The sequence below is a fragment of the Biomphalaria glabrata genome, chromosome 1 (assembly GCF_947242115.1).
Source record: "Biomphalaria glabrata chromosome 1, xgBioGlab47.1, whole genome shotgun sequence".
Taxonomy (NCBI): Eukaryota; Metazoa; Mollusca; class Gastropoda; family Planorbidae; genus Biomphalaria; species Biomphalaria glabrata.
Window position 1 is genome coordinate 20,011,208 of NC_074711.1, and position 576,716 is coordinate 20,587,923.

Consider the following 576,716-nt stretch of genomic DNA (forward strand, 5'->3'; position numbering starts at 1 on the left):
TAGGAAAACCAGCCTCATAATGGATCACAGACCTATCTATATATTATACCTAGACTGGAAAAAGGAAACAGGTTCGTTTCCGATAATGATCATAACACAGATCTATATCTATACATAAAGATTGTTATTTATGTAACTTTTTTTCAAGCTGTAAGGGAAATCGCCCCGAATCTAGGGGAATCGATTTTTTTCTGTCTTAGAAAAAGTAATAATCTTTAGTTTTCAAAGTTTAGAAAAAATGCAATACCATTTTGCAGATTTTTAATAGAGTGACCTATTATTAAAATTAATCACAGAATTGTATATTTAGGAAAATCTTTGATATAAAGCCATTTCCTGTTAGTTTCCATAGAGATAATGTTTTGAAAATCATTGATTGAAATAATTTAAGCCTGTTGATTTTAATCATCTTATGATTCTAGATTGTACATTTAAAAATATTGATTACCCAGATCTTTTTAGATCCGTATTATGTATCAAAAGATTTCAAAATAATAATTACGAGTCAAGATTGCTCTTATTTTCGTTGTTTAACTACTCGGACATCTAGATCTAGATCTAATCATTAATTATAGGTTACATAGGTTAGGGTTGGAAAAAAACGTTTACTTCTTATAACTACTTCACGAAACAACGTTTCAACTTTTTTGAAGTTTTTTCCCTTTTTAGGTAGTGTTAGAGATCTCCCATGTCAAGTCTAGGTATAACATATATAGGTCTGTGGCATGGATACTTTGTGCCTGTACTTACAAATATAGGTCTGTGGCATGGATACTTTGTGCCTGTATTTACAAATATAGGTCTGTGGCATGGATACTTTGTGCCTGTATTTACAAATATAGGTCTGTGGCATGGATACTTTGTGCCTGTATTTACAAATATAGGTCTGTGGCATGGATACTTTGTGCCTGTATTAACAAATATAGGTCTGTGGCATGGATACTTTGTGCCTGTATTTACAAATATAGGTCTGTGGCATGGATACTTTGTGCCTGTATTTACAAATATAGGTCTGTGGCATGGATACTTTGTGCCTGTATTTACAAATATAGGTCTGTGGCATGGATACTTTGTGCCTGTATTTACAAATATAGGTCTGTGGCATGGATACTTTGTGCCTGTATTTACAAATATAGGTCTGTGGCATGGATACTTTGTGCCTGTATTTACAAATATAGGTCTGTGGCATGGATACTTTGTGCCTGTATTTACAAATATAGGTCTGTGGCATGGATACTTTGTGCCTGTATTTACAAATATAGGTCTGTGGCATGGATACTTTGTGCCTGTATTTCATGCAGGATGAACACTGAAGCAGTTCCGTTTCTACGTCCGATGTTTGCGTTCATTTCGTTCAAGTGCAGCCCATCAAGAGAGCGAGTCGTGCTGGATCAATTCTTCACGTACTTGATACCTACACGTCGTGCTAGAGGTCGTTGTGAGAAACTTGTTTGCTAATTTATTGTTTCAAAGAACAGAGAAACAGTATGTTGCACAATAAAGGAGTGAAATAAACATTGGAATATTTTACATACGTTAGAGCACACCCAGTCTTGTAACATAGGACATGTTCATTTAAACAAATAAGTCCGTTAGTAGGAACCAAACGATCGTGTGGTCCGATTTACCAGATTTGACCTTCTTTTCAAATTAAGCGATGAATTCCTATAAAAGTGACACACTCAAGGTCACACATATGCCAATCTCTTGACCAATAAACACGTCTAATGACCAGCACACCCGTCACATGACCAGCACACCCATCACATGACCAGCGTTTGCAGCTGGCGTCCCTGGCAACGTCAGACCATAAGAGCTGTGAAAACAAGGGGCGCATAATTAGAGGAAGCCTGTCAATCACATGCAACAGTGATGGACGTTTAGCCTAGGTTGAACAGGTCAACATTTCTTGTACAAGCTTCAGTCCCACTCAGCCTTCTAGTCGTATAGGTCAACATTTCTTGTACAAGCTTCAGTCCCACTCAGCCTTCTAGTCGTATAGGTCAACATTTCTTGTACAAGCTAGTCCCACTCAGCCTTCTCGTATTACTCAATGTAATAATAATAATAATAAACTTTTAAAGTACGAAAACATTTTTAGACAAGTTAAACTTAGTTAAATCCGTTACATGGCCATTTAAAAAAAATAGTAAAGAATAAGAAAGAAATGAAGATATTGATAATGTGGTCAAAACTCTACTTCAACTAACTTCAAAACTACAACTTCCAACTTCAATGAATCTCATGTTGTTCTGTCATCTGCCGCGTCTCACTTCCACCGCTCACCCTTATCATCATCTGTGTCAGTCATGCTGAGAGTTACACCGGACACTTTACACATACATATTCCTTGCGACACTAAGTCAGTCATGCTGAGAGTTACACTGGACACTTTACACATACATATTCCTTGCGACACTTAGTCAGTCATGCTGAGAGTTACACTGGACACTTTACACATACATATTCCTTGCGACACTTAGTCAGTCATGCTGAGAGTTACACTGGACACTTTACACATGCATATTCCTTGCGACACTTAGTCAGTCATGCTGAGAGTTACACCGGACACTTTACACATGCATATTCCTTGCGACACTTAGTCAGTCATGCTGAGAGTTACACCGGACACTTTACACATGCATATTCCTTGCGACACTTAGTCAGTCATGCTGAGAGTTACACCGGACACTTTACACATACATATTCCTTGCGACACTTAGTCAGTCACGCTGAGAGTTACACCGGAATTTACACATACATATTCCTTGCGACACTTAGTCAGTCATGCTGAGAGTTACACCGGACACTTTACACATACATATTCCTTGCGACACTTAGTCAGTCATGCTGAGAGTTACACCGGACACTTTACACCTGCATATTCCTTGCGACACTTATTCAGTGTTACGATGGACACTCAAATATAAATACACTTGACATAAGAACAATCTCAGGTTAACGCAAATAAGTTTAATCTGCCATCTTGATTACTAGAGTAGTTTCCCCTGTGCATGGGCACAACTCTTCATACAATATAACATTCCATCAACATCCCCTCTCCTCCCAAAGAAAAAAAAATTAAAAAAAAGAAAAGTTGAAAAAAATATAACGAAAAAAATAATTGTACAATCAAATTGACAAAACTATTTACAACCGTAAATATGTTTCAAATTAAATAACTACAATCAGATCAACAAAACTATTTCCAATACCTCACATATACAATTCTTAAACATAGTCTCCATATCTTGACGGTCTCTGGAGAGTGGCCCTAGGTCGCAGAGAGTACTGGTGAGTGTTTTGGGCGTTGGGTGGACTGTTAATACACTCATTCTCTGCATCTGGGAAAATGTCAGTACAATTACTTTCTCTGTCTTGAGAAAAGTCTATGTTGTTAGTGGTGTCAGGTCTTAGGTGTCTTCTGTTTCTTTGGTACTTGAAACCATTTTCACCTTCTACAATGTAGGCACGTTCGTTCACTTTCCGACATACTCTGCCTTGTCTCCAGGTAGTATCGTTTGGCGATTGATAGAAGACTTTCTGTCCGACGTTTATAAGCTTCATGTCACGAGCTGTTTTGTTGTAGTGTTTTCTGACACTTTGCTGTCGCTTCTCCCGTTTGTCCGTGGCTTCTTGTTGTGACATTCTTGCAGGATGCTCTCTTCTTGGCAATAGCGTTCTTGTTGCCCTTCCAAAGAGCATCTGAGCCGGACTTAAGTTGGTATCTTGCCTGGGTGTATTTCTAAACTCTAATAGGGCTTCATAGGCATCTGATTTACTTTCTTTGGATTTTTTCATCAGATTCTTTAATATTTTCACTGCTGCCTCTGCCTTGCCGTTTGACTGGTGGTGTCCTGGTGAAGATTTTAAATAGTGGACACCCCATGCTTTCATAAATGCGGTGAATTCAGCAGATGAAAACTGAGGTCCAAAATCACTGATGCACACTTTGGGTACTCCATATCTGGCAAACACATTTTTTAGTTTTCTTACAACAACTTGACTTGTTGTCGTGTGCAAATGTTCTACTTCAATAAAATTTGAATAGTAGTCAACTATGGCAAGGTATTGTTGGTCAAATATTTGGAACAAATCTAATCCAACTTTGTCCCAGGGATTTGAACCCTCATTATGCTGTATTAAGCTTTCTTTCTGGTTTGCAGGTTTACTTTGCTGACAAGGTTGGCATGCATTGGCTATTTCTTTTATTCTTGCCGCTATTCCCGGCCAGAAAACTGCGTCCCTTGCTCTTCTCATCATGGCATCATACCCTAAAAGTTCTGCATGTAGTTTAGTTTCAACTTCTTTTCTTAATGCTCTTGGGATAATTTTTCTCTCCCCTTTCATTAGAAGGCCATCCTCATAGGTCAGTACATCTGCAAGTGACCAATACTGTTTGAGTTCTGGTACAATATGATGCATGTCTGGCCTACCGTTCAGTATGTACTGTTTCAACATCTGCATCTCATTGTCTATTTTGACTGCATCTTTAACTTTATCTAACATTATATCTGGGAGGGCCAGTCCTACAGTGTTGATAGAGGTGTCAGGAAAATCTTCCTGTTCTGACAAAGGGTCTCTGCTTAGCGTGTCAGCGATCTGTAATCTGTTTCCTTTGGTATACTGGTACTGAACATCGTATCGGTACAAGCGCATCATTAAGCTTTGAAGCCTTTTAGGTGGACAACTGAGGGGTTTATTGAGTATATTTTCCAAAGGTTTATGATCTGTATTATTATTGTTCTGACGTACGTGTACTGGTGAAATTTTTCTAGAGCTACTACTACATCCAAGAGTTCCTTTTCGATTTGAGCCCACTTTTTCTGAGGCTCTGTGAGTGACCTTGATGTGTATGCTATGGGTTTGTCATCTTGTAGTAGTACAGCTCCTAGGCCATTTCGACTGCTGTCCGCCTGAATAGTTACTATCTTCTCCGGGTCGAAATAACTTAGGGTTCCATGATTGAATATCTTCTGTTTGACACTATTAAATGCTTTCTCGCAGTCATTCGACCACACGAATAGCTTGTGTTTCTTAGTCAGTTCTGTTATTGGTTGTATGTCTGCTGAAAGACCTGGGATGAATCTTGATAGATATTGTATCATTCCACAAAATCTACGAACCGATGTAATGTCTTCAGGGTTTTTTAGATTGGTTATGGCTCTCACCTTGTTTGGGTCTGGTTTTATTCCTGACTGGGAAATAATGTGTCCCAAAAACACAATTTCTGACTTTCGGAATGCTGATTTCTTTTCATTTAGTCTGATGTTCTTTTCCTTTAGCCTATTGAGTAATTTTGATAGGTTTTCCTCATGATTTTTGCGGGCCTCTTCTACTGTGTCCCCCTTTCCAATTACTATTATATCATCCACCACGTTAAAACATCCTGTTAGTCCCTCCAACGCATCATTCAAATGTGTTTGAAAGACTTCCGAGCTTACTTTGAGACCAAAAGGAAGTCTATTCCATTTGTATCTACCGAATGGGGTCGCCATTGCAGTGAGACCTGATAAGTCCGGGTCTAGTTTGATATGCCAAAAAGCTTCCTGAATGTCGACTTTGCTAAATATCTTGGCGTTACCCAGTTCAGCCAAAATGTCTTCTAGTGTTGTTAGGTTGTAGTGCCTTGTTCAAGGGTTGAGGATCAATGCAGATTCTTATACTGCCATCTGATTTCTCTACCAATGCCATTTGACTGACCCACTCTGTGGGCTCAGTTATTCTTTCCATAATTCCTCGTTGAACTAATGAGTTTAGTTCAGCTCTGACTTTCTCTTTTAATGCTATCGGAATTCTTCTACATGGTAGGACTTTGGGCTTCACTGTTTTGTCTATTTTCAATGTAGCCACGCCCAAGTCACCGAGTGCGTCAATGTTTCTATGTTTGTTTCCTGTGGCTTCGACTTTGGCAATAAATCGGTCTTCATTAATGTGAATGAGTTCCATCTTCCTCAGTGTTGATAATCCTAGCAGGCATGTTAGATCATTTGGTACTACCACATACTCAACATTGAATTTCTCATTGGTCTTTAGATTGGTGGTTACCAACGTAGCTTTTCCTTTTGGCTCCATTACCGTCTTATTCCACATTGTTAATCTCTGGGACGTCGGTACTATCTGGTCTGGGCACACATATTTTTCGTTTATGGTATTGACGTCGGCGGCACTGTCCACTTGAAATCTGACTCTTTGGTTGTTGATCATCATGACGGCCGTCATCCTATGCTTTTTGGGGCCATTCATTGCCATTACCCATTCAGTTTGGAGTGTAACTTCATCTTCTTCTGTGTCTGAGTCTATGTTGCTCCTTGTCTTTGCTTGAGTAATGCTGTATATTTTCTTTTTGCAGACTGAGGCGAAATGATTCCTGCCTCCACAAATGTGACATGATTTTCCCCAGGCCGGACATTTTTCCTTTATGTATTCATGGTCGTGAGATTCTTTCAATTGTTGGTTTGTCCAAAGGTTCGTTTCTTCCTTCTCTGATACTAAGTCAGTCATGCTGAGAGTTACACTGGACACTTTAGACATACATATTCCTTGCGACACTTAGTTAGTCATGCTGAGAGTTACACTGGACACTTTACACATACATATTCCTTGCGACACTTAGTCAGTAATGCTGAGAGTTACACTGGACACTTTACACATACATATTCCTTGCGACACTTAGTCAGTCATGCTGAGAGTTACACTGGACACTTTACACATGCATATTCCTTGCGACACTTAGTCAGTCATGCTGAGAGTTACACCGGACACTTTACACATGCATATTCCTTGCGACACTTAGTCAGTCATGCTGAGAGTTACACCGGACACTTTACACATGCATATTCCTTGCGACACTTAGTCAGTCATGCTGAGAGTTACACCGGACACTTTACACATACATATTCCTTGCGACACTTAGTCAGTCACGCTGAGAGTTACACCGGAATTTACACATACATATTCCTTGCGACACTTAGTCAGTCATGCTGAGAGTTACACCGGACACTTTACACATACATATTCCTTGCGACACTTAGTCAGTCATGCTGAGAGTTACACCGGACACTTTAGACATACATATTCCTTGCGACACTTAGTTAGTCATGCTGAGAGTTACACCGGACACTTTACACATACATATTCCTTGCGACACTTAGTCAGTCATGCTGAGAGTTACACCGGACACTTTAGACATACATATTCCTTGCGACACTTAGTCAGTCGGAAGTGCAGTCGATCGTGCAGATAAAACTTTAGTTCAAGAACCTAGATCTCAAGTCATGGAAAGGAAATTAACATTTTTTTATTATAAAAAAGGGGAAACTATTAGTTTGGTCAAGTAAAGGAGAGAATAGAAATGTACAAAAGCGCAATATGCAAAATAATGTGTGCATTATATGCCAAAATGCTTGCTATTTAGTGAATTCATTAAACGTTTATAGATCGGTGGTAGAAGTTTTACTTTGTCTAAAACATTTTCAGGTATGTAAGGACAGAAAAACTCACTTTTCACCTGTCTTTTACTTTAGTTAAGATTTAATTTTATTCTCCTTTTATACTACAAACAGAAACAAATGGTATTAATCTTATTTACATAAATTTATACAATTACTATCATAAGTTTGTTTTTATAAAAAGGATATGAGTTTGGAATAACGAAAAAAAGAGGCATAAGCCAAAGAATAAATAAATATGAATGAGTACCTTGACTTTTAAATTGATTTAATTTAAACTAAGATCAATTTATACTGCATACTTTGATTGTTAAAAGGGTTTTATTTACACTCTATACAACATCCAAATATTACACAGACAACAGCTTGATGTTTATAACTGCAAGAGGCTTAACTTCATAAGCCTAAGTCATGTCTGTTTGTTGATGTCCTATGTTTTATGATGTCAGAAATACAATAAAAACATTAATTGATAATGTAAATCAAGCGATTTTGTTGAATAAATTACCCAAATAAATAAAGAAAAGCTTACTTCACTTTATGTCATCATTTTGACTGAGCAAAAGACCTGTGTATGGTCTGGGATTGTTAAAAAGGTTTACTTTACACTGTATAAGGTATGCATCCTTATGATACATAGATAACAGCATGATGTTGAGAACAGCCACAGAGGGTTCACTTCAAATACTCGCCTACTCATAGAAAGCTGGCTTCCGTGGATTCCTTAAGAGATAGAGTCGCCATTAGTTTGGTAAAGTCTGTCACGTTTAGATTTTTAAAAAATTAGAAAACAAAATTGAAAATCCGGTTGACCATAGTTGCAACGGCTTCTTTTTGTTTAACTACAAGGCTTCTATCAACTGACTCTGACTTTCTGTCTGTCACTACAAGGCTTCTATCAACTGACTCTGACTTTCTGTCTGTCACTACAGGGCTTCTATCAACTGACTCTGACTTTCTGTCTGTCACTACAGGGCTTCTATCAACTGACTCTGACTTTCTGTCTGTCACTACAGGGCTTCTATCAACTGACTCTGACTTTCTGTCTGTCACTACAGGACTTCTATCAACTGACTTTCTGTCTGTCATTACAAGGCTTCTATCAACTGACTCTGACTTTCTGTCTGTCACTACAAGGCTTCTATCAACTGACTCTGACTTTCTGTCTGTCACTACAGGGCTTCTATCAACTGACTCTGACTTTCTGTCTGTAACTACAGGGCTTAAATCAACTGACTCTGACCTTCTGTCTGTCATTACAAGGCTTCTATCAACTGACTCTGACTTTCTGTCTGCCACTACAGGGCTTAAATCAACTGACTCTGACTTTCTGTCTGTCATTACAAGGCTTCTATCAACTGACTCTGACTTTCTGTCTGTCACTACAGGGCTTCTATCAACTGACTCTGACTTTCTGTCTGTCACTACAGGGCTTAAATCAACTGACTCTGACTTTCTGTCTGTCATTACAAGGCTTCTATCAACTGACTCTGACTTTCTGTCTGTCACTACAGGGCTTAAATCAACTGACTCTGACTTTCTGTCTGTCATTACAAGGCTTCTATCAACTGACTCTGACTTTCTGTCTGTCGCTACAGGGCTTAAATCAACTGACTCTGACTTTCTGTCTGTCATTACAAGGCTTCTATCAACTGACTCTGACTTTCTGTCTGTCATTACAAGGCTTCTATCAACTGACTCTGACTTTCTGTCTGTCACTACAGGGCTTAAATCAACTGACTCTGACTTTCTGTCTGTCATTACAAGGCTTCTATCAACTGACTCTGACTTTATGTCTGTCACTACAGAGCTTAAATCAACTGACTCTGACTTTCTGTCTGTCATTACAAGGCTTCTATCAACTGACTCTGACTTTCTGTCTGTCATTACAAGGCTTCTATCAACTCACTATCTGTCTGTCACTACAAGGCTTATATCAACTCACTTTCTGTCTGTCACTACATGGCTTATATCAACTCACTTTCTGTCTGTCACTACAAGGCTTATATCAACTCATTTTCTGTCTGTCACTACAAAGCTTATATCAACTCACTTTCTGTCTAATACTACAAGGCTTATATCAACTGACTTTCTGTCTGTCACTACAAGGCTTATATCAACTGACTTTCTGTCTGTCACTACAAGGCTTATATCAACTGACTTTCTGTCTGTCACTTCAAGGCTTATATCAACTCACTTTCTGTCTGTCACTACATGGCTTATATCAACTTACTTTCTATCTGTCACTACAAGGCTTATATCAACTCACTTTCTGTCTGTCACTACAAGACTTATATCAACTCACTTTCTGTCTGTCACTACATGGCTTATATCAACTCACTTTCTGTCTGTCACTTCAAGGCTTATATCAACTCACTTTCTGTCTGTCACTACAAAGCTTATATCAACTCACTTTCTGTCTAATACTACAAGGCTTATATCAACTGACTTTCTGTCTGTCACTACAAGGCTTATATCAACTGACTTTCTGTCTGTCACTACAAGGCTTATATCAACTAACTTTCTGTCTGTCACTACAAGGCTTATATCAACTCACTTTCTGTCTGTCACTACATGGCTTATATCAACTTACTTTCTATCTGTCACTACAAGGCTTATATCAACTCACTTTCTGTCTGTCACTACAAGACTTATATCAACTCACTTTCTGTCTGTCAATACATGGCTTATATCAACTCACTTTCTGTCTGTCATTACAAGGCTTCTATCAACTGACTCTGACTTTCTGTCTGTCGCTACAGGGCTTAAATCAACTGACTCTGACTTTCTGTCTGTCATTACAAGGCTTCTATCAACTGACTCTGACTTTCTGTCTGTCATTACAAGGCTTCTATCAACTGACTCTGACTTTCTATCTGTCACTACAGGGCTTAAATCAACTGACTCTGACTTTCTGTCTGTCATTACAAGGCTTCTATCAACTGACTCTGACTTTCTGTCTGTCACTACAGGGCTTAAATCAACTGACTCTGACTTTCTGTCTGTCATTACAAGGCTTCTATCAACTGACTCTGACTTTCTGTCTGTCATTACAAGGCTTCTATCAACTCACTATCTGTCTGTCACTACAAGGCTTATATCAACTCACTTTCTGTCTGTCACTACATGGCTTATATCAACTCACTTTCTGTCTGTCACTACAAGGCTTATATCAACTCACTTTCTGTCTGTCACTACAAAGCTTATATCAACTCACTTTCTGTCTAATACTACAAGGCTTATATCAACTGACTTTCTGTCTGTCACTACAAGGCTTATATCAACTGACTTTCTGTCTGTCACTACAAGGCTTATATCAACTGACTTTCTGTCTGTCACTACAAGGCTTATATCAACTCACTTTCTGTCTGTCACTACATGGCTTATATCAACTTACTTTCTATCTGTCACTACAAGGCTTATATCAACTCACTTTCTGTCTGTCACTACAAGACTTATATCAACTCACTTTCTGTCTGTCACTACATGGCTTATATCAACTCACTTTCTGTCTGTCACTACAAGGCTTATATCAACTCACTTTCTGTCTGTCACTACAAGGCTTATATCAACTGACTTTCTGTCTGTCACTACAAGGCTTATATCAACTGACTTTCTGTCTGTCACTACAAGGCTTATATCAACTCACTTTCTGTCTGTCACTACAAGGCTTATATCAACTGATTTTCTGTCTGTCACTACAAGGCTTATATCAACTGACTTTCTGTCTGTCACTACAAGGCTTATATCAACTGACTTTCTGTCTGTCACTACAAGGCTTATATCAACTCACTTTCTGTCTGTCACTACAAGGCTTATATCAACTGACTTTCTGTCTGTCACTACAAGGCTTATATCAACTGACTTTCTGTCTGTCACTACAAGGCTTATATCAACTGACTTTCTGTCTGTCACTACAAGGCTTATATCAACTCACTTTCTGTCTGTCACTACAAGGCTTATATCAACTCACTTTCTGTCTGTCACTACAAGGCTTATATCAACTGACTTTCTGTCTGTCACTACAAGGCTTATATCAACTGACTTTCTGTCTGTCACTACAAGGCTTATATAAACTCACTTTCTGTCTGTCACTACAAGGCTTATATCAACTCACTTTCTGTCTGTCACTACAAGGCTTATATCAACTGACTTTCTGTCTGTCACTACAAGGCTTATATCAACTGACTTTCTGTCTGTCACTACAAGGCTTATATCAACTGACTTTCTGTCTGTCACTACAAGGCTTATATCAACTCACTTTCTGTCTGTCACTACATGGCTTATATCAACTCACTTTCTGTCTGTCACTACAAGGCTTATATCAACTCACTTTCTGTCTGTCACTACAAGGCTTATATCAACTGACTTTCTGTCTGTCACTACATGGCTTATATCAACTCACTTTCTGTCTGTCACTACATGGCTTATATCAACTCACTTTCTGTCTGTCACTACAAGGCTTATATCAACTCACTTTCTGTCTGTCACTACAAGGCTTATATCAACTCACTTTCTGTCTGTCACTACAAGGCTTATATCAACTCACTTTCTGTCTGTCACTACAATGCTTATATCAACTCACTTTCTGTCTGTCACTACAAGGCTTATATCAACTCACTTTCTGTCTGTCACTACAAGGCTTATATCAACTCACTTTCTGTTTGTCACTACATGGCTTATATCAAATCACTTTCTGTCTGTCACTACAAGGCTTATATAAACTCACTTTCTGTCTGTCACTACAAGGCTTATATCAACTCACTTTCTGTCTGTCACTACAAGGCTTATATCAACTCACTTTCTGTCTGTCACTACAAGGCTTATATCAACTCACTTTCTGTCTGTCACTACAAGGCTTATATCAACTCACTTTCTGTCTGTCACTACAAGGCTTATATCAACTCACTTTCTGTCTGTCACTACAATGCTTATATCAACTCACTTTCTGTCTGTCACTACAAGGCTTATATCAACTCACTTTCTGAACTGCGCTGTAGGATCCAAGTCTAGGTAGCCTATCCACACATTTGTTTTTAAAATGCGCATTCACACAATTTTTATATTGTACATAAACATTTTGTATATATACTGTTAACACCATAATTGTAATATGGTCTATTCGCACAAACATTTTTCTTCGATCAATACTTGTCTGGCCGTCTTAATTTTTCTGGCCTAATTAATCGCATGAGGTAAAGTGGAACGCGGGCACGTGCCCTGAGATGTTGAATTATTAATTGGTATTATACGACAAACCCCAGGAGCGGAAGAGTGCCCTAAATCAGTGCAGACAGGATTTACCTAGAATGGCGTGACATAAACGTAAACATGAAACTATAGGAACAGTCTGAGGCTAAAAAGTAAAGTTAAAATAAAAGCATACTAGTCTGGTCTCTATATATATTGCTGCTGTTCGGAAATATACAAGACATTGAAGCTTTAAATGAATTGTAATAATTTTAACTGATAAAGAAACAGAAAATCAAAGTTTAAAATGAAATGCAACCACAATCGCAACTTGCTCATCAGTTGCATGAACTTAACTTCTTCTAGTGACCTAATTAAGTTGCTTATATTCTAGAACGACTGAGGACTGTGGTGGAAGTTAATTGGAGATAAGTGTCAGATTTTTGTTTGTAATGAAATTCTTAAAACTCTGTGTGTGTGTGTTTGTCAGTGTGCGTATTTAGATCCTGTGTATGTTTGCCGTTGCATAAGTGTGTGTTTGTGAACTCGGGACTTACCGAGTAAACATGTGCTCTGAAAGAACCCAGTAAACCTGTGCTCTGAAAGAACCCAGTAAACCTGTGCTCTGGAAGAACCCAGTAAACCTGTGCTTTGAAAGAACCCAGTAAACCTGTCCTCTGGAAGAACCCAGTAAACCTGTGCTTTGAAAGAACCCAGTAAACCTGTGCTCTGAAAGAACCCAGTAAACCTGTGCTCTGGAAGAACCCAGTAAACCTTTGCTCTGAAAGAACCCAGTAAATCTTTGCTCTGGAAAAACCCAGTAAACCTTTGCTCTGAAAGAACCCAGTAAACCTTTGCTCTGAAAGAACCCAGTAAACCTGTGCTCTGGAAGAACCCAGTAAACCTGTGCTCTGAAAGAACCCAGTAAACCTGTGCTCTGGAAGAACCCAGTAAACCTGTGCTCTGAAAGAACCCAGTAAACCTGTGCTCTGAAAGAACCCAGTAAGCATGTCCTCTGGAAGAACCCAGTAAACCTGAACTCTGAAACTATCCAGCAGACCTGTGCTAGGGGCTGAGGATATTTCTACACCTATATATCAGCTCAGAAATTCTACATTTTTTTAAAGGTAGATTTGTAAAGGACTAGGTCACCCCGCCATTCTGACCTACTTGTCTGTGCTCGCGCGTACATAGGGAGGATACTGTTCCCCGTCCATTTTTCTATGGTCATTTAGACTATATTAACAAATCAAGAAGCCTATTTTCATTATATGTGTAACAGCCTTCAATTTCAAAACGAATACACGCTGGCGCATTATTACAAAAGTGGTTTATCTAAGGTAAGTAGAAAGACAATATGACAAATAAAAAAGTCACGTGTCACACGTCAGCTCCTCTTTAGGTGACACACGAACCAGGGCCGGCCCTAACAATTGCGGGCCAATGCGAAATGGATTGCGCGGGGACCATTCTGGGTAGGGATAAGATAATTGAAAATTAATATTTAATGTATTAGAAAATAAATTCGTCTTTGCATTATATTTTTATTAAATGAAAGATGACAATATCTTTATTTTTTCGCGTGTGGCATTAGCGTTTATCATATTGAATGGCAGCCCAAAATGACAATTTTGTCTAGTTTTAAGACATTTGAATAATGTCCAGAAATTTCTAGGACTTTTTCGTATACTTTTCATTTCATGAGATTTCCATGAGTTCCTGGAAAATCAGGAGGCCACGGGAACCCTTTTATAATTTATTTAGTTTAATGTAATCATTTACACCTAGAATTAGCGCGGGGTCTATGAAAGTGCGGGCCTACTGCGGCAGCATAGATTGCAGTGGCCTAAGGCCGGACCTGACACGAACACACACACACACAGTATTTTGAGTTCGCACTTCCCCCTGTATCCTGCAGTGAGAGATCATTCAATGTCTTTGTAGTTTCAACGTTTCAAGTCTGAACCTTTTTTTTTTTACCCGCTTTTAAACATCTCAGGCTAACAGGTTCTCTGTCCGGTTCCGCCCGAACTACGACTCCCGATGACGTCACTGTGGAGAGAGCGTCGAAACAGTGTCGCATATCTTGTACGAGCGTCCCCAGCTCCGAGAGCTAAGGGGGGACGTGTCTGAGCAGTCACTCGACTTGTATGGAAGCTACGAGGCATTACGCCGAACGGCCCAGTTTCTTGCCAGAGCACTACGGGAGGATTGAGTCCTTCCTGCTCTGATTTTTCAATAGGAGTTCATCTCAAGCTAGCAGGTTCTGAGGTCTTCTGCACGACGACAGTCGACACCATAGGCTTGAATTCGTACAGTCAGGGCCGGCCTTAGGCCGCTGCAACCTATGCGACAGCAGTGGGCCACACACATTCATAGGCCCGAGCTAATTCTAGGTGCAAATTTTTAAATTAAACTATTTCAACTTATACATGGTTCCCGCGGTCTCTTGATTTTCAAGAGGTCTTGGAAATCTCTTCAAATTGCAAAATATACGAACAATTCCTGAAAGTATTAAAAGTTCATGAAAAATCATAAAATCTGATAATAGAGAAAATTGCCATTTAATGGTATCATTCAATATGGAAAATGTCAAATCAAGTTAAAAAATCGGCATTATATAATACCCATAACATTGGCATGTGGTGAAAGAAGCTTCTCACGCCTCAAACTAATCAACAATTACTTGAGGCGAACGATTCACGAAGTTACTTTGAACAATTTGGCTATTCTTGCTATTGAGCGTGATCTATGTAGAAAACAGCATTTTGAGTTCCATCTTCCCTACACGCAAGGCTCGTAAAGTAAAGTGATTTTGTACTTAGTTAAGAATGAATGAAATGTATATACGAATTTATTTTCACTTACTATCCTTATCTCTACCCAGACTGGTACCCGCGCAATCCGTTTCACATAGGGCCCGCAATTGTTAAGGCCAGCCCTGCGTACGGTGTCATCAATTTTAGCAGGAGGAAATCGTTTTTGTGAGAATCGTAACATTTTAGTAGTAGAAGATTCTCTTTCGCGGTCGCTCTTTGTATAAAAATAAACTCAAAGTGTTGTATAGTCAGGACTTGATGTGAAGTCGTTGTAGATTGTAGGTCATGTTGTTTAGTCAGGACTTGATGTGAAGTCGTTGTAGATTGTAGGTCATGTTGTATAGTCAGGACTTGATGTGAAGTCGTTGTAGATTGTAGGTCATGTTGTATAGTCAGGACTTGATGTGAAGTCGTTGTAGATTGTAGGTCATGTTGTTTAGTCAGGACTTTTGTAGGTCATGTTGTTTAGTCAGGACTTGATGTGAAGTCGTTGTAGATTGTAGGTCATGTTGTTTAGTCAGGACTTTTGTAGGTCATGTTGTTTAGTCAGGACTTGATGTGAAGTCGTTGTAGATTGTAGGTCATGTTGTTTAGTCAGGACTTTTGTAGGTCATGTTGTTTAGTCAGGACTTGATGTGAAGTCGTTGTAGATTGTAGGTCATGTTGTATAGTCAGGACTTGATGTGAAGTCGTTGTAGATTGTAGGTCATGTTGCTCGTTGCCACGTCACAGGTCTGTACTACGTGGCAACGAGCTATTGGTCTAAACTGCCCACAGGTTGTGACGTTGCAGGTCAGTGTACAGGCCTTTTAAAACGAATGGTCTCGCACTCATCACACCCCTGAACTCCCCTTTTCACAACCATTGTTTGGGTGCATTGACTTTGAAGCTATTTCTATGAATAAATCACAACAGGACCTTACATTGTACAACGGCGTGTACGTACAGAGGAAACATTCTTTACTCTGTCAATATTATAATTCTTTTTTTTTTTTAAACTTCGTCTCACGTGCAGTCAGTTCAAATCAACCAATCACTCAATGACTCACTCACAAATCAAACTCCATAACCTGCCCTCCCTTCCAATCCGGTCTAGGACCTAGTTCTACGCACAGCAGTATCTGTCCTCACAGCAGTATCTGTCCTCACAGCAGATCTGCAATTTGTTGTCTGCGATTAGACTTCTACTCATTTATGTCTTTCACCGCTCTCTCCATCTCCCCCTCTCCCGTTTTGCTCTCGTCTCTCTCTCTCTCTGTTATAAACTTTTTTCTTTTCTATTTCTCTCCCTCCCCCCCCTCTCTCTCTCTGTTATAAACTTTCTTCTTTTCTATTTCTCTCCCTCCCCCCCTCTCTCTCTCTCTGTTATAAACTTTCTTCTTTTCTATTTCTCTCCCTCCCCCCTCTCTCTCTCTCTCTTTGTTTTTCTCTTTTCGTCGGTCTCTCCATTACGTACGAGATACAAACTATTCACCAAGGTCATGCCGAGAGAAGAACAATCGATGCAATGACCCCCGCCCATCCTCACCAGCAACACCCAATTCTGCGGGATGGGGGGGGGGGGGGGGTTGGGAACATCCCCGCTCCTCGTCATCTGTGTCACCCAGCTGGTAGGCAGAGAGTGAGAGAGAATGAAGCGGATAACAATAAAAATGAGAGGTCTGTCTTCCTGACGTTAGCCCGCGTAGTGCACTGCCCAAAGCCTTGTTATTTGGAAAAGTGTTCAAAGGGGAGTAATTAACACTTTTTTCTTTGCTTAGTCAGAGTTCTTGTCCTTTTTTTTTTTCATTTATTTTATTTACGATGGAACGCCACTTAATGTATTTAATAGGTGAAATGTGAGATTGATGTGATTGTAAAGCTTACTAATGATACATAGCCAGCAGTACTGTAAAATCATTGAGGTCTGTTGCATCAAAGTATCACAGATAAAACATTGGGTGAACTCATTCGACCATCTACAACGACACTTTCACTTTTTTAAAATGTTATATCCACTTCTTGTTCCAGCAATAAGTGGGTTATCTCACCTTGAGAAGTGATCATCCAACCACATTTGAAAGCAAGGGGGAGGTAATCATCGAACTCACGACCGAAAGGTGTGTGTGCGCGAGCGTGTTTGAATGAAGCCCGACTAGTCAGAACGTGAGCGGAAATATTTCTTCTGCCAATAGAGATAACCTCTGCCACTACCTGTAGGATAACTGACTGGATATCATTCGCTGATAACTGTATTCCTAAAGGAACCTGTTTGTTCCTATTATTGAAATTAGTGTGAATTTTGGCCGAGTTATCGAGTTCCTTTTTTATGTAATCTAGAGATCGGTTTTAATAATCAAACTGTCTTAACTTCTAAACGGTCAAAGTGTTGTGTAGGTAATCTTATTGGTGGATCATTCGATCTGATCGAACTCCCCGTGAGTAACACACACACACACTATAAGACAAAGAGAAAAGAGGAGGGTGCAGGAGAGAGAGAGGGGGGATAAACAAAACGTTAATTTCCTGTTGCATGCAGTTTGATTTGTGATGTTCACGTGAGTACTAAAGGATTGATACAGCACATTCACATACCGGTAAGTCAGTAGTTGAATTTTATAACTCTAGATTAAATCTTAAACATAATATTTGTTTTGTATTGACTCTGAATGTACTCGAAAAATAATAGCCAAATAATAGTTATAAATATAATGTACAACATTGATCATAAAATGTCAACTAAAAATACAAGCGAATTGTCCAGTCAGTTATATGTTGATGTAGAATTGTACATTCAAGGTGATTAGCATGTATATATATATGTGTGTATGTATATTTTAGGTTTAATGAAGTGAAGTTATTGGATTTGAGACCCTCTCTTTAGAAACTCGGAGTCTAAAACAACTACATATAAGAGTTCAATCACAAAAGTTCACAGCTTTGAATAAACTTATAGGCGATATAAAATAAAACCTGAGACTAATACAAAAACATGTTAAAATAAACCGGAAGACAAACTTTGAAGCAAGTGTCACAGTCAGGACATTAGTGAGGCCTTAGCTGTTCCATAGCCAATACCTTTGTATAGTGACAATTATCAAATCGCTATTGGGGACACTAAAAGGTGCATTAAATGAGCTCAATTAAAAGATTCTTTTTTTTTTATTATTATTTAATGTTTCGGATTTAATTCGTAAGAACTTTGTTTGCATTGCACAAACTAATAACAAAAACATTGTTCCATTCTATTGGAGGCGTTCACGATGAACTCATCAATGTCAAGGATGCCACATTGAACTTCACTACTAACTAAATGGAAAAGAATTGAGCCCTAATTGTCACTCCATGCGTGGCAGTGGATTTGTTTTTAAATACGTTTTAAACTCATTGAATGACTTCCTTCATAATACATTTGTGTTAGCTACTGGAACAACTTTTAAAAGAATCAAGTCTGAAGTGCTCAAATGTGAACACAAATTAGCAGACATCTTTACAACAAAAAAAAAACTTTTACTTATCGACATCTCCTATATGTTGTACGCCGGATACACCAAACAGCTTACTATTTATAGTTTTTCCGCCATGTATGAAAATCTCATATTCAGAGTTGAATCTTATATATATCAGTGCTATTTTTAAACATACTGGAACCAATGAAATGAAAAGTCGAAGTTTCTTTTCCATTTTTTCCCCATTTTAAACTTAAATCACTATACATCACTCTTCAGAGTGCCTCAGACCCCTCCCCAGCTGGTTAAAGGGGGCACAAACATCATTTTATTCGTCTGGGGGAAGTATCAGAAGTAATAGGCTTTATTACAGTGACGTCCCTTTTTTTATAAATCAAATAACCCTGCACTAATACATGTGTATATAAATACACGACTACATTCGTATATGAAGACATGCAGCAGATATAAATAAACAAATGTGTATGAGAACTTTGAATCTGTCCATCCGTCAATTTCTTTACTCTTCCATCAATTTATCAAAGTCAACGTCATAGAGTCTTAAGCACAAGCGTAGTATGTTATTAAACTATGCAGACCTGCACATTTTGCCTCAACTGATGCAGATCAAACCACTGTCCTGCATCGGATATAAACATTCACAAAATCTGCATTTCCATCCATTCATCCATCCATTCACCTACCAATCCATTTATCTACTTATCCATCTATCGATCCATCTTCCATCCGTCCATTCATTGGTTCATTCATCTATCTATTTACCAATACACATCCCCATTAATATCTATCGATTCACTCCACATATCTATAGCCATAATAATAATTAGACATCTATTTAAAAAAAAACCAAACAAAAACAGCCCGAATGTCTCTAGTACATATCATTAGACATCTATTTAATCAAACAACAACAGCCCGACTGTCTCTAGTACATATCATTAGACATCTATTTAATCAAACAACAACAGCCCGACTGTCTCTAGTACATATCATTAGACATCTATTTAATCAAACAACAACAGCCCGACTGTCTCTAGTACATATCATTAGACATCTATTTAATCAAACAACAATAGCCCGACTGTCTCTAGTACGTATCATTAGACATCTATTTAATCAAACAACAACAGCCCGACTGTCTCTAGTACATATCATTAGACATCTATTTAATCAAACAACAACAGCCCGACTGTCTCTAGTACATATCATTAGACATCTATTTAATCAAACAACAACAGCCCGACTGTCTCTAGTACATATCATTAGACATCTATTTAATCAAACAACAACAGCCCGACTGTCTCTAGTACATATCTAGCCTGCACGCAAACGTCCAATTCTCTTCGCTATCCCGTTCATTCTGACCTGCTGTGGTGGTAACCCTAATTCTATTAGCAGCAGACCTATCAGATGCACAGATGCACAAAGCCAAAATAAATGCAAGAGCAAGAGTGTAGCCTCGGGCTTATGCTGCCAACTTTAAAAATAAAAAGACAAAAAATTGGGTTAAAAATATGCTGAGAAATGGAGCCAATGCAAGATTATTAGGCAGTAATTGAAATATGGGTTATGTAACCGAGTGCTGTAGGCAGAGGCGAAGCTAGCTATGTGCGGGTGATGCGGACCGCACGGGACATCAGGCTATGAGGGGCATCACACTTTACCCAAGTATGTATTAAGTTCCTTTTTCCCTTGAGTTTTTTTTTTTTATAAGGATATAATACTGTAGACCTTACAACATTGGAGATTGTCCTGAAGACTTTTCAGATGATGTCCGAATATGCACGTAAGATTTATTTGTAATACCTTTTTTTCTAGTTGCTTTTTTTGGCGTACTAGCAATACTCTAGCAATACTCTAGCAATACTCTAGCAATACTCTAGCAATACTCTAGCAATACTCTAGCAATGAATACATTTTATTTTGAAAAAAAAAAGTCTTTTTGCAGCTTTGTTTTGATTTTTTTTTTGGAGAGCATCTTGAGTAGCTACCGCATTCGGCATAATTTACCTTTCTTAATGGAGCTATGGTGCTTTAAAAATGAAAGCTTTAACACTTAGCATATAATCTGGTATTATAAATGGTGCCAAAATGACCCATATATCAAATGGTTTATGGCCTTTTGAAGTCTAAATACGGCACTGCTTTTGACTATTCCAATTTTTATTTAAAAAATAAAATTCGCGTCATTGGAAGCCTTCGTGTTTTTCCTGTCCATTGTCTTATGTCAAGCATTTTATTGTCATCAATATTACTGAGGTTCTACGGACATACCCTTGTACCTATAAGTCCGAAATTCTCATCATGTTCCTCAGACTATTTTCCTTGGACTTTGTGATACTTTGTTTTGTTCCTATATTACTTTGTTACTTTGTATTTGTTCCTATGTTCTTATGTTACTTTTGTCTTTGTTAATATGTTCCTTTGTTATGCAGGCTTTGTTCTGTTTTTGTGTTAATCTTCTGGGTGGTTGTGGTGTCTTTTGTGTCTTTGTTTTTATATTTTGATTGTTCCTGTTACTATATTACTGTTTTACGGGGGGGGGGGGTATAATTCTCTTCTCATGCCTATGATCAGAAGACTGGGTTTATTTTTAATTTATGTATCCAAACAGAGTCCTTGAGCCGTACGAAATGTTCACTTTAAACCACTTGTCTTTAGTTTGAGTGACACCCAGCATCCTCGGAATAGTTTGTCACCATGAAGATAATTAAACTTTCCCCTGAGTCGAAACAGGACTGTTGAACAAAACAATTTGAATGGCAGCTTTGAAAAGAGTACCTACCCTTTAAATTCATTATGCTTCACCTTTTATTGCGTGGACTAAAGGAGTAGCTAGGTCCAGTTTTAAAAGGACCTGGAACTATGGCCCGGGACTATGAGCATCTTCAAAGGCGGTAAAGGGGCTAGTCTGTCTAAAGCAGTAAAGGGGCTAGTCTGTCTAAAGCAGTAAAGGGGCTAGTCTGTCTAAAACAGTAAAGGGGCTAGTCTGTCTAAAACAGTAAAGGGGCTAGTCTGTCTAAAACAGTAAAGGGGCTAGTCTGTCTAAAGCTACATTCGTCTTTTAAATACCGCTTAGTTGGGATACTGTAGCGCAGAATGTATAATGCTTCACATTTGTCCGTAATGATGATGGCTGGGTTTCTACCTTCCATTTGGGTTGTTTCTACTTTAGGATTAATATCACAATGTAAAATAACTCTAGTCAGTCGTAAACTGATGTTGATACTGTCGCCTATGTATGGGGGTAGCCCTGGCAGTCGTTGTGAAGGTCGTTGGATCACTGTGAAGCGACTCCAAGCCTTTGTTCAGTCTCTTGACGACAGGACTTCTTAACATGTAATGAAGAATTAGCATGCTCTCATAGCTCAGAATTATATAAACATTTAATTTCACTATATATCATTTATACACTAGTCATCAGATTTTCTTTAATCATGTTATATATAAAATACATTTTTTTATTAGCGCTGAAACTGAATGTCTATCTCTATACAAAAAAGTAAAAAAGTGATTCTATTGGAAACAAAAGCATTAATCTTGATCATGGTTCATGTTCTTTTCAACTGTTTAAATAACTTTGAAGGTTTCCAAGGTTCTATGCAAAAGTAACAAACATCAGAATACAAACTTTCTTGTATCTTTTAGTCTTTTGATCAAAGTAGATAACTTTCGTATATGTGAGTGTTTTCATCTATGTGTGTGAATCTACTTGCATGTACGTGAGTATCTGTGAATACAATGGTGGCTTGTATTGATTGGTGGAACTATTGAGTGTTCAGTTGAGAGAATGTACGTCATCACCATGCAAGTTGAAGGGCTCATTTGTCTTTATCAATCTGATGGATCGCTGAGGATTAAGTTTTAATTGAACGTATTAGTCTTGACTCGTTCCAGAGCTCTGGGTCATTGCGTTGAGCCTTCTATAAACTGACCCAAGCCACGAACAAAGCACAAATGTGAGCTGGCGTGTTTGGTGAGGTGGGTGGGTGAAAGGTGGGACAGACAACTGAAAGAGTTACCCAAATTGAAGAGCTTCTGAAACGTCATCGCCCACTTGCTTGACTTAATGACCTTGTTCTTCGTCTTACCGAAAATGGTGAAACCAGAAATAAATATCTCAATTTGATTTTTAACTGCATAGCAGACGAACTATTTTCCAGTGTAGACTCTCCACTATGACCTGAAAGTTACATGACACATCAGTAAATACACGTCCGCCGTCTGTGTGAAATCAATGGTTGACTAGTCTTTATGATATAGTGTCAGGCTAGGCTTTTTTTCTTCTTCAAAAGAGTGAGTATATTGTCCTATGTTGTCTAAGAATATATGTAGTTTTAGCGTAATATTTTAGAGTGCATTGTATTAATTATATGTTTACGTAGATTAATGATTTAAGAACAAAGCAGGGCTTAATGATGTCATGTAATCGCATTTGTAGATTGGCGTCATGAATCAGTGTGAGGTCATACGCTGACTTGAGTTAGTGACCCACCTCTCTGTTTACATCCATATGTTGGGTAGTTCCTGCTTCCCGTACCTGTTGCCTCATGGCATTAACATGTACACAGACCTACGTTTTTCCTCGGGAGGGCCTGGCAGCGTTTTATATATCAAATGATCGGTCAGTTCGTACTGTCAAGTTTCAGACATCATTAACAATCAGAGGTGGCAGTGTCATTGAGATATCCCAGAGGTGGCAATGTAAGGGAGAGGATGCAGAGGTGGCACTGTAAGGGGCACTGTAAGGGGCACTGTAAGGGACACATTTCAGATGGTTGCGATTAGATAAACAAAAACAGTGAAGATAAATTGGGTTGTATTACATTTTTTAAACAAATATTTAAAATAAGAGTTCTTTATGAAACATCACAAAAACTTCATCGGCGACATCCATGTGTTGTCTCTTTGTTACTTCAGGGAATAAACTCTACTTTACATAGGGTTATGTCCCCCAGTATAAACTCAATTCCCTTACTAAATCATTCAAAACTTTATGAGGCTAGATATTTATTATTCCGATATTTACAGATTATCTTAGACAATAGATACATACTACGAGAGACAATTATAATAGTATTGTCGTACTGTTGGGCATTATTGCTTGCTTAATGTGTAATAGAATGTCATTTTAAATTAGATTACTTTAGGACATCGTTCAAAAAATATTTGTCAACACCAGAAAAAGAACTTGAAAAGTCATTCCATTTTAAAGGGACAGAATTTGAGAACATCATTGCCACCCTATGAATAAAAACTGGTGTCGTTGAATTGACTTAGCATGAGAGATGTGCCTAAGTTTGAGGTGAGGGGATTTTGTTCCTTTGGCTCTGGAGTTACGGCCCCTGTGGTAGACTATGAATGTAAATAGAATGTTTGTGTTTGTGCCTTGGAGCAAACAAAGGAACGTCAAACATTGTTGCTATTTATAGTTTGCAGTTTTAGTTGTGGGCGGGGAGGGGAGCAAGCTGATGTTTACAGGCAGAAGGAAGTGACAATAGGGCGAAGGAAGAAAGAGAGTATGAGAGAGAGAGAGAGAGAGAGAGAGACGAGGGATGGAGGAGAAAGTTTAATGAGATATTTAGAGAGGTGAAGAACGAGTAGAAAGTGAAAGAGACAGAGGGAGTTAGAGAGAAAAAGAGAAAGAGCTTGATGAAGAGTTGAGACAGTGGGGGGGCGAGGTGAGAGAGGTTAGAGAGTATTTGAAGATGTGAGTGTGGGGCGAGATGAGAGTGTAGAGAGGTTAGAGAGTATTTGGAGATGTGAGTGTGGGGCGAGATGAGAGGTTAAACAGGTTAGAGAGTATTTGGTGATGTGAGTGTGGGTCGAGCTGAGAGTGTAGAGAGGTTAGAGAGTATTTGGTGATGTGAGTGTGGGTCGAGCTGAGAGTGTAGAGAGGTTAGAGAGTATTTGGAGATGTGAGAGTTTGTGGGACATGTGGGGGAGTGTGTACAAAAGTTTGAATGACATACTTCGGATGTTCCTTGAGATATTTAAAGAGAATTAAATCTTGGTCCAAATTTCTCACAGGACGACGTACGGTGGGCAGAGTTCGAACCCAGGAGACCAACACACTGCAGTTCAGAGCGCATACCGCACGAGCACTGTGAGGAGAAGAGATTACAAAACAAGAACAGAGACAGACAAAATTCAAAGAGTGAAGGGAGGGAAATGAAAAAAAAAAAGATTAAGAAAAAATGAGATGATAGAACAAACAGAAATACATCAATACCTTTTTTTTTGACCAATTAAAATCAGTTGAACCAAAAACAAGGAGGCGCGGTGGCTGGGCGGTAAAGCAGAGGTGGCAGTGTCAGAGAACGATGGCAGAGGTGGCAGTGTCAGAGAACGATGGCAGAGGTGGCAGTGTCAGGGAACGATGGCAGAGGTGGCAGTGTCAGGGAACGATGGCAGAGGTGGCAGTGTCAGGGAACGATGGTAGAGTTGGCAGTGTTATGGAACGATGACAGAGGCGGCAGTGTCAGGGAACGATGGCAGAGGTGGCAGTGTCAGGGAACGACGGCAGAGGTGGCAGTGTCAGGGAACGACGGCAGAGGTGGCAGTGTCATGGAACGATGGCAGAGGCGGCAGTGTCAGGGAACGATGGCAGAGGTGGCAGTGTCAGGGAACGATGGTAGAGGTGGCATTGTCAGGGAACGACGGCAGAGGTGGCAGTGCCAGGAAAGATGGCAGAGGTGGCAGTGTCAGGGGGAGATCGCTTGGCTTCTGTAATGGAAACTCCGGGTTCGAATTCTGATGAAGACTGGGATTTTAATTTCTCGATCTTTGGGGGCCTCTGAGTTTACCCAGCTCTAATTTAGTTGGGAAAAGTAAAGCCGGTTGGTCGTTGTGGTGCCCACATGACACCCTCTTTATTCCTGGCTTACAAAAACAGATGAGCTCTAAATCATCTGCCCTATAGATAGCAAGGCCTGAAAGGGAAACTTTACTAAACTTTACTGAACCAAAACAAGAAGAATATTAAAAATACATTTTCTTCGTATCCTAAGCCGAAAGATTGAATGAACATGGAGTGAGTAAACACACGCGGAGAATCATTCATCGTTTAACATTCCACTATTGTTTGGACTGAGCTTTGTCTTAGCTTTAGGAAAGGAAACAATAAAACAAACACATTCCAAGATTGTTACTTCAACGAGTTCCTTACAAGTTTGTAACTGAAGTCTTGCACACACACAGACACAGAAACTGAAGTCTTGCACACACACAGACACAGAAACTGAAGTCTTGCACACACAGACACAGAAACTGAAGTCTTGCACACACAGACACAGAAACTTGTATCCAAAATTTGTAGAAAAAACACTGTCAGAAGTCTATCTCACGATGACACACCAATGAAAAACAAAACAAAACAAAAAAAAACATATGTCTTGAACCGGAAATATTTTTCCAATTCAAATTTTAGCCTCAATTTCACACTCATCAACCATCTCTCTCGCTCTACAACTGCATCTTCCTCCCACCACCCCTCCAAGTCCCCACCGCACGTACACTGCCCTCTTCCAGAAACATTTCTCTATTAGCATCTCAGAGGGAGACCAGCGCCCTGATCCACCCCCCAGCCCCTCCAACGACAAAAAAAAAAAAAAAAAGAGTTCAGAATGAGGCGATCAGCTGATCATTGTCTAGAGGGAGGAAACGGTGTGGTTGGCCTGGTGACGTCACGAGTATGTTTGTATGTCAGAGGTTTTAGAGTGTTTGCAAGCCAATGTTTATATCCAAACACGCCATCTTTACTCTTACCCCAAACATTCCACACACTCCCCCCCCCCCCTCAATACAGGAGCCGCGATTATACAAGTTTCAAAGATCGATTCCAGTTAGATTAAATGGATTTTCAGATGGAATAATGAATCGATATCCGACATGTGCTTCAGCGATACCGACATCTGAATGAAAGAAAAGAAAATGAAGCACGGAGTATATTGAGATGTGAGTTGAAGAAAATAAAATGCAATCTTCTTTGGGACAACAAATATTTACTAGAGCGATTAGAATGAATGGGGCGGCCACAGTGCCACAATCTCATAAGACAAAAACCCCATAATCAATGCAGCTGTTAGGAGAGCCGGCAAAAAGAAATCAGTTCAAAATGTTCTGAAAAAGAAGCTGATGAATACAAGTTCCTGTCCCCATGTACACAGGCTTGAAATGTTTTGTTCTAGACTGAAATGTGATTCTCGTGTCTTAAGACAATAAAAACATATATAAGTAATAACACATAGGATAGGCCAAGGATTAAAAGCATAAAGAATGGAGTTTCAGAAGGTTGACCCGGTAGTTATCATTGGCTCCTATCAAATGAAAATTGTGTCTATTACTGTTTGTATGAAACTAATACAGGAGAATAAAGATGAATAATTTAAAGATGTAATTCTTACTTCTTTAATTTGAATCCTTGCCCATACATGGCATATGGGTTACAAAAAATTATATAGATATGTTTTTTAAAAAAAGTTAAGGGGAAGAACTTCGCATTTACAACTATATATCTAATAATTAAGAGGTTATTTCCCTACTTTGAAATCTAACAGAAAATTAATTAATTTAAAATAAACTAGTCGACCCATGGCGTAGCATACGCCTCTATTTTGCTGAGCCGGCCTTAGGCCACTACTACCTATGCAACCGAAGTGGGCCCCGCAATTTCATTGGACACGCGCTAATTCTAGGTGTAAATTATTAAATTAAACCATTTTATAACTTATATCAGATTTCCCGCGGCCGCCTGATTTACCAGGAGTTCCTGGAAATATGAAATTGCAAAATATACGCAAAAAAATGCAAACTATACGAAAAACTTTTTGGAAATCTGAGGAAATTATTCAAATCTTTTGAAAACTCATACAAATCTCCTAAAATATATAGACAAAAATTGTCATTTTGAGGTGCCATTCAATGTGGAAAACACCAATCCTACGCGAGATAAAAAAAAACAACACGACATTATGCAATATCCGTAATGTGGAATCCGGTGAAAGAAGCTTTTCGCTCCTCAAACTAATGAATAATTACTTGAGGTCAACAATTCACGTAGATAGATTGATTCATTTGGTAATTCTTGCTATTGAGTGTGATCTATGTAGAAAATAGAATTTTTTATGATATACTGTATGACTTCGCTACACGCAAGGCTCGTAAAGTAGTTCTGTACGTAGTAAAGAATGAATAAAATGCAAAGACAAATTTTTTTTTGTAATACAAACTCTTAATTTTCACTTATTATCCGTATCCCTACCCAAACTGGGCCCGTGAAATCCGTTTCGCATAGGGCCCCACAATGGTTAAGTCCGGCCCAGCTATTTAGTGACGGGTAAATACAGAGTTGTATATTTCTCCCCCCCCCCCCTCTTTTTTTTTCGCCGCTAAAGTTACGTGGGGAAGCTCTAGTCGACTTACAGAAATAAAAGAGTGCTCTTTGCTTTACTTCTGCTTGTCCAAACTGTTAAGCCATGAAGAGAATTATATATATACATAGATATAATTAACCAATTTGTTAATTTCTTTATGTGTTTATATTTTCTTTGGTATCATATATATAACTGTTTAAAGTTCAACATTTGATTCGAGAATGGGTGTGGGAGTAATAACATGTACAATAAGCTAAGGAGATAAAACCCTAAATATTTAGCCTTATCTCCGATTACTGAAAAATTTATTTTCCTTAACAGTAGCCAAAACAAAATACCAAAAATTAATTGACTAATTGGTTAAAATTTATTCATAGATACATTCATTGTCTAAGGCAATGTATAAGTGTGCAAAGTTTCAACTTGATCCGAGAATGGGTCTGGGAGATACACATATTCATACTTTCCACAAGACAGACAGAGTCAGTTGGATTAAAAAAGGGTCTCCATATTTCTTCATAGCATTCCGCTGTAACCAAAGTCTAGTGGATCGTTGGGGTGTCACGAGTGACCTGCTTATGACAAACATCCTTGTTTCCTGCTCTCATAAGCGTCTCAGAGTGTGGCCGTCCATTTCTTGATGGTGTCAACCCCACGCCTTTCAGCTGCTGACATTTTTTTCCCCATGGGCTTTACTTTGGAAAGTGATATTTGGTTGGAAGCTGGTCGAAATAAAAAATTGAATCATTTATTTTCAACTAAAATTTTGAACCAAATAGTGTGACTAAGTAACGTCACGCGATTATTGTGGGTTCTATAGCCACTTTTGATAAAGAAATGATAAATGTGTATTTTACTTCATTATTTGAACATAAAGTAGACGTTGCTTGTTTGACTAAGAAGAAAGTGTCAGCTGAAGGAAGGAAACTATGATTCCGTATTGACAGCTACAAAATTTGAGTTCATAAAAATCTTTCACCTGCTTTTTCTCTCAATTTACTGTTTCCATCTATAACTTTTTCTTTCAAACAAATCAAACGAGTTCATTTTAAAGAGAAATAGAAACACAAAATATCCCCATCTTTGTACTGAACGTAAAGTCTCTGACAGTGTCCCAGTGATGTCAGACCTAATGAAAGGACTTGTGTCAGTCTGTGATCCATTGAGCTCCCAGGGCCCGGGCGTTGTCTTTAGTTTCTAGACAAGTTCTGACACTTCGTGGCACATCCAGAGATTTTCGCCTGGTCTCCAGGAACTTTCATCTTGCGAGGCGTCAATGGCTCAATGGTCTCACACGGAATTTGTGTCACGCTGAACAGAATCAATACATGTCCCTATCTACGTCTGTGTCTATTAGATGACTCACTTTAACTTTCATACCAAGTTATAAAAAAATATTTAAAATATTTTACTAAGTCTGGATAGCACTATCCTCTCTACTTTGGTGGACATATATATCTATATAATAGTGTATGTAGTCTATAGTTTACATGGCGTAGGATGACCATCACAGCGATTAGAAGCTTTTACTTATAATACTGAAGCCATGAAATATAATTTAGATGTTTAACACTTAATGTATTTGTGTGGATGTGCAATTTATAGTTGACATTTTTAGTGTTTTAATCACGACTCAGATGTCAGACTTAGTCTTGGTAGAGAAACATTTAAATACTTATTAAACGTTCATTTGTCAATCATGTTGTGATTTTAAAAAAATAAAATAAAAATATTCAACATGTGAACTGATCATTTGTTTTTCAAAAATGTCAAGAAGAAACAGAATTGAGTTTTTCCGCGGGCTAACTTGATATTTTATTGACACCTGTGAAAAATGAATATCATGTAATGGCCACAGCTTTATCGTAGAAACAATTGAAAAGTGCTACATACAAATAAATAAATACAAGGAAAGCTGAAGAAGGGGGGGGGGGGTTCAATGCAATCTGTAACATTTTTTGTTTAAACCATACAAATATACCACACATACATTTTGTTTTAAACGTCTATTCTGTAAGGTGAAACACATTCAAACGAAAGCGATAGATATATATAAACTCATAGTTCTCCTTGGCGTAAATAAGAGATGAATGTACTACTAAGTACATTTAGATTTAAGATAAGTAAAATAATAAATAGAATATATTGGAAACCGTCTAGAGCAGTCCTCATTGATCTCCCCTTTTTCTTTTTCTCATTGTAAGTATAGATATGATAAAGTTGTTGTGTTTATCCCCATGAAAGTCCTCAGTTACGTATAGACTAAAGTAGTGTTGACATGTATTTAGTCAGAGCTCAATCAAAAAGGAGAACTAAAACATTGTGTTACTCGAGATAACAAAGTAAACTAAACATTGATAAACAAAATCAAATAAACAAATTTAAAACATTTCAAAATTTCTTTTGTCTTTCTAGGTCTACATTTGTTTTGTATAGATTGTACACGGAGGTGACTTTCTGGGATGTAAGTTTGAGCTAAAACTTATCCAAAAAAAAAAACAACGAAAAAACAAACTGGAATTAAAATGAGACATTCGTTACATTAGGCGAATTAGTTATATGTAGATACATCAACCAAAAAAAATTATAAAAGCACTCTTCTCTATATAGGCAATACCTTTAAAATTGACTCTACGTATCTAGAAAAAAACAACCTGGCGCTCTAAGTTATTCCAGCCTTGGATACAGACAGTATGTCTCTGTTTTTTTAAATCACTAATTATGCTTAAAGCAAAGAAAGTTATGCCCCATCATGGCCCCATGTTCTGGTGGGGGGGGGGGTGTGTGTGAAAGTTATGCATCGTGTTCTGGTTGGTGGGGGGTGTGTGAAAATTATGCCCCGTGTTTTGGGGGGGGGGTGAAAGTTATGCCGCGTGTTCTGGTGGTGGTGGGGGGTGAAAGTTATGCCCCGAGTTCTGGTGGGGGAGGTGGTGAAAGTTATGCCCCGTGTTCTGGTGGGGGAGGTGGTGAAAGTTATGCCCCGTGTTCTGGTGGTGGTGGGGGGTGAAAGTTATGCCCCGAGTTCTGGTGGGGGAGGTGGTGAAAGTTATGCCCCGTGTTCTGGTGGGGGAGGTGGTGAAAGTTATGCCCCGTGTTCTGGTGGTGGTGGGGGGTGAAAGTTATGCCCCGAGTTCTGGTGGGGGAGGTGGTGAAAGTTATGCCCCGTGTTCTGGTATGGGGGGGGGATGTGAAAGTTATGCCCCGAGTTCTGGTGGGGGGTGAAAGTTATGCCCCGTGTTCTGGTGGGGGAGGTGGTGAAAGTTATGCCCCGTGTTCTGGTATGGGGGGGGGGATGTGAAAATTATGCCCCGTGTTCTGGTGGGGGGGGGTGAAAATTATGCCCCGTGTTCTGGTGGGGGGGGGGTGAAAATTATGCCCCGTGTTCTGGTGGTGTGAGGGGGGGAGGTGAAAGTTATGACCCGTGTTCTGGTGGGGGAGGAGGGGAGGGAGAAGATGTAACGATAGTTTGGCTTGTCTGATTCACTCACAGCACATAAAAGTTGTGATGAAAAGAAGGGCTAGAGTGAGCTCCCCCTCAACAGGAAGTTACTTTGGAAAAGCCTTGTGTGAGTTCAGTGGGGGACACTAAATGTGGGGAGTCTACGGCTAATGTAACAGTAGTTGGTTCTCACTCAATTCCAGTCTCTCACACACATACACACAGATACACACACACACACTATTCAACAAACATGCAAACTATTCAGCTAGTGATTTTTCTGCTAATAAGCTGGCAGGAGGGATGAGGTGTACTCGTGAATTTGGCTTTTAATTTAAAAAAAAAACAAAAAAAAAAAAACTTTATTAATTAATAACCGAATTTTGTTTCTTTGATAAATTTACCGGTACACTTTTGATTAAAATAGCCACAATCACACAAACAAACACACATACGCTTTTGGTAAGTGAAATCTAGTAACTCTTGAACTTAGTCCAATCGGAACACGTCTTTTCATTTCTTCTTTCATTGAACGGCCCGGAATATAATTACCCGTCTTTCACTTTTGGCATGTTATGGTCTGATAAGGAGACAACCCGTTTTCCACCAGCTAGTTCTCTCCCTTTACATACACACTCTCTTCTTTTTATTCAATGCTTATATCAACTAACGCTGTCTGTCTCTCTGTCTGTCTGCTTGTCTGATATGTCTGTCTGATACAAATTTTGAACACGGTATTTCTCCTACTTCCCATTCTCGGATCAAGTTGAAACTTTGCACAATTATTTATTGTCGAAGAGAACACATAATCTATTAAAAAAATATTAACCAAGTAAATAAATAAATAGTGGTTACTAATTAATTTTGTTTCATATCGAAAAAGGGAAATATTTCTTACACAATTGAGAAATTCCTGTAAATGTGGGGTTATTCCCCTAAATAAGCTCTTTTTTAAAGTATTTCTTTTTACCTTTCAGTTGTAGCTGAAACATTTGTTTCGCTACGTTAAAATTAAAAAATAGCTAGCTAAAATATATCGTAGACCAAGACACACAGTCTAGTCCAATTGTAGATCAAGACACAGTCTAGTCCAATAGCAGATCAAGACACACAGTCTAGTCCAATTGCAGATCAAGACACACAGTCTAGTTTAATGGTTGATCAAGACACACAGTCTAGTTTAATGGTTGATCAAGACAAAAAGGTTCCTAGATATACAGCACGACCATCTAAACAGCCAATCAATAGAACAGAAGCCTCACTCTGGATATGTGGGCGACTTAAGCTTCACGCACTTTCAAAGCATAGCCTTCACGTGACAAGTGGACAGTCCATGGGAAACACAGAGGAGGGGTAGTTAAGGGAGAAGCTCTTTTTACTTTGAAATGGTGATGGTCACCAAACACACAATCTCTTTCTCTCTCTCTCTCTCTCTCTCTCTCTCTCTCACACACACATACTTACCTATGGAACCGTTTTTAGTAAGGGGTAGGTAGGAACTTTCATTTTGGGACAACGCAAAGGTCTGTCAGTAAGGTCAGTCGTACTATTATAAGGTCAATTTACATAAGTTTTGTAGGAGGAAAGCAAAGTGTCGTATTATTATAGCTTTTATATAGCGCTACGTTCATGCTTATAGCGTGCTCAGAGCGCTTTTGGTCCAATCTCATTTGTGGACCAGTGGGGGGGGGGGGGGGGGGGCGCTCAGTAAGCACAACTCTGCTCGAGTCGGGTGTCGAACCTCGAGCCCCCTTCCAAGCCTCTCGACCACGCTTCCCACTTGACCGCTCGCTATTTGTGCTTCTTACTATTACGTTATTCTGTAACAACTACATTAGTCTTCAGAGATCACACCTGATTCAGTCAACACGGAGCCGAGTCGCAGCACTGAGACGTTTTAAATTCATGTATTGCTGTCCCGCTCTCCTGACCACGTTCTCAAGCAATTCCTCAAATCAACACACTGTCTGCTCAGAGTTATCAGCATCCCAAAGTGTGCACTTCTGAATGAATCGGTTCTTCGGTTAATTCTCACATTTTTATGTGACATGGACACAAATGGAACGTGATGGTTTAGAAAGCAAGGTGTGGCGCTATCTTTAAACCAATAGGCCAGGAATAGAACAGCCAGGCCAATCTCATCCCTCTGGAGACATTGTGACCAAAAGTCTGCGTACCAGCACCGCTCTGTACTCCTCCTGTTTGAGAAGCACTTCTGCGCGTTATCTTCATGACGTATTGATTCTGTAACAGACGACATTCTGGAGCTATATTTAGACACCATGATTCAAGACCTATAAATAGCTTGTTAATCTTTCTTATCGATTTCAAAAGAAGAGAATATATCATTAGATTAATGTCATGTTTGAAATTATTGTAAGCCTTTTGAAACAGATTGCCTGGGTTTTATTTATCAGATCGTCACAGGGGAGAATGGATCTTGTGATTTAGAAGTCCAAACAATAACACACCTTAGTTTTAATCGACATCAAACAAAGCGAGACACAAGCTGTGGTAATAAAGACACTACTATATAGATCTGGATCTTCTGGTTTAGTGGCAGGAATCTATATCTCAGGTGTAATGTTCCAGATGAAGGTAAAGTAAGTAGTGAGAAAACAACTTCAAAGAATCCTTTTTTTTCTGTGGTAAAACCGTTGAAATAAGGTACACACGAAAGCATCACTTGCTGTTATCACATGTAACAATGGACAAGCTAAAACTGTATATACTCTGAGAAGATTTATTTTTGCTCGTAACCAGGTTTGTTTTCAGTGTGGGTTGTTGGACTTGAAGCGGAGTAAAAACTATTTTTTGTTCTTTTTTAAAAATCTATCATTCATTGGTAATTATGAGCAAAGTAATCAATCTTCTAGTTGGCCGTTGACTCCATGCAGAAAAACTCTTTTTTTTTCTATTTTAAATTTAAAACTTTTATTGAAAGAAATAATTATATATCTAAATATAAAATAAACTCTTATGTCTGTTTTATTACAGAGAAATCTTCCAATCTTTTCTCAAATACAAAATGTGTAAGGTATTTAAATTGTACTGATTCTCAAGTACAAATTAACTAGTGCATCTTATGTACATGTATTGTCCATTAACCCGACAGTTGGGCGTAGAAATCTAGTCTATGTTAAAAGATGGACAGATTAGAATTTGAAAGTTGAAGTGAAGCTTGGTTCAGGACGAGTTGAAATCTACTGCGTAAACATTTTTAATTAGAGAGTGAATGTTTCCACTAGTTTTTATTTGTATTTAAGTTATTTAGGAAACAAATAAATATAAAAAACAAACAAGAATGATGAACAATAAACAAAAATGAACACATTCCTTGGTTATTTCTCAGTCACACAAATGAACTGAAAGTAAAATGGTCACGTGTCTGGAGATCGGACTGAGACCACTCTTTATAGAAGGCCTGATCTCTGACCTGCAACGTCGCAACCTATGGGCAGTTTAGACCAATAGCGTGTTGGTCTTCTATAAAGATTGGTTTCGATCGAATCCACAATATATATATATATTGTTTATTAACGAGACGCTCTATCTACTTAGCCATACAGCCAGACTTCGATGAGCCAAATGTTCGCTTCAAAAGAAACGACATTTTTACTTGTTTTTTTTTATTTGTGTCTTCTAATCAGCTTCCATCCACATTCCACACTATATCTTCCATCCACATTCCACTCTATATCTTCCATCCACATTCCACTCTATATCTTCCATGCACATTCCACTCTATATCTTCCATCCACATTCCACTCTATATCTTCCATCCACATTCCACACTATATCTTCCATGCACATTCCACTCTATATCTTCCATCCACATTCCACTCTATGTCTTCCATCCACATTCCACTCTATATCTTCCATCCACATTCCACACTATATCTTCCATCCACATTCCACTCTATATCTTCCATCCACATTCCACACTATATCTTCCATCCACATTCCACACTATATCTTCCATCCACATTCCACACTATATCTTCCATCCACATTCCACTCTATATCTTCCATCCACATTCCACTCTATATCTTCCATCCACATTCCACTCTATATCTTCCATCCACATTCCACACTATATCTTCCATCCACATTCCACACTATATCTTCCATCCACATTCCACACTATATCTTCCATCCACATTCCACTCTATATCTTCCATCCACATTCCACTCTATATCTTCCATCCACATTCCATCCTAAATCTTCCATCCACATTCCACTCTATATCTTCCATCCACATTCCACTCTATATCTTCCATCCACATTCCACTCTATATCTTCCATCCACATTCCACTCTATATCTTCCATCCACATTCCACTCTATATCTTCCATCCACATTCCACTCTATATCTTCCATCCACATTCCACTCTATATCTTCCATCCACATTCCACTCTTTATCTTCCATCCACATTCCACTCTTTATCTTCCATCCACATTCCACCCTATATCTTCCATCCACATTCCACTCTATTTCTTCCATCCACATTCCACTCTATATCTTCCATCCACATTCCACTCTATATCTTCCATCCACATTCCACCCTATATCTTCCAACCACATTCCACCCTATATCTTCCATCCACATTCCACCCTATATCTTCCATCCATATTCCACCCTAAATCTTCCATCCACATTCCACTCTATATCTTCCATCCACATTCCACTCTATATCTTCCAACCACATTCCACTCTATATCTTCCATCCACATTCCACTCTATATCTTCCATCCACATTCCACTCTATGTCTTCCATCCACATTCTACCCTATATCTTACATCCACATTCCACACTATATCTTCCATCCACATTCCACTTTAAATCTTCCACCCATCAAGATAGTGTAAACCTAGAGTAGGAATTGAAACTATAGATAAGTAAGACAACATTAGCTCATGCCAACACGAGGTGGCCTTGCTGCGCGAGACTGTACTATCATTAACTGTAAGTCTTTGAACCGGCCAAGTCTGTAATTACCTCATCTCTACATTTGATCAATACATTAGAGATGACCGCTGTACCTAGTTAATGTCAATATTGAAACAACTATAATCGTTGCTGACCAGTGGCTACAATCATGACGTTCCATGATTAGTTGGAAGATTTGCGTACCATGAATCAATAGAATGTACTTTCGATGGAGCAACCATTTATGACGTCTATCAATTCTTATTTGACTTTCAGTTTTCTATTCTTTCATGCTCTTTCATATCTGTTTCTGAAACCTGGCTGAGTTTCTCAGTGATTCGACTCATTCATTGATTCATATGAATTGTACATCTATAGAGCAAACAGAACTATAAGTATTGGTAAGTCAGAAGGGAGATCACTTTTGGTATAGATGTACTTTAGGTGTAGCTCAAAACCGTTGTGGCCCAAACATTAAAGTTATCTGAGTCACAATTTGACTTTACTATTGTCCAGGAAAATTCACACACACACCACACACAAACACACGCACAACACACACACGCAGTCGTGAGTCGTCTTACTGTTTACGCACCGCTACGGCTGTAAACAGTGATTTCGAAAGATTTTATTTTGGATGTCATTCATAATGTAGAATAAAACCAACAGCTCCACCATAACTACAATTCGTCTCCAAGTAGCAGCGACGTCTGCCATCAAAGACAAGAGCTTCTACAAAAACTCATGTATCCTTTAGTCCGTGACACTGTGTCAGCGCTGCTCGTTCAAATCATATCAAGATGCTCTTCTAAATGAATATTTTTTTTTGCGTGTCGTGTCTGTGCTGTCTGTCGTGTTTTTTAAGTTTAAAATTGTTTATCTAATCATGACACATTTGAAATTAGGATCAATACAGCAGCTCTAGTCTAATCTGAGACGAAGAAAGTGTTGTCGTTTGTTAGCTTAGTAGCTTGGACGTCATAACTGGATGCTCTCAAGTTTAGTTTTGAAACTACATTAACTATTCTATTTATAGTGTCACCTCCAGAGTGACTCTTTGTATTAGGGAAAAAAGAAAGTAGAAATAGGTAATTCATCAATGAAGTCAAGCAATGATATCCTCTCGTGGCTAAATGTCATTAAAACTGAGGCACTGTCCAGTCTTAATTGATCGCACAACTTAGCAGGACGAGGCGATGTCTAAGTCGTTAGACTGTCATCAGCGACATGGGAAGAAACCTGGCCACTTTCATTTTGTAGAGAGAACTTGTTTGAAATCTATCTATGTATCTACGTGCCTACCTAACTTGTTTGAAATCTATCTATGTATCTACGTGCCTACCTAACTTGTTTGAAATCTATCTATGTATCTACGTGCCTACCTAACTTGTTTGAAATCTATCTATGTATCTACGTGCCTACCTAACTTGTTTGAAATCTATCTAAGTATAACGTGCCTACTGTGACATATTTATTCCTCAATGTTGCCTTTATTGTTTGATGCATGTATTCATCGATGCCTTGCCTTATTTATCGGAGGTGCCATAAATGTGATGAACAGGGCGAGGATTGTATTAATAAGTTGATGAATTCATATGAAGTGAAGAAAGAAACATCTGTATTTACTTACAAAATTCTTTAATGATACTTCTTCAACTTTCACATAAAATTAACTTCTCAATTCAATAACAACTTGACTTCATAAATATTTCATTAATAAAACTTAAAGATACATGAAACTTCACTTAGTAAAACTTCAACTTCAGCTAATAATACTTTAATTAAATGGACCCACTAATATCACAAAACTTGAATAAACTTTTACTAAGACAAGACTTAAGCGAGGACCATCGCTCTAAAAGAACTACTATTATGCGAGGACCCCGTCTAACTGACTTTCCCCTAATTTATACCTTTCTTAATCGTACATTCCAGAATCATGCAAACTTCTCCGATAATTAATTTAGTAACTTTGACCTTCTAGAGGCTGACATGTGCTATTTTTTCCCCTTAACCCCTCTCTTTGATTGGATACCTAAAATTAACTTGTTTACGCTGCACACTTGCACTGGTTTGAACTCGCTTCTAGAAACTGGTCGAAATAGGTCACAGACTCGACTCGTGACATCTACGTAACTTGATGTTTGAAATTTGTCTATGTATCTACGTGCCTACCTAACTTGTTGGACATCTATTTATGTATCTACGTGCCTACGTGCCTACCTGTCTATCTATCTATCTATCTATCTATCTATCTATCTATCTATCTATCTATCTATCTATCTATCTATCTACCTATCTATCTATCTATCTATCTATCTATCTATCTATCTATCTATCTACCTATCTATATATCTATCAATGTCAAAATAAAATTACGTATTAAAAAAGACAAAAAGACAACCCATTCGTCTCTCTCTCTCTCTCTCTCTCTCTCTCTCTCTGTGTATGACCATGTCCACCTTGTCCATCTATTCAAACTTCCATCTACCCCAAAGATCTCCTGTCTCTATTTCCTGTTCATGCTACTATCTAAACATTAAATAAACATTTTGACCAACCTTCCCCCACCCTCTCTAATCATAAGTCTTTTTAAAAAACAAAGCTGCATTTATATACGTGCTCCTATGTTCACGTTCTCTCCATTGCCCTCCTCTTCCATGACTCCCCCCTCCCCCCCAGGGTTGTCAAAGTAACCCCTCCCCTTACATTATCCTCTAACAGCTTCTTTCTTCACAAAGCGGAATGTTGAAATGATCTTACCATGTTAACGAGAGTTAGACGAAAAAAGAATCAATAGTGAAGCAGAGGGGGGAGTATTTAGCTGCAGTGTCACCTACCATCAGTACAAAAGTATTACACAATCTTGTACCATTCCTCAAGTCAGCAAACTAATAGCCTTAGAGGAAATCGAATCTCTTCTAGTTTCGATACCGCAAGGCAAGATGACGTAAGTCTGACTAATACGTCATTCAGTCTTACACCATGTCACGCTTTAGTAATGGCCGTGAGATCACTGGACCGTGAAATAACACATTTAATAAAGACCGTTAAGTTTTGAACACCGTGAAACTCTCGGAGGTTAGTTAGAACAATTCCAAATGATGAATCAAGCAGTCACTTTGTCCACGCATCTGTTCACTGATGTAACAATCATGGCGCGTAGAGGTTCAGTGCGACCCGGGCTCCGGACTAATATCTCTTAACTACTTTTGAAGAAGACGTTTAAGCAATGAGTGCACTGTCAGTATTTTAAGGAGATATTCAAGCAATGAGTGCCCTGTCAGTATTTTAAGGAGATATTCAAGCAATGAGTGCCCTGTCAGTATTTCAATAAAACATTCAAGAAATGCGTGCCCTGTCAGTATTTCAAAAAAACATTCAAGCAATGAGTGCCCTTTCAGTATTTCAAGAAAACATTCAAGCAATGAGTGCCCTGTCAGTATTTCAAGAAAACATTCAAGCAATGAGTGCCCTGTCAGTATTTCAAGAAAACATTCAAGCAATGAGTGCCCTGTCAGTATTTCAAGAAAACATTAAGCAATGAGTGCCCTGTCAGTATTGCGAGAAGACATTTAAGTAATGCTCTGTCAGTATTTCAAGGAGACATTCATTCAACAATATGTGCCTGGTCAGTAGTACTTGTAAGAAGTCACTACTTAATTGAGTGTAAGGTCACTATTACTTGGAATGTCTTTTTGCAAATCTGTTAGAAACAAGATGTCTTCTATTTTTGTCAAAATTAACTTTTAATTTCATGGGTAAGATTGGGGGGGGGGGGAGCACCATCACGTTCTTGATTCTAAGCCCTCGAGTATTTTTCTACGCAACTACTTGTGTCTTTGAATTAGGTTCTTCTATGGTTTAGACATGGGACTACTGTCTACTGATACTTTCTACGATACATCACTTTGTTCTATCATCAAATCATTTTATTTTGAATGCTACCTTTTCACCCAGCAAGATTTTCATTATAACACTAAAAACAAGCTATAAAATATAGTCCGTATTTTATGACACGCACCCACACACACACACACACACACACACAATTACCAAACAACCTTATGTGATTTATTTGTAACCATGCCATGTACAGTCCTATCGATTTACCCGTGACGTACTAGACAGCTACTTAAATCAGAACAGGTTTTTTTTTACAACGTCTGTAAATTCTTTGATTCTTTGAACTCTGGAGAATGGTGCTGTTAGTAGAACTTATATAGCTTAAGAGAAAACTAATGACCTACTGAGGAAAAGGAGAAGTCTCAGTTGGAACGCTCCAGTCTCCTCTGTTTAAATTTTACTGTGATAATCGAGGTTTTTTTATTTACTTGCCACAAAAGACGCCATAGTCCACGAGGAACACACTGGTAACTAATTCGTGGACATGATGGCTAGAAATGTGCAAAACTAGAAATGGCTATGAACAAAATTGGAAGGTATTTTAAAAACGAATGTAAACGTTAACAGTGCTACGATATGATCTCAAGGTGAAAGAAAGATATCTGTCAGTCAGTCCTTTGTTTCACCTAGTAAGTTTTATGCAAGTCTGAATAGCACATTAACAAAAAAAATTTAATGCGCACTATAAGTCCTAGTTTAAATAAAGGGGATGGCTGAGTGGTAAGAGCTGATTGGCTGCTTACCAGAGGAACTCGAGTTCGAACTCCGACTCGATCTGACACTTGTGTTTGCTGAACATCATTCCATTCCAAGTCATTCCATTCATTGACAAAAACGTGATTGATTCAATGAGCATGCTATTGCTTGATAGATGCGCAATTCCTAAAAAAGAAAATATATAATAAAAATAATCTTTATTATCCGAACTGTATATATCTTTATTTCAACAAGACTAATTTTGTTAAGATCATCCTGACCTTTCTAACGAAAGCTGGTGCGTGTCTGTGTGACAAAGGCTTAGAAACTTAAGGAAATGAAGTCCGACTCCAACAAACGATCAGGCCCACATTCACGTGGAGCTCAATCTAGACCTCATGTTAGAGCCAGGACAGAGTCACAACGTATATTTCTTTAAAAAAACATAAACTAAAATAGCTGAAACAAAAATAATTTAAAGAAATTCTTAACTTAAAAAAAAACTTAAATACTTATAAATCTCGTTAAATTCGCCTATTTAAAAATGTCTCCTCATTTTGAAGCTAAACTTGTGTTGCAGTTTCCACCAACTACTGGAATAATTAACTAGTAGGCCACCACCTGAAATAAACTCTCCGAAAAAAAAAAGGTTTCGCTAAATACTCAGAATTTGAGAAGTGTTCTGTCAGTGTGACTATATTCAAATTGTTTTAATAGCACCTACATACTGTAATATTTTATTGAACAGCATTGCATTCCAATTACAGTCGTCTAGGTGATGTCTAGTATGTTGAGTATGTTAATTCCAAAAGTAAACCAGGTTCCTGCTTCGAGTATATGACAATAGCCCCCAACAGCAAGAAGTAACATATAGCCTCCACTACTGTATTTAGCGCGTGCAAAATGCTATAACTTTTAATGGACCTCATTCACCAATCGTAAACAAACAACATTTAGTCACGTGATCTTATTGATAAAACAAATGGAAAAACTGTCACGTGACAACCATCATGAATTAAACATTAGATCGTAAATTATATAGAAGACATAGAGCACCACGTGGCTAAATGTTGTTTGTTTACGATTGGTGAATGAGGTATATTGAACACTAAGAAAGGATATCACGAGCTAGTCTTCCAAATCAGAAAAGAGAAGAAGGACCACTGAAATGGAACAAAAGGCTAAGGTTCGAATTAGGAGTGGGGGCATTATAAAATATTCACATGAGTTCAAATTTTTATGATTGTTTTGTTGTCGTTATTGTTATAAATATTTGTAGTTGTTGTTTAATGTATTAGACCTAGAAATAAATGTATTGTTGAATAGGTGTCGTCGTTTAAAGTATTTGATATTAAGGCAATCAAACGATTTTAAATAACTGATAATAATAATTATTTTTATTATCAATATTATTGATTGTGTGTGTGTGTGTGTGTGTGTGTGCTAGAGATCGAATTTTTATTAAAGTTGCACATCTCTAAGAGTCTGGTAAATACAGGCCCGCTGTCCGACTTGCCCTCGGGCCACGGTCCCTCTATTTGTCCAGTTTTGTTTACACGTCTATCAGCTCAAAGTGAATCGATGAGATCGAAGATGAGAATGAATGGAGTGATTGTGTTGTCTTGATTGATCTCACGCCCTGAGTTGATCTAACTCTCGCGCGCTCCTCGTTTGACGGAGTTCAGCCCGACCCAGGAGCTTCTCCTTTCATTATCGACTTACTCCGAAGGTAATCCCCGAAAATGACCGGAGAGCAGGGCTCGTCTCGCTAATGACATCAGATGCACAGTGGTAATGACACAATCTGCTTGATGTGATTACACGTACATTAGCGTACATGTGGCTGAGTGTGTGAATATGTATATGTGTGTGTGTTGCGCACGTGTAAGTGAGTGCGTGCATAAGCTTGTTTTTTAGACAAGCACAAACCTGAGCCGCAGTATGACGACCGAATGCTTCAGTTCACTGTTACATAGTCTCAACAGAACAGATAGACGTTCACTCTATTAGAGTGTGGAACCTTGCATTGAAATCATTAACTGAATTGTCATCTGAATGTTTACTTTCAGGCTTTAAAAAAAAACAAATTTAAAGTTTTGTATAAGTTTCATTATTATCGATTTCCTTATTTGTGTCTAAACTGTGCTTCTAGCTATCAGGCTTAACATTAGTTGGTGCTGAAATAAGTTTGTGCGTGTTTGTGTGTGTCGGGGTGCACGCCTTTTGGTTAGAAACGTTCATTAGTAATATAAGTAAAATGATAGCTGCCTGGTGGTACGCGCTTTGGACTGCCTTCTTGATAGTCCCAGGTTCGATCCTTGCCTCCGTCACCCCCCCCCCCGGCCGAACTGTTGTAAGTTTGGACTAGTATGTAATAATGATCAACTCTGAAGAAATGTCCAACACATGTAACTCAAACAAAATTACTAACTAATAATAAATATAAATCTCAGCTGGTTTTCATACCTAGTTCTTCACAGAAATATTTTGTTGACAATTTGATGTGAAGAATTCAGTTTTTACTTTCTCTAAGCCAGTGTTTCCCAAACTGTGTGCCGCGAGGCCTGAACAGGTGTGTCCACGAACTACAGGAATAATGAACTAATAGACCACCACGTGAATGAACCTCTCTAAAAATAAACAAAGAGTTCCGCTACATAGACCCATGTGTGAGGTGTTACGTTAAGGAACAAGTTTGAGAAACACTGCTTGAAGCACTAAAATACAGTGAGAAACAGAAGAGAAAGGAATTGGGGGGAAAAGTATTGGGCGGAAACATTTTGAACCTCAAGAAAACATTTTAAAAATGATAAGAAGATTTTGAAATACATAACAACGTGATGGACGTCATATAGATATTTGAATGATGCCAACTATAAAATAATTTTTATCTAATAGCGGAAGAGTTAAGAAATTCAATTCTTCTTTGCTAAACAAAAAGGGACCAGGTTATTGTGAGCAATGAAAACGTATCTCTACTTCTGTATTCTGTACACCGGAAATGCGACGAGGACTCCTATTATAAAACTCAGTTATAAGACTTTTAAGAAAGTAAGACATCCTGTAAGCTTCATGTTCATAAAACAACAACCACAGAAAATTCTCTTGAGGTGATGATGTCACAAGTGACTTCCCGTGTTTTCTTATCTCCCTTCACTCAAGAGACACGTGCAAGTGACGGGCTTTGTAAAGGGTCGTGACCTGGCAAGGTCGCTGAGGATTTCGCAATACTGTCTCTATGATTGGTTAAGTTTTGGACAGAAGTGTATGAAATTAGTTAATCATCTTAAGTGTCTCACAGTGTCTCACAGTGTCTGGACAAAGGAAACTTGCAACACAAGTGTCGAAAAGTAATGGCTACGTGTAGTCCTGTGGAAATAAAACATTTTAAAATTACACTTTAAATTGATTCTCGTGTCTCAGAAGACTCATTCACTTAGAATTTAGTTTTTAATGAGCTACGGGTGGCTTGACTCGATCGACTTGATTCTTTTGACTGCCAGTGAAGTCCCATCAGTACTTCGGCGTAAGATTGTACTGGGTGAGTCCCCCCTAATTTGGGACCATGTCCATCCTGCCTTCTTTTCTTCTTTTTTCTACTTCTCTGCTTCGTGTTGGCTTAGCTCTTTCAGCTTTTCTCTATCTGTGGGTTCAAGTCCAGAGCTTTTCGTTCTCTGCTCTTCTTCCCTGTGTATTTAGCCCCACATGTATCTTTTGATTTCATGTTATATTGTTGTTTGTTGGAAGATCATGACGATACGATCTTATCATTGCGTCGTAAAATTAAATATAAAATTATTTACTTGTTCATAAAACAAACATTTCATTATTTGTTACAGTGATACTCGAGTCATTCATTATGTCCCCAATCAAATAATAATAATAGATAACACCAAACATTGTTAGGTGTGTATTAAGTATATTTAGTGAGTTCAATAGTTGATACAAATAACACGCCAAATATTGAGATGTAATAATGTGAAAGAAATGATAATATTCAAACGAAAAAAAAGATACAATAATGAAGATTGATGTGTTGATTAATAAAAACTGAAGTTCAATTTTAATTTGTTGTTCATTTTGAATCAACATCTAAATAGAGTCTATTTTAACGCAAATATAACCATCTATTTAGAGTTTAGTCTTAAAAATATGCATGTAGTTCATAATAAAACATTTTCAACAGTGGATCCTTTACAAAATACCAGTGAAACACTTAAGACCTGGTAGAACAAGAGAGACATGATTTAGAAACGTTTGGTCCGCGGTGAACAGTTTGTACTCAAAGTGCATCGCTTCTCAAAGTGTCATCTTGAGTTACCCACGGCCAAACACTTAAGAAGAGTATAAAAAGATTGAGGCTCACTAGTATATAGTCCTACATGCTTATAAGAGAGACTCTTCTATTTCGCTGTGAAATCTAGTTCTATATAGACCCTCACGTTTACACTTAAGTTCTATTTGTACGCTAGATCTACATTGAAAAAAAAAAGCATAACCAACAACTCGCTGAGGACAACAGCCTGCCACCTGGCGTAGAAATCTGCTTCCGAAAGCAAGTCAGTCTCGTTGATGACGTCACGGAATAAACGCGAACCCAGAAGACGCAGAGATCGAGACGGCAAGTAGAGTGAGATAATAGGCAGACGACACTGTTCTAACGTGACGCTGGGGCCAGTCTTTGATCATAAAACAACAAAATCCAGGAAACGAAGTGGGAAATAAATGAAACGAGTACGAGAAAGAATGAGAGAGATGATTTGTCCTCCAATCTCCACATGAAAAGGTCATGTCATTGTAACGCGTAGCTCTGCCTCGTGGCGCCCCCCCCCTTCTCCCCTTACGCCTCTTTTCTAATAAAAAAAAACGCCAGCAGTTCCGCAGGAGGGAAATCAATTGTGATAACATTACTAGGGATCAGGTTCCAAAGAATAACGGCTTTGATAACTAGCAATGTTCCGGTAGCAATATAGATTAATCTGGTAGCTATTTCTTTGTGCAAGTAGCAATTACTTTGTTTTAAGAGCTTTATACTTTGTTCAAGCAGCTATATACTTTGTGAAAGCAGCTATACACTTCGTTCAAGCAGAAATTACTTTGTTTTAATAGCTATATACTTTGTTCAAGCAGCTATATACTTTGTTTAAGTAGCCACTTCCTTTAATCAAGCAGCTATATACTTTGTTCAAGCAGCTATATACTTTGTTAAAGCAGCTATATACTTTGTTTAAGTAGCCACTTGCTTTAATCAAGCAGCTATAGTTGGAGCTTAGATCAACAGCTCGTTGCCACGTCGTACAAGCAACTGCCCAAAGGTTGTGACGTTGTAGGTCAGTGTTCAGGCCTTCTATAAGGGTTGGCCTCGGTTCAACCAAGAAACATCTTTCGATGACGTCATACTTTGTGTGCTGATATTTAAGAAGAAATGTGACGAGAGTATTTTTCTTTTCATGTTGGTCTGCGATTTACCGTTTATAGTAGCCACTACAATAAATGTATTCTATTAGTTAATAATAGTTTTCTTTGTTCACTATTATATATTGATTTATTATTATCATAAATTTAAAGGAAAAAAAAAGTTTCATTGTTGTATTGATTTACTTCAATTATAAAGCAACGAATGCTACAAGTCACACACAGGCACACGTACACACACATTCCCGAAAGTGATTTTTCGGATTTTCCCAATGACGAACACACGAAGCAAAGAAAATGACGTCATTGTTTTTGTGGGTGTTTTGTTTCTTTTTTTCACAGGGGAAATTGAGATGGGACAGGAAAGGGGGGGGGATAGGGCAAGGGCGGGGAGATGGAGCCAATTGGTTAATGGGAGGAAACTAGAACGACAAGGGTTCTCTAAATACCGGGGCTAAGTATTTACATATTTTAAATCCGTTCATATTATGAATATAAAATGAAGCAGAATTTACCTAGTAAGATTCTCAAAACAGACTCCCCTATCAGACAGAAAGAAATAGCGATGTCAGACTCACGTTTTTCTATGGTCGATGGTTAACTTTATAGACAATGTCAAGTACTCAGTAGTGTTGGTATATTTCAGAGATGTCCTAACAATACACAAGTTAGTCAACGAGATTCCAACTCTATCATCGTTACATTTTGTTTTGTTTTTTTTTTTGGTTTTTAATTTTAATGTAGATCTAACACCTGAAACAAAGAATTTTGAAATTAAAGTGTGCCTCTTAATAAACACACACACACACGCCATAATGTTTATTAAAGAAAATAATGTGAAACACAAACACACATGTACATGTAGTAAATGATAAGTCACATTGATTAATGGACTTGTTATAGCTCAAATAAAAAAAGGTTTTAGGAGCAGATATACAAATAATTACTCAAATAACATAGATCTATATAATGTACGAAAGCTACTAATGTTTTTTCGCTTAAAAATGTGTTTAAAAATTTATAACAGAATTTTTCACTATTTTATACCGAGACAAACAGAATATACATATTCTACCCATCCCTCCCCGCTCCCACGAAAAAAAGTCTTAATAACTTAATAATTTTGACTATTTCATGTGTGCATACTGTAAAGTATGGATGGCAGCCTGGTGTTGTGTAATTTTAGAGATTTAACAATAACTAAATAACAAACTTAAATACCAAAAATAGCGGACACAAATATTTCTTCTTCTGTACGTGAAAAATAAGCCTTAACACAAACACTCATGCAAAACATAGATATGCATAATTCTTTTTAAAGAAACAATACAATAAACGTACTTAGTGTATTTCTCGCCAAAACGTCCCTTGTGCCAAAACGGCGGCGCCAAAACGACCTTCGCGCCAAAACGGCGTCGCCAAAAACGGCGGCGCCAAAACGTCCTGCTTCGCACATACACAGAGCATAACAATCTGTCTTTAGAAAGTGAACTCACCGATTGTCAGGTCGCCGATATCCTTCTGGTTGCAGAAGCACAATCCACTACGAACAGTCAATAATCCAAGTAATCGAAATAATTTCACAGTCCTCCTAATCAAATCCGCGATCATAACTCCAGTTACTTTACACATCAACACACTCGCACAGGTCAGTTTCGCCTCCAAAAATAAATTTAAAAAAGTTCTCACGTGGGAACAAATGGTCAGTCGGGGGTGGGGAACAAGTTTACAACACTGCCCCCCAACGTGAATCAGGTAAAAAAAGAGCGTGAATCAGGTAAAGAGACAACGTGAATCAGGTAAAAAAAGAACGTGAATCAGGTAAAAAAAGAGCGTGAATCAGGTAAAGAGACAACGTGAATGATGAACTTAGGTGTCGGTTCATATATGCTTAGGTGGATCCAAAATTTCCTCACGGAAAGAACGGTACAGACTCGTGTTTGTAAGCACTTGTCGAGGAAACTTCCACTTGAGCAGGGGGTGCCGCAGGGATCGGCACTCAGCTGTACGCTGTTTTTGGTCTTTATCAACGACTTGCCGGCTCTTTTGAAATGTCAGAAGCTGTTGTTTGCAGATGATATCGTGTTGTGGGAGTCAGGGAGAGATCGTCAACAACTCATTGACACTCTCCAGCAGGCATTAACAACTATATCCTGCTACGCCAGAATGTGGAACCTTGAGGTAAACCACTCGAAGTCGGTTTACTCTTGGTTTACGCTGGGCCGTGATATATTGAAGGAACCTGTCGAGCTTAGAATGGATGGAATTATTCTGGAATGGGATAAAAAGCCCAAGTACCTTGGAGTAATTCTCGATCAGAAACTGACTATGTGCGATCATATCCAGCAGGTAAAGGAAACAGCTTCCGAGAAGTTGAATATCGTAAAGAAACTAGCTGGAACGAAGTGGGGAGCGAGAGCCGATGTGCTGAGAGGACTGTACATGGGTGCTGTACGCTCTCACATGGACTACAGTCTTCCTGTCCAGGTCTGGGCTTCGCAAACGACCTTAGCAAGCCTAGATGCTGTTCAGAACCAAGCCTTAAGACTAATCTGTGGAACCTTTAGGACAACGCCAATTGCCGCTGGTGAGGTTATGGCAAACATCCCACCGTTGAAATTGCGCAGAGAACGAGCCGTCATACTAGCTCACGAGAGATATATGCGGCTGGAAGATGGATGCCCACTCAGAAGTCTGGTCGACAACTGGGAGGGTAGGAGACGCCTCAAAAACCGGCCTTGTTTCATGCATGTGGCACGCGGGTTGGTCAGAGAGGCGAATCTGCCGGTGGAGCGGGCTGCTCTATCCCCGTCCGGTTCTATCTTCCCGATGGAGGCTCTCGGCATGCCTACTTGACCCAGTGGTGACGAAGCAGAGTCCAACCACACGGCTACTACAAGCAGCCAGAGAGACTATCGCATCATATCCAGCCAGAGTAACCACCATCTACACAGACGGTTCTGTGCGGACGCTCGAGGGAACTGTGAAAGCTGGGTACGGAGCGGTAGTTCGACTCTCTGGCAATCCCGAAAGTGACGAGCTCAGTGGATCCTGTCAGCAGAAAAGCAGCCTCGAGGCTGAACTCGAAGCAATGTTCCAAGCACTGGACTGGGTGGCTACGATGGTACGTAACGGGACTGCGTCAGCGCACGACATAGTTCTTTTCACGGACTCGGTGGCCGCACTGGAGGCCATAGAACGGCTGGATGAAGGTGCTAGAAGGGTATGGGACGTCCTAACGGTCGGAGGGCGTCTCCTACGATTCGGCGTGAACGTTACTTTGCAATGGGTGCCCGCCCATTGTGGGGTGGTCAGCCACGATTTGGCTGACCAGCTCGCGAAAACCGCGGTCGCAACGGCGCTCGAACATGATGAACCGTACTCATATGAAAGTGTACGATCCCTAGTCAACCAGCGCATGTTGACACTTTGGCACGACGGCTGGGATTCTTCGGACAAGGGGCGTGAGCTTTATCGGGCAATGAGTAGACCAGACAGAAGGGATGCATGGTGGCAACTTAATCGTGCGGAACAGGCAGTCCTAGCCCAGTTCCGAGTCGGCCATTGTCCAATTGGTGCTTACCTCGGACGATGGAAGGAGAACTACGACACACGGTGTCGCCATTGCATGGAGGACGATGAAACAGTAGACCACATTCTTTATGAATGCAGAGTTCTGCACGAAGGACGATTGGGACAAGGTATAGATAGAGAGAATACTGGTTCATGTACGACACAGAGGCTGTCCTTGTACGGGGACAAGGCAACCTTAAGACTCACTGCTCGCTTCCTCTCACGTGCTCTAAGGGAGTAATTCTCAGCATGTTTTTCGTTGTCAATGGGGTTTCTGACTCGGTAAAGAGACAACGTGAATCAGGTAAAAAAAGAGCGTGAATCAGGTAAAGAGACAACGTGAATCAGGTAAAGAGACCAACTTGAAATGATTACAATGGCAAAGTATTGTCAATACAATTCAACAGACCTATCTTTATACTTGACTTATCGCACCTTATGGTTCTGATAATAGAACTGGAATGAAATCTGTTTTGTTGTCCGGTCTAACAAATTAAAGTTTAAGGCAGATATAGATCTTTCCACTTTTTTTTTTAACAGGAAGGTAACTCTGATATCAACTCTTTTGGAATATTTTCTGAAAACAACAAAAGTGATTATTGAATTTGGATCAATTCTCATTAATATTAAAACTCTTTTATGTGCTAGGGGCTATACCAATCTGATTGATTGAATCAGTAACTTCAATTTGAAAACAAAAAAATGCAGAGATCATACCTATACGATACGTATGTAACTTCGAAAAGGGAGTACTATGATATCACGTAACAAGGTAATACTGTGGTACTCTGTTCAATGCAACATAATTACAATTTGATTAACGACTTCTAGAGGGCAAAGTCTTAATATCGAGTTCATAAAGATATTTACATGTTTTGATTATATTTGATTAGTTTATGGTGAATAAAAATGTTTTGTAACAATTTATTCATTTTATTATTACTTTTGTTTAATTAATTAAACTAAAAAAAAAGCAAGTATTCCATATAATTTTTCTAATATTTGTGAAGGTTTACATCTCAGTAAACATTTGGGAAACACTGTCCAAAGTGCAAACCAAATCAACAGTATTGGTGGGGAAATAAAGTATCATGGGGAGATAAATCAAATCTGCTAAAACAAAAACGGCTCATTACAGAGTTATAGGACTTCATATTATTTTTTTGTTTAACGGCCATTTTTATTTAAATATATTAAACATTTTTTTATCTTTTGGGTTCACAGTACATGTTGAATGAAGTGTGAGCATTTAAATATATAGTTTTTAAAATTGATTTCATGTGTAACAGATGTGCAGTGTCTAGGCACCATAGTAAATGTTTTATTCTTTGGTAATCAAAAAAATATATAAAGGTACAATGGAATCCTAAGAAATTAATAAATATCTCTAACAACAAAATGAATACACATCAAAATTGTCATTATAGAGTATTTTACTTTATAGGGGTTGCGCGTGGAAATTGACTCTCAAAACCAAAACCTCTCGATTCAAGTTAAAATCTGGTGAAGGCTTTTTTTTTTTTTTGTTGGCACTTTGTCCCCGAGGTATCGTAGTTGTAATATTTTCATGAACTGTTGGTTATTGTGCTGGCCAGACGACATCCTCGTCAATTATGTAATTTAGTTCTCCAAGAGAGGACTTACAAATTAAGAATCTTTTAAAGATTAAATCAGATTTGAGCCTAAGGCAATAAATTCCAGAACAATGATTAGTGAAGATTAAATAATCAGTTTGATACTTGGGTCAAAGGGTGTTTACTAATAGCCGAGGTACTTTGATCAGGGCCGGATTTACATAATTGGAGGCCCCTAGGCGAAGTGAGTTTGGTGGCCCCAAATAAAATAGAAAAATTAAAAATAAAGATCTAAATTAAAAAAAAAGTAAAATTTATTAAAACCTAGTGTACCAAAAAAAACAAAACAAAAACAAAAAAAACAACAATGGCCACTAGTTTTGATTTTTCTTCTCTAAAAAGAACTACAGTGAGTTACGAGGCTCCCACCATTTGGAAACCCTAGGCAGCTGCGTAGTTTACCTATGCATAAGGCGGCCCTGCTTTGATATATATATATATATATGCTTAGATTGCAAGATAGATAGATAGATAGATAGATAGATAGACACCTAATCACTGAGTACCGACACCTAATTTTTTTTACAAAATATATATATATATATATATATATATAGATAGATAGATAGATAGATATAGACAGGGCCGGTCTTAAGCCACTGCAACCTATGCGGCTGCAGTGGGCCCCGCACTTTCATAGGCCCCGCGTGATGCGAATTCTAGGTGTAAATTATTAAATTAAACCATTTTAACTTATTATTAAAGGGTTACTAGAATTGTCCTGAAATTATAAAATATAAGAAAAAGTCATGAAAATCTCCTGAAATAATTAAAATCTTCCGAAAACTGATGCAAATCTCTTTAAAACAGATAAAATTGTCATTTCGGGTTGTCCTTCAATATGGACAACGCCAATCCAACCTGCGATTAAAACAAGACGGTATTGTCAGCTTAATTTGACAGTGATTTTGTACTTAGTAAAGTATAAATAAAATGCAAAGACGGATTTATTTTAAAATACAAAATCTTAATTTTCACTTATTATCCTTATCACAACCCAAATTAGGCCCCGCGCAATCAGTTTCGCATAGGGCCCCGCAATCTGTAGGACCGGCCCTGGATATAGATAGATATAGATATCATGGGCGTAGCCAGGGGGGGGTTTTTGGGGTTCAAACCCCCCCCGAAATGAAATCCCCCCCCTGGGGGGGGGGGAGACGGACTTTAGTGACTGATTTTTTGCTTTGATTTTCTTTATTTTAGGTAAGATTTTAATACTAAACCATCACTTGCACCAGCGCAGCCAAAGGGGTTTTGAGTTTAAAACCCCTACCATGGGGTTTTGAGTTTGAAACCCCCTACCACGGTGGGGGGGGGGGGAAGACGGACTTTAGTGACCTGTTTTTTTGCTTTGATTTGTTAATTTTAGGTGAGATTTTAATACTAAACCATCACTTGCCCCAGCACAGCTAAAGGGGTTTTGAGTTTAAAACCACTACCAGGGGGTTTAGAGTTTAAAACCCCTAACAGGGGGTTTTCAGTTTAAAACCCCTAACAGGGGGTTTGAGTTTGAAACCCCCCTACCAGGGGTTTTTGCAGTTAAATCCCCCTCTTCTATAAAACAAAACACACACAAAATACAAACGATAATCCCCAAATTCCAAGTGCACAGTTAAGGAAGATTTTGATTTTAAAACCCCTCCAAAATTTACGATAGACCCCCTCTTCAATATGGAAAAAAAGCAAATTATGCACTCAAAATGTTATGAACGTAGCTAAATGGGTTTTGACTCAGTTTTAAGTTTAAACTCTCCTCCAGTGGAGTTTGAAGCTAAAAAATACATCTTCAATAAAAAAAAAAAAGCAAATTACACACTCTAAAATCTAAGAACGTAGCCATATGGGTTTTGAGTTTAAACCCCCCGCCAGCGGGGTTTGAAGTTAAAAAAAACATCATCAATGTAAAAAAAAAAAGCAAATTACGCACTCAAAATGCTATGAGGGTTGCCAAAAGGGGTTTTGAGTTCATATCCCCCTTCACAACGGTTTGATGCTAAAAAATACCTCTTCAATATAAAAAAAAGCAAATTACACACTGGAGTGATCGTTAAATGAACTTGTGTGTTACCCGTGCTTGTAATCGTGCTAGTATTTGTAATCGTGTTCGCATTATCGTAGTCTGTGAATCGTGACCAGTCTGTACTGTGTTATTGTGTGTATCAGTCGTGTTTTATTGAAATAAAGCCTTGTTTCTAAGGTTATGAATTGACTTAGTATATTACAATTTATTTCAATATTACCATTCTTAAATGGACAAGTTTTTGCGTCCCAATAGACTGGATGCTGATCCTAGTTCAACTAATGCTTCAGTTACATGGAAACATTGGATTTCTTGTTTTGACAGATTCGCAATGAAGGTAGGGGCTAGTGAAAGCGAACAGTTTGACCTGCTATGCAACTTTGTGTCTCCATCCTTATATCAGTATATTTCTACCTGTTCTAAATACTCAGAAGCAAAATCTATTCTTGAGAATTTATTTGTGAAGGCCCCTAATGAAACATTGGCCAGACATTTGCTTGCAACTTGCAAACAAGAAGTCGATCAAAGTCTTGATCAATTTGTACACAAGCTGAGAGTGATGGCCAGAGATTGTCAGTTCCGAGCTGTCAGTGCTGACAAAAATGAAGAGGACGCCATTCGTGATGCCTTTGTTAGCGGCATGCGTTCGAGTGTAATTAGACAGAGGCTACTTGAGAAAAGATCCCTTGACTTGAAAATGGCTTTAGATATTGCCAAGACACTCGACATGGCCCAAAAAGAATCCAGTTCGTTTAGTACTCCGTCTCAATTGGTAGAGTCATCTCTTTCGTCATCGGCAATCTCAACCGAAGAAATGGTGGACTCAGAAACAATCGCAACAGTGAATACTAAATGTTTCTTTTGCGGAGGTAGTCGGCATCTCAGAGCGAAATGCCCTGCCAAAGACTGCATGTGTCATTCGTGCGGGAAAAATGGACATTTTTCGAAGGTTTGCAGGTCTCGCAACACTCCTATAACCAAAACAAAAGTCAAGACATCTCCTAGCCACGAGATTAAAAGACAATCTTGTAAAGATTGTAGCTGCATTAAGGACTCTACACATCTAACATCACTAATTGCTACTTCGTCGGTACCTGGTTTAACTAAATCAACAGTACACATCTCTGTAAATGGCGTGAACCTAAAAGCCCTAATTGATACAGGTAGCGGGGAAAGCTACATTTCTTCAAACATACCAAGAGAGTACGATTGGTCAGTGACACGTTCAAAGCACAAAATTTCTATGGCGTCATCTCAACTGTCAAGCGTCACAAGAGGCCACATGCTTGCATCGCTAAAATACAAAGGGGAAGTTTACAATCAATTCAAACTTTCGTTACTAGATGAACTTTGCACTGATGTAGTGCTTGGGTTAGATTTCCTCGCATTACACAAAGAACTGATAGTTCCATTCAACATTGGTCGACCTGCATTTCATGTTTGCTCGCTCAATGCTGTGAAGGTAGAGGCACCACAATTGTTTGCAAATTTATCCCCTGATTGCAGACCTATTGCTACTAAATCTCGTCGTTACTCCTTCCAAGACACACAATTTATTAAAGCTGAAGTTGAAAAATTGATACGAAACGGTATCATTGAACCTTCCAAATCACCTTGGAGAGCTCAAGTCCTTGTCACGACCAATGAGAGGCACAAAAAGCGAATGGTCGTTGATTATAGCCAAACTATAAATAGATTTACTTACCTGGACGCTTACCCCATGCCTAGAGTGGATGAAATGGTGGAGAAAATTTCCAGGTATGAAATCTTTAGCACATTGGATCTGGAGAGTGCTTATCACCAAATACCTATCCAACAGAGCGAAAAGAAATACACAGCCTTCGAAGCTTGTGGTAAACTCTACCAGTTTTGCAGAATACCCTTTGGGGTCACTAACGGTGTAGCTTGCTTCCAGAAAACCATAGACACTATTATAGAAAAAGAAAAGTTGTCTGACACGTTTGCCTATGTCGACAATGTAACAATATGTGGTACAGATGTAGACTCCCATAACAAAAATCTGTTGCATTTTCAGAAGGTAGCTCTGGAATACGGAATAACTTTCAACGAAAGTAAAAGTGTATTTGCTACTAAGAAGGTAAAGCTGCTTGGATATGAAATATCCAAAGGGCATTTGAAGCCGGACCCTGATAGATTTCAAGCTCTGCGAGATTTGCCACCTCCAAAAGATCTGAAGTCTCAGAAAAGGATTGTAGGACTTTTGGCATATTATGCTCACTGGATACCAAATTTCTCCGACAAAATGTATCCTATAATGAAAAATCTAATTTTTCCTGTACCTACAGAAGTAAAAACAGCGTTGGAAGACTTGAAAGAAGAATTGCAGAAAGCAGCAATTTTCACCATAAAGTATGACCATCCTCTAATTGTGGAAACTGACGCTTCTGACATCGCAGTAGCTGCCACTTTAAATCAGGATGGAAGACCTATTGCATTCTTCTCTAGAACTCTTTCACCTAGTGAAAGGCATCAATCTGCCATAGAGAAAGAAGCAACTGCAATAATTGAAGCTATACGCAAATGGAAGCATTATTTGTGTGGCAATTATTTTACCCTTATTACGGACCAGCGGTCTATTTCATACATATTTAAAGACACTCATGACAAGAAAATTAAAAACGATAAGATACAAAGGTGGAAATTGGAACTGGCAAGCTTCAAGTTTGATATACAGTATAGACCTGGGAACGCCAACACAGCAGCAGACACCTTGTCTAGAGGGCACTGTGCAACCATGACGAAACAAAGTAGCCTGAAGACGTACCATGACTACCTGTGTCATCCAGGTGTCACTAGACTTCTACATTATGTCAGGTCAAAGAACTTACCCTTCTCTGTTGAAGAGGTCAGGCAGACCATTCAACAATGCAGAACCTGCAATAGAATTAAACCGCAATTCTATAAGGAATTTGCAGGTACGCTCATCAAGGCCACACAGCCGTTTGAAAGAATAAGTGTTGACTTTAAAGGTCCTTTGCCATCAGCTACTCGCAACAAGTACTTGTTAACAATGATTGACGAATATTCGCGGTTTCCATTCGCTTTTCCCTGTCCTGATATGACATCTAAGACAGTAATAAAGTGCTTCGACCAGTTATTTTTCCTCTTTGGAACACCCAGATACATCCACTCTGATCGTGGCTCATCATTTATGTCCACAGAAACTACAGAATATCTACATTCTAAGGGCATAGCCACTAGCAGGACAACGCCCTATAACGCAAAAGGAAATGGTCAAATAGAAAAGCTGAATAAAACATTGTGGCAGGCTATTTTATTAGCATTGGACTCAGGGAAGTTGGAACTATCACAGTGGGAATCTGTGTTGCCCCAGGCACTTCACTCCATTCGATCATTACTGTGTACTTCTACTAATGAAACTCCACACGAACGGATCTTCAAATTCAACAGAAGATCGCCAACGGGAACATCCTTGCCTACTTGGCTACAGAACCCAGGCAAAGTATTACTAAAATCACCTGTAAGATCTTCAAAATTTGACCCATTGGTACAAGAGGTTGAACTTATTAGCTGCAACCCACAGTACGCCCATATACGATTTCCAAATGGCCGGGAGGAGACAGTGTCGCTTAGGCAGCTGGCGCCGAAGGAAAGGTCCACGAACGACTATTTCGAACCAGAGAACGGTATTCTGCCTCAAGAGGTCGGTGACTCTTTGGATCTCTCACCAGGGAGTCGCTACGTGCCTGAAACTATCAGTAATTCACAGAGTCCCACCCCAATGATGTACAACCAGCCAGAAGTCATCAGTGACTCACAGGGGAGCCACCCAATGCCAGAGGCCAATATTGACTCGAGTCCCGTACAGGACAGTTACGACTTGCAAGGAGAAAAGTCTACGCCAGAGATACCTCCGGATCCTTCCCTTCATACGCATGGCTATAACCTAAGACCCAGAAAGAAATGAAGGAGGGGTGAATGGAGTGATCGTTAAATGAACTTGTGTGTTACCCGTGCTTGTAATCGTGCTAGTATTTGTAATCGTGTTCGCATTATCGTAGTCTGTGAATCGTGACCAGTCTGTACTGTGTTATTGTGTGTATCAGTCGTGTTTTATTGAAATAAAGCCTTGTTTCTAAGGTTATGAATTGACTTAGTATATTACACACACTAAAATTATTTGAGCGTAGCCAAGCGAATTGGTGGTTTTGAGTTTAAACTCCTTTCCTCCAGATGGTTTTGAGTTTAAAAACCCCCTACAGAGCGTTTTGAGGTGGAAAACCTCTATCTTCAATATTACTCTAAAGCAAACTACAGTTACCAAATTCTATGATCGTAGCTAAATTGGGGTTTTGAATTTAAAAAACTACAACAAAGTCCTGAGATTTTTAGTTTAAAACCTCTAACAGATGATTTTGACGATAAAACTTCTGTTCTCGATATAAAATCTAATGCAAACTACAGTCACCCAATTCCAAGAGCGTATCCAAGAGAGGTTACATTTCTACCAGTTGCGGGGCTCCGTTAATAAAGTGCAGTGAATAGTCATCTGCCGAAATTGAAAAACACTAAATGTGGCTCAACAAAGATGGCTAAGACAGATTTTAGGAGTTAGTTATTGAGATCGGGTCTAAATCAAGGAAATCCTATGCCGAACTGGGAGTCGACCCCTTAGTAAAATTGTGACAGAGCGTCGCATGAGGTTTGCGGGACATGTTCTCCGACAAAATAAATTACGTATAATAAGAGTTGCGATGACATCCTAGTACAACTTGGCGCCACACATTCATGGAGGTCCTCGGAGCAGGTGGAAAGAGGCTTCCGAAATTACCAGTGACAGATTTTTGTGGAAACAGCTTGACGGCAAATGCGCCGAACGGCGCGGGAGGGTCTTAGTCAGTAAAAATAGCACATACATTTTTGAAATAAGACTTTTTAATAGCAGGAAAATGCACTCCAGATACCTCAGAATATGCATTTTGTTGACATTCTATGCCAGAAATAGTGTTTGGCGGCGGGGCTCCGCCCCGCTCTAGGGTGAGCTCCTAGAGCTCCCCCAGAGCCCCTTGCTGGCAATGGAGGGGAGTCAACAATTTTTCCACTAACTCCAGGAAGAACCTATTCTAGGGCACAATAAACGTGTTCCAAAAGAATGAAGGGTCAGAATGTAATAAAGATTATGAACACACACACACACATACATATATACAAATATTTTTTTTCGCGAGGGGGGGGGGGAGAAAAAATCCCCCCCTAAACCCCCCAAGAAAAAAAATCCTGGCTACGCCCATGATAGATATAGATAGATATAGATATAGATAGATAACGATAGATAGATATAGATAGATAGATCGCAATCTGTCAACGAAATACCGCACAAAACTTTGTAATCTTTTCAGAATTCACGAACACCCAGCTGTAGGCGCGGTGGCTGAGCGGTAAAGCGCTTGGGTTCTGAACTGGGGGTCCCAAGTTTAAAGCCTGGTGAAGACTGGAATTTTTAATTTCGTGATCTTTGGCTGCCTCTGGCTCCACCCAGCTCTAATGGGTAGCTGACATTTGGCGGTTGGTCGTTGTGCTGGTCACTCTCAACAACACAAGACTTCCTGGAGCTCAATGTGCCTAGAAGTGCGCAGACATAAACAACTACACAAACTACACCGACACATACACATCACATAGACACATATGCTCAAGCATAAACACACATGCCCATACAAATGAACATGTAACAAAATGTCCGAGTTCGGCCAAAACGTTTACAAAGCGTCCTCTACCAGGATAACGTCACCCTAGTAATTGCAATGCAAGAGTGGGAGGGACCACAGTGTGAGAACCGCCATACAAGTTACGTAGTAAGAAACCAAAAATAATGTCTGTATTGACCAAGTGGAAGACAACAGCATACAATCCACGTCACTTGGTTAGAACAGTTTTCAAGACGTGGCAGAAGTCAGATGATGACATTCTCTGCAAGAGATCATTAGAGATAAATATACACTTAAAAAAAAAAAGATATGCTTTTTTTTTTCTTTGCATATCCGACTGCGTCAATGTGCGTGTGGCTTTGAGTGCATGACTTCGTTGGAGTGGCAGCTGTGTTATGATGTCATAGTATGAATTGTCAAACCCGTTTTTTCACTCTTCACTCTTCAACACTTAGGTTTTGTGAAGCCCCTTGTAGCCCCACTGTCGCCGGTGTAACTTTGTGACACCATTATCACCGTTTGCAACTCATTGGTGTGCAACTCTTTTGATAATGACACTGTCTTTGATGTGCAACTCTTTTGATAATGACATTGTCTTTGATGTGCAACTCTTTTGATAATGACATTGTCTTTGATGTGCAACTCTTTTGATAATGACATTGTCTTTGATGTGCAACTCTTTTGATAATGACGCTGTCTTTGATGTGCAACTCTTTTGATAATGACACTGTCTTTGATGTGCAACTCTTTTGATAATGACATTGTCTTTGATGTGCAACTCTTTTGATAATGACACTGTCTTTGATGTGCAACTCTTTTGATAATGACACTGTCTTTGATGTGCAACTCTTTTGATAATGACATTGTCTTTGATGTGCAACTCTTTTGATAATGACATTGTCATTGGTGTGGAAACCTTTTGATAATGACACTGTTTTTGGTTTTGAAAAGTTTTAAAGATAACACTGTCTTTGAATGCAATACCAGTAATGTCTAGTTTGAATGTTTTAACGGGGATGTGAACGCCACTTGAATTCAACACTGTCTTCAGTGTGTGCAAAGTCTTAGTTCCAATGACTATTAGAGTCTGTTGGTGTGTGTAAAGTGTTGGTTCCAATGACTATTAGAGTCTGTTTGTGTGTGTAAAGTGTTGGTTCCAATGACTATTAGAGTCTGTTGGTGTGTGTAAAGTGTTGGTTCCAATGACTATTAGAGTCTGTTTGTGTGTGTAAAGTGTTGGTTCCAATGACTATTAGAGTCTGTTTGTGTGTGTAAAGTGTTGGTTCCAATGACTATTAGAGTCTGTTGGTGTGTGTAAAGAGTTGGTTCCGATGACTATTAGAGTCTGTTTGTGTGTGTAAAGTGTTGGTTCCAATGACTATTAGAGTCTGTTTGTATGTGTAAAGTGTTGGTTCCAATGACTATTAGAGTCTGTTTGTGTGTGTAAAGTGTTGGTTCCAATGACTATTAGAGTCTGTTGGTGTGTGTAAAGTGTTGGTTCCGATGACTATTAGAGTCTGTTTGTGTGTGTAAAGTGTTGGTTCCAATGACTATTAGAGTCTGTTTGTGTGCGTAAAGTGTTGGTTCCAATGACTATTAGAGTCTGTTTGTGTGTGTAAAATGTTGGTTCCAATGACTATTAGAGTCTGTTGGTGTGTGTAAAGTGTTGGTTCCAATGAATAATGGTGCGAAGTTTTAACTTGATCCGAGAATGGTTGTGGGAGAAATAACATGTACACATTATTTGCCAGATAGACAGACAGACTGACTGAGTTGATATAAGCTTTGTAAAAAAAAAAAACGATCCAGCTGATCAAGTTTTGAAATAACAACCGATTTAGTTTAATTTAAGTAATCTCTCTAATGTTCCTCTCAGCCAACGTATTCAACTCATTGGCCTAGATAGTCACCTTAAGTACAGCTCGAGATGGGTTCTTACTTCCACAAGGTCGGCATGCGTTTTGATTCTATCCCGATGTCAGTTAAACAAGAGTTATACACTAAGACTGTCCCACCCCCTGCTACACTTCTGACTTATCGAGCTGCTATAGTGTCAGTGACTTACATCACGTGACTTATATTGATCGGGTTCCAGCCTCGCCACAACATTCTGGAACAAATTGGTTTCTCTCAAAGAGTGATGTTGACATGAAAAGGAAATGACATTTTCAGAAGACTTTTGTACTGCCTGACTCTCATGCTATTATCATAACTATAGTACTATTAGAGGCATACGAATCTATACAAAACAAAATGTCAATTTCTTGTTGAATAACATGCTAGACAACATTATCATTATCATCATCTGTCCCTTGACTTTCGCCGTAGGGGTGATGTGACAGTTTGCCTAACCAAATCCCTGCATTTTTTTTCGGTCTGCCGCAGTTCTTAGCAGGTTATCAATTAAATGACTATTAATTAAAATGTTTAATGTTGGCTTTACATCCAGATGAAATAGTTTACACTAACCATACCTAAATGACCTATCAATTAAGTAATGGGGCTATGGTCATTTGAAATGTGTAACTTCATAGTCTGAGTTTCAGTGGGAAGATGTCTTTCTGAACTTACTGTTGTTGCCGAAGCTATGACGTAATGTAAACGGCATTTATGGCCTGGATACCAACGCTGTGGCGCCAAACACGCTGTATCGAATTTGTGATTATTTAGTGACACTACACGAGGAATGACCTAAATCTAAATTTAGGTACTGTACAACGTCACGTGACCAAGCACGAAGCAAAGACCGGATGTAAAGGCAACTTTGCCCTGACTGAAGCCATTCATTAACTTAATTGGCGTTTCTTTTTAGACCAAATAGAGGTGTCTTGGCAGTGCACGGGTCCTGGGGGAGTGTCATATCAGGGAAAAGAGTTTTGTACGATGGGTTGACGGTGCCAAAAGATTTTCTTTATCTCGGGCTCCCCCTAAGGCTTGGGTCCTGGGGAGGTTGCCCCACTCGCCATCCTTTAGGCTGCCTCTGACACCAAATTAAAAAAAAAGGTAATTGAATTCATTTTCCATCGGTATATCCAAGAACAAACACCTAGTGTAAGAGATGCTCAATAGTTTCCGGACTGGAAGGCAGTGGGAAGGAACCATGTATATGTTCACGGGCCGTACCACCACTAAAATATCGTCGCGTTCAGTAGAACCAGACCTCTGCTGCTTCAGTGTTTCGAAGAGCAAGAGATCATCGGGGCAATATCATATGCTATCAGGCGACCGGGTATCTGATCAATAGTAGGAATGTACTTTAATAACAAGCTAGTTCAGTTCAACATTTCCCCTTGTTTTACTCTGTATGCCATCTCATTTTAAATACTTCACATACAAGAGAGCTACTTTGACATTTGATGTCATGCCACCGAATCATTAGGTCATATTAAAAAATGATTTAACCTGTCAAAAAAATATATATCGAAACAAATCAGATACATTGATGAGTTTAGTTTTTCTGTAGTATTTCTTTTTCTAATGTTTCTTGAATATATCATTTAGTAAACAGAGATTTAAACTTAGCTCTGTGGCCTTGCAAGACACACGGTCAGTGATAGACTCTAGAGATACCGGAACTTGCGTGGGACCGATGTGGGTGGAAAGTGGATTCTGATGAGTACGTGAAGGAGGTGGAAAACTGTGTGTGTGGTTGTCTGTGATCGAAAGAGAGAGAGAGAGAGAGAGAGAGAGAGAGTAAATTCAAGATTGGTACAGGAAAACCTCATATCTGATAGTTTACTATTGGAATGACTGCTTCAGTCTTTGAGTCATGTGAGGTCATCAAGATGTGATAAAGAAATCGGAGGAAACATGCTGGGCCAGTTCTGTAACTGTGTTAGTCTACTGTGGAGATAGAACAGATAGACAGACACAAAGTTTGATAGATAGATAGATAGATAGATAGATAGATTGATACATTGATACATTTCTTCCCACACTCAGCTACTTGCATCTAAACAAGTTCATATCAACAAGCCAATTTATCATTGACTTAGAGTGAATAGATATATCATTCTCAATTACACGATAATGTCGCTAATAAAATATCTGCATTGTTTCATTAACCCTTAAAGTGCTGAGCTTTTTTACAATGAGTGCATTCAAAATGGAATTACAATTCATTTGTTTTAGACTAAATTACCACACGCGTCTAAAGGGTTAACATTAATACTTTTACAATACTATTCAGCTGGTAACTTCGTGGAACCGGTTACTATCTGGATGTGTTGGCTCAAAAACATGGTGACGAATCTCAAAAACGACTTTCTTACAAATTTGACAGTTGCTGTATAGTTGCTATATAGTTGCTGTATATTGTTGGGAAACGAAAAAAATAACTCGCTTGTAGGCCACACTGGGAAAACTCTGGTTTGACACTTATAATTTCTCAAAGTAAAACAAAGAAAGAAATAGAATTGGTCTTGAGAACTAGAAAATATTTATCTTTTAACGGTCTATATGTCTTCATTTTATAAATAACTCTTAATTATAAGACAAGTAGAATTAGAGGCTGAACATTTACTTCTAATCATAAATTAATGAATTTATAATATAGATTCTCAAAGTTTCATGAGTTGTAGAAACTAATTAGTGCGTTATGTGAGGTACTTATTAAGGTTTTATGATTAGTAGGGAAGAACTAATATTTGTTTTGTGACATACATATCAAACTGAAGTTTCCAAGATTATAAGAACATATCAAACTGAACTGTTTTCCAGATAATAAGAGCATATCAAACTGATTATAAGAACCTAATTTATTATGAATCGGATCTTTCTTTATGTAAAACTCTCCATCTCCCTCTCCTCTAGACCACGATTTTATTTCTCTTCTCTTCCCCAAATGTGTTGTTATGAGTAGATGTGAACTTTAACCCCAGTTGATATTAGCTCTGTAAGGACATAAAACGATCGGGCCATCCATACACCATTCTGTCTTGCCTTCTCCCCCCCCCCTTTTTTTTTTTGTTCTTTAACCAAGGGCCGTAATTGATAGACACAAACACTTTTTGGGCGGAAGTAAAAAACAAAATGAAAACAAAGACGTCTGCGACCGGCGGCGGGAAAACTTGGCGACTGGCCAGGTCAGGAAGTCAAGACACTGTTTCTTTTTTGAGTTGTCGTGATTCGTGCTAGCCAGGAACTTTTTTTTTTTGTTTTTGTGTATCAATAACCCAACAAAATCATAAAACTAGATCTACTTCTTTTACAATATTGCAAACAAAACAGGCTAAATTCATAATCCAACAACATATACATTTTAGAAATAGGGGAATATTGCCTACATGGGCGGACTTGGTGTCAAAATCGGCCCGGTCATATCTTAACAATCCAGCCCACAAATTCTGTATTATATGATTGGCATCCATTTCTAGGTCTACCTGTCCTCAAAATCATTCTGTTTGATAATGTATCGATATGCATGCATACAGTTTTATCTTTATAAGAAAAATAGGCTTTATGTTAATTTTTAATGTAGGACCTAAAACAATGAATCCAACTAGTAGCACTGTCTTCGGATGAAGGCTATTTAATTATTTTGGAAAACTGTTAAATTAAAATAGTATTACACTGCAGAGTCTGTGAAAGATTTGTTTTTAATTAAACACGACGCACAGAAGGCCTCTTTATAAGAGAATATTATAAGACCTTTGACAATTTTATATGTGCCATAGTGGCATCGATGCGGCCTTTTCGGTGGCCCTTCCGGCCCATTTGGGTACCGGCCCACCGGGCATTTGCCCAAATGCCCATACAGCCAGTCCTCCCCTGATTGCCTCTTTTGTTTTTTTTAACACTATTTTCAATTTAACAAACTAAATGAATATTGTTTTAAAATATCTGCTTCGTTTTAAAAATATGTCCAATATAACACTGTTAATAAATATTTATTATAATTATATATCTACTTCCTTTAAAAGAAAGGCGAATTGTAACAGACTAAACGAATAGTATTGAATGAAATAGAGATCTTTATTATTTCAATAAATTTGGAAACATTTTGGCCCAACATTTCAGAGTTGTTTTTTTTGGCCAAAATTTATTGTGAGCAATTATTATTATTATTATTATTATTTTTGAGTTAGAAAGTTTATACAATAATACCAACACAGACTTTAAAAAAAATAATTTTTAATAACATTAGAACACAATAAAACTGAACAAACCTCTAAGCGTTTTCGACGCAGTGACTGCGGCCAGCTATTCCTTTACTTATCCATCCAGTCTCTATATCATGTTTTCTTTCAGGACATTTGTTCTGTGCGCATCTGAAATGATAAAATTGTCAAGTCAATGTCACAGAAAAAATGAAGTAAAACAAAGCGTACTGCCATTCTGAGTCTAGGTTCTGAGATCTGGCTTTTAATGCAGTTGAAAAAAGAAAGATCACATAGCTGCCCTCAGAATGCCTCTTGTGTTAACCTGATTGAGAAATGATGATGTCGTTCTTGTTACTGACAAGCCTAGAGTCCATCTACATTGATGTGGTTCTTGTTACTGACAAGCCTTGAGTCCATCTACATTGATGTGGTTCTTGTTACTGACAAGCCTTGAGTCCATCTACATTGATGTCGTTCTTGTTACTGACAAGCCTAGAGTCCATCTACATTGATGTCGTTCTTGTTACTGACAAGCCTTGAGTCCATCTACATTGATGTGGTTCTTGTTACTGACAAGTCTAGAGTCCATCTACATTGATGTCGTTCTTGTTACTGACAAGCCTAGAGTCCATCTACATTGATGTCGTTCTTGTTACTGAGAAGCCTAGAGTCCATCTACATTGATGTCGTTCTTGTTACTGACAAGCCTTGAGTCCATCTACATTGATGTCGTTCTTGTTACTGACAAGCCATGAGTCCATCTACATTGATGTCGTTCTTGTTACTGACAAGTCTAGAGTCCATCTACATTGATGTCGTTCTTGTTACTGACAAGTCTAGAGTCCATCTACATTGATGTCGTTCTTGTTACTGACAAGTCTAGAGTCCATCTACATTGATGTCGTTCTTGTTACTGACAAGTCTAGAGTCCATCTACATTGATGTCGTTCTTGTTACTGACAAGTCTAGAGTCCATCTACATTGATGTCGTTCTTGTTACTGACAAGTCTAGAGTCCATCTACATTGATGTCGTTCTTGTTACTGACAAGTCTAGAGTCCATCTACATTGATGTCGTTCTTGTTACTGACAAGTCTAGAGTCCATCTACATTGATGTCGTTCTTGTTACTGACAAGTCTAGAGTCCATCTACATTGATGTGGTTCTTGTTACTGACAAGCCATGAGTCCATCTACATTGATGTCGTTCTTGTTACTGACAAGCCTTGAGTCCATCTACATTGATGTGGTTCTTGTTACTGACAAGCCTTGAGTCCATCTACATTGATGTCGTTCTTGTTACTGACAAGCCTAGAGTCCATCTACATTGATGTCGTTCTTGTTACTGACAAGCCATGAGTCCATCTACATTGATGTCGTTCTTGTTACTGACAAGTCTAGAGTCCATCTACATTGATGTCGTTCTTGTTACTGACAAGTCTAGAGTCCATCTACATTGATGTCGTTCTTGTTACTGACAAGCCTAGAGTCCATCTACATTGATGTCGTTCTTGTTACTGACAAGTCTAGAGTCCATCTACATTGATGTGGTTCTTGTTACTGACAAGCCATGAGTCCATCTACATTGATGTCGTTCTTGTTACTGACAAGCCTAGAGTCCATCTACATTGATGTGGTTCTTGTTACTGAGAAGCCTAGAGTCCATCTACATTGATGTCGTTCTTGTTACTGAGAAGCCTAGAGTCCATCTACATTGATGTCGTTCTTGTTACTGACAAGCCTTGAGTCCATCTACATTGATGTCGTTCTTGTTACTGACAAGCCATGAGTCCATCTACATTGATGTCGTTCTTGTTACTGACAAGCCTAGAGTCCATCTACATTGATGTGGTTCTTGTTACTGACAAGCCATGAGTCCATCTACATTGATGTCGTTCTTGTTACTGACAAGCCTTGAGTCCATCTACATTGATGTCGTTCTTGTTACTGACAAGCCATGAGTCCATCTACATTGATGTCGTTCTTGTTACTGACAAGCCATGAGTCCATCTACATTGATGTCGTTCTTGTTACTGACAAGCCTAGAGTCCATCTACATTGATGTCGTTCTTGTTACTGACAAGCCATGAGTCCATCTACATTGATGTCGTTCTTGTTACTGACAAGCCTTGAGTCCATCTACATTGATGTCGTTCTTGTTACTGACAAGCCTTGAGTCCATCTACATTGATGTCGTTCTTGTTACTGACAAGTCTAGAGTCCATCTACATTGATGTCGTTCTTGTTACTGACAAGCCTTGAGTCCATCTACATTGATGTCGTTCTTGTTACTGACAAGCCATGAGTCCATCTACATTGATGTCGTTCTTGTTACTGACAAGCCTTGAGTCCATCTACATTGATGTCGTTCTTGTTACTGACAAGCCTTGAGTCCATCTACATTGATGTCGTTCTTGTTACTGACAAGTCTAGAGTCCATCTACATTGATGTCGTTCTTGTTACTGACAAGCCTTGAGTCCATCTACATTGATGTCGTTCTTGTTACTGACAAGTCTAGAGTCCATCTACATTGATGTCGTTCTTGTTACTGACAAGCCTTGAGTCCATCTACATTGATGTCGTTCTTGTTACTGACAAGCCTAGAGTCCATCTACATTGATGTCGTTCTTGTTACTGACAAGCCTTGAGTCCATCTACATTGATGTCGTTCTTGTTACTGACAAGCCTAGAGTCCATCTACATTGATGTGGTTCTTGTTACTGACAAGCCATGAGTCCATCTACATTGATGTCGTTCTTGTTACTGACAAGTCTAGAGTCCATCTACATTGATGTCGTTCTTGTTACTGACAAGCCTTGAGTCCATCTACATTGATGTCGTTCTTGTTACTGACAAGCCTTGAGTCCATCTACATTGATGTGGTTCTTGTTACTGACAAGCCATGAGTCCATCTACATTGATGTGGTTCTTGTTACTGACAAGTCTAGAGTCCATCTACATTGATGTCGTTCTTGTTACTGACAAGCCTTGAGTCCATCTACATTGATGTCGTTCTTGTTACTGACAAGCCTAGAGTCCATCTACATTGATGTCGTTCTTGTTACTGAGAAGCCAAAAGAGTCTCTCGAGATTTATGTCCAAAATTTTTCCTGTCTTTTGACCTTCATGTACATGTTAAAAGTAATTTATTCACTTTAAAGCATATTCGACATTCGTACTGTGGAAAATAAGTCAAAATAGCTTTAAAAATAGCTTTAGCTTCTTTATGTAGGGAACGAGGGTAGTAATGGAGCTTTTCAAATATGGCGAACAAACTGTAAATAGCATTCTTTTAGGAGACACCACTTTACAAACTAAAGGAAGTGTTGGTAAATTATGTTTTAAAAAGGTCTATGACAACCCTATGACGACTATTTGGCGACCCTATGACGACCCTATGACGACTATATGGCGACTCTATGACGACTCTATGACGACCCTATGACGACTATATGGCGACCCTATGACGACCCAATGACGACCCTATGTCGACCCTATGACGACCCTATGACGACCCTATGACGACTATATGGCGACTCTATGACGACTCTATGACGACCCTATGACGACTATATGGCGACCCTATGACGACCCAATGACGACCCTATGACGACCCTATGACGACCCTATGACGACTATATGGCGACCCTATGACGACCCTATGACCACCCTATGACTACCCTATAACGACTCTATGACGACCCTATGACGACCCAATGACGACCCTATTTTTACAGCTACAGAATGCTCTTCTGTTTGTACCATAAAATAATTTCACTACAAGTTTAAATTTGTTTATTATGAAAAAAATAAAGTTCCATTTCTATTTTTGGCTGGTCACTTTGAAGTTCAATTTAGCGTCTTTAATATTATTTAGTTTATCATAAAAATTTCCAATAAGAATATAATTGATAAGATAATAATTTGGAACCAAAGTAGTTAATGAGAAAGCAATGGTGGACATATTAGACAAAGTTTTATTAAAGGATGGGTGCCAACAAAGCAGTGAAACAGATTAGTCGCCACCGGTTTGACAACATTAACAGTTTGTTTTTTAAACAATGATATAAAGAGAGTCTTCGGTATATAAAGAGAGTCTTCGGTATATAAAGAGAGTCTTCGGTATATAAAGAGAGTCTTTGGGTATACTTTACATCAGTGGCGTACCGAGGGTGCCAGGCGCCCGGGGCGGCATAGTCTGTTGGCGCCCCCCCCCCATTAGTATGCGTAATCTATATTTGCATTAAAACTATCACCAATCAATAAATTAAATTTTTTTTATTGTAAACAAAGTTAATGAACAATCTGAAGCAACATTAGCCATTTCTTATAGAACTACTTTTCGTGATCTTGCACTAGCAAAGTTGTCAATGACATCATCAAAATTAATTGTTTCGACCAGCTCCTTTTCTATGCTTAGCAATACCAAGTCTGACAGACGCTCCCGACCCATTGAAGCTCTCAAATAAGTTAAAATGATTTTTAGTTTACTAAAAGAACGCTCACAGCTAGCAACTGACACAGAGATTGTCAGCATAATTTGCAAAGCAATTCGCAAGTTTGGAAATATGTCATTGCCATATGAAATAATAAATGAAAGTAATTCTAATGGGCTGCTTGGGGTAGCATCTGGCCGGGTTTTCAGCAACATACTGCAGTCACTGATTTCTACGAACAGTTCAGTTCCATCGATATCAGTTTTATAAAAGTCAGCCAGCGTAGCACAGTGCTGTTGAATATCATTAGAGGTATCATTAGCAAACAATTTGCTGATGTTGAATAGAAATCCAAACTTTTCATCTAACGTCTTCAGACGACCAAATCGTGTTGTCATCTCCTGGATTAGTCTATCAATAACTGATTTCATAATGCGAGTTATTTCTTCAACCGCAGCGAGTCCTGCATCACCAGCATTTTCACCAGGCATCTGTTTTCGACGTTTAATTCTTCCTTCTATCCTAATTCCCAATTTTTCACACAGAACTTTAGCTGCATTGACTGCAGTGATGCAAACATCTTCTCGAATGCTACTTAGCCGTTGCTGCAGTCCTTCTAAATCCAGTGCTGCGTCATGGAAATTCATTGATGGATCTTGCAGTCGTTTTTGAATCCGGTCAATTTTTGAAAAAACTGCATGCCAGAAATCAAGTAGACTGATGAAATTGAAATTCATCACATTTTGAAGCAAACTGTATGCATCATTCTGAGTCTCACTAGTTTGAGTACCATCTTCATACAGGTTTTCTAACAGCTGTAAAAATCCATCAAACTGTTCGTGGATTGCATTCACCGCATCTTGTCTTGCACTCCAGCGTGTTGGACATTCTCTCTTCAATGTAATTCCAAGCAATTCTTTCATTTTCTCCCATCTAGTGACCTGCCTAGTGACGCCACTGGTAATACCCATTATGGCGCCCCCTACTCTCCGGCGCCAGGGGCTGATGCCCCCCCCGCCCCCCCCCCTCGGTACGCCACTGCTTTACATGTACTAAGAAGTTCCAGGAAACTCACATTAATACCCAAGGACTACACGAAACACCTTGGGCTGTGCAATGTTGTGCTCGCGCTATATGTGTCCCTCTCAAGGGTAGAAATGTTCGTAGTCACTGTGACTACAAAAGTTAAAAATAAAAGTTTCCCACGATTTGTTGGGAAAAACTCAAATGAACTTTTGCATGCAAGTTTCGTATTGTCACAGTCACTAGCAATGTCTACAATAATACGTTCATCAATAAACATATAGTTTTGATTATAGTTTGTATATGAATCACTATGCAAAATGTCGATAAATTTTAATTTGATGTCAAACAAACTAGTGACTAGCCCCAAAGCTTATATGAGTGTGTACCAAGTGTCTACAAAGGAGTAGATCGAAGAATCAACACAGAGAAAAGCCTATTTTATTATCGGCACAATGATCCCTGACTTCATCCTGTCTCAAGCGGTACAAACATGGGTACGAGTGGGGGGGGGGGAAGAGAAACAGAGGGAGAGAAAATATGTACTCTTGCTAAAACCGCTTGTTGTGGCTTTGAACTTTAAGTAAAATAGCCACAAGACTTTTCATCTTTCATAATCAATCGTATCTCAAAGGTTCTCCGTACAAAAACATTTCAAAGAAGATTTTCACTGCTCCAGTTTTCTAACAAAACGTCTTGTAACTGGTAACATTCTACTTTTACATTTTCTTGAAAGAGTAACAAACTTTTTTTTTGTCATAGTCAATCAAAACATGGCGGAATTTATTTGTTTGTAGAACCAAATCAAAATAACCACGTGTAGTTCCATTCTAATTTTACCTTTGGCTTTTTTTTTTAATGTTCAGATCTAGTTCCTGTTGGTTTCTCCTTGATTTAGTCTCTAGATACAATGTATTGGATCTAGTTCTCGTTGGTTTCTCCTTGATTTAGTCTCTAGATACAATGTATTGGATCTAGTTCCTGTTGGTTTCTCCTTGATTTAGTCTCTAGATACATTGTATTGGATCTAGTTCCTGTTGGTTTCTCCTTGATTTAGTCTCTAGATACAATGTATTGGATCTAGTTCCTGTTGGTTTCTCCTTGATTTAGTCTCTAGATACAATGTATTGGATCTAGTTCCTGTTGGTTTCTCCTTGATTTAGTCTAGATACAATGTATTGGATCTAGTTCCCGTTGGTTTCTCCTTGATCTAGTCTCTAGATACAATGTATTGGATCTAGTTCCTGTTGGTTTCTCCTTGATTTAGTCTAGATACAATGTATTGGATCTAGTTCCTGTTGGTTTCTCCTTGATTTAGTCTAGATACAATGTATTGGATCTAGTTCCCGTTGGTTTCTCCTTGATTTAGTCTCTAGATACAATGTATTGGATCTAGTTCCTGTTGGTTTCTCCTTGATTTAGTCTCTAGATACAATGTATTGGATCTAGTTCCCGTTGGTTTCTCCTTGATTTAGTCTCTAGATACAATGTATTGGATCTAGTTCCCGTTGGTTTCTCCTACATTTAGTCTCTAGATACATTGTATTGGATCTAGTTCCTGTTGGTTTCTCCTTGATTTAGTCTCTAGATACAATGTATTGGATCTAGTTCCCGTTGGTTTCTCCTTGATTTAGTCTCTAGATACAATGTATTGGATCTAGTTCCTGTTGGTTTCTCCTTGATTTAGTCTCTAGATACAATGTATTGGATCTAGTTCCCGTTGGTTTCTCCTTGATTTAGTCTCTAGATACAATGTATTGGATCTAGTTCCCGTTGGTTTCTCCTTGATTTAGTCTCTAGATACAATGTATTGGATCTAGTTCCTGTTGGTTTCTCCTTGATTTAGTCTCTAGATACAATGTATTGGATCTAGTTCCTGTTGGTTTCTCCTACATTTAGTCTCTAGATACATTGTATTGGATCTAGTTCCTGTTGGTTTCTCCTTGATTTAGTCTCTAGATACAATGTATTGGATCTAGTTCCCGTTGGTTTCTCCTTGATTTAGTCTCTAGATACAATGTATTGGATCTAGTTCCTGTTGGTTTCTCCTTGATTTAGTCTCTAGATACAATGTATTGGATCTAGTTCCTGTTGGTTTCTCCTTGATTTAGTCTCTAGATACAATGTATTGGATCTAGTTCCTGTTGGTTTCTCCTTGATTTAGTCTCTAGATACAATGTATTGGATCTAGTTCCTGTTGGTTTCTCCTACATTTAGTCTCTAGATACATTGTATTGGATCTAGTTCCTGTTGGTTTCTCCTTGATTTAGTCTCTAGATACAATGTATTGGATCTAGTTCTCGTTGGTTTCTCCTTGATTTAGTCTCTAGATACAATGTATTGGATCTAGTTCCTGTTGGTTTCTCCTTGATTTAGTCTCTAGATACATTGTATTGGATCTAGTTCCTGTTGGTTTCTCCTTGATTTAGTCTCTAGATACAATGTATTGGATCTAGTTCCTGTTGGTTTCTCCTTGATTTAGTCTCTAGATACAATGTATTGGATCTAGTTCCTGTTGGTTTCTCCTTGATTTAGTCTAGATACAATGTATTGGATCTAGTTCCCGTTGGTTTCTCCTTGATCTAGTCTCTAGATACAATGTATTGGATCTAGTTCCTGTTGGTTTCTCCTTGATTTAGTCTAGATACAATGTATTGGATCTAGTTCCTGTTGGTTTCTCCTTGATTTAGTCTAGATACAATGTATTGGATCTAGTTCCCGTTGGTTTCTCCTTGATTTAGTCTCTAGATACAATGTATTGGATCTAGTTCCTGTTGGTTTCTCCTTGATTTAGTCTCTAGATACAATGTATTGGATCTAGTTCCCGTTGGTTTCTCCTTGATTTAGTCTCTAGATACAATGTATTGGATCTAGTTCCCGTTGGTTTCTCCTACATTTAGTCTCTAGATACATTGTATTGGATCTAGTTCCTGTTGGTTTCTCCTTGATTTAGTCTCTAGATACAATGTATTGGATCTAGTTCCCGTTGGTTTCTCCTTGATTTAGTCTCTAGATACAATGTATTGGATCTAGTTCCTGTTGGTTTCTCCTTGATTTAGTCTCTAGATACAATGTATTGGATCTAGTTCCCGTTGGTTTCTCCTTGATTTAGTCTCTAGATACAATGTATTGGATCTAGTTCCCGTTGGTTTCTCCTTGATTTAGTCTCTAGATACAATGTATTGGATCTAGTTCCTGTTGGTTTCTCCTTGATTTAGTCTCTAGATACAATGTATTGGATCTAGTTCCTGTTGGTTTCTCCTTGATTTAGTCTAGATACAATGTATTGGATCTAGTTCCCGTTGGTTTCTCCTTGATCTAGTCTCTAGATACAATGTATTGGATCTAGTTCCTGTTGGTTTCTCCTTGATTTAGTCTAGATACAATGTATTGGATCTAGTTCCTGTTGGTTTCTCCTTGATTTAGTCTAGATACAATGTATTGGATCTAGTTCCCGTTGGTTTCTCCTTGATTTAGTCTCTAGATACAATGTATTGGATCTAGTTCCTGTTGGTTTCTCCTTGATTTAGTCTCTAGATACAATGTATTGGATCTAGTTCCCGTTGGTTTCTCCTTGATTTAGTCTCTAGATACAATGTATTGGATCTAGTTCCCGTTGGTTTCTCCTACATTTAGTCTCTAGATACATTGTATTGGATCTAGTTCCTGTTGGTTTCTCCTTGATTTAGTCTCTAGATACAATGTATTGGATCTAGTTCCCGTTGGTTTCTCCTTGATTTAGTCTCTAGATACAATGTATTGGATCTAGTTCCTGTTGGTTTCTCCTTGATTTAGTCTCTAGATACAATGTATTGGATCTAGTTCCCGTTGGTTTCTCCTTGATTTAGTCTCTAGATACAATGTATTGGATCTAGTTCCCGTTGGTTTCTCCTTGATTTAGTCTCTAGATACAATGTATTGGATCTAGTTCCTGTTGGTTTCTCCTTGATTTAGTCTCTAGATACAATGTATTGGATCTAGTTCCTGTTGGTTTCTCCTTGATTTAGTCTCTAGATACAATGTATTGGATCTAGTTCCTGTTGGTTTCTCCTTGATTTAGTCTCTAGATACAATGTATTGGATCTAGTTCCTGTTGGTTTCTCCTTGATTTAGTCTCTAGATACAATGTATTGGATCTAGTTCCCGTTGGTTTCTCCTTGATTTAGTCTCTAGATACAATGGGAACAATAAGAAGACCTAAGCACGTTTGTAATTTAAAGACAATCTTCCTATGTAGCATTCACAACGGACCAATGGCTAGATAGGAAAAAAAATCTTAAACTGTTGGAAGAAGAATAAAAGGAGATTTTTGAATAACAATTACTTTTTAGGTGTCAGAAGAATGTGAAGTTTTGTTCACCGAACAAATTAAAGCATCTACCTACGTTGTCAATAGTGTTGGAAACATATTCAAACATTAACAAAACATTTAGAAATGTTGCATACAGCTTTCAAAGAATATTCTTGTGAAATGCAATTGAGTCTATTTAGCATCTTCTTTCATTTTATGGACACAAAATCATCCGGTAGTTGCTTTAACCTGCAGATTCTATTTAAATATGTTTAAAAACTCAGAATGTGGAGAAACATTCTCCATCCAGTGACCTTCACAAGTTAGAATTATGACGTTTTTCAAGACTGTTTTATTATTCAATTATACAACATCTGTAGTATCGATATGCACTTCCTCTTTCCTTCAGGTAAAACTATTAAGCAGGTAAAATCATATTAAAAAAAAGGTTAGGGGGAGATAATAAGTTATAGGACCAGATCCCCACCCCCACCCCCCAAACCTTGTCACCCCATCTCCAAACTGTCAAAAGTTGGACCAGGAATTGAGAGAAGGCCTTAACATTTGGAAAAAAAAGAGAAATATCCCACAAAAGACATACCTGGTTCGTAGCATGCCAGTTAGTCCATAGTTTATAAGATTATATTTTAATCTGCAATAGTTTTAATCATACGGTACCGAACAGCTAAATTGTGATTATCTCAAGGCGTATTTGCTTGGTCTGGACAGTGTGGACAGTGTGGAGTTCATTCAGTGGTATGGAAAAATGTTATTACAAAGCTTCTATTAACTCACTCAGTCTGTCTGTCTGTCTGTCTGGTAAAAGTTTGTACACGTTAGTTCCCCTACACCCAATTTCGGATCAAGCTGAAATTGTAGCACTGTTATTTCTTTAACCTGACAAAACAAGAATCGATAAAATAAAATTTAACCAATTAGTTAATTAAGTATTGATAATTAATTATTTTGTTCGGCATCTCGAGCAATGGAAAGAAATTGTACTTGACTGGTGTGGGGGTATAAGTTGATTTAGCCCACTTATACTTTGTAGATCGCGGCTCTAAATTTTTAAGTTAACAATAGATAACCATAAAACATTTTTTTAAGCGATTCGCTGGCAGAGTGGTTAGTGTATATGCTTGAGGAGGCTGACCAGGCTTTAGCCCTCGAGTTCGAATTCAGGTCGCTAGTCTTTTTTTTTTTTAATGTATATAAAGAGCGACCACACAGGTACCCCTTTCTTTATCCCCTACCCCTTTCCAACTGGTCTACACAAGCATGAAATAGCGATTTAAAAAATAATTGGTGAAAATATCTATAATCACGCAGATTTATTATTGTTAGTCTAGAGTCTAGATCTATTACAAATTAAATCCATGACTGATCCAAACTAATTGATACAACTACGCTTAATATAAGATTTTATTCATTTTTTTTGTTTTGTTTTTCTTGTTAAATAACCGGCTCCCCTTCCCTTCTGAAGGCACCAGACGTTCTGCACAGGTAGTGTAGGGTCAATTAGTTCCTTATTTGTACTCCCCCCTCCATTCAGTGTAATAACGCTAATGGTATATTTTCCTGTGAAAGATTTATGTGTCAAATATATTCTTATGTTAATGAAGTTAAAATATTAGAAACCCCCCCCCCTCCCCGGTCTCCGCTGCCTTACATCTTTATGTATTCCTCCATTTTCAATTCAAAACATTCCTATCGACTTTGTCGGCTTTAAACTCACATATTTGTCTTCTGTCCATTAATATATTTATTCCAGGCACACATACGAAATGGACAGTTTATATTCATACACAAAATCAACAGGCCCCTTACCTCCTATTTGTAGCGCCCCCCTCCCCAGCCTACCCTCCATCTCCTAACTCAGCCTCATCTTGTACAGTTTCTATCATCGCTCAAGTGAGAGACATCCAGGCAGGACATTTTGTCTATAATCATGGCCAACATTCACTGGAACTTGGCCGAGTGTTGACTCGGCGACACAACGAATGCCAGATTTTAATATATTTTTTTTTGCCCGCAATTTTGACTTTTTAACAGGAGGTAATTTTTTTTCCAACACTTGGACAGGAATATCTAATGACTTGCGAAATAATAGTTTAACACTTAGCACTGATGGAGACGTATCGAGTGATACAAAATACTCAGGTTACTTAAGCGGGGAGAGTTCAGAGATCAAATAATAATGATGGATTAGATATAAATGTCCTGCTGACATCTAAAGTTTATACTGCAAAAAGTTTGTTTCTGTCATCAAGTGTACCGTGTACGCTATAGCATGTAAAAATCTTATAGTAAGTTGCGCCTTGCACACAAGTCAAATATAATCATATAATTAATACTCTTACCTTTACCTTTACCTATCCCTTAGTCTGTTGGACCGTTGGGGCACCAGGCAAGATTAATACTCTAGAACTGATGAAATGCTTAATTTTGTGTTCGGCAGTGTGTGTTTTAATACCATTCTAAAGTAAGCGTTATGTAGCCATCAACTTTAGTAACTACAGGAAGACACAGACTAAAGCTCAAAACATCTAGGTATTATAATAAATGAAATGTCATAATAAAATGCCCATATTAACTAAATTATCAAAGAAGAAAAACATAAAATATACTCTTTAAAACAAAAAAAAGCTTATACGAAGTGTAAATGTATCAATTAGTTTGGATCAGTCATGTAATTAAATTTGTAATAAATCTAGACCAAAAACAATAAATATGTGCGATTAGAAATATTTTGACCAATTGTTTTTGTTTAGCGCTATTTCATGCTTTTAGCTTTCTCAATGCGCTGTAATCCTATCACTTATCTGGACCACTTGGGGTGGGGGGGGGAGGAAGAAAGAACGGGGTATCTGGGTTGATTTTCTACTGTACTTGGATTTTAAAATTAAAATTAAATGTAAAAAAAAAATGGAACGACTGCATTTGAACTCATGGCTCTCGCCTCCTCGGGCAGACCTGTGAACCACTCTGCTAGCGAGGCACTTATGACTGCTGGAAAAAGTATACCCTACTTAAATATTGTTTCTTTCAATCTAGAGCGGCGAGCGGGACTAATCAAGCTTATACCACCAATTCAGTCAAGTACAATTTTTTTCCTTTGTTTGAAATACCAAACAAAATAATTAATTAACAATAGTTAATTATCTAATTTTTGTTATTGCTTCTTGTCTTGTCAGGTAAAAGAAATAATTGTGCGAAATTTTTGCTTGATCCGAGTTTGGGTGTCGGAGAAATAATTTGTACACATTTTTTACCAGACAGACAGAAAGAGTTGATAGAAGCTTATGTAAAAATCAAACAGAGCATCAAGTTTAATGAAAACACATTTTTACTAATCAAATAAAAACATAAAACTAAAAGCTATTTATATCCTAATTAGGCCAGTATTAGAATGTGCGTCATCTGTTTGGAAAACTAAAGCAGACGCCGAATAAAGCCGTGAAATTTTTAACAAACGAATATTCACATTTGATTAGAGTGACACCAATAGTAAGATCGCTAAATTAAGTGCTACTTTAGGGCAGAAGACAAAAAAAAGTAAAGTAGCAACAAAACTCTGAAGCCAAATTTACAAATAGAAAAACACAAACTATTAAAAACACCATAAAGGATAAATTCACTTGTCTTATTCCATATGCAAGGATCAATTCGTATAAGTCTTCTTCTTCCCTAGTGCCACTAGATTATGGAATGGGTTGCCTGAATCAGCCAAGAAAACAAACGACTAAGCAGAGTCTAGTATTAACACGAATGATCTAATTGAAATACATACATAAGTATGACGTAATTATCTTATCTTTTTTTTTAAAGTTACGTCTGTAATGTATAAGATAAGTTTACAATAATTTTAATTGTAAAAAGGATTTTAAAAAGTACAGGTGCATCAGATCTCTTAGAATGCTACAACTTTCCTCCCTGTGTCAAAGTAAAAAAAACAACAACATAAAAACGAAACGTTTAAAAACCTTCTCCACTAAATGTTCAATCAAGCTGTACGTGGAACCCACTAAAGATTGACAATCGCTAGTTTACATGTGGGGGAGGAGAGGGGCACGCCAGTAAGTTTTACCTAATTGGTTTGGGAAGAAGTTTTAAAAAAAAAATCGAGGCGGTTAACACTGGAGGCTGTTGATGGAGTGGTCGGTGCAGTCTGGACGCGAGATGAAGTTGATGCACGAGCATTTGAGAGGGGGGTTGGAGTGGGCTGTATAATAAACTTACCTGTCCGTGGTTAAATATTGTTTGTTGAGGGGCTTAAACATTAGGTCGCAAACTAAGTGAGCCGCTAGTCACGTGACTTCGCTGCCTATATAAAAATAATCAGAATCGTATTCAAGAGCTAAGAAGGTGGGCCTTTAGGTATGATTTATTTTTAAACGCAAATTCCTGCGACTCAACGTCATATAGTTCTAGAATCTAGTTGGTGTAGAAATAATGATGAAATATGTCTCTCTGTAATATATATATATTGTAACTTTCTCCTACTATCCAGGCTCTCTGCAAACTGCACCACACGACACAACGAACTTACAGAACCTCATAACTCAGGGCTCCAAAGTATCAGTAACAGTTTAATTTCAAATACATCACAATTGGCAACAACATTACACTAACTGTCCAAAAACCTAGTCTCTGCACCGGACTGACTTCACACACACCGTGCTGGTTCGGACTTCGCCTCGTACTGGTCACATTGCGAGGTAACGTGAAGTGTCTTGACTCAAGTTGACTCAAACACACTCGCTCTTATATAGGGTCCCTACTGGTCTTCTAGAACCGGATGGAACGTCGCTTGACCACTGGCTTGATTACATCCGCCGTGACCTGCATAAGTAATATTTACAACACAGGTCCTTGCTGAACTGGTGTGTACTGTTATTCGTTACGGCTGACCGCTAGTCTATCACTGGCCTGGAGCGATTGGCGTAGTCTAAAACTACACAGCCCTACCCCCATCTGTCTCACCACCAGGTGTAGAACAAAATTTTTAGGCCCTATATATATTTATTAGATTTGTTTTTTTAAAAAGCAGTGTTTCTCAACCTTTGGCGAAAAAAACGATACAAAAACAAAAACAAAAAGGCATATTGAGGCCTTTATCTTGACGGCTAGGTGGTCTGGGGTAGCGCTGCAAGCTCTCCCAGTGAGGTATGGGGCACCAAAAGCGTTTTCTTACAATCCTCACTGCAGAAACGCATTCTCCTGACATTTACAGCTCGTTATTCATCCTATTCAAAATGGACCTTTTGAAATGTTTTACTTGAAAAATATTCTATGAATTTACAGGCCCTTACTACATTGCAAATAAAACCGATTTGTTCCTTGAAAAGATAAGATACCCCATATATTTGGATTAAGGCTTTGAGAATCGCCGCCGAAAAAACAATATTCGAAAAATAATATTTTTTTTTAAAATCTCATTTGTATGTGATACATTTTGTTCAATAGGCATTTTTGTAACTTTGTTTTGTTACGGACATGTAATTCAAAACTCTAAATAAATCCTCTAAATAGGATTCAAACGTATATTGTGAGTTATAGTCTCAAAATTCTTTACACAAAAGAAAATTTTCAGTATGAGTAAAAGTTGGAAAAAGGTGACTAGGAAAATAATATTTGGGTTCAGAGCTCATCTCAATTGTTATTCTTATAATGAAAATTTCGTATGAATTCTAAATTTTCCAAAACAAAGTTTTTTTTTTGTGCCATTACATAAACTCCGTCGCCATATTTGAATATTCTGTTTAAAACATCATGTTTTCGTCTGGAAAGGGGAGAGGGCGGTAGAGTGAAAACGATTAATTCTCGCTCATTTTTATAATTTCTGCCAATGATTGCATTTGGCATTAAAGAATAGGGGGTGGGCGACTCGATATAAGAATTTAAGGAAGGGGGGCGAAATAATATAAAAATAGGTTGAAATATAAATAATTACTAAAGATTATTAACATAACTAATAAATTCGTATACAAATTGTGTGATTTCTTTACCAAAATTTGTCCTCCCCCCTTGTGGGGGGCCGAGTGGGGGAGGGGCGATCGCCCCTACCGCTCCCCTGGATCCGCCAGTGATTCTAAGGTTCACAACACTAGATCTGAAGAACTAAGGAACTAAATCTAAAGATCAAATTCATCAAATGTAATTCGAAATATCTTAGTGTTAAAATCAAAATCGTATAATCTCAATTGAAAGGTCTAAACTTCAAGATCTAAATCTTAAAATCTTAATTATTTTACAAACCTAGCAGGTCAGTGTCAAAAACAGTTGAAGGAATTACTGGTTTCACATTTTCTAACCAATTAGTTCTTAAGCTTTAAGCATTACGCAATAAGCCCGGATTTACAAACCTGCAGCTTTTTTTTTTTTTTTAATCAAAGATCATTACAACGAGTAATGAAAAATCTACCTGTGTTTTTTTTCCCCACTAGATAAGTTGTTTCTTTTCTAAATGTAATTGTGTCCGTGATGCAGTTCCATAAATATGGGTTCATTTCAGTAAATGAATGTTCTTCGATGAGTGAACACTTGTAAACACATGATGGGTTTTAAAACGAAGATGAGTATATTTTAAAAAAAATGTATTTTATAGCACATCAGTTAGTTTGCTCGTTTTTTTCTTCTCTCTATTTAGATCTGTCATACAGTAGTTATAACAGAGAACAATGACAACTAGCAGATTCACGTCAAAATTTGCATTTTAGAAAAAAAAATGTCTGTGATAAAGTTTGTTTAACTAATCCGTGGATTCCTCCCTGACATTTGCTGAGAGACTTCAACCAATGACCTGTCTCCCACCCCCACACCTCGTTCACGTCTGCTCCTCCTACAGACTGAAACCTACTCAGTGTCATCCTCCAGTTCCAGGGCTGCGCTTGTCTGGCTTCTAAATCTTACATAATTCTCCGGGACCGAGAATGTTGTTTTAACATCCAGTGCCTAGCTACTCAGAAGTCAATGTTCAAAACATGGCTCACTACAAGCAGTCTAACTGTTATGCTTTCAAATTACAGTCATTCAATGATCCGCGTTAGCCTTCCTCCTAGTTTTCAACATCCAAATCGATATATAGTATGGCTTTATGGCTTTCAATCTGGGCCTCTAGTAAAGTGCCTTCGCTAGTTGGCTACAGTGGATATATAGTATACTATGACTTTCAATCTGGGCCTCCAGTAAAGTGCCTTCGCTAGTTGGCTACAGTGGATATATAGTATACTATGACTTTCAATCTGGGCCTCCAGTAAAGTGCCTTCGCTAGTTGGCTACAGTGGATATATAGTATACTATGACTTTCAATCTGGGCCTCCAGTAAAGTGCCTTCGCTAGTTGGCTACAGTGGATATATAGTATACTATGACTTTCAATCTGGGCATCCAGTAAAGTGCCTTCGCTAGTTGGCTACAGTGGATATATAGTATACTATGACTTTCAATCTGGGCATCCAGTAAAGTGCCTTCGCTAGTTGGCTACAGTGGATATATAGTATACTATGGCTTTCAATCTGGGCCTCCAGTAAAGTGCCTTCTCTAGTTCGCTACAGTGGATACATTGAAATCTCAAACCTCGGGACAGTTTCTACCCCTAGTTCTCTTAAGTATATAACTTTAAATTGGAACCATCTGGAGCGGCGGCGTAGCTAAGGTGGGGGATAGGGGGGGTCCAAATTTGAAAATCACACCAGGCCCCCACTTGAGGGGGAAGAGGCCCTTAATGAGTGTCCGAAATGTGTTTTTACACTAAATATTACACCATTATCTCTGTAAGGATGTCGAATGTCAAAATGCAGAGGTCAAGCCCCCCCCCCCCGGACAATAGATTTGGCGTAAGGGACCCTTTTATTTATACATCCTTTTGTTGGATATTGATGAAGCAAAAAGGCAACAGACCTTGTACGGATGTTTCAACTTCCAAACAATGAAATGAAACTGTTTCATCTTCTAGATAGAAATGTTTAAATACCGTTTGTGCAAAGAGCTTCTGCTGAAAGATCGACCCAAGGCGTGATTTTCAAGAAGATATTTTTAATGCATCTCCGTCAACGCTATTCTAGCCCTCTTTTATGCGACAGGAGTTCATTGTGAGAATAAAATGTTTTGTTTCATTGTAGTCCATGGTATGCCATGAAGGCAGAGTGATTATCTTTCTTATTTCTAACAGTTACAAAGCAAGCTATGTTAAAATGTTTTATTTATTTCGAATTAAAAAAAAATTAGCGTAAACGTCATTTATCTTATCTTATCTTATATAATACAGACGTTACTTCAAAAAAGAAGATGATTACGTCCTACGCGTCATGCATTTAGTCATGCATATTAACCAATGACTTAAATTCAGCCAAGTCACTGGTTTTCCTGGCTAGCTCAGGCAACCCATTCCATGCTCTAATAGCACTAGGGAAGAAGGAGTATTTGTACGAATTCGTCCTAGCATATGGGATGAGGAATGTGTCTTTATCTTTGTGTCTTTCAGAGTATTTTATTAAATTTTGTTTTTGTATTTGAAGATTATGGTTCAGTGTTTTATGTATGATTGCTACTTTACTTTTCAGCCTTCTGTCCTGAAGGCTTTCTAAATTTAGGGATTTTACTAAAGGTGTTACTCTAGTCAAATGTGAATATTCGTTTGTTATGAATCTCACTGCTCTATTTTGTGTCTGTTCCAGTTTTTTAATGTTTTCTTGAGTTGAGGGGTCCCAAACGGAGGATGCATATTCTATTATTGGCCTAACCAAGGTTAAATAACATTTTAGTTTTATGTTCTTATTTGATTTATAGAAATTTCTTTTAATAAATCCTAATGCTTTGTTTGATTTTTTTGTAGTTTCATCAATATGTGGATTCCATGACAGTTTTTCATTTATTATAACACCTAGGTATTTTGCGTTTTTAGTCTGTGTTACTGGTTTGCCATGAATAAGATAAGTGGAATTAATTTGTTTTAGTTTTTTTGTTACTCTTAACAACTGACATTTTTCTGGGTGGAAAGACATGCTCCAATTTGATTCCCATTTCTGTAATTCATCTAATTCTCTTTGTAAAATATCTGTGTCCTGTGTTGTTTTTATTGTTCTATATATTATGGAATCGTCTGCAAATAATCTGACTTTTGTTCCTGAAGTAATGCAATTTGGTAAATCATTTATGTAAATTAAAAATAGTAGTGGACCCAAGACTGTTCCTTGAGGTATACCTGAGTTTACTGTTATCGGTGTTGATTTAGAGACATTTATTATTACAGTTTGTTCTCTCCCTATCAGAAAATCTTTAATCCACTGATGCAGTGAACCATTAATGCCGAAATATTTTAATTTTTTAAGCAAACTATGGTGGTGGACTTTGTCAAAAGCCTTAGAAAAATCTAGTAAGATAGCATCTATTTATTCACTATTATCTAAACCTTTTGAAAAATCATCAATTAGTCCTATCAGTTGTGTTTCACATGATCTATATTTCCTAAAGCCATGTTGGTATGGTGTGAGGACATTATGTTTGTCTAAGTGGCTTATGATGTTGCTACATATTATGTGTTCTATGATTTTACATGTGATGCTGGTAAGTGATACTGGTCTGTACTTTCCTGGGTCAGATTTTTCTCCCTTGGTTTGCTGCAAACCATTGTATTCTGTCAGTTATGGAACCACTGTATTCTGTCAGTTTTTGAACCATTGTATTCCGTCAGTTTTTGAACCATTGTATTCCGTCAGTTTTTGAACCATTGTATTCCGTCAGTTTTTGAACCACTGTAACTTGCAAGTTTTGAGAGTGAGTTCGCGTATCTCTAATCGTAGCAACTAAATGTATTGCAGGCCGAGCCTACGTTATGTTGTAAAGGTCTCGGTTCCCTATAAAAACCAGATTTACATGTTCGTATTTAATTAGGACAACGAAGAAAATAATGTGTATATTTATTTGAGGATTTTTAATTCCTTGGAAAGTTGGAGTTTTTTTTTTCGTCTTGAGTAGCTAAAAGATGGAATTATTTGGAGTAGCTGTAAGATGGAATTATTTGGAGTAGCTGTAAGATGGAATTATTTGGAGTAGCTGTAAGATGGAATTATTTGGAGTAGCTGTAAGATGGAATTATTTGGAGTAGCTGTAAGATGGAATTATTTGGAGTAGCTGTAAGATGGAATTATTTGGAGTAGCTGTAAGATGGAATTATTTGGAGTAGCTGTAAGATGGAATTATTTGGAGTAGCTGTAAGATGGAATTATTTGGAGTAGCTGTAAGATGGAATTATTTGGAGAAGCTGTAAGATGGAATTATTTGGAATAGCTGTAAGATGGAATTATTTGGAGTAGCTGTAAGATTGAATTATTTGGAGTAGCTGTAAGATGGAATTATTTGGATATTTTGACGTTAATTTGTGACGTAACCAGTAAAATTTTAGTTTTAGTTAGCTTAGCTGGTGTAGACCTGACTGACAGTTTTATGGCTGTATATGTGACTCTTGTATGAATGTAGATCTGACTATAGATCTAGCTGGAACTGGACTGTGGAGTAGACTGTAGATATAACTGTAGAGTGGACTGTAGATATAACTGTAGAGTGGACTGTAAATCTGACTGTAGATTTGACTGTAGTTTGACTATAGATTTGACTTCAGAACTGAGAGGCGTGAGCTATGAAATGTTGTGTTTACTACTCACCAAGTTCTAAAATCGATCCTGAGTTTGGCTGATTGATGTAATTATAGGCATTCATTGGATTGTCCTACTTGGTAGCATCAACCTTTTTTTTTTTTCTAAACACAAAACAAACGATGAAGTGCTCTTCTATTCACGCTCTGGGAACATTTAGTTTGTAACGATCATTAAAACAGTTCTGGAGTATCAAACTACTCACTTCAATCAATTTCTAGCTAGGGCGGCACTAGGTATGGGCAGTGGCGGCACAAGGTATGGGCAGTGGCGGCAGTAGGTATGGGCAGTGGCTGCACAAGGTTTGGGAAGTGGCGGCAGTACGTATGGGCAGTGGCGGCAGTAGGTATGGGCAGTGGCGGCAGTACGTATGGGCAGTAGCGGCAGTGGGTATGGGCAGTGGCGGCACAAGGTATTGGCAGTGGCGGCACAAGGTTTGGGCAGTGGCGGCACTAGAAATGGGCAGTGGCGGCACAAGGTATTGGCAGTGGCGGCACAAGGTTTGGGCAGTGGCGGCACTAGAAATGGGCAGTGGCGGCACAGGATATGGGTTAACTGCATTACTCCCCTCCCGTCAACTCGTCGGGTCACTATCATGCATTAAAAACAAAATTTGGATAACACAATAGAGAAGTGAATTGCTACAATGAGATTAGTTTTAAAGGGAGCCGAATCTTTCTCTGCCCTACACTGGCTTCTAGTCGACTCTTCATTGTAATGACCGAGATATTGTTTCATTATTCTTTCAAATCACATTTATTACTGTCTTTTTGTAAGAAACACTATTGAAATATGAAAAAAGGGAGGTAATCTGTAGATAAATTCTTTTTATGAGCTTGAATTGAACAATGTGCTGGCAGGTTGGAAGAATCTTAGAAATGGGAAATAAAAAAGGAAAGACGTCAGAATGAATTAAAAATACAATTTGAAACCTTCAAGAGCTGTCAGTTGGAAACGAAAATATACACATTATTTTTCTTGAATTTGATGAGGTGGCCACGATAGACGAACATTAAGTTTGTGCATTAAACTATGGTAGACGTGCCGGTACATTGCGTACACACATACCAGTTTCAAATCTTCCACATCGTTATACCGCTGGTCTATCCCAACTATTCCCAACTGCCATATTATTGTTCTATCCCTGAACTGACTTTATTGAATTATCCCCATGGTGACTGTATTGTAGTGTATATCCATATATTGAGATTACTTGTCTACTACAGACAAAGAACTGAGAATTACAGGCGTGCTTACACCGAAGTATTCCATGTAAATCTTCTCTAGTTGAGAGCAACATTCCTTTTTTTTTTCCTTTTGGTGGGTGGGGGTGGTGGGGAGCGAGAATTTAAAAAGTAGATCTTTAGCTCTGATTGGCTGCAGTAACCAATGTTCAAAGAAATGAATATACATGTATAGAGATAGTATACAGTTCAATTATGTGGAACTTCTTGGTAATATTTAGAAGCCAATTAGATCTAGTAATAAAAAAATTACCATCAAAACTTTGCTCTCATTATTTCCTTAGCACTTCTTCAAGGGTGAATATCTAAAGTGAGTGAGGGGCCTCTATTTCCACCCCTGAGGGGCGGGCCATACCGCATAACCTAAAGAGGAATTTAAGTCTGCTATTAACTCAAAGCTGGGTATAAAAAGGAAAAAAGCTTTTTTTTTTTTAATTAAACCCCTCCACCACTAACTTTTAGAAGTATTTAAATGTTATGAACAGAATGAGAAAAGAAAATATTGCAAAATTTTGGCAACTCATTTGAAGAAAATGTGTTTCTCTCTGAGTCTGGGAACAAGATTGATATTTCCATTTAACACTGTTACGTCACAATACGAGTTTATCATTCTGGGTTATAGGAAGTGGCTCCAATTGAACTCCCCAATTAATCATCTGCTGTTGTAAGCAGAACTCGTGCCTCGTTTTCCGATCGAGGCTAGGAGGAAATCGCTGTTTTGTTTCTCCTTTTCCCCCCTCTCTCTCTTCTCTTTCTCTCTCCCTCTATCTATCTATTCTTTCTCTCTCTCTTTCTCTCTTATTTCTCTTCCTCCCCCCCTCTCTCTCTCTCTTTCTCTCTTATCACTCTCTTCTCTTTATCTCCTTTCTTTATATATCCATTTCTCTTTTCCTTTCTATTGTATTTCTTCGTTTATTTTTTTTTTCTCCTTATTTTCCTCTCTTTCTCTCCCATTTATTTTCTCTCACTTCTCTATTTCTCTCTTGCTGTTTAGACACGGACCAAAAAAAAATATTTTTTTTTACATTCTCAAGCTCCTAATGTGTGTGTCTTCTGGTGCATCCACATTATGTATATATATATATATGGCTGTATGACTATGTACGAAACTGCATGTGAAATTTAACATCGTGTGTAACGTGCCTCCTTGCAAGTCTGTATGAATGTTGGTGTGAGGAGTAATGTTCTCCCAACTCTATCCTTCCATTAGGACCTTCAAGCCATTTGTTACACTCTAGCACTGACAACAAGTTAGAAAACCTTTCCAACAGTTGAAAGAAATTCGTAAACAAAAAGTTTCAATTGATGAACATCTCATTCTGGAGTAGCCACAGCAAGTTTGACCTCAGGTAAACAAAACCATCCATTCTTCCTCACTTACACGTGAACTACAGAGAAATAGATTTGAAATGAAAAGTTACGCAGAAAAACAACTTAGGACGAACATATAATCATTCATTGGCCTCCGTGCTACCTGAATCAGATGTCCTTTGTGGTTCCAGATTTCCGCCTCCCTTTTATGAACCACGTGATCAGAGAAAGGATTTCACCAACCCCTCTGTCTGGAATCCCCCAGCGACTAGATGATCATGTAATCACATCCGTCTGGATATAGGATACGGTACCTTGAGCTAACGACATGAGTTCTTCCTCCCATGCGAGGCCGGAGGCCAAGACCACGGGGGGGGGGGGCTTCATATGCCTATAATGTGCCACCGCACCCGTGAGGGGACCATCACCACCCGTATGGCCCCCGTTGGGTAACGAAGCGGTTAGGGTTTCGGACTGGTTAACAAGTCTTTCTCACATCCCCACCACGTACAGGTACACTCACTAGAGCATAACAGTGGTAGCTCACTGGGAGCCGTGTTCGCTTCCGTTCTTGGCCTATCCACTTCCCAGGGCGGACGTTACCATGGAGGTGCCACGCTGATGCGACGGAGTCTGGGGAATTCCTCCGCCTGCATGGTACCAGATGTTTCCCATAATTCCCCTCTCATGCGTGAATTGTTTCTTGATGCTCAGTAAACATTTCAAAAGTGCAAAAGTATTTTTTTTTCTGTGAGACTGACAGTAACTATGAAACAGAAAAAAGAAGGCATTAAACAGCCCTCGAAGCATCGTCGTTACATCACTGCACTCGCTCTCTTTCTATGCAATGGGGATCTGTCATCACTGTAATCTAGTCGGGAATGGAGAAAAGAAAGTACTGTCGCCTCGTAAGATTTTTCAAAGTCACCGATAACACCTCGAGTTTTGTAGAGGGTGTAAACAAATCTCTGCAGTAGGACCTCATCCGTCTTTCAAACATTTTTAGGATCAGATGGGCATTGACTTACAAAGCGAAAGCCGACAATTTAATTGGGCGGCTTTGAGTTTCACATGCGCTAAAGGTCGGACTTACAAGAAAAAAAAATGACAAAGGCAAATAACAGAAACCAATATTTGTACAAAGATAGGTAATTGTTAATTGTAGTACGAGATAGAGCATCCTACGGTGGACTCTATTAAGAAGTTCTAATCCTAGATAAAACAGAAACCAAAGCCTTGCACATTTATGGGATATCATCGTTCTTCTTACATTTAACTGATCTTGTAAAATTCCCAATGCGCAAAAGATATTGTACACCGTTTATTTGGGTAGTTTGTTATAAATTATATAGTTTAAAAAAAATTAAATCGTTAACATTTTGTAACGAACAAATCTAAAACTAGGGGAAGGAAATTTTCCTTCCTATTTCTAAATGACGTAATTATCTCCCTTGTTCACGAGCTACTTCTAAGGGCATAACGTTCGCCGTACCTTGATACTAACTAGTCGACCCACGGCGTAGCATACGCCGCTACTTTGCATGGCTGGCTTAAGGCGACTGTAACTTATGCGACCGCAGTGGGCCCTGCACTTTCATAGGACCCGCGCTTAATCTAGGTGTAAATTATTTAATTAAACCATTTTATATATTATAACAGATTTACCGCGGTCGCCTGATTTACTAGGAGCTCCTGGAAATCTGAAATTGCAAAATATACGAAAACGTCCTTGAAATCTCCGGAAATTATTAAAATCGTTTGAAAACTCATTAAAATCTCCTGAAATACATAGACAAAAATTGTCATTTTGGGATGTCATTTAATATGGAAATGCTATGCGCAATAAAAAAAAACGGCAATATGCAATACCGTAATTGTGGAATCTTGTGAAAGAAGCTTCTCGCACCTCAAACTAATGAAGAATTACTTGAGGTCAACAATTCTCGTAGATAGAATGAAACATTTGTTAATTCTTGCTATTGAACGTGATCTATGTAGGAAACAGAATTTTTATGATATACTGTATGACTTCGTTACACGCAAGGCTCGTAAAGTAATTCTGTACCTAGTAAAGAATTTTAAAAATGCAAAGACGAATTTATTTTCTAATACAAACTATTAATTTTCACTAATTATCCGTATCCCTAACCCGATTTGGCCCCGCGAAATCCGTTTCGCAAAGGGCCCCACAACGGTTGAGTCCGGCCCTGCTATTTAGTGATGGGAGTAGATTACTTGTTCTCTTCCCCGCCCCCCACTCTTTTTTTCGCCGCTAAAACTACGTGGGGTAGAAATAAAAAAAAAGAGTGATCTTTCAATGACTTCTTGGACACAACGGTAAAGTCCGGCACTGCTATTTTGTGACGGGTGAATACTACTTGTTCTCTCCCCCCTCTTCTTTTTTTCGTAGGGTACCTCTAGTCCGACTTGCAGAAATAAAAGAGTGATCTTTCCTTTACTTCTTGTCCAAACTCTTGAGCCATGTAGAGAATTATATATATAGATACTGACAACGTGTTAGGTCTTCAAGGGACACATATTGATAACCTTATATCTTTAGCCAGTGAGGCTCCAAAAGGTCAAAATCTATTTCTTGTTTCCTTTCGTCATTTTAATCACGTTTTTTTTTTAAATTTTCGGTTTGTTTCCTTGACGTTGTTGCTTGACCCCCACTTGCTTGGACCAGCTGTAAGAATACAGACATCGAAGGGGCAAGAAATAAGAAGAGGCGGGGAGAGGAGTGGGATGAGTTAAAGAGCTACAATTTAGCGTGTGTGTGTGTGTGCGTGCGAAAGAGAGTGGAGCAAGAGCGGTGGGAGTGTGTACGAGTTTCAGAGGAGCGTGATTCCACCCACCCCCGCTTCTGATTATCGACAAGGATATCTCGCTGCCGTCCGAGGTGGGTAGGCAACAAACTTTTTGAACGTACCGAGCGAGCAGGGCATAAGGAAGGGAGTTGAGATCATTTCGTGAGAACTAGCGCTATTGTCTCAAGCGCATTGAACCCAAGCACTACATTTCCGACCACTTCGCTGTTTGTTCTTCTTACATCGTATTTCTTTCATCCTTACTTCTCAGTTTTGCTAAAACTTATGATTGAAAATTTGCGTGTGCTTGTGCAAATAGATGTGATCGATAATGATTTCTGCTTTTGATTCTATCGATCTCACAACTAAGTTCTTCGCGTAGTTCGATCTAATGATTGAATTTTTCTACAGAAAATAAAATAAGGCGTTTCACTTTGTGCAATATCGATAGATCATCATGTAAGTGTGATCCGGTGAAAATAGTGTTTCGATCCAGCGCTGGAGGAAATGTAACCTTTAGTTTCACGCTCTTCTAGTGATTTCTAAGTAGAATTTTGATAAAAAATAAAAGATTTCTTTCAAGACTATAATATCGGATCTATTTATATCAAGATGGAGTCGATAAAAGCAGGTAGGTCATTCACGAGATGTAAATATCAACAGAAGAATTTGTATCGATCTGTACTACTACGAAGTCTAGATCAGTCTAAGTTCCCACTCTAATTATACATCTAGATCTGTTCTCGAAAACAAGGTTATTTTTAATTTCTACGAAACCAGTTGTAAATAGGATTTGTGCTAATATTAGAAGATATTACGTCATTGTTTGTTGTTTATGTTTTATGCGAAAGCAAAGAATCGGACGGAAACAAAAGTTAGTTATATATGTCTACCTTGATAAAGACAGTCTCGTTATTATCATTATTAATTAGTAACGTCTACAGTAATTTATTATTAATCTGTGACAACAGAACAGGATTGTAGCACTATGTCTCCGTTCTAGGAAACTCTAGAGACGATTGAGATAAGAATTTTACGAACCATGTGACTTCATGTCTAGACACGAACCTCTCTTTCTGTTACAAAATATCACGCTTCTTAGAATTTGCATTTTTGAAATATAGATTAGTTGATTAACATTTTAAAAACCATATCAGTCTTACCGTAGGATTAACTTTAAATTAATTTTAAATCAGCTATATTTTCCTGACGTAAATTGTCAAATTTTAGAGCAACATTTGTCTCTGAATTTGTGTGCGTACAAACATCAGAATTTACTTTTTGTTTGTATCATTGTAAGATAAACGATTTGTTCCCTACGAGAATCTCATAGGTCTGCGTTAAAACGTGAAGTTAATGCAGTGGAATTGCTTCATCAGATAAAATACTAATAGATAATTGATCAAACCTTGATAGAATTTAAACTAATCAGTCGCTCACTTGATACTGGAACTTTTGGGAATATTAAATCTTTTTATTTTTTATTTTACAAGTTTTGTGCATAGAACTTTTAGAGATTTTGTTTTCAAATATTTTTATCAATGGTGGAAAATAAATAATGAAATATCTTTTGTGTGTGTGTGTGTGCATCCGGTGTAAAAATAAAGCAGGTGGTGATATTATGTTTTTTACCCCGTAATTTATACGTTACCTTTTGTGCCCCTTTAACCCTACAGAATCAAATTTTCCAACCTCTTTTATTTGTAGCTAATAAAAAAAATATTTTGCAACAATGAAGTTCAGTTAGCGGCCTTGAGATTGTTTAGTTTATCGTGAAAATGTTCAATTAAAAACATATCGTCACCATATTATATCACCTGTATTGACCAAAACATTCATCTTGTCTCTGTATGCTTCAGGTAAGCGAAATATTGTTATTAAATTATATGTAATGTGTACGTAGACTTACATTAATAATAAATTATGTTCTCGAGGATCCGACCTCGTCACTATCGTCATGGATAAGACACAACTGTTTGAATACACACAGAAAATGTACCGTAACGAAACTTAGATCCAAATTGAAATCAATCAATAGTCTCATTCAGCCTCTAGTAACAACAATGTATTCTGTCCTTACTATAGCTTCGTATCTCGCCTTTTGCTTTCATCTAGCATAGCAGACGATAGACAAAATAAGAATAATCTCCTTTGGCGCGCATATTTCTATAAGATCCACCAGTGTGAACAGTTCAATTTGTCATACAGCCGCAAGCGTGAGCAAACTTCATTAACTGTTTAATGAAAGTATCGGATGAAATTGGCTGGGTGTGGGATGAAATTTGTTGGGTGTGAAAGTTAAACGGCAACACCGTCTTGTGAAGTGGCCGACGATTGTCACTTGTCAAGCTTGGGGTCCAGTTAGCTGTATAAATAATAAAACAGTCACTTGCTCGCTGGTATTCGTTTTATTGGGATCAATGTTGATAGGGTGAAAGCTTTACTCTTTTGTATTCTGATACTCTTGTCTGGATGGTTCCTGGGTTTTATTGGCACGGACAGAGGGGTGTGAAATTTGGGCGACTTCACTGGGGCTGGAGGCTAAAGTAGCTTCGCGATTTTGTTTTGGTCCGAAAGATACAGCCTTGAGTCAGTAAATGGATATTAAAAAACAAGAGGGCTCAGTGCTTTGATTTCGGAGGGCTATGTGTGTGTGTGTGTGTGCGCGCGTGTGCGTGTGTGTGTCTGTGTGTCTGTGTCTGTGCGTGTGCGTGCGTGTGTGTGTGTGTGTGTGTATACACACTTTTGCTAATTTGACTGCTGTTGCTGGTTAGGTTTCTGGTCAGGCTACTGTTGCTAATTAGACTGCTGTTGCAGGTTAGGTTTCTAATTAGGTTACTGTTGCTGGTTAGGCTGCAGTTGTTGGTTAGTTTGCTGTTATCTTAACTTTGTTGTCCATCTAAAGACAACCAACAACACGTTTAAACTTTAGGACATCAAACACAGTCACACGTGAACCGTTCTCACCATGACTATCTGAAAATGTCAGAGTAAGATAACATCACATAGAGAAAGAAATACAAACATAGACCACTCGCACTACATTACTATCTGAACAGCTAAATTCAAAATACTTTTCAAATTTCATTTGCGAATAGCAGGAAAAAAAACCCACAAATTTAATTGATAAGAACTAACTAAATTACCTCATCAGAGTCTATGATACCTTTTCAATTGAAGTATTTCAGCACTATCTTAAAGTCAGATTTCTCGTGTTCGCGATAATGTAATACCTCCACTGATGGTAGAAACATTTGGACACAACATTCTTGTCGTCTGCTCCTGGGGGCCCGCTCTTCTCTAGCCAATGTTGTCGTTATGTTTCACGATAAAAGTCTAGCTGGAAGGTCAAAGAGAAAGATAGCGCTGGATAGAGCCAGGTGATTCTGATCACTCCGCCAGGCACGATGCCGAAGTCAACCTTAAGCGTGCTCGTCACAGGTGCACGAGACGTTATCAATCAGACATGATTAGGAATGCCAAACTCTCGCGGACTGTTGTTTAACTTCGGGAAGAACACTTCGTGGAACTCGGCAAGTTTTCCTCGAAAGTACTTGCAACATTTATTGTTGTTGTTTTCAACCTAGGTGCAGGTGAACGCAGAGTTGCCAAATCTCTGCCTTACAGTTCTTTTTTTTTATCAGTTTAATAGATACATGCGTTTTTTTAAAATTTAAATAGTTAAATTTTATAGTTTAAATTTATATATATTAGAAATACCAATAACGCTATTGCTAACATATTTTTACAATACCTCCATTCAAACCAGAACTTCATGGAACATTCAGGAACCTGCATGGATTCTGCATGGACGCTGATCTCAAAAACGCCTCTAACTATTATAGTAGAAACTGAACAGTTGATAGATATTCCACTGAGAAAAGAGTTAATAGCTCGTCGGCCACATGGGGGATAACTCTTGTTTGACAGTTATGATTTTTCAAAGTAAAAAAATAAATAAATGTAAATTTGACTTTAGAACCAGACTTAGATTTAGAGCCAACATCGTTTTTGAATAAACTATCGCGTTCTTGAATTCCGAATGTAGGATATTACTGATTCAAGAGTTGAATCAATTCATGTTGAGGAAAGTTTCGCGTATCGTCTTCGAAGTGTAGATTTCTCTTCTCTTCTCTTATATAATACAGACGTTACTTCAAAAAAGAAGATGATTACGTCCTACGCGTCATGCATTTAGTCATGCATATTAACCAATGACTTAAATTCTGCCAAGTCACTGGTTTTCCTGGCTAGCTCAGGCAACCCATTCCATGCTCTAATAGCACTAGGGAAGAAGGAGTATTTGTACAAAGGCTATTACTGGAATTATTGAATAAAAAAAATACATGGTGCAGTCAGCCGTAGCGTAGTGTACCGATAACTGAGTTGTTTATTAAATTTAAAGTTGCTTGAAGTTTATTGATAGATTATCTAAGCTTTGCTTATATTTTTAATATTCTATTTATCACCTCAGTTCTACACCAGATCTTAGATTCTACATGTAATGAGGGTACCAATAAATAAATGGTTCTTACACATTGCCACTGGCCGTCTCGGTAACATCATTCGCTCTAGCGGCTGACGGTGTAAAAATCACGGGTTCGATACCCGGTTTCCGTTTGAACTAAACATTCTTTATTATTATTTTTAATTCTATTATATTTCAAGTTTTACAACAGAGGTATTGTCTTTTAGAAATGTGTAGTTTTTAAATGTTTTTCTTGTTAAAAACTATTATTTCCTAAATGCTTAGATATTCTCCTTTTACCTCCGTACAACTATATCGGACTAAGTCGTTTTGGTAATGGGCGAACTTTGTTGATAGTATTTGTAACGAACGAATGCCTTCAGGTCTATATGTTGAAAGTTTTCATATGTTCGCAGTTCGTAGTTCGCTGCTAAATTGGTCCAGACATCCATGGGTGTAGTGGTCTTTTCCGACTGGCCTAGAAACCTACTGTCTTATTGAACGCCAAAACCCAATGCACTTTTACTGTAAGACTCTATATCTATAACGCAGTTTCGCTTTTTTTTTTTCTTACTTACATTTTTCGGATGTTCTTTCAGAATTGAAGATTTCTTAGCCCAAACCTCCCGCAGGACCCGCAGGACCGAGGTTGATATCGGCGGGCATGGTTCAAACCTGTGACCATTGAGACAGCAGTCCAGAGCCCATACCACACGACCGGGTAGCCAAATGAATTATGCATATTTTAATATGTTCTGTCGGCAAACCTCAACTGTAAGAGGTGACTTGAAATTTTTGGTTTGAGTCCAAAAGTATTTTCTTTTGAACTAAAAACGTTTCTCGTGTTCTACTAGATTGTTCATTAGGAAATACCAGAGGTCTGTCAAAGTTAAGGGCATACCAGACAAGTTTTATTTCATCAAATGAAAGCCTCCACAATGAACACCTCCCATTGTTCTCAGGTAGCCCGTTAGCTCATAACACAAGCTGATCTGATTGCAGGAGTGTTGTGACTTTGAATGCTGTAAGTTAAAACTAAAGCAAGTGTATTGTCTCAACAGTCTCTGGCTAAAGTTTACTGTTAAACTTCCCTCCCAGACTGTCTGTTTATTGACATCTCTCAAGGGTGTCTTGTGTGTAGTGAGACTTTTTGTTGAGAGAAGATTCATTTTTTTAACTGCATGGCGACTTCCAAGAAATCTTTTTCTTCTGAACGTGCCTTTTTTTTTTCTTTTTTTCTTTGAGGACTTCGCAATGGAAACATTTAATGGTCGTTAGTATACAAACTATCTTCTCAAATTTGCCCATGATTTTTAAGCAACTAAAAGTATTCTAAATTAAGTATCATAAAAAGAATCTAAGAAGAAAACAATTATTGCTCAATTTTGTAGAATGCTACAACCTGTGGGCAGTTTACATCAATAACTCCTTGCCACGTCGTACATACCTTTTGGTCTGAATTGCCCACAGGTTGTGACGTTTCAGGTCAGTGTTCAGGCCTTCTCTATCGACTGGTCTTGCTAGTGCTCGCTCGCTCCTCTCGTTCAGTCCTCAACACACTTTTAGAAATGTTTCTGAAGCGACACTTTAGCGTGGCGAATGGGGTAGACAATTCAGGCCACGATTTCTAAGCTACCATCGCCTCCCCAACCCTCCCCGCAGCTTAATCTCTAGCGTTCAGAAAGTATTTCTTTTGGGGCGAACTCTTTGCTCTGTATCAGTGTCGTAACGTTCAACTCGTTGATAAAAAAGCAGTTTATACGGTAACAAGAAAAACATTTTAAAAAATACATTTTTTAAAGACAAAATGGACCTAGACATCTGATTTGAACTCTGAAGATCTATTCTATCTCTAGACCTACATCTACTTCTATATTTAGAATCTGGATGTAAAGTATATAAGAGTTACGTAAAATTATAAGGAAAGCTTATAAAAACACTTTCAATGAAGTCACGACAATAATGAATATAACTCAGTTAATGTTACACTACGGTTGACTGCGCCATGGTTTTTATTATAATAATTCCAGTAATATGCATTGAGAGCTAGACTTAGAAGACGATGCGCAACATTTTCCTGAACATTAATTTATTAAACTCTTGAATCAGTAATACCTTACATTCGGAAATTCCCGAAATCGATAGTCTTTTCAAAACCAATGTAGGCTCTGGATCTCATTGTAGCTCTCAAGCCTAATTTACATTTTTTTTTGTTTTTTGTTTTTTACTTTGAAAGATTATAGCGGTCAAACTAGAGTTTTCCTCAAGTGGCCAACGAGGAAGTAATTTTTTGACTCAGCGATATACATCAACTATTACATTTCTAGGAGAATCTTTAAGAGCCGTTTTTGAGATCCGCGACGCGTCCAGGTTCCTTGCAGGTTCCTGAAAGTTCCATGAAGTTCTGACTTGAATTGAGGTATGGTAGAAAGACATTGTCATCAGCTTATATTAAGTTATAACCAAAAAACAACACGCTAACGTTAAAAAATATTGAAAACTATTCTGTGTGTCACAGGATCTTGAGGTGTCAACTATGTCACAAGATGTTCCTTTGAGCTAAATATCTTTAGAGATTCAAGTAATGAAGATCCTTCAATTCAAAATACAAAACTTTAATTAAAGAACTAAGAATCACTCACAATATACAAAATGTACAAATGAAACTGTATCAATTGAATATCTTCTTCAGAGTTCGTTAACAAATAAATTTAAACAAATATATTAATTCTACAATTGAACTTGTATGCGACTAGTCTCTTTAAGTTCCATCTAACAACGGAAGCGTTTTTACCCTTTAAAACCAATCCCTTAATTCTCAGGCAAAAACCACGCTCAAATCACGTGATCAGATGATGTTAGATCTCTTCGGTCTTCGAATTTTCTAGAAAAAAGATGGAGGTGATTACTAAGGTTACTTCCGGGAAAAGTTAACTTTAGATGCAGCTACACTGCTACGTGACATAGTGCAATAGAAACACTTCACATTTCCCAACATTGCTGCCTAACTGTTAATAAATCATTTTTATTTATAAAATAATACCGATACTCCATCCCTGCATGGATGGTTGACCCCAGACTCCGCGTATTCCTAACAGAATCTGGTGCGTTCATCAACTCTTAAAAGTATCCATCACTTTGTTTCATGTGTCTGTGTCTGCCTCTGGGTTTTATCGTGCGAGATTTGTTTTAAATGACATATTTCCTCCACCGAATCATTCCCATCTAAATCATTTCAATTGAGGCCTTTCAATCATACACACAGAGCCAGTTCATGCTTAATCTGTTCGTCAATCTAAAAAACATAGTCTGGCTTTAAAAAAAAACCCACAAGAAAACACAGCCCGCTAATTTTACCGAGGCAATAAACCAGACTCGATGACTAACTGTATTGATTACCATTGCTGGAGTGTCGGGGAGTACAATAGGACAGATATTCGAATGACTGGCCAGGACACCAGAAAACAGTAGAAACTTTGATTACTTGACGCTACGGTAAATAGCAAGGTTTGTAGAAGAACGAGCTTCCTTTTGTTCGATCAATGGGCCCCTCCTACTTTATTTCAACTGTAGTGATCAATGTCGTACTCACTGTCCAAACAGTTAACAATCAACAGTCCCAGGTAGAAGTTTTTGAAAATTTGTTAAATGAAGATTACCAGCTAATTAGAATTTCCAAAAATTAATAACTCATCATCCACAATAATAATTCAAAGATAATTTTCTAAAAAATTGTCAACTAGAGACTACGAGACGGTTGACAGATCTTGTGTGGTGCCCCAAAGGTCCTACACACTAAGGAAAAGGTGAAGATGAAGGTAGTGACTATTTAAATTGTACTTAGTGGAAACTGCAACCTAAATCCTTAACGTTGAAAACTCCCTTTCTTTAAATGTAAAGTTGTTTTTTTTTTTAATTATTAAGAGGAAAGTAATTGCTTTATACGTTGTATACTTTTTTTGTAAAATATTTTTTTTTGTTTTTATTTGTCGAATTCCAGAATTCAAGAACACTCAAATAAAAGTTATCTCAATTAACAATGTATCGTTTTACACTGATCGATATTCTAATTTTTTTCAATGATTCATGTATCGCCGTTCTGCCGCCAGTAGTTATTACGCTGACGCGGCAAACACAAACCTTCTTATACTAAACATTTGTTTCAACTAGTAAGTTCTACACGGCTGACACCAAATTAAATTATTAGCAAGTACGACACAAGAACTGGTCTTTGATGTATATAGCAACAATAGTACGCTGGGACGTGTCTTTCTCCACACATCTGCATTATCATACTTAGAAGTAAACACATTCATACACAAACGTCTATTCCACTCACTCAGGGAGGCAGCCATGTTCATCTACCTACACTGTTACAAGGTAATGACAGGTGTTCCTATTTCTTCACTTCATGCCCTAACCCTACTCCTCCCCCTCCCCCATTTTCTACCCCTGGTCTGATCCATTGTTCATTTGTCTGTGATAAAGACTGATGACTTCGTTAGTCTGGCTTTCATTTCTACCATCTTTTGAAAAAAAAAAGCAATTGTTCTAGATAAATAATTTATATAAAAATACATAATTAAAACATATTGAAAATAATATTGCTTTAATTGTACAACAAACGTACAAAAGTTAAACATGCATCATGAATAAATGTCTAGCAGGTTTAGAGTCAAAAACGTCCGGCATCAAAGTTGCGGTGCTAAAACTCAATACCATTGTCATTGAAAAATATAGGTCAGTGCTGTCTAAAGTGGTGGCTGAAATAAGCGAATGGATTATGAACAAGCAAAACAAAAATGTCATTATGCAATATTGTTAACTTATTGTTAACCTTATTGTGCTTTGGTGAATTTGGTGAATACTAAGTAGGAATGTGTAAATAGTGAACATAATTTATGTCTGACCGGAAGTAAGGTCGTAGGTGAGATCCAGGGTGGTAGAGAAGTAGTGGTACCAAGTTTAGGTAGTTGAAACTAGGTAGTGCTAGTGAAATGACTTGATGAAGTTCATGGTTTCTCTGCTGTAGCAAGTTATTGGATGACCAAGTCACGTAACAAATAAGTTATACTTTAATAAGTTGAAGAAATGAGTCTTTTGAAGTCAACTAGTTGACTTAGTGATATTACTATATTACCACTGAAGTGAGAAAGATAATAAAGTATATATATATAAAATATAGATATATATGATTTGAAAAAACTAGACAATAGGTTGCCAGTAGCATTGTTTAGAACATGTTCAATTAAAAATAAATATCGTTTGCTTACCATTGTTTCATTCAATTTCAGATAATTGTAACCATTTAACTTGTATATAATGTAGATTGAAAACTAATCAGTGTAAATCTCAGATATATCCAGCTATTATCATTATGAAAATTGTCTTTAATGAATATTTCTACTTGGTGTCAGAGGACGGTTTATAGCAAGCAGAAGTTCATATCTTCTAGATCTAGGCTACATTCTATATTCGTTGTTTGTGACATCGAAAGACAAATCTCAGTCAGAAGCATGGGCGTAGCCAGGATTTTTTTTCGGGGGGGGGGGGTTTGGGGGGGCGAATTTTTTTCTACCCCCCCCCCAGCGAAAAAAAAAATATGTATTTATGTGTGTGTGTGTGTACATAATCTTTATTACATTCTGACCCTTCATTCTTTCGGAAGACGTTTATTGTGCCCTAGAATAGGTTCTTCCATGAGTTAGTGAAAAAATTGTAGATTCCCCGACATTACTAACAAAGGGGTCTGAGGGAGCGCTAGGAGCTCCCCCAGCGCGGGGCAAAGCCCCGCTCCCAAGCACTATTTCTGATATTGAAAACCAACAAAATGCATATTCTGAGGTATCTACAGTGCATTTTCCTGCTATTAAAAAGTTCTATTTCAAAAACCTAATGTGCTATTCTTACTGATTTAGACCCTCCCACGCCGTTCGGAGCATTTGATGTCAAGCAGTTTCCATAAAAATCTGTCACTGGTAATGTCTGAAACCTCTTCCCACCTACCATGAGGACCTCCATGAATGAGTGGCGTCAAGTTGTACTAGGATATCATTGCAACTCTTCTTTTGCGTAATTCATTTTGTCATAGAACATGTCCCGCAAACCTCATGCGTCGTTCTCTCACAATCTTACTAAGGGGTCGACTCCCAGTTCGGCATAGGATTCCTTGATTTAGATCCGATCTCTATAACTGACTCCTGAAATCTGTCTTAGCCATCTTTGTTGAGCTATATTTAGTGTTTTTCGATTTCGGTAGATGACTATTCACTGCAGTTTATTAATGGAGCCCTGCCACTGGTAAAAATGTGTAACCTCTCTTGAAAACGTTCTTTGAATTAAGTGACTGTAGTTTGCTTTAGATTTTATATCGAAAAGAGAAGTTTTATCGTCAAAATCTTCTGTTTGGGGTTTTCCACCTCAAAATGCGCTGTAGGGGGATCTTAGACTCAAAACCATCTGGAGGGGTTTTAAACTTTAAAAAAAAAGCCATCTATAGAAAAAACTCAAAACCCCCGATTAGCTTGGCTACGCTCAAATAATATTAGTGTGTAATTTGCTTTTTTTTATAATGAAGATGTATTTTTAGCACCAAACCCCTCTGAATGGGGGTTTAAACTCAAAACCCCTTTCGGCAACGCTCATAGCATTTTAGAGTGAGTAATTTTCTTTTATTTATATTGAAGCGGTACTTTTTAGCTTCAAACTCCACTGGAGGGGAGTTTAAACTCAAAACCCTATAGACTACACTCATAACATTTTTAGTGTATAATTTGCTTTTTTTTTATTATTAAAAAGAGGTATTTTTTACCTTCAAACCCCACTGAAAGTGGGGTTTAAACTCAAAACTGAGTCGAAACCCATTTAGCTACGCTCATAACATTTTGAGTGCGTAATTAGCTTTTTTTATATTAAAGAGGGGGTTTATCGTAAATTTTAGACGGGGTTTTAAAATCAAAATCTTCCTTAACTGTGCTCTTGGAATGAGGGGATTTTCGTTTGCAATTTTTTTGTTTTGTTTTATAGAAGAGGGGGAGTTAACTGCAAAAACCCCAGGTAGGGAGTTTAAAACTCAAAACCCCTGGTAGGGGGTTTTAAACTCAAAACCCCTAGTAGGGGTTTTTAAACTCGAACCGCTCTGGTAGGGGTTTTAAACTCGAACCTCCCTGGTAGGGGTTTTTAAACTCGAACCCCCCTGGTAGGGGTTTTTAAACTCGAACCCCCCTGGTAGGGGTTTTTAAACTCGAACCCCCCGTGGTAGGGGGTTTTAAACTCAAATTTTTGGTTGTGCTAGGGCAAGTGATGGCTTAGTATTAAAATCTCACCTAAAATAAACAAAATCAAAGCAAAAAATCAGTCACTAAATTCCGATTTCATTTCGGGGGGGGGGGGGGTTGAACCCCAAGAACCCCCCCCCCCTGGCTACGCCCATGGTCAGAAGTATATATATAAGTGATCTCGAAATAATTGAAAGTTTTTACAGCAACCATAGCCAGCAAAGTGACATTACTTTTATTAATTACTAGCCGGATATGACCCGCAGACTGCGGGCCTTGGTTTGGGTATTACTGATCAACTGGATTGAATTTAGATCTAGGGAGAATTTTTCCCGTTACATTTATTTATTTGCCACCAAAATAAAAGTAGAATGTGAAAATGAGTTGACCTGTTCAGCCGACATATTCATGTGTAACATACGTTTATGTAAAAGATTTATGTAAAAACTGCTTGACCCGAGTTGTCTAAAAGCTTCGTTTTTAAATTGAGTTACAATTAGGTATCTTTTTGTCTCTCGAAAGAATATTGTTTATATTGTACAACAATGATTATTTCTACTAATGAATTATAATGTCCCTAGTATTTGGAGATACATTGCATCAGACGTGACTAAGTTATGAGATCCCAGCATAACACATTCAAGTGACATTATTGTTTTTAAGCATGGATCATGTGGATACAGGGAGATTAGGTGAACATATATGAGATTTACACTGATCCGTTTTAATTCACGATATAGATCTAGTTTGTTAACTTTCATAGAAAGAAAACAGCTCTTTAAAAATAAACAAAGCTTATCTAAGGGGAATAATTCCGCACGTACAACTGTATCTCTAAATAATGTAGAAGTTATTTTCCTTATTTTATATCAAACAAAATAATTAATTTCCAATAGCCTATTGGCTAGTTTATAAATTTTTCAAATTGATATATGTTTTTGTTAGTTACAATAAATATTTGTTTTAAATTTCAACTTCATAGAGAATGAATGTGCGAGAAAAAATGTCTACAATTGTCCATGGGAACCAAACCCTACATATTTACTTTAACCATAATTACCAGTAACTAATTGACGTGTTGGTAATTTTTTTTACTGATTCAAGTCTTGTTTATGCAAATGAAAACTTTTGCAATGTTTCAACTTGATCCGAGAATGAGTTTTTGGAAAATAATGAGTAGAAACTTTTTACAAGACAGACAGACAAGCAGGCAGACAGAGTGGTTTGACATAAGCTTTTTTTAAAAAAAAAAATAGGAGACGCGCTTTGTCCTCTCCGCAGTCTGTCGTCATACAAACTTGGTCTTCCAGTTGGACAAATAGGAAATGCTGTCGCATTTAATTAGGTCACGTGGCCTAAACGTGTATCTTTTGCGAACTCCTTTTCAAATCTTCATGCTAAAAATACATTTTGACCCTTGAACTTTGCACCCTACACTACAATGAAGTTTCCCCTCTCATCACAGAACCGCCGCCGCTGCTGTTGTTACATACAAGGTTAACATCGTTAGCAAATAAATTATAGTTGGACAGGAAATCAAACATCAGGGTTCAGAGGTCACGCTGCATACATTGATTTGCAACCAGTGCACCGTTAAAAGCAAGGTCCTTTCATAACTGGCCAGGCCTGGCTTCAAACTAGAGTGATATACACACACATTAAACCGGGCAGACGCGCTGAGCATCAAAATACACGACCGTGGTCAGACGTGGGGGAGGAGGGAGGGGGTGGGCGTTGGACAAGTACACGGAGTTGGTATCGACCGCCCCGCGACGTTACCTCTAACAATGACCTCTGGCTATCTTACCGAATCAACTCTCCACGCGACTTTACTCAGCCAACGGACTGCTTATTTGCCCACTCCACTCACTTGTAGCTTCTGCTCACAGAGCCTCTGTCGAATTGCTCACTTCAGGACCGATAACGCGGCTCATATATTGGGGGCGGAGGGGGGGTCTTTTTTCTTCCTACTCACCTCTCTATCCTCATCTAAAGCTTTGTCTTTTTACTTACAGCAACACAAGTAACAAAATGATGTCTGTTGTCTATGTCACTCTTGACTAAGACCGTCATTGAAGAAAGAGAGTAAGAGAGAGCGAGAAAGAGAGAGAGAGAGAGAGAGAGAGAGGGAGAGGGTATGAGAGAGAGGGAGAGGGAAAGAGAGAGAGGGAGAGAGAGGGAAAGAGAGAGAGAGGGAGAGAGAGGGAAAGAGAGAGAAAGAAGAAGAAGAATGACGAAGAGAGTAGGTGATGATTAAGATAAAGAAATCATCAAAGAGTGTGGGGAGGGAGGGGGGGGGAGCTCAGAATAGATTGCACGAGTGGATTCCTCTATCAGTCTGACTGGGATAAGTGTGTGTGTGTTTTGGGGATGTTTGTCATGATTTGAACAAAGATTTGACTAACTTTGGTTACATCCAGTCCAGCTATACCCAACTCATTCAGCCATTATGACAATATAGTCTTGTGTTCTATGGAAGACAGCAATGCTTCCCATTAAAAATTAGCAACTAAAATTTAAATTGATCTCCTCACATTTGTAGCTGGCATCCATCTCGGAACATATTTTAAAATCTGCCTTTGTACAAAGCTTATATCAACTCACTCTTTGTGTTTGGCTAAAATCTTATACACGATATTTCTTGGCAGAGTTTAAGTCATTGGTAAATATGCATGACTAAATGCATGACGCGTAGGACGTAATCATCTTCTTTTTTGAAGTAACGTCTGTATTATATAAGATAAGAAGAAGATAAGATAAGTTCACCATTTTTATATTTTACTTTTTTTATTCCATAAGACAATAAACTATTTTACCGTAAATAAAATGTAAAATCTATTTGAATAAAATTCATTGTGTAAACTCTGAACACATCCGACACCAAACTAAAGGACGCAAAACATTGTTCCTTTATGAATTTATGTTCATTGCCTTGTAAGGACACAGCGTAGATAGTTTAGCGAGTCTAATTCATCTATAATAAATCGTTCAATGTCTTACCCCATGAGTACGACGCAAAGAGCACTAAACAATAGCTTAGCGCCACTTAGCCAAGGAGCACATTTCAATTTGAAACGCCTGGAGGATTGTCCCATAGTCTTGTTAAATTACAACATAAACATATGATTCAGTTAATTAGCTTGTTATATAAAATATATATGATTTATATGTACGAAAAGTGGTCTGTAATCTGGCTACCTATTAGAGAGAGAGATAGAGAGGTAGGTACAGTTGCTAAAAGGACTTATACAAGTCGTTGAAGATTAAATGCATTCTGTTACTGTCTCCAAACTATTCTGAATTAATCCTCCACAGATCAGTGTTTCCCAAATTGTGTTCCCCGAGACCCGAATAGTAGGTCACTTCATGAATTCATCTCTTTAAACAGATAAGCAAAGTGTTCCGCTAAATACCCAGAATGTGCAAAGTATTCCGTTAAGGAAAAGGTTTGGTGGGAAACACTGTCCTAGAGCATTGCTGATGGATCTTCACTGGGGTAGGGATGAAATTATTTACCTTCACCTATCCATTAGTCTGTTTGACCTTTGGGGCACCACACATGATATGTCGACCGTCTTTCTCTATTCCTCAGTATCTTTAGCCTTGACTAGAATCTCTTTCCCATCGCGTTATCAGTCTGTCTCTTCTTCTTTCTCCTGGTAATGTTCCATGCAGGAAGCTCTTTGAGGACCTCGTGATATGGTCTATAGATTATAACTATGAATTTAAGCTTATGTAGCCTAATATGGGATTATAGATTTGTTAACCCTAATTTATCTAATTATGTTTTAAAAACGTTTATACTTTTGTTTTTTTTAAATCCTATTTCAAAATATCATTTCTATTAAAATCATATTCTAAACCAAGTATTGGACTTGTCAATTAAGGTGATCAGGTGCAATCATTATATTGTGTTGACTTTGGAATCTCTAAATTTAATTTATTTTATCAGCCAACTCGGGCCCTTTGATATCGTGGGAGCTTAGAAAAATAGAATTAGGCTTATAAAACAAATATTTCTGTTTTCAAAGATTGATTTATCTTTGTGTCTGAAAGAGAGAGTGTTGGGTTAAGGGTGCAGGAGCGGCTTCCAGATACCAGATGGTCTGAGATCGCTTAGATTTCATGTCTTTGATCTTTGAGGAAAAGGAAATAGATATCTCTCAGACCTAGGCGCACACACACACACATGTATTTACGCACACTAACAGACAGGTTCACACGCACATTGACAGATAGGTTCACACGCACATTAACAGATAGGTTCACACGCACATTGACAGATAGGTTCACACGCACATTGACAGATAGGTTCACACGCACATTGACAGATAGGTTCACACGCACATTGACAGATAGGTTCACACGCACATTGACAGATAGGTATACAATATTTTACTAACTGATGTTCCTGGTTTCTCTCGAAGTGTTTTTGACCCAGTATCCAACTTAATCGGTTAACGAATGTGCACCAGTAAAGCCATTGACTTATTTGTTTGTTTGACATGTTTCGGATGTTCCTTCAGAATTAAAGATTATTACATCCTAGCACAAACCACCAGGTAGTGGATAGCGAAAGGGGGGGGGGGGTCGAATCAGGGGGCCACCGAAACGACAGTCTAGAGCGCATATCACCAGAACAGGCAGACATCCTTACTTCACGCGATTTTATAGTTATACATCCAAAATAGTTGCCTGCCATTTGACTTAAGAGTAAGGTCTAGATCTTGGAAGTCACTTGGGGACGTAAATCATTGATAGAGCCTATCCTCTTCAGTTATATCTGTCCGTGCCCCATTGTTGGTATATTTCATTTGATATTTACAACCGTCATTGGCTCTTTCCAGCATCGCTAACGGGCTCTTCGTTTTCCAGTTAGGTCCTTTTACATTCATCCATTTGGGTGTTAAAAATAAACATTACGAATCTAAGTTTATACAGGGGGGCGCCTTGTATTCTTAGCCAGCTTCAGCCGAGCTTAATCGATTGTAGACAAATTGGTGGGGTGGAGTACATACCCCTTGCCAGACAACTTCACAGCCTAGCGCCATTGTCTCTCTCTCTCTCTCTCTCGTTCTCTATCCTCTCTCTCTCTCTCGGTTTTCTTTTCTTATAGAGTCAGTGCCATTACTCCCATAACTACTCTCATGTCTCTCCACTAACTACTTTAATGTCTCTCCACTAACTACTCTCATCTCTCTCCACTAACTACTCTCATCTCTCCACTAACTACTCTCATCTCTCTCCACTAACTACTCTCATGTCTCTCCACTAACTGCTCTCATCTCTCTCCACTAACTACTCTCATCTCTCTCCACTAACTACTCTCATCTCTCTCCACTAACTACTCTCAAGTCTCTCCACTAACTACTCTTTTGTCTCTCCACTAACTACTCTTATGTCTCTCCACTAACTACTCTCATGTCTCTCCACTAACTACTCTCATGTCTCTCCACTAACTACTCTCATGTCTCTCCACTAACTACTCTCATGTCTCTCCACTAACTACTCTCATCTCTCTCCACTAACTACTCTCATCTCTCTCCACTAACTACTCTCAAGTCTCTCCACTAACTACTCTTTTGTCTCTCCACTAACTACTCTTATGTCTCTCCACTAACTACTCTCATGTCTCTCCACTAACTACTCTCATGTCTCTCCACTAACTACTCTCATGTCTCTCCACTAACTACTCTCATGTCTCTCCACTAACTACTCTCATCTCTCTCCGCTTACTATGTCTAAAAATCTGAAAAAAATAATTCTTATGCCCCCAACTTTGCCCCCCCCCCCGCTAAGTCTCCACCAAAAAGCATCCGTTCACAACTCTAGTCCCCCCCCCCTCCCTTCTCATCTCACTTCTCCCAAACGGGATCTAATAAATAGTTTTAGATTTCGAGCACAGCTTTTAATAAATTCGAAGAAGCGAGCTTGAAGGGGCAGACAATCTAGCTTCGTAGATTTCTTTGGTGGCACCTTCGGCTAGGCAGGACAAGAAAGCAATGAAAATGTAGATGGAGAAAGTTTGCTTAGTGAAAGATCTTTTGAACATTTGAGAAAGTTTGCTTAGTGAAAGATCTTGAACATTTAGGAAAGTTTGTTTAGTGAAAGATCTTGAACATTCAGGAAAGTTTGTTTAGTGTAAGATCTTGAACACTCGGGATATTTTGCTTAGTGTAAGATCTTGAACATTCAGGAAAGTTTGCTTAGTTTAAGATCTTGAACATTCAGGAAAGTTTGCTTAGTTTAAGATTTTGAACATTTGGGAAAGTTTGCTTAGTGTAAGATCTTGAACATTCAGGAAAGTTTGCTTAGTTTAAGATCTTGAACATTCAGGAAAGTTTGCTTAGTTTAAGATCTTGAACATTTGAGAAAGTTTGCTTAGTGTAAGATCTTGAACATTCAGGAAAGTTTGTTTAGTTTAAGATCTTGAACATTCGGGAAAGTTTGCTTAGTTTAAGATCTTGAACATTTGGGAAAGTTTGCTTAGTGTAAGATCTTGAACATTCAGGAAAGTTTGCTTAGTTTAAGATCTTGAACATTCAGGAAAGTTTGCTTAGTTTAAGATCTTGAACATTTGAGAAAGTTTGCTTAGTGTAAGATCTTGAACATTTAGGAAAGTTTGTTTAGTGTAAGATCTTGAACATTCAGGAAAGTTTGCTTAGTTTAAGATCTTGAACATTCAGGAAAGTTTGCTTAGTTTAAGATCTTGAACATTTGGGAAAGTTTGCTTAGTGTAAGATCTTAAACATTTGGGAAAGTTTGCTTAGTTTAAGATCTTGAACATTCAGGAAAGTTTGCTTAGTTTAAGATCTTGAACATTCAGGAAAGTTTGCTTAGTTTAAGATCTTGAACATTTGGGAAAGTTTGCTTAGTTTAAGATCTTGAACATTCAGGAAAGTTTCCTTAGTGAATGATCTTAAACATTTGGGAAAGTTTGCTTAGTTTAAGATCTTGAACATTCAGGAAAGTTTGCTTAGTTTAAGATCTTGAACATTTGGGAAAGTTTGCTTAGTTTAAGATCTTGAACATTTGGGAAAGTTTGCTTAGTTTAAGATCTTGAACATTGGGGAAAGTTTGCTTAGTTTAAGATCTTGAACATTCAGGAAAGTTTGCTTAGTGAGAGATCTTGAACATTCAGGAAAGTTTGCTTAGTTTAAGATCTTGAACATTTGGGAAAGTTTGTTTAGTTTAAGATCTTGAACATTCAGGAAAGTTTGCTTAGTTTAAGATCTTGAACATTCAGGAAAGTTTGCTTAGTTTAAGATCTTGAACATTTGAGAAAGTTTGTTTAGTTTAAGATCTTGAACATTCAGGAAAGTTTGCTTAGTTTAAGATCTTGAACATTTGAGAAAGTTTGCTTAGTGTAAGATCTTGAACATTCAGGAAAGTTTGCTTAGTTTAAGATCTTGAACATTTGGGAAAGTTTGTTTAGTTTAAGATCTTGAACATTCAGGAAAGTTTGCTTAGTTTAAGATCTTGAACATTCAGGAAAGTTTGCTTAGTTTAAGATCTTGAACATTTGAGAAAGTTTGCTTAGTGTAAGATCTTGAACATTCAGGAAAGTTTGCTTAGTTTAAGATCTTGAACATTTGAGAAAGTTTGCTTAGTTTAAGATCTTGAACATTTGAGAAAGTTTGCTTAGTTTAAGATCTTGAACATTTGAGAAAGTTTGCTTAGTGTAAGATCTTGAACATTTGGGAAAGTTTGCTTAGTGTAAGATCTTGAACATTGGGGAAAGCTTGCTTAGTGTAAGATCTTGAACATTGGGGAAAGTTTGCTTAGTGTAAGATCCTGAACATTTGAGGGATAAAACTTGCTAAGTGCTTTTTCATGTCACTAAACACTTCCAACAATAAGTAGATCAATTGAAATCCAAACAAAATCATTTTTCACGCTTAAACATTTAAGATTGTTGTATTTTTAGAGAGTTAATTTCTTTTCATTTTTCGTGGAATATATTCCCTTGGAGTCCTATTTTTCTCTATCCTGAGATGAACGAGAAAGACAATTATTCCATTGATCTCATGAGAAGATGACTTCTCTTTCAATAAATAATTTGATATTTTACTTTGACTCAGAATGATAAAAGGAAAGAAAAAATATATTTATAATAAATGATTGACTGGCCGAGGGTGGGAATAAAGAAACTGGCTAAAGTAAACAAATATAGATTTAATCTCGCGCTCACGAGTTGGCTTCAAGATGAAAACAACACCGGCACAATGTTTTCTTATAGGCAAATCTGGAAAGATGCCAGTTTGGATGAAAACACTAATTTCATTACTTTTTATTGATTTCTTGTTTATAATCATTACAAGCACCTTGCAGTTTAAAATAAGTAAGGTTTACATCTACAATGTAATTCTTTTTGAAAAGGAAGGTTTACAGATATAAGGTAGTTTTTTAAAAAGAAGGTTTACATCTACAAAGTAGTTTTTTTTTTAAAGTAAGGTTTACAGCTATGATGTAGTTATTGTTTTTTTTTTAAAGTAAGGTTTACAGCTATGATGTAGTTATTGTTTTTTTTAAAGTAAGGTTTACAGCTATGATATAGTGTTTTTTTTAAAACAAAGAAAGTTTACAGCTATTATCACTTCAACTTCAACAGACTTCCTTGCGATGAAATCAGAATCTATTGAGCTGAGAGAACCAAAGTATTCCACATAGTTTTACCTTTTATTAGGGCACAAACACACACACACACGTCATACTAAGTGTATACTGCAATGTCCATTTTAGCTGTATCACAAGTGTATACCCACTGTCCAACCCATGCATATACTCAAATGACACTTTTAAGTAACCTTATTCAAAGTATGCCAGAGTTTATTAAAACTTTTAAAATGACCAGATTGACGGTGTTCTCTTTATTAATTTTAATGGTAACTGCCGAAGTCTAATTGATTTTAGCGTACGTCTGACAAAACTTAAAGAGGTGGCATTGATTTTAGCGTCCGTCTGACATAACTTAAAGAAGTGGCATTGATTTAAGCGTCTGTCTGACAAAACTTAAAGAAGTGGCATTGATTTAAGCGTACGTCTGACAAAACTTAAAGAGGTGGCATTGATTTAAGCGTACGTCTGACAAAACATAAAGAGACGACATTGATTCTCCAAGACACAAGTTAAAAGTTACATCTTCAGGTTTTTATTTTGATGTCTGCAACATGTGTGAGTACATAAACCTACACTCGCACTGATCGACACACAAACATTCTGACAATGTCAATCAAAGTATTGTTTCACCTGTGAATGTTAACTTGACAAACCTAATTAAAAAGTGCAGGTCAAAATTCGATTCGGCGCCAGAATTAATTCAGAAAGTACTCTGTCAAAGATTCTTATTACCTAGCACTAACCTATATAACTATTAAGTTGGCCAGGTCACCTTGAAAGAAAGTCAGAGAAAAAGAGTGTACCGGCAACCCGAAGGCAGTCGTGGAATGACTACCTCATAGAAATGAGATGAAAGCCTGGGCATTGTCTCCAATGCAGCAGTTCCAACCCTCCACGCAACTGATGTATCCAAAGGAACCACAACAGTCGATTAAGTTGGGGTCCATGGCGTCTCAGGTTCTGCCTAGGTGTAGTACTGTGTAATTTAAGCTGCCAGGGTGTAGTACTGTGTGATTTAAGCTGCCAGGGTGTAGCACTGTGTGATGCAAGCTGCGAAGATGTAGCACTGTGTGATGCAAGCGGCCAGGGTGTAGCACTGTGTGATGCAAGCTGCGAAGATGTAGCACTGTGTGATGCAAGCGGCCAGGGTGTAGCACTGTGTGATGCAAGCGGTCAGGGTGTAGCCCTGTGTGATGCAAGCTGCGAAGATGTAGCACTGTGTGATGCAAGCGGCCAGGGTGTAGCACTGTGTGATGCAAGCGGTGAGGGTGTAGCCCTGTGTGATGCAAGCTGCGAAGATGTAGCACTGTGTGATGCAAGCTGCGAAGATGTAGCACTGTGTGATGCAAGCTGCGAAGATGTAGCACTGTGTTATGCAAGCGGCCAGGGTGTAGCACTGTGTGATGCAAGCGGTCAGGGTGTAGCGCTGTGTGATGCAGCTGCCACGATGTAGCACTGTGTTATTTAAGCTGCCAGGGTGTAGCACTGTGTGATGCAAGCTGCCAGGGTGTAGCACTGTGTGATGCAAGCTGCCAGGGTGTAGCACTGTGTGATGTATATGCTGCCAGGGTGTAGCACTGTGTGATGTATATGCTGCCAGGGTGTAGCACTGTGTGATGTATATGCTGCCAGGGTGTAACACTGTGTGATGTATATGCTGCCAGGGTGTAGCACTGTGTGATGCAAGTTGCCAATCATTAGCCGGCTAATATATTTTTGTTTCAGAGTTGACTCCTGAAACCATTTTAGTTTTTAGATATAGCTGGAGGTCAACAAATGTTAACGGGCTCTTCCTGCTCGAGCTATGAAACTATTTCAAGCAAAAAGATATCGACAGGCGCTAGGAGCTAGGTCTGTCTAATTACAGTTAATAGTAAACTCATCATGTCATTACAACTCATGTCAGGATAAAAATTTAATAGCTATTTGGCCGGCTAGTTGTATAAGTATAATCTTTCAATTAGAAAAATACATTTTTAGAATACTTTAAAAAAAAAAAAAAGCTTTTATTGTGTATTGTGTAATTAATTCCCCCCCCCCTTTTTTTTTTCTTTGTTCTTTTTTTTTTTAGGATACCTCAGCTTTTTTAGCTTTTGACTTCAGTTGTCGAGTTGTTTACATCCTAGGAATCCTTGGACTTTTGCCTCTTTTCTTTGCCTCTTTTTTGGGTATTTCATTCACCTCTTTTCTGGGCTTTAGCCTCTTTTTTGGGCCTCCTTTTTTTTTTAAAATTAGATTTTATTCAAAAGAAAAGACATACTATATTATTTTATATCACTAATAATACAAAGAATATTTAATAAAAACAAAATTTTGTGAAGGCATAGTTTCAAAAGCACAATTCATGATTTTCATCATGGACATCGAGTAGACTTTTTAAAGAAAACACATAACATATTAATTTATATTAGTAATAATACAAAGAATATTTCATAACAACAACATTTTTATGAAGGAAATAGTTTCAACAACACATTCCAGGATTTCCGGCATGATCGTAGAGTATGCTGCAGCAAAGCTCCATAAAATGATGACAGCAAAGGTCCATAAGGTGATGACATCAGCGGTAATTAATTAGGATAAGTCATGTCATATTATAATATACAGGCCTACACATCTAATTTGTGCGATTAGAAATATTTAGGCCAATTGTTATTGTTTATCTTTTATCTTTCTGAATGCGCAATGATCCTGTAACGTGTCTGGACCAGTTCTTAAAGGGGAGGTAAGAAGGGGGGTATCTTGGTGAATGTTTACAAGATTGTTTTTTTTTAATGCATAAAAAATGTTACTCAGGGCTCGAGTCCTCAAGGGGACTAATTCAACTTATGCCAGCGCATCTGTCAAGTATGATTTCTTTCCCTTTGTCGATATACCAAACAAAATAAGTAATTACCAATAGTTAATAAATTAATTGGTGTTTTTTTTTTTTTTTGTTGATTCTTGCGTTGTCAGGTAAAAGAAATAATTGTGCTAAATTTCAGCTAAATCCTAGAAATAACGTGTACAAACCTTTTAACACATTGACAGACTGGATGAGTTAATATAAGCCTTGTAAAAAAAAAAAAACATAACTAGAACATACATGAATCAGTTCTGGTTGTTGGTTTGACACTTAGTGAATCAAAAGACAAATGCGTTTTTCTAAAACTCAAATATTTTTGCTCGACATGAAAATGATGTATCACTTGTTGTTTTCATACTTCGTTAAATATTGCCTCACTTTGAGTGGGAGAAAACATTGAGAATAAATATAATTTGAAACACAAGTGATCTAAAGTTATTTTAGTTATGTTTTCACATTATTTTTAATATTTAGATTGAAATTCAGTTGAATCTTCTGTTAAGCCTACCATCATCCGGTCTTCTGGTACGCCTACTATCACCTGGTCTTTTGGTACGCCTACTATCACCTGGTCTTTTGGTACGCCTACTATCACCTGGTCTTTTGGTACGCCTACTATCACCAGGTCTTTTGGTACGCCTACTATCACCTGGTCTTTTGGTACGCCTACTATCACCTGGTCTTTTGGTACGCCTACTATCACCTGGTCTTTTGGTACGCCTACCATCACCTGGTCTTTTGGTACGCCTACTATCACCTGGTCTTTTGGTACGCCTACTATCACCTGGTCTTTTGGTACGCCTACTATCACCTGGTCTTTTGGTACGCCTACTATCACCTGGTCTTTTGGTACGCCTACTATCACCTGGTCTTTTGGTACGCCTACTATCACCTGGTCTTTTGGTACGCCTACTATCACCTGGTCTTTTGGTACGCCTACTATCACCTGGTCTTTTGGTACGCCTACTATCACCTGGTCTTTTGGTACGCCTACTATCACCTGGTCTTCTGGTACGCTTACTATCACCTGGTCTTTTGGTACGCCTACTATCACCTGGTCTTTTGGTACGCCTACTATCACCTGGTCTTTTGGTACGCCTACTATCACCTGGTCTTTTGGTACGCCTACTATCACCTGGTCTTTTGGTACGCCTACTATCACCTGGTCTTTTGGTACGCCTACTATCACCTGGTCTTTTGGTACGCCTACTATCACCTGGTCTTTTGGTACGCCTACTATCACCTGGTCTTTTGGTACGCCTACTATCACCTGGTCTTTTGGTACGCCTACTATCACCTGGTCTTTTGGTACGCCTACTATCATCCGGTCTTTTGGTACGCCTACTATCACCTGGTCTTTTGGTACGCCTACTTTCACCTGGTCTTTTGGTACGCCTACTATCACCTGGTCTTTTGGTACACCTACTATCACCTGGTCTTTTGGTACGCCTACTATCACCTGGTCTTTTGGTACGCCTACTATCACCTGGTCTTTTGGTACGCCTACTATCACCTGGTCTTTTGGTACGCCTACTATCACCTGGTCTTTTGGTACGCCTACTATCACCTGGTCTTTTGGTACGCCTACTATCACCTGGTCTTTTGGTACGCCTACCATCATCCGGTCTTTTGGTACGCCTACTATCACCTGGTCTTTTGGTACGCCTACCATCATCCGGTCTTTTGGTACGCCTACTATCACCTGGTCTTTTGGTACGCCTACCATCATCCGGTCTTTTGGTACGCCTACTATCATCCGGTCTTTTGGTACGCCTACTATCACCTGGTCTTTTGGTACGCCTACTATCACCTGGTCTTTTGGTACGCCTACTATCACCTGGTCTTTTGGTACGCCTACTATCATCCGGTCTTTTGGTACGCCTACTATCACCTGGTCTTTTGGTACGCCTACTATCACCTGGTCTTTTGGTACGCCTACTATCACCTGGTCTTTTGGTACGCCTACTATCACCTGGTCTTTTGGTACGCCTACTATCACCTGGTCTTTTGGTACGCCTACTATCACCTGGTCTTCTGGTACGCCTACTATCACCTGGTCTTTTGGTACGCCTACTATCACCTGGTCTTTTGGTACGCCTACTATCACCTGGTCTTTTGGTACGCCTACTATCACCTGGTCTTTTGGTACGCCTACTATCACCTGGTCTTCTGGTACGCCTACTATCACCTGGTCTTTTGGTACGCCTACTATCACCTGGTCTTTTGGTACGCCTACTATCACCTGGTCTTTTGGTACGCCTACTATCACCTGGTCTTTTGGTACGCCTACTATCACCTGGTCTTTTGGTACGCCTACTATCACCAGGTCTTTTGGTACGCCTACTATCACCTGGTCTTTTGGTACGCCTACTATCACCTGGTCTTTTGGTACGCCTACTATCACCTGGTCTTTTGGTACGCCTACTATCACCTGGTCTTTTGGTACGCCTACTATCACCTGGTCTTTTGGTACGCCTACTATCACCTGGTCTTTTGGTACGCCTACTATCACCTGGTCTTTTGGTACGCCTACTATCATCCGGTCTTTTGGTACGCCTACTATCACCTGGTCTTTTGGTACGCCTACTATCACCTGGTCTTTTGGTACGCCTACTATCACCTGGTCTTTTGGTACGCCTACCATCATCCGGTCTTTTGGTACGCCTACTATCACCTGGTCTTTTGGTACGCCTACTATCACCTGGTCTTTTGGTACGCCTACTATCACCTGGTCTTTTGGTACGCCTACTATCACCTGGTCTTTTGGTACGCCTACTATCACCTGGTCTTTTGGTACGCCTACTATCACCTGGTCTTTTGGTACGCCTACTATCACCTGGTCTTTTGGTACGCCTACTATCACCTGGTCTTTTGGTACGCCTACTATCACCTGGTCTTTTGGTACGCTACTATCATCCGGTCTTTTGGTACGCCTACTATCACCTGGTCTTTTGGTACGCCTACTATCACCTGGTCTTTTGGTACGCCTACTATCACCTGGTCTTTTGGTACGCCTACTATCATCCGGTCTTTTGGTACGCCTACTATCACCTGGTCTTTTGGTACGCCTACTATCACCTGGTCTTTTGGTACGCCTACTATCACCTGGTCTTTTGGTACGCCTACTATCACCTGGTCTTTTGGTACGCCTACTATCACCTGGTCTTTTGGTACGCCTACCATCATCCGGTCTTTTGGTACGCCTACTATCACCTGGTCTTTTGGTACGCCTACTATCACCTGGTCTTTTGGTACGCCTACTATCACCTGGTCTTTTGGTACGCCTACTATCACCTGGTCTTCTGGTACGCCTACTATCACCTGGTCTTTTGGTACGCCTACTATCACCTGGTCTTTTGGTACGCCTACTATCACCTGGTCTTTTGGTACGCCTACTATCACCTGGTCTTTTGGTACGCCTACTATCACCTGGTCTTCTGGTACGCCTACTATCACCTGGTCTTTTGGTACGCCTACTATCACCTGGTCTTTTGGTACGCCTACTATCACCTGGTCTCTTGGTACGCCTACTATCACCTGGTCTTTTGGTACGCCTACTATCACCTGGTCTTTTGGTACGCCTACTATCACCTGGTCTTTTGGTACGCCTACTATCACCTGGTCTTTTGGTACGCCTACTATCACCTGGTCTTTTGGTACGCCTACTATCACCTGGTCTTTTGGTACGCCTACTATCACCTGGTCTTTTGGTACGCCTACTATCACCTGGTCTTTTGGTACGCCTACTATCACCTGGTCTTTTGGTACGCCTACTATCACCTGGTCTTTTGGTACGCCTACTATCACCTGGTCTTTTGGTACGCCTACTATCACCTGGTCTTTTGGTACGCTTACTATCACCTGGTCTTTTGGTACGCCTACTATCACCTGGTCTTTTGGTACGCCTACTATCACCTGGTCTTTTGGTACGCCTACCATCACCTGGTCTTTTGGTACGCCTACTATCACCTGGTCTTTTGGTACGCCTACTATCACCTGGTCTTTTGGTACGCCTACTATCACCTGGTCTTTTGGTACGCCTACTATCACCTGGTCTTTTGGTACGCCTACTATCACCTGGTCTTTTGGTACGCCTACTATCACCTGGTCTTTTGGTACGCCTACTATCACCTGGTCTTTTGGTACGCCTACTATCACCTGGTCTTTTGGTACGCCTACTATCACCTGGTCTTTTGGTACGCCTACTATCACCTGGTCTTTTGGTACGCCTACTATCACCTGGTCTTTTGGTACGCCTACTATCACCTGGTCTTTTGGTACGCCTACCATCATCCGGTCTTTTGGTACGCCTACTATCACCTGGTCTTTTGGTACGCCTACTATCATCCGGTCTTTTGGTACGCCTACTATCACCTGGTCTTTTGGTACGCCTACTATCACCTGGTCTTCTGGTACGCTTACTATCACCTGGTCTTTTGGTACGCCTACTATCACCTGGTCTTTTGGTACGCCTACTATCACCTGGTCTTTTGGTACGCCTACTATCACCTGGTCTTTTGGTACGCCTACTATCACCTGGTCTTTTGGTACGCCTACCATCACCTGGTCTTTTGGTACGCCTACTATCACCTGGTCTTTTGGTACGCCTACTATCACCTGGTCTTTTGGTACGCCTACCATCACCTGGTCTTTTGGTACGCCTACTATCACCTGGTCTTTTGGTACGCCTACTATCACCTGGTCTTTTGGTACGCCTACTATCACCTGGTCTTTTGGTACGCCTACTATCACCTGGTCTTTTGGTACGCCTACTATCACCTGGTCTTTTGGTACGCCTACCATCACCTGGTCTTTTGGTACGCCTACTATCACCTGGTCTTTTGGTACGCCTACCATCACCTGGTCTTTTGGTACGCCTACTATCACCTGGTCTTTTGGTACGCCTACTATCATCCGGTCTTTTGGTACGCCTACTATCACCTGGTCTTTTGGTACGCCTACTATCACCTGGTCTTTTGGTACGCCTACTATCACCTGGTCTTTTGGTACGCCTACTATCACCTGGTCTTTTGGTACGCCTACTATCACCTGGTCTTTTGGTACGCCTACTATCACCTGGTCTTTTGGTACGCCTACTATCACCTGGTCTTTTGGTACGCCTACTATCACCTGGTCTTTTGGTACGCCTACTATCACCTGGTCTTTTGGTACGCCTACTATCACCTGGTCTTCTGGTACGCTTACTATCACCTGGTCTTCTGGTACGCCTACTATCACCTGGTCTTTTGGTACGCCTACTATCACCTGGTCTTTTGGTACGCCTACTATCACCTGGTCTTTTGGTACGCCTACTATCACCTGGTCTTCTGGTACGCCTACTATCACATGGTCTTCTGTGAATGCCAGCTATCACAAAGTCTTGTAAGCTACAGTGCTAAATAGTGGCGCGGAAACGGTCGTATGAGGAAATGATTAGGCCGAAAAGGTAGCAAAACAAGACTCCCGCAGGGGTGTCTAAGAGGTGTGAGCTCATTCTTATTGCACAGGTTGGGGTTGCAAAGAGAGGCCCCTACAACCATGTCAACAATCCACACGTCGATTCGCAAGAAAAGCACGAATGGTATGGTAAAGAGAACTAAGATAGCGGGTTCCCCGGTGTGCTCGGCCACTTGAATTTCTTCCCAACAGAACTATCTGTTCAATCAGTCCGGTGAAAGGGAGCTCTTGTTCTTTTTGTGTGCTGGCCTAGAGTTTCAAGAGACTTTGGCTCAACTCTACCGATAGTTTTAATTGGTGTAGTGTCATGTAATCTCGTGGAAAGCCTACTATCACGTGAACTTTTGGAACACCCACTATTACATAGTCTTGTGGAACACTTACTAACAAGTGGATTTGTGGTACGCCTGCTAGTCTAACATGGCCAGAATGCCCGGAATTCTCATTAAAATAATGTACATTATATACATTCTTTGTTGGGTAAATATTCCTAAGATGTGACTTAACACTGAATTAAGACATTTAAACTTTGACCTGCTGCAAGGAAACTTACACAGAATTATTTATTTCCCTCCCAGAGGAGCATAGGGGCCACAACCATACCTCTCCACCGAAGTCGTTTTTTTAGCAGATTTCTTCATCTGCTCCCATGTCATTCCAGTATCCTCAGCTTCACTGATGACTGACCTCTTCCAGGATTTTTTGTTGGGCCTTCCCACTTTCCTCTTTCCTTGCAGATTTCAATGAAGTGCGTGCCTGGCAAAAGTGGTAGTGGGGTTTCGCAGGGTGTGTCTCTTTCCAACTCTTAGACTTTGGTTTCCTGCTCGATTCTCTCCCACAAGTTAACAGTAGCAACTGTCGGTCAATATCTGGAGCTTTATCATATTTGTTTTATTAGTACTATCAATGTCTCGAAACCTTTTGGAGGACCGTCTCAATGTTTGTGTTCAACGTTTGGACCTTGTTCTGTAAAGACTGTGAATGGGAGCGCCAGAGTGCTTGAAGATTGCTTGAAGATTACTTGAACATTGCTTGAACATTGCTTGAAGATTGCTTGAACATTGATTGAACATTGCTTGAACATTGCTTGAAGATTGCTTGAACATTGCTTGAACATTGCTTGAACATTGCTTGAAGATTGCTTGAAGATTGCTTGAACATTACTTGAAGAGCTGTAAGAAAAACAGACTCTTGTTACTTTTATTGTTATTTGTTTTGAAATCTCGTGCATGCGTTTCAGTGTTGTTTGTAATTAGTAAATACTAGCAAATATTGTGTTTACCCTTCGCTAAGATTATGTTTATACAAATTATCACATTGATGTCTCCTAACTTGTCATTGTAATCACGTATATATAAGGATACTAAAAAACAAACAAACAACTGAAACATAAATAATTCACTTGACAAAAATAATTCATTTCTCGTGGTTAGAATTCAACAACGACACTAATGACAGTTCTGCAAGTCAGCTGTTTTCACTTGAGCTGACCGTCGACCACAATGGTCATCTCAAGGCTAGACAGACTCTATTTATTTCAATTACTGTCTGTTACAATTTATCACAGACTTCAAAACATTTTACGCGGCCCCCGAAAGCCGCTATTGGATATTTTCACTATAACCAAACACTGTCAAAGAAGCCATATTGGAATTCACTCTTGCCAACTACTAAAAAAAAATTGAACTACAATTTTAACACTAGTACACTACTTGAATGTTGATCTTCATGGACGCTAGTTGGTTGTTATTCGTTTTGAAATGTTCTAAATCATAGAGATCTAATGCTTCTATCATATAGAAATTATTTTGTGCGATTAAAGTTATAAAACGTGGACTCCACAGTGCTAAAAGTGCATACACACACATACACACACAACAAATGTCATATACACAGTTCTGAAAATAATAATTTAATAGACAAAGGTTCATTGTATCCCGTTTAAAGTCCTTTAGGTTACTTCGGTGTGACATCAGAAGCCAGAGTTGGTTAGAGCTAATTGAAACCTGTTTTCTTTGTTTCGTTTAATAGTTCTAGATATATATTTAAAAAAGGAAAACGACAATGACCAATCAATGTATCCTTCAACTTGTTGAAATAATATCTGAGAGAAATAAGCTGCGACTTTTGAAGCGCCGCCGTAAAGCTGTTGGAACAGCCGGTCACGTGACGAGAGGAAAAAAATGAGGTGGGGAAGACTCTTGTTGGGAAACCTCCCACGTAATGTGATGTTTCAAGAGTCACAGGGAGGATATAATTGTTTGAAACTAATACTCCTTCAACTTCTGCCATTTAACCCCGCACCGCCTCCTCCCTCTCCCCCCTTCTCTGGCCTTTGATTTTTCCCCTCCCTCTCTTGAAAGAGTATTTCTTTAGTTTGCAAGCAGTATGAACAACTGAACCATTAGAACGACCTGACTTTGCTGTTAGAGGCTCGCTGGAAAGTTTTGTTAAGTCTCTTCGATCTTGTCATTGGAGAACGTACAGGATAGACAGAAGATGGCGTGAAGGTGTGCATAGTAGGCAGTCAAGATGTCGTGAAGGTGTGCATAGTGGGCAGTCAAGATGGCGTGAAGGTGTGCATAGTGGGCAGTCAAAATGGCGTGAAGGTGTGCATAGTAGGCAGTCAAGATGTCGTGAAGGTGTGCATAGTAGGCAGTCAAGATATCGTGAAGGTGTACATAGTAGGCATTCCAGATGGCGTGAAGGTGTGCATAGTAGGCAGTCAAAATGGCGTGAAGGTGTACATAGTAGGCAGTCAAAATGGCGTGAAGGTGTACATAGTAGGCAGTCAAGATGTCGTGAAGGTGTGCATAGTAGGCAGTCAAAATGGCGTGAAGGTGTACATAGTAGGAAGTCAAAATGGCGTGAAGGTGTACATAGTAGGCAGTCAAAATGGCGTGAAGGTGTACATAGCAGACAGTCAAGATGTCGAGAAGGTGTGCATAGTAGGCAGTCAAGATGTCGTGAAGGTGTGCATAGTAGGCAGTCAAGATATCGTGAAGGTGTACATAGTAGGCATTCCAGATGGCGTGAAGGTGTACATAGTAGGCAGTCAAGATGTCGTGAAGGTGTGCATAGTAGGCAGTCAAGATATCGTGAAGGTGTACATAGTAGGCCGTCAAGATATCGTGAAGGTGTACATAGTAGGCAGTCAAAATGGCGTGAAGGTGTACATAGTAGGCAGTCAAAATGGCGTGAAGGTGTACATAGCAGACAGTCAAGATGTCGTGAAGGTGTGCATAGTAGGCAGTCAAGATGTCGTGAAGGTGTGCATAGTGGGCAGTCAAGATGGCGTGAAGGTGTGCATAGTGGGCAGTTGTCACAGATCACATTATAGAATTGTGTGTACATTTCTTATTTAAAAGAAATATAAGCCCTCGACATGAGTCTCGGGATTTAATCCTCAAATTTAGACACTTGTCATTCAAGTCAGGATTTACCCAAGGGACTTAATTAGTATGTTTGAAATCTATTGGTTGATTTGAATTTAAACAAAGACATTTTTGAAAAGAGTTAGCGCCAGAGAATTGGCGGTGGTAAGAAAGTAAAGTCAGTCGATAATATTAAGTCCTTGTAGCTAGTCACGTTTCTAAGAGCTCTGTTTGAAAAGCCTTTGTAATATGTTCCATGCTCATTGATTTGTAATTTGTACATAAACTGTACTTACGTTGTAATTAATAAAGTTCCAGAGTTTTGTTTTATCAAAGAATTGTCAATTGTGATTCTAGATCTTCATTTTTTGTTAACTATTGAATTCAAATAAAATCCCCGGCATCACAACACATCGTGACGTCATACCATCCGAATGTTGTTGTGACATATTTGGCACTCTCCGACTAACAAAAGTTCATGGACAACTTTTAACGAAATTTATTCAAGATCTAGATCTGGGACCAATTTCTAAACTCTTCAAAGGAACTTCATTCTTATTTAACGGAGGACAGAATTTCTGTGTTTAACAGGTCAGTTGGTTATCGATAATTCTTTTATAAAGATTTTCGTTAGAGTTACGTCTAACTCACGAAAACTATTATTATATGTAATTGGCAAAAGGAATAAGACCAATATACATAATAACTGGCATTATTAAAAGACCAGTAAGTCAAATAACTGGCATTATAAAAAAAGACCAGTAAAGTAAATAACTGGCATTATAAAAAAAAGACCAGTAAAGCAAATAACTGGCAATATAAAAGACCAGTAAAGCAAATAACTGGCAGTATAAAAAAGACCAGTAAAGCAAATAACTGGCGTTATAAAGAAGACCAGATTTAACCAACTGTTAAACCAGTAAAAAGTACATCGGCTCAATAGATCTATATTATTATTATATCTGAGATAAAGCCAAAATCCAGATATTGAACATTTTGCTCCAATACAAGAAACTAACAAAGAAATTAAATATGGCTTCCAGTTCTAGAACACAACGATTCTTCGAATTAATAGAATTTGCCAAAGAAAAGCAAATTTCAAAGCCAGACCAGTGGGCAGAGAAACAAGAAGAGAAAGAATATCAAGAGCAAGAAGCTGAAAAACAAAGGCAAGAATCTGAAAAACAAAGGCAAGATTCTGAAAAACGCATACAATTAGAAGAAAAAAAATTGCAAGACGCCGAGAAACAAAGGCAAGAAGCCGAGAAACAAAGGCAACACGAAAAAGAAAAAATGGAATTCGAAAGGCAAAATAAAGAAAATAAAGAAAGCATTCCAATTCAAGGTCACTCAAGTATGTTTGACAAATACAGATTAATGAACAAAATATCGGCTTTCAACGAAAACATTGACAATATGGACTCGTATCTCATAAGATTTGAAGAAATAGCTACAACATCCGGTCTACCTGAAGCACATTGGTCGAGCTCACTCCTCACCCTTTTGACTGGCAAAGCTGTCAACATTTGCTCACAACTGTCTATCAATGAACGCAGCACTTACTCTGATATCAAGGAAGCTCTACTGCGCCAATACGGAGCAACTTCAGCCAACTATAGAAAGAAATTCTATAATGAAAGGCCACAGCAAAATGATGATCCTCAAATTTTTGTAGCTAATATGTCAATGTGGTTTGATAGATGGGTATCCATGGCAAAAATAGAAGAAAGTTACCAAGCTCTTCGTCAACATATTATTATCGACAACATTACCCATGCTCACTCAGAAGATATTCAATCCTACATTATAGAGAGAAATCCTACTGATATCCAGACATTAACCAAGATCATCAGACAATATAGAGCAGCCTATCCAAACAAGTCAGTCAAACCATCTGTTGAAGAAAATTTTGTCTGTTTTGCTCAAGACAAAAATGCAAGATATAAGTCAGATGACAAAGTCAAATGCAACAAATGTCATAAACTAGGGCATTTCACGTCTCAATGCCGCAGCAGAACCACAGAATGTTCATTTTGCCATAAAAAGGGTCACCAAACTCATGAATGTTGGAAAAAACAGGCAGTCTCCAAAAATCAAAATTTTGATAGACCCACATCACCAACTCAAAGATACAGCAATAGAGAGCAATACAATTTCAACAAAGCACCTGGAAACAATAAACCAGATAACAAACCTCGCTACAGAAGTCATTCACAGGACTCCAGACCACAATATATGCCAAACAGAAGCCCATATAACAGAAGCTATTACAATGAGCACTCAACTATGACAGTCATTGCAAAGTCCAATGGTCTCAAATTTTATCCAGGCTTTGTAGGAGACAAAAAGGTGGAAGTTCTTCGTGACACCGGAAGCACGTCCACATTAGTACATGAACGCTTCGTACACGCAAACCGTTTCACAGGCAACCACGTCCAAGTCACTGCATTCAACGGAACTGTCAGCAAGTTACCTGAAGCCATCATTTATGTTACTACACCATTCTTCAGTGGTCAAACAAAAGCATTAGTAACACCCAATCTACCAGTGGACCTAATCATTGGAAACATAGAAGGAGTTAAAGAATGCACTCCTCAAGAACTTACTGAATGTACAAATGCCATAGAGCAAGGTCAAAAATGTTTGGCAGTAATGACAAGATCCATGTCCAGACAACAAGAACATTTGGCACCTGAACAAGTTAGCCAAAATAATCACATGGCTACCTCAGTTACTCAAGTTATGAAGAATGCAACAGAACCAATTACTAGTCCAGTAGCCAGCAACAATCAAGAACATTCAACATGGACACCCCCAGTTACATCAAGCCCATCCCTACCGGTCATAAGTCCACCTCCAATTCCCGAATGTCCATTGTTGAACTTTGAAGAACAAGACGACATGCCCAGAGTCTCTAGCAATGATACAAGAACTCTAACTGGTCAAACTGAAGTCAATCAAAACAAGTCTCATGAATCAGAAGCAGATAACAAAGAAATTTTTATTCAATCAACTTTGGCTATACCAGACAAAAGAAAAACTATGCAATCTGACTCTATCACTCATACAAGTATTCCTCATTTGAAAGAATATGAGTCAACTAAAGAAGCCATTACAACCAAGAACATTGGAAGTCAAAGAATATTACATGAACACATGAAATCAAGATATTTTGCTCAAGGAGATCAAGTCAATTTACTGTTACCAGATTTCAGTAACAAACTGTTTTACAAATGGCAAGGTCCATTTACCATCACCAGAAAGATTTCCAACCTGCTTTATGAAATCAATGTCAACAAGTCAACCAGAGTATTTCATGTTCATATGTTTGAACATTACCATGAAACAGATAATGAAGACATCAAAGCAGAAGTTAATAATTTTACAAGCTTAGCAACTATTCCTGAGGAAGAAGAAGAAACATCATCAACACCCATTCCTGAGATAGATGTTTCATTACCGGCATCAAATCAATTTGACATTCCCAAGGTCATCACTCTGGATGACATAGCACTACAGCAAGTGAAGGACACTAAAGTGTTTCCAGACCATGCAGATTTCTTTACCAGTGTTTCTGAAACATTTCCAGTACTGCAATTTGAAAGAAACTCAGAAAGCAATAACATTGACAACACCAAGTTTCATCCTCCTTCTACTCAAGGGGCAACTTTTCTTCAGAAAGGAACAAATGAACTTTTTCAACATTGCTGTATTGACCGATTGAACTCAGACATGTTCAGTCATTGCTCTATTGAACATTCTAATGCAAAGCATTCTGCTACCATTGTTCTACAGCGTCAAAGTTCATCAACCAGAAAATTGAGTTTTGGTTTCGGACAGTTCTTATTTTCACCAAACTCAAACGCGGTTCAATCAGACATTATCTGTGAGATCATTATGACATGGAGACAACAGCTTCATAAACTGAAAGACATTTTCTTCAAGTTAGAAAACGCGTACACACATCCATGACGGCAACTCAGAAGGGTTATGAACTTCACACTTACATTTTATATATGTACTATACCATATTTAGTGTCACTTGATCCATTATCATTCATACTCGTCAAGGAAGAACATTATCCAGTTATATTTAATTAATAAATTAATTTGTTTACTCACTTTTTCCACAGGAGTTCTATATCAGATGTTATATTTATTTCAGCACCAAGCAACCCACTGAGGAAAGTCACTCATTCAAGATACTTTGTTTATTATGTTTCAGCATCTTTGCATATGACATGCATCAGACATTTTAATTTTTAAATCATGTGCATTTTATTTCAGGTATTTTATTTCAGGTCAAATATTATTGCATATATCCTATTTTAATAGTACAGATACATGACAAACAATTGGAATTTTTCATTGCTTCACACATGTTGAGATTTATATCACATTGAGTATTATTATTCAGAAGATTGATCACACTGAGTATTATTTTCTCAGAAGATTGTCATGTACTATCACAATTATTTCTTCTATGTCAATTTTTCATATGCAATATATTTCTCCATGTACACATTTTCACATTAGTACTAACCAAATGAGTTATAATGTCATATTTTAATTTCATCATGAAGCTTCATAACTTATTCAATTCAATATTTAATTTATCCAAGTATTATTCTTTGTACAACTTTTGATATTGTTCATGACAAGCATTGTCTCATTTTCATAACCACTTGTATAGTGAAACAGGTGTTCAAAGTCATCAATAATTTTATTCACTGCATTTACATATTTTTTATCTCCAAGTTGACTTTATTTTGTCATATGTTACCTCAACCATTTTTCTATAATTTCATGTATGGTATTTTGTGTATATTTTTAATACATATGAGCATTTCTATTACCATACAAATGCTAAATGGAGGGTGGGGTAATATGTCACAGATCACATTATAGAATTGTGTGTACATTTCTTATTTAAAAGAAATATAAGCCCTCGACATGAGTCTCGGGATTTAATCCTCAAATTTAGACACTTGTCATTCAAGTCAGGATTTACCCAAGGGACTTAATTAGTATGTTTGAAATCTATTGGTTGATTTGAATTTAAACAAAGACATTTTTGAAAAGAGTTAGCGCCAGAGAATTGGCGGTGGTAAGAAAGTAAAGTCAGTCGATAATATTAAGTCCTTGTAGCTAGTCACGTTTCTAAGAGCTCTGTTTGAAAAGCCTTTGTAATATGTTCCATGCTCATTGATTTGTAATTTGTACATAAACTGTACTTACGTTGTAATTAATAAAGTTCCAGAGTTTTGTTTTATCAAAGAATTGTCAATTGTGATTCTAGATCTTCATTTTTTGTTAACTATTGAATTCAAATAAAATCCCCGGCATCACAACACATCGTGACGTCATACCATCCGAATGTTGTTGTGACAGCAGTCAAAATGGCGTGAAGGTGTGCATAGTAGGCAGTCAAGATATCGTGAAGGTGTACATAGTAGGCATTCCAGATGGCGTGAAGGTGTGCATAGTAGGCAGTCAAAATGGCGTGAAGGTGTACATAGTAGGCAGTCAAGATGTCGTGAATGTGTGCATAGTAGGCAGTCAAAATGGCGTGAAGGTGTACATAGTAGGCAGTCAAAATGGCGTGAAGGTGTACATAGTAGGCAGTCAAAATGGCGTGAAGGTGTACATAGCAGACAGTCAAGATGTCGTGAAGGTGTACATAGTAGGCAGTCAAAATGGCGTGAAGGTGTACATAGCAGACAGTCAAGATGTCGTGAAGGTGTACATAGCAGACAGTCAAGATGTCGTGAAGGTGTACATAGTAGGCAGTCAAGATGTCGTGAAGGTGTACATAGCAGACAGTCAAGATGTCGTGAAGGTGTGCATAGCAGACAGTCAAGATGTCGTGAAGGTGTACATAGCAGACAGTCAAGATGTCGTGAAGGTGTACATAGCAGACAGTCAAGATGTCGTGAAGGTGTACATAGCAGACAGTCAAGATTGATAAGTATAAAAACATGGATGGGGTAATGACAAACTGTAAAGCAACTTTTTGACATCTAATTTATTGGGGCCTTTTTTTATATACCCAAGTGACTTTGTGGAACCATTGAGAAATGTTTTATGCAAAAATAGATCAATAAACAAAAGGCATTGAAAATTCCTAAAACTAATGAAAGTCAAAACATGAGCAATGAGTTTGTTCCCTTAACTTCAAAGATCTCCACAAACCTTAACGAAAAAAACAAACATTTGAAAACGTGGTGGATTGTGTTCGGCTAGTCCATTACGTACGACTCAGCACTAGCCTCAGTCCAAGTAATATAGAATGCCTAGATTCTTATTTTTTCTCTTTCTCTTTACATGCTATGACTTGCTAACATTGCAGATATCTTTATCTATGACGGATAACTATAAATAGCTACCAATTCTAAATATTTAGTGTTGATTAGCTTTTTTTTTTAAATTTGGATAATATACGATAAAAAAAAATTTTGCACTTAAAGCGGAAAATCAAATTTCTAAGTTCTTTCGCTTGTAGCACAAACTAATTTTTTTTTGTATTATTTAGTTTGCAACGGCAATCTTTTAATAGATCTCGATTGACACTGTTTAGAATGGAAAATGTTACCACTAAAGTCCCCAAAGAATCTAGGACCATATTGATTTTATTTGATTTTACAGTAGGCCTAAACTCCACATACACAATTAATTGGAAGATGTTAATTTTGTTTAAATATTCTTTTTTTAAAGCTATATTTTAAACTTGACTAAAAATGTTTCAAAAAGACGAACTTTATTTTTAGATTATCCACTCAAATTGAGTGTAACATCTTATACAGTTGTGTCATTGTTTACCATTGGTTCTAAGTTGCACTGTTATGTTTCACCACGTGCTTTCGATTCCTACCAGGCACAATGCAGGCAGTGTGTTTGAACAGGGGAATGGGGGTGGAGGGGATGAAATAAAAAAAAAACTTAATAGACGAGAACGAAAAAAAAATGAAGTATATTATTGAATGGTAAGATGTCGGTAATAGGTGGTGTTTATTTTTAGCATGACCTTGACCGTCTTCAGGCATAAGATAATGATGTTTTTGCGTCTTCTGTGCTGACGACTGACCTGGTCGATGCACGCGCAGCGCACATTTTCTGTAATTTGCAGTCAACTAGAGGCACGTGTTGTAGACGTTACCTTATAAGAAGATAACTATTGCCCATCTATTTCTGACCTAATCATCAGAAATGTTTTTTTTTTAAATTGACGCAGTTTTTATAAATTTGATTGCAGACATCTCACAGAAAAAAAATTGCTGCAAATGAAAAGACTGAAAGACTGCAATGCTGTGGAATGCATGGCTCCATATAAACAAAATTGATAAAAAAAAACTTATTTTTTGGTTTATTCAAAGTGACTAGCTACTAACTGCTTGATCCAAATGTGCACATGGCGTTTTCACACGAATACAAAAAAAAAAGCAATACATTAATAATTTAGAAAGTTTTGAGTTAGGACTAGAGGCCATTTTTGTTGAAAGCAAGCTAGAATAGAGGAATAAAGTTAGAGTTAAATTTGGTGTCAATGTCTTTTTGTAGAGCATGATAAATGTATTCTGCTCCAAACTCATTTCTTAACATGTGGGAAAGGGTAACTTTGGGAGAAGGGTTTCCGTGCTGCCTGCAAAACAAATCTCAGCTCGAATCTAATTTATAGAAAAGAAATTCCTGGTCAACATCAAGATTCGAACTAGTTAGGTAGCCATGTTGTTTTTTACCACTCAGCCACTTATCCCATTGTACTGTGGAAACTGACAATCGTAGTTGGCTGGCAGTTGCTGACATTTCCAAACAAATTTCACAGTGACAGACGTGCTTTAAATACAAAACAAAAGTTTTTAAAAAATTGTGATGTAGATAACTCTATCGAAAATTCAGGACATTAAGTGTTTCAGCATTAGACTCAAAAGTTCAGCCGCTGTAAGCGATGCCCGACGTCAAAGATTATTGTACTATATTTTCGTCTTGTTAATGGTTTTGATCTATGCCATCAAAGCGTCAATGTGAAGCCCACGTGACCTTTTTAAAATTGTGTGTGTGTGTATGAGTGGTTTATAGAGAATGCATGATTTATGTCTTCAGCATATCGGCCAAACGATTCTTAGTTCCTCAAACATTATTGTAAGATATCTTTTAAAATCTGCAGCGCGGGAGTCACGCATGCCCTCAAACCGCAGTTTTAAACATTGAGTCAACAAGAGGCTGAACAGCACGCACTTTTTAAGTTTTCGTTCTATAAAAATGCAACCATTTGAATGTGTCTCCTATGGTAGTGTCATTCTGTTGGAAAGTTAGGCCTTCGTTTACATAAGTGTCTTACAATGTAGACATATAATCGAATATAAATAATTAAATATAAGGTACTAGACATATGTTTACCCGCGACCCGCGGGTCTTTATTTGCGCATTACTGTCGATATAGTCACTGAGAGTGTTTTGTAAACAATTAAACGAAATAATAATGTAATAAGTAAAGTCAATGTAAAAATAGTGTGAATGAAGCTATCAAATCAGAATAGCTAATAGGCTTCAATCCATTTGTTCAAATTAAAACATTTGCTTGTAGGCCTACATATATTTGATTAAAATTTGAGATGAATAGACTTAATTTTGTATGTTCGTGTGTTACAGTATAAAGTAGATCTTGAGGTAGACATAGATCTAAATCTACACTAATCTAGTTGCCTTTTATAGAGTTCATTCTGTGTTGCGCATGCGTGACCTTTTTTCATGAATGAATATAGGCCTATCTCAACACGGCTACGCAGCTTTATTTAGCGAACAGCGAACGAATGTATTAAAAATGCTTTAGAAAAACAAATTTGAATGTTAATTTGATTAAAATATGAAATGAGTGGACAATAATTAGTATGTTTATGTGTTAAAGCATACAACTATCTTTGCGAAAAGAAGTTTTATTATCTTAGAGTTCAATAAGAGTTTTAGACCTAGGCCTAGGAATAGACTCAGTAGAGAGATGTGTTAATCACTGTTAATGTGTAACCATTTGGTAATGTCTAATGAAAGGATGTTCGCCAGACTTTACCCGCGGCCTTCGGGTCTAAGTTTGTGTTTACTAATCTAGTGGATTGGATTTAGATGTATGTTAAACGTAGCTAATGATCCTTTCACGTTATTTCTCTTTCGCTACGAAAATAAAATTAGGTTTGCGAAAATGGGTTTACCCGAAGTCGATACATTCTTATCTATTAAAAACGAAAAGAGAGATAGCTTTGTTAAATGAATGGGATTATAAAGTGAACAATTAAACGAAATTATATTTAGTACGCGATTCATGAATGAATATAGATCTAGGCCTATCTCAACTCGGCTTCGCAGCTTTCGTAAACGAATGTAGCTTTAGAAAACCAAATTTGAATGTTTATTTGATCAAAATATGAAATGAATGGACTTTAATTAATATGTTTATGTGTTAAAGTATAAAACTATCTGTGCGAAGAGAAGTTTTATCATCTTAGAGTTGAATTAGAGTTTTAGATCTAGGGATGGGATTATAAAGTAAACAATTAAACGAATTAATATTTAGTACGCGATTCATTACTGAATTGTCTAATGAAAGAATGTTCGTCAGGAAATCTGTAGTCACAGATATAAGGAACTAATTAATGTAAAAAATGCTTTTGAAACACAAAATTGAAGGTTAATTTTATTATATAATGAAATCAATGGATCTTCTTTTGTCTTTTCAAGTGTCAAAGTAAAAAACTATCTGCGCAAAGTGTATTTCTTAAAATTAGATCTAGGTCTAAATCCTTTCTATCTTTTCTCATGTCAACATTGTAGACATGGCCTAGATCCATAAAATACTATAGCTGTAATAGAGTCGGACAACTTTATTTTTTTTTTGAGGGTCTTACATTTGTTTTAGGGCTACAATACATTCACTAAGGTCTAAGTTGGTACCCAAGGAACATTCCTGCCTAGTTTTATCAAGATTGGTCAAGCGCTTTTGATGTCTATAAGTAACATACATACATACATACCCCTCACATTCTACTTTATAATATAGATATGTATGTATATATGTATAAATGTATATATGTATGTATGTATGTATGTATGTATGTATGTATGTATGTATGTATGTATATAATGTATGTATAATGTATGTATATTGTATGTATGTATGTCCCGAATAGAAATCAAAACAGTTTGACCAATCTTGATAAAACTTGGCATAAACGTTCCCTAGATCATGCCTAAGAGCATAGTGTATGTTTAATGTTCCCTCACACAACCGGGGACCTAAATATATACCTATAAAAACTAAACTTATCTCTATTAAAGAACAAATTTTTTTACAGATCGGGCAAACCCGTTTTCACAGTATTTTATATTTGATATGAATAACTCATAAACTCATTTTCACACGCTACTATTATTTGCTTGGCAAAATTTTTAAAAAATTGTGAAGGGAACATTCTCGATGTTTGACATAGATCTAAATCCCCAATCCACTAGATCAGTAATACCTAAACTAAAGCCAGCGAGTCGCGGGTCACAACCGGATAGTATAACATAAAGTTGAATGCAATGATTGGTATAACTGAAATATTCGGGTTACCCACGGTGTCAATGTGATCTGAAAAGTTATCTTCTAATGATAAACCAGCTCTGCCTTGTCTCGAAGTACTGAAGCATGACTCCTTAAACTGAAACCAGAAACGTCTTATAAAAACCTGGGGTATCATTCTGCCTGCCTGATACACCTGGCGAAACAGTCCTTCAACAGGAAAGGGGGGGGGATTTTAAAATGTGTTATTTCAAGGAAGATAATCACAGGCCCCGTTACGAATGCGGCCCGCGAATCACTAATGATTGTTTATAAATGTAGCCAGATTTTTATAAGCAGCGCTTCTGAACTTGAAAGAGTTTTATTTTTGGCAGCGTTTTGGTTTAATTTTCTGAAGTGCATGTCACTCAATAGAAATGTTTGTTAGACAATGAAAGGGAACTCAACGCACATATGAGTTAGACAATGATAGGGAACTCAACGCACATATGAGTTAGACAATGATAGGGAACTCAACGCACATATGAGTTAGACAATGAAAGGGAACTCAACGCACATATGAGTTAGACAATGATAGGGAACTCACTTAACAAATATAATACATCAATTGTTGTGATCCTGTTATAACTTTTTAATGTATTCGAACAATGATTAAAGTATGCGTTATATCTTAGAAATGACAGATGTTTATTCCAAAAAGATGATGATTAATGACCAACGGGTATCCAAGTGTTCATCTAGTCGCGCGTGTTTGAGACTATCTCGGACTATTGATGGATTACGTCAGACTTTAAGTTGGTTTGCTTATTTTGTTCGTACTTGTATATACTTTGTTTGCCCCTATTGTTTATTTGAAAATGTCAAAAAGTTAAAAACAAAACGTCAAATATAAGAGAAGCATAAGAGACTACTGCCAAGGTAAAATGTTTTTCAAACAAAGACAATCTCCATTGTACACATGCACAAATCATTCAGATAAACCCTATATGCATTTACAAGCAACATGTATGTTAAGGCGTATGGAATAGGTTTGCGAGGGGTTTATAAAAGATGGTCACTTGATGGTAAGTCCAGCACCAATAGACCCCCCCCCCACCTTTTTTTCCAGAAATAATAAATAAATATGAACTTTCTATTGCAGTTCTTACTAATCCACAGAATAGGAAAGCAAACTCTAAAATCACTTTTGGTAACTATAGCCATAACTGTGAACTTAAAGTTCAAGAAACTGATATTACGTTTCTGATCAGTGTAAAACTATTGTGAACATCCATCTTTAAGGATTGCATACATACAGGAAGTGCAATGTAGAGACAAAAACAAACATTTTAGCCGCAAAGCAACTGATTTGTATTAAAACGTGAAAGTTTGAAAGTTTTGTAAGACTTTCGTATAGAACTAAAGAGAAGTACAAACAAAATACCTACAGTGTGACCTTTCATCTGTTGGCCAGTTTGTAAGCCGCTACAAGAGAAAGGAACACATGATTATTTATCAAGTCTGCCTGTCACACAAGAAGCCATTTTGTCGTTCGCTACACTGTGTCAGCCATTTTGTCGTTTGCTACACTGAAGCCGTGTTTTTAACTTCAGAGGGCGTGACCGTCCATTCAGGAGGACGTAAATACGATGGAAATGTAATTGGTGTCGAAAGGGGCTTGAATGGACCAACAGGCTGTCACACAATTTGACCCTTGCTCGTATCTAGGTACATTCTCAGCTCCGCTATCATTAGAGAAAGTCATTTGACTGTCTTTACATCAGCGCACGTAGCTGGCCCAAGAAGAGCTGTCTGGTTCATTTGTTTAATGTTGACTTTCAGTGTCTTGGCCATGTTTGAAGCGTTTAAGTCCAGTACAGCTATAGCAAATTGGACAAGGGCAATGCAAAAAAAAAAAAAAAAACATACACAATTTTAAAAATACTTAATAATTTACATATATATATATCTTAATATTGTAATATTTATTTCCCTTTTATATATAAAACAAAATTAATGAATTACCAACAATTAACTAATTAATTGGTTGATATTTCTACATTCATGTTATCTTAGGGAATGTGTGCAAAGCTTCGGATCAGAGAAGGGAAAGAGAGGGAAATAACGTGTTCGAAATTTGTACCCAGACAGACAGACAGACGGAATGAGTTAATATGTGATTAATTCCCATGCCATTATTAGGTCTTCTTTTGTATATACCGGCTTTGTACTTTGTACTTATATATTCGCTTTTAATGTTTTTCTATTCAACTTTTTTTGAGAATTCTTTACATATTTTACTTCCAGACTTTTTACGAACTTTTTTTTTCCACTGGAGAGTTCCTCACAAAACATATATATATATATATATATATATATATGTGCGTGAGTGTGTGCAATATTTGTAAAGACGAATGCATTGGCTCATATTGTTGTTTGTACATTTATTGAATAGTTGTAGTAGAGTTAGGCGAGACTTGCCTACATTGGCGACTCTGCTGGTATACAATGCAACACAGTCATGACATCAAAAGCACAGGAGAGACACACCTTAGACAATATATTGATATATATATATATTTAATATAAGCCAGGCACAGCTGACACAGAAGAAAAGTCTATACAATGTTGTCAAGAGTCCTTACATCGCCTTCTCAATGTTCAACAAACATTCCATTGCTAACATTGATCTGATGAGTGTAAACAAGAGGAGATTACTCTCGCAAAGTTCTCTCCCTTCTACTTTTACATCTTATTTGAAGTTGAAGCTATGTTTTGATAACTGTCTTGCACTCCGGTAGTCTCCTGGGGGCAACTGTAGAGGTCAAGATGTCCACGTTTGACAGGACACGGAGATGTCAAGAATTAGCGTGAGACGTCGCCCTTTTTTTTCTTTGCAAATTTGGAGACAGACCTACGTCTGGTACATGTCGAGCTTGCCTTTAAAGAAGTCAAGCTATTAGAACTGTGTGCGTATGTGCGCGCGCGCGTGTGTGTGTGTAGATGTGATATGTGATTGCCACAGCGTTCGGTGATGCTTCTATTGCAGCAAAGTATCGCACAATTATAAAAAGGCAACTACTGATATTTCGCTACAGTTTTAAAATACTTGTAACTTGTAACCAAACAAGGAAATAAAACTTATTAACTAACATGTAGCACGTTGTAACGTGTGCAATATGACCGTTGTAACGCGTGCAATATGACCGCTGTAACGTGTGCAATATGACCGTTGTAACGTGTGCAATATAACCGTTGTAACGTGTGCAATATGACGTTTACATCTATAACAGTATGACGCCCAAACTTCGGCCTGTGACGCGATGCTGTCCTCTCTTACAAAAGTCTCAGTGCCATTAGCCTCGATGACATTTTTCCCACCATTTTTTCTTTTGGGGGGGGGGCGATGAATATAATTAGCCCATAGGTTCTGAACCCCCTTTTCTTAAACATTACAACTGGTGCTCTTACAAAAAATGAAATGTAACTGCTGGAAGACATTCAAACTGAATGGCGCTTGTCAAGAAATAAGACAAAAGGAATGTCTCACAGATATATAAAATTTTAAGTTTCTCTACCAGGAAGCTGTATTGAATTCTCAAGATCAAAAACACTTAATATCAACTCACTCTGTCTGTCTGTCTGTGTGTGGACCAAAAGTTTGTACACGTTGTTTCTCAGACACCCAATCAATATGAAATTTTGCATAATTATTTATTTTACCTGACAACACAAGAATCAATAAAAAAAATTTAACCAATAAGTTAATAAACTATTAGTAATAAATTACATTGTATGGTATATCAGACAATGGAAAATAGTACTTGATTGAAGTTGTGATATAAGCTGAATTGGTACCCTTTTCAAAGGAAAGAAATAGTACTTGACTGAAGTGGTGGAATAAGCTAAATTAGTCCCCTTTATTGATTGTAATCTGAGGTTTATTATAAATTTAATTACAAGTCTGATTTTTGTTTCATGTTACACTATGAATTTTGATTGTTTTTTTTTCAAGTTTTTTTTTGTTACTAGGTGTAGGGTGCTATAATCCTTTATGAAGGGATTTATAAGACAAGACAAGGTTCAGTGCACATGTAGGCCAGTGTAAAATGTCTAATCACAAACACAGCTCCTAGTCCGTTTACAAACAACAATCCAAAGTTTACCTACACAAACACAGCCTCGACATCGGATGTTTTCATATCTAAATACACTGTTAACTCCAAGAAATTCTCTCTCCAAACCAAACTCCTGCAGTTTTTAAAAAACAACAAACTATTCCGTCATTGTCTTAATAAAAAGCAAACCCTTAAACTCATCAATTCTTCTGGAAAATATTGTTCTCACTCTCACATTTTCACCACAAAACTGCCAAACATTTCACTACTCAAGTGACAAGAGATGATGGTCAGTATCACAAATCCCTCATCACATAGTGACATCAGTCATTGTGTGCATCTATCGCGCGTGTTTACGTCAACTGCTTTGGTCCCATAAGGGTGAGCTATTTATCTCTTTAAGTGTGCCCGAGGGGGGGGGGAGCATGTTTGTTTGCTTCTTTCAGTGACTCTCAGCGCCATGTGTCAGTGGAAAAGAAAAGTACTTACTTTGGAGTAGATAGGATATATGATCTTTGTACACATAATAGAATTCCGATGTATCGCCCTCCTAGGTGCAACATATAACAGATGATTTATCACCAACCTAATATATAATATATATATATACATATATATATAGACACACACACACATAAATGTTCTTTGGGTACTAACTGGAACCGTAACGTATGTATAGTAGCCCTAAAACAAACTTAAGACCCTCAAAAAAAAGTTTCCCAACTCTATGAATGTATTATTTTATTATTATTATTATTATTATTATTATTTTATTAATCTAGGCCATGTTTACCATATTAAGATCGAAAGGATCTAGATCTAATTTTTAAAACTACACTTTGCAAAGATATTTTTTTTTTTTACTTTGACACATCAAAATTCAAAATATAGTCTATTGAATTAATAAAATTACCCTTCAAATTTGTGTTTCAAAAGCATTTTTACATAAATTTGTTCCTTATATCTGCGAATTTAGTAGTCCTGACGTTCATTCTTTCATAAGACAAGACCGAAATGTTACACATCTCTCTATTCCTAGGTCTAAAACTCTAATTCAACGCTAAGATGAAAGAACTTCTCTTCGCAAAGATAGTTTTATACTTTAAAATATGAACATACTAATTATAGTCCATTCATTTCATATTTTAATCAAATTAACATTCAAATTTGTTTTTCTAAAGCATTTTTCATACATTCGTTCGCTATAGCTGCTAAGACGTGTTGACATACATTTTAATAGTCCCATTCATGAGTCGAGTACATCTAACAAAAAAGGTCACGCATGCGCGAAGCGAAGCCCCCACGCACGCGCAGAACGAACTTTATCCAAGCTAATATTTATCTAGATTAGTCTAGATCTATTTCTAACTAAGATCTTATTCAAAGATGATAGATCTACTTCATATTTTAACACATGAACATACAAAATAAAGTCTATTCATTTCATATTCATAATCAAATATATGTAGGCCTACAAGCAAATGTTTTGAGAAAATAGATTTAGGTCGATTAGCTATTTTGATAGCTCCATTCAAACTATTTTTACATTCACGCATTCGCTATACTTATAACATTATTACTTCGTTTAATTGTTTACAAAGCACTCTCAGTGACTATATCCACAGTGATATGCAAATTAAGACCCGCTGGACGCTAGTTGTATACTGTAGATGACCCATATAGCTGTGTTTACAATCATTGAAGTCCTCATACCGTAGATGTCCCGTATATCTGTGTTTACATTCATTGAAGTACTCATCTTTACCTCTTTATCCAGATTTCAATTTTATTTCTTTTATAAAATTGAATCTTTTTTGCCTATTTTTTTTTTCTCTTTTTATGACACTGAAAATTAATTCTGTTTATTCGTTTTTTCCATTGGTGTTCAACTGATTGTTCTGAATAACAATGTACACGATTTTAACCTTTTGAGCACTACACTGTTCAGTAACACGAGTTTCCCGTTATATGACCAACGTCTGGATTAATTCAACAATCAAAGTACAGCATTATCGCTTTAAAGGATTCTCAAAATAAACCTTAGATCCCGATTATGTGGTGACTAGTATTTGGACTTAATTTGTAAACTCCATGAGGTCCTAGCCTAATACCCGAGCTTCAACGGATTTTTTGCCGATTGGAAAAAAAAGGATGGGCTTCCAAACAATTGGGCTTGAGTTATATCCTACATAGGCTAGGGCTTTTTAATGGTGATTCAATCGAGCTACGTTTGTTGAGCTCTAAAAGGCAGCATGCTATGGTATGAAAATGTGTATAGTAAGCGGTCATCTTTACAAAGTGCTGACATGACAATAGGCTGACATGACAATAGGCAGACTGACACCATGAACGTTAGAGCTCTGACACACACAAGCCAGAAAAGCGTGGCATTTTGACCACACGTGATCTTCGTATCACACGTAAATGTGAGAATTTAACCACAATGCTGCTGTATACAATCATATATATATATATATAAATTACATAGATTTAATAGATTTATATTCTTCTGTTCCGCATTGGGCGGCAAACTGTCTCCTTAGAAATTGGTCACCAACTATGTCTGAAGGTTCTTCCTAAATGCTGACCAATGCTCTTGCTACACACCTAATGTATATGTGTGTGTGTGTGTGTGTGTGCGTGCGTGCGTGCGTGCGTGTGTGTATGTGTGTGTGTGCATATATATAATATATTTATATAGTCTAAATCTGTATTGTAATTTTTTCTAGCATTTAAGTTCATAGAAAATTGTGTGCCCTACCGAACTGTTTGTTAATTTCATTAGCTTCATAACAATGGTACTCGTTTTTATAAGCCTAAAAGTTATACATGTAGAGACATTTTTAACATTAGGTTTTATAGACATAAACTTATGCGCACAGTTGTAACAGTTTATAAAAGGCAAAAAGATATACAGAGATGACAGACATATGGATTCTCTTGCAACACATGGATTATACACTGATACACTTATATACATTTAAATATTATACACTGATAAACTTATATACATTTAAATATTATACACTGATAAACTTATATACATTTAAATATTATACACTGATACACTTATATACATTTAAAGATTATACACTGATACACTTATATACATTTAAAGATTATACACTGATACACTTATATACATTTAAAGATTATACACTGATACACTTATATACATTTAAAGATTATACACTGATACACTTATGTACATTTAAAGATTATACACTGATACACTTATGTACATTTAAAGATTATACACTGATACACTTATGTACATTTAAAGATTATACACTGATAAACTTATGTACATTTAAAGATTATACACTGATACACTTATGTACATTTAAAGATTATACACTGATACATTTATATACATTTAAATATTATACACTGATACACTTATATACATTTAAATATTATACACTGATACACTTATATACATTTAAATATTACACACTGATACACTTGTATACATTTAAATATTATACACTGATACACTTATATACATTTAAATATTATACACTGATACACGTGTATACATTTAAATATTATACACTGATACACTTATATACATTTAAATATTATACACTGATACACTTATATACATTTAAATATTATACACTGATACACTTATATACATTTAAAGATTATACACTGATACACTTATATACATTTAAATATTATACACTGATACACTTATATACATTTAAAGATTATACACTGATACACTTATATACATTTAAATATTATACACTGATACACTTATATACATTTAAAGATTTTACAATGATACACTTATATACATTTAAATTGATTGTTTTTATGAAAACATTTCTCGAAGTAGTTTTATATAATTTCAAATAGTTCTGACAACTCTAAAAACAAATTCTGTTAGAAACATGCCGTGGAATAAACCTTTCAAAAAGAACATCCAACGTGACATCAAATACTTCACCTTCAGCTCTACCTGTCTTATCGTCTGATGCTGGAGCCTGATGGAATCGTACGAGATTCAATCCCCTCCCCCCCCCCTTTCTCTCAAACAAAGAAAGGCAACCATGATTAAACTCTTTATCTTCTTTATAGCCCAGTGTGGTGGGAAAATGAAATTTGAACTTAGAAATATTGCCAGGAAGATTTGTTTAGAATCGTATAGCGGTATTATAGAGTTCTATTGACAAAGGTAAATGTGGTCTACATTGACGCAGACTGGTATTACGTCAAATATTTTAGATATAGAGATCTAGGATACGAACAGAGATATAGGACTACAAAGATATTTGTGCTCTGGCTGATGTAAACATTGAATTGTGAAATGGTTATTTAATAAAAAATTATAAGTAAGGTACAGATTTTGGAATGTATACAATTTTTAAAAAATTATCAATGATGACCACGCTACGAGCCCGGCCCATGATGCAGTGGTGTCCGGCCAATGATGTTGTGATGTAAGGACCAGCCACTTGAAACTTGTTTCCACAGTGCCAAGTTGTCCACGCTCAGTTCTAATGGACTCTACAATATTCACGTCACGTGACTCGCGATACGAATATTGGAATAATGTCTGAATAAATCCTAATATCTATCGCTGAATAATTTTTTCCATTTTAAAACTTTCAATTCAATTCCATTCAATAAAATTGGTTATTCAAAACATGAAAAAAATATACAATTACAACTTGAACAGAATAGTATAGTCGAAATAAAACACAATAAAAATACAAGTGAACAAATAAAGTTAAAAAAAAACACACTTAAATTAGTGACTAACGACCGTGAACAATGATCAATGACCAGATGTGATCTAACTTCGATGGCTAGCATCAAATTTAAATAGTATCGTGTATAGACAGTATCTTGTATCGAACTTTCTCGATAGTTTCCGATCCCAATATAACTTACTATCCCCTTCCCATGATTTCATTTTTCAACCGTATATCAAGTTTATTGTTCTACAGAAAAATCTGAATAGTTTTCCTATGCACACTCAATTTGACCTAATAAGGCTGCCTGCTATTGATCAGTCGTTATCAAGCGTGATACCATACACACTTCTGTGACTAGCTCGCCCTTTCTATTCTGGTTTACACACTGAAGTGTGACAGTAGGCTATAATAAAACTAATTCATTTTACAAAAGAAAGGAAAGCTTAATCTGATTTGTCAAATCCAAAAGTTTTCACTAGTTTAGATAAAGAGCACGTGATGTTTTGATTATATTTACTAGATTTTAATTACAGATGTATATGAATTGAGGTCCCCATATTTAAGACATATTTATAAAGATTGCCGAAAGATAGCCTAAATTAATTCAGCCGCGAAGAGCACCTGAAGCATGTTCACCAGACGTAACCGCAGAGAAAGCCAAACTGACCTGATCTTCTTGTTTCGGTGCCAACAAATTAAAGGAAAATACTCAACAATACTTTGCTCTCCTACACAAGTTATTTTCTCGCCTGCTCAAACTAAATCAACTGTATCAGCTATGAAGTGGTCGCCATTTTGAAACTTTTCGTAGACACGTGTCTTTCTCCTCTCGACCTTTCTCCCCCCCCCCCCCCCGCCTGTCAGAAGCGTGCGGAAGGAGGGCGGTGGGGCTTGGGGCAGTTTTTAAAAGCAAACCATAACCGAGGTTTTTTGCTTTGCTATTGACGTGGGAGGGATGTGGACGATCGATTGAACTCTTCATAATGACGTATTGGGTCTAGCTCATTGGCGTTTTCTTTCATCTGTCTCGGCGTTGTATGGTTCCAGATCTCCTCGGAACTTCAGCTAAGCCAAACGGGCAATTCAAAGAGAGCCGCCTGCGATCTGAATATCACCGTCTCCGTCCACCATCGCCTGGAAATGTAGAGAACTCTGGCAAGCAGCCAGGACGCTGTAACCCTAAGAGTAGGGGACACGGAAGGGGAGATGGCGCAATGGTAGCAGAGAGCGGGCTGGGAAAAGTACCCTAATGGTGTTGGTGTGGGTGTTGGGGTGGGGGCAGTGAGGAGTAATGTCATGGCGTCGAATGGGTGGCTTGGAATCAGGGGAAAAAAAGAATTGTTTGCAAAGAAATTGGTTTCTACTACATCAATACAATCTCCCGCCATCTTTCCTGGGGTCTATACTTTAAATTACTTCGAACAGTTCAAAGGTCAAACACATTTTGAAGTAATGGTCAAGAAAAACTGACCAGTCGTTTCGTTACATCGATTTGCAGTAAATACCACTCGAAGTTTACTCACTACACTGACCACAGATTAGCCCTAGTAGACATTACCCATTACACCGACCAAAGCCTAGACCTAGTAGACATTAAACTCGTTATTTTCATAAAACGTTCATAAAAGTCAGGCAATATTGGGTCAATACTTAGTCTTGTTGGTTTGTATACAGATACAAACATTCTGGTTTCAAAAGGCGATAAAATGATTGAAGCGAGTAACAGGTGGAGTTTTGGATGGAGATACGTATGAAGGGGTTTAGCGATGACTATAATCAACAGCCATTTTTCTTTTGACATATTAATACTAAAAAACAACAACAATAGACTAGATGAGCTTTTGCTTCAAGAGGGTTATCATTTATGTCCGATTTTAATCCATTTGAAAAGAAATTGCCGTAGAAAAAAGGTATTTTGGGACTTGTGAAAAATTGTCAAGCCAGTTGAGCTCGTTCTCTTAGGCTTCTCCTTACTCTCTCCGCCTTACTCTCCCAGTGAATTCTCTCCCTTTCTCTTCTTTTCTCTCTGTCTTCCTCTCTTTTTCTCTCCTCCTCATGTTTTCTTCAGCTACTTCTGTTTTCTTTATTTTTTTTATTTTACATTAAATTTTCTCTTTGATCTTTCTATTATACAAATAAAATAGAACAGCTGTTAAATATACTTTCAAATAACTCTTCAATGACTTGAAACAATGTACACAAAAATAAAATTAATAAAAATGTTAAATTACAAAACAAATAATAACAACTTTGACAACATATCAATTGTATCCATTCTTTTGGATTAGTCATATACCGAAGTTGGCAATAGCATGGGCGTAGCCAGGGGGGGGGGGGGTTCTTGGGGTTCAAACCCCCCCCCCCCCAGAAATGAAATTCCCCCCCCTTGGGGGAGGGGGGGGGAGTCGGAATTTACTGACTAATTTTTTGTTTTGATTTTGTTTATTTTAGGTGAGATTTTAATACTAAACCATCACTTGCCCCAGCACAACCAAAGGGGTTTTGAGTTTAAAACCCCCTACCAGGGGGGTTCGAGTTTAAAAACCCCTACCAGGGGGGTTCGAGTTTAAAACCCCTACCAGAGCGGTTCGAGTTTAAAAACCCCTACTAGGGGTTTTGAGTTTAAAACCCCCCTACCAGGGGTTTTGAGTTTTAAACCCCCTACCTGGGGTTTTTGCAGTTAATTCCCCCTCTTCTATAAAACAAAACAAAAAAAAATCAAACGAAAATCCCCTAATTCCAAGAGCACAGTTAAGGAAGATTTTGATTTTAAAACCCCGTCTAAAATTTACGATAAACCCCCTCTTTAATATAAAAAAAAGCTAATTACGCACTCAAAATGTTATGAGCGTAGCTAAATGGGTTTTGACTCAGTTTTGAGTTTAAACTCCACTTCAGCGGGGTTTGAAGGTAAAAAATACCTTTTAATAATAAAAAAACAAAAAGCAAATTATACACTAAAAATGTTATGAGTGTAGTCTATGGGGTTTTGAGTTTAAACTCCCCTCCAGTGGAGTTTGAAGCTAAAAAGTACCTCTTCAATATAAATAAAAGAAAATTACTCACTCTAAAATCTATGAGCGTAGTCAAAGGGGTTTTGAGTTTAAACCCCAATTTAGAGGGGTTTGGTGCTAAAAATACATCTTCAATATAAAAAAAAAAGCAAATTCCACATTATTTGAACGTAGCCAAGCCAATCGGGGGTTTTGAGTTTCTTCTACAGATGGCTTTTTTTTTTAAGTTTAAAACCCCTCCAGATGGTTTTGAGTCTAAGATCCCTCTACAGAGCATTTTGAGGTGGAAAACCCCCAACAGAAGATTTTGACGATAAAACTTCTCTTTTCGATATAAAATCTAAAGCAAACTACAGTCACTTAATTCCAAGAGCGTATTCAAGAGAGGTTACACATTTTTACCAGTGGCAGGGCTCCATTAATAAACTGCAGTGAATAGTCATCTACCGAAATCGAAAAACACTAAATGTAGCTCAACAAAGAAGGCTAAGACAGATTTTATGAGTCAGTTATAGAGATCGGATCTAAATCAAGGAAATCCTATGCCGAATTGGGAGTCGACCCCTTTAGTAAGATTGTGAGAGAGCGACGCATGAGGTTTGCGGGACACGTTCTCCGACAAAATGAATTACGCATAATAAGAGTTGCGATGATATCCTAGTACAACTTGGCGCCACACATTCATGGAGGTCCTCATGGTAGGTGGGAAGAGGCTTCAGAAATTACCAGTAACAGATTTTTATGGAAACTGCTTGACGTCAAATGCTCCGAACGGCGTGGGAGGGTCTAAGTCAGTAAAATAGCACATTAGGTTTTTGAAAAAGGCCTAAAACTTTTTAATAGCAGGAAAATGGACTGTAGATACCTCAGAATATGCATTTTGTTGGCTTTTAATACCAGAAATAGTGCTTGGCGGCGGGGCTTCGCTGGGGAGCTCCTGGCGCTTCCCCAGACCCCCTTGGTAGTAATGGCGGGGAGTCCACAATTTTATGAAAACAGCTTGATGGCACATGCGCCGAACGACGAGGGAGGGTCTAAGTCAGTAAGAATAGCTAATTAGATTTTTGAAATAGAACTTTTTAATAGCAGGAAAATGCACTGTAGATACCTCAGAATATGCATTTTGTTGGTTTTCAATATCAGAAATAGTGGTTGGCGGCGGTGCTTCGCCCCGCGCTGGGGGAGCTCCTAGCGCTTCCCCAGCCCCCTTTGCTACTATTGTAGGAGAATCTACAATTTTTTCACTAACTCATGGAAAAACCTATTCTAGGGGACAATAAACGTCTACCGAAAGAATGAAGGGTCAGAATGTAATAAAGATTATGTACACACACACACACACACAGAAATACATATAATTTTTTTTCGCGGGGGGGGGGGGGGAGAAAAAAAAATTCACCCCCCAAAACACCCCCCCCCCCCCCGAAAAAAAATCCTGGCTACGCCCATGGGCAATAGATAGTTCTAGACCAACAACAATACATCTGTGAGATTTGAAATATTTAGACCAATTGTATTTGTTTAGCGCTGTTTCATGCTTTTAGCTTTCTCGATACGAGACCAATTGGTAAAAAACAAAAAGGGGGCGGAGTAAAAGACAAGGTTATCTAGGTGAAAATTTTACGAATCGGTTTTTAACAGCATTTACAAAAAAAAAAAACAAAAAAAAAACCTACCTGAATTAAAACTCATGGCTCATGCTTCCTCAAGCCGACGTACTAACCACTCTGCTAGTGAGGTGCTTAAGACTAGAAGATTGTATAGATATGAATAGTCTGTTTCAAACTTACTTTGAAGCGGCGACCTATTAAATTAAGGGGACTTTTTTAGCTTATACCACCACTTCAGTCAAGTACTAGTTATTTCCTTTGTTCGAGATACCATACAAAATAATTCATTACCAATTACTAATTAACTATAGTTTTTTTTTATATTGATTCTTGTATTGTCAGGTAAAAGATAATAACTGCCAAATTTCAGCTTGATCCGAGATTGGGTATCGAGGAAATAACGTGTGCAAACTTTTGACCAGACAGAGTTGATATAAGCTTTGTAAAAACACCTTCAAATGACTTGAAACAATCTAGACAGAAACGAGTTATACGTTATTTCACTGTAGAACACAAACTGTTGGTAAAAAAAAAGCACCAACAACCTCAGTACACTTTATGGTAGCATCGTGTGACTTCTACTTCTGTATAATTAAACAGACACTATAACACTCGAATAGTGGATAGTAGGTTTAAGTCCTTAGGTTGTAGAGACAGGCTGAGGACAGACTCTAAACAAAACCTGAAATAGACTTTCAGCTAACAGAGAAGCCTAATTAAAACACAAGTTTAAACGTGACATATTTTCTGTAATTGGCATGGTTCCTCACTGTTCATTGCGACTAGTATCCCGGCACCTAAAAACATTTCTTCCATACGAATGAAGTCATGGTATGCAACTCTTCTATAACTCATGTTTAGATTCTGCATTTTAATTGGCGGAATAAATGCTGACTTAAGGAACGTATTGGTTCAAAAGCTAATTGAAAGAAGAAAAAATATGACTGATTCAATAATCATGTCTACCTGCCCTCCATCTGTTTCACACCTGTTGCAGGTTCCACCTGTTGGCTAAGATTCTCCACTTCCAGATATCTCTTTCTCTCTTTCTCTCTGTCTCTCTCTTTCTCTCTGCCCCTTCTTGTACCATCAGTCTTATCATCGATTCAGTTCAGCACCTTGCTATCACATTTAATAACTTATCGAGTCATTCATTCGTTTTTTTGTCTAATTTACAACCAACTTGATGGTGATGCTACGATGATAAGCTTGTGCACTTACATCACACTCACATCGTAAGTACTTCATTTTGTGTATGTTACTAAAAATTGATGCCTGCCTGACAGTTGGTTTGCGCTCTGGATTATTGCCTCATTCGAGCCCTACCCGATGAACCCCCCCCCCCCCCCCCGTGTTATTTCGTCCTGCAGGAATTTCCGGCTAGGACGTAATATTATAATAATCTTCAACCCTGTAAGAACGTCCGTAACCAACAATTCAATAGCCAATTATGATTATTAGCTGCCCCCGAAAAGGGAAAAGACGCTAATAGTTTTGTGTGGAATGTCTGTCTGTCCGTCCGTCCCGTTTAGATCTCTTAAACTAGAAAATATAGTGAAAATCCGATATCATAATATTTTAGACCATTCAAAGTTCTGATGCAATGACTACTTTTTCTTTTCTGAAAGCGAAAAATCTAATTTTTTAAAATCACTTATGCACGCAGTTTTTTTAAAATAAAAATACACCACATTTACAACTATTCACTATTAATAGTAACAAACACGGGAGGCACTTTAGTAGGGAGTGTAATAATTTACCATATTTATAACACATTTATTCAAATGGTTTTAGATTTTTAGCGCCCCCGAAAGGGGAAACGACGTTAATAGTTTTGTGTGGCCTGTCTGTCCGTCCGTCTGTCACGTTTAGATCTCAGAAACTAGAAGAGAAAATGAAAATCGGACATCATGATATTTTAGATCATTCAAAGTTCTAATGCAACGGCTACTTTTTTCTTTTCCGAAGTTCTGTCATACTAACTACTACATTTACACACAAAAATATTTACTTTTTTTTCAAATAGAAAAAAATCTATTTAGTATGCATATAAATTGGACATAATTTAAAAAAAAAACAATTAATAGTTATTTCTTCATATTATCGCGTGAACTGCATAGACTACATAGACAGGAATGGAACACGTAAATAAAGGATTACTTAAATAATTCTTTTACAGAAATTTATTTTTTTATTGAGGATTTCAATAAAAGATTGACCCTTTAGAAAACAACTAGATCAATTAGATATTCATTATAAGGCAACAGTTAGGCCAGGTTCACATCTAACTTCACATTCACTTTCACCTACCCTTTGGTCTGCTGGACCGCTGGGGCACCACACAAAATCTGTCAACCTCCTTTCTCCATTCTACTCTGTCATTTGTCTTTGATCGAATGATGTTCTTTTTTTACCTGCCTGGTTTTTTTTTTTTTAATGTTTGGATCTAATGATAATCTGATATCGAGGATGTTCCAATGTTAAATTTTAGTCAATCAGGTGTTCTGTGTCGGTATTGTTGATGTTAAAGTGTTCTGTGTCAGTTTTATAGATGTTAAGGTTTTCTGTGTCGGTATTATAGATGTTAAAATGTTAGTTGTCAGTATTGGTAATGTTAAAGTGTTCTGTGTCGGTATTAATGATGTTAAAGTTTTCTGTGTCGGTATTTGTGATTTTAAAGTTTCGGTGTCGATATTGTTGATGATAAAGTGTTCTGTGTCGATACTGTTGATGTTGCTCTGTAAGATCTATAATTATGCTGATTTTAGTCTGTTATAATATGTAGACTTAACTTTAGACCAGTGTTTAAAGAACTGTGTTCCACGGAGCACTAGTGTTCCGCAAGGCCAGAGTAGGTGTTCCAAAATATTATGCAATAGTTAACTTGTATTTAATTTTGTTATTTGCTAGTGAGCCTCATTAGCTAACGGTGGCCACCTCAGAGATAAGATGATCAGAGTGAATATTGGTGGCAACCTCATAGATATGGTAATGATATTTGATACTGGTGACCACCTTATGATAATGAAATCGCTACCTACGATTATCACCGCGCCATCAATTATACAGGTGTGGAAAGCTGTAAGCGAGACATGCAAATCAATGAACACACGATCTGTGGATTTAGACATGCCTGACAGACTCAGCAGAGGTGTCAATAATCAAGACATGCGACTGTCACTTGACACTGTCATTAAATAAACTGTCTCCCCTCATAACATTCATTCTATCTTTTATGTGTGTGTGTGTCTGCATGTGTGTGTGTGCGCGAAAACATTTAGAAGCGAAGGATTGACAAATTCGATCTAAGTTACAAGTTCAATTCTAAACCTTTGAGATAACCTGAATTTATCATTTTCTGAAGTTAAAAATCTATAGAACGTTTGAAATTTTAGCGTGGCCCATACTTTCTCCTTTCTACGTCATGTATAAAGGATACTCATTATAGCCAACTATTAGGAAGTTTAATATGCTTGTTCTTTGTCCCTCTAGTCTCCGATACCTAGATCCGAATTAGTTACAGTTGTTTACTTAAGGTACTTAATAACACGTCTTGATTATCTTTGGGTAAAATGTGATTGGTTGTCTCCAGGACTGAATTATTGAGGATATTCTTTTAAAAAAAAAAACACGTATAGTTGCGATTTGATATTGGACTGAATGATCTTCCCCATTGCTTATCGTATGGCCCTAGAAATGCTGCCCGTTTATGCGGTCACCTATGACAACTGTCTGCCAGTCCTACCTGGTTACTGTTGGTAACCATTATCTTCCACTTCTGGAAAGATAACAACTGGTATCTGGGAACTGTCTACGTAACTGATCAACTCACGCACAATTCGGCAGACACACACAAACAAATGCCCAAGACCTTAGACTGTCAGTCCTGGACACAAAAATGACGTTACCATCGAAAAAAAAAAGTAAGACAAGGGAGATAAGGGATGGAATTTTTTTTATTAATATCTTTGGACTGTGTATGAAAGTACTATTGCACTAAGCATCAGTTCAGTTATTTGTTTATTTTTTTTTAAAACAATCCTCAGAGTAATATTTACATTAGTAAAAAGATAGATAGATAGATAGATAGAGATTTATAGATATATATAAAAAATACATAAATAACTTTTTGTTGTTCTAAGAGCAACACATATACTCATTGATGTTTATATCATGATATGACATCTCCAAAACACAGACCTAAACATCCTTAAAAACATAATTAGATTCATACAAAGAAATAGAGCAACCATCACTAAATACAAATAATTAACGCTTTTGTGCAACTTATGCAGTGAGTCACCATCCAGTGATCTCTAGTACTTTGAGTAAGAACAAAAGAAATGAAAGCTTTTGGCAGAATATTTTTGAAGGTACTACTGTCACTACTGAACAGAAACATATTGACAGTACCATGGTGTGTGATCAAAGCATACCGCTCGATGATTTACTGATAGTCAGTGCCAGCACTAGGAACTGTCAATTCTTAGGCGAACTTAAATCTACCCTCACTGGTTTTAGGACATTTATGTAAAAGATTTCAGTTTAGACCATATCTTGGCCTCGATGCGTATCGCTACTAGTACTATTGTCGTAATATTTTTGTTTTTGTTTTTAAAGCGCTACTTTATTTTCTGCAGCATTTTTAAAAAGTGGGATTAGAAATCTTAGGAAAAAGAAAAGTGAAAAAAAGCTGCACTGCCACGTCTCACGACTGTATGAGGTGTCGATCAATTTTAGAGAATTATCCACTTTGTACAATATAGCCTAAACACTTTGTACACTACAGCCTTAATACTTTGTACAATATAGCCTAAAACACCCGCAAGCTTCAGCCAGGAAAGAATTCAACTTGATAAGGTTTAAGCTATTAGATCTATGGGGACTCTTATAAAATCAAGATAAGATACTTTTTCCTGTCATCTTTCTTCAAAATTATTGAAAATATCCCTGGAACCATTTTCGGTGGTTCTCCAAACAATTGGGGCCCTAAGCATGTATCTTATGCTGCCTATAGGTAATGTAATGACTTAAGAGTAGAGGAAGTAGATTAGAGACTAACGTATTAGAGTAACGCTAAGGAAAGACGTGGACTGAGCCCTTCTTTCTGTACTAAAGTATTGTGTTCTGAAAAGGCCGTATTAACTAAATCCATATGTTGATGGAGTGCTTATATTTGGAACTCTCGACCATAAGTAATATCATTAGTGTCACAACTCGCTCAACAGAAATAACAACACCCCCCTCAGCCTTGTTGTGCATTTATGTTGTGTGTTGTGACCTGATCTGTACTGATGTGTCAAATTGGCTTGGTGTCTAGGTCAGCTTTTGGGTGTGTGCTGTGTTATGAACTGTTTTGTCATTCGTGTGTAATAAAGCCTTTGATAGAGACATGTTATCCTAGTGTTCTAGAGGGCTGCTACAGCCACCATCTTATGCAGAAAATCCAGCTGAGACTGTGCTCCCATAGTTCAACACAAATTATGAAAACGAGGCAGGGGGTTAGGCTGAAAATTGTTGATACTTCTGCACTCATCTATACAAAAGACAAAATAATAAGACAACACATTACTAGCAACAGCAGCAGAAAATTCAAAAACAACAAAAACAACAACTTATAGATAAGAAAATAGGAAGAAGGAGCGTACGAGCGAGTCTGGTTGTGTTTTATGCGCTTCGGACTTTTAACACCGATAGCTCAGAGTTCAAATCCTGCCCTCGGGTATCTCGTGCCACCCTGCGTTATGTTTGGGCTATGACGTAATAACCTTCATGTCTGATGAAACGTCCGAGGTGCTTCAAACAAAAGCATTAAACGAGAGAGAGAGAGAGAAAGAGAGAGAGAGGGGGTAGTGAAATTAAACTGAGGTAGAAAGTGTATTGAAGGGAGACAGAGATGTGAAGGAGTAAAGAAGAAAGCGAGATGGGGTAGGAAGATAAGAGAAGAATTATGGGATAGATTGAAAGCGAGAGAAAGAGAAAAAAGCTTGAAATATACAGGTAGAGAATAAGAGATCAAGAGAACAAGAGAGTGAGCTCGAAAGGGTGAATAAAAAACAAAGAACAATAAAAAAAAAGGTATTAAATAAAAGGTAAACTTAAAGAAATACATAGAGAAAAAAACAAGTATAAATACAGAAAAACATAAATAGAATCTTATTATACAGCACAGTGTGATGTATCTTAATATAGCCAAGAGTTCTAAGACATAACACTTTGGACGACATACAAGGCATGATAAATACTACACAGTTTCAAGCTACACAAAGTTCAATCAGCATGACTAGGAATACATGAAATTAAATACATTTCTCAGTAAATAGACACAAGGTGACTTTCTTATGCTTTACTGTAACTTGCTTCCTAAGACTCGACCGTCTTTCACTGATTTGTTAGTTACTTTATAAATCAGATCGAAATGAAGCATGTAAGCACCATTTGTTGCGATCAGATGTCGACATAGTGATGAGAAAGCAGAACAAATGGCATTTCTTTTTATTTCCCGCCAATTCTATTATCTCTGATCACAGGTCATCGTAACCTGTTCAGGAGTTAACTTCCGTTCCGTGCAAGAGCTTACGTCACTGACTCGACCAATTTGACCCAAGTATCTTTAGCCGCCCACAAAGCACACCTGGATTCTTCATTTGTACTTTGAGAACTTCTGTAGGAATTTCAAACCCTAATCTTTTTTTATCCCGCAAGTAGGATGTACTGGCAGAGTAACCGGTCCTTATCGTCAGTAACCTTGTGGAAGAAATACAGCCTGTGTTTGAGTCGAGCACGTGGTTCGCATCGGCCAAAGCTGGCCAAAGAAAATAATTATATCAGCGAAGAATGTCAAAACAGTTCGATATTTTCGTTAGAAAATCAGCCTAGTTACGTCACCTTACCTGTCAAATACAGTGCACGTAAGCTCACTCTGAAAGCACTCACAAAGAGGCCGACACACCTTCACACGTCTTCACACACACAAACAAACACACACACACACACACACACACACACACTAAAACGAATTCGCATTTCCAATTGGCCAAGTCCATTTTGCTCAGTTAATGAAATTCTATATATAGCAAGTATCGATCCCCAGTACTCGATATTAAAAGGAACATCCAGCATGGAATTCGACTGCGGTGATCTATTTTAAGATCAACACATTGCGCAGAGGAATCGATGCTTGCGGGTGAAATGGTGCGTGAACACTGCTTCCGTCGGGTGACTTAACTCATTTTCTTCGACACAGTTCTAGTGTTACCGTTTTGTTTTGTCTGTGATTCCGATCGCCATTGACTCGATGTCAGTAGCATATGTCAATGACATTGAGAGTTAGACTGAATGTGTTCACGGGATAGCTGCTACATACAAGTCAAGGAAATGAAAATAAGGCACTCAAAATGACTTATGGATTGAAAATATTTAAATGACTGCTGACGTTGTCGTATACACTCATGTGATTTAGGGACAATGTTAAGGGTTCCAAAGTCATATTCATTAAGCCACGACCTTAAGCTCTATCTCTCTCTCTATCTCTCTCTCTGTATTCCCCTCTCTATCTGTCTGTCTGGTAAAAAGTTTGTACACATTATTTCTTCGACATCCAATCTCAGATCAAGCTGAAAAATTGAACAATTATTTCTTTTACATGACAACACAAAAATCAATTTAAAAAATTAACCAATTAGTTAATTAATTATTGGTAATTATTTATTTTGTTTGTAATTTCGAACAAGGGAAAGAAATTGTAATTGATCGAGGAGGTGGTATAAGCTGAATTAGTCCCCTAGTTCTACAAACGGGCGATGCTACAGGCAGTTTGTGCTAAAAAAAAGTTGGTATCGATCTGTTTCGATGTAGAAGTTCTATTAAAAAAAAGGGACATAAAAATTTTTGACTAGAGATTACTTCTAGTACTGCCCTACCTCAGTGGTCCAACTCAAACGTCTAATCGATGTTTGCTTACGTTTACACAGTGAACCCTCTTGGTATATTGATCTTTGTTTTCGTGAACTAACAACTAAAGTCATGTGACTGTTTAAGTGAAAGTTTACTTTTTTAGCTACAATATTAAACTTTTGTGAATTTAGTTTCAGAGTGTAGCGTGTTCACCCTGCTATACTAAAAGACTGAGAATTCAGGTCGTTCCCCCGTTTTTTTTTTTTATAAATGCATTTTTTTTTAGTTTTATTTATCAATAACATATTTGTCTTGAAGTTATTCTTCTTGTGTACTTCTAATGGGCTCCTTACGATGTTGTTGTTTAATCGGATGATGTGAACACAGGGCTGTCGTAGAGACGACCCGGGATTGAGAAGTTCCCGCGGCTTGTTTCTGCCCTCCATCTCTCCAGGGACCCTCCATTACTCACGTCTTTAAAAACTGATTCTCTTGACGTGCGAAAAACTACGGGGCAAGAATAGCGCCATTAGTGTGAGACTGATGTATGGAAGGTGGAGTGCCAGTGCACGACAACGGCCTTGTGCGTGAGTGTGTGTGTGTTTATTAAGTTAAACTTGGGTCACAGGTCCGTGTGTGTGTTTCTTAACTATGTTAGACTGCTTGGTGGAAACGTTTGTGTGTGTGTGTTTGTTTAGTAAGTGGACCTGGTTGGAGCAGTCGCCCGTTTGTGTGTGTGTGTGTTTGTTTAGTAAGTGGACCTGGTTGGAGCAGTCACCCGTTTGTGTGTGTGTGTGTGTTTGTTTAGTAAGTGGACCTGGTTGGAGCAGTCGCCCGTTTGTGTGTGTGTGTTTGTTTAGTAAGTGGACCTGGTTGGAGCAGTCGCCCGTTTGTGTGTGTGTGTTTGTATAGTAAGTGGACCTGGTTGGAGCAGTCGCCCGATTGTGTGTGTGTGTTTGTTTAGTAAGTGGACCTGGTTGGAGCAGTCGCCCGTTTGTGTATTGGTGTCATAAAACTAATTTGGCAAGCGGTAGTTTGTGTGTGTGAAAGAGACCATTGTTGTTGTTTACAGCGGATGTTTTGGCTAGTATGACTTCACCAACGTTTCGAGTTGTCGTAGTTGTTTATTATAAACATTTTTATCATATATTATTTACAAGACTATATTCTACATCATGATTTCTACTGTACACTTCAAAGTCGACTACTAGTCATACATACACATAGAAGATGTCAATAATTAATTAGTGAAACTTTGAAAATTTAGCATTTTCGAATTTAAAAAAAAAGCCACCAGATTGACACAGCAGATTATCTCAGCTCTTTATAGATAAGTTCTTCATTTACACTTTTAAATTGTAATGGGTTTAAAAAAAATAAAGGAGAATGTAAATCGTAAAATCGTAATTTAATAGACGTCTTAACTAATGAAGGGCTGGTCAGCTGAACCGAGACCAATCGTCAGAGAAAGCCTGAACACTGACCTGCAATGTCGAAAAGTGTGGGCGGTTTACACCAATAGCTCGTTGCCACGTCACAGGTCTATACAACATGGCAACGAACAATTGGTCTCCACTGGTCAGCTATAACGAGTGGTCTCGCCTATGTTTTTATATTGGCCTAACAAGTTTTATTTTAATTATTTCGACAGAATTCTTACAAACAATCGTTCACCCCTACAGCAGTAAATCATTAAAGTCCTCCAAAACAAAAGTATGCGATATTAATCATACAAATGGAATGCTCATACATATAATAATAATAATAAGGCTTGTGAGGAAGATTAGTGAGGAATGCAGTATTTCCCGTGGATTTCCCGTGGATGCGCAGCCCCAGCTGTGACCTACATATTTTGCCACTCTCAGGGCAAGCATAACCATTGTCCGCAGGTGGTCGATTTAGATACAAAGAAAACCGTTTTTAAAACAAGATTAAAAAGGATTTTTTTTCGTTAAGATGCTTAGTACCAGCGGTCGGCCCTAAGGCCTAGACCATAACCAGTAAACAAACACAAACTTTTTATTTTTATTTCAAGAAACGTAGAACTATACTACTTTGACTATATTCATTTCAGAATGACACACCCACATTTCCATTTCACAGATCCATTTTTAAATATCTGACTGTAAATTAACACCTAACAAAGAATAAATTTAAAAAAATGGAAGAATCTAATCATTGCAGCGTCACTATATATATATATGGCACCATATCAAAGTTACATAACAAACTCGTTACACCCAGAGAAAGAGAAATGCCTACATGGGGCCAATACCGAATAGTGTAAAGTTAGAATTAAATGAATATCCAATAACATTGACAGTGGCGTAGCTAGGGATGTGAGGGGTGGGGGGCTAAACCTTTTTAGGGGCCCCTGCATTTCGACATTAGACATCATGACACGACGTAATGTACTTAATAAATACATGTCTCAATTCCAATGGCTGTAATATATAAAACCAATAATTATTAAAATTCCTTAATGAATACTACTGTTATTTATTGGCGAGATAATGCGCTAGTGACACATCTCAATTCGTATCGCCTCACGTCGTGCTTTCTGTGCAGCCAAGGCATCTATAACATCATCAAGATCAATGCTGTCTAGATTGGTTTTTTTTACTCCATGTGAATAGCAAGATTTCATGGCAGTGGCGTAATATTTAATATTTATTGTGAAAAAAATTTATGACATTTATTTGGGGGCCTCCTCAATTGGGGGCCCAGGGGGGGGGGTTGAATTTGGACACCCTAGCTACGCCATTGAACATTATGGCTTTTTTGTCAATAACTGTTAATGTAATTCAATAGTCAACGGAGAGAAACTTTGTTTCTAGAAAACAATTTTTTTATCATGGTCCAGAAGGTTTAAAATATTTACAATACAGGATTTGTGTAAGGTCCAGAAGGCTTTAAAATATCTACAACACAAGACATGTCCCATTAGGCTCAGAAAATCTAAAATGGCAACATTCGTAACAAGTTTTAGAGACGTGGTTTAAGAGGTGAACTAGTGACCCCAGGATTGTAAGTTTACTTACCTATACTTAGATCCATCTCTGTAGGGCAGCTTAGGGATAGGGGAAAAGAAAAAAAGGAAGAAAGGCTTATTTCATCTCAGGGTTAGCGACGTTACAGTGTAGGAATACGGAGAATTCCCGGTGAGGCTCGGCCTCTGACCTCTTCGAACATTGAAACCGGGATTAACCCAAATACAACTTGGATACAGAATGATTGGGGGACATTCGAACAGAGGGGGGGGGGGGGGTCGGTAAAGATCCAACATCTTATTCCTTTCACACAGTCTTAAGATATACATTCTTGATTCATCTCGCGAAACACGCAGAGACTTGGGAGTGTCAAGCGGTTCAAAGGTCAACTCTGTGAATTCAATGATTGAAAGATAAAGGAAGCCGACTATCAAAAAGATAATTTCCACTTTACCTCCCTTGTTACACCAGTTCACCCGATGATACATCAAACTATCAACTCATTATTTTCAAACTTTCTGCTTTATTTCACGTAAAACTGTGTCTTACCGGAGAGTTTATTTTGCGGCTGATTAAATCCTTTCTAGTACAGGCGAGCCAAATCATCGATCTCTTGTTTTTTATATACTCTATTTACAACTATTTACAGTATTTTGCTCACGTGGTTTACTTGAAGTGTACGAGGGAGATGGACATTAAATGTCAGGTTGAATAGGTTCAAGCCATTAAACAAAGTTTTTGTCATTACTGCCATTTACGACCTAATGCTTTTATTTGGACAGAAAAAGGCGAGCTAACCCAGACAGTACAGCATGGATTATTTCCCCAGGTGTCTCATTTTATTTACAGGCTGATGAAATAATAGTGCAATATTTCATCATCAATCTTAGGTTTCGAACTATGCGCTTCAACTGCCAACGCTTTGATTTGAGGTTCTAATTTCATCCTTTGCCTTGTAGTAGATCCAGGTTGAAGGATGTAAACATTGTATATTAGTGATTGCTGCTGGGTATAGCGACGTAACTGTTGTTGGGTTTAGCGACGTGACTTGCTGGGTTTAGTGACGTACTTTAGGGCTAGAGTTGCAGCAATTAAATATTTTTTAGTCCTATGGGGGGCTCGATGTCTTAGTGGTTAAGCGCTTGGCTTCCAAACCTAGGGTCCTGGCTTCAAATCACGGTGAAACCAGAATTTTGAAATTCGGCATTATTAGCTCGGTGGCTGAGTGATTTAGCGCTTGGCTTCCGAACTTAGGGTCCTGGGTTCAAATCACAGTGAAACCCGAATTCTGAAATTCGGCATTCTTAGGGCGCCCCTGAGTCTACCCAACTCTAATGAGTATCTGACTTTAGTTGGGGAAAGTAAAGGCGGTTAGTCGTTGTGCTGGCAACATGACACCCTGCTCGTTTACTGTTGACCAAAGAAACAGATGACCTAAACACCATCTGCCCTAGAGATTGCACGGAACGTGGACTTTTTTTCTTTATTAAATGTGTTATTAAACTTAAACTTGTAACAATACCAATAACATAGCAACAAAACCGTACAATATACATAGACATGAAGTTGGAATAACAACAGTCTAAAGTTTGGAGAAATTTGTAGTAAACCAGAGTTTACCAAACTTTTTTCCTTAAAAGAACACTTCGATCATTCTGAGTATTTAGCGGAACAGTTTGCTTATTTTTTTTAGAGAGATTAATTCACGTGGTGGCCTACTAGTTAAATTCTTCCAGCAAATTTGTTGAACCATTATTCAGGCCTCGCGGAACGCTAGGGTTCCGCGCGGAACACAGCTTGAAAAACACTGACGCAAATGCCATACTTAGGTATAGTGGTCCTCAATACCTGTCCGTATACAGCTGATTGGGTTTTGTTTTCAGACATTTCAAGTTTCCTGACAGGTTGATGAACACATTGTTACGTTTTAATTTTAATTTTGACAATGATCAAAACATACGTTTCCAAATCATGAATCCACATATAATCTTTTTACACATACCACATATAAATAATGACGTTAAGATATATGATTATTGTCTATGTGTAATAAAAAATCTATTACATGATAAGTACTCCGCATGATTATCTGCCCCTGCTCTTAATGCGACTATATTTACAGTCTTGTACTGTACGTTGACCCACAGCGTGAGTTTCACCTTTGACCTTTTTCCCCACACACTATTACACTTACACTTACAAACGTTATGACCTTTACATGCACATAGCATGATGATAATACAATTATCTGATTCGATTTACGCTCTGCCAGGGCCACAATACAACATGGCCGAAACTCAAGCACGACCATTGCCTTTATCTTTGAACCGCGGGGTGGCGCTCTGGCTCTGGTGAAAGGTACAGCCAGACTTCTTTGTTCTCATCTTATATCACCTGAAACATTGAGAAATCGTAGAGGTATGTTTGGTATCTATGGTTACGTTCAAGAATGAAACATTGCTTTCATAGAGCCGACAGAGTTAGTTCCCTTAGGCGGAGAGGGTTTATTTATAATTTTTCACAAGTCTGAACTTTCTATAAACAACATTTATTGGTGTCCCGTGTTCTCGTGAGGAGGTGACATGGGAACTTGAAAACACTCTTGGTGTCCCGAGTTCTCGTGAGGAGATGACATGGGAACTTGAAAACACTCTTGGTGTCCCGTGTTCTCGTGAGGAGGTGACATAGGAACTTGAAAACACACTTGGTGTCCCGAGTTCTCGTGAGGAGGTGACATGGGAACTTGAAAACACTCTTGGTGTCCCGTGTTCTCGTGAGGAGGTGACATAGGAACTTGAAAACACTATTTGGTGCGAATGAAAACGTAATGGAAATATAAAACGTTGAAATGTATTTTGTGTTTTGTAATCAACATTTCTGAGTATTTCCAGATCACAAACAAAACCAATGAATACGTTTTGGGAAGACACTTTGTTCTACCTGCCAATGGAGCCTCGTGAGCAGGGCCAGACATAAACTTAATGAGACCCTATGCTATTTGAGAAATGGGGCCCTTAGCAATGAGCACAATGCAACATTTTCTTTGCTTCAAAATGTATGAATATGTTACCTCTAAGCAAGTGGGGGCTCTATGCTACAGCTTAGGATGTCTATAGGTGAATCCGGCACTAGTCATGAGCAGTCTTTAAATATGAAATGATTTGCTTTCTCTCTACCCCGGTCTACCTCCCTCACCCCACCCCCTGGTGACATACTTAAAGCTGATAATAACAGTCGTTTAAATCCATTTATAGTGTACTTTCTCCAAAGACTTCATTAAACTTCGCTTCAGTAAATACCAGGGAGAGAGTCACGAGGACACTTGTTGATTTAAAGTACAAGGAAGCGATGCAACTATATTATCTTGTTCAGATTTGGGTACTTTAGCAAGTCTAGGCCCGGAGCCATTCCTGTGATCCCAGACTTTGGGGGCGTTTGGAAATCTGTTACAACATTCAGAGTACTTTTTCTCTGCCATATTTTTGGAAGATCATTTCTGTGATTTGAAAATCAATCATGCTTGAATTTTTAAGTAGAAATGATTCTAAATATATTAGTTTTAGATGGCTCCTGTCTCAAAAGACAAAGAAATTCCAATAGATTTGCTTGCATTGGTTTGTTTTCTTTCATCGGGACAGACTCTGTTATGAATAAACTAAACCGTTTCATGATGAATTCTATTGCTTCCAACCATGCCACACTTCATGCATGATAATGTGACACTCATAGCAGTTAAATCTAAGTCAGTACATGTGCTCTTAGCCTGGGGTTATCCCAGATGATGTGTTTGTGTTATTACAGTTTCTCTTATCAGCTTGCAAATTCTTCATGGCAAGAAACCGGATTATCAAAAATCTGCCTGGACACGGTTCTCGAATAGTTCTCGAATGGGTGTAACGATTTTTCTAGAAATTGGGAAATCACAAACTGCTAGCTGATTGGCCACTAGGGAAACTCTAGTTTGACCTTTACAATTTTTGGCAATATTATTTTCTAAAATTACATTTTGTCTAAACAATCTATATCTTGAACACATATACGTCAACGGGTATTCCCGCATATCTTTAGAAAAAAGTGAAATAAATAAATCGTCTTCAGAACCATTTTGCTCACCTTCATCTAAGTCTGGATCTATTGGTCTATCATTAGAATTGTAGATACTCTGAGTAGCTGTACATATTTGCTCAACCAGTTAATAAACAGTTTTTCGAGGGGGGGGGGAATTATTAATATTAAAAAAAAATCTCTGATTAGTTGTTAGTAGCAAAAAATCTATGTTACAAAAGCTAGTAAGCTGTATATAGGAGTAATTGTTATTTTGAACAAATATGTTAATTAATAAACGAAATTATAAAGAAATTGCTGATAATTAGAAGGGGAGAGGTGAGGTTGTGTTGATAAAATAAAAACACTAAATACAATTCAGACGACTGCTTAGAATATGCAGTATTGAGGGAGGGGCCGACTTGTTATACACAAGCCAAGCCAAGACAAGACAATGAAGGTGGTGAGGACTAAAATATTTGGTTCCTTCTAGTGTTCTCTGGGTAGTACGTCGTCTGCTAGACCTCCATCTTCAAGGGACGTTCTCGACCAGATGATGTTTACAAATTATGATTATGAATTTTATTTATTGGTCTTATGCACGACATCATTTAGTTTAACAAATGACCAACAACAACAACAACAACAACAACAAAAAAAACAACAACAAAACAACAACAACAACAAAAAAAACAACAACAAAAAAAACAACAACAACAAAAAAACAACAACAACAAAAAAACAACAACAAAAAAACAACAACAAAAAAAACAACAACAACAAAAAAAACAACAACAAAAAAAACAACAACAAAAAAAACAACAACAACAAAAAAACAACAACAACAAAAAAACAACAACAAAAAAACAACAACAAAAAAACAATCCAACAAAAATGATGATCAATAAAATAGCCAACTCCCAACTCTCTAATATGTTTTTAAAAATAGGACCATATCGTATATGAAAATACATTTTTTTTTCCGCAGCAATAAATATGAAACTAATCCACTCGACAATGAAATCAATTACTTGGCCACCACATAGAACTATATTTAACTTTGAACCAAAATGTTGTTTTTTTTTCACACCCTTAATTCATTGAACCAATATGACTCTGTTTTCAACTATCTCGTCGACTTGGATTAAAAAAAAAGTGGTTTCTGTGTATGTGTTTTCTCTCTCTCTCTCTCTCTCTCTCTCTCTCTCACTCTCTCTCTCTCTCTCATGATCGGGCACTTTAACTAATCTCAGATTTAGTCTTTTCAAGATTTAAGAGACATCTTTTTTTTAAAATTAAAAGTTATCGACGTTTGTTGCAAATAACAAATGGCACGGGGAGATAACAGTTAAAATGAAGAGATAAACAAAATAATGTGAAAATTATTGCCCTTGAAAATATTTTTAAAATAATTTCATTTGTTTTAGTTGATCTACAAAGAATAAAATCCGAGGATTCCATAGAATAATATCGTCTAAGGCTAAATAAGATTTGAAAGTAAAAATTTGTATGCAAAGATTTGGAATGAATGTAGACGTGTACGTTTTGGAGAGACAATTAAAACAAGAAAAACATTTTAAAAAATACATTTTGTTCAAAAGCCCATTATACAATCTAAAGTATAATAAAATATTTTTAAAAATTAATCAACGGGTCATTATGATTTGTCTAGTTATCGAGCCGACTGCGCCATGTTTTTTTGTATTATAATTATTTATTAAATCTAGACTTGTAGGACAATATCAACATTTTCTTCAACATTAATATTTTAAACTTTTGAATCAGCACCTATATAAGTATTGCCGAACTCGATAGTCCTCTCAAAGCCGAAGTTGACTCTAGATCTAGGTGAAGTTCTCAAGCCAAATTTACACGTATTTATTTTTTACTTTAGACAATTATAACGTTCAGTTTTCCCCATGTGGCCAACGAGCTAGTAATTCATTTCTCAGCGATATACATCAGCTGTAACAATTCTAGGAAAATCTTTAGACTCCTGAAAGTTCCATGAAGTTTTGACGTGAATAGAGGTATTATATAAAAACTTATCATGTTTTATAGGAGCTGTATAAAGTACATCAATTTTTTTTATCGTTCAAACAAAAACGATAATTACCACTGTTGTGGATGTCGTTGACATGTAGCACCAAATTGCTGGTAGACGACTCAACTGCTGTAGGTGTAGTATAGTTTAGCTTGTGAAACTTGGAGTAACTTGGATAGCTTCTTTGGGAAAACTTATATATATATATATTGTTACGAATCTCACTATCCAGGCTCTCTGCAAACTGCACCATACACCACCAACTTAAAGAACTTGACAAGTCAGGGCTCCAAAATAACGTAAAGGTTTAATGTCAATAAATAATAGCCAATACTGTACAATTGGCAACACGTACACTGTACAAATATCTCTCCGATAACACCGTTCCGCAGTATCAACTCTTGCACTGGCCTCTCCGTCTCGTTCCGGGCTTGCACTGGGTTCAACAGTTCAGGACTGACTTTACACACTAGTCTCGTTGTGTCGGACTCGATCGCAGACCAAGATCAAGACGCCAGCCGTCTCAACTGTACTTGACAGTACTCCGCACTGAACCGTCGTAATGCTCCGTACAGAACCACACCGCTGAACTGTGCTGTAGTCGACCGGACTGTAGTGAACCGGGCTCTGAACCCCTGCCGTGAACCTTCTGTCGTGAACCCGCTCTCTGAACCTTCCTGTATTGAGCCCCTTTTCTCGACTGTCTTGACTGCGACACCTCCGCTCTTTATATAGGGTCCCTACTGGCCTTCTAGAACCGGACAGAACGCCGCTCGACGTTTCTAGGTGGTCAGATGACTACAACTCTCGTGACGCTGCGATCCTTCCCGAAATGTCCTGTTGACACTCGACTCGGCTGACAGTCGTAACTCGTCACGGTTGACCGCTCGTCTAGCGCTGGCCTGGGGCGATTTGCGTCGGCTGACTACACACACACCACTACCCCCATCTGTGCCACCACCAGGTTTATAACAATATATATATATATATATATATATATATATTAGCTTTTATTGCACTATGGACAAAATCAACTTGATCTGAAATCCAAAAAATGTAGCAGACTTTAGTCATACAATAAACTAGTATTCGGTCTGGAATTTTGGAGTCGTCTGTGGCCTACCCAAGGCAGCTGACTTGCAGCATTCACTTCGCACCTACATAGCCACCAACCAATCACTAACCTCTTCCTACCTTCACCATAGACACACCCACACCCACATCAACACACACACACCCACACACACACACACACACACACGCTCCGTAACAAACAGTCCCAGAGAAAAAAGCAAGAGGAAGACACAGAAAACAATTGAAAGACAAATGACAGAAATGGAGAAAGACTGTCGACAGATCATGTCAGAAACCCAAATGTCCAACAGACAAAGGTGAAGGTGAAAATAAAAAGGCTGCAAGAAATACAAACCATTCAATATTCTGGACACAAATCTAATCTTCTTATCGTATAGAATACAGACGTTACTTCCAAAAAGAAGATGATTACGTCCTACGCGTAATGCATTTAGTCATGCATATTAACCAATGACCTATATTTTGCTAATACACTGGCTTTTCTGGCTAGCTCAGGCAACCCATTCCATGCTCTAATAGCACTAGGGAAGAAGGAGTATTTGTACAAATTTGTCCTAGCATACGGAACGAGGAATTTGCCTTTGTCTTTATCTCTATCTGAATATTTTAATAGATTTTGTTTTTGTATTTAAAGATTATGGTTCAATATTTTATGTATAATTGCTACTTTACTTTTTTAGTCTCCTGTCCTGAAGGCTTTCTAAATTTAGTGATTTTACTAAAGGTGTTACTCTAGTCAAATGTGGATATTCGTTTGTTATGAATCTCACTGCTCTATTTTGTGTTTGTTCAAGTTTCTTAATGTTTTCTTGAGTTGAGGGGTCCCAAACAGAGGATGCGTATTCTATTATTGGCCTAACCAAGGTTAAATAACACTCTGGTTATATGTTCTTATTTGATTGAAGCAAACATACTGAATGTATCATTAGAGACAGAAACAAGGTAGATAACTATGTGAATATAAACTTCGTAATGGAAAGTAGAGAATATCAATTAAACAGACATAAATAGTAAAATGATTTATCTATTAATGATTTTTTCGTTATTCGAGATTCTTTCCAAACACTACATTAGTTAAGACCAGTTAAAAGCCTGAGTCAGCATTACGCTCTTACTATGTGTCCCCTAGACATCAGCACACTACTTTTTGTGTTACATTACTGGGAATACTATAAACATGAAAACTATTTCAAATAAATAAAAACACCATAATAAATATGAATATTTCTAATTGTTTTCTCCTTTGAGTTGCTGATGTCATTTCTAAAGGTGGAATGGCGACTCGTATCAAGATTAATGTATGATGCAAGCTTTATTTAAACCAAAAACATGCAATCTGAAGCCTGTGTTCTTTTAAGTACTAATTGAATCACTTACATTGACTTCATTGTCAAAGTATGAACTAGAGAAATAAAGAGTGAAGAACGATAAAGTGAATAGCTATATAACAGTCTCTCTAAGTATCCTTGAATCATTGAGTCAGTAGTACATGGAGATAGAACAATGTCTCTTTGTTGTCTTGTATTATGTAACCAGTAGTCCCTAGTCAATGGTGGTAATACAGTGGCTGTACGTTACTATGTATTTCCACCCCGCTTCCCTTTAAGAGATTCTTGATGCCAGTTAACTAAATAACAGTCGAAGCTAACGTTACAATGTTACAATGTTAGGTCAAGGAGACACAAGCAAAGGGTTGTAACTCTAACCTTGTTTTCTTGGTACTATATCCCTTGGCCATCGGACACTACCACTATCAGCCTTGGTAAAGAAACAAACGCATGTTAATTAAAAAGAACCTCGCCCCCCACTTTTCCAACTATGGAGTTGATGTGTGTGTATCTGATGTAACCACAAGTGAGGGTGGGTTAGTGGTTTAATTTTATAGGCTTAATAGATTCTGATGAAATCACGAGATGGTCTGTGTGACTCTGTTATTAAAATCTGGTGTAAAAATTGAAGAGGGAAGAACCATTGATAGACGTGTGACAGATGGACGTGTATTTTCAGCGAGTTAGATTTCGTTTGAAATGTCATTTTCAAATTGTGATTCTTAATACATCTAGAGTGAAGTTGAAAGCTGTGTATCTTTATACATAACAGTTTTAATCAATTAATAAAAAAAAGAGAAGATTGTTCTACTTTATTACAAATGAACTATCAGAATAGAATACGCCTACTCCGATGTAGTTGTACTAGTTGTTTGGGGCTACAAACCAACGATCGAGTATTAAATTACTATCAAACCCTGCCTCACCCCCCAGGCGTTTACCTGATGCTACTCATTTCCAGCTGTTTAAGTCTTTAACAAGTAGGGTCAGCATCACCCAGCTGTCAAGTTTGCTGGAATCGATTTTCAGCAATACCAAGCTTCGCTCCCCCCCCCACACACTCCAGTTTTAATTTCAGTCTATCCTCCCCACCTATCCCGCCCCCTAGCAATAACGTGTACCGATATAGCATCCACTCAATACCTCCCTAGCACGATACTCGAATATATACAAGCTTCTGCAATGGAATCGTCTTGACGTCACCGTCAAAATAAACTGTAAATCGATACTATCTTTCTTGCCTCCTCACGATCCACACTGACTTACAACGGCCAGGTATCGATTCCAACCCCCCCCCCTTCCCAAAAAAAAATAAGTCATTGGTTAAATATCCGAAGAACAACACTACTTTATTTACATGTTTGTTTGTTTTTCTCGACGCAAAGGATATAAATATTAGCGTGATGATCTGAGTTTATTGATATTTGAGTGATGTTATTGATTTTTGTGATAGCAGTGACTTTGGAACAAGCAGTGATATTGGTCAAGCTATCTGTTGATGAAATATACATTCCTGATTTTAGTGCTGTTTCCTGTTTCAATTTGAACAAAAAATATTTGATGGAAGTTCTAGTGATTGGCCAGAACGTCTGTGAGTTACAGTTTTTTTTGTATTGTTGTTGCTCGGTGGTTGGTCTGTACCTCCAAGCATCTAGTGTGACTAACAGATGTAGGCGTATAAAAGTCATAATGTGGAGCTTGAAATGAACATAAACAAGCTTCTTAGAAAGCAAAACCGATTAGAACTGTTATTTATAATAGTATGTAGTTAAGCAGGTTGAAAACAAGCAAATAACAAAATAAATTTTTAAAAATCTTATCTAAGGGGGAAGAACTTTGCACTTACAACTATTTCTCTCAAGAATGCAGAAGTTATTTTCCTTAATTTATATCAAATAATTAATTAAAAATAGTTACTTATCTAATTGTGTTTTTTTTTATAATTGATTCATGTTTTACTAGGTACAATAAATAATTGTTTAAGGTTTCAACTTGATCAGAGAATGGGTGTGGGAGAAATAAACTGTACAATTATTTAAGGGGACAAAACCCGACATATTCACCCAAATCTGTTAATACTGAAGGATTGACTTCCCTTGTTGATATCAAACAAAATATTAAATAGACAGTAAGACTTCTTGGTTAATTTTTTTTATATTGATTAACGTATTGTCTACGGCTACGCCAATGAATAATTATGCAAAGTTTCAACTTGATCCTAGACTGGGTGTAGAAGAAATAACTTGTATGAACTTTTTATCAGACAGACAGACAAACAGTGAATTGTAATGATACTGCGTGTGCAGATAATACTAACAAAGTTTTTTTTTCTTTTCTTCTAGATATAGATGTAGAATTTATAACACACAAAATTGTTAGACTGAATCGATGGATTATGAAAGACCTGTTGGTTTATCAAATGTGTTTTAGGGGAGGGGGGAGTTGTTGTTTTTTATAATCCTATGCTCTATAAAGCACATGCTCTAACGAACGTAGTGTGGAAGTGGAGACAGTCAAAATGGGTCAAATAAACGGTGACTATTAATAAAAACAAATTAATATTTGTCAGAAAAAAATAGGGAGAGAAAGAGAGAGAGATCCTGCCGTTCCAATTCAATCTAACAGATACTAGAATTTTCAAAAGTAAATAACATTTATTAGAGTATTTAAAGATATGATTATCAGGCTGAGTGTTTTATTTGGCTGTATCGAGTGAGGATACCTTTACATATTAAATAATTATTTAGAGCGTTAAAAACAACAAAAACCATATTTAAGTACGTAAATTACATAATATTAATGTGTCAAAGTTATAGATACTACACACGTAACGCAGCCATTACACCTTCCAAACATTATATAAAATTTAATTTAAATCATTAAATTATAACAATATTTAATTACATACGGATGTTAAATAGATTTCAGCTGGTAAGAAGTTAGCATGAATGTAACAAGGCTGTCAGTTTGACTATTTAAAGATTTATTAAGATTTGATCAAGTGTGCAAGTCATAAAGAGCTTCATATTTTCATAATGAAATATTAATAATATTCTAATATATTTCTAATATTCCGTTTTTTTTTTTTTACTTACTGTGAAAGTTTCAATAAGAAAATGATCCATTTGTCATGCTAGAGCTTCTAGTGGGCGTGGTGGCTGAGTGGTCAAGCGCTTGAGTTGCAAACTTAGGGTTCCCGAGCTCGAGTCTTGGTGAAGGCTGTGATTTCAAGATTTATAGGATGCCCTTGAGTCCGCCCAACTCCAATGGCAACCTGATGGTTGGTCGTTGTGCTAGACGAGACAAAGGATTTCATACACAAAATAGTAATACTAATCATAAATTAGTCACTTCATTCATAAATTAGTAACCTCATTTATAAAGTATACATTTGAGACTAAAACAAAATCCGCTGCCGAGGACAGACTCTAGTACATGTGCGAAAATTTAAATCGACCACCTGCGACAATGGTCATGCTTGCCCTAGATGTGGCAAAATATGTAGGTCACAACTGGGGATGCGCAGCCACTGGAAATACTGCATTCCTCACCAATCTTCGGACTAGACGACAAGCCTTATTATAAAGTACTAATTTCATTTATAAAGTGGTAACTTCATTTATATAGCATTACCATAGACCTGAATTACCTTCCCTCATATACCAGTAATTTCATTTATAAAGTAGTAGCTCTATCTGTTGTGAATAGTCCTAACAGCTGTCCATTTTATGTTACATTTACATAAACTGTCAAATTTAAATTTAAAAAAAATCAACTTTACTATGCAAAATGTCGACAGACTTTTTTATACATTGAATTTTGTGGGAGAAGTTGTGCTCGTCTTCTATCTGAACGCACCATGTGTAGTGTATCTGGTTTCATTAATATTTAAAATGGAATTTGTAGCAGTTCACAGTTTTGTCTCGTTTTGATAGAAAATTCTTTACAGAACCACTACGTATAGGTTTCGATGTTCGACTAATTCTTTGCAAGAAGATTTACATTTGTGTAATACAAATGATGTAAGCCATTATGTGGCGCAAGATTAGGACTTGCTTAAACGTTTTTTACTTCGCTTAGAAAATAATAAGAATAATAATTTTCGTAATATATAAACAAATAAATTACACTTGCTTAGCATTTAAGGGAGGTAACACAAGCATCCCTGACAAACCAGACATTTTTCAACAGTTATTTCCCATGTAAAATTTGAAATTAATTCCCCCCTCCCCCCCCCCCCCAAAGAAGCTTATCACATCGCTGTTAATTAGAATGATTAGAATAGTTTGATTATATGTTATTTATCGTACTAACATTTTACTAACTAATTGTCGGTGAGTACACCCAGTGCCTCGATGAGCCCAGTTTATGTCATGCACAAATACTACTAAAGGAGATGGACTACAGCTAGGTGTGAGCGAGTAAATTTTGACGTTTATCTGATACGTTTCCATCAAGTTAATGACCATTGGTCCATGTGATCACCTACATTAATAACCATTGGTCCATGTGATCACCTACATTGGAGACAGTTTGTATTTCTTGTTAGCTTTTCAATAGCTATTTTCTAAGTGATGTCCATTCTTTGATGTTGTCTTCCAATCGCTTTCTCTGTCTGCCTCTTCTTCTTTTCCTGGTACTGTTCCCTGTAGGAAGGTATTTGCGAGCCCTGAAGATCTTGTAATATGGCCATAGATTTTTAGCTTGCGTTTTTTTTACGATAGTTAGCAGGTCATCATGGGGTCACATCGCTGCAATAACACTGTCTCTAATCTCTTGGTTTGTGATGCGGTCTTTGAAAGTGATACCTATGATCCTTCAGTAGCATCTCAATTCCATTGCTAGGATCCTCCTCTCTAGCTCTGCAGTCAGGGTCATAGACTCACAAGCACATAAAAATGTGACCATGACCAGGGAGCGCATCAGTCTGATTTTGGTGCCGAGTGCTAAGCCTTTTGTCTTTCCATATTATTTTAAGTTTTAAAAGGGCTGCTGTGGACTGTGCTATTCGGGCCAGTAGTTCAGGCTTCGTTCCCTCATCTGAGACAATAGCTCCAAGGTAATTGAAGCTGCTAACGCTAGTCAGCTTTTTACCTCCAATACTGATGAAAACTTTAAAAACTGGCTCCAAAATTGCAGAAGATATCAGCGCTAGCATAAGCGAAGCAACTGATATGATCTCCAGCTGGACTAACCTGCCCAGTGTGCAGCTGAACATTCCGGACAGACATAGGTCTCATCAGCCACATGAAGAGGCACAAAACCGCAGTGCAAATTCCTCAGTCCCCACGTATGACGAACAAGTTATCATTGAACCATGATGGACGACTAAAAATGCCAACTATCAACCAATGAAAAGGTCAAAGTAAAACGGAAGAGATACCAGTCTATCCCAGTAGACTGTAGACATACCACTTTTAGATTGAATTACGAGAAAAACAAATGATAAGTAAAAATATACAAAATAATTCTATTAATAAAAGTGATAAATAGGTCAACTATTTTTAAATTTGAGGGTATGGTTGGTGTGCATTATGGACAAGGATTGATATAACACCCAGATTGATATAACACCCAGATTGATATAACACCAGGATTGATACAACACCAGGATTAATATAACACCATGATTGATGTATCAATTGATGTAATATAACACTGCGCTATTCGTATGCCATCTTTATTAAAGCTTAGGTCTAAATTTTGTTTTTCTAAAATGTTTTCATAAGTGACCTTTACGGCGTCCATTGTCCTCTAATATCTGAATACCCCCCCCCCAACAAAACGATTCACTGTAGGCCGTCCGTCTCACTGCCATTAGCATTTCTTCCTGCATTTCACTTCAATGTGATCACTGCCAAGGTCTTTCAATGAAAACATTAACACCGTCACGTGTGGTTCTATTTTTAAATCTCAATTAGTGTCCTCTCAATCCTGCCTGAAACACACAGACACACACAGACACACACACACATTGACCGGACATTGATTGGAGATCGTTAGCTCCTGCTTTTGATACATGCCGTACATGTCAGTGTGTCTAGCCTTCACGAACTCCCTGGCACACGCTCTGAGGTGGAGGGGGGGGGGGGGAGGGGGGGCTTGTAGAGGTGGAGGGAAGGCTCAGCTTCTAACCAGAGACAACCGGATGACTTTTCGATTGGAATCCATCCATTGTTAATTCTCCTTCTTCTCTGCTCTGCCCCGAGGGTCAAGAAAATGGTGTTTATTAGAGTGCGACACTATTCAGACAATGTCTTCCCCATGTCAATAGGAATCGAACATTCAGATTGTTCAAGAAATATCCATTGTTTGAGAGCTTATCTATTTGGTCTGTTTGTTGAACATGTATCGACTCTGCTTCTGTGCGCGAATCTGGTCTGTTTCTGTGTATGTATACTATACTTAAATAATTTTAAATATCTATATAAAGTATTGAAACTTCTTATTTTTATCACTTATGATGAAGAGGCTAAAGAAACATTGTCTCTGCATATCATTCCAGGCTGATCTAACTGAACGAAGATGATTCTTATTGGCAATATTTGGAAACATTCAGTTACTGTTACAAGCTCAGACATGAACTTTTTTTGTATACTATAAAGAACTGTTTTGAAAGTGTTGGGTAGGCATGGAACAAGATAGCATGTTGTAACAACGAATGTAACCTTAGCTTTGACTGAGTGGTACAGTTTTTTTTTTTATAAATTAAAGAACTATATCCCAAGCATAAACTCTACACAAGAGTGCAAGGATACACTGATTGTCAAGCATGTTATTGATCCAATTATCTCAGTAAAATTAGTTTCAGAAATTGCTAACTCTTTTTGTAAAACCTCAATAGGTCGTGTAAAAAAATGTAAATGTTTAGTACAGTATACATGTAAATCAGTGATTCCCAAAGTGGTCTATATAGACCCCCAGGGGTCTACGAGGACTTCCAAGGGGTCTACGGAAGTGAAAAAATAAATTGGGGGTCTATGACCAGTAAATGGGGGTCTACGAGAGTGGATCTCATTTAAGCATGTCGAGACTTTAAATTTTATTTCCCATTAATGATTTGTACTGTTATTAATCCTTTGAATTTTAACTCTGTTAGTTGAATAATTTTTTATTTTTTTTTAAATTTTAAATCTTTTTTTAAATAGCTAAATTGTGTCTACATGAAAGTAATATTGTACTTGACCGAGTCTGAAAAGAACTGTAGAAAGTAAAACGTTGGTTATTAGAAATTTGGCTTCATTCCTTCCTTGTCGAACAAGCCGTTTCATGTGTGCTTTTTATGTAACCAAGTTTTAAGTCGCTATGAAACCATCTAAGCTGGAACATCGAGACAATGCCAACACGATAAAATAGACTGAGATTTGAAATACTTCCTAACATTTTAAGTTCAGAATAAAGCCACAATAGAAACAATATTTGATTAAACATCACAACAGAGAACAGATCTGTGAGCGGCTTACAATAATTTTACTTAGGCCTATATCAAACTCCAGAAAACTGCACACTATAGGCAAAAAATTGACTTTGCCAGACATTGAAGAAGTTTTACAACCTGTTTTACACATTCCCATATCTGATATCGTGATAAAAAATTCCTCTAAGAAACAATACAGTTTAAAGGTGTAATAGTAAGAGGAGTTAGGACACTGGAAGGTTCTTATGTAATTACTTGCAAACAAAAAACTGGACTAGTTAACTTTTGCCCTATCAATTGCTCCTTCACAATTATGTATGATAGTTGTCGAAAGGCTTAAGTTTGACACTATTTTTTTTCTGAGTTCTTGGGTGCTAAAGATCCTATTTTAAAGCAAAATCAAACAAAAAAGAAAACAAAGCAGGAATTGTATATAGACTAAGACTAAGACTGCTTTATTGATCCTTACGGAAATTTGTTGTGATTACAAGGACTCGTTTCTCATATAAAGACAACACAACAGTTTATTTAGTTTAAATATAGTTTATTTAACAGATTTATTTCATAAATTTAATGGGGTAAACTTGCAACTACAAGGTGATAACTTAAATCTGATCAAAACGAAGGCATAATCTCAATGTTTCTTGTTGGATTAAAGTCATGAAACATACAATAGACAGATAAATTTTTCCCAATTTTCAAATTTAAAACAGTCAAGCATCATCTAATCGAGAAGTTATAATATTAACCCTAACTAAAATGAAGCCCAATATTGAAATTTTATTATCAAACTTGCCCACCAATATTTTTTTGTTTGGTCGATATATGTAAAAACCAAAAGAAAAAGTTCCCCTTTGAGAGCTTAGGGTAGATAAAGTAAAGGTCATCTGCTTCTGTGGCCCACGGTTAACGAGGGTGTCATGAGTCCAGATCAACGACCAACCACCTTAACTTTTCCCCAACTAATGTCATGTAACCCATTAGAGCTGGGTGGACTCTGAAAGTCATTTCATGTAATACATATTACATTTTATTTTGCTTCATTTTTAATTTAATCAATTAATATATATGGCCTGGAAATCAGCGAGAAAAACACATTTGAAGTTGATGAATTTTCCAAAAAAAAATGGAGGAGGTCTATCGAAGACTGGAAAACATGGCGAGGGGTCTACGAGGCAAAAAAGTTTGGGAACCACTGATGTAAATTAAAATACAGTTAGTTCGCGTGTTTTCTAAGTTGTAAATACATACAACTGGAGAGTCTCACAAAAGCTGCGGGATAAACATTTGAGACTCAAAGAAAAGCTGCGGGACAAACATTTGAGACTCAAAGAAAAGCTGCGGGACAAACATTTGAAACTCAAAGAAAAGCTGCGGGACAAACATTTGAGACTCAAAGAAAAGCTGCGGGACTAACATTTGAGACTCAAAGAAAAGTTGCGGGACAAACATTTGAGACTCAAAGAAAAGCTGCGGGACAAACATTTGAGACTCAAAGAAAAGCTGCGGGACAAACATTTTAGACTCAAAGAAAAGCTGCGGGACAAACATTTGAGACTAAAGGAAAAGCTGCGGGACAAACATTTGAGACACAAAGAAAAGCTGCAGGACAAACATTTGAGACTCAAAGAAAAGCTGCGGGACAAACATTTGAGACTCAAAGAAAAGCCATTATTGAAGCCAGGCGCAGATACGAAAAAAAAACTTAAATAGTCCGCCAGCGGACAATGGCTTTGTCTGCACACATATACAGGTCGCGCCTGGGTCTGCATTGTCATGTGAAACACTGCACTCATCCTTTATCTTGGGAATCAAAGACATTGCCTTTATTATTATTATTATTAATTAGTGCAATAATCAATAACATCACTGTACAATAAGAATGCCCAAAGGCTAAAAAAATATATTTGTAGAAAAAAATAATACTTTAGAGCTGTTTGAAATTAGTCACGGTAGTGTGTAGTAGAGTAGCGTGGCTGTTTATACTATACTAATCTAAGAGACTTTCTACTTAGGCATGCATTGTTTTAGTTCGAAGTACAACCAAATCGTTCTATTGTTTGTTGGTTAGGATAGTTCAGCATACATGGAAAGGGATATAAGTTATATAACCTACATGCATTGATAGTAATAATAGATAGTAACCGCCCTTCTCCAATGTCTGCTTATAAAAACCCTCTAGAAGCTGGAACAATGGATCCTGGGTGTAACTTGAACTATGTCGAACAATGTTAAATCATCTTAAAGTCGATGGAGTGCAACTCAGGAATGATGGACGATTGTTTGACTGACGATAAGGGCGCGTCTGAATTAGGTCACACAGCTTTTCACGATGAGCAGAGACACTGACAAGGAAAAATTTCCACTAGAGAAATAGAGATGAATGTTTGGGAATCGCATTTGATTATAATAATTTGTAATAATTTGTTTGACTTGTATGAGGCGCATGTTGAGATGTATTTAGGTTTGTGAAATCTATCACCTAAGACAACACAAAATTAAGACAATATCCTAACTAAATTTAAAGAAGTCCTAAAATACAAAGTGCTCGCAAATATGGATGGCAGATGTATAAGTATATGCGTAGGTTGATATACATATACAATAAAGACATTCTTCAACATTTCTTGATTCTAAAGGGAGGGCATTGAGGCATGTGCAATGTACAATGTCTATGGTCAAGAGTTATTGGCCATGTCTTCCACTATGACAGCTTGCCCCACTTTACTAGTAGTACTCTATGACGACATAAGCCAATGATTTTACAACATTCTTCACTTGAATATTCCTAACTGGGTATTGAACCCTTTTGCACGAGGAAAAACTCAGATTCCAATCACACATACTAATGTAGGAGCAGCTTATTTAAAAATATACTCTAACGAGGAACTTAAACCAAGGATACCGCAAATTCTGTTGACAAAAAATATCTTCCGAATTTATATCCTACATGTATGTGTCATTGTGAAGAATTTGTTGACTTCTGTCCGGTATTTTTATTTGGTAGAATGTATGGAACCTCCTCACAAATAAAAGAAACCGACTAGAAATGTGAGCGCGTTGAGCCGGGCATAAATACACTCATAAAATTTCATCAACTTCATCGATGTCACTAATTTTTCAAAATTTTAATTTTAAACCAAAGCAATTATGTCAATAAACACGTCTTCACTTCTTTAACACGATGTTGCTGTGTGTACTTCTTACATTGGTATCTTATATACTAAGCATTTATGTTGCTTTTTCACTTAGGGGTCCGTGGTCAATTTTTAACTACAGAAAGGTGTCCCCGGGTCCAAAAAGTTTAAGAACCTCTGTCTTAGAGGTAAGAACTAAAATGTTTAACGAGGACATAATGACTTGTTTTAATATTCTAAATTACTTTTTAAAAGGTTTTGTGAAGGAACCAGATGGACGTCTAACGATGCTCAATGTCCAGTGTCTTGCTGAGTTTCCCTTCATTAGATTATCTGCCTGATTCTAGGAGATAGTCAAATAAAACCATTGTGAACGCTAAGCTTGCTATTTATTTTCTTTAGTAATAAACAACCTTTCAAAAACAGCAACTCGAAGGAAATACATTTGCAATAGAGACTCGCCAGCAGCGTTATGTCTCCTTTTTTTTAAAGCAACTTTTTAAAATCTGAAATTAGGACGAAGTTACATTAATATTTATAAACCTCCATTCTTATACTTCCTTCTTCTTCTTTCGATTGTCCCTCTCTCTCTCTATCTCCCTATGTCTTTCTCTCCGTCTCTATGTCTCTCTCTCCCTCTCTATGTCTCTCTCTCCTTATCTATGTCTCTCCCTATGTCTCTCTCCCTATGTCTCTCTCCCTATGTCTCTCTCTCTCCCTATCTATGTCAATCTCTCTCTGTCTCCCCCTCTCTATGCCTCTCTCTCCCTATCTATGTCAATCTCTCTCTGTCTCCCCCTCTCTATGCCTCTCTCTCCCTATCTATGTCAATCTCTCTCTGTCTCCCCCTCTCTATGCCTCTCTCTCCCTATGTCTCTCTCTCCCTCTCTGTCTACCCCCTATCTTTGCCTGTCTTTCCCTCTCTATGTCTCTCTCTCCTTCTCTGTCTCTCTCTCCCTTTCTATGTATCTCTCTCACTGTCTCTCTCTCCCTTTCTATGACTCTCTCTCCTTCTCTTTCTCCCTCTCTGTCTCTCTCTCCCTCTCTGTCTCTCTCTCTATCTCTCCCTCTATCTCTCTCCCTCTCTTTCTATTTTACTTTCTTACAGCAAAGTGAGTTTTTCTCTTTTATTTTTCACCTCCTAAAATCACATTTCCTCAAAGGCTCTGACAAAAAAAAAAATCGCAAAAATGTTATTTCCGTTTCTGTGGAGCTGTTGCCATTGTATCTGTGGACTGGAGAAGATCCTCAGCCATCACCATTAGGGCACGTCATCCCAGTACTGTCGTCAGGTCAGTTGGACTAACAGTTTTTGTCTCCATTATTTGGTTTCTTTTGCCGGTCGTCGTTGGGACTAATGCACATTAGTCCTTTCCCGGGAAAGATGCCCAGAGACTCAATTTGTGGCCGGGTCAATATTTCTGAGGGTCGAAGCCGTTTGCTTCTCAAGTCAGACATTGAATCGTCAAGCGGGGTAACTTGAATCTGATATGTTACAAGTTGACTTAGTTGCAGTCCCCTTTACACACAATTCTCTGGAGTAGTGTGACGCAAGCAGTGACCTTTTGAACTTGTTTTATTCAATAACAAACGGTTTTATTTTTCACACTATTATGTTTTTGCACCATAAGAAATCCAAACTTTTTTTTTGACCAATGCATTTTCTCCGAGTAACTCATAATGCACTTTGAAATGTTTCAAAGGCTTCGTAGACTAATATAGGCAATTTATAGGATGGCATTTATTGCATAACATGTGAATGCTATCATATTTCAAACGGATATTCTTGAGCGCTAATAAAGTTACAATTCGTGTATTTTTTTATCGAAAAAAAAAGTATTCAAAATGCTACAAACTGTAAAATTTGTTAAACGAAATAGCTCAAATAGTATTACATGGACCTACCTAATTGTGGTGTACTATAAGTATTTATGCTGCTGTTGTTGTAGGGTGTATCCTATTATTCTACCTTAACAGATGACGAGGTATGTCGACGGGTTGGGTTAGACCACTTCTGCCCTCCCCATTTTCCAACAGGTCCAGACAAGGATCATGGTGCACTGAGAAAGTTAAAAACTTAACATAAACAAAAAAAATCCACATTTTCTGAGATTCAATTATATATCTGAGCGTTTGGATTTAAAGTTATTTGCCACATTTTCGAAATCTTTTTGAAGGACTGCATTAAGACTTGATTAGGTCGTAAACTGTTTTAGATAGGAGATACTTTATAGATTTAGGTATTATATGTTAGTGCCAAAAAACAAATCCCCAGATACCAAGAGGGTTAAACTGATATAAGGAAGTACTTAAATAGCAAAAGATTACATTTTTAACTTAGAAACATTATTATTTATAACAAAGTCACTCGGACATTTTGACCCCCCCCCCCAAGGAAAGTATAGCCCTAAGCTATAGCTTGTGTAGTCCATTCATAAATCCTGCAGCGTCTTTTTACAATACCTCTATTCAAGTCAGAACTTCATGGTTGAATTTGAAAGTTGATCTCAAAAACTGCTCTAGAAATTTGACAGAGAAAAGAATTACTGGCTTGTGGGCCACAGGGCGAAAGCTCTAGTTTGACCTTTATCATTTTTTAAGTAAAAATTGGAATAAATTTTAATTTGATTAGAGATCTTGATCTAGGTCCATATCAAACATCGGCTTTTAGGGGACTTTCGCGTTCTTAAAATCGCTATCGCCTTCGTAAAATTTCCAAATGCAAGACTTCTCTTACTGAAGAGTTGAATAAATTAATGTTCAGGAAAATTTCGTCATCACCTTCTAAGTCTAGATCTAAAGGCCTATCAATGGAATATTATAAAATGTATTAGATCTATACATTGGCGGGGCGAAATAATGTTTTAATGTTTTCAATTGTTTTTGGATCGATTTTTAATTCATTAATTTTAAAGAGAAAAATGATAAATCTCAGTTACTTAAAGAAAGTATTGTGTTTTTTTTTAAAAAGTATTTTTTCATGTTTTTCATATTTGGATTCTTTTCTTCAAATACTATTTAACATTATAAGATAAATAAATTTATTTTCAAATATTATTTTTTGGCAAACAAAACATTTTTATTTTGTAAATATTTTTTGTGAACTAAAATTCTTGTATGTTTATATTTTTACGAAACAAATCTCATTGTTTGTTAAGGTTTAGACTGGACATATTTCGTCAAGTTTTTTTTAACAACTAATTTTGTTTTTGTTTGTTTCTAGTTTTAGATAGAGAGACGTGGACAAGCTGGCGATATGTCCGGTGTGGACCGACATATGATTCGGCCTCCGTCCACATACTCAGGCATCCCGTCGTCCTACCAGGGTCCAGGAAGCCCTAACTCATACAACAGTCCATCTCCGACACCCTCAGCCAACTACTCCCAAGCTTTAAGCCAGTATCCCGCACCACAGGCACCCTACTCCGGGGGGCGCCGCCAAGACAGCACTACCGATGACGAGGACGATGGAGACGATGACTATTCGTCCTCCATTGTGACCCCTCCTATGTCCTCGCCCCTGATCAAACACAGAGACGGGGATGATAAGCGCACCCTGAGGAGGCGGATGGACAGGAATGTAGATGAGAAACCAGAGGAGAAGAAAGTATCAGACGACGGTAGCAAAGAGGCAACCATGATGACCTCATTGTCAGTGCCTTTATCTAAAGACCTGGGCGAGGACGGCTCTGAAATCCACGACATACACCTTGAGCCCCCAAGCTATCAGACAGTCATGGACTCTCAGCACATTACGTGCCCTCCCCAGCCCGCGGAGTCAACCGTGGTGTCGCCGCCGAACGGCGTGAGTAGCGAGAGCGCGAGCGGCACAGCATCACCCGCCTTCTCCACTCTGGCATCGCCTAGACTACAGCGATCGGACTCAGTCAAGTTTTGCCGGGCGTCGAACGGCAATGCTCAGCGCAGCGGGCACGGCATCGCAGTGGCCGGGATGGCTGGGTCGAATCCAGCAACCGGCGTCACCCGCCCCACGCGCCGTGTGCCCAGTCTTAAACTCAAGCGTCTCCACGTGCAAGGCTCGAGGGGCGGACTCGGGGGTGGAGGGGATAAACTGATACCTCCTGACACGTGCGGCGGCGGCGACGGCTCCAGTGGCACAGGTAATCTGGGGCCTCCGCCTACCGTGCTGCATAGCGGACACGTGAACCCCTCTATCACCATCACCCTCGACTCGGACTCGGATTCTGTATACAGTGATTACCTGAGCCCGGAAATCAACTACAAAAATCACGAGAATAAAGTTCAATTCCTCGGTGACGAGACTAGCCTTTATGGAACGCCAAAGGAGGAACTTCCGGCGGAGAAAGACACAGCATCCTTGGACGCTTTAAGCAAAAACACCAGTGCTAAAACTTACTTAAAGGAACAAATCATGAATTTCTTCCAGCCGTCCGACAACAAACTAGCCATGAAGCTGTTTGGCAACAAAACCGCCCTTATCAAGGAGAAGATGCGTCACAAGAGGGTGGGGAACTGGGTCATCCACCCTTGCAGTAACTTTAGGTAAGTCAAGTCTATTTGTTTATCTCTCTGTACCTCTTCAGGTAAACATGCCAACCTTGCACCATCTTCCTTTCTTCACTCTATCCCTCTCTTTCCCTTGACCAGTTTGACCTGACTTTTGTCATTACCGAGAAAAACAAATCCGACTTTCATAGAATAGGATTAATGTGTTAATATTTATAATGCACTGACATATATTTTTTTAAAAATATAGTCAGAATAACTAGCTGAACTGCCATATTATTATTATTATTTATTATTAAGTTTCATATTGTGTTTCGTTCTAATTCACAGTTTCAATGTAATAATTACAATCCTCAAAGGCTAAGCAGTGGCCGGAAGTAATACAATGTATTCAAATTTCAAAACAAAATTTTTATAAAACAATAATGCAGAAATACACAAAATAATGGCTTACATCGATAAGGATATGACACAGTGTCGGTAACACGGGGGGGGGGGGGGAAGCTCTCTCTTTTCCGGCTATGTGATGGTGAAAGGAACATTGAAGTCTTGTCGATTGTGTCAGTGCTGACATCACTATAAAGTTTCAAGGAAATGAAGCGTCAAATGTTTAAGTTTGTTGAAATAGTCATCCTCTAGGGTCGTGTCTCCTTAGTGTATATTCATAGCACTGAAGAATTCACCGCCTACCTCCCTGAGAATACAACCAATGTATGGGATAGAACATTTGTGAAGGTTACGAAAGACTGCGCTCTAGTTTTTCATTCAATGTTTTAATCTGTCGTTACATACATCGGATTCAGATTCGAGTTTTTTTAAAACAATCGTTTAGTCCCCACTCAAAACATCTGGATCCGCCCTTGACTCCTAGCGGTACTCTAATATAGTTTACGGGTTCGTTAACAACCTTCTAACTCCATTGTGTAAACATAACTTTTTCTATGTGACAGTTTATCTATTCAATAAAAGGAATGTGTTTTTCCCCACAAAATGTGATCCTAATTAAGCTACAATTAGAGTTGTGACGATGCATAGGAGCGTTTCTTGGCTGCCTCCCTTCATACAGTACGTCTCTCTTATCTCTTGCTGAATACAGCAAAAACATCAGGATCGATTATGCAAATAGGCGGTGTATTGTTCTCCCTTCATTTCATCTGCTCAAAGTAGAACTTATGGTGTATGGACTAGAAGGGAAAGCAAAAGTGTCAATATTTAAAGAGTTGAAAGTTCATGTCCAGTGTCAGGGGGGAGATCAATACATGGTCAATTTATTCTGGCGTTATGGGTAGTTTTGAGTAAGTATTAAATGACTGTAACGTGAATAGTGGCTCTATCTATCTATCTATCTATCTATCTATCTATCTATCTATCTATCTGTCTTTATTTTGTCAAACTTAACGGCGTACCTAACTTCCTGATGTTGGTTATCTCTCTCTCTCTCTCTCGCTCTCTCTCTCTCTCTCTCTAACTTTTACTGTTACGGCAATAAAAAATGAAGAAAACAAACTACAAGGTATTCATTAAACCTTAATGAGAACATAATGTAAAATTGGCTTTTAATTTAACAAAAAAAAAATGCATTCAATGGAATATTCCTTTTGTTTGCCTCAATTTCAAATCCAATGTTTTCCGGCACTGGAAAGCTATAACTTTTAATGTCAAGAAAATGTTCTGAAGTTTTCTTACAGAGACCATGAGAGCTAGCAGCAGAGTTTACGAGAGTTCTGAGTTACAAAGGCAGTTGAGCCATTAAAAAAATAGGGCAGAACTTTCGAGATGTTTATCTACACATGTAGAGGGGGGGGGGAGAGAAGTTGTGGGATGAACATGATAGCAAAGGAAACTTTGAGCATTTAAAGAGAGAACAAGAGAGAGAGAGAGAGAGAGTTAGAGATTGAGAAAGAGAAAAACAAGAGAGAGAAAGAGAGAATGATCAAGAGAGACCGAGAGAGCAAGAGTTGGTAAAAGAGTGACTTCTCCAGATAGAGCACTAGAGAGAGAGAAAGAGAGAGGAAACAGAAACAAAGTGTGTGTGTGTGTGTAAGAAAGAAAGTGTGTGAGTGAGAGAGCGCTAGAGAGTAAGAAGGAAGTAAACCAAACATTGAAGAAAACAGAACACCTTCAAGGAGAGGGTGTGTGTGTGCTGTGCTGATCATGTGTGTGTGTGTGTGTGTGTATTTAGTTTAATGGAATGAAACGATTAGAGTCTCACTAGGACCTGGACACATCAATAGAGTTAGTTCGTTCTCCTCTTTCTTCTACTTCTCTCCATCTCTTTCTCTGCTTGGTCTCTTTGAGACATTGTTTCCTATTTCTCTTAGTTTTCTCTTTATGATCTCTCTCTCTCTCTCTCTCTCTCACTCTCTCTTTCTCTCTCTCTCAGTTATTCTAAATACCTCTCCCTGTTGTTACAGACGGTGTTAACATTATTCAATGTGAGACATAAAGTATCCAGCTACTAGCTTCAGTAGAATGATTTCTCTTACTTTCACACATTTGGCGACCCTACAGCTGGACACCTTAGATGTAATAAATATACACAGCGAGTCGGTGTTTTGTATAGTTTCACGTCAATACCAAACCTTGATAGCAACTAAACCTATGTTACTATTTTATGAGACGTCCAACAACTTTTTCTTGAATACCCTCCACCCGGACTCTGGATAGTCTGAAAGCCCAATGGGCTATGTTGCTGAGGTATAATATACATGTATAAGTCCGTAACAATATAGCGCGGATTTCCCATGTGTGAGATCATTGCAAGTCGCTTAGGAAGCTTCAATATTGTTCAATTTTAAACCTGATATTGTTTCTATTATTTTTTTTAAAAGTACATATGTAGCTGCAGTAGAATGTTTTCTTTTAAGTAAATTAAGTAAAGTTCCCCTTTCAGACCAGATGATGTAAAGGTCATCTGTTTCTGTGGCCCACGGTTAACGAGAGTGTCATGTGGCCAGCACAACGACCAACCGCAGTACTTTTCCCTAACTAATGTCAGGTACCCATTAGAGGACTCAGAGGTGCCTGAAGATTCCGAAATTAAAAATCCCAGTCTTCACCAGGATTCAAACCCGGGATCCCCAGTTCAGAAGCCAAGCGCTTTACCCCTCAGACACCGCGCCTCCTTTATTTATATATAGGTCTACATTTATTTGTGCAACTGCGTCCCTTAAAACTGTATAAATAAGCTACTATCAGTTCATCAGAGCCAAAAACTACAATGACGGATCTAGGGTACACTATAGGACGGAGAGATGTTTCCACCTGTTGTTTTTTCCGATTTTCTGTAATTATAACCTGTATCGGGTTTTGTCCCTACTCCCCATATTTGTATACAGAATCCTTTTTTTTTATATTAGCCTATTAGACATTCAAAGATTAATGGTGTCCTTTCAATTTTAAATGCAAATCACAAAAAAAGGAAAAACTGAGTTAAGGTGGACAAAAACAACTTTGCCAAGAGAAGATAAGCGTGTAGCAATATCGACCATTAATATTGCACAGTATAAAAGTATAATTTGTCTATGTCTTGAATATTATATGATCATCTGCATTCATTTTATAGAAACTTTTTCCCAGGAATGAAAGCATTCCCTTCGAAGTAATGAGATTTTATTTTTATCATTTTAAAAAAAAAAGGGCAACAAATGACGTCATTGGACAGTAACGAATGTTTCCTATTCAAATCAATAAATCATACTCAATCAAGTTTGCTACTTTATCGCTGATGAAACATCAGAATTTTATGCCGCTATAAAAAAAAATAGTTTGAATCTGATGAGCGCCAATATGTTCCATGCAGAGTCCACGGTACTTCGGAGATTTCCGAACATGCAGTGGTGGACAATCCGACGGGGGAAGTAATTAGATGTAAACAGAGTTATCGATCATGATACGTTCTCTAGATATGATTGGCGCTTCCTCCGTCACGTGGGATGTCAGTCGTAATGTAACGGTGGGAGCACATAATCTTGATGGAATGACATATTTGTTTGGCGGGAATGAGTTGATGCTAGCCAAGGCAGACTTCCAAATATCTAGACACTGCATTGTGTAGGAAAGTTCTACATTGAAATATTAATGGGAGAGTTTCTTCTGAATAATAGGAGTCTTTGTGTGAACAGGAGTTTTAACAAAATCACCTGGAACTTTAAAAATTATTTATGCAGAACCATCTAAAAGTAACATAAACACTGAATTGACGTTGAGTTATTATAAATGTCATAATACGCAAACATCATATATCGCAAAAATATGTATGTCAATCTGGTACATATTTAGGGCTACTATGGAATATTTAGTTCATATTAAAGAATATTGAGAGCATGTATAGACAATATATCAACCATATTTAAGGCATATTTAAGACATGCTTGAGAAATATTTAGGGCATATTTACGGTATTTTAGATAATAATTCGGGCATATTTAGAACATATTTGAGCCGCAAATGAGGCATGTTTTGAACATATTATATCTGGAATATATTTAGAGCATGCTTGGGGCATATTCTTGGGATGTCCATCAATGTTGAAAGAATGTAAATATTTAAATTTAGGTGTAAGATTTACGATAGTCATAAAATATTATTAAAAATGCAATCGTAAATTACTGTACATTTTTTTTTCTTTCTCAGCATATATCAAGATATACACCAACAAACCCACACACACACACACTTTAAAAGATTTAACCTCGTAAATTTTTTCTCTCTGGAGTTCACATGCATATACAGATTGTTCTTGTGTGTCTTGTATTCTAATTTTCGATCTAATTTTTTTTCTTCATATTGGTTTGTAAACATTTAATGTCATCTAACTTAGATTCCTTAGACCTGCGTTACAATGAGAAGATAATGCAGTTTTATTCTATAAAATACTTTAGCTTTGTTTTTTTAAACTAGTCTGTAAATGAATAATAGTTATACATTCAGGTTATTTTGTAATTATTAAAACAATATAAATGCTATGTCCAATAAATGACATAATCAGGGTTATATACACAAATTTGAACTCTTGTTAACGAGTGCTACAACCAAGAGTTTATAGTAAAGCTTAAGGGTTAAACACCAGACATAAAATAGGAAGATTTTCTTTTTTTATTTCCAAACCATTGAAAACGTAAAATAATGTACCGGTGTAAAGTGAAAAAGAACAACACAATAGTCATGATGCTATCCAAAGACATAGAAACGAATAGTTCCTTCGTGATTGATGATTTTAGTCTAGTCTTAGCAGCACAACATCGACATCCTCCACTAAGGGTATCACATGACCCGTCCAGTACTCTGACAGTCTGACTGACAGATGAGACTCCAAAAGTGTTCACCAGGTCTGTCTCATTTCTTTCTGAGTTTTAATAGACTCATCCAGTAAATGAGTTAAGCAACCATATACCTATATCTCCGCTATCTACCAACGTCTATTTCCAACTAATTCACAATGCATATTATTTCCACTAATCTATCTGAAGCTAATGATAGTTTTAAAGATATAGTTCGATTCTAAACCATGTGAAGGACATATTTTAAAAGATTACTGTTGCCCACTGTATAATACAAATTAGTTCGAGCTACAAGCGGAATAATTTAAAAGTTTGATTTAGAACAGTGCTAACAAGCATCTAGTGAATTTGTCATATGTACAATATTTTACTTCAGCAAAATTACATCAAAAATATGATCTTATTGTGTACATTGCTTCATAGCTTGTCCAAAATGTATAGGTCAGCCGGTCAATCGATTCTCCATTACAGACCAAATCCCAATGATTAATTATATTTAGACCTCTCTTGTGAAGAAAATAAAAACTGGAGCGGTTTTGTTTAAAATAATAACACAAGCCCAAGGAAACCGGAAAGAAGAAAATACAAACTGGCAATTCATTGGATTATACAAGCATTCGATTTCAGACCTGCATTGATCGAACTGCGTGATCCCAGATCACAACCCTATACACTTGGAGCTAAATACCAAATAGAAACAGTTGGCATCTGCACGATTTTAGGATGTGACGTATTAAACTTTACCTAACGCGCATGTCTGTTCCCGTCGCGTGCAGATAATTGATATCCATGACGTGTAGTTTATAGCTCTGTTGATTGTTTCATAATAAGGACTTTCTCCCTGCACTGGAATAGGAGGGAGCCAGAGTGTGTCGTTTAAATGTTTCTAGAATATCAGGCATGGGGAGCTCGGTTTTACGTTAGAGCCAGGTTTGGTTGGCGAATGTAAGCCGAGTGTGACACACTTAACAAATTTGAATAGAACTGAGAGTTGAACGATAGCTGAAAAACAAGCAAAATAAAAAAAAATACTTTAAAAAAAAACAAAGCTTATATTAAGTGTAGTTGTATCAATGAGCTTGGATCAGACATGTCATGACATTTGTAATAGACTAACAATAAAAAAAAAGCATTTATAAAACTACAAAAAAAGGTTTACGACCTGAATTCGATCTCATGGCTCAAGCATTCTCACTTTCTCAGGTCAACACGTTAACCACTCTGCTAGTGGAAACCCTTGGAACATGGAAGATTGTCTAGTTATCTAATGTTTCTATAGTCTCGTTCTATTTGTCAGGTTATCTTCACTAAGACTCAGACGACGCCCTATAAAGGGGACTAATTCAGCTTTTACCACCACTTAGTCAAGTACCAATTCTTTCCATTCTTTCTATCAATAGCTAATTAATTAATTGGCTTATTTTTTTTATTGATTCTTGTGTTGTCAAGTAAAAGAAATAATTGTGTAAAAATTTCAGCTTGATCCAAGATCGGGTGTGGGTTAAATAATGTGTACAAATTTTACCAGATAGATAGACGAAGTGAGTTGATTTAAGCTTAGTTAAAAAAGATTCTCTAATAGAAACTTCTTGCTAGGACCAATTACTATAATTCTATCGAAACTAAATAGTATAAAACCAAATGGCTGTGTGCATAATTTGAATCACATTTTACTCCCCCCCCCCCACACACACTTCTCCATTTTCAGTTTTTTTTTTTTTTTTTTTTTAGAATATCGGATTAAAAGATTCATTCTCCAAATTTATACTCTGGTTTTTCTTATCTAAAGAGAAAGTATTAAGAAAAAGAAAACAAAAAAGTCAATAGATTAAGACTTGATTGCCAGTTGGTTTGTTGTTGTTGTTGTTTACTTTCTGTACGCGTCATTTATAATAGCAGGCGAGACTGTGAGACTTTAAAGTTAAAGGGTTAGAAAGTTAGCACTAATTTTAAAAACAAAGTTACAGAAAAAATAGGTATAACTTCAGAGGCGGTAAAAAATGTAATGTCTGAAAATATTTATTGAGAGGCTGTAAAATAATTTAAAGGTGATACCGTCTCGAAATGTATTAAAGGTCTGCAACATGTCCTACGAGTAAAAAAAAAAGATAATACTAGCAATAATTCCTATGATGAAATGAAGTGGAAAATGGCAACGCTAAAAATGTTTTGTTTGTTTAATGTTTTACATATTTCGGATGTTCCTTCAGAGTTGAAGATAATTACTTCCTAGTCCAAACCTCCCGCAGGACGACGGGGGATGGGAGCGGGCAGGGTTTGAACCCGGCACCATTGATAAACCTGAACGACAGTCCAGTGTGCAAACCGCACGACCAGGCAACTAGCCTGTGGTCACTTCGTGCACAGAATTTCTGACTATCTTCTATTATTCTCATTCCCTTTCTTCTCAAGCCACTGCCCAACACCGGCCTAAACCTGGTCTCGTACGACAAAATGACACTTTCTTACTTGACGACAATGTCCATTACTTGTACATGCACGCCACCTAGTTTCTCCCCACCCCCCTTTTCATTCACCTTCCATTAAAAAAACAACGCTTTTAATTGAATCAAGAAACAAACAACATTCTTTCGCTACAACTTCCAAGTCAAGAAAATGTCCGCTCTCTATTCTCTATTCAATATAGATTTTTTTTTTGTTCATGCATTAATGCAACTTCTTCAGATTTCTGAAATGACATTTTCCCTCATTTCTTCATGTGTCACACACTCACCCGCACACATACGTACATACACACACACACTCGGTTCTGTTCTCTATTTTCTTATTCCACTTTTTTTTCTGTGTGCTTGTTGTTTTCAGACATTTTTCTGTGTGGAAACTGATCTCACATTTTTCAATGTCTGCATTGCCAGGGCATCATCTGGTGCAGAAAATGTGCCTAAACTAGTTGTACGGGGGTCGAATACAGAAGCAAGAAAATAGTCGGATTCATGAACATTCTAATGACAAACTCAGAATGAGAAATCACGTAGTCGCGTACATTTGTGTATGTGTTTGTGTGTGTGTGTGGGGGGGGGGTAGACCTTCTTTTTATTTTTTGTTAGAAAAAGCTTGGTAAACCCAAGAAATAGAAAAGAGAAGAAAGAGAGAAACGACAGAAGAAAAAAAAAAGAAAGAGAGAAAAAAAATAGGGAAAAAAATGTTATTTGGAAAATCTCGTCATGCATATCGGTGAGACATTTTTTGATTTGTTAGCGTAATCAAGGTCAATTTCTAGGCCAAAAGAGTTAATTAAACAACTCTACATGGCGTATATTAGGAGGGAACATTGAGATGTACACAATAATTGTACTCTATAAGGTTGTTTGTATTCAATATTTGTATTCGTTGTTATGAACCTTCTTGTGACATGTTGTGTCTGTGAGGAAATTAAAAGATAATAGTTGATATTTTTAAAATTAAATTCTGTCTTTCGATATAAGAATTTCAATCAAAAATCATTATTACGAATTATCAATAAATCTACAGTCTAATAAAGATTTGTTTACAATTTCATATAAATAAAGGGAGAGAAATCAAAGAAAAGAGAGAGTATTTCATATGGATACAACTAAGGTAAAAAGAAAAAGAGTTATGAAATAATGACACAATCTGCCCTCCATTTTTCTAATACAAATGTCATTTCATTCACAACATTGACAGCAGACTTCGATGCTTTCTTCCGCTCAGACAGACACAGAAATAAGCGTCGTAGCACAAGACAAAGATTGTAGCAAGAAGATAATAAAAGGGGGTGGGGGGTTGCGGTGAAGATGTGGCATTAGCTGATCCCCCCGTTCGAGAGACACCTGCCCTTCCTGGCTGTCCTAGACATACAACTAAGTGTACACATAGAGATGGTTCGGGACATTTGAATGCAATGTATAGCTCTCAGTAATATTGAGAAGGCTTGTCCTAATTTACATAAAAATAGTAATGAAATATACAATGAATAGGCAGCTCATATCATATCAGACGATAACGTAATGACTAAATATTGTTGGTTGTAACATTTCATTAGGTCAAGTAAATTCTCCAGAATCATTGTTGTTTCTGTTTTATTGTATTTGAATTGTTACTGCTTTGATATCTCGGTGTTGTTGATTCTTTTGTTGTTACCTTGTTTTGTTGTTGATGTTTTTGTTGTTGTTATTTCTTTTTTTTTTATGTTGTTGTTGTTTTGCTATGTTTTGAGATTGTTGTCATACTGTCGATTTTTTTTGATTTTTTTTAGTTTGTTTTTATCTTTTGTAACCTTATCCAAATAGATGTTTGGGTTTGTTAAGTGTTAGACTGGTTTGTTTTAAGACCTTCTATAATCTTCCGCTTGAATCTTTAGTCGACATCAATCAATGCCTTCTGCTACGGGGACATTCGGGCAAGGACGTACGAAATAGAACCTCTGAGAAATGTCTTGAACAAATATTTCTAATTGATTCTGGCTTTCTTTCTTACTGTCTCTGGGTTTATTTCTTGGTGTCTCTGGGTTTATTTCTTGGTGTCTCTGGGTTTATTTCTGGTGTATCTCAGAGACCAATCAGGAAACTTGTTATAACACATAAAGAAGAAAAACAAGCGGTGCTATGCTTCCAGCGTTATCCACATGAAGACACTATGGATACGTTTTCACCTTCATTTAATATGGATCAAGGAAACAAACCCCCCCCCCCTCCCAGCTATCCGTGAATATTTTATGGGAGAAACATAAATGTCATAAATAATGCCAATAATTACCAGGCTCATTAAATATAGATTAAAACCACATCTATCAGCTAATGCTAGTGCTCTCTCTATACTTTTTAATCTTTATTAGTTGCTGTCTTTATCAGACAATTAACTAGAACCCAGCCGTTCACTCGTCAATCAAAGTATATTCATATTTTATTCATATATAATGGACATTGGCTAATGGACAACACTTTCGCTCATGAGGCCAGAGAAAGCTGAGGCTTCAAGAGATCAGTTTGTTTGAATGCAACTCTAGTTCAGAAAGCTCTCCACAGTAGTTTTAGTTCTCACTTAGTTTTAGTTCTTTATATATGAACGATTTGATTCGATGTCAAGTTTGACTCTTTCCTTCAGCTTTTCATTGATTTATGATGTTTTATTTATCCGTCAATAGTTATTTCGGGTGTAATGTTTCCATTACTATCTAACGCAAGTAAAAGTGCGTGTGACAGCAGAGACAATGCTGTGACATGTAGAGAAGTTCTCGAGTGCCCAAAGGAACTGTAGTAAAACGAAATGAAATCCTTAGAAATGTGAAAAGTTAGGTTCCCCGATCAGACCATGTGCTCTATAGGACAGAGGATGTAAAGGTTTCTGTGACCCACGGTTAACGAGGGTGTCATGTGGCCAGCATAACGAACAACCTTTTCCCGAACTAATGTCAGGTACCCATAAGAGCTGAGCGGATTCAGGATTTGAACCCGGGATCCTCCGATGCGGAAGCCAAGCGCTTAAAGAACGTTAAAACACATGCGAACAGCAAGGGTACTTTCGCTATACCGGAATGCATGTGTGTGTGTGTGTGTACTATTACTGTGTATATGATTATGTGACGAGTAGCGAGTAATCTTGACTTAAACCAGCTGGTAAAAAAAACACAGTATTTCCATCTTCCTACGAGCTGGAGCTGTCAGCCGCATCAACCAGTGAACTAGTGACACTATGCCAACCTCATCTGGTAATAGAATAAAATGATAGAAAGAATAGGGGCACTACAGTGAACCACCGAGACTACCCCATGGCAGCTAACAGAGAGTGACGATGTGCCCTGATTCCCCGCTGTCAGTCCCAAACCTCGAGGTTCAAGCACTATCAGCAATAAACTGCCATCGCCAGTATTGCGCCATTCGACATGAAGACCCAGGGGAAATAAAAATGATTTTTTCTATGTGATTATGAATTATCTCGCATGAGTCTGAATGAGATTTTGTGCTGGTTGACTTTTTATTTTGATGAAGTAGACTCTGTAAAATAGTATTGCTTTAAAATGGGCGGAATAGTCTGTCTATTAAACTTTCTTATGCCACGGTGACACATTTATCACACATCTATAAACTAGCAGGCACACAGTGACATAAAAAGCTACGAGTTACAGAGTTGACACAGTAAATAACGCGTTACAGAATGGGCTCAACAAGCAACGCGTTATAAGTAGGCCTAAGTCATTTTCCGCGACCATATAATGTTGGCACAACTAATGGGTATGCACAGCATTAAGTGTTGTTTTAACACTGCAAGGAAAAAACGTTTTATGGCCCCTATTTAAACAATTAAGTACGCGGAAGATACTACATCAGAAAAAAACACGGGATTCAATGCATCAAATAGTGCACACAATTCAAAACAATAAAATATTACCATAAAATAATACATTCTTCCTGCCCCACATAAGGAGATACATTTTGTTAACAAAAAGAGGGAGAATTAGTAATTAGTGAGTAAGGGCATTTGCGTATAAATATTAAGCGTCATCAGACAAGTCTACTTTAAAACTTTTTCTCTGACATCAGTTTGAGAAGTAACAATAAACTTTTGAGCTGTTAGGTTTCCGCTGACATCAGTTTGAGAAGTAACAGAAAAGTCAACTTAGTTACTACTAGGTTTTCACTGACATCAGTTGGGGGATAGTTAGCAAATGTAATCCTAATTACAACACAATTACTTAACTTGGCCTTTAAAACCATGTGGTCAGAGATCGATGAGAGTCTATTACATCATTCCACTGAACCTCAAGGGGGGTAATTCAATCAATTGTACCAATTAGAAGTGCCCCTACTGTGAAGTGAAAGTAAACTAGAGTTAACTAACCCTTCCAGCCCCCCCCCCCCCCCCAAAAAAAAAAAATGTGTTTTGCAGCGATCACTTTATCTGCTGCACGATTGAATATTTGCTCAGCCATTCTGTCAGAAATAGAATCGATGTTTTGATAATTTCTCTTGAACATTTTATTGTGTTTATTGATTGATCTGAAAGTGCAAACTTTCACTCCCACGCAATAGACTGAAGCCATTACAGATCATTCTGACATTGCCCAAATGTAGGATCCAGTGGGTGTTATGGAGAGCAAGAAGAGCACAATGAAATTAGCCAAAAGTAGGAATCCATCGGTTTTAGAAAAGGCGCCAAGTTCACGTCTGGTTATTGCTTTTAGTTTCATTCCGTTTATTAACAAGCTCAACAAAAACAATATTTTTTTTTACTTTTTGTGGATCAATACTTAATTTCAACATTGTTTTATTAACACCAGCACGTCAAATGAAATGCCTAATTAGATTTTAATTTTATACAGCAAGCTTTTACGACATTGGCAAGTTGCACATAGTTCTAGGTAGTTCTGGGTAGTTCTGGGTAGTTCTGGGTAGTTTTCATATTGATCTTTACATTGCATTAAGCAATTCGCTTATGAAAAAAATTGATATATAATTAGTCTCCAGTAGTTATTTAGTAATAAGGACGGTACCCCCCCACACACACACACAATCGATTGTAAACACTGATACTACATACACAGGACAGGTCTATCTGCAGCACCAAGAAACAAGTTTGTCATGAAAGATGAGACTGAATGAAATAGAACGAATGAAGGGATTGCACCGAGTGTTGAAAGGTGGATAGCAAGAGAGCTAACCTCTTGACCAGTGAGTGGTAAAAATAAACACTTTCTGATCCAAAGCATTTCCCAATCATACCACCCCAGTGGTCATTGGTCACATGCCCCGCCTAGTGACCTTACTGATGCCTTTGAATATGTAATATCAATATATCATTCATTGTTTCAGCCCTTAGCTTCACATTAATGTTTAATAAGGAAGATTTATTAAAAAATCACTGCTGCCAACTATAAAAGTTTTTGTTAGTACTACAAGAACTGACTGGAGTCTGATTTTGACAGTGCTAAAAAGTGCAGAAACATGATCACAAACCTTGGAAAGGGCATAGCTTATCATCACTTCCTGAATTCTGGACATCAGATACACAAAAGGCTAATTAGTTATCCACCCTAGATGAACATCTTCAATTATTGCATGTTTTTGGCATAGAGTATTTCTAAACAAAATTAATAATAACTGAATAGTTATTTGTTAGTGTGTGTATCTGTTAAAGTAGTTTCACTATAAATCAGCTTAACGAGCAGAAAAAAAAGAAACATTAATTTATGTTTTTAAACATATCTAAGACAAATCTATCAGTCGCCAACTTGTGTCATACCTTGAAGTAAAAACATCAAGTAAGAAGACCTCCGAAATATCTATTTTACATTACAAGTCAGTTAAGAGAGAGAGTCAATCTACGGTTAGTCTCACCCGGTGCGATTAAGCGATCAATTAATGGTGTTACCCCCCCCCCCCTTTTTTTATATCAACATATAAATGAAAAAAAAAAAGAAAGCTTTCCCAATAAAATATTTCTTTAGCTTTTATATTTGTATTTTAAAAGATAAAAAGCTACATTCTACTATTTGGTACACGGCTGATCTGTTTACTACCTTAGTATACTTTTATTTCGTTGTTTTTGGCATTTTGTCACAAGAGTTTGTAACCTCATTATGGATGTCACTATGGATGTTATATAGTGCGAGGCCCACTCGGCGCACCCTCTAGGAACGCCACTGCTACCGAGTCTTTATTCCAACTACTTATTTCGTCACTAAATGAACTGGAAATTCCACTTTCGTTCAGTACCATTCTAAGTTTGTCGACCCCTGTACTGTGTGTAATATATCTAGATCTAGCCTACATTTCACAGCTCTGGTTGATCTCATCACTTTGTATCGCGGCCATGAGAGCCCCAAGCCCACAGCCCCAAGCCCACAGTGATGTGCGGAAGATACAAGAGTAAAGAGTTAAAGATGGAACAGGCGATAATCAAGCAGATGCAGCCCCCCTTCCCACATTCTTTCCTCCATTCTGTTTCGCCCAATGTAATGTGTATACATGACGAAATCTATAATTAGATGTTGACGTTATAATGTTACTCTGTAGACCGAACTCCAGGCACTAAAACTACGGGATGCCTTGACACGAGAGTGGATTACATATCACGTCCATTGAGGAGGGTTTGTGGGAGGGAGGAAGAGTCTGAGGTCTGAAATAGCTGGGAGGCAGGGTCCTAACGTACAGGTATGTTTATCAACAGTTCTCACTTATCCATCGAAGCAAGAATTCAATTTGTATAGCGACACCTGCCAACTATGTGGGTACCTAGCTCATGATAGACCTGACCTTGGTAATTAGGTTAAACGAGTTGGGAAGATACTTCAAGTAAATGAATACAATTTAAAATGTGAACTCAATTGTAGATGTAGTCACAGTAAGAGAAGCTGAATCGAGTTTATCATCGCGAGGGACTCGACCAGATCACATTTAAACAATTGAAAACCTCTATGAATTTACTTCTACCGATATTTGGATTCCTATAAAACCGCTAGCATTGTGAAACTTTTATCCTGGTATTTTGTCGTGTTAGCGTTAATTTTTTGCCACGTAAATATAAGAAGTCTTATCATAGTTTTGTAAATCAGAAAACTCAATTAGTTTGTCTTATAAAGATTCCAGAAGAAAAAACAACAAGGCATTGCATCGTGTGTTTTTCTAAGGCAAACAAAGTCAGAACAGGGGAAATAATAAGGCACAATGAAGCTCTATTCGTTAAGTTGAATGTTACAGCGTTGATGTCTGTCCATGACTAACATTTATACACTGTCCCTGATGAATAGGTCTTTCCTTTTCTTTCAATCTTTTGTACGTTTATGTGTGTGTGTGTGTATGTATGTGTGTGTGTAGCTTTGTTCAGAGATAGAAAAAATAAGACGCCCATTTTCTATATTAAAAAAACAAAAACTACTGGCCTATGTATTTCTTTTCTTTTGTTTTTGTTTTTCTATTATTTTTTTTTTTTCTTACCTTTGAGCATTTACTTTCTGGAAATGAAATGTCTTTTAAAAATTTGAAGAATGTATTCAGACATTACAGCGGCGACATACGTGAAATGAGGGTCAAAGGTCAAGTAAATGGGGCGACACTTGGGAGATGGCTAGACCTTAGAGACAAACAAACAATGTTCATAAAGGCAAATACTATAAATACCAAACAGAGGAAGAAAAGTACTCTTTCTCTCTCTCTCTCTCTCTCTTTTTCTCTCTCTCTCTCTCTCTGTCTCTCTCTCTCTTCTCCTACAGAAACTTAGGACCTTGAAGGATCTGAAGATGACGCCTGGTTGAGGTAAATATTTAGCGTTCACTCTGCCCCTTGACTCCATCAACTCAAGTGGCAGTCCGTGCATTGATGTTTCGTCTTGTACTCTCCTTCACTTCTTAGTGCAGCTCTGAATTACGTTTAGGAACAACGTCCAATAGCTTGATGACTGACGTAAAGATAATAAGATAATTATTTGATAACAAGAGAGAAAGATGTTACACGTAAACATATCTCTAACATAAATAGCTCTTCAATTTTTTTAGGTTTCTTTTTTTTGCCTTGACAAAGAGTGTAGAGACTCTGAGAACAATGAAGTCAGTAAGTCAGTAAATACATCCAACAAAAGTCTTATGCTACAGCTTACAACGTTTCAATACGATTCCAATACAGTGAGAGTCACAAACATAAATAGTAGACAAGCAAAATACAAAAAATACATTTAAAAAACTTATCTAAGAGGAAGAATTTCACATTTACAGTCATATCACTCAATAATGTAATATTTATTTCCCTTTTTCGATATCAAATAAAATGTATTAATTACCACTAACTAATTGATTACTTAATTATCTTTTTAAATTATTGATTCCTGTTTTGAAGTGAGAGAAATAGCGTGTACAAAATGTGTACCAGACAGACAGACGGAGGGACTGATATATGCTGTGTAAAAAACAAAATCCTCTTGCCAACTGTTACTTCCACAGGATATTGAGAATTAGGTGGCCCGATATGTAATTGTGGACGAGAAACAAGAAAAATCCTTTGGCCAAAAAAGTGAAAATAGAACTGGCTTGGACACATCTTGCAAAAAAAAAAAAAAGAAAAACTACCAATGCACTAGTTTCAAATCTGCAGGGAAAAAGGAAAGTACTCTGGCCTAAACAAGCCTGGAGAAAGGTACACTGGCCTAAACAAGCCTGGAGAAAGGTACTCTGGCCTAAACAAGCCTGGAGAAAGGTACTCTGGCCTAAACAAGCCTGGAGAAAGGTACACTGGCCTAAACAAGCCTGGAGAAAAGTACTCTGGCCTAAAAAAGCCTGGAGGAAGGTACGCTGGCCTAAACAAGCCTGGAGGAGATTGGTCTCCAATGAAACTAAGGATACTGGAATGACTAGAGAGCAGATGAAGAGAGCTGAGCTGAACTTAGTTCGGTGGAGAGGGGTGGTTACAGCCTTCTGTTTCCCTTGAAATCACAATCATGATGAACGCACTTCATAAATAAACAAAAAAATTTAATTTCAACAGTTTTACAGCAGTCACGATCTATAATGGAATCTCTAAGAGCTTAAGATATGAGGATACAAAATAATACTGAACTTTAGAAGATTTAAAATCTCAGTCAAAGTTTTTTGTTCTGGGCATTTATAGTATTAGTAGTCCTGTCAGTCTAGTTTCTTTGTAAAAAAATAATTGTACGAATTTGGGAATATGCGAGTGTATAAAGCCGCTTCAGGCTTACTACAATGGTATTCAAGGCTATGTAGCTCTTGAGTCTTAATGCTTGTGCCACTCTAACCGTGACAAGGTACTCATCAGTTTCTACGTTGTCCAGTGTGCAATCTTGTCTTGTATACTTGTTTTTGTATGCAAGGTGGCAAGGGATATTTATTCCAGTGTGTACAACATAACCAAGTTAACTCCCCCAAAACTTTCATAATCATAAGTTGAAAAGTAAAGACCGAATTCGTTACAATACACAGGTACAACGTTGTCCTTTCAATCTGTTGTATTCATCATTTACAGAGACACTATAAGGTCAAATACAGTGGTGCCATTAGGTGATACACTAAAACAAATGTGAAAACATGACAAATAAATATTATAGGCTTTAAAAATAACAAAAACCCTTTTATTAAGTGTATTGTAATAAATAGTTTAGAGCTTTAGATCAATCATGTAAGTCCATTGGTCATAGGGATCTAGATTAACAATAATATATCTGTGCCATTACAAGTATTTACAAACGTTATATCAACTCACTCTGTCTGTCTGTCTGTCTGTCTGGCCAAAACATTCGTACACGTTATTTCTCCGACACCCAATCTCAGAGTACTTGAAATTGTGCACAATTATTTCTTTTACCAGACAACACAAGAAGGAACTTAAAAAATTAACCAGTTAGTAAATTAACTATTGGTAATAAATTATTTTGTTTGGTATCTCAAACAAGGGAAACAATTTGTACTTGTTTGAAGTGGTGATATTAGCTGAATTAGTCTCCTTTAAAGAGTGTAGTCTGAGGCTTAGTGAATACAAACATGAAATAGAAACAATAGATAACTTTACAATCTTCCATGTTCATGGACTCTTCGCTAGTAGAGTGGTTACTGCGTTGGCTTGGGAAGCCTGAGTAGGCTAAAATTCAGGTCGTTCCCTTTATTTACAAAAAAATACATTTAAATTCCAATTATATTATAATACATGTTTCGTGTGGACACCTATGGTGGGAGAACAATATGACTCTTTGAGTTGTTTCTTTATTTCGTGCGATTTTGAATCTACAAATTTTAACTTTAGTTGCATAACTGAGAAAAAAAAACCTCAATGTGAAAACATAAAACTTAATTCCATAAAAGTGTAATACGTCTGGAGTTGAGCCCACAGAAAACACGGCTGTTTTGTGTACCTGGTCAGTGCCACGCGGTGATCTGTACAGTTTCTGGACAGCTTCCACGTCCCACTCTACACCTTTTCAAACGTAACATTATTTCGTTTACGCAATCTCTTGCACCTCCCAACACACACGCACACATACACGCCCCTGTTTTATCTGCGCGTTTCTCTCGTTCGCAAGGTTAAGTTGTGTTCTCTAGGATGAGTTACAGGACTTAGATCTATTTACCCGGAATGTAGATACCATACCTGACCAGGTGATTTTCCCGTTCTCAGGTCATAGGTTATTTTGGTGTCTTTTTAGCGGCCCCCGAAAGGGGAAAAGACGCTATTAGTTTTGAGTGGCCTGTCTGTCAGTCTGTCCGTCCGTCCATCCGTCCAACGGACATCGTGATATTTTAGATCATTCAAAGTTCTGATGTAAATTCTACTTTTTTCTTTTCCGAAAGTGAACCTTCTAATTTTTAAAATTATATATGCAAGCAGAGTTTTTAAAAAATTACACCACTTTTCAGTGAAAAACTTTAGGGGAGGTAACTATTTTTAAAAGGTCATGGACTTCTTCATTAATAACTGAAGCTTCATTCATAAATTCGCTCATTGGTATAATATTTGCATCTAAGGTCACAATGGTAAAAAGTGTCAATGGATCTTTATAAAATACTAGTCTACCGGCGGCGTAGCATACGCCGCTATTTTGCAGGGCCGGCCTTAGGCCACTGCAACCTATGCGACCGCAGTAGGCCCGCACTTTCATAGAACCCGCAATTTCATAGGACCTGCGCTAATTCAAGGTGTATAAATTATTAAATTAAACCATTTTATAACTTAAAACAGATTTCCCGCGCCCTCCTGTCGATTTACCAGAAGCTCCTGGAAATCTCCCGAAATTGCAAATATACGAAAAAGTCCATAAAATATATGGAAATATATAGACAAAAGTTGTCATTTTGGGGTGTCACTCAATATGGAAAACACCAATGCAACGCGAGATAAATAAAATACTATCGTGCGCACCACTTACTAACGTGTGCACCATGTCCTAACGTGTGCACCTTGTACCATCGTGTCCTAATAGGAAGCCAAGTTTTCACCAGAGTTCAGATTCGTTTCTCATTAAATTTCGACATTTACCTTCAAAAATCTGGCATTGGGTTTAATTAGCGCACTATTATTTTTGTCTTGTCTTCTCTCATGTTCTTTCTCTCTTCTTTCTCTCAGAACATATCTGTCTCTCTGTCTCTCTATCTTTCTCTCTCTCTCTCTCTCTGTCTCTCTCTCCCTCTCTCTCTCTCTGTCTTGGCCTCTTTAAGTTGCCCATTTTCTTTCACCCTTTCTCTTTCTGTTTTTAATCTTTGCGGCTTCTGACGACATCCTGACCCTCTGTATTTTGTCTCCTCCTTTCTTCCCCTATTGTCGTATCTTTCTGTCTCCCCTTCTCCCCCCCCCCCATTTCTCTGTTTCTCTCTCTCTCTCTGTCTCTGGGACTAAATAAGACTCAAGCACTAAACAAATCCACAGTTTTAAAGCACGAAACAAATCCAGTTTTATTACGGTTGTTTTACACAGGTACATAAAGAAGACACACCTTAATATCATTATAAAGTTAAACTATTCAATCTATTATATCCAATATAAAATCTACACATTACATCCCGTGTCAGCGAACATGTGATCTCGTGTTTTAATCCATTCAAATCTTTTCCTCATCTTTCTACCTACAATGTTTTAACGAGTCACTCATTTTTAATTGACAGTCTCTATCCACCCATCGATCCACTTCAGCGGCCATCTTTCATTGATGCACATAGAAATAAGTAGAACACTGGAAAGACTGAAAGAATTCTTCCTCCCCATTTCTTCCTTTTCGTTTCTATCTTATTTTTATTTTGCCTCGACTACCTACGATCGATAAAAGTTGATGAATACACTCTCCGTGAAAGCTTACGGTCAGCCTTCATTATCCCAAATATGGTCATAATTACTGGGATGTTTGCTGATGTCCTGAGATTCCAAAGGGACATTACTTTCTATAGATGTCCTATTATTAAGGTTTTAAATTGTCTCCATTCACTACTCGACGAAAATGTTTTATAGAGTAATTGCCCTTGTTGAACAAAAACAAACTACAACGGTTCTTACGTTTTAGGACGAAAGTGTCAGATTAGGTCTAATTTACTACATATTTGAGATGAAAGCCTGGACACTTAGGTAGGGCCCAAAAGAAGTCGAGCACACAACAGCTCCCTCCCCACCCGGTGGCCGATACGTTCAATGGAACAACAAATATACGATACTGGTCGACCGGCGGCGTAGCATACGCCGCTATTTTGCAGGGCCGGCCGTAGCCACTGCAACCTATGCGACCGCAGTGGGTCCCCCACTTTCATAGGACCCGCGCTAATTCTAGGTGTATAAATTATTAAATTAAAACCTTTTATAACTTATAACAGATTTCCCGCGGCCGTCTGATTTACCAGGAGCTCCTGAAAACCTCCTGAAATTGAAAAATATACGAAAAAGTCCAGGCAATCTCTGGAAATTACTAAAAATCTTTTGAAAACTCATACAAATCTCATGAAATATATAGACAAAAATTGTCATTTTGGGGTGACATTCAATATTGAAAACGCCAATCCTACGTGCGATAAATAAAAACGGCATTATGCATTACCCGTAATCTGGTGAAAGAAGCTTCTCGCGCCTCTAACTAATGTAGAATTACTTGAGGTCAACAAGTCTCGTAGATAGATTGAAACATTTGGTAATTCTTGCTATTGAGTGTGATCTATGTAGGAAATAGAATTTTTTATGATATACTGTACTGTCCGGCCCTGCTATTTAGTGACGGATGAGTACAGAATAGATTACTTGTTCTTCCCCGCCCCCCACTCTTTTTTCGCCGCTAAAACTACGTGGGGTAGAAATAAAAAAGAGTGATCTTTCCGTGACTTATTGGTCACAAGGTTAAGTCCGGCCCTGCTATTTTGTGACGGGTGAATACTACTTGTTCTCCCCCCCCCCCCTCTTTTTTTCGTAGGGTACCTCTAGTCCGACTTGCAGAAATAAAAGAGTGATCTTTCCTTTACTTCTTGTCCAAACTCTTGAGCCATGAAGATAATTATATATATATATATAGTTTAGGATGAGTAGCGTCGCGGATTCTGACAGAATGTAGCAGTGTGTTTGTGTGTTTGTGTGTTTGCGTGTGTGTGTGCTGCAAGCTGTTCAAGGATCACCAGCTCCTGATTGGTACTCAGTGTTGATTTCCAAACTTTTGCATGTTTGGAGAATATATATATATATGTGTGTTTTTGTGTGTGTGTGTGTTCGTCTATACGCGTGCATATTCGGATAGTTTTGGCGCTAATAGCCGGTAACCGATTAACCAGATTCGATTGAATGTGGAGTCTGTCCGTGTCAGTCCATGAAACAAAAAAACATAAAATAGCAGCACTAGGGTACTACAGTTATTCAGGGGAAGCGGTGATGAAAATATGATGAAACATAGATAAGGTGTAATGAGGACAAATAGTCTCCGAACCAGCCCCTTTTCTTACCAGCGACCAGGTAACTGTCGAACATCTGACTCGTATCCCCCCATCCCGCCCCCACCCAAAAAAAAAAGAACCTTACAAGCTGTAGCTCTGTCTTGACCCACATGACCCAGGGTCACGTGATGACATTATAGGTGATGTTTATTTATCATTTGTTTCAGCACTAAAGCTTGAAAATGTATGTATGTGTGTCAGGCCATGGCAGTCAATGATCATTTTAAAGAAGCATTACTACTACCTGATTAACTAATTGGCTAATGTTATAATTGATTCGTGTATTGTCATCCACTATGAATAAACGTGCAAAATCTTTTCTAGACAGACACACAGAATGGGTCCCACATAAGCTTTGTAAAAACCACAATAGCCAGAATGAATAAATGTATTCTGTGTATTTCCCTTTCACTTCAAATCTATTTTTGGAAACTAAATTAAACTACCAATATAAAGGAATAAATAGCCTAATTGGTCTAAAACATCGATCCTTGAAATAAAAAATTAACTTTGCACACGATACGCAATGAAAAATAAAATGTTCTCTTTATTATTATAACAATGAGCATATATGTGTGTGTGTGTGTTTCGTCAGTGTTAATGAATGCTGTTTCTTTAACATTATATTACTGGGCTGAGTGTGCGTGTGTGTGTTAGTGTATGTTTGAGACTTAAAGCGCTATGCTACAAATGATTTCTAGTGCCTTTATTTTTCTCTTCCTTTCCATTGCTCTAACTTGATGTATTGTCACCTCCTAGCAAACAGTAACCAACGAGCATGTATCTGTAGGATCAAAGATTATATTGGTTTTATTTTAGCTGATCATACATTGCTACTCTGTTGATTTCTTTTTGTTACCTCAAATTATACAATTGTATTTGTTCTTTCTTCTTTCTTTCAATCATTTATTCTTTTGACATTTCTCCATATATATGCATACACTTTTCAAAGCTTTCCCAATCTTGATGCCTTCAGTCCATGACGGCCTAGAAAAGCTAGTGGTCTACAAGTACATTAGCAGTCCATTGTTTCACTAAATTATAGAGCATACGAGCTTGGCAAAGTCTTGTAAGGGACCCCAAATTTAGGTCTCAAAGTATCTACTTTAATATACATGGTAGTCTCTTTATGAAATCATGAATACCAAGCTCCAAAAGTCCAGACTTAAAAGTCATGGATGACTGCGCTTAGAGCTTGAAGTGCACGAACGATGTTTTGAGCATCTAGAAAGTACTACAACATATCCATCTGTGAATGTACTATAACAAATCCATCTGTGAGTGTACTATAACATATCCATCTGTGAGTGTACTATAACATATCCATCTATGAGTGTACTATAACATATCCATCTATGAGTGTACTATAACATATCCATCTATGAGTGTACTATAACATATCCATCTATGAGTGTACTATAACATATCCATCTATGAGTGTAACATATCCATCTATGAGTGTACTATAACATATCCATCTATGAGTGTACTATAACATATCCATCTATGAGTGTACTATAACATATCCATCTATGAGTGTACTATAACATATCCATCTATGAGTGTACTATAACATATCCATCTATGAGTGTAACATATCCATCTATGAGTGTACTATAACATATCCATCTATGAGTGTACTATAACATATCCATCTATGAGTGTACTATAACATATCCATCTATGAGTGTACTATAACATATCCATCTATGAGTGTAACATATCCATCTATGAGTGTACTATAACATATCCATCTATGAGTGTAACATATCCATCTATGAGTGTACTATAACATATCCATCTATGAGTGTAACATATCCATCTATGAGTGTAACATATCCATCTATGAGTGTACTATAACATATCCATCTATGAGTGTAACATATCCATCTGTGAGTGTACTATAACATATCCATCTAAGAGTGTAACATATCTATCTATGAGTGTACTATAACATATCCATCTATGAGTGTAACATATCCATCTAAGACAGTAACATATCCATCTATGAGTGTAACATATCAGTCTATGAGTGTACCATAACATATCCATCTATGAGTGTACTATAACATATCCATATATGAGTGTACTATAACATATCCATTTATGAGTGTACTATAACATATCCATCTGTGAGTGTACTATAACATATCCATCTGTGAGTGTACTATAACATATCCATCTGTGAGTGTACTATAACATATCCATCTATGAGTGTACTATAACATATCCTTTAAAAAAAACTTGTAAAGTTATTTTTTGTAAAAATAAATAGCTGTTTGATTAATTTTCCGCTTTTCTATCGAACACCCTGTTTAATTAATTAAATTAGAAAAGCAAAGCAGACATCAAAACCAGCATAGGTCCTTCACACATGTACAACATGGGCAGGAGGAAACTAAAAGCTAGTAGATGAAAATCCACAAGTCTGAAGACAACTCTGTCGATGTTGCATGCACAGAACTCATCGATTACAAACTTTTGGGGCCAGCCAATCGCAATTAACCATTTTAATTGAAGCTGTCCTTCGAGCTGAAACGATCTGGTTGAAAAAACAACAACTGGGGTGGGGGAAGGGAACTTAAAATGATCCAATGTATAAAAGTTTCAAGCACCTTATGAATCTTTCTCAGCGTGTGAACCAGTGTGTGTGTGTGTTAGGTGAATGTACTTGTGTGCGGATGTGTGTGTGGACACTTGAACGATTGTACTGGCTAGACTCAGACCTTAGGAGCTAATAAATTATTACTTCCATCCACGAGGAACTTATTTCAAGATATGGTCCCCCGTTATCTGAAACTTTAATGATCGAATGAATAAGCTAGATCTCTATTCAATCCCCCTTGAAGGTCACGGAGAAGATCTTTGAAGACGAGCTTCAGGTCGAGTGTTCAATGCCTGGGCCTCACTACATTTTTCCGCCATCGCTAGCCTTTCCACTTTACCTTGTCCATAGGTTTGGACCAGACCGTGCCAACACATAATTGAGGTCAGCATCGGATAGGTCAGCGATAAATTTAGATATTGACCCCCGACTCTTTTGTCTCAATCATGTTATGTTGAACTCTCTTCGTATTTTCATGTTACCAATGGACCTCATTCACCAATCGTAAACAAACAACATTTTGCCACGGGGTTCTCTATATCTTCTATACAAATTATGCAGTCCATAAAGACTGTCACGTGATACGTAATTTTCATTGTTTTATCAATATTATCACGTGGCTAAATGTTATTTGTTTACGATTGGTGAATGATGTCCATTAGGCCATAATGGAGGATATATTTATTGGTACTTTCATTATATAGCCGTCGAGACCAGGACTTCTGAATTTAACTCTTATAGTATAATCTAGTTCTACTTCTACATCTAGACGTAATCTAGATTAGATTTAGGTAAAAGTATAAGCAAAGCTTAGATAATCTATCACTAAACTTTAAGCAACTTTAAATTTAATAAACTCAGTTATCGGTACACTACGGCTGACTACTCCATGTTTTTTTTACTCCAATTTATTGCCTAATTTAAATTTATTTACTTGTAAGTTATCACGGTGAAACTAGAGTATTCGCCGTGTGGCCAACGAGCTAGTAATTCTTTTCTTAGCAATATACATCAACTGCTGAATTTCTAGGAAAATCGTTAATCACAACAAATTTCCGTAAGGATCAATAAAGCAGTCTTAGTCTTAGTCTTAGTCTTAAAGTCGTTTTTTGAGATCAGCTGGTATCTGGTTCCAGGTTCCATGAAGTTGTACTTGAATAGAGGTACAGTAAATAGAAGATAATTGCGTCCTACGCTTTTCTTTCTTGTACACTATCCAAGCAATATGGGTGTATGTAGTATTTGTCAAAGTTGTCTTAATTTAAAGAGGAAATAATTAAGATAGACTCGCCTAAGATATTAAACTGATGAATGGCTACGTAGTGGAAATGTTACATCTCATGTACCCACTAATGTGTCCAACACGTCCTCTGGGTGTAAGACTTTGCAATCAATAACTTTGGTATAACTCAAGCTGACCTTGTTTTGTTATTGTTTAGACCTTGTTGTTTCTCTAGCATTGGTTGAGTTTAGTCTTCCAGTGTAAGGCATTAAGTCTAAGATCTAGTTGAGTACATTTCCACTACTCCATTGACTTCGTGAGCAGTACATAGTTAGCGCTGTGATTCTAGATTTTGAGTAAAACATGTATGCATGCAAATAAAATCCCCTGGGACCTTCCCACTAACTAATCGAGGCTCTACCAAGAGGTCACTGCCATACACATCTATTGAACAAAACAGAAAGGTGCTCTTCCCTTCAAGTATTTTGAAACTGTGTGTAGCAAAGACTTTGATTTTATTCTGTCAATATGTTCAAAGTGAACGCGTTCATTCAATGAATGAACTCTAACCCCCAGGAGGGCAGCTAATGACCAGGAAGACCAACTCGGCAAAGCACGAAATAGCCCTCGAGTCTCCCCCCTGAGATTTAAATGGCCCGCACTCTCTATGGCCCGCACACTCTCAGATTGATTCGGTTTAGGCCATGGGGTAAACTAGTGACACATTTGACACTTCCCTACACATCTTGAAGCACGTATTCTACATACGACTCTGTCTGATGCTTGGTGTGTCCATCTCTTCCTGCAGATAATGCACTCACAAGGCTTGTGGTTATCTGTGAAGTGTCACCTCTGACCTTTCTGTTTATCTAACTCACGTGTGTTTATATCTAGATCTAGGACCGAAATGTACCAATGTTTTCTGTCTTTGCGTAACTCTTCTCTCTGTTCTGTTTCAAGCGGTATGTGTAGAGTTAATGCAATCTCATGTAAGCATTATGTGTAAAGTTAATGCAATCTCATGTAAGCATTATGTGTAAAGTTAATGCAATCTCATGTAAGCATTATGTGTAGAGCTAATACAATCTCATGTAAGCATTATGTGTAGAGTTAATGCAATCTCATGTAAGCATTATGTGTAGAGTTAATGCAATCTCATGTAAGCATTATGTGTAGAGTTAATGCAATCTCATGTAAGCATTATGTGTAGAGCTAATGCAATCTCATGTAAGCATTATGTGTAGAGCTAATACAATCTCATGTAAGCATTATGTGTAGAGTTAATGCAATCTCATGTAAGCATTATGTGTAGAGTTAATGCAATCTCATGTAAGCATTATGTGTAGAGTTAATGCAATCTCATGTAAGCGGTATGTGTAGAGTTAATGCAATCTCATGTAAGCGGTATGTGTAGAGTTAATGCAATCTCATGTAAGCGGTATGTGTAAAGTTAATGCAATCTCATGTTCTTTGTTGTATAAAATGTTCTCAACTTAACGATTCTTGTGATTGATTTTTCTTAAGGCCATTTGAATTTTTTAAACTGTGTACCGTCACTCTCTCACACACACTCTCTCACACACACTCTCTCACACACACTCTCTCACACACACTCCCTCACACACATTCTCTCACACACACTCTCTTACACACACATGCATGCACTTCCGATTCCGTGTTTTAGTCTCTCACACACATCCTCTCTCTCTCTCTCTCTCTCTCTCTCTCTGTTTCTCTCTCATTCATTCACGTGGATAACTCCTTCCTCGCACTCTGTATCTCGAGTTTTTTCACTCACACTCTTCCATTCCGCTACTCTATCTCTCTCTGTCTCTCACACACACATTTTCTCTTTATCACACACGCACACGACCCCTTTCTCTATCTCAAAAATACACACATACATCCCTGTAACTTCACAATCTCTCTATCTTCTCCTTATCCCCCCCCCACCCTCTCTTTTGTTTCCCCTCTTTCACACACTCTGTAGACTTAATCTTTCATTATGCCTGATCTCTCCATTCGGTAATGCTTCAGTTCAGTGTCAGGCCATGACGTAGCCATTTACTTTTTGGCTTTTGGGCTCTTCTAAAATGGTCAATGTTCTTTTTTATATCGCTCATCTTTTTTTGATGCATTTGTGTCCCTCTATATAACCTTGTGCTTTATACCTTCAAATGTGTCAATACATTGAAATAATTATCTGACTTTTTTTGAAATATTTTAAATTATTACAAAATGTATCATAATACAGCAAATAGGCTTTCGAAGTGCTGGTTTCTAAATATTTAGCTGAGTAATTTAAATCTAAATTCTGTGCCATAGTCTCAGAGACCCTCAGTCTTATTTTAGATAGCCATGTTCTAGTTCTCGTCCCTAGAGAATTCAAAAGAGGTAATCGTCTGAATGCCTTGGTGACTAGAAATATCAATTTTCCCAAAAGTGGATCAAGGCCTATACAAGGAATTATTCGACTGAAATTTGATCGAATTGACGCAAGTGCCTAAAGCAGTTGAAAAACAAATTCAATAGAAAGATGATGAAGAGATCAAGAAAACTTGCTTTAAGGAAACCAATAACTTAGAAAAGAGTGTCTCCTATTCGCCCCTTCCCCCAAAAAGTGTATGGTGGGGGGGGGGGCGTGATAGTGGAAGCCTCAAGAAAGACGTAATAATTGGAAAATACGAGAGTATTTGAAATAAAATAAAATAAGCAATATCCATGACGTTGAATTGGAATCCAAGAAGTTGCCATGAATCTGGCTTTAGAATAGAAGACGTTGCCATTAGCCTGGCTTTAGAATCGAAGAGGTTGCCATGAATCTGGCTTTAGAATCGAAGACGTTGCCATTAGCCTGGCTTTAGAATCTAAGACGTTGCCATTAGCCTGGCTTTAGAATCGAAGACGTTGCCATTAGCCTGGCTTTAGAATCGAAGACGTTGCCATGAATCTGGCTTTAGAATCGAAGACGTTGCCATTTGTCTGGCTTTAGAATCGAATACGTTGCCATTAACTTGACTTTAGAATCGAAGACGTTGCCTGGTTGCCATTAGTCTGGCTTTAGAATCGAAGACGTTGCCTGGTTGCCATTAGTCTGGCTTTAGAATCGAATACGTTGCCATTAACTTGACTTTAGAATCGAAGACGTTGCCATTAGCCTGGCTTTAGAATCGAAGACGTTGCCATTAATCTGGCTTTAGAATCGAAGACGTTGCCATTAATCTGGCTTTAGAATCGAAGACGTTGCCATTAATCTGGCTTTAGAATGGAAGACGTTGCCATTAATCTGGCTTTAGAATCGAAGACGTTGCCATTAATCTGGCTTTAGAATCGAAGACGTTGCCATTAATCTGGCTTTAGAATCGTAGACGTTGCCATTAATCTGGCTTTAGAATCGAAGACGTTGCCATTATTCTGGCTTTAGAATCGAAGACGTTGCCATTAATCTGTCTTTAGAATCGAATACGTTGCCATTAACTTGCCTTTAGAATCGAATACGTTGCCATTAACTTGACTTTAGAATCGAAGACGTTGCCATTAACTTGACTTAAGAATCGAAGACGTTGCCATTAGCCTGGCTTTAGAATCGAAGACGTTGCCATTAGCCTGGCTTTAGAATCGAATACGTTGCCATTAACTTGACTTTAGAATCGAAGACGTTGCCATTAACTTGACTTAAGAATCGAAGACGTTGCCATTAGCCTGGCTTTAGAATCGAAGACGTTGCCATTAGCCTGGCTTTAGAATCGAAGACGTTGCCATTAACTTGACTTTAGAATCGAAGACGTTGCCATTAGCCTGGCTTTAGAATCGAAGACGTTGCCATTAGCCTGGCTTTAGCATCGAAGACGTTGCCATTAACTTGACTTTAGAATCGAAGACGTTGCTATGATCCTAGCTTTAGAATCGCTCATGCTGGTTGCCCATCCCAATAGCGGAAACAAACTATAAATTGCTCTATTTGCTTGTATCCGGTATACAGAATAAAAAAAAGGGTTTATAAGATTTGCTTTTGAAAAATTTCCTATCTCATGTACACCAGACCAGAAATCTAGCTAATATAAATTTCCGCCATGAATGGAAATCTCCAAGTTAAAAATGTTGAAGAAATTGTGCCGAAGAAAAATTCAGAGGCCTATCGTGGGAAGTGTGGTCGAGAGGATAAGTACGCTTTAACTTGGCTTGGCTTGGCAACCTTTAAAGGGGATCGACACCCGACTCGAGCAGGGTTGTGTTTACTGAGCACGAAAAACTTTCTCCCTTCCCCCCCCCCACCCCCAACTGGTCTACAAATGATATTGGACTATAGCGCTCTGAGCATGCTTTAGGAATGAAAGTAGCGCTATTTAAAAGTAAATTTATCTGCACTTGACCAAGCCCATACACGTATGCGACCGGTTTTTTAAAGCGAGGATTGGACTTTACAGTCATCTTCAATTAGGTAGGAGGATCTATATACATATATTTAAGTAATCAATAGTTATTATTTTGTGTAACTTTTGGTTAGGTTATTATGCATAAAAAGAATATACTAGAATGCAGACTTGGCTCTAGTCCCATGCCTTCATTTGAGCCTGGCCGCCTTTCCCTTCTCATCTTGCAGACGTTATGAGGGGTTGAAAGTTGTGTCCATTCCTTGACTTTGGTTTTTTTTCCCGCCTCTCTTTTGCGCTGTATAATTTAGATATGGGAACATCTTTGTAAGTCCTGGCCGTCCCTGCGACTAGTACCTATCTTCTAAACTTGCATTTATCATTTGAATGCGCAAGTCTAACAGACTTGCAGTTGTCATAGCAACGCACTCATTTTCACGGCCTTATTAGAGAACAGACGTGATAACAACAGGTCAAATTTGCCTTTCATCTCAATGTTCAAAAGAATCTCATTTGCAAACATTAATTTGAAATAAATTTAATTTATCGCCATGAACTGATTGGCCATTAGCGCTGCTGTAGGCTTTCCCTCTTGTCTCACTAAATCCAAACTAAGCCATCTGTCCCGAGGCCATTCAGTGCCTAAACAATAGAGAGAAGTAATTACTTGAAATGAGTTGCGTTGATTTCTTTGCAAGTTTTATTTCGCTTAGAGAAGATTTTAAATTATTTCTACATGTTTTCTCTACCTTTAATGTTAAAAGAGCACTTATTCGTTTCTTAAATTACTTTCTCCAACTTTGTTTTGTTTTTGGAACATTGAGGAAGAAATAACTCCTTCACAAACATACGTTTCCTAAATCCTTTCAATACTTACACGCACACAGAAATCTATTTTGTTGTTTAATAGCTTTGTCCGTGACTGTCTACATTCTCAACCTGTTCACTACGACCCCCACGTTGAGACTCGAGACTAGGTCAAAATGGATGCCTGCCTGGGTGCAAGCAATGCAATTGCAATGTCCATGCAAGATGTATATCTAAGGTGTTAGATGTAGGTAAAGTCTCCCCTTTCATACCTTGCGCTCAATGGGGCAGATGGTGTTGAGGTCATCTGTTTCTATGGCCAACGGTTAGCGAGCAGGGTGTCATGTGGCCAGCACAACGAACAACCGCCTTTACTTTCCCCAACTTAAGTCAGGTACCCATTTGAGTTGGGTGGACTCAGGGACGCCCTTAAAAATCCCAATATTCGAAATCCCAGCCTTCACCAAGATTCGAACTCAGGACCCCAGTTTCGGAAGCCGAGCGCTTAACCACTCTGCCCCCCCCCCTTAGATGTAAGCAATAAGGGATTGATTTCGATGATTAAAGATGAGTGCAGAATTTTATGTGTAGACAGTAGGTTCGAGCTGCGAGATCCGTGTTTGTGTTAATTAGTAACATTCGTACATTCTATGTTTATCAAAAATTTAACCTAGAAGTAACGGTTGGAACTTTTAGCGACCTAGAACTGCTTGAACTTATGACTTATTGCAGTCTACTTGTAAATCTAGAAGTACTTTTTACAGCCTACAGGTACTTGTAGATCTAGAAGTACTTATTACAGCCTCAAGGTACTTGTAACCTAGAATATTAAAAATAACTGCAATAGTAAACTCTTAGAAGAGCACAGTGAAAGTATACAGGGATCTACGTCCGCACTGAAAAATGTTATTTCCTTAATTTCAGTCCAACGAGCGTCTTGACCTGGAGTGAGTGGAACGTAGTGCCAGATCCTTTTTGATTGAATGTTGACACGTGACGTGTTGTGAGTTGATCAAGTGCTTACGTGTATCAAGTCGAATTAGCTCAAGAATTTATTTTATTGAATTTTTACATCGTGATATTGGAACGTCTGGAATTTGGAAAAAAGAGAAAATATTTTGGTACAAACCAAAGTACTATAAGAACTTTAATGTATATGACAAAGTCAATGTTGAAGCAGAACACCTTCATCTGCTCCTCCCCCCCCCCCCTTTTTTTTTTTATTTTCCTAAGACTTTTTAAAAATGTAATATGGCCTAAATCTTTTTTAACTATTTACAATACTTTTTTTTTCTTTAATCTTTTTAAAATAAAATAAAAAAATAACCCGCCTTATTAGAATTTCTTTTATCCGCCCTTGGATCCACCATCTTCTTTTCATGATAGTCTTTGACCTGATTGTTCCAGTGAGAGTAAACGCGAATAAAATATCCGCCTCACAACCGATCCAAAGATCTCTCAGAGTCTTCTTGAAGTGAGACCTAACACAGACTTTGGTTGAATGCATGCACGCGTGACCCAGATAGTATATAGTACCGTACCACACTGACCTGAGTTAAAGTGAAACTAGCACAAGTCTAAACGACTAAATGATAAGCTAATAGATCAAGCAGCAATGCTGAATTGTCGCATGTTACAAATTTAAACTAATTCACGAAATAAGTGTGTTTTAAATGTGACCCTCTGATAGTTGGTCATTGTCCTGAACATTGGACACTTTTTGAACGATTTGGACACAACGCAAACACAACAAAGGTACGTGGTAGTTGTAGAAAGGATCAGCGTCTGTAGACGTGTGCCAGCAGGTGAGAGGCAGCTTAGGTTCTCTGTGTGGGTTGTCTGGTCAGGAAGTGAAGATATTAGACGGTGCCAGTAAACCTTGTAGGTCAGACCAAGAAGACCTGATCACCAAGACGAATATTGTTTATTTTCACGTCTCACAACTTTTATCGCATGTAAATATATATAGTTCGTCGACACCTCGATCCCTCGTTGAGTAGTCTTACTAAAATTCGTTTCAATACTATACCAGGTATGTCTTCCTCTTCCCAGGAACGACTTCCAGAATACCTCACCATTTGCTTTACTGAAAACGCTACAAAATGCCAGCTCTCTACTGGCTTAGTTTCTTGCTTCTGGACAGAGCGGTCTCAGTTCTGAATTGTGCGCTAGTGCCCACTAAGCGTAATTCCAATACTGGTGTGCAGCACATGGTTGTAACACTATTAAACAAAACTAGAATGAATAAATAGTATATAGAATCTCATGGATGAAGTCAAAATACAAGCATGACTATGGTTGTATAAATAATCCTAGACTATTGACAACCTATAACATATATCCGTCTAAATTCCATGTCTAATTAGGGAAACTACCCACAAGTTTATTATCACCACCAACTCTAGCCCTCTGGCATTACACGAGTTGAGGTGTTAACAGTCGGTCCTATTATCACCCAGCACTTAGGGGATCGACACAAAGGCGTCTATGTACTCACATTATAGATTTCCTTGCTTGGGTTCACTGCGTCCAAATGTGAGTTACAGTGCTATGGGGTTTGTCCTGGGATGGTAATAACGGCCGAGATAGATTGCCATGTTGCTCATCGTGACTATGTGTTTAGGAGCAAAAGGAGAAGGGTTAGGTGAGGATAAATAGGTGATGGACTGAATTGACCAAGATCAACGATTGGGTTGTAGGGTAAATTTTCTACTAATTTTTATTAAAAAAATATAAACTCATCGATTGCGACAGATTTTGAAACAATTTTTTTTTACATCTGATCCAAATGTCAAGTTTCAATAAGAGAATTAAGTGCAGTTTTGACACCCTCTGAATGCTTATTAACTTTATAAGATTGTGATTGTACAAGAGTTCACAATCAAATGTGATTGTGATTACTTGAGATATTTTCATGCTAATGCTAGTCTGCACCCTGTTGTCAGGTTTTCTTTTTTTTTTAAGTTATCAAATGTTTTGTCAATAAGTGCTCTACCAGAATAGAAGGTCCGATATAACTATCCTAGTAAAACTATGAGTTAATAAAAAGTGGAACAGAAGTGAGATTTAATTCAAGGCAAAAGTTGTCTTATCTTATCTTATAGATTACAGACGTTACTTCAAAAGAGAAGATAATTACATCCTACGCATTTCATGTGTCCATCTAGTCGTGCATGACTTAAACTCAGTTACGTCTTTTGGTTTTCCTGGCTGATTCAAGCCATTCTCTAATGGCACTAGGGAAAATGGAAGTTACACCAAATGCTGTTTTTTTGTTTTAATAATCACTTTAAAAACGGACTCTCACAAGATTAGAGACTTGTTGAATTTCTTTCAAAGCGTGAAAAGTCATTTCTTCTTCAAAGTACATCATTTATCTCGTCACGAATATCTTTTTCATTGAACTTTTTGTCCCAAACTCAATTACAATTAGTTTTATCTAAACCGTTTACCCTGGCCATTGTTGCAGTAATTAGAACTTCAAAATCACAGTCTTAATAAGACTCACATGAAATTATTAAGTACAATGGATTGGTTCTTAACGCTACATTGTCATGAAATTCACGATGTTTTGGCGCTAACGGTATCATTTTAATAACATCCTTATTTAATCAAATGCCATTATCTCTAGTTTTAGACATCAACTTTTCTTTAGTGACACTTTGAAACAGATTTTCAGATCAAAATGTACTCGTGTGCAATGATTAGCAATCAATTAAAATAATATCTGTAATCGACAGCACTCAAGCATCCAGACGGAAAGAATCAAGATAGATGATCGTCAGCACAAGACTGTGTCATTTGTCTGGTCACGTGATTAGTTCAACTCTATTTTTACCAAGTTAATGTCTGGGGTAAAGAAGACTAAAACACTATTATTAAGTCTCTCTTTAAGTCCCTAATGTCGGTGTTGACATAATAAGCTGCCATGTGTTGATAGCTCCGAGATAATAAGCTGCCATGTGTTGATAGCTCCGAGATAATAAGCTGCCATGTGTTGATAGCTCCGAGATAATAAGCTGCCATGTGTTGATAGCTCCGAGACTTTGTTTTCCTTAGTTTGGAGGAAAGTCTTGCATTTCTTAAGGAGACCATTTGAGAACTTACCGGAAATGACGCAATTTATAGCTACCATTATTTTCGATCTCATATCTCAAGTCTATCCTCCAGTGTCTCAACAGTGTCCTTCTCGGTTCCCAAAATATTTTTCATGAGGTCAAAAGGTTATGATCAGGATCTGTATTACGTCATTAAACAGTGCGTCATTTCACCGAAGACGTTTCGAATAATTGCCGAGATTTTTGTTATTTTAAAATGAAGTTAAAAGTATTTGGGAAATAGTCTGCGGATGATAAGACTTGACCTAAGCAGCTTGTCCTAAATATTTTTAAAAAGACATTGGAGTTGGAATAACTGCGAGGAATCAATTCCAGATTTATTAATTTAATTCTAGGCAACATTTCTATCTTAATGTGTAAACAATCATCTGATCTGTAAACATGATCTATATTATTACAATATGGCGTTAATTCCCGTTTATACATATGTTCCAAACGTTCGAAACAGTTTATAACTTTTTATTACAATTTTTTTCCACAAAGAGAGGGGGGTGAGTGGGAGAGAAACATACAGATAAAAAATTATTTTAGAAAAATGTCAATAAAATCTTAAAATGTTTGGCTTGTTGCCCATTATTAACAAACATTTTTGTCGTGGGGAAATCTCCGGGGGAGATGAAAAGAAATTAAACCAGCTAGGTGCTAAAGAAATTAAACCAGCTAGGTGCTAAAGAAATTAAACCAGCTAGGTGCTAAAGAAATTAAACCAGCTAGGTGCTAAAGATTATATTAAGATTATATTAAGACACAAAATGGTTAAACCTGTTGCTTCTAATTGAATCTAAGATCGAATCAAGTTTTACTTATAATTTTACCCCTTATAAAAGAATAATCTAAGTAGAATCTATAGGAACAAATTCCATTGTAGAACTAGGTTTGAATTTGCCAAGAAAATGGAAATACTATTTGAACTTTTAGTTAAAACGGAAACTATTACACAAAAATTGCTGAATAATGTTAACTAGAGAGATTCTACTAAAATTATAACTTCTCATGACGATTGAATTTAACTTTTAAAGTAATAAAATGATGGAATAGCTTCATGGTTTAGTGTGTATGTAATATGTAAACCTTTGCTGGAGAAGTCTTTCAAAAGTCGAGAAACTCAATTTACCCCCCCCCCCCCAATCTTTAGACATAGATTTCCAAAAGAGTACTTGCAATAGATCCCAGCGAACAATGGTTTTGACTGCATTGTGACAACATTAGTAGGTCGTTACTGGGTCTGCGTTGTCAACGGGAAATACTGTTGTCTTCCTTACTGTTCGGACTGAAAGACAATGCCTTATAATATGTGTGGTAGTAGGCCTATATATAGCATTACAGTGTTGAGAATAAAGACAGTTGAACTCTTGGACACAAACATTCTTCCGTTCAATTGTACAACATTAGATACAAAGTTACTAGCCACCTTTCTCCATAACTCCCCAGAGAACTCATTTTACTGAATGCACCTCTACAATTAGAAGTGTTATTTGTTTAACCTGTAAAGTTTTATTTTTAACATACCTTTTTTTTGTTTCTAATTAGCTTAGTGGCACATTTTGTTTTATTAATTTTGACATGACATTTCAAAGTTTTCTTTTTTTTTCTCTCTCTCTCTTTTTTATATTCTAATTATATAATAATTATAATAATTACAAAATTTGAGAAAGCCACATGAGAGAGTGAGAGGGAGAGAAATAGTGTGAGAGAGAGAGAGAGAGAGAAATAGAAAAAAAACAACAAATGTTTAATACACACTCTTTTTGTTGAAATATAACAAACGCAACTGGCAGGCCAGCTGGTCTTATTTTATTTTCAGCTTTCTAAGATTGTCAATTCCATAAATTCATGAAGGTATAGATGCTATTTGATTGGTACGCATCCCATAATTGTATGTATATCACGAATGATTGTAATGATTGTAGGCTTTTCAATTCTAATCCTGGGCTTCCAATTATATTGCAGCCATTGATTTCTTTTTGTTTTTTGCATATAGATTGATATCGAATTCTGAATTCCTTTTTCTTTAAAATGAATGACTCCAAAACTTCCCTCAATAAATAATAAAACAAGGGAAAAGAGGCAACAACTGTGTACATTTACATTTCTGATTTATATTTCTGAAAGTCAATGTAAACTCTAGTTAGCTGTTAAAAATAAATTGTATATACCAAAGACCCAGCCTTTCTGATTCGATGCTGCATAGAATGGAAATATTATATTTATATTTGCTGATGTAATCCAAGATGTACGTCACTGTAAAATATTTACTTAACTCTGTGCTGTGACTGAAATGTAACATATATTCTCGAGACGTCTTCCTGTTTACTCTGCCGCTCCACGGGACGTGCTTGGTACAAGATTAATCTTTAAATTTTCCAATAATTTCCAATCCAACATTCATACAAATTACCTTCCCGTCCTACCAGACATCATCCAGGAACCGCCTACGGCTACAAGCGACTCCAAAAGTTCATTCTCTCCAAGTGAACAAATGCAATGACTTATCCGCATGTAGTAATAGGCCGGGACAAGTTGCAGCCGGGACAAGTTGCAGCCGGGGCATCTTAGCCGGGACAAGTTGCAGCGCTTGTGTAAATTGCGGATCTATTGAAAAATGAGTGTGGTTAGCCATGGGTGAAAGAATGGTCTAAAAATAGAATCAATTGTACTTCTGGGAAAGAAACATGACATTTCAAAATATTTAACCATTCGCTGACCTTCAGGGCCTTCCATTTTGTACTGCCACCGAGGTATTAGTTAAGACTTTTCTTGTTATAATGGCTGAATCTGATACATGAATTAATGAATATCCATACTTAAGTCCGAGGCTGGTTGAACTTTTGAAGTTTGTTGAGCTTTTCACCAAAGACTGTGAAGATATTTAAATGTTCTTTTAATTCACTACTTAATTCGTTTTGATGTCTTAATTTTTGTTGAAAAACTCAATTGTGACCAGCGACATATAGGCACGTTCCTCAATCACATGTTTCCTGGTGACGGATTCCTAGTACCAGGCTCATTGGTGCTGGCTCCTTAGTGACAATCTCTTTGGTGACTACCTGGATTATTTCCTCGTATGCATCTTGAATTTAATAAAAACAGTATTACAAAATATGTATAATAATATTAATTGCAATAGTTTTTTAAAAAGGTTTTAACTGTTTCACGAATAAATATCGCAAACTTTCACAGCTCAGATTGTTACCAAATACCAAGATAAAAAAAAAATAGTTATAAATAATAATATTCCTCTCAATATACACACATACACATGCAAGAATGTTCATGCTGAATATAGAAAATAATAAGAAAGAGAAACACAAATAAAAGCCTAAAATGGTAAGTCACATTGGTTTATTGACACTATTGAAACCCACATAACTTTCTAATAAGTCGTTAGGTGACCAAGAAACTACACGGCAAACATAAATCTCAAATGTAAAGAAGTATTGTTCATCACATACACAATATACTCTCAGGCATGGGCACTCATTTCAATCTGGATCTGTATCATTCTTTTTGAAGACATAACAAACTGAACATACTCAATGTATCTACATCCGGCCTGCGACGTGGATCATCCAGCCCACCGAAACGTCGAAAGTCCCCCTCCCCCCTTTCCAAAAAAAAGGTGAAAAATGTATCTTACGTCCCTTAGAGCCCTCTCTGTCGAACTGGTAACTTGTGTATGTTACCTCCCTTAGAGCCCTCTCTGTCGAACTGGTAACTTGTGTATGTTACCTCCCTTAGAGCCCTCTCTGTCGAACTGGTAACTTCTGTATGTTACCTCCCTTAGAGCCCTCTCTGTCGAACTGGTAACTTCTGTATGTTACCTCCCTTAGAGCCCTCTCTGTCGAACTGGTAACTTGTGTATGTTACCTTCCTTAGAGCCCTCTCTGTCGAACTGGTAACTTGTGTATGTTACCTTCCTTAGAGCCCTCTCTGTCGAACTGGTAACTTCTGTATGTTACCTCCCTTAGAGCCCTCTCTGTCGAACTGGTAACTTGTGTATCTTACCTCCCTTAGAGCCAACATGTTAGATTTGTAAAGAGAGTTTAGCTGTTTAAAAAAACAAAAACATATAATCGGCATTATGAAACAAATATGGTGGCATTCTTGGCTTGAGAGTCAAAGAATGTAAAACTTCGCCAAGACATTGCAGGATCGATGGGAATATGTTCCAAAAAGAGACAAGAAAATGGGTTGTTCTCTAGCTAGCTTCAATGTTGCTCACTTTGGAAGTAAAGAAATGAAGCCATTTTTCGACGCTTAAATAAAAGGGTAACTTTCAGATATAACATATTCCATTAATTAATGTAAGTACTAGACCCACAGGTTTCTAACAAAATGGTATCAGGTCAATTTTATTTCGTTTTTGGATCTTTGTGGTCATTTAGCCCGCGACTCGAGTTTCGGAAATTAAATTGGCCCGCAGGTCGAATTAGGCTGGGCATCACTGATCTAATGCATTTAGCGCCACAATATCTACTGTTGGTTACATGTCTATATATAATATAAGGTACTACTATATGGCCATCGTGTAATCCTTAATCATTTGCTGTTGCATGTACTTGTGGTCAACCCTATGGTTTATATTTTAAGTAGAGAAAAAAAAAGTGGGTTTGTATTTATTTTTAAAAAATACGAAATAAAATGTCGGGCAAAAGAAATTTATTTCAACAGCTTTAAAATGTATTTCTTTAATTGCAATGTTTGATGACATTTGTACTCAACTCAAGAAATGTTCACATTATTTCCCTTGAATGCACTTAATGATGACGTCAATAAAAAAACATCCGGCTTTGCTGCATAGAATGCCAGGCGTTTGCATTCAGGAAACTGGCTATTAAATAAAAGGACTATAAAATTATGTTTATTTTTTTATGTATATTCTTACTTTTCAATTATTTGTATTCATTATGGTTTCTTTAAGTTTCATTTTGATTTTTTTAAAGTGAAAGATGGGGAAATCTTTTATCGCCGTCCATGTCAATGAAATGTTCAATAGTTTGTAATTCCCTTGACTGACTTTGTTGAAAAGGTAATTCTATTTTCGAAATCTATTTATTGCTATGCTACTCTGTGCCTATTTTTCATAGTGTAGATAGTTACTAGATAGCCTACCGATGTTTGTTCATAGTGTAGATAGTTACAAGATAGCCTACCCATGTATGTTTCATAGTGTAGATAGTTACCAGATAGCCTACCGATGTTTGTTCATAGTGTAGATAGTTACTAGATAGCCTACCGATGTTTGTTCATAGTGTAGATAGTTACTAGATAGCCTACCCATGTTAGGTTCATTTCATTTGCTCGGGTTTCCTTGCTGACAAATAAATGACGTCAAAGAACTCATGAGGCAGCATGCATAGAATGGCAATCTCTAAAATGATGTCATATGTTCAAGAACCTTTCCTGACACTATTTTTCCGTTGACTTGATTAATACAGAACCATAATGACGTAATGCACTAATGTGTTACACTCGGAACATTTAGGATGTCATAGTGACGTCATGACAAGAGAGAGAGAGGGAGAGAGACCGCAAGCAGAGTGGTTACCACTTTTAAACGAGGACCATATCGATCCCGTATTATAGTTTCATAACTTGTGTGTGTGTGTGTACATTTACCCGACACAGTATTGTTCATACTGGGCGGTGGAAGAGTTGCTTGTTATCGATACCATATTATTCACGGTATCGATCCGCTCCTGTTTTGTCGCTATGGAGTGTCATAGCATGGAAACCTATTTAGCCTCTTAGAGTACCATAGACCTCGAGAGTGAGTACTTTTGTGTCTGGAATGAGTACATTTTATCTGAAGTGAGGCCCCTGTGAGAGTGTTGCATATCAATGCTGACAAAGAGAGGGGGGGGAGAGTGCGGGGGAGGTGGAGAGGTAGAATAGTGACAAGTTAAAGGGAAACAACTGATGCAGTGATATTCAATAGCTAGATCGAAAATTCTCCTGGATAACTGAAGCTAAAGAAGGAATTATCAAACTCGTAAAAATTTTGATGGTGAGATAAAAATCTTCAAAATTATCTCATCATCTGTTCCTTGACTTTCGACGTAAAGATGCTGGGACAGTTGGCCTAACCAAATCCCTTCCTTTCTCCTGGTCACAAGGATATCGAAAGGACGGTTCATTCTTTTACATTGTCCAGCCAGCTTTTCTTTGTATGACCTTTCTTCGTGCTCCCTCCACTGGACCTTGAAGGAAGACTTTAGACAGTCATGTCTTACAATAGGACTAAACCAGCTCAGCTTTCGTCTCTTGAAGGTGTCACGTATTTATTATGTTTCTTTGACTTGAAGATCTTGATGCTATAAACTTGTGACATATGCAGGTTCGGAAGTGCCTTGATTATAGTTCAAACACTTTAATAATCAATGAAGTAACAAAGTGCTGATATGCTTTTCTGGAGTTTTAATTATTTTTAACTCAAACTTGAAATAATAAATGTGTGTACAACGATATAGAAATCGGATACAGCATTCAGTAAAAAAGATCATTAAAATGAGTAACTATTTACTTTTAAACTAGCGACTTCGAAGTCTAACTTTCTAGTTCTCTCTCTCTCTCTCTCTCTCTCTCTCTCTCTCTCTCTCTCTCTCTCTCTCTCTCTCTCTCTCTCTCTCTCTCTCTCTCTCGTCTCAAGCTACTACTCCTCCTTGTATATCTTTCCTTAGAATAATGAAGAACCGTGACATCTCAATACCCTGTCGTAGTTTAAATTTAACTTATGTTAATTTTATTTCCCTGCTGTGGCCTTGAACTAAGTTTTAATCGGCGTCCCTCTCTGGTATCGAAGCGTGGTTACGCGTGACCTAATTTGAGCTAGGTAAAAGTGTCCTCATTTAGCGAACAATGAGGTGTCACCAGGGACGTGACAGAAGGTATTGAAGAGTTCTTACTTTTAGCCGGCCAGTGTGTTGAACAGTAAAAGAATGGTAAAACTACTAGTTAAAAACCACATCTTTACAGAACTCAAGGTAGGTCAGAGTTCAGAGTAGTCAACTTTGCTCGGTAACAATGATTTTAAGAACTCCATAAAATTATGATTTTTTTTTATTTTTTGCATTATTATTAATAATTTATTAAAATTTTATTTTTCGTTGGCTTTAATTAGAGCTAATTGAAACTGCTTTTCCAATTACTGTATTGTAATTTTTTTTTAACATTTTGGAGTCATTCAGTAAATTTATTTTTTAAAGCAGCTCAAAATGCAAAGGTCATTTGAATGTAGAAGACCTTGACATATTTAGGAGCTGTTGAATATTTTCCTTCTGTCTTTGTCAATGGAGAGACATGATAGTTTCAAATATGACAAGAAAGGGATCAGATTTTTTTTTTATTCTTTGGCTGTCGAAATTCTAATTTAAATGAAGATTTTTCCAATAAAAAAGAAACAAAAAACTGTCATGATTCATTGACAAATAACGACAAGGTGCTAATTTTAAAATATTTTTTTAAATATTTCATGCCTGTTTATTTGTTTGTTGTTTTCTTTTGTTGTTGTTTGTTGTTGTTGTTTATGAGAATGTGAATAGTTGTTTTTCTTGTATTTAGACATTATTAAAATTTAAAACTAATTTTTCATGAAGTTTTTTTTTAATATGCAAATCTTTATTATTGTAGGTGTTTGTGTTTCTTTTCTGGGTCAGCTTGACCAAAAAAAAAAAAAAAGTATTTGTGTTCAACATCCATTGCACCCTTCACCACTTTGTACTTTGGTTCTGAGCAAGAAAGTTTCTTAAACATAGTTCATAAACAGACATAATATTTTGATGTTATGATTTCAACCAGCCGTCTATATGTGAACGAAGTAGTTTTTAAGAACATTATTGTAAAAATCCGAACCCAGTTTGGGTGTGTTTGGTATATATGAATGGTAACTTGTGCAGCAAATGATTCTTTTTCTTGAGCAGTCTACCTTTTTTTTTTTACATGTTTGATCTTCATGTTATTTTAGGGTAAGCACCAAAATGATCTCTGCAATGGCTTTGATATGCGATTTTTGTTTTACTGTACCTAGCTCGTGGCGTTTAATAATATTTGAATTAGGGTCTCATTAAAAGAATACAATGCGCAATACGAATTATTATTTCTATAATGTTTTTCTTATTTGTTAATACAACTGTTGAAATAGAAAATAAATTATAAAAATTGTAAAACACTTGGAGTACCATTGTCCTTACTAAATAAACATCTCCTTATGTAACATCTACCAAGGGCATTACACTTTTTAAAACTAAATTATGCATAATAAATAAATATTAAAAAAAAAAGAATAGCGATATTAAAATTACAGTACAAGAACTTTATTTCTTTCTTGTAGAATACAACATGATTTTAGTTATGTGGATATAAGTATCTCCATTCAAAAGTGGATCTTCATTAAGCTTTCGAAAAATGCTATGGACCTCTATAAAAATGATGCTCCTGGGCCTCCTATACTTATATCCGACCCTGTGTATAATTAGGAGTTTGTTAAATTTTGTTTGGTTCGCTCAAGTGGTTTATTTTAAAGTATAAACTCTATGAAAACAAACATCTAAAAGCAATAAATATCAGGACAAAAGGAATGCATTTTTCTGTTCAATAAATAATGGACAATGTCCAGACTCCAGACAACGTTTGGGGACACACCAATAGATGCGTTGATGCCAAGCAGCCAACAGACTTGTCATGGCTTGAGATGGAAAACATTACACAAACTTACTGCTTCCACTACACGCTGGCAATGCTTATCATAGAACATTGAGATGCCGTGCTATGTACAAAAAAGTTGTTTACCTTTTTGATATAGGCATGCAGACAAATTAGATGTATGTACAAGTATTACATATATAAGTAGGAGCAAACAGATTTGGTTTAACCCCTACACAAGTGCCCGATATGTTTTGGTGTGTATTTTCTATAACCACACCAGCTAGATTACATTTTATTTTGGAGTCTCTTGTTGCTTGTAAAAAAAAAATACGAAAAAATATCATTATATAGATCTTTCACTCTTTCAATCAAAAATTAATAGATAATAGTTATTTTTATTTCTGTAATCATCATTAGGTAAATTATAGATTCATATTTTGGTTGCTAATTCAAAAAGTTGGTTTATATAATTTTATGTAAATTACTGAGAGAGAAACAAATGAAATGTATATAAATCGGATTAGCATTTTCTACAATTACTGTACAGCTAACCGAGCATGGCATGGAGGGGGGGGGGTTGTTACGTGAACTGTCACAGCAACCTTACGATGAAAGTCAAGGGAATTTAAGGATGATGATGAATGTACTTACTGACCTGCTTGTTTATATTTCGAAAATTTGTGGATTTAACATGACCAGGTCTTCGTCACTTGTGTTTCCACTCACGACTAAAGTGTATTAAACGGATTTCCATGACTAGATGATTGGTTTTGTTGGCGATTGGTCAATGTCTATGGAATATTCGATGCTTTTATGTTTGCAGACCACGTTCTAGTGGGGGTTTTTCTCGCGCTTGGACATGTTCCCCTGACACGGTTCTATGCACTGGTCATCGTAATCTGTACTTTATATTCGTTTATCTATTTAGCTGAACAGAATTTCCATTGGAAATCAATAACACTTTTTATTATTGGTAGAAACAGTTCATGCTGTGGAGCGTGCGTCTGAGCACAATGTTTGGTTTCAAGAGACGACATTAGACAGAAATAACTAGCAGAAAGTCATGCAGACAGACAGACAAGCTGGAAAGCATGCAGGCAGACACATAAACTTAAGTTCAAAGCATTTTTGTTAGCCATGTAATAACCTATCTGGAAATTGGGATATATATTTCAGTACTGATAGAATAGATACTGTTATAGTTTGTAAACCTTGTGAAACATTACTAACTAAATCTCTTATGTTTTAATTTCACACTCGTATACTCTCGTGTTTCTGATCTTGGATACAAAAACCGGGAACAGCGCAAAACTTTCTCATCTACTATATTATATATATACATTTACCAAATACGACTGACGCATTGATCAGGAAATCTGTCGCACGTATTCGGATAATATTTCGTACCTTTGATTTTGAGCTGCTCACTAACTAAGGTTTTTGACAGAATCGCAACCTTGCGAAAACCCGCAAGCTTTCTATGAAACCATTGTATTTTATTTTCGGTATTTCCCCCAAAAGGCCTCATATCAAGCACTTTAAACAAAATATTACAAATCTCATATTTTGAAAGCAATATTTTTCTTTTCCCCAAAGTTATATTTATAATATGCATTACGTCATTTCCACTTCCTTTTCGAATAATAATAAGCCTTTTCTTCTTCGAGTCCGAAGATTAATGAGGGGAATGCAGTATTTCTCGTGTCTACGAAGTCATAACCATTGTCCGCCGGTGGTCGATTTAGATTTTCTTTTCGACGTCTTCGTCTGTCTTAGGCAGCGGATTTTCTTTTGGTCTCAAATGTGTACCCCGCGGCCTTTGTAAGTGACCTTTTAGACGCGTTCTAAATAAAAAACAAACAATCCTAATAGCATTACTAAGATAGATCGTCTTTTTCTTTTTTGAGAGAGAGAGAGAGAGAGAGAGAGGGGGGGGGTGAGAGAGGGAGAGAGAGCAAGTAATGGTACTTAATAACAATCTCAAAAAAATGTAATTCTAATATCATTAAAAAGATAAATCTAGATCTGTTGTCATTTTGCTACATTCAAACTGGGTCAAATAAACAATTACAATTAATACAACCGAATTGATACTTCTTTTGATTTAGAGACACAAAATACCAAGAGAGAAATGGAGACATGGGAAAAGGGAATGTGTACTAAGGACCAACTTTTTTTTTGTTGTTGGTGGGGGGTGAAGGGTTAGATAACTAAAAGTGCTACTAAAATTAACAGGCCTGAAATATGAGAGCGTGTATGTGTCAGGAAGCATTTTGAAGCGGGTCTTTCCAAATTAAGTCAAAAGTTTAAGTGGGAGAAATTACGTGTAGGTAAACAAAAAATGGGGATTCCAGAAAGTGTCAGAGATAGAGGGGGGGGGGACCTTGAGATTACATTGTTACACTAATTCACGGGGTAAAAAAAAAAGTATGTTAAGTTGATTGTTACAACATGAACCCGTAGAATTTAAAAAAGAAAGTTTTCAGGAAAGAAAGCGGGACGTGAAATTTCATTGTAAGAGAAAGATAGAGAGGGAGAGAGGGAGAGAGAGAGGTAGAGAGGGAGAGAGAGGGAGAGCGAGAGAGAGGGAGAGAGAGAGAGGGAGAGAGAGAGAGAAAGAGAGAAAGAGAGAGAAAGAGAGAGAGAGAAAAAGAGAGAAAGAGAGAGAGAGAGAGGGAGAAAGAGAGAAAGAGAGAAAGAGAGAGAGAGAGCCACTCATTCACGGGCTGAAATATTATGTAAGAGAGCCACTCATTCACGGGCTGAAATATTATGTAAGAGAGACACTCATTCACGGGCTGAAATAGTATGTAAGAGAGCCACTCATTCACGGGCTAAAATAGTATGTAAGAGAGCCACTCATTCACGGGCTGAAATAGTATGTTAGGTTTGTCGCTAAAGTGAGGTCCGTTTATTAAAATAAAATTTAAAAAAAGAAGGGGCGCTCCGGCCATAATAAACTATGAAAAGCCTGGGAACACATCAACGGACACAGCCGTTGCGTACCATATACACGATTTCATTTTGTTTAAAAGTTTGGAGAGGGCGAAAAATTGAATACATTCTCGGGCTTTGCAAACAATCAAAATGTGGCCCTTTTTTAAAAAAATGCGCGTGATATTGAAGAGGGATTGTGGGTAGCCACGACAGTACGCTCAGTAGGCGTGAAATGATTGGTGTTATTGGCATCGTCTTATCTTATAAGTCTCAGACTAGATTCACTTCCTACGCGTATGTGTTGACCTCTGCGTGTATTATCATTAGAGACGTAGCTGAATCAGACACCGCTATCCCCAACTCTCATAGTGCTGGGGAAATAAAAATACTTGTACAAAAGATATAAATGACGTCATTCTGGCAATTGTATGGATTGTGTGTCTGTTTCTTTACATTTCCATTCGTCTTCTCGAACCTGCTTAAGTTTTGCATGTAAAATGAAAATTATATTTTTTGCTTTGAATTTTAAATGTAAAATAAAGATCATATATTATTTGCATTGAATTTGCATATCAATCAAATCTCCGCTAAATCAAATCTCAGCTTAATCAAAACTCGGTAGTATCTTCTTTCCGAAACAAAACGTCTTTATTCTTAGATAAAACGAAATATTTTCTTTTCTTTCCTTACTCAAGTATCCCTTTTTTTCCTTTTTCAAAATGTGGGACTTTAGAACGAGAAATGGTTCTCTAATATAGCAATGTATAATAACACTTTACCTTCATCTATAAATTAGTCTGTTGGACCGTTAGGGGCCCTACACAAGATCTGTCAACCAATTTTCTCCATTCCTCTCTGTCCTTTGTCTAAGATAGAATTTCATTCAATAACAGGCCTGCCCATTCCTTTAATATGTCTTCCCATCAATTTATCTCTTCCTCTTCTTCTTCCTGGTACTGTTCCCTGAACGAATGTCATTGCTAGCCCTGAGGACCTTCTGATATGGCCATAGAGTTTGAGTTTACGTTATTTGACAATGGTTAGCAGGTTATCCTAAAAATTAAGGAAAATTTATTTAAGGGAAGGAACCGCACAATTACTCCCATATCTCTCAATGCTGCAATAATATTTTTCTCACTTTTCTATTTAAAACAAAATCCTTTAATAACCACTAATTAATAAACTAGTTGGTTATTTCTTTGATTCATGTGTTGGCATCGACAATGGATCCGAGAATGGGAAATGGAAGAAATAATGTGCACAAGATTTGTACAAGACAGACAGACAGACAGACAGAGTGAATTGTGAGCTTCGTAATATAAGGTGTTAAGATACTGGCCTAGCGTACATGCTAAATTAAAACCATAGCTTTGGGATTAGAGAATAAACATATCATTTAACTTTTACACAAATTTTTTTTATTTCTTGGTCGTAATGTTAAGCTTCGGTCTCGGCTGGTGATTCCTATTAGAGTCCCAATGCATCAACTTTAAAGACTTGGAGTATTTTATGTGATTCCTATATTTGTAAGAACTATGAATGTGCCAACGACTATGCTTCTATGTGGAATACACATAGTACAAAACTGAACCATATAAACATGTGTATTTGTATTTACTTTCAATCCTGACTCAAAAAGTAATAAAAACCTAATTACCTTTTAAATCCAGAGTTTGAGTTCCTGTCCATCGATTGACCTCTTTCAGAGAAACTGTAGCTAATGGTCATTCAGAGGAAACGGCGGAGAGGGGGGTAGGCGAGTCCAGGAAATAGTGTAAGCTACTGAGGGGTCGAGAGCTTGCTAATCAGACGAAAAGAAACCCGAAGAGAAACTGATTTATGTTTTAGAGTTGGTCAAGTGTCTTGGTATCTCTGTCTTGGTATCTCTCTGTCTTGGTATCTCTCTCTCTCTTTTTAACAGTGTCTCTTTCTTTACTTTCTTTTTCTTTTCAGTTTACTAACTAGTGAAGAAGAATAATTCTCTCAACTTTCTTGCTCTGTCTCTCTCTCCTTCTCCCTCTCTCTTTTTCTCTTTTTATCACTCTCACGTTCTCTCATATCTATCACCCTCTCATTCGTTCTCTCTCTTTCTCTCTCTCTCTCTCGCTCTATCTCTTCCCTTCTATCTCCCTTCCTATCTCTCTTTCTCTCTTTTTTTCTCTCTTTCTCTCTCTCTCTCGTTCTCTCTCTTCCTCTCTTTCTGTTTTTCTCTGTTACTCCCTCCCTCTCTTTCTCTTTCTCTCTCTCTCTCTCGCTTTCTCTCTCTCTCTCTCTCTCTGCATTTTTTTTTCTCTTTTTTAAAATTGTCAGTCAACTCTTACCCTCCTCAAACCGTGCCCGGACTCAAACGTTACATAATGTCTAGACTTTATTGGACAGACACAAGTAAGAAAAAGAAAGAGGACACAATGGAGAAGTCAAGTCAACTTCTGACATTCTTGAGAATGTCGTCTTTACAAACGTGCAAACGTGAAGGAACCTTTGCAAGGAAGAAATGTCGTCACAATGTTCTCTAAACATTGATGTCAAATGTTTCTACCGGTTAAAATGACCAGTCCGAAAACAAACTAAATTTAGTTCCTTTGAGAAGAGATTTTTAAAAATTAAACGCTAGATACTATTTATCAGCTCGACACATACACACGCACAAATTTACTCATAACCATGACAACAGAGTTCAGTACTAAAAATGACAGATATCTGATCAGAAATATCAAGTCGAATCATCAAATCCAATATTTGAACACACTCATTGTAGATAATCTGTTTACGATTGGTCATGTCTGTCTAACTGGCCCAAAGATATCTTCTTGTCACAGTGTTTCAACAAACATTCTTATTTCTAACTAAGCCGTATATTCTATTTACATCAACAAGAGATCACGTGATTAGCATTAAAAAAAATCTTTATTATGACCAAGAGTGGCATTTAGAAAGTGTGAGGTCATGTACTAAGACTTCTAGTAGATGTGTTTGCTTCGATTGTGATAGGCCTTCATAGAGTAGGAGGAAAGATTAAGATGATTTATAACTTTTTTTTTTCAGATCATGTTGCGTTCATTCGTTTTATTCTAATCATCCTCATCTGTCCCATGGCTTTCGTCGTATGGTTGCTGGGACAGTTCGCGTAATCAAGTTCCTCCACTTTTGCCGGACAGCAGCTGTTCTTAGCAGGATGTCAAGAGAGAGGGGCCGGTCCATTCTTTAACGTGATCCAACCAGCTTTGCTTTGGACGACCCTTTCTTCGTGCTCCCTCCACTGGACCTTGAAGGATGACTTTTGGCAGTGAATCATATCTTACAATATGACCATACAGGTCAGCCATGGTCTCTTCGCAGTATTGAGGAGTTTCTCATTTTTGCCAGCAGAATGTTGACTTGTAAAAAGTACAAACTGTTATTTTACTCAACTCAAAAATTTAAAATCATCATTTTCAAAAAGTGTATTTATTTTCTAGAGATAATTTTGGCTAAGTCTAACAAATCTAAGGGCTCTGATGTTGCCGTACTAGTGTTAGGTACGGTGTAGAGTATTTTGCATCGCAGCGCGTGCTTTATAGCAGAGATAGTATTTTCATAGATTTATGGTACTATAGTTCTAGTACACAACTGTATACATATTTAAAGTTAGTTCTTTTGAATGAAGTGAACATACACGTCGTGCACATTTAAGAACCATCGTTGAGTATTGCCAGTTCTAGTGTAACTCAAGAAAAAGAATTAGGTCGTCTGCAGAGAAAATTTTTTTTTTGAAAGTGTGTTCTCTCCCTCTCTCCCCATTCTCTCCCTGTTCTCCCTAGCCGTGAGCATGTTCTGGTACCCGTACTTTTACTAGCGGCTGGTATAGATGAAAGAGTGAGGGCTTTTTTCTGAAGATGAGCTCAAAGATCGAATAGGAAGACAAAACGCGGTAAATATTTGCCCGGTCTGCAGGAGATTTGGACAGATTGTCAGTTAAGACATGACTTAAATGGGGGCCAAGGAGAGAGAGAACAAGCTGTGCGGGGGAGGAGACAGCATTGCGAGGGGAAAATATAATGAGAGAGAGAGAGAGCTAGAAGGATGGAGAGAGAGAGAGAGAGAGTAGAAAGAAGAAAAGGAACACAAGAGAATAGAAAGTATTTTAAAACGTGCCCCAAGAAGTTCTTGTATCCAGAGTTTCTGTTGTTTATATTTGTGAAAGTATCATATAAGAGAGAGACAAAGAGTGAGACAGAGAGAGACAGAGAGAGAGAGAGAGAGAGAGAGAGAGAAAGAGAGACAGAGAGATACAGAGAAAGAGAGACAGAAAGAGAGACACAGAGCGAGAGACACAGAGCGAGACAGAGAGAGAGAGAGAGATTTGGTTTTAATAATTCGGTAGGTTGTTATTTTTAAACGTTTTAAAACGCTCTGCAATATAAACTGTAAAGTAATAACAACAACAAAATTACTAAAAGTACTTCTTTATACTAAAAAAAACTAACGTAAAGACTATTTCTCACTGGAGCTCACCAATACAATATTAATTTGCCTTTCTTGAGTAGGGGAAAGGGAAAGAAATGGAAAGATTGATTTGTTTCCACTGGACATCTGGACACTACAGACTAGCCTGAGGTTGAAGCGACGTCTGCTATAGTTGCAAACTTTGTATTTTCAATTAAGTTGTGTCTCTTACGTGTGACCTACTCAAGTGCACCAAGGGAAAAAAAGGGCAGATATAAAATGTAATGAATCACTGCCCTATATATCTCCCAACTTTACAGTTCATCTTATTAGATTTTTAAAAGTACACATCTCTTCACGGGTGGAAAAGGGGGGGGGATGAAAGGGGTAGACTGCTCTAATGATTTTACTAGAAGTTTGACAGTTTATTTGCATCTTTAGGGGAAAAAATTACTAGCTCGGGGAATTCTCTGGTTTTACCTTTGCATTTTTTCCAAAATTAAATTTGATCTGGAGATCTAGATAATCTATATCTTGAACACACATAGGTAAAGCGGGTATTCCCGTTCTAATTTTTACAAATATCTTAAAATTAAATTTGGTCTGGATATCTAGATCTTGAACACACATAGGTAAGCGGGTATTCCCGTTTATATTTTTACAAATATCATCTTAAAATTAAATTTGGTCTGGATATCTAGATCTTGAACACACACAGGTAAGCGGGTATTCCCGTTTATATTTTTACAAATATCTTCTTAAAATTAAATTTAATCTGGATATCTAGTTCTTGAACACACACAGGTAAGCGGGTATTCCCGTTTAAATTTTAACAAATATCTTCTTAAAATTAAATTTGATCTGGATATCTATATCTTGAACACGCACAGGTAAGCGGGTATTCCCGTTTATATTTTTACAAATATCATCTTAAAATTAAATTTGGTCTGGATATCTAGATCTTGAACACACACAGGTAAGCGGGTTTTCCCGTTTATATTTTTACAAATATCTTCTTAAAATTAAATTTAATCTGGATATCTATATCTTGAACACACACAGGTAAGCGGGTATTCCCGTTTAAATTTTAACAAATATCTTCTTAAAATTAAATTTGATCTGGATATCTAGATCTTGAACACACGCCACTGGAAATTCCCGCAAAGGGTTAAAGAAAAATACACGTTCAAGAACCTTTTGTGCTCCGTCTAAGGTACATAATACATATCATTATGCATATCATTATACATATCATTCGTTTGGTGAAACTACGTAAGTCTAGATCTGTCTCACCAATTTAGAATGTTATCTACACCATATCTCTAAAAGAAATTCCTTTTTCACTAAACTTCAATAGTTATTAAGAGCCAAGTAATTTCTCTTACAAAAAGTAATCAGTTTCATAGATGAGGAATTGACTATTTAGAAAATGTTTTTTTTTTTATAATTTTGCTGGTTTTATTATTTATCACAAAAATGTTTGTTTGCTTTGGAGAATTAAGATTGACATGAAAAGGATTAAAAACTCATTAGGTTCCTCGTCTTGTTCCGGAATAAACTGGTACATTCTCACAGATTTCAGATTTATCTTACCATTACATGGAACATCAGCATATGATAATACATAATGCATGTGCCATATGTAGACATTGAGATAGTATTCAACGAAAATCACAAGTAGATTTGGTGAGTATTTATGTTCGTGTCTTTTCCTCAACTGAAACACTCTATCTCTGTATAGATCAAGCAAGGCCAGTTGTTTTGTGTTATAGAGACCACAGCATCTAGTGGGTTAATATTCACAGAGCATTGAGTGTAGTTATGAACAGGACAAGGGGCAGAGGAAATATTAAAATCAATCAGATCTATCTGGCTGAGTTCATGCCCTTGCCTCTCCATCCTTTTATTTTGTGCATTTCTTAAAACACATTTATCACGCGCTTAACAACACACAAAAACACATTGACACAAGATTCTATACACATGCGCGTGTGCTGCTCATCAGTATCCCATCATAAAGCACTGGCCTAAATTGTGTCTCAGTAAAGACTGGCTTGGGCCTATATTAAGTTTTTTGGAAGAAGGTAACTGGCAAATAGTATGTCTTTGAAAGAATGGCACTTGCCTATATTAGCCTATGTCTTAAGAATGCCACTAGCCTATATGACGTTTTTTAAAGACTGGCACTGGCCTGTATTACGTTTTCTAAAAACTGGCACCGACCTATATTATTTCTTAGGATTGGAACTGGCCTATATTACAAATCCAAGTCGATAAACAGAGACGTAGTAAAGAAATAAAAATGATAGTAGAATTGAGACTAGAATAAAGAACAGAAAAAGATTGGGAAGAGTTGAGAAAAAGAGAAAGAGAGAGAGAAAGAGAGAAAGAGAAAGAGAGAAAGAGAGAAAGAAAGAAAGAGAGAGAGAGAGTTAAAAACGATATATAAGTTTCGAAGAAACAGCAAAACGAGTGAGAGGGGAAAAAAGATGCGAAATACCTAGCTTGACCAGTGGTGGACATGGGTCAGCACTGTCGTTCAAGTGGGGTGGAGGAGGGACTATATTATAGATATGTGTAATACAACCCGTTCGATCACCCGTTTACATGTATTAGCTGACATCTCTAGAGTACAATACATAAAGGAAAGAATTAACATAATGTTTAAAGGTCAAAGGTAGGATGACAAATTCGCGATAGAGTTTGTAAAAGCTTGATATCATTTGTGCATTCCTTCATTATAGTCTTAAAATAGGTCATATATGGAATATTGTGCGAAATAAAATTGATACTTTTTATTTCCATTTTATGAAAGCTAATTACCTAATTACTGTCACCATAATTTAATAAATACATAAAATTGATAATAAAATTACATCAAACCGAACTTTACCGAACCGACTCAATATATATGTATTAGATACAATTTATAAGGGGAAAAACTTCTATAGCACAGTCTCCACAAAATGAAAGTAGGATTAAGACATAAGGAAAGAAGGTTCAAAGGTCAGACAGCAATGCTCAGACACCAGACAACAAGTTTCATGCAGATTGATCGGACATCAGCAGCAAGGCCTAGACATTAGGCTTTTACATTAGTTTCAATGCATTGGCCGTAACTCACTATCATCTTTCCTGGACATGCTACTGTCTTATATTCAGAAAAGTATATTAAGAATGTATAGCTATAACATTTAATGACATGAAATTATGTTCATAGATAAAACAATATACATTTACCATTATTACTATATCTTGAACACACACATGGGTCAACGGGTATTCCCGCATGACTTCATTAAAGAGTTAAATAAAGAACAGACATTCAAAAACTTTTGGTGCACCGTCTTCTCTATAAACCTATCATTTGAATTTTATATACTTGATACTCGAGTCGATTTATGCATTCCTTAACCAGGATTTTTTTTTCGGGTTTGGGAAAGGTTGGGGGGGGGAGAGAATTGGGGCAGAGTAAAATATATTTTTAAAAATCAATCATTCATTATTGACAGCAAAATAATGGCTCTTACAAAGTGTAATCAGCTACATAAAGAAGGAATTGATTTTTTTTTTAAATAACTTGTTTTCATGTTTCTTGTTTAGACATTTTGCCGCTGATCTGTTTTGCATTTTGTGCAATAGAAAAAAAAAGAGATGTCCATCTTATCAGCTCAAACTTCTAGATGCTACTTATATTTGTTATTAATTTAATAGAATCTGTTCGATCTAATCATTTGGAACATTTCAATAGATGTTCAATATGTTCCTGATGGGCTGAGTAATTCAGTAAAATAGGCTGCTAGAGAACTATAGGCTTCAATCTATTAAGATGGACATTTTGGTGGACATTTTGAAGCTGTGTGTCCTAAGCTGAGAATTGATCATTTCCTCTTGGCGGGATAGGAAGTTTTATATTTTGTATTAGCCTTTAAATTATTAGTAATGACATTTAAATATTATATCAACGGCTCGTCCATGTTTAATAATTAAGACAGTTAATGATGTCCAAAAAGTTCCACGATCTGCCTTTCTTTAATCAAATTGTCTTCCTGGATTTGTGCAATATTTTCTTTAAAAAGTTTTTTTTTTCTTAATACCTTTTGTTATAAAGAGAAAATGTAACAGCTCCTTCAATGACTAAAGATCCAAAGATTCTATAATCGTCACAACGTCTACAAAAATGTTAATTCCCTTGTAGTGACACATTTTACAACATTATTGGTGGGTTTTTTTTTTATCTTGAATAAGACTCAAGATTTATAAGAATTTAACCTCGAGAGATTTATAGTTCAATGACTTTTATAGTACATTATGGGAAAATATTGATTGACTTGATATTTCTCCGACTGATAAACTCATGATTGCTGGTGCTGGTTTGTCGCGCTCTCAGCTTGTGTACTAATGGACACTTATTATATGAACTTCCCTCTGCGTTTTGCGGAATCAAAAGACGAAATTCATACCCACATCTATGCTCTCTATTCATCAGCATACTTAAGTGATATGAAACGTTGTTTTTTTAAATAACGAATCTCGAATTGAATGGTAGATTGAAGTAGACTTATTACCTCGCTCAGAAAAACAAAAGCCTCTGTTAATCTAACACAGAGAATCCTGTAGAATAGTTTTCATAAACACATGTATTGAATCAAAATAAATACATGCACACTACAGTATACTTCTCATTAAAACCTGCAAGATCCACCGTACACTGATACACACATTGGAGATATACACACATTGAAGATATACACACATTGAAGATATACACACTATGAAGATATACACACATTGAAGATATACACACATTGAAGATATACACACATTGAAGATATACACACATTGAAGATATACACACATTGAAGATATACACGCATTTAAGATATACACGCATTGAAGATATACACACATTGAAGATATACACACATTGAAGATATACACACATTGAAGATATACACACTATGAAGATATACACACTATGAAGATATACACACTGTGAAGATATACACACATTGAAGATATACACACTATGAAGATATACACACATTGAAGATATATACGTATTGAAGATGTACACACATGCGCATTAGTTGTAATCTTAAAGCTCTCAATTTTTTAAATAGTTTTTTTTTTTAAAAAGCTTCAATAGTGTCTAATTTTAGTAATTTTAGTATTTCACTGGTGTCATGTAACGTATAGCAGTTACTGGCACGAAGTGTTTTAGAGGTATATTTGCAGGTCAAGGTTACGCTTGTATGTTGTTGATAAGTATATTTAAAACGATGACGTTTTTTCTATAAGCTTTACAAATAGTTTGGACGTTGCTAGACAGGATCTAGAGGTAGTCAGTATTTAAAGACTGGCATATTCAGTTTCGAGTTTCAACGTTGATAGTAAATGTGTTTCATGAAATTGTTTTGTACATTGTGTACGAGGGATTCCTTGTTCCCGAATAAAAGCTTTGTATTCATTGTTGAAGGATCTCAGTTTTAAATTTATAGCTTACACTTGTCTCTCCGGCATCACGATATGATTTTGAGTGTTCAGTAATTGTTTCAAAGGAAAGAACTGTATAGAATTAGAACATGAGAAACGCATTGTCTGCTCAACACAATCTCATCGTAACATTAAGACATCGTTGTCATTTGGCACTCAAACCTATATCGGCACAACTGGATTTAAAGATAATGTCTCGTTCTAATTTAAACTTAATAGATTGCAAGATTTACGTGATCAGAGACAAGACATTTCCTTGACATAGGCAAAGAGATAATGTTAAGGTTATGGGTAATGGGCAAGGAGTCCACTGAGTTGATAGGCACGTAGCCCAATGAGTTGATAGGCACGTAGTCCACTGAGTTGATAGGCAAGTATACCACTGAGTTGATAGGCACGTAGTCCACTGAGTTGATAGGCAAGTAGCCCACAGAGTTGATAGGCAAGTAGTCCACTGAGTTGATAGGCAAGTAGTCCACTGAGTTGATAGGCAAGCAGTTCACTGAGTTGATAGGCAAGTAGTCCACTGAGTTGATAGGCAAGTAGTCCACTGAGTTGATAGGCAAGTAGTCCACTGAGTTGATAGGCAAGTAGTCCACTGAGTTGATAGGCAAGTAGTCCACTGAGTTGATAGGCACGTTGTCCACTGAGTTGATAGGCACGTTGTCCACTGAGTTGATAGGCAAGTAGTCCACTGAGCTGATAGGCAAGGAGTCCACTGAGTTGATAGGCACGTAGTCCACTGAGCTGATAGGCACGTAGTCCACTGAGTTGATAGGCAAGTAGTCCACTGAGCTGATAGGCACGTAGTCCACTGAGTTGATAGGCAAGTAGTCCACTGAGTTGATAGGCAAGTAGTCCACTGAGTTGATAGGCACGTAGTCCACTGAGTTGATAGGCAAGTAGTCCACTGAGTTGATAGGCAAGTAGTCCACTGAGTTGATAGGCAAGTAGTCCACTGAGTTGATAGGCACGTAGTCCACTGAGTTGATAGGCACGTAGTCCACTGAGTTGATAGGCAAGTAGTCCACTGAGTTGATAGACACGGAGTCCACTGAGTTGATAGACACGTAGTCCACTGAGTTGATAGGCAGTAGTCCACTGAGTTGATAGGCAAGAAGTCCGCTGAGTTGATAGGCAAGAAGTCCACTGAGTTGATAGGCAATTAGTCCACTGAGTTGATATGCAATTAGTCCACTAAGTTGATAGGCAAGTAGTCCATTGAGTTGATAGGCACGTAGTCCACTGAGTTGATAGGCACGTGGTCCACTGAGTTGATAGGCAAGTAGTCCACTGAGTTGATAGGCACGTTGTCCACTGAGTTGATAGGCAAGTAGTCCACTGAGCTGATAGGCAAGGAGTCCACTGAGTTGATAGGCACGTAGTCCACTGAGCTGATAGGCACGTAGTCCACTGAGTTGATAGGCAAGTAGTCCACTGAGCTGATAGGCACGTAGTCCACTGAGTTGATAGGCAAGTAGTCCACTGAGTTGATAGGCAAGTAGTCCACTGAGTTGATAGGCACGTAGTCCACTGAGTTGATAGGCAAGTAGTCCACTGAGTTGATAGGCAAGTAGTCCACTGAGTTGATAGGCAAGTAGTCCACTGAGTTGATAGGCACGTAGTCCACTGAGTTGATAGGCACGTAGTCCACTGAGTTGATAGGCAAGTAGTCCACTGAGTTGATAGACACGGAGTCCACTGAGTTGATAGACACGTAGTCCACTGAGTTGATAGGCAGTAGTCCACTGAGTTGATAGGCAAGAAGTCCACTGAGTTGATAGGCAAGAAGTCCACTGAGTTGATAGGCAATTAGTCCACTGAGTTGATATGCAATTAGTCCACTAAGTTGATAGGCAAGTAGTCCATTGAGTTGATAGGCACGTAGTCCACTGAGTTGATAGGCACGTGGTCCACTGAGTTGATAGGCAAGTAGTCCACTGACTTGATAGGCACGTAGTCCACTGAGTTGATAGGCACGTAGTCCACTGAGTTGATAGGCAAGCAGTCCACTGAGTTGATAGGCAAGTAGTCCACTGAGTTGTTAGGCACGTAGTCCACTGAGTTGATAGGCACGTAGTCCACTGAGTTGATAGGCAAGTAGTCCACTGAGTTGATAGGCAAGCAGTCCACTGAGTTGATAGGCACGTAGTCCACTGAGTTGATAGGCACGTAGTCTTCTGAGTTGATAGGCAAGTAGTCCACTGAGTTGATAGGCAGGTAGTCCACTGAGTTGATAGGCAAGCAGTCCACTGAGTTGATAGGCAAGTAGTCCACTGAGTTGATAGGCAAGTAGTCCACTGAGTTGATAGGCAAGCAGTCCACTGAGTTGATAGGCAAGTAGTCCACTGAGTTGATAGGCAAGGGGTCCACTGAGTTGATAACAAACAAATAAGGTGATAGCTTAAATTTATTTCAATCCTTATTCTTAAATAACTTCAGAACGCTACAAGTTCCTTTTGTGTCCCGATTATTTTGGCCCCTGCAAGTGTTCTTACAACAAATTAACGAACTCATTTGTCAATCAGCACTCCCGCATCTTGTCATTTCCATTTTGGTCTCTGAGACTCCCACATCTCGTGTCATTGTCTGCTGCCCGAGTCTCTTATCTCCACTCGGGGTCTCCATGCCCTTCCCACTGGACTCTACCTTCGACACCCTCACACACAGACGCGCGCACACACACAAGGGCCACTGTCCGAGTGCCTCCTTCCCCCGCCTCACCATTAAGCCAGACAAATAATTTGTTGTCAAACGATGAGGCAGTTTCTCTCTGAAGTACATGAGCTTCTCAGCGATATTAACACAGAATCACATAAAGACTGATCCATACATAAGCGGAACGAATCATATCAAGAAATGCTAACACACAAGCACACACACGCGAGAATGTGGTTTGATATCAGCCCATTGAAAATGTCATTGTTTCTTTTGAGTTTACTGCTTCTCTCACATCACACAACATGCCTACTTACCAAAATGTGTTTGAGGATCATCCGAACTGAAGACATGACGTGCCTTGCAATTTACAAAACTAGTTATTGTAACACTCTCATAGTTTCTGTTCACTCATTGTATTATATTCTATCACGTCATTGATCAAGATGACTCTGTCCCGCTCGTGTTTCGTTAGCTTTAACTCTTTTAACTCCTCGTGGCTTCTAAAGATCTTGTGTACAGAACAAGATTCCTATTTAATTGGAGTTGTCACCACTTCCTGCAAGAAAATGCCCGATGTGTGTGTTTGATTCTACTTTCAGCAGCTTCTAGGAGATCTAGTCAATTGATCAAAAAGTGCAATGTATAGAGATATATGAAAATCTGTTGGACCAAAGTATAACAAAAAAAAAACATTTATAAGTTACAGGCAAAAAAAAAAAAAAGAAAAACAAACACATAACTTCTCTGTTGTTTGTAGCTCTAGTAAAGGTCTTTGTATTACTTTGCTTCAGTATATATGCTTAGTTTATACCTAAACTAGAACTAGATTGTAACAAATCAAGTAGTTATGATATCTTGACTGTATATCTCAATCAGAAACCGGCAGACAATGGTTATGTCTGCCCTGGATGTGGCAAAGTATGAAGGTCGTAGCCACAGGGAATACCGCATTCCTAACTAATCTTTGGACTCCAAGACAAGATTTATTTTAATTATGTTTTAATCTGTTTAGTTGTATTTATGTTGTTCGTTCCTTTTGTGCAAATTTGTTAATTATTAATATAATAACTTACACAACATTTACCCTACCAAAATATGTATTTATTGAAACAACATTTACTCTAAGACAGTCTGTATTACCTATCGACTGATTACAGTGTGAGCATTACGATCACATTGCTTTACAGAAAAGTTGTTCTGTCGTACTTATGTATTATTTAAATGTGTTTTTTCGTGTCAATATTCCAAACTAAATGTATATAAGCATATAAAACATATAGATCTAAACAGCTATTTCAATGTCTTGATATTAAAATAACATTTTTTGACATTTAAATTAGTCTAAGATCTTTACTAAAAGGATTCGCATGAAAGAACCTAACTCGTAGAAGTGTCTCCATTCAAACTGTCTTCAAACAGCCTCCAGTGTCTCCAAACTGTCTCAGTTGAACACAATTAGAGGATGGTCTCTGTGAGAAGCTTAACAAAATCCCCGAGTCTGCACTGCACTGGCCTAGACCAACTCTCGTGTTGACAGTTACTTTTGGACAAGGCTTCACTTATTGTCTTTTCGTGTCCACGCATGTCTTTAAAGGCCTGGGAGAGATGTGGTTGGGGATGAGGGGGCGGATGTGACCATCGATCTACTCGTGTGTTTTATCCGCTCTGCTGTCTGTGTTTGCGTAGTTCTATACGTTCAGGGATTGCTAAGTCCCACCTGACTCGCACCCACCTCGCCTACATCCCATTCTTTAACAAGAGCTTAAAGTATTTTATGCAAGTTGAGTGACATCTTGTACTAGTTCTAGTGCTTAATGTTCCACACCTCCTTGGAGCTGCTGTTGGCCATTATCGCCCTCAGAAACACACGAAAAGGCGCTAATCATCAAAGGCGTTTTATGCTATTCCTTATCATCGAGAATCAATTCGACCCAATGTAAAGATTTCTGGGAATAAGATCATTTATCACTTTCAAATCTCTCTTATTATCTGGAATCTGGGAATTCGGAGTTCATTTAATTGATTCGTTCTCTCTGCAAATAATCGAGCACAGCGGGAAAAAAAAACAACAACAATGTATTCCATGTAAGGAAAACAATTTCAGTTTAGATATAATCTGCAGGAAGAACAATCTGGGTATTTTTGTCATTTATATTTGTGTTTCTTTACAGGAGGAACAACGGTCTGTTGGCATTAGACTTTTTTAAAATAGCCTAAACCCATTGTGTCCAAGTGTGAGCTATTGATGGATACAAAATAACTTAGATTAGCTTCATCGATTTTCTTTCTGAAAAATAAAAAACTAGGTCTACCGCCAGGGGCGCGCCCAATATTTCAATGTCTGAACTAGTGTTGTTCCAGGGCAATGAAAACATGGCCTATCAAAACGATCCTAATGCTAAGTGGCGCCCTGGGACTAACTTTAATTTTCTAATCATTGTGTTCAACGGTGGACTGGGATCAGCATTACCATTTTGTTGTTATATCTACTTTTATTGCTTAAACTTGCGCTACTGACAATCTCATCAGAGACATATTATGGGTTTGGAAAAAAAAAGTTCAACGGATTCTATGGCAAGCTGGTTAAAATATTTTGTGACAAGAACGATAACCCACTGCTATCATTTTCCCCACACAAATGCTACATAACAACATAAAAAAGAAGGATTGATTCAACCCGGGGGGGGGGGGGGGGGGTTTGTCGATTACTAAATAGAACCCCCAACCTTTATCAAGATTCAAACTCTAAACTCTTGAAGTCGACCACTCACTGTAACATTTATTGTGGTGAATCAAACCAACGTTTTCGTCTCCATTTGGAACCTTGGTTTAAAAATAGAAGCACATTAAAAAGGCTGGGTTTTTTTTTTAAGTGACAAAAAAAAAGTCGTTATTGAGTCTGTAAGTGAACATAGCTTGAGACCAGGTCGGACTGGCTATTTGGGCATTCGGGTCAAACGGGCCGGTAGGACCACAGTAGCTTAATCATCTTCATTTTTGAAATCACGTCTGTATTTCATCAAATTGTTAAAGGTTATATTGTATTCTCTTATAAATGGGGCCCTCTGATTGTTGTATTTAAAAGAATAATCTTATACAGACTGTACTTGGGCCTACTAATTTAATCTAACACATTTTCCGAAATAATGTAATAGCCTACATAAGTGCTACTAGATCTTGTAGGCTTCATCCTACATACTTAGTGATTAAAAAGCTACATAAGCCTTATATTACTTATAAGGATAGAGTGTTCACTGTGACGGTCTGCATAAATACAGCTATCGATAAATTATCAAACTTATCATAATGATTTTGAGAACTGGGAGACCTAGAATTGAATGTATAATATCAAACAATTTATGGGCCGGATGTTACAAATGCCCTGGCCGACTTTGACACCCAGTCAGCTCCTGCTTGAGACATAATGTAAGCTAGCTTAGAATTAAGGGAAGATAAGCAGGGAAATGGGACTCCACTTAAGAGGAACCCCAACAACTGAGTTTAAAAAAATTATCCGAATTTCGACGGGTCAGAAACTTTTATTTTTAATTGTAATTTTTATTTTTCGTGATTATACATGGTTATTTTCCCCATTTCTACCGATAATACTTCGAAAATTACTGTTTGCAACACGGTGTTGGTTAAGAAATGTCCTCTTGTAGCATATTCGCATATAGTTATAATGTTTTTTGTTTGGTGTAATGCACAAATTGTAAGACAAATTTCCTTACGGATAATAAAGATTATTATTATTATTATTATTATTATTACTATAAATGCAACCTCCGATTTTCCACAACAAAATATATTATATTTACAAAAATATTCATAATAAATTTTACTCCATATAAATGCAAATAAGATTAGATCTACAAGTAGACTACCCTAGTTCTTTCTTCTACATTTCGGCTTGCTTATAGATCTAAAAATGATGATTAATAAGTGAATTGTTATTCAAGCTTTCTGAAAAGTGTATGGGCCTCCACAAAAAGACAGCCCCGGGGCCTCCAATAACTTCGGCCTAAATCCAGCCCCTGGGGCCTCCAATAACTTCGGCCTAAATCCATCCCCTGGGTCTCCAATAACTTCGGCCTTTACATGTAAGCTTTTTCATCAAACTTTTTATCGAAATATATACTGTTCGACAATGCAGCAAGTGTTCCTGTTACAAAATGTTCGTCTGGAATCCGAGAGAAGCTGTAAAAGGAGGAGGGGGGGGGGGGGAAGGAGGGTTGCAAACGATAGCCTGTAACTAAGTGAGTACGATGAGAGACGCTTGAGGAATTGAACCGTGGCCCTGATAACGTGAGTCTATAATAATATAGTCCACCAATAGGTCGCTACTGGCGAACACGTCTTTTCTTTAGACTGCTCTATGTTGGGGGGCGGGGTCCCTTGGTGAAGTCGAAAAACAAAACAAATAGATGACGTCAGTCATAGAGAAACATACATACATCGATTACTCCTAAATCGAATATCGATCTCATTCCCTATTCTAATAACACTCTCTATAATGATACGTTGGCATATAAACCTTCAATTACAAATTTAACACAGGAAGGAAAAAAAAAAGAAGGCCCGTATGACGTCATCCAGCCCAGCTGGCCCAAACCAAGTGGTCATTCATTAAATTGATACAACTCCAGCCAGTGGCCAGAAAGAGGAGCCGAGCCAGAATCTGATCCCTTGCATTGTGTACCGAGACGTGTGGACCGGACGATCTTGGTCCACATAAGTCCGAGGAGGACGATTTCAGGAGTCTGTAGCGGACGTTAATTTTGACCAATCAACGTGAAGAGAAAAGAGACAGGGAAAACGTAAAGGGGAAAAATAAAATGGATTGAAAGGGGGGAGGAGGGGGAGTAAAAATAAATATATGGAGAATGAGAGAGAAAGAGAGAGAGAGAGAGAGAGAGATTAAATAAGGAAAGAGAGGCGTGATAGATGGACAGACGAAGTAAGAAATCTATGAGGAAGAACGCTAAGAGAGGTCTTATCCTATGCAAGAGAAATAGAGGAACATGTTTTTTTATATCTCAATATCGATCGAAACGTCATTTTGCATAGGCCCAATACAAAAGAGGACTTTAAATTGAAGAGATCTGTGCGCCGAATGCTCAAGACGTTTGGCCTGAAGTGAGCGTCCAGTCCAAGAAATTAGTTTAAATTTTTTTTTTTAGTCTATTCTTCTTTTTTTTTCTGTAAGATAAAATGTGGCCGTCTTATTGTATTTTGTTAAGTTTGGAATTTTAAACACTGCTGGTAGCATAGACACTTCAGAAGTTCAAAACCAAAAAGCGAATATGCCTGCGTTTAAGCGCATTCAAGTCGCTTCTCAATCTTGTTCATTTCCTAATGGGTGCGATGGATTCAATAGCTTATAATAACACCGTATGCTGATTGTATTTAATCTCGTAGAATGTGACAGTGTTCAATTTTGATATTTCAACTCCTCATGTATATTTGAAACTAGTCTCTGATGTGAGAATAATGAATAGAGATCTAATTATAGAAATCAGTACTAACCCAAACACCGATAACAGTAAACTCAGGTGTACCTCAAGGTACAGTCTTGGGTCCACTACTATTTTTAATTTACATAAATGATTTACCAAATTGCATTAGTTCAGGAACAAAAGTCAGATTATTTGCAGACGATTGCATAATATATAGAACAATAAAAACAACACAAGACACAGATATTTTACAAAGAGAATTAGATGAATTACAGAAATGGGAATCAAATTGGAGCATGTCTTTCCACCCAGAAAAATGTCAGTTGTTAAGAGTAACAAAAAAACTAAAACAAATTAATTCCACTTATCTTATTCATGGCAAACCAGTATCACAGACTAAAAACGAAAAATACCTAGGTGTTATAATAAATGAAAAACTATCATGGAATCCACATATTGATGAAACTACAAAAAAATCAAACAAAGCATTAGGATTTATTAAAAGAAATTTCTATAAATCAAATAAGAACATAAAACTAAAATGTTACTTAACCTTGGTTAGGCCAATAATAGAATATGCATCCTCCGTTTGGGACCCCTCAACTCAAGAAAACATTAAGAAACTGGAACAGACACAAAATAGAGCAGTGAGATTCATAACAAACGAATATTCACATTTGACTAGAGTAACACCTTTAGTAAAATCACTAAATTTAGAAAGCCTTCAGGACAGAAGGCTCAAAAGTAAAGTAGCAATCATACATAAAACACTGAACCATAATCTTCAAATACAAAAACAAAATTTAATAAAATACTCTGAAAGACACAAAGATAAAGGCACATTCCTCGTCCCATATGCTAGGACAAATTTGTACAAATACTCCTTCTTCCCTAGTGCTATTAGAGCATGGAATGGGTTGCCTGAGCTAGCCAGGAAAACCAGTGACTTGGCAGAATTTAAGTCATTGGTTAATATGCATGACTAAATGCATGACGCGTAGGACGTAATCATCTTCTTTTTTGAAGTAACGTCTGTATTATATAAGATAATCAAATTTCAACCCCCCCCCTCCCCTTTTGTTCTTCTTTCGTTAACAAAGTTTTGCCTTGCTTGTCTTTTATTGGTGCCCCATGTCCACTCTTTGCTCCAGTGAGATCTCGGACAATATGATGGAGGGTTTTTGTGTCATTTCTGCTTGCAGCTGCTTGTGCCTCTTGTCCCTTCTGTTCAATCCAGTCCCGTTTATCTTGCCGACAGCTTCTCTTTACTTTCAGATCTGCTTCCCTATAGGCTTCTTCCGCTAGGCTGCGATCCTGTGTTTCATTTTTCTGATCTCGTCTACATTTGGCCTCTTTCCTCTCATCTATCAATTTCCATGTTCTGTCTTGTATCCACCGTTCCTTGTATGAACCTCGCCTCCTTCCGATAACTTCTTCCGCGCACCCAATAGTGGTATCTTTGAAGTTGGCCCACTCTTCTTCAAGGGTCAATATATCTGCAAGAGCCTCAAAGCGGTTCGTTAGTTTCAATTGGAACTGTGCTGCAGTATTGCCGTCTTTAAGCTTCTCTACATTAAATGGGCGGGGTCGAAAGAAGAACAGGATGCAAGATGGGTAGAGCACTTTAAAGAGACCCTTAACCAACTGTCGCCAGACCTAACTTACATATTCAAGGACCCCTCTCCAGACAATGATCTCAAGGTCAAGACAGACCCAATAACTGCTGAGGAGGTTACCATGGCCATAGCAGTGCTAAAGAATAACAAAGCACCAGGACTAGACATGATATCAGCAGAAATGCAAAAATATGGGGGACAGTGCATTGTTAACAGAATGACTGATCTCTTAAATCTCTGTTGGCAAACTTCAAAAGTCCCAGAGGACTGGCAAAAGGGAGTGATTGTAAAGCTTCCAAAAAAGGGCAACTTGGCAGACTGCAACAACTGGAGGGGCATTACTCTCCTCTCTGTTCCAAGCAAAGTTTTCAGTACTGTTTTGTTGAGACGGCTTCAACAGTCTGTAGATGAAAGGCTCAGAGAAGAACAAGCAGGTTTCCGAAGAGGCAGATCATGTACAGAGCAGATTTTCGTTTTACGAAATATCATAGAACAAAGTCTTGAGTACCAACAACGGCTAACGATCAGTTTTGTGGACTTCAAAAAAGCGTTTGATAGTGTCCACCGAGAATCACTATGGAAAATAGTTAGAGAATACGGTATCCCAGAAAAATTCGTCCAGATCCTACGACACCTTTACAGTCAGTCTAGTTGCTGCATTAAAACAGAAGAGGGAACAACAGAGTTTTTTACAATTGAGACAGGTGTGAGACAGGGGTGCATCTTATCTCCCTTCCTTTTCCTCCTAGCCATCGACTACATAATGAGGAGAGCAATGAACCAGACTGCCTTTGGTATTCCATGGCATGAACAACTCCGATTGACGGACTTGGACTTTGCTGATGATGTTGCACTACTCGGGGCTACAAATAAATGCATTCAAGAAATGACGGAGAGCCTAGTCAGAGAGGCACCCAAAATTGGCCTCCGCATAAACTTGGATAAGACTAAAATTATGCGAGTTGGATATAAGGCAAAGGGTGTCCCCGTCAGACTTGGCGAGTCAAAGCTTGAAGAGCTGGACAAGTTCACGTACCTTGGCAGCATCATAACAAATGATGGAGATGCTTACCATCATGTAGCATGTCGAATAGGAAAGGCAGGGAGCATTTTCCAAAGGCTGCAGCCTATTTGGACTAGCCAAGCCATTGGACTCGAGACAAAAATACACCTTCTCAACACAATCGTCATTCCAACTGCTACATATGCATGTGAGACGTGGAAGTCATCTGTCAAAATTGAGAAAAGACTAAATGTGGCTCAACAGAGATGGCTGAGACGGATTTTGGGAGTCAGTTACACAGACCGGATCTCAAACAAGGAAATCCTATGCCGAACTGGGAGTCGAACACTTGGTGAGGTTGTGACTGAGCGTCGCATGAGGTTTGCGGGATATGTTCTACGTCAAAATGAATTACGCACACCAAGAGTTGCGATAACATGGAAGCCAAAACGAGGAAAGCGCAAACAGGGACGTCCTCGTATTACCTGGCGACACACCTTCATGGAGGACCTCAGAACAGTGGACACCAGGTGGGAGGAGGCTTCAGACATTGCCAGTCACAGATCATTATGGAGACAGCTTGCCGCCCAATGCGCCGAACGGCGCGGGAGGACCTAAGTCTAAGTCTAAGTCTCCCCTTTTGGGATCAATCCACAGCACATCACTGCACGTGTACGTTGGTAGAATGTTAGTCGTTCGTCAGATGATTCTACTTTGGTTATTTTTTGCAATGTTTAAAGGTTACTACCAAAATGTCTCCAAACTAAACCTTCACAAAACTTAGATATAATTAGTATACTTGGGCCATTAAGATGGACTCTTTAAATTTACACTATGACTACCATTACAATCCACTTCTTCTAGCGATATATACCACTATGAGTGGCACTATGCTGAACATTAGATTTGTTTAGAAATGTGCTCAAGATCAAATATTGCATAGCAGACGACATAGAAGGGAAAGCCATGTAGAGGTGGAAAAAATATCAATTCTGAAATGGTACACAGAACAATACTCTTGACTTTAACATAACCTCGTTTTCAGATCAAGGTAAATAAACGCGAAAAATGTCTATAATAACGGTTGTATGAAAAGTGAAGCGTAGATCATTTCATACAAACAAATTCATATTGATATATCAATTTAATCACTAGCCCAGTTCTGTGAAATAGTGAATATAAACTTCTAAGCTAATTATTCACTTTAGAACTTTAGTGAATACACTTTTTAAGGTAAAATTGTGAGAATCATGTTTAAATCAAATGTTCTTTCTAGGAATTAACTGTTTTATAACCACAAGTGTTTCTCTACCATTTCTCTCTTCAAGTCATTAAAAAGTCCTATTAAAAGGAAATGTCAAAGCATATACAATGTCCATGGCTAAAAGCGGCTAAATAAAGACTTAAAAAAGATGTTTCTCTCTAAAACTCCGGATGCGCCTCTCATTTTCAGCCTTGCTACTTCATCACCTCCGAGGGCGTCTCACTTCCTTACACCCCGGACACACCGATTGTAAAGAAAGTCGTTGATGCGAACACCAGCTATAAGTGATCGCTTCCACTTGATAATATCAGCTCCATCGATCTGCTGGGCCAGCGTTACGCGAAGCATCGGCCTGTTGCCTTGTCTAGGTGTCCGCTCCAGCGGCCCAGGCACAACAACATTAGTCACGCTTCATTGGATTCGACTGAGAGTTGCTTTCTAATCTTAGAATCCGTGTACCCCCCTACTCCCTTTATGACCCTATCGGAAGGGGGTGGGGCACTTGATGTTTAAACAACAATAGACGTGGCTTATAAAGAGAAGAATTTAAAAAAAAAGTGATGTGTGTGTGTGTGTGTATTGGTATAGATGAAAGGAACGAGGATCTGGTCCAATGTCCAAGCTGTACAGGGACAACAAGAAGCTCTGCTCTCTGGCCTCGACTGTGTTCTGTTGTGGTGTAGTAGCGAGTAAATATTCTCTTCAAATATTTGTTCACTGTTTTCGCGTATCTCGTGTATTATATCAAACCTGTACAAATGGCATATTTAACTTTAAAAAAAAATGTATCCTCCATAAATATAGAGTTAAACCTTTAGAATAGCTACAGCTTTTTCTAAAGTATCTAAAGAAATACTTAGGGCTTAGGACTTGTGACGTTGTAAAGAAGTCCTGTGCTAAATCATATCTAAGTGGCTGAAATACTAATACGTACTTTGGCTTCATCTGGAAGTACATAGAGATATAATTATTTGCCACGTATTAACAAGTGTGAAAGTTAAGGTTATTTTATTGTATAAACAAGATGTTAAAAATAGGGTTCTGATTCTTTCTTGTATATTGGAGAATCTAATTTTAGAGAAGCACGCTAAGTTTCAAGCTTCATGTCAAGTCTACTTTTGTGAAACTATTATTAAATGACGTTTTATTATTTGCTAATAGTAAGTAATAGTGTGCGATTTAACTTTTGATGATTTCTACTTGTAGAATTAAATTGTTTTATTTCGTAAAAACGAATTCTGCATTTTGTTCGTCAACGCAAAGATTGCTTGGCCCACTTTCAAATTAGGTCATCGGATTGAGCTTCTGGAAATTACCATGACGTTTAAACATTCAATTTCATTGCAACATTATAGAAAACAAAATTATTTATTTAACAAATTCAATAGTAAATAATGTTAGGACCGTTGGCCATACTCGCTTAGTGCAGGCTTCATCCAATCAAAATGCACTGGAGAGGATTCTTGTCATGCTAGTCGATGTCAGAAGATCGTTTGGACAAGATGAACACAGATACCTCTCCTACACACAGCTGCTCTACAGGACAACAACACGAGCACAAGGCCGTTGCGTGTCCAGGGTCCATCATCTCAAGCCTTATTAATATCTGAAGACTGGGTCCAGTTTGTCCAAGTCAATAAATTATTGCTAGCATGAGTTGACTTCTGACCTTTAGAGGTGTTTTCTTTTCTGTTAGAATTTTTTCCCCTCAGTAGAACCACTTTATTCAAGCCTGGTATCCCACGGTACACATACATAACAGACATAGCAAACTTTGCCAAGATATACAGGCATTGCGATGTCACACGAATTGCACACAGATATTTTAAAGCATACATACACATATAAAAATAGTTGCAGACATTAGCACGAGACACCAAGACAGAGAAATTATGAAAATACACATTTATAAGATACACACACATATGCAAGATTTACTGGCATGTAGAAAACACATATATTGCCAGGATTTACAGAACATCAAAATTATGAGCAGACATAATTTCGACATACAGACATAACTAAGACATACATACATACATTAACAAGTCATACAGACATTACTAACACATACGGACATTTCCAATATTAAATGATTGTGTTTCAAATAATCAAGGCTCTTTAACTTTTTAATTGATCATGCTTTCCTTTGAACTCATTTTCTATTCATCTCTTCAAAGGTTGGTTATGCTTACCACATTACATCTTAGTCATTCATTGACTATATAAACAGATCTTGGTCATTCATTAACTATATAAACAGATGACTTGGACCAACCACTAGAGGCCTCTAGGGAAACTTGACCTTTGTTGAATGTTGTATGTCTTTGGTGAACATCTAAAAAAGATTAACCTTTACACGCATGACTGACTTAGCCGATGGTCATTCTCTGGCAATCTCATTTATAATGAATAAATAAATCATGAATTGATCAATTCGTGTGTTAATTAATTTACGCGGTGAGTGTGCCGGACATGTTTTAATACGCGAGTCCATATCCAAAACACACACACTCACACACACACACAAACACACAGTCACACACACACACACAAACACACAATCACACATTGCAGTACAGTGACACAGCAGCAGAAATAAAACGTTTTCCTATTGGCTCATAATTCCCCGGTATCGATTTGAAAATAATCGTGTCGTGTCTCATTCAAACGGAACTTGTGCTACATCGAGCACATTGGAGCGATTACACAAAAATAAAATACCAACTAGACCTAAACATTCTGAGATCACACGCTATAGTTGACATTGTCTCATGGTTAGGTTTTTTAGTGAATGTTATGTAAATGTTGAGTACTCCTTGCAATGTGGATGATTCTCTTTTAATTACAGTCTCTCCATCAGAGCAGATTTAAACACATGTTTCAAGCTGATATTCTTCTCCCAAGAAAGGTCACGTGACTTTACAGAAATCTTGTTATTCTTGCCGAAAACATTGAGTCCATAGTTTCTCTAGATCTAGTTAGTCAAGTCTTCTTCAGCTTACAAAACAAAAAAGAATATTGGAAGCTGTGGTGATAAGACTCTACTATCCAACGACATTTACATTCACCTATTCCTTTGTCTGTTGGGGCTGTACACAAGATCTGTTGATCGTCTTTCTCCATTCCTTTGTCTGTTGGGGCTGTACACAAGATCTGTTGATCGTCTTTCTCCATTCCTTTGTCTGTTGGGGCTGTACACAAGATCTGTTGATCGTCTTTCTCCATTCCTTTGTCTGTTGGGGCTGTACACAAGATCTGTTGATCGTCTTTCTCCATTCCTTTGTCTGTTGGGGCTGTACACAAGATCTGTTGATCGTCTTTCTCCATTCCTTTGTCTGTTGGGGCTGTACACAAGATCTGTTGATCGTCTTTCTCCATTCCTTTGTCTGTTGGGGCTGTACACAAGATCTGTTGATCGTCTTTCTCCATTCCTTTGTCTGTTGGGGCTGTACACAAGATCTGTTGATCGTCTTTCTCCATTCCTTTGTCTGTTGGGGCTGTACACAAGATCTGTTGATCGTCTTTCTCCATTCCTTTGTCTGTTGGGGCTGTACACAAGATCTGTTGATCGTCTTTCTCCATTCCTTTGTCTGTTGGGGCTGTACACAAGATCTGTTGATCGTCTTTCTCCATTCCTTTGTCTGTTGGGGCTGTACACAAGATCTGTTGATCGTCTTTCTCCATTCCTTTGTCTGTTGGGGCTGTACACAAGATCTGTTGATCGTCTTTCTCCATTCCTTTGTCTGTTGGGGCTGTACACAAGATCTGTTGATCGTCTTTCTCCATTCCTTTGTCTGTTGGGGCTGTACACAAGATCTGTTGATCGTCTTTCTCCATTCCTTTGTCTGTTGGGGCTGTACACAAGATCTGTTGATCGTCTTTCTCCATTCCTTTGTCTGTTGGGGCTGTACACAAGATCTGTTGATCGTCTTTCTCCATTCCTTTGTCTGTTGGGGCTGTACACAAGATCTGTTGATCGTCTTTCTCCATTCCTTTGTCTGTTGGGGCTGTACACAAGATCTGTTGATCGTCTTTCTCCATTCCTTTGTCTGTTGGGGCTGTACAAAAGATCTGTTGATCGTCTTTCTCCATTCCTTTGTCTGTTGGGGCTGTACACAAGATCTGTTGATCGTCTTTCTCCATTCCTTTGTCTGTTGGGGCTGTACACAAGATCTGTTGATCGTCTTTCTCCATTCCTGTCTGTGCTTTGTCTTGACTAGAATTTCGTTCAATGAAACTCATACAGGAAGGCATTCACAAAATATTATCGGTGGAGCGTATTGGGGGTAGTAGCTGATTTAATATTCTGTCTTTACTTTATATCAATATCGGAATAGGTAACATGCTGGGGATACCAAAGCAACTGTCACGGTACCGATTGATTAAATGTATTCTAATTGTACTGCCCATCGGTATCAACCAAAGCATTTTTGTTTGAGTTAATGTCTGAGTGACAAAGTGTTTATTTTGTTGCAAATAATGTCTGAGGTTCCAATATCAGATCGATATTTCAGAATGTTTCAGAGTGTCATTCAGGGCCGTCTGTCGTCATTCATTCACTCCACATGTTTGTATTTCCAAATGTGCTCTGAATATCCAGGTCTTCCATTTATCACTTTCGTCTGTTTCAAATATTAATTTCTGTACATTTAATAACAACCAAATTATTTTTAAAAAATATTTGATTCATGTACAGTCATCGACTATGAATAATTATGCAAAATTTCAACTTGATCCGAGAATAGGAAGTGGGAGAAAAAAAACGTGTACAGAACGTAAAAGGGGGCGTAACTCAATATATACAATAATATATCTCAATAAGTAGCATTTATTTCCATTTTTCGATACAAACACAATATTAATTACCAATAATTGATCAAATAATTTGTTGATTTGTTTTTATTGATTCATATTTTGTTAGGCACAACAAAAGTGAGAAGTTTCAACTTGATCCGACAAGGGGAGACAAATAACGTGTATAAACAATGATGCCAGAAAGACAAACAGTCAAGTACTATAAGCTTTGTAAAAATAATTTACACAAACTCCACAGTTTGTAGCATTCCGTAAAATAACCAGCATCCCAGAATACCTGCTATGGTGTGTCACATGATAATAGCAGACAATCGAGGAAAATGTAAGGACCACTACTCACTGTACTGATGAAGAAAGCTTCGTTGAACCTTTGTCCGCAGACAGGGATAAACTCTATTATCTCCAGCTTATGTAACACTGAGAGTCTCTCTTCAACAGTACACCTAGAGGTATCCCACGGTTTACTGCGCTGAATTATTGATATATTGCTTTGACTGTTGGGTGGGCGGAATACAATATAAGTATAAAAAAAGGAGTCCAAGCATGACGTCTACTCGTGGATCTTTCAGACAATGGAATTAGAGACTTTTTCTGGTTGGTTGTGTCTGCGTGTACAATTCTGTTCAGACACAATTTAATGATATCGAAATCATACACACAAAAACAGACGCACACAGAATTTGTAAACAAGCAATGTGACTGACCATTGAATCAGTATATAGTCAAAAGTTCTTCAAGTTTAATTGAAATGTAAACTGTTGAGTCTTATGTAAAGGCAAGCTTTAACCACGTAAGGCGAGATAAGAGGTACTGCTACATGAAAGTAATATCCACATTCATATCATTAATCCTACAAAACTAAAAGAGCCGAAATGTAATGTCTTGGCGTCACGTAATGTATGCGTCAAGGCCTCATTGTTTGAGTAAATAAGATGGTTACGGCAAATTAGCTTTGAAAAAATACGATACTTGCTCATACTGCTATCAGTGGACACGTGGATCTATTGTACTCAAAAATAGATTTCGAATTATTTCTCAGAGACACTTCTTTTAGCAATACTTTTTTATATCAGGGGAAGATAATAAGTGGGGTCATTCAGTCGGTCAAAATAAGTCTTTGCTAGAAATGAAGTCTAATTTTGTGAATCTACTATTGAAATTCACTTGCATCATGTGTGTTTATAGTGTTTGCTTAATGTTTCCATGATTTCTGTTGATGGAATGTTACTCCCCTTTCAGTAACTCACATAATATTGTATATTTCCCCCCTTTTAGATTAAGCTCATGGATTGGGGACACTATCGGTGAGCCAAGATGGCTAATTAATTTAAAGAAGCTAGTTATTTGTTTATATTATGAAAGTGGTGTCATTTCATTTCAAGTATCTATCGTAACATGGTGGCAGCGGTGTACACATCTAACAAAGGTAAACGATAACCTAGAGAAACTTAAAGGAAATACAAGATCAGTTGCTAAAATAGCAAGATTAACAGATATTGCCCAGTGCAGCAACAACTGCTGCAAACAGGCAATATGGCATATTGGAAAAGATTCAGAAGAGACTGGGATAACTATGAAAAGGCCACGAAACTCACAAGAGACAGAAGATATATGTGTAGCAACACTAATGACCATAATTGGGAGTGAGGCATTTCATTTGGAAAAGGGCAGGAGATGAATGTGGTTTTGAAGAGTTTTCTTGAAAAGTTCTTCATCGGGATCAAAAGAGATTTATTTCGTAAGGAGGAAATCTGTACCGTATCTACGGCGAAGGGTGGAATTCGGATCTTAAGATATGGTCCTTCTCTATGTAAATATCAACACTATTGCCTAGTAACACATTGTTTAAATTTTTCGTTGAATAAGTTATGTTAATTTGCATAATTGGAAGAAAAAACATTAACTAAATATCTAATCATCTTTACTGAAAAGCTATAGAGAGACGGACAATATGAAACATTCACGATTGGCATCTGAAGAATATAAAGTTCAGAAACAAGAAGCTTCAATTGTTTGTAAACTTTCATTCACTAGCATGCATTGTTTTCCTGGGGATGGCACGTAACGTTATACAATTTGACTGCATCACAAAGTGTGACCATCTTGAAGTATTTCGTAGCATAAGAGTGCTATAGATGTTATTTATTGATGTCTCCTATCTATCTGGCATTTATGATTTAGTTCTGTGGTGACCTAAGAGGGATGGGAGTGCAGGACTAGGTGGGGGTCACCAAGAAAATGTGCTTCAATATTTTTATTATATATTTAATTAAATCTACATCTGCGCCTGTTAATACGACCAGATGGGGGGGGGGGGGGTAACCAGAATATTATTATTTTTTAATACGGTCAAATTCATAAAGATTCATTCCTAATTTTTTGGAAAGCATAACAAAAATAAGTCATTAAAGCAATAGGTACTAATAATAATGTCAATAAAATAGATGCCATGAACATCATTGTCGCGAGACAAAGGACGACGAGATATTCCTTAATTAGTTTCCCCTACGTTTAGATTGTAATCCATTACCTGAATGTTGAATAAACTTAAATACAAGTCACTTTTACAACATCTGATCCTCTTTCTCTTCACTTGTTCACTACTTACAAAACGTAGTGACTAAAGGGTAGTAGGTTGACTAGCTTGATTGTTTTAGAATTAACTATTTGTCTTTGTATTTGTCCAACAGATTCTACTGGGATCTCTTTATGTTAGTTCTACTGATCGCCAACCTGATCATCCTTCCAGTGGCCATCTCGTTCTTCAATGATGACCTCAGTACTCACTGGATAGTCTTTAATTGTATATCAGACACTGTGTTCTTCTTGGATATAGTCATCAACTTCAGAACAGGTAAGCTGTAATAGTTTTTAAACTACTGCAGTCAACTTAAATACTTTGGAAAAACTAAACAGTCAAGCAAGGCAGCCGTCTCTCTACAATCATCAACCCTTCCTTCTCCCCTCATTTCAGTATCATTTAGAATTTAAATTAACCTCTAACCTTTGGTGATTCAAATGTGCGCTGATTCTTATACTTTTCATATATCGTTCCTATGGAAATAACTTATTACATTCCTGGCAGCGGCGGACCGAGTGTCAAAATCGGCCCGGGCATTTCTATAAAATTCGGCCCACAAATTCTCTATCATGTGATGGGCATCCATGTCTAGGTGTATCGGTCCTTGAAAATCATTGTTAAGTTTGATAATGTATCGATATGTGAACAGTGAACTCTATATCTTAATAAGCAATACAGCGTCTTTTTAAATCAGCAATTATGTAGGCCCTAAAAAGATGAAGCCTACTAGTAGCACTGTATACATTCTACATTTTATTTTCGGAAAATGTGTTCGATTAAAATAGTATTACACTGTAATGTTTGTGAAAGTTTTTTTTATTTAAACACGACGCTCAGAGGGCCTTTTATACAGATAATAATAATAACATAAAAAGAATATTATAATACCTTTGACAATTTGATATGTGCCGTAGTGGCTTCGATCAGGGCATTTCGGTGGCCCTACCGGCCCATATGGGTACCGGCCCACCGGGCATTTGCCCAAATGCCCATATAGCCAGTCCGCCCCTGATTCCTGGTAACTTTTGGATAGCAAACTCATCTTTTTTTTACAATTCCTCTATTCAACTTGCAAATTCTTCATCGGTGAAACATGGAACCTGGACACAGATGTTGAAAACGGCTGTATCGATTTTCCTAGAAATTTGACAGTTGATTTAAATCTTTGGGAAAAGAATGACTAGCTAAGTGGTCACACTGGGAAAACTCTGGTTTGACCGTTATGATTTTTTAAAACATAATAATCTAATAATTCCATTTGGTCGGGAGTATATCTTGAACACAGCCAGTGTTTTGTCATGTGGGAAACGTGGTCGAGAGGCTAAGTGCGCTTGAACTGGTTCGACACCCGACTCGGGCAGAGTTGTGTTTACTGAGCGTTACTGAACATTCTCCTAGATATCCTGGATTCTGGATCTATTAGTCTTAGCATTATATACTCTAAGTAAATGGTTTACTTTTTTTTTATTTTGGAGGCGGGGGAAATTGGGACAGGGGGAAAAAGCGGAATTTTTTGTTTTATTTCTCATTCATTTATTATTAACAGAAAAAATAATGGCTGTATAAAGGAGGAATTGTCTTTAAAAAAAATATTTTTTTTTACAAAGCTTATATCAACGCCGGGGTCCGGGATTCACATCCTAGTGAAGACTGGGATTTTCAAATTCGGAATCTTCGGGCGCATCTGAGTCCACCCAGCTCTAATGGGTACCTGGCTTTACTTGGGGAAAAGTAAAGGCGGTTGGACTTTGTGCTGGCCACATAAGACCTTCGTTAACCGTAGGCCACAGAAACAGATGACCTATACATCATCTGCAATATATACTACAAGGTCTGAAAGGGGAAAATAGATTATTGTTGTTGTTGCTATTGTCTTTTAATGCACATCTATGAGTTTGTTTGTTTGCTTGTTTGTTTCTCCCAAGGCATCATCCTGAACGACTACGCAGACGAGATCATCCTAGACCCGAAGCTGATCGCCAGACAGTACATCCGGACCTGGTTCTTTCTGGACTTGCTCAGCAGCGTACCCATGGATTACATCTTTCTTATGTGGGACTCTGAGGCCGACTTCAACCAGTTGTTCCATGCAGGTAACAACAAAAACAACAACAATTGGAAGCAGGAGACACCGGCGTACTGGCAAGGTGATCATTCTCGCCTGGGAACCAAACCTAAGTATCCGCTTCCCCCGCCCCTCCCCCCTCATTTAAAAAAAGTAATCTCTTATCCAGGAAAAAAAAATGTTTGGTCTCTATATATCTTTCTTTCTCCATTTTTATCTATTTTGTGCTTAATATCTCTTTCAGACACATGCAAAAAAAAAAATAATAATAATGAAATCAATGAAAATGTCTAATTTGGCCAGATTGTAAATCGTCATGAAAGGAACACTTTTCTAATAGTTCACCGCATGAGTCAAATCAATTTGTACTTCCACCAACACCGCCTCCTTGGCTTCTTTGTTCATTGATTGGACGGTGAATAAGTTTTTAACCAACGCTAGTTTTTATTAACTTTACAACCATTTCGTTAGAGGTCATCTATACTATAGCGAAAGGGGCCTATTGGATTATTTTTGGGCACGAAATAAAAAGAAGAAAGGTAGCTGGGTTGTAGTTGTTTTTTTTTTATGATTTCTGTTGACTGTAAATGAAGTTTGAAGTGCAAATAATTGAATTGACGAATAGTTTCGAGTAAGAATTGGTCATTTTTAGAAAGACTTAAAATGCTTTGTACAAAAAAAAAAGTTACATCCTTTAATGCTTATTACAAGAAAAACTCAGGGGAGTGATCAAACTTAGTACTAAATAATTAAATTAATTCTTTGAGTGTTGGTCATTGTAAATAAAGTTAATCATGAATCCAAAACTCAATTTAACACTCCCCCTTGTCCAGTAGAATCTCAAAGTCTAGTCTTGCATGCTTCCTACTCTATGAGTGGACACTATCCACAGATGTAACCATATAACGTATAGAGAACACATAAATAAACCTCTCTTGGCTCTGCGCTTAAACCTAGTTGAACTCACGAACTTGTTATGATACTTTATCAAATAGAGAAGAAACTGATTCCTAGAAGATAGTGCGCCGTCTTCTTTTTTCTGCTACTTCTTCACCGTCGTCTCAACAAAGAAGCAAGGCTTGAGTTTTTTCTTTTCCCTCAATGACCAACGAAAGCTAAACATTTTTGAATGAAGTGGTTGCCTGCGCGACACACCAATATTAGACACCTATTGTGTGTAAGGATCACCATGTTTCGTGGTCACGTGTCCATGCATGGTACACAAAGCAGTTCTGGTTGTGTGGTTTCGTCAATGGGCGTTACCTTCGCCTGATAATGTACACTCTATATTTAATTGAACGAGTCCGAACTGAGCAATGTTATAATTGATACTATTATGTTCAATTTCATGAATCTTAGACACGCCAAAATGACTTTGAAGAAAAAAACAACTTGCAAAGTCAGAATATTAAATTCAAATTTACTTATACTCAGACACAAGTCTTGGAGACCATCAAAACTTATGTACGCCTATTTATTACACACAAAAACATTTAAAAAAAACACAGGACTTATTTTGCATGTGTCAGCAGTTTAAAGATCATATTGTAATTCTCGTGTCAGCGGCGTCACCCTTTCGTGCTTCTACCCACCTATGATGTATATGCTGTTCTTAAAACTACTAACATTTTCCTTTTCTTATTCTCGACTTCTATTTGGGTCACGACTGATTGGTTGGGTCACGACTGATTGGTTGGGTCACGACTGATTGGTTGGGTCACGACTGATTGGTTGGGTCACGAGACTGACGATGTTATTACACTGTCTATCAATCTGCTTAGTTTTAATCTGGGCAACAATTCTGTTTTGTCTAAACATTAAACACTTTCCTTTAGGACATTAGTATATTTTCAAATATAGTGACATTTGTTAAACATTAAACACTTTCCTTTAGGACAGTATTATATTTTCAAATATAGTGACATTTGTTAAACATTAAACACTTTCCTTTAGGACATTAGTATATTTTCAAATATAGTGACATTTTTTTAACACTGGCTGATCTGCTATACATAGTCTGTAGCTACATCATGGTGCTACTAGGTTTTCTATTATTTAGAATTTTAACTTGATAGATATTGTGTATTGATCTTCATAGAAATATCTCTTTTTCTTTCAATTTCTTTGCTCTGTCGTCTCTCCAGTTTAGAAACGTTTGACCAGAAATAGTTGCGAGCTATTGAAAAAGTGGAGAGGGCTGTTTTGATTGGATCCTTTTTAACTCTTCTGTACATTCTTTAGTTTTTTGTTCTGATTCTCTCTTTTTTTTTCCCGGAGAAGTTTGAAGTGTCTGTACAGTGTCCATACATGTCTGGATCTCAGCTTCCTTTTTATATATGATGCATCCAAACATGTCCTTGAGACTCACTGAAGTGTTTCTGTCCAATATTGAAGTTTCTGTGCATTGATGACAAGTATTGAATAGATGCTACACAAAAGTAAATAGATAATAGCGCCTTGACTCGTTATATTGAATATAATAATGTTACACATGTTGCGAAGAAAGATATTGATATATTCTTCGTAAAATATCCAAAGACAAAATCGTGGTAAATATAAAGTTTATCTCAATTTTACAAAAGTATTTAATTACATAGATCGGATTTGAGAAGTTTTACTTTCTATTATAGAACTTTAAAAATATTACATAGATTGCAAAAATAGCTTCATACTCATACTCTCTCTCTCTCTCTCTCTCTCTCTCTCTCGTTAGCATATATATTTGTCATAGTACTAAAAATTGTCCATTAAGTTCTATGGTTATCCAGTGTCCGTCATTCTTTATAAGAGCACGTTGTAGACAGTAAAATGCTACGCGAGTTTTAAAGGAGATATTCTTGTACTATTAAATTGGGTATTTGTGAACTATGTGAGATACAGTGTTTATAAACATCTTGCATATGTGCTCAAAGATATGCATTTAGGTCTAGGAAATAGTAGCCATATTTTTTTCTATTTGCAAGTTTTTAATATTTTCTTATTTATTCTATTTTATTTATTTAAGAATGCTGTTTTAAACTTTAAACAAAATGTATTTCTCGTCACCTTTTAATTTATTTGCACACAATTTCTAAACTAATTTTTTTCTAAAACCTTCATTAAAAATTGTGTTTCTCCCTCCGTTCGATACTAAAATATAATATTTTGTAATGGTTAATTTAAACAAAAAAAAGATAATACAAAGAAAACAATTTTTTTTTTAAATTGCCAAATTCCTGAATATAAATTTGGATTTTAAAAAAGTAAAACTGGTATGACAGTATCACAAATTTGTTCACGTGAAACTGACCCGTGGAGACACAGCCAAGTGACTCGGTCTGTCACGTCTGTGAAACATTTTGAGGAGAATGGTCGCCTTGCCGACGGTACTGTACAATCTCATCATCACCATCATCTTCCCTTTCCCTAGTCTCCAACGACTCCCTCCCCCTCCACATCGGTCTCATCGGCATTCTTCGTGTGAGCACAATATTTTGTTTCGTCTTTATTTTTTCATTTCAGTTCTTCTACTGATCACACTTTTTAGTTTCCCACATCCTTTGACATTTTCCTCAACAAAATAAAATGTAGTTTTTATTTTATTTTATTTTTTTTTTGTTTTTTGTTGTTTTTTTTTTCATTTCCCCTAGTCGTCGTTAGTGGGCGTGTTTTTTTTTTCTTTTTAAAAAGTCAAACCAATATCATTTACATTTTTACGGACAAATTATTAATCTAATGTTTTTAATTCCGAAAACCCCAAAATTAATTTTATGCGTCAGTTCTCTAATATTTTTTTTCAAACATGAAACCCGTTATTTGCTTCATTATTTTATGTATAAATTACATCGTGATGCTACAAATAATTACACACAAAATTAAACGGAACAACTTTTAAAACTTTCAATGTCTAAAACGAAGTTTTAAAATAATTTCAGAAACTTCTGTAGTAAAAATATTTTTCAATAACCAACAGTCAGCGATCCCACTCACAGGGCCGGTCTTAGGTCACTGCAGCCTATGCGGCCGCAGTGGGCCCCGCGCTTTCATAGGCGTAAATTATTATATTAAACCATATAATTTAATATTAAAGGGTTCTTAGAATTCTGAAATTATCAAATATAAGAAAAAGTCATAAAAAATCTAATGAAATTATTAAAAACTTCTAAAAACTGATGCAAATCTCCTTAAAACAGACAAAATTGTCATTTCGGGGTGTCGTTCAATATGGAAAACGCCAGTCCTACTCGCTATTTAAAAAAAAAAACGGCATTGTCAGCGTTCATTTAATAAAAATGTAATAATAAGCCGAATTTTAACCAAAACAGGAAGTTCTAATACTTAATTTACTTTAATAGTCACTGGCATACAAATATAGATTTATATCTATTTTGACCTCTTAGAAAAAAAAAGCGATATTTTGCTAGTCGATAGTAAATCTAAAAGGCAGATCTAAATGTTTGTCGGCTTTTAGTTGGAAAACTACTATCTACTGTAGATGACTCGTAAAGTTAATTTGACAATAATTTTGTACTTAGTAAACTATAAATAAAATGCAAAGACAAATTTATTTTCTAATACAAAGTCTTAATTTTCACTTATTTATCCTTATCACAACCCAAATTAGGCCCCGCAAAATCCGTTTCGCATAGGGTCCAGCAACCTGTAGGACCGGCCCTGCCCACTCATTACGATTTTGTCGCGCAATTTTTATTTGAAATGTTGATTTTTAAAAAAGTAAAGTTTACCTTTAGACCTTGCGACCTATCAATGTAACTGTTTACAAAAGCATATTATAAATTCAGGCGCAAAAGTTATTGGGTAGAAATGGTTACAAATGAGATTTATTCTTACTAGACGGATCAAACCAATAATTTTGTTAAGCCACATGTTAGGTCCTTGTAAACGTTTCAAGGTAGATCTACTTCCTACTAAATTATTCATCTATAAGAACGTTTATTTATTGATTAGAGTAACAATTTGGGGGGGGGGGGCGTGTGCTCTCACTCTCCGTTTGTGTCTTGTAGCTCTAGTTTTCGAAATTTTGTGTTTTCATTTTCTTTATTTTTAATTCTGAACTCCACTACTCACCTACTAGTTCTATGAGCTCACTCTGAGGACAGCTTGCACGTGCATGGTGACTGCGATATAACTGACATCACAGCACGCACAAGACACTTTGTTTTGTTTCCATTTCTTTCTGTGTTTGCAAATCTAAGTACATCGTAAGACTTAGTGACATGAAATAATGCTAGATTTATTTCTTGGGCCTCTATAGGTAGAAGACAAGGTTCTTTAACACTTTGGAACTCATTTTTTGGTGCAGGAAGACATACGTTTTGGAACTCATTGTTTAGAGTAAGAAGACAAAAGATTTTGGAACTCATTGTTAGTTGTCAGAATTCAAAGTTCTTTAATGCCTCAGACAGAATTAGTGATTTGTAATTTTCAAGACAAGCTTAATTAACTCAAAAACTTAAACGTTATATTGTCAAAAGTAGCATAGCACATATGACGACGGTCAATGTCTGGACTAGGCATTGTCCGGAACTTTCTAGAAACGAAGTAACTCAAGGTGACGTAAACATCTAAGCAGAGGCAGTTGAGCATCTCCTGAGCTACCTCTGGGTATTATTATATAATCCTGATCTGGGTTTAGATCTTGGTTGTTTCCACTGCATGCTTGTCTGCACTATGTTCATTGTTTTGTCAGCCGTGATATCGTGTTAGTCATTCTCAACCATTGGAGAAATAAAGTTGACTGGAACCTTCATTAAAGTAAACCTCAGAAAACGCTGTCATGCCGGAAATCTGTATTTCAACACTGGTTGAGAATGGCTGTTGTGCCCCGGGTGTATTATATTTTAACTGTGACTTTTTACATTTTAAAAGAAACATGATTTTGTCATAACATTATCCAGTATTTCTATTTAAATATAAAGGCTGTGATATAGGGCTATTATCAAATTTCTTGTTATAAGTTGCCTTATAATGTTTACAAGGTATATTCTAAACATAATTTTGTTTTTGTATTATTTTAAAGCAATTTTTCATTTTTCAAATGCGGGGAATTTTTTAAGGCTTAGTTGATGTTTTATTATATTTTGTTTTACTTATTATTGTGTTATGTTGTGTATGGACAATGGCCGAGGTTTGTCTGTTTTCAGGGCGAGCTCTCAGGATGTTAAGGTTGGCCAAGCTTCTTAGTTTATTACGACTGCTTCGTTTGTCCAGACTTGTCCGCTATGTCCAGCAATGGGAAGAGGTCAGTATCTGGCTGTAGTTCATGAGAACATTTGGAATGAGAGGGAAGACATGGAATAGAAACAATTTTTTTTAGGTCAAAGTCATGACTGATTCACATACACGAAAAGTTTCTAGCTCAAAGTCATGACTGATTCACATACACGAAAAGTTTCTAGCTCAAAGTCATGACTGATTCACATACACGAAAAGTTTCTAGCTCAAAGTCATGACTGATTCACATACACGAAAAGTTTCTAGCTCAAAGTCATGACTGATTCACATACACGAAAAGTTTCTAAACAAAAATGATGTTTGAAAAATAAAAGTTAAAAGAGTTTACTTACAGCATGATTGAATGGTAACCTCAATATTTTTTTGAATAAATGCTATGGGGAAAAAACATCAACGACTTCAAAACATAAGAAGTTGTTTTTTCAAGTGCTTTTCACAATTTTACTAGTGTTCTTTGAAATGTCATTGGTATTCATGGACAGCTCTGTGTCCACCAGCAAGAAGAGAACTCTAGATTGAGTAGTTCCCTCATTGTTTAAGGTCAAATAGAACGGAAAACAAGCAAACTTTTTAAACATCCTTTTATAAAAGGAATAAAGCTTTTTTACGGGAAATAACTCCAAACTTACAATTATATGTTTCAATAATGTAGAAGTTATTTCCCTTATTCGATATAAAACGAATAAGTATTTAAAGTTTCATATAGATCCGAGAATAGAATTTTGTATTAATTTATATTTTAATTATATCAGTAAATAATTATGCAAAGTTTCAACTTGATCCTAGGATGTGTGTGGGAGAAATAACGTATACAAACTCTCTACCAGACAGACAGACAGACAGACAGACAGACAGAGTTATTTGAAATAAGCTTTGTAAAAATAGTGATAAAGTTTAGAACAGAGATGTTGTGCAGGTACAGCGGCCAAATGATTTTTTTACTCACATTAAAGCAAAATAAATTTCTAGAACTTGACAAGACAAATACTCAGGACCATAACATAATATATAGTCGTGCTATCTTAGTGGTTCTCAAACAGAGCTCTGTGCCACACTGAAGGGTAGTTATTAAAACTAAACAACAAATACATGAATATAAGAGTGTGAATGAAGATGATGGAGTAGTACACTCTGTTCAGAGTTTTTATTCCATCATTGTGTTGATCATGTGCAAGACATTCAATTTAGTATGTCAATTACAAATAAACTCTGAATGTAACGATTCCATCACTGTAATGTTTATTTGAGTGTTAGAACAAAAATGTTTGCTATTGTGTGTTGTGCTATTTAATAACATTATTATTCAATTGAATTCATCATTTTTTGTGTGTTCATGTATATTCCATTAAATTAATATTTCAATATAGCTTAAAAACATTATAGAGAAAAGTAGCTATTATTTCACATTTCATGTCACTTTTATAGAAAATATTGTAAATAAGCAATTTTCTGTAGAACATTCAATAAAACTAAAATTAAATTATAGCCCATTTCAAAACCTTTTTTTTAATGTTCAGCTACTTTGATCACAAAGTAAAACTTCAAGAACTTTACTGTTGACAAATTCAATTGATACATTTTAAACAAGATTGCTTTCATTCTTAACTGGTGGTCATTTCGAAATTCAGAAAGGGAATTGTCGCTCTCAGTAAACTAGCGCTACTCTCCTCTGAATTTCATATTTTCACACCGGTAAAGAGTGAAGACATGATTTTTTTCTCTCTAAACCTTCGATCATAAGAAAAGTTTTTAAAAAAAAGATGGTTGTGCTAGAATCTAGGTCTGCTGTTTCCCTCAGTTCCTGGCCTTCGCAGGCAAGTTCATGAGGATCTTCAATTTGATCTGTCTCATGTTCCTGTTGGGTCACTGGAACGGATGTTTGCAGTTCCTTGTCCCGATGATCCAAGATTACCCTAAAGACTGTTGGGTGTCTTTAGAAGAACTCAAGGTGAGACCTTTGCCTCCCATGGATGGACAGTTGACCACACTCCGTTTAACAAACCGCCCACGTGTGTAACTGTTTGTTTTGGTTTGGTTTGTAACTGTTTGTTTGTTGTTCGTTGTTGTTTTTTTTTTATTTCTTGCTATCGTCATGTCAATATATTCTTCCTTTGATATTTTTTGGTCATCGCTTGTTTTCTCTCAGTTCCTGGCCATTGCAGGCAAGTTTATGAGAATCTTCAACCATATTTGCCTCATGTTTCTCCTGGGACACTGGAACGGTTGCCTTCAGTTTTTGGTGCCCCTCATCCAAGATTTCCCAAAAGACTGCTGGGTTTCTACAGAGGGGCTTAAGGTACGTATGTCTTGTCCCCCCCAACCCCCCTGAACATAAACAAAGCCTACAGAGAAAACACGAACTACATAAAGACGTGTGTTGGTTCTGTCAGCCTTTGCTCGTTGTTTTATATGAAAACTTTAGCTCCTGAAGTCTGACATGGTGTAGGTCTGAAGTTATTCACTCGGAAAGTACGGTAGGTAACATCAAGATGAAAAATTATAGAACTAGAGGGGCTCTCAAATGTATTGAATAAATCCCTTGACTTCCAAAAGAAAGAGAGTTTGAGGACCTTCTCGGAAGAGACGCTCTTGCACATCTTGAAAAAAAATATATCGATCTACATAATAAATCACGTGATGTGATTTTGTTCTTTAATTTACGAACAATTCAAGAAGACTTATTGAAATTCTGTTTAGTTGTAGATTTTAAAAGTAATACAAAAGGTAATTCTACGTCCTGAAGTTACAACTCATCAGACATCGACTATGTCCAGGTAGGTTGGTAACTTTGTTATAACCTGTCACAGGTTACCTGTTCAAAGTGACGTTGTTATTGTTCCCCTCATTTTTTCCCCTGGTCATGATGGACTTTTATGTCTTCCAATGAGTTGAATGAGCTGCATGCTATTAGTTCAACTCAGACTCTTGTGTTTCATGGTGTGTGATTTGTGTTGCGTTGATGTGTCAAGACAGAAAACAAAAAACTTGTGTCCTGCTGTTGTACATTTGTTTATATTCTTCATACTTACTTCTGAAGTGAACAAATACAGACTTTGGTCTGACATAGATACAGACATTTGTCTTTCCTTCATTTACCACTAACAAACCATTGGTGTGTATTTTATGTTTTTATATATTAACAAACGGATATAATATAATGAGTTTGCATATGCAAATCTTAGTCTCTGTACTGAGCTTGATAAGACAAAAATATTTCACTGTTTTTTCACTTTTAAAAATAATATTCTAATGAAATTAACTCATGTTGTATAAAGAAATGCAACCTAAAAATGTAGTAAGCAGTCAATAGAAATATGTTTAAAATATGATTTTTATTTAGAATTCTATATGTACAGAAACTTTCCCTAGGCCTAGAGAGAACAATACACAGTTCAATAAAAATCTTTAGCTGCTAAATATGTGTTTCCTAATTGTGTTTGCATATGTTATGGATCTTTCATTAAAGTCTTAGTTTACTTCGTCTTGAAATAATAAGTGTAACTTTATCGAAATGTCTGTATCAGGTTTTTTGTGTAGCTAAACTCACACAGGACAGACAAAAAACACAAACACAATTTAATCGTTTTCTTTATTTGTTTTATTGTTAATTTGCTTTTATTTACAATTTCATATTTCTTTAACGTATGCTTATTTTTGTTTTATCTTAGTTCCTAATGATACAATTCTAGTAGTCTCTTAAGGCTCACATTTCTTGTGTTTCAGTTACTTTACATTGGCTCTGGTCTCGCTTTTTTTCTTTCTTCCTTCTCACTGTGTCTCTCCATACTTCAATCTTGCACCAGATATCAATCCATTCTTGACATCCTCTGTGTATTAAAAAAGATTATTATTGCAATTTTTATTATTATTATTATTAATTACGTATCTTTTTAATCTATTTAGCTTTTTCTTGTTTTTATTTTTCTTGCCTCAGTCCATTAAATTCTTGACAACTCCTGTCAACAGAATACGTTATCTCATGGGATACAAAATATAGAAACAATTCATTTGTCTGTCGCATTTTTTTCTGTACAATTAGAATATTTAAAAAAAAAAGGTTTTGGGTTACAGACTTTTTACATTGAAACATCCACCAACTGGAACTGCACAAAAAGTTGGGCTCCACTTTCAGTTTGTTCTTCCTGCAAGCACTTATGATCATGTGACATGTCTGCCTTAGAATCACTTCCTGTTTTGTTTGTCGTTGGACAATGAATGTCTATTTCGATTCACTTGTTCTGAAGTCGTTTGGACTTCTGGGCTGCCATAACTATTTGTTCCTTCATTCTCTTTGATTTGTTCTGAAGTCTTTTGGACTTCTGGGCTACCATAGCTTTTGGCTAGTTTCTGTATTCTCATTTGTTTGTTTTTTTTGGTGTGAAGTCTGATGGACTTCTGGGCTACTATTAATTAGTTGTTTTTTTTTTGCATTCTCTTTGTTTTTTTCTGCTCAGTATGATGCCAGTCCTCTTTGTGGGGATGTCTTATTGTGTTGTTTTTGTTGCCTACCTCTCGTCAGAGGAGCTGGGCCATCAAGAAAACTGCTGGCAATGTCCATTTGTATAACAGTAGTTCTTAGGTTGTTACGTAACTTTCCATATTTTGAAATAATGTAAAAAATAATGGAAGGAAAAACATCGTCACTTTTTCAAAGCAGCTTTTCCTTTATTTCAACAGTTTGTCAAGTCAGTTTGTCGAGTCAGTTTGTTACCTAGCAAAATACAATCAAGAAGAACTTCAAAGTTTTCTTATTTGGACAGTTTCCATCAATTGTAAAGTTTATTTTACAACAAGGTGTGGTGATTCAGTTATCATAGAAGTGCCACTGTCACCTTAAAGCACACGTCATGTCTGAACACCAGCACTTGTCATACACTTGACATTAAGAACACTTGACATGGCCTCAACAGTCGCGTGAGTAGATCTGTCAACTCAAATCACGTGACCTATCTTACCTTCTGCTACGTTCCAGTGTTTGTCATGCCAAAACAAATGCCACGTCTGTAAGCCTGCGCCTATGAGGTCGTAGTCACACCTGCTACCCAGACACGTTTATTATATTTAATGAAAAGCACTTGCTGAGTCAAAATATTCCTTCATCACTTTAGACCTACTTTTGTCATGTCATGTCACTTTAGACCTACTTTTGTCATGTCATGTCACTTTAGACCTACTTTTGTCATGTCATGTCACTTTAGCGTACTTGTCGAGCCAACATATTTGTCAGTTTGACATTCTAGTCCTGTCCAAACATGGTTCTTGTCAACTTACTTCTCAACAAACAATTAGACTCAACATCTCATCGTAAAGTCAAACAATTTATATATCTCGCTACTCGAACTACTGCTCAACACCACTAGACATTTTAACAGATCCTTTGAACAGGCTGAAACTTAAACAATGATATAACATAGTATATGTCAATAATATCATGTTCTTGAAGCTTACTCACCAACATGTTATCTTCTGTTTCCACAGGACTCACATTGGGCTGAGCAGTACACCTTCGCCCTATTTAAGGCATTATCTCACATGCTATGCATTGGTTACGGGCGCTTCCCGCCCCAGAATATGTCCGACACTTGGTTAACTATTCTCAGCATGCTGAGTGGCGCCACTTGTTACGCCCTGTTCCTTGCTCACACCACCGCCCTTATACACTCATTTGACACCTCAAGGCGCCTATATAACGACAAGGTAAGTGTTTCACCTCGCTACTATTAATTATCATGAGTACGAAGCAATGTTCAGTAAAAGAAAAATACCACAAAATGTCCTAGTAAGAATATAAAAATAACTAGGTGACTAGGTGACTTAAGTAAAAGTACCACTTTCATACCTTTCAATCTATAGAGCAGATGATGGATAGGCTATTTGTTTCTATGACCGACGGTTAATAAGGGTGTCTTGTGACCAGCACAACGACCAACCGCCTTAACTTTCCCCATCTTAGGTCCTAGGAATCCCCTAATTCAAAATACTAGTTTTTTACTGGGATTCGAACCCAAGACCGCTCGTGCTCCCAAGTAGGTGACTAGACAGACATACAACAAAGTGGATACTAAGATCGTTCTCAAAGCAACAATAGATGGCCCCAGTACTGTCAATACAAGTCACCTGTAGAGTATACCTTCTTTCAAACATTCAGATCGATCACCTGTGACTATAGACGAAAACAAATATGCCTCAACATAATCAAGATTGTTTTTAAAGTTTAAGAAAGTTCATCAACTGTTAGCCAAAGGGTGGTCAGTTTCAAGTCATAGAACAACAGTCAACAACTATGACATACCTCTTAGAGCATTTCCTCTATGAAGTCCTATTTGGAATGGAAGAAACGTTCTGACATTAGAGAGAGATTTAATAAGACAGAAATAGTACGTGTGTGAGTTTGCTTCCCTGCATGCGTCAGTAGGTGTTGGAACTTCATAAGAGGTGAGCGATCTACTGATTGTATGGGTTCATTACTGGAAATTAAGTCTCCCTTCTCTCCCTTGTTGATGGAATGCTATTTTGTTTCCTTTAGATTAGAATAATACAATTAGTCCTAGAGCCTTAGAATTAAATTTTTCCTATATTGACCACCATCTACAATAACTTATATTGAAAACAAATAGCGGTGTGTTAAAGTTACTTGTATTAATATGTGCCAAGCAGAGGCAAAAGCAGAGTCAGGAGTACATGCATTGCAGAGTCACGGGATATAGAGAATCATGGTCACACAATCTGCAATCCAGGAGTCTTTCCTTTATGTAAATCTGTAATGTCTCTTTCTTCTAACTGTTGGTGTTGATTTTGAAAAGACACATGTCGTGTCTGCATGCATCAGTATACCTTAAATTGTTGGTTTTCCTGCCATCCATTAGATCACCATTCAGAATGTCTTGTGGGCGTCGACCTTGTGGCATTCTGTGAACATGACCAAACTAGCCAAGGTGTCTGCTGCTAACAGTGCGGATGTCCTGGCATCCTGCTCTTTGCAGCACTTCCTCGTTGGTTATTTTATCTCGCCATCTATTTTTTCAAAATCTGCCTTAAGCAGATATTCAGCTTTTTTTTTTTCGTGATTGCATTTTGAGTTTTGACTTTTCTGAAGTGGATTTGTGTTTATTTGCCATCATTTCTCAAATCTTCAACTACGCCTTGTTGTTGTATCACATGACTTAACGTCTGGTAACGTCTGGTACTTTGCATGAACTACGAATGATCTGCCTATCAAAGACAAATAATATTCCCATTATTCTGTGAAGTTGTTTTCTTATGTTACAATTTTCAATGAGGACAAATAAAACATAAGCGTGCTGATCACAAGTTGGAATGACACAATGACATTGGCGAAAAATGTAGTTGTCAATAACACTATGACATTATGTTTTGATTGTCAGCTGGAAAAAAAGTCGATATAGGAGGTTTATCTTCAATCTATACTCCACCGTATTTTAATCATCAGGTAAACAGATTATTTCAATATTCAGCTTAATGTAATTTATAAATGATAAGATAAGATAATTTTCATTGATCCAATCAAATGGAAATTCAGTTTGACTGCAATTGGCAACCTCAGCGTAACTACTGTACAATAACAATATAGATGCAAATACGAACAATATTCACACACGAAACAATATCTTATATAATACAGACGTTACTTTAAAAAAGAAGATGATTACGTCCTACGCGTCATGCATTAGTCATGCATATTAACCAATGACCTTGACCAATATTTCTTATATTACATCTTATAATGAGACCACATAAACACGCCGTCATGTTGGTCTTTGAATCTATTTGGTTCTATAATCTATTTGGTTCTATAATCTATTGGGTTCTATAATCTATTGGGTTCTATAATCTATTGGGTTCTATAATCTATGAATAAAGATCTCCAGTGTTACAGTATGTTTTCATACCTGGACCAATTGACCTTTGTGTGACCTTATCGACTGTCTTTACCTATTCCATTAGCTTCTAATTGCTGCTGTTCTTATTCGACAAATTAGTTCTTATTAGATTTTTTTTAACACACATGTTCACATTTCACAGACTATAGTTCTCATTTAATAGTCAAATTTTTATTTAACAGACAAATGTTTATAAAATAGATATGTTTTTATTAAATAGACAACTTTGTATTGATTAGAAATATGAGGATGTTGTTTGTTTTTTACCAAAATTTAGTCAAAATACAAAACAACAACAAGAGTTTCCATGGACATCAAGTTCCTTGGTCAATCAAGACAGAAGAAAAATGAGAAAATATCAACTTCCAGAAGCGCTGACCCTTAGAAAAAAAAATCCATATTCCAACGAATGTTCATGGCACTCTCCCAAAAGGGAGATTCATTTTCCCACTATGTTCTATCCATAAACATTATTTCAACAGTTCGACCGAAAGTAATTTCTATTCACGATACAATTGTCTTTAGAACATAACGCTAGATTAGAATAGTAGTGGCATTGGTGCTCTGGTCAAGCCTTAGCTAGATTAGAATAGTAGTGGCATTGGTGCTCTGGTCAAGCCTTAGCTAGATTAGAATAGTAGTGGCATTGGTGCTCTGGTCAAGCCTTAAACAATTGTGTTTAACTAACAAGACAATGTACAGAGTTTCTCGTTTGATTTAATCACAATCTGATGTGTGCACTTATTGTAGCAGTTGATTGATATGTACCTGTCAAAGAAACTGTGAATGAATTACACATTTTATTTTATTAGTTGTACTTGTGCTCGGATTTAAGTTCCATCCAAACTCATATATCTTGTTAGTGCCTGTGTAACGTGGGCGCCAGTGACATTATGGGAAATTGTATTTTATTTTAAAATGTATTCGATAAAACTGCAAAGTAGGTCTCTTGAGTTCAAGTCTTTCAAAGCTTGCTCTACAGTTTTTATATGAAGGGATGTGTGGGCGAGAGGCTTAAGCCGCTTGGCTTGGGCTTGGCTACCTACCAAGGGGGCTTGAACTCGAAACCCTTTTAACCAGAAGTGTTAATTGTTAACCTATGCAACCTATTACCAGAAGTTGAACAATGAAAATTCTGCAAAATAAAGAACAAAACAAGGATTATTTCTAAGTAATGTGACAAGTCTATATTTGTGTGTCTGCAATATATAGTGTACCAAAATGTCTATCTGTTGTTTCAAAACATGGAGTCTGAGTTTTTAAAAATAGCGGGGTCTGAGTGTGGTTTAAGACTAGATCTACACATTGCAGGGACATGGTTTTGACAAGTTGTTTTCCGAGTCGCTGTCAAAGACAAATTTCCCCTAAATCCCTGGCAATATCACGTCTGCTTCTCATTGCAGAACACGAGAGCTTCTGCCCCGAGGGGAGAGGGGGGACTAGGAAGAGATGACAATTCTTGTTGCCACAATTTCCAACACACTCTCTTTTGTTGCTGATAAAAGAGGAGAGGGTCCTTTTTAAAAAAAGAGATATAAACTTCTTTAGTTATTGAACAATAATCTGGGCGCATTATTTTATACACTATTAGACTGGATCAGCTTATAGATTTTGTCAAGCGCAACATTCTGGCTGATAGAGTGTTATATAGCGATTACAAACAGTATAAAAATAGCCAAAGTCTATACTCTAAGCGCAATAATTTTTTTTTAAATGTATAGTATTATGTGAGTAACTGCTTCTATTATGGCAAGTGGCCATTAGAATAATTTTTTGTTATAAAATTATTATAAGTTTAGCTTATTGTGGCGTTCTGGTGAATCAAAAATAACTCTGACAGTTTGAAGCGATGAGACGTCAGCCTTAAATCTGGGCAAATAGATCAAGATTGAGTGTAGAAATGTATCTTCAAAACTGAAAATCACTGTTTTTATAAGCATACAAATCATTACAAATGTGTCTCTCACCAAATGAAACCAATGCCGGTCGACCAGTCTTGATATTTCAGTCTATGTGTCTAGGCACATATTTACCTCCCTTGCCCTATCAATCTACCTGAAGTTTGAAATTAATTTTACTGCCTTGTTCAGCAGAAGTAAATTACATAAGAACCAACATGGCTGACAAATTGTCTATATTAGATACGTATATTTAAATACAACAAAACGAATCTACTCTATTTATAGTCATATTTTGTTCCAATGTAATTATGTTTTTAGCCGTAGCATATAGAATATCTGTTCAGTTTATAGATTACAGCTACACATGTAATTAGGTCAAACCACAAGTCTGAAAACTACAAGCTCACGTTGACTTTGTCAATTTATTCCATAATTTCTTGACCCACGTCACGTCCGAGTACACATGCATCAGTCAATAATCTAGAGCATTCGATTTGTTTTGTATCGTGTACATTTAGTTGAGGATTTTCACGACAAAATTAACAATGTCAAGGTGTTATGGTGTGTGTGTGTGTGTGTTTCCTAGGGGATATAGAAAGGGAGTATTGTTGGAGTGTGTGTGTTTCATAGGTCTTATAGAAAGGGAGTATTTATTGTTAGTTGTAGAGAGAGAGCATTAATTAAGTGTTAGTCATGTCTAATGATGCAAGATAAACGGCTCTGTCGTAAGCTGTGTTAAGTACGCCAGACGACTCCTGGATGCATGCGTGTATAGACGTGTCTTTATAGTGAATTAGATTTCCTTGAAATATCAGTTCATTTCAATTCATCTCACGTTATATGTGTCTATATTGTAATGAAATGTTGTATTTAGATTTGTTCACAAAAAGAACTTTATTCAAGTAGTAAGTAATACGCCTACAGTGGTTTCGTTGCCTACCTGCAGTGTGGTGCTACAGGTCTACGACGGCCAACAACACAAGGCCATTGAGCTTCCATGTTACTAACTAAATCACAAAAATAAAATAAAATTGAGTTACAGGCGGAGGAGCTTAGAAACGTTTGATTCTGTAGTGATAAAAAGTGACACCAGAAATTGTAATACAACTTTAAAAACACCTCCTAGCTTACCCACACTTTCAGTTTGTGTACTGGATACACTATGAAGCTAGCTACTGATTGTTGTCAGACATATAGGAAATTCTCCAGTATTGTTAAAACGCCCCATACTGTAGAATCACAATTGTTTGAATATAAAACTTTGATTGAATTGACCTACAGCTAGTGAGGTGAAGCAAACTATAACTAAAGCATAACTAAAATGACCAATGAATTAGAAAAATTGTTCTATTTTTAGATGACAAGGGCTTGTACTGTGCAGAAAAACAAGAAAGGCGAACTAGCAAATTGAGTTGACGTGTTGCGTCCCTTGAGTCCCCCAGGGTTATTAGTTTGCATCCATTTGGTTAGAGCACAATTACTTTTTTTTTTATGCTACGACTTGGTCAAGGTCACGATATCTATCCAATCATGGCAGTAGCCAATAAGAAAAAAAAATACTTTTGTTCTTTTTCCATTCCTCCTGATTTTACTATCTGCCGAGTCAGTGATTAATGAACAATTGTGGAGAGTATTTGTGTTTTAACTAGTTTTTATATTGTTTCCTGAGTTAAAACACAAAATTAATTAAATTGCAAATTAGATTTTTGCCACCATTCTTTTTGTTAATGAACCATTGTCCTTGATTTTATTTTGATTTGTGTATTTAATCAATAGAATTTTTTAAAGCCAGTATTTGATATTTGATTTTCAAAATTACTCCGTATTTCTTGTATGTCTATGAGCCTGTATATTGTCTATTATTATAAACTAGTCGACCCATGGCGTAGCATACGCCCTTATTTTGCAGTACCGGCCTTAGGCCAATGCGAACGCAGTGGGCCCAGCACTTTCAAAGGACCTGCGCTAATTCTAGGTGTAAATTATTAAATTAAACCCTTTTATAACTTATAACAGAATTCCCGCAGCCTCCTGATTTACCAGAAGCTCCTTGAAATCTTCTGAAAGTGCAAAATATACGAAAAAGTCATGGAAATTATTAAAATCTTTTGAAAACTCAAAAAAAAAATCTTCTGAAAAATATAGACAAAAAAAATTGTCATTTTGGGGTGTCATTCAAAATGGAAAACGCCAATCCTACGCGCAATGAAAAAAAACGGCATTATGCTATACCCATAATTGTGGAATCCGGTGAAAGAAACTTCTCGCTCTTCAAACTAATAAAGAATTACTTGAGGTCAACAATTCTCGAAGATAGATTGAAACATTTGGTAATTCTTGCTATTGAGCGTAATCTATGTAGGAAACATAATTTTTATGATATACTGTATGGCTTCGCTACACTCGAAGCTCGTAAAGTAATTCTGTAGGTAGTAAAGAATGAAGAAAATGCAAAGACGAATTTATTTTCGTATACAAATTCTTAATTTTCACTTATTATCTGTATCCCTACTCAAACTTGGCCCCGCCAAATCCGTTTCGCATAGAGCCCCACAACGGTTGAGTGCGGCCCTGCTATTTAGTGACGGGTGAATACAGAGTAGATTACTTGTTCTCCCCTCCCCTCTTTTTTTTTCGCCGCTAAAGTAACGTGGGGCTACTCTAGTCCGAATTGCAGAAATAAAAGAGTGATCTTTCCTTTAAGTGGTGTCCAAACTCTTAAACCATGAAGAGAATTATATATAGAGATTTGCTTTGTCACATGACCTGTATTGTCAACTATAATGCAATTTTCTATTACACTATATGTATAGAGTCTAGTCTATTTTGTTTTACTCTGCCGCATCGTCTAGCACTTAGCTCTGATCTACTTGACTTGTATAGTGTGCCCGACCTGGACAGCTAGTTCCCATATAAAATATTCAGTAATAACATTTGAAGATATTTATTGAGAAAAATGTAGATTCTTACCACGTTCCGATGAGATAGCCTCTTACAGTACCCGCTTATGTATTATTTTAGAATTTCTTGCTGAACTGTCTAGCCATGAGAAGAGAAGTATTACCTTACAAACTGTCTAGCCATGAGAAGAGAAGTATTATCTTACAAACTGTCTAGCCTTGAGAAGAGAAGTATTATCTTATAAACTGTCTAGTATTGAGAAGAGAAGTATTACCTTACAAACTGTCTAGCATTGAGAAGAGAAGTATTACCTTACAAACTGTCTAGTATTGAGAAGAGAAGTATTACCTTACAAACTGTCTAGCATTGAGAAGAGAAGTATTACCTTACAAACTGTCTAGTATTGAGAAGAGAAGTATTATCCTACAAACTGTCTAGCTAAGGGAAGAGAAGTATTATCTTAGAAACTGTCTAGCCATGAGAAGATAAGTATTACCTTACAAACTGTCTAGCCTTGAGAAAAGAAGTATTACCTTACAAACTGTCTAGCATTGAGAAGAGAAGTATTACCTTACAAACTGTCTAGTATTGAGAAGAGAAGTATTATCTTACAAACTGTCTAGCTAAGGGAAGAGAAGTATTATCTTAGAAACTGTCTAGCCATGAGAAGATAAGTATTATCTTACAAACTGTCTAGTATTGAGAAGAGAAGTATTACCTTACAAACTGTCTAGCCTTGAGAAAAGAAGTATTACCTTACAAACTGTCTAGCATTGAGAAGAGAAGTATTACCTTACAAACTGTCTAGCTTTAAGAAGAGAAGTATTACCTTACAAACTGTCTAGCATTCAGAAGAGAAGTATTACCTTACAAACTGTCTAGCCTTGAGAAGAGAAGTATTATCTTACAAACTGTCTAGCATTGAGAAGAGAAGTATTACCTTACAAACTGTCTAGTATTGAGAAGAGAAGTATTATCTTACAAACTGTCTGGCCAAGGGAAGAGAAGTATTATCTTAGAAACTGTCTAGCCATGAGAAGAGAAGTATTACCTTACAAACTGTCTAGCCTTGAGAAGAGAAGTATTATCTTACAAACTGTCTAGCATTGAGAAGAGAAGTAATACTTTACAAACTGTCTAGCCATGAGAAGAGAAGTATTACCTTACAAACTGTCTAGTATTGAGAAGAGAAGTATTATCTTACAAACTGTCTAGCTAAGGGAAGAGAAGTATTATCTTAGAAACTGTCTAGCAATGAGAAGAAAAGTATTATCTTACAAACTGTCTAGTATTGAGAAGAGAAGTATTACCTTACAAACTGTCTAGCCTTGAGAAAAGAAGTATTACCTTACAAACTGTCTAGCTTTGAGAAGAGAAGTATTACCTTACAAACTGTCTAGCATTCAGAAGAGAAGTATTACCTTACAAATTGTCTAGCCATGAGAAGAGAAGTATTACCTTACAAACTGTCTAGCCTTGAGAAGAGAAGTATTATCTTACAAACTGTCTAGCATTGAGAAGAGAAGTATTACCTTACAAACTGTCTAGCCATGAGAAGAGAAGTATTACCTTACAAACTGTCTAGTATTGAGAAGAGAAGTATTATCTTACAAACTGTCTAGCTAAGGGAAGATAAGTATTATCTTAGAAACTGTCTAGCCATGAGAAGAGAAGTATTATCTTACAAACTGTCTAGCCTTGAGAAAAGAAGTATTACCTTACAAACTGTCTAGCATTGAGAAGAGAAGTATTACCTTACAAACTGTCTAGCTTTGAGAAGAGAAGTATTACCTTACAAACTGTCTAGCATTCAAAAGAGAAGTATTACCTTACAAACTGTCTAGCATTGAGAAGAGAAGTATTACCTTAGAAACTGTCTAGCCATGAGAAGAGAAGTATTATCTTACAAACTGTCTAGCCAAGGGAAGAGAAGTATTATCTTACAAACTGTCTAGCCAAGGGAAGAGAAGTATTATCTTACAAACTGTCTAGCCAAGGGAAGAGAAGTATTATCTTACAAACTGTCTAGCCATGAGAAGAGCAGTATTATCTTACAAACTGTCTAGCCATGAGAAGAGAAGTATTATCTTGCAAACTGTCTAGCCATGAGAAGAGCAGTATTATCTTACAAACTGTCTAGCCATGAGAAGAGAAGTATTATCTTACAAACTGTCTAGCCATGAGAAGAGAAGTATTATCTTACAAACTGTCTAGCATTGAGAAGAGAAGTATTATCTTACAAACTATCTAGCCATGAGAAGAGAAGTATTATCTTACAAACTGTGTAGCCATGAGAAGATAAGTATTATCTTACAAACGGTGTAGCCATGAGAAGAGAAGTATTATCTTACAAACTGTCTAGCCATGAGAAGAGAAGTATTATCTTACAAACAGTGTAGCTTTATTGCTGTCTTTTCTTTGTATTCCCTATTATTATGACTTCGTAAATATTAATGTGTTTCTACACTTTTATTAACGTTATATCGCTTTACACTTGTCGACACATAATTCAATGAAACATTTCCATAAATATATATTAACATATTCCCCAATGCGTTATGAAAGTGCCAACAAATCAAAGTCAGTTGTACTTTTGTATTAGTCTGACGACAGCTAGGTGAATACATATTCGATGACAACCAAAAAATGTTTACAATTTGGTAGGCTCTTATCATTGACCGTTTCTTTGATGTAAGTTATATACAGTTTTGCGTGAAAAGCAAGACCTAACTCTAAATTGTATTTATATCTATTGCTTTCATCTTACAATCTACATGCCGGAGTTTTTAACAACATTTTGTGATTCACAGTTCACCATCTGCCCCACCCTCAGCTAAGGTCCATTATGCAGTTCTGGTGATTTACACTTTGGGTCTAACACAGCGTCCAGACCTTTATCCCGAAGTCTGAATGAAAATCAAAGTCTGGGGAGGTGGGAGTCCAAGGAATCAATTAGACTCTCCCCCTTCACTTTCTCTGCACGCCTTTTAGAATCCTTGCGATGGGGGAGGGACGTTTGATCAGACGATCAATGTCTGGTAGATGCAAAGAATGTTTAATAATGCAGTACCATCGTCTGCCTGAACTTAGCATTTGTCTCTGTGTTATTGTCCATGTGTGTGTGTGTCAATGGGAGAGAGACAGCGAGAAGGATGCGTTTTTCGGAACTAAATCACATCTTGTAATCATTCTTCTTGAGTTCTGACATACTGTGATTTGTCACTAGGATGTCACATGAATGCATGTCAATAAAACCGTGACATCTCTAACCCTAAACATAAGGTAACATCACTCTAAAACTAAAATGACATTAACATGATTATTACTACATCACACATTGACTTCTCTTTGACATCTAACTGACTTCCCTTTGACATCTCACTGACTTCCCTTTGACATCTCACTGACTTCCCTTTGACATCTCACTGACATCTCTTTGACATCACATTGACGTCTCTTTGACATCACACTGACTTCCCTTTGACATCACAGTGACTTTCTTATGACATTACACTGACTTCCCTTTGACAACATTGGTTCCAAATACTTTAAGTACATATAAATCGTTAGACGAAATACCTGCTTCGGGACGCAATCAACTTTGCCTGAATAACACATTGGCATTTTAAGCTGACATGTCAGGTTTCTAATGTTTTGAAAGCCTTACAATTGTCTACGAAATCACAAATTTTTTTTTTTCTATTAAAAATAGGAAAAAAAGGTTTTATTGTTAATAAATAAACAACTCAAGAAAAACAAACTTATAAGTGTCACAACTAAAGTATATTTAATAGAAATAGCAGCGAATAGTTCATTGAAACCATCTTAGCATCTATAAATATCACCAGCTTCTACCTAGTTACTTGCGGCTATGGACCAATTAGTATTCCACTTTATTGGACAGAAACAGTTTGGCCAGTAAATAAAGGCTACTTCCTATGATTAGCTAATATTTTTAATTAGCTAGAATGTTGAAGAAAGAAAGGAGGCAAACGGAAGGTCGGGCGGAAATCAATAGCCTGCTAGAAGGATTGAACCAAAAAGTCTAGTCTGGTTCTGCTTTCTAATGTAGCATTAACCTACTAGTTGTTTTTCCTTTAGTGTCTGGTTGTTGGTCCACGTAGATATAGCAGTGTATTAAAGGCATTAGGAACATTGGCGTCCATAAACACCAAAATATTTTCTTCCCCCCCTCTCTTTCAATCCATCTTTGGAACATATATATGTGAGCCGACTTAAAGACGAGTAACGTAAATAAGGTGTTCACATTGAGACGTACTAAAGTGTTCACATTGAGACGTACTAAAGTGTTCACATTGAGACGTACTAAAGGCAGATATATTTACTTTTTGTTCACATTGAGACATACTAAAGGCAGATATATTTACTTTTTGTTCACATTGAGACATACTAAAGGCAGATATATTTACTTTTTGTTCACATTGAGACGTACTAAAGGCAGATATATTTACTTTTTGTTCACATTGAGACGTACTAAAGGCAGATATATTTACTTTTTGTTCACATTGAGACGTACTAAAGGCAGATATATTTACTTTTTGTTCACATTGAGACGTACTAAAGGCAGATATATTTACTTTTTGTTCACATTGAGACGTACTAAAGGCAGATATATTTACTTTTTGTTCACATTGAGACGTACTAAAGGCAGATATATTTACTTTTTGTTCACATTGAGACGTACTAAAGGCAGATATATTTACTTTTTGTTCACATTGAGACGTACTAAAGGCAGATATATTTACTTTTTGTTCACATTGAGACGTACTAAAGGCAGATATATTTACTTTTTGCCCAAGAAATACAAATAAATAAGAAAATTTCAAAATAGTTTGGCTCTACTCTGTTCACTGCAAAGCCTAAACTGGAAGAGAGAAGTGGTGAACTTAAAATATGGACACAACGAATGTATAACTCCAGGAGAATGTATACTAACAGATCCAACAATTTGCTTAGTATCTCTCGCCTCTGGGGACAAAGTCGGACGAGACGAAATGTATGAACGATACAAATCTGAACATGTGTACTGGGTAACCCTTTCGTAGAACAGTTCTCTTAAAAAGGGGCAACCTTTTCCTAGAGAATGAAAATAAGATGCATCATCTTTAAACAAGCAAAACTATTAAATATTTCTAGATGTATTCCACTTTCTGCAAGGTCCCTTGTGTTCGCAATGTGACTTAACTATTCTTTACCTGTTTCGTGGTCTTAGACAATCAATAATTTTCTTTCACTGGTTTCCATTAAGATGTCGCATGGGCACTGGGCATCCATCGCCAACTTACAAATTTGCTCTCCCTTTTTAAACGTCAGTTGGCGTCTGTTGGACAACTTCGCATTGTCTCTGTTTTACATTTTACGGATGTTCAGAGTTGAAGATGACTACATCCTAGACAAATACAAGAACGATGAAGAATAGCACCAGGCAGGGTTTAAATCAGGGATCATCGCTACCGTAGTCCAGAGTGCATACCGTCAAAGTCTAATCTAGTCTTATGTTGAGGTTCTTCTTCATCACCATTTAGCCAGATTTTCTTTTCTACTTAGCTGTAAGCTTGTCGACAATCTTCGTCAATGCAAAGAAGCGTGCTTTACATCGTTCTTGTTCCATACTGCCATTCAGAGTGTCGGTTAACTGATTTTGTTGTATTAATAGAGATAGGTTCTGTCTGTAGGGAATTCGATCGGGGCATTGAAAGAGTTATGTTCTCAGTTGGGTAACGATTAAAACAAATACCCACGAAATGATTTATTTTTTGGTCATGGACTATTGGATCTACACATCTCACAATACATCATAAGCTTTATACTTCAAATTACATTACAATTTTCTCATATTTCATATATGTTTATGACTACAACGAACAATTTCACGTTTTAATTCATCCACACTATTACACAAAGGGATTTTACTGCATGTTTTTAATTAAGCTTTGTCCTATCACATGTATTCGATCACATTGTCATTGAAAGAATCTTGGCTATCATGTCGGACTAGAGGATAAAGCGGAAATTGTTTTTTACCTTTTCGGTTGTCAACTGCTTTTTAGCTTCTGAATGTGTGCATAAAGTCTCTGCTCCGTGAACAGAATCAAATAATCAGCCGGAACCTGAGCCAGAGACTCTCAAATGTCGATTTGCCATCACCATACCATATAGGCATGTGCGCGTGTATTTAATTTGTGTGTGTGAGAGAGAGAGAGAGAGAATAATAGAAAGAGGTCAGCCACTCCTCCAGGAGGGAGGGACAAACAGAACTCTAGTCAGTGACCCCAACAAATTTGGCCACTTCAAGTTTTGTTTTGTTTTTTATGCATCTTCTAAACATATTTGGAATGTGAGGGTAAGGTAATGTGTTCATTGGTACACAGTTGTCTGGTGGTCAAATATTTCTGAGAGCGACCATGAAAAGAATGAGAGAGAAAAATCAAGGGCGATTTTGGAGGGTAGGAACGCTTAGCTCTGTTTGATGTGAATATTTTCAAGAATGTAAAATTTTTGGTATCGATTAATTAAGGAATATCCCAATTAAAATGGTATATATGACCTATGTATATTCTTGATAAAAGATAGGCCACGGGTTGCTAGAAAGTACTTCTTTAATGTTTAAATATACTGTCCTTGTTTTTCTAATTCCTTTTAAATTTCTTGCTGTTTGTTTGCAGTTCAAACAAGTGGAAGAATATATGATCTACCGGAAGTTGCCAAGAAGTTTACGCCAACGAATTACCGACTACTATGAGCATCGATACCAAGGGAAAATGTTTGACGAGGAGACGATACTTTCAGAGCTGAATGAATGTTTGAAGCACGTGAGTAGCAGACGTTAACACTTCTGACAGAACTTGACAATTATTCTTTGTAAGAACTGCGTTTTCTTTTTCTACAGGACCGGTTCTTCTTCTTGACACTGTCTCTAACACTTTCTTTAGTTTAAAAAAAAGGATCAGTTCACATATTTTATTTATTTGTAAAAAAATTTCTTGACAATATTGAAAGGATTTACGCTGGTGCAATTTTTTATGTAGGACCCGTAGATCTTTACATGTGCATTCTAGATCATTTCAACATATATTCCAGATCATTTCAACATGTATTCTAGTTCATTTGTTTTATTTTCTCTCTATATTCTGACTTATTTTTGGCCTGAGTTGCTGTGATTCTGTTATCTCTTACTTTACCACTTGTCTGTTTATTCTGGCAGTCTCTAACATTGTAACAAGTTCTTGTTGTTAAATGTAGTAAAAGAAAAATAAATTACAGCTCCCATGTTAAACCTTTTGATCTAAAAGCATAAAAAGACAAATCAATTGGAAACGCTCTAACTATCCCTAATTTATCCAATTGTACTTGTTGACTGATACAAATAGAAACTAGATTCTAATCAACGTTTTTGCTTCTGATTTCCAACAGGAAGTAGTCAATCACAATTGTCGATCTCTGGTGGCATCAGTTCCTTTCTTCACGAACGCTGATCCGTCGTTTGTCTCCGAGGTGGTCAGCAAGTTGAAATTTGAGGTAAGCTGTAGATTGCAGATCTACCATATGTAGACTTTCTTTTGCATCCCTATCGCAGCATGGCAAGGGGTGGCGGCCTGCAGGGTTCAAACCCGAGAGTATCAAGACGACTGTCTAGGGAGCATACTTCTTGACCAGGTAGCCATAGCATATGCAAATATTAATCACACCAATATAGTTAAGGGAGCTCTAGATTAAAATCAGCGTTAGATAAAACATTTTATCTTCACATGTTCGACTATGTTGACTAGGTTTTGTGTCTACATTATGTTAGCCTAGCGGAGCATTGTTTCAATTTGGGGCACGTTGAACTGCGGTCACGGGTCTATAAATGAGGAAGAAATTAAATAAAACTAATTCGCTTATCTTTGACTTAAAATACGGATTGTTGTTTTCAGTAATTGGAAGATTACAATATATATATATATATGAAAATCTGAAGCATATTTCGAAATGAAATTAACTGCGGGCCTGTGTTTTGTCTGCACATTTTGTGTCACAACTGTAAGATATCATGAAAGGTAAAAAAAAAAAAAAAAGTCAATGATTCAAACTACGATTTAACAACCAAATGGACTGGATTCATCATGTTTCTTCATGTGGAGCAATCTATTTATAGGATAGAAAATAAATATGTGACAGAAACTTTACCTAGATCAAGATGATTGAGATGTGTAAATGTAAATGTTCTATTATAAGCCACTTTGTTAATCAAGATAGGATCTTTTTCTAGAATCTTGGAAAAACAATTCAATACATTTAACTTTTGAGTTATTAATGACTGTAAAGTATCATAGGGCCAATGTAATGTCATGGTTTCAGGGTTGCCCTTAAAATGCCGAAGGTCAAAATCCCTGCCTTCACTGAGATTGGAACCCAAGACCCCTCGTTTGGGAAGCCAAGGGCTTTACCACTCATACACCACACCCCAATATCAGAAGCAAATCTTTGTTGCTTCTCACTTTTAGTCCTGTCAAGATTTTAGAATTCGAGAATTGTGTGATGGCTACATTGATGTCAACTTTACAAAAAACAAACTCCTGTTTGAATGTGTGTCCAGGTGTACCAGCCCGGGGATTACATTATCAAAGAAGGAACCATGGGAACCAAGATGTTCTTCATACAAGAAGGTATTGTGGATATTATCACAGCAGACGGGGAGGTGGCTACAAGTCTTTCAGACGGTTCCTACTTCGGCGGTAAGACTCACTGCTCATAGCTCATATGTATTTGTTTTGTTCTGGGAATTTATCAAATTTTTGTTGACAGCTTCTCCTTGAAAAATATTGGGGGGGGGGGAATTATAAAAAACACACAAGACCATGATATTTTAAATATAGAATATCAAAGGTTATTACTTAAACATTGTTTTAGTTTCTAGGACTTTAATAATAAAGATAATCTTTAGTGTCCGTCAGGAAATTTGTCTTACAATGTGTGCAATACACCAAACAAAACATTGTAACTAGAAATAAACAAAATGTACATTCACACCTGACTCGTTCATAATGTACATGTGAAAAGTTGATATCAGATTGTTTCTATTTAATGAATGGATTGCCCGGGGAACCAAAGAGTATTTAGGGTCCAGTTTGGAAGAAAAAGACGTTACCTTGTCACTTTTCTAGTGCCTCTGCCACCTAGTGGCTTATCTCCTAGAAACTCTGCCACCTAGTGGCTTATCTCCTAGTGCCTCTGCCACCTAGTGGCTTATCTCCTAGTGCCTCTGCCACCTAGTGGCTTATCTCCTAGAGCCTCTGCCACCTAGTGGCTTATCTCCTAGAAACTCTGCCACCTAGTGGCTTATCTCCTAGAAACTCTGCCACCTAGTAGCTTATCTCCTAGAAACTCTGCCACCTAGTGGCTTATCTCCTAGAGCCTCTGCCACCTAGTGGCTTATCTCCTAGAAACTCTGCCACCTAGTGGCTTATCTCCTAGAAACTCTGCCACCTAGTGGCTTATCTCCTAGAGCCTCTGCCACCTAGTGGCTTATCTCCTAGAAACTCTGCCACCTAGTGGCTTATCTCCTAGTGCCTCTGCCACCTAGTGGCTTATCTCCTAGTGCCTCTGCCACCTAGTGGCTTATCTCCTAGTGCCTCTGCCACCTAGTGGCTTATCTCCTAGAGCCTCTGCCACCTAGTGGCTTATCTCCTAGTGCCTCTGCCACCTAGTGGCTTATCTCCTAGGGCTACATATCTTGAAGAAATAACGTCAATCAATTTTTTTATTATTTGATTGCACTTAAGGACACAAAAATGTTTCTTTTGATATAATTTGGTTAATGAAATTAACCGGAGAGGTCCTAAAAAATTAAGTATCATACTTAAATTCTTAGTGATATGAAATACTTTCTAGAAATGTTAATAACTGGGTTGTATTTTTTTAGCTAATGAAAAGAAGAATCAGAAACCTGAAACTTTGTGCCATTTTAATGTCTGTTTTGTAAAGCCTTGAAATGTTGAACCTAATCATTAGGTGGATAGACCTTCCCTTAATACACCTGAGCTAATAAAATAGCTATTTCTAATTCATTCCGACCAATGGAGGTAATTTGAAACTGCTTGGAATAATTTTGTTGTCAATACTCTAGCAGTGTCTTGAAATCGTGCCAATTAGCTGAAGAGTTTTTAGTATTCTTCTTTTTTTAGAACGAAATCTTCAGCTTATAAGATAAGATAATCTATACGCAAAACAACATAATAGAGTGGTGCTTGAGATCTATATTGGAGTTTCTTAAAAGCAGTTGCATTAGGTAAAAGAAATGAAAACAAGCGCATACCTTACCCATTCCCACCATCAGCACACCTAGGATGAGGTTTTAAATTGTTCAAACCCCCCCACACACACACACACACACATTTCTGAAATGTCTGTTATTACTTTAAAAAAAAAGAGAAGGTACTTAAGTGATAGCCCGAAACCAATGCGGAGTGGTAGAGAATCAAGCTATAGTACAGTTGTAACAGAAGACTGAAGTGAAGTGTATAGCACAAGGCTAGTCAAACCTCCATCTGAAATTAACCCCGCGACAGTTTTGTTCCTCTGCATATCCAACAATTCATCAGATTTTATTTCCTTCCATCATGTGGTTTACTAACAGTAAAAATCGTTTCTATTATTTGTGTTCACCATTCTTCTTCTTTTTTGTTGTTTTTCAGAAATCTGTCTGCTAACCAATGCCCGGCGAGTGGCCAGTGTGCGAGCCGAGACGTACGCTTGCCTCTACTCATTGGCGGTGGAACACTTTAATAGCGTGCTGGATAGGTACCCTGTGATGAGAAGGACTATGGAGAGTGTGGCCGCGGAGAGACTGACCAAGATTGGAAAGAACCCCAGCATCGTCAGCAGCAGGGCTGACCTGGAGGAGGACCAGAAGCTGGTCAACGAGATCGTCATGGAATCTACGCCTATACCAACCAGTGCCAGCGAGGATGATGAACGAGACTCCGATGACAGCTCTGACGGAAGCAAGCACAAAAAGAAATCGTCTTTCAAATTCGACTTCTCCACCAAACTGCACAAGATCTCAGAAGAGCGAAAGAACAAATCAAGGGAGCAGGCATTACAAAAGGAAAAAGATCTTCTAGACTTTGAAGACAACAAGCAGCATCATCACGGTCCATCTTGGACAAAACTGCCCAAAGTCTATTCAGGTTCTAATTTATTTGGTCTCAAAGTTCCATCCTTACCAGAACGTAAACGATCAGGAAGTGTTGGCGACGCCTACGGCCTGTCCAGTACTCGCCTTACCCAAAGTCTAGACGAAACAGAAGAGGAAGGGCTTCAAGAACCAGATGAAAAGCGGCGCGGAAGTTTTCTGGGTGGGCGTTTATTAAAAGGCTTCGAGCTCAAAGACTTAAAACCAAAATCGAGTAAGGACGTGAAAAAGTCCCCGTTCCTTGGCGAACGTAAAACCCCCCACTCTGCAGAAAGCGGATTTCTTGGTGTGTCCTCTGAAGAAAGCGCAAGTCTGCTGACGCCGTGTGAACCAAAAGACTTAAATGATTCCGTTATTCATGTAGGAGAAGTAGGCAAGCCCTCAGATACTTCTTCGGAGACAGCTCAAAGAAGTCCATCTAAAAAAGCCGGCTCTACTTCAGAAGGGTCGACATTCTGTGGGCTCCGCTCCTTAAAATCCTCTTTAAAATCAACAAACGCTGCCAACTCCAGTGAACCAGCTGAGATGTCGGGTGTGGAATGCTCGGAAATAGGCAGCTCTCATTTAGCATCCAGCAAAAAGGAAGCACATTCGCAAGGAGAACAGGCCGAAAGTGCAGCGAAAGAAAGCAAAAAGGATCAAACAGCTAAAGTTGTGTTTTTCACTGATCCCATCGTGCTAGCGTATGGCAAAAATAAAAGCAATAATAGCACTAGTTGACCTAGAGATAGAATTACTTCATTTTCTCATTTCAAACAGTACAATACATTTTTGAATGTGTAGGCTTTGGCTAAAGTTTAAGACATTTTTCGTATACACAATAAAAAGTCTGAATGCTTACAGTACAGTCCTGGGCGTGTAGGATTTGCTTTAAATTTCATAAATAGTTCTACATCCTGAGTTGAAGCGCTATTTATATTGTAATCAAAAAGTCCATACACCAAAGTGTATTTCATTTATGAGGATTATTTACTGGACTGCGAAATGTCACTCAAAAGAAAGGATTCATATAGCATATAGGCGTAAACTTAAGTCAAAGGAAATTCAGGTACTTTCTGCAAGAAGCACTTACACCATTTATCCCCGTGATCTACTAAAAGCACTGCTTCTAAGAGCAAGAACTCTAGTCAAGCTTCATACGTCAAGGGAAAGAGCTCTGAGTTCCTCAAATCCATTTCTTTTATATCATTTAGCCGAAAGAACAATTGAATGTTATTTTCTGTATTCGTTCCTTATGCTGTAGAATTTGACGCACTAGTTTTTTTTTTTCTTTTGTATGAACCACTATGCATTGTAAGATGACAAAAAGGGAATTGGAACTCCACCAAATGAAATACACAACTTGCATGCCCTTGTTAAGTGCAGAGTCCCTCGGGGATTTCAAAATGCAAGGATTGCGTACATATTGTATGAATTGTAAGTTTTAAACCTTCAGGAACCTAATATACTCCGTAATTTTCAATACGTACTATATAGCGGAATTCTTTTCAGTACCATACTCCAATTAATTTGGTTTTTGCTTGCTTGCAAAAGTATTGAAAAGTGATTGCCGCTTGTCAGGTTGTGTAGATTAGGTTCTAATGATAGCTTCAATTGGATCTATATTTGATTCAAGATTTACACTTTAAGTTTATAAGCATTATGTTATAGTGAATGGCCATTGGCGTAAGCTTGAAACATCGACTTCATTCAGAATAAATAGTTTATATGTCTTCATCAAGGTTGACGAGGCGGGAGGCGTGGAATATACAACAGCTTTTCATAATTGAAATCAGAATATTGTTTTTACCAAGTTTTACGTATATTTGTTTTCAAATGCAATATTAAATATTTTAGTACAAGAGTACATAAACTCTCTCTCTCTTATATATATATATATCAGTGACGTCACAAGGGGGTGCGGTCCGTACAGGGTGACACCCATCAGGGGGGTGACACCCGAATGAAAAATAAATTTAATATTGGCAAATACTAGAAAATAAAAGCCCGAAACGAAAAAAAAATTATATTGGCAAAAACTAGCAGATTCAAAAATAAATAAATCTCAAGATATATACCCAAATATGTCTAGGAAAATCTAATGCACTAATCTAGATCTATATATTTTTAAGACCTAATTTTATATATTATATTTTCAATGATATAAATGTCCACACACAAAAAATTACGTGATAACAAGGAAGGGGGACGCAAAGGCAGTTTTTTTTTTTTACAGAACAAACATTGATTGTATTTTCATTGTAGTTATTTTATATTTTAGTATTAATTAGGCGAAAGAGACTTTATTGCTAAATTTTACGACAATTTAAATTATTAATTATGTGATGTCGTTTTATCGGCCAAGCCTCCTCAACAACGTGATTCTAGAGCCTTCGCCGTTTTTACGGCAGTACAAACCAATTTCTCTTACTAACGTAACATCGTACTATTGACATTTTTTGCGTGAACAGAACAGGCCCGCTACAAGAGGCCTTTCTAGAGATGAGGATGATCTGAGGACAACAAGCCCATTACAAACTCGCATTAACTACTGCAGCTTTTCTCAAGCTATGGTGGGGGGCACCTCTGGGGGGGGGGAACAGACATTCTCTCATGAGGGCGCGACGCCCTGACCGATGGGGAGAGCCTGAATCAATACATATTATTTTATAGGGGTATAATTAAAATGTGCATTGTAGTTATCAATCAAATTTTGAATATTAACACAGTGAAATGACATTATCAATGTTTAAAAAGTTAAAATATTGTAAGATAAGACTTCGTATCATCTTCTAATAAGGATCTTTTAAAATATTTACCGTTTTTTGTGTTAGGCGTTTGCTAAAATATCGATTAAACATTTTTTGAAGACGACATTTCAAAACGTCTCTGCTGACGTGATTATTTTTGAAAGGTCAGAATGTTCAAAATTCTATAGTGTTTAACATCGTTATGTTGAGGACCTTTGTGTGACACAAACTAAAAAGGTTCGCGGCAAGGCTTCTTACTGAACATGAAGATGATGTTAAGACATACGTGCTCGCTATGTGTACCTCGAACATCCCCCGTGTAGTAGTATTGGCCAATGCTGCCTCCTTCTTTAATAGACTTAAATTTAGTTACTTTTTAACTCGTTTAAATAATGTGCTCAGATTCCAAGAAAATATTCTATATCGGAATAACGTCCCACTCCGTTATAATTTAACACTGACATGGGCTCTTCTTACTACGAGAAGAAAAATACATTGAAGACGACACAAGCTGAGAACGAAGGAAAACGCCTGGAGGAGCTAACGACACTTCAACAGACCACCTTGCTGGATAGATAGGGAACATAATGCCTCTCTAATAGTATCTCCAGAAAGAACGTTTTCGGTTATACAAAACAGTCTAAAGTTATGTACATAGCACTATTTTTTTTTAAAAAAAAATGCTTAGTCGGCGGGGGCGCCAACGATGAAAGTTGAGAAACACTGCCTCAAATGTCTCTCACACTTTAGATACAGCCCGTTCACCACTTTTTAATTGAATTTTATTTGAACTGCAAACTTCTTTCTAATAGAAATTGTACATGATACAATTAATGAAAATGAGTTTCTAAAGCTCAGAAATGCTGAAAAATGCTTGGTGCCCGGGGCGAATCGATAGGGGATCATTTAACGCTCAAAAATCCCAATAGATGCCTAAGTATTTTCCCCTTTAGATGGTAGTTAAAGTTTGAATAACACAGCATAATGTTATACCGTTTCCGTCTAAAAGTCTAACAAAGTTTAGGTGAATTTAATAAATATGCATTGTAAAATATGCAAAAGAAATGAAAAAATGACATAAACAATTGCATTTTCTAATAGAATTGACAAATTTTACAATTGTGCAAAAATCGATGCCAGTAGGTAATCCACTTACTGTATTGGTTCAACAAAATGAATTTTTATTAGGAAATGTGGATAAAGTTGATAGCGCGGGAAAGGGGTGACACCCCGAGCTGACCGCGCCGGGTGACACCGACCTAGTGACGCCACTGATATATATATATATATATATATATATATATATATCAAAACATATAGAGATAATCAAATAAGCAAAATATCTGATGAAATAGAAATATTTCAAGAAATTCTGGTTCTAAATAGATGAACGATTCAGAAGAAAGCAAGTGTAAGGCATGTCCACTAGGTATCAAATAGCTGAAATAAATGTTTTGTCGTGAGAGGTCAGTAAATATTGCCTTGTAGATAACTATTAAAGTCAACACTTCAAACCTCGTACATCTGAATTGAAACAAAGGTGAGAGGAAAGTAACACATGTACTATTTATACATTCTCCATGATCCACATGGTTTCTTAACGTAGAGCTGAAGTGTGAGAACCACAACTCCAGTGTTTTATTTGGTGGAGCAGTTACCCAGTTTCTTGTTATTTGTACATTATACTCTATGTTGCTCCTGTTTCCAGAACTGCCTATATATATTTTTATTTTCTTCACCAGTGTCATGGGAAACCAACTTTGTATTTCTCATATTCTGTTGTTGAATTAGTTTTTATAGTGTAGATACTTTAATGTCAGACATATGTTATAGAAATACACCGTGTAGTATGCGGGAATTGAAATCATTTGATTTAGAGATTGTATGCTAGTCAAGTGTGCAAATTTTGTACTACTAATGTTTTAGCCTGTGTCTGTTTCTCTAGCTCTCTCTAGTTTTTTCTCTCATTATAAATCTTCCCCATCCTAAACAAATCAATCTTTATGACTTTACAGCAAAGTTCGTTTTCTGTTTATAAAAATGAGGATAAAAAAATATTTCTTGTTCTAAGGGAAGTAATATCAGAAATTTTTCGGACAGTTTTAAGGCTAAGGTACATAATTAAATTAAAAGAGTAAAACTTGTCATAATAGTATAATAAATATTTGTAGTGTTTAATTGTAATTCACAGTGGTGATGAATGTAAATCTATATTAAAGATAGTATACAGTTTCGTCATTATTAAGTTACTACATACTATAGTCAACTATAAGATTCTTGTTGCAACTAAACTCTATCATGAAAAATACCGTAATGTCAAAACATTCAGAAATCGGGTGTAAAATAATAAGAGTACACTTTGCACTTTGATGTTTTAGGATCATCTTCACTTACATGTACAGATACAATACAATAAGAGAGAAAAAGAAAAGAAAGAGATATGAAGAATCATGGTGGAAAAAAAAAAAAAAAGCCTTAGAAAATAAAAATGTATTGACTTTGAAATAAATAGACAAGGACGCCATATTGACAGATCACTGTTCCCTAATAAATAACAATTACTTTGTCCTACTAGCTAGAGGGCTTAGAAATCTGGGTTCTACATCGTTGAAAAGTGGGCACACACATTTCTGTTAACGTTCACTCGAAGACTATCAATACTTCTGGCTTCTGTGCGTTGAAAACACCAAAAAGGTTTCTTTTTTTGGTCATGAAAATCTACACGACAAATCTTCAGTTTCACAACTGACACCATTTTGTAGAACCTTTCCCCTAGTTGGAAGTCAGTGGCGCTAATAAATAATTACATTTTTTGATAAGTAACGATTTTATTTACTGTAAAACACGTTTATTTCGGAATGGCAAATACACATACATACATTTCTTGTTCGTTTTTTCCCCTCAGTTCTAACTTATATCTCCTCCCTCTGTCTGTTCTAACTTATGTCTCCTCCCTCTGTCTGTTCTAACTTATGTCTCCTCCCTCTGTCTGTTCTAGCTTATGTCTCCTCCCTCTGTCACTATTTTCTTTTATCGATTAAAAGTTCTACGTTAAAAAAATCATCTCTTTGTGTGGTATCTGATTGATGTGCATTCAGTAACTTAAGGAGAGTTCTTAATGGTTTAATAAAGGTTTTCATTTTCATTTGGTTGATGTCTCACTAGAGTTGACTAATTACAGCATTGACAACTAGATGCTGTTAAAATATTCTTGCAGATTCTCTTCTCCAGAAATGTTCAAGCCCCTTATTCTTTTCATTAGTGATTATGTCAAAGACCTATTCATATTATACACACTTAATCCGTCGTTATCAAGCAAAGGTAAATTTGATTTAAAAAATGTTCACAATTATGTTACTAATGGAGTTAAGTTTAAAATGACCATTTTTGTTTTTTACTTTTATTTATGTTAACATTAAACAACTCAGAGGCAGCCTTAGTGGGTGGCGAGTGCGTCAACTTCCCAGTCACGGCGCCTCACGATGAAGAGAATCTTTTGTCACCCTCAGCCCATCGGATAACTATTACTGGCCCTGATATGACACCAGCCCAAAGCCCACGCGCTTCTAAGGTCTCCTCTGAGCAACTTAGTGTGAAAATGAAATCTGTACAATGATTAGTGCATTCATAATTATAACTTTATTAGGCATACATTTTTGTTGTCTACATTAAATGTATACACATAAATATAAATACATTATTTATGTTTAGCAGTGCACATGTGTGTGTCTGTGTGGATGCTCCAAGTTTGAGTTTATTAATTAAAATTCTAACGCTTGATAATAAATTTGTAACAATTTATAAAATTAGATTTCTGTCCCGTCATTCCATATCCCCACATGTAGCAAGTAGCTCAAAGTCCTTGTTTTTATAACCATTGCTTTCTTCGCTACATTTCTAGAGCTGCTATTAAAAAGTCGTTTGATATAACTTCCTAAACCTTTTTCTTTTCAAACTAGAAAGAAGTATTAACTACTATGTCTGTGTTAGATAATGAAACATTATTATTTTACTTTTACTCATTCTTAATTAATGTAGAAGTCAAATGAGTCGACAGTTTATACCTTTGATCAGTCTCCATCTTTGTTTGTACCTCATCCAAAGTATCGACAATTCCAATGGTTTCACATTGATTGATTTCTTTATGTTGCTTTCATTTGATTTGATGTACATTTTTATTTACTTCAGTTTCCACCTGAGTCAGATGTAGCGCCATTCAGAGAAACTACAGTTCTATTATGATTTCCAGAAAATGCAACGAAAATCATTAAAATTGATAAAAATCCTACTGGGAAATTTTGGTCTGATTTTCGTATGTCTCGAAGGATGAAAGTTTTGCGACACCTCTGACACACACACACACGCACACACACGTCATTCATAGTTGACTTCTCAACCAGAACATCAACATTTCCAGAAGTCATAGAAATTGAAGTAGATCTAGTTATTTGACAATCGTGTAGAGTTCGGTCCCCTATGATAGTCTCCCCTTGTCTTCATCTTCAATGAATCCCCAATTTTCAAAAGTTACATGTATTCATAGATAGTTCGTTGGGTACACTGGGATACGTCATGATTGAAGTATTTCCTGTGGAGTGTATCATGTCGCTGAGTATATAGATTACACTATTGTATACAGATCGTTCTCAGGCTGGAATGGCTCGTTAGCCTAGACTTAGGCCGCAGGCAGGCTACAAAGAAAAAATCCGAACCTTCGCTGTCTTCCTGCTAAAGTCAAACGCTGGAAAAGTTTTGGGGACTCAACATTGCCCCTTAAACCCTGTTTATCCGGTGCAACTAGAGCTGTGTTTTGAAGAGTTTCTGAATCTATTATATCTTTTGTAAAGTAGGGTTATCCTATGTGTTCTTTTATTTCGTCAGTGATATGCGGTGTTTTTATGAATAGTTCTCAGAAACTATTGATTATCCCCCTTGATTCCTTTCACATCTCAGAATTTACTAGAAGCGGTTAATAATAATAATCTTTATTGTCCATATGGAAATTTGTCTTACAATTTGTGCATTACACCAAACAAAAAACATTATAACTATAAGAAACCCAAGTGTACATTCACACCAGACTCATTCATAATTTACATGTGACAAAGTTTATACCAGATTGTTCTTATTTAATGATTTGATTGCCAGGGGAACAAAAGAGTGTTTGTGTCTGTTTGTCTTTGCTATCGGTGTCTTGTATCTCTTTTGTGATGGTAAAATCACAAAATCCTGACACAAAGGGTGATTGTTTATTTCGAAGATCTTGTTAGCTTTTTTATAGATGTTTGTCTCAAACAACTGCCCAAATGGGGTTTGTTTTTTGTCAATGATTTTACCAGTAGCATTTAGGATTCTATTAAGTTTATTTTTATTTATAATGCTCAGATTGCCATACCAGGCAGTGATATTGAAACTTAAAATATTGCAGATATGAGCGTGATAGAACATAGCTAAGGCCTTTTCGCTAACATTAAACGAGGACAGTAATCGTAATCTTTGCTGCCATTTTTGATGATCTAATCAGTATTTGCAGTAGTACCAAGAATTGAATAAATCACATCCATGTCTTCTATCTTGATAAATACTCGTGCATGTAATCACTTTTGTTGCTGTGAGGCTTAAGATGCTGGGTCTGTCCCTTTGTGTGGAAAAGTAATTTAGTGCTGCATTTAGTCATTCCCACTAGAACTATTTGTGTGTCATTATTGTTGGTCTCTTATCGTCATCTCTCCATACGTCTAGCTGGCTTCAAGGAAGATTCTGTTTGAGATTTCCCAGTACAACCCTGGAGAACTATTTTAATGTCATGCTCAGTTGCCTCATCGTACTTCCCTAGAGGTTTTCTTTCTTCTTTGTGAGAGGCTTGTAGATTGCGGGTTGAACGTTGTCTTCTTGGGACAGAGAATCTTAAGATGTCAATTGCTGTCCGAGAATGAACTCCATCAGTTTGATCTTCTGTAGTGCTCTATATAAGGCTCTCTAGCCAGTGGCGTAGCAAGGATTTGACATCATTTGGGGGCCTGACCTCTTTGGGGGCCCCTGCAATTTGCTTAATATTTAATGTAAAAAACAATTTCGAACACTCATTCAGGCCCCCCCTCATTTTCAAATTCTCCCAACCCCTTGCCCCCCCCCTTTCCCTCCCTCCACCACCCTAGCCCTATACCACTGGCTCTAGCCGCAACTAGTTTTCGGTTCAGATACTAAATTCTGATTTGATATGGGAGTTACTGTTTGTAGATATTATATTATTACATGTTAATTAGTAAGATTAGTCTCAATTATAATATTTACCATTTTCTTGTATAACATTGTATGCTGTCATGGAATTCAGATCAGGTTATCTTGATAGTGTAAATATCATAAATACAAAGTATAGTGTAGCTGTGGCTTCATTTATTATATTATAAACATGCTAAGGAAATATAATACTAGAAATAATTGTATTTACAAATACATTTCTCAGAAACTATTGATTATCGGTCTTGGTTCCTATCACATAATGTAGAATATTACATAGATTGGTTACGTATCTCCTGTCACTTTCATAGAAATAAAATTTTAAAATGTTTAAGTAACTTTTACACATAAGTTTAAATATTAAAATAAAGTATCTAAAAGAAAACTAAATAAGAATATATTTTAACCCTTACAATAATTATATTGTGTCCGAACAAGAGCTGCACAGAGAGGAGACAGCAATAAATACATAGATCAGTTAACAGCATAAAAGTGCATAAACCAAATCAAACCACATTTTATATAATAATTGTATTTAAAGTACGTATCAGTCAAGGGTCATCACATCTCTAGCAGACGTTTCAATACCTGGCCCTGATGTTTAAGACTCACCATCAATTGTTATTGATATGTCAGGGCTAATGTAACATTGTCACAAACATCTTATTTCTCCAAACTAAACTTCTGTAGAATCAAGTTGATGGACTTGCGGGCGATAGTAAAATATTTAAGCTTATAAAATTCATGAAATGTTTAAGCATTGAACTCTTGCAAACTTTCAACAGTTTGATGTATTCCACTTTAGGTGGGAGTCAAGAGAAACTCCAAACCACCAACTGAAATATCACAATCACTCTTCAGCTAAACCCTTAAATATATTGAGACAAAAAAAAGTGGAATTTAAAATAATACATTATAAAACAATTTGGCAACTGGGATTCGTCAACATGTAAACTAACAAAATCGTACTGACTAAAAGGTAAAATGTATATAATAAAACAAAAGTGTAATCTATAAAACGTTACTATAAGTGTATATCTTCCTAAAAAAAAGTCATGTGTACTAATGATCTACACTTAAGATGCTTCTTTATTTCAATTATGCATTTTCCGGTAGCCAAAAGAAAAACAATTTACATTTACAATAACTTCAGACATTATAAGGATGAATTAATCTAACACCTCGCATCAGAGAAACCAGAGTTTGAATTTAAAGGTATTACATACAAGTTGAAACAATTTATTAACTAATAGTACTTACTTTTTTCAAAATAATAAAATTTGTGTCTCGTTATTTCAATATAATTCGTCAGTTCGTCATTATGTCACGAAAATACAGAATAGTTGTCTACAAAATGTATATAAAATAATGAGGTACATTTAGTTCAATATAAAAATAGACAAAAAAATGTATCATACAGACATTTGAATATTACCAAAGATTAGTCATTAAATAGAGAACATGACTAAGATTAATAAACATGTGTATTACTATACAACATTACATAACAGATATAAAGCATTGCAATGTGATCTAAAACTTTATAAATTTTGATAGGTCATAGGTCATACAGACATCATCGTCTGCCAGGTTTTGGTTTATTATCTATCTGCTCTGAGTAACGCCGGTCATCGTTCTCTAGTAAGGACTCGTACTTTTTTACTTTTCTGGCTGGAGAATTCTCCTTGTTTGTTTTTAAACTTTCTTTTCCTGCACTATTCTTAGAATTGTTTCGGGCTAAACCTTGATTCTCCTTGTTTTCAAACTGCTCCCGTCTGGGTTTCTTGTCTTGTCTTGAATATTCCCTTTGGGGCGTTCTTTTGTTGCTTGGATCCCAATCATCTGAAGGGCGTCTGTTCCTTGTGGTCTCAAATGGGTCCTTCTGTTTTGACTTCTGTCCAAGTTCGTCCGTGGATTCTGTTTTCTTCTTTTTATTTTGTTTTGCGCCTTCTTGATCATACTCGTCATTAGAATCCTGATTTTTAGGTTGGCCATTCTTTTTGGTTTTCAATGGCTTCGCCTCTTCGATGGTTTCCAGTTTCTTCCGTGGCCTGTTCTCGTCTTCCTCCTCTCTCGGATTGCCGTGTTTAGAAGTCGGAGTCCTGTTGGGATTCCAATCATCCTCAGCGGCTGACTCCCCAGAGAACTCATCAGTTTCTCTTAATGCGGGATCGTCCTGAAGTTGTTCCGATGCTCGGCTTTCAATTCGTTGGCGGCGAGGGCTTGGCTTGGTCTTAGCCCATTTGTTATTGCTGTTCCAGACATCTAGGGGGTCAAGGTTTTTGTCACCGTAAAACTCTGACACCATGTTGTTACTCTGGATAAAATAAAAAACAGATTTATAAAATGCTAATAGCTTCATAGGCTTCACAATTACATCAATAAATATGATTAAATTTCATTTTCATTTCACAATTACTAGCTATGGAATGTTCGTTGGTCGAAACCTCGTCAAAAAATTACGTACCCATACATAGAAAGTTCCAGCACCCGCACTGCACATGCGTACCAGGTGCTTGTTGGTCTGGGACAGGTAGTTCTCTGCGTCCTTCATTTGACCTTTCTTCAAATGAACGATGTCCGTTCTTCGCATTCTGCTGATCATACTGTTACGTCCCAAGGTCCTCATGGAGGACTGTATGTAACTCCAGTCCTGTTTTGTAACAGAAGTATATTGTTTATCAGCTATTAAATAATGTGATATTCAAGTGGAGAACAAAGGTTTACATAGAAAACCAACTTTAAAACATCTTAAGTGGAAACGGTCGTAAGAGGAGACGCTTAGGTCAACAGACCTCCGTTGAGATGTTTAGGGACACAGTCCTTTGAACTGAAATGTTCTGTCAATTTCAACAAATATTGTGTAAAACTATTTACCTGAAGCTTTGACCTTGGTTCACCCAAAATTCTAAACGTGGCCTTCATGACGGTGTGCACTAGAGGGCGTGGTCTCTGGTAGCTGTGTATTTCTGAGATGGTGGCTTTGTTTAGGGCCAGAACTTTGTGCATATAAAGTCTTAGTCGTCTAAGCTGTTGCCTGGTCATTATAGCCTCCTGTTAACAAACAAAAGACACTATTACAATTTAACGTTAAAGGTATGAACGTTTTTTTAAATCATGTCTGTACTTGTTCAAGTAATCTAGTGAACGAAACATTCATATTTGAGTTGTCATCGAAAAAAAGTTTCATTTTTAAAGAGCATTTTTCCTTTTTGAAGCTGATGACTTTTTGTAAGAGAGATAACCACATTTTTTAATAGCTAATGAATTATTGCAGAAAAAAAACATTTTCTACTCCGCCCTAATTCCCTCCCTCTCCCCAATAAAAACCATACTGGTTAAACGTGTGTGTCTACTCATTATATAAAATTCTAATTTGGTGATGTTAATAAGTCAACACTCTGGCTGGCAAGAAGGAAGATCTCCTCAATGCTGTGAAGAGACAAAAGCTGAGCTGGTTCGGTGATATGGTAAGACATGACTCACTGTCAACAGTCAATCTTCAAGATACAGTAGAAGGAGCACGAAGAAAGGGTCGACCCAAGAACAGCTGGCTGGATCACGTCAAAGAAAGAACCAGCCTCTCTCTTGATATCCTGCTTAGAACAGTTGCTGATCGGGGAAATTGGAGAAATTGTCTTAATCCAACTGTCACAGGAAAGTGAAGGGACAGATGAGATGAGGTTAGATAAGATACAGACATTGAAACATTAAAAGACATGTGTCTAGACTAGACTATTAGATATGGCTTAGAAGATTTTAGTTTCATGATAGGCCTATAGATCCAGACCCAGAAACATAAAAAGACAGTAGCCTAAACAGATTTCTCCAAAGACAAAAAATTGCAGTCACTCTTTAATGACGACATGCGGGAGTACCCACTGTGATGTTTGTGTTTAAAAGATATATATTTTCTAGACCTCCAGAGCGAATTTAATTTTAAGTTTATTATATTTTGAAAAATCATAACGGTCAAACCAGGGTTGTTGTTTTTTGTGTGGCCTACCAGCTAGTAATTTTGTTCTAATAGATATACACAAACTGTTAAACTTCTAGAAAAATCGTTAGAGCCGTTTTCGAGATCCGTGTCCAGGTTCCATGAAGAGTTTGCAAAGAGGAATTGTAAAAGAGAAGAAAAAAACGTCCAGTATCAAGCCCACGACATTTGCGTTGTTCACGCGACTATCAACTTCGCAAACCATTCAAACTACCAAGTGTGAAATTTTAGCCTCAAATAAATGGTTCAATTTTTTAATTCGACTTGTTTTTGACTAGTGACCTTTGAATTTTCACTTGGAAGAAAGTGTAAGACAGTGTGAGTCAATAGTAAGGATTAAAAATAAAAAATGTCAACATTTAATAGTAACATGTTTAAACTCTATGATTTAGTGATTGGGGGGGGGGGGTGAAGTAATCATTATGATCTCTATTCGATTGTTTTTTCTGATTCCAGAAGAAAATGTTTCATGAAGTTTTCAAAAGTCATAGAAAGAAACAAAAAAGAGTCGTACATTCATTTCCTTGGTGTCAATCAAATCTAAGGCCACAGGAGACTTCTTGGCACTTTCAATAGCATAATCAAGTTCTTCCAGTTTTCTTTCCAGTGTTGCTTTTCTTAAACCTTAAATAAAATCAGACCTAATAAACAACATGAAAAATATTTGTAAATAGTTTTTTTTTATCAAATTCCCATATTATATAAACAGGAATGCTCAATAATTACATAATCTATTTACGTCAAGTAACTCTACATTATGTCAAAAAGTCTTTCAAGTGAGCCCTGAACAGTCCAGTTCTTCTATCAATGGATTAATAGTCCGCTGTTCTGTCTACTTAAAACGCTGCACAAAGTGTTTCTCCTGTCCATGTATTTTCCAACACTTGACTGAGTACAAAGAAAGAATGGACTCGATTGAGGTAATTCCTGTTGAAGCCATGTAAAAGCGTAAACCGAATTGAATTTTAAGATAATTCTATTTGGACAACTGTTCACTGTGGGGCCAATTAGGTAGCTTTTTTTTTCAACAGTCAACAAAAAACGTGAACGCAAAGAAATCAAGAGTCTAATACATCTCGCTTTTGCTCTCGGTTATATGTCCTTTGTCAAAAACAGTGTTTCTTTAGTTATAAATAGTTCTATAAATTACAGACGTTTCTTGAAAAGAGAAGAACAGTTCGTCCTACGTGTGGCCCTATGTTAATCTATTTGTGCATGATAAATGGACACTTAAACTCTGCTAAGTTGTTGGTTTTCCTGGCTGATTCAATTCTCTAATGGCAATGGGCGAATTTTTCCCCAGCATATGGAACAGGAGTGTGGTACTATCCTTTGTGTTTTTCTGTGTATTTAAATTGTATATTTTGTGTTTGTAAATTATGGTTCAGTGTTTTATGTATTGTCGCTACTTTACTTTTTAGACTTCTGTTCTGAAAATGTAAGAGATTATACTAATGTTGGTCTAAGGTTAAATTGGTCAGACTAAGGTTAAATTGGTCTGGCTAAGGTTAAATTGGTCAGACTAAGGTTAAATTGGTCAGACTAAGGTTAAATTGGTCTGGCTAAGGTTAAATTGGTCTGACTAAGGTTAAATTGGTCTGGCTAAGGTTAAATTGGTCAGACTAAGGTTAAATTGGTCAGACTAAGGTTAAATTGGTCTGGCTAAGGTTAAATTGGTCTGGCTAAGGTTAAATTGGTCTGGCTAAGGTTAAATTGGTCTGGCTAAGGTTAAATTGGTCTGGCTAAGGTTAAATTGGTCTGGCTAAGGTTAAAAAGCATTTTAGTTTTATGTTATTGTATCCCGGAAATGTTCAAACTCACACAGCCATTACCAACATTTTTTTTTTCTTTATGCAAGACCAAGAACTATTTTGTTCATCTAATATAGCACTGATGTTTTCTTCCAGAGACTCGAAGAAAAGCCTTATTAAGTTTTCTTCTCAGACTTACGTTGGAGATGCAACTGGTAGAGTTTGTGTCTTGCTCTGGTCAGGTCTCCATTGTCAGGGAGACCATTTCTCTCAAAGTCCAACATGGCGCTCTCTAGTCTCTCAATGTCGTTCTTCTGTGTGGCAGCGATCAAAGTTTTTCTCAGTCTTTCCTCATCGTTCTGAAATGGAGTGAGAGGACTTTGGTTCAAACCTATTTCTTGACATAACGTAAGGCTTTACTTTGTCTTTTTCTTCTTTTTTTTTTAGGAAAGCATCAGATTCTTCAATAACTATTTTACTAACGTTTTCAGTTTTAAAACAACATGAATCGAAATAGATCATGAAATTAAAAAAAAAATAAGCTAACATAAGCAACAAAAATGTATAAATAAAATTGTGTTTTATGTTGTTTAGTTTTTATCAAAAGCTTTGAGAATGAAAGATAAAAAAGAAAACATTTTCAAACTGAACTACTATTTAAATGAAGCACTGAACAATGGTTTTAATTTTAACAAGTTATGAACAAGGTATGTGTTTGTCGAAAAGTAGTGCTTGGTTTTATTTCAGAGTTTTCATGGCCAATTGTGTTTTTAGAGACATGAAGGTTACATTGCCAAACGTATATCATTTTGATGTTCAAACCTAGATTTTACATGCTGAAATATATATACCTTGAAATAGAGCATGAGTTACTTGAGATTTTTAGAACTTTAAATTTTGTTTATTGGCTATAGTTTCTCATAAAATGGGCGGGGTACCTTGCTAATACGAGGCCGTGGCGTGACAACTGCTGTCTTTTTCTTCCAATTCTCATCCACCAGGAGATAGTTGGCAACTACTGTAAAATCTCGCGTGGCACCGTCTGGACGGACAGCTATCTGTAAAATGCAAAACACATTTCTGAATAGTCAACACATAACTTTTTGTAAGACTTCTATTTTGTTGGTGTGATCTTTATAGAAAGAGAAACAGAAACTGATTGAGCGACTCATGTCTTTCTCAATTTACTTATCCAAAATAATTAAATACAAAGAGGCATAACTAGTATAAACACACTATAGGTTAATCCAGCTTACTTCCCTTGTGTAACAAAAAAAAAACTCAGGCATTTATTTGACCATATAAAGAACAGAAAATGTAAAATGATAAAGTATAAAAGTTCTCCATTTTTTCCACATTACATAAGTAGACAAATATATATATCGTCCGCCTCTAACGCTATAGGACTAATTTATGTTACTAAACACACAATCTTACTTAGGTACTGAACTGTAGGGCTTTCAACTACATATAAAACCTTAGTATTATTCTACACCCTATCCTCTGGATCCGATACGTCAAACGTGCAGTCAAGGATGACTGAAAATTATGCCATCAGGTCCAAAGGCTTGCTCTGAATCCCATGTCAGAGGCACTGGTCGTGAGCCTCCGCGTTCTTATCTCGTCTTCCTCTTATCTTATATATTACAGACGTTACTTTAAAAAAGAAGATGATTATGTCCTACGCGTCATGCATTTAGTCATGCATATTAACCAATAATCTAAATTCCTGGCTGGCTCAGGCAACCCATTCCATGCTCTAATAGCACTAGGGAAGAAGGAGTATTTGTACAAATATGTCCTAGCATATGGGATGAGGAATGTGCCTTTATCTTTGTGTCTTTATGAATATTTTATTTGATTTTGTTTTTGTATTTGAAGATTATGGTTCAGTGCTTTATGTATGATTGCTACTTTACTTTTAAGTCTTCTGTCCTAAAGGCTTTCTAAATTTAGTGATTTTACTAAAGGTGTTACTCTAGTCAAATGGGAATATTCGTTTGTTATGAATGTCACTGCTCTATTTTGTGTCTGTTCCAGTTTCATGTTTTCTTGAGTTGGGGTGTCCCAAACAGAGGATGCGTATTCTATTATTGGCCTAACCAAGGTTAAATAACATTTTAGTTTTATGTTTTTAATTGATTTATAGAAATTTCCTCTAATAAACCCTAATGCTTTGTTTGATTTTTTTTTTATAGTTTCATCAATATGGGGATTCCATGACAGTTTTTCATTTATTATAACATCTAGGTATTTTGCGTTTTTAGTCTGTGTTACTAGTTTACCATGAATAAGATAAGTGGAATTAATTTGTTTTAGTTTTTTTGTTACTCTTAATAACTGACATTTTCCTGGGTGGAAAGACATGCTCCAATTTGATTTCCATTTCTGTAATTCATCCAATTCTCTTTGGAAATCTCGTGTTTCAGTGTAAAAAAACAAACGCGGACGTATTTTTTTTTTACACTAAAAGTCAGATCTGCGAAATTCAATGAACCACTTAAGCTCCTATCGTACAATTTGTTCTTATACCAAAAACTAAAGAGCATATTTTCTTTTCTAAGTAAGTTGTTTGGCACGATAGCTACTAAAGGTCAATTGGCAAATGAAAGCTGCTGCGACTGGAAACATTTTGGTAATACAATTTAGCAGCGCGAGTATCTGTCAATCACGTTCAAATGTTTGCTTGTAAAATGTTTTAAATGTTTCGGATGTTCCTTCAGAGTTGAAGATAGTCCAAGCCTCCCGCAGGACGACGGGGGGTGGGGGCGGGCAGGGTATGAACCCGGGATCATCGAGACGACCGAACAATTTAAGTCAAGCGCAAACGGCACGGCCAGGCAGCCATCCATGTCATGTTAAAAGCTTAGATGGTAATTAGTATCATATAGATGCCATGAAATATTGACCAACAGGCCCTAGTTTATGAGATCTGGTCTGTTTTCAAACCTGACAGTCAAAATGGAATCTCCTATCGCGTGGCACCCCTCAAACGCGGGGCCTGGGGCGGTTGCCCCACTTGCCACCCTCTAAGACCGGTACTGTAGGCTTGGGTTTTATTCTTAATAAAGGAATGAGGACTATTTAAACAGCAACTCTGAGAGACCGCTTCTAACGAAGCCACATACAAAGTAGATTTTGTAATGATATATGTAATAGACTTCAGTAGTTTACTGTTTTCATACATTTTTTCACTTGAATTCCAATGATAGTTGTATGGTACCGTGGTGGGTGAGTGGCAAAGCGCTTGGCTTCAAAACCGAAGGTCCCGACTTTAAATCCTGCTAAAGACTGGGATTGTTAATTTCGGATTCTTTAGAGTGCCTCTGAGTCCACTCAGTTTTAGTCGGTACCTGACATTAGTTGGGGAAAAGTAAAGGCGGTTGGTCGTTGTGCTGGCCACATGACACCTTCGTTAACCGTGAACCTTTACATCGTCTGTCTCAAGAATCACAAAGTCAAAGGGAAACTCATATAGCCATTTATTATTATATATTACAGTTATAGTAATAGTAAATGTCTAAAAGATCACGGATTATGTAAATATATTTTTTTTAAATAACTAATACAGAGCACGAGGTCAGTAACTGTTCAAAGGACTTTTAAATAACAACACAATGTTTTAACATTGAATGTATAGGCTATGATTTTGCTTTTAACTTTTATCTGGTCAGATGTATAACAACTATATAAATGTTACATATTGTTAGTACTGTAGTGATGACGGATGAGGATAGAAGTAGCAACGTATATCTAGCTGCCAAATTTGTCTTTGGCCAGCGTACTGCGTATACTTTCAGGAAAGTGCTGTAATTTGAGTGCTCAACGTGCAAAGCACTCATGATATGGTCATGGGACTGTCCATAAACTGGTGATAATTCCGTGGTATTATGAGAAGACCTTCGTGGACTCAGTCAGAAAGGTTCCAATACAGTAAGCCCGTTACAATGAGTCTATGGTGAAATCGGTCCAGTAGAGTCCAGTACGCGTGTAGGATGAGACAGTAGAGTTCAGTACAGCAATACAGTTATCTATAGAGAATCTGTTATACAGATTGGCGTTTTGCGCTTTCAATCGTGCAGAATTGTCAAATATTTTTTTAGACTCAATAAAGAATCGCGCTATTTGGGACCAGAGTTGTCAATATCGTTAGTTGTGTCATATGGTCCAGTGCCAGCAGAGAGCCAAATAGAGAAGGTACAAATATGTTGCTCTAATAGATTAGACAGACAGACAGACAGACAGACAGACAGATAGATAGATAGATAGATAGATAGATAGATAGATAGATTAGATAGATAGATAGATAGATAGATAGATAGATAGATAGATAGATAGATAGATAGATAGATAGATAGATAGATAGATAGATAGATAGATAGATAGATAGATTAGATAGATAGATAGATAGATAGATAGATAGATAGATAGATAGATAGATAGATAGATAGATAGATAGATAGATAGATAGATAGATAGATAGATAGATAGATAGTTGTCTACCAGCAGTATGGTGCTACAAGTCAACGACCGTCCACAACAGTAGGGCACATTCAAAATCCCATTGGGGCACTCGGATAATCTAATCTTTAAGTCGATTGAACTCTTTAGAATTATAGACTATTTTGGCTAGCCTTTTTTTCTACATTCAGAAACAAGAACACTTACAAGCTACTCACAACTACCGGCAGAGTGAAATTGGTTTTGAACTAGAGATATTTATATGTGATCTTTCCAATTCGTGTTTGTGTTTGAATAGAGATCTAGTAATCTTACACCCTAAAAAAAAATTCATAAAAATGTTTGTTTTGTAAAATGTTTTAAATATTACAGTAGTTCCTTCAGAGTTGAAGATAATCTACTTCATAGTCCAGGCGTGCGGGGGGGGGGGGGATAATAATTAGACAACTAAGATGACCCGTGCTAAAAAATTGTCCAAACGAATGTGATGAGAAGTGGACATTGGTCATAAACAGAGTAATTAAACGCTGCTTTAACGGAACACTTCCCATTTTCGGAGAATTAAGCGGAACCCTTCGCTTGTTTTTTAGTTCGGATTATTTCCCATTTGTTTAAATTAAAATAATAAGATATTAACCGTATCCTTAATTTATACATTTGTCTACATTAAGAGAGCAGCATTAGAAGTTATTGAGAGATACAGAAGGTTGGAGGACGATCATCCAAATAAATTACTAACACAGAGAAATAGGAAAAACAACCAAAAAAAGCAAAGGACTCTGATCCAACTTACTGACGAACTAGCCCTAAAACACCACCTACCCAATAACAGAGAAAAAATTACCAGATTTTCAAACATTACACCCGGAATAAACTACAAACAACCAACCATCAAAACACATTTACTAAATAACACCTTAACAAAAGAATCAAATCCACTGGAGCTCAAAGTAGGCACGCTTGAAACAATTGAAAGCTATCAAAAACAGCTATCCATATTTATACAGACGGATCGGCTTTCAAAGCCACCATCAATGCTGGTCTTGGTGCCTTCCTGGTCTTCCCTAACAATAAACACTTTGAGATAAGCGCACCCTGTGGTGATTACTGCTCAAACTTTCAAGCCGAAATTGAGGCAATTACCATAGCATTACAGACAGTGGAAAACAAATTATATGAAGGAGTACAATCACCATCAGATATTGTTGTCTTTACAGACTCCCAATCTACTCTGCAAGCACTTAACAGCAGCACCTCAAACAGCCCAAGAGAGTTGACAACACTAATAGTGATAATCCATCAGATGATATCAAAATTAAATATCAATATTACACTACAGTGGATCCCTGGACACATTGGCATCATGGGAAATGAAAAGGCAGATAAGCTATCAAAGGCAGGTTCATCTATGGAACAACCAGTTAGACCTGTTAACTACCTCACCCTAAGGTCAATGTTAGTCAACAATCACACAAAGAGGAGTGGCTTAACCAATGGGCAACAGGAAACACAGGCAGAGCCATGTACAGAGAAATGACTACGCCTAACAAACTGGACAGTATTAACTTCCTCCCCCGCTAAGAACAATCTACAATCTTCCAACTAAGAACAGGACACACACCACTATTAAATTACCACCTGAACAAAATAAACTCCACACAACTCCCCCTTAGCAGACACTGCGCCTACCCCTTTGAAACCGTAAACCATATCCTCTTTGAATGCCACACCCTAATCCACCTTAGGCAGACCCTACTTCCACTACAGCCCAACACAACCAACACCCTGTACAACTGAAGAAAACAGCACACTTTTTTTCCTTGGCACAGCCAGCAAAAGAGCTGACAGCTCAGCAGCTATAAAGCTGGCTAGAAGAAGAAGAAGAAGAATACATTTTTTGTTTATAAATACAAAAATATATCACCGAGAAATTGAATTTTCAATATTATCTAAATGACAGACTGTAACAGAAAAAAATCTTCAAAGTGACATAGACAGATCAGTAGTAGGAATTAGAAAAATTAAGGTTTAATGACCTTGATGGTATTGTGTTCTTGAAGAGAATAACTCAATTCTACTATCTGCAGGGGCATCAAGCCGCTTGTCTCTAGATCTATACTTTGACCTTATTGCAAAGAAATAGACAAAATCCTGCTTCTCACAAACAGGGTGTAGAAAACAAAACTCAACAGAAGTAGTGTACTTGAACTTGTTTTGAAATATTAAAGTTCTCTTCAGACACACTTGACCAGAAATCATTAAATGGTTGGATCTTTGTTTCAAATTAGAGTCAGAATGTAGATCAGTTCAAAGTTCATCATGATGTTGTTATACCTTTTAATTTTTCTTTACCGAGAAGAGCTACTAAAATCAATGTTTCTTTTCCATTGATGATTTACTTAATGACTAATTCATGTGAGGGCCTACGAGTTTTTTGTTCCAATAATTCATGGGACACCTATTCAAGTCTCGGGAGACCCTAGTGATCCGCGGAATATAGTTTGGGAGACACTGCGGTAGACACTTAGATTTATTGCACTGTTTGAAAGATGTCTCTAGCCTAGGGAGCGACATTTTCTTCTTTGTGCTTCTCTGACTAGTCCATGGCCTTCATTCAGTCGTCAATAATGGATCATCTCATAGAAATTAAACGAGATAATTGCATGGGCAATTAGCTATGGTCGTAACGATGTCGCCCACACAGCAGCTTCCACCTCTTAGCGGCTGATGTATACAACAAGTTTCAATACAGTTTGGGATCAGCGGCGACGCAGGCTCTGAGAGGGTCTAGCCTAAAGGACACCGATCTTGATTTCTCCTCAGGATTCACTCCTGAAGACTTTTCCTTGATCGGGTATAGCTGCAAGGCAGCAGGGGTTTAAATTGAACTTTTCTTTCTACTAGATGGGTAGCCAGTCAAGGCTAACATGCCACTTCTGCCCCAAGCTTACTGGTTTAGGAAAGAGTAACTCGCCTTTGCACAATGTCATGTCCTACTTATGCACAGTTAATGGACTTTTTTAATTGAAAAAAAAACATATCAAAACAGCAGAGGTGATATGTAGAAAAAGATTAGATATATAGAGAAATGAAGAATTATAAACTTAGGTGTATAGATTAGCCACACTTCCTAATTAAATGTCATACCACAGAGATGATAAATCCGGTAATTTCCAATTGACTAGAAAAAGATGAGTATTTAAAAATCAGTATTAAAGTTAGAGAAGATAAAATATTTAAAATATGTCAAAAAAACAGATTAGCTTACCTGCAGAGCAAATTCTAAAAGTTCCTCGTCCGGTATTGCCACAGTGACATGAACCTCATCAGCAGTACATTTAGTTGAGAGAAAATCCTCAAAACTTTCTGAACTAACTCGGTTATGAAAAAGTGTCGCCTGGGCCTCCAGTCTTTGTGTACAAGTAAAGGAGAAATGTTTTACCTGTGCCGGTTTCACTAATATAATCCCTGAGTCCGGCACAGGGTCCGATATTCCAAACTGACTGGCCACTGGCTGAAGTCCAAAACCACCAGGTGGGTGCATCGGAAAAGGTTGGGGGTCCCTGCCTACGTCATCGCACTCAATACGAAACTCCACAATTTTCGGGTTGCCTGAACTGACCCCGCCGAAGAGATCGGCCTCGTAGCGACCCCTGACAGGGAATCTGAATATGACAGATTTTCTGGAGTTGGTGTTGACCCTGGCAATAAAGTCTTTTAGGTCCGTGCCCTGGGGCATCACGTCGCTGGACATGTCCTTGTTGAAAGTCAATGTGGCATCCAGCGAAGGATCGGCGTACTCCTGATGGTCAAAGTCAATCACGCAGATGCCGTTGTCGCTGTAGATGATGGCGTTGTACTTCTTGGGCAGCATGAGACCGGAAGTGAAGTAATGCTGGGTAAACTTTGGACTTTTGACGAATTTCCGATGCTCCCATTTGACCTTGAGTAGCTGCCAAGGATCAAGGTGGGGCTTGCAGAAGCAAATGAGTCTATTTGGGTCTATTAAGTAGAAAAACTCGTCGATGTCTGATCTTTTTGTGCCAGCGAGAGGAGACTGTCTGAAAAAACATAAGATCAAAGTTTTAGTTTAACATTGAGAGGTACCAAGTACTTCTCCCTAATAAAGGCTTAAATAGGTTATTTCTTTTATTAACCATACAACAAGACAGGTAAAAAATATATACAATATTTTGTTGAACAGAAGGTAACACTGTTTAGTCTCAAAATTTGGTACCATTCTCCAGGATTTAAGATAAAAAGATTCTTAATTATGGGGCCGTGTATGTTATTATATACAGTAGTTTGAATTTCAGATATTCTTTTCCTAAAAAGGTTGTTTCAAAAGAAAATATATATCATAATCGAAATTACGATTTATGCACGAACTGTGACAAACTCTGCCGCTCCAGAATCGGCTTGATCAGTCACTCCAGATTCTGCCCCGTCTCAAGACGAAACCAAAGTCATTGACTCATCTGGGCGCATCCATTGTCTTCCGAGACAGAAGACAGAAGGAGTCATATATATATATAAGTTTGGGATATTTTTATTTTAAAACATGAATATCAGATATTAGTAACCTTTGGTCATGCACAAGGTCTAACGTTAAAGAATGCAAGTGCAATAGTAAAATATCTGGTAATGTTCATGGACAGTCTATGTAATTACTTAGTGCACACGTAGGGCACATAGAAACATTGTTACGAAGTGCCGTTTACGCAGTAAATTGGTTACCTGATTTAGACCGAATAGTTATCAATAAATATAAACATTTTTTGTTGGGCTCAATAAAAGGATTCTAATGAGCAGCCATGCAGTGGTGGCTGCCTGGAAGTGAGTAACTTCTGAAGCAGGTGAAACAAAGATCTTACTTATTCTCGTCCACTTGTTTCTCTTTGTAAATCGCCCACAATGGATGAATCAGCCTCCAGCCATCTGCCACGTAGACGGCATTCCAGGAGCTCTCCAAATGACTCAAGTCCTGCTGGCCCACTTCATACTTGTCTCCCTTACCTAGACCGCGGATCACATTGCAAGGTATGCCTACAGCTCTGTGGAAAAGAACACTCTAAATAAGAACACACTATATGAGAACACTCTAAATGAGAACACTCTATATGAGAACACTCTATCAACAAGTCAACAAAACTTAAACTATAAGCCGACATTTCACAGCCCCGAGCGCTTCACGGAGTAAAATATAACCTCTCTTAAGTCTTATTGTGTCTTTCTTGAGCTACTTTTCTATTGAAAAAAACAACAACACTTACAATAACACTACAAAAGTGAACAAACGTGTGGCTAGCGTGTGGCTAGCGTGTGGCTAGAGCGTGTTGTAGTCCAACAGTTTCGTTTGTTTCTTGTTCCACTCACCTGCACAACTGGGCCAAAAACGCCGCATAGGAACCACCCCTGGCCTTGATAAGCTTCATGTATCCCCTCGGAGTGTAGGGATCAGTCACGCCGCTGTAGAAAGATCCATGAATGTCTTGAAGGAACAGCCATACCATAATGGCCCGGAGTTTTTGTAGTTCAGTGGTACAGTTGGCGCAGATGGATTTGATCAGGATGTCGTAGGTGTTAGTCCTGTACGTACGAGATTGCTGGGAAGGAAACAACAATGTTTGGAGAAGAAGATGTACACAAAGAAAAAGGTTTGAACACAGACCTATATATATATAATATAGGTCTGAGAGTTTGAACAACTGAATAGGATTTTTTAATTAAGCGAAAAAAAATACGGAACCTAGTGACCGAATGAAATTGGTTTAACATTTATTTAATTTTTTAAAAATTATTTTTAATTTTAACATCGGAACCCTACTGATCGTACAGTCTACAGACGTCCCTTTAAAAAAAAATCAAATCTTAGACATTTAAAAAAAATAAAACATTTATGACATTTTGTTTCATAGCTTCAAGACGACTTTCTAAAAAGTCCGACATTTCTTAGATTTATATTACCTATGCACATCTTTGCTAAAAACTTCCATGTTGCTTTTTTAGGACCACTGCGAGTCTTTAGTTTGGAGATCTATGCTTCGGTTCTATCTAAATACGTTCCATATTTTCACATATAACAGTATGATGTCAATTGTTAATTTTTTTATTTATTTTATTTTGTTTTTGCTTATAAATACCATAAATACCACCGAGAAATTAAATTTTCAATATTATGTAAATGACAGACTGTAACAGAAAAATAAGGAAGTCTACATTGTGACATAGACAGATCAGTAATAAATAACAGATCAATAATTTAAAAAACTGATCAATAATAAATCATGCTTAGATTTTTTTTCAAAAGTATAAAAGCTTTTGAGAGTCAACACGGCACGAGGTTAGGGTTAGGGTCATAAAGTAACAGAAACTTGGTGAAGTAGATCTCGCTTGGACAATGTTTATTAACCCTTGCTTTTTTTTTTTTTTTTATAGATATTCAATACAAATGAAACCTTCACAAAAAAGTTGCTGATATCACAAGTTGGTGAAATAGTGAAGAGCAAGATCCTAAATTATATTTGGTGGGTGGTAAACGTTAAGTCTCACTCAAACACAAATCTATAAAGGTCAAGAGCTTGGTTCTTTCCAGAATTAACGAGTCAGCATTGAGAGCCCCTGAGCTTATCTCTTCCTGAAGTACTACAGCGAACAAAAAACTTTCTTTTTTGTTCTTGGAGGCATTGCTTACATTTTACAAATAACTTTCTTTTTTGTTCTTTGAGGCAATGCTTACATTTTACAAATAACTTTCTTTTTTGTTCTTGGAGGCATTGCTTACATTTTACAAATAACTTTCTTTTTTGTTCTTGGAGGCATTGCTTACATTTTACAAATAACTTTCTTTTTGTTCTTTGAGGCAATGCTTACATTTTACAAATAACTTTCTTTTTGTTCTTTGAGGCAATGCTTACATTTTACAAATAACTTTCTTTTTTGTTCTTTGAGGCAATGCTTACATTTTACAAATAACTTTCTTTTTTGTTCTTGGAGGCATTGCTTACATTTTACAAATAACTTTCTTTTTGTTCTTTGAGGCAATGCTTACATTTTACAAATAACTTTCTTTTTGTTCTTGGAGGCATTGCTTACATTTTACAAATAACTTTCTTTTTTGTTCTTTGAGGCAATGCTTACATTTTACAAATAACTTTCTTTTTTGTTCTTGGAGGCATTGCTTACATTTTACAAATAACTTTCTTTTTTGTTCTTGGAGGCATTGCTTACATTTTACAAATAACTTTCTTTTTGTTCTTTGAGGCAATGCTTACATTTTACAAATAACTTTCTTTTTGTTCTTTGAGGCAATGCTTACATTTTACAAATAACTTTCTTTTTTGTTCTTTGAGGCAATGCTTACATTTTACAAATAACTTTCTTTTTTGTTCTTGGAGGCATTGCTTACATTTTACAAATAACTTTCTTTTTGTTCTTTGAGGCAATGCTTACATTTTACAAATAACTTTCTTTTTGTTCTTGGAGGCATTGCTTACATTTTACAAATAACTTTCTTTTTTGTTCTTGGAGGCATTGCTTACATTTTACAAATAACTTTCTTTTTTGTTCTTGGAGGCATTGCTTACATTTTACAAATAACTTTCTTTTTTGTTCTTGGAGGCATTGCTTACATTTTACAAATAACTTTCTTTTTGTTCTTTGAGGCAATGCTTACATTTTACAAATAACTTTCTTTTTGTTCTTTGAGGCAATGCTTACATTTTACAAATAACTTTCTTTTTTGTTCTTTGAGGCAATGCTTACATTTTACAAATAACTTTCTTTTTGTTCTTTGAGGCAATGCTTACATTTTACAAATAACTTTCTTTTTGTTCTTTGAGGCAATGCTTACATTTTACAAATAACTTTCTTTTTTGTTCTTGGAGGCATTGCTTACATTTTACAAATAACTTTCTTTTTGTTCTTTGAGGCAATGCTTACATTTTACAAATAACTTTCTTTTTGTTCTTGGAGGCATTGCTTACATTTTACAAATAACTTTCTTTTTTGTTCTTGGAGGCATTGCTTACATTTTACAAATAACTTTCTTTTTGTTCTTTGAGGCAATGCTTACATTTTACAAATAACTTTCTTTTTGTTCTTTGAGGCAATGCTTACATTTTACAAATAACTTTCTTTTTTGTTCTTTGAGGCAATGCTTACATTTTACAAATAACTTTCTTTTTGTTCTTTGAGGCAATGCTTACATTTTACAAATAACTTTCTTTTTTGTTCTTGGAGGCATTGCTTACATTTTACAAATAACTTTCTTTTTTGTTCTTTGAGGCAATGCTTACATTTTACAAATAACTTTCTTTTTGTTCTTTGAGGCAATGCTTACATTTTACAAATAACTTTCTTTTTTGTTCTTGGAGGCATTGCTTACATTTTACAAATAACTTTCTTTTTTGTTCTTTGAGGCAATGCTTACATTTTACAAATAACTTTCTTTTTGTTCTTGGAGGCATTGCTTACATTTTACAAATAAGGTTCGATCCCTGAGAGGGTGCCTCTCCAAGGTTTCCAATTTAGTGAATTGGGAAAGGATTTTTATTTCTCTTCTTTCATCCAGAGAGATCAGGGCAGCGGTTTCCTCCATAGCTCTTATGGGTGTTGGTTTGATTGCTCCTGTCATTATCCTTAGATTAGACCAATATTTTGAACCTTGTCTATTTTTCTTAGGTTGGTTTGGGCTGCTGAGCCCCATGCTGTGGCACAATATTCTAGTACAGGTCTTACATAACTGGTATAGGTCTTTTTCAGGATGTTGTGATTAGCTCCCCAATCTGTGCCAGCTAATTTTTTCAAGAGGGATAGTCTCTGGATGCCTTTACTCTGTGTTTTATCTATTTGGTTTTTCCAGGTTAGTCTCGGGTCATAGGTGACTCCAAGATAAGTAGGGCTGTTATTTTTTTCTAAAGCTTCCTTATCTAGTGTTAATTTTATTGTTTGTTGTTTTGTTTACAGTGAGAATATGGTATATGTTGTTTTTTTTTGTGTTAATGGACATGCCCCAGTCTTTGGACCAATTATTGAGTTTATCAAGAGCATCTTGTAATCGAAATTTAGATGTTCCTACGTATTCTTCTGTGCTAATTAAGGCAAGGTCATCTGCGATCATCTGCGATCCCTTTCTTTGTGTATGTGTGTTTGTGATTTGTTTGAAAGTGTGAGTTTGTTTATGAGTGTGTGGCAATCAGCTATAAGCTTAATACGTTATATCTCACGAGGCCTTATATTTATAATTTGTAGACACTCCTGAAGTAAGCCGAAGTAATGCAACAAAACCCTAAGTTCAAAAAATGTCGCTAGAGTGGGTTCTGACTTTAGGTCAGAAATCTGTTTGATATTTCACTAAAAATATCCAATTTTTAAGTGTCTTTTTTAATGAGCTTATTAAAGCTGTATTAAAAATAGGCTTGTCAAAACTTGTATAAAAATGGTGGTGTACATCCGCAGATAACACTACCTTAATATTAATTATTTAAGCCTTCTTTATAAGAGAAGTTTAAACCGCCTGGCTACCTATCAAAGAGGCAGTGTTGTGTTTATTAAGCGCCTAAAGGCAGCATGGAAATCTTCTCACAGATACCCCCTCCCCCACTGGTCCGCAAAAAAGACTGAACCATAGCGCTTTGAAATGAAAGTATCGCTATATAAAAACTAGATAGATTTAAAAAAAACAAGAACACATTCATGACCATATGTTCCAACTATGTTCCAACTATGTTCCAACTATGTTCCAACTATGTTCCAACTATGTTCCAACTATGTTCCAACTATGGTGGCAGCTTTCTTGAACTCACCTGTTTTACTCTTGTGTCGATAGCCGTGTAGTCCGAAAGTCTGTAAATATCATCCTTGGTGTTGGGTGGGGGTTCAGGTGGGGGATACCTAGGGTCAATGTCAGGGACGTTAATCTGAAAATAGATTTGTAAATGCCTTGCTGTGTTATAAGAACATCGATTAGAAAATGATTTATTAATGCAATACATTGTATATGTCTAAGTGGAAATTTATTGTTCTATTTTTCGCTTACTTCATCAGAGATACATTTATTTTGATCCAATTGGAAATTGGAACAAATCAAAGTAATACGCTAAAGCACGTAGGGCCTACATCAAATCGTAGCTTATCACTCATGTATGACGTTGTTTGTATTGTATGATGTCACAAGAGATAGACCAGAACGTTACTGTTACCTCTAGTGTATAACATTGTCTTTGGTAAACAATATTTATTTGTTTTACCTTGTGTTGTTAATTCTTCCACTGTTTATAATGGGAAGTGTGCACTTGTACAAACAATGAAGTTCCCTTATTTACATAATTTGAACTCGATCTATACACTCAACTTCCCGTTGACCCTGAGCTGGTTCCTTCCCTTGGGAAATGAACACGCTGGCTTCATTTAAAAAGAAACAAAATGTCATGAGGGGACAGCAGATCTACGAATAAAAATAGCATTACACTTACAGGCTCGATAGGTGGGTTATCATTTCTGGCCCCATTGCTTTTCTCCGCCACTGGCGTGGAGTCCTTCGAGCTTCCACATCCCATTTCAGAGGCGGAACGCTGGACAGAGGCGTTAGGTCAATCTCTTGGTTGCTTCACCCATCACAGCAAATGTGATCGATCTCTAGCGGTGACATGCAAATAGAATCAAAACATGAGCATAGGATTAGATTCTATAGATTTCTCCCTGAGATCAATGTCAATTATTGTAGTCTTTGCTAATTAATTCTGTAAGTGCGTGAGTTCTGGTGATAGATATTTATCTTTCCTTGTACCCAGTCGAAAAAAAGACTTATGGGTCTACTTTCTTATGGTTAAAAGTTAATCAGTGGCTAACACAGGTGTATTACTACGCCAATTCGCTGGCGGATTAACACATTTTCAACATTGGGACTACATAATATGTACAATTAATATGTTAATGTTAAAACTGCAAAATTAAAATGATAGTATCACATGTTTGTTCTTTAACTCTTGAAGAAATCATGACATTCAATCAATTAGATGTCTGTTTAACAAATTAACTTTTAATAAGGATCGTTAACAAATATCCAGTGCGATATCAAAGTTAAGACTCATGATTTAATTGCCACGCGTTTTATCTCGATGTGTATAGTTTCTATTGGTTTTGTGTTGGCAACTTTCATGACTACAGGTAGTACCAATTAAGTGTAGGATTATGCATTGTGATCATTTTGCATAAGTAATGATCTTGTGGTGTTTTCTTTCACCCTCATATCAGATAACACACACACACTGAAGAAAATTAACAGTAAGTAACAAAATGAATAAACTACAAGCCTTTATATAGATCTAAGTCAACATATTTTCAAGACATTACATATTAAAATATAAACAACCAAACCAAGCTATGAACAATTCACTCATAGTACAGCCAGTCAGTTTGACATGAATGGATTCCATCTTTCACGTGTCACTAAGGTCATACAGTATTCACACACCTATATGTCGGTCATCAGTGCTGTTATACATTTCAAGTTTCTTTTTAATTGACCGCCCCATGACCACACCATGACGACACAATGACCACACTATGACGACACAATGACCACACCTTTACCTAACCATGAACACACCTAGGCAACACTATAACCACACTCTGATCACACCATGAACACAACATGACCACACCATGACTGCACTATGAACAAGTTATGATCACACTATGACCACACCAGGACCACCCCTTGACCGCAAAATGACCACACCATGACACGCCTAGATGCCAAATACATTAAACAAACCAAAAGTGTAAACTGCATTAAATGATCCATAAATAGCTGTCTGTTTTGTTTGACTTTCATATTCTATTGTTCGAATAATATAGCATGTCTCAAGAGTACTCTCTGTGGACAGAGTTGAATGAGGGTGCCATGTAGTCAATACTGCTTCATACCATATTTGCTAACCACAAACGATATCCGGGTAACCATTGCATTTGGTTCAACACTCAATCAGGGAAGTTCTGTAGCCCTCATCCTAAATTCAAACTTAAATCTCTCATTTTGTGAACTTTATCCCAGCACTGGAATGACAATTCTATAAATAGTTCTACACTAAACTAACTCTCTAGTGGTTAGATTATTGACGACACCCATCCCTGTGGAACACCTTTGATTTCACGTTTGATGGGCTCACGGGCTCACAGTACATACATTGAGCGACCAAACTTCCAAATGTACGAACTACAAACCAAACAGTGAGAAGCAGACAAATGTTTGACAAACAGACAAAAACTTTATCAATAAAATTATCTGTGCGTACACTAGAATGTTCAGTGTTTCAATAGGCTGACTGACATTGTATCGAACTATTCTAGCAGTAGAGAAACTCGGTAAACTCGTATCGCTTCGTTTGAGCTTCTGTTTTGATTTGGGTCGTTTGGTAACGGCCTCTGACCTTTGAACCTCAAAGGAGCTCGTGCTATCAAGCATTGATATATAACATAGACACACAAAAAATCTCATCTCGCTACAAAGAAAAGTTTCTTGACACATTGATAGATCGTTCGATCAAGTGCTGTTGGTGTGCATTGAAAAAAAAAAATATTGAGAATTAATTGCTATGTAATAAATTACCAACATGCTATGATATATTACACTGAAAATGAATTAAAGGATAAAAAAAATACAGCTTTTTAACAGTAGATTTAAAGCCACTAAATAATGACAACGGTTAATTTCTTTTTCAAAAGTACTTTCATCAACAAACATATTCAGGCTTACAGCAAGAACTACAAATTTCAACTACAATTAAGTCTACATTCTAGCTTAACGCAAACAAATATCAAATATCGTGTGACAACTTTTATACATCCCGGGACCAGCCATACATTTACGTGGTGGCTGAGTGCGTGACTTCCGAACCGAGTTCGAATCTTGGTGAAGTCTGGGACTTTGAATCTCTGCAACGTTAGGACGCCCCTGAGTCCACCCAACTCTAATGGATACCTGACTACCAAAGACGGATGCTCGTTTTGCTGGCCACATGACACCCTCGTTAACGGTCGGCCATAGAAACAAATGAAATTTACATCATCTGCCCTATACATCGCAAAGTCTGAAAGGGGTAGTTTACTTTAAAAAATTAAAACTATAACTAACCCAAACTTTATCCCAATTAACCAACAACAGTTCTTCTACAGTAATAGCACCAATAGTTCAGAAAAAAGAATTCTTTAAAAAAATAACAACACATTCTAATCTTTATTTTTAGTAAGTTTAAACTGGAACTGACATTTTTTTAAAAAAAGATTTAAATCAATTTAGACTAAATATCATATTCTGAATGTTTTTATTACAAAAGAACACAAATATATCCCTCTAGGCACTCTTTGTACACCATTACGTATCTACAAAAGTCCTTAGAACATTATAGAAATAATATAGATTATCTCTAGCATCGGAACCAGTCATAACTGAACTAACACAATGTGTTACATAGGATTTTTAATGTATAACTTATAGTTTATTGCCATATACCCTTACTAGAAAAACCTATTTAGTAAAGATTTAGAACTGAATATGGAATAATCCATTCATATGCTGTAGGACTTGTACCGGAACATTCTAAAACGAGTAGATCTTTAAGAATAGCAAGAGATCACATGCATTGAATACAGCTTTCCGTCGCAAGGAGAAGACATCAAGACATGGAAACAAAACACTAAACAAACTAACAAAGTAAAACGTACCTCTTCTGTCATCAATATCCTCTGACATACTCACTGGTGCATCTACATCTAGAGTTTGATAAGGATACTTCTCAACATAGTGAGACAAGCAAGACAGTTCAACTTTCTAAGACACTTTATCTTTCTAAGACACTATCGTTCTATCCCACTAGATCGAAGCATAACTCTTTCCATGTCACTCTCTTAAGTTTCAAAAGCTCTACAAACTGTTCTAGGTACCTAACAACCAGAGTACTTTCCCCTTTCAATCTTACGCCCCCCCCCACTCCCCTCCAGCCCCTCTCGTTCTATTCTCCCCCTCCCCCCTGCCCTGTGTACACGGAGGTACACACATACAAGTATTTGAATGCTAGTATCACAGATACTTATCAATGTTTAGCAAAATACATTTCATAAAACGGAACGCCACACGTACAGCAGACCCGAGGCGTAGAGCATTGAATGGAAGCAAATTACACATAGGGTAACTCCGCCCAAAGGTACACGATCGATTTAAATCACTGAGCTGTTATTGATTTTCATTTTTTTTTGTACCCCCCCCCCCCCAGTTCCTGAATAGTTTTGGATATATTTGGATACGATAAATCGGCAGTAAAAGTTTCCCTTTAAAACATGTTTGATTCATCCAGCCTTTAATCGTTTCTTCAAGCTTGTCTTTGATCCATCAAGCCGTCAAGCATTTCAGTTTGTTCTCTAGTCTTGTCTCGAGTTACTAAGTCCTGTTAATTTTACTCTTCTACAAAATTAATTTTTTAAATTTGTTTAAATAATTTTTTTTTACATTTTTTTTTTAATTCCTACAAAATCGGAGCGTTTTTTTTTTAAGTATTTCAAACTAACAGGTTATAAACTGAAAATATTTAAGAGCCTTAACACCTGTGCAATAAGTTCAGTTGGTTGTTTCCTTTTTATTTCTCTGTATAAACTTGGCAATTTTATAAATTGGGAAAAGATACATGCCAAAATATTACAAGCGACTCAAGATAATAAAATAATAACCATGACCTGTTGCCATGGTGACAGCTACCAACACAGAAAGATTTTATTTCCAAATGGACGAGTTCTAAGCCTTGAAGAATTCAAATGCGAACACATCTGCAGTCTCGTTCTCTACTTTGAGAATCATTATTTCAGTTCTGTAAAGGTTGACTTCTACAGTGACCTTCTCTAGATGCTGACTTACGGGTCTTCAAAACTCAAAAGTGACCTACTGTAAAGGCTAACTTATCAGGCTTCAAAAACGACCTACTCTAAAGGCTGACATATGAGGCTACGAAAGTAACCTACTCTAAAGCCTGACCAACGAGGCTTCAAAGTGACCTAATATAAGGCTAACTTATGAGGCTTCATAGGCGATTTAATGAAAAAGCTCAATTATGACCTTCAAAAGTGACCTACTCTAAAGCCAGACCTATGAAGCTCCAGAAGTGACCTATTCTAAAGGCTAACTTATGAGGCTTGAGAAAATTATTCATTGACAAGTGTTTGAGCATTTTATTTGAATAACAATGCCCGAATGTTTATTTTTAAAATATAGATAAAATCCTAGTCAATTATTTCTAGTGCCTCGTATTCCATTGTGTAAGCTTCTGTTAGTCATTTCAATGTCGCATTAATGCTCCTACACGAGTTTCATTAAAACAAATGGAAGTAGCTGATTACGCCATAAAAAAAAAGTTTCGTTTTAATTACAATACTTATGCAACAAACGATAAGATCAAAATAAGAACTAATTATGAGATTCATTATACACAGAAAGACACAAAAATATAGTTGTATTTCTCGTCCCATATGCTAGGACAAATTTGTACAAATACTCCTTCTTCCCTAGTACTATTAGAGCATGGAATGGGTTGCCTGAGCTAGCCAGGAAAACCAGTGACTTGGCAGAATTTAAGTCATTGGTTAATATGCATGACTGAATGCATGACGCGTAGGACGTAATCATCTTTTTTGAAGTAACGTCTGTATTATATAAGATAAGATAAGAATCAATTTAAAAAATCAATAATTTTAAATCGATTTCCTTGTTAGCGTTTGTTTTTACTTGAGCCAGACACTTGTCTCCACTTCCAACTCCATGAAAAGGATTAAACCTGCAGTCAAATAATCTGAGATAAGATCTCCGCCACTACTTTCTGCAGTCTATAACTCAACCAGTGGATTAGTTTGAAGAGCCTCGCTTATTTAGAAATGGATGAGCAGGGGAGAGGGAGGGGGTCTGTCTTCATTTAGTCATTCGTGAATATAAAAATATCAATTTCTTATCACAACAATAAAACAAGTCTATCGTCGAAATACCTTTGAAAATCTGTTTCCATTAGATAGCAAGCTATGGAGTGTGGATTGTTGTTACATAGATCTATATAATATCTAGGCAAAGGGTTTCGGTAATCTTTGCAAGTCTTGTACGATCTACCTACAACATCTGGGTCATTTCTAGTTCCTTTGTATACAGTGGCTTAGTAAAAATACAAGACAAAAAGGCGCACAACTCTTGTAGCAAAAAATGTCTGTAATAAATATAACACTACTGCGGAATACGAAATCGGTTGTAAAGAGTTCTAGTATGAAAGGGAGGTAGCTCTAATGTTATCAATACAGCGTTTCTTTCAATACGAAGTTGTTCGATTTGTCAACGATCTAAATAAGAATAATAATATGCAATACAAATACAAAGATGAATAACTTTAACGAATTTTACTAGACAAAAAGATGTTTGTTTTTAGATAATTATTCATTTCTGCAATTATTACAGTATTTGATTACGTTTTTAGATACTTGAATTAATATTTTGAGTTGACAGTATTTAGACTATCGTTATCTTCCTAGAGACAACAGCCGACTACACAGATTTCAACATTAATATTAGACTGAATTAAGTACAAACACCTTTAACCCTCCCTAATGTTGACTAGAAACATTATTATCAGCGGTAGGTTTCCAACACAACGGAATGTTAGGAGGGCCAAACAAAGAGGCACAAGTTTAAAAACACCCTGTCAACTCAATCATCCTTATAGTTAATGGGGAAAGATTCAGTGATCCGTGAAGTAGAGGATAAGTAGTTCTTTGATTTTGTACAAAATGCGATCCGTGTACTAGAAGCAATTCTTTGATTTTGTACAAAATGTATGTCTACATGTCACTTTTATCTATGGCGTTTTAGGGTCTACAGAGATAATCTTTTCCTTTTTCTTCTTGTGTGACTAAATAGGCCAATCTTCGATACACAGCTGCAGTCACAGGTAGGCATCTGTAACCACCATGCGACGTTGTACTTTCACCTTTCTTTCTACTACCTTTGTGTAAGCCATCAGCAATCCGAGACCCTTCCTTTATGTTCGTTCTCCATATGTAATTATCCAGTGCCACTTTTTCCAAGCTGCTAGTGTCGATTCTGAAGAGCTTCGTGTCGCGTTAGCATACATCCGTATCCCTCAGACGTGGACGACCAGCGGCTCTCCTGCCTTCTCCTTAGGTCACCATACAGAAGAATGCTAAGTGTGTGTCTACGAGTCACTTTTGTATGCAGCATATAAAGAGCAAATTTATGTTACACTTTAAAAAATGTTGCACTTCAAGCTGGAGGTCAAGGAATGACGTGCTAAATGCCATGCGATTCAGAAAATTTGATAAGTTCAACGCAGCCACTATTAGGCCGACACCAATCACTTCTTGATACAGAAAATATTCGATACTTCGTTCAGATTATTGTCGAGTCCAAAATTAAAAGCGTGAAAAATGCTGGAACCTCAGCAGCAACATCTATATGAATCTTTTTGTGGCGTGGCTATGTTAAATGAAATGAGTAATCTAAGAAATGAATTTGAAATTTTAAAAGCATGAACATTGAGAATAAAAGTAACTCGATCCAGTGTTTCTCTCTCCACTAATACGATGATGTAGAAAGCACTTTGAAGAGCACATCACTGATTTCTGTGAAAAAGAGAATCTAAGATGCAGAAAGTGTAAAAATTATATTTATACTTTAGATGTTGATATAGATCGCAAGATCTGAAAGGGGAAATTAGATGTTGATAGTGTCCTAGTTCAGTTGAATAGCCAATGACAAAGAATTCTAGAATCATGCCTTCATCTTCCTACTTATATTATTACCATATCATTTGGAAATGCAATATCTAAAAGACACATTCTAGACACATTAAGACTGTGTTCATTCAAAACTTTGATTTTGTTTCTCTTAGAAGACTACGTTTTAGCATCAAACTTCCTAAATGTTATCCTTACATGGACTCTTGTTTGTGACCTTTGCCCCTGACAGTTAGTTCACCACAGCGGTCAGTTTCAAAGTTGCGATTGATCAAAGTAAAATAAGTTCTGGTACAAATACACTCAAAAGGGTTAATTGGAAAATGAGTTGTCTAGACCTACATCATAACTACATGCTTGTCAACAATGACCAAATATTCTGTTCAGAAGAAAATAATAACACCCTCAGTTTTTGTGTTGTAGTTTTATCTTCCTGCTTGTTGTTATGGAACGTGTTTGTGAGGGGGAGGGGGCCTTAAAGAAGTGGTGGTACAGTGGCTAACTCAGGAGGCGGAGCTAAGGAACTGGAAGAAAAGGAATGATGGGATTTAGAAAAAAAAAAGAAGGTAGAATGAAATAATGACGCATACTCTACAATCAAAAGGAACATTAAAGTTGGTTAGAGTTTATTACCTGAAGGTTATTTTCTCAATGTGCCAATTGTGTTCAGATAGTATATATAGTACATTCGGGAAAAAATGTAAATTCTCTATGAGGGTATAAGATTTTAATCAAGCTAGTAAAGTTTATCTTCTGTTTTGTGTAATCCACTCATCTGGAACAAATATATTTATGTAAATGAAATAAATATATAAATTATTTATAGAAAAAAAAAATATTCGGAAAATGTGAATCATGAGAATATGCAGATATCAAGATCAGACAAGTTTTTCTTTTAAACGGGAGGTGGGAACGTAAAATGCTTCAAATGTCTTAGATTGTATCATGGGAGTAGCCAGGATTTTTTTTCGGGGAGGGTTTTTTTTTGGGGGGGGGATTCCCCCGAAGAAAAAAATTATATATATATATATATATATATATATATATATATATATATATATATATATATATATATATATATATATATATGTGTGTGTGTGTGTGTGTGTGTGTACATAATTAATCTTTATTACATTCTGACCCTTTCGGAAGACGTTTATTGTTTATTGTAGACTCCCCGCCCTTGCTAGCAAGGGGGTCTGGGGGAGTTCGCAGCGCTCCCCCAGCGCGGGGCGATGCCCCGCCGCCTGGCACTATTTCTGGTATTGAAAGCCAACAAAATGCATATTCTGAGGTATCTACAGTGCATTATCTTGCTATTAAAAAGTTTTATTTCAAAAACCTAATGTGCTATTCTTACTGACTTAGACCCTCTCGCGCCGTTCAGCGCATTTTCCGGCAAGCTGTTTCCGCAACTCTTATTTTGCGTAATTCATTTTGTCGGAGAACATGTCCCGCAAAACCTCATGAGACGCTCTGTCACAACCTTACTAAGGATTCGACTCCCAGTTCGGCATATGATTTCTTTGATTTAGACCCGATCTCTATGACTGACTCCTAAAATCTGTCTTAGCCATCTTTGTTGAGCCACATTTAGTGTTTTTCAATTTCGGCAGAAGACTATTCACACTTTATTAATGGAGCCCAAGCCACTGGTAGAAATTTGTAACCTTTCTTGACTACGCTCTTGGAATTACACGCCTGTATTTCGCTTTAGATTTTATATCGAAAAGGAAAGTTTTTTCGTCAAATCATCTGTTGAGGGGTTTTAAACTAAAAAATCTCTATAGAGTTTTTTGTTTTGTTTTTAATTCAAAACCCCATTTAGCTACGATTAAAGAATTTGGTCACTATAGTTTGCTTTAAAATAATATTGAAGAGAGAGGTTTTCAACTCTAAACGCTCTGTAGGGGAATTTTAAACTCAAAACCATCTGGAGGGGTTTTAAACTTTAAAGAAAAAGCCATCTGGAGGAGGGGGATTTACACTCAAAACCCCTTTGGCTACGCTCATAGATTTCATAGTGTGTAATTTGCTTTTTTTTATATTGAAGAGGTACTTTTTAGCTTCAAACCCCAACTGGAGGGGGGGGGGTTGAAACTTAAAACCCCTTTGGCTACGCTCATAGAATTTTGAGTGTGTAATTTGCTTTTTTTTATTTTGAAGATGGGGTTTATCGTAAATTTTGGAGGGGGTTTTAAAATCAAAATCTTCCTCTACTGTGCTGTCGAAATTTGGGGATTGTTGTTTGCATTTTTTTTTGTTTTGTTTTATAGAAGAGGGGGATTTAACTGCAAAAACCTCTGGTAGGGGGTTTAAAATTCAAAACCCTCTGTAGTGGGTTTTAAACTCAAAGCCCCCTGGTAGAGGGATTTGTATCTCAAAACCCCCTGATAGGGATTTTTTTAAATCTCAAAACCCCCTGGTAGGGGGATTTAAACTCAAAACCCCCTGGTAGAGGGTTTTTAACTCAAAACTGCCTCGGCTGTGCTGTGGTAAGTGATGATTTAGTATTAAAATCTCACCTAAAATAAACAAAATGAAAGCAAAAATCATTCACTTAATTCCGTCCCCCCCCCCCCAAGGGGGGGGATTTCATTTCGGGGGGGGGGGGGGTTGAACCCCAAGAACCCCCCCCCCTGGCTACGCCCATGGATTGTATATAACTATATATATATATATATATATATATATATATATATATATATATTGAATTAGACATGTAAGGGAAAAAACTATCTACAGTTACTGTTTAGTAATTCTGCGATGATTGCCCTTGACTATTCCAGTTGTGAGTGAATATATTGTCATGTTGATTCGGTGTTTCTGTTCGCTCACACACACATGTGTATAATGATGTTTGTAATTTTTTGGCTTTAATTAGATTATTTTTTGCAATGATGACCTGCTGACCACTGTCAACTAAAACATTATGGCTATATCACAACGTTCTCATGGCTCACAAGGACCTTCCTACAGGAAACCGTACCAGGAAAAAGAAGAAAAGGCAGACGAAAAAAAAAGCGATGAGGAGACAGCATCAAAGAGAGGACTAGCTTGTCACTGAATGAGATTCTACCTAAGTCGACTTAAGGCAAAAGACAGATGAATGGAGGAATACGGTCGACAGATCATGTGTGATACCCTAAAAGATACGTGGTGTCCCGGATAATGTTCGATCTTCATTTCTTTAATGTGATCATTACCTGCACTTTTCTGTGATAGTTTCGAGACGCCAGACTGATTTCAAACACGGACCGATTATGTTCCGCGAGCCACGAAATAACTGACATACTTGATTAAATTATTTTCTAAAAGGTAAGAACAACTATGTGGTAACATCAGCACCAAATTTTATTTTATTTAATACGTACAATTTAGTTTGCAATTTTTTAAACATTTTATATTTACAAAATTATAAGTTTTCAGCATACAACTGTGTTTTTTTTTTATACACTGTCGGGCGCCCAAGGCCGGATTTGGGGAAGGGCAAGAGAGGAAAGAATGTCAAATCACATAAGATTGTATAAGTCCAACATAGTTTCAAGGCAGACCTTGGCCTACATTGATAGAGGATATGGAGATACATCTACGCAGGATCGAATGTACACAGGATGAAACAGTATGTCTACCAAGGATATCACCTTTTAGTTGAGCCTCTACAAACTCTAGACATTTCTTTTTAATTAGGAATATTACATTTAAAAAAAAGGAAAAGATATTAAATATACGGGCTCTCTATAGTTCTTTCTTTAAAAACATGATTACTATATCTATACCTAATATTATTAGGCGCATTTTTTACAAGTATTTGAAATAGAGTAGTGGGCCTCCATAAACATCCTGCACAGGGCCTACCTCCGGCTCTGTGGGAGCCCCACTAGATGAGCGTGAAAATGGTCTTTTTTTTTTCTTGGACCCAAATTCTGTGTATTGGCATTGTGTTTACAAATCTATATGTACGTATTAATGTGGTGTTACCAGTGATTAATAATTATGTGAAAACACTTCGAGAGAAGCATCATCAAAAAAGCTTCAGCTTTAACTAGTTCACCTGCGCTCTTCTTACTGGGAGAAACAGGGAAGAATTAGGGAAGAAACAGGGAAGAAACAGGGAAGAAATAGGGAAGAAATAGGGAAGAAATAGTGCTTTGTAGACGCGAGAAGAAGAATATATGTATAAACGAAAAAATAACAAGAATAAATATGTTTTTATTTTTTCAGTTCATTCGGCATAAATCTAGTGGGATTTATTTAGTTTAACCAGCGTTCGGTTATCACACTGGTACACCAATAGAAAGCCAATGGTGATAACTTTTTCTTTTTAACGATTAAGAATCGCGAGAGATTGATCAGCATATTTCTTGTCAAGGAACCGTAAATAAATGGATACAATTATTGATCCAAACTTCTCTCCGACTTGCTCATCAGTTTGCACATTTCCACGTGCTATTCCAAACCCTTGCACACACGGTTTCAATAGTTCACACGAGTTTTGTTCAAGTTTAAAAGCGTGTCACCAAAAAAAAAAAAAAAGAGTAAAGGACCGAACGTGAATAATCTGTAAATTATAACTTTGGATCATGATCAGCTCAGCTGAGATGGAATCAGAATAATGCAAATGATACTATCACAATCTAGATGAAACAGCTAGCTTAATGGAATTGTGTGAAGAAAATAAAATGTTTTACAGTTCTGAGTGACACACTGCTCTTGGAGAGCTTATAAAATTAATATTCTATTTGGGGAAAGCGCAGTATATTTGAAACATCCACTTTTTAGTCAATGTTATTCAAGACTTGTCTATTTCTATTCGTCACATACATACTTACATACATACGCCTTACATTCTACTTTATAGTATAGATTTATATATATATATATATATATATATATATATATATATATACACTTAAAAGATTTGGCGTTAGAAAGAAAAATCTTAGATGTTAATGCATTTCGATCAATGGTAAGGGTAAATACTGTGAATTATATCTATAAAGAAAAAAACTAAAAGACTATTAACTTTCGGATTTAAATATTCTTCTCAAATACCTTTATAATCTTATATAACCCTAATATTTTTTCAAATACATTTCTCTATAACAACACCAAAAAACACGGAATTTATCTTTACTATCGCTGTATATTGTAATATGTTATTGTTGAATCAATTTTTAGCAGTTCATTCTTCTGAAAATGTCATCTTCTAGTTGTGTAAAGGGTCAAGGTTTGTTGCAAAGATGGCGGCTATAACTCAACTTGTTTCTCACCATAGAAATGTTAGATGTGACATTCCTGTTTTACAAAGCTTATATCAACTCACTCTCTCTGTCTGGTACAATTTTTGTTGACAGTATGTCCCCAACGCCCATTCTTTGATCAAGTTGAAACTTTACACAATTGTTTATTGTACCTAACAAAACATAAATCGATAAAAAGAAATAATCCAATTAGTTATAAATTATAGGTAATTAAATATTTTGTTTGGTATCGAAAAAGGGAAATAAATGCTACGTATTGGGAAATGAAGCTTTAGGAGGAGTTATTTCTCTTATTACACTTCTGCACTTTTGTTTTTTCTCCACTGCCTATGCTTGGATCAAGTTAAAGTATTCGTAGTCGATTACCAAACACGAATCACTTTAAAATGTAATCAATTAGTATTATATTATTAATTAAGTTTATTCCTGCAGTAGAGATTTATGGCAATGATTTTTTTTTCGGTTATTTAATTTAGATTAGTTTTGTCTTTAATTTTCTTTTTTATTTTGCAAGTTATTTATTTTGTCATAATTCAGCGTTGTCCAAATAACTGAACTATCGCCATAACAAACTATGTGTATAATCTGAGGAAATATATTTGAATCATTCAAAGGAATCAAAGGAATCAAAGAGCAATGTTAACATGAACTAATTTAATTTCTCTAATTAGTTATCACTGCTTATACCATGTGATATTTCGAGACCACAAACTAACCTCCATAGATTTATACTCAGACATTATAAGTTTAACTCACTCTATTATAAAAACTGCATTGCTAACAAGATGATTTTATTTCCAAAGCTACGTCACGTCTCTGTAGCCACTTTCTGATAACTTCTACATAAGTACCCTAGAGAAGCGAGCTTCCTATTTGTTGTCTGGAAAGAGCAAAGTGTTACAACTACCCACTAAATATGTCAATAAGTAAATGTTTATATCTACAGTTTCACACATCGGCTGCCCAGTGCCATCTACTCACAACACTCCAGACAAATATCGATGATTTTATAGTCTTTGATTTCTTAGTCCTATTCAGTTTTTATTCTATTTTGAAATACTCATGCTTTGACATGACGGATTCTTGTACAGTATACAATTGCTTGAAAAACGTATGTTTTTTTTTCATTTAGTAGGCCTATGTCAAGCATGACGTCAGTGGCTTCCCATGTGAATGCTCCTTTAGGAAGACAACTTAATAATATATCCTAATAAGTTGGTACATACATTTATTTGTGGAAAATATCTGATGATATCGCTATATATTTTGTGTAAATTCTCTCTACTGTTTACTAGAGAATTAGATATAGAACTACCCAACAGAGATATCGATTGAAGAGTTCTCCAGGTTGACGTGTACATAGGACTATGGGAATAAATTATGTTTGCAATCTTCTTGGGGTGTGACATAAATGCTTTTATTTGGATAGACAGGCGTTTTTTTTAATCCTGTGATCTGTCAGATGGTAAGTTTGAACTTTTTATTTTAAATGAACAAATAGAAGTGTAAGATTTAGATACATTATAACAGAATAATTTTCAGATTATTCATTGGTTGATTTATTGGTTGATTTATTGGTTGATTTATTGGTTGATTTATTGGTTTGATTGGTTGGTTCATTGGTTGGATCATTAGGTCAAGTTCAATCACTAGTTGATTCTTAGGTTGATCCTTTGGGCGATTGATTAATATGGCGAGAAGCAAAGACCAGGTACAACTATACATTGCCCTAAGCACAATATTTTTGTCCATCACCCCCCCCCCCTTTCCTAAGTAACATGAATGCGCCAGTTGACCTCTATTATTTCACACCTCTCAACAGTAAGTTTAGAATATACAAAACAATAAAAACGTCTATATAGATCTCCCAACAGTAAGTTTAGAATATACAAAACAATAAAAACGTCTATATAGATCTCCCAACAGTAAGTTTAGAATATACAAAACAATAAAAACGTCTGTATAGATCTCCCAACAGTAAGTTTAGAATATACAAAACAATAAAAACGTCTGTATAGATCTCCCAACAGTAAGTTTAGAATATACAAAACAATAAAAACGTCTGTATAGATCTCCCAACAGTAAGTTTAGAATATACAAAACAATAAAAACGTCTGTATAGATCTCCCAACAGTAAGTTTAGAATATACAAAACAATAAAAACGTCTGTATAGATCTCCCAACAGTAAGTTTAGAATATACAAAACAATAAAAACGTCTGTATAGATCCGTTATTACGTATACCTTTTACAAGCTAGTTGTTTCTTCTGTTTAAATTGTATCCATTGTTGAACAAAAGCGGCATGAGAGGTTTTAGGATGCATGAGACCAACTTTCCAAATGTCATAATGCCATGACTTAATTCTAGATGAATTACTTTCACAGCACCCCGCCTTGATCAACATGGGTCTCCTTGACCTCGTTTACAATGTACATGTCTATCAACGGTCTAGTCCAGGGGTCGGCAACCTTTGGAGTCGGAAGAGCCAAAAATTACAATTTACAAAATTTCAACGTTTTTAAAGAGCCACAAGTTTTTTTCTTCCTAACAATAAACTCGCATAAATAAAGTGTTTTGGTTGAAAAAACGAATCTATTTATTCATAAGAAAAAATATCAATTTATAATAGTCTTTTACACAACAAATTATATATACACTAACCTGTATTTCAATAACAAACAATTGAACAAACAAATTCAGTAGTAACTATTACTTTGCATGGTTTTAGAAAGTTTGGATAAATTTGGCTTATAGTTTGTTTTTAGTTTCAAACACGACTCTAAATTTCATTTGCTAGTTGGCTTCTTTCTTTACTTTTAATTATATTTATGCAAGAGAACGCTTGCTCGCACGAATATGCCGATCCGACGATAGTCATCTTACCAAATGCCAACTTTTTTACCTGACTGTAGCAATCTGGAAGACTATTCCAAGTGTCGAATATAAGTGCCTAATCTCTACAGTTGTTTTGTTTGTTTTGAATTGTTTAAATCTGTCAATAAATTCATCTTTCATTTTTCTTTATAACTAGCCTGAATTAACTCGTGTCAACAGTTGCACTGGTTTTATTGCAATATTGCTTTACAAATAGAAATTGAAGTAATTGACCGCTTTGAATAATTTCTGCAAAAAGAATATTTTTTCTTCAAAACAAAACGAATTCTTCTAGTAAAACATAGACTGGGTATCCAGGAGGTCGGAATACTGAGTCTCCATTTCGTTTAACATTTAAACTGCTTCTGACAAGATACTGTTAAAAATCTTGATTACCAAATACATGACCTCAAATATTTTCGAATGAAATGTTTGGACACAAAGCGCTTCTTGGTGTATTATGCAGTGAAACGTAAGAATTTCGTGGTTTATTTTGCGCCAAAGAATCGTAGTTGCCAACTGTTTTACTGTCATACTTCTGGCTCCATCAGTTGCTATTGAAACGATTTTATTTATATTTGTTATATTGTCTTCAAGGTATTTTTGCACGACATTAGCTGTATCTTCTCCTCTAGTTTGTCACGAGAGCGGTAGCAATCCTAGAAGTTCTTCTTTTGGTTCTTGGGAATACATAACTGACAAAAAGGTCAACTTGTGCCGTGTCTTTAATGTCGCAAGACTTATTTATATCAAGTGATAAGGCAGAAGAAAGTTGAATATTTTCCACTTGCAAATATGTTACATTTCAAGACATGAGGGAGGGGTGCGCTGAAAAGCGAGTGGCCGAGAGGATAGAATCGAATCAGAATGATTTTTTAATGTTTTTTTTTAGATAAAATAAATAATATTTGCACATGGAATTAAGGAGCCGCAGCTTAACATCCAACGAGCCGCATGTGACTCGCGAGCTGCAGTTTGCCGACCCCGGAATCTAGTCTCACAACGTCATTTATTAAATTAATTATACACTAGTTTTTGAGAGAATGTTAGTTACTCCTGTAGAATATAATGTAGCCATTTTTTAAAATCTTTTTTCGTGTTACTTGTCAAAACTTTAGAAATAAATTCCTTGTTATGTCAGCAAGGTACTACATGATGCATGTGTTACATAGTTTACAGATTCGTCAATCTTTCCTTTCACACTTGGGCAAAATTGATCACAACATGCTGGTTTTAATAAAGAACCACTGCACCTGTTATCTCATTCAAATCTATTTTGTTTTATTACGTAAAAAATCAGACCACCCTCCCTCTTGTAAAAAATCGTAACAAATTTTTATACCCTCAATGTCTCCTTTAGTCGTTACGTAATATCCGAACGTGCCCTTGCAGTCATTAATCTAGTAACTAATACAGTTGCAGTAAAACCCAGTCATTCATCTAGTAACTAATACAGTTGCAGTAAAACCCAGTCATTCATCTAGTAACTAATACAGTTGCAGTAAAACCCAGTCATTCATCTAGTAATTAATACAGTTGCAGTAAAACCCAGTCATTCATCTAGTAATTAATACAGTTGCAGTAAAACCTAGCCATTCAACCCACAAAGCGAGACCCAAATTTATCCGGTAACTGACTACAGCTTGGGGTGTTACTTATAAAGAACTCTGCAATTTTATTGTCTTAAACGCGGTACACTAAAGGGGAGTGAACACAATGTAATAAATAATAAATCCACGTGTCTCTGTCTAAGTTATTTCCCTTAAGTACGTGTTTGGTGTTGTCACGCGCGCCCCATAGCAACAAATCGAATATTACAGCCTTTGTGACCGGTGCGCCCCCCTTCCCTCTTCGAATTCAGCGTCCCGTGGTTCTGGTGTGAGGGAGGGGGTTTGGGAGGGCAATTAAGATCCGCAGGGCGGAGTAGTAGGAAGTAAGAGGTAAAAACGGGGCGAGTAGACCAACACAAATTTCCGGGTTGTGCAACGCGACAGTGTTTTTCACCGTCTTCATTAATTTCATTAGTGACCAGGCTGATTCAAGATACTCTCCTGGCTTGGGTTTCTTGTAATAGTCACTGATATCGTGAGTATTAAATATAGTTAGATGTTAAGCTTGTGTTCATATTTGTGTGTGAGTTTCTTGTATCTCTTTAAAATTAAACAACAAAAATGTGCCAATAGAAAATACAAAATATCGAAATAACTCATGAAAACTTAGTGTTATCACTATATTTTTGTATAATAAAATAATAAGATTTAAAAAAACAACAACTCTGAGACGCCAACAATTTCTAATTTTACTTTGAGATAAATGCAAATGTGATCAAACGTTTCATACAAAAGTAAAAGTTATTTGCTAAACCAGAACATTTCTTTGAAGAGACACTTTTCATTCGGCAATTGTCTTTGTCGTGTTGTTTTGTGTGTGTGTGTGTGTTTGTGTTTGTGTGTGTGTTTAAAGAAATAGTTCAGTAGTGATACAAATTAAACCACTAAAAACGTTGAACTTTCAAATAATTTTGTTTTATTCAGACCCCTAAGCCCTTTCACTCACCCCGCCCCCCCAAAAAAAAAAAATCTAACCGTCGCTTTTAAAAATTCGTGGAGGAGATTTCGTATTGTTTTGTTCTGATATTGTTCTCTCTTCGAGATTTATTGAACTTCTTAGGCTAAAGAGTTCGTGTACTCATTGTTTTTGTAATGATATTAAGCTATCTTAACTCTGTGTGTATGTATGTATGTATCCATCTATCTACCTATCTGCTTGTCTTTCTATCTATCATCTAAACTCAATGGAAAAAAAAAAATTTATTTATTTTTTTACATCAATATTATTGCACTTTTTAGTTTCATCTTTCTTATACGCTTGTACAACAGTGGTTAAGCGCTTGGCTTCCGAACCTGGGGTCCTGGGTTCGAATCTCGGTAAAGACTGGGATATGGAGCTTCGTGAGTCCACCCAACTCTAATGGGAACCTGACTTAAGTTGGGGAAAGTAAAGGCGGTTGGTTGTTGTGCTGGCCACATGACACCCTGCTCGTTAACCGTTGGCCAAAGAAACATGATCTTAACATCATCTGCCCTATAAACCCTTGCACTATAGATCTGAAAAGGGAACTTACTTTACAACAGTCAAGACTGTTTATATTTACGTACGCTTGGCATTACTTTTCCATCATGTACTGGTACTTCTCATCTAGGATACACAAGTGAAACGAAATGTCGAATAATCACAAAGTACACATTTCATAATTGATGATGTATGGGTCTAGAAGATGTTATTTCATTAAGCACATGTTGACGAGGGAGTCATGTTTCCATCACAAATAATAATCACCTCTACTCTTCTAAGTAGATACCCTAAAACCAGGAACTACCAACTATCAGCCTACATTTAGATTCAAAGCTTTCGTCTCATAAGACGAGAGATATACCACATGGACTTCCTCCACTATCAAAGTAGCTGGTATAGTCGTTGGTTAAAGCATTTATAAGAGAAAGTAACTGATTAGATAGTGGTTAAATGCATTTATCAGAGTCAGTAACTTGTATATAAAGTATCTTTTAGAGAAAGCCAATAAGAACAAAGCAGCACTGGTTTAAATGTTGGAAATCACATTTTTTAAAATTCGACTCATAAAGCGCCACAAATTAAAAAAGCATTTCTGTATCATGCGTGCATGTTTGCAAGTGTGTAAATGTGTATCTATGATTTTAACACCAATAAATGGATTTTCATGTAGTGTTAATACTTTTTTTAACTATGGTTCTAAGATGATTGTTTAGTGTTTGAATGGTTGCCATAACATTGTCTAATCTTCTCCTTGCTACTCAAAGTAAACAACACGGGATAACTCCAGGAAACGAAAATCGATACCAAACAATTCATCCGTTTGCGGGACAATCGATATGAATCTTATAAACTATCAAAATACAAAATCGAGAACAGACTCTGATTTAAAGCATATAAAAATGTGAATGTATCGATTCGGAGAAAGGGGCGGGATCGATACCAGTACAAGTATGGCCAGGATTCACTGACGTGCTGTCTCATCAGGAAATAATTCTATAATCTTGTCAAGCGACTAGCAAGTGCACTCGAAACCTATATCATTATAGCGGTGCACTCAAAACTATATAATTCTGGGCAAGTCTCTTCATTTGGAGCGGTTTTTCAAGCAAGGATCTGTTGTTAATTGGATGTTTATAACATGGATAGATCAAACGAAATGATTCTTTCTGCTTTTCATCCGAGTTAATTGTTATTTGTCTTTCCAAAATCTATGTGAGGGTCAAGGCTATCGTAGGTGCCAGTTCTGTGAGGTTATCGTTTGTACTTCAATCGTTATCATATTATACTTAAGAGAAATAGAAATAAGAGTGTTCTATTCGGAATGCTTAGGTGCCTAGTCTTTCTGTTTTGTCTCTCTGTCACACTCTGTCTCACTGTCTCTCTCTCTCTCTCTCACTCTCTCTCTTATACTCTAAATTTCTCTGTCCCCTTTATTGTTTCCTCTCTCTTGTATAAAGATGTGTTCCCCCCCCCCACACCTCTTACCATTTCCATGAGTAGCAGGATCGGAATTTGTAGCGTTAAGAATGTACATTTTGCACACAATCTGCTTTGAATGAAACATTACCTTAAGAAATGGTCGAGCTATTAAAAGTTCGTTATAGTTTGATAAAATACTTTCAAATTATTTCTTCCGGGTCACTGTCACCAAAACAATTCTTGAAATAACTTACCAATACCCACCTCTACATGTTCAGGAAGATATGTTAGATAATCAATTGGTGAAAGTGTCTTTAAGAACAAAAAAAAACAACAGTTAGCAGATATCATTTCAAAACAAAATAGTTCGCTTTCAGAATACCAAAAATTAACAAAAAGAGTCTGTCTTTAGAATGCTACAAAATGTCTTGATGTTAGATTTTTAATAGCTCGTTTAGTTTTGCAGTTCTTAACGTGACAGATAGACATTACAAACCTAAAAAAAAACGTCTTGTCCTGGATAATGCTGCTATTCAGACATCCAAAGAGTAAGTTGCTTGTCTTGATACATTGATAATAATAGTGTTCTCAAAAAGGAACAGTTGTAATATGAATTACAATAATGAGAATAATTTCAGTCTCCATATGTAATCTCGCCTCTTCATTTCTGGTCCAACCAAGATCAATGCTATAGGGCTAATGTTGGTTTAGCGTTGATAGTATGTGAACACCTGTACAAAGATTTAGATAAATCTGGACTTCGTCCGTTGAGACGAAAAGATGTTGAGACTTAAAAAAATAAATAGCCTATTAGATCTATAGGTAAATAAAACAAAATAATGTCTAGCAAAAAAAATCTTTAGTTTGTATTATAAGTGTTGTTTACCAAACATGAATAGTGTTTCATTTTAAATAAGTTTCTATTGTTTCAAGAATATCTATTTTCTAACCATTTTGTTTTTTCTGAGTTTCATAAAATACAATTTACAATTCTTTTATCATGACTTTCTAATTGGCTGTAGAAAGTGAAGCCAGTGCGCATTGGGGAAAAAAAAGTTAAACTAAAAGAATTTATTTTGGTTTTCTTTCAATTCTTCCACATTATTGTTTACTGTGCCCCTAGCTCACACACACACACACACACACACTTACGCTCACACTGATCGGTGTAGGTTTGCTGCTGAGTAATTTCGGCTGCCAATACATTTACCTTTTGGCTATTCGCTAATAAGCTTAGGACGGGCCATCCCTGTTTATAGCTAGAACCTCACTAGTAGCTGTATGCAGTGTTACTAATGATCTCATTATAAGAAATCTATTCAACATGCATGAGGTATCCCATGGCTACGCCTCATTAGGCAAATACTACATTCACAGAATGCGCAACTTTCTATTCCTAGCTCCCGCACTCTATAGAGACAATAACAGATGCTAACATGCATTGGTTGTCACAGTTCAGTGGTTCTAAAAAACAGTTTCCGGTTCATAGGGCTTGGAGGCTTTGCAGACAGTATAAATACCGAAATAAAGCAGATGGTAAATTTTATGGTTTAGAGTTTAATAACTTATTTAATATTAGTTATGATGGCACTCTTATTTTATCAATTACAAATGTTCATTTTAAAAAATTACAATCAGCATACATTATCTGAACACTAGATCGTGTATCCATTACATTATCTGCCCTCTAGACCGTGTATCCTTTACAATATCTGCCCTCTATACCGTGTATCCTTTACATCAGGGGTGGGCAACCTTTTAGTATCGAGGGCCGCATTAAAAATTTTTGGGAATGGGGGGCCGCATATATATATATATATATATATATATATATATATATATGTGTGTGTGTGTGTGTGTGTGTGTGTGTGCACGCGCGCGTGCGCGTGTGTGTGTGTGTGTGTGTGAACACCTAAGCGAAATTGGGCTAACTGTGTATAATGTCTTTTAATTGATATTTATACTGTATTATAATTCACTTTTCAAACCCTCAATTGAGGAATTACAACATATCTGAAACTAATTTTCGATTTTTTTTTAGATTGCAATTGTCATTTATGTGAAATTTCACCACAAATGTACATTTCTACTTAATGTGCAGTATTCATCTATTTACGCTCATGCGTAATATTCCGGAAAATTAGTCACCTGTGATTACAGTTGTTTAGTTTCCACAAAAAAAATAATTCTTGCTCACATATATTTTTGTACACAAATAAAGTGAAAGTTTAGCAGCAATTTTTTTTTAAAATTGTATAAATACAGCTTCTGACACGCATAAAATTTTTGACCATTTCACTATAAATAGTTTCAATTTTCAGCAAAAAAAACAGTTTTCACTTACTTGCCTGGATAAATGGGAAAGCTACCTTTGAAATGATCTAGCATGCATTTACATTTCATATGGAAGCAACCCATGGCAATGGTCGTTATGAACATCTGTCTTCCACTCTTAATTAGAAATATTGATAACAAAGTCACATATTTTTAATTCTCAATACCTAATAGGTTTCATTAGTACATGCATTGTATAAAGAATTATTGATATTTTAAGCAGCTTTGAGCAAACTTTCCTGTTTAGAATTTATGGTTGGGATATTCTATATTTAAAAAAAAACAACATGTTTTTCTCAAAGATCGAGATAATCAATTGTTACACTTGCCATCTTGTTCCAACGCTCAACACATTTTTCATAGCATTGAATAAATACTGGCCTGACATTGTGTCTTTGACTGAATGTATTGAAGTAGAGCCTATATCAGGGGTTCTCAACCTGTGGATCGCGACACCCTTGGGGGTCGATTGATCATTTGCCAGGGGTCGCTTAAGACCATCGAAAATATGGATTGTTATTGTCTATTCTTCTATTGCTGTATGTGTGTGTCGGGAGGGGGGCCGTGGCAGAGTGTGGGATTGTAAAAATGGGTCGCCGAGCTTAAAAGTTAGAGAACCGCTGGCCTCTATGGATAGCCTCCGTGTACTTAAACTTTTTTATAATGAGACAGTGTCAAATATTTATATTGATATTTAAAATAAGATTTTAATATATTTGCATTTTTATATGCTTATTTTGGGGCACACCTGATTTCTGTAGGTGTTCGCGGGCCGCATAAAACACTCCGGCGGGCCGCATGTGGCCCGCGGGCCGTAATTTGCCCACCCCTGCTTTACATTATTTGCCTAGATCGCAAGGTCTGAAAGAGGTACTTTATTTTACATGTATTCATGGGCTAATATTTAGTTAGTCTTAAGCTCTGCTATGTCATTGGTTCTCCTGGCTGATTCAGGTAACCCGTTCAATGCCCTAATTACACTTTAGAAGAAAAATAATGTGCACAATTTGTCCTAGCATATAGAATAAGAAATATGCTTTATCTTTGTATCTTTCTGAGTATTTTATTGTGTTATTGTTATTGTTGTTGTTTTTGTATTTATAAGTTAAGGTTTAGCGCTTTATGTATTATTGCCACCTTTTTTTTACTTGGAGTGTCACTAAGTGTTTTACTTATGGGGTTAATCTAGTCTTTTATGGCTATTCATTTGTTGTAAATCTTAAATGCAATATTTTGCGTATTTTCTCATTTCTTTTTTTTTCTCTTGAGCTTAGGGGTCCCAAACATAGTTCGCATATTCTAATATTGTTCTAACAAAGGTTAAATAGAATTTTAGTTTTATGTTCTTGTTTGATTTGCAAAAATTCTTTTAATAAACTAAAATTCTTTGTTTGATTTTTTAAATGATTTAATCACTATGGGGATTCCATGATATATTTATTATAGCACCTATGTATTTGACAGTACACTATAAAACTATCTTTATTAGTATTTTAAATAGCTCAGTATCAAGCATTGCGAAGGACAGCACTATAAGTCAAACTCAAACAACTTTCTATTTTATAATACCCTGTATTCAAGTCAGAACTTTCTGGAAGTTGGGTGGGCGAAACCTGAACGCTGATCTCAAAAAACGGCTATAACTATTTTCCTAGAAATTGAACAGTTGATGTATATGTCTGGGAAAAGAATGACTAGCACGTTGGCAACATGAGGATAATTCAAGTTTGACCGTTATAGTTTTTCAAAAGTAAAAAATATATAAGTATAAAATTGGCTTGAGTACTAGACGAAGATCTAGAGCCAACATCGTTTTTAAAAGGACTATTACGTTCGAAAATTTCCGAATGTAAGGCTTTATTGATTCAAGAGTTTAATAAATTAATGTTCAGGAAAATTGTACAAGTCTTCTAAGTTTAGATTTAAAAGTCTAGCATTGGAATTATTCACTAATAGGAAAAAGTACAAGGCGTAGTCAACCGTTATTACCATTATTATGCGATAACTGATTCATTATTAAATTCAAGTTCATTTAAAGATTATTTCAGCTTTAATTATATTTTTACGTTAATCTAATGTAGATTACATCTAGATTCTAGATCTAGAAGTAGACTAAATCTAAATAATGTCAATATAATGAAAGCACCAATAAATAAAAGCACAAGTCTGCATTGCCCTCTGGCCGAATCGGTAACATCGTACATTCACGCAACTGACGTCAAAATTACCCGTTTTGAATCAAATATTTATTTTAATTATTTTGTGTATATTTTATTATAGTGCAACCTAGTGAAGGGTGGTAATGTCTGTTTCTTTAATGCATATTTTAAAATGTTTTTCTTGTTTTTAATTGCTTTTGAAAAGGCAGCACGGAAATCTGTCCCAAATGCACCCTCCCCCCCACCCTGGTCCACATAAACGATTGGACCGCAATGAGTAATGCTATAAGCATGAAAGTGGCGCTTAAGACAAATAATAAATAAAAATACTTTAAAAAAAAACAAACGATTACATAGGGAAAGACAAGGTTTATCCCCCTTCTATTAGTTTTTAATCAACCTAAAGAATTAATATATGACAATTTCAAAGGGATGAACTCTGTGGCCCACAAAAACTAAGCCGACTTGTGTTTATTCATGACGACTCCACAAAAGGTCAAGGTGCGAATGCTGTTGGATTTATAGCACCCAGGCCCTTTGTGCCAGTCACCATAATTAAAGGCCTGGCGCACCGGATGAGTCCAACCTGCGTTTTAATTGCGTCCATAAATAGAGACGGCAGTGCATCTTATCAGAAGCTCAATACAGCAAATCCAATACGTATTACCTAAAATAAACAGAACGTGATTGGTTCATAATGAAAGTTGTGGGACTCCGTGCAACGATATGAGCTTAAATATCATTGGCTAACATCGTGGTCATTGATTGGATAAGAGGGAAATTCGCAAACACTTTTAAAGAATCACGTCCTCTGTTTGAAAAAATAAAACGCCTATTAATATTATCTTCATTTTTTTAATTTAAATTTTCTGCAAGAAAGTTTCGTTCCTCTCAGTCTCTCTCAGTCCCTCTCAGTCCCTCTCAGTTCCTATCAGTCCCCCTCAGTTCTTATCAGTCCCTCTCAGTCCCTCTCAGTTCCTCTCAGTCCCTCGCAGTCCCCCTCAGTTCCTCCCAGTCCCTCTCAGTCCCCCTCAGTTCCTCTCAGTTCCCCTCAGATCCTCTCAGCCCCCTCAGTTCCTATCAGCCCCTCTCAGTTCCTCTAAGTTCCTCTCAGTTCCACCTCAGTTCCTATCAGTCCCTCTAAGTTCCTCTCAGTCCCTCTCAATTTATCTCAGTCCCTCAGTTCCTCTCAGTTTCTCTCAGTTCCTTTCAGTTCCTCTCAGTCCCCCTCAGTTCCTATCAGTCCCTCTCAGTTCCTCTCAGTTCCTATCAGTTCCTCTCTGTTCCTATCGGTCCCTCTCAGTTCCTCTCAGTCCCTCTCAGCCCCCCCCAGACCTTCTTAGTTCCTCTCAGTCCCTCTCAGTCCCCCCACTCAGTCCTCCTTACTTCCTCTCAGTCCCTCTCAGTCCCCCTCAGTTCCTCTCAGTACCGAGTTTGTTCAAGTCAGTGACGACATAACATTTCAAGGTGAGACTCTGAAGGCAAGCTTGGTATTTGTCAATGCAGTCGAAGAGTGTCACCGAGCAAGTATTTAGTATGGTCTCAAAAAGAGGATCAAGACTGTTTGATTGTGTTCTAGAAACAGAGATACTTCTGAAAGTGAAGCAGGAAATCAAAGCATCGTTACACTCTTCATATGTTTCATATGGTCGTAATTTTTTCAAGTCTTTTTTACACTAAAATAAAAGCGTGGTTTGAATATCTCGAAGATGGTTTGAATGTCTAGCTCTAGGAGAGATTGAACTAAGTATCACTTGAGTATTAGTATCGTATCGCTTTTTGTTTTCTTTGCATGTTGTACCTTGGCTCTGGTTGACTGCTTGCTTTGCATGTTGTACCTTGGCTCTGGTTGACTTTTTTCTTTGCATGTTGTACCTTGGCTCTGGTTGACTGCTTGCTTTGCATGTTGTACCTTGGCTCTGGTTGACTGCTTGCTTTGCATGTTGTACCTTGGCTCTGGTTGACTTTTTTCTTTGCATGTTGTACCTTGGCTCTGGTTGACTGCTTGCTTTGCATGTTGTACCTTGGCTCTGGTTGACTTTTTTCTTTGCATGTTGTACCTTGGCTCTGGTTGACTGCTTGCTTTGCATGTTGTACCTTGGCTCTGGTTGACTGCTTGCTTTGCATGTTGTACCTTGGCTCTGGTTGACTGCTTGCTATGCATGTTGTACCTTGGCTCTGGTTGACTGCTTGCTATGCATGTTGTACCTTGGCTCTGGTTGACTGCTTGCTATGCATGTTGTACCTTGGCTCTGGTTGACTGCTTGCTATGTTTAGAATGTGGACAGTGATCGTTTGTAGACGTAGAGGTTTTAGTCTGTCGGTTTTTTTTTTCTTTTTTTTTTTGGGGGGGGGGGGTGCGGGGGTCTAAAGCGTGGCCATGTGACTAGTGCTTTGGACTGTCATCACGATGGCCGCCAATTCGAAACCTACCCGCCCCGTCACCCCATCGTAAATAAGCCTCATTGTTGGATCTATATAAATAGCTAGTTTTTCGGTATCTACAGAAAAGAGGAAGTGTTGATGAATGCTGAAAGATTTCATGCGATAATTTTTGCCCCTTTTAGCACTGCAAGTTCTGTTGCCTGTAGCCATAGTCTCCGCCGTAGCACCATGTTTATTTGTCCGAGTGTCTTTGACATTGATTTATCTATTTATTTTAAAATCTCTGCCAATCTTAATATAGATATCCGTTTATCTCCCCTTCCTTTCATAAAATCAATTTCTCTTTTCCATGTGAGTCTATTTTGTTTCTTTAAAACTATAAAGCGGCTCTTCGAACTCTAAACATTGATAGTGAAGAGCTCCATTGACGTCTAGCAGGGGATTTAGACAAGAACAAAATAATCACTCCTGAAGGAAGGTCCAAAACTTATAAAATCATGAGACAAATAGTGACCCTCATTCATTGGTTGTCTTTTCATTCCATTTACGTTTGATGTCATTAAATTCTATTGGCCGGAAATGTACAGACGTTTTAGATTGTTTGCACTTGATTCAGTGAATGACTAGATGAATGACTAGATGAATGACTAGATGAATGACTGGATGAATGACTAGATGAATGACTAGATGAATGACTAGATGAATGCCAACAAATATTTATAGCATTCAGTCTTCAGCTAGTCATCTTTCATTTAGACACTTAGACATCCTTCGTCTCTCTAACACTCTTCACATTCACCTTCTCTCTTTCTCTTTCTCTCTCTCTTCTTTTTTCAATCTCTCTATCTCGTTTACTCTCTCAGTTACTGACTATCCAACAGTCACATCCTCTTTTTTTTTTCCATAGGTAGAATCTCTATCAGACTAAAAGAAAATCGGATATACAAAGCAGCATTTGGTGACAAGCACCTGGCCAGTTTGATTACACTCAAGACACCGAAGGTCTTGACGACCTTACTATTTTGCACTTGTATCACCCTTCGCTCAGTCCTGTCTCAGCGATTCACTTCGAAAGGTGATCCAAGTTCCTTGCATGTGTGAATTAAAAACAACCACAACATGGCTATTGAAAAGTAGACCAAATCGAGAACTAAACATTGCAGGGCGCAAGCTTCTCTCGAGTTGACTTTACAATCTCGTCTGATTCTGTTTTTTTTTCCTTGTCGTCTGCACGATGTCGTCAGTCAATTAAAACGAACAAAAAAAAGCCATTGATTTCATAGAACGTGACGAACGAAACTCTCTATTGAATTTCTTCTCTGTAATTAAAGAATAGAATTTAGAATTGACTGAATGTATGCAAAGAGAAACTGTCAAGCTTTCTGTGCAATCGTTGAAGAGGACTGTCATTATAGTAACACACGCACACACACACACACATTTTTGTATTGACCTAATCATTATTTGATTTTAATTAGTCTGTATTCATGTATGTGTCTTTTTGCGAGTGTGTGATAGACAAACAGACGGCTGATAGATAGACAGACAGACAGACAGACAGACAGATAGATAGATAGATAGATAGATAGATAGATAGATAGATAGATAGATAGATAGATAGATAGATAGACAGACAGACAGACAGACAGACAGACAGACAGACAGACAGATAGATAGATAGAAAGATAGATAGATAGATAGATAGACGAACATACAGACAGACAGATGGATAGATAGATAGATAGATAGATAGATAGATAGATAGATAGATAGATAGATAGATAGATAGATAGATAGACAGACAGACAGACAGACAGACAGACAGACAGACAGACAGACAGACAGATAGATAGATAGATAGATAGATAGATAGATAGATAGATAGATAGATAGATAGATAGATAGATAGAAAGATAGATAGATAGATAGACGAAGATACAGACAGACAGATGGATAGATAGATAGATAGATAGATAGATAGATAGATAGATAGATAGATAGATAGATAGATAGATAGATAGATAGATAGATAGATAGATAGATAGATAGATAGATAGATAGATAGACAAAAAATGTAAAGTTTGAAACGTCTTCATATTTTAAGATTAAACATGAAAGATCTTATTACGTCACATCATGACAACAAGTTGTCACAAGACCACGAGAAACGATGACGTATTATATATACACAGTCCTTTTTTGTGACGTTACGCGCAGGTACGGCGTACCGGCACTTTTTTCAATGTGGGGAAAAATTATTACTTTTCTTCTATTTTAACGTTTATTATTAATTTGTTTGTCGTTAAAAGTTAGGCAATTCATCACTGAGTACCGCACCTAATTCTTTTTTTTTAAAAAAAGCACTGTGTAAACATAATATCACATACACACAAAGATAATGTATTTTGGACAAATAAAATTCAAATGTTTCATTTATATTAGTTGACTTGACAGTACAACCAGCTAATTAGAACTAACTACAGTACAACCAGCTAATTAGAACTAACTACAGTACAACCAGCTAATTAGAACTAACTACAGTACAACCAGCTAATTAGAACTAACAACAGTACAACCAGCTAATTAGAACTAACTACAGTACAACCAGCTAATTAGAACTAACTACAGTATAACCAGCTAATTAGAACTAACTACATCTTTAGTCATGTAAAATGGTGACTGAATGTAGTCCATACGCTAGAATAAATTCGTACAAGTGCTCCTTCTTCTCTATTAACATTAGATAATGGAATGAGTTGCCTGAATCAGCCAGGAAAACCAACGATTTAGCAAAGTTTAAGTCATTGATTAACATGCATGGCTAGATTAAGATATGAAATGCGTAGGACGTAATTATCTTCTTGTTTTAACGTAACGTCTGTAACATATAAGGTAAGATTGTTTCCACAGTCGTATTGTATTGTTACTTTAAAGGGCTTGTTTCTCAAAGGAAGCCAACTATGCAAAAATTGACCTCTTCTTGAATTCCAACTCATGTGTTTGCTGTTTTGTTCTCTCATTGATAGCACAACAAAACTGAATGAGGTAGATCAGTAGCATCAGCCATCCCTGACACCATGAGGCCAGGTCCACGCCTTGGTCAGCTAGATGACATCACGATGACATGGGCTGCTCGGCCTCTGTAGATATCAGCCCAATCAAGTGGCCCACAAGACAGCAGTGCTGCTCCAAGATGGACGAGGTGGAAGTCAGCCCTGCGGGCAAGATGGCCACTCCTAGGAACTGGACATCTCTGACTCAAAACATTCAGGTGTGAAATGTGAATTTAATTTGAATGTAAAGATTTTTTTCTTTATCGTTTAATTTAGGACAGAGGGTGAGAGAGGTATCACTCCTAATGTATGCGTAACTATTAATAAGAATCATAAACCAAAAATTTGAAACCATATAGCTTTCTAGAATTAGCATTATTGCTTAAATTGTTATGAACTATATTAGGTTTACACCTCAGAACCAATGCGGATACTGTTTGCGTTATGTCTTGTTATTTATAGGAATAGTGAACAAGAAAAACCTATTCGTATTCCTGTTGATATTTCAAACAAAAATGTATGCTTGATTTACACTGGAATGTAAAGATAAGATCTATATTACTGTGGGCTGTTGTTGATTCCGGGAGGATTTGCATGGAAAAGCGAAGAATTTTACATAGATATATAAATATAAATATATATATGTATTGTTTTTCTAGTTAGGTAGAAAGGTCAAATGTTTTCTATTTATTGTTTTCATACATTTATTTGTAGACCTACATTTGTTAAGATATTGTGCAAACACCCAACTAATAACTATTATTAACACTATATGCGTAATCAAAACAAAAAGATAACTTCTATATATCTATTTACACTGTCCAGAAGCCAACATTTTAAATTCATTTGGAGCGAGAAATCTAAATTTATATTATTTTATTTTTTAAAAAAATGAATGTTTTCCAGTCCCAAGATTGAGGGAGTAACTCCAATCTGATGACCTCATAAGAGTGTGACCAATACAGTAGCTAACAATCTTATTACTATACCTCTACTCTTATTTCTCATCTCATTTTCAAATGCTAAAACACACAAATTTGTGTCACTCTTAGAGGCTAGAGCCGCAGCAGTATTAAAGAACTCACAATGACACCCACACAAAACTACAGATAAATTTGTGTCACTCTTAGAGGCTAGAGCCGCAGCAGTATTAAAGAACTCACAATGACACCCACACAAAACTACAGATAAATTTGTGTCACTCTTAGAGGCTAGAGCCGCATCAGTATTAAAGAACTCACAATGACACCCACACAAAACTACAGATAAATTTGTGTCACTCTTAGAGGCTAGAGCCGCAGCAGTATTAAAGAACTCACAATGACACCCACACAAAACCGCAATATACCTATCGTGTTTCCAGACTACAGAATTAAGTAAGATAATTATATTTTTTGAAAACATTGAAGAAAACGAACTGTTGCTGATCTATATTTCATACAACTCAACAAAGAACTGTGTTCATACACTTGTTTTCTCTCTCTCTTTCTGAAACTTCAGTTTAAAATCTCTCTCTCTCTCTCTCGATGTGTGTGTTTTTTTGTGTGTTTCTGTGTGTGAGATGAATGTCTTTTCAATTATAAACTGTTAATAAATTGATGATTAAAAATTAAATATTAATCTGTGTTCTTTGTAAGGAAATGTAGTGAAAATGTAATTAATTTAGCCAAACAAAAAAAAAGTCTCTAGAGGTGGCTATTTAGAACTATTTTGTACACCGTGCACAGAGCTTTAAAACAAGATGACAAAATGCCCAGATGTCAAAGCTTGCGGGTAAAGGGAGACTATTGGACATATCAGTGATTAGCACGAGCCGTTCGATTAGCAACAAACAAGACTTTCAATACATAGCACAATAGAAGTAAAGTTCATGGTCTGAGAACAAAAGTTGGCTCCATGAGCACTTCATGGCAAAGTTGACCAAGTGTATTGAGCCGCCCCCAGCAGCGCGTACAAGTGCATGCCTGCTGGCTAATTAGTTGTGAAATATAATAACCAAATTTGTTCTGTACGAGATCTAAGATAAGTCCAGACAATTTATTGATTTAAGAGTTGTACTCTAGTGAGTAACAGAACATTCTGAAGCTCTGTTGCTAGTCCTGCATTAAAGCAATTCTTCTATTTGATAACATTTTCTTGTCTCCTATTATTATTTGATACCATATTGTAGAATACTTCCATTGATCGCTACGCTCAGTTCAAGACTTGCAGACCTATTTACTAAATACATTTTTCTCCCTAGATTCATAGTCACACATTTTATTCTGGTACATAAAGGAAGCGGGGTCGTAACTATTTTTCGAATCGCTTTAAACAGCGTATAAAAATCAAAATCGAATAAAATAACAAAATACCTCATGGTAATATCAAACATATACAAAGGCCTAGAGAGTCTTGTAATTGGTCAGAGGGCTGTAGGCAAACCTTTGCATGCATTCTTCTTTAGAAAAGTCTTAATACCTAAGGGAACCAAATTGAACAGTTTCTCCTGAAAGAATCGAGAGTCTGACATTGGTTATTTTTTCAATAATAAATAAACATCACTTTTTGCTTAGAATATCGAGACCAAAGGATTTGTTTACATTGATATATAGACATCACATTTCACTTGAGAATTAACCCTAACCCTAACTTTCATTTATCAAGTGTGGATCAGAAAAAAAACGTTGTTGCCCAAATTAGAAAGGACTTTCAAATTTTAGCCTAGGTTCTCATCTTTTGTTTCTAGAAGTCTAAGACCCAGAAAAACATGTGTACTCGTGTATCTCATGGGGGAAGGGGTGGAGTTTGTTTTGAAAGGGACAGGAAGTAAAGCTTGTAGCGTGCTGTCCACTAATAGAATGACCAGCAGCCAAAGCAGTCAAAAAGGTTGTGTCTGTACAGAGTTTCATTTTTAAAGGCAAAGAAATTTTAATTTAAAAAAAAAATGTTAATATTTGAATGTCAAACAAAACTTTGTTTAAAAATGTTTGACAATAACGTTTGGCTTTGTGTTTGGTTTGTGTTTGGTTTGTGCTTACGTGTATCAAAACGTGTCTGAATCATGTCGTTTTCTTCCTAAAAGGTGCACAAAGCAAGATTGATGTTGGAAGATATGAATTTGCTCGTTGACGCAGACTTCCCCCCAAAAGATTCATCTATAGGATTAAAAATGATGAGAAACGGCCACAAAAGGATTGTCTGGAGGAGACCCCATGTATGTTTATCTTGATTAATTCATGATCCATCACATCATCATGTTACACTAATACTACTGATATAGAGGCCCTTACCACTGAATAGTGACATGAGAAAGAAAAACGTAAAAATACGTTTACAGGCCAAATTAGGTCATCTAGGTCAGTGTCGAAACACGCAAGTCCTAATGGCGATATTAAATGTGAGCCAACTTTTGAAGTGAGCAACAAGTCAGAGAGAGTGGGAATGTTGTGGTTGTTGGTTTTGTTTTCTCATAGACTATATAGTCCATGGTTTTCTGAAGGTCGCTGTGTTATAAATAGTTTGAATAAAAACTTTGTACAAAGTGTAAAAATAAAGATCTTTCTAAGTAAAGAAACTGTTTTACGTGCTGTGCAATTGACTCTGTATACCATCATCATCATTTAAGTAGACACTTGTTGTTACCGGTTGTTGGTTTATAGCACCAAACTGCTGGTAGACAACAAAACCGTTTTAGACGTAATGTATCTTAACTAATAAAACTTCAAATAACGTGAATAACTTCCTTTTGTGAACAAACTAAATAGAATTTTATTTATAATATAGACAAAATCAAGTTAATATGAGATCGACTAAATGTAGTAGACTTTAGTAATAATATTTCTTAACAAAATCTAACTCACTACAATAACACAACACTTCTGTCTCACGTTCTGGAGTCGTCTCCCTTAAGACCAAACGACGACAATGCCACCTTTGTTGCGTCATTCACAACCAATTGCTAACCCCTCCAACCGTCACCATAGAAACACACACACACACACACACAACCACACACTCTCCAAAACAACACAATAATAGAATTGCTAATTATTAAACAGATTAGATAGTCCATATTAGTTTTGAACTTCACTAGTAAAATGCATACATATACAATGTTGACTAAAAAAAAATTATTTTAAAAAAAAAGTAAAAATCCTCGTTTTTTTTTTAAATGCACTTACAACCAAGAAACGAAAGTAAGATTGCAATGTTTTGCTAGTCCACATTTATTTTTTGCAAGCTAGTATTTTTATATTGTTGGTTTATTGATCTTGAGCTGTAGGATACTAACAATATAAATGTTTCTGTTTATCCTACAGGAACTGTCCTTACATCCAGTTCTCGTCTCTGACGGCACAAGTCGACATGACATGAGACAGGGTGACCTCAATGATTGTTGGTTTTTGTCGACATTGTCAGTCATCGCCGAGAAACCGCAACTTATTTCCAAAGCAAGTAAACCTCTATCTTTTAACCACAGCAGCGATATTTAGACTATCTCTAGAGCCTTCATTCCTCTATCATTTAGTCGTATCAGCGACATTTAGAGCCTTCATACTTCTTGCATTGGAGTGGGGAGAGGAATGCACGCTCAATAAGAATGATCCCTGTCTAGCTGTCAATAAGAATGATCACTGTATAGCTGTCAATAAGAATGATCACTGTATAGCTGTCAATAAGAATGATCACTGTATAGCTGTCAGTTACTGTAAGTTATTTTCATGTTCAGCTGGTGCTAATTTCATAAACAGGTGCCTTAGGAAGTCGTTCTGAAACAGAAAGTATGGGCTAGACGTACCATTTTGGGATGTTAAAAAACCATGGCAACTGATGTACTGTTTACGTAGGACACAGAAGAATAAAATGGAATGGGGCTTATTGTGCAATGAAGAAATCGAATTCGAAAACATTTTAATTCTAACTCTGATATCATTAAATGTGTAATAATTGCTATCTTCATATTTGGTCATTGCTTTAAAGGAAATAGATAATTGTATTAATTGGAATTGATCTTAGGTAATTCCAGAAGACAACAGCTTTGGAACCCCTGGTTATAATGGAAGTTTTCATTGCCGCTTTTGGCAATTCGGCCATTGGGTAGATGTTTATGTTGATGACTTACTGCCTACAGTGGACGGCAATTTGCTGTTTGCTCGGTCCTCTGATCCCAATGAGTACTGGGTATCTTTGGTAGAGAAAGCTTATGCAAAGTAAGTAAACCTTTTACCAATTTCTAAAATAGATAGGGATTGTAAGATTTGGATTGGACTACCTGCGGGTCAAATTTGTTAATATGGCAAAGTAATCTAAAAAAATATTACTTCATAATCAAATTGAGGCCTACTTTTTTTTGTTGTGTTTCAGACTTAACAAATCTTACGCAGCTCTGGAATATGGTTTCGAAGCTGACGCATACACAGACTTAACAGGAGGGTTAGCTGAGTGGTACACGCCTACAGACCTGAGAGAAAATGACTTCTATCTCATGAGAGCTGCATTCCAGTGTGGAGCAGTAATAGGATGTCTTAGTCTGGTTGGTTTTGAAAACTGTTATATTTTGAAGATTAAGAAATAATGGGTCAATTCTCCAATATGCTGAAGTTTAAAAACACATTTGATCTAAATAAATTGGTCATTTTAAGAAAATAAAAATATCTGAGCTTTGCACTGATCAACAATTTCTTCCAGGATTTAAAAAGTTCCAACAAAGAGAGCAAAGGTATGGTCTCCAACCATTCCTACGTTGTGACGGCCATTGAAGAAGTGCCGTACATGGACAAGGCAGCAAAACTGATTCGACTACGTAACCCTTGGGGAGAGACGGAGTGGCAAGGCGAATGGAGTGATGGGTAACATGTTTCTAGCGTGTTTTCTACTGCACTATTTTTAGACTTCTTCATTATATAGCGGAAACAGTCTCACGGTCTCCCATCATACCTCTCATGGGTTTGTGTTGCAAAGTCGGAGTTTCTTTAGGATGAACTGTAATCCATTGCTTTTCTGTTGATTAGACTTTTTCTTTTTTATTTTTTTTTTTGGGGGGGGGGGGCGAGATCTACAGTGCAAACTACTCTTGTTATAGTAACCTAGTTGCTATGCACTACTCCAAAGACATTAACAGTCATCGAAGATTCGTTTACCATAATATGTAGAACTACATAAGATTGAAGAAGTATTAATTAACATTTAAGAAATCTGTTTCATTCAAAATGTAGATCTTACTTAACAATAGAGACACGCGAATAAATCTTAAAGTATTAAAGAAGTCAAAGGAACATAAAAATAATTTATAAACCTTCTATCAATCACACACTTCAGGAGTGACGAATGGCTTAAAGTGCCAGATGTTATTAAGCGAGAACTCGACGTCACAGCTAGGAATGATGGAGAATTTTGGATGTCGTTTAATGATTTCAAAAGAGAATTCTGCAATATGATCATTTGTAACATGTCTCCAGATTTTGATCATGATGGGATTAGCGATAAAGCTGGTGAGTGAAAAATGTGACAAACATTGGTAATACAATTCTTGTTCCACATGCAGGACACATTTGTACAAATGCTCCTTCTCCCTAGTGCTATTGATATTAGAGCATGAAATGGGTTGCCTGAATCAGCCAGGGAAATCATCGACTTGGCAGAGATTAAGTCATTGATTAACATGCATGACTAGATTGACCAAGGGACACGTAATCATCTTCTTTTTTGACGTACCGTCTGTATTTTATAATATAAGATAAAATAAGCTTCCCTCAATATTGTCATACAAAAAAGTGTTCTATTAACAGAGACATAAGTGTTGGAAAAAAACAACAACTTAGCAAGAATATTTAGTATAGTTCTGAATAGATATTTGTCATAATTACATTTGTTTATCAATGTTAACTAAATTAAACTAAAACTACATACCAAAAAACGGTGAAAGAAGATTATTTTGGCTTAGAATATTTGTTAGTAAAAATGTAAAGCTTTTTTTTTCTTTTTCAAAGAATACCAACTTCAGTTGAAAGGCTGTTGGCTGGCAGGCTGCAATGCTGGTGGATGGATCGAATGTCATTCATTTCATAAAAACCCACAATACCATCTTCATGTCTATAATGACGGTAGATTGCATTAATTCTTATATATTATATATCATATATTATTAATATTACGAATTGATGTGTACACTGTGTAATTTTTAAAATAGAGTTGTACTTTAGATTTGTAAGGCCAATGTAACTCTAAATTATATCAGTTGCCGGACTTTTAAAAGCGTTTACATGTAGTTAAAATATGCTACTGTCTAGATTGATCTTTTAAAATTGTTTTCTATTATTAGTTCTTGTTCAACGACGATACACTGGTCGTCTGCCTGTGGTTGTTTCCCTTCTTCAAGTTTATAAACGTGATATATCAAGAAGGCATGAAGAGAATGATCTACAAGCAATAGGTTTTGAGATATTTCAGGTATGATTTTAACCCCCCCCCCCCAAAAAAAAAAATGCTAACCAATATTCATATTATCAGCTTTTTTTGCTCATTACTTTGATAAATGTACACTTTATGTGCCATCAGCTACCTGGTGTACCAATATGCGCTTTGGGTGCGGATTTCTTCCAAGCTGTAGACCCTTTGATGCCAGAGAACGAGGAGACATACGCCAAGTACAGAGAAACATCTGGTAGATTTTTCCTCCATCCCGGAGATTATCTGCTAGTTCCGTCAACACACGAGCCGGACAAAACCCGAGAGTTTTTGTTTCGGCTCTTCTCTGTGGGTAAAATTAGTTGCACGTAAGTCACAGCGTACATATATAGTTCAGTGTAGGAAGTTCTATAAATAGTCTATGCCTTGATAAAGGTTAATATTTTACATTGAAACATAATGCTTACTGTCATATGGATGTGAACTACAGATAGTGAATGTATCATCTTAACTCTCCCCAATAGATGTTAAACTTATCATTAGAATTCGGCTGATACGTTTCTTCTAGGACTCCAGTTATTTCCAACATTTCTATGATTACAGAATGAGTCCTACCTATTGTACATGCTTTTAAATGCCCCTCATATTTGTTTTCCTCCAGACATTTTGCTGATATATAATATTGGTTTTATTTGACTCCAACTTGTGATATGATCTAGGTGTCGTCAACAAATTGTCTAAACCTTTGTATATTCATTAAGTTTCACTTGTTTTAATTTTGTTTCAGCTGTATTGGTAACCAGGAAGCAAGTGTTAAGTCTTGATATAACTTCAATGAGGACTTTCGTCTTCTAGTTCCATTGTTTTATTTTAGTTTCATGTAGACCAACTCTTCCACTCAACATTTGGCTGCCACTTTCAATGCTGCACAGTGACACTAGATCCTATAAACTGAGTAAAAATGTTTAAAATTTGATGTGTACATATGTAATAAATATGTTATCACTAATAAATAATGTACTAGTGTGTGTTTTAGTTGACACTGCTATGAGTTGTATTGAAGTACTGAGAAGGAGGGCAAACTTATTGAAAATAAATTTAATCTGACAATTTCTAAATATATTCTTGCAATTCTATCATGTATAAAGAATATGTAAAGTTGTTTTTTTTTTACTTGAAGATAATACAATCATATTTCAATGAACGATGTATTATAAATTCATTACTATGTATTATTTAATGTGTTCGTTTGGTTCAATGAGTAGGCCTATTAATGTATTTTCTATTTTATTTCAGCCTCTCTAGGAACAAATAAACAAAGTCTGAAATAATGCCCTTATAATAAAATTGTAACTTAAAACTATTTGGCTGAGCTAGACTAGAATCTTTATGATTTACAATAAACAGTAAGAGGGCCTAAATCTATTATAATGGAATATATAGCTTATTAACTTGTACACATGGTTGCAATCTATGGCCCGTTGTCTCCAGTAACAAACAATGTGCGTCACTTCCTGTTACACAGACGCAAATAACTTTCTAAGAAAAAAAAAGTAGCATTTTTTTAACGCATTTTTTTAACGGATGCCATGTGACTGAATCAAAATTTTTTCAATGAAAAAGCAAAAAATTTTACCAATAGTCTGTATTGTTTACAGACCTATTAGTATGGTATTAATGTTAGATTGTATATACATGCATCTTTACATTTTATTCCTATTGCATTAATGTTTTGTATTTGCTTCGTTTAGTCTTAATTAATTGTTAACAATGCAATGAAAACTTCAAACAATTCAACTTTATTTTGTTTTCTTATTTTTTTATTTTTTTTTTAAAGTAATTATTTCCATGGCTATCAGAGCAAAGAAACATTTTCAAAGAACTAATTCCCAAAGTATTTCATGTTTTTGACACACAACTACTTTTTGTGTTTGCAATTCAAACAAAGAAAATATTTTTCTTCTTTTATTCACGGGAACACAATTGGTTTTTTTGAATTGAATTTCCTGTACAACGTAAACAGAGTTGTATATATAGTTAATTAATAGTGGTAGCACTACATATATTCTGTACAAAGTTATCGAGCAGAGTTGTATTTTACGCTCTACATTCATTATGTACACGGTATCGCGGAAGTTGAATGGTGTGAAACCAGAGCCCCGTGTGTAAATGTCTGGTGGGTCTACACCCAATGGGCCAGTGGTGCCGTAGTCGAATGGGCGCCTAGAATAATAGACTGTATTTTCTTAAAAAATGGTCTCATGTCGCGTCATGCTTAGCCCTCACCTAACCCTCTAGGAAAGATCTTCTACATACTTTACAGTTTAATAATAGTACAACACTTAACCGCATAGGAGACGACCGTATTCCTAATGCCATCTTTTTTTTTTTTTTGGCAAGCTTAAAGGAGGAAGGCGTTACCGAGGTACCCCCCTCCCCGTAAACGCTATAAATCTCAACTCGGGCGCAATGTTGCCCACATTGGTATAGAGTATAGAGGAAAATAGCTGGCAGCAGATGGCCTTTGAAAGAGACAGCTGGAAAGCTCTCACGAAAGCTGCGGGGCACAAATTTGAGGCCCAAAAAAAGCTCTTGTAGAAGACATGCGCAGAAGACGTAAGGCAAACTTAAATAGACACCCGGCGAACAACGGCTTGGTCTGCATTTAATGCGAGGCCATGTGAAACACTGCACTTATACTCTTCGGAATTGAAAAAATTGCTATTATCATTAATATTATGAATCGCCAAAACATTGCTATTATCATTAATATTATAAATCCCCCAAAACAAATTCCGTTATAATGTAAAAGCCTACATTGGTATACTGTACTGCTGGTGAGCGTCAAGTTCTTAAATACACGACTAGCATTACAAATCGGCTAAGCCAGGCTTTATATCGTTCCCATCCTCCTCCTTGTTTCTTTCAATCAACGGGACACATTTAATTTTAGGCTTTAAGCCCGGGGCTTAATTCGCACATGAAAACCAGGTATACCAATCCAGTTCAGTCTTGATGTGATAATTCGACAAAGAGAGGATTTTCAATATCATATCAAAGATTTTTTGGGATGGCGCGTGGGTTAACCACGCTTAGGAGGGCCACGCCATAGAGATATAACACCATCAGACCATCTTACAATTTTCCGCCAAGAGACCAGCATAGTTGTCTATGCTTGATTCAGCTTGTTTCACTTTTTTAGCGGCCCCCGAAAGGGGAAAAGACGCTATTAGTTTTGTGTGAAATGTCTGCCCGTCTGTCCCGTTCAGATCTCGTAAACTAGAAAAGATAGTGAAAATCCAACATCACAATATTTTAGATCATTCAAAGTAAACTGCATTAGGATTCGATTAAGAGATTGAACTCTCCCGAAACAATTACATCAATTATAAGACTTCAGTTAGGCCAGGAGAGTCGCGGTAGCTGAGCGGTAAAGCGCTTGGCTTCCGAACCGGGAGTCCCTGATTCGAATCCTGGTGAAGACTGGCATTTTCAACTTCGGAATCCTTGGGCACCTCTAAATCCACCCAGCTCTAATGGGTACCTGACATTAGTAGAGGAAAAGAAAAGGCGGTTGGTCGTTGTGCTGGCTACATGACACCCTCGTTAACCGTAGGCCACAAAAAAAAGATGAACTTACATCATTTGCCTTATAGACCACAAGGTCTGAAAGGGGAACTAGTTAGGCCAGGTTCACATCTAACATTCACCAATCTTTTGATCTGCTGGACCGTTGGGGCACCACACATGATCTGTCAACCTTCTTTCTCCATTCTTATCTCTCATTTGTCTTTGATATAATTTCATTCGGATGTTCATTCTGAAAATATTGAAGCCTGCCTGGGTGGACCACTTCGGGGGCCGATTTTGAGTTTGTGTTTCCACACAACCTGTCTTTGTAACCTTGTTTATTATTATTATTATAAGCATTAAGACTTTCTTGGAAAATGCTCCTAAACATTTGTTTGGTCCTAAAATTGACAGACCCTGTGTGCTGCCCAAACGGTTCAAAAGGCTAAGGGTTAGGTGAAGGAGAGAACTGCCTTTGAGTTAAGTTTGATCTTTGTTGCTCTCGTTACAGGAATCTAGAAATAAAATTTCAAGCACGAAAATAATTTCAAATACAAATTTATTGAAGAAAATTTTCAGTTAGGAAAAGAAATATAAATAACAATACAATCAAATAAGAACTAACTTTTGTTTGTTCATTATAGTTGTTACAAGGCCTGTGAAGATTTGCAAAACAAAAAGTGTTAAGAAAAATTAAATCCAAACCAAGTTAAAAATATACATAGGCATGCCAATTTCGAATGTCTGAAAGTCCAATCAGTGAATGAAATAGATAAAATATCATGAATGTAAGAAATATCATACTAGAATGCATGCTCATGTATCACCAATAAACAGTCAACAAGATGAACCCAACAGTAGATAAAAAGGTGAGAAATAATGTAGATTATTGGAAATGTTATCATCAGTTTTAGAAAGGAATGTACAACAATTAGAAAAAGTTCACCAAAATAAAAAAATAAAAAAAAGCTCATTACATGAACATTGTCACTCATTGTCAGATCTTATTGCGTACTTGACTTTTTGTGGGTTTTGTTAACACAAGTCATTGAAACAACTCAGTTTTTATTACACAGATTGTGGATTGCATTTACACAATAGATTTAAATAACATAATATATAAGATTGTACTCATTGTATATGATTCTAAGTGACTTAACTGTACAGCTGATTGAATGTGAGCACAAAAGTTGAGCTTTACAGTCAAAAGGTGGATTTTTTATATTTTTTTTTTGTACAATTTATAACCATTCTTTTTTTTATTTCAAGTGTAAAACAAAACAACAGGCAATGCATGTTTCCTAGAGGTGAATAAAGTATTTTAGTACCGGTACTTATAACTTGAATCAACTCCAAATCTGAATACCTGTTCTTCTAGTGCAGATTGCATAGCTGAAAGTGAGATCTATCACAAGCATTTTCAAGACACATTTTAGGCTACATTAAAGTGACAAGAGGTGTACGTTAAGTAGTGACATGACAGTTTACAAGAAAGAAAATCACAACAATATGTAGAGCTATTTTCTTTTTCACAAATACACAGAAAAAGAGAACCAGCAACAATGTCCACCAAAAATGCTTCTATCAAAAAAGAAATTTGAGGGTTGACAGTGGGTGTGCTTAAAAATGACATCTCTGAAAGTGTATCACATAAATTTTATTAGTAACTAAACACTAATACTCATTAATGTGTTGTTTCTCTCAATAACAAAAAATAGAAATTATGTCAAATGAAAATTACATTATTGCAAAAGCTGGTTATGTGTTTTATATGTACATGTGTATAAAAAAATAGCAATAATATTTAAACTAATATGGAAATTTCACAACTCTAAATCAAATTAATAATTATTTACAACAAACATTTTTTTTTTAGAAAAAATGGCACTATATCATGTCAGTTGCACATAACAAATGTCAAAGTCTGTTGTACCACAACTTATTGCCAACAAATCTAATATAGCTGACAAGGTCAAGTGTCAGATGAGCACCTTCATAATTCTCCAAGAATGTTACTCAACAAATGTGAGCAGTTTAAAACCAGAAATTGTCCGTCTGCTATTCACATCATAGGAAGACAATCTCATGAGTTGAGCAGAGTAACCAAATGTTCATGCAGAACCATTTTATTGAACTTAAATACATTTCCTTCCTTTCAATACATTCATGATGTCAATTCTTATAGTGTGTAACAGTTGAAGCTTCCACTGTTTCTTCTTACCAAGGTCCCAAATGCAATGGTAGCAATTTTCAGCTAATTATCCTATGGAAGCTCAGTTGATCATATAATAGAGCAAAATGAAGATGCAAGGTAAACAGACCTGAGAACAAGGTGCATTTTTTTTTCGTAGAGGAAATTACTAATTAACACTTTGGTATCACATAAAATTCTTTTGGAATACACATATGCAGACTATAGTGTCAAACAAATGTACATATATGAATATAAATTTATATTGTACAAATGAATATGCATGCATGCATAATAGTATGCATACACCATACCAAAATAAAAAATAGGTGAAAATGTAAAACAGTATGCCAACTACTACATGTGTCCATCATATAGATATATATGTATAAAAAAATGAAATACCTTAAAAACTGTAAAAAAAAAAATTTAAGGTCATTGTAATGATACAGACTCATATTTTCAGGAATCAATTTAAAAAAAAAAAGAAATGGATAAAAACTACAACATCTTTGGCTGTATGTTTAAAAATGATACAAGATTACCAGCTAAAAGTGTGATGGGTATGACTAGTACATACAAAGTTAGTCAAAAGTAAAACCAAAGATGACTTCTTCAAATAAAATAGATTAAAGTAAAGAAATAGAAACAAAAGTAAAACCAAAGATGACTGCTCCAATAAAAAATAGACAAAAAAATAAATTAAAGTAAAAAAAAAATAGAAATTAAAATAAGTAAAGGATGAGTTTAAAAGTAAGTAAAAATGGATTAGTTTTTGTGCCAGGTAATTTGTCTCATTTTAGTTTGGTACATAATTTTGTTTATAATCAAAATTTTTGAGTAAAATCACAACAATATAGTAGCTTCATCACATACCTATATAAAAGTTATTGTAATAATGTGTGGTAATCATTATTAAATAATACATTATGTAATTATATAGGTTAGGTTTTTGAAATATAATTCACTATTTTAATTGTTCAGTGGATTTAAAATTATTGTTAAAAAGGGAGCTGTTCAACAAGAGCTTCAAATGCCCAGAAGTACTGATTTGTTTAGAGTACACACTTGTTTATTAAACTGAAACAATCTCACTTCTTTCTGTCAATGTCTCGGGCAGGCTTAAACACATGTATAGAGTGGTTTATCATTCAAATATCTGATGCAAATATTAATACATATAAAATATGCAGATTAATCATAATAAAATAGTTGGTAAGAAAAAAATATAACAACCTGCTTTAGCAAAAAATTCTACGTCTTTAACTGGCTTAAGCCTATAAAATAAATATATTTGTGCTTCTCTAAAATAAAGCAACACAATATTCAATTGCACAAAAGTCACTTGTACCTTACTGGCAAATAATATATATATCAACTACATTATTCAATTTTAAATTTAAAAAAAAAACTAAAGCATCTTTTTTAAAAGTGATAGGATATTTTTTTACTTCAACACTTAAATATTGATCATTTATAATTTATTTAGATGCCGTAGATAATTATAACCAATTGTTAAATATTTCATCTATCTCATATATTGTAGCAATAAATTTATAAAAATTGAGTTTAATCATTTGCCAAAATGACCAAAAAAAAGTTTTAAAAAGAATATAATATTGAAATAAAAACAAGTTATTACATTTGAAAGAAAAAAGTATATTTTTAAAAAAAAAAAAAAAAAAGCTCTGTATTACTGAAAGTAAAAATATGTGTATCTAAAAATTGTTACAAGACTGTACAACGCCAGCCACTGGAGGCCTTTTTCTTCTTTTTAGGAGATGGCTGTCGCCTGGAAAAAAAAATGATATTAACCCCTTGAATCTAAATATAATTTCATTAAAATCATAAAATCTATTTTTATAGAAAGCAGTGACAAGCTAATAAACCTTACCTTATAACATGAACCACTTCATGGAATGCCAGGTCAACATTAAGTGGTGGATCTTTGGCACTTGTTTCAATATATGGTATCTAGAAGATAGAATTTGATTGGGGTATTATTCTTTGAATAAACTATATGTAAATGGAACATAGGGCCTCGGTAAAAAAAACACTCTCCACTGTCTCTTGCTAGTTTTTGAATGGCTTCCCAGTTCTTTCCTGTTCTCTCAGCTTCATTTAGTACACTGCGTCACTGTGTTCTGTTGTTGGTATCTTTTCTAAGGGTGTGACCAATCCATCTCCACTTTCTCTATAAGGTCTGCACCTCTATTTTTTCTGACCACTCATCTTCCACAGTTTGGTGTTTTCTATTTTGTCTACCTGAGTATTTTTAAGATATTTCTCAGACAATATATATATAGTTATAAGTTAGAAAATGTATAATTGGAAAGATCATGTGCAGCATTAGTTCCTAATGCAAGCTGAAAAACTTCCCTTTCTATTCAGCCTTCTTTCTATACTACATTTGAGCTTATGGAAATAATAAAAGTAAAAATATAATTTTCTCAGAAGTGACCTCAAGTTTCAATACATACTAAAAAAAAAAAAAGTTGAATTGTCATAGATTGTCGTTAAATTATGTTAAACATAGGAAATGTTTTATCATTACAGTAAATATTCTTAAATTAAGTGTTCATCCCATCACTCTTGTTTCTTCTGAGGTTAAAACTGTAACTGCACTACAAAGAGACACAAATTTGATTGTGGACCATGTTAACAAGCAAACATTTTATGAACATTGACTGCAATCAAGTTTTAGGAAGCATTAAATAAACACATTAAATTTCTGAATAGAAAATAATTGCTAAAAAATTAGTAAAAAATAATAATATATCATTATCAACATTCTGTATATATATATATATATACACTTGAACACTGTTACCCTTAGACTGGCAGCTAAATGTAAGCCCTGTTCTTCTGTAACTACTCTTTGGTGGATAAGATCAACTTTGTTGGCTGCCATGATCATTGGAAAATTATCTCTGAAAATGTGTGTGAATAAAGTTTTAAACATCTAGAAAAACAAATATACTGAAATATTTCTCTAAACTATTCCATAGTTATATAGAAAGTTGTCAATCAATATTAGAGATTTTCACAATAAACTAAATAATGTCAAGGACACTAAATTGAATGGCACTGTTGCCAACTAAATAAAAAAGAACTGTGTTATAATTTTAACAATGTCTCAATGCGTGGCAGTTGATCTTCATATCAAATATCCTTTATTGCAGCTACTTAGTCGCGTGTTTGTTTTTAAATAAGTTATAAGTCAAAGAGTGAAAGTTTAATGCTTCCTGCATGTTAATTATTTTGAACTACAAACAGAAGCACTCGACAATTTTTTTTTTCTGCAGTGCTAAAAAGTTCTCAAAATTTATTTATTATATCTACTTTTGAAGAACCCTAGCATATCAACATTTCTTTTCTTGTGTACATCAGATACACCACAAAACTAGCTAATTAGAGCTTTCTGTCAAGCAAGACAATCTACAATAAAGACTCTTATAGTACTAACCAAAATTTAAAGAGTATCTTCCTCTTTGTTAAAAATTATTTTATCTACTCGTATTTAAATTAACTTCCCATTGCAGTTTCTGTAAAGTTAGTATAAAGCTCATTAGGCTAGACATGCTCATAATGTAGATTACTCATTTCAACACACTGAAAGAAAAGATGCTGCTCCCATTCTATCTATTACAGAATTTCAAGCTTGGATGAGTCCATAAAAACTAGACCCCAAAACGTCCATTGTCCATGGAAAAAGTATTAACTTTAAATGACACTTCATAATCTGACACACTAAGTGACCATCTGTCTCAAGTTAACTTCATGTTACATGTTACTAATGTATACTGTAGTATGTATATTTACATTTAGGCAGGCCTAAATTGTAAATTAGCACAGTGTATGTGAAAGGGATATGTTTTGCATCAATAAGTTATTTTTTTCTCTCTATTCTTTAATTTATCCTTAAAAGATAATCCAACACTTTCAATAATCTGACACCCTTCCGATCCCATAACTGTCAAACTATCAAGAGTAAACAGTATTGAAATTCCATTTAAAAAAAAATACAAAAATAAGGTCAAACATGTGTGGTGTTTGTTTTTAAAATGAAGTCAAATGTACAGTTTCTAATCCAGAGTACATCAAAAGAATTGAATCGAAGATTGATGAAATATCTCTTTAAACTTTGTAATCTGTTGACAACAACTCTTTTTTTAATTAAAAAAAAATTCTTTTAAATGTGTATCATTTACCTGTCTTTAACTCGCAAAATCTGAGTGTGAAAATTGCTGATATTTTCAAAACTTTGTCTGTCTGTAACAGAGTATACTAATAAGAATCCATCTCCTTTTCTCATGTACTGCTCCCTCATAGCGCTAAATTCTTCTTGACCTGCCGTATCCAGTACTGTAATAAGTATTTTAAACCATTATTTTTTTAGATGCTTAGCTTTTGGCTTAGTACATTTTTAAAACATTAATCCATAAATGAGAAGGCTATAGAAAATTCCACTTCAAGGCTTAACTTACCATCTAAAATGCACCATTCTCCATCTATCTCAGTATACTGAATATAAGAGTCTTCAATCGTTGGGTCATAATCTTGCACAAAGAGTTTTTGAAAAAACTGTATGGTCAAGGCAGACTTGCCCACACCACCATCACCAACTACAACCAATTTGTATGTGTGGGCATTTTCTGCATTCACTGGTTTAGAGGACATTGTAGGAATTCCAACCAAAAACTTTTGGACAGATTTATTTTTTAAATGAATTATGTTCCAGATGAAACATTACACTGAGAGATCTTCAAAAGCCTAAGGAGTCAAAACATGTCATCTGAAAAAAAAAAGAAGTTTAAAATATCTAATGTTATCACTAATTGGCTTCATTTATCTTTGAATTTTCCATGTTAAACAAATAAATAAACAAGCAAAATAAAAATAAAAAACTTAAAAAAAAAAAAAAAGTTTTATGTAAGAGGAAAAAAAAACAACAAAAACATTGTCATGTCTCTCAATACTGAATGGTTTAGCTACCTTTTTCTATATAAAAAAATAATTAAACACCACTAATTGAGTAACTAATTAGTTATTTTTTTTTATGATTCATGTATTGTCATTGACTATGAATAATTGTACAAAATCTCAACTTGAGAATGTGAAGTGGAAGAAAAAACATGTATACAATTTCTACCAGACAGACAGACAGAGTGAGTTAATATAAAAGCTTTGTAGAAAAAAATAAGATAGTACTATTAAATGAAAATCTGCTCTTAAGCTGTATTCTTTTTTAATGTTTAGGTAGTCTAGAAACCAGGTAATTGTATACATGTATTACATTACAGTGCATCATGGCTCACACAACTTAAGTGAAAATGAATTCCAGACTTTTTCCAGACATTTATAATTATCTTATGTTTTCCAGACTCACAGTAAAGTGGATGGCTACTAGGTTGTGTGGCATGCGCTCTGGATTATCGTATCCATGGTCTCAGATTCAAATCCTTACCACTGCTATCCTCAGCCGTCCTGTGGGAGGTTTTAACTTGGATAATAATCTTCAATTCTGAAGGAACATTCATGTGTATGTATTTTTAAAAAAAGGCACTAATCTTGTACCACCTAGGCAACTTAATAATATAGTCCCCAGATCTAGCTTAGTTGTCAAATCTTTATTCCTAATCTCAACACTAGTCCAATAGTTTTAGAATTTTGATCTGTGTAATACACAAACAAACCAAGACTTGATGATACTTGATCTTGAACTCTGAAGAAGCTAGATATCTACTATCATCTAGATTAGTACATTTATATTCATTGTCTATAAATAGATCTAACTATAATTCTAGATCTAGAAAAGTCTCTAGATCTAAATTTAGAATCTATCTAGATTTGTAGATCTACTATGTGACACATGTCTATGTCAATCTATGATATATTTACTTTTAATTTATACTAATATAGTTTTAGTAAATACTACAAGACTAGGCAGCCATCCATGGCATGAGTGTAAGAGTGCAAGTAGCCTACAACTCAAACTCAAATTTATATTCAATGACACTTCACTAGACTGTGACTATACTAGTCTTCTATACTGTCTATACTGACTATAGTTATAGTTATAGTACTACACTCTATACCTAGGCTAGATATATATATATATATATATATATATATATATATATATAAGAATTGGCTTGATTAGCCACACCAGATTCTGCCCCGTCTCAAGATTAAGCCAAAACCAGTGACTCATTTGGGCGCATCCATTGCCTTTCGAGACAAAAGGAGCCATATATATATATATATATATATATCTTATATAATACAGATGTTACTTCAAAAAAGAAGATGATTACGTCCTAGCTAGCTCAGGCAACCCATTCCATGATCTAATAGCACTAGGGAAGAAGGAGTATTTGTACAAATTTGTCCTAGCATATGGGATGAGGAATGTGCCTTTATCTTTGTGTCTTTCAGAGTATTTTATTAAATTTTGTTTTTGTATTTGAAGATTATGGTTCAGTGTTTTATGTATAATTGCTACTTTACTTTTGAGTCTTCTGTCCTGAAGGCTTTCTAAATTTAGTGATTTTACTAAAGGTGTTACTCTAGTCAAATGTGAATATTCATTTGTTATGAATCTCACTGCTCTATTTTGTGTCTGTTCCAGTTTCTTAATGTTTTCTTGAGTTGAGGGGTCCCAAACGGAGGATGCATATTCTATTATTGGCCTAACCAAGGTTAAATAACATTTTAATTTTATGTTCTTATTTGATTTATAGAAATTTCTTTATCCTAATGCTTTGTTTGATTTTTTTATAGTTTCATCAATATGTGGATTCCATGACAGTTTTTCATTTATTATAACACCTAGGTATTTTGCGTTTTTAGTCTGTGTTACTGGTTTGCCATGAATAAGATAAGTGGAATTAATTTGTTTTAGTTTTTTTGTTACTCTTAACAACTGACATTTTTCTGGGTGGAAAGACATGCTCCAATTTGATTCCCATTTCTGTAATTCATCTAATTCTCTTTGTAAAATATCTGTGTCTTGTGTTGTTTTTATTGTTCTATATATTATGCAATCGTCTGCAAATAATTTGACTTTTGTTCCTGAAGTAATGCAATTTGGTAAATCATTTATGTAAATTAAAAATAGTAGTGGACCCAAGACTGTTCCTTGAGGTACACCTGAGTTTACTGTTATTGGTGTTGATTTAGAGCCATTTATTAATACAGTTTGTTCTCTCCCTATCAGTTTATGTTTCTATATATTGGTTTCTATATCTAGGTCACAAGTGTAGTGACAGATAATCTTAAATCTATAATTTAAGTTTAAGAGTGCAAGTAGCCTACAACTCAAATTTATATTCAATGACACTTCACTAGACTGTGACTTTATTAGTCTATTAGATACTGTCAATACTGACTATAGTTATAGTACTACACTATACTAGTCTATAGTGAGTCTATAGCAGTATAGCTAGGCTAGATCTAATATATATATATATATATATATATATATATATATATATATATATATATATATATATATATTATATATATGCTTCTATAAAAAATATAGTCTATATTGATCTAGATTCTAGATCTAATTCACTGTACAACTCTACAACTGTAGTCTCTAGAGATTATTAAATAAGTCACTCGCTATTATAGTGGCTAGTCTAGGTCACAAGTGTAGTGACAGATAATCTTAAATCTATAATTATAATAATCTGACTAAATCTATACTACTATAAATTACTATAGTACTATTAATAACTATTACAAGTATTAGATCTCGATCTACAGACTACACTCATCTCACTGTACTAGATATATAGAATCTAGTCTATAACTATAAGTATAATAGATTGACTAGGACTAGATAATAATGACTAGACTAGATCTAGATGTCTAGATCTAGCATCTACTGAAAAATAAATTAAATTTAGATCTAAATTCTAGAATATATCTTTACTTAATAATTAGATTCTAGATCTATCTATTCTATCTAGAGTCTAGAGTTAAGTCTAGTATGTATAATGAAGTATAATGTATATTGTATTGTATATTGTAAGATCTAGATCTAGTAAATGTAATAATTGTAACTTTAGGGTAATACTTATAATATTATACTATTACTATTGTAACTATTCTAGATTGCTAAAATCAATCTAGATCTAGATCTAGTCCTAGATCTAAATTACTGAATTCTAAATAAACGTTACTATTATAATAGTATTAATAGTAACGTTAAACGTTTATTTAGAATTATAAAATTATTACTAAAACATAAAGCCAAGGCACTAAAGGTCAGTAGACAGGGTAGACAGTAAGTACCACACACAATAATCATGTTTTAAGTCTAAGGCTAAGGCGTCTTAGGTTGTAGATCAGTCAGTGCAGTAATATTTTTGTTGTTCACGTTGTTGTCGACACTAGTCACTCACTAGTGCAGTAGTGGTCACTAGATCTAGTTCTAGATCAGATCTAGATCTATTCTCTTTATACTTTATTCGTTATTTAGCCTACCCATAATACGATTTTTTTAAAGGGCATCTAAACTAGATCTATTACCATTTTTTTTTTTTTACGTTTATTGTTTGTTTGTTTTTTTCCGTCTAAAATTATTTTGTCTTCTTTAACTTCTTATATGGATATCTAGATAGATCTAGAGTCTAGAGATTCTACTATTCTAGATCTAGATTTAGATCTATACTATAGATAGTATACTAAGTATAGTCTATAGATCTTTGTATATATAATAAACTAGCATAAATTAGATGTTTTTATACTTTTATACTATACTTATAGCATTAACTTCAATACTAGATCTAGCTCTAGATTAGCTCTAGATCTAGATCTAGATCTATACAAAAAAAAACCACACATCTTACTGTTTCTATTTGCCCTGTGATAAATCTAGATCTAAATGAAATGTAGATTCTAGATCTATCTATATATATATACATAGTCACATAGAATCTAGATCTATTCTATATATAGACTCTAATATATAGGTATATCTAAATTTAATTTAGTCTACATATGTAAACTACCTGGTCTTAGGCAATGATAGTTTCCGGCGGAAATGTAATCACAGTTTACATCTTCATAACAAAAATTGCGTGTCAATCAAGAATCACAATATAATCTAGGATCTAGAGTAGATCTAGATCTTGATTAGTCAAGTTTTATCAGTTTACCATAATAATGAATAGATCAACTACTAGGGACTAGACCTGTGATGTGAGTGGGACTATAGTGACAGTCTCTAGTGTCAGTGACTCTAGTTTAGCTAGTCATTGACTGAGCAGTGACTGAGCAGTGAGTTGAGTGAGTCACAGTCTATCACTACTCAGCTGACACTCAGTGACACTACTAGGACTAGTCTAGTATACTATATTTAATTTAAATAATAAGTAGACTTTATTAGACCTACCGTCACCTAGATAATCTAGATGTAGTAGGTAAGTAGATTCAGATTGTCCTAAATCTAGTATAAAAATAATCACTCTATTCATGTCTCTATCTTTATCATAGAGAGTTAGAGTGATAGAGTCTATGCAAGCCCAGGCCCAAGCAAGTGACACTCACATCACGACTAAACTAAGTCTAACTAAGTTCAGTCTAAGTCACTAAAACTAAGAGTAAGACTAAACTAAGTCGAACTACGTTACTTAGTAAAGGTCGCTAAAGTGCCTACAGAAGCAACTGATTGAGTCACTCTACTTAAATTAAATGCCTTAAAAAATAAAAAGTAACAAAAACTTAAGTGAATTTAAATTTAAAATTTAAGCATTCATATAGCATAGTTAAGTAGATATGTAGTATAGATCTAAATCTAGATCCAATTTAGAAAATAGTATAGTCAGTATAGACTCTAGATATAATTAATATAGTTATAGTTATACTTATAGTAATATAGTATACAATGTATAATAATATACTCCTATATAGATCTAGAGTCTACTATTAAATTTAGTAATTCTCTAAGACTCTATTTTGACTAAAAGTATAAGATTTTCTAAGATAGAAATATAGATCTACTTAATATAGGGCATAATAGGCCCCGGTATAGTAACAGTTATATATAGAGTCTAGTTTATAGTTCTAGATCTGTGTATACAAAAATTCTACTATATATATATAATAATATTATTATTAATAACATATTAGTCTAGTCAACTCTAGTCTAGATTCTAGGATCTAGATATTAACAAATTATAGTTAGAATTAGATTTAGATATAGATCTACTTTATATAGTAATATATATTATATATATAGTATTATAGAACTAGACTCTAGTGCTCTAATAGACTCTAATCTAATGTTGTTAATAGATCTAATATTATTTTATAATTAATCTAGATTCTAGGTCATACATAATAGGTCTAAAGTTAGTAGATTCTTCTTCTTCGTTCTCATTGTTATGTTGGAGTGTTCGGATGAGTAGACCAATACATGAGATGAACTGCGCAGTGGTTTCCAAATCAGGGAGCTCTCCATATATATAGTTTCCTTTCTATTGGGGTGATTTGGGGCCAATGTCTTATACGGGCCTCTTGGTATAGAGAGCAGTTTTGGAGGACATGGTCTGCATTCTCTGGTGATACTCCACATGGGCAGATTTCACTGGTTCCAATTTTGAGCTTCCGGTACATGTGTTGTCGCATTCTGTTGTGTCCGGTCCTGAGTCGAAAGATTAGACTCTGGTCTTGTCGGGATAGCTTATAGTAAGGGTCATCTTTCTTGTGATTTGGATGAGAGCTCGTCCATTTCTCATTTATTTTATTTACGATTAATTTCTTCAATTCTTCTGGATAGAGTGCAGAGTTTATTAGTGTGTTAGTTCTCCCACTCTTGGCGAGTGTGTCAGCCATCTCATTTCCTTCTAGTTCTATATGAGCTGGTATCCATTGAATTACAGTTTTTTTGCTGTTGTTGTTGAGCTTTGTAAGTGCTGTTCTGAGATTTTTAATATATGAGGAATCAGAGTTTTGCAGGCTTGGAGGGTTGTTTTTGCATCAGTTAGAAAGACAATCTGACTGTGTGGGGAACTTGGATGATTTGCTAGCATGGTAGCAGCTAGTGCTAGTGCTTCCCTTTCTGCTCTGTGACTGTCAGAGAGCTCTCCAGTTGCAATGGATTTTTCTAGTTTTCCTCCATCTGGCCATTCGATAAGTATTCCAGCTCCTCCATTTGTGGTGGCTTTATGGGTTGAGCCATCTGTGTAAACTCTGATCCACTGATTGCTAGGATAATTGGTATGTAGAAAACAGTTCACTATTTTCTTGAGCTCTGTTGGTCTGTAATCAGATTTTCTTTTTATGCTTTCAATATGGTCCCTTATAGTAGGAAGAGGGCTTTCGTCCCAGGGTGGAGATTCATTACAGTGTATCGAGGATTCCAGAGTAATTTTTTCAATTTGGTGTTTCTTTTTTAGGTTTAGAGATTCCTGTATGAAATTGGTCCTTTTGAGACGTTTTTTTGTGCCAGTTTTGTGGATTTTTGTTCTGAGTGGGTGCCTCTCCATGGTTTCCAATTTAGTGAATTGGGAAAGGATTTTTATTTCTCTTCTTTCATCCAGAGAGATCAGGGCAGCGGTTTCCTCCATAGCTCTTATGGGTGTTGTTTTGATTGCTCCTTTCATTATCCTTAGACCAATATTTTGAACCTTGTCTATTTTTCTTAGGTTGGTTTGGGCTGCTTAGCCCCATGCTGTGGCACCATATTCTAGTACAGGTCTTACGTAACGGTATACTACATAGGTCTTGTAATATACTAAGTCAATTCATAACCTTAGAAACAAGGCTTTATTTCAATAAAACACGACTGATACACACAATAACACAGTACAGACTGGTCACGATTCACAGACTACGATAATGCGAACACGATTACAAATACTAGCACGATTACAAGCACGGGTAACACACAAGTTCATTTAACGATCACTCCATTCACCCCTCCTTTATTTCTTTCTGGGTCTTAGGTTATAACCATGCGTATGAAGGGAAGGATCCGGAGGTATCTCTGGCGTAGACTTTTCTCCTTGCATGTCGTAACTGTCCTGTACGGGACTCGAGTCAATATTGGCCTCTGGCATTGGGTGGCTCCCCTGTGAGTCACTGTTGACTTCTGGCTGGTTGTACATCATTGGGGTGGGACTCTGTGAATTACTGATAGTTTCAGGCCCGTAGCAACTCCCTGGTGAGAGATCCAAAGAGTCACCGACCTCTTGAGGCAGAATACCGTTCTCTGGTTCGAAATAGTCGTTCGTGGAACTTTCCTTTGGCGCCAGGTGCCTAAGGGACACTGTCTCCTCCCGGCCGTTTGGAAATCGTATATGGGCGTACTGTGGGTTGCAGCTAATAAGTTCAACCTCTTGTACCAATGGGTCAAATTTTGAAGATCTTACAGGGGATTTTAGTAATACTTTGCCTGGGTTCTGTAGCCAAGTAGGCAAGGATGTTCCCGTTGGCGATCTTCTGTTGAATTTGAAGATCCGTTCGTGTGGAGTTTCATTAGTAGAAGTACACAGTAATGATCGAATTGAGTGAAGTGCCTGGGGCAACACAGATTCCCACTGTGATAGTTCCAACTTCCCTGAGTCCAATGCTAATAAAATCGCCTGCCACAATGTTTTATTCAGCTTTTCTATTTGCCCATTTCCTTTGGCATTATAGGGCGTTGTCCTGCTAGTGGCTATGCCCTTAGAATGTAGATATTCTGTAGTTTCTGTGGACATAAATGATGTGCCACGATCAGAGTGGATGTAACTGGGTGTTCCAAAGAGGAAAAATAACTGGTCGAAGCACTTTATTACTGTCTTAGATGTCATATCAGGACAGGGAAAAGCGAATGGAAACCGCGAATATTCGTCAATCATTGTTAACAAATACTTGTTGCGAGTAGCTGATGGCAAAGGACCTTTAAAGTCAACACTTATTCTTTCAAACGGCTGTGTGGCCTTGATGAGCGTACCTGCAAATTCCTTATAGAATTGCGGTTTAATTCTATTGCAGGTTCTGCATTGTTGAATGGTCTGTCTGACCTCTTCAACCGAGAAGGGTAAGTTCTTTGACCTGACATAATGTAGAAGTCTAGTGACACCTGGATGACACAGGTAGTCATGGTACGTCTTCAGGCTACTTTGTTTCGTCATGGTTGCACAGTGCCCTCTAGACAAGGTGTCTGCTGCTGTGTTGGCGTTCCCAGGTCTATACTGTATATCAAACTTGAAGCTTGCTAGTTCCAATTTCCACCTTTGTATATTATCGTTTTTAATTTTCTTGTCATGAGTGTCTTTAAATATGTATGAAATAGACCGCTGGTCCGTAATAAGGGTAAAATGATTGCCACACAAATAATGCTTCCATTTGCGTATGGCTTCAATTATTGCAGTGGCTTCTTTCTCTATGGCAGATTGATGCCTTTCAGTAGGTGAAAGAGTTCTAGAGAAGAATGCAATAGGTCTTCCCTCCTGATTTAAAGTGGCAGCTACTGCGATGTCAGAAGCGTCAGTTTCCACAATTAGAGGATGGTCATACTTTATGGTGAAAATTGCTGCTTTCTGCAATTCTTCTTTCAAGTCTTCCAACGCTGTTTTTACTTCTGTAGGTACAGGAAAAATTTGATTTTTCATTATAGGATACATTTTGTCGGAGAAATTTGGTATCCAGTGAGCATAATATGCCAAAAGTCCTACAATCCTTTTCTGAGACTTCAGATCTTTTGGAGGTGGCAAATCTCGCAGAGCTTGAAATCTATCAGGGTCCGGCTTCAAATGCCCTTTGGATATTTCATATCCAAGCAGCTTTACCTTCTTAGTAGCAAATACACTTTTACTTTCGTTGAAAGTTATTCCGTATTCCAGAGCTACCTTCTGAAAATGCAACAGATTTTTGTTATGGGAGTCTACATCTGTACCACATATTGTTACATTGTCGACATAGGCAAACGTGTCAGACAACTTTTCTTTTTCTATAATAGTGTCTATGGTTTTCTGGAAGCAAGCTACACCGTTAGTGACCCCAAAGGGTATTCTGCAAAACTGGTAGAGTTTACACAAGCTTCGAAGGCTGTGTATTTCTTTTCGCTCTGTTGGATAGGTATTTGGTGATAAGCACTCTCCAGATCCAATGTGCTAAAGATTTCATACCTGGAAATTTTCTCCACCATTTCATCCACTCTAGGCATGGGGTAAGCGTCCAGGTAAGTAAATCTATTTATAGTTTGGCTATAATCAACGACCATTCGCTTTTTGTGCCGCTCATTGGTCGTGACAAGGACTTGAGCTCTCCAAGGTGATTTGGAAGGTTCAATGATACCGTTTCGTATCAATTTCTCAACTTCAGCTTTAATAAATTGTGTGTCTTGGAAGGAGTAACGACGAGATTTAGTAGCAATAGGTCTGCAATCAGGGGATAAATTTGCAAACAATTGTGGTGCCTCTACCTTAACAGCATTGAGCGAGCAGACATGAAATGCAGGTCGACCACCGTTGAATGGAATTATCAGTTCTTTGTGTAATGCGAGGAAATCTAACCCAAGCACTACATCAGTGCAAAGTTCATCTAGTAACGAAAGTTTGAATTGATTGTAAACTTCCCCTTTGTATTTTAGCGATGCAAACGTGTGGCCTCTTGTGACGCTTGACAGTTGAGATGACGCCATAGAAATTTTGTGCTTTGAACGTGTCACTGACCAATCGTACTCTCTTGGTATGTTTGAAGAAATGTAGCTTTCCCCGCTACCTGTATCAATTAGGGCTTTTAGGTTCACGCCATTTACAGAGATGTGTACTGTTGATTGAGTTAAACCAGGTACAGACGAAGTAGCAATTAGTGATGTTAGATGTGTAGAGTCCTTAATGCAGCTACAATCTTTACAAGATTGTCTTTTAATCTCGTGGCTAGGAGATGTTTTGACTTTTGTTTTGGTTATAGGAGTGTTGCGAGACCTGCAAACCTTCGAAAAATGTCCATTTTTCCCGCACGAATGACACATGCAGTCTTTGGCAGGGCATTTCGCTCTGAGATGCCGACTACCTCCGCAAAAGAAACATTTAGTATTCACTGTTGCGATTGTTTCTGAGTCCACCATTTCTTCGGTTGAGATTGCCGATGACGAAGGAGATGACTCTACCAATTGAGACGGAGTACTAAACGAACTGGATTCTTTTTGGGCCATGTCGAGAGTCTTGGCAATATCTAAAGCCATTTTCAAGTCAAGGGATCTTTTCTCAAGTAGCCTCTGTCTAATTACACTCGAACGCATGCCGCTAACAAAGGCATCGCGAATGGCGTCCTCTTCATTTTTGTCAGCACTGACAGCTCGGAACTGACAATCTCTGGCCATCACTCTCAGCTTGTGTACAAATTGATCAAGACTTTGATCGACTTCTTGTTTGCAAGTTGCAAGCAAATGTCTGGCCAATGTTTCATTAGGGGCCTTCACAAATAAATTCTCAAGAATAGATTTTGCTTCTGAGTATTTAGAACAGGTAGAAATATACTGATATAAGGATGGAGACACAAAGTTGCATAGCAGGTCAAACTGTTCGCTTTCACTAGCCCCTACCTTCGTTGAGAATCTGTCAAAACAAGAAATCCAATGTTTCCATGTAACTGAAGCATTAGTTGAACTAGGATCAGCATCCAGTCTATTGGGACGCAAAAACTTGTCCATTTAAGAATGGTTTTATTGAAATAAATTGTAATATACTAAGTCAATTCATAACCTTAGAAACAAGGCTTTATTTCAATAAAACACGACTGATACACACAATAACACAGTACAGACTGGTCACGATTCACAGACTACGATAATGCGAACACGATTACAAATACTAGCACGATTACAAGCACGGGTAACACACAAGTTCATTTAACGATCACTCCAGGTCTTTTTCAGGATGTTGTGATTTGCTCCCCAATCTGTGCCAGCTAATTTTTTCAAGAGGGATAGTCTCTGGATGCCTTTAGTCTGTGTTTTATCTATTTGGCTTTTCCAGGTTAGTCTCGGGTCATAGGTGACTCCAACGTATGTAGGGCTTTAATTTTTTTCTAAAGCTTCCTTATCTAATGTTAATTTCATTGTTTGTTGTTTTATTGTGAGAATATGGTATATGTGGTCTTTTTTGTGTTGATGGACATGCCCCAGTCTTTGGACCAATTATTGAGTATATCGAGAGCATCTTGTAATCGAAATTTCAATGTTCCTACATATTCTTCTGTGCTAATTAAGGCAAGGTCATCTGCATACATGCTGCTTTTAACTTTTCTTGGCAGGTTTTGATTTAGATCGTTTATGAATATTAGGAAAAGTGTTGGGGTAGGACTCCTCCTTGGGGGACGCCATTTTTTATACCCACTGTGTGGCTTCTTTGTCCTTGCATGCAAACTAAGGCTTTTCTATTATTTAGATATTCCTTTATCCAGTTGTACATTCTGTGGGATATGTGATGCTGGATTAGTTTGAGCAAGAGACCTTGTTCCCAGACTTTGTCAAATGCTTTTTCTAAGTCAACCCACACAATTGTTGTTGGTTTCTTTTCTTGAAAGCCATCTCTTCTATTTCTTGTGTGATGAAGGCGATTTGATCTTCTGTTGATCTGCCTTTTCTAAAGCCAGCCTAGGCTTCAATGAGTAGGTTATTTGACTCAAGGATCCATGTCAGCCTTCTATTTATCACTCTTTCCATCAGTTTGCAAGTACAGCTAGTGAGGCTGATGGGACGGTAGCTATCCAGTTTATTTCTTGGTTTGCCATGCTTTAGTATAGGGATCATAATGGCTTTTTTCCAGATGTTTGGAATTCTGCCAGATTTCCAGCTAGCATTGACTATTTGTAGCAGTTTTCTTTTGGCTTGAGGACCCAAGTGAAGAAGCATGTCATTTGATATTTTGTCTGGGCCCAGGGCTTGTTTTGGTTTCTACTTTCATTGATTTGTATTTGTCCTACGCCTTGGAAAAACTTAATGAATTCATTTGCTGCTTCTTGGCCTTTCAGGGGTTTGTTGTAGTAGATGATTCAGCTCAAGTATTGTAAATAGTTAAGTCATTCATTGTGTCAATTGTGAGTGTGAATATACAACAAACTTAGTAGGGTACCCCAATAGCTAACTTAGTAAAATAGTAATAGTAACTATATTATTACATATCTAGATCAGATTCAGGTTTTGAATATATATATATAGTATTTAGTAGTCAGTAAGTTACAGTCTATGCTTGGACTTTTGGACTTAGCCTAGATAGTAGATCTAGACTATTCTAGACTCTATTATGGGTCTATATTATTTAATAATCTATATAATCATAATGATAGAAAATAAGTATATCACTTATCATAGATCTAGTTCAACTCCATATTATTGTATATTTTAGAAAATAGGACAGTTAATAGATATTATTTTAATATAGCATATAGAGCTATATCTACTTTTATTCTACTCTCTCTTGCTCTCTCTGTAGGTATAGATCTATTATTTCTCAATTGTTTTCAAGATGAACATTGCAACTTCAATAGAGATGATGAAATTGCTGCCGAAGATTTCAATTTCCACATTAGCTTCATTGCTTTTCATTTTGGCAGCAGTACAGCTAATTTTGCCACAAAGTCAAGTTCACGCCTCTTCAGTAGATGGTAATGATCAACAACAGTCACTGAAATTTAGAAGAGCTAATAAGGATGTAGATAATAAACTACAAAGATCTGTAGACACAGAAACCAAAGAAACACATGCTGAAAAATTGGATGACAAAATGACTAACTGCAGTCTTCCTGAAAATAAAACATCTTCTCAATGTAGATCCAATAGCAGTAGCATCATTTATGGAGATGGATCCATTTTTGATGTTATGAAGGATAAAAACATGTTACTGAGAACACTTTATGTCACATTAGGTGTCACTGGTATCGTTATTGTGTACTTCATTGTGCGAGCTATAAGGTAAATTTGATTATTTGTTTGATAACTGTTCTCTTCAGTTTTAAAATAACTTTCTTTTTAAATTGAAAGGATTATATACTGGTAATCTATGCCAAAAATACCACTGAATCATTATATGTGTGTATCAAGAGATCTTATCAACTGTTGAACAGATACGCATACAATTTCTTACACAGGTTCCTTTTACCTCTTGCTTTAAGGCAAAGTTTTGACACATTTGCAGCCGTAACGCATCAATTCGCAAAAAAAAAAAAACCACTAGGTTTTTTTTTTAATCCTTTGTATTTGTTTTTGGTATTTCCCCATAAGTCTATAAAGGATTTAATAGAAATACTTTGAAATAGAAAAAAAAATAATAATAAGACTTCCATAGCATATTCTTAAAGCACATTTTCTTTCTTTATCCCTAAGTCAACTTATTTTTAATTTGTCTTACTTAACATCATATTATATTTCCGCTTCCCTTTAGTGAAGAATAAACTCAGCTGTGTTGCATCAAAAAGATAGATCTAGAGTCTATTTTCTTTTTCAGACAGAGGGCAAGAAATGATTTAATGATTTCGCCCATGTGAATATGTGTGTGTGTGTGTATGCCCAGTAGCTCTGTCTTTTCTCAGAAGGGGTCCAATAAACAATTACAATTAACAATCCAAACTAATATTTCCTTTTTTTTTTTTTTTTTTTTTTTTTTTTTTTTTTTTTTTTTTTTTTTTAGAGAACACAAAGCCAAAATAAATTGAAAGGGGGGGGGGGGGGGGGCTTGGAGGTGGGGCTCATTCAATTAAAAGCCTTCAGAAAATGCATGGTGTGCTGTGTCTAATACCTTACATTGCTTAAAATTAACCAATGGTGCTAGAATTCAGGAGCAGAAAAGTTTGTGTGAGGGTTTGATCCATTGGAGGATGCTTAAAAAAAATTAACAGGTGTCATTATAATAAAGGCCGAAAAATTGTGAAAGTGTGTGTGGCAACATTGAGTGTATATTAAATATTTTGATATTGATTGAGACGCTTAAGAAAATTCAGAGATTGTCGTAACAAAAAATTTTTGTAGTTGGGGAGGGAGAGTAAAAGTGATACTTTAATTACGGGTGCAAAGTTTTGTGTGTCAGGGGGGAGCATTATAAAACGGATTGTTCTAATTTAAGTCAAAAGTCTATGCCAGAAAACATTGATAACAATCTGCAGGGTGAAAAAAATCAACAAAAAGGATGTTTCAGAGAGAGAGACCCATTCCAATTCAGTGTATGTGGCTAAAACGTATGTTAGAGGGATCATTTAAGTTTTGCCCATGTATTGGAAATTTTTTTAAAAATGTACATCTTAAATAATCATTATAGCCCGGAAAGAGATCAATGGGTGTAGGCGTAATACTAGTCTTGGGTATATATTTTAAAATAGTAACATCTTGTTCGATTCTGAGTCTTGTTATGATCTTTTACATTTTTATCTTCATTAAAGTACCGGTAATTATTTTCCTAAATTTGCCATTACATAGAATTCTATTTTACTATTATTATATTTTTCTTTATACTTTGGACATAGATTTTAGAGTACATGAAAAAGATCTGTTGAAATTTTGTTGAAAATAACATACATACACATTTAAATGAAACCAACTTTTAAACAGAATTTAAAAAAAGGATTTCCTTTCTTTCACTTCTCTACAGACTGAGAAAAAAAAGAACAAAGTCAAGGAAATATGGTATCATTACTCAACAAGGTGAGCGAGGAGACATGGAAATGGAACCTTTAGGAGATGGCAATGACGATGACGAAGATTACACTGTGTTTGAAGTAAACGGTAGAAAAAAATAAGTGAACAGTTTGAAATTACAACTGATGTTGATTATCTGTGCCCAGACTTTCCTTCTAAGAAATAAAATTATCCTGCAAAGACTTTCATAAACTGGAGTGATAAAGGCTGACCATTGTACCTTTGAACTATTCAATGTTTCTTTTAAACAGTATTAAAAATTAATATAAATAAAAGGAACATATTCTTTTAAGCTCTAAATAATGCTACGTAGACAATTTAAAAAAAAAAGTTAAAATGTAAAATTGGTTTGAGTATTTCAGTATTATCCATAATGAGCATTAATTAATCCAATATTTTTAAAGAAGAAGGGGGGGGGGTAAGTTTCAATACATTTGTTACTTTTCATGTAGACACTCTTGGTTGATAAGATGAAATCTCTCATTAATGGCCTTGTTTTTTGTTTTTTTTATGAATTTATCCTTTAAAATGTAGACTTTTAGGTGTGATGTGCTAAACAAATTGCAATTTTTAATACAGAATGTACCATCGATCATTAAAGGTTTAAATTAATTTAAAATTTACTGGTATTTCATTTTAACAATTTTTTTTTTCTATTTTGAAACTAAATCCTAAAAAGATATATGGGTCTTCTATCTTATTTTATGACTTAGATCTAAAGTCTTTAATTTGAGTCTTTATATATTAATGAAAACTCTTCATACAAACAAACATATGTATAATATTTAGAAAAAAAAAACATTTTCAAATAAAGTAGTCATTTATTGTTTATCTTTAGACTTCTCTACAAATCTCTAAAAGTCTTTTGAAAAAATGGAATTTAATTTGTAACACAAACTATTTTTTGACTATCCATTAACTTGATGTACATAGTTAGCAATTTTCCTAAGTAAAGTGCCTTGAGAAAAAGGATGCGACTTGAAACAAATTCTTATGAAATGGAGTATTATGATTTATTTTTAATCTTAATTATTAATTATATGTTCCATTTAGTTGTGTATATCACCATAAATTTTAAGGCAATTACACAATGTGTATATAAAATAATGAATCTTATATTGTGTGCTGTTTCTGTAGCTAACTTAATAACTTTAGTTGAAAGCAAGTCCTGTTTAAAAATTTAATTTTTTCTTTAAGGCATAAAGATTCATAATAAAAGACATGTAGAAGTTCTTACATTTTAGCTGTATCCAATGTTTACTGAATAACATGTACAGCCAGTCTTTCAATGTAATCCAAACAATGTTGATACAACACTTGTGCTGGTAGGACTGTTTTATAACCATAGTAAGAGGATTTATATAAATCTGAGACTTTGAGATTGTAGCCCAAGTATTTCATCTCACATCAATTATACCCAAGTATGAATGTGCCTTTGAGAAACTAATGCTTGTGTGTTGTGATGTAGCTTCTTTATCACATTTATTTACCATTGTAATAATAGTTTTTGAAATGAACTTGTTTTGTTGTATTCCTAGGAAACCTGAATTCCAAACAATATTGTTTTCACTTGTTAAAAAAAAAATTACATTATAATTCTTATTAATATATTATTTATTCATTTCATTTGTTATCATTACTTTTAGTGAGTCTGATGATTATCATTATGTTCATTCCATACGTTTTACATTTTATTTCATATTAACATTCTGCTGAAAGTGCAATATGTAATAAATTTGATTCAATATAAAATATTTGTTGATTTTACTGATACAGTGATGTAGCTGAAAGCTGTTCTTTTTTTTCATACAGAAAATTTTGGTAGGGAAAGAAATTGCTATAAGAAATAAAATGTCTCTCCTGCATATACCTAAAATATTTTTATTTTTTTTGTTACAATTTTAGCATGTAGATGATTTTAGCCAGCTAGGGTTATGTGGAGACAACTGTTTTACTTTTTAAACTATGAGTAAATTCCATGGGTTGAATTTTCCTGTTATTTTTTTTTTTTTAGTAGCAGTACCCCACACTCTTTCAGTAAGTGTTCTCAGTGTGGACATTTCATAGTAAATGGGCTGAGTATTTATGTGATAAGGAGCATAATAGTCAATCATATTTATATGTATCTGTGTTCAAGTATTAATAATTTCTTATTTTACTTACTTTTTACCTAGTGTATGAATTATTATGAATTATTTAGAATGTATCCTATCAGTATGTATGGCTATATCATGAAGTTGCCGAATTTGAAATAGTTAAAAGTTTTCAGTTCCAGTTAACAATGAGCTATTTAGGATAATGGTAAAAAATACTTGCTTTAATAAAATCCAATAGTTGTCTCCATAGACTGCAATCTAACTATTCACATGCAAAGTTCAATGAAATTTATTTACAAGTAGTCTTTTTCTTAGAATACCATTTTAATTGTATAGGAAATCGTTTGTTCCTACTTTGCTTATATCAGTAGGCCTACTATGCAAATGTTTCATTCATGTTCTAAAATATACCTTATTTAATCTATAACAAAAATCTATGTAAACCTGCTTTCAGTTTGAATCAAAGAGATTATAAATTAAAGTGATTTTCTGACATTTATATAGGTTAATGAATATTTGACGATAAAAATTGTGTTAGTAGTGGTAATGCAATACACTTGAATATGGCTAGGATATAGGATTATGAAACCATTGTCCCCTTTTATCCAACAATTCCGCAATATAGTCTCCCCCTGTTCAACCATACATCTTAGCGTTCTGCCCCTTACTTTAAAAAGAACAATTCCATTAGCCTCGTTAGAATCTAGTAACGGTAAGCTCAATGTTGAAATGAGGCACATGTGAACTAAGTTGAAGTTTACACATGCCTATAAATGCCACTGCGTGCCTAAGTCTCTAAATACCGGTACCAGAAAACTGGGCAATACCAGCTGATCAATTATGGCAATGCCTATTAATGTGGCGGTTAAGTAGTAGGCCTACCAGGTATCTAGGGGGTGTATACACTATTCATCGAGAAATGTCGGTGTCTACATCGTGTTTCTCATTGGTATCTACACTACCCAACAGAATTGTTCATTGACATTGAAAGAAGTCTTGTTTTAGAATGAACATGGTTTTAATGTATAGTTAATCACTCAATTGAGGGTTATTGCGACAGGGTTTGAACAACGTATTGCTGAATAATAATAATACATTTGTGTTTTAAAATGTATTTTAACTATGCTTATTTTATTTTATTACCGGTTTATAAATATAGAAAGAGAGTAAGGCAAGATACCATCATAGAGAATTTAAGGTACTGGTACCAGTACTCCTAGTTTTGTAGATGACATCAATAACATTGAAACCTTTTTTTTTCTTTCATTCTGTAATCATTCATTACTTTTTGTATTCACATCATAGAAATACCGCAGCGAATATGACTTTTATGACGCACGTTCCTGTTCAGGTTTTGTTGTGAAGTGATGTGCTTGTGAAATGATTACGTTGTAATTGTGCTGCTAACTGTTAAACTTGAATAAAATATTTTCTTGATTGCTTTTTTTTTAGCACTATTTATTGTAAAGATAAAAATTTATTTCTATTGTTTAGCTGTCCCTGAAAAGGGAATAGCCTCCGCATGTATGTCAACATTTAGGCTATATCTCCTCAAATGAAATCTCTATTAAATATCCGATTTTACCAAATTTTGTAGCATGCTTTTTAAAAAAAAAATGATATCAAGGCTATTTTTATCTTCTGGAACAAAACCTCATTGTTTTTACAATTAATTATAGTCCTATACGTTCACCATTTTAAAAACAATACTTCAGAGACATTAAATGTACAAAGAATAGTATTTTAGAGATACACCTAAAATAACGTTCATAATTTTGTTCTCATTATAATTGTATAAATATATAGGATGGCTTGTATTCTCTGTCTGCATTTGCCACTAACGGTGTACGCATAACTCGCGATCCAGGCTCAATAGGCAGTGTGGTTATGTGTTTATAACAATAGGCCTATGTGTTCCAACTTTGAGCTGCCATCGGTTTGTCTCTCTTTCCCTTCATATTAAAAGAGTGCAGTGTTCACACTTATCTGCAGAGTAGGCTAGGTTGTAGTGGATGTGAAAGATCACTGATTATCCTTTTTTAAATGTACATTCTGCATGGAGGTGAATAGGATTACTGTATTAGTAGTTTGTAAGTCATACTATTCATAGTTTCTTATATTCACACATGTCTACAGACCAGGACTTTTTGTTAACCCAAAGTTAAACTTAGTTCTTTATATTGTTACGAATGAACAGTGACAGGTAGAGGTCACTATGTGTGACCCCGGCGAGATGACACAGCACCGAGTGTTATCTGGAATCTATGCGTGTAAACAAAGACAGGATGTGACGTGCCTCACGTGTTGTTCCAGAGGACGAACAGATTTACGAAGGGGGGCATTGTGACAAATGAACAGTGACAGTTAGAGGTCACACGTAGAGGTCACTGGAATCTGGAATCGACATGTATAAACAACAACAGGATGTGATGTTTCCTCCCATGTTGTTCCAGAGGATACTAGCAGTGTTTTTGCAACAATAGACAAGCGATTAGGGACTCTTTATAAACCAGAGAGTCCATGTGAAAAGAGTCAGTACAGTCGTCGTTACTGTTGTCTACTGTGCGAGACAGTAGAAGAGAGTGGACTTGAGCCGTTACAGTCGATGTAAGACGTATACGCTACATGTTGCAGTGACGAATTGTTCTAGTTATTATTCAATAAAGTTATAATAAGCTGAAAGTTGAGTCGTCAAGTTCTTTGCAGTGTTTTTATTTGTGTGCCTACTAGTACATTTAGCCAGAAGATTCAGAAATACGTAACAATATTCATAATGACTAGGCTACTATAGAAGCTTAATGCTAGTCTACAAGTTCGAAATTTAAGCAGGAGTGCATTATTTCATGTGGCAATGCAGACTCCATTTTTGTTCTTTCTTATTTTGATATGGTATACTAGTGCCATTTACGCATAAAACGGTTTGCTTGAATCATACAGAAAACAAAACAATGATTTAGATTTTAGATAGAAGCCTTTACTCTCCATTTGCCCTGCACTATTAGGTTAACATGTGGATACGCGTTGTGCGTTATTAGGCCTTTGAAAGAACGTCGGTAATTTATACAAGAAAGTGTTGTTGTTGTTTTGTTTTGGTGGGACGGTAGGCACCATCATTGAGCACGGGTCTATTCGTCTACGCCACTGGACCATCGCGATGACAGTCCGAAGCGCATTCCACACAACGAGGCAGCCACGGGGGCATTAATGACTCGTACTTTATAAACATGACTTACTATAATAGTAGCCTACCTTAACAACACCCACAAAACTTTTGTGGAGTTTCTTATTTTATTATTTTTATTTTCATGATATATATATATATAGGCCTATACAGGGCTTTTTTGTGGCGGTACCTTTTTCAATGTGGGGAAAAAATGTTTTCTTGTATTTTAACGTTTATTATTAATATATTAGTAGTTAAAAGTTAGGCAATCTATCACTGAGTACCGGCATCTTTTTTTTTTAATACAAAAAAAAAGCATTGTGTATTTATTTATATATATATATATATACCTGTACGGTTTACCTGTAAATATTGAGCTCATGCAGTTGTTAAGTTACTTTGACACACAAGTCGAAGTTCTTAAATTATTATCATTCAAATCAAGCATCGGAAGTTTTCTATGCGCTATACGCCCATAAGAAGCTACCGGTCAATACTTACACCAAGCTACCATCGATCCACTTCAAACTTCGAATAGTGTCTGTCCATGGCTTATAGCCGGTAGTAAGGTAGGCCAATCAACGAAGAGCGAAATTATAATGATGTTTTATTTACAGTGGATTGTGAAAGATATGGGCATGTGCACGCAACAAACATAGGCTGCCTTGTTTTCGATTCTTCTCAGTGGTCTGGTGGCGCACATACATTGCCACTGGCACGAGGTCACAGATTCTTGTCTCTATTTGCCTAAGAACGTTTCCATATTAGATCCCATATTTATAGCAGAGGTTAAGTTTCTTTATTGTGTGTTTGGTTTATTGGCAGTACAGCAGCCAGTAGTTGTGAACGTGTAGTTAGAAAATATCGTCAAAAACTTTACCGTTTCGTTTCAGAAGAAAATGGTCACTTGACCAAGGGCGGACTGGCTTTTTGAGCATTAGGGCGAATTTCCGGTTGGCCGGCACCCAATGGGCTGACGGGGTTTCTGTTTGCTTTGAATGATAGCAGAGCCAAAAAAAGAAATCTTGTATCTATTTTCTTGTACAAGGGTTACACAGACTGTCGTGATTGACACTCGTCTAACCATTTATTAAAGATCTTTTTATTTTTTAGATTTTACAATGCCGTACACATTGTCCGTAATGATGGAATAGCCAACGTATAACGAAATGTAGTGGACGATAAGGAAGGCTGCAGAGCTTAGTAGGCCTATTATTAAGTAATTGCATTGTAAAATTACATATAAATGTTTAGCTTTTGATGTGACTGTTCAGTTTTTTTTAATTCGTCATAAAGCACACAATTTGTTAACCGAATCGCATTTTATTGCCAGGGCCGATTTGGACCCCCAGTCCGCCCCTACATAGGACCCATTGTTACTCTTTATCATCCCAGTCCGCCCATACATAGGACCCATTGTTACTCTTGATAATGGGGTTAACAGCTTAGAGATCAAAAGCCGGGGAAGATTTAATAAATACATTTTAAACAGGAGGCTACACGTAGTGCATTGGTGCTAGAGAAAAGAATTGGGCTGATAAAACTTGCACATGAGGTAGCTGAAAAGAAAAGCAACTATTATGTCGTAATCTTAATTTCCTGGTAAAAAATGAATTATGAAGTTTTGTCAAAAGGCATTTGAGAAAAGATTGAGACAGCCAGGGCCTAGAAAGAGTGGATTTAATAGATAACCAGTGACCAGATATACAATAGGCCAGGGCCTGGAACAATTTGTTTTAACAGATAGCCAGTGACCAGATATAGGCCTAATCTTGTTAAACTCTTGTAGAAGTTCACAGCTACAAGTTTGTATAATCACTGTCTAGTGTCCGAAATAACGTAGCCAGAAAATCTTGATATTAATCTGTTGAAGTGCCATTGCAAGTTCTGAACGTATGACGGTCAAAACTTGACTACGCTACAACAACGCAGTTGGCCTGTTTGTGTCACCAAGCAGCACGTCACGTGGGGCAAGACTAGGATTTTCTTTTCGGGAGGTGGGATAAAAGGAACAAAAAATCGTTTTCTTTCTTGACACACAAACGCACTTGAATACGCCAAGGCATTTGGTCACCGAAGTTTTGCTTACATTTTTTTTTTATTATTATTAAAGTGGAGTTTTAAGCCCCCCCTCTCCTCTTTTTTTCGATGCCCTAATGGAATTAGTTGACTAGTTTTGCTTTTCTTTTTTTTTTTATTGGAGGGATGGGGTTAAACATCAACACCCTCCTCCCTCGGGCTACAGTGGGAGAAAGTTTTTTTAACCTCAAACGTCCTAAAAAAAAAATAAAGCAAAACTACAGTCACCAAATTCCTCCACCTCCCACCCCCCACTTTTTTTTTTTGAAATTATAAAAATTAGGCTACATGTCAACTGCAAAGTTATCCCTCTGAGAGTGTTTGATAAGGGTCCAGTTTGCACCAATGGATGATCCTTTGACCAACGGAATATACCCTTTCAAAGCTATCCCAGATATTAGTCTTCATAAATTGAATATAAAATCTCTCTCTTTTTTTTTTATTTACTTTATTACATTTGGTTCATATTGCAGTCCACTTAGGTGCATAATAAAAATAGTTTCTAGTATGGATCATTTCGATTTTTAAATTAAATTTTATTTTTTTATTATTTAATACTTTTTATATCATTGCGAGCCAGCATTATGTTATGAATGGTAGCCTCCATATACACTTGGAAAAAACAACTTTGTATGATCTTTTATTTTTATTTTTTTGTGTGAAGGGTAAAAAAAAAAAAGATCCATATTGCAATAGTCTAAGTGGCACAAATGATTAGGCCTAACTTTGCAAAAAACTTCTACTTCTAAGAAATATGATGCCATACTCAATATAGGCCTATATGTAATAGTTTTACGAGCCTTTGATTTCTTAACGTGTTTAAAAACTATTTTATATTACGTAAGGCTATATTTAAAAGTTCTGCTCCTTTGTAAGGCTATATGTCCTCCTTAGGCGTGCAGGTGTCTGGTATAACTCTAAAGACTATGTTATATGCCAGGGGTCGGCAACCTTTTGAGTCGAAAGAGCCAAAAACGACAATTTACCAAATTTTAAAGTTTTTAAAGAGCCGCCACAAATTTTTTCTTGCCAACAATAAATAGTATTCACACAATTCATTTTTAATTTTAAAAAAACGAATATATTAATTCATATATACGTTTTTTCCACACCAAATAAGATAATATATATATGGTTTTATTTGATAATTATTTTTTCTTTCGGTAACAACTAAAGCAGTTAAACATTTACTTACAACACTAACTTGTACTTCAATAACAAACAATTGAGAAAATTTAATGGGAGGTTGGCTTTGCATGGTTTTAGAAAGTTTGGATACGATACATTTGGTTCATAAATTGTTTTAGTTTCAAACACGACTCTAAATTTTCATTTGTTAGTTGACTTCTTACTGTACTTTTATTTATATATGAATATAACACTTGCACGAATATGTCGATCCGAAGATACTCAGTACTTCAAATGCCAACTTCACCTCACTCTAGCATTCTGGAAGACTATTCCATGCTTCGAATATAGGCTCAACTCGAGACATTTCTTTTAAAGTTGTCAAATTTGTTGCGTAATGTATATAGTTTTGTTGAACTACTCAAATCTGTCAAGAAATTCATCTTTGATTTTTTTTTTTATAACTGTGCTGAAGTAATTTGTGTCAATAGTTGCAATGATTTTATCGCGAGACTGCTTTAGATATTGAAAATGAAGTAAGTGCATATCTTCTGTTAAACTGTGTTTTTTCTTCAAAATAAACTAATTCTTCTACCAAAACGTAGCCTGGGTTTTACTTTCCTTGTAGTTTTAGATTCAGCTCATTTCCTTTCGCTCTTACTTCCACCATATAGTACAATATTTGCAACCATTTGTCGTTCTCTTATTCAGGGTGATTAAAGCTTTTTCATTTAGGAACGTATTTCCATCTCGTTAAAGAGTTCTTTTAAATGAAGATGGTAGAGTGCTTTTGATAAGATGATGTTTACTATCTTGATTATCAAATTTATGATTTCAACTATTTCGGCCATAAATGTTTGGGCACAAAGCGCTTCTTCCTGTATGTGAAATGTAAGAACTCGGCGGTTTATTTGGCTCGAAGAATCGTTGTTGCTCCTTAACTTTTCCTGTCGTACTTCTGGCTCCATCAATTGCTGCTTAAACGATTTTATTTAACTCGATCTTTTTGTCTTCAAGGCAAGTCTGCACCGCATTCGCTCTATCTTCCCTTTACTTCGTCATGAGAGTAGCAATCCTGGAAGATCTTCTTTTGGACCTTGGGAAGACATATACCAGACAAAATGGGCAACTTGTGCCGTGCCTTTTAGGCCGCAAGACTAGCAAATGATAAGGCAGAAGAAAGTTGAATATCTTCCACCTGGAAATATGTTGAAGATATTGTAGCTATTCTATCTTGTACTGTTTTAGCGGATAGTGGCATAGCTTTGACTTTTTTTTCAAGGTTTCTGTTTTTGATGTTTTGTTGAAATCACGAAACAGTTCTTCAGACGCACGTAGGAAGCAGTCTTTGAAATACTCACCATCTGAAAATGGTTTGTCTTTTTGTGCAATTTCTATTGCTACTGCAAAGCTTGCTAGATTAGCATTACTTGTAGATGTTTCTAACTTTGAGAAGACCATTCGCTTCTAACTCATTTACTTAAAACAACAAACTATACGTCGCAGCCAAAGCACGCAGTGAAGATACCGTTTCGTCTTGCGTCGAAAGCGAATTAAAACCTACATAGAAACATCCGACCATGGCGTCATTTGAGAGCTTCCGACGACTGACGACACGTGTAATGGGGGGTGGTATAAGGCTGAGAGATAGAATCGGTGCCTTTTCTTCGTTAAAAGATTCAGAACTATTTGAAAAATGTTTCGATAAAATAAATAATATTTGCGTATGGAACTAAAGAGCCGCAGCTTCACGTCCAAAGAGCCGCATGTGGCTCGCGAGCCGCAGGTTGCCGACCCCGGTTATATGCTACACAGTGGAAACGGTCGGTAAAGTAGGTGACTAGGCTAATAGGGTAGCAAAATAAGCTAGTTCATTACACAGGTCAGTCGGGGATTGTAAGAGAGCCCCAATAGTAAGGAGCCATTTCACGGTAACCTACAATTGAAGGAAAATGGTGGAGGTTCCCCGGTGTGCTTGGTCTCGCCTCTAGTCCCGAGAGTCTTTGGATGTGCTTGGACTTCTCCCGTTCAATCAGGCTGGCGGAAAGGAGCTTCATGCTGGCCAAAATCTGTCTCTCAACATTTACAAATTTGACAACCCAGATATATATTTTTATGTTATTTTCATTGCAGAAGTTGGTCTCAAATTCTACCTTGTTAAGCTGATTCTACTGTTTGTAGCCCTTGCTTAACAAGCTATATATCCTACACCGTCCCTACACGTATACGAGATCTATATATATATATATTACCATTACTCAAAAACTTTAAGTATTATTCAATCAAGGATAGGTTATCTAATAACTTACAAAAAAGGGGCAAGAGATTTTAAAAGCGTCTGTTAATTTGAAGTTGACATACACATGTGCTTATTTTACTTTTAACATTTTTTGAAGAAATATTCTCCTAAATAGTAAAGGGAAATCTGAATAAGCGCCTTCCCCCCCCCCCCTTTACTTCTGGTTCAAATAAACGCCCCTGCATTTTCGACCGTTTCCCCGAACAATCGAAACCGAAACTTTCAACAAATCTAGTCAATAAACTAAATCTATAATCTACTTGTAAATTCGTATGCCTCATAAAATGTGCCAATAAGTTGAAACATGTTGCCATCTGGTGTCTTTATTTTTTTTTTATTATTTTAGATCTGATTCTAGATAAGATTTTGATTTGAAGTTTGCATAGGCAGGCAATGAAATTTTTGTTTAAAATGGCAAATTCCTGTGTTGGTCCGATATGATAAAAATGTTGAAGCTAAAAAATATTCAGTTGTCGATGTAAATCTTGATCCTTTTTTTCGAGCCTAGATCAATATCTAGAATCTAATCCATTTATTCTTTTATATAGATCTAGATCTTTATATAGACTAGGCTATGGACTATGGATACAGGGCGTCTAGACTATAATCTATATTGGGATACAGGCCAATCTACAAAAAATAATTCCTTTATAATGTAATATGCCTTACAAAACATGAATCTTGACGACATCTAGTATAAATTCTAGTACCATTTAGAAAAATAATATTGATGCATAATACAGATCTACATCTAATATCTATACAAGATATTGAATTAGATCTAGATCTGTACACATCGAGTAGATCTAAAATCTAGATCTAGACTCCAGACTATAGACGTCTAGATCTAGAGTAGATCTATATGGATTAAATAAAAGAAAGATCTATACCAAAAAGAGCGGGATAATTTTCGTTCCAAGTTTTATATTTACTCATTTTCTTCGAAAACGCGATTTTTCGTTATTTAGCCTACTAAAATCCTTAAACTGGGCGAGGAATCAAGTTGTTACACGAAGAGAAGTCATTATATTACTTAATCCTAGGAATTTCCGTTGTTAAAACTTTGATCTAATATTAATTAGAAATGGCAAGTGACAAGGAGGTAAATAAATATTAGAATGATATTTCATTAGATTAGATTAAATATAAGTCTAGTCTAAATCTATATATAATATTTTTATTAATTTCTGTCACGCCAGCCAGTGACACAGTCACATTGAAATGAGTGATGAAGATTGTGACTAACACAAGACTCAAGCGCAACCACAAGGCTAAAGCTAAAGTCGAAAAGAAAATCATCAAAATGTGTTTCAAAACGATAAAAATACAAAACGCCAGGCCGGCCCAGTCCTTCCAGGCTTCCTTCTAGGTCTAGTCTCTAGAGTATATAGATAATTATAGACTAGATTCTAATCTAATATGACTTTATCATATGATTATTATGATATCTTCATAATCTTGAGTCTGGATTTAGATCTAGCTCGATCTTGTTATAATAATCTTGTCAGCACAAGTCCAAGCCAAGTCTGAAAGCATGAGACTAAAGTCTTAAGACTGATTTCTTAACTGAGTGACTGAGTAGATCTACTTATCTACTATATATATAGTTATAGAATATAGATTAGAGATCATATACTCATACTTATAATATCTAGAGTAGATCTAAGTCATCTAAGTCTAAAGTCTAAATGTAGTCTTTCATCAGAGTCCATCATATCAATGTCCATCTTAATTCTTAACTCTAGTAAAGTAGTCTAAAGTATTCAAACATGTTGATATTAAATCATATTCATTGAGATTATTTATACTTCCTCCTTATGTGAACTTATGACCTTAAGCCTTAAGTAACAAGACAGTTACAAGTGGATGGTTGCCTGGCTTAAAATGGCTAAAAATACCTGGCTTCACAGTATTCACACTACTGTCATCATGGGCGTAGCCAGGATTTTTTTTCGGGGGTGGGGGGGGGGGGGGGTTGGGAAGATGAATTTTTTTCTCCCCCCCCCCCCCACCCCGCGGAAAAAAAATTATATGTATTTATGTGTGTGTGTACATAATCTTTATTACATTCTGACCCTTCATTCTTTCGGAAGACGTTTATTGTGCCCTAGAATAGGTTCTTCCATGAGTTAGTGAAAAAATTGTAGATTCCCCGACATCAATAGCAAAGGGGTCTGGGGGATCGCTAGGAGCTCCCCCAGCGCGGGGCGAAGCCCCGCCGCCAAGCACTATTTCTGATATTGAAAACCAACAAAATGCATATTCTGAGGTATCTACAGTGCATTTTCCTGCTATTAAAAAGTTCTATTTCAAAAACCTAATATGTGCTATTCTTACTGACTTAGACCCTCACTCGTCGTTAAGCGCATTTGCCATCAAGCTGTTTTCATAAAATTGTAGACTCCCCGCCATTACTAGCAAGGGAGTCTGGGAGAGCGCCAGGAGCTCCCCAGCGCGGGGCGAAGCCCCACCGCCAAGCACTATTTCTGATATTGAAAACCAACAAAATGCATATTCTGAGGTATCTACAGTGCATTTTCCTGCTATTAAAAAGTTCTATTTCAAAAACCTAATATGTGCTATTCTTACTGACTTAGACCCTCACTCGTCGTTAAGCGCATTTGCCATCAAGCTGTTTTCATAAAATTGTAGACTCCCCGCCATTACTAGCAAGGGAGTCTGGGGGAGCGCCAGGAGCTCCCCAGCGCGGGGCGAAGCCCCACCGCCAAGCACTATTTCTGATATTGAAAACCAACAAAATGCATATTCTGAGGTATCTACAGTGCATTTTCCTGCTATTAAAAAGTTCTATTTCAAAAACCTAATATGTGCTATTCTTACTGACTTAGACCCTCACTCGTCGTTAAGCGCATTTGCCATCAAGCTGTTTTCATAAAATTGTAGACTCCCCGCCATTACTAGCAAGGGAGTCTGGGGGAGCGCCAGGAGCTCCCCAGCGCGGGGCGAAGCCCCACCGCCAAGCACTATTTCTGATATTGAAAACCAACAAAATGCATATTCTGAGGTATCTACAGTGCATTTTCCTGCTATTAAAAAGTTCTATTTCAAAAACCTAATGTGCTATTCTTACTGACTTAGACCCTCACTCGTCGTTAAGCGCATTTGCCATCAAGCTGTTTTCATAAAATTGTAGACTCCCCGCCATTACTAGCAAGGGAGTCTGGGGGAGCGCCAGGAGCTCCCCAGCGCGGGGCAAAGCCCCGCCGCCAAGCACTATTTATGGTATTGAAAGCCAACAAAATGCATATTCTGAGGTATCTACAGTCCGTTTTAATGCTATTAAAAAGTTTTATTTCAAAACCTAATGTGCTATTCTTACTGACTTAGACCCTCCCACGCCGTTCGGAGCCTTTGACGTCAAGCAGTTTCCATAAAAATCTGTCACTGGTAATGTCTGAAGCCTCTTCCCACCTACCATGAGGACCTCCATAAATGAGTTGCGTCAAGTTGTACTAGGATATCATTGCATCTCTTCTTATGCGAAATTCATTTTGTCGGAGAACATGTCCCGCAAACCTCATGCGTCGTTCTCTCACAATCTTACTAAGGGGTCGACTCCCAGTTCGGCATAGGATTTCCTTGATTTAGATCCGATCTCAATAACTGACTCCTGAAATCTGTCTTAGCCATCTTTGTTGAGCTATATTTAGTGTTTTTCGATTTCAGTAGATGACTATTCACTGCAGTTTATTAATGGAGCCCTGCCACTGGTAAAAATGTGTAACCTCTCTTGAATAGGCTCTTGGAATTGACTGTAGTTTGCTTTAGATTTTATATCGAAAAGAGAAGTTTTATCGTTAAAATCTTCTGTTGGGGATTTTCCACCTCAAAATGCTCTGTAGGGGGATCTTAGACTCAAAACCATCCGGAGGGTTTTTAAACTTTAAAAAAAAAAGCCATCTGTAGAAGAAACTCAAAACCACCGATTGGATTGGCTACACTCAAATAATTTTAGTGTGCAATTTGCTTTTTTTTTTATATTGAAGATGTATTTTTAGCACCAAACCCCTCTGAATGGGGGTTTAAACTAAAAACTCCTTTCGGCAACGCTCATAGCATTTTGAGTGCGTAATTTGCTTTTTTTCTTACACTGAAGATGGCGGGGGGTTTAAACTCAAAATCCCTTTGACTACGCTCATAGATTTTAGAGTGAGTAATTTTCTTTTATTTATATTGAAGAGGTACTTTTTAGCTTCAAACTCCACTGGAGGGGAGTTTAAACTGAAAACCCCATAGACTACACTCATAACATTTTTAGTGCATAATTTGCTTTTTTTTTTATTATTAAAAAGAGGTATTTTTTACCTTCACTTACCTTTTACTTACTCAAAACTGAGTAAAAACCCATTTAGCTACGCTCATAACATTTTGAGTGCGTAATTAGCTTTTTTTATTATATTAAAGAGGGGGTTTATCGTAAATTTTAGACGGGGTTTTAAAATCAAAATCTTCCTTAACTGTGCTCTTGGAATTAGGGGATTTTCGTTTGCATTTTTTTTGTTTTGTTTTATAGAAGAGAGGTAGGGGGTTTAAAACTCAAAACCCCTGGTAGGGGTTTTTAAACTCGAACAGCTCTGGTAGGGGTTTTAAACTCGAACCCCCCTGGTAGGGGTTTTTAAACTCGAACCCCCCCTGGTAGGGGTTTTTAAACTCGAACCCCCTTTGGTTGTGCTAGGGCAAGTGATGGTTTAGTATTAAAATCTCACCTAAAATAAACAAAATCAAAGCAAAAAATCAGTCACTAAATTCCGACTCCCCCCCTGGGGGGGGGGGTTTGAACCCCAAGAACCCCCCCCCCCCTGGCTACGCCCATGACTGTCATTATCATAAAATATGATTCATAACTGGTGCAAAGTTTGATTAACACATCTGGTTGGTCTAGACTACATCTAAATTAAAGCATCTTGATGTAGATAAAAAATAAAGGGAACATAATTTCTTTAAAAAAGAAAATAGATAATGATACCAAAGGTGTTTTATAGTAAACATTATATTATGATGATTACCGGTATATATAATATATATTATACAATATATACCGGTAATCATAATTCTGTTGTGTGGAAGAAAATATGTGTGTGTTTTAACAAATTTGTTAACATAGAACAATTTAGTGAGACTATCAAATAGTGGTTTGGCTTATTATAAAATATAAATATATACAAATTTAAAGAATTGGGGCCTAAAAATAACTATTAAAAGTGAAAGGGGGGAGGAAATGTTTCTTAAAGGGTTAAAAAAAAATACCTTCTGGAATTGCAGGTCATAAATGGCTCAATCTTTTATTTGTCATTTTCATTCCAACGTTATTGTTTTTTCTTGTTCAGACCTCCCCTGACAGGTCTAGACAAGCGGATGACAGAAGGAAACGCAGAAAGTCTAGCCCTCAAGATGAAAGGTAAGAAACAAAATAAAATAATACATTTAAAAATAAAATCATTGTTTGTTTACAATGTTTGTCAAACACTATATAAATAAATCTATAATACATAAATAAATCTATAATACATTTACAAAAATACCACTGACTAATTCATTGATCTATCAAGAGACCTCTGCAACTGCTGAATAGATTCGCTTGAAAATTCATATCTTATGGGTGACCGCTAAGAAACAGTTTTGATAGAATTCTGCAAATGAAAAAAAAATTGCAAGCTTGCTATTAAACCTTTGTATTTAATTTTATGTATTTCCCCTAAAGGCAGCAGCCTATATAGTTTTAATTTTAAGCATATTTTCTTTTTCACTAAAATAGGAAATTAGGAAATAGCTGTGTGAATGTGTGTGTTCAAAGTTTATAAAAACAAAGGAATTTATAATTCTTTGTTGCGTAACTCACCATTGTGGACACTTTCATCAAAACCGAATTGAGATTTTTGTTTATTATGGTTTGTGGGCTCGTGGATGAAAGAAAAAATAGAGCCTTTTAAATATTTGGATATTAAATTGAGAATTCAAGATAAGTCATATATTGTATTTAAGATTTGTTTGGGGGGGGGGGAGTGATAATAGAGTTTACCAACAAAAAATATGTGTATATATGGCAAGGGGGGAGCATTATAATGAAAAGGGCCATTCTGATTTAGCTGAAAGTCTATGTGGGAGACCAATATGATAAGCAGGGTGCAAAAAAAGAGGTTAGGCTAGAGAGAGGAGGACACTATATGGGCAACTATTGTGATGCGCAGGGTGATATAAATTGGAGTTTCCAGAAAGATAGATAGATAGAGAAGGAGAGGTAGAGAAATAGCAGAATGTTCTATATAAATGGAAGGGCATTATGGTACACAGGGTGCAAAAGGGGGGGTGAGGGTCCAGAGAATAGGAGAAAGGAGAAGATAAAGAGCTGGTTGTTCAATTCAACATTTAACAGATTAGAATTTGTTTAGAGGTGATCATTAAAATGCTGGCTTTTTTTTATTATAAGTGAAAAAAAAAAATAAAGCAGGGGAGGCTCCAGCCAAAATAAATAATATACCCCTGAAACAAACCAACTGGCATTTATATAACTGGTATATAATGCTAGAAATATTTCAGTGTACCAATGCACATATAGATCTAGATATGACTAACAGGTAAAAAGTTTTGAGGCATGTCCTTATTGAAATGCTACATGAAAGAAACAAGACAAAGGACTAACAGGATTAACTTTATCTGTGGATAAGTAAATTCTAATGCAGGCCATTTTTTGCATGGCCACATCACTGCAAACGAAATAAAAATATGAATAGGACCTGACAGCTTCCTAAGGCACCATTGACAGAAGCTTCGAGGGGATGGAGCTATAGTTTGGGCATTGCCGTTAGGTGGGATATTTATAGTTTTTTCTACTAGTGTAAGAGTAACAATATTTTATTTATTTCTGAAGCCCACATCATAAATCAAAGCGCAGGAGCTCTAGTAGTTCGAGAAGAAGCCCCCTTTCTTCAAGATCCCCAAGCCCATCTGAAAGACACAGAGGAAGACGAGGGTAATTGAATTTTTGTCATTTTAATTGAAAACTGTTAAGTTTTGTTTAATCAGAATTACCTTTTACTTAGGCCATGTATGGCACCTGTGAGAAAATCTTTAAAAACAAAAAGTATTTTAATAAAGTTTTATTTTATCTTCCTAGTCACCTTTCACTTCTCTGGCTTTTATTCTTATGCATTTAAAATGTTTTGTAACTAACTATATTCAGTGAAAAATCAAGCAGAACAAGAGATGACAGATCCAGGAGCCGCACACCAACTGCATATCGAAAAGATGGTGATAGAGTAAGTTAGAGTCCCAAAAAAAATCAGTTTAAATTTCAGAATTTTTACTAATAAAACCAGTCTGTCAAGCAACAAACATAATTTTTAGTATATATACAATATAATAAATACATATTTCAATATTTTTTTTTTTTAGTCAGAAATAGTGAAGAAATATTTAGATCTATTTTCTTTTGTTTAGGTCGTTAATGCATGTCAAAAAGTAAAGCTACTATTCTCCACTTTTAAGTAAAAAAAATTAAGCTTGAACTTGCCACAAATAATTTTTTTTTTTTCAAATTTTTTTCATTTAAAAATCTGATTTTATTATTTCCATTTTTAGAAAAATGAGAACTAAGCCTTGATTTGTTTTGTACAAGCGCACATCCGATATCGGTGTATCTACATAGACCTAGTTCTAATTTAAAACCATCACTTTTTCCCTTAAGACTCTAGATCTGGGTCTATATCTAGAATCTAGGTCTAAAAGTCTTGCTCTAGATCTTCAGTGATTTCAATCATTCTAAGATAGATCTAGATACAATGTCTAGATCTAGATCCTTTCATTTGAATCTAGATAAAAAAAAATTTTGCCTGGACATGTAGTGTGCTTGGCCGCTGGGTCGGCTATGGCAGCCTATGGCCTATTAGTATCATGCCTTAGTATGCGCTTTGCCTTTGCACATATTGAACTAGCTAAGGTGTAGATCTAGATTTATAGAAAAGATCGATCTAGGTCTAAATCTAGTTGCTAGATTAGAAGAAATAGTGAGACTAAAACTAAAAGCTAAGATCTAGATCAAGATCATGCTGAGAGATCATTTGTAGATAGATCTAGAAATTGATTAGATCTATCTATAGAATCTAAGTAAAAAAGATTTTATTGACAATGAATGATTACAACATTTAATGATCAAAAATCTGGAAGCTAATTAAAATTTATGGATTTGCACCTAGACTAGATTAGTAGACTTAAATCTAGATGTTCAAAGTGTGTTCCCATCACTGAAAATGAGAAGCTCATCGCATAATTTCATTTTCTTGTAAAACATAATAATTTATACTTTATGTAATCTTTTAAATTTAATGACTACATTCTTTAAACAATGATTTGTTTTATTCTTATTTTCAGGATGATCCAAATGTTTGTCACTGTCTTGGTGTATTTGGCCTCAGTAGCTACACTCAAGAAAAAGATCTGAAAGAAGTGTTTGGACGCTATGGACCTCTCGAGGACATATGCATAATTTATGACAGACAGGTTATTATACATTTTTTTATACATTTTTTTAAAAATGTCAAGATAGTAGCTAGTCTTGTAAAGAAATATAGAATTTTAACATTTGATCTTTTTTGTATTTGTATCTTCATCCAGAGTGGCCATTCAAAAGGTTATGGGTTTGTTTATTTCAAATCTACAAGTGATGCTGTTGAGGTAAAGTTGTTTTGATCTATTGTTTAGAATCAGCATACAAAACTAAAACAAATGAAAGCTAAAAATGTTTGAAATATTAAGTGCTCTATTCTGTTCTCACCATTTTAAAGAAATTAACATTATTCAGTAAATGTTAAATTGCCCAGTAAAATGAACAATTTAGAAATTTCCTTCAGATTATCATATTTTCGCACATGTACCCCACACAAACTACAAAATAAGTAAAAAACAAAATAGCACAACCCGCCCCTTATATTCTTCTTCTAGCCAGCTTTATTTCTGCTGAGCTGAGAGCTCTTTTGCAGACTGTGCCTAGGAAAAAAAGTGTGCTGTTTTCTTCAGTTGTTCAGCACTGCCGTACAGGGTGTTGGTTATGTTGGGCTGTAGTGGAAGTAGGGTCTGCCTAAGGTGGATTAGGGAGGGACATTCAAAGAGGATATGGTTTACGGTTTCAAAGGGGTGGGCGCAGTGTCCCCTTACGTACACATGTTCAAAGCGTGACTTGCCAGAAACTACAGTTACATAAAGTTGTTGCTCATCATGTCTGTCTCTCAAGACGCAATTGTGCTCCAGTTGTTTCAATAAGTGTGGTGGTGGAGAAAGATTTGTTGCAGAATTTGAACTGGGCCCCACGATTAGCTAGATTGCCTATCTGCCGCATCATTACTATTTGTTTTCTTCAGGTTTATAATTAAATATTCATAAAACTTTCCAATGTACATGTCACAACCACCTAGTGAACTATGGGAGGGAGAAAGACCTACCAGTATGCCCATATTTTCCATTATGTTATGTGTGTGAGTAAAATAAATTTTGCAAACACTGCACAGCTGCCATTTGTTTCTAAAAACTTGTATAACATGTGGGTTATATGCGCAAAAATAAGTTTTTTGTGTGTGTGTTTTTTTATTTTTTATAATCATTATTATTAGTAAAGATGTATTGATTATTATATTTTTTTTTACATTTAATAAATATTGTGACATTCATTGAAAATATCAAAATGAGCCTTTTTTTTTTTTTGGCTTGAAAATTATGTATGTTTTAAAAAGAAGACACTTAAACTTCAGCAATAATATAACTTAACAGTAATGTTTATATAATATTATGAATAATAATTTCTCTGTTTATAATGATTACCATTTAACTGATTCTTCTCTCTCAATTTATTTATTTAGCAACCATTATATTTCTATAATTACCAGAATGTAGATATTTTCAAGATAACACTATTTTTATTTGTAAAATATTTTGCTTCCCATTGTGTTTGTGATGCCATGCATTTGACAGACATCAGTTACATCTTCTCTGTATTAAACTTACTTAGTTCTAATACTTGCAGGCTAGAAAAGGAACTCAGGGTCTTGTACTTGACCGTAGACCAATCAGAGTGGACTACTCTTTCACTACTCGACCACACTCACCTACACCTGGAAGATACATGGGAAGAAGGTAAAGAGCATTTGATATCACAGTGATGGGAATTTTTCGATAAGTCTCAGAAATCTTGAAATTTCATCAACCCATTTTTAAACTTTTTTTTTTCCAGAAAAAAAAATGAATCTTTTTTTTTCATGAATTTTGAAAAACAAAATTGTTCTGATTTTTGTTTTTAGAAGAATGGTATTTTATCTCTTTTGCACATGTGCACATCCAATATCAAGTTAACAAGGTTGAATTAAAAAAAAACTATGCCTAAAACTTTGAATCTCATTCTCAAACAGATGTATGGTTCATACTTATGAAGCATTTCCAAAAGTCCAGCATGTTTTAATTTTAAAATGTCGCAATTAAAACACGCCACTTCTTTATAGTTTGTTTGAGAGAAATGCCACAATAACAGCTAAAGCTGTTACATCATAGAATGTTCACACTGCTTGGACCAGGTATAAAGCTAGATGCAAGTGAAAAAAATAAAATAGTCTTATCTAAATATAGAAACAATAGTGCCTTGCATGCATTTTGTGTGCAAAAAAGTAGATGTAGTCTAATTTGTAACATTATTTGAAGAAAATATTCGATTTCTAAGTATTTAAAAAAATTTCAGCAACTCATTTGGGCAGATGTAATAAATTTCCTGAAATTTTTACAAATTCTGTTCCCATCACTAATTTCATGTCATTAGACAAATAAGTAATAGTTTTAAATGAATAAATTTCCTTATTTGTTTATTTATTTTGTAATTTCATTATATAACAAGTTAATACCTAACTGCTCTTGTCAGTTCAATATAACAGAGGTGCATTCAACAGCATTTTTTTTTTTTTCACATTCGCATATACACATGCAGTAGGAGCCTAAGGTAGAATCAAAATTCAAATTACTATTTATATTTGATATTTTGATCTAAGGCGATTCCCATATGTTGTTTTTGTTTTTAACCATCTACCTAAACTTGAATATTAAAGATAAATGCGGTGTCCTACATCACTTTTGAAACAAATTTCATTGATCATTCATGACAGTGTGTATATGTTTTTTAAAGGCATGTCAATATTTTATAAGAAGATGAGCTGCTGAATTTTATAAGAAGAAGAGCTGCTGAATGCACCATATTTTTTGTCATCACATTTCATTATTCTATATAAATCTCAATTATTTTCAATGTTTGTGTGTTTGTGCATGTTTGAAAAAGGTTTTTCCAGGTTTTTGAAAAATACATTGTTTCATTTTTAAAAGGCCTATTTTTTCGTAAGGGTATCCAACCTCTTTTTTTTTTTTATTCAGCATATAAACCAATAATAAATTCTGAATATAAATTAAACAGTTAACTTTTTCTTGCGTTAAATAAAATTTTGCCAACTTTGTACTTATGTGATCAGCAAAATTTGTATTGAACAAACTTTCATTTAATTTTTCTTCTTGAAGTTCACAATTTCAAATTATAAAAAAAATAAAAGTTCATCATTAAAGTGCAATTCGTCATTGCATGAAACCCTGGCCCAAAAAAACAATGTATTTTTTCAGAACCAGCAAAGACCTTGATAAATATTATTGCCATGACAGTGGGGATTATGATGATCGCAGCTATCGAGACAGTGGACGTCGCAGTTATCGGGACAAGCAACACTACTGTGATTATGACAGTCGCGATGACTACAGGGATGATTATGATGACAGCTATTCCAGGAGGTCCAAGAGATACTCTCCTTATTCACGTAAGATTATGTGTAGTGTTTTGTAATACTTTAACAAAATGCTGGTAAAATATTCAATACTTGCATGGATACAAAAGTGCTGGCTCTTAAGAAACTCCATTTGCTGGCAAATGCCTGTACAACTGATTTCAGTCCAGCTAGCTTTGGAAATAGAAAAATACACTAAGACTTTTAGTTGCAAAAATAAATAAAATCAAAGATTGTTTAGTTTATTTTTAATAGTCCAATTAAATCAGTAAAGATATAAACCAGGGGTGCCACTTTTCTGGGATAACCCGGAAATCAGGGTTTTGAAGGATCCGATTTTTCCACCCTCCGGGTTAACCTACCTTCTACAATTTTGTTAAAATCCGGGTTTTTAGTTGATTTCGAAGTTGTTTGAAATTTCTTATCATTTTCTCCATTAATTTTAGTTTGCTAGTTCCAATTGTGCGAGCTGCCATTTTTAAACAAAATATACCGGTTTCTAATCTCGCGATTCGCGAGACTTTCACTATGCATGCGCACTAAGCTTTATTAACAGTATTTTTTTTTAGAATATAAACATTCTGTAGATTTAGATCTACGGAACGCTCCTCGATTCAGCTCAATTTAGAATTTTATCTCTAGAGTCTAGATCTATTTCCTTGATCAATCTAGAAATAAAAGAATCTAGATCTGATCTAGACTGTAAAGTCTTGTCTTTAGTATAGATCTAGTCTAGATTAAGGCCAGGTCGAGTCTCGACTCTAGATCTACTCGCGTACCTAGCAATAGAAAAAAAAATTAACGAGTGCGAAATGAGATTTTTTTTTTCTTTCCTTGTTTTATATTGGTATAGATTCCATATAGACTCTAGATCTATATTGGTCTTGAGTATTATAGATTTAGGATGGAATAGTTCTAGATCTGGATCTACAATAGATAACCAGATTTAGTCTACATCATTTTTAGATAAGAACTAGAATCAATGATTGGAGCATTAATTAAATTAATAAGTTTGCCTGGAGACATAGAGGTTACATTGATTGGTCAATAGATCTATACAAATTATGTACAAGCAGTCTAGCACATTCTAGCCATCTAGGTCTACATTTAAATATTAAAAAATTAAATCTAAATGTTCATTTTGGAGTAGATCTGGACTAAATCTCAATCAATTTTATCTTGTTGCAATAGATTTACTGGTCCATGCATGTACATTGATGGAATCAGTTTGATCAATGTGATTAAAGTAGGCTGCTTCAAAGGAATAATGAGGGGAATATCAGTTTGATCAATGTGATTAAAGTAGGTTGCTTCAAAGGAATAATGAGGGGAAAAAATGTTGAGAGAAACATTTAAAATAACTGTGTTTGTGTGTGGGGGTGCAAACATTGTTAATATAAAATTGTACTAAATCCTCTTATTCTAAATCTTGTATTACAAGCTTTATCAATAAATACACACAAACTCTATTTATTATAATGATAGGCGTACTAGTTACATATTTAAAATATTGGGGGCATATTATGATATAGATCTAGGCCTAAATGTTTTAATTTTCTGAAGTGATGCCATTTTGAAAAAAAAGAAAAGGTTATAAATTCTGCTCACCTTTTTTTTAATATTTTTTTTTCATTAATAAGGATTTTAAAAATTATGTGCGTAGCGTCCTTTGATTATAACAACAAAGAAGAATGTTCACTCTTTTCTTGCAAAAATTTGAATTAAAAACTTTTCAGCTGGCACATGCTTTATTTCAAGGTTTGGGAAATTTGAGTATTTTGGTTTCAGGGTTTATAAAAATTCTAAAACCTGAAAAATGTGAGTTTCAGGGTTTACTGGAAAAATAAATGGCACCCCTGATATAAGCTTAAGAAATCTAACCAAGCCAGTCTTAGCATTAAAATTTATAATAAAGAGCTTTTTTGAATCCTCTCTCCTATTCAAGTTGATCTACTCAGTTGGCTATAGAGCACAGATCTAATTAAATAGATCTAGTTATTATAATTGTTAAAACAAAATTAAACATAACCTGAAACACCAAAAGTAAATAATAATAAAATAACAACTTTTCTCTAGATCAGGACTTAAGCGGCTCTAATAGATACTTATCACTACTACTCTTTAAGTGCTTAGAAGAGTAGAGAAAAAAGTTCCCCTTTCAGACCTTGCCATCTATAGGGCACATGTTAAGATCATCTATTTCTTTGGCCAACGGTTAACAGCATAAGGACCAACTGCCTTTACTTTCCCTGAGTTAGAGTTAGAGTTAGGTTGACTCAGGGGCACTCTAAAAATCCAGAAATTCAAAATTCCAGTCTTCACAGATTCAAACCAAGGACCCTAGACAATAGATATCAAGCGCTTAACCACCCAGCCACTGCAACCCCTTTAAGTGCTTAAGCTTTTTTTAAAAACTAAATGTAGCTATAAAATGAAGTTAAACTTTGTTTTACGCCTAGGCTAATAAATTTGAATCCAAATGAAGACTACGTATAAGTAGAATCATTTACAACATTCATGCTGATATAAATAAATGGTAGCTCCTTAATGAACTGCTTTGACTGTTTTTAAATCATTTATTTTTACACATGATAACAATTCCATTATAACTATACATTATTCTAATCACAGGCTAAGCTTTTATGTAGTATCATCTAAATAAATAAAATTAATGTGGAAAACAGCTCAACAGGACATATAAGTTCAACATTGTTCACTTGTGATAATGAAATGATCACACTTTCTGTTTTATTCATAAATCAACTTTAAAAAAAAATGTATTCATTTACTATCAGTTAACAAAGGAAAGAGTTCTCATATATTCTAAACCCCCCCCCCCCTTTTTTTTTCCCCTTTTTCATGTTTTCCAATACATTTTTCCTAAAACTGACTAATTGTAGACTCAGATATGCAACCCTTCACTTAAAAAAAAAGTCATAAATTTAATCATATTTAACACAAATATATGTAATGTATTAGTGGAGTCTTATAATTTGAGACATATTTTGTGTTTCAAACATAACTATTAGTTATTAAAACAGTAAGCGCCTCAGGTAGGCTTGGCTTTCAACTAGAGCTTTTTATGAAACGCAAGATTCATAATGAAATGTAGAGATGGATATCTGGCAATGTAGATATAAAGGCTTTTTTTCATTAAGTTTTAATATAGTTTTCCTGATCATTCTAGATTTATTATTACTATCCAATATTTCAGTAGTACAGTTTGCTTTTAGTCCTTGGACACTTTCAAATGTTATTGAACTTCAACAATTTATAATAATTTAAGAATTGGTTCAAAACAATTAAACTTTAATTGCTAAACCAAATGTTTAAAAAAAAATTGACTTATAACCACTGCATATAATTATCACATCATTCTCTACAGGTCGTCACTAAATTCCTGGTCCCCCAGACTAAAGAATAATTTCAAGAGTTTGCGTTTTTAGACATTAATATTTTTACTTCTTTTGTTAATATTTCATCCTCACCATGAAAAAAAAATGTTTTTTTTTTTTTTTTCGTTTTTTTTTTTTTTTTCTGTTAACTTTTTTTTTCCAATCTCTGACATCTTGTGATTGATATTGGTATAGTAAGCTTTTTGGTGTATTATATGTTCAGTAATCAATGTTTTAAGTAGAATTATGTACACAGAATGTTTTGTTATTAAATGAAACTCTTCTGATTTTATAGATAACAAGTGTTCATTTTCTTTCCAACACATTTTTTTTTAAATGAAGGAAATATTTTTTTAAACCAAACATTCAATTATTTTTAATTGTATGGATTACATGATAAGCTTTTTTTAATGTATATTTTAAATTTAAATTAGCATGAATGGATTTTTTTTTTAAAGCTTTAAATTTTCCTTTGCTTAACAATTTTGAATATCAATAATTTAAAAAATTTCTCAAGCTTTTCTTTAATATAATTTTTTTTTTACTTTAATCTTAATTATATTTTTTTCCCATTTTGCTGAAATAATTTGAACAAACTCCATCAAACACACTTGAATATTTGTTTTAATTACAACATTATTAGACATAAGTTTGAACAATGTGTTGTCATGTGTGAGGGATGTTAATGGTTATTAAATATTTGAGACTGTAATAACTAGCCATTTCTTTTCTAATCTTTCTGTTAAGGATGAATGCTCAGGTGAAGTTTATGAACTAAGAAGATTCTAATGAAATGAAGAAAGAAACAAGTTTATTTATGAAGCTTGGTGAAGAAAGTGGGGACGAATTTCACCTTTAAGAAATTATTCAGTATGAACTGAAAAGCATGAAGAATGATTAAAAAAGGGAGAAAGAAAGAATGACAAAAATATTAAAGTGCCGAAAAGGGGAACAAAAGTCAAAATCATAATACGAAAATTGAAAATACCAATTTGAAGACAAGTGCCTCTATCTTTACAAAAAGGGATCATGTATTCAAATTACTTAGCTGTCTAATAGCTAAACAAGGTCAGGCACTTGTGAAGGAAATAGCTTCATGATGGCTTGAATTTAGTGCTTAGAACAAAATTAAACTATAACTTGAAGAAATGGAACCATTTAAAACTTTGTCATAGTGAAGAAATTCTGTTTACTTAAAAGTCCTGCAGAAATTCTGAACACATTTTCAAATCACTTCTTTTGAACCTTATCAGTTCACTCACACACTCTTAATAGCCTGCAAGTTTTCTGGTGAAATGTGCAAGACTGCTTTTAAAGCAAAAGTTGAAGTTTAAAACATAAAAAAGGGGAAAACAGCTGAGCTGTCTTGCAGTGTCTGGTAAGTTGTGATTTTGATAAGTGTTCCGCTGAATGTATCACCCACCACACACACACATCCCCCCTGCCCCTTTTTTTGACATCAATGCCTTGCTTGATTGTCTACCCTGTACAGACTTACATTGTTTGGTAAAGTGCAGTGTTTCTTGGGGAAATGTGAAACCTCCATTCACAGTGAACATCATCTGGGTCTTTTGTTTTTCTTTGGTTCTTAAAATTTATTTAAAAGTTGTTGTTTTTTTTTTTAGTATTAAATTTTTCTCTTTAAAATATGCTTCATTCTCAGTTTGGTTTTTATCATAAGTGTACTTTACATAATGTCCATGCCTACAGTTAATTAATTCCCATCCATTACATGGTAAATTTCAAGCAGATTTATAATATCCACAGATAATATGCCCTCAGAATAATTGAGCATTACTTTGACAAATGTGTGGTACTGTTATTTACATGTCTTGGGAAACATTAACAAAAAAAGGAAATTAACTTCACATTTAAAATAAAAAGTGGATAATAAATGGGGTAAACATAAATATTCTGAAAAGAAATTTAACATTCATTGTTAATTAATGGACATTGTGTATGGCCTGCTTTTCCATAAATTTATTGTTTTCTTATTAGTTAGCAAGTAATTTATTTACAAAAAAAAATAAAAAATTAAAGAAAATTTCATTGGTGAAAAAAAAAAATTGGAACAATCCCTGTATGAATATATTTGACTAAATTTTCTCTTATAGTTTCATATAAATAGATTCTATGTTAACAAATTGCACACACATTTGATTGCAATCATGATAGTATTTAATTAGAACTAGGCTTAGGTAATTTACCTTTCACTGCATTTTGTTTCCTCACTAACAGATCGTTAAATGAAGATGGGAACCAAAGACTCTGACCAAAGTCTGCAATGTGAATAAACTAATGCTTGTACACTTTGTAGCACACAATTTTATGGTCAGGCCTTCGACTGGAACATTTACTGTGACTCTCATTTCATTCATTCATTTGTTTATGTTATCACAATTATTCAGTGTAAAAAGTTCAGTAGCTAGATATGTAGTAGTTCCAAATAATACCATTAGATTAGCTGTTCATTTATTTTTTGCATCCTTTAAATTGAAGTCTAAAACTTTCATGTTTCTGTTGATATTGTTATCATGTATCTTGTTAATACAGTTACTCTTTACGTTGTCACTATTAAAAAGTTCTCAATTTCTGTGTCTATTAGGTAATAATACAGTATCCAAATATATATATATATATATTATCATAATTAATGGACAACAATTCTGTTTATATTGGTAATGTTTTTAAATTAGATTTCTTGATTTATACAAATGACAACAGTAAATTATATTAGTTATTATTGGCTTGGTTATTCCAGTTCGAGAACTCTTTAAAAAAAAAGTTATTTCTTTACCTGATTGTAATTGAAATAGTATTCAGGTGTGTCAAGTTTTTTTTTTTACTTTACCTTATGAGAGACAAAGCAACATAAGATAAATGTGGCACATGGGCCTCTATTGTAAATGTAGGTCATGGCAGTTGTCATCCATCCAGTGATTGAAACAGCTATTCAATAAAAAAAATATGTAAACCTGTGTGTTAAACAGAATTGTACATTGTCAATTAGGAAATAAATGGTTTTTTTATTTTATTTTTAGCTTTTGTTTCCCCAACATTTTTCCTTAATAAAACACTTGGCACATTCTGAGTATTTAGCTGAACACTGCTTTTTTTTTTTTTAAGAGAGATTAATTCTGGTGCTGGCATACTAGTTATTATTCCATTAATTGTAGAACACCTATTCAGGCCTCACTGAAGTTTTGGAAACACTCATTTTAGAGCAAAAAAAAAAAAGAAATCCTCAGCTTTTTAAATTTCATAAAAAAATGACCAGATGCAACATACATTAAATAGGCCTCGTAAATTTGTGTAATGTCTATTGAGAACTCCTTTTACAATAATATTCAAATAGTTTCTCATTTTGATTTTTAAAACACTAGAGGGCCTACCAGTTTTCGTTGCCTAGATAGTAAAACGCACTAACATTTATATAATACAACTATTGGTTTAGTAATTTTTGTTTTTTTCCCTTATCCTTAAAAAAAATAAATTTTAAAATGTATTTTAGTGGAACTCGTCCGTCTACTTCTATCAATCGATACAATGAAAATTAAAAAAACCCATTTAGGGTTACAAAATTATAAACACAGGGAGGCGGACATTCCTAATGTCTATTGACTAAAAAGTGAGCGTATCCAGAAAAAAATTCTGGTTTTTATCCTGTCGTCACGCGCGCGAGCCTACATGAAATGTGGTCTATCAATAATGTGATATGAAGTGGTTTGATGCCACTGAAATAATGAGATTATCTTAAAAACAAAATCTTTAAACTTAAGAGAAATCACAGGTCACGTGATGTGACAAATTTCGTCTGCTTGGAGTGAATCAATGCACGCGACAAAAGCCAGGAAGAAAGATAGCTGGTCGCCTCTTACGCTTAAAAGCATCGCCCCCTCCATTACAATACAATTAATTGTATAATATTGAAAAAAAGTGTAAACCTAATTCTAAAACTATTCACGTAGATGTATTTACAAAGTATACCTAGCAAAGGAGAGCATTAAATTGCTACTTCACTTCAGTTATTACAATAAGCGCTTGGGAGCTTAAAGGAACAAACACTCAATTTGATTTGACCAGTGTTTCCCCAACTTCGCACATTCTAAGTATTAACTGGAACACATTTTTGAAGAGAACTTTATTTACGGGTGGCCTACCATTTTATTACCGTAATCTAGTTGTTAGGGAAACACTGAACTCGACAAACACCAATGGTAAAATAAAAAAGTAAAATACTAATACAGAAAAGGATGGCCCGCCGTCCTGCGGGAGGTTTGAACTAGGAAGTAAATTATCTTCAACTCTGAAGGAGCATGCAAAACATTTTTAAAAGTACCTGTACATTTTATTTCGTTAGCCCCTTTGATGGGACGTCTTAGTTTACAAGACTATGATTTACTTTTTTTTTTTAATTTTGTATTGGTTGCCGTTCTTGTTCTTCCGTGAGAATGTGAGTCACGTGTGTGGACACGGGTTTCGACTCTTGTTGTTGTTTTAAATATTAACTTCTTCTGGAACCGTTCATAAAGATCTACATCTATTAATTAAGTAAAGTAGTATTATGCGGAGGAAATAAAATATACGAGTCTTCAAAAGTTAGAACTGTAGACAGTTGAGTACCGTACCGGTATGAACCTTATTTTCTTTATCGATTAAAATTGTTTTTTTACAAACTGGTGAGGTGTATGCAGTGTAGGTTACAAAACTGCTGGGGAGTGAAGAGGTTCTAAGATCCAGTCAATGGGTTTGATAAACGTTTTATTTGGCTGCCTGAAAATAAGTTTAGCATCGGCCAGAAACCGTTTTAAAACGATCCGACTGCCTAGCAACGAGATAAACATATCTCCTGAGAGTTAACTATTTGGATTAGCGAAAAGTCTCTCGGACCGTGACCTTTGAGATGTGGGTCAAGAAGGTCCAGCACCCGTCCAATTCATCCAACTTGGAGATCGCCTGTCCACAAAATTGCTTTTAAATTTATATCATAAAACGTGCTTCGTTTTATGTTTGCACTTAGTTATTGGCGTGATATATTTTTTAGATCTATATACTGGACCTTTCAGATAATAGATGTCATTCTTATTTCTGCCTAGTATCAGTGTAATCTTGCAATCAATCACCTGTTAAAACAGACCTAGCCTGGAATTCGCTGTAGACAGAAAGTAGGCTTACTTGGTAACGGAATGGGGTGAGAGCTTTATGATCACAGTGCTTAGATCCTTCTTACCTCATTGTATTTTTAAGCTCTTCAGTTGGTTTGAGTGAATTGTTAGTCGTATTTATAAAAGGCTATTTCAATGACAATAAGAAGTAGATACCCACCTCCCACCTTTTTTTTTTTTAATTTCAGAAAGGTTTACATAGGGGCTATAGTTGTATATGTGTTTTTAAATAATATACCGATATCATCTGCATTATGAAATCTCAAAGAATTATATTTTTTAAAAGCTGTACTATTGAAATTTTATTTTTTAAGTTAGGCATTTTAAAAGTACTTTTTAAACGCCATGTAGGCCTACGGTACATCATCTGTCAACACAGCTTCAATAAACACCTTAGGATTTCCCTTTTAGACATTACAAGGTGTAAAGCTCTTCTGTTACATTTGGCCAGCAGAGCACCAACCGGCTTGACAGTGGCGTAGCTAGGGTGGGGGGAGAATTTGAAGGTGCCCCCGACTTGAAAAAAGGGGGGGGGCAAATGAGTGTCCGAAATTTGTTTAAAAAAAATAAATATTACGTCACTGCCACGTAATCGTGCTTTTCACGTATGTATTCCACACAGAGTTAACTCTTTCCGTGCGGGTTTACTCTCAGGAAGTAACTTGATATATAGGGTAGTTTATTTCATCATTCTTACCATTTACGAAGAAACCTGATAAGAGCACTGAAAACTAAGGACATCATGAACGTGCCGAAGGAAAGTATCACTATTCAGATGATTCATACAAAGATACAGCAGTCGAAAAAGTGCAAATGTCTCTTGATGAGAGAAGTAGTGCTGAATAGACTCCAGGGGAAAACCCACCACAGTCAGAAAAAAAAATGAAGTAATAGATGATGAGTCAAGTGATGGTCTTCCAAAATCACTTTCTCCAGAAGTGGAAGAAGTTGCAATTAAGTAATTAATAACACGAAGAAGGAATCCACCACAGACACGCTATTTTGAAGTGGAAGCTAGAAGAAGAAAAGCTTAAGGCAGAACCAGATGAACTGTCACATATGTTTAATGCGCAAATTTAGAAAAATCAGCAGTATTGGAGAGATATTCTGAAGCTTGTAGCATCAGCTATTAAGAACCTAGCAAAAACGTACTCAAGCTGGTCACAACGAAAAACTGAATTCACTTGGATGTTGATAATTTCGAAATAAAAGAGTCATTCATTGGTTACTTTGAAATTTAGAAACGTGATGGACAACATTATAAAGAACTTGTTCTGAAAACTCTTTAAGACATGGACTAGACTTTAATCTGTGCAGAGGTCAAACCTATGATAACGCAGCCACAATGAATGGCCGTCTGTCTCTTAGACATAAATCCAAAGGCAACATTTCTGAACTGTGATAATCACTCTATGATCCTGGCAGCTCTTCATTCTGCTGAGATTGATCCAGCAATTGTCACTTTTTTTTGGAACTGTGCACGAATTTTTTCCTATTCACCCCAGAGATGGGCCAAACTAAAAAGAAGCTGGAGCCTGGAGTTTAAAAAGGAGAGTAATACAAGGTGATCCTCAAGAGAAGAAGCTACGTCAGCAGTTTCCTTGTCTCTCGACAAAATCATCAAGCTATTAGAGAAACTTTCTGAATCAACAACTGAAAGAATAGACACTAGAAGCAGTGCATAGAATCTTCTTCATGCAGTGGAAAATTAATTTTTTTGCTTATCTGGAGTTCTTGTCAAATTTCCTGCGCCTAATTAATATAGTTCAGAAGAAACTTCAAAAGTCTGGACTGCACAAACGGAAAACTGCTGAAGATCACCCAATCCATCGAAAGAGCAAAAGAAGGTAGTGAATGCTATGGATTTCCTGTAATCAAAACAACCAGAAGAAAGAAAAGACTTGATGGGGAGTATGTAGAACTGTCAATAGAACTGCAATTCAAATGTGTTGCGACAGAAGTGTTGGACAGAATTCATTTGGAGATGAAGGACAGATTCCAAAGGCTGGAAAAACGTGTGGACACATTTGGGCTTCTTCTTGAACCAAGACACCTCTTGGAGTCTATGGATGATGACACGCTGATGAAAAACTTTGTTACTTTTCCTGTTTGATGAAATACAGGCAAATCGCTTGTTCAAAGATGTCATTGATGTAGTTTTCACCAACAAACCAGTGATACAATCACCAATTGACATTGAGCAAGCTGGCTTCATATGGTTATGATGTGTGCTCAAACCTTGCAACATCCATTCGAATACTGCTAACTCAGGCCACTCCCATTGCGTCATGTGAGCGATCATTCTCAAAGATCAAGTTAATCAAAAACTGTCTTAGGAGCACAATTACGCAAGAAAGGCTTAGCATGACTTTAATGTCAGTGGAGTAACAAATACTTGACACTATCGATGTAGATGATGTTATAGATGCCTTTGCTGCACAGAAAGCACGACGTGAAGCGATATGAATTGAGATTTGTCACTTGTGCATTATTTCGCCAATAAACAACAGTATTATTCATTAAAAGTGTCTTAATGATAAATTTTACTGATATACTGTAACAATTTGAATGTAGGATTATATATTTATTAAGTACATTATGTCATGTCATGATGTCGAATGTCACTATGAAATGGGCCCACAAACAGGTCCATCCCCCCCGGGCCCCCAAATCCATAGCTACGCCCCTGCGGCTTGACTTCACTTAAATATGATCTAGGTAGCCTAATCAATATAGTTGGGTAGACTCAGGGTTTCCAAACTATCCCCCTAGTCCTCACCGGGATATTATCTCGAGACCCATCACTTCGGAAGCCAAGTGCTTTTTCAAATAAAAACGTATTGAACAAATAGAATGTTTTTAACACTATCTCTAATCCAACTCGATTGCTTTGTAGCTGTACATCGACTTTTGCACACAAGGCCTACTGGTCATTTTTCCCCGCAACTAAAAATAGATATTACACAAAAAAGCATTTTAAAAAATACTTAAAAGAAACCAAAGCATATATTAAGTGTAATTGTTTCAATTAGTTTGGGCCAGTCATTTAATTATAGCCTATTGTTATTAGAAATATTTTTACCTATTGTTTTTTTTTAGCTTTCTCAATGCGCTTTGATCCTATCACTTGTCTGGACCAGTTGTGAAAGGGTGAAGGAAGAAAGGGGTATATTGGTGAATGTTTATATGATCGTTTTATAAAAAGTTCACTCAGGGCTCAAGAGTCCTCATGGGAACTAATTCAACTTATGCCACCACATCTGTCAAGTACGATTTCTTTCCCTTTTCAAGATAACAAACAACATAATTAATTACCAATATAGTTACTTAACTAATTGAGTTATTTTTTTAAATGATTCTTGTATTGTCACGTAAAAGAAATAATTGTGCGAGATTTCAGCTTGATCCAATATTGCTTGTGGGAGAAATAACGTACAAAATTTGTACCAGACAGAGTGAGTTGATAGAATCTTTGTAATAAAATGAAGTATGAATAGGCCTACCGTACGAAACACACTTACTTTACATACTCTGTCGTTTTGATAGAATAACTAGAAATGCACGGGTTTGTATGTTTAAAATACATGTTGTAATTACAACAAATATTTAGTACGATTCCCCCCCACCCCTGAGTTTTAATACAAAACTCTTAATCATTCACATTTCTTTGAAATATCTCCAATATGTATGTAGTTTGTTTTTAAAATCAAACCCCAACCTTCAAAAGTTTTGGATCCACTCTTGTGTTGTACAAAACACCAGAGAACATCAGATGATTCCTTCGATATCGCCTTCATCACCACCCCGTCGTCCGAAGCAGCGGCCAGATCACTTCCTTTTTATGTCCCTTTAGAGGCGAGGGGTTTGGGGGGGGGGAATCATCTCGCGAGGGTCTGTGATAGTGTCTGGTCACAGCTTCTGAGTGATGCTTGCAATCATCTCGCGTCAAGCATCAGTAAATGTTGTTACTTGTGGTCGCCAGTGAATGAGTTGAGCGAGCTGTTACAACTTAGTCCAACGACGGGTTTCTTAAAGTCATTGAAACTTAGTGACTTTGTTAAAAGTATCGCTATCTAGGCGTTTATTTTTTTCCCTTAAAAACAAAAGTTTCAATATTAATTCAATCAAGATGCTTGCTTACAAAAACAGACCCGTCATTTTGTTGATTTCATTTGCCCTTATTGGTAAGTTTATTGCTGCCATTGTCTTTATTTAGTCATATTTGTAATAGCTCATTTAAAGACGTTTATTTAGTCCCCTGACTTGTCTATTTTCTTGAAATACTTAATTTTCCACTATCAAAACAGTTGTTGTTTTTTTTCATCTACTAAAACATCGATGCGTCTATTTTTTTTTATCAACATAAATATTAACATGCAATCATAATGTTATCATTTTTTAAATTATTATTTGTTTAAATAAAAGTCTAATTTGATTGAGTTTGGATTTCTTAGTTGTCCGAAAACGTTAGCTTTTCAAAACTTATTTAGATGGGGAAAAAAAGATTCCAGATACCCTTTTCAGACCTTGCCAATAGGTCTCTTTTATTTAGTTTTTCTTTTTTTTTTATAGCTCCATTTTATTGCTGGTATATTTTCAAAACGCCTTAGGTCTATGTCTACACTGTGTTTGTTATCAGCGCTACTTAAATTATTATTATTTTATAGACATTTGGACGTAGCAGACAAGAGCATGGTGTCTTAGCTGTTTCCACACGTAACTCTTTCATGTGTTTCTGACGTTTTATTTCCACGAACTAGACACGTCGAGTTGTAAGGTCGAAGTGTTGTGTAGTAAATTTTCGTTACTTCTAGAAAGATTACAAAAGTTCCTCGGACACATCGCCCTCTCTTCTCTTTGTAAACAATGCCAGTGACAAGATTTGTCTTACAGAAGTGGAGTAAGCTACCAGTTCTTTGGTGAAGGTGAAACTGTACCATGGACGTCTAAACGTTGTTTTTCATTTCGAACTTATATTTTTAAAAATGTCTTGTACGTAGTAAGTCTAGATTTACATATCCCGTAGTTAGATTCTATTTACACAATATCTTTCTCACGTGGAACCAAATAGCCAACGCCATACCGGTACCTATATAGACATATACATCTGGTGTAGATTACACCAACGGTCTAAAATTCCAATACCGTAATAATGATTTGATGTCAGCTAGACTAAAAACAAAACAATTTCTTTCCTTCTACATGAAAGAGAGTGGCCCGTCATTGAAGGAGCATCAACAAGAGACTATTCAACTGATGGGAAAAGTAGAAAGAAAGCGATAGCACTAAATAGAGAAAAATTTAATCACCACTCGATTTAAAAAGCAATTCTTATACATGTAATATAAAAATAAAGGCTTCCGACCACTTCAAGTTGTATGTAATATTTTTTTTTTTAATTTTCTCTGGCATGCATGTATCTATAGGAAAGCCCAATTTTTGAAAATTTAGAATTCATGAGAAACTTTTAAGTACCGGTATAAGTTTAGTAATTGGAATGAGTTTTGAGCTCATATATTAATTTTTTTTCCATTTTTCTTCACTGCTATGTTCAGAGCGTTGCAAGACTAATTATAACTCTGTAATAAAACGTTTCATGCAGACTTATTGAACAAAATTAATTATTTAAATATGAAGGTTTTTTTAAAATATTTTTTTCAAGGACAATTAATTCCACATGGCATCCATTAATTTCCCCTTAATTTAAATAAGGAGCATTTTGCTGACGGGTGTTGAAGGCGTCCTTTTTATCTCGAGAACGAAAATCGGTTGTATTTGCAAATGTAGTTAAGGCCTATACATTCATATTTGAAAACTTATCAAGTAAAAATGTTATTTAAAAGGTTCTTATAAATCAGTCATTTTAATATGTATCCAATTACAAATTCGTCCGTTTTGCAAGCGTTCTTCTTCGTTCTCATTTTTCATGTCGGAGGGTTCAGATTAGTAATCCTATAGCTGAGATGAACGCACAGTGGTTTTCAGATCAGGCAGTTTTCCGTATAGTTTCTCTTCTAAATATGGGCTTTGGGGCCAGAGTCTTGTTCGGGCCTCTTGATAAAGTATGCAGCTTTGAAGGACAAGGTCAGCATTCTCTGTTGATGCTCCACAAGGGGCGATTTTCTCTAGTCCCAACCTATAGCTTTCGGAACATATGTTGTCTCATTCTGTTGTGTCTGGTTGTGAGTCCAAAAATTATGCATCGAGATAGTTTATAATAGGCGTATTTTTTCTTATAATTGGGATGTGAGTTGGTCCAATTCTCATTTATTCTACACTATATTATTTTCATCATTTCTTCTGGTTAAAGAGGAATTTTCATTTGTTCGTTCTTTCATCTTTGGCCAGTATTTTTGCTTTTTTGCCTTCGAATTCAATGTGTGGTGGAACCCATTGAAGTTCAGTTTCCTTGCTTTTGATTTAAGGTTTATAAGAGCTGTCCTGAGTTGCTTTATATAGGAAGTATCCGAGTTTTTCAGGCTTTGAAGGATTGTTTTGGCATCGGTCTGTAAGACAATTTGGCTGTTTGGTGTACATGAGTAGTTTATTTGTGTAGTGGCTGCTAGTTCAGGTGCTCTATGGCTGTCTGAGAAATCGCCAGTTTCAACTGACTTATCAATTAGTATGCATGATCCTCCGTTTGTGTTGGATTTTTGAGAGGATCCATCTGTGTACACTGTGAACCATTGGTTGTTGGGGTAATGGGTTTTTAGAAATGTGTGTCAATAATTCCTTGAGCTCTATTTGGTTGTGGTCGGATATTTTTGTTACGTTTTTGATTGTCTTTTATAGAGGGGAGGAAATCCTGATTCCGGTATATAGAGGGCATTATGTTGTTTTGTTGACTCAATATTTATAATTCCTAATTGGTATTTCTTTTTAAGGTTCATTGATTCCTGAATAAAATGAGTTCTTTTAGCTGGTTTTGGGTGCCAGACTTGTGGATTTAGGATTTGAGTGAGTGCCTCTCTAAGGATTCCATTTAGGTGAACTGGGATAGTTTTTTTTCTTTCTCATCTTTCATTCAGAGAAACCAGGGCAGCGATTTCCTCCTTAGCTCTAATGGGTGTTCTTACTACTCCTGTCATAATCTTTAAGCCGATATTTTGTACCTTATTTTCTATAAGTTAGTTATGGCTACTGAGCCCCAAGCTGTGGCACCGTATTCTAGAATGGGTCTGATGTAACTGTTGACTGCCTTTTAAAGAATGTGGTGATTAGCTCTCCTGCGAGCGTTAAAACGGTCGAATTTCCTCAGAGCGATGACCTCACTTGAGATCTTCTGCTGTTCAAATACGTATACTATCTATAAGAGATTTCACCATGAAGATAATCTTACGATGAATTTGCTTACGCTACATGCCACCATGATTGTCAGTCACACTTGTGTCGTTTTCGTGCCCCCAATTTACTTAATTTCACTTAATTTGACCTGCCTTTTACTTAATAGGATGGACAGTAAGCTGCAGACGTTAGGAGAAGGCGTTTTGTGCATCCACGAATGCAAGAAAACGCTTGGTGTGAAACTTGATTTTTTTAAAATGTAGACACTGTATAAAATAGGCCAAAATCTTTTTTTTTTTGGTCATATGAATGCGACATTGACTAAATACTTGGTTTGTTTATAAAAATGTATAAAAACAGCATGAAACGTATGTATAATTATATTATTTTGTGTGTTGATGGTGGAGATAAAAAAGAAACACGAGTGATAACAAAAAAGCGTCCAGTCAATAACAACATAGAGCTTATCAAATACTTAATTATTGAATTAAGAAGCCGAAGAGCGTTAAAAATTGGGGATGGTGTTTCAGCCAAAATATTATGTAGGCGTTCGAAAGCTGGTTTGTTAACCCTTAAAGTGCTAAGCTTTTTCTTTATAAGAGTACATACAAAATGGAATTACAATTCTAGTGTTTAGAGGGCTAAACTACCACACACGTCTAAAGGGTTAATAGAACTTAAAGTGTAGAACTCATGGGTAAGACTCCTTGCAATAGTGAAGCATTACAAGAAACAAGTTGAATTAAAAAAATAATAGACCACCAAATTTATGAAGAAGAAGAATATGTTTCTTGTTTTCCTTTTAAAATATTTTAATAATTTGTAATTATTGAAAACAATCTTGTCTTGAATATAAATCAAATATTACACGAATGGAATCTAAAGAAACAACGAACAAATCACATGAATTCCCGTTGTTTAACAGTGAACTAATATTAACGGTACAAATAAGTTTTATATGTTTGACATTAAACAGTGTTATTCATAAACTTCACAGATTAATTTACAGTTGTAAAATAGATTCGATTGTTTAATAGGATTTATCTTTTAAAGTAGATTAATCATTTTTATAGTTGTTATGAAAATACTTTTAAAACAATGTTACTGTTATAAAAGGATTTACATTTTTTATTTAATCATTTACATAGACTGAATCACTAAATAGTCACTAGAGTTATCTGTGCATGTCTTCAGTTGTTACTGGACGAGCACACTGTCTTATATCTTGAACTTTAAGGAAGGCACTGATGTGTCTTGTACCATAGCATGTGCCGATGATAAGGAGAGGTGCATGATGTATTGATTGAATCCCGTGAGTCAGAGATCCAGATATGTTGGTGAGCAGCGTAACTGGGCTACAGTCATCCATGTACAGTCATTCCCAGTAGGGCAACTACAGCATAGACACATAGCGCTGGTGGGACTGTTGCTTTAAGAATGGCCAGCGAGTAGTTAGTTTTTTTAAAAAAAGGATTGATCTCTCGGGACAGAAGTAATAAGATAGTACTGGCAGACCCACTTTGGACTTAGGCCTATATTTGATACTTAATTTTTGGAGATTATGTTTTTCCTAACATTTCCTCTTTTTTTTTTTAAAGCCTGCCGTTAGAACAATAAAAGGGAATATTTAAATTATCTGCTCTTTTAGATTGAGATTTTTAAAATCCGGTGTAGGTAACAAAAACAAAATACAGTCCGAGAGAAAACAAAGAGAAAGAGTTGCGGAGAAATGTGAGCTGATGAATGGACACCTAAAGAAAAACGCAAGACAATGAATAGATGATGATTTGATGGATTGTGTAAGACAGACGAAGAACAATGTCAAGGACGTTAAATTGAACTTCACTATTGCCAACTAAAAAATAAAAAAGAACTGAGCTAGAATTGTGACACTATCTTAATGCGTGGCAGTTAATCTTCGTAGCAATTCTTTTTTTTTATTACCGCCAGTTAGTTGCCTTTCAGGTTTTAACTAAGTTGTAAGTCACAGAGTTTAAGTTGAATGATTAGTCCTAATTAACATTTTTTAAAACAGAAAAGCTTTAAAACAAACTCCTGGATTCTGCAGTGCTAAAAAGTGCCAACTAAAGATGTTCAATGTGCATTTTCCCAAACACAGCTTGTCAACACTTTGTACACCAGAGACACCGAAAAGCCATTGGTTTCGTTTCCCGCCATGTGAACATCTCCAAGTGAACGATCACATTTACCATGTCAATAAGAAACATTTCTATGTGATAAAAGCAAAACAAAGAATTCTGTAATGTTCAAAACGTTAAAAAATAGTTGTATATCTAAAAAAACAAAAATACAATAGAAAAAAAAAAAAAACTAAATCAATCTTTCCGCATTCTGAACACAGAAGACTTTTTTTTAAGAACTTTTCTCACAAGTCATAAAAGTGCTTAGGCATAGATAGATATTAATTCAGGTCTATGTGCTTAGGCTACAAAAATTTTTTTTTTTTTTTTTTTTTTTTTTCTAACAAAATTGAAAATATTATTTTTATTAACTGATGAATTTATTCGGTGTTTGTGTTTGATTGGATGTTTGGGTCGTGTCTTTGATAGACAAGCAAAACACACAGATATTGAATGAATTTATTGACAATAATTGACATCGATAGTTTCAATTCGATCGTTATATGAAATGCGGTAGTCCCTCATCACTTGAAAAACATTTTAAATCTGATAATATTCACATCCAAATTACAAAAAAAAACTTCGTTATACTTTAATAAGGAAAATACATTTTTACGTATAAATAAAGAATTATAAATCACTGCTTTTACTAGAAAAGTACTATTTGCAAGCTTCAAGTGACAAATTAATTTAAAAAATGTTATTGCCCTTAGAATATATATCATTATTAAAAGGGTGCATTGATACAAATATTTTTAAAAATTAAAACATACTTAAACTTTTGAAGTTCTATTTAAACATAATGGATTGTAAGGCAGTCTGCCACAAGGACCATATTGAATATGTGGAGACCCCTACACTTTTTCAAAATCTGGATAAAAATCCACTTAGTAACAACTAACAACAATACTTATATCTAAAAGCCGCGACATCTTTTCTTCAATCTGGCCATGTTTCTATATGGCGTCTGCTCATTGCACGTTAGTATGTAGATAGGTCAACATGACATGCAGTACAGGTCAAGGGCTTCGTGTTCGAAACTTAAAGCATTTAATCCAACCTGTTTTTTAACCTTTGGCCAGGAATTCATAAATGTACACTGATTTAGATATTAAGTGTTTAGTATTGCTTCAATACTTTCTAGATCTAGTAGGCCTACTTTATCTTTTTTTGTTTTGTTTTGCCAATCCTGTTTCTTGCATGATTCACAAATAAAGCGCCCACAAATTAAGTATGTTTTATTTTTATTTCAAGTGAGCCATTGGACCAAACTCTGGCATTCTGATGCCGTTGCGTCTTTCTTTTTATTTGTGTGTTTCTTCTCATGAATATTTCAATGAACTTAATGGTGAGTCTTGGCAATTACATTTGGAAACGCTTGTATGAGTTCTCGAGCACCCCCGTTTCTCATGTTTTGCTCACGAAATCAAACTCTTGTTCTCTCCTCCGTCTTTGATTAACAAAAGGCGGCGTTGCCAGGGCGATGGGGTGTTCATGCTTCTGAACAAACAAAGTTCGTACAAAAGATGTTCAGGGGTGTTGAAGAACTGCTTGGTGGATGGAACGTTTTTCTATGAGACTTTATTTCATTCTGGCTAAGAGCAATGAACTCAGTGCCAGATAAGTTGATATTCCATTTTTTTTAACATTTTTTGTTTCTCAGTTGGCATGCTGTACTACAGTCCGCTGTTAATTTCTGTTGGTTCAACACGTTGACACTCTCGCATGGAGATTGAGTGTATAGGCATATCTCTATAATCACTTCAACTCGGACCTCTCAGTTTGGCAACCAATTGATTTTGTACAGCGCAACTTTCATACTTAGAGCATTCTCAGAGCGCTTTAAAAAAATCTACTACTTTCCAACAGAGTTCAAGGGGAAAAAATATAGCTTTTATATAGCGCTATTTTCATGCTTATAGCATGCTTAGAGCTCCTTGGTCCAATTTCATTTGTGGACCATTGGGGGAGGGGGATTCTGGGAAAAGGTTTTCCGTGTTGCCTTTCGGTGCTCAGTAAACACATTTCTGCTCTAGTCAGGCAGGGTTTGAACCCGGGACCATCGATAAATCCGAATCACAGTCCAGCGCTTAAACCACACAACCAGGCAGCCATCCTAATTAGTTGGTGCGATCGCCACCTCACTCGGCCGACGGAGGTGGAGGGGGGGGCGGTCGAATATTAGTAGAGAAATCACACAATTTAGATACGAATACGGATATCATTTTAGTTTTCGGAAAGGGTTTTAGAAGTAGCCTGTTTAGTGGTCAACACAAAATCACTCTCGAGATGAAACATTTACAATATACATTAACAATTGAAATAACTGCGGAACGCATGTTTTTTTTAAGGGAACAACACGACCTTTTCCCAACCCTTTACAATTATAAGACGTACCCTTGAGCTATTGCTAAGAGCTCTTATTAAATTAAAACTCAGCTTTCCTTCCCACGAATTGACATGTTACCTCTGGGGCATCACTTGGTTTCAATCGTGTGCACATGTTAACTCTGGGGCATCACTTGGTTTCAATTCGCTGAACTTGTGCACATGTTACCTCTGGGGCATCACTTGGTTTCAATCGTGTGCACATGTTACCTCTGGGGCATCGCTTGGTTTCAATCGCTGAACTTGTGTACATGTTACCTCTGGGGCATCACTTGGTTTCAATCGCTGTACTTGTGCACATGTTACCTCTGGGGCATCACTTGGTTTCAATCGCTGAACTTGTGCACATGTTACCTCTGGGGCATCACTTGGTTTCAATCGTGTGCACATGTTACCTCTGGGGCATCACTTGGTTTCAATTCGCTGAACTTTTGCACATGTTACCTCTGGGGCATTACTTGGTTTCAATCGTGTGCACATGTTACCTCTGGGGCATCACTTGGTTTCAATCGCTGAACTTGTGCACATGTTACCTCTGGGGCATCACTTGGTTTCAATCGCTGAACTTGTGCACATGTTACCTCTGGGGCATCACTTGGTTTCAATCGCTGAACTTGTGCACATGTTACCTCTGGGGCATCACTTGGTTTCAATCGCTGAACTTGTGCACATGTTACCTCTGGGGCATCACTTGGTTTCAATCGCTGAACTTGACATGAGATGACCTCATATTAGCGTTACACTAATGAGCAGCAGATACAATTAATGCTAGGACATATTATGTTAAATAAAATCCCGATGTGTTTGAGTGCTTTTTCACAACAGAGGAGTGGAGGGGTAGAAGAGTAGAGACGAGTAGAAGAATTTCCCCCAGAAGCTGTTCAGGTAATTAGAAATATGGTAAAATTCAATGCAATAATTTGTGGACGCTACTGAAAAATCTCAGAATCGGATTCACTTTGAAATCATGTCATGGTGCCAAAGTGGAAGTTGGATGGTGTAACGGATGTTTTTTCCCTTCACCCCTCAGAAAGTCTTGTCTTGTAACTGTGTTTGTGTGTGTAGTCGTAGTCACAGATTTATAATATCATGTAACTGTGTGTGTGTGTTTAGATAGTTTTGTAGAAATAAAATGAGGTTCAACGTTTAGGTTCTAGTTGAAAAGAAAGAGAATCGGAGATTTTCAAACACGGCGGGACAACTCTGAATAGCTAACGTTTTGGACTATCCGTTAGGGTCCGTTGTACAAAATAAAGAGAGTGTTGATCAAGTGCTTTGTTTTAAAGGTATATAATAGTTATTGTGCACTAGATAGCACGGCAAAATAAAGTTTTCTAATAGATTTCGTTTATGGCACAAATTAATTTCATACGGAGGAAGCATGACACTTTCAGTCTAGGACTTTTCTTTAAAAAAAACCAATGGACAACTAACAAGCGGTAATAAATGAGGCTAGCCACATGACACCCTCGTAAACCGTATGCCACAGAAACAGGTGACCTTTACATCATCTGCCCTATAGATCACAAGGTCTGAAAGGGTAACTTTACATTTTTTTACAGATGTATTATTGTTAGTCTAAATCTATTACAAATTAATGACATGATTGATTCAAACTAATTCATACAATTACACTTGTATAAGCTTTGTTTTTTTTTAAAGTTTTTTTTATATTTTCATGTTAGTGTCCAATATGTACTTGCTTGACAAACTGCTACCCAGCACTGTCACGGTGAAAATGTTGGTATAGCGATTTAATGTCTATCAAGTTGAACAAATTGTGACTTTTTTTTCCTTCTTTTTTTTTAAACCCGAATCATTTTTCTTTTGGATTTTGTCATACAACAACACCACTGGCGGATCCAGGGGGGGGCGGTAGGGGCGATCGCCCCCCCCCCCACTCGGCCGACCCCCCCCCGACCGAAGGGGGGGGGCGGACGAACTTTAGTATGGGATTCACACAATTTGTATACGAATTTATTACTTATGTTAAAAATATATACTAATTATTTATATTTCAACCTATTTTAAGATTATTTCGCCCCCCCCTCTAGTATGTTGGCCGATTTGGTGGGGTCGGGAGGGGGCGATGGTATCAATCCCGCCCCCCCCCCTTAACTTTCGAGTGGGGGGGCGGTCCAATTTATTGGTAGAAATCACAGCCTGCTAACAAAATCAATTAAATATCTATATCCTCGTAACTTGTTATTGATAATTTAACCGATCTTTATATTATGTCGTTCCCTGTTTGCCGATTGGTGGGGGGAGGGGACGAATACCTCTTCTGCCCTTCCCACCTAAACCCTTTGAGTGGGGGGGGGGGCGGTCCGTTTTTATTGAGAAATCATAGTTTGTGAACAAAATTAGTTGAATTAATATATAAATTTTATATTATGTCGCTCCCTTTCTGGTATTTTGGCCGATTCGGTGGGGTGAGGGGGGGGGGGGTGGCGATTGCATGTACTGCCCTCCCCACTCTAGCCCTCTGAGTGCTGGGGGGGGGCGGTCCTATTTTTGTGGAGAATCATAGTTTGTGAATAAAATTAGTTGAATATCTATATAATATAAACTACGTATTGATACGTGACCCATTGTAAATATGTCGTACCACACTCTAATCTCAAATTGTATCATTAGTAAATTTAAATGAAAAAGGGTTGTACCAGGTGGGAGGGGCGATACATGCAATCGCATTTCCCCCATCGGACAAATCAATACTTTTTCTTTTTGTATTATAGTTAAGAAATTACAAAATTAAAAAAATCTGTCACTAATACAATTTATATATACTATAAATTAAATTCTTATATCGAGTCGCCCCATACCTATTCTTTAATGCCAAATGCAATCTTTAGCAGAAATTAGTAAAGGAGCGAGGATTAATCTTTTTCACTCTACCGCCATTCCCATTTCCAGACAGTTTTTGTAATTTCACATGAAGTTATCATAAGTATTTTAAGAAAGACTTTGCATTGGAAAAGTTAGAATTCAAACGAAATTTTTCAGTATAAGAGTCATGATTGAGATGAGTTCTAAACTCAAATAACGTTTTCATAGTCGCCTTTTCCCAACCTTTACTCAATCTGATATTTTTCTAGCTAAATAAATTTGGGACTATAACTCACAATTTATGCATGAGTTTTCTTGAATACTATTTATCGAATAAGTTTTTTTTCGGCGGCGATCCTCAAAGCAAAAATCTAAATACGTGGAGTATCCTATCTTTTCAAGGAAAAATCGGTTTTATTTGCAATGTATTATGGGTCAATAAATTCAAATTAGAATATTTTTCAAGTACAACATTATTCGAAAGGTCGTTTTTTAATAGTATGAATAATGAGCTTTAGGTCAGGAGAATGCGTTTCTGCAGTGAAGAATGCAAGAAAACGCTTTTGGCGTCGGGGCTTCGCCCCGAACTCCATTTATGAGTAATGAGTTGTAGATGTCAGGAGAATGCGTTTCTGCAGAGAAGAATGCAAGAAAACGCTTTTGGCGTCGAGGCTTCGCCCCGAACTCCATTGATGAATAATGAGCTGTACTTGTCAGGAGAATGCGTTTCTGCAGTGAAAAAAGCAAGAAAACGCTTTTGGCGTAGGGGCTTCGCCCCGAACTACATTGTGAAGAATGAGCTGTACTTGTCAGGAGAATGCGTATCTGCAGTCAAAAAAGCGATAAAACGCTTATGGCGTCGGGGCTTCGCCACGAACTCCATTGATGAATAATGAGCTGTACTTGTCAGGAGAATGCGTTTCTGCAGTGAAAAAAAGCAAGAAAACGCTTTTGGCGTCGGGGCTTCGCCACAAACTCCATTGATGAATAATGAGCTGTACTTGTCAGGAGAATGCGTTTCTGCAGTGAAAAAAGTAAGAAAACGCTTTTGGCGTCGGGGCTTCGCCCCGAACTCCATTTATGAGTAATGAGTTGTAGATGTCAGGAGAATGCGTTTCTGCAGAGAAGAATGCAAGAAAACGCTTTTGGCGTCGGGGCTTCGCCCCGAACTTCATTTATGGGTAATGAGTTGTAGATGTCAGGAGAATGCGTTTCTGCAATGAAGAATGCAAGAAAACGCTTTTGGCGTCGAGGCTTCGCCCCGAACTCCATTGATGAATAATGAGCTGTACTTGTCAGGAGAATGCGTTTCTGCAGTGAAAAAAGCAAGAAAACGCTTTTGGCGTAGGGGCTTCGCCCCGAACTACATTGTGAAGAATGAGCTGTACTTGTCAGGAGAATGCGTATCTGCAGTCAAAAAAGCGATAAAACGCTTATGGCGTCGGGGCTTCGCCACGAACTCCATTGATGAATAATGAGCTGTACTTGTCAGGAGAATGCGTTTCTGCAGTGAAAAAAAGCAAGAAAACGCTTTTGGCGTCGGGGCTTCGCCACAAACTCCATTGATGAATAATGAGCTGTACTTGTCAGGAGAATGCGTTTCTGCAGTGAAAAAAGTAAGAAAACGCTTATGGCGTCGGGGCTTCGCCCCGAACTTTACCAGAGAACCTTATAGCGCTGCCCCATTTGTTTTGTTTTTCGCCGAAGGTTGAGAAATGCTGCTTTTTTTATTCTCATATTTATATATATGTGTGAGCGTGTGTGTGTGCGTGTCTGTGTGTGTGTGTGTGCGCGCGCGCGCTGTATGCACGTTTATGCGTAGGGTTAGGGTTTACTGGGCGTTAGGGTTAGGGTTTGGAAAAAAATCGCCCCCCCCCCACTCCAAAGTTCTGGATCCGCTAGTGAACAACACTCACTATAAAGACCAACAAAACCTTTATTTTTGTTAGCCCGTAAATTCTAGTGGTGTTTAAGAATAAATACCTAGGCTGCTGCTATGGAACAGTCCGATACTACCCCCCCCCTTTTTTTTTTTCTCTTTCAGCCAAAAGTCCGAATCAATAACCTTCATCCCCAGGGATACGTGGTCAGAAATATAGCGAGGTTTCTAATTGAGTAAAATGAAGAATGACGTAACAGTATACCTTGTACAATATATTTGGGTCTGCACTTGGCTAGTGGCGTAAATTTTATGCCGTCATTTTGACGGTTAAGTGGCAGTTGCAATTGTAACAGTGCAAAAAAAACAACGAATGCGTTTATTCTGTTGAGCGATTTCATTCCTTCATGGCGCACACTGCCAAAAGATGTGTTAATGAGGTATGAAAGTTTTTGACAGTCGACTTCATCATTACGATTCTTGTATCTTAAGGGTTACTTCTAGGAGAGAGAGAGGGGGGAGGGAGGGGCTAGAGATAGATTAGACTGAGAGAGCCAGAAAGAGAGACGGAAAGAGAGATTAGACTGAGTGAAAGTGAAAGAGAGAGAGAGATTAGACTGAGTGAAAGTGAAAGAGAGATTAGACTGAGTGAAAGTGAAAGAGAGATTAGACTGAGTGAAAGTGAAAGTGAAAGAGAGATTAGACTGAGTGAAAGTGAAAGAGAGATTAGAGTTAGACTGAGTGAAAGAGAGAGAGAGAGCTGATAAGTGGAATGACAGACGGAGAGAGAAGGTAAAGACAAAGACTGGGAAAGATAAGAGAGAGAGAAAAGAAAAGATAAGTAACAAGAGATAAATAGAGAAAAAAAGGGAGAGGGGCGAAAGAAAGATGAGATTAAAGAGACAAAAGACAGATGCCAGGAATATGGGAGACACACACACTAACACGTACACCCACCTACTCTTTCACCTTGGAATAACTAATTTATATATTGAATAACATGAAAAGAAAATAAGCTACCGATTGAAAATAATGGGCCTTTAAGTAGCCAGTGAGCAGAGTTGTTCTTATCAAGTCTAGAAAATAGGCTGATAACAAGAAAAATATCAAAAATACTTTAAAAAAAGCTTTTACGAAATATGATTGTATCAATTAGTTTGGATCAGTCATGTAATTAAATTTGTAATAAATCTAGACCAAAAACAATAAATCTGTGCTATTAGAAAAACTTTTACCAATTGTTTTTGCTATTTCATGCTTTTAATTTTCTCAATACGCTATGATCTTATCACTTATTTGGACCACTGGGGAAAAATGGGGGGTGGGGGTAGGGGAGAGAAAGAAAGCGATATCTGGGTGAATCTTATCGTAATGGCATTTATTTTTAAAAAAATAGGAGGAACGACCTGAATTCGGACTCTTGGCTCAAGCCTCTTTAAGCCGACATACTATCCACTCTGCCAGTAAGGCATTAAACCGGCGACCTATCAAGGGAACTAATTCAGTTTATACCACCACTTCAGTCAAGTATAATTCCTTTCCCTTGTTCGAGATACCAAACAAAATATTAATTACCATTGGTTAATTTAAAAAAAATATTCTTGTATTGTCAGGTAAAAGAAATAATTTAGCAAAATTTCAGCTTCATCCGAAATTGGGCGTCGGAAATAACGTGTACAAACCTTTTACCAGACAGACAGACAGACAGACAGACAGAGTGAATTGATATAGGCATTGTAATAAGAGGGACATGAAACATTGGTCGACACTTAATTTATGTACAAGTTGACACCAGATTTGGAGGCTTACAGACAATGAAGATTATTTTTTTTATTCACATGATAAATACTGTCAGACGACCAAATAAAAAAACAGTAGAAATGTAAACATCCTAATATATAACGAGATTGCCATGTGATCAGCACAATGACTTAGCATCTTTAATGAATGGGAATGAGTTTGAGAGAAATAACGTGCTCAAACGTTTCACCAGACAGACAGACAGACAAAGTGATTTGATAGAAGCTTTGTAACGATTGCGTACAAGAGCTCAGTGTGTTCACTTGAATGTGTATGTGTGTGTGTTTCTCCCTAAGATGATGTCCCTCTGTCTAATGTCACAGCACATCCAATGCCTCAGCTCCACTGATACAGAATGGAACAACTGATGAGTTTTTATATAAACGAATGAATGGACCAACATTTTAAACTGAGGGAAGGAGCTTTAAAACTGTTCATATTATAATTCTGTTGCTAGTGTTTTGTATTGAAGGTGCTCTTTATTTTTTAAGACCGACAGAAGACAATTTTTTTACATTATTCTGAGATTTGGAAGTGCGGTGGCTGAGTGGGAAAGCGCTTCCAAACCAGGGGTCCCGGGTTCGAATCCTGGTGAAGACTGGGATTTTACTTTCGGTATCTCTAAATTGTATTTCAACACACAGTAAATATGACTGCCTTGACACTTGACTTGCGCTTCGGATTGTCGCCACAAAGGTCCCGAGTTCGAATCTTGAAAGGTTTCATCTTCTGCCGTGATTTCTGAATTGACGTCTGGAACTTATAAAACAAAGGAGCAGTAGAGAACAACTGGACGAAATAACAAAAAACCCGCAGATGTTGTCTTAAAGTCAGCTTCTAGTTTAGTTTACAAAATATCAAGAAAAACAAAATTGTGTTGCTAATTTTTATTTCAGAATACAAAATCTTTGGCACATGTTCCTTACTGCACAATGCCCGTAGTAAACATTGAGAGATCCCTTGGGAAACATCCGCCTATTTAGACTTATCAGTAAAGGCAAGTGAGTCATAACACTATACATCTGTGAAAGCGTGTCCTCTGGGACAAAGTGAGAACTTTTGACAGTAAAGATTATTTAAGAAAAGAGAACTCCAAGAGACACAAAATTCTTTATGTACACTTTCAAGTTGTCTTCCCCTTCAATTAATAATGAGTTGTTTCGTAGTCTCATTCTTTGCTGTAGACTACTGTAGAGGTTTTAACACTCTGCCAAGGTTCAAGTTAAGGTACTCTAACCAGTTCCATGGTTAAAACTGTTAAAACCGTTTAATCAATTTTCTATCCCACTTGGTTTTAGATGGTGTCCCACTTTCATTCTTCATAAAGGAACTGCTTTTGCTAGTATTTTTGAAAGAAAAATTTCAATTTTTATTATTTGTTGTTTTAAAATGAGCTTTCACAAAAAGATTATATTGAAAAGCATAAAAAAGTAAACTTCTTTTTAAGATTGAATGTCACTAAAAAAAAAACGAACCATAACAACTCTCTTACACACAAATACACACACACAAATAAGCTTGGAAACATCATCAACCTAAGCTGGAGTTTATTCCCCTCCCAAATAGCCGATCGAGATTTTTTTTAAACTAATGATTCTGTCTTGTTCAGTTTGATTAAACAAGTCTGCCAATATTCTCATTAAGTATTTCACTTTATTTTGTTACCAGTGTCTTTGGAATCTTTCTACCCAGAAAAAAAATCTAAACAAAATTAATCGTTTGATAGTGTTTGAGTATAACTTAAAATGGCTTCACTTATTATTGATAATGGATACAGGCCCTACTGTTTAACTGAAATAACACAAAAAATATTCAGTAATACGGTAACCACAATAAATGTGAACATATTTTACTATTAGTATTAGCAATATTATTATAAACTTGTAGCCGACCGGCAGCATTTAGCACAGTAATTAAATTCTGCACCAGTTAATTTGCACGTGACTTTAAATCATATAACCTTTCATTTTAACCTTTCCTTTCTCTCTATCATTATCCCCATTCATTGTGACCTCTGGTCAGCTACTTTGAGAACACGAGACTTATTGCCACCTGAGTGTGACAGATATCAACTTAAAACACAGACTGAATCTGTTTTTTCTTTCATGTCTTTTTGTAAGACTTCATACATTTTCTTCCAGGCTAGACAAAGTTTGACGTCTGGAACATATGTACAGGGCATACATCTTTTTGAACAAATATCTCTGCGATGTTTGCCGTTGAAGTGTTTCTCTATTTAAATCCAAACTTCTCGGGTGTGACGCAGTGTTTAATACAACCGGTATTGCTTTTTCTAATTCTGTTTATTATTGAAGGCGCTTGTTATTTCTCCCTCTACTTGTTTATTTGAAAGAACACGAAATGATGCAATTCTGTTGTTTTTTTTTAATTACGACAATAGGCCGCAATTTCATTTATACCAGTAGGTAATCTTGACGATGGTTCAAAGATTTTGACTTTTTTATGTTGGGACTAGCCTCATGATTGAGCATTATTATATCCTAGCCGAAACCTCCTGCAAGAGGGCGTAGCGCATACCACATGGCATATAAAGATGCAAGTTGAAACTTTTTTCATTCATTGTTTTTTGCCCAGGATGCAAGGAGCTCTAAAAAATTATCTTTCCCTCTTTGGTAGTTGACATGTAAAGGTTTCTTGACAATCCAGGTAAAAATGTATCCTCTTTAGGTTCTGTCTAGATCCAATCCAGGTAAACAAAAATACACTATTCAACTTTATGGGACACTTTTAGCCCAATAAACCAAAGAAAAGACGAACTGTCCTGGTTAAAAAGAGTTGACCATAGCTGACATAGCGGTTGTTGCATGGAAAATGTGACTTCTTGAGTTCTCCTCTCCCAGACACTAAATATATTCCAACAGTAATAACAAAAAGAAACTTTGACCTAATGGTAGACAAATAAAAGTTATTATCTTTTAGTAATAACAATAAAATAATACAGGCTCTATGTATAATTATTTGTGTACATTAATTTATCGCATCGAATTATTCAGTTTTTTGTTTCGCTCTGAACCAGTAGCTGTTGTTGGTTTTAGTTGTTGTTTTTCTTCTGTTTAATTGAAGGTAAAAAACAACAACAAAACACTTAAATACTTACATTTCTTGGCTTATTATTACCACCCAACACACAAACACACACACAATGGATGTGACACTACAAACACATAGTTCTGAACGGGTACGTTAGTGGAACGTATTTATTTAGAATGTCATGGGAGATAATTGTGTCTCTTTCTCATCCCCGAGTGTTTGGTTTCGTAATTCTCTCCAGAATAATAAGTCGCAATATAGAATGAGATATTTGAGTATATTCAAGTAATAAAAATAAATAATAAGAAGTAATAAGAAGAACGGAAGACAATTAAGAAGGTTACAAAAACACAAACTCAAAGTCGGCCCGAAGTTGTCCACCCAGGCAGATAAAAAGGCAGGTATCAATATTTTCGGAAAGAGCATCAGGATTAAATTCGATCAAAGGCAAATGACAGAGAAGAATGGAGAAAGAAGGTTGACAGATCTTGTGTGGCGCCCAAGCGGTTCAGCAAACCAAAGGATAGGTGAATGTGAAGTTAAATGTGAACCCGGCCTAACTGATGTCTTATAATGAACATCTAATTGATCTACTTGCTTTGTAAACGGTCAATTTTAATTCCTCAAAAAAAGTATTTCGTAAAAAAAAACAACCCAGTGTTATATGTTACGTGTAGGCAATGCAGTTCACGCGATAATATGAAAAATTACTTGTAATTGTTGTTTTAAATTATGTCTAACTTAAATGCATACTAACTAGATTTTTTCTCTTAAAAAAAAATAAAAAAATTTGTTTTGTGTAATTGTAATAGTTAGTATGACAGAACTTACTTAACTTAGCAATACAAATGTAAATTTTTTTTTTTTACAAAAAATAAAAAACCATTAGCATAAATAGTTCAAAATATGGCAAATAATCCTCTTCTCTGCTAAAGAGCCTCCAGTGTTTGTTACTATTAATAGTGAATAGTTGTGAGTGGTGTTTTTTAAGATAAAACTGCTTGCAGAAATGATTTTAAAAAAAATAGATTTTTCGCTTTTACAAAAGAAAAAAAGTAGCGGTTGCATCAGAACTTTGGACTAAAATATTATGATGTCGGATTTGCACTATCTTTTCCAATTTACGAGATCTAAACGGGGCGGACGGACGGACAGACATTTTACACAAAACTAATAGCGTTTTTTCCCTTTCGGGGGCCGCTAAAAATCTAATTTTTTTCTGGACCTACACAAACAAAATGTATAACCGAAGTGAAATAGTAGCTTTTTTTTTTTACCGTTTTATGACGGATGCCGTTTTCTCGGAGGCATACAATGGAAGGATGGCCTGGCACAAGATGGCTGATTTTACTTTTCTTTTGGAATAAATCTCGTTATGACGCTCACATTGTAGTAATCTAATTACCGGTACTACTTCTCGGCAAAGGTTATCACTTTGTCCTGAATCCTGTCATTACAACTTTCCATACGTTGATGGACAACTTAAAATGTGTTAATGTTGTTTTCTATAGATTGTTTTAATGACCTAAAATATACAATTTTGTGTGGGGAGACGATTATGGAGAGGGATGTGAGCGGGCAATGGGAAATGTGCGGGTAATTAATTGGGTAGCGATGCGGATGCCAAATAACAAGATTGACTTGAAAAAAAAATTTTTTTTTAGAGCTGCATTTTCAAATTAGATGTTACACTGGGAATGAACGAGATTGAGAAAAGGTTTTTATAAAACTTATTTTTTTTTTAAATACGATATCTTATCTTGTCATATAAATAAAGACGTATTAACCAATGAGCTAAATTCTGCTAAGTCACTGGTTTTCCTGGCTAGCTCAGGCAACCTATTCCATGTTCTAATAGCATTAGGGAAGAAGGAGCTTTTGTACAAATTTGTCCTAGCATATGGGATGAGGAATGTGCCTTTATCTTTGTGTCTTTTTGAGTATTTTATTAAATTTTGTTTTTGTATTTGAAGATTACAGTTCAGTGTTTTATGTATAATTGCTACTTTACTTTTGACTATCCTGAAAGCTTTCTAAATTTAGTGATTTTACTAAAGGTGTTACTCTAAATGTGAATATTTATTTGTTATGAATCTCACTGCTCTAATTTGTGTCTTTTCCAGTTTCTTAATGTCCCAAACAGAGGATGCACATTCTATTATTGGCCTAACCAAGGTTAAATAACATAAATAAGGATAAATAAGAAAGTATAACGTAAATATAACTGTAAATATAAATTCATCATTTAATAATAATAATAATAATAATCTTTATTATCCATAAGGAAATTGGTCTTACAATTTGTGCATTACACCAACACAAAACAGTATAACTATAGAAAACCAAAACATACATTCACACAAGACTCAATCATAATTTACATGTGAAAAGTTTATATCAGATAGTCCTTATTTAATGATTTGATTGCCAGGGGAACAAAAGAGTTTTTGTGTCTGTTTGTCTTTGCTATCGGTGTCTTGTATCGCTTTTGTGATGGTAAAATCACAAAATCCTGACCCAAAGGGTGATTCTTTATTCTAGAAACTTTTTAGCTTTTTTATGAATGTTTGTCTCAAACATCTGCCCAAATGGGGTTTATTTTTTGCCAATGATTTTACCAGCAGCATTTAGGATTTTATGAAGTTTATTTTTATTTTTAATGTTCAGATTGCCATACCAGGCAGTGATATTAAAACTTAAAATATTGCAAATGTGAGGGTGATAAAACATAGCCATGGCCTTTTCGCTGACATTAAACGAAGACATTTTCCTAAGCAATAGTAATCTTTGCTGCTTTTATTTTCTGATATAATCAGTATTAGCAGTAAAATTGAATTTATCGTCTAAGTACCAAGGTATTTATAAGTATGCGCTATTTCAATGGTCTCTCCAGCGACAGAAACAATATCATTTTCGATTATCATTTCTTTGTTGTTGTTTTTTACATTTAATAATAAAAAATTATCTTTACAGTATTTTTCAATGTGTTCTATTTCTCTCAAATACTCATTTACGTCTGAGCTCTCTGAGAGCAGGGCAAGAAGAGCCGCATCATCAGTGAATTTTGTGTAGAAGCAAAAAGGACTATAGGATTGAAAATCATTGGTGTTAAAATGAACTACAATAGCGATGTCACAGCCCCCGTGGGGCACCCCTGTGTTAACTATGTGTGCATTTGATATAACATTGTTTACCCTAACCCTCTGAGATCTCTGGGTCAAAAATTCATTAGTCCATAGTATTATGTATGGACTAATCTTCAACGCTTTCCTTTTTTTTTCAATAAGTAAATGAAGTTGTATGGTATTAAAAGCTGATGAGAAATCAATAAAGAACAATCTGACATAAGTGTTCGGTAAGTCCAGATGTTTGTAGACACAATTTAAACTATTTAGGATGCCATCGTCTACTCTACACCTTGACCCTAATGGTCAGCACATTGCAAAGGGTCCAGACTTACTACACCTCTGTGTATACCCCAGAGCATTGAAGTTAGCATGACAGGAACTATCAGATCTTAATAAGTATGCTTACAGTGCTATGGAGTCGCTGGACGCAAAACTCAATCATACTATTCATAAATACTCACACGGAAGTGTGTCAACATTTATTTTTAGCCATTTGTGTGTGTGTGTGTGTGTGTGCGCGCACGCGTAGGAGAGGGAAATGTGAGGAGAATGTTCGCTTTATTTATCAGTTTCATATTCCCTCCTATTTATACATAATAATAAATGGCTGTGGCGAAGTATGATCACATTCCAAGGAAGTTATTGATCCTACGCTAACTTTCTGCAGTGCCACTTTAAACCAGATCTCCTAATTGATATTGTTAAATATTTGACTGCCAAGGGCATTTTCTGACACTAATTTTAGTTTGTTTTATATTTTTTTAGAATACTTCCAATGTATTTTAATGCAGCGAGAGAAGGAAAAAATAACAAACTCTGTAAAGTGAGTGTGTGTGTGTGTGAGTTTGTGTTAAATATATAAAAGGAAATGGGGGGGGGAGGAGGTTGTTTCAAAATCTCTTGGCGAACATTGAAATTCGTGACTTGAAATGTGTGACGGTGCAGCTGTGCCTTCAATGTTTAGAGTTGTGTTTCATCGTAAACAGATTTATATCTCTAGAAGAATCATCATTCGCAACTCCCATACAGTATTTCTCTCCTGGTTGTAGCCTCCCATATGTCACTTCTGCTCCTGGTTGTATCCTCCCATGACACTTCTGTTCCTGGCTGTAGCCTCCCATATGACACTTCTGCTCCTGGTTGTAGCCTCCCATGACACTTCTGTTCCTGGCTGTAGCCTCCCATATGACACTTCTGCTCCTAGTTGTAGCCTCCCATATGACACTTCTGCTCCTGGTTGTAGCCTCCCATATGACACTTCTGCTCCTGGTTGTAGCCTTCCATATGACACTTCTGCTCCTTGTTGTAGCCTCCAATATGACACTTCTGTTCCTGGTTCTAGCCTCCCATATGACACTTCTGCTCCTGGTTTTAGCCTCCCATATGACACTTCTGCTCCTCGTTGTATCCTCCCATATGACACTTCTGCTCCTCGTTGTATCCTCCCATATGACACTTCTGCTCCTTGTTTTAGTTTCCCATATGACACTTCTGCTCCTGCTTGTAGTCTCCCATATGACACTTCTGTTCCTGGTTCTAGCCTCCCATATGACACTCTGCTACTGGTTGTAGCCTCCCATATGACACTTCTGCTCCTGGTTGTAGCCTCCCATGACACTTCTGCTCCTGGTTGTAGCCTACCATGACACTTCTGCTCCTGGTTGTAGCCTCCCATAACACTTCTGCTCCTGGTTGTAGCCTCCCATGACACTTCTGCTCCTGGTTGTAGCCTCCCATATGACACTCTGCTACTGGTTGTAGCCTCCCATATGACACTTCTGCTCCTGGTTGTAGCCTCCCATGACACTTCTGCTCCTGGTTGTAGCCTACCATGACACTTCTGCTCCTGGTTGTAGCCTCCCATAACACTTCTGCTCCTGGTTGTAGCCTCCCATGACACTTCTGCTCCTGGTTGTAGCCTCCCATGACATTTCTGTTCCTGGTTGTAGCCTCCCATGACACTTCTGCTCCTGGTTGTAACCTCCAATACGGCACTTCTGCTCCTGGTTTGTGAAGCCTAAGATCCTAAGTGAAATCGATGTTTTGTTGTTTCTCCTCTAGCCTTGACCTTGTATAGGACGTTCCTCCAGAAATGAACCGTTTTACATCCGAGTGGAGGGCGGCAGGTTTTGAACTTGGGATCATCTTGATGACAATCCCAAGCGTATACTACACGACCAGGCTGGCATCCTTACAAAAGAAGTAGGATGTTCTTTTAATGTAGATCTTTTCTTAAACGTAGATTTATCCATTTGGAATTTCTTTGTACAACATTACTATTTATTACTGTCATTTCGTTTATCTCTAATGATAAATGGGGCAAAATAATTTTTACGTACTCAGAAAATTGAAAACGTAAGTCACAAATAATTTGTTTTTTCAAATATTTCCATTTGACTTAAAATACACTAGACTCTAGGGCACAAATTCACATTTACAGCTATATAATAATAATAATAATAATAATAATAATAATACTAACAATAATAATAGTCTTTATTGTCCATAAGGAAATTTGTCTTACAATTTGTGCATTACACCAAATAAAACATTATAACTATACAAGATTGCAAAGACAGTTAGTGTGTAAACACAAACTCAAAATCGTCCCCCTAAGTGGTCCACCCTGGCAGGAAAAAAGGCAGGTTTCAATATTTTCAGAAGAATATCATAATGAAGTTCTATCAAAGGCAAATGACAGAGAAGAATGGAGAAAGAAGGTTGACAGATCCTGTGTGGTTCCCCAAAGGTCCAGCAGACCAAGGGATAGGTGAAAGTGAATGTGAAGTTAGGTGTGAACCTGGCCTAACTCATTTCTTATAATAAGTATCTAATTGATCTAATTGTTTTGTAAAGGATCAATCTCTTATTCAAAGTTCATAGCCTCAAGAAAAAAAATTCCTTTAGTTTCGTGTTCTCTTTACATATAAGCGCATTGCAGTTCACGCGATAATATGAACAAACAACTTATTAATTGTTTTAAATTATATCCAACTTATTTGCATAGTAAATAGATTTTTTCTCATTAAAAAGAAAGTTAACATTTTTTTGTAAATGAAGTATTTAGTATGACATAACTTACATAACTTAGCAATACAATTGTAAAAATTAATATATTTTAATCAAAAATCTAAAACCATTTGCATAAATGTGTTTAATATCTCCTTTACTAAAAAGCTTCCAGTGTCTGTTACTAATAATGGTAAATTGATTTAAAAAATTAGATTTTTCGCTTTCAGAAAAGAAAAAAGTAACCGTTACATTAGAACTTTGAATGATCTAAAATATCATGATGTCCGATTTTCATTTTTTCTTCTAGTTTCTTATATCTAAACGGGACAGACGGACGGACAGACAGGCCACGCAAAACTAATAGCGTCTTTTCCCCTTTCGGGGGCCGCTAAAAAAAAAGCAGAATGTACATTCACACAAGACTCACTCATAATTAAAATGTGAAAAGTTTATATCAGATTGTTTCTATTTAATGATTTGATTGCCTGGGGAACAAAAGAGTGTTTGTGTCTGTTTGTCTTTGCTATCGGTGTCTTGTATCTCTTTTGTGATGGCAAAATTAAAAAATCCTGACTCAAAGGGTGATTTTTTATTTCTAGAATCTTTTTAGCTTTATTTTATGGATGTTTGTCTCAAACAGCTGCCCAAATGTGTTTGTTATTTGCCAATGACTTTACCAACAGCATTTAGGATTCTATTAAATTTATTTTTATTTTTAATGCTCAGATTGCCATACCAGGCAGTGATATTGAAACTTAAAATATTGCAGATGTGAGCGTGATAAAACATAGCCAAAGCTTTTTCGCTAACATCAATATACAAAGCTTGTATTGGAGTCCAAAGATTTAGGAGGATTACAGTATTTCACTGTGTCTAGGCAGTCCTAGCTTTGCGTATACATTGATTGGTATCGTAAATTTTTTACCATAGTGCAGTATTCGGTTGATTGGCCACAACGATACACCCAAGATCGCATGTGACTCGAGGATTCCAAAGTTCTATTGAGTGGTCTGTATCCCATTTAGTCTCCAGGTCATGAGACACAACTTCTTCAATTTTAGACACAAACGCTCAAATATCCAGTCCTTTAGTAAAGTTGTCAATTTTGCTCCAACAATAATACATCACTTAAGCCTGATCTTAAGCCCATTTCAAATCAGCCAATATTAATTGCAAAGGCAGCTTCAGTGAGACATGCAACTTGCCTCCGTCAGTAAGAAAAACTGCATTTATTTACAAAATAATCTTTCCCTATCACCTCCACCCTCAAGACCCCTCCTCCCAACCAAAAAAAAACATTAAAAGCAGTATTGCATAAAATTTGATTTGTTTAAACATTGTTCAAAGCCTGTTGGGGAGGAGTTAGGTCGGTAAAATGTTGTATCATATTATTGAAACAAAAGATGATAAATCTTCTCCAAGCAGTACATGACTTAGTGATGTGAACGGATGTGTATACAAAGACTGACATAGATATGACTAACCCTTCTGATGACTCAGTTCTTCGACAAATCGTCTGCTCAAACTTGTCATGCTAGGTTTGGTTTTTTACGACTTTCCAAACACAGACACCAGATTTATTTCTTCATGGCATTGATCAATGAGCTCTTACACGCACCCCCCCCCACACACACTACACCTTAAAAAGAACATAATGGAGAGGAAGTAAAAACCAAAAATATGTTGATGTCTACCTCCAGTCTGGAAACTCTTTGACATCCGAATCTTTTGGTATGATGTTCCTTTTTTTTTTTGCAAGCCAGGCTTTCATTTGTAGTTTTCTTGATAGCTTCTTAAGGTTCATTTAAATTTATTTTTTTTAGTTTTCAGGCATAATTTTCACTAGTGTTAGACGCTGGCATCATATCTTTCTTCATATTAATTCTTTGTAACTCAAAGGAAAGAAACTGAATCAAATTCTTTTACATCAATGCAAGAAAATGTAAAAATAAATAAATAAATACTTCAAAAGAGTGAACGTAATGGGGAAAAACAGATTTATTAGTCTCACAGATTTATTAGTCTCACAGATTTATTAGTCTCACAGATTTATTAGTCTCACAGATTTATTAGTGTGACAGGTGGGGAAATCTGACGTGTGTTTGGCGCGTTTAATGTCTAGGGGATGATTATTTTTAAAGCTATCACACACCAACCTATCAGCATATGAATCGGGAGCAGACACGCAACGAGACAAAGCAATGAAAGATAGATACAAAAGTTAAAATAAAGAATATTTATTTACATAAATATACATATAAGAATAAAAAGGGGGAGGGTTTGCATCTATCTCTAAATAATATTAGATTTAATCATCACTCTTGCACCTAATAAGAGAGTATGTCACTTTGTCCTCTGACTTAGCTGGTTTTCCTGTTGATGTAGCAGCTGGCTGTGTCCTGGCTTGAGGTTCTGCAGCTGGAGGTGGCGCTCTAGCGGATAGAGGGACGCCGGTGATATAGTTCTTGTGGAGTCTCAATCCCCAAAATCTAATATCTGTAGTGGGCACAGTAGGGCGGGTGGCCGGCTACCATGGGCACAAGGTTACTGCGGGCAGAGCGGATCTGCCGTGGGCAGCGTAGTTGACAGGATATGTCCAGTGAGTTGCAGAGGGTTGGCGTAGCTATGACGTCTCACACAGATCTGAATCTATAGGGACGTCGCACCTAATAGCTTGACAGGTGGGCTGTCGAATAGGCGGGCAATGCCGATAGCGCCAAGTGGTAGAGTTGAGTAGATCTCAGTAGGCAAGTGCAGCGCTGAATAGCACTTAGCACATAGGCAGTAGTTGAGTGGCGTCGAATAGACACTGAACAGCAAATAGCAAATAAATAGGCAGACACCTGAGGGAGGCACCAGGTATTCCTCTAGGAGGGAGAATAAATGATATAGTCCAGACTCGATAGCTCAGCTCGAATGAGAAGGAGAGGGTCGGACTTGATTTAATTTACCTTATATACAAAGGCCTGGAAAATGTGGGCGGACACAGGAAATGTCCTAGGCTAAGAATTATCTTACACGTGGGTGAATTAGACTTAAGATGGGAGCGTCGAGAGGCGCTTTGACTCGAGTAATCTCCTAGATCAAAGAGGGACGTAGGAGAAAGGGGGGGGGGAGGAGTGACTTGCATTCCACACAAGGTGGTGTCCACTGCGGCTGTCAGACATCCTGCCGATAAGATCAAAGAGTCTGTGCGTATCTTTGCCCCGGTCAAGGGAAGATAAATGAAAGGACGCGCCTTAACTATCTCCAATGTGGTCAACTAAGTCTAGCCTGGAGCGGAAAAGGTGTGGCTGGTGAATGATTTAGGGGTTGGATGGGGAAATAATTAAAATAAAATAAATAAATGATGAAAAATAATAATTAATGCTGTGATAAATTTGAGTGACTCTGACAGCGAGTTTTTGACTTGTCACAATTAGTCTCACAGATTTATTAGTCTCACAGATTTATTAGTCTCACAGATTTATTAGTCTCACAGATTTATTAGTCTCACAGATTTATTAGTCTCACAGATTTATTAGTCTCACAGATTTATTAGTCTCACAGATTTATTAGTCTCAGATTTATTAGTCTCACAGATTTATTAGTCTCACAGATTTCATCTGACTGTTCTCAAATATTTTCTTTATTTTCTCTTCATGATTCAATGAAATACATAACATATGCTTTCATTTCGCTAATTTTGAATTGAAGTCTACGAGCTTATTTGATATCTAGTTCCCAGATTTCCCCAGTCTTCTCAGATTGAGCTTGTGCCAGGTCATACAAATTTATTATGTTGGCCCTTAATGTAAAATAAAAAAAAAAAGAAGAAATAAAAATACTAGAAAATCTCTGTGTTTGAACTGACATAAGACACACACAATAAACCAGATACTTAGAGCTGTATTCGGTCACTTTCCGTTGCATTGTGTCACATTAACCTAGCATATGCATGGCTATATAACTACAGCGAACATATTTGTTTCAGCAGTTTCTTCAGAAATGAAGATTATTAAGACTACGCCCTAGCTCAAACCTTCTGCTGGACCGTGGCTGGACGACAGGGGATGGAAGCAGACCGGCCTCAAACTCGCGACCATTGTGGCGACTGTGTAAAGCACAAACCACACTCAGGCAGCAATCCTTAGTGAAAAAGACAAGACGTGAATTAAGAATGCATGGCCCTACATTTGGGACACTACGAACTCACAGATGATTAGCTCAAAGATAATGTACACCACCAAGTAATCTAACAGAGAACGTAGTGAACAGAACAGCATCAAGAGAAAAGATCTGGAAGTAGAAACAAAAGAACTTGAAGAAAATGGATCCTTTTGACTAGTAACAGACTAGACATGCCTTCGGGCTGTGCAGGGAAGGTTCAGTTTGACTTGACAGTGACAGGCCGTGTGACATTAGTTTGGCCTGAGGCGAAGGTCAGAGCTTAGAAGTATTGCTTAATGTCTTTATGTGTTACCTTCTTTTTAATTTTATAGCTGCATCTTCCTATGACGTCAAATCAAAGGCTGTGTTATTACGAAATAGACAATGACAGGTTTGTTTGGGTATTTTCTGGCTGGCGCTAATGTGATGTTCTTCCGTTATCATACGAACAGGTCCCGATCAAAGTAGCCTAGTAATGTTCATCTGTCTAACTTTCTATCTTAAAAGGCTGCCTACATATCTACCGGCCACTTCTTTATCGTATTCAATCGTTCGTGTGTCTGTATACGTTGATCTAATCTTTCTGTATCTGACTCTATAACTCATACTGATAGAGTGTTACTTTGAGCGTGTGTCGTGGGGATGCATCAATTCTTGTTTCTGTTACTTAGTCTAATAAATTCGTTTGGAAGGTCGGTAAATGAATTCTTAATTGACAATACAGTACGTCTAAAAGCAGATGATAATTTTACAAAATACAAACTAATCATTTGACCTACTTTAATAGAACAAATTGTGTCATTGAAAAAATCCTTGGATGCTGGGGAATGTTCAACCAAAACTTTTTCTTTGTTTACACTTTGATTTTGAAGTTCCCGTTTCAGTTCGTCAATAGCATTTAATAAAAGAGAAAAGAAGGAAAAGCGATTTGAAGATTCTAGTTGGGAATAGAATGGAATGGAATGAACATGTATAAAATAAAAAGATTTGTAGACAAAAATCAAGGACGTCATATTGAAAAATGACTGTTAGCAACTAGATAATACAATGACTTGGTGTGCTACAAATTTGATTCTAAAGTGCTGAAAAGTGCACACACATTCTTAGATGATATGGTTTAGTAAAATAGACTTATTTCGTTTATCAATACTTCTGTACTTTTGTGATATTTTGTTTACCATTACAGCAAAAAGCTTTATTTTTATAAATGTTGAAGCTGTATCCTATTGTAAGAGGATGTTTGAAGTAATGTGGATCTCGTGTTATGAATGCAATATAAAAAGGGCTTTATCAGATAGAGATGCACTTTTTTTTTCTGCTGGTTAATCACAATAAAATATGTTACACTATATCTAGGTGTCAGCATTGACAAAGGTTTAAGAATGACTATATTCCTACTTCTGTTATTTCACACTACAAATAGAATAGACACAAGCAACGGACACTTAAAGCTAAACTATCGGTGTACTTTTTGATGAGGACAAGTCAAAAGTACATTTATCTTTCTAGGGACCACTTTAAAACTGTTCCCTCTTAAATAAAGCCCCCCCCCCCAACCCCTTCCTGCGTATCCGTCTTAAACTTTTAAGTTAACCAAATAATCAGTGAGAGATTAAGAACAATTAGTGTCTATTCCATGGCATCATTTGCATTCCCACAAGGCTTTGTGACTGCCAATACTAGACTTATTCAAGTGTTTCTCAAACATTAAACAACCGTGTTACTATTTTGAAACAGCGACAATAGCGAACGAATTTTTCTGCTCCGATGTGCTGTCTTTATGTGTATGTAAAACTAGGCTCAAGGTGTCCTCACGTGTTGACAATGAGTCTCGTCTATCACAGGGGATCATTTTGGATCGACACTTTCCAGCTCGGGGACCACTACGACAAAACTGCCGCATTTATCTCCAATCTAAACGGCTCACCAGTCAGTTACGGCCACTTTATTGTATTAGTATTGATAATGCCGCTTACAAAAGTTGGCTCCGCCGAAACTCTAAGGAAAAGACCTGGCCAGCACATTTTGGCCAAACATCAGACAAAATAAAATATAGCTTTGGCCCCTAGAGTAGTTCGTTATTAGCAAGAGAATGTTTGTTCATGTTGGTCTTCACTGAAATACAATTTTAAAAGAAACGCTTTCGATATCTGTCTCTACTCACGTGTTAATTGTGAATACACAGAAAGCTTTAAATGTATAATAATATTAACAATTGGGTTATAAGTGTTTCAAAAGTTCAACTATGATTATAAAAAAAGAGGTTACTGTCATTAGTTCACATTTCTTGTGTATGATATTACTCGCAGGGACATTATGTTAACACATTCAAACAAAATGGAGGATAAAATAAAATATCTATTCAAAGTAAGCGGCTATTCCTATTATCCTAGGGTGTTATCTAAATGTATTTTAAACTGGTCTAGTGCTCTCACGTTATTAAATTGTATGCTAAAAAACTCTCTATAATATGTTTATCGATCGTAATATTCTCTCTCTCTCTCTCTCTCTCTCTCTCTCTAGGAGTGTATGTGTGTAAAACATTTCATTGTGTTTGATACACCAGACTTTCTAATTGTCTCGAGTGCTGTGAACTGTGAAAATAGCTTCAAATATTTATAAGAATCTCAGTGTTTGCAAATATTTTGAATATCATCACAACTCTCGTCTCGGGCATTGAGTTCTAATATCAGCTAAAAAGAAAGAATGAAGTTAAGTTTTTAGGTCAGTGAAGGAATACAAGGCCAGTGCACGAAACCTTAATGGAAGTCAGTAAATTAATAATTTGGTCTAGGTGATATTCAAGGATAGCATTATCACGGGAAATAGATAACTCTGTCAAGAGTTACAATGGGATTGCAAATAGACAACTCTGTCTAGAGAGTACACTTTACATTAGCATTGTGAATAGACAACTCTTAGAAGACGGTAGGCCTACACTTTACACACAATCTTTAGAAATTCATATTTTCTTTTAAGCAAAACATCATTACGAGAATGTAGAGACGCCTTCATGCAATTAAAGAATGTAGACACGTATTATCTTTTTTTTTTTTGCCATGAACATTTTGGAATGTTTAAATTACTTTTATATTTATACTATTTTAATTACAATTTCTCCTATTAGCTTGCAAACTCTTCACTTCACGAGTTCAAAAATTGCACTAGGGACAAACTGGATTGGTATTTCGAAAATGGCTCTATTTTCTTAAAAATTTGACAGTTTATGTAGATCTTTAGGAAAAAGAAAAATTACCTAACTGGCCACACAGTGAAATCCCTGGTTTAATCGTTATAATTTTTCAATATATAATCATCTTAAATTTGGCTAACGTCTTTTTTATTTTGTAGACGCTTTTAATGGAAATGAGCGGCACTCAACTTCACTTTTGTTCTTCACAAATAACGCCTTCCTTCTGGGGTATGTCCCTCTAGTGTCAATCTTGAGCACTCTGTCAGCACTGAAATTATAGATCTCAATATACTTATAACAGTTGCTTGGTTTTGAATACAGGAACACACATTCAGATATCTTTCCATATAATTGTCTTTTTAAAATAAAACTGTACAAACGTATATGTTCCACAATGTTCCCTGGTGCTAAATATCAGTAGAAAATAATTGCTCCACTTGATACGATACTCCCTGTATCTAAAATCCATAGAAAACAATTGTATCCCTAGGTCAAATGATGTTTACTGATTCTAAAGATCCATAGAAAACAATAGTATCACTAGATCCATAGAAAACAATAGTATCACTAGGTCAAATGATGTTGACTGATTCTAAAGATCCATAGAAAACAATTGTATCATTAGGTCAAATGATGTTGACTGATTCTAAAGATCCATAGAAAACAATAGTATCACTAGATCCATAGAAAACAATAGTATCACTAGGTCAAATGATGTTGACTGATTCTAAAGATCCATAGAAAACAATTGTATCATTAGGTCAAATGATGTTGACTGATTCTAAAGATCCATAGAAAACAATAGTATCACTAGATCCATAGAAAACAATTGTATCATTAGGTCAAATGATGTTGACTGATTCTAAAGATCCATAGAAAACAATTGTATCATTAGGTCAAATGATGTTGACTGATTCTAAAGATCCATAGAAAACAATAGTATCACTAGATCCATAGAAAACAATAGTATCACTAGGTCAAATGATGTTGACTGATTCTAAAGATCCATATAAAACAATAGTATCACTAGATCCATAGAAAACAATAGTATCACTAGGTCAAATGATGTTGACTGATTCTAAAGATAGATAGAAAACAATAGTATCACTAGATCCATAGAAAACAATAGTATCACTAGGTCAAATGATGTTTACTGATTCTAAAGATCCATATAAAACAATAGTATCACTAGATCCATAGAAAACAATAGTATCACTAGGTCAAATGATGTTGACTGATTCTAAAGATCCATAGAAAACAATAGTATCACTAGATCCATAGAAAACAATAGTATCACTAGGTCAAATGATGTTTACTGATTCTAAAGATCCATAGAAAACAATAGTATCACTAGATCCATAGAAAACAATAGTATCACTAGGTCAAATGATGTTGACTGATTCTAAAAATCCATAGAAAACAATAGTATCACTAGGTCAAATGATGTTTACAGATTCTAAAGATCCATAGAAAACAATTGTATCATTAGGTCAAATGATGTTTACTGATTCTAAAGATCCATAGAACACAATTGTATCATTAGGTCAAATGATGTTTACTGATTCTAAAGATCCATAGAAAACAATAGTATCACTAGATCCATAGAAAACAATAGTATCACTAGGTCAAATGATGTTGACTGATTCTAAAGATCCATAGAAAACAATAGTATCACTAGATCCATAGAAAACAATAGTATCACTAGGTCAAATGATGTTTACTGATTCTAAAGATCCATAGAAAACAATAGTATCACTAGGTCAAATGATGTTGACTGATTCTAAAGATCCATGGAAAACAATAGTATCACTAGGTCAAATGATGTTTACTGATTCTAAAGATCCATAGAAAACAATTGTATCATTAGGTCAAATGATGTTTACTGATTCTAAAGTTCCATAGAAAACAATAGTATCACTAAATCCATAGAAAACAATAGTATCACTAGGTCAAATGATGTTTGTTACTTCTGCTGCTGTTTGAAAATCACTACGCCGATGTTACTGGTACTCTTTTTTTTCCTTATCCCAACAAATGTTCGAAGATGAAGGTCACGGTAATAGACAAGAGTCCACACTGTTGGTTGTAATGTCAGTTAACAGAATCATACCTCCACAGGCCACTTGACATTAATTTCCTGGCCACACTTCTTGAGGGAAGGGTCATTGTGTCCACTCGTTCAATCAATTATTAGTAGTTTATGATCAAGACTTGCTCATGGTTTGGTAAGGAAGGGTCATTGTGTCCACTCGTTCAATCAATTATTAGTAGTTTATGATCAAGACTTGCTCATGGTTTGGTAAGGAAGGGTCATTGTGTCCACTCGTTCAATCAATTATTAGTAGTTTATGATCAAGACTTGCTCAGGGTTTGGTAAGGAAGGGTCATTGTGTCCACTCGTTCAATCAATTATTAGTAGTTTATGATCAAGACTTGCTCATGGTTTGGTAAGGAAGGGTCATTGTGTCCACTCGTTCAATCAATTATTAGTAGTTTATGATCAAGACTTGCTCATGGTTTGGTAAGGAAGGGTCATTGTGTCCACTCGTTCAATCAATTATTAGTAGTTTATGATCAAGACTTGCTCATGGTTTGGTAAGGAAGGGTCATTGTGTCCACTCGTTCAATCAATTATTAGTAGTTTATGATCAAGACTTGCTCATGGTTTGGTAAGGAAGGGTCATTGTGTCCACTCGTTCAATCAATTATTAGTAGTTTATGATCAAGACTTGCTCATGGTTTGGTAAGGAAGGGTCATTGTGTCCACTCGTTCAATCAATTATTAGTAGTTTATGATCAAGACTTGCTCAGGGTTTGGTAAGGAAGGGTCATTGTGTCCACTCGTTCAATCAATTATTAGTAGTTTATGATCAAGACTTGCTCATGGTTTGGTAAGGAAGGGTCATTGTGTCCACTCGTTCAATCAATTATTAGTAGTTTATGATCAAGACTTGCTCATGGTTTGGTAAGGAAGGGTCATTGTGTCCACTCGTTCAATCAATTATTAGTAGTTTATGATCAAGACTTGCTCATGGTTTGGTAAGGAAGGGTCATTGTGTCCACTCGTTCAATCAATTATTAGTAGTTTATGATCAAGACTTGCTCATGGTTTGGTAAGGAAGGGTCATTGTGTCCACTCGTTCAATCAATTATTAGTAGTTTATGATCAAGACTTGCTCATGGTTTGGTAAGGAAGGGTCATTGTGTCCACTCGTTCAATCAATTATTAGTAGTTTATGATCAAGACTTGCTCATGGTTTGGTAAGGAAGGGTCATTGTGTCCACTCGTTCAATCAATTATTAGTAGTTTATGATCAAGACTTGCTCATGGTTTGGTAAGGAAGGGTCATTGTGTCCACTCGTTCAATCAATTATTAGTAGTTTATGATCAAGACTTGCTCATGGTTTGGTAAGGAAGGGTCATTGTGTCCACTCGTTCAATCAATTATTAGTAGTTTATGATCAAGACTTGCTCATGGTTTGGTAAGGAAGGGTCATTGTGTCCACTCGGAGGATATTTCTCGACCTTCTCTTAGCGATCCCAAGCTTAAAAAAGAAAAAATCGTGAAAGTGAAAACAGCTAACAAGTTATTTATAGAACAGTGCAGGACGGACTTAGGTCCCATTGGTTCCTTTTCCTCTGGGTTCAGGCTACACTTCAACTGACGGTGCCCCCGCGGAGGACTATGGAAGATTGTGTAGTTATGTATTGTTTGTTTCAAACTTACTTTAAAGCTGCGACTTAAAAAGGGGACTAATTCAGCTTATACCACCATTTCAGTCACGTACAATTTCTTTCTCTTGTTCTAGATACCAAACAAAATAATTAATTACCTACACTTAATTAACTAATTACATAGACGTATAAAAGTATATAGACCTATATATATATATATATATATGGTACATGTACATGTACACGAAACAGTGTCAAGGCGTAGATGGGCAGGGGAAACAGCTTTGAAATCTAGTTTTGTACAATTAGACAGTTTGTTTTGAACTATCAGAATCTATCATTGCAATGTTGGCGAAATAAGAGTTCCGATTTCGATTCTAAGTAAAGAAGAAAAAAATCATTTTAGACTGAAGTTTTGAGGTATCCAGTCAACTTTAATGTCTATGAAGAACTCATTGATATTTTGCGTGACTGCATTTATTTGTTGTACAGCAGACGTATTGCAGACGCAACACTAAGACTCTGCATGCAGTGCGTATGATAAATTCGGATTCAACATCCGTTGTTAACAATTGAAAGTGGTTGATAAGGTTTGTGTTGGCAAGAGATCTGATTGTGTGACCAGACAATCACTCGATTAAACATGGCGCATCCTGTCACAAAACTTGATGGAGTGATTGATCCTAGAGACGTGGGAATCAGATAGCAGTTTGACTAAAGCAAGGGAGACAACCAGTAAATATTTTATAGGATATTATTGCCCATAGATTGTTTTTTTGAGTCAGAAATTTTCTAAAATATGACATTTTCGAAATTTTTAAAATCATTTTCTCTTGCCTTTAAATGAAGTCTTCACGGTGTGGTGTAAAAACCATTTTCAAAACAATTCCTTTAAAAACAAATTTCAACCACTCAATCGCTGTATAAAATCATATCCCATAAAATTTCTGGTGTGTCCAAATCAAATCTACATAGGATTATATACCTCTGATGAATTGCTATTACTGCTACAGTGGTAATATACTTCCGGTCTATTATTATTTTGATTCTGAACATTTTTTTTTTATTCGCATCATGTGATATGTGTACTTAACTAATACACCTGACATCCACTAGATGACAGAGAGATGATTTGAGTTAAAACAAAATTAGAAGCAAAAGCTCGTCATCCTCCTCCAATGAAATGCCCCTATGATGACAACAGACTTCTGTTGGTCGATTTATGGTAACACTTGAGAATTGCCATTCCAGTGTGAGCTTTCATTTAATAAATTCTGTGAATCAGGGAAGTAGCTAGGAATTTGTCACCGTTTGGAAGCCCGGGAGGCTTGACCTCTATGGGGGCCCCTGCATTTTGAGTAATATTTAATCTTTAATTCCAGTGTGAGCTTTCATTTAATAAATTCTGTGAATCAGGGACGTAGCTAGGAATTTGTCATCGTTTGGAAGCCCGGGGGGCTTGACCTCTATGGGGGCCCCTGCATTTTGAGTAATATTTAATCTTTAATTAAAAAAACACTCATCTGGGGGCCCCCTCCAAGTGGGGACCCCCTCTAAGTGGGGGGCCCGGGGAAATTTTCAAATTCCCCCCCCTCCTCCCCCCACCCTAGCTACGCCACTGCTGTGAGTTCAACTTACCTGCAGGGGCTACCCATGAGTTTATGTATAATACCCACTCCTTTCTTCGCTTTGTTTCCTTTTAAGAATTCTTCTCTATCTAGAGATATATTCGTTGTACGTTAGTTTCATTAAACATTCATTCAAAGAAAAGAAGATTTATGGTCTCGAATTGGTTGTACATCTGCAATTCATGAGCCTCGCGCGTAATATTTTCTCTGCTCACATTGGGCTAATGGTGTATAGAGTGGACGTCTCTTGCACTTCGCTTCTATTCATTGTAAGATGTATAGCCTTGGATATCTTTCCATATAATATGTAAATTGATTTGAAACTTTGCAAATATTTCCATGCGTCTTTGAGCCTTACGGTGTGTACAGAGAGAAATAGAGGTTGGAAAAATGGACTGTACACAGTGAACTTACAAGTAACTTAACAGTATGTTTGTCTGTATACAGAAACTGTCTGAACGTTGAAGACGAGGCCGTATATTAACTGGCTTTGCAGACCCATCTATGAACTTAAGGACATAAATGAGCTTTTCATAGAAACTTTACACAACCTAAGTTTAGATCAAATCATAAAAAAAAACTAGATTAAACAACACATTAGATCTCTTCTTAACCAACAGACCTGGATTAGTAGTAGATTAGGATAATATTCCTGGTCTATCTATCCTAAACTGACACGTCATCAATTTCTGTGTTACACAACTCTTTGGTTTATGGACAATCGTCTTAATGACTATTAAATCCACTAGCATCCAAGTCTTACACTTTACATAGGCAAGGTTCAGAAGTACTAAAAGCAATACGAAGTGATCGATGAACTCTTGGACATAAACTCGCTTACATTAATACTTGCATCGCAAATAAGTTAGACTTCTAGTTATAGTACTCGCTCGAGGATTTGGAGAAAGGTTAATCAGAGATTTACCCAGATCTAGTTCATATCTTTGATTTAATGGTTTATTGACCCAGTTCTTTTTAGAGCAAATCGCGTGTTTAAAGGAATCTTCGAGGGAGAATGTGAAGAAGTTTATTTCTCTGCTTGACATGATGAAGACTCTAATCAACATAGAAACCGTGTATGGGGTTCACAGACACATGTATAGGGTTCGCAGACACATGTACGGGGTTCGCAGACACATGTACGGGGTTCGCAGACACATGTACGGGGTTCGCAGACACATGTACAGGGTTCGCAGACACATGTACGGGGTTCGCAGACACATGTATGGGGTTCGCAGATACATGTAAGGGGTTCGCTGACACATGTACGGGGTTCACAGACACATTACGGGGTTCGAAGACGCATGTATGGGGTTCGCAGATACATGTACGGGGCTCGCAGACACATGTACGGGGCTCGCAGACACATGTACGGGGCTCGCAGACACATGTACGGGGCTCGCAGACACATGTACGGGGCTCGCAGACAAATGTACGGGGCTCGCAGACACATGTATGGGTGTGAAAGAAGGGGAAAGTGGGAGAAGAGGTTAAATTCTTTTTTCGCTTGCAAATGTTTGGCAAGGTTTTGACTGTCAAAGTGGTAGAGGATTGCTTGTTGTTTGGCAAGGTTTTGACTGTCAAAATGATAGATGATTACTTGTTGTTTGGCAAGGTTTTGACTGTCAAAGTGGTAGAGGATTGCTTGTTGTTTGGCAAGGTTTTGACTGTCAAAGTGATTGAGGATTGCTTGTTGTTTGGCAAGGTTTTGACTGTCAAAATTATATAGGATTACTTGGTGTTTGGCAAGGTTTTGACTGTCATAGTGGTAGAGGATTGCTTGTTGTTTGGCAAGGTTTTGACTGTCAAAGTTATAGAGGATTACTTGTTGTTTGGCAAGGTTTTGACTGTCAAAGTGGTAGAGGATTGCATGTTGTTTGGCAAGGTTTTGACTGTCAAAGTGGTAGAGGATTGCTTAATGTTTGGCAAGGTTTTGACTGTCAAAGTGGTTGAGGATTACTTGTTGTTTTGCAAGGTTTTGACTGTCATAGTGGTAGAGGATTGCTTGTTGTTTGGCAAGATTTTGACTGTCAAAGTGGTAGTTGGTTGCTTGTTGTTTGGCAAGATTTTGACTGTCAAAGTGGTAGTTGGTTGCTTGTTGTTTGGCAAGGTTTTGACTGTCAAAGTGGTAGTTGGTTGCTTGTTGTTTGGAAAGGTTTTGACTGTCAAAGTGATTGAGGATTGCTTGTTGTTTGGCAAGGTTTTGACTGTCAAAGTTATAGAGGATTACTTGTTGTTTGGCAAGGTTTTGACTGTCATATTTGTAGAGAATTGCTTGTTGTTTGGCAAGGTTTTGACTGTCATCGTTATAGAGGATTACTTGTTGTTTGCCAAGGTTTTGACTGTCAAAGTGGTAGAGGATTGCTTATTGTTTGGCAAGGTTTTGACTGTCAAAGTGGTAGAGGATTACTTGTTGTTTGGCAAGGTTTTGACTGTCATAGTGGTAGAGGATTGCTTGTTGTTTGGCAAGGTTTTGACTGTCAAAGTGGTAGTTGTTTGCTTGTTGTTTGGCAAGGTTTTGACTGTCAAAGTGGTAGTTGGTTGCTTGTTGTTTGGCAAGGTTTTGACTGTCAAAGTGGTAGTTGGTTGCTTGTTGCTTGACAAGGTTTTTGACTGTCAAAGTGGTAGTTGGTTGTTTGTTTTTGGCAAGGTTTTAACTGTCAAAGTGGTAGAGGATTTCTTGTTGTTTGGCAAGGTTTTGACTGTCAAATTGGTAGTTGGTTGCTTGTTGTTTGGCAAGGTTTTGACTGTCAAAGTAATAGTTGGTTGCTTGTTGCTTGACAAGGTTTTGACTGTCAAAGTGATAGTTGGTTGCTTGTTGTTTGGCATGGTTTTAATTTCAAAGTGGTAGTTGGTTGCTTGTTGCTTGCAAGGTTTTGACTGTCAAAGTGGTAGAGGATTGCTTGTTGTTTGGCAAGGTTTTGACTGTCAAAGTGGTAGTTGGTTGCTTGTTGCTTGACAAGGTTTTGACTGTCAAAGTGGTTGTTGGTTGCTTGTTGTTTGGCAAGGTTTTAATTTCAAAGTGGTAGTTGGTTGCTTGTTGCTTGCAAGGTTTTGACTGTCAAAGTGGTAGTTGGTTGCTTGTTGTTTGGCAAGGTTTTGACTGTCAAAGTGGTAGTTGGTTGCTTGTTGTTTGGCAAGGTTTTGACTGTCAAAGTGGTAGTTGGTTGCTTGTTGTTTGGCAAGGTTTTGACTGTCAAAGTGGTAGACGATTGCTTGTTGTTTGGCAAGGTTTTGACTGTCAAATTGGTAGTTGGTTGCTTGATGTTTGGCAAGGTTTTGACTGTCAAATTGGTATTTGGTTGCTTGTTGTTTGGCAAGGTTTTGACTGTCAAAGTGGTAGTTGGTTGCTTGTTGTTTGGCAAGGTTTTGACTGTCAAAGTGGTAGTTGGTTGCTTGTTGTTTGGCAAGGTTTTGATTGTCAAAGTGGTAGTTTGTTGCTTGTTGATTGGCAAGGTTTTGACTGTCAAAGTGGTAGTTGGTTGCTTGTTGTTTGGCAAGGTTTTGACTGTCAAAGTGGTAGTTGGTTGCTTGTTGTTTGGCAAGGTTTTGATTGTCAAAGTGGTAGACGATTGCTTGTTGTTTGGCAAGGTTTTGACTGTCAAATTGGTAGTTGGTTGCTTGTTGTTTGGCAAGGTTTTGACTGTCAAATTGGTAGTTGGTTGCTTGTTGTTTGGCAAGGTTTTGACTGTCAAAGTGGTAGTTGGTTGCTTGTTGTTTGGCAAGGTTTTGACTGTCAAAGTGGTAGTTGGTTGCTTGTTGTTTGGCAAGGTTTTGATTGTCAAAGTGGTAGTTTGTTGCTTGTTGATTGGCAAGGTTTTAATTTCAAAGTGGTAGTTGGTTGCTTGTTGCTTGCAAGGTTTTGACTGTCAAAGTGGTAGAGGATTGCTTGTTGTTTGGCAAGGTTTTGACTGTCAAAGTGGTAGTTGGTTGCTTGTTGCTTGACAAGGTTTTGACTGTCAAAGTGGTAGTTGGTTGCTTGTTGTTTGGCAAGGTTTTAATTTCAAAGTGGTAGTTGGTTGCTTGTTGCTTGCAAGGTTTTGACTGTCAAAGTGGTAGTTGGTTGCTTGTTGTTTGGCAAGGTTTTGACTGTCAAAGTGGTAGTTGGTTGCTTTTTGTTTGGCAAGGTTTTGACTGTCAAAGTGGTAGTTGGTTGCTTGCTGTTTGGCAAGGTTTTGACTTTCAAAGTGGTAGACGATTGCTTGTTGTTTGGCAAGGTTTTGACTGTCAAATTGGTAGTTGGTTGCTTGTTGTTTGGCAAGGTTTTGACTGTCAAAGTGGTAGTTGGTTGCTTGTTGTTTGGCAAGGTTTTGACTGTCAAAGTGGTAGTTGGTTGCTTGTTGTTTGGCAAGGTTTTGACTGTCAAAGTGGTAGTTGGTTGCTTGTTGTTTTGCAAGGTTTTGACTGTCAAAGTGGTAGTTTGTTGCTTGTTGTTTGGCAAGGTTTTGACTGTCAAAGTGGTAGTTGGTTGCTTGTTGTTTGGCAAGGTTTTGACTGTCCAATTGGTAGTTGGTTGCTTGTTGATTGGCAAGGTTTTGACCTTCAAAGTGGTAGTTGGTTGCTTGTTGTTAGGCAAGGTTTGGTCTGTCAAAGTGATAGAGGATTACTTGTTGTTTGGCAAGGTTTTGACTGTCAAAGTGGTAGAGGATTACTTGTTGCTTGGCAAGGTTTTACTGTCAAAGTGGTAGTTGGTTGCTTGTTGTTTGGCAAGGTTTTGACTGTCAAATTGGTAGTTGGTTGCTTGTTGTTTGGCAAGGTTTTGACTGTCAAAGTGGTAGAGGATTGCTTGTTGTTTGGCAAGGTTTTGACTGTCAAAGTGGTAGAGGATTGCTTGTTGCTTGGCAAGGTTTTGACTGTCAAAGTGGTAGAGGATTGCTTGTTGCTTGGCAAGGTTTGGTCTGTCAAAGTGGTAGAGGATTGCTTGTTGCTTGGCAAGGTTTTGACTGTCAAAGTGGTAGAGGATTGCTTGTTGTTTGGCAAGGTTTGGTCTGTCTAAGTGATAGTTGGTTGCTTGTTGTTTGGCAAGGTTTTGACTGTCAAAGTGGTAAATTTTTTGCTTGTTACTTCCAAGGTTTTGACTGTCAAATTGGTAGTTTGTTGCTTGTTGATTGGCAAGGTTTTGACTGTCAAAGTGGTAGAGGATTGCTTGTTGTTTGGCAAGGTTTGGTCTGTAAAAGTGATAGAGGATTGCTTGTTGCTTGGCAAGGTTTTGACTGTCAAAGTGATAGAGGATTACTTGTTGCTTGGCAAGGTTTTGACTGTCAAAGTGGTAGAGGATTGCTTGTTGTTTGACAAGTTTTTGACTGTCAAAGTGATTGCTTGTTGCTTGGACATTTTCTACTAACGTTTTCATGCTTAGGCTAGATACAAAATCCAACCTAGTGCCCTACTTTCGGAACTGATTTTACTTACAACCAATGTATTACAGATATTCTACCTTAACTTAAAGTAATTCATTTTTTAGCGGCCCCCGTAAGGGGAAAAAGCCGCTATTAGGTTTGTGCAAAATGTCCGTCTGTCCGTCTGTCACACTCAGATCTCGAAAACTAGAAGAGATATGAAAAATATTATTTCATCATTAAATGCGGCTTGAAAAGTTTAGGTGCAACGGCTACTTTTGGTTTTCTAAAAGCAAACCGTTTAATTTATAAAATTAATTATGCAAGCGATTTTTTCATAAAAATACACCAATTCTAAAACAATTACGTAAATGTAAGGGAGGCAATGTTACAATATGCTAACAAAGATGGACAATTATTGTGTATTTTCAGTATCACTAAGTCAAATATATTTCTAAAATGTACAGGAAATGTTTACAACAAATATAAATAATAGTTAACGCTGTTTTTTCTGGTCAACTAGCTGCTAAAATTAAAAGAAAACATTTCTGTTTGTTTATAAAGGCTAATAATGCATTTTGTATGTAAATATCACGCACATTCTTTTAATGGACTTCTTATGCATCGATTTTCGTGCAGTAGCGTAACGTCGCTACACGGCCAGGAGCCAAACCAATTCCTTAAACTTTTTAAAAAAATCAGATTTTATTTATTTTTTCTTTAGTGCCCCCATCCGAATAAAAGAAGATTATTTTTGTGCGTTTTGTCTGTTGGTCGGTCTGTCCGTCACGATAGATTAAAAAAAAACTAGAACTCTAAAAGCTATTGAAAATCTGATTTACACTTTAATGTTCCTCCCGTAACATCTCAATAGTTTTAAGTATCTAAAAATTGATTGTTCCGGATTTTTTTGTGCAAAACTAATCAACCCCAACAAATGTTTGTTTGCTCTTCTAATTTATATTACATTCAATTTCCATGCTTAAACGTTGCAAAACCACATTATCAATAATATGTTGTTCCGTTTTTTATGTAAATAGCATATTAATGCTAAATCAAAATCTCTATACTGACTTATATTTCATTAAGTGTAAAAATGTTCCGGATATTGTTTTATAAAACATGAATTATGCCTAATTATTGTTTGAAATCGCATAATTTACTATTATTATACTTATATTATTTGACAATGCGTCACTATAATTTGGTTATCAATATCAAATTGTTCCGTATTTTCATCTTTAAACAAATTTTAAAAATATCGACAATAGGTTGTTCAGGGCTTTAAAAAAAAGTAATTTACTAGAATTGATTACTGAAAATTATTTTTTAGACATTTAATTTTTTTGCTAAAACATAACTTAGAAGTTTTGTAATCGATAAAGAAAGTTCCGGATTTTGTTTTTTATAAATCGTCGCCAGAAATTTCCGAATTTATTTAAAAATCTACTAACGCCAAATAATTGTTTGAACTCCCTCTTCTAATTAATAAACAAATAATCTTCTCATTTACGAAATAATGTTTTTACGGATTTTTATGAAAAATATTTTAATTCACTACTCTCGTACAGTACATTTAACTTTCTACCTAAAACATTAAAAAATCTAATTATCGTTAATAGTATGTTCCGATTTTTAAGGAAAACAGAATCCAAACACCAAAGTAAGGTATGAAAATCTCTCCACATGGCTGTAGTACATCTAATTTTTATACGAGACCATCCAAAAAATTTAATTAACGGTATTTCATTTATCTGAAATTCTCTTTTTCTTTTACTATTTATACAAACATCCGGAACAATCTATTAAATAAATTTTTCAATTGTGTTCATACCTAAAAATTATTGCGATGTTTTGAAACGTAGAATTAAGGTTAATCAATTTTTAATAACTTTTAGATGTTGTTTTTTTTTATATCAAGATGACGGACAGACCGACTGACAGACAAAACGCAAAAACAATGCGGCTTTGATCCTTTTTAAATAAATTCTATTAGAACTCAGTGCACCAATGTCTATGAACCCTCGTTAAATATCTCGTGTAAATAAAGACATTTTTTTTTATGGTACCGGTACTAGAATATTGTGAGGTAATGGAATTTTTTTTCTTTGACGTCATATGAATGGATTCTTTAAATGTAATGTTAAAAGAACGCACTCGGTGCACGAATGTCTATTAACCCTCGAAAAATTGCCTGTATTAATAAAAACATATATTAGTCTAACTAAGCCGTGTGACGTCGTGTTTTTTTTTTCCTTTGACGTCATATGGAATGAATTCTTTAAATGAAATGCTTAAAGAACGCACTCGGTGCACCAAAGTCAATGAACACTCGGATAAATGGCTCTTATCGATGAAGGCGATTTTTAGTCTAGCTAGGCCGTGTGACGTAGTGTTTTTTTTTTCCTCTGACGTTATATGGAATGAATTCTTCAAATGAAATGAAAAAAGAACTCGGTATAGTAATGTTTATTAAGCCTCGTTATGTGACTCGCGTTTAAAAAAGGAATGATATCTTGATTTAGATCTAATCTAGATTTTTTAAACCAGATCTAGATTTTTATTACAGTATATCTAGATCTGGATTTATATTCTAATTAAAATTATTTTAGAGTCTATATCTAGAATTTGTAGATCTAGTTTAGACTAAAATAGACTAGATTAAGATGTAGAATTTCAATTTCTAAACTTAAAGTGTAAAAAAAAGTGTAGATTTTCATTTCCAAACGTTTTGATCAATATTGTAATGTTTTAATATACTAAAACTAATCTACTATTTTTTTATTTAATTTAAATTTAAATTTACGGCAAATGAATCTTTGAAACATTATTACTTTTGACCATCGAATGGCTGCCTGGTCGTGCGGTTTTCGCGCTAGACTGTCGTTCAGATTTATGGATGGTCCAGGGTTCAAACCCTGCCCGATCCCATCCCCCGTCGTCCTGCAGGAGGTTTGGACTAGGAAGTAATTATCTTCAACTCTGAAGGAACATCCGAAACATGTAAAACATTTTACATCAAAATTAAATCACTTCTTGAATATTATTTGCGAATATGCAGATCCGACAGGGATCCGACTTCGACGGGGGCCGCTTCTGAGTTTGTGTAACACAAACTCTCTTTGTAATCTTGTTTTTCATATTTTGTTTCCAATAATCCGCCAGTATTTCGATAAATAATATTCCTAAGTAGTTCTTTTATCTTTATCTAATTTTAAAAAAAATTGCAATGTCAGATAAGGATAGAAAAAAACCTCATTATAATCAGGATCTACTTTTCCATTAGCGAGTCCTGGTGTAGATCAAATCCTCCCTGAAGGCAAACGCAGTGAGCGTAGAGAAGACTCACGTTGTGTTCACATTGGTCACCACAAAGTGACCCGCTAAGATGTTCGTTAAGTCACTGTCTTTTATTTAATCTTTCTTGCTTGTCTAGCACACAAGGAGCCTGACATTTGAAAGGCTAATAGTCCATTCTGTTTTCTATGGCATTACCCACTTTCCTAACCACCAGAACGTAGTTAGCTGAGTGTATAGGGTACATCGTGGACTGTTTGCTATCCTCAATGTGGATAAAACATCAAGATGGTCAAGTTAAAGGTGTTAGTCATACATAAAAAAAAGACTAACCCTATCTATGAAACATACAATAGGAATGAGAATAGAATTGAAACTATAACTAAACAATATCTAATAATGAATAAATAAAAAAAAACTCTTACATTGTTAGCATCACTTCCCTAAAACGACTTCCTTTCTATTAATGTAATGGGAAAAAATATTAACTGACAAGTTGTTTCCCCTGTTGCCCACTATTTCTCTTATCTAGTTCACCCACTTCATCCAATACTTTTAATGCCAATACAGACAATGGTTGAAATAAAATGCATGCATAAAAAAATATATGGCTCTTGTTGTCTGGCGAGATGATGGATGCCCTGAGATGATTCAGTGGTGTTGGATTCTTTCCCTTGAATCTGTTCTAACTAAACGGGCCTAGCCTAGTAGGGCAGACTTAATCATGAATCCTGCATGTCAATGTTTTAGACCAATTCTCTTTTTCTGGACTCTTTCTAATTGCAATTGTTTTTGTAAACAAATCTAATTGAACATTTCGGTTTTGGATAAAAACACTTTTAATTCAGTTTACAAACGTATGGAACTGAACAAAAATTAAATGCTAGCCTATAAAATATAAATACTCACTTTATAAGTCTTTAAGCTTTTTAATGAGACGAGTTTAAATGAAAGACTAAATCAAAGGATGAAATTCCAATCAAAGGATAGGTTATAAATCTATATACAGTCACATGAAAAGTTTTGTGAACATTAGTTTAATGGATATAATTTGTATTTATAATGTACTGTGTTATATAGTGTTCTATGTAATTTCTAATTTTAACAGTTTTACCCTAATCCTAACCGAGATCTCACAATACTCTCACCTTTTAAGAAACTCTCTCTCTCTCTCTCTCTCTCTCTCTCTCACACACACACACACACACACACACACACACACATTTTCTTGCTTCCCTTTCTTCTATTAATCTTTTATTAAATAGAAGAGTTTTACAGCTCTGCTTCCGAATTGAGGGACCAGAGTTTGAGTCCTGATGTACGATGACAGTTTTACAAAGCTTATAGTAGCTCACTCTGCTTGTCTGTCCGTCTGTCTGTCACAATTTTCGTACACGCAATTTCTCCCACACCCATTCTCGGATCAAGTTGAAAGTTAATACAATTATTAGTTGCACGTAACAAAACATGAATCAATAAAAAAAATTAACCAACTAGTTGATTATTTCTTAGTAATTTTTTTTTGGGTATTGAAAAAGGGAAATAAATGCTTCTTATTTACATATGTGATTGTTGAGGCTATATGGAGTTATTATCTCTTTAACGTTTTGAACACATTTTTCTCCCACTTCCCATTCTGTGATTTTGCATAATTATTCATAATTGGTGACAATATATGAATAAATAAAAAAACAACAACATTTAGTTAATAAAATATAATTAATTTTGCTTTAAAATGGAAAAAGGGAGCTAGTTTCTGTGGTATTGATATATATGGCAGTGATTTTGCGGTTCTTTGCCTTTGATAAGCTTTGCCTTAAAAAAGATATCTTGTTCATATTTTGCTTGTTACTTGTGATATTGGAACTAATTGAATGTAGATGCTATCAGCTCTTCATGACGGAAGCGTTGACTTTAAGCTTAAAAGTTAGGCCTACTAATAAGTTTGTTTTTTGCGGCCTCAGAAAGGGGAATAGACACTATTAGTTTTGTGCAGTCTGTCTGTTCGTCTGTCCGTCCGTCCCGTTCAGATCTCGTAGACTAGAAAAGATATGGAAAATCAGACATCATGATATTTTAGACCTTTTAAATACACTAATAATAGTACTAATAATAGTACGAATGTTCACGTTCGACACAAGCACGTCTCTTCTTTATTGTATCTTTTTATAGTTGTTGATAGTTTGTAGTTCATAGTTTCTGATATTCTTTCTAAAAATATTGAAACGTGCCTTTTTAACTGCCTGAGTGGACCTTTTCGGGGACCGATTTTTAGTTTGTGTTTCAACACAACCTTGTAACCTTGTTGTTGTTGTTGTTGTTGTTGTTTTGTAATTATTTACATTAATACTTTACGTTAATACATTAGTATGAAAAAAAAAAGACAAATAATTTTTAATACATTTTATGCAAAAGTTTTACTCATTACTATTTTCAGGTAGCTGCTTGTCGGAGATGTCCACCCTCAGACGCGGGCGTAGACACTTAGAGGACCGCGACACATCTCAGAGCCTGGAGACACAATACGACTTACAGAGTAAAATACCCGACTGGGACCTCTTGAGTCAGTTAGTAGCCAGACCAAAGAGACAGTGGTGTCGTAAGGGGATGACGTACAACTATGTCCTTGGATACTGCACCATCTCCTTCTCTGTAAGTACTGCACCATCTCCTTCTCTGTAAGTACTGCACCATCTCCTTCTCTGTAAGTACTGCACCATCTCCTTCTCTGTAAGTTCTTTACCATATCCTTCTCTGTAAGTACTGCACCATCTCCTTCTCTGTAAGTTCTTTACCATCTCCTTCTCTGTAAGTACTGCACCATCTCCTTCTCTGTAAGTACTGCACCATCTCCTTCTCTGTAAGTACTGCACCATCTCCTTCTCTGTAAGTACTGCACCATCTCCTTCTCTGTAAGTACTGCACCATCTTCTTCTCTGTAAGTACTGCACCTTCTCCTTCTCTGTAAGTTCTTTACCATCTCCTTCTCTGTAAGTACTGCACAATCTCCTTCTCTGTAAGTACTGCACCATCTCCTTCTCTGTAAGTACTGCACCATCTTCTTCTCTGTAAGTACTGCACCTTCTCCTTCTCTGTAAGTTCTTTACCATCTCCTTCTCTGTAAGTTTTTTACCATCTTCTTCTCTGTAAGTACTGCACCATCTCCTTCTCTGTAAGTTCTTTACCATCTCCTTCTCTGTTAGTTCTTTACCATCTCCTTCTCTGTAAGTACTGCACCATCTCCTTCTCTGTAAGTACTGCACCATCTCCTTCTCTGTAAGTACTGCACCATCTCCTTCTCTGTAAGTACTGCACCATCTCCTTCTCTGTAAGTTCTTTACCATCTCATTCTCTGTTAGTTCTTTACCATCTCCTGCTCTGTAAGTTCTTTACCATCTCCTGCTCTGTAAGTTCTTTACCATCTCCTTCTCTGTAAGTTCTTTTCCGTCTTCTTCTCTATTAGTTCTTTACCATCTCATGCTCTGTTAAATCTTTACGTCATGTTCTTGTTCTTTGAAAAAAAAATTTTAAACTCTTTGCTTCGAGCTATAATTAGCAAAGTCTTTCTAGTGAGAATATTTCTGAAGAATTTAATTTTTTTAGAGTATCACAGAGCTCACAGAAAGTAATAAGATCAACTAGAACCTTAGATAACTGACAGAAAGTGATCTCATCAATTCTTTCATCAAATGCTATGTTTAATGGACTATACAAATAATTTCGATATTGATATATTTTGTTTCTGTACATTGACATAGGAAGCTTGAGATGCCACCAAACGTTGAATAAAAAGTCAATAGCAACTTTTGTTGACGATGTTTCAGTTAAATCAGTGAGATGGCATACACAATTAGACAACATCGAACTACTGCTTATTTCTTAGACACCACTGTTGTGAGGGACATGCGGGATCAAATAGCCTTTAGTCAAACAGTGTTAGTGTCATAGTGCCCCCCCCAGACCACCAAGCCGAGGCATGAATTCTAGGGTTATTACCTCAAAACTATACAAAGTATAATAATGGCGACTCGCACTCTTGCTGTCTTTCTTTCTGATATTAACTTTACTTTAGGTGCAGTGGCTTAGCTAGGGTGGGGAAGGAGGGGAAACAATTTGAAAATCCCCCCAAATGAATGTTTTTTTTACATTAAAAATTAAATATTACGCAAAATGCAGGGGCCCTCAAAGAGGTCAAGCCCCCCCCCCACCGGGCCCTCAAACGATGGAAAATTCCTAGCTACGCCCCTGTTTAGGTGATAACATTCATGAAAGCACTCACACCGCTCTGCACGATTCAATAACGGCTGCAACTTGTATGTGAGCCTCATCACTTTAGGTCGCAGATTTGTGCCTGCATCATATTCACAATCATCACTCTAGGCCTAGTCGCTACTTAGAAAAAAACAACTTCTCGTTCGATTAAAAAACAATTTCATCTGGATGAAATCATCAAATTAACATTTTCATTTTTGTTTCAGGCCATGAAAAGTCGAGGAAGAAATATTTAAATTTGCCCACCAAAAGTGAAGTTGTACAACGACCGATGAAAGTTTAATATGATGATATGTAAGATAAAAGCAACGACATTAAACAACAATATCAACACGAACAACTTACAAGCGAATATTTGTCTTTTTCATTTTGCCTCATTTCAATATGTAGAGATATTATACACCGTATGGTGGAATTTGTATATTAAAAAGTGAGATTTGTTTACGTTTTTGTTTTTGATCTGGGACTCGCTGTATATGCTAAGTACTAGCGAAGTATTTATGTGCATTCTTTATTTGCAACCTAGTGTATATGCTAAGTACTAGTGATGTATTTATGTGCATTCTTTGTTTAAAACTAGGTGTATAAGCTAAGTACTAGCGATGTATTTATGTGCATTCTTTGTTTCATACATTGTGCTCGGAACACTCAAATGTTCATTTTACTTGTTTGGTACATTTTTATTAAACGAAGTGATTTTATCTATTGTTGTTATAGTCGTAATAGCCACTTAAATGTGGTGTAAATTAATCATTTAAAAAGTTAAAAGAAACATATAAAACTTAGTAGGGGAAAAAAAACACGAAAAATTTCAATCACCCTGAATGAAATTTATATAGAAGTGGCCCATATAAATACATGAAAACATGAAATATAATGTAAATTCATTAAACAATAAATGCTTCACTCTCGAAAGTGAGATCTACATTCGTTTGTTTTTATTTCATAATTTAATCTCTAGAAAGAGGAGAATGTTATTGAATGTTATTGTACTTGTAAAATAAAGTTATAAATGTATTACTTTAGACTTTTGCTGGTGAAATGTGAGGTGCACAATGCTCTGAAAGTTCTACATATATATTTATGACTTTCTAATTATTTAAACATAATAGAATACATTTCACAACCAAGAACTACAATCCTTGAACCCGATTCTTTACGCCATCATTGGACAGCAGCACCCCCTCCCTTCCCCCTAAAAAATCTTCGATACTCATCTAACATTATTTGATTGATTTTTTTGTCTTTGTTCGTTGGGAAAATGTTTATTTGTTTAAAGAGTTAAGCTAGCTGTCTTGTTGGATTGTGTCGACTAATGTAATTAACAATGATCATAATAATGGCACAGATGTAGACCCAAACACAGCCATGCAAAATAGACGACCCTCCCAAGAGGGCTGATGACAAAATTGTTTAGCTGCAAGGAATAGCAACGTGTTTATGGCGGAGACTCACACACTTAAGACTTTTTTTTTAGGAAAGCCACTAGCAGACAATGAGAAATCTGTTTTGAACAATAAAATAAACCTACAAGTTGTTTGGGACTATAAAATAAACCTACAAGTTGTTTGGGGCTATGAAATAAACCTACATGTTGTTTGGGGCTATGAAATAAACCTACAAGTTGTTTGGGGCTATGAAATAAACCTACATGTTGTTTGGGGCTATGAAATAAACTTACATGTTGTTTGGGGCTATGAAATAAACCTACATGTTGTTTGGAGCTTTGAAATAAACCTACATGTTGTTTGGGGCTATGAAATAAACTTACAAGTTGTTTGGGGCTATAAAATAAATCTACAAGTTGTTTGGGGCTATAAAATAAACCTACATGTTGTTTGGAGCTATGAAATAAACCTACATGTTGTTTGGAACTATGAAATAAACCTACAAGTTGTTTGGGGCTATGAAATAAACCTACATGTTGTTTGGGGCTATGAAATAAACCTACATGTTGTTTGGGGCTATGAAATAAACCTACATGTTGTTTGGGGCTATGAAATAAACCCACATGTTGTTTGGGGCTATAAAATAAACCTACATGTTGTTTGGGGCTATGAAATAAACCTACATGTTGTTTGGGGCTATGAAATAAACCTACATGTTGTTTGGGGCTATGAAATAAACCTACATGTTGTTTGGGGCTATGAAATAAACCTACATGTTGTTTGGGGCTATGAAATAAACCTACATGTTGTTTGGGGCTATGAAATAAACTTACATGTTGTTTGGGGCTATGAAATAAACCTACAAGTTGTTTGGGGCTATGAAATAAACTTACATGTTGTTTGGGGCTATGAAATAAACCTACAAGTTGTTTGGGGCTATGAAATAAACCTACATGTTGTATGGAGCTATGAAATAAACTTACATATTGTTTGGAGCTATGAAATAAACCTACAAGTTGTTTTGGGCTATGAAATAAACCTACATGTTGTTTGGGGCTACGAAATAAACCTACAAGTTGTTTGGGGCTATGAAATTAATCTACATGTTGTTTGGAGCTATGAAATAAACTTACATATAGTTTGAAATTATGAAATAAACCTACAATTTTTTGGGGGCTATGAAATAAACTTACATGTTGTTTGGGGCTATGAAATAAACCTACAAGTTGTTTGGGGCTATGAAATAAACTTACATGTTGTTTGGAACTATGAAATAAACCTACAAGTTGTTTGGGGCTATGAAATAAACTTACATGTTGTTTGGGGCTATGAAATAAACCTACAAGTTGTTTGGGGCTATAAAATAAACCTACAAGTTGTTTTGGGCTATGAAATAAACCTACATGTTGTTTGGGGCTATGAAATAAACCTACAAGTTGTTTGGGGCTATGAAATAAACTTACATGTTGTTTAGGGCTATGAAATAAACCTACATGTTGTTTGGGGCTATGAAATAAACCTACAAGTTGTTTGGGGCTATGAAATAAACCTACATTGTAAAATGTTTTACATGTTTCGGATGTTCCTTCAGAGTTGAAGATAATTACTTCCTAGTCCAAACCTCCCGCAGGACGACGGGGGATGGGAGCGGGCAGGGTTTGAACCCGGGACCATCGATAAATCTGAACGACAGTCCAGCGTGCAAACCGCACGACCAGGCAGCCATCCTTGTTTGGGGCTATGAAATAAACCTACATGTTGTTTGGGGCTATGAAATAAACCTACATGTTGTTTGGGGCTATGAAATAAACCTACATGTTGTTTGGGGCTATGAAATAAATCTACAAGTTGTTTGTGACTACAAAATAAACCTACACCTTGTTTTAACTGGGAAATAAACATCTTAATTTAAGAAAGCATCTCTCAACTGCCCCAGCGAAGCCAAGGGGGTTTTGAGTTGAAAACCCCCTACCAGGGGGTGTTCCAGTCAAATCCCCCCCCCCTTCAGCGGGGTTTGAAGCTAAAAATAATACCTCTTCAATATAAAAAAAAAAGCAAATTACACACTCAAAAATCGATGAGCGTAGCCAAAGGGGTTTGAGTTTAAGCCCTCCTTCAGAGGGGTTTGAAACTAAAAAAAATACCTCTTTATTATAAACAAAAGCAAATTACACACTCAAAATTGTATGGGTGTAGCCAAGCCAAGGGGGGTTTTGAGTTTAAACCCCCCTCCTCCAGAGGGCTTTTTTTTAAAGTTTAAAACCCCTCCTGATGGTTTTGAGTTTAAATACCCCCATACAGAGAGTTTTGAGATTGAAAACCTCTCTCTTCAATTTTATTCTAAAGCGAACTACAGTCACCAAATTCTATTAGCATAGCTAAGGAGGTTTTGAATTTTAAAAAAATATTGAAAAACTCCATTAATAAAGTGCAGTGAATAGAAGTCATCTGCCGAAATTGAAAAAGATTAAATGTGGTTCAACAAAGATGGCTAAGACCGATTTTATGAGTCAGTTATAGAGATCGGGTCTCAATCAAAAAAATCCTTTGCCGAACTGGAAGTCGACCCCTTGGTAAGGTTGTGACAGAGCGTCGCCTGAGGTTTGGTTCTCCGACAAAATGAATTAAGCATAATAAGAGTTGCAATCACATGGAGGCCATTACGAGGAAAGCGCTAACAGGGACATCCTAGTAGAACTTGGCGCCACACTTTCATGGAAGTCCTCAGAGAAGGTGGGAAGAGGCTTCAGACATTGCCAGTGACAGATTTTTGTGGAAACTGCTTGCAGCCCAATGCGCCAAACGACGCGGGAGGATCTAAGTAAGTAAGAATAGCACATAAGGGTTTTAAAATAAAACTTTTTAATAGTAGGATAATGCACTGTAGATACCTCAGAATATGCATTTTGTTGGCTTTCAATACCGGAAATAAAAACATCCTTCTGATCTATTTCACCAGTATGCAATGGCCACCCCAGTAGTCAATATCCCCAGCTAGTTTGGTTCATTGGGACGTTTAAACAGTATTTGCAAAGAGATATTGATATAAATAGGCCATGTCTTAGTGCTCTATAGTCTATGATGCCTTGAAACAGCCGCTTGGTTTATCTTATCTTTTTAAATACGGACGTTACTTTAAAAAAGAAGATGATTACGTCCTACGCATCATGCATCTAGTCATGCATGTTGATGTTAATCAATGACTTAAATTCCACCATGTCATTGATTTTCCTGGCTGGCTCAGGCAACCCATTCCATGTTCTAATAGCACTAGAGAAGAATGAGCATTTGTAAAAATTTGTTCTAGCATACGGAACGAGAAATGTACCTTTGTCTTTGTCTCTTTCTGAGTATTTTATTGGGTTTGGTTTTTGTATTTGAAGATTATGATTCAGTGTTTTATGTATCATTGCTACTTTACTTTCAAATCTTCTATCCTGAAGGCTTCAGAGCTAATGGAGCCACTGTTCTGTTTGTATATTGAAGTGTGGCGTACAAATCCCTTGTGAGGTCTATTTTGTTGTGTATAGTATAATCATCAACTCCCACGTTGCGCCTTCGGCATTTCTATAACTCTTAAGTTATTGTTTTAATTCTCAGATTCTCTTTAGCTCGAGTTTCTTAACACGTGTCAAAGTGTCATCAAAGATCAATGATTTGTTGCCATGACTTGATGGTTTGTGAACAAAATGTATAGATCTATATCATATCAAAATGTAATGATGGTTTGTAAACAAAATGTATAGATCTATATCATATCAAAATGTAATGATGGTTTGTAAACAAAATGTATAGATCTATATCATATCGAAATGTAATGATGGTTTGTAAACAAAATGTATAGATCTATATCATATCAAAATGTAATGATGGTTTGTAAACAAAATGTATAGATCTATATCATATCAAAATGTAATGATGGTTTGTAAACAAAAAATATAGATCTATATCATATCAAAATGTAATGATGGTTTGTAAACAAAATGTATAGATCTATATCATATCAAAATGTAATGATGGTTTGTAAACAAAAAGTAGGCTATAGATCTATATCATATCAAAATGTAATGATGGTTTGTAAACAAAAAGTAGGCTATAGATCTATGTCATATCAAAATGTAATGATGGTTTGTAAACAAAAAATATAGATCTATATCATATCAAAATGTAATGATGGTTTGTAAACAAAATGTATAGATCTATATCATATCAAAATGTAATGATGGTTTGTAAACAAAAAGTAGGCTATAGATCTATATCATATCAAAATGTAATGATGGTTTGTAAACAAAAAGTAGGCTATAGATCTATATCATATCAAAATGTAATGATGGTTTGTAAACAAAAAGTAGGCTATAGATCTATATCATATCAAAATGTAATGATGGTTTGTAAACAAAAAGTAGGCTATAGATCTATATCATATCAAAATGTAATGATGGTTTGTAAACAAAAAGTAGGCTATAGATCTATATCATATCAAAATGTAATGATGGTTTGTAAACAAAAAGTAGGCTATAGATCTATATCATATCAAAATGTAATGATGGTTTGTAAACAAAAAGTAGGCTATAGATCTATATCATATCAAAATGTAATGATGGTTTGTAAACAAAAAGTATAAATCTATATCATATCAAAATGTAATGATGGTTTGTAAACAAAAAGTATATATCATATCAAAATGTAACTGTTTCAATTACACAATTTTCAAATGACGTCTGGGACGTGATGTGAATATAATTACTTGACGAGCTATAATGCGAACTATGAAGTTAAAGTACAGTAGGCTTCCTCTAGGTTAAGAAAAGGGAAATTTTAAGGTTGTAAAATCAAGAAGTGCCAGAGGCTATCAAAATTAGTCTCACTGACTGGAAAACACTCCTAAACTGCATCTTGAATATTGTTGCATTGCAATTGACAAGCAAGACCAGAGCGCGACGTGCTTATATTACTTCGACACCAGGGGCGGACTGGGTATCAAAATCGGCCCAGGCATTACCATATAAACCGGCCCACAAATGAATGGCGTCATATCATGGGCGTTTTTCGGTGGAGGGGATTTTTTCTACCCCCCTCTGCAATGCATATGTATGTAATTAATCTTCATTACATTCTGACTTTTCATTCTTTCGGGCGTTTTTGTTTAGCCTAGAGTAGGTTCTTCTTTTAATTAGTGGAAAGACAGTACACACCACCAAGAACAGCTAGGCTGTCAGCGCTCCCCCAGCTGGGTCCGAGGCTTCGCCCCAGATCCAAGCATTATTTCCGTTATTTTAAGCTTTAAAAAAATGCATATTCTGAGGTAGCCTATCTACAGTGCAATTAGCTTGCTACTCTTCCGCAAAAAATTCATCAACCAAATCTGCTATTCACTGCACTTAATTAATGGAGTCCAGCGACTGCTAGAAAATGGTAACTATAGTTTTGCTTTAGTTTTTGTATTGGAGAGGGGGGGGGATAACAACAAAACTCCTTTTGGCTACGCTTAGGAAATTCGGTGACTAGTTTACTTAAGTTGGCTGCACTGGGGCATTAAGTAAAGTTTCCTTTTCAGACTATGAGATAGCAAGTGATGATTTGAACCCCCCCCCTCCTCCCGGCTACGCCCATAGATGTAAGCCTAATTCTCTTCAAAATATATATAGTTTGATAACTCATCGAAAACTGGATGTATGCTTGCGTAGGATTAAATAATGTATTTTATATTTTATTTTTTATTTTAGTTTACATGCATGTAGTCTGAAAACTATAAACAATACAATAGCAGCCTTAATGAGTTTGAAACTTTTTTGGTATTACTTATAGATTGCAGGCGTTTCTTCAAAAAAATAAGATAGTTACGTCCTACGCATTTCATGTGTCAATCTAGTCATGCATGTTGATCTGTGACTTAAAATATGCTAAGTCATTGGTTTTCCTGGCTGACTCAGGCAACCCATTCCATTAAAAGAAGAGAATGCAGAACGGTTAGAGAGGCACTTACAAGTACATTCTCAAAAACGCGAATTGTATATGAATATATCATGACCCTTTATTGAAAATATAAATCTCCTTTCATTAAATATAGATGTGACAGCGCTATAAGCCTATAAATTATTATAATTATTATAAGAATTTCCATCATTAATGACTTCATACTAAGCATAAGTTTGGCATTAATTATAATAGTAAAAAAGATATGATTTAGATCTAGATTTGTCTTTTTTAAATTAAATAATTTGTCTTCTGTCTTCTAAATCTTATGAATCACAGACGGTCCTTCAAAAGAGAAGTTATTCACGTCCGTTGCGTATTCTCGTGTCCTGGAGTGCGTGCTAGAATTGTTCAGTAGTGGGGACCTAGTGATTATGAGCCTAGTGCTCCGTCTGTCTGTCTTCTATCTGTCTTCTACCTGTCCGTCTGTCTTCTACCTGTCTGTCTGTTTTCCAACTGTCTGCCTGTCTTCTATTTGTTTTTCTGTCTCTGGCTACTACTGTCTGTCTGTCTTCTATCTGTCTTCTACCTGTCCGTCTGTCTTCTACCTGTCTGTCTGGCTTTGTCTTCAACAATCTGTCTTCTGCCTGTCTGTTTGTCTTCTACCTGTCTGTCTGTCTTCTGTCTGTCTGTCTGTCTTCTACATGTCTGTCTTCTACCTGTCTGTCTGTCTGTGTCTAAAACTATCTGTTATCTGCCTGTCTGTCTGTCTGCTACCTGTCTTTCTTCTACCTGTCTGTCTGCTACCTGTCTGTCTTCTACCTGTCTGTCTGTGTCTTCTACTGTCTGTCTGTCTTCTACCTGTCTGTTTTCTACCTGTCTGTTTTCTTCCTGTCTGTCTTCTACCTGTCTGTCTTCTCTTGTCTGTCTTCTACCTGTCTGTCTTCTACCTGTCTGTCTTCTACCTGTCTGTCTTCTTCCTGTCTGTCTTCTACCTGTCTGTCTTCTACCTGTCTGTCTGTTCAAATAACGGGCCTAGGATGTGGTATTGACGCATGCGTGGAGCCCTAAGTTGTGGACGTGTTTTGCGTGCAAGTGCTATATGGCCTGTCTGAAGCTGGACTCTGTTTTTTCTTATGACCGCTACGTCTAAATTGATGCATGTCGTTGTAGTCTATGGGTGGTGAGTGTCAGTGTGGCCCTCTCCCCCCCCCCTACACTTTACATTCATGTTTGGACTCAAATAGATTCACGAGAACCTCCGAGAAAACGTTCATGAAACTAGAATGCTTCAAATTAACATTCAATTTTTTTTCTGCCCAACCCTATTGTTAGTCATTTAGTGCGCACTATAGGCCAGGGCAGATATACATATACCATAGACTGGCCAAGGAAACAAAAAAGTTTATTGTTTGTTTTTAAAATTCTTATTGTAAAAGCAAAATACTTTTTTGTCCGTGAGGCTGTAACCATAGTACAACGAAATCGGAGACTGTCGACTTTCACCGGTGAATGTTCACGTGTACATAGTCGCTTGTTGGCTGTCTACAGTACTCTCTACAGGAATATGAATGTTCGATAAGTTGACGTACAGAGAGTCATTATGTTAATCCTAGATAGATCTTTGGTGATACATCAGTCACTTTCTGTGGTGCATTAATGAGTAGCCTACAATTATAACAAAGTCTACCAATACAGTATGTAAGTTTTCAAATTAAGCATAAATCTCTATTGATAGATTAGAAAGTATTGTCAAACTTTTTAAGTGAGTAGAGAAGCCGAACCGAATTAACTTCTATATGTGAATATGTGGATCCTTTCATTGAGTATCGGATGGGACAGCGCTATAAGCCTATACATTATCAATGACTTCATACTAAGCATAAGTTTGCCATTAATTATAATAGTAAAAAAAATGATTTAGATCTAGATTTGTCTTTTTAAAATTAAATAATATTTTTTTTGTAAGCCTTAAGTGTAGTATTTTTTAGATTGATGTTTTTAAAATAAACAAAAAGGAAACTTACTTTTTCTGTATAAATCTCATATTGAGCTGTGAATAAGTTGAGTGGTTTGCAATTTCGTGGCTGTGTGTGTGTTAAAGTTGATTCCTATTAAGTAGGGGCCTAGTGTTAAAGAGCTTCTTCTTTTTCCTCGTTCTCATTTTTATGTAGACCAATATAAGAGATGAACTGCGAAATAGTTTCCAAATTAGGGAGCTCTCCATATAGTTTTCTTTCTATTGGCGTGTTTTGGGGCCAGTGTATTGTACGGGCTTCATTATAAAGAGAACAGTTTTGAAGGACATGTTGTCTCATTCTGTTGTGTCCGGTCCTGAGTCGTAAGATTAGAGTTTATAATAGGTATCATCTTTCTTGTGATTCGCATGAGAGAGTGTCCATTTCTCATTTATTTTATTTACTATTAGTTTCTTCATTTCTTCTGGATCGAGTGCAATTTAATTGTGAATTTGTTCTCCCACTCTTGGCGAGTGTGTCAGCCTTCTCATTTCCTTCTAGTTCTATATGTGTTGGTATCTGTTTTATCCGTTAAAGAGCTAATTGTCGCCCCAATTGTTTTTCTGCGTTATATCAATGTTTTCTAACTTAACCTCTCTCATCCCTCTTTTTCGTTAACTGCCAATGGAACGATCAAAAGACGGGGGAGGGAAGGCGCAAAAAAAAAAACAAAAGGGAATGTCATCAAACGTATATGCCGACCAGCAAAATAATTAGGACAAACACAACCTCGAAGACATCAAAGAAGTGTTGAAGTTAATGCCGCTCGTGCATAGCAAAAAGTACGGTCTAACGTTTTGCAAATGATAATACGTAGGCTACAGTGTATAGTGTACATTTTTTTTTTAATTCTTGTTGAATAATCAAACAAAATTAAGAGTAATAAATAAATTTAAAAAAAAAGGAAACGTGTTCGGGCATCTGTGTCTCGCTGCTGTATTTTTTTTAAAAGTTGTCTGCATTGAAAAAAAAAAGATTTTTTCTTTGTTCGCGACCTGACCGGCCCATTTGGTACCGGCCCACCGGGCATTTGCCCGTTTGCCCATATAGCCCCTGTTCGACACTAAATCCGGCAAAACTGACAAGTGAAAGAGTGAAGGCAGAAACTCGACACCTCGAAAACCGACGTTGTCAGCTAAGTAAGGCAATTGTAGGAAAGAGGTTGCTTTAATTACGAACCTCCATTTTCTGATGATGATAAGATTCAGTCTGCTTTGTAAGCTGAGACTACTAGTGTATGATGTTTCATCCGACAACTTCTAAATCTGACTTAAGTTTTCATTAAATGACATATCTGAGAGACTAAGAGTTACATTTAACTTCCTCCTTCAGTTTCGATAAAATATTTTTCATTTGAGGAGAGGTTAGAAGAGGAGGATTCTTTACTACCCAGTTTCCTGGTGGCTGTTTTCACTAATCACTCACTGAGAACTAGCCAGAAAGTCATATTTTGACCTAAGGCTTTGCAAAGTTAAAGCGTATCTATGTAGTAAATTTTAAAAAGTATAACTTAGTAAAATAACATTGCATGCATCGGTTATCTTCTTGACGTAACGCCCTTATAAATGTAGTATCGCCGAAGGCAGTAATTCCTTTCAAAATGAAACATAGCTTCTAATTAACCTAACCGTGATCAAAGCGTCTGTTACTTGTGCCTATCAGTTACTGAGATCTCATTTCGAATGTGCACCTGAAAGTTCTTTGGCATTACTTCACGTTACAGTGTGCTCTTATCATAGACTATATAGATATACATATATGGCTCTTACTCTTATAAAGTTATGAAATAAATATCTAGCGAATAGTTCCATTAGATCAGTTTCAAAGCCCTGACATATTTGGCAGCTGCTGGACAGTAATAAGCCCATGTACTCTTTATATACTATTGGTGACGGACAGTCGTTATCTTACCAGTCGCATCCCCCTCCTCAGTTTGTTTTCATAATCAGTAAAAGTACTGAACTAGCATTGCCATTTTAAACAAGTGTGACACGGAACCTAACCCTTGATCAAATATTAGCACCACACACAAAATCCATTAGCGATGTTGTCAGTCAGAGCTACTGTGACCTTTTATTGTTCATGAGAGGTGATCTTTAGGATGCAGGCCTACAGTCCAGAAGTTAGGCAGATATTTTATATGTATTTTAAGGTTGTTGTTTTTTTGGGAAGGGGGGGGGGGGTGGCCGAATAGAATTTAAGAAAATGTTATCACGAAATGAATTTGGAAGCTACAGAAAGACGTCAGCGGGAAAATGTTTTACAAGAACAAATAATACAGGACGTACAGTCTCTACAAGAGTGGCTTAAACCGCTTTGGTACATAACTAGAGGGCTGGAGTTCGACTACTGACTCTGGAGTTGTGTTTGCAGAGAGCCTAAAGGAAACACAGAAACTTTCTCCCAAATTTTCCTATTCCCCAACAAGTATTAAAAAAAAAAAAACCAACAAAGATTGGACCATAGCGCACCAAGCAGGCTATAGCATACAAAATGCACTGTACAACAAGCAAAATATAAAAAAATACTTTAAAAAAAAACAAAAACAACTAAAAACGTTTATCTAAGGGGAAGTACTCCACATTTACAAATATTTATATCCATTTATTTCTATTTTTCGATATTAAACAAAATAATTAATTACCAAAGATTAACAATTTTAAAAATTGATTTATGTTTGTTAAGTACAATAAATAATTGAAGTTTCAACTTGATCCGAGATAGGGTGTGGAAGAAATAACGTCTTCAAACTGTTTATCAGACAGACAGAGGGAGTTGATATTAAGCTATGTAAAACAAAACAAAACAAAAAACTTTCAATACTAATATCTCATTTTAGCTTGATGTGTTTTGGGTGCACACATATTTCGAAAACGGCTCTAAAAATGTTCCTAAAATTTGATAGTTTAATAAAAATAACTACCTAATATGCCACACAATGAAAACTCTTTGACTGTCAAACTTTTTCAATATATAATCATCTTAAAATTAGATTTGTTCCACGTCGCATGGTCTTACAGTTTTCAGCGGGAATTCCCGCACTCTGCTCAAATGTTTCTTTGCATTCAGTAGCTTTGAATAAAATATTTATACATTACTTGTTCTTACGTCTTCGGAGAACCATCTAGAAATCAGACATAGAATGTAGACTTACTGTTCTCTCTTTCGCCCTTCTGTCTAGAACAGTGATAGATAAACCTCTTGGCTTTTTATCAGCTGACACAATAAGTAATGCAATCATGTACAGACTACAATCCGAGCTTAAGTACGTATTAGAGACTTGCGTTTTTACATTCTGAATGAAATTATTATTTTAAATTATTATTACAATACATATAGCGGGCCGGAATAAACCACCTCGGTACGCGGGTCGTAGTTTGCCCAACACTGGTCTAGTGCTTTCCTGTCAATCAAGACAATGAAACAGAGCAGAAGAAAAGATGACGTATCAGGAAAGATCTTTATTTTCTAGAGATCACAGACATCAACATGAATATGAATACAACATAAAAAGTTGATAGCGGTGAAATCAATTGAACCTCGAGAAAGTTCTAAAGTAACGCTGTAGGGCGAAAACATGAAGTAAAAAGCTCTTCAAGTCTGCTCGAGATTTGCTTGAATTAAGTGAAAACCTTGAACATAATGCACATAAATGAATATTTTACGTTTCCACACTCCGCAGACGTGAACGCTGATGTTCTGGTACGACTTTCGTATTAAGTCTACGCATTTATATCTTTTGAAGTAGCGTCTGTAATCTTAATTTATTAAATAGTTAATGAGTGAATTCAAATTCTATATGAGCTATCCTTCAGTGTGTCTGGCGTTGTTTTAGTGAGAAATGTACATTAGTTCGTGCATTGTTTGTGTAAAATTGAAACTCTATTCTTCGTTAGATTTCTCTGTACTCCTAGAGACTTGTGAAAGTGGACACAGAGCGGTGTGGCTTTAATAAGAATTGAAGACTTTGAGAGTAAATGCTACAGAAAAATGTTGGACAACAGAAACCAGTAAAACAAAAAAATGCATTTGTACTTCCACAAGTCAACCCCCTGGCTGGCAAAAATCGTATCTATAAAACAGAAGTTGCTTAAAAAAAAAGATGTTTACGTCCCTGGGAACTACTCTCAAAGCTGTGAAGAGATGAAAGATGAGCTGGTTCGGTCAGATTGTAAGACATGACATTTTCAAAATCCCTCAAAATAAGTGAAGGGAGCACGAAGAAAGGATCGTCCATAGAAAAGTTGGCCGGACAACGTGAACAATGGACTGGGCTATCTCTTGATATTCTACTAAGAACAGCTGCTGACAGGTAAGAGTGGAAGGATTTGGTTACTAGAACTGTCACAGCGCTCCCCTATGACGAAAGTCAAGGGACAGACGATGATTATTTGTGTAGACAGTTTTATTTAGTGCACACGCTGTTATAGGTCAAGAGATTTATTTCAAGGTGAGCTCAGCGTCGCGTTTTATTCAGCCACTAAGAAATATAGACATTTGAGTCCTCAATTATTGTAGTAGCCCAAACTAGTTTAGTGGCCTTGTCATTCTGTTCTATTTCTCATTGTACTAAGAAATAATAAATACAACGGAATGTTCTCTTACAACTTAGTATTCAATGCGGTAATAATGTTTTTCTATTTAATATTATCTCCTTCGAGTAAACAATGCGAACTTCATTTTTGTTTGTTTCATTTGTATTCGGTAAAGATCCAGTGAGCTAGAGTATTAAGAAAATATAAGAAATAACTTTGATCCGTTGGCTAATGTTACAGTCCCCCTAGAGTCATCAATAACACTGCCTTCCCTTTGGAGATATCCATGACAGGAGTAAAGGAACTATTTCAACTGATCCACATCCACAGAAAACTTAATTTAATATTTAATAAGGTCCTTTTTTTTTTTTTGTTAAAAGCTAGCATTGACCAATATTTTGAGCCACAGAAAACCTATTTTTAGCGGTCCCGAACGTGGAATAGACGCTATTAGTTTTGTGTGGTCTGTCCGTCCGTCCGTCCCGTTTAGATCTCCTAAACTAGAAAAGATATTGAAAATTAAAATCATGATATTTTTGGCCTTTCAAAGTTCTGATTTAAAGGCTACTTTTTTCTTTTCTGAGAGCGAAAAATTTAATTTTTAAAATCAACTATGCGAGCAGTTTTTTTTCATAAAAATACACCATTTTTACAACTTTTCACTATTAATAGTAACAAACACGGGAGGCCATTTAATAAGGGATATAGCTATATACCATATTTTTAACACATTTAAGCAAACGGTTTTAGATTTTTTAATTATTTTTTTTTAAATAAAAGTATTTGCTAAGTTAAGTACGTTCTGTCATACAGACTACTTTTACAAAAAAAAATAGTTACTTTTTTAAAAAAGAGAGAAACAATATATATAATATGCATATAAGTGGAAAATACTTTAAAACAACAATTAATAAGTAGTTTTTTTTTCATTTTATAGAGTAAACCACAGTACATACCCACACTCACAAGACGCTTAACTAAAGGATTTTTTTTTCTTGAGGCTTTGAATAAGAGATTGACCCTTTACAAAACAATTAAATCAATTAGATAATCATTACATGACATCAGTTAGGCCAGATTCACATTTAAATTCACCTTCACTTTCACCTATCCCTTTGTCTACTGGACCGTTGGGGCACCATACAAAATCAGTCAAAATTCTTTCTCCATTTTTCTGTCGTTTGCTTTTGATAGAATTTCATTCTGATATTCTTTTTGAAAATATTGAACCTGCCTTTTTACCTGCCTGAGTGGACCACTTCGGGGGCCGATTTTGAGTTTGTGTTTCCAGTAGTTTCCACACAAACTGTCTTTGTAACCTTGTTATATTTAATCATGAACATACGGTGGCAAGACCGCACTACAAACAGCGATGTCCTTGCGAACGCCGGTATGGACAGCAGGAGCGGACTGGCTATATGGGCATTCCGGCAAATGCCCGGTGGGCCGGTATTCAAATTGGCCGGCAGGAGAACAGTAAGAATATTCCCTTTTTTATAAGATAAGGGTAGCATGGAAGCCACTATTAAACTGTTAAATGTTTTATAGTATTCCTTCTTCAGGGGAAGGGGCCTCTGAGCGAAGTATTTAAAAAAAAAATCTTTTACAGGCCCACTAATTTAATCTAATTTTTTTTCCGAAACAATGTAATAACCTACATCCATGATTCATAGAGCTTTATCCTTTTAGGGGCTATACACTTTGCGATTAAAAAGCATCACAAAGCCTTTATTCCTTATAAGGACTTACATGTGTACAGCTATCGATATATTATCAAATTTAAGATAATGATTTTGAGGACAGGTAGACTTAGAACAGGATGTCCATCTTATAAAATATAATTAATGGGCCGGATGGTATAGAAATTCCGGGCCGATTTTGATACTCAGTCCACCCCTGATGGACAGTATAGAGGGACTTCTTTTGGTCCGACAGTTACGCTGGGTAGGGCACGTATCCCGTATGGGAGACGAACGTATGCCTAAGGCAGTCTTTTTTGGTGAGCTAAAAGGTGGTCGACGTAACAGAGGCGCCCCACGGAAACGCCTCAAAGACCAGCTTAGGCGTAAACTTTCCTTGGCTGACATAGAAGAGAGCACCTGGTTGCATGCGGCCTCAGAACGAGACAGCTGGAGGTCACTCACGAAGGCCGCGGGATACACATTTGAGATTAAAAGAAAATCTGCTGCCGATGACAAATGCAGACGGCGAAAAGAAAATCTAAATCGACCACCTGCGGACAATTGTTATGCTTGCCCTGGATGTGGCAAAATATGTAGGTCACAGCTGGGACTGCGCAGCCACGGGAAATACTGCATTCCTCACTAATCTTCGGACTCGAAGACTAGCCTTATTATTATGTTTTTGTTTTTTTTTTAATAGCTAGCACTGACTAGTGTGACACTTAAAGGATAAACTTTGACTAAATTAAAACAGCAGCAAGATTACTTTAGATACATACAGGGATTTCTATGACTCCATTAGTCACAGAATTTTATTGCACACACACACACACACTCCATAGATACACATTGCAATGACTCATTTGATATCTAGAGAGACACAATTTCTAAATACCCACACATTGCAATGACTCATTTGATATCTAGAGAGACACAATTTCTAAATACATGTCTGAATGGTTCCTTGTACACTATTACACCATCAATTGGGCTCTAACAACCCAAAGGAGCAGAGCATTTGTTCAATGCACACAAAGGTTATTAACAACTAACTTTGGCTGTGAGGTGTATACAACTGACATTTATTGTTTCTTAGAAGTCATCACTAACTTAACAACACAATAAGGTAGCGTAGAAATAGTTCAGTCATTACATGCTAGATCAACACATTTATGTACAACAACAAACTAATACAATACATCTTTAGCTAAGCTACAGTCTACAATGAGTTCCATCCAACCAATTCAGAGTCGTACCACACATTCTCTTTAACTCAACTTGCCTCGACACTTGAAGCTAAGTTCACTAGTCAGTGCTCAATCCACAATTCAATCAGCATTGCCAGAGTTTTGCTAGAAAAGTAACTAAAGACAAGCAGCTAGTGGCTATGTGTACAAACAGTACAAAAGTCTTTAAGTCTTTACTTAGATGAATATATTGTGTGGAAACAAGTGGAAAAAACAATAACGTTTTGCCATTTGTTGAAAATAAATAATACAGTCACAAGAATACAATTTGTAGCCCACATTGTAAGTTGGGGGTGATTTAGTTCCATTCTCAGTAGACACAAGAAAATTATCAAGGCTGGCTTGTCTCCATATATCAGGTTACAGTCCAACTTTACTGCAACATTTTTGAACTATCAACAAAACAAAATTTTGAAAAATGAAAAAACATCAGAAGACAACAATAACTTTGCCCTCTGTTTTATAACCCATAGCAATAGAAATCAAGACACCCCAAGGGTCTACTTTACAACGCTTGTCAGTGCCTGTAGCCTGACATTGACTTGCTTCAATTTGTGGAGAAAATGTTTTTATTACTCTAGCCATGTCTACTTTCAATGTTTTTTTTTTTTTTATTTCAAGTGTTCCAGTGAATGAAGTGATATTTAATAGGCAAAAATCAGACTTTTCAAATTGGGAAAAGATTCTGTATCTGATAAAAAATGAGATAAAATTGCAGGTTACAAAGTTTCTTTCTTTATTAACTTGTCAAAGCGAAGTCTTAGAAACTGTTAATAATGAAGACAAAGTTAAATGGCATCCAGTGTGATTTAGGCTTGAGAACAAAATTCCATGAAGCATTTTGACAACTATTTTTCTAGGAGATTCCTTCATGTCTAGCAGCACTGAAAAGAAAACTTTCTTCATTGGGGTAGAAAAACTTATGGCCTCATTTGAAACTCTAAGAGACATTTACCTAAAGTTAGGGATTTGAAAACTTGTTCAGAGAAAACTTACAAGTCAATAGTTGATCAGGTGTAAGGTTTGGGTTATCACTACAGTGTATCAGTGTAATAATATAAATATATGAAAATTATTATGATCTAAAAATACAAAGTGAATATTTTTTTGTGAAGTCCAGAAAAAGAAAAGCTCAAATTAATATTACATGAGTTATCCCCTCTGATGTTACCACATTAAATCACTTCAGATGGAAGTGTGGTGCTTTTTTTTTTTTTTTTTTTTTAAATAAACAAAATTTTGTGGTCACCAGAATTCAACATTCAACTAACTAGAATTGTGCTCTATAAAGAGCCTCAGATCATGTGAAGAAAGGTTACGCCCCTATAGAACAGAGACGAGATCTATTGTGATTTATGATGATAGATTAGACAGTTAGCCTTGAGAGAGCTGATACAGTTTTACAAAAATGAAAATCCATTGAACATTTTAAATACAAATTTAGAAATAGAACATTGTAACAATTTCCTTTATAAATATATACATATATATAACAAACAGAAAATAAACAATATCAACAATAAAAAACTGAATGCAGAAAAGAAAATGGTCAATAATATAAATAAATAAAATAAATAAGGTTATACAAAATTTAGATTTGATGTATTGAATTTTATATTGATGACACACTTTTAACTATGTAGGGGAGGTATTAATGAGGGATTTCTGTACAACATATTTATACAGATGAAATAACAGAACAGATGACAATAGAGGTTGCTGACAAAAAAATGAAAAAAAAAAAAATGAAAGTAGTTCACAAATAGTCTTGTTTGGTGTTGTTTTATTTTATATGTTATGGTAAACATTCAAATGTGTTATCAAAACATTTGTAAGCATTTTTGTACAAAACCAGCACACAAAAATACATCAATTTACTAGTGTAGAAATAAGACTATTTGATGTTATCTTTTTCAATAGAAGATTCTGAAAAAAAATTAACAAAAATAACAAATATTTCTTTCTATTAGAAAGTATATGGAACACTTGATTATATTTAAACAATTACTAGAATTTGTAATATACAATTTTTTTTTTTTAAAAGTCATCTACTCAAAAAATATTTAAAACAAGTCAATGATAAACAAAAATTAATTTTGAAACCAGATGGACACATATTTGTGAAGACATGGCATGCTTTCAATCTTGATTTTTTCACATGCTTTTATTGTCAAGCATGCAAGTGACCTAATAATTCATAACTCAGCGAAAGACATCAAATCCTGAGAAAGCAGACAGATAAAGAATGCATGTGTCTCTTACAATCAGGCTATTTAAGAAGAATCACAAAGACAAAGCTCTAGTATGTTTCAAAGTTTGTCAGACACTTAATCAAAACATTTTCTTCTCAAAGGGTATTAAGGAAACCTTGGTCAAGACATAAAAACAGCAAATGAAGACTGAAAGTTCTACATGGTGTGTTTTTGTTTTCTGTGGAACTAAGGTGAACATCAACAAATAAAACAGGACATAATGAAATGAAACTATTTACATGCAGGAACAAAGGAACTCACCAAGACAAGAACAGAACAAGACTAGCACATTGTAACGTCTGTGTGGTTTATTGCACATTATTACAAATCTACATGGTATAATCACTAACAGAACTGAAAGGTGATGTTCCTCAAAAAAACAAAAACTAAACATTTAAAGGAACAAAACCTATAAAGAAAGAAGAAGAAAATAATGTGAGTTTTCTCAAATCCATGAGCTTTATATCAAATCTAATAAACCAAACAAAGATATAACTAAAGTTAAAGTTAAAACCAGGAAAGAAATATTACAAGTAGAACCTAGTGTTTCAGATATCATTAGAAAGTTTATGATAGATCAATTTAGAGCTTTAACTTTTTTTTTCACTATATATTTATATATATCTGAAGGCTACAAGGTTACTCCAAGTGTGGCTTCACTTCTTGCAGATGTAATCTTCCTCTATGAAAGTAGGCCTACTAATGATTTATCTAATCACTATCGCTATCACTTCCATCCAGGGAAATCGATTCCAGGCTGTTGATGAGACCTTGACGCTGGGCGTGTTCAATTATAACTTGGTGACAGAACACATACTGGTCTGGCATCTGTATGGAGAAAGCTCTTTGGGACCGAATCCTCCTGACTGTCTCTTTTACGTCTACAGTGCCTACATGCTCAAGACGGCGCAAACAAATATCCACAGTGATAAACGTACCTAGAGAGAACAGTTTCAGAATTTACTTAATGATAGAAAAAATATAAATAATAGACAACGTCCACAGTGTTTAACATTTCAACTCAGCAGCTCATGGCTTTAATTTAGTAGCAAGAGCCAAATTACCTTTTGCTTTAAGCTTTTTTTAAATTATCAAAACATTTTATCAAACCATTACAAGTTGAGATTTTTCTAAATGTTTAGTCTAAAGTACTTTTTAAAAACTTTAAAATAATAAATAGATTGAATCTTTAAATCTAGAAAATTAAACTGAACAGCTGACAATTAATATGTAAGTTTGAAGCTAAGATTATATTACATACTTTTTAAAAAATACTATTATTCATGAAATCATTCCTGACTTGTTTTATATAATATCTTACAAATAAAGATTGAAACTTTTTGACCACTTGAAACTAACCTGTGCGGCCGATCCCTGCACTACAGTGTACCACTATTGGGGGCCCAAGGGGATGACCTGTCCAAGCAGAGCCCATTTCTTTGGTGGCTGTCTCTTGGGCACTGCGTACTCTGAATAGAAAGTCTAAAAATGGAGCTGCAGGTGGTACTCCATAGTCTGGCCAGCTGGTGAACTGCAGATGCAACACCTGGAAAGATTCTCCTGTCTAACAAACAGAAAACAACACAAGTTAATTCATTTTGGAAATAGGAATATATGGGCATTGGTCAGGGTCAGAATAATATATATATACACACATGCAATACAGCAACATTGGCTGCTTCTATCTTAAGATCAAGATTTATTCTGATGCACTGTTTCATTGTATGAATTCTGCCTTGAAATGTGCCCATAGGTTTTGTAATGACTTCATCTAGTTACTTGTGATGTGAATGTAATGAAAACCTACTTGAAAAAAAAAAAAAAAAAACATTTTGGCTACTCCATTAAAATTAGTATTTTCTCCATAGTGACATACCACAATTCTGTTGATGTCCATCTGCATGAACAAAACAGGCCCACAAGTGTTTTGCTTCACATGATCCTCTTACAAGACCATGCCTAACAGAGTTGTGCTTGTCTCAATAGTCCAATACATTTTATTATCTGCTTTTGCCCCCACTTCATTTAAAGCCAAAAAAAGCAGGAATACATTATATGCTTACACTGGGAAAGCCCTATAAGCTGCTGGCTAAAGGATCATTTGAGAAAGCAGCCAAAACTCTACCATGTTATCATTAAATATAGAAAAAAAGAAGTTGAAGCTAATATATTAATTTGCTTCATTTATTTATTCCCCATTGTGTTAAAATAGTAATTAAGAAGCTATCCCTAAAACTTTAAAATATCTCAACAGTAAATAACAATGAACATTGACCTACATTGATATTATGCAGCACCAGTACACTTTCAGTGAAATCATCATTCTCTGTGACACCTTGGTTATAGACTATGAACTCTTCAAACTGTTCATCTGTATCCTCTTCACTTGGCCAGTACTGGCCACACTTCATTCTAGACCTTTCTACAGTTCTAAATAGCAAAAGTACATAATAATCATAAACTGAACATGAACAAAAAAAAAATGGCTATGCCTATGTTGTGAGATAATAGGCAACTAGACTGGGCACTTCAAACTTTCTCATGAAAATATCTTTTTTATTTTAACAATTATTTGTATGGAATGGATAAAGAAAGGGCTTGCAACTAAATTTTTGTTTCTTTAAATTACATTTGAAAAAAAATATGAATAAGATAAGAACCTAACAGGATATTTTTTTATTTCAAAACTCCTTTCAAAACCTTTGGGTTAAGCAGTACATTTTTAACTTCAAACAATCCTGCCAACACTATAATTATTTAACATTAAACATTGTTAAGTACAAGTATTTATTCAAATTGCTAACTTTTACTCCTAATTTACCTTGTTGTCATGACAATAATCCTACACTGATTGTGCCATACCATTCTCCAGAAATCTACAAATGTTTTAGGGAGTGGACCTGCAAAATATTGTTGTATTTTTATTTCTATGCTGACAGCAGAAATTCTAAAAGCAAATTTTTTGTTTTCAATAATAAATGTTAGACTCAAATAAAAAAAAATTGTTTCAACCTTGAGTTGAGATGAAAGCATTTTTCTGCATATAGCCATCAACATAGTTTGCATTGATGTAGTCAGACGAAGGGTCATCTTCGCAGACGGGCAAGACAACTCGGCTGTGATCATAGCAGAGTACATCTGTATATCTGTTCTTGGGCACATTGGCTTTGATTCTGTTAACAAGGAAAAAAAAAATGATTCAAGAGACCAAACACTTTTTTTTGACAGCATACAATCACAGCAGCCAATTTGGACATACAAAGTGCCAATAAAAATTAAAAAAAACAACAACAATAAAAAAAAAACATCCAAGTAGCAGTCACAGGGGAAAAATAAAAAAGATCCACAGATCCAGTGATAGTTTTTACTTTATAGCAAAGAATTATTGGATCATTGTGTTGCCAGGTCTTTGGTTAGTATTTCTGGTCCATTACACCAATGAATTCAGCAAACTGTAATAATAAATGGCCCGGCATCAACACAAATAACAATAAATAGGGGTATTCTTCACAGAACAGTCTTAGGTCCACTACTGTTACCAATTTCTTAAATGATTTATCTAATTGCATTAGACTATTTGCAGATGATTGCATAGTATATAGAACATTAAAAACAACACGAGACACTGGAATTTTACAAAGACAAATTGAATATTTACAGAAATGGGAATCAAATTGGAGCATGCCCTTTCAACCATAAATATCTAAAATATTATGAGTAACAAAAACTGCTTAATTATAAATCTTTTTCAAGATAAACCAGTTACTCAGACTAAAAACTCAAAATACATACTCATATAAGTGAAAAATTATCATGGAATCCCCATATTGATGACATTTTTTAGAAATCAAACAGAACCTTAGCCTTTATTAAAAGAAATTTGTACAAGTCAAACAAGAACATAAAATTAAAATGCTATTTAACCTTAATTAGACCAATATTAGAATATGCCTCTTTTTGTTTGGGACACCTTAGCTTAAGAAAACTTAAAGAAACTAGAGAAACTAGAACAGAGATGCAAACTAGAGATTTATATAAAAAAATATTCACATTAAAGTAATACCATTAGTTAAATCACTAAACTTTGAGACACTAGGCATGACATAAGACTGACCAAAAAAAAAAAAGAGTAAAGTAGCAATAACACACAACATACTGAACCATAATCTGAACATAACAAAACTATTAAATACAGTGCTGCCTAAGCAATGAAAGAATGTATTGTTCATCTAAGTCTCAAATGCTAGAAATCAGTAAAATATATTGTACAATTCAGAAATAAAAATGTATTCTTCTGTAAAATAATTCCATTTTCTTGGAGTAAAGGTAGTTTCAGTAAAAAATGCAATTACCGGTATTTCAGTAAAATAAATGTGTAAAATCAATGTATTTTACTGTTTAAAACAATAAACATCAAAATCTAATTTAAAAATTACTTAGAATTGTTGAATGTTCCTGTAGGTGGTTCCATCTTAATAGAAGCATATTCTGCAAAAAGTCCTTTTCTTTTCAAAGAGTTGATCTTTGATAGAAGTTGCTGTACATCTGTCCCAGGACTATCAGGCATGTGTATAGAGTCATCTAGAATATTGGAGCCTGAAGAGGGTGGTCGTTTCTTGCAAGGCATTCCATCTGTTGCTGATTCGCTCACAGCAGACAGATCAGAACTGCGTTTTCTGGATTCTGAAGTCTTTCGCTTTCTATTAATATCTTTATCCTCTTGACTCATGATTGATTGAAAGTTTTCCTCTGAAGCTTTGTGATCCATTGCATCAAACTCTTCTTCTTTTTCTTTCTCCCTGTCTTCGTTTGTGTGCTTTTCATTAACAGTATCTTTTGAGCTCTCAGAGTCAAAGTCACTCATGTGGTTATCATTGTCATTGGATAAACTCCGAGAGATAGACCGCTGAGAAAGGTACGAGCCTGTGACACAGGATGTGAAGTAGGTATTGAGGTCAGGTTGCTGGTTAGTGGAACAGAGGTAGCACATCTGCAGCCAGACCTTGTGGCATGGTTCCTGAGATCCTCCTAGCTGGATTGGAAGAGTTTCTTTAGGGATGTAAACATTCAATTCAGATGCACTGATAATAAAAACCTGAAATTAGTTAATAAACCATAATTTCAAATGTTATCAGCTTAAAATGGATACATGAAATTTTTTTCTTTAATTACATCAGGATCAGAATCAAGAAATTTCAGATAGTGATAAAAGAAAAGAATTGTGTGAATTAAAATTTTTTTTGCTTGCCAGAACTAAAGAGAAAATTCTAAGAGCATCAGTCCACAGCTTTGAAGCTTGTCAACAAAAAACTAGAAGATAAACCTAAAATTGGAACATATGTCCACATTGTCACAAAGACTGTCTTTTGAAATGCTTAACATTAAGAAGAGGTGTATCTAAGGAGTTTGGTGACATTATCTATTATCTTTTATGGAAGGAAGAAAATGACATTAATGGACATTAAATCAAACTTTTTGTCAAGAAAAGACAAATTTCTCATAAAATAGTCCAAAATAGTAGCATGCAATACTATCACTAGGCAGATATCATCAGACACTTTACTTTTTTTTTTTTTTTATTAAATGTTTAAATCTAGGATTATGTTTTATTTGAAATTTTAATTAAAACAATATCTACAAATTTTGTAAAAGCCTTATGCTAATAACTGTAAAAAAAAAACCCTTTCATCTTCATAATGTGCCAGGGGAATGGTTTTACGATGCCTGCAACAAAGATTCTACACTCCTTGCAGTTACAAGTTATACTCATTAGCACATAAAAAAAAACTTTCTTTACTTTACAGAATTAAGAAGCTGTTCCTTTTACCAGCCAAAATGTAGCATTACAAACCTTTGTTTCCATACAATAAGATAAGGAAAAGGATGAGACAAATGTTTTATTTCATTTGACTCTAAAGAATTGTAATGGTAACATATGTACCAAAAATTCTTTTAATAAGAAAATCATACAAAATACAATAGATTAACAGCTCAATAACATAATAGCTAACCCAATAATTGCCCATCCATAAAGACTTACCCTTTTCCTTAATTTTTCTTGGACAAAAAGACGTAAAATTTTAAATGGCGCCTTAAACCATAAGGGTGCAGTAACAATAAGGACACGCTTCAATCTAGCTGGATAAGCACCCTGCAAGAAAAAAAAAGTACAACTGTAATATTTAAGTCCAACTTCAAAAGCCTTTTTCAAGATGTTTAAATAAATTGCCTTAGAACGTCTCTCTCCAAACATCAAAGCATTGCGAATTAAATCCCATGCATAATGACTATCAGATACACTGACCTCAATTTTAATCAGCCACCCATTTATAAATACCAGTATATAACACTCAAACTAAATATATTAACAGTGCATAAAATCTTATTTTTTGCATAGCTGGCTTGACTTAGTTAAATAAAACAATAAAAAAAAAAAAGACTGCTTGGGTGGAGATTAACTATACACTGTTTAACATTTAACCAACTGGTAATTGTCAGAAGTTTTTTGCTTGGCTGGTCATTTTGTGTTCAAATCTATTAGCCCAGTAAAACATAATGATAGGGTTATTTGAAAAGTATATTTGACTGAAATAAGTACTGGGGGATATTCTCAAAAATGGGAAAGAGTTCTACATGAAATAAAAAGAAACCTCATAATAGGCTGTAAGGAACAGAGACTTGTCAAACTTTGTTCAACTCTTTTTAAGGAAAATTGTATTAGCATGTATTAGAATACACACTTATGGAGAGTTTAAAAAACCAGAAAACATAAATCTCTTTTGTGTATCAAAATTAAAAGCAAAAACATTCAAAATGTAAAGTCAAGATTTACACATCTAAAAGACATGTCTTAGACTATGATTTGCAACATAATACAAAAAAGTAGAAATGAAAAAAAAAAGTGAAACTTACTTTTAGCAAATTTAGAATTTTAATGCTGAGATCATAATCAAAATTAGCATATTTAGACTCTGTCATATCATAGATAAAAACTAACCCATTGCGTTGTGTTTCCACACTGAAAAAAAAAAAAAAGCTTGTCAAAAGATTGGTATCTAAATGTCAAAATATCGCTCAAAGCTTTATCATAAATAATGGAAGAAAAACTCCCTTGCAATGATTGAGATATGTTTTGTAAAATGGTATTCTAGATGTGAAAAATTTACTAAGAACAGGCACTGATGCTTTCAGAATGTTAACAAAAGAGTACAAATCCATTATAACATGCTGAATATTAGAAACTCTCTTTACATATAAAAATTTTAAAAAATGTTCTTAAGCTAGCAATAATTATAAAATAATACTATAATTGTTTGAATGCCATTTTGTATTCTAAAATGTTTGTGTGCAGCACTGAGAGACCATTTGAATACAAAATAAATGTAATGATTGAAATTCTTTGCTTAAAAATCCACAATGAAACAAGTAAAAAAAAAATCACTTTCTTAATGTCAGAAGTCTGCATGTGTAACTAGAGATATGCAAACTTCCTAGAATGAGATTCTTTACCTTTCTAAAGCTGCGTCCAGCTGGTATATTAATGACTTAAGGACAACCTGGTGTGTTGTCTGTGGTGGGTAGTGCAAACGGGCTGAAAATAAAGCTACAGCAGCTCCAGTGTTGTCTCTACCTGGCTGAGAAAATAAGATCAGTTTAAATCAGAATGTGGGTGTACCTTGTGTAGATATTAGCTATTACTCTTTTGAACTGGGAAAACAAGACTAGCTTAAATTCTAATAAATCTTGTATTTATGTATCAGCTGTACATTTTCTAAATTTGATCTCACTAAACGTAAACCTAAAGCTTCACAACGCTAATGTATTAATTAGACACATACTAATATTGTAAATTTCTCAGTGGCTAACTCTCGCTGAAGATATCTGTCGTTTGGATCAATGGTATGTAAATCTTCTTTGTGACGTGTTGACTGAAAGGAAAAAAAAATGCAAGTAGTAGTTTTGGAACAAAACGTCTGCTGAAGAACAAAACATAGCACAGAGTCTGAGGTTCAAAGAGCCAGAGTAAGTATAAAAAAATAGTTAAGTATTTAAAACCACCTTTGACAATTCAGACCTAGCACATCCAAGGTGCCTCTCAGTTTTTGGTCAGAGCTGAGAATGAAATGGCATGGGCATTTGTAGCTTAAGGTCAATAATTCCAAATTTGTCACTTAAGGTGAAAATTACAAGCATCACAAAATTGAACAAAGAATAGGGAATATGTTACTACATACGTATTCATTGTCCAAAATGTCCCAACTTCATTAAGTTTCTTTAAAACTAAGGGGAAACACCATTTTCTATTTTGTTCATTGCACATATAACATAAGGTGGGAAGTCATTTGTCTATGTTGGTGGCTTTCAGACACATTACCTCATGGGAATGAAACAAATCTATGGCTCTTTCAGACACATTACCTCATGTGAATTAAACAAATCTATGGCTCTTTCAGACACATTACCTCATGGGAATGAAACAAATCTATGTCTCTTTCAGACACATTACCTCATGTGAATTAAACAAATCTATGGCTCTTTCAGACACATTACCTCATGGGAATGAAACAAATCTATGGCTCTTTCAGACACATTACCTCATGTGAATTAAACAAATCTATGGCTCTTTCAGACACATTACCTCATGTGAATTAAACAAATCTATGGCTCTTTCAGACACATTACCTCATGTGAATTAAACAAATCTATGGCTCTTTTCAAATCAAACTTTTTGGCCATAAGAAACTTGCAGCCTGTGCTCCATGATACTGGTGATCTTTGGCGTCTCTCTTGTGTTACATTGATTTCTTCTAAGAATTCTTGAATGACCTAGTTTTAAAGAGTTCAAAAGAAGTCTAATGTTTAAAAAAAACATATCCACAAAACTAATAGCTTCTGAAATAAACTTAGTAACATAAAGTGTTTCCATATCTGAACTTTTAAAAGCTAAGCATTTAAAATGTATTCAAAATATACAATTTTCTTTTAAAGGAAAAGGTTTAAGAAGTATTATAGTTTATACAACATAATTATTTATTGAAAACAAAATAAATAATAATTTTTTTATAGCTTATATTAAAATGGATAAAAAAAATTACCCATAAAATAAGCATTTACAAAATAGTTGTCCATTATCAAAAAAAAAAAGACAATAAAACAATAAACATTTCTGAAACAATGTTGGCATTCTGACTCAGTGCCATATTTTTTAAACCAAAAAGTGAAAAAAACAAAAAAAAGACAAAAAAAACAACAACAAACAAACAACTAAACTAAATATTCAAAGTAGATCAAAATAAAACCTTTTCGAAGTTCCATCATAAACTGAAATGCACAATTTAAAAGTTCTATACCTTCTTAGATTTGTGTATATTGACTAGTAATTATTCTAGATTAGTTAATTTTAATTTATATTCGTCAATCCAATTATAAAGTGAAATGCTAAAACTTTGCTTGCAAATAATATATAAAAATAACAGATCAGATTATTTCAATTGTATTAGTAGTTATATATTGAAGGTTTGTAAATTTTTTAAAATCAGCCAACTTTGCTCATTTGTTGTTTAAATATCAAATTTGTAAATCTGAGTAAATCATTGACCTTATTTAAAATAAAGAAGAATAACAAGAGGCTAGCTACATTTTAAAAAAGCTGCTTTAAAAAAAGGATCTGTTTCTTTATCCCATCACTACTGTCCTATTACTATCACATCTATGTAAAACAGTGTGTTAAAATTAATGACATATTGTAATTTTTCATGGTTAGATTTGTCTCCAAACCTAAATGATTTTTAAGTCGATTTTATTCACACCAATCAGAAGGCAACAAAAGATAGGGTGATATTAAAACAAAATTCAAATCTTAAAACTTAAGTTAGGTCAATTGAAAATCATGATTCCAAAATCTCTTTACATAAGATAAAATGTTCAAATTTTAGCCAAACAAATCACAACAGGAAACAAACAGCTCATCAGTTGTTTTTTTCTCAATCACTATTTTACATTACTCTTCTTTTACCCCAAATTAAATTGACATCAGTTCACAAGAGGCACTGAAAAATCTTTAGGAATACTTTAATAAACATACCACTTTTTATGTTGACTTATGAACTATTATTAAATTGTTTGAAAAAAATAAGGTAAAGATGCTATGTAAGTAACCTTAAAAAAAAACAACAGAAATTAAATCAATTAAAAGCAAAGAATGGATATGTCTGCATGGTTGTAGCAAAATAATGTAGGTCTCAGCTGGTCAAGTATATTCATGAGAAATACTACACTCTTTCTAAATCTCTGGTCCAACACAAACATTATAAATTTAATGGTCTTCATTTCTTCTCCATTTCTTTCTTTTCTCTCTATATTTTGTCTAAGGCTTATAACTATACTTACTTTTTTAATTTTAGATCTAAATGAAATTCTTTTAAAGTACATTCATCCTATCAATATTTAACTAACAATTTACAGCTTACAATGCAACTTAGATGTGTAAAAAAAAAGACATTTTTATAAAACTAGAATTTTTTCATACATCAGATAAAAAAAAAAAAAAAAGAATTCCTACCAATCTATGAGAAACATAATCCATAATAAAGCCTTAAAACTAGTTGAGATCTATTACTTATAGGTTACAACAAATTTTTAGTCACTAGTTATGCAAACAATTCTTAAGAATTTTAGCATTCCAGATTCATCTGGTTCAAAGCACACTTAGAAAAAGAAAGTGATTCATAGCATCCAATTATAGAAATGTTACTACTTGTCTTCTAGACAGAGTGAGGAAGTTTAATATGAGTTAGGAAATCACTGACAGCATTTTCTGTAACTCAGCCAGAAGTAAGTTTTTATTTTTAGCTTTGTTGAATAGCACTTTGAGGGGCATTATATATATATATATATATATATATATATATATATATATATATATATATATATATATTTTAAAGAAAAAAAGTTCCCCTTTCCCCTTCTGTGGCCAGCGGTTAATGTCGTGGTCAGCATAACAACCAACAGCCTTTACTTTTCCCCAAATGGTCCATTACACCTGGGTGGACTCAGAGGCACCCTAAAGATCCCAAAATTAAAAATCCCAGTCTTCACCAGGATTTGAACCTGGGAGCTCCAGTTTGGAAATCAAGCATTTTAACATTCAACCACCGTACCTCCATATATGCTTTTGTGAGTGTGTGCACCCTCAAAGATAACAAAATAACTACACAACCATGGGATTTCAGTTCCAGTTCTACTAAAGGCTGCAGGGCATATTTTAGGCAATTGTACCACAAGCCAGCCAGAAAAAGAGCTGATAAAAGTTGGAGGTCCACTAAAGTTTTAGACTGAAAAACCTGAACAAAATCTAACTTTCTATTGCATACATAATATGTTAGCTACATAAAATCCTGATTGACCTTTTGCTACATGGGGAAGTCCCTAGCTCCACGAAACACAGTATATTGAACTTTTTAAATAACTCTATGAAAAATGCTTAGAAAGATATAATATCACTTGATCTTGACCAGTAAGCTAAAAAATTTCATTGTGAAGATAGTGGAAAAACACAAGTTAATCAATTAATCATTTTGAGGTCTAAATATTTGGCACAATTCATGAGGCTCATTAAGCCAATGGCACTTGAGGAAAAGATAAAATGTTGAAAGACCTTGTCTCCAAATAAAAGTACTTCAATTGTCAAGACATAGAATTTTACAATCAACTGTGAGCTATGCTAGAAATAACAAAATCTGTTTAAAAAAGCTACAACAATGTGTTTTCTAATGGAAATTTTAGCTATCAGGTTTATCTAATTAACTTTAAAGTCCAACCCAGATATAGTCAAAATACACAGCCTCACGTACAGCATTTTTTTCCCACTTAGTACTATTAAAATAAAATGTGGGTCATATTTGCCTGTATGATGAACTAATGTAAAAAGTTGCTTCTCCTTAGCAATACATGATTTACTTGGTATTGTTATTTTACAGCCTATGATTTACTGACATGTTAAATCAAATCAAATACACCGCAAGCTTAGTCTTTTACTGTTTAAAATATTTGTCCAGCTATGGATGTGCAGGTATTAGGTAACTTTATATTATTTTTTAATGAAGTAAAGACAGAAGACGTGTTGGGAAATATAAATGATAAATTTAAAAGTCTACATTTAGAGGATGAGGTAGAAGAAACTTTTTTTCTTCTTTACTTTATAAACAGATTTGTTTTTATTACCCTTTCACTTGTTTCATGATAAAAATTAAAACAATTGATTTTGTATGTGTTGAAAGGTTAGGGCTGCCTGGTTGTGCAGTCTGCATGCAGGACTGTTGTTTGGTTATCTCAATGGTCCTGTGTTTATACCCTGCCCACTACCATCCCCAGTCATCCTGCAAGAGGTTTGGACTAGGAAATAGATTATCATCAACTCTGAAGTAACACCCGAAACATGAAAAACAGAACAAGAAAAAAACTACCAAAAAAAAATAATTTTGAATAATGAGTAGCTTTCTACTTATGTTTAATATGAATGACTTTGAACTTCTGTTGCTGTGACCTTTGGAGAGTTTAACATGTTTCTGCATCTTTAATTTCCCATTATAGACTAGACAAAACTAAACAAGATTTTAATCATAATAATCTTTATTATCATGAGGATAATTTGTCAAACAATTGTGTATCACCCAATTGTAAGACATATTTTCTCAAGGATGATAAAGATTGTTACTATTACTATTAAAAATATGATGTACTGTATTAAAATAATATGCATTGCTTTTAAAGAATTATTTGAGAATCTGAACCTTGGACTTAATATAGAGATGCACAAATGTATTTTTAATCTTAAAATAACCTATTGTTCATTTTGTAATTATTTTTCTTTCCATTTAATAAATATCTTTTTTTTTTTTTTTTTTTTTTTTTTTACAACCGGTCATTTCACTGCCAGTCACTACATCACCCATCATTTCATCTCTGGTCACTTCATCCCTGGTCATTTCATCTCCAGTTTAAATATTTTTTCTTAGTCATTTGCAATGGTACATTAAGGCTTTAACTTTAAGCACACATTTCATCTAATATATAAATACATTTATTTATAATGCTTGGTGATATTTTATCTCCTGGCTGTCATCTTTCACTTTATATTTGTCAAACATTTTTTCTTGAATATGGGCGCGTCATTTTTAAGCTTAAGATAACGTTTTATATATTCCTAAAAACGCTGACTTCATCCATCCTCTGAAGTCGATTTATATCTCCTATATAATCTTGTTTTAATCCCCTTATAAACGTTAAAGTACCTAAGATCAATAGCCGTAGCTATATTACTTATTTACATTAACACACAAATACAATTTTTATATTAGATATCTATAGATGTTGAATATTTAAATTTTATTGACAATAAATTTTATTTTTTAATGTTACACTTTTTGTCATGAAAATAAAAATAAATATTTTAAATATTGCTCTTCTTCTTCTTCTTCGTTCTCATTGTTATTGCTGATTTCATAATTTTTAGAATTATTTGTGGGATATAAAGATCAGAGGATGAAATGATCAGGGGGGTGAAATGACCAGGGATGAAGAGACTGGGGACATAGTGACCAGGGATCCTTTGTCTTATGTAGGTCCAGTCATTCTATAGAATGCCTAGGCAAAGTAGGATATGCCTGGACTTCACATTTTGCTGGTGTATTGCAATGTCTTTTTGTATAAATGTACTGATATACAGGTATCTTACTATGTCAGGTATAAATGGAATAATCAATCTGATTGGTTTTTCTTCCCCTTAACTAGAAAAAACAAAAAAACAACATGGATGTCTATTTCATTACATTAACAAATTGTATTTACATTTTCATGATGAACATTAGATCAATTTATTAAATGTGTCTGTGCTAAAAAAAGATGTTTTTTTTTATTCTTGCAGGAAAAATTCTCAGAAAAACAAAAGCACAGAATCAAAAACAAATGCCCTAACAAGCTTATCATTATCCCCCTTGATTAATTTTTTTTTCTAGTAATATACTCAATACACGAAGACACCAACATTAATGAATGAAATATGAAAATAGAAGAGAGAGAAGGACTAACAGCAGCAACAATTTCAAATTTGAAACTGTACACAAGGAACGCAAAAGAACATTCCAAGGATACACCAGAAACTACAGGAATAATACTTTACAAATAAGCTAAATAGGAATCATGAATCATTTATAGTTACATGAATAAGAACAGCAGATGAAAACGTATCAAAGATAAACCTTTTATTAAAATACACTGCAAACACAACTATACCGGAAAAGGGAAAAAGACTGTGCAAATGATAGCATAAATGAACACTGTGAAATAATGAAAGATTTGGTTAACTGAAAAGCAGAAGAGATGGATAGATTTAATGAAGCAAATTAGTAGGATTATGGTATGCTATCAATGCAGGCATCATATAGTAGTAAGCTTGGATAATGGCCTGCTGAGATCCAGAAACAGCAGGTAGAAAGTCAATGAGGTCTAAGATAGTGTATTCTCAAAGAAAGTCAAATGGTGTCAGTGAAGAATGTGCTTGAAAATCAAAGGTAAAAAAAGAAAGTACTTCTATCACATTTTATATACATTTGATTTCTCTACTGCACATCTCAATACTACTATAGCATGCTCAGTATGTTCTTTTCTCATCCTATTTTGGCTTATTTAAGGAAGACCATCCACACACCATCTGTTTTATGCCTAAAGGAAAATAATCCATTTACTGAAGGCCCAAATTTAATGCCTTCTCCCTCTCACACACTACATTTATTTAGGCATTGTTTTCTCTGAAAATAAAATACAAAGAATAAATAGAAAGCTTCCAGTTTTTTTTAGAATTATTGTATTCAGGCTGCAAATCTGTCAAAACTGCTCAATAGAAAGCACATAAGAGGTAAAAGGAGCTTGTGTATGAAATTTGAAGCATATATTCGTGTGACAGTTGCTGAGATCCTTGACTCGTAAATGAATGAATCAATCAATGATTGATATTTTAAAAATATCAAATAGATTTCATTAACTCTTTCTCTCCGTAACTATTTTCCACGTTTCGAAGGAATTCTTCATTTTGCTCATTACTATTTCACTCCCCTTTTATGATTAAGCTTTACTAGCTTTGTTGTTTATTATCAGAAAATGTTGTATTTGGTATATAATCAAAGGAAAATGCATGCTCTTTTTATATAACACAAAGTCAAGTTTATAAAATTAAACATTAATTTATTTTAATGAGGTCAAAATCAACGATGGTATTGTCGATTAGGAGAGAAAGAGTTAAAGACTTTTTTTTAAAGTAAGTTGATATTTTTATATTTGTTCATGTATTTTTATTTCTCTTAAATTCACCTTCTGAGACCCAATAAAGTTGTGACCTTATAGTGATCAAATATTTTAACTTGTTAAAAAAAAGGATAAAACAATAAAATAAGTAGAATCAACTATATATATATATATATATGCCCAAATCAACTTTATGAATGAAATGCTAAACATGTTCAAACACCTGCTACATATTTCAAAGCAAAGTTATTTCAAGGAAAACTTGTAAATAATAAGACAAAATACTGAACAAGGGAAATGAAAATCCATTAAAAAATATTTGGAGACATTAGTTGGTAGTGATCCTCAAATTTGGAAAGCTTGGGATGAAATAGAGCGGCATTACTAGAATTTTTTTTCCAACATCATTGCATAAAGCCGTTATTTTCTGGTTAGTTGTATGGCATATTTAACAGAATAATAGCTTGCCTCCCTTGGTTCCCATTGTGCTAAAAAAAAACTTGTCAGTAGGAGGTAAGACAAATAAAGCTTTACTTACTAAGTATTCTGCTCAGACCTCATTCTACAGTAACATGAAGCAAATACAAAAATGTTATTTAATTAATAAGTTAAAAAGATTTTTGTGTTACTTTTGGAAGTTATGAAGTTGGGCAACTAGTGAAAATAGTGTCCATTAAAAATAAAAAAAAAAAAACAATTTAAAATTGGCTTAGAAACTAACTTTTTAAAATATATTATTACTGGTCATAGTTAATACTAATTATATTGTATTTGTAGAAAAATAAACTTTAGTTTCAGCATCTCTGGTACTAAAATAAATGTTGGAAGGTTACATGTCTTTTGTAGCTTTTTATTGTTTATTTGTTCAAATACAACTTTAAAGAAGAGAAAAATTGTTGTGATAGATATATATATATATATAATAATATTATTATTATTATAGCTTTTATATAGCGCTACTTTCATGCTTATAGCATGCTCAGAGCGCTTTTGGTCCATCTCATTTGTGGACCAGTGGGGGGGAGGGGGTATCTAGGAGTTGGTTTTCCGTGCTGCCTTTAGGCGCTCAGTAAACATAACTCTGCCCGAGTCGGGTGTCGAACCTCGAGCCCCCTTCTAGGTAGCCAAGCCAAGTTCAAGCGCACTTGGCCTCTCGACCAACATATCAAAAAAAAAAAAGAAGCATGACCAGAATAAAACATTGCAAGTGAAATTTAAGCATTGTGGGTAGCTGCCTGGTCAAGTGGCATGCACTCTCGAGTGTTCTATCATTACTCTTGGGTTTAGACCATTGCCCACAGCAAACACCCAGGATATAATTATAACTATTAACTCTTTCTCTCATAATTGATAATACCAACATCGATTTGACCCCATTAAATTAAATTAATGTTTGGTTTTATGAACATTAATTTGCCTTGTGTAAAAAAAGAGCATGCAATCCTCTTAATTCTATACCAAATATTATATTTTCTCAAAACAAACAAAAATGTTATTAAGTTTAATCCAAACAGGATAGTGAAAATACAAATGAGCAAAATGAGTAATTCCATTGGGACGTGGAAAATAATTATGGAGAGAAAGAGTTGAAAATCTAGGCTTAAAATCACAACGTAAGCAATCTTTGATAAGATGATAAGTTGATATCTTCTAGACTTAGATTCATAAAGACTCTAGTGACTGTGACTTAATTCTAGACTCCCTAGAATACTCCTCTGGAGTACATCTAGGTCCTAGATATCTAGACAAGATTTTAAATGTATCATATATAATAATTCTACTGAAATATTAAAAAAATAATTATTTATATATTTATTATAATAATCATGTGTAGAGAGATGATCCTCCTCAGACTTAGTTGAGTCTATCAACACACTCACACAACACTTACAGAATTTACATTAGATTGATTAGATCTAGTTACAGTTACACTTACAATGTTAGTTTAGACACTACAATACAGTACAGATTAGTTAGTACAGTGACACTGAGTGAGAACGAAGAAGAAGTGACACTGAGTTAAAGTCAGGACTCAGTGTAGTCTAAATGATAATTAGATTTAGATAAGAACTCTACTACTACATCTAGATCTAGAAATAGAATATACTCAAGTCAAGACTGGTCACTAGATCTAGTAACTCTAGTCTCTACACTACACTACTAGAATCTACAGTGTCAGTGACTTAGATCTAGCTAGACTAGATGACAGATCTAGATTCTAGATCTAGTCGACTTAGACTAAGACTTAGAAACACTATTTAATCTACAGTTTAAAGGGAAGCTGGTGGGTTTTTTTTTAATTCAAATTAAATTGACATATATTTAAATTCTGCATAAAAAGGAGTATTACATCTAAATGGTAAACATTTTACCATTTAATAATTAAATTCTTGGAAACATTTACATTGATTTAATAAATTAGACAGTAAATTCTTGACATCTCAAAAAAAAAAAAAAAAAAAAGTTTTTTTGAGATTTTGTTTTGGGGCATACGCCACTTCCCTAAAAAATACTGAAAGCGAATTAGATCTAACCAACCGTATTGCTTCATTTTTACAGTGGCAGTTAGGCTTAGTGGTGACAGCCTAGTCCATAGCCATGTTAGTCACTGGTACAGTAATATAGAGATCTAAAAGCATTATAATAAATGATAACCAAATCAAGAAAATAAAATTATCCACACCCCTTCTGTCCCAAAAAGTAAATAGATCGTGTCGGATTGATTGACACAAACTGGTCAGTTTAAGGCTATATGTAGTTGGTCATGACTACACTACATGCAATCTTTAGCGTTTTATTGTCATATTAAGTGATCAGACGAGAAAATGTACACACTGAAATAGTTAGTCAAGCATGTAGATCTTTTCTTTACACATATATATATTTTTTTTAGAAGATGTCTATCTAACTGCATAGACCAAGATCTTTTTCTTTTACAAGAAAGTAAACTTTACTGTACATGGTTTTCTGTTATACAGTAAGTCAATACAATTTTTAAAAAAATGAAGGTAGACACTTTTCTGAAGATTTTAAAAGATGGGGGGAAAAATAAACATGTATATATATATAGAGAGAGAAATACTCCCTTTTTTACAAATTACAAAGTAACACAAATCTTTCATAGATATGTGGGTCCGAAATGTATAAATATAATAGATACCATCATACCAGATGGTACTACTGGATCTAGGTCTACTCTACAATCATTTAGATCTCAAAGCAATATAATTTAAATAAGTAACTCTAGGGAAAAAAACATTTTCATCCACACTCCTCCCTGTTGAAAAAGTAAATGGGCTGGGAGTCTGACTAATGTTAACAACCTAACCACATACAGATCTCTGAAGGCTACACATTTGGATCATTTGGGCTATTCAGATGTCACATATATAGAAACCCAGTAAAAATCTGACAGTTTTGGATGCATAGAAAAATCATGTAAACAACAAGAGAAACATCAATTACTATTGTTATTGAAAATAAAAAGAATAATATTTTAAGAATATATTGTTATATATTATATTCCTTATTTTTAATTGTAAACACATTTTTTATATATATTAGTTCTAGAATAGATCTAGGTCTACTCTATATCGAAAGTTGTCTAAACTAAAACCATATAGACTATAGTTATAGATCTAGCAGAATCTAGCTAGATCTATAGTAATTTCCCTTTAACTTTAATACTTAAATTTACAGTGACAGTCACTTAGACTCTTAGTATCACTTAGACTTAGGACTTAGTGTTACTTACACTACAGTTCACTTTATTTAATCACTTACACTTAACAACACTACACTATAAGTAGTATGATAAAATCTAAAACTAAGTCTAAGTCACTCTGTCATCTACAAGACTAAACTATTAGCTTCAAATTACTTTTATATAATATTTTTAGTTATGTGACTAGAGACTAGAACTCTACTAGACTCTAGCTAGTCACTCTAGTCAAACTCTAGTGTCTCTAGTAGATTAGAATCTAAGTCTCAAGATAAAGTAAAGGCACATTCCTCGTTCCGTATTCTAGATTCTCTGTCAAATTTATACAAATGCTCCTTCTTCCCTAGTGCTATTAGAGCATGGAATGGGTTGCCTGAGCTAGCCAGGAAAACCACTGACCAGTGACTTGGCAGAATTTATGTCATTGGTTAATATGCATGACTAAATGGACATAATCAACTTCTTTTTTTAAGTAACGTATGTAGTCTGTATAATATAAGATTTAATAAGATAAGATTCTAGATCTAGTCACTCTATATATCTACTACTCATGGTATGATCTAGTTAATCTAGACTTAGACTAGATCTAGAGTAGTTTTTATGATATTTGGACAGCGCATTGTTTGACAATAGTTTGACATAGAAAAGAAAATGAAGTATCATCAAAATCTTCTTTAGTTTAAGGAGAATAAGGATGACTACTTATATTTGTACCCCTAACCAGTTAATAAATTATATTTAAGGTCAAAGAGGTCATGTGTTTTCATTTAATTCAGACAATTTTGACCCACATTATTTGATTCCGGACACCATATTTTATTTCAGACAGTCTCTATATTTAGGCATCAATAAACTTAGATTCTAATTCTATATTAACATTAACTAAATTTTAAGATCCCCAGGCATAGTCCCTCACATGAAATCATTAAGATGTTTTCAAATTATGCATAAATATGAATAAAAAAATTAAAAATATGAACACACTTATTCTACCAAAATTAGTTCACTGGGATAGTGACTTCTACACAGACGTTTAGACTTATTTTATGTTTGCATGATTAGACGTGTGTTGAATTTTGTGTTTTTTGTTTATTAATTTAATACATTTCTAATACAGATGATCTTTTGTAGTATCCGGTTAGCTAGGATCTGAGCCATTCTTGCCTAAATAGCTGAATCCTTTATATTCTCTAACTCTATATAAATATAGATCTATCTAGTAGGTTCAACTTCATTCAATGTACCAAGCTCACTCTTAACATTTATTCTCTATAAAAAAAACAACAACAAACAAACAAATATAATAGATCTATAAGATCATTAACACTGATGTCCAAAACTGGCTGTCTGAAATAAATTTTGGTAAGAAAATCTTAATTTAATTCAAACACCCTATTAATTAATTTTTTTTTATGGAATCAAACAACTTGGTTTATGAATCAAATAAAACAGTTCCAAAAACAGAATAAATATTGACAGGCTAATTAGCATAGACTTAGCCATAGCCAATAAAAAAATATAAAGTTAAAGAGGTAAAGTCATCTGGGTAACATAGGAAAAAACAACAACCTGACTTACACATTTGAAATTCTTTTTTCTTACATAAAAAGTCAGCTAAATCCAGTAAATGGAAGGAAATTGGGTCAGAATCATAGGAAAATGGACTTAGCACATTTAAACACAATTTAGTGACATTAATTTATACTACAGCACGCTAGTTTCATATTAAATATCAAAATTTATAAAGATTTAATGACCACAAAAACAGTGAGTGTCTGAATTCATGTAATGTCCGGATTAAATAAACTACTCTAGAAGTTAACAAGTTAATTTAGTTACACTCACAGTACCGGGTACAGTACTCACACACACTGACACTGTCAGTGTGTCACTCAAGACAAGTCACTGACACTGATCACTGACTGTTACAAGTGTTAGTGTCCTGTGAGTTGTGAGTAGTGTCACTGTGACTGACGAGTGTCAACACTGACTGTAGAGTAGAGTAACTCAAGATAAGGATTAGAACTCTTTCAGTGTTTTCAAAGGCTATAGATCTAGATCTAAAAAGAATCTGAATGTTTAATGTAATTTTCTAAAATATTAACAGCAATAGATCAATTATTACATACTGTAACATATATACTAGAGTCTAGATACCTTTTCTTCCTGTTCTGTTAAATCAGTAGCCATATTTCTTGAACTTCCTGTTACCCCAAAAAAAAAAGTTAAGTCGTAAGGAGGTCCAGTCTAGCTGATCTCGATGTGATGAATAAAAAATCTCTAAATCTAATAAAGCAAAAAAATCACAGACATAGATCTATATAATATATAATATAACAATACAAGTAGAATGACTTCTTTTAAAATACTAGATCTAGATTAATAAGAACATTCAACTGCGTTGATTTATTTACGACTTTTTGTTTTTACCATAACATGTGACGTCACTGTTTATTAACGCCATATTTAGACTGATCCTCACAAAGACTGAAATTGTTTATTTTTTTTCTGTCACACTTTTTTGATCACTTCTTCTGGATCTCTTGTGGAAGACTGAAGCATCTATTTCGTTTACATTAACAGTAATAATGGCTCAAAGTCCATCTGGGAGTGCCGTGAAAGCTCTCCAACTTGAATACAAAAAGATTCAAGCAGAACCAGTGGAAGGTTTTCGTGTCAAACTTGTGAATGATGACAATTTATTCGAGTGGGAAGTTGCAATTTTCGGACCTCCAGGAACTTTATATGAGGGTGGATATTTTAAGGTACAATAGATCTAATCTATGGACTCTAGTTGTCTAGAATAAAATACTAGTCTAGTCTATATTGTTAGACTAGTAACTAGTTTAGTCAGTTTAGATTAAAATTAGAACTTTTGGCATCAGTATTCAGTATTGAGACTGAGTGGGACACATTGTCACTGTGACTGTCAATCTGATATTCAATCATATTCACATTGTTTAGAATTGAGACAAAAGAGGGGATTCAATAGACTATACTAAATTAAGATTTCTAGACTCAAATATAGAGTAATTTATTTATTCTGGACAATACATGAATCTGAACCACTTTTGTCGTTTTTGGGGTCATTACATCGTTTTTTTATATTTAATATGAAACTAGCGCACTGTTTAATGCATGTGTCCATTTTCCAATGATTCTGACCCAATTTCCTTCCCTATAGCTGTCTTTTAATATAAGAAAAAAAGATTTCAAATTAGTAAGTCAGGTTTTTTCTTCCTGTTATTAAGACGACTTTAGGCGGAAAACAGATTGAGCTCTCAACATTCTACTTTAAGGACCATTTTTTTGACCAATTTCAAAATTACTTTTATTGACATATTATATATCAAATTTATTGCCCAAGAATAGAGGAATTCAAAAAAAATAAAATCAGAAGCAACAGACAATTATTTAACTTGAAAAAATGAGGTCAAACACACTTACCCCTAATAATGAAAAATTCATCACTCACAGAAGATATGTCCCATAATCCATGAATTTCACAAATTCACAATATTATTTATAGAAAAATATATCCCAAAGTAAAGTATATTTATAGAACATTTGAAAAAAATATAAAAACAAGTTTTTTAAGTCATTTATGCAAATTAATTGAGCCACCCCAGACCCCACCCCCTCCGTAAAAAAAATTAGGTTGCAAATTATACTTTATCATTATCCTAAATAACAAAAACATAATCAGTTTAGACATATTATGTATCAATTTTAATGCCCAAGAAGAGAGGAATCCAAAAAAAGTAAATTCATTATCATCAGACAAGTATTTAACATAAAAAAATGAGGTCAAACACACTTACCCCTAATAATGAAAAATCCATAATTCACAGAAGATATGTCCAATAATCCATGAATTTCACAAATTCACAATATTATTTGCTTAAAACTATGTCACAAAGTGAAGTATATTTATATAACATTTGAAAAAAAAAAAAAAAAACTTAAAAAGTATTTATAATTAATAAATAAGCCCCCTCTTCGGCCCACGCTACCAATAAAAAGTCTTTTTTTTTTTCTCTTATCTTCATGTTTTAACATGATACTATTTATATCAATTTTAGATAAAGGTTATAGATATGTATAATTTTAGACTAGAAAAGATCTAATATTAAATGAAATATTATCAAGATTTAGATCTATTCTAGTTCTTGATCACTTTTTAGATCTAGGTCTAGAGTACTCTACTTAGAGTTAGACCTAATAAAGCAATAAAGCTTAACTTGCATGGTGCATGATCTATATCTATTGACTATTCTGTTTACTATCTCAAATAATCTCAATCTTTGTATCTGTAGTAACTGTTGCTGAGAAAAGAAATAAAAACAACTTTTATAATTTGGTTAATATGTGTTTGTTGTTATTTTTAACTATGTCACTATGTCTATTGAATCTCTTCTACTCTTGTTTATAATTGACTAGATCTAGATTTTTTCCACTTTAACTTTAAGTAATTTAAGATGTAGATCTAGAGATCAGATCTTATTTAACCCTACTGAGTTTATAAGATCCTATGAATTAGATTTAGATATATAAAATCTTAGATCTAATCTACATTTAGATTCCTAGATCCACACGTGTACATCGCTAATTGACTATCTACTAGTAGTACTAGTTACTAGATCTAGAAATGACTAGATAGTAGATATTTAGATCTCAGATTTTTTTCCATGTTAAAATCTAGTCCTAAGTCCTACTATGAATTATATTTAGACGTAGATATAAGGCTATATAAAGTATATAGATCTAAGACCTAGAGTCTACATTTAGACTTAGACTAGATCACTACGGTCTTGATTCTTGATCCACGTGTGTACATCGCTACTTGACTATCTACTAGAAATGACTATATATAAATATAGATCTAAATCATCTAGTTCTAGATCTAATCTATCCTGATAAGAGAATTTAGATCTAGATCAGTAAATATTTAAATAATTTCACGCTTATTAACTCTAATGACTAGATCTAGACTAATCTAATCTCAGAGTCTAAGTCCAGTGACCTAGATCTAGTCCTAGACCTAGAGATCGATCTATGTCTAACTAATCTAAAAGCATTTCGCTAGATTGATTTTAAAATATGGTTAAGATCTAATCTTTATAGATCTAGATCTGTAGAAACTATTATAGATCTAAAGATAGATTAATTTAGATCTAAAATCTAAGTTCAAAATGTGCCCCCCCCCCCTCGCGCTGAAACATCGCATTGCCGGGCCGATTTTATGACGCATGCAATGTACCAATATTAAAGTAAAATAATTGCCGTAATAGTCGATATTAATTTAAAAATTATAGGTTTTTAGCTTTTACAGACTAAGATCTCAATTCAGAGGTGCGCCTTCAGGTTGACTAAGTCAAAACGTGTGTTTGTTTGTTTTTATCGCGCGCGCCTGGCTAAAGATAGATACCCGTGTTCCCGTCCTTGAAGTTAATTATTGAAGAAAACGACATCCTATTATTAAAGCAGAATAATTAACTAAGCAGTTGATATTATGAACTGAATTATCTGTAATAGATTCTGTCTATAATTACCTTTGCTAGAATTATCGCTTCGAATATTTCTGAGCGAATGACAAAAAAAAAAAGCACTTTGAACGGGAGGTCATGAAGTCAATTCCGGCGACCTCCATTCTGATTGGTATTAAAAAAAACGAGATTTTATAAATATTTTTTTATTTTAAATAACCAAAAAATAAAAAAAAAAATTAATTATGATGATAGAAATACAAAAATAAGTGTTTTGAAACGAAAATCTGAAAAATGTAATTTATATTTTAAAAAAAATGTACACATTGTTTGGCGACATCACAACTTCAAAAATTGCATCGAGGCTATTTTTTTTCAAATTTAAGACAAAAGAAGCATTTTATTTACTTTTTTTTTTCTTTATGGTGTATAACAATCATTTTTAAATACTAAGTATGTATTTTATACATGAGTTATATTTCTAAATATGTTTCTTACCTTTTGAAATGGGATCACATAAATCCAGAAGTAAATGTTGTCTGTCTTTTTGGCAATACTTCATGATATTCACAAATGCACAAATTCCATATAAAAACGAATTTCAAAAAAATTTTGCTAATGAAGCTTCCAGAAACATAGATCTATCCATCAGTAAAAGCAAATATACCACAGATGGTCTATATTCAGAGATAATGAATATTGAACTCGAAAAATGCATTTTCAATAGAGAATCTGTTTTCCGCCTTTACCTCTTCCTTCCTCTTTCTCTCCTAATTGACAATACATATAGTTGATTTGACCTCATTAAATTAAATTGATGTTTAATTTTAAAAACGTTATTTTGTGTTATATAAAAAGAGCATGCATTCCCTTTTAATTCTATATCAAATAAAACATTTTCTTATAACAAATGACAAAGCTATTGAAGCTTTATCATAACAGAATTGTGAAATAGTCTTAAAAAAATAGAAGAATTCCAGCGAAACATGGACAAATAATTATGGAGAGAAAGAGTTAAGACTATATTTATTAGACTATCTATATATATATATATATTATTCTCTACATGGCTCAAGAGTTTGGACAAGAAGTAAAGGAAAGATCACTCTCTTATTTCTGCGGATAGTCACTGGTCACTACGGATGGCTGCCTTGTCGTGCGGTTTGTGCGCTGGACTGTTGTTTGGATTTATCGATAGTCTCAGGTTCAAACCCTACCCGCTCCCATCCTTCTTCGTCATGCAGGAGATTTGGACTAATAATTCTGTTTCCTACATAGATCACGCTCAATAGCAAGGATTACCAAATGTTTCAATCTATCTGAGAATTGTTGACCTCAAGTAATTCTTCATTAGTTTGAGGCGCGAGAAGCTTTTTTCACCAGATTACACAATTATGGCTAATACATAATGCCGTTTCTATTTATCAGGCGTAGGATTGGCGTTTTCCATATTGAATGACACCCTAAAATGACAACTTTTGTCTATATATTTCCATATATTTTAAGGACTTTTTTCGTATATTTTGTAATTTCTGGAGATTTCCAGGAGCTCCTGGTAAATCGACAGGAGGGCGTGGGAAATCTGGCTTAAGTTATCATATGGTTTATTTTAATAATTTATACACCTAGAATTAGCGTGGGTGCTACGAAAGTGTGGGGCCCACTACGATCGCATAGTTTGCAGTGGCCTAAGGCCGGTCCTGCAAAATAGCGTCATATGCTACGCCGCAGGTCGATTAGTATAATATACTATGCTAATGAGCCCCCCAAAATTGATTCTGTTTTTTTTGAAGCTGATTTATTTGATGCATAAGCCAAGTTGTTTGATTTCATACAAATTATTTAATTACGATTTTCTTACCAAAATTTATTCTGAACAACCAATTTCGGACATCAATGTTAATGATCTTATATTGAAAAACATGTTGCTTTTGATTTATTTGTTTGTTTGTTGTTGTTGTTTTTTTATAGAGAATAAATGGGCAAATGTTTGGAGTGAGCTTGATACATTGAATGAAGTTAAATGCCTAGATCTAGACCTACTAGATAGATTCAGATTTATATAGAAAGTATATATAGAGGATTCAGCTATTTAGGCAAAAATGGTTATCCTAGCCTGTACTAGACTACAAGAGTTATAAGATATCATCTCTTTTAGAAATTTATCATATGAACAAGCAAAACAAAAAAACATTTAATCATGCAAACATAAAATAACAGTCTAAAAGTCAGTGTAGAAGTAACAACCCAGTGAACTAATTTAGGTAGAATAAGTGTGTTCAAATTTTTATTTTTTGTGTTAATAATTTGACCAAATCACAGCAGAACTAATTAAATATGGAGGGAAAGACTTACATTCCCAAATACACAGACTAATATCAAGAATTTGGGAAGAAGAAGTAATACCAACAGAATGGGAAACGGCTCTTATAACCCCAGTACACAAAAAAGGATCCAAGTTAAAGTGCTGTAATTACAGAGGAATCTCTCTACTAAATGTGACTTATAAGATACTGTCTAGGCTTATAACTAAGAGACTTGGAAAATATTCAGAAGAAATCTTAGGTGACTACCAATGTGGTTTCAGACCCAACAAATCCACAACCGACCACATCTTCACACTAAGATGTATACTAGAAAAATGCCATGAATACAACATACCAATCCACCAACTCTTTATAGACTATAAAATGGCTTATGACAGTATCAGAAGGAAATACCTATATGACACACTACAGGATTTTGGAATACCCAATAAGCTGACAAGACTTGTACATATGACATTAAACAACTCAAAAAGCAAAGTCATAATACAAGGAGAACACTCACGGGAATTTAGGATTAAACGAGGATTAAGACAAGGAGACGCACTTTCCTGCATGCTTTTCAACTTAACACTGGAGAGAGTTATAAGAAATATACACATAAACACAAGGGGAACTATTACTAACTACTTCAGGAGAGAAAACATGGGTCCACAACCAACAGGGACGATATACAGCCAACCTCTACAATACCTTGCTTATGCCGATGACATTGCCTTATTGGGTAAAGAAACCTCTGACATCGCTAGAGCCTTCATACAACTAGAAGAAGCATCTCGACCAGCAGGACTTGAGGTCAATGACAGTAAAACCAAGTACATCACAATGACAAGAGACAATCAAACAGAGGGACAAAATATCAAAATCAAAGACCACGAATTTGAAAACGTCCAAACTTTCAAATATCTAGGAAGTACTATTAATTTCAAAAATGACCTACTAACAGAAATAAAGGAAAGAATAGCAGCAGGCAACAGGGCATTTTATAGCACCCACCATCTACTTAAGAGCAAAATGATTTCAAGTAAAACCAAGAAAATAATATACAAAACTATAATAAGACCAGCAGCAATGTATGGAAGTGAGACCTGGACACTGACAAAGACATCTGAAAATTTACTTAACACTTGGGAAAGAAAAATCCTTAGGAAAATCTATGGTGCCATACAGGATGAAACAGGGTGGAGGACACGCACTAACCATGAGTTATATCAATTATATGAAGACCCACCAATATTGAACGAAATAAAAAAGAACAGACTACGTTGGGCAGGTCACCTTGAAAGAATGTCAGACAACAGAGGGGCGAAAATCGTATACAGGCAAAAACCAAAAGGCAGGCGACTCAAAGGCAGACCCCGAATGCGATGGATAGATGACGTGGAAGCAGATCTGAAGCAGCTTGGGGTTAGGGCGTGGAGACGAAAGGCCCAGGAGAGATCTGAATGGAAGGATGTGTTAAAGCAGGCCAGAGCCCTCCATAGGCTGTAGCGCCACTGGGATGGATGGAATAATTTGAAAACATCTTTTATGATTTCTTGTAAGGGGCTATGCCTGGGATTTTAAACTTTAGTTAAAATTATTATAGAATTAGAATCTGTGAGTTTATTGATGCCAAAATATACTGACTGTTTGGAATAAATTTTGGTGTTCGGAATCAAATCAAGTGTGAAAAAAATTTGTTTGGATTAAATGATGACATGGCCTCTTTTACCTTAAATATAAAATATAGGTTAGGGGAACAAATATTAGTAGTCATCGTTATTCTCCTTAAACTGAAGAAAATTTTGATACTTCATTTTCTTTTCTATGTCAAACAATTATCAAAAACTTTGAATTTTTGGCCTATAGGTGTTTGGAGTACATAACTTACTCTATATTTGATATATAGCAATCTTAGGTTTTTATTTAATCTATGATATCTAGACTCTAAAGATCTAAAAAGAAATAGTCTCTAGACTTGAGTCTAGACCAGTGATGGGCAAACTACGGACCTCTGGCCAAGTTCGGTCCACCGAGAAGTTTCATCCAGCCTGCTGCAAGCTTTGTAAATATAATTAAAATTACAATTTTGGAATGATAATTAAAAATAACAATTTGGGAATGATAATTAAAAATTTAACAGCTTCTACACAAAGATAAAATTCAGGTTTTGCTTCTGCATTGTTCACAGAGTTTCTCTGTAACATGAAAGAATTAAGTATTATGATTCTAAGAAAAATAAATTTCTTGACAGTACAGGGACCCCTTTAAATAGTTTGAAGATTTGAGACAACAACTTTTATTTCCACATAAATTATCTAAAATGACTAGTCTTATTTCGAGAGTCACTTATTTTGACTGAAGACAAGCTTAGGTATTATTTTGTGCTTTTGAAAAATAAATGTTCAGAATGCCTCATTTTAGTGTATATATATGTATATTGTACATTATTAAAACCAGACTTGCAGCTTGAATTATTGAACTCCGATTCAATAATCTTCTTTAAAAATTATTTCCAAATATTAGAGTTCTACAAAGAGCTAACTTTACAAGTCAAATTCCATTCCCCAAATTTTACATCTCTTGTTCAGATAATTTTTGCAATGTTTGAATCTTCATATATTTATGAACATCCTTGAAAAATCTTTGCAGGTTGATGATGAACCCCTTACTTTTTCCAGATTTTTACCAAATTATTACAAACTAATATCAAATCACTCGCAGCTGGAATTCATACAGTAATATCTTAATTTTGAAAGCCTTATTTCTTCCTTGTTCTCATTGAAGAAGAAAAAGAAAGCCTTAGATTTCATACATTGCTGTATTTTTGTTTTTATTTTATGGCCCGCCAAAAAGTATCCTTTAATTATTAGCCCACTTCCAAAAAAGTTTAATTGGGTTTCTATAATGCTATATAAAAACATTTCTTTCATTTTGTTAAGGGTTACATTTTTTTTTGTCTAACAACTGAGAAGTCTGACACACTCGCCAAGAGTGGGAGAACAAACTCACAAGTAAACTCTGCACTCTATCCAGAAGAAATGAAGAAATTAATTGTAGATAAAATAAATGAGAAATGGACGAGCTCCCATCCAAATCACAAGAAAGATGAAGCTTACTATAAGCTATCTTGACAAGACCAACGTCAAATCTTTCGACTCAGGACCGGACACAACAGAAAGCGACAACACATGTTCCGGAAGCTCAAAATTGGAACCAGTGAAATCTGCCCATGTGGAGTATCACCAGAAAATGCAGACCACGTCCTCCAAAACTGCTCTCTCTACCAAGAGGCCCGTATAAGACATTGGCCCCAAATCACCCCAATAGAAAGAAAACTATATGGAGAGCTCCCTGATTTGGAAACCACTGCTCAGTTCATCTCATGTATTGGTCTAGTCATATGAACACTCCAACATAACAATGAGAACGATGAAGAAGAAGAAGACGTCTAACAACTTAGACTTCTTTGAATAAGTCTCTCAATATTTGACCCTTCTAGCCATCACCCCAAACCAGACTTCTTTGAATAAGTCTCTCAATATTTGACCCTACCAGCCATCACCCTAAACCAGATAGATGGTACTATACTAATACAGTGATCTTCTAAAACTAATCAGTTTGAAGCTTAGTGTTGAAACAATGGAATAAACATAACTTTTAACTTATCCAAAAATTTAAAATATATTCCTTTAGTTTTATTTTCCAATACCCCACCCCTCTTTAAAACTTTAATAAACATGCATAAAATACATTTCATTGTAATTAATGTTATAAATAGTAATATCGATATAAAATATCTAAAGTCCATTAAGCCCATGTTAAGACCTTTTTAGTTCAGTTCGATGTAAATCATTGTGAATAAATGGGAATTTAAACAAACATTTTTAAATGACTACCACTGGACTAGATTCAAGAGGATGTAAGAGGATCCTAGGTATTGCCTACAAAGAATGCATCACTTTATGAGAAATTTGATACAGAATGACAATAACCGTTGGGACCAAAAAAACACAAAACTATGGCTGGTTTATTATCATAATTCAGCTTAACATATCTAAAAAGTGCTTAGAAATATTATTAATTGTTAAATCCAATAAATATCAAATTTTTTATAGTTTTTTTTGGTTTATTTTCACAGGCTCACATGAAATTCCCTCCAGATTACCCCTACTCTCCACCAAGCGTCAGATTTATTTCAAAGATGTGGCATCCTAATGTATATGAAGTAAGATGTTTCATGCTGTTTAACTAAAGTTGAATTGTGTCACCTGCAATGCTAACAACCTATTTACTGTTTGCTTTTCTTCTTCTTTCTTTGTTTAGAACGGTGAAGTATGTATCTCAATTCTCCATCCACCAGTAGATGATCCACAGAGTGGTGAATTACCATCAGAACGTTGGAACCCAACACAGACTGTTAGGTATATTCAAAGGAGAGGCACATATTTAAGTTAAAAATAATTTCTTAAAATTTCCACAAAGATTGAAGAAGATGTACTTTTTTTTTAAATTTATTTTCCTGATTCCATTTTTCTCATTTTACTTCAAAAATCCAAAATAATAAAATGTCTTTACCATCTTATATAAAATATAATAGTTTAAAAAAATTTAAGTCTAAGCCTAATAAATAATTAATAATAAAAAAAAAAAAAGAAATGCTATCATCTTAATTATATTTTCAAGGCTAACCATACCAGAAAAAAAAATGTTAACTTGTCCTTGAGGCCAGCTTTGTTGTCTAGAATCAATCAAGTCAGACTAGAGAGCTGGGCTACAAGTTACTTTCAATAGCATTTATTTATTTTCTTATAATTTATGGCAATGAGATTTTTTTTCTTTTTAAAATCAGAAAAATTTGACAGGGAAATGAAATAGAAATGAACTAACTATAAAACCTATAAAACATGATCATAGTTTAGCTTTCTGCTGATTCTTGCTGTTTTACATTTAGCAAACTTGTCATTTTAATTGTGTGTAAAAAAAATTTTTGTTCAATAATTGCTATCAGAAATTTAGAGGCTTATCAATCATTAACTGATACTATACATTTAACTAATATAGTTTCTTTTTAAATCAAGGTGACTAAAATCAGTGTTCTTAGAATTTATTTGTGATGTGACATTCACATTGAGACTAAGTTGAAATATGGACATTTTTGATACATTTAACAAGACAGCAGAATAACATCAATAATCTTTTTTTTTTTTAAACATATGAACTATTAGAACACATTTCTTATGTGTGCTTTAAATCACCATGAAAAAATGAAGGCTTTCAATAGAACTGTTGTATTCAGTTTCTTCTTAGTTCTTACATCTAACAATGTCATTTCGTTTGTTCAACATTTCAGAACCATTTTACTCAGTGTTATATCTTTGCTAAATGAACCCAACACATTCTCCCCTGCAAATGTTGATGCTTCAGTCATGTTTCGAAAATGGAAAGAATCTAAAGAAAAAGAGAAGGAGTATGAAAACATAATTAGGTAAACAAAATTTGTCAGACACTTTCAACCAAACACAAAGTTTATCGTGTCTTGCCACAGTTACTAGGAATTCCAGTTGAACATAATTAAACAGACGCATAAAAATCTAATGCTCTTTGGGAAACCAAGACAATAAGCATTTTAATAATGACAGACCTACCTATCATTCTACAGATAATTTTACACAAAATCTACATACTGAATAGAGTCAAAGTGCAGTGAAAACACTTTGGTACGAAACTGCCAGCAACTAGTTCATTGGCTTTTATTATAAATTGGATCAAATTTGATTATTTCATGGTTAAAAGTCTAAATAAAAAAAACTGATATATATTTTTTTTCCGCTTTTGCAATTAAATTTTCCTCCAAAATAGTGCTCAGTCAATCACAGTACTGTGATTACTGAAACTTGATAAATGAAAAAAATTTACATAAAATTGATTAATCAAGGACACTTCCACAGCCTTGGATCTTAAGATCTCCAGAGACTACTAGACTTCTTTATTGAAATGTGTTATGATTACATAGACTTTTTCTCAATTAAAACAAGTGCATTAATCAATTTAAAAAAAATTAAAACAAGTGCATTTCATCGAGACCAATCGCTATGATAGGTCTGAACTCTGACCTGTGACATCGCAACATGTGGGCAGTAAAGATCATTTGCTTGTTCCCACGTCACAGGTCTGACATCCCAGGAAACCAAATCCCTTCAAGAATAAACCTTTACTTCCTAGTACAGAAGTTAGTTTAAAACAATGTTTGAATATTCATGGATCATTCACTTAAGTTATTCACTTAAAAAGAAAATAATTGCATCATCTATTTATTGTAATATCAAGTATGAAATAAGAAGACATTGCCGCTGCATTTATACAATTCATGTTTACATTTTTCAAGAAAACAAGTGCAAGCAACAAAAGAAGATGCAGCTAAAGACCAAGTCAGAGTTCCCACAACATTACAAGAGTATTGTGTTTCGTCCATACCACCTCATGATAACCAAGTAGATGCTGACTTTTATGATGATGACTATGTAGATGATCTGGATGATGATGAGCAGGAGATGTACCACGAAGAGGATGAGGAGGATTCAGGCAATGAAGAGTCTTGATGACATCATTAGTTTTCTTGTCTACTTCCTCTCAGTCCAGTGCGTGATGTCTTCAGTGGGGGTCTAGATGTTAAGTTCTAATGAACTTGTTCAATGGTTATTGGTGATTGCTAGTCTTAAACACTTTTCTTTTTTGAATATTTAATAAAAAATGATGCATTCAATCTGTTAGTAGCAGGGTTCTTTCTTAAATATGGAAATAGACTTGTTTAAAGAATTTTTTGTTGAAGGTTGAAGTATAACTTCCATTTAAGAAGGCAAAGAAAATTTTAAAATACTGATTAAGTCATTTTTTTTAAAAAAATCTTTGCTGTAATCTACCTAGTAATAACATTTGTACTTCTTCTATTTTTTAGTAAAATATACTCTCTTTTTTAAAGGTGAGATTTTTGTGTTAATTTTAATTGGTAGTGCTGCCAAGTCAAAATAAGAGTTTAAAAAATTATTTGTATCATAAACTCATAAATTCAGAAACCTATGAATATTGCTCTAACTATGTTATGTGATGTTTAAAGTTGTTCATTAAGTCTGGAATATTTAACCATTAATCATTTTTCTAAGTCTTAAAACTAATGGGCACTTTTTTCCCCCTCCCACAAAATAAGAACCTTGCCAATAGGCCTACTTACATTTATGTGAAATAGTATTTCTTAGAAAGATATTTGGCTCTTGATATCATTTCTTTTTGTTCAATTCAAACCCATCCCAGTCTTCCAACAGCTTTTCTTTTTGGTTTGAAAAAAGTCTAGCTGACACCACATGACTTGTCTTCTTGACCCCCACTGGTCTCATCCCTCTGTACAATGTCATTGGTGATCACATGGATTAACATCTCTTCCATGGTTTGGAAATATACCAGAAAAAAATAAAATCAGATTTTGGTTTGAAAGCCTGTACTTTTCAGATCCTTTTTAGGAACATTTTTTTTACACATAATGATGTAAAAAAAAAAAAAACGGTCTAAAGCTAGAGATCATAATGTTTTAATCAACTAAAATGTGATTTCTTTTTTGATGCTGTTTGAGTTGTCTGAGTTGATATTTGTCTATGTCAGTCGTAGAAGAATAAATAAGACAATGTTAAGCTTCAAAGTTCTTATCACAATTTTGAATGGTCTCTTTCCTAGAAGACTGTGATTCTTCTTTTTTTAGTAATGTCATTCTTCAGGCCATACAATTTGAATGGACACTTCATTAATTTATTTTGTATCTGTTTCAGTTTTACAGTGCAGTTCATTGTGATTGCTAGTACTAGGTCAGAGAGAGAGTTAGTTAAACAAGAGAGTACTGCAAAATTTAAATCAACTTTTGGGTATTAGGTGGCCTAGTAAAAAAGTTCCCCAAACAGACTATGCAGATTTTTTTTTAAAAGCTTTTTTTAAAATTTGTGTGAGGTCCTTACTCTTAAAAAAAATTTCTCTTCAATTTGAAAATAGACTCTTGATATTGTCTAGTAAAATAGATACTGAAATTATTAGCCATTTATATCACCTCAATGTATCTACATCTGTGTTCTACTGGTTAATGATATGAATTCAAAATGTTTCTAAATAACTGATAAAAATACTTAATAAACGTCTTCAGTGGTTATCTCCATATTTTCTTTAACTTTTAATTTTCGTGTGTACCACTTCTAGACTTTTGAAAAGAGTAATAAATTTAACAGGACATCTTAGGTTTAATTATAATTCTAATTTTTGTTTTCTTGTTTAGAATGTCCGTCTAATTAGGTCTGCCAACAGTATATTTGATGAAAAGATTTCTCTCAAGAAACTCTGTTAAATAACAATATTTTTAAAAAATTTATTTTGGATTCAATCTTTTGGAACTTAAACACAACAGGCATTTTGCTATTGTGAACTCTTATAACTTTATATTCATTGTCATCTTTCATCCTGATCTCATTCCTAACACACTGAATTATTATGTGCTCTCATTGGACTTGTTGCCATTTAGAGGTTTCTATCAGTGTTCATAGAGTCATTGATATGGACATGAAACAGATCAATAAAAGTAGCATTCATTCCCTGCTAACCTTTTTTTTTTTCTGATTTTTCCTGCCAATCTAAGATTAAAAAAATTGCTGCCAACTTCAATTGTAACTGTTCCTCCCTGAACTATGCTCTGGTGAAAAATAAATGTGATCCAAGACCATTGAAGTGTAGACAGTTTGCTGTTTATTAATACTAGTTCCAATTTAAAGGATGTTTTGATTATTTTGTTTCTTGTTTAGATGTTTTCTGTTACAACTTGAAGAAGCAGCTGTATAAAATTTTGATTTTTATGATGTCCATTTTTATGTTGTTTTTTTTTTTTTTGTTTTTTTTTTGTTTGTGTTTAAAATTTGCCATCATTACCAAGAGCCAGTCCCTAAATCTTTGAGTGGTCACACAGTCACACTAATATATCATGTTACAGTTTTGTTTTTTTCTTTGTTTTTTTTTTTACTTTCGTTTTGGGTTTATATTTTTGAATTGAATGTTGCAAATACACTTATGTCAGACCCATCTCCAGCTCAGTGTGACAAAGTTAAGTATATTTCTTAAGTGTGTGTGTTTTTTTTTTTATGTTTTTTTTTAAAATAATATTATCTATATAGATTTTAATTTTAATCCTATTTGCCTCAGATATTTAGTTCAATAAGAACATCTTATATATATATATATATATATTGTCACATAATAAGTCACACTAAAAGTTAGCGTTGAGATGGAGATGTGTGCTTTGATGGCTGCCATTGATAAAAGTTCAGTTGAAGATGTAACGTGCTTCAATATGTGTGAATACCTAGAATTAAATATCCAGTTATGCACAGCATATTTAGCCTACTGAACCCTGTGTATAAGGTTACTACAAGAAAATTGACTTGTTGTTCATATAGTAAGATTGTTCGGTGTACATTTTATTTCAAATTTATATTCTTTTTTATCAAGGTTTATATATCCTGCATGAATGCCTTTTTAAAAAAAAACCTTAGCAGACATTCCTTAGCTTTCTTTGCATTGCATTTGTTAATGTGATTGATGACAATAGCTGTGCTTACAAGTTTGACATCCCACAAGAGTTACAAGGGCATTAAGTGGGTATAATAACACCACTCTTGTTCCCTTTACCTCTTCCATTTACAAACCAATTGTAAAATATAGTTTCAAAAGGAGAGTGTGTTTAAGAGCCAGTTGGTTGGTTTGGTACCAGCAATGCAAACCAGGTGGATGTTTAGGTTTTTTTGTTTGTTTGAGATGTTATTGTAGTTTAATGTGACTCACTGAAATCCTATGGTCAAATCTTAGTGATGGTCTCTTTGGTCAGTTTTGCTGTGAATGTAAACTATGATCAATAAACTTCATGTTGATGACTTGTGTCAGCTTGCTTTTCAAGTCTGTCACTAGAAAGAGTACTGCCCCCTTAGAGTAATACAATCAGTTACATACTAAGAGATTGTTTCCCCTGATAATGTGAAAAGCCATTTGTAATGTTAGGACCAGAGTATGTTGGTTATTAAGCTGGATTTTTTTTTCTGGGGTGTGTGGGTGAGTGACAAAAACTGTTTTTCTATCTATCAGGTGGAATTAAGTTGGAGTCCTGACTCAAGCTAAGTTGTATTTGCTCAACCACATACTGGAGCAGCACAGAAGCCTTCTCCCAGCCTCTGTATGAGACCAATCTCTGTGTCACAGAGAGACTAGACCATAGTGCACTGAATACGCTCTAGCATGAAAAGTGTGCTTTCAAAAGCAATTTAAGAAACAAAACAATAAAAGTAAAACGGGTTTTTAAACTTACAAATTTAATTATTCTTTTTTACCATTAAATATTTCAATTTATAACATCACAATAAGTTAGGTCCACTGGTTCATAGTAAGAAAGAAAAACAGTTTTATTGATATTATAAGGATATTAAAAGTTAACAGTTCTGTTAATATTACAAGGAGATTAGAACATTTTTTTTACAGAGGCCCAATAATCATACATAGAAATAGAACATTGAAAAAAAAATTAATTCAGCAACAAGATTTTTGGGGAAATATTGTAATTTTCACACTAAAAGAATATCTGGGCAACTTGAAAACCTCTCTCTCAATTAAAAAACTGATCTCACAATGGTCCTAGGAGGAAAACAAAACATTCATTGAATGATGTCAATATGTTGTTTCTACGAGTCCATTTTATGCATTGCTTGAATTCGGTGGTACAAGTCTTTGAAGTACATATATATATATTTACATTACAACTTAGAAGGGGTGGCAGGAAGGAAGATGACTATTTCAACAGTTCTGTGACAAAAATGTTTTTTTTTTTTTTGGTCAAGCCCATCTAGAAATCTGCTAATCAATATGTCTATGTTTGTACAGAAATTTTAAATTTAAACAATAATAACATTGTTGCGTGCTTGTCATGAAAAAAATTGTAATCCACCCAAACTTAAGGAAAAAAAAACATATATATATTATATATTACATTGACTATGCTAGTGAATTGAACTACAGATCTCACTACAAACCACAGTAAAATGTAAACTATTGGAATGCCGTTTTTTGAAGGCCTAGAATTGAAACACTCTAGGCCAGAACATTATGGTCCATTCGTTCCTTAAAGATGTCCATAGACACTTTGTCTGCTCTAGCCTTCTTAAGCTGAGCCTTGGGTCTATCGTCCTCTGATGTGGTCGCATTCGACTCATATTGGTAAGATTCGTCATACTCCGAGGTGTACTCGTCTGAGAAGGCTTTGTTCGTCATGGGATCATCCGGGTTCAAGAACTTTTTTTGGAAAAGGCTTAGCAACCTGCTGGGGCGTCTCTCGTCCACTTTTTTAGCTGCTTTCTGTTTGCGCATTTTTAACGTAGCGACGCGAATGAGTTTATCCTGTTTAAAGAATAAGAATCATTTGTCATTTTAAATTGAGGATTTGGTTCAGGGCATCATCTGGTTTGAGGCGTTTATTTTGAAGCCAATTTATCGCCCAACATATCACATCACTCTCTTGGTTCATAGAGATTTAAATTTCTAGCCCAATGCTAATTTCCGAAAGATTATTCCAAGCACATTTATATATTTTATAATTTGAAAAAAATATTTTTAACATAGAAATATTACGTCTGGTCGTGAGGTAAGTACTCCGGACTGTCGTCACTAGTAATGTCTGCCTGATCGTGTGGTAAGCACTCCGGACTGTCGTCACTAGTAATGTCTGCCTGATCGTGTGGTAAGTACTCCGGACTGTCGTCACTAGTAATGTCTGCCTGATCGTGTGGTAAGCACTCCGGACTGTCGTCACTAGTAATGTCTGCCTGATCGTGTGGTAAGCACTCCGGACTGTCGTCACTAGTAATGTCTGCCTGGTCGTGTGGTAAGTACTCCGGACTGTCGTCACTAGTAATGTCTGCCTGATCGTGTGGTAAGCACTCCGGACTGTCGTCACTAGTAATGTCTGCCTGGTCGTGTGGTAAGTACTCCGGACTGTCGTCACTAGTAATGTCTGCCTGGTCGTGAGGTAAGTACTCCGGACTGTCGTCACTAGTAATGTCTGCCTGGTCGTGTGGTAAGTACTCCGGACTGTCGTCACTAGTAATGTCTGCCTGGTCGTGAGGTAAGTACTCCGGACTGTCGTCACTAGTAATGTCTGCCTGGTCGTGAGGTAAGTACTCCGGACTGTCGTCACTAGTAATGTCTGCCTGGTCGTGAGGTAAGTACTCCGGACTGTCGTCACTAGTAATGTCTGCCTGGTCGTGTGGTAAGTACTCCGGACTGTCGTCACTAGTAATGTCTGCCTGGTCGTGAGGTAAGTACTCCGGACTGTCGTCACTAGTAATGTCTGCCTGGTCGTGAGGTAAGTACTCCGGACTGTCGTCACTAGTAATGTCTGCCTGGTCGTGAGGTAAGTACTCCGGACTGTCGTCACTAGTAATGTCTGCCTGGTCGTGAGGTAAGTACTCCGGACTGTCGTCACTAGTAATGTCTGCCTGGTCGTGTGGTAAGTACTCCGGACTGTCGTCACTAGTAATGTCTGCCTGGTCGTGAGGTAAGTACTCCGGACTGTCGTCACTAGTAATGTCTGCCTGGTCGTGAGGTAAGTACTCCGGACTGTCGTCACTAGTAATGTCTGCCTGGTCGTGTGGTAAGTACTCCGGACTGTCGTCACTAGTAATGTCTGCCTGGTCGTGAGGTAAGTACTCCGGACTGTCGTCACTAGTAATGTCTGCCTGGTCGTGAGGTAAGTACTCCGGACTGTCGTCACTAGTAATGTCTGCCTGGTCGTGAGGTAAGTACTCCGGACTGTCGTCACTAGTAATGTCTGCCTGGTCGTGAGGTAAGTACTCCGGACTGTCGTCACTAGTAATGTCTGCCTGGTCGTGAGGTAAGTACTCCGGACTGTCGTCACTAGTAATGTCTGCCTGGTCGTGAGGTAAGTACTCCGGACTGTCGTCACTAGTAATGTCTGCCTGGTCGTGAGGTAAGTACTCCGGACTGTCGTCACTAGTAATGTCTGCCTGGTCGTGAGGTAAGCACTCCGGACTGTCGTCACTAGTAATGTCTGCCTGGTCGTGAGGTAAGTACTCCGGACTGTCGTCACTAGTAATGTCTGCCTGGTCGTGAGGTAAGTACTCCGGACTGTCGTCACTAGTAATGTCTGCCTGGTCGTGAGGTAAGTACTCCGGACTGTCGTCACTAGTAATGTCTGCCTGGTCGTGAGGTAAGTACTCCGGACTGTCGTCACTAGTAATGTCTGCCTGATCGTGAGGTAAGCACTCCGGACTGTCGTCACTAGTAATGTCTGCCTGATCGTGAGGTAAGCACTCCGGACTGTCGTCACTAGTAATGTCTGCCTGGTCGTGAGGTAAGCACTACGGCCTGTGGTCACTACGATCCCGAGTTCGAGCTGTCTTGCAGCCACTTTTTGCAAGAGGTAAGGGCGAGGAAAAATCTTCAATTTAGAACCAACGTCTGAAAGGTCTAAAGATTTTTACTGATATTCATGAACTAACATCATCCCCCCCCCCCCCTCTGCTTTATCCTTCTTTTATTTCATTTTGTGAAAGGTATGAATGTTTTGTATTTCCAAAAAGATAATAAAATATCATACAGTTTACAAACAAGTTGAACCTATGTGCAAACAAGTTAAACATATGTGTTAACATGTTAAGTCTATGATCACTGCCAAATCTTATGACTGGTAGGCTAATGATCTTCACTGAGTCTTTTAAACGTGTAATCGAACCGAAGACTCCAGCCACAGCCTGTTGACATACCACATCAACTTTTCACTGCAAATTTATGTGGGACTAGATCACTCTTCGTTGAACTAAATGTTGTCCAGCAGAACTAAAGCATTTTTTTCAAACATTGCAATGTCAAGGTTACCTCTTCTTCTTCACTTGAGTCAGTCTCCACGCTAACATCATCTTGATCACCATAGTCCACCTGCCGCCACAAGAAGAAAAGAAAACTAGCAACTGGTCCACAGAAACTTACTTCATCTTTTTCTAGATCTAAGTATCAAAGTTAGAGCAAGTTCAACCTCTACCATCCCAGCTACTCACGGGGTTCATGCACGCTGTGCACACATTGCCCAAGGCCGTGAAGCAGTCGTTACAGTACGGCATGTTGCAGTTGACACAGTGGGTAAAATTTGTCATGTCGCTCTCTTTCCCTTCGCGGCCACATGACAGACAGTGTTTTCTTTTGCGACCAAACAGACGGACTAATTTTCTGAAGAAGAAAATATTTCATTTAGCGAAACAGAATTAAAAACACACATTTACAATCTCACAAGCATATTTCATTTAGCGAAACAGAATTAAAAACACACATTTACAATCTCACAAGCATATTTCATTTAGCGAAACAGAATTAAAAACACACATTTACAATCTCACAAGCATATTTCATTTAGCGAAACAGAATTAAAAACACACATTTACAATCTCACAAGCATATTTCATTTAGCGAAACAGAATTAAAAACACACATTTACAATCTCACAAGCATATTTCATTTAGCGAAACAGAATTAAAAACACACATTTACAATCTCACAAGCATATTTCATTTAGCGAAACAGAATTAAAAACACACATTTACAATCTCACAAGCATATTTCATTTAGCGAAACAGAATTAAAAACACACATTTACAATCTCACAAGCATATTTCATTTAGCGAAACAGAATTAAAAACACACATTTACAATCTCACAAGCATATTTCATTTAGCGAAACAGAATTAAAAACACACATTTACAATCTCACAAGCATATTTCATTTAGCGAAACAGAATTAAAAACACACATTTACAATCTCACAAGCATATTTCATTTAGCGAAACAGAATTAAAAACACACATTTACAATCTCACAAGCATATTTCATTTAGCGAAACAGAATTAAAAACACACATTTACAATCTCACAAGCATATTTCATTTAGCGAAACAGAATTAAAAACACACATTTACAATCTCACAAGCATATTTCATTTAGCGAAACAGAATTAAAAACACACATTTACAATCTCACAAGCATATTTCATTTAGCGAAACAGAATTAAAAACACACATTTACAATCTCACAAGCATATTTCATTTAGCGAAACAGAATTAAAAACACACATTTACAATCTCACAAGCATATTTCATTTAGCGAAACAGAATTAAAAACACACATTTACAATCTCACAACCATATTTCATTTAGCGAAACAGAATTAAAAACACACATTTACAATCTCACAAGCATATTTCATTTAGCGAAACAGAATTAAAAACACACATTTACAATCTCACAAGCATATTTCATTTAGCGAAACAGAATTAAAAACACACATTTACAATCTCACAAGCATATTTCATTTAGCGAAACAGAATTAAAAACACACATTTACAATCTCACAAGCATATTTCATTTAGCGAAACAGAATTAAAAACACACATTTACAATCTCACAAGCATATTTCATTTAGCGAAACAGAATTAAAAACACACATTTACAATCTCACAAGCATATTTCATTTAGCGAAACAGAATTAAAAACACACATTTACAATCTCACAAGCATATTTCATTTAGCGAAACAGAATTAAAAACACACATTTACAATCTCACAAGCATATTTCATTTAGCGAAACAGAATTAAAAACACACATTTACAATCTCACAACCATATTTCATTTAGCGAAACAGAATTAAAAACACACATTTACAATCTCACAAGCATATTTCATTTAGCGAAACAGAATTAAAAACACACATTTACAATCTCACAAGCATATTTCATTTAGCGAAACAGAATTAAAAACACACATTTACAATCTCACAAGCATATTTCATTTAGCGAAACAGAATTAAAAACACACATTTACAATCTCACAAGCATATTTCATTTAGCGAAACAGAATTAAAAACACACATTTACAATCTCACAAGCATATTTCATTTAGCGAAACAGAATTAAAAACACACATTTACAATCTCACAAGCATATTTCATTTAGCGAAACAGAATTAAAAACACACATTTACAATCTCACAACCATATTTCATTTAGCGAAACAGAATTAAAAACACACATTTACAATCTCACAAGCATATTTCATTTAGCGAAACAGAATTAAAAACACACATTTACAATCTCACAAGCATATTTCATTTAGCGAAACAGAATTAAAAACACACATTTACAATCTCACAAGCATATTTCATTTAGCGAAACAGAATTAAAAACACACATTTACAATCTCACAAGCATATTTCATTTAGCGAAACAGAATTAAAAACACACATTTACAATCTCACAAGCATATTTCATTTAGCGAAACAGAATTAAAAACACACATTTACAATCTCACAAGCATATTTCATTTAGCGAAACAGAATTAAAAACACACATTTACAATCTCACAAGCATATTTCATTTAGCGAAACAGAATTAAAAACACACATTTACAATCTCACAAGCATATTTCATTTAGCGAAACAGAATTAAAAACACACATTTACAATCTCACAACCATATTTCATTTAGCGAAACAGAATTAAAAACACACATTTACAATCTCACAAGCATATTTCATTTAGCGAAACAGAATTAAAAACACACATTTACAATCTCACAAGCATATTTCCTTTTCAGTGGCGTAGCTAGGGTTAAGGGAGGGGAGTCCAAATTTGAAAGTCCCCCCGGGTCTCCACTACTTGAGAAGGGCCCCCAAATGAATGTCCTAATTTTGTTTTTACTTTAAATGATGTCGAATGTCAAAATGCAGGGCCCCCCTTCTTAAAAAAAGGTCAACTCCCCCACCCCCCCGCGACCCAAATATCTTGCGTGGCAACTGTTCATTGTCCTTTTTTTCCTTCGGTAAGAGACAAATCTATTCCATTTAATTTTTAACAATAAATAGTGGGTCATGATGATCTTTCTAATACACTGGCGTCTAAATAAAAGTCTCGTATTTCCCTGTATCAGGGTGAGATACGTAGAAACAAGATAATTACAGGTTCCGTATATCAACGTTTGCCATCAAAAGTGCCTGAGTAAAATACAAATCATCCTAAGAGACTTCAACTAGAATTCTTGAACGCAGGGAGACGATCTCAAGTAAGGCAGCATGAAGTTGCTGAGCGATGGTGGTTGAGTGGTCAACATAGCTAACTTGTAAAGTGACAAGAACTCCGGAGACAACTGACATATTTACCTAAACGTAAATATCTTTTTTTTTGTATATGAATGTTATAAGATAAGAAACTAAAACAAGAAAAATAAATTTAAAAAACTATAAAAAAAAAAGCTTATTAAGAGTAGTTGTATCCATTAGTTTGTATCAATCATGTAACTAAATTTGTAATAGATCTAGTATTCTAGACTCACAAAATACATCTGTGCGATTAGAAATATTTTTACCAATTGTTTTTGTTTAGCGCAAATTTCATGCTTTTAGCTTTCTCGATACGCTACCCTCCTATCACTTGTCTGGACCAGTTGGGAAATGGGAGGGGGGGGGAGAAAGAAGGGGGCATATAAAATAAAAAAATCTTTGTAATAATAATAATATGTCAGGTATGATCCATGCCAAAAGTGGCAGAGAATCTGGCCATCATAATTTCATGGTCTAGCATGTCCAAGGTTGCGGACAAACCCAGAATGCAAAGGATTGATAAGTGACCTATGTCGGAGTTGCGAAGAACGTCATTTAATACCCTGACTACTGATGTCTCTGTGTTACGGCACTTCCTGTATGCAGCTTAAAATTCTTCCAAGAGACTGTGTCGTCCCAGATAAGAAAGAAATAGAGAGTACACAAATATAACACATGTGTTGTTAATAGAAAACATACATTCACAGTTGAATGCTATGTGTGGTGAAAGAGCCTTCAGTGGGTTCAGAAGTTTTTTTGTTGTTTTTTGTGTGCTTAAAATAGCTTTGTTATATCACCGTGTCAGACGTAATGGATTCCTCCATATAGGCCTACACGTTTGTTGCAAAAGTTGGACTTTTGTTTAATGTTCCTAATATCTGTCCAACCAGACAGCCACGACAGTCATTGGCATGTTGACTTCAAATGAAAACCTGACAAGTCTTCTCCAGTTTAATCTCACGACTCCATAGGCCCTTGGAGGTGTGGGGGGGGGGGGACTTCATTTTTTGAAATTGATTTAGTGATGACAATGAGTTGAAAATACTTTGACAGAGTATGACACAATAAGCCAAGGCAACACTAGTAGCCAACTGTCTATGTAGTTCGATGCTAAATACTTTTTGTGAAAAACGAAGTTACCTGAAGAACGCATACTTCGTCTCCAATCGACTGATAAGACTCATTTTTTCTATATCTTTTTCATTCTTCCACTTCCTATGAAGTTGTCGTCTGGTGAACAGGAAGAATCCGCCTCGAGACTTAAATCATTAAGAGGAGAGAAAAAAACATGTTAGAACCTATTTTGATTTTGGTGTAGTCCTCTATTTGAATGAGAGCTTTTATAAGATTGAAATAATATGAAGAGAATAATAGCGCTATAATGTGTTATTAAGGTAATAATTTTCAATAATTCTGTTTTATATTTGTATAGTGTGTTAACATAGAATGGTAGGGCTGGGTTTTATTTAAAAAAAATTAACATTGTTTTTCTAAGCTACACAAAATAGTCTATTTATCAATATTACGAAATTTTAGAAAAAATTAAATCAAACTCCAAATAACAATCCCAGCCACACAAACTTTTCTATGACCACTACTTACCAAAAGTATGTGGTTGTACAGCCAAACTGCTCTGAGCTTTTCTCTGGCAGGATAATACGTTGATGAAACTATGTGTCTCAGTCTCAGGGCGTACGCTTCGAAAATGTTCAGAAACAAGCAAATAAAGAGAATGGCGAAGATAGTTTTGTAAGCATCAAAGTTGGGCTCCAGCGGCCGGGGTAGACAAACTGAAGTGTCCAGGTTAAGACCTGAGTCAGACACCGGCTCTATAACGCCCACCATGCTCTAAAACGTTAGTCAAGTTAACGGAGTGACAATTTATGTTAATGTGATAGCTACTTGTCTAGTTTGAGAAAAAAAAGTTACATTCATGAATACTACGATAACAAAATGCTAAACTTATTTACTTGAGCCGGGAACGGAGCCACGATGCGATTCGAATTTCTGCATTTTGATCTGCATAAATGCATTCTTCTAGTGTCTTCAGCGCCACGCTTCATCGAAGTAACAACAAAAAAAAAAGCGTGTGACATAAAATCAAACAAAAAGGGTCGAGAAGCTTAAGGGACATTCGAGGCTCATGAAAAACATAGACGTCTGTACAAACATAGACATTTACATAGACATCTGTACAAACATAGACATCTGTAAAAACATAAAAACATAGACATCTGTACAAACATAGACATTTACATAGACATCTGTACAAACATAGACATCTGTAAAAACATAAAAACATAGACATCTGTACAAACATAGACATTTACATAGACATCTGTACAAACATAGACATCTGTAAAAACATAAAAACATAGACATCTGTAAAAACATAGACATCTGTAAAAACACAGACATCTGTAATGCGCTTGATTGTTGGAGGATCCTCATTATGACAGTACTGTTTTAATAACAAAAATAAAAAACCTTGGCAGAACCTCGACCAAAGGTTTTCACATGCCCCAACTAATGTCAAGTACCAAGTAAAGTTGGCTAGACATAGATATAGATATGAAACGTCAATAGAAATTCAAAACAGTTTTTGTCCCTTGAAAAAAAAAAGACCACCTTGGCATTCCCTTTGTCAGCAAGTCGCCCCCCCCCCTTTTTTCCTTTTATAATGGATGTACAGATATTTGTTTTTAAATACATTTCCTCGACTGAAGAGCGACTGTATAAACAGACCAATACAATAGAACAAAAGAAAGATAAACCTTGTAAACATCAGCCATCGGTCCTTGACCTTTCACATGCAGTTGCAAGTGTGGTGGAATTGCGGCACTTGTCCGCACGTCGAGATGTCTGCGAACCAGATCCAGGATCCAGTAAAGGCCGTAGTCGCAGACGATGTAGTATGTAGCACTGAAGGCAGAGAAGGACCAGAACAGCAGTCCTTTCAACATCTTTTTGAGCTACAATTAGCACACACAAAGAAATTCTCTTCAATGTTTAGGAAGATCGGACTACAAAATGAGGGAGACTATGTTTCAATTCTACAGCCTTGACATTTGAAGCAGTAGCAATCAGATGCTAAAAGCAATGAAAAAAAAAAGGTCCATTTTCAGACCATAGGTCATAGGGCAAATGATGTAAAAGTTTCTGTTTATGTAACCCGTGGTTTACGAGGGTCGGAAGGTGTCTTATGAACAGCACAACGACCAACCGTCTTTACTTTTCCCTAACTAATGTCAGGTACCCAATGCTGGGTGGACCAGGATTTGAACCCGGGACCCTCCGGAAGCCATCGCGCCTCTGGTAGAAATAGTGCTATGAAATACTGAAGAAGAATTTAAAGTGTAATATTATTAATATTAGCAATGTTAATGTAAATATTTGGTAGGTCTATGTTTGTACCTCTAGTCAGAGCGTGTACTATAAGCTAATCATTATTTTGCGTTTCAGAATAAAAATGTTACCTCTTTCTTTGTCATTAGGTGTGAAAATGTTGGAATAAACTTAATCTGCTCGAGATACTTGAGGGGAAATAACGAATCTTTATCCATTTCTTTCCTTCTGGCATCAATCTAGATAACACACATATATATATATATATATATAATAAAATTGTATTAGCAATAGTATCTTTACACCGACAATAAATCGCGGTATTATTGAACACACTAAACTGTAGAAGAATATTCTCGACACTTATTTTGGTTGATGTTCAGAGGTTGGACTTTGATTCACAGAGAGGCCTATGGAATAAATGTTCGATGAGCTTGTATTGTTACATGATGTTTGGCTGCTGAGGGGTCGCCTCAAATCTTGTGAAATAACATGAACGAATAATGTAGTTTAAATTGATGTTTATTATCATCACTTAACTCCAAGTGCAGGGGCAGCATTAGGCATTTGCATACTAGGCAGCCGTTTAGGGCCTCCAATTGATGGGGTTCTCGAATGGACTCAAAAAAAAAAAAAGTAAGAAAAAAATAATGCGAAATTTGGATCAAATCTAAAAATTAGCAGAACTCTATGACTCGTCTACAAGCGTAGCTCCAAATCTCTATGATAAGATTCAAGATGCATTAAAGAATTCTACGAGCAATTGCGCTATATGAATTCATTTTATTCGTTGATTAAGATATAGATTCAGGAAGGTTTTAATTCACTGCGTATTTTTTTTTCTGTCTTTAGTTTTCTATTTCATTTGAGGCCACCCAATTCACTTCGCCTAGGGCCTCCATTAACCTAAGGCTGACCCTGCAAGTGAGTGATAGCTTTAGAGGATTGAATTCTCCATTCCAAAATGATAATAAAAGTAAAAATGTAAGCAGGGAGACATCGAAATGTAGACTTGAACACAGCAATGGAAGCATTATTTGTTACATAAACATCTCTTAATGGACCTCTGGATTTCGAAATTAAAGGTTCTACATGTATATTTGGTAAAACGTTCTTGGCAACTTGGTCTCCAGGTAGACGTCAATTGTTTTGGATTACAGACACATAAAGCAAACATGATGCTACTGCAGACCGTGCACTTACGTCGTACAAGTGTTTGGTGATGTAGTAGTTGTCAAAGTGATTTTTGTACAAGTAGCCTCTTCTGTACATGACAGCTTTGACCACCACCAACAGGATAGTGAAGGCCATGATATTGTCCACGATGGTCTGCAGAACATCAATTATGGTCAGTTTTTCTTTGATCTCCTTCATAATGGCTTTGATCACATCACTAGAAATGAAATAGTTGTATTATGTTGTTTGCCAAAGAAATTGGGGCGGGGGAACAGTTCTATAATGGCGTAATGACCTGGGGGGTAGAGACAGAGATTGGAATGTCTTAGCACGTTTTATGTTGATCTCTTGCAAGGAGAAATAACGTTTCTTTATTTAAGAATTTTTTTTTTCAGAAATGTGTAAGTATTATTTCATTTAAATTAATCGAAACTCCAATATTTTATCTTTTATAACAGAGCAAGTACCTAGATTTGCTGTTCCTTGAAAAAAAATGCATCACACGTCTTTGGGCACATGCCTCATGGGGTTGAGAAATACTGGGATTTATGGTATATGAATCGCAGACTCTTTGGCCCACCAGAGAGGGCAAATTCCACCCACTGATCAGGCTGTAAGCTTTCATCAAGCCCTGGCTATAATACAAAAAACAGAAATGGAAAAGTGGTTTGAGTGCTGGGACAAGTCCCAAAAAGCCCGTGGAGTCTGGGAGCTCATGAGGCGCCCTGACCGCACTTTCCCGTGGTGGAGGCTGTCCAGGCCTGAGCAAGCTATTATAGCACAGTGCAGGACAGGCCACTGTCCTGTTGGCTCATATTTCTCGCGGCTATGGCCAAATTTCGATTCACGGTGCCCTCGCTGCGGGGAAGAAGAGGAAACCGTGCCTCATATTCTGTTTGACTGCCCCAGACTTGCTGATCTCCGTCTCGACAGGTCTGGGAAACCCAAAATTCTCGACCTGTATGGCGACATTCATGCACTACGCAAGACAGCAGGGTTTCTGTCCAGGGCTTTTGCAAGAGAGGATTTGAGCCTCTCAAGCCCTCACTCTAATGGAGTTTGATGATGATGATGATGATGGTATATGAATCATTCTTTGCAAATGAAATCACATCTTAATTTAAATTGGCATAAAACATTCATCTATGCTTAAGTTAAAGTATTTGATGTTTTTTTCATACGCCTGCAAGATATTCAGAACCTCGTATGGGAGTTGATGTAGAGACTAATCAATCTAGACTTTTTCGAAGAATAACAAACCAGGTTTTCGAATACATTTATTATTATAGATGCTTATTAAACTATTTTGTCATTAAATGATCTTATAAATTACAGTGGCTCATTCAAAAGAGAAAATAAATACGTCCTACGCCTACGCGTATTCATGTGTTAATCAAGACGAGTCGTGCATGCTAATTAGAGACTTAAATGTTCATTGTTTTTTTTCTGGCTGTTTCAGGCAACCTATCCCATGCTCTAATGGCTCTAGAGAAGAAGGAGTACTAGATAAGCTCTTATGGAAAGACGTAGACCTACCTGTATGGCCGTGACTGGTTCATATTGTAATGAAAATGATAGTCAATGCTAACATTAAAGTAGAACATATCTTTGATGTCGTTGATTCTGGCCATTACGGGGGCGCCGATCTAAGACAATATTAATAAATACTAAATTAATTAAATAATAATTAATAAATATACCACTAGAGTTTGACCCTTTGTCGAGAATCATCATAATGAAGCTTGCTAGGTTTTATGCATACTGCGACTGAATTTAGTTATTTCACTAAAATTTTATAAATGTTGTTATACTAGCCAATTGGCCTCCGCATAAACTTGGATAAGACTAAAATTTTGCGAAGGGATATAAGTCAAAGGGTGCCCCGTCAGACTTGTGAGTCAAAGCTTGAAGAGTTGGACAAGTTCACATACCTTGGCAGCATCATAACAAATGATGGGGATGCCTACCATGATGTAGCGTGCCGAAAAGGAAAGGCAGGTAGCGTTTTCCAAAGGCTGCAGCCTATTTGGACAAGCCAAGCATTGAGACTTGAGACAAAAATACACCTTCTTAACACAATCGTCATCCCAACAGCAACATATGCATGTGAGACATGGACGTCATCTGCCAAAATTGAGAAAAGACTAAATGTGGCTCAACAAAAATGGCTGAGACGGATTTAGGGAGTCAGCTACACAGAACGGGTCTCAAACAGGAAAATCCTATGCCGAATGGGAGTCGAACACTTAGTGAGGTTGTGACAGCGCGTCGCATGAAATTTGCGAGACATATTCTCCGACAAAATGAACCATGCATACCAAGAGTAGCGATGACATGGAGGCCAATACGAGGAAAGCGCAAACAGGACGTCGTCGTATAACCTGACGCCACACCTTCATGGAGGACCTCAGAACAGTGGACACCAGGTGGGAGGTGGCTTCGGACATTGCCAGTGACAGATCTTTGTGGAGACAGCTTGCCGCCCAATGCGCCCAATGCGCCGAACGGCGTGGGAGGACCTAAGTAAGTAAGTAAGTAAGTTAGTAAGTTAGTAAGTTACACTAGCATTACACACCAGCAACGCCTGCTGATTTGTTCCCAACAATATACTATGTCTATATACATATACATGGACCACACTTCAACGATTCCCCTCAACATATTTTTTAGTCCTTCTAGTATCTGTTGCACTGAATCGAAACGGCTCGCTTTCTCTATCCTTCTCTCTATCTCTCTCTCTCTCTCTCTCTCTCGCTAGTTCTCTCTCTCTCTCTCTACTTCTCTCTCTTTCCATGGAACCTCTTTTTTTAAAATCCTGCGTATAGATATGTTCTCGGACATAGACATATGTATATTTATATGTTTGTGATGTGTATGTTACCGGCAATGTATGAAATCAGGTATTCTATTGAATGTAACAGAATGGGCAGGCCTCTCTCTTGATATATCCTGCTAAGAATAGCTGTTGACCGGAAAAGGTGAAGGGTTTTGGTTATGCGAACTGTCACGGGACCCATAAGACGCAAGTTAAGGGACAGATGATGACGATGATGACGATGATGAGGATTGAATATAAAACCAACTAGAACGCTTCAGGCTCATCCATATTGGGCTACTAATAAAAAGACAGAATGTTGAAAGATCTTGTATCCGTATACAAAAATTTGCCTCGTCTGAAAGAATTAAAACAAGGCGTTTTGTGATTTCTGTTCTTACTGTGAGGATGATCTCATTGAATTTTATGTCCAATTCAGATTAAAAAGATAGAAAAAGATTTTCCAGTGAAAGGCTTTCCATCACTCAGTCTATTGTAAAGAAATTGTTGGACATTTAGTTTCACGATTTTTTTTTTCGTAAATGATGATCTGGTTTAAAAAAGTCTTCTGAGAAATAGATAATAAATATAATGTAGTAGTTAGCCTAGGATTTACTGACAGGTTTCATCAAACACATTGCAAGCTTAGTTTTTAAAAGATTAATTTATCTTCTTGTTCTGTCTTCCTTTGACTTTGTTCTCGTTTTGTTATCCTATGGGTGCCATGGTGTCTGTTAACTCTAAGTGGGTCTAATAGATCTGTTTTTCTACCTATAAAATATTTGTTTAAAAAAATAAAAATATTTTTACAAATCGTCGAATAGTTGGGACATTTAATTTAAAAAGCGATTAAACATATATAGACTAAATGAGATGGTAGATAAGACTTTTTTTTTAACTTTGAGTTATAATTTCTTTATTACCATTTCATGATATATTTTAAGATTGTGGTCGAAATAGATGGATATCAAGATTGACTCAAGATATAAATATAAAGATATAAATATAAAGATATAAATATAAAGATATAAATATAAAGGACTAGGATAGGGCTCAAGGTTGACTCAAGATATAGTGATATAAAGGACTTGTTATGAATGTTTGATTTATTTTAATCTCTTCTAACCTTTGATACAATAAAATCTTTTATGGCATCTGCAATCAAACACAAGAGTTCTCCAATCCTTGCAATGTTACACAAGTAACCAACCAGCGTAACTATTCCACACAGAAACTTGAAAATGCTCATTACAGCACAGCACTTATTATAGCCGTCATCGAAAGCCTGGGATAAAAACAGAGAGTTGAAAGGAGAAGACACTACGATAAAAAACAAAGAGCTGAAAGGAGAAGACACTAAGACAAAAAACAAAGAGCTGAAAGGAGAAGACAGTGCCAGTGCTTTCCCTAGTGCTATTAGAGCATGGAATGGCTTGCCTGAGCTAGCCAGGAAAACCAGTGACTTGGCAGAATTTAAGTCATTGGTTAATATGCATGACTAAATGCATGACGCGTAGGACGTAATCATCTTCTTTTTTGAAGTAACGTCTGTATTATATAAGATAAGATAAGATAAGACACTAAGACAAAAAACAAATAGTTGAAAGGAGAAGACACTATTGAAACATACTGGGGGAAAAAACGAATAGATGTAGGTTAATAATTTATTTAAGGACAATTTAACAACCTTAGGGGTCCAAATCATATCTACACTTTTAGAGGGTGGGGGGATAACTAAGGACGTTCTAATTCCTTAGCTGTTTTTTAGAGGAATTTTTCTTTGCATGTTTCGAATGTTCCTTCAGATTTGAAGATAGCTACGTCCTAGCCCAAACCTCACGCAGAACCGCAGAACGACTGGGACTGCAGTGACCATCAAACGTTAGTCCAGTGCGCAAACCACACGACCGACTAACGTATTCATTGCTTTTGTTTTCTTGACTTGGGAGAAATGATAAAGACAATGGTCGACTCTTAGCTCATAGGCAGATCAATAATCTAAAGTTTCTAAAGCCCAAATTTAACAAACAACTGTTTAAAATACACATCCATTTGGAGTTTTGCTTTGTTTTATGATAAACATCTAAACTTTATATATTCTCTGAAAGTTTGTGGGGATTTCTACCTTTTTACACTTCCTGTAAGGTTGCCCCATGTTTTCATTGCATACCTTTTTACACTTCCTGTAAGTCTGCCCCATGTTTTCATTGCATACCTTTTTACACTTCCTGTAAGGTTGCCCCGTGTTTTCATTGCATACCTTTTTACACTTCCTGTAAGGCTGCCCCATGTTTTCATTGCACACATCCGTCATACCGGCCAGCCACTGGAAAACCCGGGCCACCATGGAGAAGATCTCTCGGACAGCTCGCAATAAAGCTTTAAAAGCATCTCGTACTTTTTCAGCGAATCTTTTTATAGCTTTAAGCATTTTTCTGATAGGAATAGAAATGAACATTAGACATTATTAGAATGGACTCATAAAATGCAGAAACAGTTACCTGTATCCAGAAGTTTATAGTCGTTTTCATATTGTTTTGTGTTTAGAATATAAAAAAGGAGAGAAAAGCAAAGCTTGTATTCTACAAACTGATCAAGGAGAATAAATAGTTAAAAACTGAAGAGAGAACAAAGCTGTTACAAACTGGACAAGGAACAAAGCTGTTACAAACTGGACAAGGAACAAAGCTGTTACAAACTGGACAAGGAACAAATCTATTAAAAACTGGACAAGGAACAAAGCTGTTACAAACTGGACAAGGAACAAAGCTGTTACAAACTGGACAAGGAACAAATCTATTAAAAACTGAAGAGAGAGCAAGGTCAGTACAAAATGGACATTCATCATATACTCAATCCCATTTAAGACGGCAAACAATGGAGAGGCAGCGTTTTCCAGCAACTTTTTGGTTGCGTTCAGAGCCAGACTTTGACCACAGGTTGTGGAATTGGACAGTACCACCATGTTGTGAGAGTAGTTCTGGACAGGGTAGTTGAGTACTAGGACCATGGCATACATCAGTAGGATAGACCTGTGAAAGACAGAGGGGCTACAGCATACATTAATAGGATAGACCTGTGAAAGACAGAAAGGCTACAGCATACATCAGTAGGATAGACCTGTGAAAGACAGAAAGGCTACAGCATACATTAATAGGATAGACCTGTGAGATAAAGAAAGGGTACAGTATACATTAATAGGATAGACCTGCGAAAGACAGAAAGGCTACAGTATACATTAATAGGATAGACCTGTAAAAGACAGAGGGGCTACAGTATACATCATTAAGATAAACTTGGGAGAAACTATAGTAATGTAGATTGAAGCAGTAGCATAGCTTTTTTTGACAAAGCTTATATCAACTCACTCTGTCTGGTACACATTTTGTACAAGTTATTTCTCCCACTTCCCATAATCGGATCAAGTTGAAACTTTGCACAATCATTCATTGTCCCTAACGATATGAATCAATAAAAAAATAAACCAATTAATTGAATAATTAGTGGTACTCAATTAATTTAGTTTGATATTGATAAAGGGAAATAAATATTACAATATTGATAAATAAGGCTATAAATGTACAGCTCTTTCCCTTATAGAAGCATTCTTTTTGTTTTAAAGTATTTTTGTTACATTTTGCTTGTTTATTTTGTATTTTTTGTATTACTTAAAGTTTAGATTATTCTTGTATGATGGCGGAAGTACATAATTATATGCGGATCTGTGGTACAAATGTGTATTTGAGAATTGAACTAATATTGTTTTCAAACAACTCCTCTAGAAAAACTAACTTACCTCCCTTTGCTGGAACAAAAGTTTGGTAAGGCTAAAAATACAATACATCTGACTGTGATGGAGAAAGCCAGACCAATGGACAAAATAAATGCAAGAATTATGCAAATAGCTAAAGCAAATTCCATGTTGGTTTTTAACTGCGAAAAGAAAAGAAGAATATAAGTCAGTGGCTGTGCAAAATACTATTTTTTGTTTTAACAGTGATCACTTAAATATGAGAACATAATAGCTGCAGTTAGGATTCAAATGAGTTTTCTATGAGAACATATATATATATATATATATATATATATATATATATATATATATATATATATATATATATATATATATATATATATAAAGTGGTAGGAGATTTTTCCTCCAGAGAGAGAGAGAGAGAAAGAGAGAGATGGGGGAGGGGAGAGGGAGAGAGAGAGATCATGGTCGCAATGCCCGAAGGATCAGCATTCAATCGACAGCTTCAAGGACAATAAGGCCCTCCTTTAAAATGTTATAATAAGCGCTATTCTATATTGCATTTGGCATATATGAGGACAGATAAGAATGGATGCCTTACATAAGGCACGCAATTAGTGAGCTGGATTGTATAATAATGGGGATGGTTGACCAGCAACTCGTTGACCAGCAACTAAACATCCCCAACTGATGCCAGTCATCTTCTAAAATATCGAAAACTGTGTGAAAAAACAAATATATGATGATCTGGTCAAACGGTCTACCATCTCACTGTCTAGTCGTCATGTCCAGGAAAATAATAAATCACAGATGTGATAAAGTTAAAAATATATTGATGACTAAGTCCTATATAAATTGTTTTTGTACAGTAGTTACGCTGAGATAGTCAATTGTAGTCAAACTGAATTTCCATTAAATTGGATAAATATATAAATATTATCTTATCTTATCTTATCTTAATAAGATATGTATACTTTTAAAAATTACTTCATTTATGGCTAAAACTATAACCTTAACATAACAAATCGAATAGGTGCATGCAATTATTTAGTAAGTGCTACAATTCTAAAAACACCTATATTTCAGAAGGACAAAGTGCAGTTTAACAAGTTTGTCTAGGGCAAGTGTCTGTGTTTTCCTAACCAGGTATAAAGTGGATCACTTTACCTGCAGGCAAAAGAAGAAAAACAAACCCATCGTCAAGACCAGGCCAAAGGCGAAGCCCAGAATGTTCTTCATCACAGTGTTGGGGTAGAACCCGTCAGAACAACAGTTGAAACAAAAGCTCCCCCTGGGGCACAGACATTCTCTGCCAATGGGAATAGAAAGAGATAAACTTTGCTCAAAGCGCTTAAGAAAGATCACTACTGTTTGTGTATATGTTTTTCAATTTGTTGCACTGTCTACAAACCTTTATCTTTGACTTACATCAAAAAATTTAAACAATGTCATCATCATGTTCTCACAAATACGCCAAGATAGGTAACTCTTTCAGTGACTGGCACTGAGTCAGCCAGGAAAACCTATTACTTGGCACAGTTTAAGTCATTGATTAACATGCATGACTAGATTGACCTAGGTATACACTCCAGACTTCTGTTTTGAAGTAACGTCTGTATTTTATAAGATAAGATTGCGATCTAGTTAAGCTCATCTGTTTCTGTGTCCGACGGTTAACTAGGGTTATCATGTGGCCAGCACAAACAATGAACCGAAACTACTTTCCCCAGCGTATGCCAAAAACTCCTCACAAAGCTAGTTCTAGCTAATATAATGTCTGATACAAATTGTAAGTTTAGATGTAAACTGGTATTACTTGGCTACATTTAGTAAATGTTCAATTCTTTACTAAAATAAAGCTAAATCTAAAGCTAACTACCCGAAGTCTCGTAATTTACATTCATAAGCCAAAAATCTAAAAAACCAGTTACAGATCGAATCGCAATTAATTTGTTTGATATTATCACGGCAGCTTTGTCGTATTAGATTTATACTCTGATGCCCCATGTTAGCCCAAATGATGAAGGTTTAACCTCTGATGCCCCATGCTTACCCGAATGAAGGAATATCAACACAACAGGGACAGAAAGTGCGACAACAGATTTCCCTGACAGCTGACGATATATCTTGACAGCACATCTGAAACCATGTCCTTTCTGGAGGCAGTCCTACCAGTTCTCGGATGGTATTGATCTTAGCTCGCTCTAAGTTTTTAAGTATTTTTTTAACCCTCAAAGCCTTCTGGATTGCCTGTACAAAGGCCATGTTTGTGCTTTGATTTCAATGCTAACAATCACACACAGTGCATAGCAGTAGGTGTTTAGGTGTGTTTTGCATAAGCTTATTTGTCTTTGGTTTGCAACAGTGCCAGGCGAATACAATTTGCACACCGAACATTTAAAAAAAAAGTTTTGATAGCAATCACTCAATAGATAATATAATTGCGACACAAAGTGCTGTGGCAATGCACGCAACTATGGTCCTCCACTAGATCCGATGAGACACCATCCGCATTAGAGTATAAAGAGAAACAGGCGAGTCCATTTATTTACGTTTTCCAGTCCACTTTTCTTCTAGCAACTTTTTATGTCATTTAGGATTTATCCAAGTCAAAGTTTCTCAAATTGTGTTTCGCGGAACCCTAATTTGTTAGGAGGCCTGTATAGGTGTTTCACAAACTACTGGAATAATTAGGCCACCATGTGAATTAATATTTCTAAGAAATATAAGCAAAGTGTTCCACTGGATATTCACGTCTTACACTTCCAAAAACTCCCAGCTTGATGACTAGTAATGCTGATGTTTTTACTTATAGCAAAGTGTCAAAGTAGGCCCCTGATTAGTTCTTTTTATTTTTTAGTATAAGAGGTTGGGGTAAAAGACAGAAAGAGTCTTTAAAAATATATAAATTTGAGGTGACTATAGCCAAACTATAGGGTAAATGGAGTCAATGAAAATACTGGCCTATATAATAAGAGGTAAGGTGTTAAATTTCGTGTAAAATAATGTGTGACTCAAAAAGACCAGTTTGTGCAGCACACAACTTTGATAAAACGCAAACTCCTTTCTTGTCCATGTTTCTTATTTAATTCTACATTTTGAGGTATTTTTTTTAACCGTAACAATTAATGTTTTATTAGTGGCCCCCGAAAGGGGAATAGACTTAGACGCTATTAGTTTTGTGTGGTCTGTTCGTCCGTCCGTCCGTCCAGTTTAGATCTCGTAAACTAGAAAAGATATTGAAAATCTGACATCATGACCTTTCAAAGTTCTGATGCCCCTGCTATTTTTTTCACACAAACTGTCTCTGTAACCATGTTATCATTTCGTTGATTGATCGCCTTCAATAGGTCGATAACAAATAGTTCTGTAGTAGAACAGTTTAATCACGTACACAATATGGCCAGGTCCGCAGGTCGGTTACACATACAGAGATACCAGATCAGCCTAACTAGCACACGTCATGTATTGGCCATAGCAGTGTTAAAAGAGAGACTTGGGACTCATTTCTATGCACATGACGTGCTCAGAGTCTCGGCTATGAAAATAGCTTCAGACAACACAATCAACAAATATTCGCATGCAGCTTTTTGATGTCTAAATGTTATGATAAATGACCGACTGATTGAGCAGAGATTTTCAATTATTAAACTTGCCGCCGATTGAAATTTTCTATACAATACCACAAAAAAACAAAAACATATGTACATTCTGTAACGTGTAGACCCACACCATGCAATATATAAAACAATAGATCAATACAGAAGAAACTGGACCAGACAATGCATCCCTTTGTTGATCGACTTCGCGACGCTAATAATCTTTATATAAGATAACATGATAAGAAAAAACACACTTTCGAATGACTTTTTAAAAACTTCAATACTAGATACTGAGATCTGGTGGTGTAGTTTATTTCCTCAGTGTTATCTTAATTAGATGTTCGATGTATATATTTCATTGATCTGAGATATTTAATGATTAGATATTTCATATTGTTCTTTTAATATTGCCTGCCGGGTGACCAGTGACTTCACATTGCCTACCAAGTGACCAGTGACTTCACATAGCCTGCGGAGTGGCCAGTGACTTCGCATTGCCTGACTAGTGGCCAGTGACTTCACATTGCTTGACTAGTGACCAGTGACTTCAAATTGCCTGCCGGGTGACCAGTGACTTCACGTTGCCTGACGAGTGGCTAGTGACTTCACATTGCCTGACGAGTGACCAGTGACTAAACATTGCCTGACTAGTGACCAGTGACTTCACATTGCCTGCCTAGCGACCAGTGACTTCACGTTGCCTGACGAGTGGCTAGTGACTTCACATTGCCTGCCTAGTGACCAGTGACTTCACGTTGCCTGACGAGTGGCTAGTGACTCACATTGCCTGACGAGTGGCCAGTGACTTCACATTGCATGCCGATTGGCCAGTGACTTCACATTGCCTGCTGAGTGACCAGTGATCTCAGGTTTCCTTGTTCTTTTCATTATGCTTTTCAAGTCCAGGTTCCACCTAGTTTTGTGTGTGTTGGTCGGTGGGGCTTATGGAGTTGACCCGCGTCAGTGCAATAAGATTGACTCTTGCAGCTGCAAGTTTGCTGACAACGGGGCTGTGGTCAACCTCCGGCCGCTGGCCAAATCTAACGGTGCATCATTGTAAGTTAAAACATTTTTAAAGTTAAATACATGTATTCATTCATGAGGTGCTATCTTTTTGATTCCTAGACATTTCCGAAAGTTTTGTGAAGAGTGTGAGACAATGTATTTTTTTTAAAGAACTAAGTTTCTAATGGACTGATTCTGTCTACCAACTATTCGGGGAATTTTTTATTTTTAATCACAGTCTATGCTTCTTTCTAAAAAGTTCTGTTCCCAACCATTCCGCGAGTTTGTGTGTTTAACTCAAAATTACACAGACGTAACTTTTCTAAAGCTTCATTTGAAATGACATAGTTGGAAACATTAAATTTGAAAATATATATTTTATTAAATCGAATAAGTGTTTTTACTAAACGTTTATGCTGTACCGATATTCACTAAATAGCTTTAAAACGCTTACATTTTTGTTGACTCAGTTTCTCCGTGTTTTAAGATGATTTCCTCTGAACTCATAAGAGAGCTGAGAAGATGACAGAAGAGAAGAAATGAAAGATAGTCTGCGAATTTTATTCTTTCACTTTTTTAATGAATGCAAGAGATTGTAAAGTAAATCTATTCCACTAAGATTTGGTTTTGATTCTGTTAATTTCAGATTTAAAGACATCTATGCTAAAGATGGATACTACTATTCTTATAACCCCTGTGTTCCTTTCGATGAGGAAGAGTGCCATTCAGCTTCGGTAAAAAAAATTGTTTAAAAATTTAAGTCCTTAAATAACCAAAGATTACAAAGTATAGTGTACTGATGTATATTATCTTAAAAATCGTTGAGAAATCTTGGCCATTTAAATTGTATTGCTATAGTGGTATAGATGCAGGGACAAGCATTTTAATTATGGCTTCAAAATTATAAAGAAGATGTACAGATGTGACGATACGAAACTTGCATACTAACTTTCATTTGAGTTTTTCCCAGCTAACCGTGAGAAACTTTTATTTTTAACTTTTACATTATTTTCTTGTCCACCCTTAACTAACTTCTTTTAGGATTTATCTCCCCTTTCTCACGGGACGTAGCGCGATTTAAAACATAAACTACCTTCACTAGGGCTAAGTTTTAATTATTGGCCCTGGACGGGTGACCAACAGGGCAAAAGACTCTGCACCCGCGCTACCCACAGCGACTTACTAACTTCACACCTTCCCTCCTCCCCCCACCCCCCGCAGGATACGCACCGCTCTAAGAATAGCGTTGCACTCGGGCTGGACAGATACATATTCGCTTAAGTCCCTACTCTCACGGTACAGGCCATAAATCGGACATGACGCCTGACATGTTCAGTACATAGATACATGTGAGAAAATCACCTAGCTTTCTTCCCCACCCGTTAAACAAAAAGTCCCATCTATATATAGAGAGGGACTAGGGCATTCTAAGTTGGGCCCGCTAGAATTCATACAGTCTCCTCTGTTAGGAAGTTTATTTGTGAGGTTTCATTAGGGACAAACGGGTGAGTGTAAACATTTTACTATACTTATTTTATCTTATAGGAATGTGTGAGTACACATTAGTACACAACCATGTTCCCCGTCATTACATTATGACTCTATTATGTACGTACATTGTACTATTTTATGTCGATGCTATATCTTCATATAGTATTATTAATGCCGCTATGGTTGTCTACCTTTGAAACCATAGTTATTGTATTTGATTTGTTATGTTTCAACCATTCCTGTATCTTAGTGATTGATGTAAACTATTGTAAACAATAACCTTTCGTAAATCTAAGTACTGTCTAAGAACCACAGTGCTCTAAACTTACAGAGAGCATGGGAAAGTAATTATTTCACATTCCTATTATATATCCCTCATACATATCATTATGTATCACACCCTTGTGAACTTATAGTTCCTTGGATGAGTTTAATTTTGATCGATTATATCAAACCCTTATCATTGTATATCGATCCCTAGTATTTTATTTTTTTCTTATCCTTTAATATACTATGCTCATTCCCCATTTTACTATAACTGATTACTTATCGGCGTAATCACAGTCAACTGATCACTGGCGGATCCAGGGGGGGGGCGGTAGGGGCGATCGCCCCCCCCCCCCCCCACTCGGCCGACCCCCCCCCCCCGAAGGGGGGGGCGGACGAATTTTAGTATAGAAGTCACACAATTTGTATACGAATTTATTACTTATGTTAATAATATATACTAATTATTTATATTTCAAACTATTTTTAGATTATTTCGCCCCCCCCCTCTAGTATGTTGGCCGATTAGGTGGGGTCGGGAGGGGGCGATAGCATCAATCCGCCCCCCCCAACCATAAACTTTTGAGTGGGGGGGGCGGTCCAATTTATTTGTAGAAATCACAGCTTGCCAAAAGAATCAATTAAATATCTATATGATTAAAACTTGTTATTGATATTTTAACCGATCTTTATATTATGTCGTTCCCCTGTTGTCCGATTGGTGTGTGTGTGTGGGGGGGGGGGCGATTGCATGTACTGCCCTCCCCGCTCTAGCCCTCTGAGTGGGGGGGGGGGTCATATTTTTATGGAGGAATCATAGTTTGTGAACAAAAATAGTTGAATTTCTATATAATTGATATGTGATACCATTTGTATATTATGTCGCACCACACTCTAATCTCAAATTTTATGATTAGTAAATATAAAAGGAAAAAGGTGGGAGGGGCGATACATGCCATCTCCTTTCCCTCCTCGGACAAAGCAATAATTTTTCTTTTTGTATTATAGTTAAGAAATTACAAAATGTAAAAAAAAAATCAGACACTAATATAATTTATATATGCTATAAATTAAATTTCTTTTATCGAGTGGCCCCACCCTTATTCTTTAATGCCAAATGCAATCATTAGCAGAAATTATAAAAAGGAGCGAGGATAAATCGTTTTCATTCTACCGCCCCTCCCATTTCCAGACAGAGTTTATGTAATTTCACATGAATTTATCATAATTATTTTAAGAAAGACTGCTTTGGAAAAGTTAGAATTCAAACAAAAATTTTCAGTATAAGAGTCACGATTGAGATGAGTAGCCTTTTTTTCCAACCTCTACTCAATCTAATATTTTTCTAGTTAAATTTGGGACTATAACTCACAATTTATGCTTGAATTTTATTGAAAATTATTTATTGCATTTTTTTTCGGCGGCGATCCTCAAAGCCTTAATCTAAATATGTGGGGTATCTGATCTTTTCAAGGAACAAATCGGTTTTATTTGCAATGTATTAAGGGCGTATACATTCAAATTAGAATATTTTTCAAGTACAATATTATTCAAAAGGTCCTTTTTTAATAGGATGAATAATGAGCTTTAGGTAAGGAGAATGTGTTTCTTCAGCGAAGAATGCAAGAAAACGCTTTTAGCGTCGGGGCTTCGCCCCGAAAATCACTGATGAATAGTGAGTGAGCTGTAGTTGTCAGGAGCAGGCGTTTCTGCAGTGAAAAATGCAAGAAAACGCTTTTTGGCGTCGGGGCTTCGCCCCGAATTCCACTGTTTGATAAAGAGCTGTAGATGTCAGGAGAATGCGTTTATTCAGTGAAGAATGCATGAAAACGCTTTATGCGTCGGGGCTACGCCCCGAAACTCACTGATGAATAGTGAGCTGTAGATGTCAGGAGCAGGCGTTTCTGCAGTGAAAAATGCAAGAAAACGCTTTTGGCGTCGGGGCTTCGCCCCAAATTCCACTGATGGATAAAGAGGATGTCAGGAGAATGCGTTTCTGCAGTGAAAAATGCAAGAAAACGCTTTTTGGCGTTGGGGCTTCGCCCCGAATTCCACTGTTTGATAAAGAGCTGTAGATGTCAGATGCAGGCGTTTCTGCAGTGAAAAATGCAAGAAAACGCTTTTTGGATTCGGGGCTTTGCCCCGAACTCCACTGATGGATAAAGAGCTGTAGATGTCAGGAGAATGCGTTTATTCAGTGAAGAATGCATGAAAACGCTTTATGCGTCGGGGCTACGCCCCGAAACTCACTGATGAATAGTGAGCTGTAGAGTCAGGAGCAGGCGTTTCTGCAGTGAAAAATGCAAGAAAACGCTTTTGGCGTCGGATTCCACTGATGGATAAAGAGCTGTAGATGTCAGGAGAATGCGTTTCTGCAGTGAAAAATGCATGAAAATACTGAGAAATACTGCTTATTTATTCTTATATATATATATATATATATATATATATATATATATATATATATATATATATATGTGCTGTACGCACGTTTATGTATAGGGTTAGGGTTTACTGGGCGTTAGGGTTAGGGTTTGGAAAAAAATCGCCCCCCCCCCCACTCCAAAGTTCTGGATCCGCTAGTGCAACTGATGAATATTGACTAGTATCATCCTACATTATATGACAATGCATTTATTGTGGTTGTCTTCCTTATATTTTGTTTGTTATTGAGTTATATTACGCGTGCTTTAAGATTTAAGATTTTATACATAATTGTCTTAAAAGTCTTATTGGGATTTATACCAATGCCTGCATCTGATTGATTGTAAGGCTTATGGGAGTCCCTGCTCAATGCCTTTAGGAGTTTCCTAATTATATGAAATATCCCCAGTCTGGTTGCTACACCCGTTTGCTGTACCCGATTGCTGTACCCGATTGCTATACCTGGTTGCTGTACCTGACTGCTGTATCTGGAACATATTGCTGTAACTTGTACCTACCTCTGTAAGATCTCCACTCAAAGCTAGAAACCACAGCTGAGAGGTCCACCCCACTACTACTTAATCTGCAGCACCAACCCTCTCTACTGCTAAACAGGCAGCGGCCTCACCCTAGAGCCAGCTTGCCTACAGCATAGAGAACATCCCGAGCCGACGTCCTAAGACAGAGCCGGATGACTCATCCTTCTGAGTGCCAGTCCTACTACCGCCAGAAGACGACCCACGGGCTAGCAGCTAAGAATATAAGTAGTCAGACATAGGGACACTCTTCCATTCACGCCTAAAGTAGCAATCCATGATGAGCAATTTTGTTAGATATTAACACCTTCATTTCACTTCTCGATTATATTGATTTTATTATTTATCTATTGTAAACTTTAGACCATTAAATCATTTTATTTTATGCATTTAATTCACTGGTCTGTTCTAACTGTAATTTGCAGTGTGCCTGTTCAAAATCTTGTATATGTGAGCGGGATAAATTAATAAAATTTCCCCTAGACTTAAACAAACAAGCCAAAAATTAACTAATTCAACATCTCGTCACAAAAGAAAGGGTACGCCTTCTTAGACATGAAGCCAAGTGTTTAATATTTATCTAGTGTGAGGTTTCTTGTCAACTCAATTGATCTGCTTCTGGTATTACAGACAGACATCTAAAATACCTCTACAGCTGTCCTAAAGCATCATAGAACTTTGTACATAGAATTTATTTTATTTGTCTAAATAATTTCCTAACGTCGAGTAGAAAGTCAGAATTAACAGATCCTTACTATTGCTGACGTGCACATATAAAGCTGAAAAAAAAAGATTGAAACTTCATAGTATCTAATCATTTGTAACAGTTGAATGCTGTTAATTTGTTTCTCTCTGTCTCAGATGTGCAAACGTTTGTCCACGAATTCTTCAGTCTCACTTGTCGCAGATCAAAACAATGTGAACTTTGGGCCCAATGAGAATGGAGTCCAATTGACTTATCTCCCGAGTGGACTGGGCAAGTAGGTGGTTGTTGTTGTTGTTTCGGTCATCATTTGAATGAGTTAATTTTGTACAAAGCTTATATCAACTCACTCTATCTGTCTGTCTGGTAAAAGGTTTGTACACGTTACTTCTCCATCACCCAATCAAGCTGAAAGTTTTACATAATTATTTCTGGTAACTGACAAAACAAGAATTAATTTAAAAAAAACAATTAGTCAATTAACTATTGGTAATTCATATTTTTGTTTGGAATCAAAGAAAGTCAAGGTAAGTTAATTGTACTTGACAAATGTGGTGGTAGAAGATGAATTCATTCCATTGAGCCCACGTAAGTTGTACAACTTTTAGAAAAATGTATTTAATTTTTTAAGTTTTTAGAGTTCAAAGTATAAATGATAAATACGGATAGGTCCCTGTATCATCTATTAGAAGTTGACATTAAACCGGTGACTCCATACTGTATCCTTAATATTTGTTTTTATTAATTTATCTTGACCACGAATCTATATTAAATGGGTTCTAACGTTCACTAACAAACTCATCTAGCTTTTACATAAAAGCGTGACACAATATCTGATAACACCAACTACTCCCAAGCAATTTGACTTGGCAGACTTTAAGTCAATAATTAACATGCATGACTAGATTGACCAAGGGAAACGCGTAGGAGGTAATCATCTTCTTTTTTGAAGCAACATCTTTATTTTATAAGATAATAAGATAAGCGACTTTTTTTGCCAGACGTAAATTGAAGGCAAATGATTTAATTATGAAAATATTTCTTTTTCCCCTTTACAAACTATTCCGTTGTTCTATTCACAGTATCGTGACTGTTAGCTTCAAGTGTGTCCAAAACTCAAAGCCTCTATTTATACCTTACGGCTTCGACAATGTCACAAAACAGTATGTAAGTTGATATATCAATAGTACAGCAAACAAAGTCAATACCGTTGAATATATTAAATCAAACAAAGTCAATACCATTGAATATATTAAATCAAACGTTTGTAAAAATAGAATGAAAATTGTTATTGACATCAAAATCATCATTCTAAGGTTCACAAGTTGTATTCTATTCATTGCGAGGTATTGTAGCATTTCTTCGCATTTTGTTGTGGGATTCGTGTCTGAGAGACATAAACCACTTAGCTACCTATCAAATGGGCTCCAGTTTGAAAAGGACTCGACGCTTGCTGAGGCCTAAAGGCAGCTCTCCCAGATACCCCCTCCCCCACCAGTCCACAAAAGAGATTTGACCATAGCGCACTGAGCTAGCTATATCATGAAAGATGCGCTATACAGCAGCAAGTTAAAAATAAAACGAATGTAGACTTACTAAGTCTGGGGGAGACGATGTAAGCTAAACCTGTTTCTATGACCAATAATTAAGAATGGCGTCATGCACTAAGATCAACTGCCATAAATTTCCCACAACATATGTACTCACCTGGTTTCGATTCGACACTCCTCGGTACAGAATAGAAGCGATTTACCACTTACATAATGTGACTACGCAAACTGTTTTTTTTTATTATGGTAGTGTTTGTCTAGCAACATACTTTTAGGCAGACAAAAAACATTAATTTATATAAAAAAGTAATTGAATTCTTCAATTAAGTTTATAGAGCACAACATACAAAATGAAACATTTTTAATGTGTGAGGAGAGAGAAGTTTTTTTTTTTAAATAAATAAAACGGTAAACCAATTAGATTTAAAAGTTTATTTACCAAAATAAAAGTAATATGAAAGATACTCTAATGAAGCTTTTTTTTCAACATAAGCTTTATAAACAACTATAATGTATTTTTTAATTAATATTAAGCTCAGAACTTCGACATGTTTGGTTTATTCTAATATTTTTTTATATTTACATTGTTTATTTTAGAATTTTGAAGTGGAAACAATGTGTGCCTGTGATAACGCTTGCCATACTGCCCCGGAAACTGGAGGAATCAGCACCGGATCTATCTTACTGATCATGTACGTATAGCGTTCAGTATCTTATTGGCTAAATTACAGACTCTCATTTCAAACCAAGAGATAGCATGCTAAAAGTATTCATGTTTTAAACTTTCCACTAGGGCACTAGGGAAGAATATATCCTAGCATATGTGCCTTTATATTTGTGTCTCCTGAGTATTTTATTAGGTTGTGTTTTTCGTATTTTTAGGTTTTTGTTTAATGTTTTGTATATTACTGCTGCTTCACCTTTTAGTCTTTAAGTTTAATAATGTTAATAATAATGTTGATAATAATGTTAATGTGTTACTGTAGTTAAACGTGAATTTTCATTTGTGATGAATGGTATTCGCACGGCTAATGACGCTAGTGAGGAGGAGACTAGGTCCAACTATAACTAAGATCCTCCTGGTACTTAATCAGAACAGTTCTTTCTTTCTTTACGGTTATGTACTGCATTTTCTTTGTGTGTAAATTATTATTTAGTCACGTGACAGCATTATGAAGCTTTGCTGGATTTTTTTTTTGACATATAAAAGAGAAGAAAAGTTGACCATTTTCTTTTTTTAGTTTTTAAGGGTACTATTTGAGGCCAACAAATTAATCAGTTAGAATGTTGCCATATTTGCAGATAATTTACTAAAAATCAAATTCCTTTATTCCAAAGAAAAAGTTGTTCCTAGTGCTTCAATAGTTTCTGTTTTTGATTTTGTTCACTAAACTGTCTTACAATTAATCAATAAAGAATTTCTTTGACTCTACTTATTCGGGAGTAGAATTACAATGGGAATAAAAAGATGACATTAATTGTTTATTGCAATTGTTTCAGATTTTTTGTTATGATCTTTTTGTATCTGACGATTGGCGCCATCAATGGAAAGATCAATGGACAATCTTCAGGATTACAAGTGTTGCCTCATTATGAATTCTGGGTAGGATTTCCAGGTCTGGTTAAGGTAAGATCTTAAACTTGTTACACAGATGTTACTCTAAAGTAGTGTATGTTTCGTGGAAAGGATGCAACCTAAATGTAAGGTGTCATACGCATAATGCGAGTTTTCTTTGACTACTTAATAGAGCAACAAGAAATACGATTACTATTCAAGTAGTGAAGTCTAATGGTAAATTGTGCTAATAGATTACTATTAAAGTAGTGAAGTCTAATGGTAAATTGTGCTAATAGATTGAAGTGCGCTGCTTATGAGCTGTAGAATATAGTGGTATGGGTTTTTGACTGAAATGTACTTATTGCCAGAACTAGCTATGGCGTAGACATCTGTTTATTCCACTCTTATTTTTAAAAAAGGTTTCTGCCTTTGTTAAATCCGTACTACCAATTTTTTTTGTCTTTTCCAATAAAAAAAAATGTGTAAGTTTGCCTATACCACACCATAGAGAATACGAGCCAGATAAATGCCAGTTTTTAATTTCCCCAGGATGGTTGCCTGTTTGCTGTCAGATGTGTATGCTGCTCTACAGGTGTTACTTCCTATGATAAAGTGTAAACTATAGAGTCAGTGAAACAATAAATATTTTGAAAGGCAAACTGTCTCACAGATTTCATGTTTGTTTCATTGTTTCACTATGATCTTTAGACTTGAGGGGAAAAAAGGTAGAATTGGTTTCATTGACTCAATGTATTCACACTTTATAGAGTGAGTCAACACACACAAACACACACAAGCAAAGAGACACATGCACACACGTATAGAGATTCTGTGACCTCATATCTCTAAGCATCGAAACTTTGGTTCAAAATGAGGCAAAACTGACGTACTTTTTTTTTCTTGTACTATATACTAAAGTAAAGTTCCCCATTCAGAACTTACGGTTTATGGGGCATATGATGTACAGGTAATCTGTTTCTGTGACCTACGTTAATGAGGGTGGCATGTGGCCAGTACAACAATAACAACCTTTACCTTTACCAAACTAATTTTACGTACCTAGTAGAGCTGGACGGACTCAGAGGCACTCTAAAGATCCCGAAATTAAAAACCCCAGTCTTCAACTGGATTCAAACCCAGGAGCCATAGGTTTGAAAGATAGGGCGCTTTACCTTTCAGCCACTTCGCCTCCCTACTATATACTGGACTGCGCAAAAATGTTAAGCCCCACTCCCTTTCAATAATCAAAACAAATCAGCTACACAAGTGAATAAACACATACACAAAACATATAAAATTGAGATGCACATAAGACCTACATGTTTCAAAAGATAAATTTGCAGTCCACATTGCTACAATAAGCTACTTAACATAAGACATTTTATGAGTATTTTTGTATATTTGGCTGTAACATGAACATATATAAAATACAAACATAAATCAGCTGGTTTACAGTTAGTCATTAGTTTGGTCCTTCTTGTTTTGTGAACTTGGAGACTCATTTTGCTTCATACTGACTGTTACCTCGTTGGCATATCAAAGCAGAGAACCATTTGAAACCTTCCTGTGATAAAAATAAAACCTATACAACAATAATACAACAATAATAATACTAATATTTTACCTAAGGAGACAGATGTAATAAGTAACATGTTAAAACTGACTTCAAATTTGAATTTCATTCTTATGAATTGATAGTATTTGATAGGTATTAGAAATAAAACAAATAATAATTTACTATTAAGTTTAAAATTATTGTTTCACGAGTACAATTTTGTTCCTATGGGACGCAATAAAACATTAAAAGAGATAACAAATATTGATAATATTCTGTTGATATTGCCATATACATTGTAATTTTGTTCCTAATACCACACTAACAGTCATGGTTTAGAATAAAATGACTTAAATGTTTCACTTTTTCCTCTTCCTAATTGTGATTTGTTATTTTTAAGTGCAGCAGATACTTATTGTTATGTCTAACAAATAATTCCATTATTTAAAGTCTAGATAAGTAGGTGTATCTTAAGCTAGATATATAATTCTCTTCATGGCTCAAGAGTTTGGACAAGAAATAAAGGAAAGATCACTCTTTTATTTCTGTAAGTCGGACTAGAGTTACCCTACGAAAAAAAAATGAGGGGGGAGAACAAGTAGTATTCACCGTCACAAAATAGCAGGGCCGGACTTGTGACCAAGAAGTCATGGAAAGATCAATCTTTTTATTTTTACCCCACGTAGTTTTAGCGGCGAAAAAAAAAAGAGGGGGGGGGGCAGGAGAACAAGTAATCTACTCTGTGTTCTTCCGTCACTAAATAGCAGGGCCGGACTCAAGCGCTGTGGGCCCTATGCAAAACGGATTTCGTGGGACAAGTTTGGGTAAGGATACGGATAATAAGTGAAATTTAAGAGTTTGTATTAGAAAATAAATTCGTCTTTGCATTTTATTCGTTCTTTACTACGTACAGAATTGTGAGCCTCGAGTGTAGCGAAGTCATACAGTATAGCTTAAAAATGTTATTTCCTATATAGATCACGCTCAATAGCAAGAATTACCAAAAGTTTCAATCTATCTACGAGAATTTTCGTCCTCAAGTAATAATTCATTAGTTTGAGGTGCGAGAAGCTTCTTTCACCAGAAACACAACTAATAGGACTAATTGATGATTTTTCAAAAGGTTTAGATAATAGTGAACAAATAGATGCTATCTTACTAGATTTTTCTAAGGCTTTTGACAAAGTTCACCACCATAGTTTGCTTAAAAAATTAAGATATTTTGGCATTAATGGTCCACTGCATCAGTGGATTAAAGACTTTCTGATAGGGAGAGAACAAACTGTAATAATAAATGGCTCTAAATCAACACCGATAACAGTAAACTCAGGTGTACCTCAAGGAACAGTCTTGGGTCCACTACTATTTTTAATTTACATAAATGATTTACCAAATTGCATTACTTCAGGAACAAAAGTCAGATTATTTGCAGACGATTGCATAATATATAGAACAATAAAAACAACACAAGACACAGATATTTTACAAAGAGAATTAGATGAATTACAGAAATGGGAATCAAATTGGAGCATGTCTTTCCACCCAGAAAAATGTCAGTTGTTAAGAGTAACAAAAAAACTAAAACAAATTAATTCCACTTATCTTATTCATGGCAAACCAGTAACACAGACTAAAAACGCAAAATACCTAGGTGTTATAATAAATGAAAAACTGTCATGGAATCCACATATTGATGAAACTACAAAAAAATCAAACAAAGCATTAGGATTTATTAAAAGAAATTTCTATAAATCAAATAAGAACATAAAACTAAAATGTTATTTAACCTTGGTTAGGCCAATAATAGAATATGCATCCTCTGTTTGGGACCCCTCAACTCAAGAAAACATTAAGAAACTAGAACAGACACAAAATAGAGCAGTGCGATTCATAACAAACGAATATTCACATTTGACTAGAGTAACACCTTTAGCAAAATCACTAAATTTAGAAAGCCTTCAGGACAGAAGGCTCAAAAGTAAAGTAGCAATAATACATAAAACACTGAACCATAATCTTCAAATACAAAAACAAAATTTAATAAAATACTCTGAAAGACACAAAGATAAAGGCACATTCCTCGTCCCATATGCTAGGACAAATTTGTACAAATACTCCTTCTTCCCTAGTGCTATTAAAGCATGGAATGGGTTGCCTGAGCTAGCCAGAAAAACCAGTGACTTGGCAGAATTTAAGTCATTGGTTAATATGCATGACTAAATGCATGACGCGTAGGACGTAATCATCTTCTTTTTTGAAGTAACGTCTGTATTATATAAGAAGATAAGATTACACAATTACTGGTAATGCTTAATGCCGTTTGTATTTATCGCGCATTGCATTGGTCTAATGCCGGCCCTGCAAAATAACGACTTGTAATCTATATTTTAAATCAAAATATTGAAGATGTTTACATTTTGATATCTAAATAAATTACTAATTAATTTAAAAAAAACAACTAAAATAGGAAATTACCGTTGCACTTGGATTAACAAATCATTATGCAAACTCAAATATCTATTTTAAAAAAATCCATATACACTAAGAAATGAATTTTTTTTTTAAAGGAAAAACTAACCAAAATAAGTCCGGGCACAAGAGACCAAAAATTGTAGTTGGGTAACATTTCTTTACCAACTTTCTGATCTCTATGGTAATTGAATGCTGCACCGCCAACCACGTAAACAATCAAAGTGACGAAAAAACTAAAAAACAAAAAAATAAAAGTTAAAGAAAGTGAATTCCCCAAACTCGTAGATGACAAAACAAAAGTAACTGTTAGTATAGTTAACATGTATGTTCAATCAACAAGAACTTCTAAAGTTAACATCTTTTTATCCCCTTTTCCAGTTTAGGTATAATTATATATGTCTGTGATCTCTCGAGTTCTCCATTGGTTTCTGTCTCTATGTCTACGTTTCATGTCAAGTCTGTAGTCCTCATTACTGCCCAAAGTTTAATGCACTGGTCGTGTGGTATGTGCTTTGTCCGTCATGATGGGTTCGAGTTTGATCCCTGCCCGCTTCCCTGCCTTGTCATCCTGCAGGAGGCTTGAGTAAAGAAGTAATAATCTTCCATGCTAAATGTCTGAAACTGACAAACAAACAAATACACGTCCTATTCACAGACTTATATATTTCTGTCTATGGTCCTATCTTACTAATTTTATATATTTGAACAGAAAAGTTCTTAATGATTATGCTTAGACCATGCTAAGACCATGGCTAAGAATAAGATATTGTCTTTCATTCACGAAGATCAAGAGGAGAATGCACTACTTTACATGACTAAGAAGACCTAAGGGTAATCTACATGTTCTCTCTCCCCAATTACAGACACAGCCGTTGCCAGCAGTAACAGAGGTGCCCCCTGTAAGCGCTATAAAGATCAACTCAGTCGCCATTTCACCCTCAATGGCATAGAGGAAAATAGCTGGTAGCAGATGGGGAGCTCTCCCAAAGGCTGCGAGACAAACATTTGAGACTCAAAGAAGAGTCATTATTGAAGACAGGAGCAGAAGACGGAAAGAAAACTTAAATAGACCGCCAGTGGACAACAGCTTTGTCTCCAAGAAATGCGGGAAAATATGCATGTCGCAACTGGGTTTGCGTAGTCATGTGAAACACTGCACTTATATTTCATCTTCGGAATCGACGACATTGCCATTAAACATAGCGATTACATCGATTAACCGTGAATAATATTAATAATAAAATGATCACATATATTTTCAATGTGGCGTGCTTTGTGGATATAATTAATTGATCTGCGTTAGCTTAAAATGAAATAATTTCTAGTCAACTTAATAAGACTGTGTGTGTATGTGTTTAAACAATTTAGCATTTCTTGTCGAATGCTGTTTTGATCACTTTGCTTAATGTTGTCATTTTTTTAAAAACTTTCTATCAACTTACATAATTAACAAAATGGACCCAGTAGACAGACCTCCGTTCTCATCAGGTCTGGGATCGACACGTTTGCAGACGTTTGGGCATGCGCAATTGGTGAACATGTTGATAGACTGTCATAGTTTCAAAAATGTAAAAAGAATTAGTTAAAATAAACAAAAATGATTGTAAAAATTATAGAGAGATAAACGATAAATATAAATCATCATAAACTTGACTAAAGCTTATCATTGACTTGGCATAAATTTATAGACTTAACATAAATTATCATAAACTTGACTAAAGCTTATCATTGACTTGGCATAAATTTATAGACTTAACATAAATTATCATAGACTCGACACAAGCTTATCATTGACATTGCTTAAACTTGATATAGACTTGACATACACTGATATAAACGTATCCTAGACTTGACTGTCAGACACTGGCGGATCCAGGGGGGGGGCGGTAGGGGCGATCGCGAGTGGGGGGGGGGGCGGACTAATTTTAGTATAGAATTCAGACAATTTGTATACGAATTCATTACTTATGTTAATAATATATACTAATTATTTATATTTTAATATATTTTTAGATTATTTCGCCCCCCCCCTCTAGTATGTTGGCCGATTTGGTGGGGTCGGGAGGGGGCGATGGTATCAATCCCGCCCCCCCCCCTAAACTTTTGAGTGGGGGGGGCGGTCCAATTTCTTTGTAGAAATCACAGCTTGCTAACAGAATCAATTAAATATCTATGTGATTAAAACTTGTTATTGATATTTTAACCGATCTTTGTATTATGTCTTTCCCTGTTTGCCAATGTATCCCTACTGCCCTTCCCATCTAAACCTTTTGAGGGGGGGGGGCGGTCCTACTTTAATGGAGAAATCATAGTTTGTGAACCCAACTTGAAAACCTTATAGCGATGCCCCAGTTGTTTTGTTTTTCACCAAAGGTTGAGAAATGCTGCTTTTAAAAAAATTCTCATGTATATATATATATACGCACGTGTATGCATAGGGTTAGGGTTTACTTGGCATTAGGGTTAGGGTTTGGAAAAAAAATCGCCCCCCCCCCCACTCAAAAGTTCTGGATCCGCCAGTCGGACTTGACATATGGAGGCGCGGTGGCTGAGCGGTAAAGCGCTTGGCTTCCGAACCGGGGACGGGGTTCGAATTCTGGTGAAGACTGGGATTTTTTAGTTTCAGGATCTTCGGACGCCTCTGAGTCCACCCAGCTCTAATGGGCACCTCTGAGTCCACCCAGCTCTAATGGGCACCTCTGAGTCCACCCAGCTCTAATGGGCACCTCTGAGTCCACCCAGCTCTAATGGGCACCTCTGTGTCCACCCAGCTCTAATGGGCACCTCTGAGTCCACCCAGCTCTAATGGGCACCTCTGAGTCCACCCAGCTCTAATGGGCACCTCTGTGTCCACCCAGCTCTAATGGGCACCTCTGAGTCCACCCAGCTCTAATGGGCACCTCTGAGTCCACCCAGCTCTAATGGGCACCTCTGTGTCCACCCAGCTCTAATGGGCACCTCTGAGTCCACCCAGCTCTAATGGGCACCTCTGTGTCCACCCAGCTCTAATGGGCCCCTGACAGTAGTTGGGGAAAAGTAAAGGCGATTGGTCGTTGTGCAGCCACATGACATCTTTGTTAACCGTAGGCCACAGAAACAGATGACCTTTACATCATCTGCCTTATAGACTACTTTCTTTTTTTTAGACTTGACATACACTTACCAAAATGCCAGGGTTTAACTCGCCAACAACATCAATTCTCGGTTCAGTATAAGACTTGTCACACATCATCAACACCTCAGTCCGCCTGTATCAATAAACATATTAGCACATACGTTCACATTTCAGTTTCAGGCGTCAACTTTATTTTATAGAATACAGACGTTACTTCAAAAAAGAAGATGACTACGTCCTATACGTGTTCCTAGGTCAATCTAGTCATGCAATGGTTTAACTTCTGCTAAATCATTGGTTTAGCTGGCTGACTCAGGCAACACATTCCATGCCCTAATAGCACCAGGGAAGAAGTATGTGTACAAATTTGTCCTAGCATTTCGAACAAGGAATGTGCCTTAATGTTGACTTTAGAGCCTATCAAATGGCCTAAATCAGTGGTTATTAAACTTTTACATAGTCAAAAGTTGCCCACGGACCACTATGTGAAAAAGCTACATAAATGAGAACTATATAAATGACAAAAGTAAAAAAAAGAAATCTGTCGAAAGACTCTTTAATGAAATCATAACTTTTGTTTTAAATAAAAGTTTAAAAGGTTAATAAACTGAATTAGATTGATGAGATTTTCAAATTGTCCAGCTCAATGTTTGTAAGTAGCAACCGCAAACCTCCACAAACACATCGTTTCTTTTAGTTATGATGAGGTTCATGACGTCACTAAATCCACCTTCTACCAAAATAAGAAGACGGGAAAGCAGTCAAAGACTTCTGTACAATCAGAGGCCGGGCCCCGGGCGAGTGTTAAATGCGGGCCCGTGAGCCGTAAGCGTAGACTATATATAGGGATACCGTAAACATAACGCTTACAGACTCGTCCGACTCTAATGCTGCAGGCCTTATTATAGTTACAAAAAATAGTTCCTTATGTAAGTAATGTGCTTTAAATAACATCTTAATAATATACACACTGCATTTTAATTGTTCTGCAAGATTTCAGTAAGATTTTGCTTATATGATTTTGTCCCTATTTATCTAATATTGATTTAGCGGTCTTTAATTAACGTAACTAATGATTCCGAAATATTTTGCATGAAAAATCAACCAACTGGATAATAATATTTTCTGAGGGATTCCCTCAGGCGCGGGGCCTGAAGCGGTTGCACCACTCGCCACCCCAAAATGCCGCCTCTGTTTACAGTAATAAAAAAATGCAGGATATGAAATTGAAATCTGTTTTTTGTAACCACTATACATTATACTCTTGTTCAAAACTATGATTACGTTTCTCGTTTTTAGATATTTTAATAAGCTGCTCTAGTATAGGTATGGATTCAGTTGCGATGGGGATCTTTTGTCCACGCGCAAAAGGGCTCAACACCCAGTGAAAAATGTCTTCAAATCTTTGGTTTAGGTCGTCACAGAATAGCTGTTAATTGGCATATCAAACTGTAGTGTGGGTTGAAAGGATTAATACTCCAGTTACCAGAACGAATAAACTGGTTATCGACGAAAAAGTTATCTTAATTGCATACAGTTTTCATCTTTCTGAGGTCCCCTTACGGTCGTCTCTCGGACCCCCGATCATCCGTTGGGGGTCCGCGGAACACACTTTTGCGAACCATTGTTCAAAAAAAGGCTACATTATAAGAAGAAGTTTATGATATCCTAGCAAACAGTAAAAATATGAACTTTGTAAAACTTAATTTTCCTTATTTTCTTTTTAATTTACAAGTTTCAGAGTTGACTTCCTTCTGTAACTTTATGGACCGACGATCAGCAACTTGCCCAGCTCCTTAGTCACGACTGGTCCTCCTCAATCATCATGAATTTTTTTTTTTAGTAGATAGGCATTTAAACATTTGACACGTTTCCGCCATTTCATGAATCATTATCGCTAAACATAATGCCCCCAGGAGATTTAAGCTAAAATCACTACCGCTAAACATAATGCCCCCAATAGATTTTGTTTCAATTCTTGCAAATAAATTTGTCTTCGTGTACACTCTGTTGATCTACTTAGTTATCATAACCTATTTTAAACATTCAATTCAGCCTCTTTCTTCTGACTTACCTGTTTTCGCTAGTTGTGTAGGTGGCCATAGGATAGTAGCCAGTGTAGGACCACGTGACACCAGCTTGACTCCCCATTGTTACATAATCGCTTCCAACTTTTTTACAGATCTGGAAATATTTTTTTTCAAGTCATAAAGCGGAACCTTTGGTGGGGGATGGGAGAAAATCCTCCCGGGCCCCCACTGCAGGGAACTAAACAAATGAGTTGAAAGGTAAATTCTAGGGAAAGGACAAAAAAAAAAATAAAAAGTAAAAAAAAAACATTTTTTAAAGACGAAGCTTATATAGATTGAAATTGCATCAATTATTTTGAATCAATCATGTTATTAATTATTACTATCAGTAGATCTAGACTAACAATAATAAATGCGATTGGAAATATTTTTTATTGTTTTTAGTTAATGCAACTTTCATGCTTCTAGGAAGCTCAGTGAGCTATGGTCCAATTACTTTTGTGGACCTCTGAGGAAGGTGGGTTTTGGAAGAAGGTTTCCATGCTGCCTTTTCAAAAACAATTTATAGAAAAGTTGCTCGAGTCGAGCATCCACGATGGAAGGCCGACATATTAGCCACTGAGCTATCCAAGTACTAATAAATGTAGAAGGTATAAATGTACTCTGCGTATAGAAAATTCTAGTTTGGTGATATAGACCCAGACTTGGAAACATTAAAAGATAGTAGTCTAGACTAGAACATTGGATCTAATTAAAGATATAGTTTGATAATATGTTTTAACTAATTATATACGTATGTATAAATTGTCACAAAATAATTCTAGCAGTCTAGCCATGGTCTAGCTAATGATTTCAACATATTTTCCTGAACGACTTTTTAAATAGTTAACTCGATATTGAATACACGGGGAAATTCCCCCTGGTGTATTTTAACCAAATAATTCGAAGAGGATTATATTTTGAAAAATTATAACTAGAGTTGTCCCCGTGTGGCCAACGAGCTAGTAATTCTTTTCTCAGCAATAAACATCAAATGTTAAATTTTTATAGGAAAATCGTTAGAGCCGTTTTTAATATCCTTGCCCAGGTTCTATGGAGGTGTGACTTGAATGATAATAATAAGTCGTGTCTTCGAGTTCGAAGATGAATGAACAGTTCAACATTACCAGTTTCCTCGTGCCTTCCTTCCCATGGATAGCGGTTAGAAACTAAAACAAATTTGAGAACCGTCAGTGAAAATGTTTGGGCAATTGGCAATAAACTGGATGATTTAGAAACATTTTAAAAGAAACGAAATGTATTTAATCAATAAGTAATTGTGGCTCTTAAGAGATTCTTGTATCTTGAATCTTTTGTCGATCTGATGTATAATGTACATACGTATTGTTAAGCTAGGTAATTTTTTTAAAAAGCGATTAATTTTATTTTTTTTAAGCACTGCAAAATTTTACGATAAAGTAATCTAGTTGGCAACAGACATTTTTTTTAAAAATATAGCCTCGTTGATAATGTTTATTTTGCTTTTTTAAAAATATTTTACAATCTTCCCCGCTTATAAGCGTTTTTTTTTAAGACTTCATAATATCGCTCCTACATTTCCCCTCATTGCTTTCTTTTTTCCTTTTCTCCCTACACTATAATTCAATGCCATAAATATTCATAGGACTTGCTTCACATTTCTTTGAACAAACTATTGTACTAGTAAAACTCCAACTATTGGGTTATAAACATACAAAAAGACGTTACCTACAGCAGAATCTTGACAGCTCCCTAGAGATACAGCAAAACATGGATTGTACGAATAGATACTTCTGTCATAAGAGTATTCATCTTTGAACCTGGAATAATAGTGTAGATTTCAAACATGGTAGCAGTGCTAGTATATTAAACACCGGTTCTATGTTGGTGTACAGTCATGCTATACAATGCAGTGGCGTAGCTAGGAATTTGCCATTATTTGGGGGCCCGTGGGGGGCTTGACCTCTTTAGGGGCCCCTGCATTTCACGTAATATTTAATGTAAAAAAACACTAATTTTGGGGCCCCTCAAGTCGTGGCGCGGAGAGATTTTCAAATTGCCCCCCTCCCTTCCCCCACCCTAGCTACGCCTCTGATAACTCTTTGATACATTTGAACAATTATACAATAGCGTGGCACAAAATTAATACATAAAATGAAACATTAGAATATTTGTGTGCGTATGTGTTTGCGTGTGTGTGTGTTTTAAAGCTCCTACTGTACATTATACAAAATTATTTAAACAAAAAAATTGAGTAAAATTGTACAATATTTGAAAAACAAAAAAGATCTACTTATGCTGAGTTTTTTTAGTTTCTTCAGTTTTTTAATTTGATATTTTATTTTTTTAAATGGGCACGACTTATCTTTGACTATTAGCTGCCCGCTCACCTTGGCTGTCCATTTTGAAGGCCAACGCTGCTGATGTCCACCGTACCGGAACCATCACTGTAAGTACACCGACAGGGCCCGTCTCCGTCACAAGACAGTGCGTGCGCTGTCAGGACACACATCGCCAGCAAAACATTCACAATAACAACTCCACCCCAACGAAAAAGTGCTTTCAATGTCTTCATGATCTTCCCTCTCCAAGTCACACGGAGTGTTGAGTGCCAACAGAACACTTCTAGTTTATTTCATTGGACCTACTGTCCAACACGATGCCCTTTCCACTAGCTACATAACAAATGTGTCCTATTTTTACACCATGAACATATTATATGACATATTTTATAAATATTTAGACCTTAATGTTGAAGCTTTAAACGATTTAACACTATATACATAGAGACAATACGAATGGCTTCTTCTTTTCTTTCCACATCAAATGTATCAACACAAACACATTGATCTCAAGCTTTATTTCGGGAGTGATGATGATATTTAACGCTATAGCACATTTGATTACATATATCTACACAGGAGCTGATAGAACTTTAATGCTAAGCCTAGTATCACAATGCTATCCGTGTTTAAAAAAAAAATTGAAAAAAAAGGTGAACTACTGTTTGTAGATAACTCTTGATATGTGAGATAACAAGAATTATCTGTGCAGTTTTAGACACGACATCAGAGAGTCTGTCCCGTAACGTTCAACTCTCAGAATGGTGACTAGTTCTATTTATAGAACTATTTAGTGCCTCCACCAGTAGTGAGAGGACTGAGGACTAGCTAGAGGAAATAAGATGTTCAGTCCAATGCCATTCATTTGTTTAATATCCTTTTCTCATAATGTAGGCATACACACTTTTTAAAAACAAAAATTAGTATATAATCTAGTCAATGTAGTTGTTTATAATAGTTAAATTATAGTACACCTATGTCATTATCAAATATCACGTTATTAGCGTGTTTACGCTTTAAAAACTATAATGATCACGGGCTATGGAATCGTATAAATAGGTTACCATTAATCATTTCTACGCCTTCATATCAATGTATCAGTGTGCCTAAATAACAATTTTGAGTGTGAATCTATTTCTCACATATACATATTTTCTGTATGAACTTGTGACCTCGTTTCGCTGATACAATGGCAGGCAATGGACTCAGTTTATTTAAATTCCATCCCGAAAAAACAAATGAGTCCATGTGAATTAGTTTGACTGCTTATGAACAGTTTGAATTGAATCGCTAGCAAAAATAAAAGGTCACCTATGAGACTATTATCTCATTAAATAGTAAACAAAAATATTAGTATTTCCGCAGCCAAAGCTGTGGAGCATAATTTAACTTTTATCTCAAAGCTCAAGCTGGTGTCATCTAAATAAATGTCCATGTCATCGGTAAGGTGCGAAATCCGGCAATCTGTAGAATGCCAGAAGATTTCAAGCTTCCATTGTATCAGTGGCGTAACTAAGGGGGGGGGGGAGAGGGGGGAGAATTTTAAGATCCCCTCGGGCCCCCACCTGGGGGATTGGCCCAAAATGGGTGTCCAAAAATTTATTTGTAAATACATTAATTAATATATTTAATTGACAAATAGTGTCAACGGGTGTCCTTTTTTTTTCAACATTTATGGATTAAATTTATAACAAAGACGAAACCTAGATCTAGGTCTATCAGTACGTTGACTTTGTTGACATTTTAAAAATATTTTTTTCCCTATGCACGACGTGAAGCGATAACAATTGAGATTTGTCACTTGTGCATTATTCAACTAATAAACAACGTCTTACAACGGTATTATTGATTAAAAGAGTCTTAATGATTATTTTTTGTTAAGTTTACTGATATACTGAACCAAGTTGATTTTGGGCTTATAGGGACCTATATTTTTGCGTACATTATCTCATGTCATATGTCGAGTGTCAAAATGCAAGGGACCCCAAAGAGGTCAATCCCCCCGGGCCCCCAAATCCCTAGTTACGCCCCTGCATTGTATATAGAATGACTAACACTGGTCCAGGTCAAGTGAGAATTGTTGATTTAAAGTAGTTTATTTATTATATAAGTTTCTCAGAATATTATTTCCAATGGCCAGTAATCAAACGAATTTAATCTTGTTCTTTAAAGTGTGCAGTTTGTTTACTTACGACTATGTGTTTGTTACGTAGTACTACGTTGTGCAAGGTAAAGTGTTGTTACAAAAGTTGTTTCAAAATTGTGTTGTATGGAAGGTGAAAGAAAAGGAAATTATAACAAGACAAATACAACTACTAAGAAAGAATCACGTGACTAGATCTTAATTTGACACCTGATCAAATGTTTTGTTCTGATGATTGTGCAATGTACTTTATCATGTTTAACAAGTCCTCAGTAGGCCTACACTTCATTTTTGTCTGAAACATTGATACAGATGTCGCCATTGAAAACAAAAAGCTTGTACCAGTATACAATAACTTGAAATGGAACTTTATAATAAACTTCGTTGTCTATTATAGAACAATGAATAATGCTAAATGTAAAATAATTATAAAAAGAAGAAATAATACAATTTTCGAGTGAAAGTTTTTTTCCTACTAAGTACTATCGGAAGAAAATCTTGAACATAGAGTTCCATACGGCGTTTTTTTTTCATGAAAGATAAACTGGTGTCACTTCGTCTGAGAAATAAAGGGTAAACATAATGTCATTTTACTACGAACATTTTTCATTAAATATATATAATAGCGTTATAATTATATATAATTATATATATATATAATTATATATAATTTATAATTATTAAATACTAAATTATTAATTATTATTAAATTATATATATATATATAAATACCTAGGTACAACCGTCAACGACGAACTGAAATGGAGTGAACACTGCCAAAACCTTTACGTCAAAATAGATAAACGACTCTTCTATCTTAGCTAAGAGTATTTTAAATCGACAAAAAAACAATAATTAAACTTTTCTATACAGCATCCATCCGCAGTCTAATTACCTTTGACTGCTGGTATGGTTATACTTCACTGGCACAAAGACATAGACTAAATAGACTAATTAAAAAGCATCGTATATCACTCGAACACAGCTACCATTTCTTGAAGAACATTTTCATGAAAGATGCCTTTCCACACACACACACGTTTCTTAAAGCCAACCTGCATCCATTTGTCCACTGTTACATCAAATCTGAACGAAGTGGTCGTCTCTTTGCCTTTAGGGCTAAAACAGAAAGTTTTTAAAACTCCTTTATCCCACTTTCGGTCATAGTGTTACAAGATCATCTGTCGTTATTGAGAAGTACAGAGAAGTCAAATTCATAAAGCGCTGGTTGTGAATGTGTATGTGTTTCGTATGTGAATGTTTTCGAACTTTTCATATATATTGTTATTGTACAGTAGTTACGCTGAGGTGGTCAAATGTAGTCAAAATGAATTTCCATTTGATTGGACTAATAAAAATTATATTATCTTATTATATCTAAATACTTAGTTTTTAACATTCAATTTGTCTTGTTTTTATTTCCTGTTCTCCTTTGTAAGACTTTGTCTCTTGAATGTGTCCTCCTATGTGTTTGAATGTGTCTGGTAAGCTTTAGTGTGTCTCTGCGTTTTCTTCTAAATCTTAACATAATTTCTAAGAAGCGAAGCTCGAAGAAGAGTTGGGAAATGCAATAGAAACATCGACAGATCTTTTCAATTGACCTTTCATTATATCAATAAAGACGACTGATTGAGACATTATTATATTGATTTTTATATTTGTATTTCAGAAGAAACTAACAAAAATATGTTTAAATAATTAGTGTACCTTAAGAGTATGATAAATGACTTTGATCTTATATTGTTCTTGTTAGTAGACAGTTTGACCCGCTAACTATGCACAATGTTTCTGCATCTTTGAACTTTCTCATTGTAAACTAGTTAGAAGAAACTAAATTAAATTTTAAAATAAGATTCACCAATTTAAAGAATTATTTTATTGTTAGAAAATTGAAACTGTAGTTACTATAGGCTAAAGGCATATAGGTCTACGAATGTATGTTTAGTCTTACGAGGGGCTTTTTTTATACGATGTTTTAAAGCGCCAGGTATTCTCTAGAATGTTTGCACTTTGCGTGAACATTTCACATTTGTATTCTATCAAGAAAGAAAAGTTCATTTTTCTGAAATTAGATTCTTCGGGAAGTTTTTAGACAAGACGTCCAGGAGCTAGTTAACAAGAACATAACAAGATGGGAAACACCATCCATGAATTATACGATTCAATGACAAGATGGAAAACACCATTCATGAATTATACGAGTCAATGACAAGATGGAAAACACCATCCATGAATTATACGAGTCAATGACAAGATGGAAAACACCATCCATGAATTATACGAGTCAATGACAAGATGGAAAACACCATCCATGAATTATACGAGTCAATGACAAGATGGAAAACACCATCCATGAATTATAAGAGTCAATGACAAAATGGAAAACACCATCCATGAATTATACGAGTCAATGACAAGATGGAAAACACCATCCATGAATTATACGAGTCAATGACAAGAGGAAACTATGCAGATGTCAGACTACAATCACTATATAGATACCTGAATGGAAACATATCAATGTCTGCATCTAGTGTATAACTATCAGAACCACTGGCGGATCCAGAACTTTTGAGTGGGGGGGGGGGCGATTTTTTTCCAAACCCTAACCCTAATGCCCAGTAAACTCTAACCCTATGCATATATATATATATATATATATATATATATATATATATATATATATATATATATATATATATGAGAATTTTTAAAAAGCAGCATTTCTAACCCTTTGGTGAAAAACAAAACAACTGGGGCATCGCTATAAGGTTTTCAAGTGGGCTTCGCCCCGCCGCCAAAAGCGTTTTCTTGCATTCTTCACTGTAGAAACGCATTCTCCTGACATCTACAACTCATTATTCATCAATGGAGTTCGGGGCGAAGCCCCGACGACAAAAGCGTTTTCTTGCTTTTTTTCACTGCAGAAAAGTATTCTCCTGACATTTACAGCTCATTATCCATCAGTGGAGTTCGGGGCGAAGCCCCGCCGCCAAAAGCGTTTTCTTGCATTCTTCATTGCAGTAACGCATTCTCCTAACATCTACAGCTCATTATTCATCCAATGAGTTCGGGGCGAAGCCCCGCCGCCAAAAGAGTTTTCTTGCATACTTCACAGAAGAAACGTATTCTCCTGACCTAAATCTCATTATTCATACTATTAAAAAAGGACCTTTTGAATAATGTTGTACTTATAATATTCTAATATGAATTTATAGGCCCTTAATACATTGCAAAAAATCCGATTTGTTCCTTGAAAAGATAAGATACCCCACATATTTAGATTTTGGCTTTGAGGATCTCCGCCGAAAAAAAATTATTCGATAAATAATATTCAATAAAATCAAAGTATAAATTGTGAATTATAGTCCCAAATTTATTTAACTAGAAAAATATCAGATTGAGTAAAGGTTAGAAAAAGGCGACTATGAAAAAAATGATTTGGGTTTAGAACTCATCTCAATCGTGACTCTTATACTGAAAAATTTCGTTTGAATTCTAATTTTTTGAATGCAAAGTCTTTCTTAAAATAGTTATGATAAATTCATGTGAAATTACATAAACTCTGTCTGGAAATGGGAGGGGCGGTAGAGTGAAAACGATTAATCCTCGCTCCTTTAATAATTTCTGCTAAAGATTGCATTTGGCATTAAAGAATAGGGGTGTGGCGACTCGATGTAAGAATTTAATTTATAGTATATATAAATTATATTAGTGACAGATATTTTTGTTTTGTAATTTCCTAACTGTAATATAAAAAGAAAAAGTATTGGTTTGTCCGATGGGGGAAAGGCGATTGCATGAATCGCCCCTCCCACCTGGTACAACCCTTTTTCATTTAAATTTTACTAATGTTAAAATTTGAGATTAGAGTGTGGTACGACATAATATACAATGAGTTCACATATCAATATGTAGTTTATATTATATAGATATTCAACAAATTTTGTTCACAATCTATGATTCTCCACAAAAATAGGACCGCCCCCCCCCCCACTCAGAGGGCTAGAGTGGGGAGGGCAGTACATGCAATTTCCCCCTCCCCCAACCTCACCGAAACGGCCAAGATACAAGAAGGCGAGCGACATAATATAAATCTATATATTAATTCAACTAATTTTGTTCACAAACTATGATTTTTCCATTAAAGTAGGACCGCCCCCCCCCTCAAAAGGTTTAGGTGGGAAGGGCAGTAGAGATAAATTGGCAAACAGGGAACGACATAATACAAAGATCGGTTAAAATATCAATAACAAGTTTTAATCACATAGATATGTAATTGATTCTGTTAGCAAGCTGTGATTTCTACAAAGAAATTGGACCGCCCCCCCCACTCGAAAGTTTATGGGGGGGGGGGCGGGATTGATACCATCGCCCCCTCCCGACCCCACCAAATCGGCCAACATACTAGAGGGGGGGGCGAAATAATCTAAAAATAGGTTGAAATATAAATAATTAGTATATATTATTAACATAAGTAATGAATTCGTATACAAATTGTGTGAATTCTATACTAAAATTCGTCCGCCCCCCCCTTCGGGGGGGGGGTCGGCCGAGTGGGGGGGGGGCGATCGCCCCTACCGCCCCCCCCCTGGATCCGCCAGTGATCAGAACGCCCTGACCCTAGCTCCAGTGTCATCATAGTCTGGCAGAATGTCTTCACAGAGATTTCAATGACTTTAATTTGCTCTACAAGGAAAGACGGCGTCCGATCGAGTCTCGGTCAAACATCTTTACATCCTTCCAATCTAAGCCCATCACACGGTTAGGAAGATCAAATCCCAAGTTCAGACGAACAGAAGGCACCCGATTCACGTTTTGCATGCACCTATTCCAGTGTTACCTGTTCTCGAGCCTCCCCCTCCACCTGGCATTCACCATGATCTACTATTAAATTTGTGATTCATTGAGCTCCTCTCTTCCCGAAACAAAGGTTTTAAAAAACAGTGAAGAAGAAAGGTATTAAAGAAAAAGAGGAAAAAAGAGATAAAATAAGAATAAAAGAGTGAAGAAGTGAAAGAGAGAGAGAGACAGATAATGAAAGAAAAAAGAGAAACAAAAAACAGAGAATAAGAGAAAGAAGAGGAATAGAGAAATTGAGAGAAAAGAAGAAGCAGAGAGAAAGTACGATCGAAATAAAAGAGATAAAACTAAAGGAGAGTAAAAGAGTGACAAAAAAAAAAGGAAAACGAGAAAGAATTGAAAAGAAAGCAAAAGATAGAAAATAAAAAGAGAATGAAAGAGAAAGAGAAAGAAGAGAGAGAAAAAGAGATAGAGGGGGGAGAGAAAGAGATTGAGACATCAAAAAAAACAAAAAAACATCAAACATTTAAATTATAAAAGTTTATAAAAATAATTTAATTTGAAATAGCAACAAAAAATGACATAAAAATATAACAATTCATAAAGGTTGTCTTAAATTATTATCACAGAAAAAGAAGTTATTACAGAACAGCATCGTATATCTTGATAACACTAAAATTTCAAATGTAAGATTTCTAAAAACTTAAAAAAAAAACACAGACACACTTACATACAAATATAATTATGTTTAGGAGTTTACTCAATTGAGCACAGCTCATGTCTTATGTTTGACCAGTATAGTCATCTTGATGATACATGTCATAGATAAAGGTTTTGAATTTGTGAATCTATTTTTAGACTTATGAATGTAAAATTGTCAAAAACTTGAACATTTACATAGTACCATTTAAAGAGACGAAATACAACTGATATTTTAAATGGCGTCATAATTTGCTTTTTTGTTGCCAACACAACCAAACACACAGCGACAACCGTCCTGCAAACAAATAGTGAAAGGATATTTAAAGATATAAAATGACTAAATCTGTAGGTCTGCATACAATGAAACCTAGATTGTAATGATTGTTCTCAAAGAAAATGTCCAATACTAGAATGACACTTCACTACCCTCTACACAAACCTAGTGTGTTGTACATTTACTTACGCCGTCTGTCTGTCTGGGTAAGATATTTTACACAAATAATGGAAGCAATTTCACACAATTTCACTCAATACGAGCTTGTTATATATATAGTATAATATATTTGACTTGTTACCTATTCCAAAGACATTATATTATATTTTTGCCATTGGTTATCTCCCCTCCCCTCTGTACTGCTCTGTCTTAACATCTTAAAAGCATGTATAGCTAAGATAATGCTCCTTGTAGCTTACCATGGCATACGATGGAATAGAAGACCACAAACTGTAATTTGGCAAAATTTCCTTGCTTAATGTTCCTCGTCTGCAGTAATTAATAACACTTCCAAACACAAAATAAACGAAAAATAGACTGAAAAATCTGAAAAAAAAATTAAGTATGATTGCTTTAAGACATGAGAAGAAAAACATGTTCTTGGGGATGAAAAAGTTTATTATTGCTTTGACTATTATTATAACCCCGTAGTGATAGCGTTTTATATAAAATGATATGTTATATGGTGTGCGGATGTATGGGTGATAAGCCTGCACTGTCTGGTTTAATGGTACACCACATTACAATCAACATCTCAGACATTTTACTTACACAATGAGTACAATGTAGCCAGTGGTCAAAGTCGGTGCATCAGTGTCATGTCTGTGTGGTGCAGGGGGCATCACTGCTGGACACTTGTTCGGACATGCGCACATGGTCCATAAATTTAAAGACTTGCGTCATCATGAAAAGAAGAAAAATATAGATATAAATATAAAGGTAAAGAGTTAATTTTTTGTTTACCTAGCACTATTTATTATAAACAATATTTATTCTAATATTACAGACCAGTCATGGAGTGTGGTTGCTGAGCGCTAAAGCGCTTCCGGACCGAATCTCGATGGAGGCAGAGATTTTGAATTTTGGGATTTTAAGGACGCATTTGAGTCCACCCAGGTGGTTGATTCTTGTGCTGGCCTCATGACACCCTCGTTAACCTTTGGCCATAGTAACAGGTAACCCTTACATCATCTGCTCTATTGATAGCAAGGTCTGAAAGTGTTACTTTACTATAGACCAGTCTTACACAAGCTGTTTAGATCTGGGAGACAGACATTTCCTACACAAGCTGTTTAGGTCTGGGAGACAGACATTTCTTACACAAGCTGTTTAGGTCTGGGAGACAGACATTTCCTACACAAGCTGTTTAGGTCTGGGAGACAGACATTTCTTACACAAGCTGTTTAGGTCTGGGAGACAGACATTTCTTACACAAGCTGTTTAGGTCTGGGAGACAGACATTTCTTACACAAGCTGTTTAGGTCTAGGAGACAGACATTTCTTACACAAGCTGTTTAGGTCTGGGAGACAGACATTTCTTACACAAGCTGTTTAGGTCTGGGAGACAGACATTTCTTACACAAGCTGTTTAGGTCTGGGAGACAGACATTTCTTACACAAGCTGTTTAGGTCTGGGAGACAGACATTTCTTACACAAGCTGTTTAGGTCTGGGAGACAGACATTTCTTACACAAGCTGTTTAGGTCTGGGAGACAGACATTTCCTACATACGTGTCATGGACCAAGTCCTAGCAGAGAATTGTTCAAAATTTCAAATGAACCAATGCTCTGCGATTTCATCATACACTATAGGCAACAGGCAGACGTCTTGAAGGGACGATTGCATCACTTCGCAGGTAGAATATGTACGTCAATGTAAATAGACTTACTAATGTCCCAGGAGTCACTTCTCCAATCACGTCAAGCAGGGGGCTGGTTATATTTTCATCACATATAAACATCACTTCCGTTTTCCTGTTTAGGTTTAGAAGAAGATCAAATTAATAATGACCCAAAAGATTTAGTAGATCATAGACATCTTATAAGTTAAAGACTTTACTTTAAATAAAGATAATAACGGCCTAGGCCTATCCATTTGTTCTTTTATTTGTGCATATTAATAAGATACTTAAACTTTATTCGTTTTTTTTTCTGGCTGATTCAGGCAAGAATCTTGAGCTCATTTTTCACTTAAGAATTGAGTTTACTTTTCACTTAAGAATCTTTGAATTCAGTTTTCACTTAAGATTCTTGGAGCTCACTTTTCACTTAACAATTTTTGAGTACACTTTTCACTTAGGAATCTTTAACTTCAAATTTTCAACCAATGAAAGTCTTGATTTTCATCATTTTCAAAATCTTAACCTAAAAAGTAACACATAAAGATGTTATGTTTGTTTGTTTTTTATTTAATTTAAGTCAAAATTCAAAATATGTCAGCCTGGTTACTTTTTTTTTCTCAAAAGTACACAGTTAAAAAATTACGCAAATTAAAAATGCGTTAGTCTGCTCCACAAACCTGCCATCACTTGTTGAGTATGTGACCAGTGGGTAGTAGCCAGTAAAATACCAAGTAAACTGTGTTTGCTCGCCCATGACCGTTTGAGTGTCGTCTGCTATTTTGCAAGCCTGACAGAGAGACAATATTTGTATAAGTCATTTATCACCATTCAATTACCTGTTCTGTATTAGAACATGGCAACAGAGAAGGGGAGACAAATAACATGTTTCCTCTACTTTATGAGAAGTTCAATTCGAAACCAAAAGAAAATCGCTTGAGCCCAAAACCCAGAATTTCAATGCGGAGCTCGGCATTGGTTGTTGAACTAATCGTGACAATAATTAATTAATGCACACTGCAAGCCTTCATGAACATAATAGATTGAGGAAGAGAGAGAGAGAGAGAGAAAGAAACAGAGAGAAAGAGAGAGAGAGAGAGAAAGACAGAGAGAGAGAGAAAGAGAGAGAGAGAGAGAAAGGAAGGAGAGAAAGAGAGATTTGAAGGAGGGTAGGTTAGGGTTTTATTATTTTTCAAAACAAGACAATAGAGAAGGGGCAGGTCGGTCTGTTCAATGAAATCTAAAAACAAGACGAAGTCAAAGGCATCAAGAAATCTTTTTTTTTGTAAATTATATCACAAAAAGGGCTACAAAAGCCTGAAGAGTGAGAAATGAAAAAAGAGATCTAAAAGTAATGTACATTTGTGTTATTAACTGGGCTATCCAACCATTCTACTTAGTTTGGAATTTTAGCTTTCAATAAATGATTTCATGTTTGACTTAATCACGTTACAACATTTGATCCCCTGCCTGAAACCATAAAGAAGCAGCGGTTGAGAAATGGTAAATAAATAGGCAAGCCTTTTTTTTTAACCATTTGTATGTATGTTTTATTTATAGAATGCCGTCTTTTAGGGACAATACTTACACTAAAATACAAAGGTGTAATAGAAGGCTAGGCTGTTTTCCGCAAATTCTTTCAAGCTGCGAAATTATCAAAACCATGTCTTAGTGAGCACCTAAGAGGTCAAAGGAAACTGCAAAATTTCATGCGAACCCGTTAGCTAGTTTCAGAAATGTCTTGATACATTATTCACCTGTTTTTAATTGTCATAAGATGGGGTATGTTAGAAGTGCTTACCGCTGCATTAGTA

The 576,716-nt window shown here is 36.2% G+C and overlaps 13 protein-coding genes across 41 annotated transcripts in view; 6 read left to right on the forward strand and 7 right to left on the reverse strand.

The window, feature by feature from the left end:
• Positions 1 to 17,317: 17,317 nt before the first annotated feature.
• On the forward strand, positions 17,318 to 296,810 carry LOC106050831 (potassium/sodium hyperpolarization-activated cyclic nucleotide-gated channel 4-like). 7 transcript variants are annotated; one of them, XM_056026988.1, is made up of 12 exons: positions 17,318 to 18,036; positions 180,651 to 181,951; positions 257,704 to 257,867; positions 259,520 to 259,741; positions 265,803 to 265,900; positions 267,692 to 267,841; positions 268,040 to 268,189; positions 271,372 to 271,590; positions 285,283 to 285,429; positions 286,031 to 286,135; positions 287,196 to 287,334; positions 289,294 to 296,810. In XM_056026988.1, the coding sequence occupies exons 2-12, from the start codon at positions 180,684 to 180,686 to the stop codon at positions 290,511 to 290,513; spliced, it is 3,882 nt and encodes a 1,293-aa protein (XP_055882963.1). In that variant the 5' UTR covers positions 17,318 to 18,036; positions 180,651 to 180,683; the 3' UTR covers positions 290,514 to 296,810. The 7 variants fall into 7 exon arrangements, with proteins under 7 accessions (XP_055882963.1, XP_055882957.1, XP_055882972.1 ...); XM_056026982.1 differs by lacking the exon at positions 17,318 to 18,036 and adding an exon at positions 91,386 to 92,088; XM_056026997.1 differs by lacking the exon at positions 17,318 to 18,036 and adding an exon at positions 91,386 to 92,088 and having other exon boundaries at positions 259,520 to 259,687.
• On the reverse strand, positions 70,019 to 71,098 carry LOC129924311 (uncharacterized). The gene has a single exon (XM_056018571.1). It carries the CDS (start codon positions 71,096 to 71,098, stop codon positions 70,019 to 70,021), a length of 1,080 nt encoding a protein of 359 aa, XP_055874546.1.
• A 2,091-nt stretch (positions 296,811 to 298,901) lies between the features above and the next one.
• LOC106050832 (uncharacterized) lies at positions 298,902 to 322,934 on the reverse strand. Its single transcript, XM_013205881.2, has 12 exons — positions 322,700 to 322,934; positions 319,447 to 319,609; positions 318,778 to 318,891; positions 314,348 to 314,577; positions 313,846 to 314,025; positions 312,240 to 313,032; positions 305,449 to 305,568; positions 304,710 to 304,869; positions 303,274 to 303,383; positions 301,640 to 301,816; positions 301,230 to 301,415; positions 298,902 to 301,079 (listed from the first exon to the last, which is right to left on the reverse strand). Exons 2-12 carry the CDS (start codon positions 319,528 to 319,530, stop codon positions 300,339 to 300,341), a joined length of 2,895 nt encoding a protein of 964 aa, XP_013061335.2. The 5' UTR covers positions 319,531 to 319,609; positions 322,700 to 322,934; the 3' UTR covers positions 298,902 to 300,338.
• A 13,881-nt stretch (positions 322,935 to 336,815) lies between these two features.
• Positions 336,816 to 358,473, forward strand: LOC106060651 (calpain-8-like). The gene is made up of 13 exons (XM_056027046.1): positions 336,816 to 336,976; positions 347,171 to 347,338; positions 349,290 to 349,534; positions 352,381 to 352,512; positions 353,618 to 353,749; positions 354,315 to 354,508; positions 354,663 to 354,831; positions 354,987 to 355,147; positions 355,617 to 355,789; positions 356,288 to 356,401; positions 356,620 to 356,747; positions 356,856 to 357,073; positions 357,493 to 358,473. The coding sequence occupies exons 3-13, from the start codon at positions 349,388 to 349,390 to the stop codon at positions 357,527 to 357,529; spliced, it is 1,605 nt and encodes a 534-aa protein (XP_055883021.1). The 5' UTR covers positions 336,816 to 336,976; positions 347,171 to 347,338; positions 349,290 to 349,387; the 3' UTR covers positions 357,530 to 358,473.
• Positions 358,474 to 360,817: 2,344 nt separating this feature from the next.
• On the reverse strand, positions 360,818 to 371,511 carry LOC106060650 (ras-related protein M-Ras-like). 6 transcript variants are annotated; one of them, XM_013218617.2, is made up of 7 exons: positions 370,717 to 370,733; positions 367,934 to 368,141; positions 366,954 to 367,261; positions 366,678 to 366,831; positions 365,297 to 365,396; positions 364,361 to 364,440; positions 360,818 to 364,258 (listed from the first exon to the last, which is right to left on the reverse strand). In XM_013218617.2, the coding sequence occupies exons 3-7, from the start codon at positions 367,144 to 367,146 to the stop codon at positions 364,195 to 364,197; spliced, it is 591 nt and encodes a 196-aa protein (XP_013074071.2). In that variant the 5' UTR covers positions 367,147 to 367,261; positions 367,934 to 368,141; positions 370,717 to 370,733; the 3' UTR covers positions 360,818 to 364,194. The 6 variants fall into 6 exon arrangements, with proteins under 6 accessions (XP_013074071.2, XP_055883104.1, XP_055883078.1 ...); XM_056027129.1 differs by lacking the exons at positions 367,934 to 368,141; positions 370,717 to 370,733 and adding an exon at positions 371,490 to 371,511; XM_056027103.1 differs by lacking the exons at positions 367,934 to 368,141; positions 370,717 to 370,733 and adding an exon at positions 371,328 to 371,483.
• Positions 371,512 to 371,529: 18 nt separating this feature from the next.
• On the forward strand, positions 371,530 to 385,637 carry LOC106060649 (uncharacterized). 5 transcript variants are annotated; one of them, XM_013218613.2, is made up of 3 exons: positions 371,530 to 371,679; positions 379,908 to 380,386; positions 382,056 to 385,637. In XM_013218613.2, the coding sequence occupies exons 2-3, from the start codon at positions 379,941 to 379,943 to the stop codon at positions 382,201 to 382,203; spliced, it is 594 nt and encodes a 197-aa protein (XP_013074067.1). In that variant the 5' UTR covers positions 371,530 to 371,679; positions 379,908 to 379,940; the 3' UTR covers positions 382,204 to 385,637. The 5 variants fall into 5 exon arrangements, with proteins under 5 accessions (XP_013074067.1, XP_055883057.1, XP_055883048.1 ...); XM_056027082.1 differs by having other exon boundaries at positions 379,941 to 380,386; XM_056027073.1 differs by lacking the exon at positions 371,530 to 371,679 and adding an exon at positions 371,762 to 371,900.
• An 8,169-nt stretch (positions 385,638 to 393,806) lies between these two features.
• On the forward strand, positions 393,807 to 411,112 carry LOC106060648 (transformer-2 protein homolog beta-like). Of its 6 annotated transcripts, XR_001216477.2 has the most exons (10): positions 393,807 to 393,969; positions 398,216 to 398,286; positions 399,757 to 399,858; positions 400,069 to 400,144; positions 401,256 to 401,384; positions 401,499 to 401,558; positions 402,901 to 403,010; positions 404,526 to 404,716; positions 408,069 to 409,456; positions 410,317 to 411,112. XR_001216477.2 is itself a non-coding variant. In XM_013218608.2 (9 exons), exons 1-9 carry the CDS (start codon positions 393,952 to 393,954, stop codon positions 408,077 to 408,079), a joined length of 768 nt encoding a protein of 255 aa, XP_013074062.1. In that variant the 5' UTR covers positions 393,807 to 393,951; the 3' UTR covers positions 408,080 to 411,112. The 6 variants fall into 6 exon arrangements, 5 of the variants coding, with proteins under 5 accessions (XP_013074062.1, XP_013074064.1, XP_013074063.1 ...); XM_013218608.2 differs by having other exon boundaries at positions 408,069 to 411,112; XM_013218610.2 differs by having other exon boundaries at positions 408,826 to 411,112.
• A 71,797-nt stretch (positions 411,113 to 482,909) lies between these two features.
• Positions 482,910 to 506,903, reverse strand: LOC106073857 (tyrosine-protein phosphatase non-receptor type 9-like). Of its 7 annotated transcripts, XM_013234536.2 has the most exons (14): positions 506,526 to 506,550; positions 501,186 to 501,209; positions 494,647 to 494,668; positions 494,030 to 494,173; positions 493,186 to 493,275; positions 492,857 to 492,981; positions 492,260 to 492,365; positions 491,388 to 491,498; positions 489,784 to 490,442; positions 488,360 to 488,520; positions 488,169 to 488,247; positions 487,627 to 487,777; positions 486,707 to 486,911; positions 482,910 to 486,285 (listed from the first exon to the last, which is right to left on the reverse strand). In XM_013234536.2, exons 4-14 carry the CDS (start codon positions 494,081 to 494,083, stop codon positions 486,059 to 486,061), a joined length of 1,968 nt encoding a protein of 655 aa, XP_013089990.2. In that variant the 5' UTR covers positions 494,084 to 494,173; positions 494,647 to 494,668; positions 501,186 to 501,209; positions 506,526 to 506,550; the 3' UTR covers positions 482,910 to 486,058. The 7 variants fall into 7 exon arrangements, with proteins under 7 accessions (XP_013089990.2, XP_013089968.2, XP_013089975.2 ...); XM_013234514.2 differs by lacking the exons at positions 494,647 to 494,668; positions 501,186 to 501,209 and adding an exon at positions 506,799 to 506,903 and having other exon boundaries at positions 506,526 to 506,572; XM_013234521.2 differs by lacking the exon at positions 501,186 to 501,209 and having other exon boundaries at positions 506,526 to 506,575.
• Positions 506,904 to 506,956: 53 nt separating this feature from the next.
• LOC106073887 (ubiquitin-conjugating enzyme E2 R2-like) lies at positions 506,957 to 522,122 on the forward strand. Its single transcript, XM_013234553.2, has 5 exons — positions 506,957 to 507,133; positions 516,302 to 516,388; positions 516,487 to 516,584; positions 517,514 to 517,648; positions 518,549 to 522,122. The coding sequence occupies exons 1-5, from the start codon at positions 506,957 to 506,959 to the stop codon at positions 518,760 to 518,762; spliced, it is 711 nt and encodes a 236-aa protein (XP_013090007.1). The 3' UTR covers positions 518,763 to 522,122.
• A 370-nt stretch (positions 522,123 to 522,492) lies between these two features.
• LOC106073829 (DC-STAMP domain-containing protein 2-like) lies at positions 522,493 to 542,787 on the reverse strand. 2 transcript variants are annotated; one of them, XM_056027191.1, is made up of 15 exons: positions 542,528 to 542,787; positions 541,642 to 541,783; positions 540,517 to 540,653; positions 539,573 to 539,752; positions 538,981 to 539,155; positions 537,847 to 538,005; positions 535,442 to 535,551; positions 533,933 to 534,122; positions 532,861 to 532,968; positions 532,159 to 532,356; positions 530,987 to 531,232; positions 530,525 to 530,643; positions 526,302 to 526,470; positions 526,123 to 526,182; positions 522,493 to 523,626 (listed from the first exon to the last, which is right to left on the reverse strand). In XM_056027191.1, exons 1-15 carry the CDS (start codon positions 542,737 to 542,739, stop codon positions 523,321 to 523,323), a joined length of 2,511 nt encoding a protein of 836 aa, XP_055883166.1. In that variant the 5' UTR covers positions 542,740 to 542,787; the 3' UTR covers positions 522,493 to 523,320. The 2 variants fall into 2 exon arrangements, with proteins under 2 accessions (XP_055883166.1, XP_055883172.1); XM_056027197.1 differs by lacking the exon at positions 541,642 to 541,783 and having other exon boundaries at positions 542,528 to 542,647.
• Positions 542,788 to 544,338: 1,551 nt separating this feature from the next.
• On the forward strand, positions 544,339 to 555,175 carry LOC106073846 (cation-dependent mannose-6-phosphate receptor-like). Its single transcript, XM_013234503.2, has 7 exons — positions 544,339 to 545,132; positions 545,728 to 545,815; positions 550,661 to 550,779; positions 551,585 to 551,669; positions 552,650 to 552,744; positions 553,553 to 553,679; positions 554,160 to 555,175. Exons 1-7 carry the CDS (start codon positions 544,966 to 544,968, stop codon positions 554,226 to 554,228), a joined length of 750 nt encoding a protein of 249 aa, XP_013089957.2. The 5' UTR covers positions 544,339 to 544,965; the 3' UTR covers positions 554,229 to 555,175.
• Positions 554,990 to 565,776, reverse strand: LOC106073835 (uncharacterized). Of its 2 annotated transcripts, XM_013234493.2 has the most exons (7): positions 565,191 to 565,771; positions 564,533 to 564,620; positions 562,827 to 562,936; positions 560,801 to 560,885; positions 559,080 to 559,186; positions 557,744 to 557,870; positions 554,990 to 555,174 (listed from the first exon to the last, which is right to left on the reverse strand). In XM_013234493.2, the coding sequence occupies exons 1-7, from the start codon at positions 565,373 to 565,375 to the stop codon at positions 555,109 to 555,111; spliced, it is 768 nt and encodes a 255-aa protein (XP_013089947.2). In that variant the 5' UTR covers positions 565,376 to 565,771; the 3' UTR covers positions 554,990 to 555,108. The 2 variants fall into 2 exon arrangements, with proteins under 2 accessions (XP_013089947.2, XP_055883250.1); XM_056027275.1 differs by lacking the exons at positions 554,990 to 555,174; positions 557,744 to 557,870 and adding an exon at positions 558,038 to 558,258 and having other exon boundaries at positions 565,191 to 565,776.
• A 6,837-nt stretch (positions 565,777 to 572,613) lies between these two features.
• The window catches only part of LOC106073893 (uncharacterized), a 6,517-nt gene continuing 2,414 nt past the window's right edge, over positions 572,614 to 576,716 (reverse strand). The window contains exons 2-7 of the mRNA XM_056027291.1: positions 576,704 to 576,716; positions 575,583 to 575,692; positions 574,954 to 575,038; positions 573,836 to 573,957; positions 573,484 to 573,610; positions 572,614 to 573,085 (exon numbers count right to left, since the gene is read on the reverse strand). The exon at positions 576,704 to 576,716 is cut by the window's right edge and continues 78 nt beyond it. Of these exons, the coding sequence (XP_055883266.1) occupies positions 573,023 to 573,085; positions 573,484 to 573,610; positions 573,836 to 573,957; positions 574,954 to 575,038; positions 575,583 to 575,692; positions 576,704 to 576,716 (520 nt within the window). The 3' untranslated portion in view covers positions 572,614 to 573,022. The remainder of the gene's footprint in view (positions 573,086 to 573,483; positions 573,611 to 573,835; positions 573,958 to 574,953; positions 575,039 to 575,582; positions 575,693 to 576,703) is intronic.

Excerpts from the sequence above, each read along its gene's own strand:
- LOC129924311 (XM_056018571.1), bottom strand. The coding sequence starts at position 71,098 with ATGGGTATTACCAGTGGCGTCACTAGGCAGGTCACTAGATGGGAGAAA.
- LOC106050831 (XM_056026988.1), top strand. The coding sequence starts at position 180,684 with ATGTCCGGTGTGGACCGACATATGATTCGGCCTCCGTCCACATACTCA. Across the intron at positions 181,952-257,703 it reads CACCCTTGCAGTAACTTTAG|ATTCTACTGGGATCTCTTTA; the intron begins GTAAGTCAAGTC and ends TTTGTCCAACAG. Across the intron at positions 271,591-285,282 it reads GGCGCCTATATAACGACAAG|TTCAAACAAGTGGAAGAATA; the intron begins GTAAGTGTTTCA and ends GTTTGTTTGCAG.
- LOC106050832 (XM_013205881.2), bottom strand. The coding sequence starts at position 319,530 with ATGGGATGTGGAAGCTCGAAGGACTCCACGCCAGTGGCGGAGAAAAGC. Across the intron at positions 303,384-304,709 it reads CTACCAGTTGCATCTCCAAC|GTTTAAGAAAAGCAACACTG; the intron begins GTAAGTCTGAGA and ends ATTTTATTTAAG. Across the intron at positions 301,080-301,229 it reads CTGGAACTTTCTATGTATGG|AGTAACAACATGGTGTCAGA; the intron begins GTACGTAATTTT and ends TATTTTATCCAG.
- LOC106060651 (XM_056027046.1), top strand. The coding sequence starts at position 349,388 with ATGGGCTGCTCGGCCTCTGTAGATATCAGCCCAATCAAGTGGCCCACA. Across the intron at positions 354,832-354,986 it reads TAATAGGATGTCTTAGTCTG|GATTTAAAAAGTTCCAACAA; the intron begins GTTGGTTTTGAA and ends AATTTCTTCCAG. Across the intron at positions 357,074-357,492 it reads GTGGGTAAAATTAGTTGCAC|CTGTATTGGTAACCAGGAAG; the intron begins GTAAGTCACAGC and ends ATTTTGTTTCAG.
- LOC106060650 (XM_056027129.1), bottom strand. The coding sequence starts at position 367,146 with ATGTCCTCTAAACCAGTGAATGCAGAAAATGCCCACACATACAAATTG. Across the intron at positions 364,441-365,296 it reads ATTTAGCTGCCAGTCTAAGG|ATACCATATATTGAAACAAG; the intron begins GTAACAGTGTTC and ends TCTATCTTCTAG. Across the intron at positions 364,259-364,360 it reads GAAGTGGTTCATGTTATAAG|GCGACAGCCATCTCCTAAAA; the intron begins GTAAGGTTTATT and ends TTTTTTTTCCAG.
- LOC106060649 (XM_013218613.2), top strand. The coding sequence starts at position 379,941 with ATGAACATTGCAACTTCAATAGAGATGATGAAATTGCTGCCGAAGATT. Across the intron at positions 380,387-382,055 it reads TTCATTGTGCGAGCTATAAG|ACTGAGAAAAAAAAGAACAA; the intron begins GTAAATTTGATT and ends ACTTCTCTACAG.
- LOC106060648 (XM_013218608.2), top strand. Across the intron at positions 400,145-401,255 it reads ATCGAAAAGATGGTGATAGA|GATGATCCAAATGTTTGTCA; the intron begins GTAAGTTAGAGT and ends TCTTATTTTCAG. Across the intron at positions 403,011-404,525 it reads GGAAGATACATGGGAAGAAG|AACCAGCAAAGACCTTGATA; the intron begins GTAAAGAGCATT and ends GTATTTTTTCAG.
- LOC106073857 (XM_013234514.2), bottom strand. The coding sequence starts at position 506,832 with ATGGCGTTAATAAACAGTGACGTCACATGTTATG. Across the intron at positions 492,982-493,185 it reads CTGAGAAATTTACAATATTA|CCAGGTAGAGACAACACTGG; the intron begins GTATGTGTCTAA and ends TTATTTTCTCAG. Across the intron at positions 488,521-489,783 it reads GGAACATTCAACAATTCTAA|AATCAAAGCCAATGTGCCCA; the intron begins GTAATTTTTAAA and ends CCTTGTTAACAG.
- LOC106073887 (XM_013234553.2), top strand. The coding sequence starts at position 506,957 with ATGGCTCAAAGTCCATCTGGGAGTGCCGTGAAAGCTCTCCAACTTGAA. Across the intron at positions 507,134-516,301 it reads ATGAGGGTGGATATTTTAAG|GCTCACATGAAATTCCCTCC; the intron begins GTACAATAGATC and ends TTATTTTCACAG. Across the intron at positions 516,585-517,513 it reads AACCCAACACAGACTGTTAG|AACCATTTTACTCAGTGTTA; the intron begins GTATATTCAAAG and ends TCAACATTTCAG.
- LOC106073829 (XM_056027191.1), bottom strand. The coding sequence starts at position 542,739 with ATGGCCTTTGTACAGGCAATCCAGAAGGCTTTGAGGGTTAAAAAAATA. Across the intron at positions 539,156-539,572 it reads GCCGTCTTAAATGGGATTGA|AAAAATGCTTAAAGCTATAA; the intron begins GTATATGATGAA and ends TATTCCTATCAG. Across the intron at positions 532,969-533,932 it reads TCACCAAACACTTGTACGAC|ATTGATGCCAGAAGGAAAGA; the intron begins GTAAGTGCACGG and ends TGTGTTATCTAG.
- LOC106073846 (XM_013234503.2), top strand. The coding sequence starts at position 544,966 with ATGCTTTTCAAGTCCAGGTTCCACCTAGTTTTGTGTGTGTTGGTCGGT. Across the intron at positions 552,745-553,552 it reads GGATCTATCTTACTGATCAT|ATTTTTTGTTATGATCTTTT; the intron begins GTACGTATAGCG and ends CAATTGTTTCAG. Across the intron at positions 553,680-554,159 it reads GATTTCCAGGTCTGGTTAAG|GATGGTTGCCTGTTTGCTGT; the intron begins GTAAGATCTTAA and ends TAATTTCCCCAG.
- LOC106073835 (XM_013234493.2), bottom strand. The coding sequence starts at position 565,375 with ATGAAGACATTGAAAGCACTTTTTCGTTGGGGTGGAGTTGTTATTGTG. Across the intron at positions 564,621-565,190 it reads CTTCAAAATGGACAGCCAAG|GTTCAAAGATGAATACTCTT; the intron begins GTGAGCGGGCAG and ends CTATTATTCCAG. Across the intron at positions 562,937-564,532 it reads GGAGCTGTCAAGATTCTGCT|ATCTGTAAAAAAGTTGGAAG; the intron begins GTAGGTAACGTC and ends AAATATTTCCAG.